At 44.6% G+C, this 532,563-nt stretch overlaps 2 protein-coding genes across 4 annotated transcripts; one reads left to right on the forward strand and one right to left on the reverse strand.

Annotated features, from left to right (window-relative positions):
- Positions 1-29,834: 29,834 nt before the first annotated feature.
- MAML3 (mastermind like transcriptional coactivator 3) lies at positions 29,835-453,741 on the forward strand. 3 transcript variants are annotated; one of them, XM_066233050.1, is made up of 6 exons: positions 29,835-31,136; positions 147,683-147,772; positions 278,741-280,267; positions 442,136-442,381; positions 446,842-446,926; positions 450,184-453,741. In XM_066233050.1, the coding sequence occupies exons 1-6, from the start codon at positions 30,675-30,677 to the stop codon at positions 451,179-451,181; spliced, it is 3,408 nt and encodes a 1,135-aa protein (XP_066089147.1). In that variant the 5' UTR covers positions 29,835-30,674; the 3' UTR covers positions 451,182-453,741. The 3 variants fall into 3 exon arrangements, with proteins under 3 accessions (XP_066089147.1, XP_066089152.1, XP_066089153.1); XM_066233055.1 differs by having other exon boundaries at positions 446,845-446,926; XM_066233056.1 differs by lacking the exon at positions 147,683-147,772.
- A 4,122-nt stretch (positions 453,742-457,863) lies between these two features.
- Positions 457,864-475,778, reverse strand: MGST2 (microsomal glutathione S-transferase 2). The gene is made up of 5 exons (XM_066253468.1): positions 475,570-475,778; positions 470,208-470,307; positions 461,962-462,032; positions 458,555-458,636; positions 457,864-458,108 (listed from the first exon to the last, which is right to left on the reverse strand). The coding sequence occupies exons 1-5, from the start codon at positions 475,625-475,627 to the stop codon at positions 457,979-457,981; spliced, it is 441 nt and encodes a 146-aa protein (XP_066109565.1). The 5' UTR covers positions 475,628-475,778; the 3' UTR covers positions 457,864-457,978.
- Positions 475,779-532,563: the final 56,785 nt, after the last annotated feature.

Below are 532,563 nucleotides of genomic sequence, written 5' to 3' on the forward strand. Positions count from 1 at the left end.
GAGCAGAGGTCCGGCATACCAAGTGCCACCCTGGGGAGATCCAAGTGCTGACTGCTCCCCGAAACTGCAGACATCTTGGCATTACAAGCCTTTTCCTTTGAAGTTGCAACTGACCTACCTTCCTTATTAGATCAGTGGTTTCTTGATGGAAATCACCATGTTTTGGATGTCTTGGTGTGCTCTATGGTGTCTGCCCACATGCCTAGGTAGGACATTTCAGTGTGGCTCAGCTGACTTCCAAGGGCCAGAATCCCACCTCCATGCCGGGGGCCTTGCCCCAGAACTGCAGAAGGCATGCAGTAGGCTGGAATGGCCTGACAGCCAACCCCCTCCCCTCCTCACAGTCTTCAACCAATGAGCCTCGGGAAGAGGTGCGTATACCTCAGCACTTCCCTCCCTCAGGGGGGATAGTTCTAGGCCAGGGGTCCCCAAACTACGGCCTGCGGGCCACATGTGGCCCCCTGAAGCCATTTATCCGGCCCCCGCCGCAATTCCGGAAGGGGCACCTCTTTCATTGGTGGTCAGTGAGAGGAGCATAGTTCCCACTGAAATATTGGTCAGTTTGTTGATTGAAATTTACTTGTTCTTTTATTTTAAATATTGTATTTGTTCCCGTTTTGTTTTTTTACTTTAAAATAAGATATGTGCAGTGTGCATAGGGATTTGTTCGTAGTTTTTTTTTATAGTCTGGCCCTCCAACAGTCTGAGGGACAGTGAACTGGCCCCCTGTGTAAAAAGTTTGGGACCCCTGCTCTAGGCTCTGTGTTGGACTGTGTCCTTAACGGATTGAGTTCCCGACACCCCCACTGGTCTAGTTCACTCCCACGCCCTCACTGACTGTTCCCAGTGTCTGTGTCACTTCCCCCTGGAACATCTAGGCCCTGGAGTTCTTGTCTCTGGGCCGGCCGTGGCGGGAACACAACATAAGACAAAGTGGGGGCCCTGGCCGGTTGGCTCAGCGGTAGAGCGTCGGCCTGGTGTGCGGGGGACCCGGGTTAGATTCCCGGCCAGGGCACATAGGAGAAGCGCCCATTTGCTTCTCCACCCCCCACCCCCTCCTTCCTCTCTGTCTCTCTCTCTTCCCCTCCCGCAGCCAAGGCTCCATTGGAGCAAAGATGGCCCGGGCGCTGGGGATGGCTCTTTGGCCTCTGCCCCAGGTGCTAGAGTGGCTCTGGTCGTGGCAGAGCGATGCCCCGGAGGGGCAGAGCATCGCCCCCGGTGGGCAGAGCGTCGCCCCTGGTGGCCGTGCCGGGTGGATCCCGGTCCGGCGCATGTGGGAGTCTGTCTGACTGTCTCTCCCCGTTTCCAGCTTCAGAAAAATGCAAAAAAAAAAAAATTAAAAAAAAAAAAAGACAAAGTGGGGAAGGCAGGTAACAATGCAGTGGTCCCTAACCTTTTTTGGGCCACGGACTGGTTTAATGTCAGAAAATATTTTCACGGACTGGCCTTCAGGGTGGGACAGATAAATGTATCATGTGACCGAGACAAGCGTCAAGAGTGAGTCTTAGATGGATGTAACAGAGGGAATCTGGTCATTTTTTAAAAATAAAACATCATTCAGACTTAAATATAAATGAAACGGAAGTAATGTAAGTTATTTATTCTTTCTCTGCAGACTGGTATCAAATGGCCCACAGACCGGTACAGGTCCGTGACCTGAGGGTTGGGGACCACTGAGTTACAGGATGTCCATGGTGCCCAGCACTGTGCTCAGACTGTTACAGGTGTGTTTTGTTTAGCCCTCACCACAGCGACAGGGAGACAGGGGGCTACTTCCTGATGAGCAACCCGAAGGTCAGAAGGACACAGAATGTCCCCGTGGTCATGTAGCAGCTCAGAACCCAGGCTGGACACAGGCCTCTCACCGTTCTCTGTGGCCTGAAGGTTACCCTGTCTCCGTCTGACCCTGTGGCCCCAACAAGGGCTTCCCATTCTGGAATAAAGACTCAGAAGTGTATGGAATCCATTTACTGATATTTCTGAAACAACCTCTGATGATTTGTCACCCTATTACCAATTCTGTGGAAAGATCAAACATGTAGCAACACAAGCAAGGGCTTGCAAAATACCTTTTTCTTCCCGGCCCTGTGTCTCCTCGTGGAGACTGAGACTGTGCCCACGTTAAGGCAGGGAGCAGACATGACTCAGGGGCAGCCTGATCAGCGGGCCGGCCTGTAGAAGTCTCCACGTGCCAACTGATGACACACAGAGGCGAGAAAGGACAGAACGGCAGAGGTGTGAAGACTGCTACCTGCACCTGTGTGCCCGGCTTCACTCCGCCAAACCGTCCTGAGCCACCATGCGGACGTCGCCTGATGGGCTCCACAGACTTGACAAACAGGTGACCAGATTTTTTGTTTGTTTGTTTCAGCCTCTGAGTAAAGCCATAGTTTCTTTGTTGTTGTGATTTCCGAAGACCTCTCTAGGGTCTGTCTTTATTGAGCACATATGGAACATAAACTTAGCAGCTCGTTTTTGTCCTCAAAAACTTGAGGGTCTTATCACAGAATTTACCGACCTCATTCTTCAGTGGAACCAAACATCTTGGCTCTCTCCATTGCCAGGGCCTCACCTGGACCTCAGAGCACAGAGTGACTGACTTCCTCAGTCACCCAAGGACAGAAGGGGGCCGGTCCTGCTTCTTCTCCGTGGTGATGCAGTCAGAGCCTGGCTCCCAGAGAGGCCCCAGCTCTGAAAGTCAGACAAGTGGTGTTGAAGAGGGGCTCTCCCTACCGATCACTCAGGGAGACCCTGCCTCTTGATCTGACCAGATAGACCGTCTGCACGGGAGTAATTGTCCTGGAGCCGCTATTGATTAAACGCCGGGAAACATGCTTAGGTTGCATTTGCTGTCAGCCGAGCTAGGGATGGCTCTGTGTCTTCCTATAACTTCTCTTCCAGCTGGGCTCTTTTTTGTGGTTTCGTATTAAAATAGACGCTTCCTAATTAGGCAGATCTCTGTCAGGGGGATCAATCCGAGAACTTGTGTGGTATTTTCATCTGAGATGTCTCCTCACCAGTCAGCCCCACGCTCTGCAGCCTTCCTAAATCATAACTCGCTGAGTGGCTCCTTCGGCAGGCAACAGCCACATAACTAGTAATTAGTGTCCTGTCAGCTGATACTGGCCGCATTCGTTTTAGCTGCTGACATCAGCAAGTCCGTCATACACTTAAAGCTATAGCTACTCATAATTGTGATGAATATATTTGAACTATCCAATTAATAAGAAGAGCTTTAAAAAAAAAGAAAAAGAAAGAAAATCATGTTTAGGTGGAAGTATATAAAACAAATTAAAATAAGAATTACATGCCAGATTTCAGCACAAAAATGAGTCCGTAAGAGCCCACAGTCCTAGACAGTCTTCCAAGCTCTGGCACAGACATCTATCATAAATCCACAAACAAGTCCGCTCCTTTCTGATTAGAGGATGAAGTTGTTTGGTCAAGGTTATAGAGAACATCTGTTTTAATGACAGAAGTCAGTAGAAGAGCAGCCTTTTCAGCCTCTCCATTTTTTATTCATTGATTGCTCATAAAAGAGCTGGTGATTTTTTTTCAAATGTGCTTTGATTAAAAATAAAGCAAAATAAATACTTGACTCTTATTCTGAAAGAAAAAGATGCCACGTAACGCCCGTGTTTATTTGAAAATCCAGCAATTGAAATTTTAGAATAAGTTAACATTGTCTGACCAATGGCTACATAGCTTGATAAAGGACTTACAAATTAATATGACCAAAATGCAGAATAGGTAAAATAGAATTAAAGAAATTAAATATGAAGAAAAATACCTATTTTGCTGTAAAAGCTATTTCTTCCTTAGAAAATAATCAGAGAAATAATAATTTTCTTTGAGAAATGTACTTGATCTGTTATTTAATTTCTTCTATTCCTCCAAAATACTATCAAAGTGATATCTATTTTTAGACTTTGTTCTGAGGCTTTGCACCAAATTGATGATTGCTACACCTGCAAAGCCTTACCTATCAAATTGAGTTAGCGTGCACCAGATCGCAATTGCACTAAACTTATCAGCCTCTGGGAAACTCAGCCTGCTGCCACCAAAATTCAGGAGCTAAGATTTAATAAAGGAATCCTAAACAGGTAACATTTTTCTTTCTCCACCATTCGGGACAGTTTGTTCATCATATAGAAATGGTAAATATGCACGTTAGAAATTCAGGAAACAAATATGTCAGGAAGCATTTTCTGCGTCATTAAAAATGATATTTAAACAGTACCCCAGCTGTAAATTAAAGAAAGGAGAAATTGTGTGCCTAAGCTTTCATAAATGTCATAGACCAAATTCATAGAAATTAATAAACACAAATCAAGTACAATTTATCTTTTTTTCATTAAATAAAACAGTAATTCACCAAGTCCAAATGAGAGTGACAGACACTAACACATTGTTAAAGAGCACTGCGATACTGTATTGCCAGAAATGTTAGTAACACATTAGATATGTTGCCTCAAATGAGCAGGAATAAATTAGGAATAGCATGTATATTTTATGACATATTGATAGTGTTTCTTCCTTGCTTCATCCACCCTTCTTTTTTCATAGTTTAACCCTTCGCTGGGGGTAAGAAATGTCATCAGTTCACGTCACAAACCAGTTCAGGACAGGGCAATGGCTACACCTGGGGCAGTGGATAATAAAAATATATTTATATATTTAAGCAAGATTGGGGAATAAAATGCTTAAAAAATAAAGCTTATCCTTTGCTGGCTTTTCTTGTTTGTTGACTTGCACAACCATCTTACCCTGCTTACATTTCTGAAAAGAGTCTGGACAAAGGGGCAATTTACAAAGTGGTGGTTTGTAATGACCCACAGCGGATGGTAACCCAGGATCGCTGTGCTCTGCGGCCTAGTGCCAGCTGGTCTGCGAGGGGAAGGAAGTGCTGAGACGAGACAGGGCAGAGACGAAAGCTTTTTCTTTATTAAAAAGTTGCCTTTTCAGGCCATAGAATTTATGTTTGTTATACAACTTAAAAAAATACAGAAATAGATTCAAAAGTAAAAATCACTATCATCTAACCTCTCAGTGTAATTAATCACTGTTACATTTCAATGTGTGTCTTCTGGCCTGTTAAATTTTGTATATAAGACAAGATTATGTATCTTATAGCCTGCTTTTATCCATGGGCGTGTTTCACCTTGTTAGATATTCTTCAAACACATGCGTTTGATTGCTACATAGTACTGTCTTGGATGTGCTGTCATCTAGGGAGCCATCCTCAGGACGTAGCATGACCAGGAACAAGGTGGCGCTCTTCAGCGAAGGCTGAGGAGACCACCCATTGCAAGGCTGTCCACCGCAACTCTAGAAGGTGAGGTAAGGGAGCCCTTGCAGAGGATCTGGCTGAGCACCACTGGTCACGTGGCGATCTGGAAGAACCGCAGTCCCTGTGGTAGGCGTGAGTCCTGCATGCCCCAGAAGCAGACGGAGAGCACGTTAGAGATAGCATTGTCAGGCCGCGTAGGTGACCGCAAGAAGTTTGGAATTCACTCTGAGTACCAATAGAGGACTTTGGGGAGTTCTAAGAAGGGACATGATGGGAATTGATTACGTTTTCAGAGGTTCTCTCTGGCTGCTGTTGGCGGAATTGACTGTGTGGAACTCGAGCAGAAGCTGTAGGACCCATAGAAAGCCGCCACCGCGCTGTGCGGGCCACTATGCGGGCGACTGTGCTGTCGCTGTGAAGACAGTAAGGACTCGTTAGATGAACGGTGTATCTGAAGATGTGTGGAACCTAAAGAACAATATATAAATGAACAAACAAAACAAACAGATACAGAGAGCAGACTGAGGGTGGCCAGAGGGGGAGGGGCGCTGGGGGCCTGGGTGAGAAAGGTGAGGGGATGGAGAAGCACAGATTGGCGGCTACAGAGCAGTCCCCCGGATGTAAAGTGCGGTGCGGGGAATAGGGGCAGTGATACTGTGATAACTGTGGGCGCTGCCAGGTGGGTCCTGGGACTATGGGGGGGGGGGATACTTTGTAAAGTATAGGATTGTCTAACCACCATGCTGGACGCCTGACACTAATAAAAAACATTGAATGTAAACTGTGATCGAAATAAAAAAAAATGTTTAATAAAAAAAAAAGATAAAACCAACAAGCTTGAATAATGAATTGGCTGTCAGGTTGAGGTTGACTCTATCCAGAATGACAGTACAAGTCTTACCCGAGCGGCCGGTACTCGGAGTGGCCTTCACAGTGTCAGGACGGCCCTGGGGAAGAGAAGGTGGTGTGTTGGTAGGGGCCATGGGGAACCAAGGGATCTGCTCCGGAGAGTTCGGTCTGCGGGACTTACTTTACACCCGGTGAAGATGTCAGCTGGGGGTGCAGTGCTGGACATGCTCTTGGATGACACCAGTGTGTGTGTGGCATTTCTGGTCACAGGAGAGGATGAGGTCTTCAGGGTGACCAGTGGAAAGAGAAGAGGGAAATGAAGGGATGGAGGACCAAACTCCAGGGAACAGTAACTTTTACGTATCAGAAGAGTATGAAATAATGAGAGTGGATGGCCACTGATCTAGGAGTAGAAATCAGGGCAGGGTAGAGTCATAGTAGCCGGGAGAAGACAGTATCGCAAGGAGGACGGAAAGAGCCTCTGTGTCAAAAGCTGCTGAGAGACTAAAATAACAATTTTACATTCAATTTGGCAGTGAAATGGTGAAGATTATTGCCTGATTTAGTTGCTGGAGGGAAAAATATTAGGTGATGAAGTGGAAAAAGTGAGTCTAGATATATAAGATGAAGAGAATTTCCTTCTATTCATAATTCACTGTTTTTAAAAAATCTTAAATATTTAATTTTATGCCAACATTTTTTTTTTGCATCTGTTGAGAATGATTTTTTGCTTTCATTCAGACAATGCTGATTGCATTCATATATTTTATGATATTGAAATAGCCTTACATGATGGGAAAACTCTGCTTAAGTATGATGGATCCTTTATATGGATTGATACATATGTGTATGTTGAATTTAATTTGTTCTTATTTTACTTAGGATTTTTTGTCTATGTTCGTAAATGAGATACGATTGTCTTATGATGATCTTTTCTTAGGCTATCCCTTTCTAGTTTTAGTTTCCAAGTTATACTAGCTGTGTACAATGAATTAGGCAGCTTTTCTACTCTTCCATTTATCTAAAATAATTTACATAATACTAGAATTATTGGTTTATTTCTTATAAAACTGTCTAGGTCCCAGATGTTTGGAGATTAGGAGACTATGGAGTGTATACAGAATATTTTACTTGCAGATTCCATCGCTGTAATGGTTACAGGTTTGTTGTTAGTTTATTTTTTCTTCCTTCTTCTTCAGTCAGTTTTAAGGACGTCATTTCTTTCCTATCTGTTCTCAGATTATTTCTCTGCCTTCCTGCTGCAAACTACATTTCTGAGAGTCCCTATCCAATTGGCAAGTTTTAGTGAACTGTGAGTACTAGCAGAAGACTAGTGGGGTGGAAGACGGGAGGAAGCACACCCTCTCTCCTGTCCCCCTCTGCCTCCAGCAGTGGCTGTCTCTTCTAAAGTTCCAGCTCCCACTAAACAGCCTTTCCTTTGGGTCCAGCTCCCTCTCAGCCTCGCCATAAATCCAGTTCCTACCGATGACCCTGCTTCTTACACTCCAGTAATGCCGACCACCCCCTTGGTCCCTCAGGCCCTAGGGGTGGTAATAGCTTCCTGATGGTATTAATCTCAGGGTTGCCTCACACCTGCTGGTTCACTTTGAAGTTCTTTGTAGTGAATCTCCTGTATTAAATTCCTTTTATTGGACTACCTAGAGAGCTCTGTTTTCCTGACTGGGCCATGACTGCTGTGGGTAGTTTATATCTTTCTAAAAGTCATCTACTTCATTTGGGCTATCCAGTTTATTGGCATACATTTGAAAAATTATTGGCATAATATTTAGTTAGGATTTTAGAACCTCTACCATATCCTAGTTATATCTTCTTTTTCATTCCTAATATTATTTATGGCTTCTCTCTCCCTCCTTCCTCTTTCTCTTTCTTCAATCCTCCTAAAGATCTGAAAAAAAAAATGTATCCAGTTTACCATTTGAGCCAAAAAAACCCAGAGCTGGGGGCACTATACTATGTATACTGGCTTAATGAATGAAAACTGTCACTGGGAGGATGAAAAAGGAGATGCTATTGGTTGTCTGTGAGAGAGAAACTGGATGGCCAGGCAAAAGAGGTGGAAAGAAAGCTTTTAATTACATATGAGTTTCTACATTTTGAATTTTGAACCATGTAAAATAGTGCACAAGTGCAGTGTGGATTCGCTTGCTCTTCTCTTATATATTTGTTTTCAATTTTATTAATTTCTGCTTTTAAAATCATCACTTCTTGCCTTTCACTCTTTCTAGGTTCCCTCTGTTTTTCTACATCACTTATTTAAAGTTTTAGCCTTTTAATAAATGAACTTAAGACTATAATTTATCTTTAAATATTATTTATTCTATCTCAGTTTTTTACAGGTGGTAATTTCATAGTTTTTAATTTTTAAAAATCTTATTTATATTTCTATCAAGATTTTTTCTTAATCATTGGATTATGTAAGTGTATCTTTAATATTTCAAACCTATGTGCTTTTAAGATTTTCTTTATATTGTTGATTTCTAACTTAAATGTACCATGACAAGAGATTGCAGTCTATACGGCAACTTTACTTTGAAATTTGTAACCTCACTTGGGTTGTCCATTTTATACAAGTTCCACTAATGCTTGGAATCAAAGTGTATATTCTATGAGTTGGCTGGGGATCACATGCACTCACGTTGACTCAAACTCTATAATTTTATCTTTCAAAATTTTATTTTCTTACAATTTTTTCTGATTGATCAGTTAGTTTTTAATATACTGCTCACAAAAATTAGGGATATTTAAAAATGAATATAAAGCTATAAAACATCCCCTAATTTCTGTGAGCAGTATATGTGAATACAACTATCCCACTGTATTTTGCCAAATTGTCTTTATAATTGTGAGTTTTTACTTTACAAATATCAAGACCATGTTGTTAGTTACAGAGAAGTTTATGATAACTGTATTCTTGGTGATTGATACTTATATTATGTAACGTCTCATTGTTTATAGTTATTAATTTTTATATTCTATGTTTTCTGATATTAAGTCTCTACTATCGTGTGTGTGTGTGTGTGTGTGTGTGTGTGTGTGTGTGTGTGTGTGTATTAGCCTGGTATATCTTTTTCAATTCTTTGTTTTTAAATTTTCAGAATATTTTAAAATTATGTGTCTTGAAAGAAGCATTATTTTTGATGAAGGTGCAAAAGCAATTCAGTGAAGTGAGAATAGCTTTTCCAACAAATGGGTTGAACCAACTGGACATCCATTAAAAAACAAAACAGAACACCTTCATACTGTATACAAAAATTAACTGAGTTAATTCAAAATAAATCACATACTTAAATGTAAGTTTAAAACTATAAAAGTTCAGTGCTGGCCCAGTGGCTCAGCTGGTTAGAGCACTGTCCTGATACACCATGGTGGCTGGTTTTCCATCCCTGGTCAGGGCACATTCAGGAATCAACCAATGAATGCATACATAAGTAGAACAACAAATTGATGTTTCTCTTTCTCCTCTCTCTGTAAAAAATTAATTTAAAAAAAATTTAGTAACTATAGAAGTTTGGAAAAAATCATAAGAGAAGATCTTAAGGAACCAGAGCGAGGCAGTTCTCCACCTTGATACCAAAAGGAAAGGTCCATACAAGGAAAAGCTAATTATTTGGGCTTTATCAAAATTAAAGATGTTTGCTCCCAGAAAGACTTTCTTAACAGGATAAAAAGACAAATCACAACTTGGGAAAAAATATTTACAAAACACAAATATGATGAATAACTTGTCTCTAGAAAATATAAAGAATTCTCAAAGCACAATGGTAAATAAACAATCAATTAGAAAATGGGCCAAAGACATGAACAAACTCTTCACCAAAGAGAACCAACAGATGGCAAGTAAACACATAAAACGATGTTCAACTTGATTAGCGTGTAAGGAAATGTAAATTCAAACAACAATGAGATATCACTACTCAACTCTCAGAATGGCTAAAATTAAAAATAATGACTGTACCAAATGCTGACAAGAATGCGGAGAAACTGGCTTACTCACACAGTGCTAGTAGGAATGTTCAATGGTACAACTGTGTACGCAGTCAGACAGACATGAGCAGAGCAAAGACCATGGTCCAGGTACCGAAGGCCACCAGGGCAGAAAGCCCCAGGTGCCTAGCAACTGACAAAACTGGGACAACAGGGACCTAGCCCCCAGGGTACCTTTCTTCCCCTAGCTTATTGCTGGTCCTGTGGTTTAGACCCCTGACCTTTCCTGTCACTAACCATGCAGTTCAGACCCTTCCCTGGCATGTCACTAGTAATATGGTAGACTCCTTTAAAGGAGGAACAAGGGGACAAAGAGTAGCCTCATGAGACTCCCATTTAAGCCCTTGTATGACCACTTCCTTAAGTGTTCACCCCTAGGGATAACATCTCGGCCTCAGCCGTGTTTTAGCTCTGGTACCAGAAAAGTAGCAAAACCAGACAAGGGATGCCATAGCGGACATCAGGATCAAGCTGCCCTGGTACTGGCCAATAGTGGAGTCCAGAACCCTTTAAAAAGCACACCTGGAAAGCGGATGAATGTTGCGCTGAGATCTTTCCCTGGTACCTCCCCTAAAATCCCCGTCCTTAAAAGCCCTTAGGACAGAGAACTGGTCCTCCCAGGAGCATGACCACACCTTTCTCTTCCCTCACAGTCCCCACCCCTCAGGTGCACTGTCTTTACCCTCATCTCTCCTAAACTCCAAGGGCCCTTAGTTGCCTCTGTAACTTGTTTCCTGAGCCCATTTCTTCCACCCCTCACTCCCTCTACTGCTCTGACTTCCCAAATAAACATTCTCTTCTAGTTTGAGTCTTGGCTCTGAATTCTTCCCTAGCCAGAACTCAAGGACCCAGGTTGCTGAACCGAGATCTGGCCTGACTCCACCGGTCCCACACACCTGGTGCTATTTCACCGCCAACACAGCCACTCTGGAAAGTAGTTTGGCAGTTTCTTTGAACATTAAACATGCACTTACCATATGATTCAGCAACTGCACTCCTGGGGTTTTACCACAGAGGAATGAAAATTCAAGTCATGCAGAAACTTGTACCTGATTGTTCATAGCAGCTTTATTTCTAATAGCCCAAGACTGGAAACTATCCAGTTGTCCTTTAGTGGGGGAATGGATCAACAAACTGTGGTATATCCAAGCCAAGGAAGAGTACTCAGCAATACAATGAATAAAATATTGATAAATGCTACAATCTGAATGAAAATCAAGGGAATGATGGATGATAAAAAAAGAAGGTTACAGACTGAATGATTCCATATATATAACCCTCTTGAAATAACAAAATTATAGAGATAGAAAAAAGATTAGTGGTTGCCAGGGATTAGGGCTGGGTGAGAGAGGAGGTGGGTGTGACTTTCAAGGGGTAACAAGAGGGAGACCGATGGTGATGGAAGTTTTCTGTCTTGCTTGTGATGGTAGTTACAGGAAGCTCTTGATGTGACAGCAGTTTGTTCAGGAATCTTTTGCACTTTGCTGTCAAAAAGAGCAAGATAACAAGAGCCTGAAAACTCTCTGAGAATGTCGTTACAACAGAAAAGTACAGTATCCGCGGAAGATGTAGACATTTGTGTTCTTGGAATTGATCGTGACATGGAAACTACATTATTGATCAATGAGAATTAAATTTTAATTTCATATTCATACAGTACATGGACAATATAAATTATTCCTTCAGGTTCAGTATATTAAATACTGGGTGGCATCTATATTAATACATTTAAAAAAATCACTTAGCTTTTAAGAAGTATGTAGATATTTGGCATTTTATCAACTAGAAGATTTTCTATCATGTTGGCAACCCATCTACAATTTTAGAAGGCAAAAAGTTTTGAGATCGCTAAATACCTTCCCTTTGACATACTTTGGAGAACAGTGAAGAAAAACTCTATTCTAGAATAGTGGCTCTCCAATCAAAGTAGGAGTTGGAGAGAACTTCTCACCTCAAGTCCTTTTTTGAAATAGCAGTTTTTATAAATATCTGTTCATTTGGGTTTTAATTTCCCTTATCATCAATGTTATGCAAACACAAGTCTCAAATTTTAAATATGAGTTTTTAAATCAGATACCTCTCTTGAGTATTCTTAATGTATCATTGATTAAAATACTACTAGTCTGTAAGAGGCAGCTATAAAACATGGATAATAACACTTGGGGGCTGATTTTTAAAATTACTATAGATTAGTAAATTCCTTTAATAAGTAAAGTTCATTTCACAATTATTTGTTGTGATTAGAGATAATATTTGAATGTCTTTACTACTGTTGACCTAAGAAATGTCCAAACCTTAGAGAATTTTTATCAGTTTATTTGAGCCAAACTGATGACATTTGCCAGGAAGCAAAATCTCAATGGATTGAGGAAATGCTCCAGAGAATGGCAGTTTTGCAGCTTATTTTATGCATCACAATGAAAAAAAGTAGGCTCGGGTGATAGATTAGGTAGGCGAGGGGAAGAGCAAAGCAGGGAAATCTCTGGGATTGGATACAAAGTAAAAGGAATGGACATACTTCTTTTACTTTGGTGGGTATAGAGTAGTTTATAATTAACACGATATTGTTAACAATGAGGGGTTTTGTGTCTCTTCCCTGGTGTGGTAATTGTGCCCTGAGGGGTCTGAAAAAAGGAAATTACCCTGATATTCCAAATATGTATGTGGTTGTAGATGCAAAAAGATAATAGACAGGCTCAGTTATGGTGAAGATTGACCTTTGTCAGGGAAGACACCTGCCTACAGCATGACTACCCATCATGACTAGCTTTTAGTTAAAAACTTTTCATTTCAAACTACCTTGTGTGGTTCCTTTAGGTCTCTGAGTCTGCAAGGCTGTCATGCTGGCCTCCCCTGAGCTTGTCGGGTTTAGTAGGTGGTCCCTTTTTCATCCACTCTACTGTCTTTAATTGTTTACTTTGTTTCCTTTTTATCAACCTTTTTCTTTATATAATTGTCCTTTTTCTGCTCTCTGCTGAATTGACAAATGCCTTTCTTTTATTTTTAATTCCTTCTGCTGATTTTGAAACTATATTTCTATCGTTGTTGCCCTGGTATTTTTAACTCATGTAACTATAAAGTTTTATAAAGTTGCAAGTTATTCTTTATCATTATTCTGTTAAACACTCTGAGGGTCCTGAAACTTATGAAACAACGACTGATATTATTATTACAGAAAAGTTTCAGTTTTTTCTTTTTTTAGCACAAAAAGTTAATTATTTCAGTCAATGGCTAATTAAAATATATCCATTTATTTTGTCAACTTCCTTAATTATTATTCTTTCATTCAATTATCTTCCCAGCCTGCCTGGCTCAGACTCTAATTCTTACTAGCTACAATATCTTAATCTCTCTGTACCTCATTTCCTCACAGGAAAATGAGGTTAAAAGTGTATCTGCCCCATAGTGTTATTGTGAAGATTAGAAGTAGTTGATGTATGTAAACTGTTAACTATTGTTCTAATTATTATTTGGCTCTTTTCTTTATAATCAAATTAATTCTTTAAGGGCCTACGAGGGGGCAGACCTTTCATGGGTGAAATGTCTTATTTTGTCACTATTTTGAGTAACAGTTGAGTTTCCATACAAGACTCTAGTTAGATCAAAAATCATTTTCCTTTGGCTGTTTGAATAATTTCATCCAACAGTGCTGATGAGAAGACTGCTCCCAGCCTAGTTGTCATTCTTTTGTAGGTTACTTGTCTTTTAGGGTTGTTCAATTTGCCCTTGATGTTTCAGTTTCCCTACAATGCGATTTCATTTCTATTTATGCTGCTTGGAATTTATTGTGAACCTTTAGTATGAAGGTGTGTCTTCCATTTTTGAAATTCCTCCGCCACATCAAATATTGTTCCTATGTCTTTCTGCTGCATTGAGCTTTCCCTGGGACTCCTGAAGACTTATTCTGGGACCCCTCCATCATTATTTGACTCTTAACTTCCCGTCCCTAGTGGGTCTCTCTTTGTGCTGCATTCTCTGTGAAGTTTTCAGCACTATTTCCAATTCTCCCTTTGACCAATTTCAGTCCAGACTTTATCCCATCTACTGAAATCTTTAATGTCAAAAGAATGCATGTTTCCAAAATTTCTTGTCATTTTTTTTCATATCTACTTGTTCTTGAGGATGTTGATTTTCAGTGGGTTCCTATAAATAACTACTCAATTGTGTAAATATCCATGGTCATGCATTGAAGTAAGGAAAGTTCAGGACTTTGACCTGTTAAATTCTCAGGAGGTTAAACGCTTTAAACTCATTCTTACGTAGTAATAGTTTTCATAAATCAAGTCCACTTTATATAAAAATCACTGCAGTGACAAGGAGTCTTAAAATGTCTCATGTTTTGGTAGCTCCTATTCCATGCAGCTGCCGGGATTGGCAATCTCTGTGTATGAGACATTGTCACACCACACACAGTTCCTAGGAAAATCACACTGAAAGGAAACAGGCAACAATACAGTCACTCATTGACTTATCTCATTTCTCCTCAGGCAGTGCAAAGGGTCCAGGTGAATTTGCAGTAACTAGCAGCTCTGTGGATTCAGGATACTAGTGGCTGAGACACATTTCTGACAAGCTATCTCCAAACTTCCTGCAGAAAGCACCTCAGAGTCAGTCCTTCTATGCAAAGGAGCCCAACTTAGAGAGAGACAGAAGGGATGTGAGGAGACATTTTCCCCACCAAGAGAATGTTAGCTGCAAAGCACTTACCCGACGGCCTGTGCAGTCTGCAAAATCTAGCCAGTTGTCCTGGGTGAGCTCTTTGATTCCCAGGGTAAATGTTTTTAAGCTAAGATATTCTTCAGCTCAGGCTGAAAGTGTCCCTTTTCTTTCAAAAGATCCCGAAGTCCTCAAAACATTGTGTGCCAGATGACAACCCCTCATCTGAAGACCAGCCCCTTCTGAAGTGGCAGACTGAACTAAATCTTAAATCTAAGATTGATTCTGACTAAATGCGCCAAGGGGTTGATAAAAGTCATTGACTAGGCAAGGAAGGCCACAGTTTTCAACTTTTTGTACATGGTATTAGATATATTGGCATTTCTATTTTCAATAGGTTTTTAATTCCAGATATTATTCAAAATTTTCAAGAGAATGAATGTAGCTATTTTATCTTTATGCTTTTTTAAAGAAAAGATGCACTGTCTTTAACCCTGGTTACTGTCTTCTTATGCAGGGCCATAGCACAGAGTCTACAACCTGAAACAGGACCACCCCCGTGCCCCTCTGTTCTCTAGCACGTTCCTGTATTTTCACATTCAGTTCTGTGGACCAAGTAGGACAGGTATCTTGTTTTAGGTTAGCTTTATTTATGGGAAACTGTAGAATTTTAGAGTTGAAAGATGATATAGACATTAACCTTCTGTTATAGCTATATGAACACCAAATCACCAGGAAAGTCAAGATCAAACATGTAATTAGCACCAGACCTGGGATTAGAATTCATGGTTTGTAACTTCTGGTCTAATGTCCACGAAGGCAGAAGGGCCTATAAACAAAGATGAATGTTTGGTCCATTCAGAAACCACATGAGCCATTCCTTATACTTTGTAATGAGTTTATTAGCAGTATAAAAATTGTCACCTCTGGCATGTTACAAACAAAAATCAACGATCTCATGAACCCACTATGAGATACCTAAGAACATTGTTTTGAGGGCTTTGCAAGGCAAAGGAGAATAGCCAAGGGGACCCTCTGCAAATGGGCAACTCTCCTCGATGGCCCCACGAGGAAAGAATGAATAAATTTAGGAATCAGCGTTCTTTTACTAGTTCTAGCATGGTGTCTGACTGTGAATGTAAGACACTCTGTCTTCATCACAAAGTTCAGCACTCTGATTGAAAGTGTCGACCACATAGAGACAGACTCCCAGACAGAGAGCAGGCCAACACGCGTGGAGGCGAGTGCTGAGGGAGGCGGAGGGATTGAGCACAGAAGGACAGAAAAGAAAAGAGAGAAAACTCATGGACATGGATAACAGTGTGGCAATTGCCCAGGGTGGGGAGAGGCGGAGGATGGTTTAGCAGGGATAGATGGTGATGGACAAAGACTTGATTTGGGGGTGGGGGGCAGGTGACACACAGCATGGTGTACAGAAATGTGTTGTCGAATGGAGCAGCTGAAACCTAGGTAATTTTGTTAAGCAGGGTCACGCCAATAACTTAAATGAAAAAAATGTCGACTAAACTTGCAATCTTCAGGATACTAATATTAGAACAAGCTCTTGTCACTTGAATAAAGGAAGACCTACACAACTGTAAATTCATCATATGTGCCAAACCATATTCAAAATCACAAAGATTTGACAAGCCCGGCCTCTGCATCACAGGTGGTATATTTCCAAAAGCTTAGTGGGCAGAAGGCAATCTCATTTAATTTCCCTAGTAAACCACTGTAATAGGATCTTATATGGGATGCTGCCTCTGTGTGATAAACAAAGAAACTGAGATTCAGACAAGTTGTGTAACTTGCCCTGGGTCATGTAGCCAGTACCAGCAGGGCTGGGATTTGTACCCATGTCTCTCCGACTCAGAGTTTAGCTCCAAATCACTATGCTATATGAGCTTCGTTCTATTATAGGTCGGGATGAGAATTCATGAAAGAAGATATTCCTATATTCCCTGTGTCTAGAACTGTGCCTGGCGTGCTTAGTAAATATTTGTTGGACATACACGAGTCTATTACCAAGAGTAACAAGAACCGCCTGCTCTTCAAAGGGCTTGTCAAGGTCCTACCGCATTTATAAGGTTTGCAGGACCCAGGAGAGCTTTCAAACACGTCTCTACAGCTCCCTTGTAGTATCCAGCACACCACTTCCAAGGGGTCAGCATGTGAACCTCACAAGAGTCCCTGGAGTGAATGATTTGCTCTCTGCTATTCTGTTTATTGAAAACTGGTGGGGAGACTGCGTAGTGGGGCTTATTTGTATCCCTGGAAAATACACCTAAGGATAATAAGCCTTTTTCAATCCTTGCTGTTCTTCAGTGTCCGTTAATGAATTTGCAAGAAGTACATTCTGGATGGGAGAACTGGTGGGTAAGCCCGGTGTCTGCGGTTGGCCTTGTCAGCCGTGTGGCATCACTACAGTTATCTCCACCTCAGTTTCCTCATTCAGAAAACGTGACGCACCCCCTGGGGCATTGTGAGGGCTAAATGAATGAATTCATGTTAAAAAGCATGGCATAGTGCTCAAGAGGATGTGTTCAATAAATGGCAACTAGTATTAACACCAGCAGTACCTTGTTTCCTTCCATGTACCGAAAGAAAATTCGATCCTCAGCCAACAGGTATTGAGTGGCCCCTGAGCGCCGGCCTCTGCTCCACGGGCAGGGGATACAGAAACGAGGCTCACTGTCTGCTTTCATGGGCCTCCTGCTCCAGAAGGAGATTTGAAAGGTAAATAAAATGAATAAGATGCTCTATATGTTTGGGGTGAAATGTGGCTCAAAGAAGGGGGAGAGGATGTAGGCGATGGCGGGGGTTATTTCACATAAGATGGCAGGGAAGATCTGTGGGGAGCACACCTGAAGGAGTGAGGCTCGTCCCTACAGACACCCGAGAATAGAGCATTTCAACAGAAAGAAGCCTGGCCTATTGCCATGAGGCTAGGGTGCCAGGAAGCCGAGTGAGCCAGAGTAGGAGTAGAAGGAGATGGAGCCGGTGAGGCAGAGGGGAGCCAGGCCCCGCGGGGGCTGCAGGCCATGGTGAGGACTGGGATTCTGCCCTGCGTGAGCTGGGGACCATTGTGGGTTGTGAGCAGAGGACGGCCATGATCTGACATGGTCGTGGAGGAACACGGCGGCTGCTGTGTGGACAGCTGACTGTCAGGGGGCAGGGGGTCCAGTGAGGGCACTGCTCCATTGGGCCTGCTGAGGGACAAGGGAGGTTTACACCATGACAGCAGCAGGAGGCAAGATAAGTGATGGTCCAGTTCTGGAGGTATTTTAAAGGGAAAACTGACATGATTTTCTCTGGGCTGGATTATAATAAGTGTGAGAGAAAGAGGAGAGTCAATAATCACCCCAAGGTTTTTATATCAAGGCATCGATACATTCATTTTGCCATTTTTTATGTTATGAGGATGCTGGAAAGGAAGAATATTTTAGTCAAGGTTCTCCAGAAACAGAACCAATAAAATATGTAGATAGACAGATAATAGATAGATAGATAGATAGATAGATAGATAGATAGATAGATAGATATACAGACAGACATGGATAGACAGATAGGCAGGTAGATAGGACATGGCTCACATGATTATGGAGGCTAATAAGTCCCCCACATCTGCATGGTGTGTTAGCAAACTGCAGATTCAAGGAGCTGATGCTGTAGATTCAATCCCAAGGTCGGCTGGCTATGGCTCCAGGAAGGGCCAATGTATTTAAATTTAAGGGTAAAGGCAGGAAAAAATCTGATGTTCCAGTCTGAAGACAGTCAGGCAGGAGAAATTCTCTCTTACTTACAGGAAGGTCAGCTGTTTTATTCTATTCAGGCCTTCAACTGATTGGATGAAGCCCACCCACATTTGGGAGGACAATCTGCTTCACTGTCTTTTGATTTAAATGTTAATCTCATCAAGAATAGGCTCTGGCCAGTTGGTTCAGCAGTAGAGCGTTGGCTGGCATGTGGAAGTCCCAGGATTTTTGGTCAGAGCACACAGGAGAAGCAACCAGTAGCTTCTCCACTCCTCCTCTTCCCCCTTCTCTCTTCCTTTCCCGCAGCCATGGCTTGAATGGTACAAGCAAGTTGACCCCAGGTGCTGAGGATAGCTCCACGGCCCCACCTCAAGCTCTAAAATAGCTCAGTTGCTGAGCAATGGAGCAATGGCCCCAGACAGGCAGAGCATCCTCTGGTAGGGGGCTTGCTGGGTGGATCTCAGGGTGCATGTGGATGTCTGTCTCTCTCCCTCCCTGACTCTCACTTAATAAAAAAATAAGAAGAGAAGAAAAAGAAAAGGAATACCCAGAATAATGTTATACCAAATATCTGGGCATCCCATGGTCCAGTCAGGTTGACACAGAAAATTAACTACCACAGAGGAGGAACAGATTTGAAGAAGAAATCAAGAATTTTGCTTCAGACATATTAAGCTGAAGATATGTATTAAAGCTTGGAGGAGAGATGTGGTTAAGCAATTGTGTGTAGAGACCAGTGTGCTTGAGACACAGTACTCTTCTTTTCCCTCATACATCCCGTACGCAGTGCGGATATGAAATGCCTTGTGTTAACATGGACTTTAATGGACTCTGCCCTAGTTATTAAGATAAAATGGCTAACTCACTGACACTTATTTAGCTCAATCAGAAAACTTATTCCTTGACACGGCCTCGCACTTTTTTGAGCCTCCTCCTTTGCTGTCTCATTAGCCTGAATGCCCTCCCCTCATCTGCCCACCTGGAAAACACCTTTTGAAGATTCACGAGAGGGTATCACCTTCTCCTGGAATCTTTTCCTGAGCCACCTAGCAAACTTCAGACTGCACACACTCCTGTTCTTCTTTCTCTTCAGATTCTTCCTCTTTTCTATTTTCCTTTCTCTATTTTTCTTTTTTTCTAAAAGATAGAAAGTTTTCATTTATTTCTCTTTGTATATAGTATACATATACAATTAAAGCAGTACAGAAAAGAATAAATGATAGTAAGAAACACCTAAAATCCCAGAATAATGGTTAACTAGCTTTCTAGAGTTTGCTAGATTTATATATATGAAATGACATAATTTTATGAGTATTTTTGTAATATGTTATATAGCCTGCTTTTTAAAAATCAACACTAAGTCATAAAACTCTTCTAATGTTGATTGGTATAGTGGAAGATGACTCATTTAACAGTTGCCTATTTGAGGGTATGATATAATATACTTTATTTTCCCCATCCCCTTCAGGCTTTGGGTCCAACTGAATCCAGGATGGGAATGGTGTCATGAGGACTCTGTCTGTTTCTTAGTTCTGTGTTTCTCTAGATTGGCTTTATTTTCCAACAGTCTTTGTCCATGTTCTAGCAAACTGGCCCCAGGCAGTTGCAGGCTGTTAGTCCTTCACTTCCATGATTTCTAGATGAGAAAATGTTCCTTTTTTGGGAATTCCAACAGAATTCCCAGAAAAAGCTTGAAGTGGACCAACCTGAGTCACACATCTGTCTTTCAGTCAATCACTGTGGTCAAGAGGGGGGTGATCTGGGGGACCAACATGCCCCTGGACCCAGGGGAGGCTCAGTCACCTCTCTCTTCTGCAAACTTCATGAGCTGAGAATGGAGGTAGAAGGATTTTGAAAAGATACAAAGGGGTTCTGTTATCGGATGACATGGGCGGCGTATTAATTGAGAAGCCAAAACAAGAGTACTTAAGGTGGGTTAACATAGTTTAAAAACAAAATGAAAAAAAACACCAGTGCTTTTGTAGGGGAAAAAGTATTGAATGAGTACAAATCAGTGTAACATCAAGCTATAAGATGACTATGTACATAAACTTCATTGTAACCAACAGATGCCACTCTGTTTCCACTTCAAGGCCAGATGGTAGCCTTCTCCTTTTGTCTTCTTGCAGCATCTGTCAGTGACTCACCCACCACTGAGCAGAACTGGATCAATGAACTTCCCCTGTGCCAGGTGGTCATTCCCAGCCACGGCTTCATTGCCGAGCTGGGTCTGTTCCTTATGGCAGCTGAGGTGTCACGGACTTTTTGCCTCTCCCATGCTGAAATGGTCTCTAACAGAGAACCGGCAGGAGGGGATACAAAACAAATGGAGGGCGTGGCAGCCAAAGCTGAGACCTTTGCTTTGAATCTCATGGGCACTGATGCACTGTTCCTAAAATTGTTGCATTTCCAATTTGTTTTCTGGCCTTACCAAAGGCCAGTGTATAACCAGACCAAGGTATGTGGATGACCTGAGTAGGGTCGTCATGTGGTGGCCCATGGAGTCACTTTGTTTGGCATTTGTCTAAGGAGAAACTGAGGGTAGTGGGAGAGCCAAGTCACCGGGAGCTGTCTCCCCTCCGCAGTCCCAGACTTCCCACCCCACTCAGCGAGACAGAAGCCTTGGGATAAAAGGACACACCCTTCCGAGCAGGCAGGTTTAACCATCGGCCTTTGCGTGACTCTGGGGTCTGGCTAACACCACCCACTCCCACACAGGCAGAGAATCCTGGTATTGCTTCTGAACGCACACAGTACTCCCCACTGGGGTTCTAGAAAACACAGTTTTCTCCATCCTATCACACACTTGGTTGGACCATCCTTAAGCGGCCCAACTCAGAGGACACATGAAGAAAAAATTGAGGATGCTGACGTTAAGCAAGTGGATCATTAAAACCCTGGAGCCAAAGTTAACCATTTCGGAGGCGATATGAACCAGGGTTTGGTGCCCTCCAGAAGAGGAGGAGGAAGTGATACTCTGTGTGGGATGGAGGGTGGCGAATGGGTGGAGGAGAGAGAGTTTGCCCGCAAAAACAAGATGAAACATAGAACAATATTCCAAACTCTTTTTAGCTGTGGAACCCCTCATTCAAAGGAAATCTTACTCCACATTGAAAGAGAAGGCGGGCCCTGGCCGGTTGGCTCAGCGGTAGAGCGTCGGCCTAGCGTGCGGAGGACCCGGGTTCGATTCCCGGCCAGGGCACACAGGAGAAGCGCCCATTTGCTTCTCCACCCCTCTGCCGCGCTTTCCTCTCTGTCTCTCTCTTCCCCTCCCGCAGCCAAGGCTCCATTGGAGCAGAGATGGCCCGGGTGCTGGGCATGGCTCTGTGGCCTCTGCCTCAGGCGCTAGAGTGGCTCTGGTCGCAACATGGCGACGCCCCGGAGGGGCAGAGCATCGCCCCCTGGTGGGCAGAGCATCGCCCCTGGTGGGCGTGCCGGGTGGATCCCGGTCGGGCGCATGCGGGAGTCTGTCTGACTGTCTCTCCCTGTTTCCAGCTTCAGAAAAATGAAAAAAAAAAAAAAAAAAAAAAAAAAGAAAGAGAAGGCGGTTGCGTTGAAGAGGAGCCAAGAGCCAACCAGTTCTTCTGCCCACCTATGACAGGCCTCAGGCCCCTCGGAGGGAATTCTTCGGACTCCATGTGGCTTAAAAAACACTGACCTAGACTGTCTACAAGAGCAGCAGTGAAGAATGCAGTTTACTGGGAGACAAACCCATGTTGCCTAGGCTTTGTTCCAATGTTAAAAAGGGAGCAAGCAGCCGGGGACCAGACACCATCAAACCATTAAACATACCTTTGGGCAAGTTTTCATACAACAGTGAAATATGAGGCTCTGTGTTCTTTTTTTTTTTTTTTTGTATTTTTCTGAAGCTGGAAACGGGGATAGACAGTCAGACAGACTCCTGCATGCGCCCGACCGGGATCCACCCAGCATGCCCACCAGGGGCAACGCTCTGCCCACCAGGGGGCGATGCTCTGCCCCTCCGGGGTGTCGCTCTGTTGCTACCAGAGCCACTCTAGCGCCTGGGGCAGAGGCCAAGGAGACATCCCCTGCGCCCAGGCCATCTTTGCTCCAATGGAGCCTCGGCTGTGGGAGGGGAAGAGAGAGACAGAGAGGAAGGATAGGGGGAGGGGTGGAGAAGCATATGGGCGCTTCTCATGTGTGCCCTGGCCGGGAATCGAACCCGGGACTTCTGCACGCCAGGCCGATGCTCTACCACTGAGCCAACCGGCCAGGGCCGAGGCTCTGTGTTCTTAAACTGTTGTGTCTTATTATTTTATATCTTTTCAATGACATGTGTAGGGCGGTAAACCTTTCCTTCATATTTGCGTGTGATTCTAACTAAGCTCAGGTGAGTTGTTTTTCCCAATCCCCTTCTTACCAGTTGCGTGTGAACTGTAACACACCTTTTCCTAGCCCTCCCTCAAACTCAGGTCAGTTGAGAGCTAACTATACTTTTCTTATTGTGAGCCTGCTGTAATGCTTACACGGCCTTCTCCCCCCCCCCCCCCCCCCGCTAGATTATTAAGCGCCCCTGGGGAGGAAAATGTTTCTGTTCAGGAATGCATTCCTTGTGCCTAACACAGGGCTTGTCAATCCTCAATAAGTATTTGCTGAATGAATGACAATAGCAGTGACAGTATGGCTACAGAGTCCCAACAGTAGTGACCGAACAACCCAAAGGGGAATCCAGGTGCCTAGGATGAAGGCTTTGGAGCTGACGTAAATGCAAGTTATATAAACTCTCCACCCCTCTGTTCTCTCATCTAGAAGGTGGGAGCGGTAATATAGTGGTGTTACATCTTTCTCAGGCATGTGGTTGTAACAACCTTAAAACCCTGCCATTATCCATGAAGTAGAAGAAGCACTCAAGGTTTGGTACATTCCTCTCAGCAACTCCAGAACAGACCTGCCAAGCCCTGATGGACAAATGAAGGGAATAGAAGAGCAGAGAGCCGAATTCATGTTAAGAGCACAGTTGAGGCAGCTCTGGTTTGTGCACCCTCTCGGGCTGTTGGGGTGAACATCTGGAAGAAGCCTTGCCTTGTATCTGACACACGGCAGATGGATGGACCATAGCTGTGAGCCCTTCCCCTTGCCGACAGACAGCAGAGCATGAGGCTGGCCTGCCTCTCCACCTCTCTTCCACCCTGCGCCTCTCCAAGACAACTCATACAGTACCCCAAGTGCCTAAGAAACAGCATTTTGAAAAACAAGTCACATCTTACTATGATTTTCTTATATTTCATTCAAATGGTTTCTGCAGAATGGTTCCTAGCATTCGTCTCCTCTGGGACTCCTGTCCAGGACTGGTCACAACACCCTTTCTAGCTTTATAACTGATAAACTGTGAACTGCTCGGTCCTTCACGTTACTCTTCCCCAAACGCAGTGACAGAGCTCTGTCACGCCCAGCCCTACATGAGGGCCAAACACTGACAAAACACAACTGAGAGGCAGACAGGTGAGCAGACCGTTGCAATGCAAGGTGACGATGTAAGTGCCAAGACAGAGAGAAGTGCTCTGGGTTCTCAGAGCCCCGAGAATGAGGACTGAGGAAGGCATGCCCAGGACAGCCTTCTGGAAGGATGACTCTGGAGCTGAATCCCTTCTAAACAGAATGGCAACAGGCTTCTGTTCAAACGCCATCCAGCTAAAATGCAGTAATTTCAGTTTCACAAAAATGTAGAATCTTAACACTGGAAGCAAACTGAGGAGCCGACTGCAGGTCACATTCCTTCAATAGTGTGTGTCCTGGGGACAGACCTTATACCACGTGAATTCGGACTCTACTACTTTTAATACCAGTGCAGTGGGGAGCTAATAATAAACCCTGGAAAAGAGCAAGTTTTCAATGAGTCTTCGCCATTAAAATTATACCCTATGCTATTGCTGATCACCAGTAAATATCTATAAGAAAAAGTCACGATTATTCAGTTCTTTATTTGTTAAATAATTGTTTCAAAAGTTAACAGTTTGTCTGCTGATACTCCTCCAATACATAAAAGATTCCCTAAATATTTCCCCCCAAGTTTCAGAAGTCTTTAACATCTTCCTTGGAAGCCGACCTTCTTCCAGGCAAATGCTTTATTATATCAAATTATTTAGCCCTGAGAGTAGAGGTATATGTAAAACAGAAATAGGCTTTTAAAAAATGTGTCTGCCATGGACTTTAGACAGCCTTTCTCCTAACAACCATAAAACTCTTATATGTATATATTAAAATAAATGAATAAGAAAATAAACTCCAATAATTCATATTTTTCTCAAAATTTATGACATGGTCTAGAACTTAGTAAACCCCTTCTTCATAAAAAGTGAAAATTAATCATGTAAACAAGGTCTTGCTAAGAATTTTTAAATACTTAAGGAAATAAACTTTTAAAATGCCCCTGGTCCACAGGGGATGTCACCTACATACAGCTGGTTTACTAAGGAGAACGTGCTTATTAAAATAGCTCCAAGGGGCCAGTAATTATTAGACTAGACAGAGTGCATGCTTCAAAAGTAATGAAACTCTATCTTTAAAGATATTACACAATTAAAATTTCCAGCCCTGGCTGGTTGGCTCAGTGGTAGAGCATCGGCCTGGCGTGCAGAAGTCCCAGGTTCGATTCCCGGCCGCGGCACACAGGAGAAGCGCCCATCTGCTTCTCCACCCCTCCCCCTCTCCTTCCTCTCTGTCTCTCTCTTCCCCTCCCGCAGCCAAGGCTCCATTGGAGCAAAGATGGCCCGGGCGCTGGGGATGGCTCCTTGGCCTCTGCCCCAGGCGCTGGAGTGGCTCTGGTAGCAACAGAGCGATGCCCAGGAGGGGCAGAGCATCGCCCCCTGGTGGGCAGAGCGTTGCCCCCTGGTGGGCGTGCCGAGTGGATCCCGGTCAGGCGCATGCGGGAGTCTGTCTGACTGTCTATCCCTGTTTCCAGCTTCAGAAAAATACAAAAAAAAAAAAATTTTTTTTTCCAGTTAAATACATCTGACCTTTATATATCACACTCAAAGTACTGATGCTAAAAGGGCTACTCACTGTCAGCCTTCTGGGACTTTTGCCTTTGTATTGCTCTTTTTCCACCACTTTAAGGTCACAATTCAACACATCCAGTCAAGGTTAGGGAAGGGCCGTGAGCCCTCAGTGATTCTGGCTAGTGCTCTGCACTAGGGCAGAGAAGATGGTCTGGGGAGTGTGGTCTTTGTCACAGATTACCTGCCCAGGCAATGTTGTGAACATAAGTGAGTGTACAGCTGCCTTCAATTCATCCCCTCCTACACAGAGCTTTCTGCAGTGTTTTGTTCCGTGGGACCTACCAGGATTTGGGCAATGCTAGGTTAAACAAAGTCCAGCATGCTCTACTTCAAGGTGTCCTGTGGCCTTCCGGGTGGTAAGGAATCTTAAAGAGATGCGGTACATACCACCTCCTCCACTTACTGGCTCAGAAGCTTTTCTGGTGAGACAATGTATAGGACCCGCTTCTTCACAAGGCATTCCAAAAAGCCCTAGCATAATACCTGCACTGCACTGCTGAAGTAAGAAGAGGGAAGCAGCTGGAATCCTTCCAACAGTGGCATTGTCCCAAGGAGACAGACAAAACTTGTGCAAGTGCGTGGCCTTCACGAGCTGGCTCCACGTATCTCCGAGCTTCGGCCTCAGGGTTTTTCACGCTCACGCTCACAATCCCGTGAGAGGACGCTGCTGGTGGGCCTGCTGACACAACAGGCCTCTGGGCCTCGATCTGGCTGGTTCCTAGCTCCCCCTGCCTACCAGCCACCGACCTTTGGTTGGCTTGCTTCTACCCAGTTTTCAGAGTGAGTTCTGGAGAAGTAGTCTTAGACTTGCAAGCATGCGCCCCCTAACCCTGCCCCCAAGCCTTTCTTGCGTGTCCCCACACCTATTTCATCTTAGTCCCATCACTGTGTTTTCCTGCCTGGAGTCTGGTTGGCCATCAGTGAGGTTGGGACTATGTTCTATATGCTGTATGGGCATGTAGAACTGTCTGCTTAACAATAGGTGGGAAGCAGAAGCTCCTAGTCTACCTTAGTCGCTAAGTATGTTTTTAGGGTACAATTATGAAGCCAGTTCTATTGTCCACATTAATAGGGCAGCAGAAGTGGCACATACACTGGAGTTTCTATACAAAGACCTTTTCCCTAACACTAGGACATTGGGTCCTATCAGACGGACATGGGAGGATGACACAGAGTTGGCCTAAAGAAAAGGGAATCTGCTTTAACTCCTTAGAACTGCCACCTTTGGCTCCCAGCCAGAGCCTCAGGACAACCTGGTACAGGTACTAATTCATCAAGCCCTTCTTCTCTTTGGCATCCAGAGATATCATCAACGTCTGGGGCTGAAGCCGTGTAATTTCCTTCTCATCTCTGCTGTGGCACCTCAGCAGATTTCTTTGCCATTCTAGAGCAACAGCACTGATGATGCACCCATAGCTCCGATCCAGAAGCTTTTTTCCATAGCAGGCTCACGTGGAAGATCAAGATAGTCACGCGATCAGAGCGCTTGGTAGGACGAGACTAAAATTGTTTCCCAGAACTTGGATTTCTCTGTGACTTTCAAGGAGTTCTTTAGGATGGTGACCAACAAAGCTGGCAACCCTGCAGGGGTCTATCCTGAGAGTCTAGAAGTAGCCAGTATAAAGGCCTCTGCTTCTTCTAAGGTGCCTGGAGTAGATTAGCATCTCAACATCAGGGTGACTTGCTGATGTTGCTTAAAACCCAAGTCTTGTTCATTTCCTGTTTCTTTCCTCTAATTGTCCTACACAATTAGGAGGTTTCTGACCTCAGGTATGTCATAGTAGAGTACTGCACAGATCAGTTTCCTCAGAGACTCTTCCCCTATTGGTCTCCACACAGTTTTAAAGTCCTTCCTTTCCCCACATTTTAGTTTTGGAACTTGTGGTTGCCACTGCTACCCTCTCGACGAGATAAAAAATGGGTGCCTGTGTGTGTATGTGTACACATACTCATGAACAGTGAACCTTTCTTTTTTGTATAGTCCATTCATGCATGAAACTCGGGCAGCAAACTATACTGTGGCTACATAAGAATCGTTCCATTTATTCTTGGGGATCTCTAAGGTAAAGCTTCCAAGTATACCTCTCCACCTGCTGATCCCCCAAAGAGAAGGATGCCAATTCTTGTGTATTTTTGGTTTCCCTTCATGATAGGAGAGGTAAACAGCTCTATGGGAATGCATGTTACGGCAGTTGTTGCTTTTTAGCTCCTAGAATAACAAACTCTCAATGAAAAGTTAAATTGAAAGGCGCAGGAAAAAGCTGGAATTAGAACCCAAGTCTCAAAACAGAATCAAGACCCTCCAAGTTGTTGCCTCTGTAAATCCAATTGTCATCTTGTGTGGCTGATGGAGGCACATGGAGTAGAAAGAAGGATAAGAATTCAACTACAGTGAAGAGAGATCAGAATTAATGTGGAGTCATGGCTTCCTCTTTACAGTGAAGCCTTGTGTTTCCTGAATTAATAGAGATATTATTTAGTAAATATGTGAAAGACAAAGGCCACTTTGTGAAGTCTTTTTCTTAAAATTTTAAATAATTTTTTCTCTGTTATTTTATGATGCTCTGACTTCTCGCTACGGGACTAATTCAGTTTAATTTTCTAGCAGGCTTGGAGGTGCAGTTATGATACAGAAGGCAGTATGCTGACTAACTAGCCCTCTGAAAAATTATGACAACCTGCAATGACAGATACTGTCCCACATTGGTTTCACTACTTAGAGAAAACTTCACACCATGTTAATCAATATTTTGCTGCCCATTTTATCATATAATCCAGTGGATGTTAAAGATATAGTTTACCATACAAACTTGATTAATTGGAGAAAAATATAGCTTCTTAGTGCTTACTTTATGAGGTTAGAAATAGCATCCAATGCTAATCTGCGATGCCAAGAAATGAAGATGGTTTAAATCAGATCTCATGACTAATGCATGAGATCCAAAATTCTTTTATTCCTGGCTATTTTAGAAAACTGGGGTGTATTTTTATCCTAAACACTAATTCTATAAGATTTATTGAGATAATACAAAATGCCTTATTTTTAACAGCACACAATCAAGATTTTATCCTACTGATTATCACAGAAACATTGTTTATCCAATTTAGTTTTTTTTTTAATTATGCGATGGGTTAAGTCCAGATTCAAGGATATTATATCTGACCTTAATTGTTTTTTAAGATTGTCAATATCTGGAAAGATGATGGAAAGTTTTGATTGCTTTCTGTGGTTGCTATTCCATATTAATTGTACTTGTGAATTCATTTAAACAGAAAGAAATATATATAGTAATAAAGTAAGCCTGTTATTTTTGCTTGTTTTTGTTTTGGTCATGACAAACTGTGAAATGCTGTGTTTTTCCTATAGTTCTAGTCCATGAAATCTGCAATCTTTCCACTTGATTTACGAAGGGCCCTTAATTACTGCTTGTCATTAGCACCTAGTATTCAAAACAGTCTGTTAAAATGTACTGTTATGTTAGTCTCACCTCCAAGTCCCTGCTTGCTTTATTTTAATTTTTTTTCCAAGGGTAACTAAAACAATAATTGCCTTAATGACAACAATCATTATGTACAGTGAATTAAATAATATTCCAAGTTTTTTGGTGCCTATTTCTTTTTGTTCGGAATTAAGTATTTGTGTGTTAAGACTGGCCTGGAGTTTGAAAAGATGTCCATAAGGAGGGTTATTACTAGGTAAGACTTATTACCTGGGTTTTAAAAACAAGTCACTCATTTGCCTTTTTCTTTCCACATGGATAGGGATGACAGACAACTGCTGTGAAGCCTCAATGTTTCTGCCTGGTCATGCAGTTCTGCACTATAATGCATAAATGTATAACAACTTGGGCTTGCTTGATACCTCGCTTGGAATAAGGAAATCCAGCCAGGCGCGTCCATGTGGCCCCTGCTCCACCTCCTGTGTGTGTGTGCACGCGCACACACACACACACGCACACACGCACGCACACGTCAAAAGTTGATTCATTCCCGAGATATACCAGAATCTTTCTTTTTCTTTTCTCTGGCAGCTCCAGTTCCCGCCTGGGTTGTAGTGAGCTTGGGGGCGTGGGAAGGGCGGAGAGCGCGAGGCTAAGGAGGCGGGTGCCGGTGCATGCCGCGCCCGCTCCTGCCGGGTGAGAGTCCGGGCCGGGTTTTGCGCTGTGTCCCAGGGCTTGTCTCACGGCCTCCAGCCGCCGCCGCTGCCGTGTTTACTGAGCTCGCGCGTCCTGATATCACTCCGCTGGCATGGAGGAGGAGGAGGTGGAGGAGCGAGAGGAGGAGGAGGAGGAGGAGGCGGCGGCGGCGGCGGCGAGCAGTTGATCATTGTGATGGTGGCAGGAGCAGCGGCGGCAGCGGCAGCCCAGCCGAGCGTTAGGGGCTGCTCTCCGCGCGGCGTTTTGCAAAGGACTTCACCGATCTACTTTTGCAGTCGCCTCGGACTGTCCATGTGTTTACTTCCCCCAGCCCGAGGATTCGATATCTAGGATCCTGTGAAATGCAACTGAGCAGCCAAAGTACTTTGAGAACACGGGGCGGCATAAACACCAAAACTTTTTTGTGGAAGGAAAATGCAATAAGCAAGCTTGCCGTTTTCCGATGCGGTGCGGAGTGAGTGTGTGTCGCGCGTGTCCGCACTGGAGGCATATGCTTGTGTGTGTACATGGGGTGTGTTTTTCGGTACGTAGGGAGAAAATGCTTGCCAACCACCGGAAATCTCCTGGAATTTATTAGAAAATAATGGATTATGAAAAGAAGGCAGGCGAGGAGCGGATCTCCCCTTGAGTTGCAACCCGATTTGCAGCTGGCTTAGTTTGTTGTGATTCTTTTTGTTAATAGGTGTCTGGTGGCATTCGGAGCCCCCCTTTTTTCTCCTTGATCTTTACAGTTTTTACAAAAAAGGAAACAAAAAACCCACCCCAAAATCTCTCCCCCTTTTTTTTCGCCCCGTCGGGATCGCTGTTTCCATCCATGTGCTTGCGTCTCCCCCGCGTTCCACTTAAACTATTTTAATCCTTGGACCCAAGGAGGAGGCTGATAGGGGGGGGGGGGGGTGTGGATAAAAAAAGTTGTTCCAAAATAGTGTGCCCAGGGAGCAGGATGGGGGATTTCGCAGCCCCCGCTGCTGCCGCGAATGGCAGTAGTATTTGCATCAACAGTAGCCTGAACAGCAGCCTCGCCGGGGCCGGGATCGGTGTGAATAATACTCCCAATAGTACTCCGGCTGCTCCGAGTAGCAATCACCCCGCTGCCGGCTGCGGCGGCGGCTCCGGGGGCCCCGGCGGCGGCTCCGCGGCTGTCCCCAAGCACAGCACCGTAGTGGAGCGGCTCCGCCAGCGCATCGAAGGCTGCCGGCGGCACCACGTCAACTGCGAGAACAGGTACCAGCAGGCTCAGGTGGAGCAGCTCGAGCTGGAGCGCCGGGACACCGTGAGCCTCTACCAGCGCACCCTGGAGCAGAGGGCCAAGAAATCGGGCGCCGGCAAGCAGCAGCACCAGAGCAAACCCCAGCAAGATGCGGAGGCTGCCTCGGCGGAGCAGAGGAACCACACGCTAATCATGGTGAGGGCGCGCTGGCGGCGGTCATGGGGTGCGCGCGCGCGTTTGGGGGCGGGGGACTGGAGCTTCTTACAAGGGGGACGGGGTCTGATTTGCATGGTGGTCGAGGTGGGCTGAAGTCGAAAGGTTAACGCCAACTTTTCTAGGGGTAAGAGCTGCGGTCGCCGCTACCTGTTAATCTGTCAGGGTTGTCAGATTTGGGGAAGAGGGGGCGAGAGGGGAGAAGCCAGTCACGACTGCGAGAGGCGGAGGTCAGCCTGGAGGAGCGGCGGAGGGAGGCACTAGAAAAGTTTTTTTCCCCTCTCCTTTTCTTAGATACTGATTTGAAAGAGAGTGAACCTAGAGTTGAAACCTCGCTCCTCCTCTTCACTGCTCCCACCCCACCCCTGCCAATGCTTCCTCACCTCCCAGACCCGTCCCCCTTCGCCCACCCCTCCCCGCACGTCCGTCGGGTGCGGGGAGAAATTGATGCTGTTGCAGATTCTGGGCGGGCACCAGTCCCTCAATCTACGGGGACAGGAGGGGGACGCGAGAGGCTCTCGCCCTGCTCTCCCCGGCTTGCCCCCTTTGGGCTGAGAAAGTCTGAGAGTTTTGTGAATGAACTTTGAAGTGGGTGAGAAGCCAACGAGAATGGCTGCGCGCGCGCGCGCCTTCGCGGGAACGCGCGCGGATGCGGGGCGCTGGTGCGCTCCTCCGCGGCCGCAGACCCGGGGTTGGCTCGGCAGGTGGAGCAGCGGGTAGTGTCGAGGGGGTCCAACAGCCCCATAGGGCGGGAGGGGAGAACTGCGTCCTCAGTCTGCACCAGAACTCCCCACCACGCGACTTCGCTGGGGATTGCGTAGCCTCCTCTTAAACTTGCGTGCACTGAACCTCTACGTTTCAACCCCGCCAACTTTCCAGGCCCGTCTAATAAACCCGGAGGAGTGGATGGTAGCAGGGAGGTGAAAGAGTCTTAAATGGCTGGGTGGGTGGGTTCGAGGTAGACTGAGCAGCCAATGGCTTAACTTCTTGAGGAGGAAGAGGCAGTTCCCACCCCCTAACCCTGAGGGTAGAATCCTTTCTCTTATCTCCTCTTTCAGGTTCTTTAGCTCTCCTTTCGAGGTGGGGGTGGGGGCAGGCCGGAAGCTCGGAAAGGTGTCTGCAGCCCCTTCCCCCACCTCGCCACCCGTGTTAGTGAGCCGCGGGTGTGCGGAGCGGGTGGGGTGGTGGGAATCCGGGAGTGCGGAGCGCCTTTTCCTGTTTCTTCGGCACACCGCACCTCGATCGGCGGCCCTCGCAGTGTGCGGTTGATAAATCGCACACGTCTCGGGTCTGGGAGTCATCGGCGCCGGGGCTGGTGCCGGTGCCGCCGCCGCCGCCGCAGGCTAACGCCGGGCGCTCCGGCCGGCGCTCGGTGACAAAGAGCCGGCTTGGGGGAGGGGAAGAGGCGAGGCCGCCGCATTTGCTCCCTATGCTTTTCCACCTCCCCCGCCCCGCACGTGAAGAGGAACAATTTGTTTATCTTGGCCTTCTAGAATCCTGCCTTCCTCCCTGTTCTCCGAGGCCGCCCAGCCCCTCCTCTCTCTCCTCCCTCCTGGGCGCGCTCCTGCCCAGTCCCGCCGGCAGCACCTTCCTCCTCCCCTTTCTTTCCCAGTTTGTCCTCCTTCAGCCCTCCCGCCCGCTTTTCCCCTCCCTTCTGGGACGCGGCCGTGGGGGAGGGAGCGGGAAACGCTTTGTCCGCCTCGCGGCCCAGCTCGGCCCCGGAGGCCGCTGGCTAGGAGGGGCGCGGCGCCCCCCGGCCCTGCCTCCTCCCTGTGACCGCCCTCGCCCTGCTCCTCTGGTAGCCGAGCCTGCCCGGCGCGCGAAGAAGAGGCGGACTTAGTTTTGGGGAAGGACGGGTGTTACAGAGTCAGGCAGGGCGGTTCTCTCTTTACAAACAGGAAGCCGAAAACCACTGGCACACTGTAGTTTGTCTGATTGTACCCGGAGGCGGGGCCGGCCCTGCGTCTTGACTATCTTCTGCACCCTCCTCGAACCAATTTCTCTCGGGTCCGCCTTGGCTCTTCTCCCCGCCCCCCTCGCAGTCTTCCGTGGATCTGGAGACTCACTTTGTGAACCTAAGACTGATGCAGGATTTGCAAGGCTATAAGGATTTCATCCTTGTCTACTCCACGCCCCCTTTTCAAGTGTTTGTACGCGCGGATTGCTTAGAAAGAGGTTGCCCCCAAATCTCAGTCCCACGAAATCTCCCCTGACCTTTGGGGATGGAGGACTGCTGTGGCCTGACCTCGCCAGCTGGGCACCGCTGGAACAAAAGCCCGCGCCATTCCCTGTGTTCTGTCTCTTTTCATCGCGGGGCGACCGCAGTAGTTTGCGGGCAGAAAGTTTTGTGTTCGGGTTGTGTTCTTTCTAGGTTGCCACATGTGCCCTCGGAGGGGTCCAGGGAAGGACTCCGGGTGCGCGCGACTGGGTTCTAACACACCCGCAGGTGGAAGCGAGCCGAAGGTCCTGACGTTACCTGGAAGGAGGTAGCAAGCCCAAGCCAGAGCTTGCTTTTGAAAATGGAAAGAGACTGCTTATTTGAATGGATGAGCTGTAGATCTCATAGTGAATCCCAGTCCAGCAACTAAAATAGACTTGGGAAACGATTGCCTGAAAATAACATTTTAAAAATCAATTTTGTGACAATTTAACCTGTTTATTAGACTGATGTAAACACCAAGGTTATGTGCTGACCGAAGTATATTCTAGCTTCAACTGTATTTCACAGGTCCATCTCCAGCTGAGATCAGTGGCTAGTATGGGTGATGAATGTAATGAAAATAAACAGCCTCAAAACTTAAGCCAACTTAGAATTGCATGTAAATTCTATGTACTACAACCAGAACAAAAAAACCCACCATCCTCTACAAGTTATTTTTCCTTTAAAAAGATGTAGTTTAAGAATTCACATTAGCTCCTGAAATGAAAGAGTATTTTAATTTACCTTATGTATGAGATCAAATCTTGAAAACAGAGGTTGCAAAGAAAATGTTGATCTTGATTTTCTTGAATTGGCTGCTGGTTTACAGTTGTGCTGTGGTGGGGCACAGAGCAATTATATTTAGTTCCCAGATTGGGCTCTCTATTTGGGAAGCCCTAAAGAAAAGCAATAATCAACTGGAGCCAAATAATAATAAGGGTGATGATCAAAATAAAGACGAGTAGAATTCTTTTCTGTTTTATTGCTATTGTTTACCTTTATAGGACCAATATGTCCAAAGTACTAAATATCGATTAGTTCTCTTTCTGCCTGGGTTGGGTGAAGCAGGCTGTCTAATCAGGGCTTTACCTCTTGATTTGTTTTCTTATCTTACACATTTACGAGTATATCCATGAAAAACGTACAAAAAACAAATGAGCAAACAAAAAACAGGTGGTTGAGGTGAAAGAGAAAGCTTCCTTGAGTCTAGGCTTGGATGAGGGGGTCTGGGTTTTGTGTGGGTCTCTCATAGCCCTGTTAGAAAGCTGGTAGCACAGGCCTGGGATTAAAGCTACATCACTTCAGGTAGTTCTGGATTTGTAGTTGAATCTCTGTGTTCCAGCCCACAATTTATTTATACAGAAGTGTTCCCCCCTAAGGTGAATTTAATTTCACCTGTTAGAGAGTCTCAGTTGAAAACTAGTTACTTTCCTTAAAATAGTTTTATTTGTGGTAACCAGAGGAAACATTGTTCATTCTCTGTAAGTGGGCTGCACTCCTGCTTGAAAATTTAAGATATATTCCAACTGACAAATTCATTTTCAAGCCAAAGACAGACAGCCTTGACAGAGGTGCAATCATTCAGGCACACCAGAATGCATGACAGTGCAGTCTTCAGAAATTTCAAAATGGTGGTAGTCTGCCTTGACCTGGATAAGTCCTGTGTTTTCATAACCTTTTCACTATATTAGCACCATCATAATTTTCAGAGCATGCTTAATGTATATGCAGCTTCCAGACTGCAGGAATCCAGGTGATTCCTGCTCTGAAGAGTTTATGACATAAAATTCATTTGGTGATAGACATATTAATTATTGAATATTGGGGAAAACTAGCCTGTGCAGAATGTACTCATCCAGTCCTGAAGTAGATCCAGGAAATGTCAATGTATCAGCCATTGCTAAACCTTATAAATGAGTCTGATTTCCTGTTTCTTACCCTGCTGAAGGTAAATTGCTTGCTCAAGATCCACGTTTTTTGGGCAAACTCGTAATGTCAGACCATTTGTAATTCTTTCCTTTTCTTTTCATTGGCTTCCCTGTTCTGTTCTGGGTAAGACTGACAGGTGTCTCTTGAAAAGCCTTCTGTAGCCCAATAGCTATGGAAGTTTGTGAAAAACTTTTCGAAATTTCACTTGCTTTGTGTTTTTTTTTCTTTTAAATTTTAAGAAGCATTTCCCCACCCAAAGCTCCAATGCATATTAATTGTTATTTGTGTTCTTTGATTGTCATGCATTTTATGCAGTACTGGGCAGCCAGGGATCAGAAAAGTAGAAGCAGAGTTAGTTAATCATTAATCATAATCTATAAAATGCTCTCAGGCTGAGTTGGTTCCCAAGGAAAGCTGAGTTTTCAGGCCGGGAATACAGGTGACACTTTCCATCCTGTCTCATTAGAATTAGAAGGGCAAGCTTCAGAGCCTTTGTAGGTTTTCTGCTGACCTATACGAAGAAAATAAACAGTTCAGGTGCGTGGTTTACTCATATTTCTGTAAGAAAAAGGATTTTAAACATTACTTCTCTGACACCAAGAGCCAACTGTTGTTAAAGAGGTTTCTTGACAGGGTTCTTCCATTTGGTGAGATAATAATGGGGGAGGTCTCTGTCCCTCCCTCCCTCTACCCCCTCTCTGTCCCTCTCTCTCCTTCTCTCTCCCTCTCTCTCCTTCTCCTTCCCTCCCTCATTTCTACCTTCCCTCCTTCCATCCCACCCTCCTTCTCTCCCCTTAGTGTGCTGCACACATAGAAGGAATCTAGTGTGATAAACCATGTTGCACATTACATAGTAATTCTTGGACACATTCAAAGTACTTATGTTTTATTTAATGCCATTTAGGGAATTTTATTTGTGATTAGTGCTCTATTTTGGTTAATTAAAAGCCCTGTATTCTTGAGTTTAGGATGGCCAAATTCTGTCATCTTTTCCACATTACCCATTGTAGACAACTGTGAAATCAATCAATCAGACATCAGAGTCTTAGACAGACGAACATAATATCTGCCTTTTAATGATCCCAAATAGCTTTGCGTTTTTCACTCTGTTATTCAGAGCTGGTTTTCAGTTTGCAGATCCTGTGGCTGCTGGCTTTGTTTTTCCTTCCCCCTCCTGCTGCCAACCTTTTGGTCTTTTCACTGATCGTTAGCACCTTTGCCAAAGAGTAAGAAGAAGCAGTAAGAAGAGAGATTTAATTTTGGTGCTTACAACTCTCTTAACTAGTAAAATCATTGGGTGAGATATCAGTTATTTTGGATCAATTATGGATTTGGTTTTGCATACCATTTACTCTTCATTAGCACACATGAAAAAGAATAGACTAAATTTAGAAGTTCCCTTCATTCCTTCAGCAATATTACTACATGGTATGAAGTAGTGCTTCCTAGAAGCAAAGGTGCTCAATCACACTCTTGCATCCAAGACTTGGGCAATGGATGTTCTCTGTAGCTTTTAGTATTATTCTAGTTAGGTTTCAGGGGATAGCAGGTGGCTTGTTTTTTCATCAGCAGTAGGCCTAATGCCAGTGACTTCTCAACAGCTTCAGGCTGAGTTATATCCCCTTCTCATGATATTTGAAGTAAAATACTATGCTTTACTTTCCTATGACTTGTCATTGGTTCCTGCCCAAGAAAGCTGATTTATAGACTACTGTTCCCAAGTCTTCGGATCCTCCAAATTATATTTTCATTAAAAATACAGCATGCTTTCCAGAGAGACACATTCCAAAAATTCATCATGCTCGTGAGTTGGAAATGTAAATCAGACATCACCAAGAACTAATTGATTATTCTTAACTCATAAAAAAACTTTTTGTGTTCACAAATCAAAGAAAATTTAAAGAACTAAAGAAATAACATTAGATAAGATGACTCAGAAGATGGAGTTGAGAGCCTATTACATAATAAATGCTTCAAGATCACATTCCAAGAAGGATGGAACCGTTTCTTTTTTGTTTGTTTGTTTGTTTTAGCCTACCTTTTGAGCTGTGGATAAGCAACTCCATTTAGGAAAGAAGTAGAGCATTCCCTACGGCCAAATACACACAGGCATAGGAAAAAAATGACTGCTGGTGGCTCAGGGTTTTTTTAAGGCAAGCTGTGCATACTGTCCTTGGGGGAATTTAATAAAAATCTCAAAGGGCGTACAGTACTTCCTCTGACATAAGGAAAGTGATTCCTGAAGAAGAATTCAGACACTTCTTTTTAATTATATTGGTTGAAATGACCTTTATGCTGAAGTACTATCTTTTAAAATATGAATAACTAATATTCATCCTCCTTAGCCATGGCTTAACAACTTAGAAAACTTAAGTGGAATATTTAATTTTTAACTAACAACCTCCAGAATTTCCTTTCTAACTCCCTCAGTCTCCATCCTGTTGAGTAAAACGTGATTCTGCCACATTTCCTGTTGTGAATTCTTCGGCATTTGCTTGGGCACGTGAAGACGTTTTTAGGATACATTACTGTGTATCCTCCCTCTCAGAAGGTCTTTCTCCACCTGCAGAAAACTGAGGTCTGGACAGGCGCGTCTGTCCCTGCAAAGGAAGAGGTTGAAGCGCCCCGAGCCTGTCTGTGCCCACTTAACCTGGGTCGTAGCTGTGACTCCAAGGCTTGCACGACTCTAAAAGACAAGCTCTGTAGTGCCCTTTATCCTCACAGTGGTTGGTTATTTTCTTTGATTGTTTGATAGATTCTGAGAGTAGCTCAGTGATTGAGCGTGAATCTAAAGGGACCGGTGCCCAGGGATGGGGCTGTAAGGAAGGGGCAGTAAGTCAGGTGGCAGAGGCTGGAGGAGTTGAGGGGCTGGCTCAGTTGGAGTGGCTGACCACGGAGAGAGACAGAAGATAGATGCTGGGTTTTGCTCATTTGTCCTAAACAGACAGCATCTTGGTGCCTTGACAGTTGACAGAGGTAAAGGATGCTTGTTGTAATCCTTTCAGAACCTGCAGACTTTACTAAAATGCAGATATGTATTTTCCAAGGCTAATGGCCATATTGTTTGTGTACAAGAAGAAATCATCTTCCTAGACTATTGTAACGCACAGTTAAGTTATCACTACTGCCATTCGAATGGATTTACTGTAGGTTTCCTTTAAGTCGGCGATTTTTATTCTATGGAGGTTGTGCCCCCCCCCCCAAATGTGGCAGCACTGGGAGACATTCTGGTTGTCACAACTGGAGGGGTGCTACTGCTGTCCAGTGGGTAGAAGCCAGCCATGTGGCTAGACAGCCTGCAGTGCGGCCACAGCAGGCTTACCTAGTCCAAATGTCAGCGTTGCTGCTGTTGAGAAACCCCGCTTTAAACAAGGGTCTAGGGCAGGGGTCCCCAAACTACAGCTCGTGGGCCACATGTGGCCTCCTGAGGCCATTTATCCGGCCCCCGCCGCACTTCCAGAAGGGGCACCTCTTTCATTGGTGGTCAGTGAGAGGAGCACAGGATACATCCGCATCCTGTGCTCCTGGACGGCACTGCAAAGCACGGTGTTGCTCATGTACAGTACTACTTCTGGTGACGCGGGATGCATGCGTCACGGCTCCGGAAGCGCATCATATCACTTGTTATGGCTAGCAGTGACAAATATGGAAGCGAACATTGACCATCTCATTAGCCAAAAGCAGGCCCATAGTTCCCATTGAAATACTGGTCAGTTTGTTGATTTAAATTTACTTGTTCTTTATTTTAAATATTGTATTTGTTCCCATTTTGTTTTTTTACTTTAAAATAAGATATGTGCAGTGTGCATAGGGATTTGTTCATAGTTTTTTTTTATAGTCTGGCCCTCCAACGGTCTGAGGGACAGTGAACTGGCCCCCTGTGTAAAATGTTTGGGGACCCCTGGTCTAGGGGGAGCTAGGATGATGAAAATACACCATGTGGATTAGCTCACAACTTTCCACACACTCTCATGATGTAAGGCGTGGCGGGAGGAAGAGGCAATTCCACGTGGGAGAGAGCCCGGGAAGCTATGTTGATGTCAGCTGTCACTGTGTGACAGGCTGGCGTTCCACTTCCTGTCCACCTCTGTCTCCGTGTCTGTCAGGTGTCAGGGCCCATTGTTTTATCCCCATGGAATGCTTGTTAGGCCCAAACGAATCACAGTATACAAACGCTATACGGTACGTCTATGTTGGTGAACTAGATTCATTTCACTTCATTGTTTGCCTCCTGCCCAAGTGTAGACTTCGGGTGGAGTGATTGGAGGCATAGTTCACTCCTGTAGAGGCCAGTGTCTGAGGGCTGGGCAGTGACCATTCCAGGTGCTGGGGTGCAGTGGCCTCGGTGCTGTCACTGGACTCGCACAGCGGGGCATCGTTTCACGTTCCAGATCAGCTGTATGAATGCGGCTTTGTGGTTTTATAGGAACATGCTAATGGAAGTCATTAATAAACTAACATTGAGGAAAATCCTAAGGGTGCTAAATGCTTTGTATCTTCTTGCAAGCTTTCTCTTCCCTATAGCTTTCTTGCATTGCTTTCTATGACAACATTTATTTCATTATCTTTCAAATAAAATCTCTTTGTCGGGGGAAAGGATTCGTTGGCATGGTAGAGAATAAGATGACAGTACAGTTGTTAAAAATGAGGCAGATGATCATCTTTGCTTCCCATTTTTTGACCAGGTGACTTGTGAGCACCATGGCTTGACATCAAGCTTTTAGAGGAACTCAAAGAGGAGAGTGTTTAGAAAGAAGCAGGCAAGATGGCGCAAGGACGTGAAGCCATGTCATAGGAAGAGCAGTTGGAAGATCTGGATGTGTTTAGGCTGACTTAGGGGATGATATGATTACTTTCTTAAAATATCTGAAGGCCTGTCATGTAAGACAGGACTAGATGGGCTCTTTATGGCCACAGGGGGATAAAGTTAGGATCAGTGGTTGGCAGTTATTAGGACCCAGATTTGGTTTAATGTTAGAAAAAAACAATTATTTGAAAATCAGAGCTATTCAAAGATGATACAGACTGTCTTGATGACTGAAACTATTCCAGCAAAAGTTTTTCAACTGGCTGAAATGTTGCAGAGGGGATTACAACATCTTCTTTTAAAAATTATTAACACTTTTAAACAATGTAGAAATAAAATGGCAGTTAACTGAGGGCAAGGACTTTGTCTCTTTCTTCATCTTTATAGCCTCATGACTAAAATAAAAGAACTTATCTATATCGGGGGGACACTAAACATTTGTGGAATAAAGTGCTAACTGCAAGTAAGTAGAACAAGAAGTGACTTACTTCTTCTCCCTCAGTGTTACCCCCTTCTAGAAGTTACTATGGCTTAGAATGTTTCTCTCCCGACCTTCTCTTTGCTTACATGTATGCTCAATATTGTATATCATTGCATGTTAGTTTTTTTCTACATTTGAAAGTATATTACACATTAGGTTCTGAGACCCACTTTCCCACATACTGTATTTTGGAGATTGGTCCAAGTCAATGCATGGAGATTCTCAACTCATTCTTTTTAACTGTTAGATAGCATTACATAATACATATAACTGTTCCATAAGTTGTTGAATGGTCCCAAATTCGTTGATAGACACACTGGTTGTTTCTCTCTCTCTCTCTCTCTTTGCCAATTTAACATTGCTACAATGAATATCCTTATCCCTACTTCCCTTGTACATTACAATGTGAGCATTTCTGTAGCACAGATTTGGACTTCTTTCTATGTATATAATTTGTATAAACAGAAAAAGTTGACAAAAAAAATTGTTTGATCTAATATGATTTAACATAGCACCTGAATCTTACTACAAACTACAACCCATTTTAGGGCACATGATAATTGTATCTCCTTTAAAATATGGCTTAAAAAAAGCATCGACTCTAGTAACTGGTGTGGCTCTTTGCAGTCTAGGGGGAAACATTATTAATTTTCAAAGTCTGTATATCTGGCAACACGTCTTCCAGGAATGACTTTCCTTCTTTTCATCTGGTCCTGAGGAGGAAGCTGGGAGGAGTCTGTGGAACCCTCCCACACCCCACCCCCGTTCACGCTGGGAGAGTGGGCAGTGCACTTCCTTGAACAAGTGCATGTCTTGTCACCTTCCCCAGCTCTGTTTCACAGGCCTGTGGGCCTTCGTGTGTAAACTGCGTTTCAGTTGGTGATACAGTACCCGGGTGGCAGTGGGCACAGGTTTGAGTGGTTGTAAAACTCTCAGGTCTATGAGCTGCCACTTGCTCAGATGAAACCGCCCTGACTAATCTAGTCATCTGTATAACATGGTAATCACAACCTGCTGACCTGGCCGACTGTAGAAATGGCATGGAAATGTGCTTGCCTTGACAGCCACCTGCCAGCACCTGCTCAGACAGCGAGGGGCGCTCTCTATTTCATGACACGCAGGCGGAAGTGGTCTGGAGGCGGCCCTTCCGCAGAGTCCTTGGCCACTTGGATTTCCCTTCAGCCTAGCAGCCTCCCTACCCTGACACACTGACTACTCTAGTCTCTGTTCTTACGTAGCCAGACACTTTGGCTCCAGCCTCTAGGCTCTGGGCTGTATTGTTAATTCTGCCTACACCTGGCTGAAGGGTTCTTTCTGGAAAAGGTGGTGTGAGTAGCTAGCTGCATTTTATTAACAACCATGCTCTCCCTGGGACCAGCCCTCCCCTGCTTGCTGTGCCTTCAGGTTTTGAGATCAGCTTTGAACACGGACCCAAATGAAGACACGTGTGGCACTGGACTCTGCACTGTCCCCCCCCCCCCCGTTTCCTCACGAGGAGCCCCGCTTAGTCGGCTCCTGGCCTCATGTACTTTGTGTGCCCCTCGGTTCACCTTTGTCACAGTGATGGTGGCACCTGCAAACTGGTACAAGATGTCAGTGGTGGTTATTGGAGCCACAGAAATAACCCAAGGGTGGGTATGTTAGTGCTTGCTGGCCTAAACTAGGCATTCTGCTTCCATTTGTGACAGCGCTTTTCAACCGGTGTGCCGCCAAAAATTTTAAAGCATGTAGTACCTGACTATTTAGTTGGGGCATTGACCTCTTTTCCCTTAGTTTGTAAAAAAAAAAAAAAAAAGAAAGAAAGAAAAGAAAAGAAAGAAAAAAAATGACAACCGCCAGCACAATAGCTGTTCAGTGTGAATAAGTCAAAATTATACCTTTTTTTTTGGTCAGATTGGCGAAAATTATACTTTTTGGTGTACAGCAATAATTAATTTATATGTACCATGAGATGGAAAAGGTTGAAAATCTCTGATTTATGACTGAATGGCTAATTACTAGCAGCCATTTTCTGCCACTTCTATGGGCAGCATAGCATCTTTGTGAGAAAAAAACAAACCCCTTTGACTAGCTAAGTTAATGCCCACGACTTTAAGGGCAGGGGCTTCAGTCTGAAGACAGCCAGATCTTTTCTTTTAGTAGCTTAAATAACAGGAGTTGGCTGTGTACATAAATAGTCTCACTCTTGATCCTGTATGGAGTCGCCCAGTGTGATAAAGAGATCCTTAAAGTTACTGCACGAGTCATACAATAAAATGGCAACCTTTGACTTCCCCTGCTAACAGTCAAGTTTAAAAAGTCAGGTTTAGTTTTGCTACTTTACTGTCTCTCTGAGGACTTTCATCTCGCCTTTTTTTTGTGTTTGCTTCTGATTTTTTCCCGGCTCTGTTCGTTTTGTTTCTAGCACTAGAATAGTTTAACATCACCTACATCTGTGCAAGGTAGGCACTAACTGCCTGGCTTTTTGTGTGAAGTATAATATTTACTTTTGTATTGGTTATAAACAGATAAATGGTTATCTGTTTGGAATGTTCTTTCATAGCTATCTGATTATAGTTATGAAATAAAAACTATTTTCTTTCTTTTTTTTTTTCTGTAAGAGGAAGGGAGGCAGAGTCCCCCGCATACACCCACCTGGGATCCACTCGGCAAGCCCACTAGATGGCGATGCTCTGTTGCTTGCAACCTAGCCATTTTAGCGCCTGAGGCAGAGGCCCTGGAGCCATCCTCAGCGCCCTGGGGCCAACTCACTCAAACCCTTTGAGCCATGGCTGTGGGAGGAGAAGGGTGAGTAGGGTTGGAGAAGGAGATGGTTACTTCCCCTGTGAATCAAACCCGGGTCTTCTAAACTCCCAGCAGAGGCTCTACTGGAACCAACCGGCCAGGGCTAAAAAACCTCTATTTTCTAAAAGCTATCGAGACTTGCAGCTATGTTGCAGTAGGCCTCCATTTTCTAATTATTTTGGAAAGCATTTTCTTACCTATCTTGGAAAAGGTGCAGAAAAGAACAAAGAGGGAGAGAGAGAGAGAGAGAAAAGAAAAGGCACAGAGATGATTTGTAACAGTTAATAAAAGACTAGAATCAAGCCATGCTTTATGGAGTTTCTTTGTTTAAAAACATATATTACAAAAAGTGTTTCAGACCTATTAGATTTTTTAAAAGGGAGCTTAACAACATTGGATACAAACTCATAAATAAGAGTATCTGAGCATTAATGTTAACATTTATTCAAAGGAATTTGACATATGTCAGATCTCAGGAAAATGTTCTGGATACTAAATAAAAGAAATGAGATAACATCGTTTTCCTTGGTTCTTCTTGTGTTTTGCCTTCAGAAGGTCTAAGAGACAATAATGCCAGTTCCCAGAGGGGGTCAGACATATATTCCCTTTGCTTACTCCCATCTTCCCTCCTGGGCTCCTTTTGTTCCCAGTTCTAAACCACTGTGGTATTTCACTGCATCCTTTCTCCTGTCTCAGTGAGCAGAGTGTGTGGCTACAGCAATGGCTGCCTTTGCAAGCATGCAGGTGGTGTTTATCTTTAATCACCCTAGGTATTTTCTCACAGCAGTGTGTACAGGTAGATTCGCACCTCAGGATAGTAACATTCTGCTACTATTCACATCCTGCACTAACCCTTTACCAAATGTTTGCTAAACAGGGAGGGGTGGTTTATGTAAAGAAGCAACTTTCTCAGTTTAAAAGTTATGGTTCAATGACTAAAAACGTCTCTTGCAGTTTAACTAGGATTCCTAAATGCTTTGTTGCTGCTATGGGGTTTAAAAACAAACATTTATTTTCTTTAGTGAGGCTTGGAAACAATGCTTTTAGATTTGGATTTTACATAATTCCCAGGACCTAGAGAAGAAATATTTGAAAAAGTCGCTCTTCATAACAGTAAATGACAATATTCAGAAAAATATTTCTTGCAGCTTGTGTTTGTTAGAGGGGAATAGTGGAGGCCACAGTGAACTAGGAACACACAGTGGGATCTGAGGATGACCCAGTATGAGAAACCGGTCATTCGTGGATCTGGGATATCAGCACCCAGGCTGTTGAAATTCAAATGGACAGCTGCTTTTTCTCAGTGTTTGATCCTTTTCTTAGACCGAAAGGACTGATAGGAATCGTTCAGGGCCTTTGATTACCTTGAAGTCTGTGGTCCAAGATGGGAATTAGAACACTAGGAAAAAGGCAGCAGTGAAGGAGCTTAATGACAGTGTGTGCTCATGGGAGTCATGCCTTTGTTCCCCCGTGAGGCACAGGTTGTCTGTGTGACTGGTTTGGTGGGCTGGGTGTTTATCTGTGGTCTGGAATGTCAGAGGATTGCACACCTGACAACTGTGCTTCTCTCTTTAACCTCAAGTGATGGTGTGGCAGTTTCTGGTATTGGCTCCTGGGGCTGGGGACAACCATATAAGGAAGGGGACAGGGGGGATTGGCTGGCTTTGGTGTTCTCATTCAGTCTAGTCTAATGCTATTTTCATTACTCTATTAACAAAGAGTGGATACTTTGGATAATTATTTATTCCTGTCTTTTCCTTCACAGTATAACACACACTTCACTTGTTTTCTTCAACTTTTAATAATATATGTGTTTATGATACACTGAAGAGCAATAAATTTGTGAGTAGAGATAATTAGCTTGACAGACTTACAGAAAATGAGACTCTTAAGAAGAAGAAGCAAGGAAGTTACTTACGAAAAGGATTCCATTATTGGGTTTGAGAGAAATTATCCGGACAAGAAATTTTTCGTTGTTAAAACTCCCAACCGTATGCATGGTATAGGTTATAGGAAGAAGTGGATCATTTTGTGATTTTTAGAAACTTAAATATTTTTCACAGTTAAAAAAAAAAAAACCCTTTATTTTTTTATTCTCCAAATAGAATTTTTAAGTGGAGAAATTCAAGAAACCAAGTATGAAAATGGGAGGGAGAAACAGGAAGTCAGCCTCTGGTGTTAAAAAATTTGTCATGTTGTTTGCGGCCTGCTTTAACTTGAATCTCCTGTAGCGTGAGTGGGCATCATTTTTGAGGAACCTTTGTTTAATAGCTATCTTATCTTAAAGAGTAGTTTTCCTTCTACTTCGGTGGCTTGTGCATTTGTGGGCATGGTCTTGGGAAACAGGCAGCTCACGCATCATTCACGTGACTCACCGGTCCATCCTGCCCTGCTCCCCTCAGGGATCTCCCTCAAAGGGGACAGTTAAAACGTCTTAGTGTCTGTAAAGAAGGAGATGAACTATGGATTAGGTTGTTATTTCTACTGTTGTATATTATTTTCTACTTTCTGGATTAAAAAGACAACACGTGGAACAGAGTGTGAGAGATTGATTAAGGCAAAGCAGGTGGTGGGGAAGGGGCGCACAATTCCTGCCATCGGAGGCAGGCAAGGACCCGGTATCGCCACTGTTTCTGTGGCTCATCCTCCCTGGGCCACATCATGCTTCGCCCACAGTGAAGGCCGTGGTGATACAGGGGGAAAGGTATCTATCTAGAACGTTCTTAGGTAACCGGCTTACTGCTCATCAGAGTGAAAAGAAGAGGTTTTTTTTGGGGGGGGATTCCACTAAGAAAGAGAAAGAAAACGTTCAGACAGTTCATAGTCAAGTACAGGCTGGGTTGCACTTGGTCACCGTCAGCTCTCAGGGTCTCTCAGCACTGACTAGGGCAGGGGTTGGGAACCATTTTGGTTGAGAGAGCCATGAACGCCACATATTTTAAAATGTGATTCCGTGAGAGCCATACAATGAGCCGTGTACGTTATGCATTATCCAGTAAAAATGTGGTGTTGTCCCAGAGGATAGCTGTGATTGGCTCCAGCCACCCGCAACCATGAACATGAGCAGTAGGAAATGAATGGATTGTAATACATGAGAATGTTTTATATTTTTAACGTTATTATTTTTTTATTAAAGATTTGTCTGCGAGCCAGATGCAGCCATCAAAAGAGCCACATCTGGCTTGCGAGCCATAGGTTCCCAACCCCTGGACTAGGGACTGGCATACAAGGGGCTCCAAGGCAAGAGTATGAAGAGCTGAAGGGTTTGAATTTCCCTGTAACCTGAACCTGGTGTCACTGGGAGTCAGAGTGAGGAGTTCCTTTACAATGTCCAGCTTTCCTTCTCTCCACAGCCAGGAGCCCCTTCTGCTCCCTCCGCCCCCTCCACTCCCTCCACCCCCTCCATTCCTATGCCTTTTGTTCCGTAAATGAATATTATGTAGTTTGGTGCTCATTACTCTTTGATTTGAGAAAAGGCAATTCATTAAGTTGGAGGAGGGGTGGGGTGGGGAGGGAGACACCATTTTTCACTTGTTGCATCAAACACGGTTACACTGATTTGAATTCCCAGAAAAGTAATAAAACAATGAAAATAATGATGAAACAGGTCCCGGATAAACAGCTGTGCAACATGCGAGAGCCCTGAAGACAGACCTCGGGGCTGCAGGCGGACAGGACTGTGGGGCCTCAGGTGCTGTGGCAAGCCAGGTGTGATCCCAGCGGCCACCTTTGGTTTGGGGGACTTTCCCAGCGTTGGGTCTGCGGTGGATCTTCAGAACCTCCTAGTCTCATTGGCCGGAGGCTCTTGGTGTGGTGCTGGACTCAGGCCCGGCACGGGGAGCCCGTTCTCACCTCCTTACTCTGGTCACTAATCAGATCATTTGTTCAGCTAGAAGAAACGGTTTTTTTTTTCTTCCTTTTTCCATAGCAGCTCAGTGACTCCATCACAAAAGGAAAATTTTCTACAGGAATGCCAATTATGGATTAGATGTACTAACTCACCAGTGCTCACTTGTCTTTGTGAGTGTGAACACTGTGTCCTTTCGGTGCTTTCCGGAGCACTTTGCAAGTTACCTCTTTCAGTCCTCAGGCTAGAGGAGCTAGCGGGGAAGGCTGTGTGTGACGGCCAGTGGCCGGAGAGGGGAGAGAGGACCTAGCTCTCCGGTTTTTACAAGACGGTGCTAAAATGTTCCGTTGCATGAGCCTGTTTCTCTAATGTGTGAAGCTGGCATGTGTGTGTGCATAAAACGACTCATTAAGTCTGCTTCCGTCTGGAGGGTTCCTCCCGGCTGGCCCTGTGAACGTGCCCCACGTTGGCCCGAGTGGCGCCATCATCCCGAAGCCTTTATGACTTCCACTTCTGTGTTGTCATGGACACCCACTCTGGTTCCTTGACTCCTGACTTGCAAGGACAAGGGAACACCCAGGAAAGGGCCCCGCGGTCCTGGCGGACTGGTTCCTGCAAACGTCGCAGAAATCGAGTCTGGGAGCGAATCACACTCCATGAGGAAGGGCCGTTGCCGGTGCTGTTGGGCGCGTGCATGAGAATCATTTTATTTCAGGAGCTAAAGGAAAACTGATGGTATTGCTATTTGGATTGAAGAGCACCAAATGTCACCATATTCTTGGTCTCTGCGGGACTTTTTTTTTTTTTTTTTTTACAGAACACCCTTAAAGGTTGTATTCTGGTGTTGAGATGAGTGAATTTCTATTTCTCACCAACAAAGGTCATTACAAAGCCAGTCTACTGAGAAAATGTATATGTATACATACATATGTATATATATGTCTTTGTATATTCATTTGTTTCTGTGATGTTTTGCTAATCACTAATCAGAGATTATATTTGAACCCTGGAGCGCTGCTGGGGGAACTGAGGCTTTTTGCGGGCCTTAGTTTTTCATTTTTAATCACTGCCCTTGAAATGGAAATGTTTTTAAGGGAGGAAACTGGATCTCACAAACCTGCAGTAGTGGGTAAGTATTCCTTGGGACGGGAGAGTTGACCCCTGCGACTGGTTGTGTTTTGGGACATGGGAGGGAGGGTTAGGGCCCGTTGGCTGTTTCCGTGCCCAGCTGGTTACAGGAGTTCCTCCTTGATACTGTGTTTACACGAGTCAAAGCCAGGGGAGAAACTTGGCTGGTTTCCCTTTCCCTGGTGCCTGAGTTCGAGGAGCACTTTTTACCTTCTCTCCCTTTAAGAAATGGAAGCAGGCCTGACCAGGCGGTGGCGCAGTGGATAGTGTCGGACTGGAATGCGGAGGACCCGGATTCGAGACCCCAAGGTCGTCAGCTTGAGTGCGGGCTCATCTGGTTTGAGCAAAAGTTCACCAGCTTGCCCTGACCGGGCGGTGGCGCAGTGGGTGGAGCGTCAGACTGGGATGCGGGGGACCCAGGTTCGAGACCCTGAGATCGCCAGCTTGAGCGCAGGCTCATCTGGTTTGAGCAAAAGCCCACCAGCTTGAACCCAAGGTCTCTGGCTCCAGCGGGGGGTTGCTCGGTCCGCTGAAAGCCCGCGTTCAGGGCACATATGAGAGGGCGGCTGATGAGCAACTAAGGTGTTGCAACGCAATGAAAAACTAATGATTGATGCCTCTCATCTCTCTCTGTTCCTGTCTGTCTGTCCCTGTCTATCCCTCTCTCTGACTCTCTCTCTGTCTCTGTAAAAAATAAATAAATAAATTAAATTAAATTAAAAAGCTCACCAGCTTGGACCTAAGGTCGCTGGCTCAAGCAAGGGGTTACTCGGTCTGCTGGAGGCCCACCGTCAAGGCACATATGAGAAAGCAATCAATGAACAACTAAGGTGTTGCAAGGAAAAACTAATGATTGATGCTTCTCATCTCTCTTCGTTCCTGTCTGTCTGTCCCTGTCTATCCCTCATTCTGACTCTCTCTGTCTCTGTAAAAAAAAAAAAAAAGTGGAAGCAGGAAGATAATGACTGCCAAAGACACTTGGCTCTTCCCTATCCTTGCCCTGGGCACGGTGGAGCCAGCCACAGCCACTCCTGGAGGTTTCGCACAGCGATCACCTCCTTCCCTGCGGGAGAGTGAGCCCAGAAGGCAGAAGGAGGGATTGGGAGGGAAAGCTGGAGGAAAGGGGAGAAGGTGAAGGGCAGAAATGATAAGACGTTTCTGGGTGTTAAGACCGGGTGAAAGTTGCAATCGGTGAAGTAAGTCTCCTTGTTTTCATTAAATTTGTAAATATTATAATAACCATTTTATATTTGTCTCAGCATATTAAGCCTGTGGAGTTACAGGAGACTCAGCTCACTTACTAGGTCACTCGTAAGTAGATGACAGGGCAAAGGGACAGACTGTGAATGCTCTACCTCGGGTACAGAGCTTCCAATCTGATGAAGAACTGTGAATCTGAAAATCCAGCTGTATTGTTTTATAAAGTATTAGGAAATACCATCTTTGGGGGCTATGGGGTTCAGTTCAATTAAAAAAAAACTCTCCCCAGTGTGATTTGTATTATAATTATTTAATACCTAAAGGACTCTTATAATTGAATTTTAGGGTGCTTCATTTATATTACAGCTGGCACGACTTAGAAATACTATCACTTTGTGGTTGTCTAATCGCTGTCCCAAACATTCACAAAATGCCCTGTGATACAATTATAAGTATCTTCTGGGGACCTTGTAATTATACACTGTCTAGTTTTCATTACAAAGCACCAGGGGACGGTGAGCCAATCAGGTAGCTGTAGTGGCTAAGTGGTCATAACCCTGTATTTGATAGCACAAAGTGCTTTGGGTAATACTACAGATTTTATAAGGGGGACCAATCTAGATTTAGGGGCAGGAAAGGGTTACATGCTAATTTTTAAGTTACACAAATGGGACATTTTTGAAGTTGATGCTTACTGATATGATAGTATTAAACAATTGACTGAAAAATTTGTTTAGAATTCAGTGGAATATGAAGTCTACAGAGGTAGACCAGAAACCCTGTCACTTACAATGGAAGTAAGGAGGGAGGGTGTTGTTGGGTAGGTAAAGCGATGTCTTTGTAAAACTAACATTAAACAAAGAACAATAAGCGAACATATGCCACGTATAGGAAATAGAGTAATTGCTAGATGCGGGTACGTAGTAAGCTTTGAATTAAAGAACCGAGAGTGGATGTTTTCAACGATGCTTGTGTAAAATAAGAAGTCTTTAGCCTTCTTCTCCCAGGGCCCCATGGAGGCATTTTCCTGCAGACTTTGCCTCCTTCCAGAGCTCTTTAAAGTGGTCGCCAACTCTTGGCAGCAATTGCTTCTGAGTCGTGTTCAAACAGCCCTGACATGGGTCCCTTGGTGTGTCATTATCTAGTCTCATATTTAACCTTTTTCTAATAGCCTCCCCAAAGCCCAGAGTTTTCAGTTAGTGCCAGAGAAAGTTATAAAAGGTGTATTTCCCCCTCCTGACTGCACAGCTGTGAGAAGTCTAGATATCTGGACATCGTCTTTGTTTTTCCTTATTATTATTTTTTGTCCTATGAGAGACCAGGTAGATGTGAAAGTGACTTATTGTGGAGATAGGCCAAGCTTTGTGGCAAGTGTCAATATATGAATAAGAACTCTTTTTCCAGTTTCTACTGAGCCCCTTGCTCGATGAACTCTTCTCTAGGAGATAGGGGCAAAGGAGTACGTAGGTACGTTCATAGAGCCCATGCCTCTCCGCTTCCCTAACCTTCTTAGTGAAGCAGGCATGCCAGTAAGAGGTTGGGTACAAGCTGCAGAGTTGTGGACCTGCGAGAACAGTGGCGATGCTTTGGTATAGTCCCCCGACCCACACCTCCTTACAGTAAACGAAACCTGTTTGCCCAATTGCTGCACAACCTCATGACCATCGTGCCTTTAGAAGGATGCTACTTTCGTTTTTTAATTTTTTTTTAATGTTTATTTGATTGATTTTAGAGAGAAAGGCAGGGAGAGAGAGAGAGAGAGAGAGAGAGAGAGAGAGAGAGAGAGAGACATCGATCTGTTTCTATCTGTGCCCTGACCGGGAATCAAGCTGGCAACCTCTGTTCTTTGAGCAGATGCTCTAACCATCCAGGGCCAGGATGTTACTTTCTCATTAGGAGAGGCATGTGCAGATGATGGCTTCTCTGATGCCTTTACATGGAAACTGGAGAGAGCATTCCTGAATCTAGGAGTGGGGAGCACCCAGACTCTCAGGTCACAGGTGGTGGATCCAAAGAACCGTCTCCTTCACTGCTTCATGGTGTCTGGCCTGATGTTGGGGACTGTAGGCTGACTGCGGGTGTTCGGCCCACTGCTATCACCCATGGGATGGAGGCGATGGGCGAGGTGGAGGGAGAAGGAACAGCACTGAACTCAGGAAAGGGCAAGCCCTGCTAGAGGACACCTGGCTGTGGAGTCTTCGTGCCCTAGACTTGATTTTTGAAATAGAGGGAAGTTTCTCCACTTTTCTTGGAGATAACTTGTGGGAATTCTATTCTGACTTTCCTTCCTGGCTTGTTACCCACTCAGGCGTCTTTGTGGTTCTGCCTGAATTTCACGGAGCCTCCCTCCTCTGCACAGAGGTCTTAAGCAGAAGCAGCTTGTGGTTCTGTGGGAGAAGTGAGGCCACCCCTTGAATGGCTGTCCTCCCTCTCGTCCCTTACGTACAGCGTCCCACCTTCCCCAAAGGTGGCTCTGCCTTGTGCTCTCTGGATGCTGTGTGCCCGTGACCGCTCCAGCCTTTGCCCTTGGCGGCGGTCTGCAGCAGCAGGAGACTGTCCCCCTGTGCTGGTGGGCATGATTGCAGGGAAATCTTGAAGGTCTGCGTCCAGATGCTACATGTTGCCATTTTTCCCCTAAAGGCTCTCCCTCCTCTTCCCTGACCTTAAGGACAGGTGATACTTCTGGGTTGCTGGGGGTCAGCACTGATAACCATAATTGTTCTCAGACTGTCCTGTCTACTTCTCTCAGTTTGTTCTTCTCCCAGATTGCCAAATTCAGCATCTTCTTTGGGGTCGAACACAGATCTGGAGGACTAGCACAGCTGCCTGTGGAGCTGTGCGTGGGGAGAGCCCGCACATGTGCAGAGGGCTTTCTGCGTCCTCGGGGTTAGGAAGAAGCCTCTGTTCCCAGACCTGCTTGCCTAATAGGAGCGGCTGCTTCCCAACAGGAACCAACCAGTGGTCAGAGCCTGAAGCTCCATAAAGGCAGGGATTTTTGTCCCTTTGGTCCCCTGCTGTCTTCTGAATAGTCCCCTGGAATAGTCCTTTGGACGTGGTAGGTGCTCAGTACATATCTGTGGACTGACTTGATGTTATAGCCAAGCACGGCTGTCCCTTAGCACACAGTTTCTGCTCTAAGTTGCACACTTCCCTCACCATCCTTCCCGTTTTATAAACCAACACTTCCCTCATCTAAGAATTTGCCTAAATCCTTCTTAAGCTATGAATAGTTGGGCTTTTCTGCACCTCCCGAGCTATGAGTTGACTGTTTTCATAGAAGAGCTCCCAGGATCTCTTATGTGTTCTCAAGTACCCTCCATAATCAAAAGTGGGGGGAGAAGTTTGGAGGAAAACTGGGAGAATGATGGACCAATGAGGGGGTAAAAGAGAGAGCACGGGAGAAAGGCCTCCCGCCTCCCGGGTGAAGAGGAGCTGTCACAGCTCTCCAGTCGTGACGTGCTGCTGATGCTGTCTGCGAGTCTGTGATTTTAGTGAAGTGACTTTATTTGGTGGGAGCGGTGGCTCAAAAGCTTAGTGACAGTAGATTCTTTCGATCTCTCACTCATGGTCAGTTCTTGACACCCATATACAGTTTTGGAAACAAAGTGAAATATACGTACATGAAGACTTGCGTCCTGGCAAATAGTTGCCTTGATATTACATCTCTGAGCCTTTAGTAGAGTTACTTAATACATGGGCCTCAGTTTCCCTGCCTGTAAAGCAGGGGTAACAGTTCCGCCCTCATGGTGCTGATATGAGAGAGACAGAATTCATGTTGACTCCTCAGCTGAGTTCTGGATCCACACTCAGCATTCTATAAATAGCAGCTGTTATTATTAGCATGTCACCCAGATGCCCACTGTGGTGCCTCGTGATGTCAGGCTCAGTGGGTAGCCAGCATGTTTTCTTCCAGAAAAAAATAAAAAGAATTGAGCATGACTCTCTCTGGTGGATGTTGTAGGGGAGAGGGGAGCTTGGGTTGCTGGCTCCCTGGTACTTTTCGAATGGAAAGTATTTAGCCTGTGTCGAGTCTGTTGCTCTGACTTTCAGCATGAGTCCAGATTCCTTCAGCACTGTTGACGTGGTTCATTTTGGACTTGCCATGTACAATGACTTGTCATTGCCCGTTCACAGGGCTCCTCTAGTGAGCCAGCAGCTGGGCTAAGCACTGAAGTGACGAGCACGGCTGGGCTACTGCCTCTGCCCTGGAAGAGCTTGAATAGGATTTGGGTGGGTGCAGGATGGCGGTCTGAAGCGCGGGGCATGCGCAGGGAGTCGTGAGTGGTTTAGTGTTGCTGAAATGGAAGTTTCAGGGCCCATAGTGACGGGAGAAGAGGCTGGTAAGATAGGCAAGTGTTAGGATTCAGAGGGCCTTATCTGTCACGCTCAACAGCGTAAAAATATAAGTGATGAGAAACCGTCAAAGGAAGTGATGTGGTCAGTGGACTTTCAATAAAGTACTCTGTTGACCATAGAAGGATGGGTTTGAGATAAGGACTGGAGGCAGGGCCGTCAGTTCGGAGATTATTGAATACTCCAGCAGGAAATGGCAAAGAGCTTGAAGTTGGTGAGAAGTAGGTAGAGATGGAGATGTGAGACCACTTTTAAAAATATTAAGGAAGTAATCATGGAGTAGACAGAAATGATTGGAAGGAATCGGAGATGACTTCAGGGTTTCTGGCTTGGGTGATGGCATCATTACTCAATAGAGAAAATGCCTTAGGTTTTATAGGGAAGATGATCAGTTTATCTTTGGCCATGCAAAGTTGGATGGCCGTATTCCTGAAGGAAGTCCAGTAGCTGTTTGGATATGAAGGCCTACAGGTCTGAGTTGCAGGTATAGGCATTAAACATGGCTAAAACTTCAGAGTGCATGGGATGGCAGAGCGAGTGCAGCACGAAAAGAGAAGAACTAGCCCTGGCCGGTTTGCTCAGCAGTACAGCATTACCTGGTATGTATACGTCCCCGGTTCAATTCCTGGTCAGGGCACACAGGAGAAGCAACTATCTGATTTTGCTTTTTGAGAGAAGCCCCTTCTCTCTTTTTCTCTCTCTCTTCCCCTCCCACCACCATGGCTCAAATGGTTCGAGTAGTTTAGCCTCAGGCACTGAGGATGATTCCATGGCCTTGCCTCAGGTGCTGAAATAGCTTGGTTGCTGAGCAACAGAACAGACCAAAATGGGCAGAACATCGCCCTGTAGGGGACTTGCCTCCCTGACTCCTGCCTCTCAGTGGGGGAAAAAAAATAGAGAAGAATTAGGCAGGAGCCCTGCAAAACAACATTCAGAGGTTTTGCGGAGGGGAGGCGGAGCTCCTCAAAGGAAGCTGAAGAACGAGCAGCCCCATTCCTTGGTGAGAACCAGGAGAGCGGTCCAGTGAAGATCAAGGAGGATGTTGCTGCTCGTGTCACACGCAGCAAGACAAGGACCAAACAGTGCCCTGGGATTTGGCACCTGGGCGCTCCTGGCTTTCTGTCAGGGGAGTGGCAATGGGATAGTGTGCACGGAGGCAGTGAAGGAAAATGTGGAAGAGGGGAGGCTGGCTTGGGGAGAATGCAGAGCGTGCCTGGGAGGTAGGGAGGGGGCTGGGAGGAGATCTCACGTTCAAAAGAAGGGACCCCTTTCAAACAGTTGGCAAGCCTCTTGCAGATAGGGATATCCTGAATATGTGTGGTTTTATAGTTGTTGTTTTTACAATGTCCATTACAGTCTATTCTTTTTCTTAAGAGAGCCCATTAAATTGAGTTATGTTGCTGCCTCTTTAAAGCATGCACACCCGCCCCTGCCTAGGAGCGGGTTGGTCAGTTGGTTTGCATTGTGTATGAGTAAGTATATGTCTGTAATATAATTCGGATTCTTGCAAAAGACAAGTAATAAAGCCATGCGATTGTCAGTAAATTTTTTCATGGTGAGTTCTTTATTTCTAAATATACACATTTTAATCACTTTTTATTTTGTTAAAAGAGCTTTATAATGAGTATTTATTAGTTTACATATTAATATTAATATCTGCTCTGATATGGGTTGGAGTGTCTTTTTAATGAATCTATATGAATTGAATGTCAAAATTTCAGGATATTGAAAAATAAGCTAAAGTTGGGCTTAATTAAAAAACCAAAGTTGTTGCCCAGTTTCTTTAATTAAAGAACATTAGAGAACAATTAATTTCTATGAATCATTTCTTTTGGGAGAATTTGCCTCTTTGCAATATAGACTCTGGTGAGGCTGGATTGGATGGGCTATGGGGCATTTGTAGAGCGAGTGTCAACCTGGTGAGACTTGCTTGCGTCATAGTTTCAGATGCGGACAAGTTACTCTGTTCTTCACCCCACTCACGGAATTGAATTCAGGATGCTCCAGTGTCTGTTGCCTTTACTGCGGGCTTTCTTGTAGTAAAGACAAGGTAGAATCCATGTTTTCTAGGCATTCAGTAGCTAAATGGCTGTGACGAAGGGTCAACTCAAGACTAATTAGAGTTGGAAACAGGCCCAATAGCCTTGAAAATCCAAGCACTAAATCCACCTTCCCTGGTGGTTCTGCCTTTAAGAAGTGCCTGGGCTTCTGCTCTGTGATGGCTTTTGTTCTTTCATCTACATTTTATTGTGCTTCTCAGCGACTTGTGCGGTGTCCCCAAGCTCTTGAGAGAGCACGTGCTAATGGTTATTATTTCTTTCCATGCTAAGAGAGACTTGGAAATGCCTGAGTGTATTGCCTTCTCGGAACCTTTCCCACCAGACCTGGTTCATGCACTTTAAGGAGGCTGTGCCATAGTATCAGGTTCTCAGAGCACTGCACCGGGCACCCGCTAGGAGCTGCAGAAATAAGTCAAGACAGACTCGGTCTTGGATGCATTTAGGGGCAGATTAAGACGGTAGCATCTTGGGCATCATTTCAGAGTGGCCATCGTTGTTTGGCTCTCCATTCCCAGGGATGCTAACATAGACATGTCAGGGTCCACAGTGCAGGGGTAGTTGAGACTGGATGTACAGGAGCCGCAAGGAAACCCCAGAGAGGAAAGACAGGATATGATTGTTGCAAACCTCAGAGATAAGGGTAATGCTAGACCTGTTGGAAGGAACAGCATTTGGCTACTCAAGTTGGAAGTTTAAGAAGAGAGAAAACTCAGAAGTCATTTTTGGTAAATGTTTGGAAATTTTGGAGGGAAATCTGACTGGGTTTATCCTAAAAACTGGAGTAAAAAATAGGGATTTATATTTCAAGTTTTAGTTTTGGGGTTTGGAGTGAAAAGTGACCCAGAGAGAGTTACATTTGTCTTGAAGGTGAATACAAAAGACCCTACCCCAGAAATCCTGCAAAGATTTCAAACAGTTGGTAAGCCTCTTCTTGCAAATAGGGATATCCTGAATATGTGTGGTTTTATAGTTGTTGTTTTTACAATGTCCATTACAGTCTATTCTTTTTCTTAAGAGAGCAAAGATTTCTTAAATCTTGCAAAGATTTCTTAGGAGTGACCCCTCTCACCTCCCTCTCTTCATTGTCCAGAGGGTCTATCTACGCAGTGCCTGACTACAGGAAAAGAAACCAACCATCTTTTAAAGATATTGCCCCAAAACACTGAATTGAAAAACTCTTTAAATGCATCATCTCATTCAGATCTAAACGGCAGGAAATAATAATGGACTTCAGGCATGGTTCTTCCGGTGGGGCGGACTGTGCCTGCTTCTTTTCTGTGGGAAGGGGGTTTCCCTGAAACCCTTAGACTTAGGATCCAGAAAACAGAAGTGACATTGAGAGAGAGGGAGAGAGCGAGAAAATGTGTGCCAATTTCTCATCTACTTTTTAAAAACTTGAAACAAATGTCTTTGTAAAAAAATTATTCATAACTTTATTATTCAGGGGTGCCTTGCTATGAAATTGGGGAATAATGTTTCAGATCTTTTTTAATTTATGTGCATGTACCTTTTTCCCTTTTTCCAAATTTTTAAGCCCTTTTAATAACTTATGTTTGGGTTTTTTTGTATGTATTTTTGTAAGCTACCTTAAACCCTTTCGGGAACAAGGTGAGACTAAGTAAATGCGGACAACAGTGTCATCTAAAAGTGACGGTGATCCGAGACGGGCCAGTGCTTTCCCGAATGTAGCTATCTCTTTACAGAGTGGTAGAGCTTTAGCTGGAACTAATTTGAGAAGCTCAGAATCTCTATTTTTGTCTTATTGTAGTATCATGAACATACTGGTTTAGTAGAGAATGGAGGAGACTGGAGGGTAAGAGATGGTAAGAAAAGTATTATTTCAGGAACGCTTCAACCTTATCAGTAGGATCATATGATATTTACTTAAAATTTGGTTAAACATTGGTGTGCTTCATTTGAAGAAATGATGGTCCATTCAGATTTACAACATGGATTCCAGGTTGACTATGCCTGTCATTGAAGTGGTTTTGATTTTTTTTTTTTTTTTTTAGATAAACAGTTTGCCTCACTGTGCTTTAAGTATACATTCCTGTAGTACAATTTTTGAATTTTGTTTTGGTTTCTAAAACTTGATCTTGATGCCTCTTTGAGGGAACAAAGTCAATTAAATAAAGTCTATCTGTAGGACTGTACTTTTTGCTTTACTGTATTGAGCCTAAATCAATGGCTAAGATACGAGAATAGAGGTCTTTCCCTCATCTCTGGAGTCTACCTAGCCTTACAGCTTTTCACCCCTTTCCGAGTGATGGAATAGGTATGACGGCCAGCCAAAGACTATTTCTGATTGCTTTCAGAAGGACATTGGAACTTGCTATTAGAATCCAAGAAAGGGCATGTTTTGTTGTAAAGAGGCTAAGACAGTTTTCTATGGCTTCAGAGATTGATTATTTATGTGAAAATACGGTGTCTTTTAACAGTTTAAATTTTACCTGGACCATGTAAGTCCCCATGTAACTTTAATGTTTGAACCACTTTGGCTCAACTAGAGGCCAACAGATGTCTCTGCTTCAGAGACCACTGTGCAAAAGAAAACCAAAGCTCGAAGGAGCCAAGACATTGAGAGTGAGCTCATCGTAGTGTTTGTGCCCACATGAAGAGAACTCTGCCTTTCGCTGTTTCGCATATCTGAAATTTCAGTGGCAGAAATTTCAGTAAAATAACTCTTCTGTAAATTTAGAAAAATGCAGACTATATTAAAAGCTTAATGATAAGTCTGTCCCTCAGTCTGGATTCAAGGTTTTTAGCCCAAATCTTTTTTTTGATACTAGAAGTACATTAAAAAAAAAAAAGTTAATGGTCGCCACAAGGTAACCCATACTTAAGGACACTGTTGAGTTTCAAGCTGAGTGTGATGGTGACGTTTTAGCTCTTGGAGCAAGTGCTGAAGGAAATATTTTCCATACTCCTGGTGATGTCAAATGAAAAGCGAGAGTAAAAGGAATAGTTAATAACATAATCCATATGTTCCTCCATGAGGAAAGAAAAAGATTAAGGAGAAACTATTAGATCTTAGCTGTGACCAGTCTTTATATGGGAAAAGATTAATTCTAATGGACTAGCTACATTCAAAATTAGAACTGTGGGAAAGGATTATATGCAACAAAATGCAAAAGATTAATGTGGAAGCAAGATGCCTAAGGATTGGATACCCTTAAAACATTAATCTACATCAGACACATTTGCAGAGTTCCATGGTATCAGTGAGGAATTAGAGAAACAAAGATGATATCAATTTAACCAGAGGTTTCACTAATTTGGCTTTGGTTAATAACTGCTTTTATAATACATCATCAAGCTTGGATATGCAGCTTTTGGTATAAGGTATCAGTTGTAACCTGTAATTTAATACTGCTCATTACTCATTAGCAGAGGCACTTAGATTCACAGGGTAGGCGTCACATTTTGGTTAACTTTTAACCTCAGGAGACAAACTCGATTGTGATTGGAAGGCTCTTTTCAAGCCCACAATAATTATTAATTTGCTCCTTTGTAGTAGCTAATAGCAGTTGACTAAATGGAGAAATTTAGAGGTGTTTGACCACAGAACAAGGCCTATCTTCAAGTGTTCCCATAGTGTATATCCCCAAGTGTCTATTTTAGGGGACTGTGGAAGAATTCTGAAATGACTGTATTTAGGTACACTAAATGAACTCCCAGTTCATATCCATAAATGGGTTATGAGGTATGAGAAAAAAAAAAGATGTAGAAATGTATCCAGGGAAGGTATCAGATTATTTGAATTAAATGGATTCCTATCTAAATGTAATACTTTAATGGCTGAATCTAGCTTTCTTTCATATCACCTGAAATGAATAGACAAATGATTGCAATTTCATCTCAAACATATCTATTAAAAGTTGTTAATTACAGTAGCATCCTTTAAAATCATCTCTAGAAAGGGCTATGTAGTGGAACACTGAAACTGCATGGATTTTTCTATCAGGTGAGATTGGCACTGAGGACGAGAACTTGAGGTGAATTTGGAAAGCACCCTCACACCATACCTAAACACTTGCCTTGAATCCTGTGAAATGCTGTCATAGACTCTGACTTTTAGAGTGTGTGTTGAAGCTCCCTTTAACTGAAGCTGCTGTTAATACTACAATTCCTTTAGCTAACAAGCCTACATGAATGTCCAAATTCCTGGTCAAAAAAAAAAAATTATTTGGTTGGTTTGGATGACTACATTTCTAGAACAGGACCTGTGTCCCTTCTTCGTGTGTCGTCAGAGGTCTCGGCAGGAGGGAGAGAATGTAGTCACTTTGGATCGCTTGGTCAGAAGTGGCTCTTGTAGATGTTATTTTTGCATTTGGAGAGCAGGCCTCTGTCTTATCCTGCTGCAGTTTGTTCAGTTCCATGGGGCTGTAATGTAAACATTGACCAGATGAGTGAATCAGGGCTGTCAGAATGTCAGAATCCTCAGTGGTATGTACTTCTGTCTTGTTAGGAACTCGTTTGTTTTTTTTTCACTCCAGAATATAGATGCCCCACAGAGATAGTAAAGGTTTTGATTCTACTACCAGATATGTAATATGTATTTTTCTTTTTTTCTTTTTTTTCATTTTTCTGAAGCTGGAAACAGGGAGAGACAGTCAGACAGACTCCCGCATTCGCCCGACCGGGATCCACCCGGCACGCCCACCAGGGGCGACGCTCTGCCCACCAGGGGGCGATGCTCTGCCCATCCTGGGCGTCACCATGTTGCGACCAGAGCCACTCTAGCGCCTGAGGCAGAGGCCACAGAGCCATCCCCAGCGCCCGGGCCATCTTTGCTCCAATGGAGCCTTGGCTGCGGGAGGGGAAGAGAGAGACAGAGAGGAAAGCGCGGCGGAGGGGTGGAGAAGCAAGGGCACTTCTCCTGTGTGCCCTGGCCGGGAATCGAACCCGGGTCCTCCGCACGCTAGGCCGACGCTCTACCGCTGAGCCAACCTGCCAGGGCGTAATATGTATTTTTCTTCTTCTCCTCCTCCTTCTCCTCATCCTCCCCCCCTCCCTCCCTCCCTCCTTCCCTCCTTCCTTCCTCTTCCTCCTCATTAGTATTAGCTAATACTGATGTGGTACTTAGTAGGTTTCAGAGACTGTGCTAAGCCTCTTACTCTTACTAACTCATTTAAACTCCAAAGCAGTCAATGAAATAGGAGTACTTACAGATGAAGAGACAGAGGCACAGAGGGGCTAAGTGACATGACTCAGAACATACAACTAGTAAGTGGGAGAGCTGTGGTTTGAACTTAGGCAGTCTAGTACCAGACTGTGCTCATGACTATTATTATTACTTTATTTAAGTGAGAGGAGGGGAGATGGAGAGACAGACTCCCACATGAGCCCGGACCAGGATTCACCCAGCAACCCCCATCTAGGGCCAATGCCAGAATCAACCAAGCTATCCACAGCGCTGAGGCTGACACTTGGACCAAGCAAGCCACTGGCTGAGAGGGGAAGAGAGAAAGAAAGGGGAGAGGGAAGGGGGGAGAAGTAGATGGTTGCTTCTCATGTGTGCCTGACTGGGGATCAAGCCCGGGACGTCCGCATGCCAGGCCGATGCTCTGTTCATTTAGCCACTGGCCAGGGCCTCATGACTATTATTTTTGAAAAGACCGAACTCTGTTTGTAACATTTTCCACAGGGAAATCCCTTAAATATTTTGACTAACGGGTAGTAGCTGATATCAGATAGAAAATCTTTTGTGGTAAATGTCTAGTTCTAGACCCTGAATAAATGCCCGTGGTGGCTGTCATGGTTCTCATTTGAGAACATCTAAAAAATAAATTTAGTGTGTTCTCTAAGGGTTTGATTTCTGTTGCATATATTACTAGGTATGATTATCTGTGAGAAGCCCTATACATACGTACATACTAACTGCCCTGAGAATTTCTAGATAAAATTCTTTTTCATCCAAGCGGCTGACATCCCACATTGTCTGATGTACTTAGAGAACCTGTTCCGCTCCTTGACAATCTCAGGCTTTTGTAACTTAATTTTAAGGCTCTACTTGTCATTTAGAAACTTCTAAATGTGTGTTTTTGTGAAACTTGTGAAGGTGGCATCAGCGGATGCTAATTTCTCTCTTCTCCACAGATGATTCTAATGATGTGTTTAGTGAGTTAAAGAAAACTACATTTTACAAAGGATTTCTGATGTGGGATTCCTGGCTTTGTCCCTGTTGGATCCTTTAAATATTTTCTTAAGGAAATAAATACTTTGTAAACCATTCTTTTTAAGTTTTGTATTTAGAATATGCTTAAAAACAAAACATTGCATTCAAATATAACTTTATTTTTGGAGATTAGATTTTTATGCGGTCCGCAGCTCTAAGTAGAAGTGTATAGAAACCTTTCAGAAGTCTTACTTAAGAGAGAACAGTGAGCATTTCAGAAAACAGAAGGGAAGTATTTGGATCCATATAATTAGGAACCCAAACATTTGCTTGTGCATTATAGTACCGAAGATATACAGTAACTTCCCACCCCATAATTAGGAGTTTGCTTGCATTAAGACCCGAAAAGTCACCACTGAGCACAATAAGGATAAATGAAGAGACAAAGAAACTTGTATTTTGAGAACAAAAACCAGAACTTTAAAAAAAATTATTTTTCAGTTACAGTAGTTTCAGATGTACAGCATAGTGTATAATAATATAATACACAGAGTGATTACCCCCATAAGTCTAGTACCCACCTGGCACCACACATTGTAAAAGCAGAACTTCTTCATTCTGCGGAGGAAGAGGAAAGACTGAGTCTGGAACGAGGCGGGTTCCAGAGATTCTGTCGCGGGTTGAGGGGCAGTTATTAGCACGAGTGCTCTGAGAGCTCACAACGAAGAAGGGGCCCCTGTTGCCGCACAATGTTTGTGAGTGACATGCCCTATACTTTTAAAAGTCTCATCCGGAAGGAGAGATGTAAATCCAAAGTGCCAGTCTTTTGTCACTGATAACAATCCCAGGACTCTTCTTCACAAGCTAAGTGTTACTGATCCAGTTTGGTTGACGTGTTGAGTTTCCTTAAAACCCGTTCCAGTTACAGTTGAGCGAAGCATGATTCACTGCCTGCCCTGCAGGGTACAAACCAGCTCCAGTGGTTCCGTGTGGACATGGACAAAGCCACTGTGGATGGAGGCCAGTGGGGTTGGCACCTGGGGTTAGCGTGGCAGTTTCTAACCTGACGTTCTGAAGGAACTGAATCCTTCCAGGCACCCGAAAGCACTTGGTTCCATGTAACCTGTGTTGTATTTGGCATTTGTGAGGCTCCCTGTCTTGTACTGAGGTGAAGGAGACAGCCTCCTGATTTCTGACGATGCAGTGGCCCTGAACATGCGTGCCGGTGTCTTCCCCAGGGGACCACGTGAGCAGCACTTCAGGGCTAGCTATGGCTAGGAGCTTCCTGAATCTTAATGTACAAAAGGGCCAGTTCTCGGGGGCTCTGGATGTAGGTAGGATGGGGTTGTTTGGAACACATAAAAAAAAAGAGTAAAAATTTAGACTATAGCAATACAGCATGGCTTGATCAATTGAACCCATATGTTCAGAATTTGTGGTCATTATAATATGACTTTTTACCTTATAGTAAAGAATATCCACAAACAAATTAGTGGAGTAAATAAAACAGGAGTAGGGGAGACTATTTGGGCTGTACATAAAATATAAACCTCTCTTATTTAGAATCATCTATCTTTTTAAGCAATGAAATAATTGTGAATAAAATCACCAAAATGAGAATCTTAAAAGGATGTGTATGTAGCAGATATTTGTAGTCTGTATAGTTATATCTATTGCTAAGTAATCCCTATTTTTTGTTAGTACATACCACCCGACTTACCTTCAATTAGTAAATATTTTTTATATTTAAATTGGCATTTTCATTTCCAGAGGCTATGTGTATTTGGGGAAACCCATATCAAAATAAATTTTGAAAGGATGATTTTGCATTTTAAGAATCTCAATTTCTCAAAGTCTCCATATTAGTATTTATTTAATAGCAAGATTTCCCCATACAAAAGTTTGGTTATTTGTATTCAGTTTTTCAGAAACAGTTCATACATTCGGTGTACTTATTTTGTGTTCTTTATGCATCAATTCTCAATTCCAAGTCAGGGCTTCTATAGTATGTGTGTAAGGGCATTAAGAAGTGAATTTATGGGCCCTGGCTGGTTGGCTCAGTGGTAGAGCGTCGGCCTGGCGTGCAGAAGTCCCGGGTTCGATTCCTGGCCAGGGCACACAGGAGAAGCGCCCATCTGCTTCTCCACCCCTCCCCCTTTCCTTCCTCTCTGTCTCTCTCTTCCCCTCCCGCAGCCAGGCTCCATTGGAGCAAAGATGGCACCGGGCGCTGGGGATGGCTCCTTGGCCTCTGCCCCAGGCGCTGGAGTGGCTCTGGTAGCAACAGAGCGATGCCCAGGAGGGGCAGAGCATCGCCCCCTGGTGGGCAGAGCGTTGCCCCCTGGTGGGCGTGCGGGGTGGATCCCGGTCGGGCGCATGCAGGAGTCTGTCTGACTGTCTCTCCCCGTTTCCAGCTTCAGAAAAATACAAAAAAAAAAAAAAAAAAAAGAAGTGAATTTATGCAACTGTTCTTAAATTTTAAACCTGCTTCTGAATAGCCCTTTGATTCTGGGGTCTGCCTGCCTGAAGAGACCAATCACTTCCCAGTGGATCCTGGTGTTGGTCTTTTCTGCTCCTTGACTTGGGTTATTATAGATGTAAACATTTATGAATTAATATGCCTGCCTAAGTAAAAGCTATAGGAGATCTTTTATCAGTTTGCATACCTTACTTAGTTCTGAATTGTTCACTGAGGGCATTAGTTTTTTCCAACCATAGTTTTATTTTAAAAGTGGAAGTTTGGAGTAAAAGCATTTGTGTTAATAAAGAGTAAGCACTTGGGTTCAGGAAGAGGAAATAGCTTACCTTTTAAGACTTTAAAATGCATTGTTGGGGGCTATGAATAACTCAAAAGTAGCATTATCTCATGTGGAAATCTTAGTGGAATAAAATCTTTGGATAGAAAGGTGTAATGAACTGAAAACAAATTATTTTACATCTCTATATAAGACAAATGTTTAACAAAATTTCAGCAGCATAATTAGTGCATTGCAATAATAGAAGACGTCATGAGTCTTATCCTGTGGAATGTTATGGCGCTATAGGATACAAGGTGGGGATTTTTATTTAAATAAGATAATTTGTTTGAGTTGTGTGAAGGGATATTATATTTTCACTGTTAAAAATTTAGTGCAAAAAACCAGACAATTGGAAATTGTAACACAACTGAATGTTTGCTATTCAATACTTGTCAGATGTGACAATGGCAGTCTGATTATATATTTTTTAAAAGAAAATAACATTTAAAGATACATTCTGAAATTTTTACAGAGATTTGGCTGAGATTTTCTTGAATACAATATGAAGGGCAAAGTGGGTGTCCTAGTTCATTCGGGCTGCTCTAACAAATTTCTGTAGAAATGAATTGTTCATGGCTCCAGAGCCTGGAAATCTGAGATCAGGTGCCGGTATGGTCAGGGGACGGCCCTCTTCCTGGCCGCACACTTCTTGCATCCTCACTGGGCAGAAAGGGTTGGGGTCTCTGCATCCTCTTTGATACAGCGCTAATCCTGTTCAGGAGGGCTCCACCTGCATGACTTAAGCACCTCCCCAAGGCCCACCTGCTTATACTAACATTACCTTTGAGGGTTCAGATTTCAACAAATGAACTGGGTGGGGGTGAGGGGCACAAGTAGAATAGAATTGGGTTTGAGCTGCAGAGGAAACCAGAACACCGGGGTCAAAGCTGAGCAGTTTAGGTTGTAAGGTATTTTTCCACGCCGAGAAGGAAGGAAGGGGCCGGAGTCAGAAGTGTGGAATAGTAAAAGGCTTTATTGAGTACAGAGCGCGCTTCCCACCGGATGAGGTTCCCTGGCCCCGAGGAAAGATGGAGGCCAGGGAAGTCGCAAGTGGTGACCCGCGTGGGAGATATTTAAAGGGTCCCGAGGGTGGTCGAGCTAATATGATATGGTAAAATCTCACTGGCTGGCAGATGGTTGCTTTTTTCCAAAGGGTTCCTGCAAAGTTTCTTTTGGTGCTCTTGGTTTGTGGACGGTCCTAGCCAAAGTCTGCAGGTCTGACATTTCCCATTATCCACCGACCTTACATAGGTTTCTATGTTTGAACTTTCCCAAAATAAAAAAAAGTTTAAAAAAGGGAAAAGAGACATGCATGCACAAAACTTTTATACAGTAAACATGTATCGATATTTTGTCAAAGACAGAGGTGTTAAGGGAAGGAGGTGCCTAAAATATCAGCGGTCTGATTGCATTGCAATTATATGTAGCTATAAGCAGCTACGTGATTTTAAAACCCAGTGATATTGTACTTATTTTAACTGTGATAAACCTGTACTTAGGTGAAAGGAAAAAGAACACTTGCAGTTTTGGCAATGGTCTTGAATTCAGCAAACATTTTTTTAAAGCCCCTCTATGTGCCAGGCACCATGAAGATTGCTGGAGATGTAAAGAACATGGATACAGGCTTCTTGCTAATGTTGCTGGTGAGATTTCTACATGCCATTCCCCAGCACAATGTGGTAAGAACTCGAGTAGAGTTTTGCAGAGGTCTGCAAAACTGTTTGTATGGCCAGTAGTTGCAGCCATCGCCGTCATGGTCATTCACATGCAGGTTCTCATTGAATTTGGGCAGATGGTAAAGAAACAGTGGATCCAAAAAATGGTGGCCCATTCCTTTATTAAAGTCTTGCACCGGCCGACGAGCAAACAGGCAGGGAAAACACTTTCCTCTCACTCAGGGCTCCCAAAGCCACTGGCACATTCTCTGGTTCCATAATCAGGAGAATCTCCTAGAATCGCAGGCCCCACCAGTCTCAGTAGGGCTCCCACAGCCCCTCATCTCTGGTTCCCCATCTGCACACCCTCTCTCTCCCTGCAAAATGTGGCTTTTCCTTCAGCACCCTGCATTCTCTCTGCTCTCACTCTGCAAACATGGCTTCTTTCTGCTTCTTCTTCTGCTCTCTCTTTCAAAACTTTCTGGCACAAAAACCTCTCCTCCAGCAAACAATGGCCCCTTCCAAGCAGGAATGTAATTTGCAGTTTCACAGACCACATATACCTGGCGCTGCCCAGCGCCATTTTGTAACAATAAAAGTGAGCAAAGTAAAAAAATACAGATTTCACAAAGTCATTTGCCCAACACTGTTATAGGAACTCAGAGGTTGGAATGATTTAATTCTGCTCTGGGGGAGGGGGAGCAGGAAAAGAGCACATCAGGGGAGACTGTGCCAGGAGGCTGGCATCTGACCTGGGTCTTGAAGGATGAGCAGGGTTTTTCTAGGCTGGGAGGATGGGAAAGCCTTAGCGGGCATAGGAAGCAGCATGTGAAAATGAGTTCAGTCCATGGTGACAGCTTCAGTGGGCGTGAGTGCCGGGTAAAATGAGGTGGGCGCAGCAGAGGATGAGGCTGCCAAAACAGGAAGGTAACGTCCAAAATATGAGCTCTGCCCCTGCCTGGAGAGCAGCATCATGTCGACCTGTCCAACCGTCAAGACCAGCTTCAAGCTAGACCTGTGACTTTGGATAGGATTTGTCACCCTAGTTTGATTTGTGGGGTTCTAGGTATCCTAGCTGCAATGTCACTTGCCCTGGGTGGACAGATGGTCATTTGTGTACAGATGAAGTTTCCTAACAGACAGCTAGCAAGGCCTTCCACATCTCGTCTCTGCCCAACAGGTTGGCTTCCATGCTCTGTGGGATTCCTGCTGGCTTTCCTGTTTTATCAAATGGTATTGGTGGGGTTTGCAGCCCATCTGGTAGGTGTGTCCTTGCTGCTGTTTCCCGGAATGGAAGCTGGAGGTGCCGACCCTCTCGGGCCAGCGGAGGGCTGTCTCACTGGCCTCACTGAAGGATCCCTCCTCTGCTGCTGGACCTCAGCACCCTGGCTGAGGCCAAGACGGCTCTGCTTCTGAGCAGGGGTGGACTTTTACCGCGAAGCAGGTGGAGCTTGAGCTAGGTCCTCTGCCTTTCACAGCTATTCACAAAGTTCAGGAGGGGCCCTAGAAATTTTCAGCTGCTCACGCTTTATTTTCTAGTCATTTTATTCTTAACAGATGAAATATTAGAGACTTCAGGCCCCCTGAATCCTGAACAGCCCCTGCTCCTGAGCATCTTACAGAAGGGTCTCTGCTTTATTTTTTCTTCCTGTAAAGAAGGTACATAGTGTCTTCCGTACAGATCAGTCACAGATTGCTAAGCAATTGCAGGTTAAGCGGAAGCTATTTCCTGAGTGAGTGAAATGTGATAATTTGGTAGTGACACAGGAAGGGAAGAAACCCATGCCTCCTCCTTATAGGTTTCCTGGTGGGCTCTACTGGTCCTGCAAAGAATCTTTGCTGAGTCGGGCTGTGCCCAAGACTGACTGGCTGGCACACTGTCCTGCGTGTCCTTCTCCCTACACTATTGCTTTGGCGCTGTAATCTCTGTTCCCGCTTTTCTTCTCTCTGACCTGAAGCTGCCCCGTGGCTTTTTTTCCTCCCTTTTTTCTTTTTTGTATTTTTCTGAAGTTGGAAATGGGGAGGCAGTCAGACAGACTCCCACATGCACCCAACCAGGATCCACCCAGCATGCCCACCAGGGGGCGATGCTCTGCTCATCTGGGGCGTTGCTCTGTTGCAACCAGAGCCATTCTAGTGCCTGAGGCAGAGGCTATGGAGCCATCCTCAGCACCCAGGCCAACTTTGCTCCAATGGAGCCTTGGCTGCGGGAGGGGAAGAGACAGACAGAGAGGAAGGAGAGGGGGAGGGTGGAGAAGCAGATGGGCACTTCTCCTTGTGCCCTGGCCAGGAATCGAACCCGGGACTCCTGCACGCCAGGCCGATGCTCTACCACTGAGCCAACCAGCCAGGGCTGCCCCGGGGCTTTCACAGCCAGCGGTGTGTGGCCAGATGCAAAGCCAGTGCTGATGTCACTGGGAATGAGCACATGCATTGGGTACATGTGTTCCTTGGCTACTTTCTCCAGATGACCAGTGATGTTTCCATTCTATCCTGAACAGATGGACACTTATTTCTACATTGCTTCCTTTGATGTATTTCCATCATCATCCTGGAAAGCATTAGGCCAACATATTACCTTTAAAAAGTATGGAGCATGACTTGGAGAAAAGGCTACCTACCTGGGCTGGTGTACGGAAGGCACAGCATGGGCTTGGAGCCTCCTGTTGAGCCAGAAAGTGGGGGAATGGTCAAAGAGTCAAAAGGACCATGGAACTTGCTTGATGGGCTCCCACTGGCTAAAGTGGGAGGCTTTGAATGTCAGAAATGAATATGGTAATATATCATGACCAATTTAATAAAATAAGAATCCACATGGCGGGGTGAATACAGCACAGTGTACAGAGATGTGTTGTAGAATTGGCACCTGAAATCTGTGTAATTATGTTAACTAGTGTCACCCCAGTAAAATTCAATTTATAAAAAGAATCCATAAGTCCATATTGATAAAGGAATTGAATAAATAAGTGCGGTGAGTAAAAAGCTCTTATTTAGAAGGTCCACTAATAAACAGAAGAAATATTAGTTATAAAATCATCAATGTTTGCTAAGACAGGTAGGTGAAAATTCGATTAGGAACAAGATATTTACATAGTTTCAAAGTATCTCTCCACTTTGGCATTATGGTTGAAATATTCTGATCATGGGTTGACCATTTTGACTAGAGGTTTTTCAACATCTGTGGTTTTGCCAGCATCTATGACCTATGAAAAATGATACAAACTATCTCCCTATAAATTATAAAGGCACAAATATAGTAAATTTATAGTAGAGAAATCTAGGCAATATCACTTTAACCAAATGATCCAAATTAAAACTGCTAAAATAGAGACAAACCAACGTCATGTGCCTTAAGATGCGTTGAAGACACAGAATAATTCTTTCTGTGTTCTGAAAAAGAATGACCTGAATCTAATCTCGAGAACATATTAGACAGGCCCAAGCGGAGGGCCAATCTATAAAGGAACGGGCCGTGACCTTCAGAACTGTCAAGATTAAGAAGATAATTGCTGAGGAGGGCCAGGCAAGGCTGAGTCTATAGGATAGGACTGGGCAAGTTGGAAGGGTTGTAGGAGCTTTGAGCTTTCTCCAGAGGAGGTTTCCAAACCAGTTTTCAGAGTTTGCTCTTCGAATGAGGTGGTATAGTGGAGAAGACCCTTTTAATTGAGTATTTCCAAAGACATCACAGAAGAATGTTTCAAGTTAGAGCTCCTCCCACGGTAGCTGTGTGAGGGGAGGAGGAATATTAGAGAGGAAATTTCTTTGCCAATGGTAGCTTGAGTTTTCTAGCTCTATTCTACTCAGACCCATATTCATTTACCATGTTATCTAAATGTTTTTCAAATCCCACCATCACGGGGAGGGGACAAAGCTAGGATGACTGATCCACACATGATTATATGAAAACGGTTCATCAAAGTGTTATACATTGTCAGAATTGATTGGAATGCTCTGGTCGTGGGTTGACCTTTGGACGAGCGATTACGCAACACCCATAAGTTTGCCAGCATCTATAGAAAATGACGCAGACCCTTGAAGTTTTCCATCCGGGGGCTTGGTCACCATTTCATCTCGTACCAACCTTGGTGTGCTGCCTCTGAGAGCTGCTAAGGAACAGCGATGGTCACGAGGAAGATAAAAGGCCCGTCCACCAACCACCAAGTACAGTGGCTGTGTTGCAGAGGCCTTTGACGAGTCAGGCTTTCCATGTATGTTGTGCAAAGTACATAAAGCTGTGTTTAATACCTGGGGTAGGTGATGTTAGTTCACAGCTACAGTGTTTTGACAGCTGGTTAAATGGTTTATGGCTGTGGTTTTCAGGATTTAAACCTAAATAAAACATTTCAGGCTCCTTCTGACAAGTGTACAAATACCAGTCTTAAGAATTTTTTTATACTTAAAATGACATTACTTTTGTCCCTTTGTGGACTGGTATATATTCGATCATATGAAATTGCTTTATTTCTCTGAATAGGAGTAGTTAATGTTAACCACAAATCTGGGAACCACTTCTTATGGCTTTTTTGAGAGTTGCTGTGTAGACAATGGGTATGACTTGATTTCTGCGAAAATGACCGGGGTTCAAGCAGGGTGGAGCAGCTTACCAAGAGCTGGGCCGCCGCCCAGGAAGGTTATCTTTCTGTGCTCTTGGATCCATTTTGTGCTCTTGGTGGTTTGCTTTTCGTGTTCACGTGACTTTTGACTTTCCCTTTAAATTGAATTCCTCTTTCCTGGAAGTACTTTTCCCCACAAGGTTTTTTCTGTAAAAAAGTATTTGCTGGCCTAAGTTTACTTTCTAATACTGCCTGCATGAGACTTTTTTCTAAGACCGTGTTGTACCCACCACTGAACGTGTGAGGGTCCGAGTCCTAATGTCAGGCGACGGCCCATTTCTGTTATTGAGTGTGACGGAGAGGGACAGGAAAGCGCTGGAAGACAGTGACTGCGGGACGAGTGTCCCTACTGAAGACCTCTGCGTATCCTAATTTTCACCCTCATGCGCCTCCGTACCGTACCGTTCAGGGTCCCTGTGACTGCCACACGCTGTCTACAGTCAGGGCATTGCGGTACTTGCACAAGGCTTGCCATGGTAGTGATGAAAATGCTTTTAGAGTAGGCCGAAATGGGTAAATTTTTCTAATTTTCTTACTCAGATTTTCAAAAGTCTAAAGATGGTCTTCAGTGAACCGGAGATGTTTATGTGTCTCTCTTGCTGTCTGGTGCATTCTCTGGCTGCAAAGGGGACAGTTCACGTGGAGTCAGTTACATTTATACCAGTCGCAGCCTCCTCTCTCTCCCCCTCCGCCCCCCCTTTGCACTTAAGGTTTCTTTCAGTTTTTGCAAAGCAGCCATGTGAGAGGAATAAAATAATTTTGAAGAGCATTATATGGTGGGAATTTTGACAATGAGTGGAAGATGGTAATTACTCTCTTCCATTAGACTCGGTGGCTTTGGACAGATAAGCTGTATTGAAACGTGTGACCAGGGCATGGGATCATGGATTGTCTTTCACTGTTGTCATGGCGACAGTGATGCAGGTGGCCTATAACTGCCGGGCTGTCAGATCTTATACATCAAACTGGTGCTAAGTGAAAATATGTTAGAGGCATTGAGGAAAAAATTGTCAGCAGTGTTTATAGGATCAGCTGGAGAAAAGCTAGCCTCATTGAAGAAAAGATTTCTGTTAAAAGCGCTGGTTGGTTCTGAAGAAGCTGGAGTTTTCACTTTTTTATTAATAAGATGAAAGTGGATTATTAAAAGGAAAAAATGTTTTCCGGATGTTGCGCTGCCGCCTGTGTACGCATAATTAGCACGAGGCCTTTCTGCTCCCCCCTCGAGCTAATGTGATAATGTGGTGGCCCCAGAAGAGGTAAGGGGGATCCCGTGTCCTCTAGAAGCTTTGCTTGGGGGCCAGGGAACTGGTTCTGCATGAGGTGGGAGTCCTCCCTTTTCCAGAGAGCCTCACTGAATTTTAGTAAGAAGTGCTGAGAAATCATTGTAGGATTCTAAGACACCACTTTAAGTATTATGTGGAGTACAGAATTAGACTCATTTATGCACATTGGACTAAGTCTTTTTACATGCGGGAGGGTGCATTCAAATACGAAGAGGTTCCTGTTTGTCAAGTACAGTCATCACACTTTTCTTTTCCTTTATTTTCCCCATTTTCTCCCCTCTTCTCTTTTCTCAGTGTCTTCTGTCTGTCTTTAAAATTTATAAATGCCTTGAACTGAAATCCTTAAATGCTCACAGCGATGGGTATAACGTGTGTGTGTGTGTGTGTGTGTAGTGCCTTGTCTCAAGAAGCTGAAACTAGCTTTATAGTTCTTATTTACTCATATTGTCTTGTTAAATAAGACGAAGAAAATCATTCATGTTTCCATTTTCACATTATATTTGAGGAAAAGGAAACTGTGAAGTTTAAAAAGCCACGTTCCTGGGCAGGTCAGTCTGTTTATGGGTGAGACCGGCATACATAACAGATGAGGCATCTGGTCTTTCCTGGTGGGCCCCTGAGTCAGGCAGTGTGGCCCCGGCTTCTGACATTTTACTTGGGATATCTTCTTTGGCGTAGTCTTCAGTACTGAAATCTAAGTTCACAAAAGTTAGTTTAAACTACCTTTGAATGCCATTGACATGTAATGATCAGTCAGAGTATTAGCAATTCAGTTTTACCCACATGCATGTTGGACCTGTAGTACATGGTAAGTATTTTATGAAAGGCAGAAACCATGGGGGCCAAACTGAAAACACGAGGCTAGTGTGTTCCAAAAGGAAGGTTTATTTTAAAAGCACCTGGATACAGGAGGGCTGAGACCAGCAAAGGGTGTCAGCCCCCGAGCTGCAGGAGGGAGCGATAGATACAGGGGTTGCTGCAGGCATTCGCTAGACTTGGGTTGCCTTTACTTGGACACACTTAGATTAGCATATTGGGGTTTGTTACCTTGGTTACAGACTCTCTCCCTTTCCCAACCCTCAGGTCCCTCATGATGGCCTTGTCTTAAGGACATTTCTTAGAACCTTCCCAGGGTGGGGGGAGTTGCTTAAGGGGAGAGGGAGGTTGGGTGAAGGAGATGTTTACTGAAGAAGCTGCCCTAGTGGGAAGTTGGGTGAGGAGAATTTGAGTTTTAAAGGGATTTAAAGGAGCCAACTTAGACCTCACATTTTGCTTGCACTAGTATTCGAAACGAAGAAGTCCTAACATTTGTTGAGTACCTAGTATGTGCTAGGTAACTAAATTATTTACTCTTCACAGTCATCTTGGGAGGAACATATACCATTATCATTTCGTAAGTAAGAACCCTGACAAAACCAATACTCAAGACTTCATGCAGCTTTTCCCACCATGTGGTTTCAAGAGATATACAAGACCAGTTCTGCCTTCAAGGAGTCATGGTTCCAGTGGACAGTCTGGGAAGCATTTAATGATTATAATATAGTCTGTGAAGTGTTATTATGGACAAAGGCACTAACAGGTACCAATCGGGGCATCTGACTCCCAAATGGAGCTCATGATGGAGCTGGGTATTAGAGGTAGAACAGATCACCTGAAGGTAGATGAAGAGGAAGGGGCCACAGTGAGGGAACAGCATGAGTAAAGACACAAGAAATGAGACCATATTCTGGAATGGTATGTGGTGGTGGGGGCGGGGAGAGTTGTTAATTAGTTGAGGGATGAGAGAGGGGAAAGGTGTATAAAGTGTTTCTATAGGGATAGCATAGGATAGCCCGGGATAGCTTTTGCTACATATGTGATTTGGGATTCAAAGATTGTGGTTGTTGCCTTTTAAGTTCTTATCAGCTAGAGATTGTTGACTTGCGTGATAGTTCCCTCTAGATTTTGTTTTAATTTCTATCAGTCTCTCAGTGCCCTCTCTTTTTTCAGAATATTTTTTTACTCACCCTGACATCATTTTTTTCTTTCATCATTCTGGTTCAAGGTTCTTTTCTTTACCTAAAGAAGCATTTTTTTCAATTCATAGTTTGAGACTAAATAAAAGGAGTTATTAGGCAGAACAAGTAAAGAGTCAGGCCACCCATCATTCCCAGGAAAAGAATTGAAATTATTAAGATGAAGATTTGTAATGTTCAAGGGACTCAGTGTTGGTGGTTCTTCAGCGTTAAGCCACTTTGCTGATTGAAAACTAGACTCAGCTTTAGTCTCTGTGTTAACCGTGGACCAATATGTCTTCATCCTATGGTTTGTATACTTAATGGAGATGTTAGTCTTTTATTCACTAATGTTCCTAAATGCTCTGCTTCTTTGTTTTCTTGTTTTCCTAAAGACATCACCCTTTTTAAACCCAACTCCTTGGCTAATAGATATCATTCTAGAACTTAATCTCAGGATTTTGCTAAGCCTTGTTTATTTTAGGTCAAAAAAGAAAAGTAATGGATTGTTCTCAAGCTGTGATTGTTGATCAGTACTTTTCAAATGGCTTTTTCAAAAGAAAAAGGTGCACATTGAGATGAAATGGAGTGTTGGTGTGCATCAGTCTCCAGGTCTCACTGAACTAATTTGTAAGTGTAAGATTTCAAATACTGGTACTTTGGAGGGGTTTAGAAGTACCTGTTTGTTGTTGTGTTTTGTTTTGTTTTGGACAAAGAAACCAGAGTCTTAGGTCCCTGTTGTGCATAAAGAAGATTCTTCTTGACTTTCATGTCTCACTGTCTGTGGCTGTGCGCATGCACACGGGAATGTACACGTCTTTTGGGTTGGTATATCTAGGACTGGTACATATGGCAATGTACTATGTGTATTATGTAAGGAAATGTACTCTGGAGCACTACAGCTGCATTGACCAGAAATAGGGCTTATGACAGGCAAAAGCAATTGGAATGAAAAGAATAGAGCTGGAGCACCCAGGGCTGAATAAAAGGATTAGTCAACCTACCTTTGCCTCCAAGCAGGAAATGTCTAATTGAGAGAAAGATTTTTGGAAACAACAGGAAATGGAAAATTAATTTGAGCTTCCTCTTCCCCAATTTTTTTACATGTCTAAGGAAGCTTTTTTTTCTTTCTTCTTTTCTTCCTCTTCTCCTTGTCCTTCTCCTTCTTTTTCTTCTTCTTCTTCTTCCTCCTCCTCCTCCTCCTTCTCCTCCTTCTTTCTCTTCTTTTCCTTTTTCTTTTTTAAGAAAAATCAGTTTTTACAAAGAAATATCCTGAAATAAATATGATAGTTGATTCCTTCCTTTTGGGATGACTGTCCCTAGTGGTACAAGATGATGAAGAGTGATAGAATTATTGGCAAGGAGTCTTAAAAGAGGGATTAGGAGGATTGAGGTAGCAAAAACATGCTAGCTCATTTAAGATTTTTTTTTTAATTTGTAAAGCTATAGCTACCTCATATTCATTTATATTGTTTTCAAGGTCAGAAATGTCTCCCTAGTTATTTCACTGGGTGTTCGCATACCAGGACCGCAGGACTTCCACCAGCACCGATAGGGTAGTATCTCCGTCATTCGCTTGATGTGTCATGCATGTATTGACCAGACTGTGGAACATGGTGTCATTTTTCTTTCCCTTCATATTCCCTACAAGCAGCTTCTCAGAGTTATATGCTCACTTATTACTTTGTCAATTAAGCTGTTTTAGTAGGCTGCTGTTTGTTAGACTTTATCAATACCAGGCTTTGTAAACGAGAAATGTATGTGATCTAACTTGGAAATGCCCTGGAGGGAATAATCCTGGGTAGTCAAGACAGAAGGAGGGCTGACCTTTTTGTCTTCTCATGTTTCATTCTTCTTATTCATTGGGCAAGGCCTCTAGAGCAGGGGTCCCCAAACTACGGCCCGCATGTGGCCCCCTGAGGCCATTTATCCGCCCCCGCCACACTTCCGGAAAGAGCACCTCTTTCATTGGTGGTCAGTGAGAGGAGCATAGTTCCCATTGAAATACTGGTCAGTTTGTTGATTTAAATTTACTTGTTCTTTATTTTAAATATTGTATTTGTTCCCGTTTTGTTTTTTTACTTTAAAATAAGATATGTGCAGTGTGCATAGTGATTTGTTCATAGTTTTTTTTTTTAGTCCGGCCCTCCAATGGTCTGAGGAACAGTGAACTGGCCCCCTGTGTAAAAAGTTTGGGGACCCCTGCTCTAGAGGTTCTGGAGGGGCTGTCGATACTTACCTGCACTTGGCTTAGCTCTGAGCATGTGCAACGGGAGACAGGGACCCGGTGAGAATCTGAAATGCTGTGGCAGGCTAAGGCCATGATAAGGTAGTGTCCTGGTTGAATCTAATGCCATGATGATTTGGATCATCATTTCCAAGGGCTTTTTCTCAAGGTAAAAATAAAATGCTTTGTCCGAAAATGTGAATCAGCAGAAGAGGATTTTATTTTGTACAATATCTCCTTTGTGATAGGACTCAAGGACCCCAGTGAGGAACTTTTATGCTGGAGGGGTGGTTTTGCAGGGAGCGGTGGTCAAGGACCCTCAGGACAAGGACCCTGGCACATACTCTGCGAAGCAGGGGCCCTGGTGGAACTATCAGGGCTGTCTTTTGCTCCTCGCATAGGCAACCTGAATCCTCGATACCCACTCAGAAAGTTTAGATAGAAAGTGTGCCAAGGCTTTGAATTAGTATCTCAGATGAAGGACAGTGCCTCTAGGAGACTATTAAAATATACCGGTTAAAAACATGTATGTGACTTGAAATTCTTCTGATTGGTTAAAAGAAATGTTTTATAATGATGCCTTAATTCTCTTACTTAATGTGCAGAATTATTGGCTTTTGGTACCAAACGAACATAACTCTGAGAACAGACGTTGCCCGGATGTGTGTGACAGTGCATACTGTATCTTTCTTTACTGGGAGAAAAAGTGTGGAGAACATTATTGTTCGAGTCACTTCTCAACCAGGAGGCTGGGCTGTCCTGCACCCCGAAACGTGGTCTCTGCCATGGGGAAGCCAAGACCGCTCTCCCGGTGTGCGTGTTGATCGGACGTGCAGCGCATCCGAGGATGAGGCAGAGGTAGCCGTCAGTGTCTTGCGGCAGCTGGTAAAGCCGGGCCCTGACTGTCCTGCGCAGGGAAGGTCCCCGAGAGCGAGGTTGGGAGGACCACATGGATTTCATCTCATTCCGTCAGTTCTGCTGTGTCTCCTATTTGTTGTAGCACGATTCACGTAGGAAAACCATTTTCCTTTTCTGTATACTTTTAAAACAATACTTCAGCCTGTCTGAACTTGGTCAGTAGAGTTGCGTCTCCAACAGGCCGGTTTAATTTAGACGAAGCCGGAATTGCAGTGGCCCTCAGAACCCAAACAAACACAGACACAAACAACAATAGGAATTCCAATTAAGACCCTCAAAACACAAATACCCAGTTGAGTGCACCTAACAATTCTCTGCTAGCAGCCACTTTAAATCATTGTTCTTTTCAAAAGGAAAATCCAATATAGTTGAAAGCCTATGCTTTATAAATGTAAGCCGCTTCCTTGCATTATCTGAAAGAGGTAAGCGTGTCTTGCTTTTTTGGATTTAACATGTTTTAGCTAATCAGAAGATCTTTATTAATTGCATTTGTGAGCTATGTAGCACTGCAAGAGGGTCTCTGACATTTTTTTTGGAGGGGTGCAAAAATGTGATGGAAAATATGAAAAATGTGTATTATTTTGTAGTTTTGCAAAAGCACATCATTTTCCCTGCCAGTGGGTCCTGGGAGGGAAGCAAGCACTGGTCCCCAGGCCTTCCTTACCTGTTGAGAAGCTGGGGGACTTTCTGCTCTTGCAGCACAGCCAGCATGGGGACGGGGAGAGGACTCCTGGTGGTGGAAGGACAGGTCTGGTGTCAGGCACATTCCGTGCTTTGCTAAGGGTCCATTTCTGTGGATTTTATACTGTCTTCCTGCATTTCACCTTCCTCTCCTTTACATCCCTTCTCTGGCTTTCATTCCCTTTACTTTGGGCAATGGGTAATAGCACCAGGCCTTTTTTTTTTTGTATTTTTTTCTGAAGCTGGAAACGGGGAGAGACAGTCAGACAGACTCCCGCATGCACCCGACCGGGATCCACCCAGCATTCCCACCAGGGGGCGACGCTCTGCCCACCAGGGAGCGATGCTCTGCCCCTCCAGGGCGTCCCTCTGTCGCGACCAGAGCCACTCCAGCGCCTGGGGCAGAGGCCAAGGAGCCATCCCCAGCGCCCGGGCCATCTTTGCTCCAATGGAGCCTTGGCTGCGGGAGGGGAAGAGAGAGACAGAGAGGAAGGAGGGGGGAAGGGTGGAGAAGCAGATGGGCACTTCTCCTGTGTGCCCCGGCCGGGAATCAAACCCGGGACCTCTGCACGCCAGGCCGACACTCTACCACTGAGCCAACCGGCCAGGGCCTAACTTACCAGGCCATCTTCTGTGGACACAGAACGAGGGACTGGTGGTACATGACATATCACAGACAACAGCTGGGCGGATCATAAGAAGTACAGGAGGCTAGGCTGTACACTCCAGTTCCACCATTGACTACCTTCGTGGTCTGGGGAGATGTGGACGGACTTAGGTCTCCCCCAAAATTCATAGCGTGAAACCCTAACTCCTAGTGGGACTGTATTTGGAGACAGTGCCTTTAGGGAGACAATGAAAGTTAAATGAGGTCAAAGGGTAGGGCCCTGATCTGGTATGACTGGTGGACTTATAACAAGAGGAAGAGATACCAGGAGAGCCTGCTTGTGCAGAGGAAAGGCCACATGAGGACACAGTGTGAAGGTGGCCGCCTGCAAGCGAAGGACGGATGCTTCTGCAGAAACCAAACTCGCCGGCACCCTGAGCTTGGTTTCCAGCCTCCAGAACTGTGAGAAATAAATTTCTGTTGAGACCCTCAGTCTGTGGTACTTTGTTATGGCAGTAGTAGTGAACTAATACAGGAGAATTACAAAATCTCTCCAGGTCTCAAGTTCCCCGTCTACATTTAAGATGGAGTCAGAGACTGTTTCTACGTCTTAGGGTTGTTGTCTGAGAAATGACACAATGCAGTCAGCGTAGAACCTCAGTGGATGTCATCTTGTATGTGGAGAAATGAACGCCCACAGGAAGAGGACGGGTGCCCACTTTCTAACAGCCCAGGCCTTTTGCTGAGTATGCAGCATGATAACAAAACCACGCAAACCATTAGTTATAGACAGGGTGGGCAGAAGGAGGTTTACAGCTGATCCTATGCAAAATAATACGATAATCAATAAATAACGATGCAAGAATAAACTGTGTTTCACAAACTCCCCCCTGTAAACCTCCTTTGGCCCGACCCTGTATATTTTGAATTTCCCAGCATATTCTGCCTGGCTGATGTTTTGTAGAAAACGCAGACTTACAACACAGGTTATATACTGCCTTGAAAAGTTTACTGAAGTCTCCACATATTTCATCGTTGTTTTATTTGCTATTTCTTAAGACAGTGAAAGGGAAATCTGGTAAATTCCAAACCAATGCCCAGCTGATCCAGCACATGGAATTTCATCGGCTAATTCAGGCCCTATTATATACGGAATCACATACAGCTGCAAAATAATGATAGTATCTTGAGTGTACTAGCACTGTTTGGCCAAGGAACTGAAGATACTTTCAGTGCATCACCTTGTTTCCTTTCTAATATATGCTGGTCTCGGGTATCAGGTACAATTCTCCCCATTCGATAGCTAGGTGAGTTAGGGCACAGGGATTTCTTCCTCACGTGCTCAGAGGTGTGGTGGGGAAAGACTGGCCCGGAGAGACTCCTGCAGGCTTCCTGTACAGTGTTCTACTGGGTTGTTCCCGAAGCTGTCTGTTCAGTACATCTGTCCACATATTAGTGATGAGTCTGTCTTTTTCCCTTCTCAAAGAATAGCGCTTAGGGTCTGTACCTCCAGGTTTTGTAACTCAGTGCTCTTTATTAAGCCGACAGTCAATAAATCAAGTCCTCTAACAAACAGGATGGAACACCTGCTGTGTGCCACATCCTGTGGGATAAAGGTATGGTGTCAGACATGGGAACTGCTCTCAAGTTGCTGATCACCTAGTAGAGGAGAGGAGAGATGTACCAGGCTCTAGGGCAGCTGGGGTTGTAATATGCATGTTTATCGACTGACAAGTGAGAGAAGTATTCCCTTTGGAAGAAAGGTATTCTATTAAGATAGGCTAGGACGCTGAGCCAGAAGCGATTAAGATGCTGTTCTAGTTACCTATTGCTGCTAGCAAACCACATTAGGATTTGGTGGTTTAAACCAACCACCATTTAATTATATCCACAATTTTGCTGGTCGTGACATTGAACAGGACTCGGCTAGGGGATTCTTCTATTCTGTGCAGCACTGACTCTGGTCATTCAGTGGTATTCAGTTAGTGGTTGGTCTGGTCTGGTTTTACTCACCTGGCTGGTACTTTGGCAAGGATGCCTGGAAGGCTGATCTCCCCTGGGGCCCTCAGCCTCTTCATGTAGACTCTGGGCCTCTCTGTGAGATTTCTCTACCAGGGTAATCAGGTTACTCACAGGGAGGCGCAGGGTTTCAAGAGACCAAGGCCAAAGCTGTTAGTCATATTAAATGCTAGGGTTGGCAGTGGCAGAATGTCACTCTATTGGTCAAAAACGGTTACAGGCAGCTCATATTCAAAGGGAGGGAATTAGACTCACCTGTCAATGGGAGACGGATCAAAGAATTTGTGACCATTTTTAATCCTCCACAGATGGCATATATCTCAGTGGTTTGCTGGGGTTTTTAATCGTGTGTGTGTGTTTTAATACACTAAAGACTTAATTTCCAGTGCATTTTAGTTTTCTTTTGACAGAATTTGAAGCATCTTGTTCCATTTTTACCTTTTGGTTCTACTTTCTTCATGTAAGGAATGATAAAATGTGGGAATAAAAAAATGAATGAAATTTGTTCCCTATCATGAAGGAACTAATGGCTCAGTGGAAGTCCATCATGGATGTGATACGGATAACTGAAGAACACAAAAAGCATAAGTAACAAAATTGAGTCAAGGTACCATTGAAGGGTAAGTGGAGCCAGGGAAATCAGAGAGGGTTTCAAAGTGGAAGTGACCTTTGAGCTAGCTGAGCCTTGAGAAGGCCGGTGGTCTCTAGAGATGGGAGGGGGTGGGCTGAGGATGGCATCCAAGAGGAGGGGCCAGGAGAGTCCAGACACCAGAGCAGATGGCGTGCTCTGCAAACAATGGCTGGGAGCCTGGAATGTGGGGGCTGCGATCGCTCAGGGGGCAGAGGTGTGGTGGTCATGGGAGGCAAGGCTGAGCAGATGGGTTGGGGACATGTGGACTTTGCTCTGAATGCAGATTTATTCTGAATGTAATTGCAGTAGAAGGATTTGTGGCAGAGGAGTGCCGTGATCAAATTTCTCATTCTGAATGCTGTTGCTAATGGCAGGCTTGGGCTGGATGGGAGGGGTCACAGACAAGAGGCTGGGAAGCCGGTTAGAAGGCCATAGTCCAGGGGAGCAGTTGCTGGGCAATAGAACGGGAGAGAAAGATTTCGTATGTGTTGGGCTGGAAGATGGGGTGGGCGCACAACTTTTCCTGACTGCCTAACCTATGTCCGAACAGTCTGCTTATATCTTTTATCTCATTTATGTCTCTCAAAAATCCATTTTTCAGAAGAGGTCACGGAGGCTCTGAGACATTTAAGAACCTGCTTGATACTGGATAGCTAGACTCGAGTAGGACTGAGATTTAGAGCCAAGTGTGTTTGGCCACGAGGCAGCTATGACAGTCCACAAAACCTCATTGCCTCACCAGTTGAAAATAACTGGAAATTTCTTACTCATAAGACTAAGGTGGATGGTTAAAGCCAATAACAAAAATAGAGAACAGAATTTTGTTTAAGGCTTTTAAAAATGCCCCTGAGTTATGTAATATGAGTGTGTATTAATTAATTACTTCCCACCTGAATATAGTTTTAAAACAAAATTTTCAGCTAGTTTCTTTAATTGACCGAGTCCATTGACTTAAGAGATAAGAAAGTAAAATAGACAATTCATCTTAGTTTACCTGATACTGTCTCTCTTTTTTTTTTTTTTTGTATTTTTCTGAAGCTGGAAACGGGGAGAGACAGTCAGACAGACTCCCGCATGCGCCCGACCGGGATCCACCCGGCACGCCCACCATGGGGCCACGCTCTGCCCACCAGGGGGCAATGCTCTGCCCTTCCAGGGTGTCACTCTGTTGTGACCAGAGCCACTCTAGTGCCTGGGGCAGAGGCCAAGGAGCCATCCCCAGCGCCCGGGCCATCTTTGCTCCAATGGAGCCTCGCTGCGGGAGGGGAAGAGAGAGACAGAGAGGAAGGAGAGGGGGAGGGGTGGAGAAGCAAATGGGTGCTTCTCTTATGTGCCCTGACCGGGAATCTAACCCCGGTCCACCGCATTCCAGGCCGACGCTCTACCGCTGAGCCAACTGGCCAGGGCCCTGTCTCTTTTTTGTGCAGAAATTATTCTTGGCCTAAACACCAGTTTTATTGCGCATTAGAATCTTGTAAACAAAGGACCTATTGGCCCTGGCGGGTTGGCTCAGTGGTAGAGCGTCGGCCTGGCGTGCAGGGGACCCGGGTTCGATTCCCGGCCAGGGCACACAGGAGAAGCGCCCATTTGCTTCTCCATCCCTCCCCCTCTCCTTCCTCTCTGTCTCTCTCTTCCCCTCCTGCAGCGAGGCTCCACTGGAGCAAAGATGGCCTGGGCGCTGGGGATGGCTCCTTGGCCTCTGCCCCAGGCGCTAGAGTGGCTCTGGTCGCAACAGAGCGACGCCCTGAAAGGGCAGAGCATCGTCCCCTGGTGGGCAGAGCGTCGCCCCCTGGTGGGCGTGCCGGGTGGATCCCGGTTGGGCGCATTCGGGAGTCTGTCTGTCTCTCCCTGTTTCCAGCTTCAGAAAAAGAAAAAAACAAAACAAAACAAAAAAACAAAAACAAAGGACCTATTTTGCCACATAGAACATACCAAGACTTCAGGGAGGGCTGGGAAGGAAAAGTAAAAATGAATCAGAGTCTAAGAAACAAGGTAGCAGTTCATTTGGGAACTTCCTCTATATATCCTTCTGTCCCACCAAAATTAAGTCACCTTTCTTGTTTTGAGAGCAAAAGGTAAAAGGGACAACAATACGCGTCCCTTAAATTCTATTTCTGGGCTCTGGCTGGTTGGGTCAGTGGATAAACTATCAGCCCGGCATGCAGACATCCCAGGTTAAGTCCCCACTCAGGACACACATGAGAAGCGACCATCTGCTTCTCTTCCTCTCCTTCTCTGCCTTCTCTCTCTCTCTCTCTCTTCCCCTCTCATAACCAGTGGTTCAGTTGGTCCAAGCATTGGCCTCAGGCGCTGAGGATAGCTTTGTTGATTCAAGCATCGGCCCCAGATGATCCTGGTAAGGATACCTGCTGGAGTCTGTCTCAGTATCAACCCTGCTCTCACTTTAAAAAAATTCTGTTTCTGCTTAAACCCACAATGGCCAAGGTGTGGGTTGTTCCTTCAGCGTTTGGGTTCCCAAGTGAACAGCTTGATGTGAACCAGGAGCCATAGGACCCAAGGGCATGGGACTCATGGCTGCAGGCTAGGTCTCTCCTGAAAATGTAATTCTTGGTGCAGATCACAATGTGATTGGAAAATAATGGCATTGGGAGGATTGGTACTGTATCCACTGTTTCATCTTCACAGGTTTTCAGAGCCCTTGAGAAGTCCTGGTGATGGATGGTATGGAGAGAGGAGGCATCTTGCTTCTCCTTTATGCTGCTCAGGCTCCATGGCTAGAACAGAGCTTGCATGTAGTAGATGCTCATTGTATACTGAATGAATGATTGCTTACATGCTATGGGCCAGGTTCTGAAAGGTACTTGACATCTGATGTCTCAGTTAATCTTCACATATCAATGAAATCCAGCCCTCATTAATCATATGCAGAAATCAGTGCCTGGAGAAGCTAAGTAACTTGCCCAAGGACAAGCGCCTTGCATCTACTGCGGCTGGGATTTGAACCTGGATTTGTATAGCTCTTAAACCCTTTGGCCCTTTGGAGTATATACTACATGATCACATTCTTTAGCAGAATGTCGTTTGGGTATAAATTAACACCTTTCACACGTGCAAAAGAAAAATTACTTCAATTTGAAAAATGTGAGAACTCTTCTAAGAACTCCCTGGTCCAAGCACATAATAGGTGCTCGATCAATGTTGCGTAAAGGAATGACTAGGGCTTATTTCTCTCAAGTCCGCTACTTTGTTGTCAGCTGTAGTGGAGACTAAGTATAGATAGATGGCTTAAAGGTTTTTAGCTTTAAAAATGTTATTTTCAAGGTAAGTTTCTTAATAGAGGCAGTTGACATAATGCCAGACCAGTTGTTGATAGCTGGTTAATGCTCCGTACCCTGTGCCAGTTTGGAAACATTTGGTAGAAATACAATATTAGGAATATCGTAGTCATGTCTCTCGTCTTGATGAAAGCATTCACTTCCCTCTCATCATCAGGAAGGGAAGAAAAAGTGAACTAGGAGATGCAGCGGTGAAATTTCTGGTTTTTCAGGAATGGTCAGATAAGTGGCCAGACTTTAACTTCCTTCCCATCATCCTCTTTACTTAACTCTTTCCTATTGTTCATAAGATTAACCGCTTTATTTTTTTTTCCCTGCCCACCCTCCACCCTAACTTTCCCCTTTGTGTGTTCTTGCCATAACCTAATTTCTAAAAGAATGTCTCCTTTAATATTTTTTAATCCAACAGCCTTTTCTCGTGATCCCATTTCAAATTCTTTTGTGAAAAAGAACCAGGTCTCTCTCATCCTCCTCTTCTTCTTTGGATTTACGTGAGCTGTACCTGCTGAACCACTAAGGAAGTGATGACCACGTGACTGGCTGGAAGTCAACATGCCCCCTCTTCACCTTTTCCTTCAGCTAAGCTGCTTCTGTACATTTGAGGGTCTGAGGCAAGGTGGTGAGAGGCGGTGGGAGAGAGGACGAGAGAGAGAGAGAGAGAGAGAGAGACACACACACACACACACACACACACACAGAGGAGCGAGTGTCATCAAGGCCAAAAGAAAATTGTTTGCATGTAGAACCTGCCTTGAAATAGATTCATCTGTTGTGCTCTTGACCTGAATCTAAATCTTAGTCCATTAGCGTTTTGCATGGATGGGGAGGTGAGGGACATGCTATATTTGGTAGTGTTTTTGGCAGATGGGGTTTCCTGTTTCATGTGTTTTGAAATAAAGCGGCACATACAGATAAATTCTCTAGGGCAGTGGTCCCCAATCCCCGGGCCGTGGACCGGTACTGGTCCGTGGGCCATTTGGTACCGGTCCGCAGAGAAAGAATAAATAACTTACATTATTCCTGCTTTATTTATATTTAAATCTGAACGATGTTTTATTTTTAAAAAATGACCAGATTCCCTCTGTTACATCTATCTAAGACTCACTCTTGACGCTTGTCTTGGTCACGTGATACATTTATTCGTCTCACCCTAAAGGCCGGTCCGTGAAAATATTTTCTGATATTAAACCAGTCCGTGGCACTAAAAAGGTTGGGGACCACTGCTCTAGGGGGTTGAGTTGTTGTAGTCGGACACTCGTGGTGGGCCAGGCCTGGGACTCGGTTACTGACCAGGGAGTCCCACGTTGGACAAAATGAACCAGTGGCTTACTTCCCAGATATCTTTGCAGTAACATTTCCAGGCAAATACAATCGACCCAAGGAAAAGCTAAAACTAAAAAAAAAAAAAAGTTGGTAAAAATTCTTAAAATATTCTACATTTTCTTTTCTTTTCAAGTAGAGAGACTATTGGAGAGAATTCCGCTCTCGCTGTCTCAGTCATTGTGACGAGGGTAAATAGTGTACCCCTATCGTGAGATGGTGTCATTAGGGTCTGTTAATGTGTGTGGAACTCATTGTCCATAAACACGAAGTGTCCCCAGACTGCTGTGTGCTGTGTGTTCTTTTAAAGTGTGTCTCCTCTTCTGTGCCTATGCCGCCCACCCACCACCACTGGGTGGGTCCCTGGGATCCTCTCGCGGATGCGTATTTTACATGGAACTTGCTGCTGCGGGGAATGAGAAAGCGCAGAACATGGGAGGTGGAGCTACAGCGGGAACATGAGGGCTCTGGGGGCAGACCCGATGACCCTAGAAAGTTCTCCCCCTGCTCTCTGATGTGCACTGTCTGATAGTTTGGCCTCTCAGGAGTGTTCGATCGGGGTTCCAGGCTGTGTTCTGGTTAGTTAAGGTTTCAAGATAAGTGAGCTGTCATTCTGTGACTCATCGTTGTGGACTGTTTTAAGCAACTACACAGCCTCAGAATAAAAGGATGTCTAATCATCGCCAGTTTCCTGTCATGATTCACATCATTGTTCTCGTCATCATCTTCTGCTCCATTGCATTATTAAGCACCCAGAGAACACAAGTGGCTAAAGTATGTTACGTCGACACAATTCTCCTCAGTATCTAGGAGTCTTTCTTCTTTAAATAGAAAACACCGAAATGGATCTAATTCAGACTCAAGTATCGACTGCTCTGTGGTAATAGATGGCATTAGCTGGAAATCTCAGAGTACAAAATGCAGGATGCCAGTGACTGAGAGCCTGCTGTGTCTAACAGCTGCCCAACTGAACGTAACCGGCTGCTGAGACGGCGGACAGCATTGCACAGTCCCCCTTGCCCCTAAGCTGACCTTAAAGAACCAGATTTAGTGACAGAAATGTGCTTCAGCATACGAGGCCCAGAGGAGTGGCAAATAGCCTAGTCTGGAGGTGGAGAGGCAAAGAAAGATGCTGCCAGGCACAGTCCAAGGCATTAGCTGGATGAAGGGGTGGGCGTGGTGGTTCTGTGGGGAGGGTGGAGCCTGAGCGAGAGCAGGGCGGCAGGAAGCGTCCTGGTGGGGCAGGTGCTGCAGCTAGCGAGCCAGCAGCAGTGGGGGCCACACAGGTTCCCGCATGTCATGCTGAGGGGCTTGGAGAGTGGGGCAGAGGGACCCCAGATGACAATTAGATTTATATATCCGGTCCCTCCTGGCTGGGGGTTAAAAGGAAGTATGGGCATGGGCTTGCACTAGAGTCATGGCCTGATCTCCGAATTCGGGTAAATGAATTTGAGAGATGTGTGTGAACTGACATTCAGAAAGCTGGTAGATGGCTGCAGGAGGGGAGGACAGGAAGCAGTAATGTATGACGCCCCAGCCTGCCCCAAGTGCAGGTGGTGTCCCAGACGGAGGGGCCACACCGGAGAAGAAGATAATAGATGCAGCTTTGGACACATGGGTTTGGCCCATTGAAGGAGATGCCCAGGGAAGCGTGGGTGGTCCAGGCTGAGCAGTCAGTATGATCTCAGAGCATCCGGGGTCCACTGTTCCACTGATGTGCTCTGAACTTGGGGGACAGCCATTGAGTTGCTGGGAATAGCACTGGTCCTTCCCATTCAGTCAAAATAGAATCTAATCAGAAAAACTAAGAACTATTTGAACCCATACATAGATGGGACATAAAAATAAGACTCAGAGACATGGAAAAGAATGTGATGGTAACAGGGGTGGGGTGGGGGGGGTGGAGAGGGGGTGAGAAAGGAGAGAGAGAGGTGGGGGGAGGGGAGGGGCACAAAGAAAACCAGATAGAAGGTGATGGAAGACAATTTGACTTTGGGTCAGGGGTATGCAGCATAATCAAATGTCAAAATAATCTGGAGATGTTTTCTCGGAACATATGTACCCTGATTTATCAATGTCACTGCATTAAAATTGATAAAAATAAGATAAAAAAAATTGAATGTGACAAAAGAGGTGGAAGGAGAGTATGTTGCTTCCCACGGCAGGGTACTGTGACATTGTTTGAGAGAGGCGGGGCTCCTGTCTGAGGCTGCTGGGCAGCTCCTGGGACAGCCGGCAGCAGCCCAGGCTATGGGGGGACTGCTCCTCTGTGGTCCTGGGCTCAGATCACCTGTGTTGACTGGCCTGGATTTTGTTCTCAGCAGTGAGTGGCTGCTTTTCCAAACTTCCACTGTGCTGCCACTCACAGGGGACTGACCAAGAATAGGAACTTGTTTCTGCGAAAAGTAACTTTTGGCTTTGAGACAAAAGGAAAAGAAGAACCCTTGACTGCACACTTCACGACCCAGAGTGATCAGCTGAGAAACAGAGAGAGAGAGACAGAGAGAGACAGAGAGAGAGGGAGAGAGAGAAGGAGGGGATATTCAAATAGTTTGTTTAGTTTGAAACAGCATTTAAAAAAAAAAGCAAACACAAAGAGCTGAAAGGAAGAGAAAGTTACTTTTGTGTAGACCTTTAATTAGGAAGTTTAGCCTCTGGCCACCAGCTAGCTTAGCAACTTCTCTCCTTCTGAAGTGCTCTCTCTTCATCAGTGATAGGTCAGGGCGAAGACTGAAGGGGGAAAGAAAGGAGCAAATTGCTTCCAAGTTTAAGGTTTTCTTAATTAGAGGGCCCGAGAGAGAGAAGATCAGTGTGGGTCCCTCTAGTCTCCCAGCCTGTGACTGCTCAGCACTGGTGGCCCCTGGTGAGCTTTATTTGACTTACAATTTTTTTTTTCCACACACTGAACAGATTCCCTTCTCAGGTATTCGGTGGGGAGCATGCAGCAAGGCCAGCTCTCTTCTGCTCAGTACAAGGTGAGATTACAGTGCCCTTCTCTGTGCACACAGTAGGCGGACCAGTCCATCCTCTCTCCCTCCCCCTTCTAAATGCCTCCTTACCTGGCTGAAATCCTGGGGTGCAGGGTCCTTGCCTGCAAATGGAACCGAGGACGACTGCAAGTTACATCACCAGGCTTGTGAAGCTCATTGGCAGAGGAGTGGAGTCTTATTTTAGACCCAAAGACTGGGCTGTGCAGATCCAGCCAAAACAGGTCCCTTCCGGCTCTGCCTCAGCTGCTGGCCTCCTCCTGCGGTCGCTGGGGTTTCAGAGGATGGAATGTCAGAGGGAGCTCGCTGGTAGTTGCAGGGCGAGCAGGAGCCCTCACTGCTATTGAGCTGCGGAGAGGAAGATGCTGGCAGCCACCCAGCTCACTGATGCTCTGCCCTCCACGTTAGCTCACGCTGCCCTTGCCCGTGCTATTGACTCTAGCTCATCAGGCAACAGCTTGGCTAGAAAAGGCCCAGTCTGTTTGTTCCTCAACCTTTTCTTCCCCATGGTCAAGGTTTAAACTGGGCTTGTATCCTTAAAGCAGGCTGAGTGCCTTCCAAAAGATGTCTCGAGCTAGGTTAATACATTTGAACGAAGACTCTTTCTCTGCAAACAGGAAAGGTTTTAACCTTCTGGGATGAAAGCTTTATCAATGCAGTGAACAGCCATGTAGATTTGATCCAGGAAGGCAGAGGAAACAAAATATTTGGAAAGGTGAGCTTTTACATTTGTGGTTAGGACCCACCGAGCCATCAGAAAGGGTAGCTTTTCAGAAATTAAAAATCTGGACCCATGATCTGGCAAAGTTCCCCCCTCCCCGATTTAATTATAAAAATTCACATCTGGTTATACCTTTTAGGAATCTTTTTTAAAAAATAAAAGTTTGGCCTGACCTGTGGTGGCACAGTGGATAAAGTGTTGACCTGGAATGCTGAGGTCACTGGTTCGAAACCCTGGGCTTGCCCGGTCAAGGCACATATGGGAGTTGATGCTTCCTGCTCCTCCCCTACTTCCCTCTCATCTCCTCTCCCCTCCCCTCCCCTCCCCTCCCCTCCCCTCCCCTCCCCTCCCCTCCCCTCCCCTCCCCCTCTAAAATGAATAAATTTAAAAAACGACTATTAAAAAATAAAATTTTGTGACTGAGTACCAATTTGCCACCACGCTATAATTGGACACTAGGATACCTATATTTTTTAGATATTTCAACTCAGAATTTGCCTGAGAAAATTCACATGCTCCCTACCCTTTAGGGCCACATGACGGGCAGATAAGTCTCTGCATGGAAATCTAAGGACATAAAGGAGCAGTGAGAACCAAGCGAAGGCTTAGCTGTCTTCATGTTGGGCGACTGCGCCCTTCTTGATTTCATGATAATGTATGGCAGTCATCCCTGCTGGGTCCCTTGCTTGTCTCTTGTCTGCCGTCATGCTCAGCAGCGACACTTCTACTGCCTGAACATCCCCATCATTATGATAGGCTTGGGGCCTTTAAGAGTCTGCTATGCCTGTGTTTAGTTGCCTCAGTGCAGACCCCGGTTCAGACACAACCGGAGCGTGGTTGGGAGCCTCCGCGCCTTCTGGAGCCTTTCTGAGTGGTCTCTGATCCAAACAGAGCAGGCGGCTGCGAAGTGTGGGCTCCACTGGCCTCTGGAAGCCTGTGCCCTGTGCCTGCATTTCCTGTTACACTGCTGCCTGGGCCGGGCCCTGACAGCACATTCTGAAACGCAAATGACAGCAGTAATTGGCCCAGAGATAAACCACAAGGAGTGAGTGAGCCATGCTGAGGGGATTTAAGTGGCTAAGTGACAATTAGGCTCTGCAGCCTCCGGGATCACGAGCAGCCTGGTCGTTTGTTCTCAGTTTTAAAGGAGCAATAACACATTAATTGGAGGAGAGCTTCTGGGTTAACATGCCTCTCCCTGTGTCTCATTTGATTCTGCTTTGAGGAGTGGGAGTTGGTCGGTGGCCTGAGAAAGACTGCTTTGTCCACGGCCTCCCTCTCCAGACCCCGCGCCCCTCCCCCACTCCAGCCGGATTAGAATTTTGGAAATGAGTGCCCTTGATTTTGGTGAACTGGTAGTTGATTTGGTTTGAAGGTTTTGTAACAGTGCCCTGGCAGGAAGGAGGGACCTGTTGAGTCTCAGGCACAAGATCCCCATGTCTACATTAGGGAAGACCAGGGCCTTGAACTCTCAGTTGCTATCATTCCCTCCAAGAAGTCCATTAATCTCTTATTTTTTTAAAAAAACTTTATTCCAAAAGTGATCTACTACCTGATATGACAATGAATAACAGACATGATCCCTGCCCTTTTCGGAGCTCACAGTCAGGTTTGAAGAGACAGATAGGATATAAATAAAAGTATGCGGTTTTCCTTGTTCAACGTGGAGAGCCTAATGAAGGAAAGCTGGGTGTCTGTCCTGGGAACAGGGCAGGTAGGGGGGGCGGAGAATGGAGGAAAGGGGAAGTGGCAATCTAGTGTAGGGTGGGCTAGGCCTGCCCTGTTTTCTTTGAACCCTGTCCTGGTCATAAACACCATTCAGATGATTAGCTTGGACTCGAGATTAGCAGACTAAACAAACCAATGCACTAGTTGAGGGCCCCTTCTCTGGGTGAAGTGTGCCTTTTTATGACATTCATACAAGTTCCCAGGGTCTGAATACCTTCCACGTATTGTCTAAGGGGCTCATTGTTCTTGGTTGGTTTCTTGGTTGGTTTCTTTCAGCCTAGGCAGCTTGGTCACTTTTTATTAACCATCCCTTCTGGTTGGAAGGGTTCTAACAGCTTCCTTTGCCTTGTGCAGAGAACTGGTCATTTTAGGAAGAGGCACTTGTCTACTTTGGGACGAGTTTCTACCTGGAGGCACAGATGTACATAAAGCAACAAAATGATTAAAGGAAAAGGTAGACCCTCAGTAGTGGTGGGTGGAGAAGTTCAGCTTTCTCTTGCCTGGTCTTGGGAGGACTTAAGAAAAGCTCCCTAGAAGCTACGGCAAGCTTTGCTTGAAGCAAGGACATTGCCACTGTGCCCGATTGATAAGTCATCTATGTCAGGCTTTTCGCTGTGCATACTTCATGAAATGACTAGTCAGAGATAGAGGTGCTGGCTTGCCTTATTAGAAAAGACATTCTGTCCAACTTATTTTATTTTATTTTTTTTTGTATTTTTCTTCCTGAAGCTGGAAACGGGAGAGACAGTCAGACAGACTCCCGCATGCGCCCGACCGGAATCCACCCGGCACGCCCACCAGGGATAACGCTCTGCCCACCAGGGAGCAATGCTCTGCCCCTCCAGGGCGTCGCTCTGCTGCGACCAGAGCCACTCTAGCACCTGGGGCAGAGGCCAAGGAGCCATCCCCAGGGCCCGGGCCATCTTTGCTCCAATGGAGCCTTGGCTGCGGGAGGGGAAGAGAGAGACAGAGAGGAAGGGGGGGGGGTGGAGAAGGAAATGGGTGCTTCTCCTATGTGCCCTGGCCGGGAATCGAACCCAGGTCCCCCGCACACCAGGCCGACACTCTACCGTTGAGCCAACTGGCCAGGGCCTCTGTCCAACTTCTGAAGAAAGCCTAGATAAGAACTTGCGGAACCACATAGTACCTATAGGCCCTCCAAGAATATGAATAAATTGTTCTCATAAATAAAGCTTTTCTATGCAGGGCCATAGATATGTATGTGTAAGTGTGTTAGACTGTCTAGGTTTGAATTCTGACTCTGCCACCTACTAGCTGTTGGACCTTGAGAAATTGTTTATTCAGTTTCTCAGCTATCAGATGAGAATGATAATAGAACCCATTTCCAAATTGTTCTGAGAACTAAGAGTTACTATAGCACTGAATAAGGTTGTTGGTAAACACTCAGAACAGTATCTGGAACATAGTGCATGCTAATTACACATCAGCCGCCATTGGTACCTCATATCTTTAGTATGAATCACAAGAGTAATAACAACATTTTAACATTCCACGAGCACCATGCAGGGCCAGGGCAGCCCAAGGATTGCTCCCACCTGGGTTCATTCTCCATTTTCATTGTTAGATGTAGCACACTGGAAGGATTCTGTAGAATACCTATCTAAAGATTAAAAACAACATTGACTCCACAAAAACAAAAAGCAGATCATCTGGACATGAACTTGGTTCATCCATCTTGGAATGAAATGGTGATAGCAAATACAGAAGGTCAGTGTTTGCTCTTTTGGGAAAACTGTTTCATTATTATGTCATCGAAAAGTACATTGGCTTTGGAGAAATATGATTTTTAATCCCTATATCATTTAATTCACATACACAAAATTTACTTTTTGGGGGGTCTCCTGGTCTTTGAATTTTGGCCACTGCATGGAGTCCTGTGAACCACCACAACCCAGACGCAGAACAATTCCATTGCCCCTGCTGCCAGGCAGACTTCCTCCTGCAGTCCCTTTGTAGTCAGACCCTCCCTCTATCTTTCATTCTTAGCAACCACAGGTCTGCTCTCCATCCCTGTAGTTTCGCCTTTTCCAGAATGTCATGTGAATGTAATCAGAGAGTGTGTAGCCTTTTGAGTCTGACTTCTTCACTTAGCATAATGCATTTGAGGTGCATTCATGCCGTTGCATGTATCAGTAAAAAGCTCATTTTTATTTCATAAATCATTGAATTCTAGAGCGAGATGGAAATCTGAAAGATCAGAGCCAAACACTCTCATTTCCCAGGTGAAGAAGCAGAGACCCCTGGGGTAAAGTGACTTGCCCAAGGTCATGAAGCTAATTAAAGAAAGAGTGTGAACTTGAAATTCTACTATTAGTCCAGGCAGCATCTGTTAAGTCATGCTGGGATCAAGAAGAATGTATAGCTAGCTGATTGTCACGAGGGAGTTCTATTCTTCTTATTTTTGGTCAAAAATCTAATCAAGCAAACTGAGCCTTTCTATGATGATAAGTTTGGAAGGAGTAGATTTCTGGGGGTGCAATTTCTTTAGAAAGTGTAAGGAATAAATCTTTTGCTAACACATTGCTTCTGTGGCCCATTTTTTTCTTTTACAGGCATCCATCATAGATATGATTTGATTTGTTAATAGAGCTTAACCTGAAGTCCTAATATTAATTTTGTGTTTATATTAATGTTTTGCTATCTAATCTCTGGAAGTATTCTGACTATTACTATCTCCCATTTAGCTGACATTTTAAATACTGATATGTTTCTAGGTGGTTCATTCCCAAGCACATTGCTAGTGGATCCAGAGGGGAATGCAGAGCTATTCACTCCTTATGCATTTGTTACATAATTATTTGTGGGAATTCTGTGTGGAGAGCACTGAACTATGGGGGATATACTTAAGGTACTGTTTTTAAGAAGATTGCATTTGAATAGGTACTATGAAGGAGGTACACAAAACATTCTAATTCAAATCAGTTGTTTTGAGCACAGTTAGAAATTTGGGGAGCATCGTGAAGATAGGAAGACGGTAATGCAAACTCCCTTTCCTCAAGGAGCTTATAAATACAAAGAGAGGTACAAGCAGATGCTCCTGGAAATGTGGTTTCTTGGTTGGGAACCACGTGGGGATATGGTCTAGCAGTGCATGAATCACCCCAGGATTCTATGCACAGGAGGGACAAGGTCCAATCTGTGCTATAAGAGGTTTATCTGGTAGCACCATGTAGGACAAATGGAGAGGCAGAAACGGGGAGCTGGGAAATGTATCAGTCTGGGCAGAAGTGAGGAAAGCCCAAACCCTGGGGCCGTGGGAGTGGAAGGGAAAAGGTGATTTGGAGGTAGCAATAACTGAATGAGAGGAGGAGCATTCAAAGATGATGAGATTGGGCCTGGACAACTGGGTGAGCAGTCCTGACGTGATAGGGGAATCGGGGTTCGTCTAGGCATTGAGTAGACGGTGGAGAATGACAGGAAGAGAGAAAGGGCTTTCTCCCTTTGACCAGATAAATTTTGTATGACCACTTCTGCATGTGTGAACTTCTTAATCAGTGTTGATGATTGATTGTGGCTCATTTCCAGAAGGCTAATGATTTCTACTTTTTGAGAAAAATATCTGGGTTTTTGCCCTAAAGACATAGTTATGACATAGTTATGTTTTAAACAATTATTTTGACCACTTCTCCTGCCTGGCATGATTCAGTGCTTAAAAACAGGCAGTGTGAGTAGTGAAGGAGACAGTTTACACAGGATGGAATACAGACCATAAATTATCACTCTGAAAAGTACACACCCTAGGTAGGAGTTAAAGGAACATATACTATTAAGACAACTTGAACATGAAGTTGTGTGCCTAGAAGACAAGAAACAAAGTAAATTGAAGTTTTAAACCCAGTTACATTCAAAATGTGGGAAGATATCGTCATATACGTTTTGCTGACGTTTCTATAAATGGGCATGATATATTCTAGAGAAAAATCTTACTATAATTATAAAGAGCTGAAACTTTGCTTTTCATTGCCTTAAAACCATAGAAAACTTCCAAATAATTGTAAAACATTAAGTCTCTTGTGGCAGCATTATTGACGATGTTAAAAAGCTAAAAACAAGGCCCTGGCCGGTTGGCTCAGTGGTAGAGTGTCGGCCTGGCGTGCAGAAGTCCCGGGTTCGATTACCGGCCAGGGCACACAGGAGAAGCGCCCATCTGCTTCTCCATCCCTCCCCCTCTCCTTCCTCTCTGTCTCTCTCTTCCCCTCCTGCAGCCAAGGCTCCATTGGAGCAAAGATGGCCCGGGCACTGGGGATGGCTCTGTGGCCTCTGCCTCAGGCGCTAGAGTGGCTCTGGTCGTGACACTGCGACGCCGCGGATGGACAGAGCGTCGCCCCCTGGTGGGCGTTCCGGGTGGATCCCGGTTGGGCGCATGCGGGAGTCTGTCTGTCTCTCCCCGTTTCTAGCTTCAGAAAAATACAAAAAAAAAAAAAAAAAAGCTAAAAACAGGACAGATCCTCAAAAAACAGAATGTCGAGGCAAGTAGTGCATAATAGGGTATCTTATCTGGCTTAGAATGAGATGCTATTATGGGAATGAGTATCTAAAATGATATCCAGTGGCAAGATAGCATGGACCCTCTGTTGACAATCAGAGGACATGGCTTTACTATAAGAACTAGAGTCACACACACACACAAAATGGAAGTTTATAATACAGGGAAGGGATAGGTAGAAGAGTCTGTTCTGTTTTCATTCTTTTTTCCTGAGCCAAATGGCATGTTCAAAAACAGTTTTTGAACGTTTTGAATTTCCGGTGAGGTAGTTCACTATTCATTGGTTCGCCACCACACCTCCCTTTCTCTTTCTCTCTCCTTGTCTGTCCTCCTCAAGTGGTTCAGGGTCCGGTTAGATTTACTGTGTAGTCACGAGACAGAGAGGTATGGTGAATGAACCCCATCAGTGAGAACCTGAAAGTTACTACTTTAGTTCTGAGTCAGTCGTTCCCATAACATCTGGAGCCGGTGTTGTGTGAGAGACAAGAACAGAAATCAGGAGTATTTTCAGAATTCTTGGTTTTACACAATGTGTTCCCCTGCTTTGGCCAAGCAGCTCTCCAAACATGACTTTTCTAAGTGGCTTGTTTCAGACAGAGGATGAGAGTCAGCATGAAGTAGCAGGGCCAGTACAGGGACCTATCCTGTTGTCCTTTTCCTGAGAGAGTCAGACAGGTGTGAGTAGAGAACACTTTCAGTTCAGGGTAGAGGAGGAATGGCTCTTGCATGTGCCCAGGGGTCGGGGGTCGGAGAACCAGGGACTGAAGTCATTGCCTCCAGAGGTTTATCAGGGTGCCCTTGGGCCTGGACTGGGTCCCCTGTGAATCGAATCCAGACTAGGGGTGTCCTTTGAAGTTACTGGCTGCTCCACTTGGACCAGCCCTGTGACTGCAAAGCAAGATGAGTAACTGGTCCCAAATGTTTAACTACCCACTCCCTGTTTGTCGAGAGCTTGGGAAGAAATGAGCAAAGAAAACACAAAAACAGGTTAGACAACAGCCAGTTAGGCCATTTGGTTTCTCCATGCTGGGGCTGGTATGTAAACAAGTCCTGGATTCTGTGACTTGGGCACAGCCTGCTAGCAGCTGCATGTGGGCTGGGAGCAGATACGAGATGCAGGAAGCCTTAGAGGGGACTTTAAAGGGGCACGTTTTCCAAATTATCACCCAGCAACTGCAGCCACCGTAACAAGAACAATCCCTCGACACTGAACCGTATGAAGTGTCTTTTTTCCCCCCTAAGGTTACTATTGGACTAGATGGTTAATTGTGGGGAACAAAAGAGTAGCATTTTAAATATTAGACCTTTGTATTTTTCCCATCTTACCATAAAACCTTGCGCACAATGTGTTCAAGCCATTTGTTTTTAGTCCTTGAAGTAGGTTAAAGGATCCCCTTCTCTGGAAAAAAAAAAAAAAGCCTTGTTTATGGGGTCCAAAAATAGTTGCTAAAACTTCCTCTTTTTTTGAGTCTTTTTTATTTTGGAGGTCAGGAAATCAACTCTGGCTTGGGGTCATGCTTCATAGTAACTTGAGGTGAAAAGGGGAATGTTCGGAATAAAGTGACGGGAAAGGAGGTGATGGGAGAAATCTGACACAGAAATACTCAATACAGGAAGATGAAGAATTGGGAAGAAATAAACTGAAATGGCTGATCTGCTAGTACAAATGTGTAATGAAACGGCACTGTAGTTGTCCCCGAGGGACACTTGGAAATTGCACACTTGCACTGTGTGTGTGCACGTGCATATTACGTTGCTCATATGACAGAAGATCGTCAAGACTCCTTGAGAAAAATTTTGTAAACAAGTGAAACTGACATGACTGTGCCAGGACAAAATTGGCTTTCAAGTTTTAGCTGCCACGAAAGGGTGAATCTCTGAATAGTCATGGAGCCTTTGCTTGTCCAGTAATTTGTATTTTCAGAAAGAGTTTGGTCAAGTTTTTGTCGTGCATATTATAGGATGCTAGTAGCTATTCATTCATTCATTCATTCATTCATTCATTCATTCAGTATCTGTGGAGACTGAGTGATGGTGACTTCTCACCAGAGTTGGGAGGTGGGTTTGGCCCACATGCTGACTCTCATCCTCTGTCGCTGCAGGCAGCCCACCATGAGCTGCACCTGGTCCTCTTAGAGCCAAGTGCCACTGTCAGCAGTTCGGTTATTTTATTTTTTTAAATCTGGGGTGTTTCTTTTGCCACTGGGCTTCTTTGAAGCCTGCAGGAGTCCATGAGTGGGAGAGCACCGCCCGGAGGGGGAGCAGAGCGCTCCAAATGCCTGTTAATAGCCTGGAGAAGTAAGAACCGCAAGTTGATTTTAAAAACAAAACAAAACCCCCAAAGCCTGCTCTTGACCAAACATCATTTGGCCTAGTTTAAACAGGGAAAATTTAGAAGAACCTTCTGATAAAGCCGAGAGAGGAAAAACTAAGGAATAACTGGACTGTCCAGAGAGGTGGTTGGCAAGTCTGGTGGTGGAACTTCTCCCGACAGACCTACACGTTAGGAGAAGCGAATGGTGTGGAAACGTCTCAAGTGTCCGGTGGGAGAAGCCCGAAGGACACTTCTATGCCAACAGGGAGCATGTTCAGCTGTATGCCTTCCTGTTTTTCTGGCTACTTAAGATTCCATATTAGTCATAGGTAACCCCCTAAATCTGGTCCCTGGCAAGAAGGCTGAAGGTCAATGGAAAAGGCCTGGGGTGGGAGCGCGCATGGATTCAGACGTGACTTGCTGAGCATGAGTTAGATGCGGAAAGGGGTCGCTCACTGTCTTCTCCCCACGGGTGAGAAGAACCGGCAGTGGGTGGGAGGGGAAACAGGAGGGTCAGGTTTTACTGCTCGAAAACAGTGAAGCTGCCTTCTGACGGTGAGTGTCATGGAAAGATGTGTGACTCAAGTTTGTTTTTTTCAGTTCTGTGCTTCTTAGCCAGTTTGTTTCTGAAATCACTTAGCAGTTCTGAGCCTTAGTTTCTTTTTCCAGATAATAATTTCTACCCTGCTCCCTCCTACTATTGTGTGAATTCGGAACAAAATGAAGTTGTTGGTAGAAAGAACACAGAAGAAGCTGGAAGCCCTGTAGACAGAGCTGGGGCAGAAGTGGGGTTACAGTTGTTCGTAGGGAAAATAATGCAGTGATTAGTAAATAATAGTATAAGAATAAACTGTTTCACATACAACTGTAAACCTACTTTTGCCCCACCCTGCATACATGTAAGATGATTGTTTTAAAAGGATAATAACACACCCCGTGCTGACTCGTGCTGTGGGCTGATCTTCCCGTTTTCAGAGTTCCTGCCAGATGGGCCTCGGGAGCGGAGCTGACTTGTCATCAGAACTTTTTCTGGTTCTCTTTGATTTGAGGCCTACTGGGCTGGGCTCCGCCCCAGTGGGGCCCAGGAGTCTCACGCTGGTCGTCACTAGTAGCAATTTGGACAAGTCCCAATTCACTTTCTTAAAAAAAAATAAAAAATAAAAGTCCGTGAGTGGTTTAGTTCTGGTGTGGGGAAAGCCTGGTGGGTGCTTCGGCGGCTGCGTCTCCGGAACCTTCGCCCCTGCCCTGGCCGCGGCGGACTCGGACTGTGAGGTGGAAGCGGGCTCTGGAGGTCTTATGTTGGTGCCAGCTTGTGGCCTCCACGATGGCACTGACCGTGGGCAAAGCCGCTGGCTAGGCCCGAGGAGCTACCAACAAGGAGGAAGGGTCCTGGGGGCGCAATGGAAATAAGCCACGCTCTGGTTCTGGCTAGGTGGGTCCGGTTCGGCAGTCCTGTCTTCTCTTTCTTTTTTTTTTTTTTTTTAAATATTTTATTTATTGATTTTTAGAGAGAGAGAGAAGGAGGAGGAGCAGAAAGCATCAACTCCCATATGTGCCTTGACCAGGCAAGTGCAGGGTTTCGAACCGGCGACCTCAGTGTTCCAGGTCGACGCTTTATCCCACTGCGCCACCACAGGTCAGGCCCTGTCTTCTCTTTCTGAGTGAGCCTGCCACCTTAGCGTGTACGCATGGTGCATCTCTCCTGGGTGTCTTTTCAATTAGACCATGCCTGGGGAAAAAAAAAAGAAAAGAAAAAAATGAAAGGGAAGAATTTCACTTCGAGAACATATGGGGGTGACCAAACTCATCCCACTAGGGCCCCTGGGCAGAGTCAACTTGCCCTGCTGGTCGTTAGCTTGCTGGAACCCTTGTGACTGGGAAGGAGGCGCAAGGGGAGGACACAGCAGGACTCCTTTCTCTTCAGCAGCTCTGTGCTCCGTTGCTTACATTCACTTAACAGATCTTATTGGGCTGCTACTGTGTGTGTGGGAGAGGGAGAGAGAAAGAGACCGGTGTGTTTTATGGAGGAGGCTGATTAGCTTGGGCCCTGTTTTTGTTGTCATTGGTGGTACTATGGATCCTATTTTATGTTTACTGCCCCTTGACATTTCTTAAAAGGAGTCTTCAAAGCAGAAAGACCTATTCTAAGGACAGGTTTCTGGGCAGTAAAGTTGACAGGGGTTAACGTCGGGAAAGTAAACCTAATAGGAAAAGAAAGCAGGATAAACAACTCCGGCCTTTGATGGGAAAAGGCCCTGTTTATGGAGATCTAGGGGCAGGTCCCCACTATTTACATCCTCCAGAGGCATCAGCGTGAAGTCCGTTTCCTACCCTCCCCACTGCATGACCCCAGCATCGGGTAGCAATGGCTAAAGAGTAGAGCCACTAGATAAAATCATACCAGTTAGACTTCAGGGTTTACTAACAGGATTTCTCCAATCAAGTCACTGCTGGCTTATTTTCACTCTCCGTCCATTTCTCCCTCAGCTCACGCAGTATCAGTGAGCCTCCCTTCGTCAGCCAACCCATCCTGCACACTTAGTGACATTTACGTTTACATGTTGAACTTGCAACTGGCTTGCTTAATATAACCCAGGCAGTAATGAAAAAACTTTTATTTTACTCAACACACAGTATTGGTGAATAATGAGACTGTCGTCTTAGGGTCCCAGGCATACCACGTTCCCATCGGCGAGAGCACAGTGAGTAAGGGAAGAGTTTGCTTGTGGGACTTCGGGAGTGGGTTAGAAATGTGTGCTTACGTCTGTGGTCGTGTCCACGTGTGTGTGTATATTTTGATTTTCCTGATGTGTATGATGCATGTGTGACAGAGACATTTGTTAGCCATATCTCTTCTTAAAGAGAATTCTGGTGGGGGGGGTGAGGGGAGGATCTAGGCACCGAAAATATATATTTTTTTAATTTTATTTATTCATTTTAGAGAGGAGAGAGAAAGGGAGAGAGAGAGACAGAGAGAGAGAGAGAGAGAGAGAGAGGAGAGAGAGACAGAGAGAGAAGGTGGGGAGGAGCTGGAAGCATCAACTCACATATGTGCCTTGACCAGGCAAGCCCAGGGTTTTGAACCGGCGACCTCAGCATTTCCAGGTTGACACCTTATCCACTGCGCCACCACAGATCAGGCACCGAAAATATTTTTAAGAAGCCTAAAATATTTTTGGAAGATAAAAATTTAAAATATTTTTGGAAGATGAAAAGTGGAATCGCTATAACCACAAATAGTAAAGTAAAAATAAAGGGCAGAAAATATAATGTGGTTCACGGCACAGTATACCTTCCCTTGAAATAAGGCGGGGTGGGGCAGAAAGAGAAGAACCCACCTAGCAGCATATATATTTTGTGCTTAATGATTTCTAAATATTTGTCTGAGCTCAATAACTTAAACTATTAATTTCTCTTTCCTCTCTTGGAAACTGTTCCATTCAGAATTCCATCTTCCATACAAACGAAACAAGGCGATTCTCTGGGGTCTTTCCTGATGTGGACAGGACCAGCAGTTGAAAAGCCACAGTGCTGGTCTGAGTGGAAGCAGTGTTGGAAGCTAATGCAGCCATCATTGCTAGCTTCTCTCATCGTGTCCTGCACTGGCCAAGCCAGCTTCTGCATTGGGAAAGCATTAATCAGACTGAGCAATGGGAGATTTTCATCTGTTTTCTTCACTCTAGGTTGAGTGCTTGCTATCCGCAGTTTTAGACGTTGGGGTTTTCAGCAGGGCCCTGCCAATGGCCTGTGCTGAAAGACCAGTTTCTTCTTCTCCTTCTGTTTTCTGTCGTCTTAGGGTCTAAATGCGTGGCGGACAGACGCATTTAGAAAATACAGTAAAAAGGAATTTCTGAAAATGGTTACTGGCCTGGATGTCCCTTCAGTTACAGATTGCTGCTAAGGCTTTGAACTGTGCATTCTCAGAGCCTGCACTTCTCCGGTGGATGCGGAACGTTGTTTGTTTGAGGCAGAGCACTGAGGTTTAGGGACCATACTTTGAGTGACACTGCCTTCCAGCATATTCTGCCCCACAACTAGAGCTTCTGTCTGTGATAGCTGAAGGAGGAAGAGCAGTAAAGAAGAGATATTTCAGTCTTTGTCATTTGTGCAAGCATTCCTGGGCTAGCTCCTTCATTAGTCTTTGCCTTCCATATTTTTTTATTGTGTACCTGTGGGTTAATTACACATCTTAACTTCCTCTTTCCTGCAAATTAACCTTTACTTCAAAAATGTAAGTGATTACACGTGCGTCTTTTCCCCAAAATTAACTACCACGCACTCTGTGGTATTCTTTGGTCAAAGGAGTAGTGTATCAGTTTAAAAAAATGTTTTTAAAGTACATTTGAAGTGAATCCATACACCTGTCTTGCATTTTGTAAACATATATTTTGGAGTGAATTATACCTTCCCTGATTCCACATGTATTACAGGTCAGTCTGAGACATTTACATAACAATTTAAAAAATGAATTTTCTGCTAAGTTCCTGTCTTTGATTTTGAGTGCCTATAAACGGGGCAGTGAATCAGAAGATTTTGGTGTTAGCAAGACAGAATGCACTCTGCCTCTGGACTCATCTGGAAAATGTCAGCCACTTTCTCAAACATGGCTCAACTCCGACGAAATATTTCTTTTTAGGATTCAGGGAAACTTTGTTTTGGAGATGGGGTTGTTTACTCTTTAATTTCCCAATGAAAGGAGTAGAAATATTGGTGTAGAGAACTACCATTTCCCACATTCATTCATGAATTTAATACCCCCCCAATTCCTTCCTTTTTCAAAGACCGTTGACCATCCTGCTGAAGAAGTGGCCTTCCTTTTTGGAGAGAGGCAGAGGTGTCCTTGTCAGTGGTAGACCCCTGAAAAGAGGGGACACTGAGCTCCTGATCTCAGTTTCGCCAGTGACCCTGGCATTGAATTTGGAAGACAGAGTTCCCAATATCTGGATGAACAGAGCCCTTGGGATGTTCATTTGCCATTGTGGACATAGTTTAGTAACCTAGTTTAGTAACAGCACCCACCCAGGTCTTTCTCTGGCCCGCCTATCTTTCCGTTGGTTGCTAGGACAGAGAGGTAGAAATTCCCCTCCGTCTGCTTTTCTGCCCTGCTCACGGGCCCTGTGACTTTGTACTGAGTTGGGAGCTCCTTTTCCCACGAGGAGCCCCTGGCAGTGGATGTTGGAGGTGACGCTTACTTTTTTTATTCCATAGCTGTCTTTTCATTCATATGTATTTCTTGACTATTCTTGCTCTACTTCCTCTTCTCCTTGAATCTTTAGTTTTTCATTTTCTTCTAAAGGCACAAATTACTCGTCAAGCCCAGCCGACTTCAGGACCCGAGTTCGGGGGTCTTCTAAAAGCAACGTTCCGAGCTGCCCACCCCAATCACCACAACATAGCTGCTGTCACGTTAACAGCCCTGAGCTCTTGTAGCTTTGCGCAAAGCATTGTGTGGGAGGCACAAAAGTAATAAAAATGGTAATGATTAAAAGAGTCCTATTTTTCTCCAGGGTTCTGCTGCCATTTCTAAACTAAAGTAGGGGTCGTAAGGCTCCTGCTTAGCAGGTTGATATAGTTGGAAGTATAAAACCAAAACATCTGATTTCTATTCCTCGGTGCCTTCTTGTCCTTTGCCTGTACTCTTTTCCCTGTTGTTTCTGCCGCCTTGGAACGAAAGAAAAGGAAGGAGGAAAAGACTTAACTTCTAGGAAAGACTGTTGGTTGCAACTGTTTCATTTCCAGAAGTATTGGGAACAGAAGGACTTGCCTTTGTTTTTAACCCTGCTTTGCTCAGAAGGAGATGGTGGCTACTTAGTCCTCTGTGCAGAGATGTGATACACATTATCCCTAGTAAATATCCCAGGGACTGTAAGATAGCTATTATCATTTGCCCCACTTTGTGGATGAGTAAACAATGGCTTGGAGTGGTTTACCCCCACGCCCAATATCACAGAGCTTTGTGAGAGTTCAAATCTGGTTTGACCCCCAAAGCTACTAGTGTATTGAGAAAAGGCAGTATGACTGATAAGAGCTTTGGCCTCCCCGCTGGAGCGACACTTCAGGGCTGCCTGTGATGTGAGGTCCCCCGGTTTTGTTGGGAGTGGAGGGGATAGCCCTCTAATTCCTTTCGTGGAGGTGAGGACAGTTTGTTTGTATGAATTAGGAACATTGGCATAATAAATGAAACTGATAACGATTTCTGCTGTAGACCTGGAGAGAGGAAGAGTCTTCAGGGTGTGTCAAATTAAAGAGCTTGGCAGACGTTTGTGAAGATAAGCCATGGATGGCTAGAAAGAACAAGAAAGATGCAGACAGGTTTCAGGGGAAGCTGATGCCCGTGCAGAGGCCTAATGCTAGCTCAGAATAAATGGCAAAGAAAATGATAGCAGGGTAGAAAAAACCTCCATAAGGTTATATGGACCAAAGGGCAACAAGAGAAGTAGGCCATACATGGGCAGGTTTCCAGGGGCCTAGAGCTTAAGACCTTGAAGAGCCACAGCGGAAGGAAGACGGCAGTCAGTGCAAAATGACTGGAGACGTCTCCATCCAACCACTGAATCTGACTTGCCTCATTTTTACATGCACACCTCCTCCTCAGCTCTCCACCGTCAGAGGATTGGTCAAACTTTACTACTATTGTTTTACAAGAGCAACAAGCATATATTTTCATTTTGAAAATATGAAATTTAAGTGTTAAATATCTTGCCTGACCAGGCAGTGGCACAATTGATAGAGCATCACCCTGGGACACAGAAGACCTAGGTTCGAAAGTCTGAGGTTGCCGGCTTGAGTGCAGGCTCACCAGCTTGAGCATGGGGTCACTGACTTGAGCCCAAAGGCTGCTGGCTTGAAGCTCAAGGTCACTGGCTTGAGCAAGGGGTCACTTGCTCTGCTGGAGTCCTCTGGTCAAGGCACAGATGAGAAAGCAATCAACGAACAGCTAAGGTGTTGCAACGAAGAATTGATGCTTCTCATCTCTCTCCTTTCCTGTCTGTCTGTCCCTATCTGTCCCTCTCTCTATCTCTCGGTTTTTTGTTTTTTTTGTTTTTTTTCATTTTTCCAAAGCTGGAAACAGGGAGGCAGTCAGACAAACTCCCGCATCCGCCCGACCGGGATCCACCCGGCATGCCCACCAGGGGCCAGTGCTTTGCCCCTCTGGGGCGTCGCTCTGTTGCGTCCAGAGCCATTCAGCACCTGAGGCAGAGGCCACAGAACCATCCCCAGCGCCCGGGCCATCTTTGCTCCAGTGGAGCCTCGCTTCGGGAGGGGAAGAGAGAGACAGAGAGGAAGGAGAGGGGGAGGGGTGGAGAAGCAGATGGGCACCTCTCCTGTGTGCCCTGGCCGGGAATCGAACCCAGGACTTCTGCACGCCAGGCCGACGCTCTACCGCTGAGCCAACCGGCCAGGGCCTATCTCTCTCACTAAAAAAAAAAAAAAAAAAAAAAAAAAAAGGTATTGAATATCTTTTTTTTTAGATTGCATAAAAAAATCTAAAGCAGAATCTTTAGCCACTATAATATGTCATTTGATCTTCACAGAGCTTGGGTTGTTGAATAGAGAGGGAATATTTATAGAAAGAATAAATAATAACTTTTAACTTTTATATTGTTTTAAAATATGTACAGTATATATACATATATTATATATTCTTCATAACACCCTGGGAGAGAGATTGGTTGGTGAACTTATTAATTGACAAACATTTAGGATTTGATGTTTATGAGCACAAGAGGCATTTTATTAACTAGGTTTTTTCCTATGAATTTATATTTGGCCTTTTCTTTATTCTTTAGTAAAGTTGATTTTGGAAAAATCTCAACCAAATTGTGGCCAGGACATAGCAAAGATTCCTTATGGTGAAGTGATTGAGAACCCTGACATATGGCCTGACCTGTGGTGGCGCAGTGATAGAGCGTTGACCTGGAATTCTTTTTTTTTTTTTAAATTTTTAAAAAAATTTTATTTTTTATTTATTTGTTTTAGAGGGGAGAGGGGGAGAGAGAGAGAGAGAGAGAGAGAGAGAGAGAGAGAGAGAGAGGAGAGAAGAGAAGGGGGGGAGGAGCTGGAAGCATCAACTCCCATATGTGCCTTGACCAGGCAAGCCCACGGTTTCGAACCGGCGACCTCAGCATTCTAGGTCGATGCTTTATCCACTGCGCCACCACAGGTCAGGCCTGACCTGGAATTCTGAGGTTGCCGGTTCAAAACCCCGGGCTTGCCTGGTCAAGGCACATACGAGAAGCTACTCGCTTCTTCCCCCCCTTTCCCCCCTTCTCTCTCTCCTCTCTCTAAAAAATCAATGAATAAAATCTTTAAAAAAAATAAATAAAAGAACCCTGACATAGGAAGGAGACACACCTGGATCTGGTTCCTGCCTCTGTGTCTTGCTAGCATCGTGACCGTGGGCAGGTAGCTTAACCTGTTCAAGTCAGGTTCTCATCTGTAAATTAGGGATGGTACCTGCCTCAGAGAGATGTTATTAGCATCAGGTAAGGTGGTAGAGCTAAGGCATTGAACCTACTGTCCAGCCTACAGGTACTCAACACAGTAAACGTTTATTATTATTATCATTGTTCATCGTTTTCTCCCCTATAGAGGTCAGTTGAGGTGGCACCTGAGGATTCTGCCTGAGACGCTTTCTAAGATCCAGGGAGAGCTGGTGGGTAGAAGGAAAACATGTACAAGCTGAGGACCTGCTGGGGAGGAGCAGTAACCCTCTTCTTCACAGGGCATGCCCTTCCTTTTCCGATTTCTTTGCTCCCTGCTCAGCACCTGGCCTTCTGTTTGACTTCGGTGCCCCTTGGTTCCTTCATAACCCTGACTGTTTCTCACCAGTTTCCTCTTCAGGACACTCCAGTCAAAGTACTAAAGTGAGTTGTTGGCAAAGGGTAATATATGGGTTATTTTGAAGACCACTGTTTCTAGCTTCTGGAGCTGAATGTTGATTGATGTTTATGCACACATCCCCTCCCCACCAAATGGCAGACCAAGGGCTCCATACCTGGGTCTTCTGTATCCCCTCACACCCAGTCGGTGCTCAGCACTGTCCTGGAAGCAGGAGCCAAGGGAACCCACCTGCTGTTACCATTGTCACGCTGGTTCACAAGTGGTTGAGTTGAAGGAGGAGGTATAAATTGGTATAGAAATCAGACTTACTGAAGGTTGATTTCTGGTCCTCCCGTCAGGTCTACTGGCTTATTACCGTCCTCTGACCTCTCTTCCTCCCCATCCAAATACTCAACACACTCACACTTACACAATTTCTGTTCTGTGAGTGGAATGGGGATGGCAAATTTAGAGAAATTTAACTCTGGAACCTCTGTGATTGAGATAAACACATCAGAAACCCCTGTTTCTCTTTACGTATTTTGTTTGAGCTCAGAAGAGGGGTCAAAGAAGTGATCATTTCAGCTGCATATCCTCTTCCATTTTCCCATATATTTTCCTGTTTGTGAGATATTCATGTCTAGCGGAGGTGTTCTTGGCAGCTGTTGGGACCTCTAAATGGTTTTCCTCACTATTGATACCGTCACAGGAGCTCTTGATGCCGAAGCTGGGACTGTCTGGGTGACAGACCAGTGCTGAGAGGTGCCGGTGGCTGCTGTGCGGTCACAATGGGCTGTCTGTTCTCTCCCTTCCTTCCCCACACCCACTGCATGGCCTCCTCTCTCAGACATGAACACATTCTTCAAATGTCACATTCTAGGACATTCTTGCACCTCACACCAGCCTGCCCAAGGGACATGCGGATAATGAATGAGAGCTTTCTTAACTGATATTCTTGGCCATCTGTCCAGCTGGTCACTGAAAACACAAGGCAGATGCTCTTTTTTTTTTTTTTAAATCTATCCTGGTCCTTGTAAAAATGATCAATGTAAAGATTTTCTGTGTACTGAATGTGAAAGTGAATGTCTATGTATACCTTTTTTTAAAAGTATGATTACTGTGACATTGTGAGTCTAAGAAATGAAGTGATTTTTTTTTTAAAGTGCTGGGCTAGTATTTATGTATTTATATTTATTCTCTGCCCCTTTGGATTTCACAGTGTTAAAAAAAGTAGGTGTCTTTCCTGTTTTTAACATTTAAAGCTAACAGAAGAAATGGAAATTTACATAGGGGAGGAGGGGGATGGCTTACCTCAGTGTAAAAGCCCTAAATTTAGAAAGCTGGGCCAGCCGTTTGCTCCTGCAGGGTTTAATTGAGCTGCAGGAATGGATCTCCAGGAAAAGGCTGGCAGAGTCAGCTGGATGGAACAAGTTAGGGCAGCCTTGCGGCTTCGAGGATGGAATTGCTGAGGGGAGGGAGTGGGTACGTGTGCGCATGCGCCTGCTGAAGTCCTTTCGCATGTGTGTCCTCTGCCGCAGCACTTTCAGACAGCTGCTGGGAAACCTCCCCAGCAATGACAAGGCAGGGCATGAGGGACGAAGGAGGTGACAGAAGATGAAATGTAGGCACGTGATCCTGGAAGCTGGAAATTGGTGCAGAAATATGCCACATTCCTACTTACCTGGAACATTGTATCTGTGGTGGGAAGTTTGGAAAGTCTCAGATCCAGGGTGGGGGGCGGGGAGGGGGTTTCCTGCAAGGAAATGACCCAGGCCAGTATGGAGAAGGTTCCCCTCTGGAGAGGGAGAGGGGCATTTCTTCCCAGTGATTGTTGAATTGTGACTTCCTGACCAAATGCAGAGGGGAAAAATCACTTCTGTGTGCCCAAGGCTCAGTCAAGTTCAAATACAGATGACAATAGGCTGAAGCACCAAGAGGTTGCCTTAGGTAGGTGTCCTCCCCTCCAAGTGGCTTATTTCAAGGTGTTTAAGCACTCAGCGTCAAGGCTTTAAAATTTGTTCTTCCTCACATAGGTACCATTTTTATTTCTAGAATTTATTTTTAATGAATCTAATTGGGGCTTTGATAATAAGGAAAAGCCAATTTCATTTTGGTTTCTGGGATCAGTTGCAGACCTGCTCGGTAATTTGTTGGCTTATTTTTGTGGGTTCTGTCTTTAGGTGTGAGGCTTGTCTTGTTTTTCCCTTTAGAGTGTGTTCTACTTTATTCTGACTATCTTCAGCAGTGAACTAAAAAAGTAGTTCACTCTCAAAAAAGGAGAAATGTTTTCATAGGCCTCCAAGTTAAAGTGCAGTTTATGCATTGCGTGGGTTGGCTTATATATAGATTTTTTTTTCAATAAATACCTGTACTGTCTTAATCTGTGTTTGGGAGTTCAAAGATGCGGAAGACCAACTCTATGCATTGTTCTACACCATTTTGCATTTCATATAAGGCACTTGAGCATTGTGGGGTTTGGTATTTTCCAGGGTTCCTGGAATTAATCCCTTGCAGATACCAAAGGGGAAAATAAGTTTTGGGAGACGGAGGGAGTCAGAAATCATACTATGTGGATTTTCGACTATGCAGTGTCAACATCCCAAACTCTCATCTTGTTCAAGGAACAACTGTACCTACTTAGGTTAAAATATTTTAAAACAGCTTTTTTGATAGGCATTTATCTTAACATAAATTTATGCATCTTATTCAACGAATGTTTCTGAAGCCTTTGTGAAGTGCCAAATATTGAAGTGGGTATCAGAAATGCAGTGGTGAGTATTGGTGTGGTCTTTGGGTTCATTTTGTTTGGGACTTTCTGTGCTTCCTGGACTTTTATGTCTATTTTCTTCACCAAGTTAGGGAAGTTGTCTGTTATTATTGTTTCAAAGAGATTTTAAATTTCCTAGTCTCTCTCTTCTTCTTCCAGCACCCCAATGAGGCAAATGTTGGTCTGCTCAAAGTTGTCCCAGAGACGCCTACCCTCTCTTCATTTTCAAAGAACTCTCTTTCCTTTTTGCTGTTCTGATTGTATTTGTTTGTTTTGCTTCCTTATATTCCCAATTGTTGATTTGATTTTTGGCTTCATCTACTTTATGGTTGATTCCCTGTAAATTATTCTTCATTTTAGTTAGTGTAGCCTTCATTTCTGACTGGTTCTTTTGTATGGTTTCCATGTCCTTTTTTTATGCCATTGAAATTCTCACTAAGTTCACTGAGCATCCATGTAACCAGTATTTTGAACTCTGCATCTAGCAAATTGCCTCTCTTCACAATTAAAATGCCAGAGGTTAAAGACAAAGAGAGAATCCTGAAAGCAGCCAGTGAAAAGCAGTTAGTTACCTACAGGGGAGCTCCCACAGGACTGTCGGCTGATTTTTCAACAGAAACTTTGTAGTTCAGAAGGGAGTGGCAAGAAATATTCAAAGTGATGAAAAGGAAGGACCTACAACCAGGATTACTCTCCCCAGCAAAGCTGTCATTTAGACTCTAAGGACATATGAAGAGCTTCCCAGACAAGAAAAAGCTAAAGGAGTTAATCACCGCCAAACCAGTACTACATGAAATGTTAAAGGGTCTTCTTTAAGAAAAAGAAGGGGGGAAAAAGATTAAAAAAATATGAATAATAAAATGCCAATACATACATATCTATCAAGAATTGAATCTAAAAAACAAAATAAACAGAGACAGACTCATAGATACAGCCAGATGGAAGGGATATTGAGGGAATGGACGACCAAGGTGTGGGGTTAAGATGTACAGATTGGCGGTTACAGAATAGTCATGGGGCTGTAAAATACAGCACAGGGAATATAGGCAATACTATTCTAATAACTACTTATAAAGTCAGATGGGTGTGAGATTTATCAGGATGATCACTTAGTAAGTTATGTAGTGTCTAATCACTGAGGTGTACACCTGAAATTAATATAATACTGTCTGTCAACTGTAGTTGAAAATTTTTTAAAAAAAGATTGGAAAAAATAATGCAGTGAACAGACAGACACTGTAACTATCCTCACAGAACTTAAAGTCTGGCTCATTTTTAGTTTAGTATTTTACAAAAAGCTGACAACTCCAGTGTGCCTGTTCTATGTAGTGTGACTGAACTGGACTCTATGTGGGCCCGCTGCTGGTGATGGCAAACCTTTTTATAAAAACTGCCCACTTTTGCAGTGCTGGTCAACCTGGTCCTTCCTGCCCACTAGTGGGCATCCCAGCTTTCATGGTGGGCCTTTCACAGCACTGTTTGGTTGCTCCACTACCAGCCCACCATGGAAAGCTGGAACGCCCACTAGGTTGACCAGCACTGCAAAAGTGGGCGGTTTTTATGAAAAGGTTCGCCATCACGGCCTTATGCTAACCAAAGCCGTTCCTGCTACTTCTCTCCCGGCCTCACACCCCTGGACACAGCACATGAATTTTGTTTCTTAGTATGATCTCCTCTCCTGGAGAAAAAGGCAGACACACTGCAGTAGAACCTTGGCGAAAGAAAAAAAGACTCCACGTTTTTGCCTTTTCCTGCAGAATAGTTACATTTTGAAGTTGCAATAATCAGGGTAAAAATATTTTTATGTCAGGTTGCAGCTAATACAGATCACATTTAATGATATGATTATTCAAGCAATGTATCAAGCCCGGCTCTTCTTAAAACACAAAGGGCACGGAGAAGGAGGGTGAGAAGATCTGGAAGTCTGACGGCTCAGAATGTGAAATTTGTCAGCAGCTGCTTCAATGTGGGGTCCTAGTAGGATGGTAGATGGACTACTGGAAACCGGGCAAAAGGAGGGGTTACTGAGTAAATGTTTATTAAAGGGTCCCTTTTATTGTGTGCTTGCCTGTACTATGGAAGGGCCTAAGAATTTTAGAGTCGTAAGAATGATATAAAAACAACACATTTATTGAGGGCCAACTCTGTTTCTGGCCCTATTCTTAGCCTTTTGTAGCTATTTACACATTTAATCCTCAAGACAAAATATGAGATAGGTGGTTAAATGAGAACACCGATTTTAGAGGGGTGAGGTAATCTGTTTTAAGGTCCAGTTTATAAGTAATAAGGTCAAATGTCAACCCCTCATTTTTCTCACTTGAAAACTGATATAATATGCTCCTGATCGATTTCTCTTTATTGAACAGTGCTAGTTTTCGTTGTCTTAGAAATTTAAGAAACTGGCCCAGTTAGTCTGAAAAGTGCCTAGGCAGAGAGAGAGAGACCCTCATTTAAGCCTTATCCATCTGGGTTTTTGAACACTCCGTTGAGAGTTGACGTGAAGCTGGTGGCCATGCCATACCTTCCCTCTGAGAAAAGTAGTCTTAATATGCCTTCGAAACATTAATTGAACACCTGCTATGTACAAAGCCTGTGTGTGCTAAGGTTTATGGGTGCACATTAAACTATCTGCAAGGAATTATAGAAAATGCAAAGACTGAGAAAAACCATCGTGTTAGTTGTAAAACCTGACACCAAAACTTTTGGACACTTTTCCCACTGAGAGGGGAGGTCTGTATCCCCTTGCATCTGGGTGAGCTTGTGACTACCTAGACCAATAGGAAACATGGAAGTGATACTTCAAGATTTCCAAGGTTTCCAAAGCTGGGTCAGAAAAGGCCACAGTGACTTTTGACCAGTCTTCCTGGGACTCTTGCTCTAGGGAAGGCCAGCTGTAACGTAAGAAGTCTGTCTACCCTGAGGCAGCTGTGCTGGAAAAGCCACAGGTAGGTACTCTGGGTGACAGCTCCACAGGTCACCCAGCCAGTAGCTATCATCAGTTGTCACGTTGTGGATGAACCATGTCAGGTGGCCAGCCCAGTGGAGACTTCTAGTGATGCAGAGCCAGCAGACTTGTGACTGCAACCATGAGGAACCCTAAGTGAGCCCTTCCCCCATTCCTGACTCACGAAAGCTAAATGGTTGATTCAAGCTGCTGTGTTTTGGCTCTGGTTAGTAAAACTACAGTAGTCAGCTATGCATACAAAATGTGTAAATCTTCAAGTTTTGAAACCAAGTAGTGTATGGTTTAATGATTTTTTTAAACTAATATTTTGGAAAGAATCAGCATTTACAATCTGAACATCTTGAATTGTTAACAGTGGTCACTTATTTTAGAGATAATATACATTCTAAATGGTATTTTCCCTGTAGGTGATTTCTGTATTCATTTAAAAATTACCACTATTTACTGTAATTATTGTATGACCTTTATTCCTCAATTTATCCTTCTTCTTCTGTTCACCAAAGTATATAAGATAAGGTTAAGATAGACATTTATACATTACCTGCAGTGTAAATTTTACATGTGTGAAAATGTTAAATGTGGGGCAGGGGGCACTCAGTCTTATATTTATTATCACAGTGGAATCAGCGGCCTAATCTCTGCAGATGAGGATGCTTTTTGTAGAATGGTGAAGACAATACAGAAAACTGCTGTGGTTGGAAGTTAATCCCATCACCCCACCGCACTCCAATTTTTTATTCTTGAGTGTTGTCATTTCATAGCATAGAGAAATTGTCAGCAAGGTTTATTGTAAATACAGTTACACTGCCTCCCTCCACTGGCTTTGTGGCTGTCCCCAGCACTTCTCAGAGAATTTGTGTGACAGGTTTATAAACTGTTGACCATTTTGATAACTGGGTTCAAAGTCATGTCCCTGAGTAATAGGGGAAATTGAACCCTTTCTGAGAGGCTTGGATCTCTTTTTCTCTGTTCCTTCTCATCTTCTCTCTCTCTCTCTCTCTCTCTCTCACACACACACACACACACACACACACACTCACACACTCCTTATAAAATCTTGTCCTGAATGAGCTACTGGGTTGTGATCGTTAGTGATTGCCTTGATTGCTACCGTGAGTCTCTGGCTCTGCTTCCAAACTCATGAAAATCTCCCGTGTAAGCATTGACATTGGAGAAAAAGCGTGCCAAAATGCATCATTCAGGAATTCGTATTGAACCTTATTGTTGCTGTTGCTCGTGGAAATGATGCTGGCCCTAACCCATTTACATAAAAGAGCGGAAGTCTTTGAGATTAAAAATAGCCTGTGTGGTATAAAATCTCCTTCATTCTGTGTCGGAACAATTGGCACAAAAAGATCTGTGGTTCATCTCTCAATACTGACTGAAAGATATTGGGTTCAAAGTGATACTAATGAAGACTTAAATGGGACGGGCTCTCTGGGGAGGAAGCGGCAGCCGGGGGAATGGAAGGACCTGGGCCAGTGCTGGCGCTGCCGGCCAAGGGCTCAGCCGAAACCCACCAAGGTCAGGTGACAGCCTCCATGGCAGCTCCTACAGCGCCTCCCTGTTCTGTGTGCTTCCTGCCCCTGGTGATCGGAGTGACAATGGGGCTGGCATTCCCTTAACACCATTTGTCTTGTAATCATTCAGCTTTGAATCCCCACACTTCACATTAGTTATTTTCAGCAATATAATTTTTCCCCGCTCCTATTTTTGTGAATATACTTATTCTAAGGTGGAGCTCCTTCCTCTTAGATTGACATTCACAGATGTGTCAGATTGGGCAGCACTGAGCTGTGTGGCCTTTGAGGTCCGTATTTGAGAGAGAATTGTGTGTGTCAGAATAATGCTTCCTCAATCTATTTGTTCAGGGAACCAGCACATGTGAGGACCTGACGGTTACTGTGTGTCTCCTGTGCCATAAAGGCTGTATGCTGGCCACTGGATAGTTTATTTACTCCTCACAGCAAGCTCAAAGGCACTCTTCCCACTTCTGCTGTTAGAAGACCAAGGCTCAGAGCCATTACTGGTCCTGCCCACTAACAGAATTGTGATTCAAACTCAGGTCTGTCTGCTGCTCAGGTCTGTTCCGTACATCTGATTTACCTGTTCTCATCCATCCTTTTCCATCTGCCCAGTGCACGAGACCCATGGCAGTGTCCCTGAAAACTGTGTGCACATCAATCATTGCTAACAGTGGGCACGAAGAGGCCTGACTGTTTAAGCTCTTACAAGCAGGGAAGACCTTGAGTAAATCCTTTTGTACTGTGAGGATGTCATTCATCAATTTAGCAGAAACTAACTGAGCAGCTCCTCCGTGCCCGGAGCTCAGGTCTGCTATGCCTCTTCGTGGAGCCTACTGCCTGGTAGAGATGCCAGGAATGTGGCGGCAAGGCGACCGGGTAGAGGAAAGCCCTTCTAATGGTTAGAATAATCGCACATCGATACTCTTGATCCAGAGCTTTGGATTTTATGCATTTGACTGGTTTTTAAACAGGAGGAAAACTTAAAATTCCTGTGGAGGCTTAAGAGAGTTCTAAGGCAGGGTTCTGCGAAAGGTATCCAAAATCTTAATCCGGATGAGTCGGCCCAGATTCTCGCAGCAATCTCCTGTTGGCTTTGCGAGGAGGGTGCTTTGTGAAGGCCAGAGGAGACTGTCAGGACTGAGTTTCATCCAGAAGGTCATGAAGATGGTAGAGCCAAGAGACACTGATTTTGAAAAGTTGCAGCTCTGGGAGTGAAAGGTGACTTCTGGTTTCTAAAGGCAGAAGGAATCAGCTGCATTTTATATGAGAGAGAGCACTATCCTTTGAACCAGAAATTTGTGCAATAATTATATATATATATTTATTTATTTTTTTAATTTATTATTTTTTTTCCTTTTACTTCAGTAAATACTGGCACTGTGTATCGGGGGGGGGGGGAATCACAAAAGAGATGGGATTCTACTTTGATGGAATTTTACAAAGGGAAGTAAAAGCAGACCATAATTCCAAACACAACTGAGTATTTAAAGTCAACTTAATTTGTACTTTTGTTTCCATATATGTACCCTTCACAGAGTGGCTTTTGGATTTCGCTAGCAAACCCTCTATAGCAAAGTAGGTCTCCACTTCTGCTTTCCTGTGAGGTCTTGGCATTTGCTGAGGAGTTACCTTCGTGGATAGAAGTTCTACCTTCTAAGTACCTTACATGTCAATAAAAGCAAAGACAGACACGCGGATGAGAAAATGGGATCTCTGCTTGCGACTTAAACATTTGGTGGTTTGAGAAAGAGCATCTTCAGTTTCAGGAGATGGGACATTTGAAGTCATTGGACTCTTCTAACAATTTGAAAAGAGGCTTGAGAAAACCTTCTGGTAATTAGAAGCATGCTTTAAGAAATAAAACCTAAAACGGCTGACTTTAGTGTTAGGGCACAGTTATTCTGTTGTTTTGGTAAGATGAGGAGGGTGAGGGTCATGAAAGAGGACATGCTGGATAGTCTGAGCGGATCAGTACACAAGAATGTGCAATACTGGCTTCCAGAGAGGACTGGACCACAGTCAGAAGGGCTCACGCTTTGTTCCTTATTGGTCTGCCAGGAACGGAGGGCCCAGGCTCGATGGCTACCTTCTACCGCTCCCCAAGGAATCAGGCGGACAAACTAGTACTTGCTGTGTGGAAAAGCAAGAGCCACCTCTAGGTCAACTATATAAACAATAGAAATAATTTACAGTTCGGAAAAAGCCAAGGACAAAGCTCTTTTATATGCTGCCAATTTGGTAAACTTTGGATAAGAGTGCATTCATTCTGCTTACATTCAGTCTTATGTAATGTCTTTCTCATCAACACACAAAAGGCTTAATAATGTGCTTCTCACATATCCTGTGGTGTGAGTGTTACATCAGAATGCTGAGACTCTCACTTATGAAACAGTGTTTCTCTATGAATTCAGTCATTCCTGGAGGTGGTTCCTTTATAAGGAACTTTTTTTTTATGAAATACTTCTCCAAAGATCAGATTCTTCAAAGAATCAAAGCAAAGTGGATTGCTTGAAATTTAGAAAGCAGAAACTCATTTATGTGATTAACTGTGGATTATAATCAAGTTGGTGAAATACAAAATTTGCTTCTGATTTTCCTCCATGAGAAATGGAGTTTTCCCAGAATCCTGAGGGAGCACGAGATCTGCCTGGGTACTTCATGACACACATTTTAAATTTCCTCTCTTTCCAACATGTTTCATGTGTCTTATTCCACCAGTATTCATCCATGGCTCCTGTTTATATATTAAAATTTTAGAGAAAACCAACCATCATGTCATAGTGCTACTTAGACTAAAAGAAAGAGAATTTGTAATCTCTTTTTGTTTACTTTTATTTTAATCCAGAATAAGAAGTAAGCAGGACATTGCAGTTCATAGTATTCCGGAAGGCCAGTGCTATCAGCTATAGTATCTCAGCCATCTGGCAGAAGATCCTGACCTCATGGTGTTTACCAGTATGAAGACTGTGTATGCTTCAAACACACTTAACTCATAACTCTTGACCCCCCCCCCCAAGTAGAGAAGTAAAGTGAAATGCACCCTTGAGTGAAAGAGATTAGGACATCCTGTAAGGCTGTCCAAACTGTGGGTCACCTTCAGGCAGGAAGCAGAGGAAGTGCTGAGGGTACCCCACAGTGCAGACGTGGGAAGAAGGGAGGAGCCTCTCCTTGGACACCAGCAGGTTGTCCCAGATAGGATGGCATGAGTCATTTGTCTTCCTTGGTTCCTTGCTAGCCACATCTATTCCATTTTTTGAATGATGATCATTTTTGACAGCCCCGTCCTACTCTCAAGATTTATTCCATCTCTTTCTCTTCTAAACTTGCACTTCATACCTGGCTACCTCTTTGCTACATAGCCCAATGCTCTTTTTTAAAAAAAGAAGAAGAGGAGGAAAGAAAAGATAAAGGAAAGCTAATCTGAGAAGTTCTGGTCTGTCTGGTCTGCTTCTTGACAGCTCTGATCTTAAGCAAATTTCTCAATTACTCTGCCTTGTTTCCTTATCTAGAATGGAGGTAGTAATACCTGCTTTGTGTTGTGAGGATCTAATTGAATAATGTTAAGGTGACAAATTGTCTTCCTTTAGAGAGGACAGTCCTTTTTAAAGTTCCGTCCTCCCTCAAAAAGTATCCTCCTACATGTCCTCCTTTTTGATATTGGAAGACTAATCTGTAAATGTCTGTATTCGATAGAAGCAGAGTCGATCCATTGTGTGTTATGTGACGTATTTGTATTTAAATGAGTACTTTTTTCTTACAATTATTAAAAATTAATAGGCATGTAAGCATACTTATAATATAAAATATTATAAATGTTTTTATTCATTTATCATATTATAGTGTAGTGTAGTGTTGCAATGAATAAAATGTTTCTTTTATTTACAATATTGTTTTCCTCAATTTATTTTTGTCCTTTTCATTGTAAAAAAGTTGGTCACCTTAATAATTATACAAAATGCTTAGCACAGTGTCTGGCACATAGCAAATATTTAATGAACAGTAGTTATTCTAGTTATGTTAAAAAGAAGTTCAGGTGAATGTTTCATTGACTTGCGTGTAAACCACAGATACATTTCATCTGCTTGGACTCGGTTGTCCTGCAACCTCTGCTACTGATCGTGAATAAAACAAGTAAATATTGTACAATTAAGGAAGCAGAAAAAGCCTCTCAATAGTCATAGATATTCAAAGTGTATGTCTTTAGAACTATGACCTTTCCTCATGGGGTGCATTTCCAGTTATTCAGTTCTGTTTACTCATTTGATCCTATGTATTTATAGTTTGCATATGGTTTCTATCAACTGTGATCGCTGACTTCTAAGCCTATTGCAGATTAGATACAGCAGATTCGAAGGCATAGAGGGCTCATAGAGGTAGCTATATAGTGGGCAGAAATAAGTAATAACTCAATAGCAAGTAGAAGGAAAACCCATTGAAAATGGACCGAAAAGTCTAAGAGCCCCGAACTTCAGGGCCATTTAGCGGATGGCACTGGTTCTTAAACCTTGGGCTGTGTCATACCTGGAGGGCTTGTCAAAACACAGACCACTTGACCTCACCCCAAGAGTGTCCGAGTCCACAGGTCTCAGAGGACTCTGAGTATTTGGGCACCTGGCCCTGGGGCCACACCAGTATAGAGATGGTACACCATCACACAGCATGTTGCCTAATTATCACAATCCAGAGATCAAGAAAAAGGTTTAATTGTGTATACTGTTCTCTGTTTAAGAAGGCAAAGGGGCTTGTGCTCCATTTTAGAAAGATATTCAAAATAACTAATAGAAAAAAGACACAGCTCTTCAGGTGTGTAAAGAGGGAATGTTCAGCTATCAGAAGACAGAGCTAGCTGTCCACAGTGGCATGTTGCCTGAGACTCCTGGATGGCCACATCTGCTAGGTGCTGTGACAGTGGGGATGGGAGGCATCTCTTCCTACCTGACAATGCTGTTTGAGTTTTTGAGAGGTATTTGTATGATTGCTTTGCTTCCTCCTCCTTTTCTTGGGGACTTTCTAGACTAAGAGACTTCACAAACATTTTTTTCCCCCTACCATACCAACTGTTTGATTCAACTTAGCTCTCATAAATAGTTGAGTTTGTTTCAGTAACAGTGTCAAAACACTGGGCTCAGTGGCAGTTGCATATACAGGCACCATATTGTCATTCTCTTCTCAGTTTTTTTTGCCAGTTAGTGGTAATTTCTGCCAACTCCAAATGAAGGCTAAGGAACAAGTCATGGGCTGAGGTGACAGCCTTCTCTGTGAATACTGTTGCCATGCTGAACACCTGATGTTTAAATTTGCCGTTAGCTAGGAGGACAATGTATTTAGGTTGGCACAAATTATTACTGGCCAAGGTTGTATTTTAATAACTGGGAATAAACTTGGTCTTGTTCCTTGGCTGGAATTGACCAATTGGACCTATTGCTTGGTGGGGAACTTGGATCATTGTGTTGATGACAGAAGTCTGCAGAATTCTCTCATACTAGACATTGTAAGAATAGTGTTTGATTTCCTGCTAATCTTAGGGTGCCGTCTTCCTCCTGTTTCAGAGGCAGTATGTGTTTTTAACTAGAGAGAGAATGCAGCCTTCAGTATCAGAGTTTGGGGATTGTTTTCATTAGGCAGATCTTGCGCTGTGATAAATCTCCTTGGTGCATTGAACTGTTACTTGGGGATGGTGTTTTCCTTTGAGTTTAATTACAGTAAAAAGTGATGACTGTTCCCAGGGTGATCAACGAAAAATGAAATATGGCTGTGGGTTTGGTGGCAGAGGAAGTAGGGAAAAAAGGGGAGAAGAGGAGCGCTACGAAAACCCATCTCTGCGCGTGGGTGTGGCACAGACATCCACATGAGATGCACTTGCCTTGTGGTCACTACTGTTGATGGGAAGTCTGAGCCTTCGTGTCCTTGGTGACAACTTGGAATAAAAACAAAGATTCCTGAGACCATGTTGCTTAATCTACCTGCCTGTTTAGCTCAGCAGTTCATTCTCTGCTGATGTCATTGAACTGCAGCTAGAACCTGGACCCTCTGGCTGAAATCCAGGGCCACATGTAGTTAATTTCTGTTTACATGTGATCACGCTGATCACTGCATTAATACTGTAATTAGGAAGCCGTCAAACCTTTTACTGCTATATGGCAATACAAAATACTTAGTAGCTGTATATAAATAGATTCTAGAATATTTAGGAACATCAGAATATGCTAACAGGGATGTTTTAGGTAGGCAATGGGTATTCAAATGCTGTTTTATAACATTAATGCAGGAATGGATGCTCTCTGTAAGAGAAATCCATAAAATAAGCAAAATTTTAATTTTCCTTTTAATTTAGTATTTGACTTTGAAATGGCTTTCTGTGCATTACTGTGACTGGCAAATGTTACCACTGATCTGATGCCCTGTTCAAAGAAATCTTTATGTTGTTTATGAGGCTCTGTGTTACTGAGATTTATAGGGGCAGGGTATCTGGGTGAAATTAAGAAAAGTTAGCCCACCTTGGCTCACTGTTTTTACTTTGGTTTTATGTTTGTGCTAACGATGTCTGTGGTTTCTGATGGCTTTCCTGCCCCTTCTCTTTTTGGCCTTAGCAAATCCCAGCTGGACTCTTCTGGTCCATTATCAACCTAAATAAAAATTGGTATTGCTTCCTATTTGACATTATATACCAAAAATTTAGGATCTTTTGAGTTCTAACTATTTTGTTGGAGAAAAACATGTTGGCCCATGTTTTGAGTGTCTCCTACATTCCTATTTGAAAAAGATGCATATTTGAGTTTTGCTATTGCAATACCACAGAAACCCTGACCATTTCTGCAAAACTAACACATTCTTTTATTTTATTTTTTCCTATCTCTTAGTATGGTCTTTAACTCTTATAAACACACTTAATATCACCAAGGTCAGTTTTTACCCCAGCCTCCCGTATAAGGGTGGACTCTCTCAGCGAGGAATATACTAATATAAAGGTGTGAAATGGGACCTCTATCAGACTGTCTTCTGGTCCAGACATGTTAACCCCTTTATTGAACATTCATCCCTTTCTTTATGCATTTATTTTATCCTTTTAAAAATAATAAGTATTTATTTTATTTCCTTACAAATCAGATGATGAGACTGTCAGAGCATTTCTGTTGACCTTGTACCCAAATCCCCAGTCAGCAAGGGTTCTTAAGTATATTCTTTAGGGACTGTGTGTTATCAGATTTTTTAAAACTTTCCCATCCATAAGTATTACAGTCGGGGAAAGTGATTGCCTAAGGGAACGGAGCGGCCCCTCTGCGGTCAACCCTTTCTTCCAGAAGGGTCCACCGAATCCCTGCTTTATTCCTGTGACTGTGCTCGGGTTGTTACACTGAGTGAGAGAGATGCTTTTCTTGCCTTCATCAAGCTTATAGCCGCCCTAAAGTTCTCCATACTCTAATGACAACTATGTCTTGGTAGGATCCAGCTACTTTTAAAGAAATTCTAAAAATGAAAATAAACCTCAGAAATAATGGGAGGTGTCTAGAAAAACAGTGAACTCTGATTCTGCTCTGCACTTAGGATTTCTAGGCAGCTCGCGAAGTCACAGTGCAGAAAGTATAACCGCACCTGCATTGTAGTGTTGCGCAGCTCACGCAGAAGGGCGGGGAGGATGTGATTGCACACAGGATGCAGTCTTCTCTGGAGAAACATACCCCAGACTCGTTCATTTCTCTCATACCTGTCCTCTTTTCTTTTTCTTCCATTTCTTTTTTTCTAATTGACCTTGCTATTTTTTTTTAAACGGGGCCAGTAATGTGAAGATGTGTGTTTAAATCCAAAGGATTAAGTCAGAAGAACAAGTTATTTATGTGAAAATACTCATTGGAGAGCTTTTTAAAGCAGCAATAAATAAACACATAAATAAACACATAAATAAAACAAAATGCTCAATAGAAGGGAATAGCGAAATGAAAGTAATAGGAATCCCAGACAGCTGTAACACGGTGATGAGCATTATGTTGACACATGGGAACATGAAATAAACAACTGAGACAAGCAGAATGCAAACACTGGAAACATAGACATTGACAGTAATGCCATCTATACATACATAAAACTTTCCATTTCATATCTAATATCCATCCGCGCATTGACCAAAATCAAGCAAGAATAAGGAAGGAATTACATCAAGTTAGGTTCTTTTTCCTAACAAGGTAACTTTAGTAATTTTAAAAAGTGGTAATAAACTTGAAGGGGTTCTTCCAAAAACAAAGAAAGCATTGAATAGAAAACAAAGTTCTGTTTTACTTTTTAAGAGAATCATATGTTTTCCCCTTCCTAGTTCATTATATATTTATAGTTAGTTTTTAAGGGTGTGGTACCAGTGTCTTAAATGAATAAATTAAAACAAATCTGGAAATTTACATCTGCGTTTATAAGAAAGTTTCCTAAAGAGAAAAAGTAGAGTAACTCTAGTTTGAAGGTGAGGCTTCCATCCACCTCACCCGTCTGGAACCTGGAAGTGAGTTTTAAAAGAATAAAGGAAATGAACATGACCAAAAAAAACTCTGAGGTGAGTGTGTGGGGGGGGTGGCCTTCACAATTAACCCCGGAGAGGCATGGTTCACTCTGAGACACTCAGCTAGTCACCTGTGTATAAAGTAAGAGAGCAGATTAGACACTAGGTGAAAGCAACAAGTGCAAGGAGCAGAGAGGGGAAGAAACAATATAAAAACAAGGGGCAGCCCTGGAGAGCTGGGAGACATGGCGGTTTAGGGTCATTTACCGCAGGCGTCAGAGCTCTAGTGAGTTCAACACTTCCCCACACCCCTAGAGAATGGAATAGCAGGCTGTTATTACTGATAATATTCATAATGATAATCATATAACAAACCACCGAGAAGATGGTGTTTTCTGTTTAAGAACATAATAGATCGAGCATTCTCTTTGCCATCACTTTCCAACATTCTTTTGCTGACCAAGGGGCTGTTCCTTAGACTTCTTTTCTTTTCATGCCAATAAATTGACTGATGTTTATAGTTTTTTTGTGGTTTTAGGGAAAAAGAAAACCTTCTGGCACATAGTCCTTGGAAGTTTATATCAGACTTTTTGGACAAATTTCGTTTTGGATTCCTAGGACATGGTTTTTATTAATTGTGTCCGTTTTTAAGCGAACAACTTTGCAGTTAAGCTTTTATTAAAGAATAAAGCCAAGGCACACCATCTCATTCTCTGATTTTCAAAAATTAGATTGCTTCTGCATCCTATAAAGTGGCCAGACCTCTGAAGTTGAGAAGGCAAGTCAACACGGTTCTAACTTGGTTGTAAACAGCCTGGGATTTGGAATTAGACTGCTTAGGTTTAAACTCTGGCTCTGTTATTTATTTATTTTTAATTTATTCATTTTAAAGAGGTAGGGGGGAAAGTGAGAGAGAGAGAGAGAGAGAGAGAGAGAGAGAGAGAGAAGGGTGAGGAGAGGAGCAGGAAGCATCAACTCCCATATGTGCCTTGACCAGGCAAGCCCAGGGTTTTGAACTAGCGACCTCAGCATTCCAGGTCGATACTTTATCCACTGCACCAGCACAGCTCAGGCCTGGCTTTGTTATTTACTAGTCTTAAGATGGGTAAGTTACTTAGCTTCTCTAATCCTCAGTTTCTACCTCCGCTCCTCAAAATGGGCCCATGTAATAGGGCCGTTGAAATCGTCCATGTGAAGTGCTTGATTTAGTGCCTATACACAGTAAGCACTCAGTAATGATAAGCTATTGTTATCACCTACTGATTTGTTTTTATTACCCGGGAGACTTAGAGCATGATTGACTTCTTTTCTTCATGACTCCAGGAGAATATGAAAAGGAACACCTTACCTGAAGGCACGCTGTGGGCCAGGCCTCAAAATAGGTGCTTTGGGGAATGTGTGTCATGACATCCTTAGAAAGTTTTCGGGACATTGAGGTTACTCCTGACTATGACCACCAGTTAATTTGCTAAGTGAAGGTGCTGTGTGGCAAGAACCGTGTGGCACGGAGGCTGTGTGCACCCCTGTCCTGGGTGCCCACTGATTTCCAGAGGGATCAGTCTTAATCCCCGAGCTACGTCCCAGTCACCCTTTCTTCTCGCTCAGCACCCACTGCGCCCTGTCCTCCCTCTGCAGGCCACATGCCCGTTGCTCACCTAGTTCTTACTCTTTTTCTTCCTTCCCGTCCTTCCATGCACTTTTCTTTCCTGTAACCAGCTTTCCATTTCTAGGTCTTTGAATTAAAAATTTGGTTTTTTAGAGATAGTGAAAGCCAGTCAGTGTATTTCCTTTGGTTTTTGTTGTTGTTTTTACAACAAATGGAGCCTTCATTGGGTGACAGGTATATGTCCTTGAGTGTAGGAATATCCTCATGCCTGGGCTCTGGTGGGCAGTCAGTGGGGACTTGAGGACAGAACTCATGACATGTGATGTTGGACCTTTGGCTCTTTGCAGTCGTGTTTACATGTGGTGGCTGAGTTCTCAGGGGTTATGTTTTTACCACCAAAGAGGTAGTGGGTTATGTGTTTCTAGGTTCCTTTTGAACCTGGGATTTCCCTGGAATTCTAAAGGTCTAGAAAGCTAGCTTCAGGATAGCAGAATATAAGTATAGTTGTGACTTTACATCTTGTCATTCAGACAGCTGATTAGTTAACCTAACTACTTCTTAAAAAAGAATTAAAAAAACAATAAGGAAACTGTCCCCAGGGAACTGTCTAAAGAAGGAACAACAGTGCTCTCTGCTCTGGGATCGTTTTTAAAGATTAGTATTGACGGTTTATCAAATATATGAAAATCTGCTTAAACCAATTCATGCCATTATAATATACCCATAGAACTGCAACAAACAGCAAACAAGTAGAGTTTCCGATGATCTGCGCGGTGAACATCTCACTCCTGTTACTTGAACTCACTTAATTTTAACAAATAAATGAGATATTTGGGGGATGGGAATAATGTTGCTAAGAATAATTCTCATTCTTGCCTGACCAGGCGGTGGCGCAGTGGATAGAGCGTCAGACTGGGATGCAGGGGACCCAGGTTCGAGACCCCGAGGTCGCCAGCTTGAGCGCAGGCTCATTTGGTTTGAGCAAGGCTCACCAGCTTGGACCCAAGGTCGCTGGCTTGAGCAAGGGGTCACTCGGTCTGCTGAAGGCCCACGGTCAGGGCACATATGAGAAAGCAATCAATGAACAACTAAGGTGTCGTAACGAAAAACTGAGGATTGATGCTTCTCATCTCTCTTCGTTCCTGTCTGTCTGTCCCTGTCTGTACCTCTCTCTGACTCTCTCTCTGTCTCTGTAAAAAAAAAAAAAAAAAAAAAAAAAGAATAATTCTCATTCTTAAATGAGAAGGAGCCTTGCAGCCATGTGTTCTGACCTAAATAATCCAGGAATTCCTTCTCCAGAAGCCCTGACAGATGGTCATACACTTGTGTTTTGAATACTTTTTAGTGTCAGGAAATTTGTTATTTCAAGGGGCAGCATATTTCATTGTTGGACAGTTCCAAGAGTTAAACACTTATATTTTATACATTAAAACAAAATTTCAGTTCTTAGAACTTTCCTCCACTGATCCCGGAATATTTATTATTATGCTACAGTTGTATTTTAGCATAGGGTGACTAAAAAGCTGTTAAATGTTTGTTGCACGCCTCAATGGAAATCCCTTGCTGTTGGGTGCTGTGGAGGACACTTAAGGCTCTGAGGTGGTCCCTGCGGGGGTGGGGGGGAGCTCACAGAGAATAAGGAGATGAGATAAACACATTATAAGACACTGACACGCGATCACTGACGATTCTTCCCTACTGCCGGGTATATGGAATTCTTAAAGGACAGAGGTAGGAGTAGCAGAATGGGCCGGGAAATATGAGTGTGGTTTTGCCAGGCAGCAACGCTGTGGAAACAGCAGTGGGCGTAGGGTTTTAGGCAGATAACGAAGAGACCACCATCCCACTAGACTCAGAGGGCAGTAATGGAAATTAGGCTCAATAGGAAGGCTATGAAGGAACTGAAAACTCTGAAGAAGTCTTTATGTTAATCAATCAACAATGTCTTCCATTATGGTTTTTCAAATCATAAAATGCCTATGATAAGATGCAAACAATACAGAAACGGCTTAATTTCAAACATGGAAAAACAAAACCAATTTATCTTTCTGTTTTTCTCCCCATGCCCTAGACCTAACCACAGTTTTAACTACTTGGTGTATATTCTAAGAGTCACCATGAACCAAAATGGGCTCACGACCTGTTTTTGTATGGCCCACAGGCTAAAAATGATGTTTATGAATTAAATGGTTGAGAAGAAATCAAAAGAACAATATTCCATGAGATATGAAAATTATATGAGATTCAAATTTTAGTGTCCGTAAATAAAGTTTTGAATGTGGTTTCAATAAGAATTTTGTAGAAATTCATTTTCCCTCTGGTTACATAAATATCTATATAAGAGCCTCAATTTTGCTTTTTGGCACCCCAAAGCCTACCATACTTACTAGGCGGTACTTTCCAGAAAAGACTTGCTGGCTCTGGTGGGTTTATTATAACAAATATTTTATCGATACACACATATCATGCATATTTTTGTTGTGTTCTGTTTATAAAAGAGGGATTGTGTGAACGATGTTAGGGCAAAATTCTTTAGATGTGAAACCATGAAATAAGAGCCACTGTTAGTTCTGAGGGTGTGTTGAAGCCAGACAGCCCAGAGGGGGAACCAAGGGTCGGGGATCGTGGCCCCTGCACCGTGGAAGGGTAAAGCGGTTTACCTGCATTCAGATAGGAGGGAGAGCCAGGACTCCTCCAAGGGGCACGGTGGGTGAGTCACTGAGGGAGATGAGGTGGGGAGCAGTCAAAGGGCCCCCATAACCAGGTTGGTGCTGGGCGACACGAAAAGTCTTGGAAGGGACCATTTGGAGAGGCAAGTGCCGACCTTGCCGAAGTCGAAGGCTCTCTCCTCTCCAACCGCAGACTGTGTAACCTCTCACTGCATGCACACCTCGTGTGATTGGTTTAATAAAATACAACTTTCATGTTTCGAATGAGGGAAGTTCTCTGTACCTGTTTTCTGTTGTGTACAACTCATACGTGACGCACGTCCATTAGGTTAATGCTGGCCATTTGGGCTCCGTGTTAGAACAGTGTGTGGGAAAGAAATGAGTCATGGTTGCAGAGTTATCACCATTTACCTTCCCTATTAGGGGATAGTGGATCGAAGAATGTTTAGCAGGGTCAATAAGAAGGAGCCTCATGAGAGGGAACACGCGGGACTTTTGAGGGGCACGTGAGGATGCCATTTCTGCCACCTCGCCCCATTGAACAGGTGTTTACACAGGGGCCTGTGTGGTTCATGGCATGGGCATGGCCCCAGGGCTTCACTTGGCACACACAATGCAAGTTCGTGTGCCCGTGGGTTCTGCCGGTATGCAGTTCTGTGACAGGGAAGGACACTGCAGGTTGCGCTGTTGAGGAGACGCCCGGCAGGATACCCCATGGTAGCTCCACCTTATGGAGTGTGTCTCTGGTGAGCCCAGGCGGCTCCTTTTCTGAGTGGCCTCTCAGTCTCGTTTTAGTGTGAAAATGTTGGACAGTTAGGTAGCAACGGGTGGGAACACTTAGCCTTTTAATTTGACTTATGTTTAAACCATGTCTAGATTTTTTACAGGTTTTACTCAGGCCTCCTACCTGCTAATTTCTTCCCCTTTGCCCCTTTTGCGAAAGCAACAGGTAAATGAGATCACAAAAGAAGACACTTGAAGGAGAATGTCAATAGAATGACACCACAACTCCGAGAGAGTAGCACAAATGTCCACCCAGTATGAGGCCTCCGTAAGAGGCAGGAGGTGGGCCTCGTTGTGGTTTGGTGATCACCGCCTGGCCCCTGTGGCCCAGTGGCAAAGGCATGGGTATGAATTTAGGAAGCTTGATTCTTCTTTCAGCCTTCCACTGGCTCGCTCTGTGATGTTACAGGCTCACCGCTCCTCTCTGTCTTCCAGTTAGGAAATGAGAATTTCACAATTGAACATCCAGCTAGTCCAAGTGGGATGCTTGGGAATAAAAAGCAAAATATTTGCAAAGCACTTTGAGCCATCTCAAAGAAAGGTGACATTTGAATGCTCAGTATTACTAGTGTTCTGTTCATTGTGTACCTAACATGGGGAAGGTTCATTAGATAGTCTTTGCCAGAAATGAATCAAGTTGTACCTCCTGACCCACTCCTTTATAATCACCCAGCCTTCCTACTCCTGGGACCTTAATATGGCTTTAAATGTAGTGCCTGGGGACTACATCAAACTAAGAAGTTTTTGCTCAGCAAGAGAAATTGATAACAAAATAAACAGGCAGCCAACTAAATGGGAAATAATATTTTCAAACAACAGCTCAGATAAGGGCCTAATATCCAAAATATAAAAAGAACTCATAAAACTCAACAACAAACAAACAAACAATCCAATAAAAAATGGGAAGAGGACATGAACAGACACTTCTCCCAGGAAGAAATACAAATGGCCAACAGATATATGAAAAGATGCTCACCTTCTTTAGTTATTAGAGAAATGCAAATCAAAACTGCAATGAGATACCACCTCACACCTGTTAGATTAGCTATTATTAACAAGACAGGTAATAGCAAATGTTGGAGAGGCTGTGGAGAAAAAGGAACCCTCATACACTGTTGGTGGGAATGTAAAGTAGTACAACCATTATGGAAGAAAGTATGGTGGTTCCTCAAAAAACTGAAAATAGAACTACCTTATGACCCAGCAATCCCTCTACTGGGTATATACCCCCAAAACTCAGAAACATTGATACGTAAAGACACATGCAGCCCCATGTTCATTGCAGCATTGTTCACAGTGGCCAGGACATGGAAACAACCAAAAAGCCCATCAATAGAAGACTGGATAAAGAAGATGTGGCACATATACACTATGGAATACTACTCAGCCATAAGAAATGATGACATCGGATCATTTACAGCGAAATGGTGGGATCTTGATAACATTATACGAAGTGAAATAAGTAAATCAGAAAAAACCAGGAACTGCATTATTCCATACGTAGGTGGGACATAAAAGTGAAACTAAGAGACATTGATAAGAGTGTGGTGGTTACGGGGGGGAGGGGGGAATGGGAGAGGGATAGGGGGTGGGGAGGGACACAAAGAAAACAAGATAGAAGGTGACAGAGGACAATCTGACTTTGGGTGGTGGGTATGCAACATAATTGAACGACAAGATAACCTGGACATGTTATCTTTGAATATATGTATCCTGATTTATTGATGTCACCCCATTAAAAAAATTAAATTATTAAAAGAAAAAAAAATAAATGTAATGCCTGTATGGGGGAGGGGGATCATGACCTTGCTCTTGTCCTTAGTGGAGAAGAGAGTAGTAGACTTACCAACATGTTTGTCAATAACATGTGGGCACTTTTTCCTATGCTTGCAGAAAAGTATAACTTTGACTTTCATTATTAAATGGTTTTTTATTCCTCAGTGGGAGAGAATTTCTGGGATCTGTCTAAACATATAGAGTAAAACAAATATGGATTAATTACCATGCTATTATAAAAACTGGAGTTCCTAAATACCCCTGTTGTATGATTGCTTCACTGTCGTATTTTTCTCCGTAGAGGATAGTTCAGTGGATACTGGATAAAAACCTCTCCCCCCCTCCCCAGGATGACCTAATCAGGTATCAAAGGAGATTGTTAATAAAGTAACTTCACATTTGCAGGGATTCTGAAGGAGGTGCGGGCTCTTATCAGACTATGTTTTCCCACGCCAGTGACTTTGAGCAAACCCCTGTGGCTGGCTGAAGACCGCTGGCCTCTTGGGAGTGCGGAGTTCCAGGCTCTGAGGCTCGCTGGGGAGTGCAGGGCTGAAAGTCTCCACATTCAGGTCTGAGCCCATAGCCGTGGGGACATGTTCAGTGGAGTTCCCATCCATGGAGCAAATGGCAGCTTTTGAGAACCTGGTAGGCGATGCCAGATTGTACAGCCATGCCCCGAGCAGCAGGGGTCACTGTAGTCAGTGGCTTTTACTGCTCGGAGTCAAAGGGGTTAATTGGGTCTGGTTCATTTGGGCTAAGAGAGGCCCATCTGTGACCCCAGAGTGTACTCTGTGTCTCTCCAGCCCCATTCAATCCAGTCAAAGGCCCCCGTCCCTACTGAAAGGCACCATTTTTCTCTAGGAAGGGGAGAAAGCTAACTTCCCATCTACATTGTGAGGTTAGGCCATCTGATGGGGTGGGTTGAGTTGGGGTCCGTACACAGGTGAGACAGTCCTCAAGTTTGGTGGAGGACCAAGCACAGAAGGGAAGGGAAAATTCTCTGAAGAGAGGTGGAAGAAGAGGGACTGGCAGGGTACATTTCCTTGTCGTTATTGGCCCTGGGCCCTGTTAACATTCCGTGTGAGCTTCCGGAACTCCTACCGACTCCCTTCTCCGAAATTGCCCTTTGCCACAAAGGAAGCAAAGAAAACACTTCTCTTCCTAGCAGAGATGTTCTTTTGCCAGTCTCCAATCCAGAAAGTTAATTTTCAAAGGCTAAAATAGAATTTAGGATTTAGAAATAACTACTGTGTTGTGACTAATTAAAAAATAAACAGCAACCTGTGATTGATTACATAGCCTATTGCTTTTTCAAGTACACCCAATTTTACTTTTCTTTGTCCGCAGCACCCTGGTGTGAAAACAAAATAAAACCCGGGAAACTCACTGTAGAGTTTTAGATTGACCTTTCCTCTTCCCTTTTGCCTAGATAACCCACCTCTCTGCCCACTCACCACCCAGTGCAGTGTGTCCATAAAAATACACATGAACGTATTATGGATGTGATTTCTACATAGATACTCATTAAAAAAAATATCTCTTGTCTCTGCTCTGCCCCCCACAGCCTGCCTGTTGGTTGTCGTTAACACCCTGATTGAGCCTTGCTCTTCATGGTACAATATGTTAAGCTCAGACTGCTCTTTCTCTCTCTCTCCCCTTCTGTCTCCCTGAGTGAGTGGCTCCTTTTAAACCAGCAGAACGTTCACTGAGCCAGGTGGCGTTGCTTCCTGTCTATCCTGCTTGCTGTTGCTAAGTGAGAGGCACCATATCGCACAGAAAGCTGAACCAATAGCATCCTGACCCCCACAGGCTGGTAAAAGCTGAAGAAAGAGACTCACACAGTGTTATCTGTGGCTGATGGGTCCTCTCCCCTCCTTCTCCCCTCCCACCTTTTCTTTTCCAACAGGAAGGGGAGGCGGTGAGGGAGATGGTAGGAGGAAGAAGGAAGAAAGAGAATGGGGGAGGTGAATCCTAATATGCCTTGCTGTACTTGAGATAAGTGCCATTTTTTTTCTTTGTGAAGAAAAGGAATGGTTGCTTCTCTTGAGCAATCACAGACTGGCCATGTGCTTCTCTCTGCCCCCAAACTGCCTGTGTTGGCAAAGCTCAAACTCTGAATAAGAGGTCTTCGAACTGTGTATCTGCTTTGCCTCTCTCTCTCTCTCTGACTATAAGTCATCTTTTAATCTCCACAGTTTTGCAGATCTTGGAGCCCCTGTTCTTTCTTCCTCTTCACCTCTCTTTCCTGTCTCACTGTGTTCTCCCATGCCAGAATGCATGTTCTGAAATGTAAACATTAGCGAAGGGTATTTTCTATAAGGTCCAGGGGAGGAAGTCATTGGATCATTCTAGGGAATGGGATAAGAGAGAAGGAATATTTATAAAGGCCATTTAAAAACAAAATCACCTGTTCAGAACATCCCAGTCTTTGACAAGGTCTATACAAGCACCAAGTGCAATAAAAGGCTGTTCTTAACTGGATAACTGCCAGTGTAGATGCCAGTGGGACAGTCGAGATTATACAGAGGAAATGACCTTTCTCCTATAATTACCTGGATATTTTGGGCAACATCAGACCAAACTTACCTAGGTAATTATGGCTTTGTAGATCTGACCTTAGAACAAAACAGATTCCAGGGAAGTTTTCCATGGAAAATGTTTGCTGTCTTTGGTGAGAAAAGTTAGAAAAGGCATCCACTGTTTTTGCAACCACACGAAGTCCAGTTACAAGCAGACTTTCTTCAGTTTTGTGCCCAGTAGGTTCCCAATAAATTTCCCCTAACCTTTTGAAGACAGTTTTATTGTTTCGTTGCTCATGTGCCTTCTGAAAACACACACACACACACACACACACACACACACACACACACACACGTTTACTTCTGAGTAGTGTAATCCTCTGTAACCTATTCCTGGGTTTCTTGTGTTTCGATGGGATATTAGAAGGACCCATGTTTATGGTTAAACTGTTCATTTCCCTCAAGAAATTTCCCTTTCATTCTTGAAATACTATCCTGATTTTTGGGCCAGAAATCCAGTCCACTCACTCAGTATCACATAGAAAAGGGATCATTTTTCTCCCATAACACCGCCTTTCTCCAGCCTTTATACTAATTTTTTTTTTATCTTGGGGTTGTTTTTTTTCTTCCTTGAACCCAAACTAAAATGTTTTCATAAAGGGAAGCCTGCAGTATCAGGTTTAGCAAAAGGGAATTACCAGCAAGAAACTTTACCAAGTGCTGAGTAACTGCTATGTGTTTCGCTTGTTTTAAGAGCCTATCTTTGTCTTATCATGAAGTCAAAGACAGTCGTTGCCACCAGCTCTCACATCCACCGTTTTAAGGCTAAAATGCCGAGACCATCTCCAGTCCTCATTCTGCTTACTGTTGGCCTCGCCCAGGTCACCCCCAAACTGTTTCCAGGTAGCTGAATGCTCTGGTCTGAGGGATACTTTCATCTTCTGCTGTCTCCTTTTGGGGGGGAGGCAGGGTGTTCATGATAAACTAAAGCTTCCAAAGTGGACAAAGATGTTTAAGAAAAGCAATGACTTGATTAGCAGCACCCCCTGTACAACTGACTCGCCCTCTGCTGGCCAGCGGGGGCCGGGGGGTGCTCTTAGCCGTTGTTATTCGTGCCCTGTTCATCTGTTCTGCGTTCAGCCCTGTGCTGAGAGTTTTGAGCTGGAAGTGTCCGGCGTGGTGCCTCCCCCTCGGTTTTCCAGGTGTATTATTCAGATCCAGGCGCCGGGCTTCGGCCAAGGGAACCTGCCCAGACCAGCTATTCCTGCTTCGCTCCTTCTGGGTGATAATTCTCTCCCTTCCAATCCCTGTTTCAGCCCACCTCCGTGTCCCTTCATCACCTGCCTTCGCCTGTCGAGCACAAATCCCTGTAAGTCCCCCAGCGCTCACCCCGAATTCGCACTTGTCTCGCAGGCCTTCTAGACGTTAGTTATGACTTCTCTGCCCTAGATACTGGCTGCGACCTCCGCGTTCTCCTTCGGGAAGCTGGGCATTCCTCCTAGACTGCTGCTCTTCCCAGGTCAGCCCCAAAAGTCCATCTCAAATTCAGTGTCCGTGGCAAAAACTTCCTCTGTCTCTCCCACTCAGACTGCATCTAACAGCCCTCACGAGAACCATAGCCTTTCTTCTTACCTCTCTGTAGAGCCCCCCCACCCCCACACCAATTCGGAGTTGGACTTGGCTGTCTTCTTCGTTGTGTCGATAGCTGGGAGGAAAGCAAAGCACTACCCCTCTCCCATATCCCCACCAGCCACCCTGCAAAGATACTTCATTTCAGATAAATAAATGATTCCATACAGACTGCATTTGCTATGCAAACCCTAAGTCAAGACAGTCTCCCAAGTGCCCTTTGCATCTCAATTGTTAACTCTAAATTCCTCCTTTATAGAAATTCTGAAACTGTACCCCCCACACACATACTTTATTTTATACTTCCCAAGTCCATTGCTATGTCTCTTCATCCTCACCTAGTGTAAGTGCCTGCCACCCACTGAAAAATGCCTAACGAATTGTCACATCACGAAGCTCAGGAACTCTTAAAGATTATGTCTGTAACTCTCCCGGTTTTCAAATATGTGTAGAGAAGCATGGAGCTGTATGTGAATATAGTATTTTAAATCTGATCATGGAGTCACAAAGTTCAGCTAAATATCATTTTGTTTATCCATCAAGAGAATGTAGGTAATGACGTAGCAACAGATACTCTCAAATCTTAGTGGTTTAAAACAACACAAATTTAATTCTTCCTCATGTTTACTGTGGGTTGGTGGGGAGGGGAGGAACGACTTATCATTGTCAGTTGGGGACACATTGTGACCCAACTAGCCACTATCTCACACTACTGGTTGCTTCGAAGAAAGAGAGCTCTAGATCTGGTCACATGATCCCGTCTAATCACACAAGGGCCCGGAAGTGCACTTCTGCGTGTGCCCTCATGAGAGAGAGAGAGCTAGAAATATTTGAGGAAGAGCATGAAATAACCCCTCATTTTATTATTCACTCAAAGGTGTTTTGGAGGAAGTTTATATGTCATACTGAGTGTGGAAGCATGGAGAATACTCACAGAATTTCTTTCCCTTTGCACGTAGTAATCTCTTCCTCGTTGACCAAGACAGATGGCTATGCTTCCACTAGAAGACTTGGCTACAGCAATTAAGGGATAAGTGGTTCTGTTGTCTCTAAGTATAAAATGGAGAACCTGCCCATTCTTTATACCTCTTCCATTGTACTTACGAATACCTCAGAGGCTCTTATGATGGGTACATTTTGCTCGAGGCACCTGTCCAAGGACTATCCCCTAATTCACTCTGAGTGTTGCCACTGCCAGGATCATAGACAACCAGGACAAGGTTTTGTGAATTTAATCTTAAGAAATTAGAGAGTGTACAAATGTGACATAATAGCTGCATTGCTTTTCACAGTGAAAAACTGGAAACAACCCAAGTGTCCAACAATAGGGGATTAGCTATGTTAGTTATGATACGTAGAAAATGGAGTATGTGTAGCCATTAAAATGATATTTCTGAAGAATTTTTAATGAGATTGTACGAATGTTTACAATATGTTCATGTGTTCACATATATGTTCACAACATATTGATTGCTGAGTTTTTTTTAAAAGCTGGCACAAGAACAGGAAAAAAGAGCATATTCTGCTTTTTAAAAATTGATTATCGCCTGACTACAGGTGGTACAGTGGATAGGGCTTTGGCCTGGGACGCTGAAGTCCCCGTTTCTAAACCCTGAGGCTCCAGCTTGAGCACTGCTCGCCAGTTTGAGCGCAGGGTCGCCAGCCTGAGCATGAGGTCATAGACATGACCCCATAGTCGCTGGCTTGAGCAATGAGTCACAGGCTTGGCTTGAGTCTCCCCCTTTCCCTGGTCAAGGCAGGTATGAGAAGTAATCAATGAACAACTAAAGTGACACAACTACGAGTTGATGCTTCTCATCTCTCTCACTTCCTGTCTCTCTCTCTTATCTCTTTCTCTCTCAAAAAGGATTATAACTGAAAAAGAAAAATACTAATATAAAATATTAAAATAAAAATACTAACAGGAACAGAACTTACCTCTTTGAGGCAGAGTGGTTTTTGTGCTTTTTCCTTGCATTATTTTTTTTCCAAGTAGGTGGGAATGACTTTTGTTGCACATTAGTAGATAATGTAAATACCTCTAGCCTCCCATGTGTTAATTTAAAGAAACATGCAAAGCACTCCTTCTTTTAGGTGAGCAGTTTGGAATAAGAGGCACACAGATGACTTCATATACGGTGGAGTGAGCCTGGTGCCAAGACAGAGGTTCCGAAACAGAGATCCTGTGGTGCAGGAGACAGTCTGACGTCAGCTCCCACTCGTCCAGGCATAGGAGACTGGCTGTATAGATATGTCGTGGCATTTTGACTTGACATTTCACAGCTGCTACAAATCCACTAAGCAGGGACATGATACTGGGTGCTCTGAGGCCACCAGTAAAGTAACCCTTTGGTTTGTAAAGCAGTGCTAAATTTGCTGACATCGTGAAAACTGGCATGTATTTATTTTGGGCTGACGCAAACCCTTGTGAAATAGGGACCCATTCTGGAAGAACTTGTAACACTCATTCATCTCGTGTTGTGCACTGAGCTATAATGGTACAGCTGTCATCCACATTCAATGAACAATTGTCATATTGTCAATCCACAATAATACGGAACAATTTTCATTCCCCATGTTGAAGTATCGCCATTGTAAGATAATTCAGTTCATATTAACAATGCTTTCATGACAATTCCTTTCTACTCCACCCTTTAGCCCTCCCTCTCTCCTTTTCTTCACCAGAGGGAAATGTATTTTGACAGTATCTCCAGCATTAACAGTTTTCTGCTTTTAAAACAGTAGGGGCCCAGAGCCCTCATTGAATCTGCAGAGAACTCACCTATCTATTTTTTTTTCTTTTTTTATAGAACCGTCCTGGGATTAGGTAGTACCTTACCCAAAAGAACTACAAGTATTAGTATTATTATTAAAACACCTCCATGGACAAGGAACCTGTATTATTATTCCCTTCATATAATATAGATCTCTTTACTTTAGATTCTACAATCTGTTCGTTAAAAAAGGCTGCTTATTTTTCTAAGTATTAATTTAATGGTGATGTCAAGTGCTGTTGACCTGGATGAATTAACTACCCCTAATGAATTTATTCAATATATTCACCGATTTTCCCTGGAGGGGAAGTTGGTTCTATGTATGAGTGAGTCTTCACCAGTTTTCAAGGTACTTTCCTGTCACAATAAACTGTTTTGAACTGATGGACAGTGTTGTCCTTGCTTGAGTTTTCCCAAGAGCTAAATCGAGGTGGGCACACTTGATTGGATTAAAACGCACTGTGCCACCTGTATACGTTTTTCCAGGGATGGTACTGCAATTTTAAAATAAAGAAAAGTATTCACTTCTCTCATTTTTAAAAAAATTCTCCACTGGCCCGGTTACTTGCCCTAGAACGTGTTGCTGAATGTGGGGAGATGGAGGGAGGGTGTTCAGGGAAGGGAGGAAGTTCGATGTCAAAAACCACCAGAAATTTTTGTAAGGTCTCGGTCCCCCCTACACCCCCATGGCTGCTTGGAAAATGTCACAGCATTGCTTTCCTGCAGCAGTGTTCTTAAAAACTAAAAATGAGGGGCCCTGGCCGGTTGGCTCAGTGGTAGAGCGTCGGCCTGGCGTGCAGAAGTCCCGGGTTCGATTCCTGGCCAGGGCACACAGGAGAAGCGCCCATCTGCTTCTCCACCCCTCCCCCTCTCCTTCCTCTCTGTCTCTCTCTTCCCCTCCTGCAGCCAAGGCTCCATTGGAGCAAAGATGGCCCAGGCACTGGGGATGGCTCCTTGGCCTCTGCCCCAGGTGCTAGAGTGGCTCTGGTCGCGGCAGAGCGACCCCCGGAGGGGCATAGCATCGCCCCCTGGTGGGCAGAGCGTCGCCCCCTGGTGGGCGTGCCGGGTGGATCCCGGTCGGGCGCATGCGGGAGTCTGTCTGACTGTCTCTCCCCATTTTCAGCTTCAGAAAAATACAAAAACAAAACAAAAAAAACAAAAAAAAAAACCCCAAAACTAAAAATCAGGGCTTTGGACACAACAATGTTTCAAATATAGGGAAACAAAGTTGCATCTGGGTGAGGGAGAGAAAGCTATCTGGTGTCTGCGATTGAGCAGGGGTGGGGGGCAGGGTAAAGGAGGACCCATCCGACAGACAGAAATGTCTGCCTCTGTAAACGAAGAATTGAGAAGTGAAGAAAGAAGAGGGGTGAGAAGCAGAGAAGGGGGGAAACATATATGCATAAAATATATGGTTCACGTTCAAATGATCATATGCTTAATAGGATCCTGCATGTAGGAACAGTCCCAAATTTGAGTAATTTGTCTCTTTGTCCCCAAAGGTGGACCTGTTTTTTTCAGACTTGGATCCCTCTCTGTTTCCTAGTTTTTCAGGTCACAGTACCACCCAGTGTAGACACGTCCGGAATGTGAAGTACAGACTGTTACTCAACAAGCGAGAAACAGGAAGTGAAGACCCTGCCACTAACTGAAACTTCACAGGGCATGTAAAGTCTGTGCCCACTTGGAATGTTGCCAGAGCACCAGGATAGATCTCTCTCCTCCAGCAGGAAGCACCCTGGGGCCCACAGGAAGCTCACAGTCACTTCTCACACACAACTCTGCCTTTTTGCATGGTCTCTATGTGCCTGGGTAGATAACTGAAATATCAGCCTTCCTTTTGAATTTTGTCCCTTTAAAATAGAAGACTACTAGATCAGGGTGGGGTAGAGGCATGGTTTTGTTGACCCATAGCTGTTTATAAGGCAATTCGTTGTGGTATGGGCCAGCTCTGCGAGCAGGCTTTAAAGCCACAAGTTAGAAACAGTGAGTGTAACTTTTGCATTCATTTTTTCATACATTCATTCATTTACTCATTGACTCACTCCATAATGAAGTGGTTGATGGTGCTGCCTCTGGACTTAGCTGTTTTTTGTTTTTTTGGGTTTTTTTATTCAGTGAGAGGAGGGAAGGCAGACACAGACTTCCGCATGTGTCCCAACTGGGATCCACCCAACAAGCCTACTAGGGGGTGATGCTCTGCTCATCTGGGTTGTTGCTCTGTTGCTCAGCAACAGAGCTCTTCTTAGTGGCTGAGGCAGAGTCCATGGAGCCATCGTCAGTGTCCTGGGCCAACTCGCTCCAATTGCGCCATGGCTGCATGAGGGGAAGAGAGGCAGAAAGAGAGACAGACAGAGAGAGAGAGAGAGAGAGAGAGAGAATGTGGAGAAGCAGATGGGCGCTTCTCCTGTGTGCCCTGACTGGGAATAGAACCTGGGACATCCACATGCTGACGCTCTACCACTGAGCCAACCGGCCAAGGTCAACAGCTGGGTTTTAATCTCAGCTCTGCCATGTCCCAGCTGTGTGATTTGGGCACACTACTTCTTATTAGTAAAATGTGGATAATAATAGTTCCTATATTCCAGGAGCTTTGTGAGGATTAAATGAGTTAATATGTGCTTCAAATAGCACCTTCCACCTAGCAGGACCTTAGTAAAGGTTAGCTGCTTTATTCATTGATCCTGTGAACATGGGACGCCTACCCACATAGTCTTACTACGATCTCCCCTAGTTAAAGGTCTCTCATGACATAGTTAAGCTCTCTGGGTGATGAAATTGCCACATTCCCTTTAAACCATTGAGGTATGGTTTTCTTTTATAGTTATCATTGTATGAATAATTTTTTTAGGAAATAAATAGTCTCCCATCTTAACTAGCGCAAGAGGTGAGATCACTCCTCTGGTTGTTTGAGGGAGGGGGGTACAGGTTTCATTCCAGTCCCTCCATTTTGAGTAGCTGCTTCTCCTGCCTTGCCTGTCTCCATTTCTCTTGCTGTTTCTTCTATTCTCTTTCTTCTTGGGTCACTACCATTGTCCTACCTCTGCCCTACTCCATGGAGCCTGAGCTAGCAAACATGTCCATGTCCAGTCGTGCGGAAATAACCACACTCTTTAAGACTCACTCCCAAAATAGTATGATTTTGCCTCTCAAATTAGGATACCTCGGATGCACCTGTATAGAAACGCCTGCATGTTATTAGACATTAAATAACTTCTGCCTGAAGAACTAGTGTCTTATTTTAAACGTCAGGCATATAAAAGTTTAAAAAATATTTGCAATGTGTCATACCACACAGTGATTCCATGGTATCTTCCATGAAAGTTTCATAGAGTGCCTTTTAGAGGCAAGCAGAAAGGATCAAACACTTGCTAAGTAGTAATTGTAGCTCTGTTCTCTCAGGGACTAGAGTGGAATTAAATGTATTAGCTTAAATTGTCATAACGTCTCCAGAATAGGAGGAGGGTAATATTTTATGTTTATGTAATAGCGGAAGAAGACTATTATTATGCATAAAAATATATCTGAATCCTATTTAAATTAGTGCAGGGTTCATTCCTGACACTGATTCCCATACTCCAACAAGATAAGGTCAGCATGAAAGACATAAATACAGCAATTGCTCTGTATGTAACTTAACATTTTCATTTTTCACAAAAAGTATGATGTATTTTTTTAAAGCACTTTACCCTGCATATTTTTTATTTTTGGAAGGGGTATGCTTTGTCGGTTTCTAATTTCTGTTGAACACAGTATTAGGTGCAATGCAGCACACTAGGATTAGAGGAAGGAGAGATGGACAGATTGATGGATAGCAGCCCTATGAACCTTGTATGGGAGAGAGAGTAGCATTACAGGTGGGAGGGACCCTCCTCTACCTAGATAGGAATTTTGTTTATACATTCTTTATAGTGGTTGAAAACCACATAGGACAAGGACCTCGCTCTCAGGAGCTTAGGTGAGATTCGAGGTGTTAGTCCTACCCAATAGCATTTGCTCAGTCAGGTGGTTGGAGATGCCCTCAACACTATGGTGGAAGAAAAGGGAGAATGGAAAGGCATTCCTGTCTTCACAGGTCTAGTAAGATCTCTCCTTCCCCCGCTCCCTCTGTCTTTCTCATTTGAGACCAGATGCACATGCTATATAAAGGGAGAAGCCAGATGTTAGGCAGCAGCAGCCCTCCCCATTTCGTGGGCCCTTTCTACCCTAAACTTTCAGTTCCAGAGCGCACCCGCCTCCATCTGCAAGCCCTCCACTTCCCTTGTGGTCTGGTTGGGGGTCCGTGAGTGTTTGTATGTGTTTGTTTGCCCACCTGCGCCAGAAGTGGCAAAGGAGTTGCCCTTTGCTCTCGTATGTGTTTTCTCGTTCAGGGGGTGGGGCAGGTGGTGGTGGTGATAGAGAGCATATCTGCTCTTGAAAGGTGAGAGGAAAACCTCAGAGGTGTGTTACCATGTTACGGCCGTGCAGTGAGTGCTCCGCATCAGGGTGGCTCTTGGTGTTTTGTGTATGTTACGTGAGGACGACCCACTGAGGTGGCCCTTTTGTCAAATACTCGCCAGGTCTTGTGTTCAGGAAGGACTGTGGGGGAGTGGGAAATGCAGAAAAGGAGTGAGTAGAGGAGTCATACCGGCGAGCAAGCCGTGACGACACAGCAGGGCGGGTGCCGTGGGAGGGCCAGGCCAGACGGGGTGTGAAGGCCAACAGGAGCAGACTCGGGGAACCTCTGGAAGGGCTGAAGTCACCTCCGAGGTCAGGGCCTGGCGACTCGGTGAATGGTGATGTTTCCCACTCAGGCGTGCTGAGTTCTCAGATCGCTCGTGTGCACAAGGGTCAGGATGGCCAGTGCAGTCACCTGGGGCATGGCCCTTTGGCAGGTGGGCTGTGGGGGAGAGGGTAGTGGGCACACAGGTTTCCACTGACTGTGCCCAGGTGCCTCTCCCAGGGGCATTCCAGCAGGCAAGGAGGATGTGATGGCATCATCACCCAAAGCTTCAGTGATACTTACATGAATGACGGCCTCACTTCGGCTCTCCGTTTGGAATTGACGCTTCTTTCCATCATCCCTTCGGACTTCTTCTCAAGGACGCTGAGGACCTTTGGTTTACTTCGCCCTGGTTTACCTTAGCGGTGGTCCTGCGCATGCGCAGGCAGCCCTGGCATTGCCGTTAGCCCAAATGCTCCTTGCCAAAGAACAGCTGAGCCGCACTGGCCCACCTCTGTTCTTTGTTTTACGTTTAATCCTCCTAACAGCCCTGCAAGGCAGTACTATTATTATCCCCATTTTACAGATGGGGAGGCCGGAGTACCAGGAGCAGAGTAACTTGTCAAAGCCCCAATCTAGTAAGTGGCAGAGCTGGCGTTATGGGTCCAAAGAATCTGGTTTAGAAAGTATTGCTTTAACTACACCCAGGACTTCCTGAAGGGACCATGTGTGGTCATTGTGCTGAGGTCCTAGGACATCAGGGGAGTAAAACACAAGTTCTTCGCCCCCAGTAGAGACAGAAGACACATAAGAGAATATCAGACCCGTGTAGGGGTTTCTCTGTATTCACGTGTTGCCTTTGGTTTGTTTGCAACAGCCCTGACATTTTTCTTTAGAGCAATGAGAGCGCCTTTGCCAGCAAGCTGATGACCTTGGACAAGTCATTTTGTTCCCTGCCATATCTGTGCAATGAGGGAGCTGGGACAAAACCACCGTCAAGGTCCCTTCCAGCCCTGAGGTTGTTTGGTTCTGTGGCTTTGTGGAGAGCACTCCGATTCGGGGCACCGAGAACAGCGCTTTCAAGTGCATTGCTCTGGGAGCCTCTCCTTCACCCATGTAGAATTTCTCAGGCATCCTGTGATCTTTCTTAATCACACAGAGACTGTCATCTTCTGAGACGCCGGTGGAATGGCGAAGGTGCCCTCTGCAGAAGGTATCGTGGCTAATGTTCTCATTACTGACTAATTGGCTAAAGAGACTTCTCTCACATTGCATTTAGCCTGATTGATAGTTTCATATCACCTGATGGGTGGGATGGACAGCCAAACCAATTATGGCCGCGGAGAGCGCCCCACGCAGCAGAGCAATGTGGCCGGAGACAAAGGGTCCTTCTAGATTGAGTCTGGTTGGAGTGCCTGCTGAGAGTGTGTTACACGAAATGCTTTTCTGCAAAGCAGTTTGACATGGCTTAAAAATCTGTGTACCCGAGGTCACCCCAGAGCTCCCTGGGCCCTTGTCTTATTGAAGGAAGGTGTGCTCCTGGTTCCGTTTCAGACAGGGATCGCCTAGATGACTGGTTAGCTGTGGAACTAGCACTGGTTAGCATCAGGCTGAGTGAAACTCTGTATCCGTTTGTTCAGAACTGAAGCTGTGGGCCTCCCGTGAGTCATGTCCCATTGAGACATGCTCTACTTAGTCGCAATCTTGTAGACATAGGACATTACTCAGATTCCTTTGGTATACATTGTCTTTTTATGTTGCTTCGGCCAGTGAGAGGAAATAACATTCAGGTCACTTGCTTAGTGTAGTCCATTTCTGTTCTAGCGCATGCATTAGTTTTTTGAAATCTCTGAAGTGTTAACTTTGGTTTTAGAGAGGAAAGATAGTAACGTGTTTAGGATTCACATTAAACCCAAGTCAAGGAACCTTCTCCATCACTTCTTGTCCTTTTTATTTTATTTTAAAGCAGAGGGTCAGTAGTCATTTATTGCACTTTGACATAAATAGACTGATTTTTGAGATTTTTCTGGAAAAGATAAATGGGCTCTTAGGGCCATACTTTCCCAGTAATCTATTGAGTTGCATTACCCAATCAGCAGCTAAGACGGCAATGAAGTGATATGATGTCCTCTACTTCTGTCCCCACCAAGCAGGGCCACAGTGATCTCAGCTTATGCTTGGGATCCTCAGGAATATCCAGGCATGTGACAAGGAGCTTGTGACACTTATCGGTTTGATATAAATCCTTATGGTGAAGTACATTTCAGTCCATGTTGGGAAGTAGAATTGAGGAGCCCAGGGGAATGGCTGGAACAGCAGGTACCATACTGTGGGGCATCGTCATTTTCCTAAGGTTTTCTCTCCTTTTTATTCCTTTAAATCACTTTTTGGAAGCCTGATTGACAATAAAAGCTGTACGTATTTAATGTATGCGACTTGCTAAGTTTGGAGATAAGACTACAGCTTTAGCATTATCACCACGATCATGGCCATGAACTTATCCATGACCTCCAAAATTTCTGTCCACCCCTTTATTTTATTTTTTAAAAGATTTAAAAAATATTGTTTTTCTTTTGTGGTAAAGCACTTACATAAGACTTGCCCTCTTGGTGAACTTATGCAAGTATACAGTTCAGTATTGTTAATCATTGGCTCTGTTGTAGAGCAGATGTCCAGAACTTATTCCTCTCATGCATATTGAAACTTCGTACCTCTGACAAATCCCTTCCCATTCCCTCTTCCCCTTGGAAATGTTTTCTAAAACACACACCAACTGCCAGGAAAGGAAATTAAAGAAAGCATGATTATTTTTGTAACTGAGCGACTTTTAAGTAACTTACCCTTGAGTGACTATTACATGGACAGAGGTGGGAAGAAACAACATTTCATATGGCCAGGCAGTGGTGCAGTGGATAAAATGTCAAACTGGGACGCAGAGGACCCAGGTTTGAAACCCCGCTTGAGCGCAGGCTCATCTGGTTTGAGCAAGGCTCACCAGCTTGAGCCCAAGGTCGCTGGCTTGAGCAAGGAGTCACTCACTCTGCTGTAGCCCCCCCCACCCCCCCAAGTCAAGGCACATATGAGAAAGCAATCAATGAGAAACTAAGGAGCTACAATGAAAGCAATCAATGAGAAACTAAGGAGCTACAATGAAGAATTGATGCTTCTCATCTCTCTCCCTTCCTGTCTGTCCCTATCTGTCCCTCTCTCTGTCTCTCTCACTAACAAACAAACGAACAAAAAAACCACATTTCACTTGGAGTGGGAACACGGGGACTGTGTTCCTTTTCATCTTCTCTGTTCCTTCTGCTCAAGGAGGTGCTGCAGTGTCTGTGCCGGGACCGTGCAGTCTGCACATGAGCTATCAAAGGGGTCGAGGAGAAGGTGCCAATCCAGCTTAGCACCTGACTTGAAAGGGTCATTTCATGGCGCAGTGGTGGCATGGCGGTTTCAAGAGGGGCAGGTTTTAAATCCTTGTCACTCTTATTCTCTGCGTGGTATCCCTGGACAATGCAGATGGAGCTGGTAAATACACATATTCCTGCATGTTGGGTGACTGAGGTCTCTGCCTCCCTCTCCCTGACTGCTACATCCACCTGCCATAAATGCGCCAGGAGAGCCACAGAGCTCTCAGAGCATGCTGAGACGTGGGCGACTCATGGATTATCCCCTTGCCTCGTCTTAGCACAGACCCTGTCAGGATGCACCACAAATGCATTAGAAAAACCCACGCACTTGTTATTTAATGAAAATCTTGATTGGCAGGGTATGTGAGCTCAGTTAACAGCAGAAATACTACTAAGAGAATAAGGTACAGTGACAAGCCATTTAGACAAAGAATAAGTCCCAATCCTTACCTTCCTATATGATCCATTGCCTTTGATAGCTAGGTTGTGTTTCTGCTTTGAGTTCACCCCAGTTCATTCTCAACTAAGCTGTTCTTCTCTGAGTACCTCCATAAGAAAGAGAGCAGAGGGCAACTCTGACGAAAAGGTGAGCAGCGTGTTCTGGAAAGAATTAAACTACAGCTCGACCATTCGACCTGAGATGGAGCACTGTAGAGTGGAACTTTCTTGTTCTCTTACCTCTTTCATGGTAAGACTTCCATCTATTTCCTAGACGTAAAGATGTGGTTTGTCTCTTAAAAGCTGTGTTTTATTAAGCGATGATTTCAACAATTGCACTACTGTCTTAAACAGGGAGGGAAATCTGTGTCCTGAGTTCAGCATACATCAGATCTGAGGAGGATTGTGTTGCTTTAACTCATTTTGAACATGAACATGAGCCATCTGTGAGAGTTTAACCTTAGAACTTCCTTGACTCATATTGCTGGACAACTAACCACATTTTTGAACTGCACTGGTCATGACTTTCGAGTGGGGTTTGTGAACATTACTCTGCCTGCCTCTACCCTTATGTAACCCCCGCCAACGCATTATTTGATTTGGTTCTATATCATTAACTGGAATTAGACAATTTGCTGGAATTATGCAAGCAGGGAGTCAAAATACAATCCAATAATAGTAATACCTCCTTCATTATACCCTCCACATCAGGGTAGCTCCTGTGTCAAATCCTTCAAGTTCAAAGCAAAACACAAATTTGCTCAGTTACTGAATCGTCGAATTTATAAATATATGAACACTAGAGAGCAAACTCTTAGGGGTGTGAATTTTTTTATTTTATTTTTTATTTTTTTATTTTTTTTTGCATTTTTCTAAAGCTGGAAACAGGGAGAGACAGTCAGACAGACTCCCGCATGCGCCCGACCGGGATCCACCCGGCATGCCCACCAGGGGCGACGCTCTGCCCACCAGGGGGCGATGCTCTGCCCATCCTGGGCGTCGCCATATTGCGACCAGAGCCATTCTAGCGCCTGAGGCAGAGGCCACAGAGCCATCCCCAGCGCCCGGGCCATCTTTGCTCCAATGGAGCCTTGGCTGCGGGAGGGGAAGAGAGAGACAGAGAGGAAAGCGCGGCGGAGGGGTGGAGAAGCAAATAGGCGCTTCTCCTGTGTGCCCTGGCCGGGAATCGAACCCAGGTTCTCCGCACGCTAGGCTGACGCTCTACCGCTGAGCCAACCGGCCAGGGCTAGGGGTGTGAAATTTTTGCTAACCTATTTTATTTCTGTCAAAGTCTAATCGCAACCAAATTACCGCACATCAGACATTCTAGTTCACTTTTCTAAATTCCTACACTTTGTATTTGGAAAGTAATTACTGCCTCTCATTATGGTCATCTTTTCAAGGTCTATGTCAGTGCTGCCGGGCATAGATATGGAGGGCAATAAAATGTTCTTGAGGTTTGTCTACATATCTCTTAATGCAGTGCTGCTCATAAGATGTGTTCAATAAGTATTTTTAGGTCTATTGATTATGTGAAATCCATATGGGAAGAGGAAGTTCAGCTGGAACCTTATTCTTCTTCAAACACCAGCTAATGCTCTGAACACCTGTTCACAAGCTGATGGCCTTTTCTAGGAAATACAGTTTCTTTTCTGTAACTTTTTGACCAGAAAAAAAAAAAATCAACCAGAACATGAGTGCAGAAAAAAGACGTTGGGAAGTAAGAAGCCAGTTCCTTTCCCTCGCTCTTTACAAACAGTGAGAAGGTTTTAACAGTGGCAGAAAGGACATAAATTCATTGGAAGAAAATTTGGAATTTATCCAAAGTGCCAAGAAGGAAGAACAAAAATTGATCCTTTTCCTAGGTCCCTAGTAAGTTTTCCGCAGAATAAATTTTTAGAAGTGACATTGACAAGTTGAAGAGCAGTCACATGTTAAAAGTCTTTTATGATATATTGCTAAATGCCATTCAGTAAGATTATATATACCAGTTTACCTACTTGTACCAGCAGTGTGTGTGTGAGTGTGGCACTCTTTCTTTTATGTCGTATGCAATAGAAATACTTTTCAGATAACTACGCAGTTGTATAGTCAAAGGACTTTGAGTGTGTTTAGGCTTGGTGAGGAACTGAATAGAAAGGTAAGATGATTTTAAATACCTGGTTCAACAGCCACTGATGAACAACTCCAGTCTCCTTGAAAACAGGATCATTTCCAAGCCTGAAGTTCCCATTCAGGTGAAAACGGCTCTGAATTCAATGTTCGAGGTTCAACAGATTCCAAGGCCTGGTCATCTGCTGCAGAAATAGGCCAGACCAGCCACTCTCCATTTTGCCTGACTTTTATCACTAACTCTGATAAAAGAGCACTTCACCTTTGAGTTGCTGCCATGTCATTTCAAGTGAGTGGGTTGAAGTAAACAGTATCTAAAACCATTTTCAATTCTGTAATTCTAGGACTGTCAACCTCCATCCATAATGGCTACAGCAAGAGCAATAAGAATGCTGTCCGGTGGGTGGAGAAAGACTGCCCAGTGCAAGAGTGAGGTCAGTCTGAGGCTGAGCTGGGGTCAGGGTCCACATTCCACATTTTCCATGGACATTTTTTATTTATGTAGTACTGGCTTTGGGAGGTTCCCGGCCAGGGCAGAGGCTGCAGAATGAGTTTCTTCCAGGCAAGCTTGGAGTGGGAGAGAAAGCCCGGATAGACCAGAACTCTGGGAGGGTCTGAGCATCACTCGCAGGGTGGGGAGACCACACTTCTTCGGGACAGAAGGAAAATCTTCGTGAGAGGAGACATTTTTCAGATGCCTCTTGGCAATTCAAGATGGTAGAAGGACATTTCTGACTAATCTTACCATTTTTACAATGTGGCAACTAACCCGATGAAACTTGAAAAGGTATGGATAGAAGTTTCCAAGCCACTCCTACAGGGTTGTTCTAAAATTCCACTTGAACAAATGTCATTCATTGAAAAACATTTGCATAACCAATATTGCTGATTTGAATCAAAATAGAATGTAACAAAGTTTCAGGGGAAGGAATTGAGATGGGCTGAGAAGGTCGTTTTCTGTCCCTAATACCTTCCCAGTCCCCTCTCATTATGTAACAAACCTCCTTAGAGTTGGAAGCAGTGTGAAACTGTTCTCTGAGTCTATACAAAAAAATTACCTAATTCATTTAAAAATATTTATACTTTCTACCATAATATTATGTACACAAAACCTCAGCTCTGACCCTTGGAGGAGAGTGGAAGACCCATGTTCTGGTGTTTTCGTATGGACACACACTGGCTATATTTGAGGAATTAATATTTAAATCATAGAATGGGTAAGCATTGGAAGGATAACGGAGAAGCTTTCTTTGTGGCTAATCTATTGGTGCTCCAATTTGTTTTACACGCCCCATTTGAACATCTTTTAATAGATGGACGGGAGAGAGCAGTCCCTGCCGGTGGCCCTGTGGAAGGAAGGGGCAGGTCCAGCATCATCACTAGGTCCGCCAGCTGTTTTCCAGTTGGGTCTGAACCTCTGCTGCTGCTGCCTGTCGTGATAACTGGAGCCTGAGTTTGTCAGGCAGCGTGATGTGCTGATGCGCCCACCAAGCGATGTAATTTCCGAGTTTCTCATTACCAAATGCGGGAGCCTCAAGCTCGGGCTCACGCTGCAGTGCTTAGAGAGGTAATCATGGTGATGATTGTTGCTATTCCTGGGGTTGAAGCAGGCTCCTGGGTTAGGGGGCTTGCCCAGTGTCAGAGGGTGACCCTAGAACTCCCTCCTCTGGGAGCGCTTACAGGGCGGCAGTTGGAAGCGTGCATTTGCACCTCTCTCCTGGGAGCGGAGAACAGAAAGCCCAGAATGGAGGGGTGAAGGGCGGACTGCCTAAGAGTAGAAGGGACAGAAGCCAAGGTGGGTGAAGGAACCTGTGGTTTTTAGGAAATACAGCAGCAAAGGAGCTGGGGAAGAAGGAAAATGTCACGGGAAAAAGAAAGGCTAGGAGGAGATGGATGGGGCAATGGTGCCTTGCAATAGCTGTCCAGGCCTGGCCCTTGTATTTGTCTCACCAGTTAGTCAAAGCCGATCCTGTCTTCCTGGGGCACTTCTCTGTGCCTCGCAGAGACAGGCGCTCCCCTGGGAAGTGTTGGGGCGGTGGAGGGCAGGCCCCTCGCCAAAGCTGGTGTTTGGCAGCCAGTGCCTTTCACGGTGGTTTGTCAATAAAGGGTTGTAATTTTAAAATAAGCTAATCCTCTCCAGCAGAGCTGTCTCGGAGTTACTGATGTATGGGGCGGGAGTGGTATTTCAAGAGGAAGAATGCAGTTACCCCTAAAAATGGGAGGGGAGAGATGGACTGAACTGGAGACAGGGTCGGTGCCGGAACTGAAGGGGAAGAAACGAATTGTATGGGATGTAAGTCCAGGGCCATGTGGACACAGGTGCCGAGATGGGCAGAGAGAGAGATGTGGTGGGGGGACAAATGTCGCTCTATACTTCACTTTATTCATTTCTTCCCATTCACGGAAATGCTGTATTCACTCCCAAATGAAAAGAGCGTGAATTTGTGAGTAGCTGTCACTCAGAGTAGGGACTAGATCCTCCTTACTTTTGTCTCCATCATCCTGTTTTGTCAGGGCCAGCTCTTGAAACTATCCACAATAACTTCAGTTAAAAAAATACCAATTTGGGATCAAAACATTTAGATTGATTGATTTGGGATGAATTTTAAAGAACATAATAAATTGACGCCTTTACTTATTTCAGTGAAAAGAAAGAAAAATGCACACACTTTGCCAAACTGATGTAAAAATGGCATTTATGTAATAATTATGGGTGTCTTATTTCAGTCTTTGAAAAAGAAGCATACAATTGATGTGATATTTGCATACAGTATACTTGCTAATATAGTCATAAGCCCTTTTTTCTGTTAGTTTGTGACTTCTTCCTACTTGCACTCTTTAAAAACAAATCTTTTTCTTAGTTAAAAAAATGCACTTCTGTATTGCAAAACAGGGCGAAAACTAGTTGGTAATTAATTTAGCCCAATAATTAACTGTCACAAATTCAGATATCATGCAAATAAGAAAGGAATAAAAGAGAAAGTGAACATATCTAAATCCAAATATCAGCGTGGATATTACCAGAAAAGAAAGATAAGTTAGTGTTTCCCTTGGCTTGTGGTCTTTGAGGAATAATTGATAAATGAGAGAGAGAATTAATTGTCCTAATTGTAATGCCAGTATTGAGGAGAACCAGTGCTAGAAGTGGCCAAATGGGACGCTCACAGCAGGGAGGATCTCCCCGCAATGGAATCAGCCTCCGTGCTGTACTGCGCCGAGCAGGGTTTGGCTTTCCTGAGAACGTGGCATCTGTCCCACTGGGACAGAAGCAGGTGTAGCTGAGCAGTCTCAGACCAAGCGGCTGAGCCTAGGAGTTCTGCAGCACTTCCCGACTTGTAAAATTAGGGCAGGTGCTTCATTTGAGGTCACTGATTTCACCACAGAATCCAGACATCACTGGAAAAACCAGAAGCAATACGCAAGTGATGATGACAATGGTGCAAAAATAGAAAGGAAAAAAAAAGAGAGAGAGAAACCTGTGAGTAAATGGAGGCTGTCTATAAGACTCTCACAAGAGAGCATGAATCATCAAAGAGGCTCCAGACTTACGCCAGGAAGTATTTATGGCGATCAGTGGTGCAAAGGCTAATAATACAAACATAATAAAGAAGAGAAAGGAAGGCACACCAGAGATAAAGGAGGCCTCGAATTAAATGAATAGGGAGATAAGCTTAATGATTATGCTCAAATGACTGAGCTATTGGTGGCAGAAATGGCTGTGCTTCCAAACTGCTTTTTAAAACTGGCCTTTCAGAAGACAAATAAGGATAATTAAACAGTAATGAAGACCTGTTTCATTAAAAAAAAAAAAAAAGAAGAAGAGGAAAACAAATAGGCAAGGTCTTGGATGATGTGTTAACCAGTGTTACTGGCAGTAGTAATGAAGTCATGATTATACAGAAACTCTCCTTTGGAAATCATGAAGAAGAATGGGACAGACAGACTGACAATGAAGTAAAGGATGAATATTCCTATTCTAAATTGTCCTAAGCATTGTCGGCAGAGATGTCACAGGTAATCAGAACACAGATTCATTCTAATATCTTATTTTAGACACTTTTATTTTTTTCAGAATCCTTACCCCAGGAAACTTTATCATAGCTATCAATAAGTTTCCTGACTTAACTCTCTCTCTCCTCTCTGATCCATTGTGCTGATGTATATAAAAATTAACAGTCTACGAGAGCACTGTTCTGTGTATTTCACAGAAGCTGCCCCTGAGTAACTCATTTCTAAATAGAATTCATTTTAAGCCTGTTTCAAGCACAGTACCTGCCCATAGTAAGCACTCATAGGCAGTTGTTGAATAAGTAAATGAAGTAGGAAAACTACGTTGCTAACAGAACATTTGGATGGTCAGGTCTATCAACATCTAGGGCAGGGGTCGGGAACCTATGGCTTGCGAGCCAGATGTGGCTTTTTGATGGCTGCATCTGGTTCACAGACAAATCTTTTTTTTTTCTTTGTACCTTTCTGAAGCTGGAAACGGGGAGAGACAGTCAGACAGACTCCCCGATCCGGATCCACCCAGCACGCCCACCCGGGGTGACGCTCTGCCCACCAGGGGGCGATGCTCTGCCCCTCCGGGGCATCGCTCTGCCGCGACCAGAGCCACTCTAGCGCCTGGGGCAGAGGCTAAGGACCATCCCCAGCGCCCGGGCCATCTTTGCTCCAATGGAGCCTCGGCTGCGGGAGGGGAAGAGAGAGACAGAAAGGAAGGAGGGGGCGGGGGTGGAGAAGCAAATGGGCGCTTCTCCTATGTGCCCTGGCCAGGAATTGAACCCGGGTCCCCCGCACGCCAGGCCGACGCTCTACCGCTGAGCCAACCGGCCAGGGCCACAGACAAATCTTTAATAAAAAAAAATAATAATAACGTTGAAAAATATAAAATTCTCATGTATTACAATCCATTCATTTCCTACCGCTCATGTTCATGGTTGTGGGTGGCTGGAGCTAATCACAGCTATCCCCCGGGACAACACCAAATTTTTATTGGATAATGCATAACGTACACAGGTCATTGTATGGCTCTCATGGAATTACATTTTAAAATATGTGGCATTCATGGCTCTCTCAGCCAAAAAAGTTCCCGACTCCTAATCTAGGGGATATTAGGCCTTGAGCCACAACAGCTTGGATTTATGACATTGTTTATGTTAGACAAACCTAATTGGTTCATTTTGAAAATCTGAAAACAAGTGGAGAAAAAGAATGCACTAGATACATTATTATTTCTATACACATCCAGAAGTTAATGTAACAACTGATACTGGATCTCATGAGATCTAGTTCAGAAAAAGAATTCAGATTGACTTGAATGTGTCAGATTGATTGAAAATTGCCTGAAGGACTGAATGTGTGATGATAAATGGCAGTGGATTGGGTCTAGAGGCAGATGGGCATCTATGTTCAGTGTGGTCTTATTTAACGTTTTTATTAATTATCTAGGAGAAGATGCAAACAGCGCATTCATTACACTTGTAGAAGCAGCTGAATTAAAGGGGTGTTTTTAAGCACTGGGTAGGACAGAGGATAATACAAAGGGAACTTACTTGCTCAAGAACAGAATGGTGTCAATAAAAAGATTAAAATCAGCGAATGTCCTGGCGGAGTTCACTGTCAGCAGAGCATAGTCCCAGGAGCTGTAGGGATTACGAGATGAGTTCAAGACTCAGCAGCAGAGGATGCAAACAACTAGCTGCCTGTGAGGGGAGTGGATGGAGTGCTGCAGGAGAGGTTCACGCTGTGGGAGCAAAGGAGGGACTGAACATTGTAGAGGTGGCACTGTCAGATAAACAGCTGGAGCAAGAAACATTCCATTTAGGCGACGTGACTAGGGTTAGATCAAGGCTCATACCATATGCAACTAAGAAGCCACAAGACTTCAACCACCCAGGCTGAGCCACAGGGTATGGAGTCAGGACATCAGCCTCATCTAGTGCAAATTCACCTCTCAATGGGACCCTTTCCAAATTATCCTTTTCTTTCTTGTGTTAATGTTGACGGCAATTTTACGCAGAAGTTATCTTGTGTCACCAGCTATTTTTTCATAATTGAGTATGAAAATGAAACAATCTAAATAAACTTCAGTATACTTTAATTTATACATAATGAATTTAAATGAAACTTGGTACATCTCTGCTACATACTATATTTTATACATATTATATATTTTAGTAATTTGGGGGGGCGTGGTATACTGTATAGCAATCACCTACATGTAACGGTACGAAACATGTTTTGCAAATATATCTGGTTTCACTGCGCTTTCCTTTTGAAACACACACTTTACACGTTTTAGTTGGATTGAACTCGACGAAGGAAGATTTTACAATATCCTTGATATGTATGTTCAAACTGCGAGCGGTTAGAAGCTGGTCCAAGTTTAGATGGCTCGACGCTGTGATTGTTTTTGTTTACCGTACCTTCGATTTTGCGGTCTCAGGCCTGGAAGAGTGGGAGAAAAAGGAATCCACAGGAGAATAGAGAACGGTGTGCTATTTCTCAAACTTTGACCCTCAGGGCGAAGAGTCGCAAATACAATGATTCTATATTACCCTGAGTTCCAACAATTGAAATAGCTAATGCAAGTGCAAACACAGGTTAACTCATGAGCGGTCAACAATGTGTTAAGTTAAATGACTAGATGCCGTTCTTAGTTCTTTCTTATGCTCTAAGGATCAAGCCCGTGGAGGTACACATAAGCATGTAAGACAGTATCACACACAGAGGTGTTCATTAGAGCGATATTCATGATATGAAACCAGTGGCAACACCCTGATGGCCACTAGTTCGGGAACAGTCTCAGTCAAGTTTACCGTCCCCACTTGGTGGGATGTTCTCCGGCCATAGTGGGTGCTTATGAAGAATTAGAACAGAAAAACATTTATATTTTAATGTTAGGTGAGAAAACTAAGATGAAAAATTTACCAGTGAGCATGATTAAAAGCAAAAACTAGTGGATTTTTAGAAATACACTTTGGGCTGGGGAGAAGAGAATGCTAGACAATGTAGTATTTGTTCATTCTGACCAGTTTGTTCTGTATTTATTCCTGTCTGTAAAGGTTTTTATTTACATTTGCATGTGTTGATGAGCCTCTAGTAAAAAAGTACTTAGGGAAAGTATAATGATTTAGTGATGTGGTCATTTTCTTTGAAAAAAATAAAAACTCATTTTCTAATTACTGAGGAATATGAGCTATTCTGAAGATAGTTATATATTAGGCATGTCTGGAATACTAAATCTAAGTTCAGCTCTTGGTTTTATAAAAAAAGGTATAGCATAATGGGTAAGAGACAAGGATGTACCATATAACTGCCCTGGTAAGGGAGGATCTGATCTCATACACCTCAAAATTAAAACAATTACTCCAAAAGGCGGAGAGCCCATCAGTGAGTGAAATTATAATGCCAAATGCACAGATGAACAGGGATACCAGGCTCATTTTATTTAGGTTTTTCAACCGGGGTTGAGAGTAGTGGGTGAGAAGTACATTTCTTTTTTTTTTTATTTTTCTTTAGTGACAGGAGGGGATGCAGAGAGACAGACTTCCGCATGTGTCTCACCGGGGATACACTTGGGAAGCCCACTAGGGGGCGATGCTCTGTGCTTCTGGGGTATTGCTTCATTGCTCATTATTATGAATTATTATTATTATTATTTTGGGGCAAAGTAAAAAATCTCACACATCATGTTATTTCACCCTTACTTCAGGAAGCATCTCTCAAAATTCTGGAAATTTCTTACATAATCACAAGGCTGTTATCAGACCCAACTAATTTAACAATAACTTTTTGATATCATCTAGTACTCGGTTCATAATGAAATTCCCTTGCCTACCTCAGAAAAGCCTTTTTCAAGTCAGCTTGCGTCGATCAGGATAGAGACAGACCCATACTTTACACTGGTTGTTATGTCCGTGGAGTCTTTATAATCTCAGTCCCTGCTACCATGTTAATGTGTTGAAGAACATTCCTTTCATGACTTACAGAAATAGTCATGCTGTACTCCCAGGCAGGCACTAAGGTAACAAGGTTGAAGACAGCCAACTTAGCCCATTTTAAAATCCATAGGAATTTCTCCAGAATGTTTCAGCTTGTCCTCTCCCTTTCATCATTGAGCATTTAGAGAGATTTTACAGCCTCCTCAGGTACTCTGACCAGACAGAATCTGTGGTATTGTGTTTAACCTGTATCCATTATGACGTAAGTCAGACCTTCCCCACCCCACCTCTGCCTAAAGTCCAGAGACCAAAGAGGCTAGAGATTTCCTTTTCTTCAGTTACATCATGAGGTTCATGCAACTCCACGTTGTGTTCCTCAACGATTTATATATGTTTATGCCTATGGTTCTGTAGAATCTAGACACAGCTGGATTAGAATCTCAGTTCTGCCACTTACAAGCGGCGCGTGACCTCGGCAAGTCACCAACCCTCTCTGCACCTCAGCTCCACGTCTGTAAAATTGGTATAATAATAGTACCTATCTCACAGGTTGTTGCTATGATTAATGCACATGCGTACATTGCTTAGAATGTCTGTTACATCCCAGGCACTTACATGAATGTTAGTTGTTGCTGATGTATCATTAATAAGTCCTTGCTCTAGCAGCAGGAAAGTAAGAAGCCCACCCTCAACCTGTAGTTATATTACCCTTAGGTTTCTTGAGACTGTTTTAAGGAAGAAAACAAACATGTAAATAAAAGTAAAAGTGAATACTTTCTCGCAAAACTATATAAAAGTCGTATTTTCAATATCAGGAATAATCCTCTGGATTGTGATCATTTTTCCCAAAAAAGTTGATCTGTCGGGATGAACAGCATTACAGCTGAAATCAGCTGAGAAAGGAGCCTGAGAATGTAGGCCTAAAGAATCAGTTCTAAGACTTTGCTTCATTTCTCTGTTTTGGGTGAATAATGTTTATTAAACTTGCATATTTAAATGAAAAAAGCACAAGCAACTATTTTAAAATCCATGTCAGAATGCCAGCAAATGTTTCAAAGAACAAATGTAAGCTTGTTTTAACAATTCTCTACAAATCCCCTCCCTCCACTTATTCCCCACCCACCCGCACCTCCCACCCCCCACCTCCCCACCTCCTGCCCCCAAACAGCCTTTGCAATATCAGTGCTCAGCCTGGGCATAAAGGACCACATGTGAAGGGCGTCAAAGAACCCATTGTCTAGGCTGCTCCCAGGTGAGGGGAGGTGCTTGGAGGTGTGGCTCAGCAGGGAGAGCTAGCTGGCCCAGAGTGCCTGGGCTTCCATGTTGTTGACCATGGCCGCTGACATAGACAAGTTGAAGGTACTCCTAGAACCGTGTGGCTGGACAGAGTTTGTAGCCATCACATAGTCCGGCTCCCTTGGGCAACTGAAGTCCAGGGAAGTTCAGTGACTTAAATCACACCAGAAGGAAAAATGGCAACTCAGTTTGCTCTCCTCCTGGTCTAGAGTTCTTACCTTCATTCTGCACACAGATATTCATAGGGGTTAAGTTAAAAGAATTATATGGCTAAAAGGTTTGGGAAGCACTGGGTTACGTATGTTATACAGGTGTCTTTCCTAAAAGACTTCTTATAGCGCCTTCAGTATCTTAAACAGGATTATCCTGCAGCACATTCAGGTTTATCTGGCCACGGAACCACTTTTTTCATTGAATATGCTTTGGGTAAGAGCTACCCTGTACAGTCCTGTACTGAAATGAAGCACAGGAGACAAAGGCTAAGGGAGAAAGTAATGGCAGAAGCTTATAATATTTATAATAGGCATCTTGACCTGTGTTTGAACTAGGGTTATACATTCTTCTATTGAGTTAGTAGTGGCAGGTGAAGACAGGGAGGGAAAGGTAAAAATTGATTAAACTGCTTATTTAGTGGGCAGAGCCAAAAAGAAATGGGCATATTTTATTGTCTACTCACAAACCCTTGAACTGTATAAAGAAGAGATGGATTTCTCTGGCTGCATGCTTCCTCTCTGGCCTACACAGTTTTTGCCATTTCTAGAACCACGTTAATTCATTGTTCTTTGCTGGGCATCTTATTGATCTTCTATGTTATTAATACTCACTTTTGGCTGCCAGATTAGCTCTCATGAACCATTTACATTTATTTATTTTATTTATTTTTTTGACAAAGACAGAGAGAGGGACAGATAGGGACACACAGACAGGAAGGGAGAGAGATGAGAAGCATCAATTTTTTGTTGTGGCACCATAGTTGTTCATTGATTGCTTTCTCATATGTGCCCTGACCGTGGGGCCACAGCAGATTGAGTGACCCCTCGCTCAAGCTAGTGACCTTGGGCCCAAACTGGTGAGCTTTGTTCAAACCAGATGAGCCCGTGCTCAAGCTGGTGACCTCGGGGTCTCAAACCTGGGTCCTCCGCGTCCCAGTCCGATGCTCTATCCACTGTGCCACCGCCTGGTCAGGCCCATTTACATTTATTTTTAGCGCACTTAGAAAGTTGGGTCATATTATCCAGAGTGCGTTGTGCTGTACAGGAATTGCATCTCCAGGATTTTGAAGTGTCTCCTTTTTCCCGTTCTCCTATTTCCCTACTTTAACTCCACCTTGACTGGAAGTAAAGGCAGTTCCCAACCCAGGAACAGGCTGACTGATCCAATAGTTTTCTGGGGGAACTCAGAATTTATGTTCCTATAGAAACAGTGTCCCTAGGCTAGCCACTAAAAAATAATCTGTTGCATCATGTTTAAACATGTGTGTGTACAACAAAAGAAACAATTTTACTTTCAACACCATAAAATGGATCTACCAACTTTTTAAACAGGTGCTCCTCTCTCGAGCTACTTAGACTCATTTGCTGGAATGAGGAGCTTGGTTTGGGGCCCTGCCAGGCTCTGGAGGCAGTACAGTGTAGGGTCGGACCGAGAACTCTGCAGCCAGGCTGCTGAGCTGAGTACTCCGTCCCTGACACTTACTCTGTGTGCGTGGTAGGCCACTTCCCTTTTCTGTGACCCAGTTTTCATATCTCTAGAATGGGGATAATAATGGTACGTGTTTCATAAGGTATCTGGCACCTAGAAGAGGGCTGAATAAGTGGGTTGCTAGCATTATGCCGCTGGTGCTGATGGTGGAGATAAGTCTGAGGGGAGCTGTGGGGTTGAGGACAGGGCTCAAGCTGCACCAGTGAGGCAGAAACGTTGGGATCAGTGACACTAGGAGAGAGGTGTGGTGGTGGTGGGGGGGTGATTTTAGGAAGGTTTAACTCACCTATGAAAGGGAAGAAGGAAGAAAGACTCCCTATGTATCGAAATGCCTGGTACGCAGGGGACGCTCAGTAAGTGGTGGACGCATTTCTTACGTAAAAGTTACGATGCTCAAGTACGTCCAGCAAATCGCTCTTTTTTCCACCCCCCACCCTCACCCCCATGATTCTTTTACATAAGTAATTCATGCTTACTTTTGAAGAGTGGAAAATTAAAAATAATTAAGTAATTAGTCCGAGGTCACCCAGTGGTTAAAGTTGAATCCGAAGCTTGGGAGTGTAACTCCGAAGCCCTTGCTTGCTCTTACACAACACACACGTTTGTAATTCCCAACTGCGGTCATGTTGTTGTGTGTCTTAGGGACAGAAAAGACGCAGCCTCTGTTCTCCACATGCTGCCTGTCCCCGTCTCTGTGTAACTGCACTTTAAAAAAGGAAAAGGTGACCTGCACCGTGGCTCTCGGTGTGTCGGACCTTCTCCAAAAAGCATGCGTGTAGCCTCCGTCGGTTTCACGGAGTTCCCTGTACGGATCACAGGGCAGAGTTTCTGCCTTGTCACCTGACCCAAGCCTAAATTTAGGCAAATTGAGGAGAGTGAGCCAGTTTTCACAGAAAAGCTGACTTTAATGAAAGATTTTTCCCCCTCCAAGTCAATTTTTTATTTGTATTCGATCTCTTCGGCCAGGTGTTTGGCCCTGCCCTTTGCAAGTTTTGCAATGGCACTGGCCAACAAGAAGCATGTATCTGATAGGAGTTTTACTAAAAGGAAATATTGTCAGCTTTCTTCCATTCTGTCGGCTACAGACTCCCACCCACTCTGACATAGCTGTTACATGCAAAGAACCCAACATGCTAACCCCTAACAAAGAGAGTTCAGTGCCCAAGCTTACTCCTTTCCTCTTGATTCTGCATTTATACACTATTTACTCACTATCAAGCTGTTTGAAGCCTTTATAATCAAAGCTGGAAATACATGCTTTAGATGGAGCCCCTAGTTGAGTAAATGCATGAACTGACCAAACACACAGGCAGAATTGGTGCTATTAGCTAATGCATAGCTGAAAGCGCTGTTTTACACATAGCCACTGTTTCCTCCTCTCCTGGCAATCGTCCTCAAGTCTCCTCCCTGCCCCTACCCCCACCTAGAGAAAGACAGGGCTCCTGTTTGCACTAGAGCATTTACAGAGAGGCACGTCTTTCCTGGAGAAATATGGCAGCAGCTGAGATAGCACAGGCCTTGTTAATACTTAACACTGAATCAACAGGGCAGGTAATGACCATTGTTAGTACTTCCAAATGCAGTACAGCAGCAACAGTTGACAAAGGTCAGGAGGGACAAAAAATAGTGCTACTCTTTGCAGTGGGAAGAACCTTCTGAAATGAGACAGAAGAAAACAAGGACAGACACACATCCCGTGTCTCCAAGCCATTGTCCCCAGGAGTGCCGCCGAGCTCTCTGAGCACCGGTGTGCAAAGGTGTGTAGTCTCGATACTGAGAAAGATGGAAACTGAGTGACAGACTTGAATACCAGGAAGTCCTCCTGTTATAGTACCTAGACCTTTAATATTTACCCAGGAAAATGAAGCAGTCAGATTAACGTACCTGAACTACCTAAATATTATATTATTGGTTGCTTTGAAGGCCAGCTGCACTCTGAACACCCCACTGTCTGCTGCACGTGAGCTGCACGATGTTTCTTCCCAAGGACCTTGGTACTTTGAAGAGCAGCTCACAGGAGACACCTGCTAGATTAGACGTGGTTCAGGAAAGGTGCCTACGTTTCTTGGTTGCATAGCAGTAGAAAGGTGAAACTCTGAAAGACATTTGGACCATCTTCAGGGAGCTTCTTGGTGCTACCAAACTGTTTTCCAAAGCGGCTGGCTGTATTACCATATTTTTCGCTCCATAAGACACACTTTTCTTCCCCAAAAGTGGAGAGGAAAATCCCCTTGCGTCTTATGGAGCAAATGTTCATTATTTTTAGCTGCTGCGGGTTCTTGGACAACTAGAAGAGTATTTGAACATAAAAGTCTCTTCTTATTTGCTAATAACAGTGCTAATGGTTGTTCATACTGCTGTTGGGTTTCCATTGTTGAAATATTACTGTGGTATATTTTATTAAATATTTTAACACACCATTTGGTTCAGAATGTTTTTTTTTCTTATTTTCCTCCTTAAAACCCTAGATGCATCTTATGGTCAGGTGCGTCTTACGGAGCAAAAAATACGGTATTTTGCCTTCCCACCAGCAATTCATGAATGGTTCGGTCTCCCTGTGTCCTTGGTGGCTGTGTCTTGAGAATTCTTTATATATTGTAGACACAAGTCCTTTATCAGATAGGTGGTTTGCAAATAATTTAATACGTTTGTCTTTTCATCTTAAGAGAGTCTAAAGATTTTAGTTTTGATGAAGTCCACTTTGTCCATTTTTTCCTTTCGCATTGTGCTTTTGGTGTAAAGTTTAAGAATTCTTTGCCTAGTTCTAGATCCTAAAAGTTTTCTCCTTTTTTTTTCTCCTTCTAATTTTACATTTTGCAGTTAAGTTTTGTATAAGTTATGAGGTTTAGGTCAAAGTTCTTTTTATAAATGGCTATGCTCTAGCCCATTTGTTGAAAAAGTTATTTTTCCTGCATACAATTGCTTTTGTACTTCTGTAAAAAAATCATTTGAATATAGTATGTTGTGTGGGTCTGTTTCTGAGTTCTTTATTTGTTCCCATAATCTCATGTCTATCTCTTTACTAGTACTATAATAGTGATTACTATAGCTATATAAAGTCTTAAAATCAGGTAGACTGATTCCTTTTACTCTATTCTTTTTCAAAATTGTTTTAGTTGTAATTTCTTGGCATTTTCATAGACATTTTACAATATTCTTGTCTTTACATACAAAAAATTTTGCTGAGATTTTGGTAGCAATTGCATTAAACTTGTATATCAATTTGAGGAAATTGACATTTTTGCTAAGTTCAGTGTTTCAATCCATAAATTCAGTATGTTTCTCCATTTATTTAGAACTTTATTGATTTCATTCATTTTTTTAATTTTTAGAAATAAGTCCTGTCCTTGCTTTGTTAGATTTATACCTATTTCATTTTTTAGTGATTGTAAATAATATTATATTTTAAATAGTGATGCCTACATTTATTGCTAGCATGTAAAAATATAATTGTATTTTTGTATGTTAATCTTGTATCTTGCTACCTTGGTGGACTCACTTACTAGTTCTAGGAGGATTGTTTTTGTAGATTTCTTGGGATATTCTACATAAGACAGTCATGTCATCTGCAAAAGGAATAGATCTATTCTTACCTGTATACCGTTTATTTCATTTTCTTACCTTATTGCCCTGGCTAGTATTTCTAATACTTTATTGAATAACATTGGTAAGGGCAGACATCCTTCCTTTGTTCCTGATCTTAGGGGGAAATTTCAGTGTTTTAATATTAAATATACAAGGGTTTTTTTAGATGTTCTTTATTAATTGAAAGAAGTTTTTCCCAATTCTTAAGAATTAAGAATTTGAAAGAGTAAAGAGGTTTGAATGTTGTGAATCTTACTGATTATTATTGTTTAGCTTAAGAAATTATTATAGAACTTATCTTCTTGCTAGTTAACTATATCTTCAAGACTTATGCCAAAGAGGGCAACCCACAGTTGTAGACATTCTTTTTATTGCCATTTCATAAGAGATTTTAAATTTCTTCATGCTTTTTTTTTTTGTATATTTCTGAAATTGGAAACGGGGAGGCAGCCAGACAGACTCCCACATGCGCCCAACTGGGATCTACCTGACATGCCCACCAGGGGGTGATGCTCTGCCCATCTGGGGCATTGCTCTGTTGCAACCAAAGCCATTTCAGTGCCTGAGGCAGAGGCCATAGAGCCATCCTCAGCGCCCGGGCCAACCCTGCTCCAATGGAGCCTTGGCTACGGGAGGGGAAGAGAGAGACAGAGAGGAAGGAGAGGGAGAGGGGTTGAGATGCAGATGGGCGCCTCTCCTGTGTGCCCTGGCTGGGAATCAAACCCCAGGACTCCTGCACGCCAGGCCGATGCTCCACCACTGAGCCAAATGGCCAGGGTTCTTCATGCTTTTTGTGGTTGACTTTGATTCCTTTGTTTTTCTCTTTTGTTTTAGAGTCATCATAGACTATACCCTGGCATTATAATTGCTCAATGGAAGCCTTTGAATTCATACTTTAAAATAACAGGGTTATAGTGAGTATATACAAATATTTCAGAAAACTATCTGAATATTAGTTTCAGTTGAAATTCCAAGTTAATCTTCATTTGATTTATACTTGCTTACTTTTTACTTACAATTACGTTTTAGAATGTGCAGATTTACTTTCTTTTATACAATTAAATATTGCCAGTTCTACTCACCAATATATCTATTTCTTCAAGGCAGACTATGAACACAGAACAAATACATCTTCAAGTTATTTTTTTTTAAATAGCAGCAACAAAAAGTTAATTCATACAAATTATACTCCATTGTAACCCACCATGTCACTCAACAATACAAAATTTCATATCATTACATATTCTTCCTTATCATCATCTAAACCAGGGATCCCCAAACTTTTTACACAGGGGGCCAGTTCATTGTCCCTCAGACTGTTGGAGGGCCGGACTATAAAAAAAACTATGAACAAATCTCTATGCACACTGCACATATCTTATTTTAAGGTAAAAAAACCAAATGGGAACAAATACAATATTTAAAATAAAGAACAAATAAATTTAAATCAACAAACTGACCACTATGTCAATGGGAACTATGGGCCTGCTTTTTGGCTAATGAGATGGTCAATATCTGGTTCCATATTTGTCACTGCTAGCCGTAACAAGTGATATGACGTGCTTCTGGAGCCATGACACGTGCATCCCGCGTCACCAAAAGTAGTACTGTACGTGAGCGACACCGTGCTTCGCTGACTACCAATGAAAGAGGTGCCCCTTCCAGAAGTGCGGCAGCGCTGGATAAATGGCCTCAGGGGGCCACATGCGGCCCCCAGCTGTAGTTTGGGGACCACTGATCTAAACTCTTAAGCATAATGAGGGGGCAGGTATCATTTCTTCGTTTCATACAAATAAGGTACTCAATCAATATATATGGAATGACTGAATAATTTCTGATGGCTCTGTAGTCTTCCATTGTATGCATAATTTATTTAAGCAGTCCCTTATTGTTGGATATTTAGGCTGTTCTTAGTTTTTATAATGATGGACATATAGCTAAATCTTTGTATTCCCCTCCTGCTTTGATGAGTCATCACATTTTCAAATTATGTCTGCATTAGACTTTTGAACACCCATATATTTTAATCCTTTATAGTGCCTTGTCATTTAAATTACTCTACTCTCTGGTTATTTGGTGGATATGTATGTCAAGCTGCTTAACAAATGAGCACATGACATTACTTTACTGTTCTATAGTATTGGGAAGTTGGAACAGTGTTCGATGGTGAGCCCTTTAGAAGAATTAAGGAAGAGGTTGACCAGGAAATATTTAAAAGCTGTAACTAAAATTTATAACATGGATTTAGCAGAAGATCATCGGAAGGTGGTTCCAAATTGTGTATTTCTGCAGTGCTGCTCCTGCAGAGACTGGCTTTTTCACACAAATGAAGGAAGCCTTATCACATCCTGACATGTTTCCAGAACAGTTTAAGGTGTAGTGGGATCTCCACAACATTTCTATCAGAAGAGGCAAGAATCCCATAAGCATTGTAACATATATTTACTGCTTCTCTTTGATGGTCAAGATGGTCTCTTTGAGGTGCTGTGGATGTGGAGAGGCACCTAGATACCCAAACTATAGTGCTTGTCCTCAAATAACTTGCATTGGAGCTGGAGAAGTATAACTGAAGCCCTGTGACACTGTGGGAAGAGCTCCGGCTTAGAATTAGATACTTCTGTGTTTAAAGCATGCTCTTCCTGGACGCATGGCTTTGAGCAAGTTATCTGATTGCAATAAACCAGAGATTATTCATCTGTAAAATGGAAATAAAGGTGATATCTATGGTTACCTTGAAACTTAAGTGAAAAAATGCACATGAGACTTTAAGAACAGGGCTTGGGATGAGGTAGGGTAATTTTTTTCTTAAAGAAAGAAAAATGGCACAAAAGACTGTATGGCTTTGTGTCAGAGTTAATACAGGATTTCAGAGGACAGAGATTACTTATCACTAGGGAAGAGGAAGGAAGATGTCACAGAACAACGGTAGTCTCAAAGGACAGTTGAATTGTAAGTGGCTGAGAAAAGAGTAAGGAAGTTGTCCCAGAAGGAGTGACGTGCACAGGAAGCAGGTGTGTTCGTGGGGCTGTAGGTGGACCAGGTGGCAAGAGGGATGATAGACGGAGAACCGTGGGTGCCCCTGGCAAGCTAAGCATTTGGCTCTTTGAATAATTGTTGGACATTTTTTAGTGGGGGAGTAAGGGGGAAAATGATTTTCCGTTAGTAAAATCAGGATAGCTTTCTTCGTGTTTCCTTGTGTTCAAAATGAGACACCCACTTCATGCTTTGAATGTAAGGTGACATTTTAGTGTGTTTGGACTTGCCTTTCATTATATATATGTATATGTATATGTATGTGTGTGTGTGTGTGTGTGTGTGTGTGTGTGTGTGTATTCACCATGGATAGAGGTAATTTACGTGGATACAGTCACAGGGTCTCTTTGCCCAGGGCATTGTTTGCTGTGATGGGAGCAGGTCTGGTTTACATTTCAGTAGTGAATGAGGAGTTTGAGGGTAGAGACTTGAGTTAACTGGCACTGTGTTTCTGATTTATTAGTGGTGTTTCAGTGCCCCCTATGGGATGGTGCCAGGGGCAGCTGTCTCATTGGGCATCTACACAGTCGGACACTGAAGATGAGGACTGCAGTAGAATTGAGGGCTCAGAAGGTTAGAGTCAGCTCTAGGGAAACTTGACTCACTGGTGAAAAAGGTCTGGGTTTTGTTAGGCGAGGAGGTCTCTTGGAAGAGCATTAATGAAGTGCCAAGATGGGATTCAGGAACATTTATTTGGTGCTGAAGTGTATCAGAGAACCAAGGCAGGAAGTTTCCTCAGCGGTAACTTTGGAAATGCAAGTGTGAGGTTGTAAGTTCTGACTTTGGATGGGAGTAAAGCAGGTGGGAGAAAACGGAGAGCTGCAGGCCACATGAAGAAAGAATTTGTAGACTAGGTGGCTGATATTTTATAAAATATGTGTAGATCTATAGAAAACTGGAAGAGGGAGTGAGCCAAGACAACTGAGGTCTTAAGTCACATTGACCTTCCAGGTATGTCTGTCAGCACAGTCTCTAACACAATTTATGTGTTCTTGCAAATACAATATTATAGATTGTTGTATATCATGGGAACCAAAACTTAGATTTCAGATACAAAACTTGTTTTTGACACTAAACTACACTCATTCTTTTATCTCCATTTCCTCATTGAATTAACTACAAAGAAAAAATTGGGGGGTTGCCAAACTCACAAGAATTCCCTGTATTTCAAAACTTTCTATTTTAAGGCTCTTTCATTTCAAGAAAATTTGTCTGATTGAGGATGTATTAAGTAATAGGTAAGTGCTTAAAACATTTGTAGGCTTTTTTAAAAAGATGTATATTATTTCCCTCATATATGTGAGAACTAATTAGACCTACTAACTCAGAACTCTTAATAATTTAGGCAGGAACAAATTTCCATTATAATTCTCCATGAAAATGATTTTGCTCCCTTTTCCTTTTTTCAGGGGTAGAAAGTTTAATATGGGTTGAATAAGAGAATAAATTATTTGTAGCACTTTGGAAAAGTGATTAATATGCTAATTTTAAAACATATTCTCCACATATACAGAAACTTGCCAATCTACAAATAGACAGAGGCTGGATATATATAGCCAAACAGAAACACAAACAACCTACTTGGAATAAAACCATTGAAAAACCTTTCTCTGCTTTGTAAACAAATCAAAGTATTTAGAGCCTATATGTTTCTTATCTATTGTTTAATGGGACCATTAGTTCATTGGTTCCCTTATTTCAAATTAGAAATAGCTTCATATTTTTATCAAGTGCACCCCTCTTTCAAAGTATTTTGACACGTCTTTTGTTTTGACAGAATTTAAAAGGTTTTTTCTTACATGAGCAGAACTTTTGAAACTGTTGTAGACATGTACTCAACAGAATGCATTCAAGTAGACACCTTAAGGGCTTATGCTTGACAAATATTTTATTGATTTAGCTCCAGTAAGTAATGTGCTTGCAAGCAAACACCATTTTTAAAAATAAAAATTCATAATTCTGATTTTTAACTGCTTTAGACTGATCTTCCTCCTACAAAGAGAATAAATTAAAGAGCAAATATGACTATCCTAGCAAAAAGTATATATTTACATGTTCACTTTGAATGTTAACATTGAAAAAACACTTCTACCATATGGTGCATGTGCGCGCGTGCACACACACACACACACACACACACACATCAGAGGTACAAATTTCTAATCTCCCCAGTCAGAACATCTGATTTAAATTTGCTCCTTCTGCTGAATGCCAGAAATCATTTAGAATTAGGTGAAATGGGCCTCTTTTACAAAGGTCTAGAACTAGCTTCTAAACATTTATATATTCTAGGCCATGTTCATACATGGGAGGGTCAAGTTACCTTTTGCACTGAGAAACTAAATTTTTAGGATATGGAAGAACCCAATTAAAAACATTGGCTATTTCTACATTATCTGTAATTTCTCTAGATAACCAGAAGTTTGTTAATTTTCTATCCCATCTAGCCAGTTGCTCAACACATGGTAAGCCCAGCCTTGGGATAGAGAAACGATGGTATATGCTAAGACGCATTCAATCTCAGACAAATTTAGCTTACACTGGAAAATTCCTGTGATCCTGGATACCTTCCCAAGTACTCAATACATATCTGTTGAATGAAATAAATGACTAGCTTTTGTGCCTGGATTACTGAGAATAGTTTCTTTGACTCCACAGTAGAGAACATCTTAGTGAAGTGATGTTTAAAATCTGTTGTTGTTATTATTATTATTATTACATGTTGCAGTTGAGTAAGAGACTTGTCTCATGTAAGGATTCTTAAACATTGTTTACCTTGGTTAATTGAAGACAAAAACGTTTTATAGGAGAAGACCTCTTGCTCACCAGAGATCAGGAAAAGGCTGGGGACAACACGTTCTACACTGAACTGTGCCGTGGACCGGGGGGCAGGGGATGGGTCAGGATCAGTGACACTTGTGACGGGCAGACAGAGGGAAGGGGTGTTCTAAGAAAAAGGTAAGAAACCTCATGACATCGATGGGACCTGTGGGAGCCTGGAGGGTGTTGGTGTCTGACTTTGACCCCTCTCTGTGTCTTCTTAGCAATTCTCAGTTAGTGAACCCATGTTCTAGTAACCAACAATGCATATCACCTGTTAACCACAGGCACAGGGTGATGTCTGATCATTAAGTGTTGTCAGACTTAAGCACACAGGTGCCTATGTCTGGGCAGCAGTGTCAGCACTGGTATACAGGGTGGGACCCCAACAGCAGGTTTACAGTTGTGAGTACACAAAACACAGTTTATTCTTGTGTTGTTATTAATTAATGATCGTATTACTCTCCACATGAACAGCTGTAAACCTACCTTCACCCCCCCCATATCTTTGGATATCTGTCGTGGTATTATAGTAAGAACTCAAACTCACAGGAATAACTGTCCCATCAAGTCATAGTTTGAAAGGTATTAGAATTTTAAGGAAAGATGACCCTTGTTGATATTCAAAGAACACAAGATGAGCCAAATTATAATTTATGAGCAGTTTCACTGTCTCCTTCCCATCAGACCAGTTGGTAAGAGTCTTTGCCATGGGGTGAAGCGGGCAGGCGGATTTACATATATCCTCGTGCGGGCTGACAGGCAGGGACCTTACACAGATGTCTGGTCTATACAGAGTCAGCCAATCTCAGGTGGTGTGTGTGTGTGTGTGTGTGCACGTGCCTGTGTGTGCGTCTAAAGGTTGTTTACAGATGTTCTCTTTTTACCATTCTTATAAATTTTATTTGTTTATTAGAATGAGACGCTTTAAGATTATCAGGAAGATGAATGATGTCTAGTCAATATCTGAAAATAAATATAAAGGCAGGCTTTTAACTTGTGAGAAAAAAAAAGAATAAGAGTTGTCATTTTTTTTTCATCTCTTATCTGCCCGTACTTTCTCTCCGTGGTTCCTTCAGGGACCTGTGCCATGAGGGAATGGTAGGCGGCATACTGTGTTCCTAATAAACTTATTTTATTTGAAAAAAAAAGGCTTGGCCAGAAAATGTTTAGTCTTCAACCTCTGTGATAGTCTTCGAAAGGTCAGCAATCTGTAAACACCACGCAAAACATTCAAAAAGTACTCTTACTCTGGGACTAGCCTAGGGTCAATATCACAAATACTAATCCTAAGACATTTGGAACCTCGTTTCTCAGCAGTCCAAATTGACTTAATGACACCCAGCAATGCCATTTCTTGTGGATGAAAAGTTCTCTTTGACAGTGTGGCCAAATAAATGACTGAGCTTCTGGGGTAATGTGGCCTGCAGGGCCGTGTCTTTGAAAACACGTTTTCCAGAGATTTCGTCCAAGAGTGAGAAAGCGGGCAGGTTTGGTAAGGCACCAGTGGGAGGGGGTGGACAGGGACCTGGGGCCTGGTGGGACTAGCTGTCCTCCCGACTTCCTCAGTTAGCTGTTACCTGCCTGGCTTCCAGGATGTCCTGAGCCAATGACTTCAGAACATATCCCGATTCTCCCTTCTGTTCCAGAGAGCTGACTTTAAATGGGTGTAAAGGCAAAGTGACAGGTATAGGAGCCCCTTGTCAATTGTGATTCCCCCTCCCCTTATTTAAAGATTTTATTTATTGATTTTAGAGAGAGAAGAGAGAAGGGGGAAGGAGCAGGAAGCATCAACTACTACTATATGTGCCTTGACCAGGCAAGCCTGGGTTTTCTTTTTTTTTTTTTTTTTTTTTTTTTTTATGGTATGTCTCTCATTTTATTTAGAATATTTCTTTCATCAGTGTCTTGAACTTTTCAGCATATAGATCCTGTAAATGTTTTTTTTGTTTGTTTGTTTTTTTTTTTTTATAATTTTATTTTTTTAATGGGGTGACATCAATAAATCAGGATACATATATTCAAAGATAACAAGTCCAGGTTATCTTGTCGTTCAATTATGTTGCATACCCACCACCCAAAGTCAGATTGTCCTCTGTCACCTTCTATCTTGTTCTCTTCGTGCCCCTCCCACCCCCTATCCCTCTCCCATTCCCCCCTCCCCCCCGTAACCACCACACTCTTATCAATGTCTCTTAGTTTCACTATTATGTCCCACCTACGTATGGAATAATACAGTTCCTGTTTTTTTCTGATTTACTTATTTCGCTTCGTATCATGTTATCAAGATCCCACCATTTTGCTATAAATGTTCCGATGTCATCATTTCTTATGGCTGAGTAGTATTCCATAGTGTATATGTGCCACATCTTCTTTATCCAGTCATCTATTGATGGGCTTTTTGGTTGTTTCCATGTCCTGGCCACTGTGAACAATGCTGCAATAAACATGGGGCTGCATGTGTCTTTACGTATCAATGTTTCTGAGTTTTGGGGATATATACCCAGTAGAGGGATTGCTGGGTCATAAGGTAGTTCTATTTTCAGTTTTTTGAGGAACCACCATACTTTCTTCCATAATGGTTGTACTACTTTACATTCCCACCAACAGTGTATGAGGGTTCCTTTTTCTCCACAGCCTCTCCAACATTTGCTATTACCTGACTTGCTAATAACAGCTAATCGAACAGGTGTGAGGTGGTATCTCATTGCCGTTTTGATTTGCATTTCTCTAATAGCTAAAGAAGATGAGCATCTTTTCATATATCTGTTGGCCATTTGTATTTCTTCCTGGGAGAAGTGTCTATTCATATCCTCTTCCCATTTTTTTATTGGATTGTTTGTTTGTTTGTTGTTGAGTTTTATGAGTTCTTTGTATATTTTGGATATTAGGCCCTTATCTGAGCTGTTGTTTGAAAATATCATTTCCCATTTAGTTGGCTTTCTGTTTATTTTGTTATCAGTTTCCTTTGCTGAGCAAAAACTTCTTAGTCTGATGTAGTCCCATTCATTAATTTTTGCCTTCACTTCTCTTGCCATTGGAGTCAAATTCATAAAATGCTCTTTAAAACCCAGGTCCATGAGTTGAGTACCTATGTCTTCTTCTATGTACTTAATTGTTTCAGGTCTTATGTTTAGATCTTTGATCCATTTTGAGTTAATTTTTGTACAGGGAGAGAGACTGTAGTCCAGTTTCATTCTTTTGCATGTGGCTTTCCAGTTTTCCCAGCACCATTTATTGAAGAAAGCCTGGGTTTTCAAACCGGCGACCTCAGTGTTCCAGGTCGATGCTTTATTCACTGCGCCACCATAGGTCAGACCCCCCCCCCTCTTTTTTTCTAGCTCTCTGAGGCTTTCCCCACCCTGTCCCCAAATGTAATGCAATACAGAAACCTTTCTTATTTTCCCTTTGCCTCAGATTCCTTCTTGTTAGTTTAGCTCCTAGGAAACGGCATTAAGGAGAATCCCAGGAAGTGAGACTGTAATGATTATGATTTCTAAGAAAGACCAGCCCTGTTTCAGGCTTCTGTAGAATTTTCCGCTCTTTAAATGAGTGTAGACAATTTCCCTCACATTGATGATAGATTTTTAGCTATTAAATCTTGCTTTTCCCTCTACAGAGATGAGTATTCTCCTCCTCAGTGACATAATTTATAAACAAAGCTATTTAAACAAAATGCTGTTAGAAGATCCTTACATGCTTTCTCCATATATCATTTGCCCCAGCAATATGCAAGGGAACACCCTCTGTTACAGGATATGTAGGCTTCAGAGATACCTTTTCAAAATTATTACCCATCTCTATTCCCTCTTGCTTCCAACATTATGAAGCTTTTCATTTCTTGGGTATAACCAAGTTTATGTTCACTTATGAGTAGCATCTACTTCAAGGGGTAGTTGGGAGGATGAAGTGAGTTCATAGAAGAGTGCCTGGAATAGGGTAAGCTCTCTGTAAGTTTTGCTACTATTACTGCTACCTGTTTTATTGTTTTAATTTGATAGACGAATATAGGATGATAATTTCAGTTCATCCCCTGCTATGGTTGCATGCAAAGCTGGCCTGGAAATTGTTTGCCCCTTAGAGTTTAATGGAACTACTTCAATTGAATGAGAAGACATGCCAACCACTTTTTTCTCCACTTTGCTTAGAGGTCTTGAGATGTTTCCTAATTTACTTCTTATTTACTCTAATGCCAACCGGGAGAGGAGAAGGCTACAGGTCCCACCTTCCACTTGTTTCATCTGTGTAGTCACCTTAGAATTAGGGAAGAGACAGAAGAGAATTTTTTTTTGGCACATCATGCGTTCTGGTAAAAAAAAAAGAGTCAGCTTATTCCATAAAGTTCACTTAATTTGCAAAAGCCTCGCCTAGCACACAATCTTAAATGACAGGCTCTAAACAGAAGACTACTCCAATTCAAAATCAGGAGACCAAATAACTGTTTCCCCTCCTGGGAAACTGACCTGCGTTTCCCACAAGATGTCTTGAGGGTTGAATTATGTCACCGGCAGTTTCATCTTTGGCACTGTTGGGAGAGGTGATTTGAGAGAGATCAGATTTCATCAGGTGGGTAATAAGACCCCATCTCCCTCTTGCAGTACATAAGAACAACTAAACATCGAGTGCATTTTACTTCCAAATTTCACTCACCTGTTCCTATTAAAATATTTTTTGTTGATTACCTATGAAAGAGTAACGTTATCTCCTATGAGTGTTTATGGCACAAAATTCATCTCCGGGACAGATGTTCTTCTGCCTTCTCTTTCTACTCTCCTTTCAGGAGAATTGAGGGCAGGAGGAAGACGAGGTCAGTTTTCCCAGGTGGGTATGCATGTTTTTCAGTTTGAAAAGATGTTTCAAGCCCTGGCCAGTTAGCTCAATGGTAGATCAGTCTGGACACACAAGAGAAGTGCCCATCTGCTCCTCTACCCCTCTCCCTCTTGCTTCACTTTCTTTCCTCTCTATTCCCTTTGTGCAGTCATGGCTCAGTTGTTGCAAAGTGGCCCTGGGCACTGAGGATGGCTCCATGTCTTCCACCTCAGGCACTAAGAAGAGCTTGATTGCTGAGCAATGGAGCAGTGCTCCAGATGGGCAGAGCATTGCCCCCTAGTGGGCTTTCCAAGTGTTCCTGCTTGGGGCTCATGCAAGAGTCTGTCTCTTTTTCTCCCATCCTATTACTGAATTTAAAAAAAAGAAAAGATGTTTTATTTGTTGTCTGATGGTACTGAAATTTTTTCCCCTATCTGCCCATTATTTAAAAGGGCAAACCCTACCCCTGTCACCGTCTGTTACCTGGTGTGTTATTAGGTAAGTGCTTTGTTTGTAAGCAGACAGTAGCTCTAAGCAGATCTGATCCTGTGGCTATCCTGGCTCCCACCTCCTAGTGGGGCCGGTCGGCACCATTCCTTTTATTCTTTTTCATGTTTCAGTTTTAGGTCTCTGTTCTGAGTTAATTTTTTCTTTCCCCCTAATGTTTTTCTAGGTTAAGGAAGATTTTACACATATTACTTGTGAAATCCCCAATTGTTTTTCTGTCGAGGATAACTAGGAATCACGAGGGAATTACCCTGTGATCTAGATCTTTTGGGGGCACGTGGAGAGTGCAGTGTTCAACATTCCACCCCTTTGCATCGTCTATTGCTCGAGCTAAACAGGACAAAGGGTGGTGATGCCACTAGGTTAATTTGCTGACATTTTTAAAAGCCCTCTCCCCACCCCCAGAACGCTTCCTTCCAAAATTTTTCTGTGTTTTTCCAGCAAGCTCGGATTTGAACCACGTTGCCCAACTTCTTTTTTTTTGATTTTCCTCTTATTTGATTTGATTTCACAAAAAAAATTCTAAACTCTCAGAAACCAGAATCATGGTTTGTTCTCTTGAGAGTTGAAAACACAGCCGTATCTGGGGAAGGTGACAACAGAGAGGGGTTATTTCTTATCTTAAAAATAAATAAATAAAAATAAAAAACTAATGAAAACGGTAGAAAAATCCCTTTAGCCAGGAAATGACTGCCTCTCTTCACAGTAGAGCGGTGGTTGGAGGAGCAGGAGCAGGTCAGCAGGGGAGAAGGGAGTGCGGTTTGCAGAGGCAGCGCAGGACCCCCTGCCTCCCGCTGCTCCGGGTCCCTTCTGAGCTGGCATTGTCTCCCCGTCCCAGTCACTCGGTATTCTTTGTCTGCGATGGGTCTCTCCTGTCACACACGAGGACCGTCAGTCTCACGCAGCCTCGTTCATGCCATTTTCTTTCTCTCCACTGCTTCCTCCGCCACCTGCCACCCCCACCCCGGGTCTGTTCCTCTCTTCTTGGTTTTACCGTTCCGAGTGGTTAGAGAGCATTTTTTGGTAGAGGTTCACGGAGTACCGCTTTTAATGAGTGGAGCGTCCAAGAAGGGAAGAAATGAGATATGATGCCCTTACCATGGACAGTGTGGCTGTGTGAATGGGGGGGGGGGGGGTTGTGTTCTCGATGGAACAGTTTTTAGTTAAAACACTGGGTAGGGAGGTGGGGGAGAGCTTGATGTGGAGGCGGCCCTGGATGGGGAGATGGTGCGGGTCTTTAAGGGACACCTCCGTAATAAGCAAGCTGTGCTGTTGGGTAGCCTCTGACTCCCGATATTCTGGGACCCTGAGAGAACTGTCAGAGTGCCCTGGCATTCGTGCCATTGTTAATAAGGAACGAAATGCAACAGCAAATGCCTTGTGAATTTCAATAGCCAGGTAGGCTGTTCAGAAAGGCTTCTGAAATAAACACTCTAATCCGCATTCTGTCTTGTGTAAAGTGTTAATGGCTTGGTGGGGCTTTGCTCTAAAGAGCCCAATTACGGGTCTCCCTTCCCTTCTGCCTGCCCATTACCTGTAGCTTACAGCGCATTTTAAGTGATTCTCTTGACTGCCAGGAGGAGAGCAGCTCAGGGAGAAAGGTTGGGTTGACAAAGCTCTCAATCAAAGCCGTTTGTCATTTAAACAAAAACTTTCCTTGGGGTGGAGGTGGTGGGGCTTAACATGGAAATCCTTTGGTCGGGGGGGGGGGGGGGCAACCCCCTTATTGTTAGTGATATGGAAGCTGAGCTTAGAGGATTTGTCAGGGTCGGGATGTTTCCTAGAACACAGAGCCAGGGTGTGGCCACACTGGGACTTAGAGCTGGAGTTCTTTCAGGAAAGACACAGGTTAGGAGCTCAGTCTCCTTTGAAAGACATCTGGCAAAATGTGAGTATCTCCACTTGAAAATGAGGATCAACAGCACAGAATGAGAGCACTGCCCAGTGTTCACTTTCTGTGGCAAAACCAGTGAGCTAGGACCCCCCGTCTTTCTATTTGAGATGAATGATGTTGCCTCCCAGGCCTCGGCCCCCTGTCCCCAGGCGTCTCAGAGTTGTCTCTGCTTCTCTTGCGTGTACTGTCCCCAACCTACCGTCTTCCCCTCAACACCAGTTAGCACTGTTTCTCTTTCTACCGAAGGTGTGTTCTGTATTTCTCTTTTGCTGGGTATTTTTCTCTCATTATATCTGGAACTGTGTCCAAGCACCTCTTCTAGAATTGCCCTCTAAGGTGACCCAGACCTAACTCAGATATTCCCCAAGAAGCAGTGTAGTGTCATTTCCAAATGTACCCCACCCACAGGGGCAGAGTAAACACAGAAGAGGACTGGGGCAGGGCATCTAGTCCTGGTGCCCACACCAGTTCAGGGAATGTTTCACCCCTTTGGACTGCCGTGTAAAGTTTCTTCAGCTTGAGAACCCTAAGTTTATATAGAAATTGGCAGAGTGGAAATTTGAGAAACTATTGATCCAGTGACACATCAACTCAGTCCAGTTGTACTCTTAATGGTTCAGGCGCTTGGATACCAGTATCCTTTGTCCCAGGGCAGAGCCAAGTGCTTTGTCCCTGCCTTGCCTTCCTGCCACCACGGGGGGGCGGGGGGGGGGGGCGGGGAGGACCCGTGCCACTCTGCTAGCACTCACTCAAGGGACCAGGGACGCTGGGAAAAGAAGACCCTGGGAGTTTTGCGGGACAAGGGAGGTTGTGTAATTGGAACATGAATTCTAAGGCACACAAGTTTCTTTCCTGCCGGTAGGCTTGGGTATATCTAGTAAACAAATCAAGGGATCCATATAGCAGTGTTCACGTTAGCATTTCCGTTTTCCGTGTTGTGTGACTATTCTGACTCCACCTCCCTCTGAGCTCCTGCAGGGCAGCCATTTAATGGTGCCAGTTAGGCAGTGGGTTGCTACTTTTAGTAGCCATTAGAGTAATTAGCAATAATGAGAACAAGCCCTGGGCCTTCTGATTTTAACTCTAGTGTTTAATACCTATTGTCTGGTGGAATTTGAAGTCCTTATTGTCTTCTGAATGTTCATGAATGTACCATGAACATAAATTTGATAGGAGGTTGACTGGATTACTCTTTCCCATTGTGACTTATTAAAAGTCATGATTTGGGTTTTCTGCTTCTACTTCTATGAAAGTTTTCCCACTTCAGGCCTCAATTTAAACCTATTCCAAATGTTATTACAGCTGACCCAATGTCAGGGTTAGGGGTGCTGAGCCCCCCAACCCCTGTGCAGTGGAAAATCTGCATATAACTTTTTATTCCCCCAAAACTTCACTACTGATAGCCTACTGATGATGAGAAGGCTTATTGGTAACAAACAGTAAACACATACTTTGTATGTTATATGTATTATATACAGAGAAGAATACAATTGTATCCTTATAATGAAATAAGCTAGAGAAAATAAAATATTAAGAAAATCACTAGGAAGAGAAAACATTTCTAATACCGTTTATGTTTATTGAAAAAAACTCTGTGTATAAATGGACCCATGTAGTTCAAACCCATGTTGTTCAAGTGTCAACTGTGCAAATTAAAGAGAAGAAATTTCAGGTAGAGAAAAACAATAGCATTCATTTGAATGATTTTTATTTGTCCATGTTGCTCTGAAAAGGTCTGGTAGTCCAGGTATGAATCTAGTTTTGTTTGTATTGATAGTTGTTTTTTGAATGGCTCTCTGCATAGATTGACAGTATGTTAGGCCAAGAATATGATTAAATAGTCATGAACTTTTGTGAAACAAATATAGAGATTATTGTTCAAATAAGTTATAGGACATGGGGGAAGCTCATCATAGAATCATCTAGGTAAATTGGAAAACAATATTGGGTTAGTTAATATGCAAGGTAAAACCTTCGACGTGCCAAGGTGTGCCTGAATACAGATGTGTAGGCAAGTGAGAGTATTCATCAGACTTTTTGTCACCTTTAATTTTGACCCATTTCTTATAAAGTGACCCAGAAGAGGGTTGGCTCAATATTTTAGACACAGCTCTGTATCAACTTCAGTGACTCTGGCTTGTTACTTTGTTACTTACGCACTCAAAGTCCTCTTGGGGGCATCTTAAAATGCCTTGGCTTTCCTTTCACTGGGATTAGAATACCTGCCGCTACCTCCCTTAAATGAGTATCATGACAGTTATCAGGACATAGGGGATAACATCCTCCCCCCCATCGGAAGGCAATTTGGAACCTTCAAAATGACTTCATTATCAAGAAGAAGCTCTGAAAATGTGTTGGAACACGGTGAGAATTAATGGTGGCTGATGCTGCCGTTGTAATTGGAGACAATTGGAGTAGCATGTTGTATATATATTTAACACACACCTATTCCATTTTTGGCTGAAACCACAGCTTAGTCTGTGTTTTGTTAGTCTATTTGGGATGTGGTTGTGTGATCATACATGCATTGCATTTAAGAGGTAAAAAGAGGCCAGATCTTTTCGGTTTGCCCTTTTCCATTTGAGGGCACTGTGAACACAGCTGGCTCATTGACCAAGTCTCTGCCCTCCTCCGCCCAACTATTCTTCTTCCTTAGGAAGAAAGCTCTGGGTCAGAAGTGGGGGTGGGACCCAGGTTTGGGAAACTGGCTCTCTAGTTTGTGTTCCATGTAAGTAGAAGGGGGCTGAGATATGGTGATTAGAGGAAAAGCACTCTGCTTTACTTTTCTGGGTTTTGTACCAACGTGTTACATGGTCTCAGGTAGATATGTTTATGCTCCTTGAAGGGGCTGGTAATGATTTTTAACTGTTTTACCAGCTCTGGTGAGTTTCGGTTGATGTTGGCATAGCTCTTTTTATCCTGGTTGAGTCATGCCATTGGTAACACTGTGGGGTTTTTTGTTTATTTTTCTTTCTTCTTCAGAGATCGGGGGATAGAGGTAATGGTCTCCTACTGCTTTGCATGCATTTTTACCCCATAATTGCAGGCACAGAGCAATAAAGAGCCATTGAAAGTAATGAACAGTCTTTATTGAGGTAAATTAAGATGACCATGACAGTTTTAATATATTAATAGAATGGTATTGCTGTTTAACATTAATGGCATCTCGATCAGATACTTGCTTGAGATTAACTGGAAAACCCACTGTGACTTCCAAAAGGATGACCATGCCAGAAAGTAAACTTTAGCTATGATTGGATATATTTGGGGGGGGAGTATTTTTAAAAATGATCCTTAATTGTATCCTTAATATGGCATTTGTATGAATGCTTGGTGACACGTAATGGGCAGACATATAAAATATTGGGGGAAATAAGCATATTTCTCTTCAAAATATATGTGATAATCTACATCTATCCATATCAGAACAGATGTGGTTAGAATGAAATCTTTATCAATTGTAGTTTTACTCCACAGTTTTTAGTTTGGGCTGTATCCACGACTAGACAATGTAAATGTTTTATCAGACCTATGAAGATCCATATAACATGACGCTATAAAAGCCCTGTTGGTTGGGATGTAAACAGTATGGAGTGCCAAGTTTCTGTTTAGTATCCACAGCATTTAAAAATAAGTCCTGGGGCGGGACTTCTGGCTATGGCCGAGTAAGGAGGTCAACAAATCTCCTCTTTAAAAAAGCAGACATAAAGCTGGAAAAAATGAAAGTGGACATCATAATCTTGGTGGCAGGGGACTGGAGAGGACTATTGGCTTTGTTATCCTGAGGTAGCAGTCATGGTTAGGTAATCATATTTCTAGATAAGGCTGCCCACATATGCAGCACACAACAGAGGGTCCAAACTATCCACACACTCTTGGCCAGTCCTGAGGCCAAGCACATGCACAGATGAGATGTGAAAGAGCCCAGGGGAGAGCAAAAGCTGAGACCTACTTGAAAATGGCTTGAACTTTGTGTGGACTCCTCCATTCATCAGCAGAGAATGAAAGTTGTACTACTGGCTCGAGGCATTTGATCACAGGCTTTGTCAAGCTGTTGGCGAACCATTAAGTTATATAAACACAGGAAGACAACTACGAAGCCAGGATTAAAAATAAAAACAAGAATTTAGAAAGAAAAGCAGAGAGAAGACATCAAGCTGTATGAGACATTCCTCACACTGTGGCAGAGACAGATTTTAGAGAATTACCCCAGGCAAATTCTTAAGAAACTAAACAAACAGACAAAAGAACCCAGAAACAACAACAACCTTCAGGATAAAATATAAGAATATCCAGAATTGCTACAATATATCCATCTTTAATATCCATTTTCAACCAAATATTATAAAAAATTTAAAGAAAGAGGAATGTGACCCCCTACTCAGGAATAAAAGTTGTCAATGGAAACTGTCTGGGTTTCCTCAAATACTAGATTTGCAGGAAAAGACTTCAAAAAAAGCTACTGTAAGTATGTTCATATGTCTTAAACAAGTGTAGAAAGACCATAAGGTGGAGAGAAAGCAAACCAGCTATGGATAAGACCTGATAGAAACCATGTATAAAGCATTAAAGGAAAGTATAGCAGTAACAAATAAACAAATAGGGAATCTCAGTAAAAGGTAGAAATTATTTTTAAAAAACAAAAAGGAACCAAACAAATTCCAGCATTGAAATGTACAGTAATTAAAATAAAAACTTCACTTGAGTGATCCAATACCAGATTTGAGATGATAAAGGAAGAAATCAATGAACTTGATATATCAGTAAAAATTATGCAATCTGAAGAACAAAAAGAAAGACAAGATGGAAGCAAAATGAACAGAGCCTCAGAGATCTACGGTACAATATGAAGCACACCAACATACCTATAACGAGAATCCCAGAATGAGAGGAGAGAAAGGGGAGGGAAAATATTGCAATAATGGACAAACACTCCCCAAATTAGGTGAAAAGCCTTAATGTACACATACAAGAAACACAAGTAACACCAAGTAGGGTAAATATCTAAACACATGATGGGCTGTTGAAAGACGAAGACAAAAAGGAAATCTGGAAAGCACCAAGAGAAAAATTACTCATCATACACAGGAAGCGTTAGTAAGGGAGCAGGAAAATTAAAATGACATTAAAATTAAAATGGGAGCAGGAAAGCAGTAAAATGACATATTCAAAGTACTAAAAGAGAAAGAAGAGGATGTTAGCTAAGAGTTCTGCACCCAGTATAATTGTCCTCCAAAAAATGAAGGCCAAATGAAGACATCACTAATTTTTTTTTTTTAAATTAAGAGAACCTGTTACCAGCATATCTTCCTTACAAGAAATACTAGAGGAAATATCAAGCTAAAAGAATATGACTTCTGATAACTCAAGTTCACAAAAAGAAATGAAGAGCACAAAAAAATGGTAAAATTTATGAGTTAATTTAAATTACTCCATGAATATGTTTTTCTTATTTTTATAGCATTTCTATAAGACATAAAATTGTATAAAGCAATAATTATAACACTATACTGTTGAGGTTTTGAGCACATACAGATGTAATATATGACAATCATAGTGCAAAGGAGGTGAAAGTGAATGGACCAGTATTGGAGCAGTTTCTATATTTTACTGGAATTTAGTGTTAATCTGTAATAGATTGTGATATGTGAAAGTGCATATTATAACCCCTAAAGTAACTACTAAAACATTAATTTTAAAAAATATATTAAGAAGGAGTTAAAACAAAAGTCTTAAACTGGTACATTAGAAAATTGCATTTAACACAAAGGAAGGCAGTACAAGAGGAACATGTGGGAAAAAAGACAAGGAATATAGGGAAAGATCAATATGTTAGCCTTTGTAAATCCAACTATGTCAATAATATATTTAATTTGAATGGTCTAAACACTGCAATCATAAGGTAGAGATTGTCAGACTACATTAAGAAAAAGCAAAATCCAACAATGTGTTGTCCATAAGAAATACAAGTTAGATCCAAAACATAAATAAGACGAAAGGATTGAAAATTATATACTATGAAAACACTAACCATTAACATCATAAAATGTAGTTTAAAAATTATTACTAGAGACAATGATATTTCATAATGATTGAAGGATCAGTGCATCAAGAATATATATATAAGCTTTTAACTATAAAGCCTCAAAATACATGAAGCACAAATGAACAGAACTGAGAGGAGAAATAAACAGTTAAATAATACTAGTTGCAAATTTCACTATCCAACTCTCACTAATTAACAGGATAAGTAGAGAGCAAGGCCTTCTGTAATCAGCAAGGCTATATAGAAAGTTTGAACAGCACGGGCAACCAACTTCACCTGACATATATAGAATTCAACAACTACAGAATACCTTTCAGATGTACATGGAATATTCTCCAAGTAGACTATATGCTAGAGCAGGGGTTGGGAACCTATGGCTCACGAGCCAGATGTGGCTCTTTTGATGGCTGCATCTGGCTCGCAGACAAATTTTTAATAAAAAAAAATAATAACGTCAAAAATATAAAACATTCTCATGTATTACAATCCATTCATTTCCTACTGCTCATGTTCATGGTGCGGGTGGCTCAAGCCAATCAAGCTGTCCTCCGGGACAACACCAAATTTTTATTGGATAATGCGTAACATACATGGGTCGCTGTATGGCTTTCATGGAATTACATTTTAAAATATGTGGCGTTCATGGCTCTCTCAGCCAATAAGTTTCCCTACCCCTGTGCTAGGCCATAAAACTAGTCTCAATAAGTAAAAAATGATTGAGATCACAGGAAATATGTCTCCAACCACAGTAGAAATAGAAATCAATAATAAAAATATTTGGAAATTGAACAGCATAGTTCTAAATAACCCACGAGTCAAAAAAAGTAACAAGGAAAATTAGAAAATATTTTGAACTGAATAAAAATAAAGATACAACATATTAAAAATTATGGGATGCTGCTAAAGTAGCGCTTAGTTATAAATTTATAGCTTTAATCACCTACGTCAGAAAAGAAGAGCCTGACCAGGCGGTGGCACAGTGGATAGAGCATCGGACTGGGATGCAGAGGACCCATATTCGAAAACTGAAGGTTGCCTGCTTGAACATGGGCTCACCAGCTCGAGTGTGGGGTCGCTGGCTTGAGCCGAAAGGTTGCTGGCTTGAACCCAAGGTCACTGGTTTGAGCAAGGGGTCATTGGCTCCTCTGTAGTCCCCTGGTCAAGGCATATATGAGAAAACAATCAGTAAACAACTAAGATGCCACATGAATAACTGATGCTTCTCATCTCTCTCCCTTCGTGTCTGTCCCTATCTGTCCTTCTCTCTCTCTCTCTGTCCCTATCTGTCATCCTCCTCTCTCTCTCTCTCTCTCTCTCTCTATGTCCCTATCTGTCCTCCTCCTCCTCTCTCTCTCTCTCTCTCTCTGTCACAAAAAAAAGCAAAAAGAAAAGAAAAAAGCTTTTAAATAACGTAGGCCCTTAAGCAAAAAAAGAAGGGGAAGAGCGAGGGAGGAAGTGAGGAAGGAAGGAAGGGAGGCAGGGAGGGAGGGAGGGAGGCTAAACCCAAAGCAAGCAGAAAAAAAGGAAGTAATAAAGAATAGAGCAGAAATAAATAAAATAGAAAAGAGACAACAGAGAAAATCAAAGAGCCAAAAAGTTGGTTTTTGAAAGATCAAGAAAATTGACAAGTCCTTAGCTAGATCAAGAATAAAAGAAGACATTATGAATAACTTCAGGCTAACACATTAGGTAACTTACATGAAATAGTGGACCAGTTCTTCACAAGCCACACATCACTATATGGCTCTGTAATATCATTTACGATCAGGAAGTGAGATGCCTTTAGCTTTCTTCCTCTTTCTCAAGGTTGATTTGGCTATTCAGGGTCTGTTGTGGTTCTATATGAATTTTAGCCTTGTTTTCTCTATATCTGTAAAAATAATGCCATAGGGATTTTGATAGAAATTGTATTTGAATTTGTAGATTGCTTTAGATAAATCATGAAATTATTCTTGAAGTTAATATGTGTGTGTGCATACATATGTGTGCAGCTGTTTATGTGTGTGCATGCATGTGTATGTGTGCATGTGTGTGTGCATGTGTGGTGTACGTAGGAAGGGAGAGTGGTACTGGGGGCAGGGGCTAGATGAAAAAAATTATTCAAACACCAGGCTCCCAGCTATAGCACTGACGTGTTCACATCTTCCTTGCCGTCAAATAATCCTCTAACAGCCATAGCTTTGGCAGAAAGAGTCACCTGGCGAGAGCACCTGGGTAGAAAGACAACCAAAGATTTCATCCTTGTTAGCAGGAGGAAACTTATGGCAAATCACTTGTTGATACTGGTGGGACAGGAACCAGGCAGAACCTCTGGGTTTCACAGGAAGTCTGATGGGACCATGTCTTATGGACACATTAGAGATTCCAAACTAGAGGGAGTTCTGCTGACAAGTTACATACATTCAGTGATGAGTTCAACAAAACCATCGTCCAGGTTTGTATAATAGAGATACTGTAATATTGATAGAGAACAGGAAAAGGCAGCAAAAGCCATCAGAAGTGTTTCGTCCTTAAATGTCAACGTTGGGAGGCTGATGTCTGTTTCTCCTGGTGTCCTCTCTGGGCAAGTGTTTAGAGCCCTCATTTCATTAATCCTCACAGTGCCCTTGTGGCATCTGTAAGGTGGCACAGATGATCAGGAACAAGCTCGATAATGGGACATGAGTGAATCCATTCAGAACATTTTTTTATTGGAGGGCAGTGCCTTTGGGGGTTCCAGGAGATGTATGTCCTTGACCAGAATTCTTGTTTCTGTCTTGGCCGGAGCCCAGCCTCTGGGCTGTGCTCTCAGATGGATGGAGTTCATAAATCCCAGGGATGGGGCCGTTGTGCCAACTGAGGCAAGCTGAAATTTAGTAACTCTGTACCCAGCAGCTGCCAAAGGAGTGGGTTCAAACAGCAAACATGCTGGGAGTCCGCCCCTCGGTGAGCAGAGTGGGGGCATTCTCCAGGATTGTGTGGTGTTTGAAAGTGGTCGCCCCTGTTGAACAGGGGGTAAGATAAGTACATGTTTATCCCACTTCCCCATCCCAGGATCTGGATTCTTAGCTGTTAGTTGATTGTTAGTCAGGAGTTGTTGTTTTTTAACTCAATTTTGATAAAAAAAAAAATTTTTTTTTTCATTTTTCTGAAGCTGGAAACAGGGAGAGACAGTCAGACAGACTCCCACATGCGCCCGACCAGGATCTACCCGGCACGCCCACCAGGGGCGACGCTCTGCCCACCAGGGGGCGATGCTCTGCCCATCCTGGGTGTCGCCATGTTGCGACCAGAGCCACTCTAGTGCCTGAGGCAGAGGCCACAGAGCCATCCCCAGTGCCCGGGCCATCTTTGCTCCAATGGAGCCTTGGCTGCGGGAGGGGAAGAGAGAGACAGAGAGGAAAGCGCGGCGGAAGGGTGGAGAAGCAAATGGGCGCTTCTCCTGTATGCCCTGGCCGGGAACCGAACCCGGGTCCTCCGCACGCCAGGCCGACGCTCTACCGCTGAGCCAACCGGCCAGGGCTGATAAAAATTTATATACAACACATGCACCAATTGCAAGTGTACAGTCTAAGCTTGGACAAATGTATGCACTTGTGTGTCCAGGATCCCCTTCAGGATATAGACTCTTCTTGCCATACCAAAAGACTCTCGTTGGCCTCTTCCCATTTCTGTTTGTGTACATTTAAGCCAGGACAACTAAAGAACTGAAGAGATTTGCAAATGGCAGTTTAGAGGAAGCCTTAAATAGACTAAGATTTCACTGTTGTCTCCAGCTCATGAAAAGGGAATTTATACTTGTCTGGAAAAATGATTAAAACACAGCAAAAATAAACCTCCAGAATTAGGTTTGGGGCAGCTTAACTTTTCTGAGCCCCCCCCTCCCACTTTTGATCAGTTACCACTATTGTTAAGCCAAACGTCCATCAAAGTAGTAATTGTGGGGCAATCATATTTCATAAAAGACTGGCACTGGACAACAGACAACAGATTAGAGGGCCCCAAATGAGGGCTGGAAAAAACTCACCACTCCATGCTTCTTCCTGGACCCCCCCCCCCATTGTAAAAGAAGGTGACCATAAAGGCAGAAGAGAGAGGCCAACCCCGAGAAGAAGAGGAACTGGCTTATATTTTGCCATGCTGGGGCACAGAAGGGCGGGTTTCTGTCTCAGCTTCCCTGGGACACCATACAGAGCAGCATTCTAGACTGAAGCACTGAGGACACACAGCAGTGATGCATGGCCCTCCCACCACGGAACAGGAAGGCGGGCAGTGACATCCTAACAATAGAGCTCGCTGGCAACCGGCCCAATGTATTCAGGAGCAATAGGCTGTCCGTTTCTCCCCCTTTACGGTTGCTTCTGTTCAGTCATTTCCTTCGGATCTGTTTGCTTGCATGAATCTGCTGACCAGGGTACCTCAAACTGTGCCGAAATATTTATAAACAGTCATCCCCTTGGGAGGGAGAGGGAGGGAGATTATTGCTTACTTTAAAGGAAGCCTTAATGTAGCGCAGGTGAGTGGCTAATTTATCCATTTATCTTTCTAACTCAACGGGAAAGAGGCCGGCTCTCCCCTGATCTAAAGGCTTCGGGGTGACACCCTCGCATGCAGCCTTCAGGCTTTTCAGACTGGCAGGTTGGCAACCCTCGGGTTGATAGTGCAGAAGTGCTAAGTGTGTTTGATTGGTATCATTACTGGTCCCTAGTAATTGATTACTGTCCATGGTGAAATATTCAGGGCAAGCACACAGCCAATAGCAATCACTTAATCCATCATGGCTGTTTGTTCCTCATCTCCTGAGACCTATCAGCCACATGCTATCCGACCCCACCAGGCAAATTGCTGATGGCTGCTTTGTGTGTACAGTTTACTGTGTATTTACGGCGTTTCCTGTGTTAACCAAAACCACTAGCTTTAGCGAAGGGGGAAACATAGGGGGGAGGTTCTTGTGTTGCAATGTCAAGTTCACTCTCTGGTTAACCTCTCTGGCCTCCTTTTCATGGTGATTTGTGATTCATCTGCTTTGGTTTTTGTTGCTTTAAAAAGAAAAAAAAACCGTCGAATGGCATAGTAGTTGTATTAGGAATATTAATTGTAAGATTTGAGATAGGTTGATTGGAATAAGATCCTGGAGGGTTGTTTGTAATGCAGATTTTTTAGAAACAAGACATGGGAGAATAATGAATAACAACCAGAACTAATCAGTTTTGTGCATGTGTGCGTGTGTGTGTTTAATCCAGTGATAATGACTAGGAGTAGTTATAAAAAGAAGTAGAAATTCAGTGGCTACACCATTTTCTTGGCTTCCATCCAATATGTTTTATCCTTGGATCTTGGCAAGTCTGCCTGTCCCTGATGTACACTACAGAACTTTGATACTGAACGCAAGGAAATACAATAGAGGGAGGAGGAGGTCAGCTGGGAGGAGAGGAAACAAATGACTGTTACATGTGATTGCACTCTGATGACAAGTGGTAATACTGTCTATGACCAAGATCAGAAGAAAAGCACAGCTGAGGGAGGGGGTGAGAGACACAAAGGGTGGCAAGCGCACGTTGGTCTGCTTCTAGGTTACTTCTGATACTGCTTTCCCTGGGGCTGGAAGAAACAACATGTGCAGGGTCCACCGGGAACTCAGGAAGCCAGCAGGAATGAAACTGAGCATGAGTGTCACCTTACAGACGGCAGAGAGATCCCGCCTACTTTCACAGCCTGTCTTTCAGAGCTTGTAGTCCAAAACGCATGGAAAGCAATCGCTTTGAGGGTCTCAGTGAAGGTCTTGGTTGCCTTTTTTAGTGTTTTTGTTTGTCTTTTGAGCACTCCGTGGTATCCATAGCACTCGTGGAATTCTAGCCAATTGCGCCCAGGTTAGGTCCGGTATGTGCATGTGTGCTGTGTCCCTGGATGAGGCTCTCAGCATCTTATCTACCTCACACAAGGCGATTTCTGGAGAGCACAAAACCTTCATCATTGTACCCATGCATTCCTCACTGGGGCCTCTTAGCTAAGTGACATAGACAGATGGTTTAAGTGATTCCCAAGTTAGTTGAGCATGTTTCACTGTTGACCACAGTCCACTGTAGGTCAAATAAATAGATTAGGAACATCTCAAAGCACTGACCTTTTACGGTGTGCTCTGAGATTTCAATTATTGCAGAGTATTGGCCCGTCCTTCTGCTTTTTATCCAACATGTGATGTGCTCTGTGACTTGAGGATCTTTGGGATGCAGTCTTTCCTTCCCCAGAGCTCTGGAGTCTGTTGTCATGGCCCTCCTCTCACTTTCAGCCACTGACATTGAGAACTAAAACAGCAATCACTAGGTGAGTCAGCTCTATTGCTAGAAACTTCTAGACCTAGACTGTGCTGTGCTAATACCTAACACTCTTCTAAGTACTTATTTACCACTCAGCAACACTGAACACTATTGATCATTACCTCTTTGTAAAAACATTGGTGTTCAAGCTGGTCTGAAAAGGCTACGTACTGTCTTGATGACATTCTGTAAAAGGCAAAGCTAAAGAGATAGTAAACAGAACAATCAGCAGGTATTTGAAGGGAAAGGAGGATTAAATAGGGGATTTTTTTTAGGGTGGTAAAACTATGCTATATGAGTCTGTATTGATGACTACATGACACTGCATTTGTAAGAACCTATTGAACTTTGCAGGGCAAAGAGTGAACTTTAATGTATGCAAATTTAAAAATAGGTATTTAAGAAGTCAGAGGGCCACAGGATAGCATGCAAACTGTAACAAAAGAATGTAACTAGTACAAGTATATCAAATAACTTTACTAAAGGGAGTGAGGGGTAAAGGTGCTGACCTATGTAGCTTTTAAATGAGTGAAGACTGCAAAACTAAAGTTTTTATTTATAAAAACTTTATATAAGGTTATATATAAGCTATACATAAGCACTGTACTCTGATGTTTTTTCATAGGATGGTACATATGAACACATTTAATGGTTCTAAAATAACTATGTTCATTGAAATTGAACAATTAAGTAAATAGATGGTGGATTGTGGGAGGGAGGTTTCTCACTGTTGAAGTGGGAGGAAGGAGAGACTAGAATGGTCCATGTGAAAATAGATTAGACTTAGAGACATCAGTATGAACTTGTGTTTAGCTTGATATACATACATTTGGAAACAAATAGAAATATTTATAGATTATGTATGTATATATGCAGGTAAGTATACATATATTATTTGGCTCTGTCACTTAAGAGGGCCTAGAAATGACACCCCAGCAACAATGAACACACCTAGTGCCCAGATGTTGGTTTCTAATACCAGTTTTGAAAGTAAAAGGAACCACGGCTGCATTTGTAACAGTCAGTTTGCAACAGTATTTGTAATAACCAATTTGCAGATTGTAGGGCTGGTGCAAGATACACAGTGGATGAGCCTGGAGAACCTTGTAATTCTCACTAAGAAATAAGAAAGTGTTTAAACGAAATCCCCAGTAATGGGGTGTGCCACAGGGGAACCCACTAAGGGAGCTCTCAGTGGCCAATGCTGGAATGATCTGAGCAACAAAATAAGGAAAGTAGCATTGGATTATAACCCAAAGTATAAAATAAATATCCATGAGCCCATGTTGATATGAACAAATGATGGAGTGAATAAATAAATGGGGAGAAAGACAAATCTCCCATGTAGAAGAATTCCAAATGATTGATGCGCATACTTCGCCATCAGGCAGTGGAGCATAATTTCTCACTCTTTACATGTGGTCACATGGTCACACCGTGACATCTCCCTACAGTATAGAGAGGGGAAGAATGGGGTGACTTGACAGTGAGAACACATGGCAAATACTACCTGGGCTGGGCGATCAAGGTTCACATCAGCAGTGATACCTCAGGTTGCTATCATGCGCACTTGATATGATGTGTTGAGAATGGCACTTTCCCACATGGACCTCCTCCCCAAATCCCATAGCGCTGCTATAGCCTTGAGGAACACATCAGACCAGTCCCAACTGAGAGACATTTACAGGCTGGTCTGTGCTACCCAGGTGAGCTGGCCAGTTTTCTGCAAGCTGATTATCGAAACAGGGAAAGTCAGAAACCCTCACAGCTCAGCTTAAGGAGATGTGATGACCAAATGTAATATGGTACCTGGATGGGATTTTGGAACAGAAAAAAGGGTAAAAGGCTTAGGAAATCAGAAGAGCATTGCATAATGATAGTGTGTCGGTATTGGTTCATTTGTTGTGACAAATGTACCATACCAATGGGGGGTACCAGGTGCAGGGTATATGGGAACTCTCTAGTATCTTTGCAACTTTTCTTGTCTGTCTATCTATCATCTATCTATCTATCTATCTATCTATCTATCTATCTATTATTGAGAGGCAGAGAGACAGACTCCCACATGCACCCCACCAGGATCCACCCGTCAAGCTCCCTACAGGGCAATGCTGTGCCCACCTGGGACTTCTGCTCCATTGCTTGGCAGCCAAGCTATTTTAGCGCCTGAGGTGAGGCCACAGAGCCATCCTCAGCGCTGGGGGCCAACTTGCTCGAGACATTTGAGCCATGGATATGGGAGGGAAAAAGAAAGAGAGAAGTGGGCAGAGGGGAGAAGCAGATAGTCACTTCTCCTGTGTGTCCTGACCAGGAATCGGACCCGGGACTTCCACATGCCGTGCTGACACTCTACTGCTGAGCCAACCTTCCAGGGCTTTTGCAACTTTTCTATAACTTTAAACTCTAGGCTGAATCACGTTGTCTCCCCTCCCAGTCTCAAATTCATGTGTTGCAGCTCCAACCCCTAGTACCTATGAATGTAACCGTATTTAGAGATAAGGTCTTCAAAAGGGTGATTAAGTTAAAATGAGGCCATTAGGGTGGGACCCTCATGCAGAAGGAAGATACACAGGTACACATGCAGAAAGGGGACAGATGAGCATATGAAAAGACAGCCTGAGAGTGGCCATCTGTGAGCCACGGAGATAGCCCCCAGGAGAAGCCAACCCAGGTGGCACCTCCTCTTGGATGTGTAGCCTCCAGAGCTGGGAGGAGATATATTGCTGTTGGGTGAGCCCCGCAGTCTGTGGTATGTTGTTACAGCGGCCCTACTAAACTCATGCACTCTTCTGAAATAAAAGAGTATCTTAAAACAACAACAGAAGACTGGCATCCTTTCTATTCCCAACCCAGGGCCTCTGCCCTGACTTCTTCTTGTCATTCACACCTCCGCTCAGGTACCCACAGAGGAGCCTCCCACCAACCGCACGTTCTAGCACATCACCCTCTCTTACTTCCCTACGTGGGGCTTACTGCTAATGGGTCTTTCCATGGCTTGTTTATTCAATCTGTGCCTGCCTTCCTGTAGCCCAACGTGAGTTCCTCCAAGGGAGGGGCCCGGCTGTCTTGCTCTGTGCTGAATCCCCATCACCTAATACCAGCCCGGGGTTGGCTGGCTCCCTAGTAGACACTCCGTGAATATCTGGTGACTAGAGCATGAGCCCCCACTGCAGTCTGGGGACTCCTGGTTTGGACTGCTCATTCACTTCTATTATGAGACCAGAAGCATGGCTCTAAGTCTTTCTGAGTTACTGGGATCTACAGGCTGGGAAGACTGGAAGGCACATGGCCCCCGGTGTCTGATCTTTCGTATGTTCTCCCATCTGAGAAGAATGAGTCTAAGCCAGGAATGGGGGTGGGGGTAGAGGTGCCGATGGTGATGCTGTCCTGGCCAGAGGCCTACACCAAACCTCAGAGCCTGAGACAAAATCCGGCTATGGGTACAGCCACAGGAGGAATGTATGTGGGTGGACAGGGAAGAGGGAGTCAGAAAGGGGGAAGACAGAATGGATTGTGGCCTCTGATTCCAGGGCTGCACCGAGGCTCCACAGGAAACTGAGTGGGTGGGGAAAGCTATGCAGGCCAGCCCAGCAGATAGTAGGATCATCCCAGGATACGACAGCCCAATGGTCAGTCAGGCCCTGAGACTGTCCGTGCCCGCCTAGGCCCTGCTGGCACAGTGGGATAGTGCCAGACCCCACTTACTAATGGTGGTTGCTCCAGAGAACCACCAGTCCAGCAGTTAGGGGCTGGACCTGGCTGGAGCTGAGGCAGGGGGAGGCGGTGGTCTCCATGCGGGGCAGGTGGCTGAGCTCTGCCTAAGGGCACCACATGCCAGCAGATGTGTTTCTCGGTGAGCATGGTGGAGGCGGTGGAAGGGCAGAGCCAGGAGTCGGACAAGTCTAGACTCCTTTATCTTCCATTGAAGAAGAAAAAGCAGCTTGGATTAAAATGTTATGCATTTCTATTTTTCCTGGCTCTATAGTCTTCAGCCATTCTAATCCTTAGTTCCTTAAAGACCTTTAAAATGAAAGTAAAAACATCCACCTTACAGGGTTGTTGAAAGGTTTAGGACAGTGTAGTGATAACACCTAACCCAGGGCCGGGCATGTCCGAGATGCTTAATAAACAGTGGCTGATACTATGATTTACACACACCACACCGGAAGGTGTGGTGTCTTTGTTCGTTGGTTTATCTAAATATGACTAGTCATTAAAGCGCTTTGAAAGTGAAAGGGGAATGTGCCCTTGTTCCGGTGCCCTCTGGAAGTGGAGAAGTGTTAGAGCTGCTTCCTGCTCTGCAGCGGTTCCACGGGGACAGGCCGGTGGTGGCCGCTGGGGCAGGCCACCCCGCAAGGTCTCTGGGAGGGACGCCGTTCGTGGAAGGGCCCGAGGAGCCACCGAGAGCAGACTGGGAAAGGAGAGCCAGAAGTGACCCGGCTCCTTGACGAGCCACCGGGGCCTGGACTGGACACTCGGGACAGAGAGAATGTCGCAGACACCCTGCGTTCTCTTTCATGTGCTAGTGAGGGGGCAGCTGCCCGTATCCAGCAGGAGAAAGAGCAAAGAGGCTGACTGACGTCTGCTGCTTGTTTTCAAAGCATTTCTAGATCATCAGGTTTGGGTAGGGCTTTCCCTTTGGAGAGAAATGACACTTGAGATGAACTCGCCACCTGTCGAGGCTGTTCTCTGTTCACTTCCAGAGGACCCCGTGGGTGGCTCTGGCTCGACTGGCTGGCCCTTGGGAGAAGTCCACAACCAGAGGTGGTACTGCCACCTCCTCCTGTGCTCGGTGGCTCACCACGCCCAAGGACAGAGAGCCTGCGTGCCCTGCAGCTCCCCTTAGCTTGTGCCCCTGAGACGGAAACCCTGAGGGAGACTCTGGTCCCTGGGCTTTTCCGTGACCTCCTTGGTCTCCATTTTCTGCACCTGAGTCCAGTGGCAGGAGCAGAGAGCTGAGGGAAGGCGCCAGTTCTAGTCCCAACTGTAAAACCAACCTGCTGTGAGCCTAGAAGCAAGTCCTGGGACCTCACCCTGCCTCCCCTCCTCTCCCACCCCTACTGGTAAGATGAGAGGGCTAGTCATGATCACCTCCCGGGTAATCAGGCCCTGATTCTGTGATTGTGAATTTCCTTGAATTTCTGTGTAGGAACAGAAGAGAGCACAGACCATCCTTTGAAGGCCTGTCTGGAGACTTAATCTCAGTGTTCCTAATTAGCATGACAAGTAGGGATAGAATGTTCCAGAGAAGGGTCTGACTGCATTTTTAAACAATGCAAGTTGCAGGCTACCACTTTCCTACTCCTTAGTCTTATATGAAGGACACACTGAGACTAAGAAGGTTTTTTCTTTATCATAATTTGGTGATCCCTATCAGAGATGATTTAGGGCAGGTTTCTTGCCTTCGGAACTATTGACATTTGGGATCAGATAACTCTTCGTTTGTGGGGGATGTCCTGTATATTGTGTGATGTTTAGCAGCCCCCTCATACTACTAGATGTGAGTAGCACCCTCCTCAGAGTTGTGACAACTAAGAGGATTCCAGGCATTGCCAAATGTGCCCTGGTGAGCAAGATCACCCCCAGCTGAGAACCACTGATTTAAGGCACATATTTAAAAGGCAGAAAAATAAATATAGAAGCAAACTTAATTATGCAAATGTCTCTGGGGAAAAGAATACTGCATTTCTAAAGAGGTCATCGTAAAATTTGAATTAGCAGAGTGTGTAGGGCTCTTGAACTCTCATTTCCTTCATGCGTACCATCCACATACACCTTCTCAACTGCACTGGGGGTACCTTTAAATAGTCAAGAATGAGAACCATCCACCTCTTTTTCTCCTGAAGAGATCACCTAGGATTCCAAATAATATTGGATGACTGCATGTTAATGCTTTAATGCCGTTTTAAGAGATGTGTGAATAAGACACTAGCCTGACACACAGAGTATTTTCTTGCCGTGACTCTTAGCCAAGTTTTTTTGGGGTTTTTTTTTGGTATTTCTCTGAAGCTGGAAACGGGGAGAGACAGTCAGACAGACTCCCGCATGCGCCCGACCGGGATCCACCCGGCACGCCCACCAGGGGGGCGACGCTCTGCCCACCAGGGGGCGATGCTCTGCCCCTCCGGGGCGTCGCTCTGCCGCAACCAGAGCCACTCCAGCACCTGGGGAAGAGGCCAAGGAGCCATCCCCAGCGCCCGGGCCATCTTTGCTCCAATGGAGCCTTGGCTGCGGGAGGGGAAGAGAGAGACAGAGAGGAAGGAAAGGGGGAGGGGTGGAGAAGCAGATGGGCGCCTCTCCTGTGTGCCCTGGCCGGGAATCGAACCCGGGACTTCTGCACGCCAGGCCGACGCTCTACCACTGAGCCAATCGGCCAGGGCTTCTTAGCCAAGTTTTAACCTCTGCATAGACTGGCGTAGACTGGCAAAGACTACGTCACAGACACTTTCCTTTTTCCATTTCCAATGTTTCATTACACCGAGGCTGGTGTTAGATGTATTGTTACCCGCCCTGATTACTATTTTGGGGGAGAAGAAAGCATAATGAAGAGAAGAGAAAGTTAAACGGCCCGGAGACCGAGACCTGCCTTTCCTGCGTGCTCTCTCGTGTCCCTGAGAGCCGCCTGGAGAGCGGGTCGTGACATGTGGGAGGTGGGCCCTGCCGGTCTGGCCAGGTCGCCTTGAAAAGAAGACGTGGCCTACTGCGTGCACTTTCCGCTTCCTTCTTCGTTAGCTTCCTTTGAGCCTGTTCTCAGAAATGTAAGCAGGAAGAAAATTGCAATCATGGTCGGAAACAACAGAAGTTAAATCTGACTGATGTTTGTTTACGGAACTATATGCCTCGTTTTATTTTGGGCGCATCGCCAGATCCTCCTCGTTGCCCTTGAACATTCTCCTAGCTCCCATGGTGAATAGTGTTCCTTTAGTCCACGCCTGGATAAGGAATCGTGGGCGGTCCTTTCAGGTTGTTACTCGCTGCAGTTGGCCCTTGCTCTCTCCTTCAGGTCAGGCTTTCGTGACCTCCCTTTATCACGTGATAACCTCTAGGCTTCCCTCCTGGCAGTGCCGCCTGTGAGATTCATTGACTTCACACCGTTTTTATTATATTCATGCATCCATTCACCTGGGCCCTATTTTGGCCTAGATATTGTTCCAGGTTTTGGAAATACAGCAAAGAACAAAGAAGACAAAATCCCTGCCCTGCTGGAGTGTATATTCTGATCAGCACAGCGAGGTGGGGTCGCAGATGGAGACAGTTTACAAAATAAATAAATGATATAGTGTGGGAAGAATAAAGCAGGGAAGGGAGATAGGGAAAGGTGAGAGAGTCGGTCTATCTCTGTATTTGGGAAGTATGCGCTACAGTTTTACATAGGGTGGAAGGGAAGGCTTCACTGATAAAGTGACCTTCAAGCAAGTGTATGAAGGGGTGCAAAAAGCACGTGTAAAAGCTTGAAGCATGTCAGGTGTTTGGAGGAATATCCAAGAAGGCTGGTGTGGGAGAGAAGTCGGAAGTAAGGTGAGAGTTAATGGGGGTGGAAGGAACAGCCTCTATCTAAGGGTTGGAGTGCTGCTGAACAGTTCTGGGAACAGGGAGCTCTGACTTCCAGGTTAATAGGATCGTGCCATCAAGTCATGTATTATTCCCCCTACTTTAACCCACTGCTTGACAACAATTCCTCATCTTCCCTGCTCCCCCTCAAGAACTTTCACGCACCTTGCAAAAGCCCTCTGCACTCCCAGTGAAGAATGACCTCAGCCCCTTCAAATTCTACCCATCCTTCAAGTCTAAGCTGCAGTTTCTGCTTTTCCAGGAAAACCTTTGCCAATCCCAAACTGATCCCTCTGTGCTCTGACCTCCTGTTGTTTTGATGATTTATAGTGTACACTTGGACTTGATCCTACGTTGTCTTGCACTTTCTTCTAAGGAGGTCTCATGGACATCATACCAAAAGGTCTAAAGAGTTTGAAACCTGGAAGGTCCTCAGAAATCATCTATACTGACTCCTTCATTTTATAAGTGAGGAAACTGAGGCCCAACAAAGTTTAGGTTATTGCTCAAGTTCACTCAGCTAGTTGTTTAATGTGTGAATAGCTTTTGTAATAACATTATAAGCTCATTAAAGGATGGTGCCATGCCTTATGCTTCTGCAAAGTCCCCTATAACACTAGTGAGCAATACTTATGTCACAGATGCTTATTAAGTTCAACTAAATGTAAAAGTCGGTTGATTTGGGAGTTGGTTGGTTTGTTTTTAAAGGGACAATACAGGACTTTAATTCATCAACTACATCTTGAATTCACAGATAATCTAGGGACTGAAAGTCATGTGAAATAGTTGTATGTGATTTGGCTTTAGATTTTAGGGATTTGCTTGTGAATGTGGTTAGATTGGGAATGAAAAATATTGCCTTTCTAGTAGATATTTGTTCTGATGAAATGTTAAGAGATATTTCTATCATCTCTACATGATACAGCTATTTTTGTTGTTTCAATAAGATTTATTGAATCAATTTGGATTAAAAACAGAATGGCTATTTTTACCATCTTTGTCTAAAAGGGAAAGACTCGTGGTGGAGTCCATCCTCTGAGCTGTTTCTTTGGAGAGTTTTTGTTTTTGATCACAAATGTGAACTTTCAATGTTTGCAGATACTGAGCGCCTATCAGGATTATTTCAAGGGACTTAATTCACCCTTTGACCCAGAGATGTCCTCGTCAAGCATAGGAATTACTTGAAAACATAACTCCATGTGGGGGGATGATACTAGCTCCCTGTTCCAGTAATAAGTGCACCATGAAATGAAGTGGTTTCCAGGAGTCTGGGGTCCAGAACAGAAACTCGTTACATTTAACCTTTAAAATGCAGACCCACCCGAACAAACCATCAGTGATCTTCCAGTGTTTTAACCTTTGCAGATAAATTGAGCACTGTGTTAGTATTTGGCCTCTGTATGACCAGAAACAACAGACTGCACCGTGGAGAGTGAACGTGGTCTGCCATTGCTGTTCATGCAGTCAAAGCCAAGCTCCTGGCATCTAAAGTATCCTGTGGAGAAGTCCTGCTGGCTTTGGAGATCTCTTTCAATGGTCTGATTCTATCACTAGGCATGATTATAGAAATGTTAAAAAGAAAGATGGTATTATATATCTGAATGAGCCAAGCAGCTTGACTTACACACATTTAGCACATTTTTTACTACTACTTTTATTTGGTGGCACTTATTTTAGTGAATTTGATTTTTGTAGGGATTGAAAAACATTAAGGGCTAAGTCCAGTGGACTAAAGTCGCTTGGTGACCCCATGTAGTGATATGACCTTGGGTCAAAAAAAAAAGATATGACTATATAATCGTAGCAGCTATTTTCTGATGAGACACGCAAACTAGTTCTGACAGCCATCTGAAAGTTGAGCTCCCAAAAACGTTTTAAGCAATGGATTGGATGCATTTTAGTAATAAACCCCTAGTATTGCCTCCCAGGGTGGCTACTACTATGAAGACAACCTTGATTGTTGTTTTATTTTTTAAAAGACCCCTGGTATTTAAAGATTTAACTCTCTAGAGTGGATGAGTTACAACAAGAGGAAGTGGGTTCACTAGCGAGTGAGCTGAGCCCACTGTAAATCATTCCAGTTGCCAAGGACCATTATAAAGGTCTCTTCCAAGTCTGAATGAGGCAGTTTTCACAGAGTGATAGAAGAATGTTGTCTTCCTGAAAAGTGGATCCCTGTAGAAAGTTAAGTGGTGGTATTGGAGATGGAGGTAAAGAAGGTAATTTTTCTTAGCCAGAAAAACAGAAGTGTTGAGCAGATTAAAGGGAGGTTAGATCATAGCCATAAATGAGTTTACTGTATGGAAATAAAAAAAAAGTTTAAAATAGTTTCAGAGAATAATCTAGCTAATGCTAATTAGCTAATGCTAATCTTTAAGAGGGAAGGAAATAAGTCATTAAGGGTGGAAGCGATCCTTACATTTCAGTTAAAGTTTATATTATGTATTTCTGATTTTGGGAATTCATGAATATTGATGGTTTCTTCTGTAAGTTCTGTTGTGTTAGTTTTGAAACCAGCATCATTAAATATGGTTGTACCTGGTGTGTGTCCAAGAATTTGGGGGAAGTTGACATTTGAAATGGAATCAATTGAACTAGAAATGAAGAGAGGCCTCTAGATACTTTCAGTAGTTTAGTTTGCAGTCACTGGGATGGTTGTTGAGAGAGGCTGGTGGTGAGTCCCACTGCAGTACCACTTAGATGGCTCAGAGTATGCAGACCAGATGGGGGCTGGAGGCTGTACTGTGTGAGAAGTAGGAGAACTGGGATACGAAGAGATGGCAAAACTAACCCCAAGGTCCTTAAGACATAGATAGATATTCTAAGCCTTTCTTAGCACTATTACGACTGTTTCTACTTAACAGTACAAACCGGAAATATAGCCTCTTGCCTTCTCATTCACGATCATGGAAAATCCCATGTCCTTATCTGAAAATAACACAACAGAATAATTCAGGTATTTGACATCCTGTTATGTGTAGGCGCCCTTCTAGGTCTCTGGAAATACAATGAAAAGACGTAGCCCCTTGTTGGTCAAATAGGTTTGTAAATATGATATATAAGTTTGCTCGCTTATAGTTTGCATTGGGTGTGGGGGGACAGGCTGTAAGCAGGGAGGGTCGTTATACCCTAAGGCTTAGTTTTACTAATTCTTTCCCACCCTAAGTGACTTTGTATCAGAGACTTCCTTGTTTGTATATTGGATTAAAGGTTTTGATTTCTACACTATAAAATGGGGCTGACCATGAGCTTGCTCTCTCAGTTCCTGAGATTAGTATTAGAGGGGAGAACAGAGAAAGGCCACGTGGAGGAGAGAAGAAGCAGCCAAGATGGTGGAGTGCTGAAGGAGAAGCCAGTTTGTGCAGAGTTTGTACAGAGAGAAGGAGATGGGGAACAGAGGTGAATAAGGCTGGTGAGCTAGAAACCTTTGATTCTAGGAAACTCAGATAAATCAGTGGCTTTGGGAGCTCTGAATGGAAAGGGAGGTATTTTCCCACTGTGTGTATTTCTTGCCCGCCAGGTACAAGCTAGGATTAAAGCTAATGGCCCACCAGTTCTTGGCTCTGTTGTTTCATTATCATCTGTCCGAATCTAATGCTAACCTGCACGGGCCAGGCGGCTGTGATGGTGGCCGTGGCTACTGGTCTGTTGGGCAGATAAAATATATTATGCTCACTTTGTTAAAGATGGCACTCCCCATGTGGAAGCCCGTCACCCAGGTTATTGCTTGGGATGGGCGTGATTATGTTAATATGTGTTGGGGGAGGGCTTTCACGCCAAAACGTTTTAAAAGGAAGAGAGATCACGTTGTTCTGGGAAGAGTGATTATGTTCTAGGAGGAGCTCATGCTGTAGGAGACCAGTGAAAGGCCACGTGGAGGAGGCCAGGAGAAGCAGCCAAGATGGTGGAGTGCTGAGGGAGAAGCCAATTTGTGCAGAATTTGTGCAGAGAGAAGGGGATGGGAAACAGAGATGAATAAGGCTGATGAGCTAGAAACCTTTGATTCTAGGAAACTCGGATAAGTCAGTAGCTTTGTGAGCACTGAATGAGTGGGTTTTGGAGCCCAGTGTGTGTTTTTACTTGCCCGCCAGGTGCAAGCTAGGATTAAAGTTAATGGCCCACCAGTTACTGGCTCCATTGTTTCTTTACCGACTGTCCGAATCCAATGCGAACCTGCATAGGCCAGGCGGCTGTGATGGTGGCCGTGGCTACTGGCTTTACATGGCCATACACCCCAGCTCAAAAGGACTTCTAATAGTGAGAAGACCGAAATGAGCATAAGCCATTGAAGTTGCTGTAATGACGATACATATCGGACATAATCAGAACATAAGAGAACAAGCCTGTGCATCTGCCTCAGATACTTGGGCTCATCCACTCTGTGACTGGCCCTGATTTGTCATTTGGAGAGAAGAAAATGATGCTAAGGCCCTGAGAAATCAAACCCCTGTTTTCTCCATCTGTCATCTAAACTACTTGGGCATCCTCCTCACCTCCCTTCTACTTGCTGTTCTTGATTCTCTGGTTTCCATTCTGAAAACCATTGCTCCGTTTTCGTCTGAAAAACCCTGCATGGGTCTTGATTGCCTGCACAGTAAGTCTAGAGTCCCTACTGCGGTTTTCAGAGCCACCCTCTACTTTCCTCCCCGCCTACCCGGGCAGCTGTGGCTCGGGCCCGCCCCCTTCTGCCTTTGCATGCTGCCTGCATTTCCTGCTTCCAGCTTTGGCTCCTGTTCTCTGCTGCTCAGCCTCTCTGCCTCCCAAAATCCAACCAACTCATACAGAGCCCGTCTCAAATGCTACCTTGTGCGTGAAACCAGCCCTGATTTTCCCAGCTTGATTTAGTTATCAATTCTTTGCATTTCTGCAACACCCATTTGCAGACAGTCATTTAGTTATCAATTCTTTGCATTTCTGCAACACCCATTTGCTTGGGTTATGGTTAGTGTTTACAGTTTGGCTTCCATTGAATTTTAAGTCCCTGGAAGGCAGGCACTGTGACCCTCAAACCCCACTGACCTCCTAGCTCATAGTTAATAGATAAACCCCTATCAAATGCTGTTGAGTATTGCCCAGGGTCAGATGTTAGTAACTGATCCAAGTCTAAAAACCTGATTCTTCTTAACTACAGCAAGATCTTTAAGAAGACCCAAGACGTCACCTAGCATGTAGCCACACCATGAGTTACTTCGTCTTGCAAAGGCTTCTTTGTGAGTCTGCTGTGTGAAATTGCCAGTTGTCATGGCTCCCAGCATTCACGGTGGCGGCCGGGGCGAGGACATAGTCAGGATGGATGTGTTTATGTTGAGCATGATTTCCCGACCTGCAGTTGGCCCTATGAATATTTGAAGGGGAGTCTGGAAGCTGGTTTCCTATGAGGGAAGTTAAGTTGAAATGCAAGAAGTAAAGATTAAGGAATATTAACATAAAATCTCTATTGCGAATTCTTTCACATAAATTATATTACCATCGGAGGGATGAGGGTGTCAGGGAGCTTTCAAATGTCTACATTTTAATACCCAAATGAAAAGTTTGTTGTAAATCATGAAATGTGGAGATTCTTCATGCCTATCAAGGTACCTGACAAAAGAATGTGCTGAAAGGAAAATGTATGTGTGTGTGTGTGTGCGTGTGTGCACATTCCTTTTTTCTATGCAATTTTCTGATGCAGAAATGTGGGGAAGCAGAAGGGAGTAAGGGTGACGTGAGAAGTGACTGGTTCAGTCTTTGGTATTTTAAACCAATCTCTCCCTTCTCTGTCTGTCTGTCTGTCTGCCTACACTGCATTGGGGGAGTGTATACAATCACTGGTCAACCCAGGATTATCTGGTATACTCGTTGTGGAGTCTGGAAAAAGGAGGCGGTGCAGGTCATTCCTCCCTTACATTCTGCAAGCTCCTCTCTCTGCAGTCAGTGGCCATCGCTGTCACCATCCCTGCGGCAGACGCAGGCAGAGAGCATTCACCTGAGGCCTCTTGTTTACTGGATGGCCGGCCTTCCTCCTTCCACCGCCCCCACCCTCCCTGGCTGGGTCACCCGGCACCCTCTGCCTGTTTCTCTTGCTCATGTCTGCTGTCTGGTCCAATTTATAGTCACTTGTCTCAAGGCCACCAGGCAAGTTGGGGGCCACGCGCAGGCCAGCTTGCTTCCCTAGAACAGGAAAACGCCAGCCGGATGGACGATAGAATAACCTCTCTGTTCCCCACTCCTCAACAGGGGGGACTGGCTTCCTGTGGTCCCCACAATCACTAAAGTGCTTGCAAATGAAGGCACTGAAGCAGTCATCTTTGTTGAGAAAGCTCCTTCTGAGAGGTGGTGGTGAAGAACCAGCCTCCGCAGGGTGCCGTACGGGTTCAAGCCTTCGCTTCTCAAGGTGGCGGATACTTGATCTCCATGTGCCTTAGTGTCCTTGTCTGTATATGGGGGTAATAAACCCAGTTCACCGGGAGTCTGTGTGAGTCAAGTAAGTTAACGTAGATGCAACACTTGGATGATCTGGCCCATAATAAGCATTATATGCCATTACTATGTTCTACATTCTTGGTTTGGTCTGCTACTCAAACATTCAGTTATGCTCCTTGAAAAGGGCTTGTCAAGAAGGACGAGTAGCTATCTGACCAGAGGAGAAACTGAGGCAGTGAGATTAAGCAGCCAGCTAATGGAGGTCAGGTGGAGTCTACAGTGTTGCTTGACTTAAAATGCATATATACTCCATCTGGGCCTCGATCTACCCTCTACATATTCTTAAGGAAGCATAGGCACCCTACCATGACTCTACAATCAGATAGAACCTGGGCTGTGTGTGTAGGTTTGACTGTCTACTGGGAAATAGATGAATTTAGAAGGAAGGACATCAAGAACATGATAAGGGCTGAGATCTGGATGCAGTACAGGGCTGGCCAGGAGTCAGGGGGCACTCCTGTTCCCCTTTGCCAAGGTGTTTGAAAAAAGCCATCTCCAAATCTATGCCAACCAGAATCTGGTCCTAAGACCTGTGATTTTGCAGTTAGCTTGCATCTGTGTTTTGCTAAAAGCTTACAGTTTTAGGTGCCCTTAAGAACTCTTCAGACCTGGCAGGGACAGCCTTCTGCAAGCAGCTCCGGGCAGCAGCTTTCATTGGGGAAATAGCCTGGGATGGAGAGTAGACCACGTGTGGGGTTGCAGGCATGCACGTGCGTGTGCGTGTGCGTGTGCGTGTTACCCTTATGAAGAAAACCAACTGGATATTTTTTTCACAGTATTTTTAAAGAAGGATGTATTCTAGGCGTCACGGGAATAGAGTAAGATTCAAGTTTGATGCCAGCTTGCTTCTCGACTCCTTTTCCTTCTGTGTCTCCCAAACGTTACCAACAGGAAGGGTGAAAATAAAGAGACCAAAAGGTAACCTCAGGGAAAGAACTGTCAATTCTACGGGGCTGACCACTTTCATTGAGCACCTATAAATACTGCCTCCTTTTCTGCACCTTCTTCTCCTCACCTCTTACTCTGCAGTGAGGAATTCTCAGATACCTGTGAAGATTCTCTAAGAGAGTTTTTCTTTTTTTTTTATTTTTTATTTTTCATAAGTGAGAAGCAGGGAGGCAGAGAGACAGATTCCCACATGTGTCCCGACTGGGATCCAACCGGCAAGCCCCCTTATGGGGTGATGCTCTGCCCATCTGGGGCAATGCTCCATTGCTTGGCAACCAAGCTATTTTAGCATCTGAGGCAAGGCCATGGAGCCATTTTCAGCACCAGGGCTGACTTGTTCCAATTGAGCTATGGCTGTGGGAGGGGAAGAGAGAGATAGAAAAAGAGAGGGAGAGTGGAGGGGTGGAGAAGCAGATGGTCGCTTCTCCTGTGTGCCCTGACCGGGAATCAAAGCCAGAACATCTACATGCAGGTCGTGGCTCTACCACTGAGCCAACCGGCCAGGCAGGGCCAGAGAGTTTCTTTTCCATCACTGCTGTATATGTTCTGTTTATTTGTGTGTTTTTTCTGATAGAGAATATAGGGTGTGTGTTTTTTGTTTGTTTTGCTCTTAGTTTAAGTATAATTAAATTTATCCCTAACAGTTAAAAATTGTTGTGAATACTCATTTGTTTACCAGAATATACATGTTTACATCTTCTATGTCTACGTTCATGTCTATATCTACATCCATCCATATCTGTCTAGCCCACATCTCTTTTTAAATGTCTTCATGCAGCAGGGCTTGTGCACTTGATTAGTGGGGAGGCAAGAGGCCTCTGTTACAACCCTTCAAGAAGTCGGGGATTGTGAACACTGTTTTTCCTGAAGAGTAGTTTGTCACTGTAAAAGCCTGTTAGTCTTCTGGTTGATGTAAAAATCTGTTAAAAAAAAAAAAAGAGAGAGAAAAGCTGGACCCCGCTGTAGTGACACTACTGTCACCTACCCTTCTGACTTTGTGAGACACCGATGGCCAGCCGGGATCTCTGGTGAGGGCGAAGACAGCCGGCAGCTAGCAGGCGCTGGTGAGAAACTCTCTGGATAGTAGCAGGCTTTCCCGTGGCTAACACATTCATCCACAAGAGTGCTGAACCCACCCCATTAATAATCCTGTCAAACTGGAGATGAGCCTGGTGCATTTAAATGCATTCTGAGGAAAGGCAAAGGCAGGGACATATTCTGCCTGTTTTACCTTTGATGAGCTGACTTCCACCATTTTTCTACCACGAATAATCCTTGCATGTTTTCGCTTTCTAACATCTGGTGAATGGTGGGGGGTACATACTGGGCCGTGTTCTGCATGTGTTATAACCTAACGGGATGCTCAGGGAAAGGAGAAAAGAATTTGAAGAGTTAAAAAAAACCCACATATTTTTGAAGCATAAATAAGTGTGCACGGTACACAGTTCAGAGGATACAAAGGTGGGCGTGATGGGAAAAAGCAGGAGCACTTGATACACAGCAGTATTTTTCACCTGGTGTGTTCCCAGCAGCATTTTTTCATGTCCACGGCGCTGCCAGAATTGTTTGTGTTTGAGTGGTGGGTGGAATAGTGGCAGTTTTTTGTTTGCCTGGTTTTGGCTTTCGCTGATGGAAAAAGACAGGAGGATAGTCATGATGCAAATGTTTTTCTTCAAGTTAATCACATTACTTGGCCAGGCGTTTTTTCAGCAGGGTCCTCCCTTCCCCCTGGGAGCTTTTGCATTCTTCTAGGAACCTCACTGGCAGTAAGCAGGTGGGTAAAAGCAGGAAGAACTCAGATGACTAAAGAAACATTAAGGGTAGACTGTAGGAATGCGATGTTAGAAAGAGTTGTCTTTGTTAAATAGGCCAAAAAAAGAGCACTTATGTTAGAACTTTTTTGTTAAAAATGCAGTTTTCTCATCCTAATGCTCTTTTTAATGTAAAGTAGTTTGTTTGTTTTTTAATTTGAAGCAAATTATTTTGGATTTGAGAGAGGAAGTAAAGATGTTAAGTTGCCATCACTCGAAGGCAGTGGTAGGGAGCAGTAAAAACCAAGTGAGTTCGGCCTTGGCTGCAGACCCACAGGCCACAGAGGCAGACTGGGCTGTGCCTTGTAGTTCATGGGAGAAAGGGGTTGGAATGGGCCACAAAGAAAAACGGAGGAGTTCAAGTCTCGAGGTCATATAGAAGAATACTGAACTTTCAGCTGTTTGTGACATTAAAATCCAAATGGCTTACTTTATAAGATTTTTGTGGTAATTATACAGGTTGTGAGATCATTTTAAAAGAACAACAAAACTACCAGGGAGTTATTTTTGGTTTATGGACTTACTCTCTTCAGTAACGAAGTAAAAAAACATTTTAAGAAATAAGCGCTCTCGGTATTTTAGAATACCACCTCTAGATTATTGCAATTTAATTATGAGACAACAATGTTTTACATCTTCAGTGTCATTTGTTACTGTGTAACAGAGACAGTTTGAACAGTTTTGTGATCATGCACATTTCTTCCTGATTCTTTGTTCAGTAAAATCAGGTTGGTACTTAAAATTGGCCACAGTGGGAGTATTTACACCATAAAAATTGGCAAAAGCTACATACCAAGGCTTTTTCTTTCCCAGAGAACTGGTTATTCAATATTTACCAGCACACCACTGTATACAAAGCCCAAGTTGATTAATCAAGATATGAGAGAAATCTAAAATAAGTAGAAGAATTATTGTGTGGAATTCAAAGAATGTATTGAAGGGGTAAAAAAAAAACTAGTGGGGAACTAGAAATGTGATATCTCTGACAGTTATCACATTACTTTCCATAAGTTGTAAGACCTATGTTTTTCAATTACTCAGAGTAGCTGAGGGCTTGGTCCCACCATTTTGGATGGACTAAAACAGATCATTTCTTGGTTAAGAGAATGTCAGTTGTATGGCAGGATGACCCTCCACCTTGCAACAGTACACCTGTGGAATGTAGCTGAGATCCATCTCCCACAAGGCGAGGTCCTAATAGTGGCATGACATTTTTTCTTTAACCACAACCTTATTACTAGTTCTAATAGCTAATATTTTACAGATACAAAGTTTGAGGTATCAGAAGACATATAGTCAAGTAAATAAATATCAGACCACGGCTTCTACCCCCCTCTCCCTATTTGCCCTGATGCCTCTCTGTCATGGTCGGGGCACCTTGAACAAGAACAAAGAGTCGCTTCTGTTATTGGGATTCTCTGAGCTAATGGGTGATCTGACTGACCCGTGCCAATACACCATTTAAAGCACCAAAGTGTTTTAACATTATGACACAGGAATTATTGGTCAAGAAAAGTAGAAAATGTATGTAAGTTTTGTTGACAACTGCCTCATTCTGGCGTATTGTCAGCCAGGTTGATGAGGTATCGTGGTTCTGCTTCTGGCCAGTTGTAATCCCTCACCCCATTGCTGTTCCTTACACCCTCGCTACACAAAGAATGGGCCATGGGCCGGCAGCTTTGGCATCTGTAAGGAGCTTGCTACAAACATATGATCTTGGTGGCCATTTTAGACCCACCAAATCAGAATGTGTAGTTTCACAAGATGGCCAGGCCATTTGTATGAACATTAAATTTTGAGAAATACTGCTTCAACTGTTGACAAGCTTTATTCCCATACTGTCTGAGGAGCTCTCCCTTCCAGGAATAGTGAAGGAAATGGTGGGTTTAAGACACACAGAGAGGCCGTGGCCGGTTGGCTCAGTGGTAGAGTGTCGGCCTGGCAAGCAGGAGTCCCGGGTTCGATTCCCGGTCAGGGCACATAGGAGAAGCGCCCATCTGCTTCTCCACCCCTCCCCCTCTCCTTCCTCTCTGTCTCTCTCTTCCCCTCCCGCAGCCAAGGCTCTATTGGAGCAAAGTTGGCCCGGGTGCTGGGGATGGCTCTGTGGCCTCTGCCTCAGGTGCTAGACTGGCTCTGGCTGCAACAGAGCAATGCCCCAGATGGGCAGAGCATCGCCCCCTGGTGGGCATTCCGGGTGGATCCTGGTCGGGCGCATGCGGGAGTCTGTCTGACTGCCTCCCCGTTTCCAACTTCAGAAAAATACAAAAAAAAGAAAAAAGACACACAGAGAAACAAACTAGAAGTTTGAATAGGTGGTGTCAGCATCAGTTTTATTCTTGGTTATTGTCTTTCTCTTCACGTGGCTTTAGTCTCCAGTACAAACTTTTCTGCAGAAGTTACAAAAAAGAAGCACTGGTATCCCCAAGGTAGTGAGACCATTAACCTGGAATTTCCAAAGGGAACTATATTTTGTGAATGCGGTTGACTCTTGAAAAATGCGAAGACTAGGTTTTGACCCCCCTGCACAGTCAAAAATGAATGTATAATATAACTTTGGACTCCCCCAAAACTTAACTTCTAATAGCTTACTATTGACTGGCAGCCTCTCCCATAATATTATATAAACAGTCCATTAACATATATTTTGTATGATATATGTACTGTACGCTATATATATTCTTACAATAAAGTATGCTAGAAAAAAAGAAAATCGTAAGGGAGAAAAAATGCTTTTACAGTATTTATTGGGGAAAAAATGCGCGTGTAAGCAGACCTGCACCGTTCAGACCTGTGTTGGCCAAGGGTCAGCTGCATTTGATTATTTCTAACGCTTGCTCTCACAGGGCAAGTTGCTCCAATTGAAGTCTCCCACGGAATGATATTTCTCTTTTACATTCTTCTTTTTGCCTCTTTCTTGCTTTTTAAAAATTAATCCTGTTTTATTTTAGAACAATTTAAGATGTATAGGAAAGGTGTGAAGATAATATAAGAGTTTCCACAGACCTCGCGCCCATCTTTCTCAATTTTTGACCAGAGTTCTAGTTCTACTTTTACTAGATTGGCAGAGTTTCCTGGCAAAGGAAGCAAAGTTACAGCACCTAACAAAAATAGGATTTGATTAAGGCTAATTACGGTGCTGTCACATAAAAAGGGGAGAAAGGAAAGCTGGCTTTTTCAACCAGCAATGAAATAACCTGCTGTCTATCTACTGACTTAATAGCTTTAATTGCCAGAACATAATCAAGATCTGGTGAATTTGTTTGAACATATCAGCAGGCACCAAATATTTCAATGAGATCAAGTTGTATAAATAGTTATATTCTGACTTGAGCTGAAAGCACTCTGATAAAATGAGTTTTGTAGCCTAGAAGGCAACACCTGTTGGGAGAGGCCTACTGATATGATGACTTGATCTATGAACATTTTGTGGACTAAGAAAGTTGCAGGTTTAACATAACCATCTTAGGTGAGTGGTCTGACTCTATGTCTGACTTCTTAGTTTGCTTGATGACTTAGGTCACGAGTTTATTTACACTTTACTTGGAGACTTATTCTATTTCTGTCTTACTGAGAGATTTTTTTCCAAAGGGTGACGTAACAGAGTGGGCATTTCCTCTAGCAGGCTTTGTGCATTTCAAGCCATAAATAAAAATTACACTTGAAACCAACCATTCTCCCACATTTTATTGTCTTCTGACTCTTAGGAATGTAGAACCAGAAAGTAAAGGATATATGAGACAAATGCCCTTCAGGAAGCCAGAGCAGAAAAGTGAATCTAATGAACAGATGACTTTGGAAAAGGGGATCTGAGATCGGCCCACTATAGGACCTTCTGAGGACAAGGGCCTCTGACTGGTCCCTCCTGCATTTAGATACTTGGTACTGATGAAGGGTTGTCTGTTGGTAGTTGGTTGTGTATACCCATGAGCTTTCTGGAAACAGATGTGCAAGTGCAAATAATCCCTTTCATGAAATTGAAGGAATAATTCCTTCCCTGTTTAGTAATCATTGAATTCCTCAGAGGAATCCACACTCTTTACAAACATAGCACCCCATCGAAATAAGTCTCAAAAGTGGGAAACGTAGATGGCGTTTTCTTAACCTTAAGAAACAGGAAGCTGAAATTGCAGAAGCAAGAAGTAAACAGAGCTTACCAGCCTCCAATCACTCCCTCAGAGTCTCCCTCCTCGGGGAGGATGGTCACTGTTTGCTGGCAGGGCAACGGAGAGAGAGGTGACAGATGGTTTGTCTTAGCCTATAACCCACATGTCACTGGACCGGACTTAATGACTCTGGCACGCAGAGAGGGCTCCGTGCGTCCAGCAGAACTATATCCTGCTTACCCCTGGGAACTCTTGGACTGGACAACAGGGACTTGAGTAAAAGGATTTGGGCTAGGGAGGATTCTCCCCCATTTCTTTTCCTTGCCCCCCCCTCCCGCCCCAACCAGGATAATTCCAAACTCTCGAACTGTCCTCCAGAACATTCTCACAGGTCCTGGCAGGCTGCGGCTCCCCGTGACGCCGCTGAGGGAGTCAGAGGCTCTTTGCTGCTGGCTTTGAGCTGCAGTGCAAGAAGAGGGGCAGGTCAGAAGGACCGTAGGAAGATACAGAAGTCTGAGGATTTTGCCTTTTCAGTTCCCACTGTTAATTTTCTTTCTTTTTTTTTTTTTTCATTTTCTTTGCCTCGTCTACTAACTCTTTGAGGCTTCAGAGGCTCAAAGTCAAGTTCGTCCTAATTTTAAACTCGCCTCTGTGGCTGCCCTGTAATTTTCATTCCACAGCTCAAATTGGGACGTGTCTCTGTAGGTTGGACTCAGAACCTGAGTCTTTCTGCGAAGCTTTACCAGACGACTCTTGGTATATAGCACGGGCGCTTCAACGTAACAATCCAGGGTCCTGTCTTTGTCAGTATGCCATCATGGGAGGAGCTTTGTCCAATGGTAGAATGTAAGAAGGGAGGAGGGGCAAATGCAGCCAATCATCTCTTAAAACATGCACATTGCAGATGCACACAGAACAACATATTTGGATAAAATTGGAGAAATTTGTATTGAGGTGATCTAAATCAGATTCTTTTTCTCTCTGTGGGCACTTCGGAGATTCAGGCTATGTCTTTGACTGTGAACACCATACAGTTCCCTCATTTTCTGTAGGTCCCCATTCCATATCCCTTCCCCTGTAGGGGCCTCCTGAAATGACCTTGGAGCACCAGGAGCTTTCTTTTCTTCAGCGTTTCTAGGATGAATACCCACTTGGACCTCTGTGGTTCTCTCTAACTAAATTATACGCTCTGCTTTCCAGTTTGGCCGGTCCACCACGTGCCAGGCACAGGGTAGGATATGCAAGGGATCTTAATGAAAGATTTTTCAATTAATTAATTATCATCTATTATAATGCTCTCAAGAATTTTTGTACCATTTTAATCATGGCTAACTAATGGACTTAGAAAGTTCTACTTCCATGAGAAAGGCGGAGCTAGTTATATTTGTCCTGTATAAATCTGCCCCACAAATGAAAAAGTAGATTTCTACTTAGCTAGAAGCATGGAAGAAATCAGCAGACATAATCCTAGGTAGTTCTTTCTTCAATAACAATCAATTTTTGCCAGATTAGTCCATTGTCTCTGACTTGTTCATTTCCTCCAGGACCAAAAGGGCCTAAGAAACTTCAATATCTGCCAATAGCTGAGGCCGAGAAGGCCCACCTGCTCATGGAAAACGCTGCTGGCCTCTTAGTTTTTTTAATTCCGTGAGTATACCTGAATTTTGACCTAGGTAGCAGCCTTCCTTCCTGCCACAGAGCAGTATCCAAATAGGGAGACATGTCTTAAATCCTGTCCAAGGCCTTTCAGGGACTGATGTGCTGTGGGGACCTCCGAATACAGATTTCAGCCTGAAGGCAGCCCCACTGCCTGAATCCCCATGGATGTAGTCTCAAGACAGCAAGGAAAGGGACAGGTTCTGGGCCTCTTGCCGAACACATCGATCCGTGGGCTAGCTGGTTTGTACAGGTAGATGTCTAAAGCTGTGGAGGCTGTGATTTTATCCCGCTTACAAGCTCTCCAGCTCGAAAACTGCCTTTCTTCATATAGGAGGTTTTATTCAAACACTTTAGCCTGCCGGAAACACGTACCTGAGAAACTCATGCAGTTGGTGAGTTGAGGGGGGTACAGCTGGGTACCCCAAAGACCAGCCCCTTTGTTGAGTCCCCACACGGACTTGCTAGCTCTAGTCCCTAGAAAGAAAAAATGTCCAAAGACTGCCAATTCCAGCTGTTGTTTGCAATAGCCATCGTACAAAAAGTGTGTCACTGATCCCAAGAGAAATCACCAGAGAACCACGGATGTGCTGGCACGAATCCAACACTGTGAGGAAAACAATGCAAACACAGCTCTACAAAGTAATTAGCATCATTGTCATCGATGTGAAGGACAATAGAGTATTCTAATCATTGTGGTCCTGATACCAGCAGCTTTCCAGACCCCCCAAAGGATAGGTACTTTAGATACACTGAAAAAAAAATGGAGGAGGAGCTCTGTTGGCTTCAGAGGTAGCACGAATCAATACCTGGGTGTGAAGACAGACTCGGCTCTAGATTTTCCAGTTAGGTGACTCCCTTGACATGCTCCGAATGTTGCCAGAGCCAGTGGCTTCTGCTCCGCCTTTATGTTGTGCTTAAATGCCACGTCTTCCATGAAGCACTCCCCAGTTCTGCCCCTGATGGGTGAAGTCTTTTCTTTCTCTGAGTAAGGTTGGCAGTCTTTGGCAGCGTAATTCTCTACCTTATATGATAGCTTTAAGTGTACCCTTTATGTCTAATCTTTCCTGCTAGGACCACAACGTCCTTGAGAATAGAAAGCCTGCCATATTCATATATACATTCTCCACATTGTTTTTGGTACAGAGATCACACCCAACACGTATGCATTGGAAGAATAAATGAACAGACAGTGACAGAGGACAGAAATGGGTGGAGCCACTTTAGGATACCAGTGGGGGGACCACAGCGAGGCTTTCTCACCACGCAGGGGTCCACACATGGGACTCCCAGCAGGTCCAGTGCTCAGACACTCAAACATGGGAAATGGACAAATAAGACACCGATCAATGAAGAGAACATCATCCGACTCCTTCATCTGTGTCTGGTTCTGCTCATCGAGGTTTTAAAAAAAATTTTTTTTTTTTTTTAAATCAGGGATGGATATTGTTTGTGAATTCACTCAGGAAAACTTAGTAATTTTCCAACATAGTTAATATTCAGATATGAAAAATCTCTTACAGTTTAAATGGTGAATAGATGCTAATTTATACATATATACTTATGCTCAGAATGCCTAATTAATGATCTTCCGTGTCAGTCACGGGCATGTTAATGAGCTTCTTTTGCTCCTGTGTCATAATTGCATTGCGCCTCTCTCGCTTAAGGTTGGGAGAACATTTTAGCTGTGAGTTAGCAATTGATGCAAAATAACAACAACAAAACAACTAACAATTATTCCGTGATCATAAGTTTAGGAAATGTGGAAGTCTATGATTGTTACAATATAGATGTAAAGACAGCCCCCACCCCCAATAAAAAGGCAGCTGGCTACTTTCATAGTAACTCTCCATTTGCTGTATTTTTTTTAAAGGTCAAAGTGTGAGTGATGTGCAGGACTGTCTTTCTTTGGTCCAGATACTGGATTCACCATCAGACAGAAAGGCTGTGATAAAGGGAACTCTTTCAGGAGGTGTTATCCTATATTTGGATCTGTTCTATTTCTCACAACCCGGAAGTGTCGCCTTCTACCTTCCATAGTCTTTCTTTCCTCCGTGTTTTTAATGTGTTGGTTTCTTCCCCAAAGTCTTGCATAGTTGTCAGACACAAACCTTCCCACTTTAATCTGGCAGAGTCAGGTTGGATTTGATTCCTAACTTGACACTTTTTGGCTGTGTGACTTGAGGCAAGTTAATTGAGTTCTCTGAGGCTCTGTTTCCTCACCTATATTGTGGTGAGAGTACCAGTCGTGTTAGGAATGACATGAGGAATAGTGAGTTGATGCGTCTGAAGCCCACTGCAGGGTCTGTAGCCGAGGTGACCTGTGTGCTGCACCCCTGATGATGTAACCCCCACCTGCAGCCTGCCTCCGAGACTCTGTAAGAAGCACCACCTGAATCATCCCTCCCTGACTGCCGCCTCCGTTTTCCTTCCCTTTTTCTATTCCTCCCTCAGAAATGCAGTGGTTTAGCCCACAGCATCTGGAGCTGGACTGTCTGGGTTTAACTCCTGGTCCTGCCATATTCCAGTTGCGTGACCTCAGGCAAGTTCCTCAGCCCTGGATAGCTAAAATGTCAGCGCTTGGCATTTACTATGTGCTCCCAAAAAGCCAGCCGTTATTATCTGACAGCCCAAGCAGCTGGATGAAAACGGCCCTGCGCACATCAATCTGTGAGCTGGTATCATCTGCTTGAGGGTCAGGAAGTCCTTCTCCTGGGTTAGAAGCAGAGCGCCTCAGCCCTTTGTCAGGGACAGCAGGGGACACAGATTCTTGTCCTGCTTCTAGATCTGTGTGTGGAGGCCATCTTTTCTGTTTCTCCTTTCCTTTGTGCAGAAATCTGTCTTCCCTGCGAGGAACACAAGGACAGATTTGTACTGTTCCTCCCGCATGCATCTTGCTCACTCTCTGCTTTGTGCAGAGTGGAGTCTGGAATGCCCAATCTCTCTGTTCCTCCCTGTGCTCCCCCTCCCTCTCCCCGTCTGACAGGCTGTGGGAGGAATGAAGGGCTTTGGGCCAAGCCTTTCTTTGGGGGCCTCCATTTTTCCTTTCTTTTTATGCCAGAGGCAAATAGTTGAGTTTGCTTGCTGGAAGCGAGGCTTCTGAAACCATTCAGCTAGCCCTGACATTTTTAAGATAACAAATTATTCTGCGAGTGATATCAGAATTTGACTTCTCATGATCCTCATCCATCTCTGGAATGTATTACTTGACTTTTTAAGCATGATGAAGCAATGAATTCTAATAACTGACCCCAAATAAGCCCTCAAAGGTAGCCTGTTCGGTTCTCCAACACATCCTCAGCAACCGTGGTAGGACTTGATGTCTCGGGCTATGATTTACACATTTCAAAATACTCTCAGGAAATCTCACTGGATCCTCACGTATCTCTGAATGGTGGCTACGCCAGAAATTATTGTTCCCATTTTGGAGTTAAAAACAAACTAATAAATGGAAGCCCACAAAGATTAGATGACTTGTCTACCAGTTATGTAGATCTGAAGTCCAGTGTCTGACCCGAACTCAGAGATTTTAAACCGGTAGCTTTAATTAATCAGAAAAGGCGAGCTTATGCTGTGGAACAAATTGCACCCCACTCCAACCCCTTGGTTTACTGGCTGCACACGGTAAATATCGTTTTCCAACTCAAGTCAGTGGGAGAAAGTTTGGGAGGCTCTGCTCCACGTAGTCACTCAGGGACCCAGGCTGACAGAGGGTCCACCCTCTAATGACACTGCCACCTCAATATGGACTTTTAAGGTTCTCTGCAGCAGCAAAAGAGAATGTGGAGAATGCACACCTGCACTTTCTCTGCTTAGAGCCCATTGGCTAGACTAGTTGCATGGCCCCAAACTAACTGCATGTCTTCCCATATGCTCAGACAGAAAGAACCAGCTTTGGTGAGATCTAGTGGTCTCTCCTGCAGGCTTTGTGGTGGCCCATTTAAAGACACTGAATCATATGTGGGGTCCATTTGGAAGTAAGTGCACTTCACAATAAATATTGTAACCTGGGCATTTCATTTGTTTGAAAAGAATGAAAAAAAAAAGAGAAAAATTTAACAAGCACCTGATTTGTGAAGTAGTTGCCAAAGAAAAGAAACAAACAAACTTGTAATCACAATAGGTCCTGTTAACCTTTCCCTTTTTGTTTTATTTTGGCTTTATTAAGGTATGATTAACCAATAAGATTATGAAATATTTCAAGTGCTCATCATGATGATTTTATATGCAAATACATTGTGAAAGGATTCTTCCCGCCTAGTTAATTCACATGTCCATCACTTCACGTATTTAACTTCTTTTTTCTTTTTTGGACTTGATCCTTTAAAAATTAGAACTTTCCCTGAAAAGTGAACAGAGAGCTTATGATTTAAATTAACTGGTCCTCTCCCTCCATTTCACAGTCTGTTTTACATAGAAACTTTTAGATTACAAAAGAAAATCTTTGAATTATTCCTCAGAAAAACAGTAGCTCCTAAGATATTTTAGAAAAATTTTCAAGTCATTCTAAAGAAGTTTTTTTTTTTTTTTTTTTTTTTTTTTATAACCACTTAGGTTATTTCCCTGAAAATAAGCAGCTATCTAGTTTATCCTCTGTGTTTGGACAACTGATATAATAGAGAAAAACTGCAATCAGGGACATGAGCTGGTTTGACTCTTGAATTATATAGACTGCTTGAGTGTGGAGGGCCTTCGGTGCAAAAGATTTGGGAGTGTCCACAGACAGGCATGGGGCCTGTGAGTCGGACATAAAGCAAATGGTCCGGGGCCAGCTCAGCTGCTTGACCTGCCACAGAACCAGCTGCTGCCGGGTGTCTTTGTGTTTCAACTGCGCTCCGGACTCACCTGCGGAGATGCCCCAGCCTCCTGCCTGGCTCTGTGCATGCTGGGAGCAGCCGTACTTGTCATGAGTGGAGGACCACCCTCATGTGGGCTCCCTGCTAAACACCAGCGACACAGCAGACATTCTTACAAAGGTTTTTCATGGAAACATAGGCATGTTGTCCAACACCCTTCTCTTTTAAAATTCAGCATCTTTTTGATAGTAAATTTTAAAACATAAAATAGCAACCCCCAATATACGCACTAACAGTAACTGTGACTATAATGGGCACTCTATACTATATCATTTCATAGAGAGTTCAGCCATTTTCACAGGCATCTTCTTAGTCTTGGCAGACACTTTGGAGTTTTCTAGATCAGAAATTTCATTACCCATAATCCAGGGAGATGAAACATGAAAGTGAAACAGTGTATCCCAGATGGCAGGTAGGATACCTGGGCAGGTGAGAACAGGGTTTCCCAGGTGTGCCTGGATGGACAGAAGTCAACTGACGCTTGGTAGCAAGATGGTTTTTCTTAGCTTCCCCTTAGAATTACTGAATCAGAATATTCAGGATAGAGGCCCAGGAATCCTTCTTTTTATCAAGCACTATGAGGTGACTCGCGGGACACACATTTAAGCAGAAGCAACAACTCCTCTCGAATTTCAGCCTCCTGTCACCTCTGGAAGCAAAGGAACATCTCTAAGAGAGAGTTAACCCCGAGAATTCAGATGCACTGTGGGAATAACAGCTACTTCTCCCCATCCCTGGAGTTTTCAAGAAAAGTACAGTTTTATGTATTTTTAAATGTCAACACCTTGTACCATTGGTTTTCAAAAGAGGCTCTGGGGACTTATTTTAGTGTCTAAGCATTCTCTAGGTGGTCTGAAAACTGGATTTTTAAGAATTTTTGTTTTTTAAATGTAACTTTTGACTGGGTAATAAATGCACAAAGTACAAAATTCAAAAGGTTAAACACTGTATATGCTGAAAGATAAATCTCTTTTCCATCCCTGTCTCCCTGCCTCCCGGTTTCCTTTCCCAACGGTAGCCACCGTCACCATTTTTTTAAGTCTCAGTGACGTCCCTAGCATGTAAGCATGTATGTCAGCATATGTGTTTTTAAAAAAACCCAAATGCTTCCCATTCCACATTTAACATCTCTTCCATGTTCACCATCCATGTCACTGTGTTTAACTTGCCACTTTTCCTCTGATACCATTTATGGATTTTGTGCAGTTACAGTAATTTTTGTGGTAGCGAAACTCTGAAATTCCCAGCGGCTTACCAATATATGTTTGTGTATTTCCCTCATGCCGCAGCCCGATGTGGACATGTGTTGGACAGGCAGCCAGCTCCCTTGCATCCTGAAGTTCCTTTCTGAGTTTTGAGACTACCAGCTGGTGTGTGGGGGAAAAAGAGAGCCCGGGAGATCGTGGGGGAATCCCTGGAAATGGCACACCTCATTTCTGCCCACAGTCTTTTGTTAAGAACTCAGTCATCTATCCCCATCTAGATGCAGGGAGGGCTGGGACATACTGTCCTTGACCAGGCAACCACTAACCAGTGTCAAATCCACGTACGTCACGGGGTGCACACACCTTCGGTAGAGAGCTAGCCACTCCCATCATTCCCGTCCCCCAATGTACCTGGTTTTCTTTTCATGACAGCGAGTGGAGTCTTTGCCCTTCTTGGCACATGGAAGTACAGCAGGGGATTTGGTAGGGATATTTATATCACATAGGCCTGTGAGAGTTTGAGAACCGCTACTTTTATACAGGAGGCCAGAGATTTTATTTACTTACTTATTTATTTATTCATTCATTCATTCATCCATTCATTCATTCATTTATGTTTGCCCCTTCTAGGGTCTGGGCTCCAGTCCCAAACCTGCCTGTGTCTGTGGACCGAGAGACCCACTACCTCCCCGGTCACTTTGTTTGTTGGACCTCCTCGGACTAAATGACTCCTCTGTTATCTAACCCAGGCAGAGAGCCAGGAGCAGAAGCATTTCAGAACCCCAATGCCCAGTCTGCCTGTAAAACATTACAGTTGTTTTATGATAGTCCTTTCCAAGCTTTAATTCCTCTCTCTCCCCCCTTCTCTGTCTCTCCCTCACTGTCTCTCTCTGTCTCCTTCCTTTCCTCCCCCCCACCCCCCCAGTTAGACTTGCTACCCAGCAATTTCCTAACATCCTTTTTGCTTACAAAACTTTTCCTTTGCTCCTGGAGAAACAAAATGAACAAAGCAAACCAGCACCATCAAGCACTCACAACGTAACTACCTCGAAGAGGGAGAAGTTCAGAGAGCTTCCCGGAGGGACGCAGCAGCCTGGCCTGCCTCCCTCCCCTCAGTGCCAGCCGCAGCAGGGAGGGGGACCTAGCCACGCAGAGAGACTGGCTCCCTCCTCCACGGCTCTGCCTGTGTCAGCCCCCAGAATAGAAACACGGGGAGGAGGCCTGGCGGGGAGGAGGAGCAGGAGTAGGCAGCGGGAGCTGCTGAGGCTGCGCAGCCGTGGGAGGCCTCGCCAGCAGACCTCGGGGGCAGCAGGGTAGAGGGAAGCCTGGCATCGCCTTGACATGGCTGCATCTGTTTTCTCTTCCTCACTGGTCTGCACGGACTGTGTGGTCACTGTTCTCCATGTCAGCACATTCAAAATTGCTGACTGTAAACAGTGCAGGCGGCATGTCCGCTACTGGGAAAGCCACAAGGAAAACAGCTTTGGGCCACAGTGGATGTTCTCGATGTGACACAGTCCTGGCGCCCAGCACGGGCTCTTTACAAAGGACAGGGCTTTGTGGTTTGGGTGGGATGGAGAGAGAGCCAGGAGGCTCGGCTTGTTGAGATCTTTTACTGAGGAAACCAATATGGGTTTTCTCCTGGGCCCTTTCAGCTGGAGTAGAGAAGGAATTCCAACAGCTGAGATGAGAGGATTGCCAGCAGGCGAAATGAAGTTCTACCCCAAACCCATGTGCAGATGGCACTTGGGCAGCATAGGACTGAGGTCGTTGTCGGTGACCTTGGGAGGGAGTGGTTACCGCAATGCCACTGCAGACCGAATGGACTTGTGCAGCCTCTCAGGCTGACCCAGAGGCATGGAAAGCCACAGGGGCGGGCGATGACCGTCCCACAGGGCAGGACTTGGCTGGATGCTGAGCTGGGCAGCAGCAGGTCTCTGGGGCCCGTTTGGGGACTTCCACAGGCCAGGGTGTGCGTCTTTGCAGCCTGTCAAACCACAGCCGTTCACAGAGGGCACGTGGTTGGAGTATATGCGATCAAGCCAGGGAGAGTGGGGTGCCCACCTCGAGAAAGGCAGGGTGTTAGTATACAAAGTAGCCAGCTTCATCTTTTCTTCTAAGAACTACCACCAGAAATCAGGATAGGGGCACAGCCTAGTAATGAGTCATGACTCTTTCCCGAGAATTCCTATGTGAAACGTGTAGGCAGTGGGCGTCCGGGCTGTATTAGTTCTCCAGAGAAAAAGAACCCACAGGAGATGTGCATGTGTGTGTTTGGTATATATCTCATATGTATCCTGTGAGCATGTTGTATAACCTACCTGTGTCTCAGTTTCCTTACTCACACAGTGGGGATGATGGGAATCGTTTGACCTGGTAGGGCTTTTGTGAAGATTAACTGTATTAACGTATGTAAATGTCTACATGTAGTTAGTACCATGTAAGTGGTGGTCTAAAACTATTATTACTTCCTGGGACTATGAAGAGATAAAGTCTGTGTAGAGGATTCAGGTGGTTGAAGAAAAGTTTTTAGAATAGATGATACATTGGAACTTTGCAACAATTAGGTCCACATTTGAGACCACCGTAGAGTGTTGCCCTTTAGGGAATTTCGTTCACAATCCTCTTAGATGAATTGAAACCAAGATGGAGGCTCCCCCGAATTAAACTGCCTTCTGCACTGTAGTTGATAGTGTCATGGAGAGCTTCCAGAGGGTTAATAATGAGCTAATACACCTATGAATGTTAAATGTCTTGGAAGCAGTTTCCTGATTAGCAAATAGCAGATGTGGCAGTAGCCGTGGTCTAATTGCCTGAAAGGCAGTTAAATATAGTTTTAATCCTTTTCTAAGGAGTTATTTGAAAGCCAAACTATTTTCCCTAAATGCCCATGAGTTGCTGTAACAGCCAAGTGAAGTGTAGAGAAAGGGAGAGAGGAGGTGTGTCTAGGAGTGTGTTGGCTTCCTGCGCATCTAATTTATGTTGTCAGTTGGTGGTGTTTTCTATGTGGATTTTCATTGTGATACTACCATGTCTGACTTTCTGATGTAGAGCGATTCCTTCTATTGTTCTGAAAATTCTGATTAAGAAAACAACACAAGTTATCTTTCACTGCAATCTTCTATGTGTGGTGCTCCATGTTACATGCTTTACATGTATAATCACAGGTGATCTGCACAATAATCCAACGAAATGGGTACCATTTCTATCCTGACTTTCCTTTGGAAGAAACTTAGGCTTAGAGAGGTCAAGGTGGCTGGATTCTAGGGAGCACAGTACAAAAGCCCAAACATGTTACTGCTACCCCCTAATGTTCTTTAAGTCCCACAAATTAAAATTAGCCCTACCTTCTGCTAGTGCTGGGAGGTATTTTGCAAGGTTTGGGTAGAGCTGCTCTCGGGTCTAGGATTCTTTTATTAGTACTACTAGGATCAATCTGGCGTGTTAGGAAATTGTAATTTTCATGCCAGTATTGTTAGTGTTTCGCTGAGCAGGACTTTCCCTAGTTCCTGACAGCCAACCTGTGTGTAGGTTCTCTGCCATGAACCAGTTTCATCTCTGGACGAGCTGGGACAGCCCTTGTAGAACTCCAAGATCTAGGAATAGGGCTGTGAATAGCTCTCCATATCCACTTAGCAAACATCACATCCCTGCTTTTAGAGCAGGAAGGAAAATGCCATTTAAGAGGTGAGTTAGAACTAGAGGAAGGACAAGGCATGGATAAGATTTTCCAGGATGTTAAGGAAATCTCCACTCCAAACAAAAAATTAAAGCAGGACCATTTTCATGCCTGCTACATGCTTATATTCAGAAAGGGTGATTCTTTTATGCAAAGAAGACACTGATGTATCAGTGACTAAAGTTAAAAAACAATCGGAGAGGTTGCATGACGTGGAAAGTCTTCCTCTATATTTAGAATAAAACTTCGTGCTTTTACTGTCAGGATGTGAGCTTAATTATAGCATCTTGCAAACTTTCCTTTTGTACAGGAAGTGTGTATGTGAGTGTGTGAGTGTGTGTGGGGGGGATGTCTGTGTGTGTGGCTTACTCTGCCTGGAAAAGTTCAGGTGCTATACTTTCTCTTTTTGAAGCATCAAGAGGAGTTGATGTAAAGTAGTCTGAGAAGTATAGTACTTCTTGACCCTCAATGAACTGGTAAGTCACTGGTGGCAGGAAGCATGCTTCATTCTTCTGTTTTAGCTCTTACCATATTACATAAGAATATTTATTGAGTAAAACCAGATATGTCAAGTGGGCGATTTAGAAGGCTTTCATTTCTTTATTTTTACCAAAGTTATGCACTAATTCTACTGAAAATCAATTTTTTATTCTAGTGGAAAAAATTTTTTTTTCTGACATGAAAACTTACACTTTAAAGATTCTATATTTATTCATTCTTTCATCCCTGGAATTAGCAGTTCTGTGTTTGGTAGCGTTATTTGTTGACTCTTCAGGAATTACCTTTGTGTGTGTGTATATACGTATCTGTGTGTTTAGCATTGAAAAAAATTATTGCGTTGAGATTATTCACATTGTCAGGCTCATTACACAGACTGAAAGCACTTGATTCCAGCCATAAGTTCTCATATTAACCATGAAAATTGGCTCAAACCCATGTTCTCTGAGTCTGAAAGAATCAGCCTTAATCGTTTGTCTAGAAGATAATTAACAAGCCCCATCTCACCCTTAAAAAAAAAGTCTTAACATAAATCTGATGCATATAATATCTTTAGCTTCTGAATATAAGATTGTAGCACACCTTGCATATAAAGTTTTCAATATTTTAGATATTGAATGATTAAATCAAAAGAAATGATGGGGAAACCATTTGCAAGCTCACATTTTGGTAGAATAGTGTGGACACGGTGTACTTGGTATTTTCCATTCTGATTCTACCAATATGCCATTTGGGGTAATATAACACTTTGTCATTAGAAGATGTCTGGTGCTAAAATAGAACAGAGTTAATCAGGACCAAGGACATGTGCAGAGTATGCACCTGTTAAGGAGCTGACCACTGGCTCCTCATTGCTGCTACTAATTCCCAACAACACAACCCACTATTTGTTTGTTTGTTTGTTTGTTTCATACAGGGACTTACTAAAAACCATGCCCAAAAGGATGCTTTGGTATGATGGACAGGGATAGGTGAGTGAAACTGTGCTGGTAGAATTGTGATCTGGAGGAGTTAAAATAAAATTGAGATTTAGTTTTGTTAACTGGGGGGGAAATATGCCTGGACATTTATAGCATCTCTATTTGGTACCAGGCTGTCTGAACTCAGTGAAACAGTTTGTGAAACTAAGTGAAGGTTAACATGGTAATTTGTTAACACTTATCTTCCTGCAATGCAAAGTTTGACTTTAAGTTACATCTGAAAGACTACAAGGGTGTTGTAGAATGTAGGGGTGGGCAAAAGGAGGTCTACAGTTGTAATACAAAAAAATAAGACAATGGTTAATAGATAATAAATAAATAAGAGTAAACTATTTTGTGTACTCACAACTGGAAACCTACATTTGCCCACCCCTGTGTGTTGTCTTGTCTGTGGTTTGACTTTAGTAGGAAAGATAAATGTTTGACTGATAGAAAGGAGGACTTGACATCCAACAGTCATCAATCCATAATACCAAGTATGAAATGTCATGCTTAATTAAGAACAAATCTTTTGTAAGGTGTTCCTTAAAGTTTTAGACAAAGTTACATCCGTGTATTGCTGGAAATCATTAAAACATCTGAATTCATCAGAAACAAGTAAAATGATCATTCCAATAATCTGCAGGAATACAAAGAGTTATTTACTTTGGAATAATTCAGTCTTAATCAAGAAACTGAAGCCTGACCTGTGGTGGCGCAGTGGATAAAGCGTCGACCTGGAAATGCTGAGGTCGCCGGTTCAAAACCCTGGGCTTGCCTGGTCAAAGCACATATGGGAGTTGATGCTTCCAGCTCCTCCCCCCTGTCTCTCTCTCCTCTCTCTCTCTCTCTCTCCCTCTCTCTCTCCTCTCTAAAATGAATAAATAAAATAAAAATAAAGAGTATTTAAAAAAAAAAATCAATTTAAAAAAAAAAAAAAAAAAGAAACTGAAATTGTAAAAGGAAGGAAGTTTATCACACCTTAAGCAGCCCATGCAAATGAGAAGGAAACAAGGAGTCCTGGGAGCTAGGACATCACAGAGGAACTCCCTGGAGAGTGCCTCTGTCCTGCCCAAGAGCGGTGGTAGGAATTCTCCTGTTTAAGAGTTTGTCTTAGGGCCTGCAACCTAGCCATGTGTTGTATTCCAGACTTTTTGTGGTAGATAATCAACAGTCTATGGCTAATCAACAGAAAGATAGCTGTTCAGCGTAGAAGATCTGCTCTTGCAAGAAGATCTCCATTGTTCATATTCTAAATTGAGTAAATCACACACGTTCAGTGTGGATGTTGAATCCAACATAATACACATCCACTCCCAGGTCCTACCTCTTTCTACTTGGGTTTCAGCCCAAATTATACTCGGCATAAGCACTGGGATCCAGAGCTGGTCTTTCCTTAGAATTCTAAGAATGCTACAAAAGGCTCATCTCCTTAAGCCAGTGGTTCTCAAACTTTTTGAAGTTGGGGTGCATTTAAAATCCTACAAATAATTGTAGGCGCACTATATACAAATTTATGAGAAATATGTTATAATAATTAGGTCAAATATAAAGTCCAAGCATGCTTTTATGGTAATTAAATGAAATAAATATGACAAAATTAAACTTATTCTGACATTTAAAAACATTTTTATGTTACATTTTTTGAGTTATGCTTTTTGGAATTCGTTAAAAAGAGGGGTTAAAAAGTAAAAAAAAAAGACAAAAGTTATCCGTGTGTGTGTGTGTGTGTGTGTGTGTGTGTGTATAGATAGATAGATAGATAGATAGATAGATACATTCTTAGTAAGATTTAGTAAATTCGGCAGGTCCCAACGCGAATGTGTTTTTTCATTCTTGTGTTTATGAGAAACATGAACCTATGTGTCCTAGCAATTTCTTCAATGTTTGGACATATACAGTATTTGAAAGGCAAACTCTCATTTCCTCATCAATACATTGAAGAATTCCTCTCTTTTTACTCTTAATTGTGTTGAGTGTAGAAAACCCCCACCATATATATCAGCTTAACTTTACACCAAACAAAGGATAGAAGTAATTGCCTCTAGTCTTTCCTGGGAACATGGGGGGTAGTATAAACAATCCAGCACCACAGTTTAACAGCCTTTTGCAACCTAATCAGGCAAGTGAGGAGGGGGGTTGGGCAGACTGTCAGCTTACAGCCAATTCCCCACACCTCTGTTCCCCCAAAATCTAAACTCCAAAAACCCTGTTGGTTTTTTGGTCCCCAACAGGCACATATTTCTCTGGAATACCATAGGGCGCACCTGGAAATCTTCTAGGGCACACCAGTGCGCCCTGGCACACACTTTGAAAACCACTGCCTTAATCCCTAAACAAACTTCATGTGCCCACCCTCCATAGCCCACATTCCACCCTAAGGCTCAAATTACATGGGCTTCCTACTCTTGTCCAATACTCCATTTGTTCCTTCTCTATTTCTTATACTCAAAGCATGGGCATTTTACTGTTCTAGCCCCTGGCAATTGGTGACCAGCCTGGAGCCTAACTCCAGGACCCCCACCAATTATGGGTCCTCTTTATTCTTTTTTTCTGGATCATGCCTGGCTTCTCCAATCTATTCTTTTGCCTCCATAAGCTGTAATGATTATAAACCTTCCTTTTCTCTGACAGAAGAAGCTTTCTACTCTTTACTGTTACATGATTGGAGGGGCAAGGTCCTATTCAAAACAACCCTATATTTTAACTTCATTTTTATTTTGGAAGAATCTTTTTACTTAAGTAAAGCATTCTTTTTGATTTTTGTCAACACCCCATTTCACCTGTATAAATACAATAAATTCCGACTTTAGATTTCTGTTTTTAAAAATCATATGCATTTCTTCAGAGAAAGATCAAAATGCAAACACATTTATATAAACATTTTATCTTGGAAAATTTAATATCAGTTATTTTGAGTTGTGATGGCTGTTCTTTTAATTCAGCCGAGCCAAAAAAAAAAAAAAATGTTGCCCAAATTAACCTGTCAAACTGAAAATATTTTGTCTCTCTGTGACTTCACAGATATCTGCTTTATTTAGCTTCAAGGAATAAAATAACCAAACCACAGTTCAGTTTTTTAATGTGACTGCGCCAACACGTATTCCTATGCAGTTTATACATATAATCTGTACTTTCTTTACATGAGAAGAAAACTATAAACCTGAGTTGTTTGTAATTAACATTCGGAATATGTACTACAGGGCCATATCTTGGTAAGTAAACATAATAATGAAAATGTATTTTCTTAAAAAAATGTGATTTAAATCATCTTTTTGATGAGTGGTTTAAGTAGGGAGCAGTCTGAGGCAGAGGGCCCAGGGGCCTTGTGCCATGGCTGTAGAGTGGCTCTCAGATTGGGAGTCCGCTCTGGCATTTCTGGACAGTGTCGTGTCCATAATTAATGACAGGGAATGTCAGTAATCATACAGTCATGTTCCCGTGCACAGCCTATCTGTGGTGAGGAGGGGATGGGAAGCTTGGGAAACATGCAGAGGGAGGGGGCGTGGCCTCCTGGCTCTCAGCTGGCTCTCCAGGAATGGACTGAAAGCCTGGGCTGTACTCTCCACGGTGTTTGCCACTTTGTTTGGGGGCTTACGGTTTTTAATGTGAAGTAAGGGAGGGTTGTGTAGTTCATCCTACCCTGTGAAATTGTGGGGGCATATCAGACCACACGTTCCCCCGAGGCTGATCTTGCTCCTAGTGAGGGATAGCATATAGCAACCCTCTAAACACGCACACATGCACATGACACATGCTTACACACATACATGACATATGCACACAGTAGTACACAGGCCTTAGTTGATGTTTGATCATTATTATTATTATTTCTGCCTCAGAATTGCCCCCACCTTGAAAAAATAAAGATTAATACCATTACCACCAAAAACAACATAAATTAGGAGTATCCTTGTTTTTATACCAGAATTGGGCTACAGCATGACACTTGGGGAGAAAACTTCTTAACAAACATGACACAAGTACTATTGAAAATATTATAACTAGTGTATTGACCTACCTATGTGTGTTGATAGTTTTATTTCAGAAACTTACACTGATACATCCTCAGGAATCCACAGATCATTTTACACAATCTACATATTAGTATAGAAGAAACAAAAATTAAACACCTACAACAGCTTCAGCTAGAAAACCTTGCTCCCTGAAAAGAATTTTTAAAGAGCATTAGTATAATTTATTACCAAATTGTGTCATCCTGCCAGCATATGTTACCAATAATATACAGCGAAAGCTAGAAATAGAAGAAAAAGAAAAATTTTTTTTAAAGCTAGCATCTCTCTGTGAAAACAAAGAGAGTATTATGTCATCATAATGAAACCCTCGACCAAATCTACAGAAGAGGAGTGGAGAGCACTTAAATTTACAATTGTAATTGAACTAACACAAGTGTGACATCCAACCCATTCATCAGCATCACTCATGATCTGTATTTAACATCGATTCCAGGACAAAATCATCAGTAACAAAGTCAGAACTGAGCCGACTCCTAAGTTGCACAAGTGAATTTTAGTGAACAAGAAATCGCTGCTGTTACCTCTCTGTGCCGGGACCCAGCAGCAGTGGAGGCCGAGCAGCACTCTACGATTAGAGCGAGGGGTGCCCTGTGCCAGGCACCGCATTGGGCACGTGAAGAGGGATGAGCGTGCCCACCGTGGGAAAGAACTGCGAAATCCCGGGGCTGGGGAGAAGCCAGGCGAATCCCCAAGGAGGCGGCCAGGTTGGGAAGGGGAGTGTGCGAGCTCACTGCTGAGGCCGCTGTCACAGGCGTAGGGAAGCGGTATGCTTTGTTTCTCAGCCCCTGGTCTCCATCGTACCACGTTCCGTTTACGGAGTGCCCCTCCATTCCAGGTGATTCACCTCTGTGACCGCTTCAGTCACTCTCTCTTGGAGTGGAGGGATTATTACCCTTTTGTACGAGTGAGGAGGCCAAGGCTCAAGTGAAGGACGTTGCTCAGAGTCAGATAGCCAGGAAGGGAGTGCAGATTGCAATCGTTCTATACTAGGCACCCTCGCAAATCTGTGGATACTGCCATGTCCAAACCAGACTGCCAAGCTGGTGCTGTTAGAAGGTGGGGGCCTTAGGAGGATGATTAAGTCATGAGAGTAGAACCCTCCTGAATGGAATTAGTGCCCTTATAAAATCATCCAAGAAAGCTCCCGTGCCCCGCCCACCATGTGAAGATACTACAAGAAACCTGCAGCCCAGAAGGGGGCCCTCACTGACCATGCTGGCACCGCCATCTCCGGCAATCTGAAACAAGGCAAGAGCTTCAGTACGTCAGAAAACTAGAGCACTAACAAATGATTTGGCACACAGTGGTACGTTTGAACTCATTTCAACAAATAGTTGCTGAGAGCCAACTATGCAGAAAGATCGTCCTGATGCCTTGTCCCATGTGTGAAGAGATGTCTGTCATTAGAGATGTTAACGAGGACAATTGCTTGGAGCACAGATAGAGCTTTGGCCCGTGGTGATGAGGGCTGGGGTGGGGATTAGAATGCGCAAAAAGGGCGTTCTGGGCACTGAGGTCAGTGGGGCAGAGGTACATGCTGGGAGCACCAAGAGTGCCTAGAGGACTGCTGTAAGCCAGACTGAGCCTTCTCTTGGGGAACCTGGAACACCGTGCCAAGGAATTTGGGCCTGACTCTGTTAGCCAGTGGGGACCCAGGGGAGATTTCTGAGCAAGTTGATATCTGGGGTTGTGCATTAGAATGATTCTGATGCCTCTGTAAAGAATGAAGAAACATATTTACAAGGCTTTTGCAATGATCATTTATATAAGAGGCAAGGGAGCCTCAAACAAGTCTGTGGCAGCAAGAAAGGAAGAAACATAAGCCAGAGACTGGCTTTGAAGAGCTAACATCAGATGAGATGCAGAGAATGAGGACTGGCGGGACCAGTGATGTGGCCATGGGTCTCCTCAGTTCAGGTACCACGTGTCCCCGGAGGCAGAGGTGACACAGAGCTGCTCGTAGAATACAGACTTGAGTTGGAGGCAGTCTTCACAGTATGCAGAGTGAGGAGGCGTGACTGTGACGGACCCTTCTTTACTCATAGTTACATCAGGGCCATAGAAGATTATTAGCCGAATTGTGACAGGGAGAGATAATATACCACTCACAAAAATGAGGGGTTATTTCAACATGAATATGAAGCGATAAAATATCCCCTCATTTTTGTGAGCAGTATAGATACACTTTATGCTGTATTAATTGGCTTGGTGTACATTCAAAGGTGTTTGCATTCCAGGTGGACACTGTGACTACCTTTGGCCATACATTAGAATTAGTCTCATTATTTTTATTACAATGCATGTTATACCTTTCACATATAGCTACATTAATATGTTACTTCATATAAGTATATATTAAGTATATATACTTATATAAGTAGTATTTAAGTATATATACTATATACTGATACATATTTAAGTATATATAAATACTTATCTATGTTTAAGTATTTAATTATATAATAATATTTAAGTATAGATACTTATATAAGTAATATATTAATATATATTTCTATGTATGCATATAATATGTACTTATATTAAGTATGTATCATATTAAGTATAGCCTTGGTATATATAAAATATATCTCATATATTTTAAAAGCACCTTTATCAAGGAAAGATAGCCCCATATACTTGAATTACCCTATTTTGTTTTAATTTAGAATTTTGTCTTGATTTCTTGTGTAACCCTTGAGGCGAGATGAAACTGTGTCACTAATTCAGAATGCAACCAGCTATCAAAATATTTTATCCCCTTTCAAATCCATGATCATCGCCAGTCCACCCCCCACAAGCATATCATGTCTCATCATGCAGCACTACTAGAATACGTGTATATTATGCATGCTAATGTAATATGGATGTATGTATTAGACTGTCATTATGTTTTCTCACTTTCCAACCTAGAGGTGGCTTGAATAAGTGTAAGAAGCCTTACTCACTGATCGCAGACCCAGGTACTGCTGTTACCTTGCCTCAAACTAGCTTTGTGACCTTGAGCAAATCTTTACGACTCTGGCTGTGAGTTTTCTTTTTTATGAATGGATGGAGCTGGACTAAGAGGTCCCCAGGGTCACCCCTGCCTATAAGATACACTCAGCTGTAAGATACTCCTTCTGGAAGACTTAACTCTCCTGCTCCCCGTCTTTCCCAATCTCTGATATTGAGCACCTACCTGTCGACTAAGAACAGTTCAAAATGCTTGCTGTTGGCCCTGGCCGGTTGGCTCAGCGGTAGAGCGTCACCCTGGCGTGCGGGGGACCTGGGTTCGATTCCCGGCCAGGGCACACAGGAGAAGCGCCCATTTGCTTCTCCACCCCCCCCCCTCCTTCCTCTCTGTCTCTCTCTTCCCCTCCCGCAGCCAAGGTTCCATTGGAGCAAAGATGGCCCGGGCGCTGGGGATGGCTCCTTGGCCTCTGCCCCAGGCGCTAGAGTGGTTCTGGTCGCTGCAGAGCGACGCCCCGGAGGGGCAGAGCTTCGCCCCTGGTGGGCGGGTGGATCCCGGTCGGGCTCATGCGGGAGTCTGTCTGACTGTCTCTCCCTGTTTCCAGCTTCAGAAAAATACAAAAAAAAGAAAAAAAAGAAAAAAGAAAAAAAAATGCTTGCTGTTAAATAGTTTCAGAATATGTCACTGCCTGTGCTGTGAAATCTCTTAGCCTGCGGGACCACACAGAGCTCTTGGCGACTGTACCCTATCAGGACCTATGTGTGCACGCACTGGCACAGAAGACGGGGGACAATGGGGAGCACCTGCATGTAGTATTGCAGACACACACAAAAGCAGCGTCTGTCTCCCTAACCTCAGAATCCAGCAGGGACGTCGAGTTGGAGGCTGTGCATCCTGATCTGTCTGCTTTTGGAAATTTTAAAGTTTGGGGAAATGACAGGAAGGCAGGAGAGCTGTGATGTAATTTCTGGATACTGCTCTCCTAAATGCATCTGCAGGACACACGTCCTTGTGTAGAGAAGCCTAGGAAAGAAAGAAGCACTTTAGAAAAGGACCAAGAAGCTAGAGGAGGGGTTGACAAAATGTTCAGTTCTGCTGGTGTTGCCTCTGAGGTTAAGTAATAAAAATGTCCCTTGATGGGGCATTGTCTAGATCAGACTTTTGTCATTAACCCTTAATTCACTTTAAATTGTCACTGACACGAGTCCTGTGCTGTTTTGTGGCTGTGAGTTGAATCTATGACGGAGGTTAAGAATAAAATCTTTAGTTCTAGGAAACAGGAGTGCAATAATTACATTTTTATGAGGGACAGAAGTTGATGAAATTAGACGGATTTAATTCAGCACTGAAAGAGAAGTATCTCTACAAAGCTTTTTGATTGTGCCATTTAGAAAATTTATCCAGTTCAAAGTACCAGTTGGGAAATAGCACAGCAACCTCTTCCTCTCTTTCTTGTTCCTTTGTTTAAAAACAAAAATTAAAATAAGTGTTTTCAGATCTGTTTTTGGATGACAGTATGATTGGTACAGCTGTTTAACACCTGGTGGAAATTTGACCTTCCCTCGCTTTCACAAGATAATAGAATAGACTCCTGGCTCCTGCATCCAGCCTCTTGGTCCTCAGGAATGAGATGCGTTTCTAATGTTTTTGGTACTTGAAAAACCCTTACTGAAGCCATGATTAAAATAGGACTTCCTTTCAGGGGGTCACTTTCTAAAAGCTATTCAAGTGGCATTGTTGGGGGGACGGGAGGGCAGATGAAGAGAAGGAGATGAGAATGAACAAAGATATCTTTAATTTTTTTCAGTTTTTCTTTTAAAACCATAAGAATATTAATGATAAAGAAAAAAACGAAGGAAAGCTGAGGCATTGAGAATGAGCGTTAGATCAAGGAAACACCGTTTTCCTAAGAAAGGAACGACCCCAATATTGGATGTGATAGATTTATGATCTGACCAGGGCAGAGGTGGGGGACGGACACTGAGGGCCTGTTAACAAGATATGGCGGAAATCGCCTTTGCTTGCAGAATCGGAAGCTTCCGCGATTACTGCTTGTTGAATATATGTTTACTGCTTAAATCTATTCCATGTATGTTATTTATTTATAACTTTAAAGAGAATTTAATATGTAAAACCCCCTGTGCTGAAATGAATGTATTAATTTCCAAGCATCACTTATTGTCCTTAATGGCTGATGGATTGTTATGAGTCAGAACTAATAAACTTGTAAGGATTAACACAATATTGGTCTGGGGGAAAAAAAAGGAGCTTCCGTCTGGTTGCCATGTAACTGCATCTGTGGGGAAGGCTGGATCACATGGCAAGGCTGCCGGGCTCTGTGTCTTGTTGAGGGGCAGTGGGGGAAACTAGTGAAATGGATGATTAATTCCTCCTAATTGAGTGAATATTGGCAACGTGGTACGTTGCCCAGGACATTAAGTGGCTGGCAAAGCAGAGATCTTCTGCAAAAAGTGATTATGGTCACATGGCGGTGCTTGTTCCATAGACTGGGTCAGGTGACTCTAAGGGAACCCGGCTTTGTTGAAACAAACCAGGCACAAGATTCAACAAGCAGAAAATTGCTCTATGCCTTCAGGTTTATTTTCTCTATGCCGGTAAAGAATCCCACACCTCTCTGTATGTTACAAAGTGTGGTTCGGGCAAAGACATTTAGAAAAATAACATCAGCAGCCCCCACGCCATCCCCCCCCCCCCCCATCCAGATTTCCTTGACATTTAGGAAGGAAAGCTCTGAGTTGAGTTTGCTTTTTTCTTACCCCCTGAAGAATATACACCTTTGGAAGCTGATGTCCCTTAGCTACATAGGCCTTTAAGTCAGGGGTGGAGAGGGCCATGTGTCTCATATTTATCTTCTGATGGAAGTAGAAACAGAGGGGAAGAGCCCCCGTCAACCTCCTCACCCCCATTCTGAGAATGTGACGGGCAGGGATGAGAGCCAGCAGCATCCCCTCCGAAGGATGATGTCACAGCTGCGCAGAGAGCTGAAAACTCAGTTCATGGGTTTCTTTTAAAAAAAACATGTTAATCTGTATTTCCAGTTGAGAGAAGAAAATTTCCATATGTTTTCACGCAGCCTCTCATTTTTCATTTTATTTTGCTCCATTTCCTCTTCCCCTGGTTCCCAACATACACTCATTGACACACACTCACAGTCACATGCACTCACAGACATTCCCACACAAGCATTCTCTCTCACACTTTCTCTGGTTTCTTCCTCCCTGCTGTGTGAACACTTGTTTTCAAACAAAGCTCCAGGCCGACCTCGGGAAGTAGGAGACTGCTTTGGGTTAAGAGCTGCCTGTTACTAGAATCATTTATTAGACCTGAAGTTTGATTGGCCAAATTGGATTAAATAAATATTTAGCAGGCAGAAGCTGTCCTGACTGTGAACATCAAAGCGGGATGACGGGCTCCACCGGGGGCGGCTGGCAATGGGCCCAGCGGTGCCACAGCCGCCCCGGGATCTCCGCAGCACACCTAGGCCTTGACGAGCCCAGAAAAAGACCCTTTTGTGATTGTGTGTGGGTGAAAATACAGACATATGTAAGCAAATCCACATTTACAAGATGAAAGGCTCTTCCATCTAAAATGTATTATGTGTTGGACGTCTCCCGGGCCACCCTCCCCCCGTCCAGAGCCTCTCACTTTAGCTGCCATTATGGGAAGAGGTTTTCGGGTGTTTGAGTTCATCTCTAGCATCAAGCTACCCGGTAAGGAGCAAGCAACAGACTCACTTTATCTCAAAAGACAATGAATGGATGCTTGTGGGCTGAACCTGAGTGGAAAGAAGCCAACCAGGGACCCTCTAGGGACAAACCACACCCTCTCAAGGGTCACACAGCCTGTCTGCCATCTGTCTTGTCTGTGTCTGTGTCTCTCTCCTTTTTTCCCCTTCCTCCTTCTGTCTATCCTTTCTTTCTCTCTCAACCTGCGTGTTTCCTCATAACAATTTCTTCCTCAGGGTCACTCAGCTCCCGCCGCCTGGCCTCTCTGAGTCGCTGTCTTCTCCGTCGGTCCCTGCGCCACCGCCCATGGCATCTGTCTCTGTTCCTGGTGCCTTTCCCGGAGTCAGAAGCTGGTGGGACAAGCACACCTTTTGAGCCAGCTTCTCTCGTGCAGAGCCCACAGGCCTTGCCTGGGTCGGGTGGTCATCCTCGGTTCAGTCAGCAAAGCGAGATGGCCTCGTGGACAAGACTTGTGGGATTGGCTCACTTCCCTTAAAATAAAAAAATTGTGGGAGACCAACACTGCTGGTGAAAAAGTCAGATACTACGTTAGTTCTGCGGGTTTCGTGCTATCTTCCCAGTTGTTAATCAGTCATGTGAACCCGCTTTTAAAGGGACTTTTGGTAACATTTTTCTAGAAGTAAAAATTATTAGTTGACTGTACTTACTTAGAATTTATGGTGATTCTAGTTTTCCTTGGACTAGCAAAGATTTGGTTCTAAAATAGTGTCTATTAATATTGAAACAAATAATTTGCAAGAGCATCTTTAAAACTCTCAAGAAGGGGGATCGAAGATGGCAGCAGAGTAGGCGGATGCACAGACACCCAGCTCTCAACACCAAACTGGAATACAAATCAATTTAGAAAAAATCAGCATGAAAAACCAACACTGAACTGCAAGAACAGCTCTCAAAAACCAAGGAGCAAAGAGGAAGCCACAATAATCCTGGTAAGGAGTGCCTGAATCTCCTCTGCTTACAGGAAGGGAAGGAGGGGGGTGAGGCTGAGAGCCCAGAGAGGATTTCACAGAGGAAAAAGAGCAGAAACTACTGCTCACAGCCACTTACCTGGCGACCAGGGAGCAAGGTGGGTTGAAAAGACCAGCTTATCTCCCAAGTGGAAAAGACAGGGAGAGGGACAGACTGTGAGGGAATAAGGTATGCAAGAAACAAAATAAAAAAGCTGACTCATTCGTGCTGGAGGCGGCCATAGCTGGGGGAGGGACTGAACCTTTCACAAAACAGAGCTGAAGTGCTTCCGGATCAGAGATCTCCGGACATCTATCCAGCTGCAATCAGCACAACAAGACACAGCTGAAAACAAGAAGTGGGGAGGAGGGGCAGTAACTCAGGTCTCCATGGAGATCTGAGATACACCTCCCCCTACTGAAGCTGAGAGAAAAAACCCTGCCCCCAGTGAGATTAGTTGGAGGAAGAGACCTTCAGCGTCTCAGGTTACACCCACAGCATTCCTGAATACAGTTTCAAGGAAGCCCCCTGCTGAGATCAGTTAACAAGACTATCACCTGTTAAGAAAACAAACAAATCAAGACTTCAAAGCTGCCCAAATCCGAAAGTGGATTACAAATAATAGCTGATACCAACCCACGAAGACCTAAAAATAACACAACTGAAAACTGGAGGCAGACAACACCAAGCCTAGACTCAATCAACTCTACAAATAAAAATAAAAAAAAAAGAAGAAGATGAGAAAACAAAGGAGTGCAATCCAAATGAAACCACAAGAGACACTTTCGAGAGATGAACTGAGTGATATGGAAATAATCAAACTTCCAGATGCGGAGTTCAAAATAATGATTGTAAGGATGCTTAGGGATCTTAGAACAACAATGGAGGGGGAGTTTGAAAACCTAAATAAAGAAATAGCAAGTATAAAAAAGAATCTGTTGGAGACGACAAATACAATATCAGAAATAAAGACCACAATGGAAGGAATTAAAAACAGGATAGATAGAGCAGAGGATCGAATCAGCGAGTTAAAAGACAACTGGAATGAAGGCATGAAAGCAGAGAAGAAAAGAGAAAAAAGACTCAAAAAGTCAGAGGAAACTCTTAGAGAGCTCTGTGACAACATGAAGAGAAATAACATCCGCATTATAGCGGTTCCTGAAGAAGAAGAAAAAGAACAAGGGATAGAGACTTTGTTCAATCATATCATAGCTGAAAACTTCCCTAAATTAATGCAAGAGAAACTCTCACAAATCCAAGAAGCACAGAGGACTCCATTAAAGAGAAACCCAAAGAAACCTACACCAAGACACATCATAATTAAAATACCAAAGCTAAGCGATAAAGAGAAAATATTAAAAGCTGCAAGAGAAAAAAAAGTTATCACCTACAAAGGAGCCCCCATAAGGATGACATCTGACTTCTCAACAGAAACACTTGAGGCCAGAAGGGAATGGCAAGAAATATTCAAAGTAATGCAGAACAAGAACCTACAACCAAGACTACTTTATCCAGCAAGGCTATCGTTTAAAATTGAAGGAGAAATAAAAAGCTTCCCAGACAAAGAACAACTCAAGGAATTCATTACAACCAAACCAATGCTGCAGGAAATATTAAGGGGCCTGGTGTAAACAGATAAAGTGGGAAAAGAATACAGAAAAAAAAAAAAAGAAAAAGGAATACACCTTTAAAGAAGAAAATGGCAATAAACAACTACATATCAATAATAACCTTAAATGTAAATGGATTAAATGATCCAATCAAAAGACATAGGGTAGCTGCGTGGATAAGAAAACAGGACCCATACATATGTTGTCTACAAGAGACACACCTTAGAACAAAAGACACACACAGATTGAAGGTAAAAGGATGGAAAAAAATGTTTCATGCAAACGGAAATGAAAAAAAAGCTGGGGTAGCAATACTTATATCAGACAAATTGGACTTTAAAACAAAGGATATAGTAAGAGATAAAGAAGGCCACTACATAATGATAAAGGGAGTAATCCAACAGGAAGATATAACTATTATAAATATCTATGCACCTAATATAGGAGCACCCAAATATATAAAACAGATTTTGATGGATTTAAAGGGCGAGATCAACAGCAATACTATAATAGTAGGGGATTTCAATACCCCACTAACATCACTAGATAGATCCTCAAGAAAGAAAATTAACAAAGAAACAGCAGACTTATTGGAAACACTAGATCAACTCGATTTAATAGCTATCTTCAGAACCTTTCACCCTAAAGCAGCAGAATATACATTCTTTTCAAGTGCTCATGGTACATTCTCTAGGATAGACCACATGTTAGGGCACAAAAGTGCTCTCAACAAATTTAAGAAGACTGAAATCATATCAAGCACTTTCTCCGATCACAGCGGCATGAAACTAGAAATGAATCACAGCAGAAAAGCTCAAAAATTCTCAAACACATGGAAACTAAATAGCAGGGTGTTAAATAATGAATGGATTAAGAATGAGATCAAAGAAGAAATAAAGAAATTCCTAGAAACGAATGACAATGAGCATACAACAACTCAAAATTTATGGGACACAGCGAAAGCAGTGCTGAGAGGGAAGTTCATAGCACTACAGGCACACTTTCAGAAGCTAGAAAAAGCTCAAATAAACAACTTAACCCTGCATCTAAAAGAATTAGAAAAAGAACAGCAAGTAAAGCCCAAATGTAGTAGAAGGAAGGAAATAATAAAGATCAGAGCAGAAATAAATGACATAGAGGCTAAAGAAACAATACAGAGGATCAATGAAACTAGGAGCTGGTTCTTTGAAAAGGTAAACAAGATTGATGCACCTTTAAGTAGACTCACCAAGAAAAAGAGAGAGAGGACTCAAATAAATAAAATTAGAAATGAGAGAGGAGAAATAACAACTGACACAACAGAAATACAAAATATTGTAAGAAAATACTATGAAGAACTGTATGCCAAAAAACTAGACAACCTAGATGAAATGGACAAATTCCTTGAAACGTACAATCTTCCAAAAATCAATCTGGAAGAATCAGAAAACTTAAACAGACCAATTACACCAAAGGAGATCGAAACAGTTATCAAAAAACTCCCAACAAAGAAAAGTCCGGGGCCCGATGGCTTCACAACGGAATTCTACCAAATATTCAAAGAAGAACTAACTCCTATCCTTCTCAAACTATTTCAAAAAATTCAAGAGGAAGGAAGACTTCCAAGCTCCTTTTATGAGATGAGCATAATTCTGATTCCAAAACCAGGCAAAGACCACACAAAGAAAGAAAATTATAGGCCAATATCTCTGATGAATATAGATGCTAAAATCCTCAACAAAATATTAGCAAACCGGATCCAACAATATATGGAAAAAATCATACACCATGATCAAGTGGGATTTATTCTGGGGAGGCAAGGCTGGTACAATATTCGTAAATCAATCAATGTGATTCATCACATAAACAAAAAGAAGGAGAAAAACCATATGATAATTTCAATAGATGCAGAAAAAGCATTTGATAAAATCCAGCACCCATTCATGATCAAAACTCTCAGCAAAGTGGGAATACAGGGAACATACCTCAACATGATAAAAGCCATCTATGAGAAACCCACAGCCAACATCATACTCAATGGGCAAAAATTAAAAGCAATACCCTTAAGATCAGGAACAAGGCAGGGGTGCCCCCTTTCACTACTCTTATTTAACATAGTCCTGGAAGTCCTAGCCACAGCAATCAGACAAGAAGAAGAAATAAAAGGCATTCAAGTTGGAAAAGAAGAAGTAAAACTATCATTATTTGCAGATGATATGATATTGTATATAGAAAACCCTAAAGTCTCAGTCAAAAAACTACTGGACCTGATAAATAAATTCAGCAAAGTGGCAGGATATAAAATCAATACTCAGAAATCAGAAGCATTTTTATACACCAACAATGAACAGTCAGAAAGAGAAATTAAGGAAACAATCCCCTTCACAATTACAACCAAAAAAATAAAGTACCTAGGAATAAACTTAACCAAGGAGACTAAAGACTTGTACTCGGAAAATTACAAAACATTGATAAAAGAAATCAAGGAAGATACTAACAAGTGGAAGCATATACCGTGCTCATGGTTAGGAAGAATAAACATCATTAAAATGTCTATATTACCCAAAGCAATTTATAAATTCAATGCAATACCAATTAAAATACCAATGACATACTTCAAAGATATAGAACACATATTCCAAAAATTTATATGGAACCAAAAAAGGACACGAATAGCCTCAGCAATCTTAAAAAAGAAGAATAAAGTGGGAGGTATCACACTTCCTGATATCAAGTTATACTACAAGGCCATTGTACTCAAAACAGCCTGGTACTGGCATAAGAACAGGCATATAGATCAATGGAATAGAACAGAGAACCCAGAAATAAACCCACAGTTCTATGGACAACTGATATTTGACAAAGGAGGTAAGGAAATACAATGGAGTAAAGACAGCCTCTTTAACAAATGGTGTTGGGAAAATTGGACAGCTACCTGCAAAAAAATGAAACTAGATCACCAGCTTACACCACTCACAAAAATAAACTCAAAATGGATAAAAGACTTGAATGTAGGCCGTGAAACCATAAGCATCTTAGAAGAAAACATAGGCAGTAAACTCTCCGACATCTCTCGGAGCAATATATTTGCTGATTTATCTCCACGGGGAAGTGAAATAAAAGACAGGATAAACAAATGGGACTATATCAAACTAAAAAGCTTTTGCACAGCTAAAGACAACAAGAACAGAATAAAAAGACAAACTACACAATGGGAGAACATATTTGACAATACGTCTGATAAGGGGTTAATAACCAAAATTTATAAAGAACTTGTAAAACTCAACACCAGGAAGACAAACAACCCAATCCAAAAATGGGCAAAAGAGATGAATAGACACTTCTCCAAAGAGGACATACAGATGGCCAATAGGCATATGAAAAAATGCTCAACATCACTAATCATTAGAGAAATGCAAATTAAAACCACAATGAGATATCACCTTACACCAGTCAGAATGGCGCTTATCAACAAAACAACACAGAATAAGTGCTGGCGAGGATGTGGAGAAAAGGGGACCCTCCTGCACTGCTGGTGGGAATGCAGACTGGTGCAGCCACTGTGGAAAACAGTATGGAGATTCCTCAAAAAACTGAAAATCGAACCGCCTTTTGACCCAGCTATCCCACTTTTAGGAATATACCCCAAGGACACCATAGAACGGCTCGAAAAGGAGAAATGCACCCGCATGTTTGTGGCAGCATTGTTCACAATAGCGAAGATCTGGAAACAGCCCAAGTGTCCGTCAGAGGACGAGTGGATTAAAAAACTTTGGTACATATATACTATGGAATACTACTCAGCCATAAGAAATGATGACATCGGATCATTTACAATAGCATGGATGGACCTTGATAACATTATACGGAGTGAAATAAGTAAATCAGAAAAAAAACTGAGATGAATCCATACATAGAAGGGACATAAAAATGAGACTCAGAGACATGAACAAGAATGTGATGGCAACAGGGGCGGGGGAGTTGGGGGAGGGGGGAGGGGGTGAAGAAGGAGAGAGGGGTTAGGGGAGGGGAGGCGCACAAAGAAAACCAGATAAAAGGTGACAGAAGACAATTTAACTTTGCGGGAGGGGTATATAGCACAATCAAATGTCAAAATAATCTAGAGATATTTTCTCTCAACATATGTACCCTGATTTATCAATGTCACTGCATTAAATTTAATAAAAAAATATTAATATTAAAAAAAAAAAAAAACTCTCAAGAAGCCATTTTTCTGCTCTCCTCCGGAACTTCAGAAGCATGCATTCATATGTAAACAATCAATATGCTAATTAAAATAAGTCTTATCTATTTACTTAAGCATTCAACTGACTCCAAGTCCCTGTTAACTAAGCAACAGTTTGTTAATCCTGGCTTGAGGTATTGTACAATCCTGAGATCAGTAACCTTTTTAAAAGTATTTTGTAATGTATTCTTCCCACATGATGGAATTTTCCATTTCTGGTGAGCCTGAATTAGGGAGAAATATCAAAAAACTCCAAGATATCAAAGATATCAATATAACAAAAACATCTAAACTGGTAGTGAACTAATATGGGGTAAATTAAGCAATGAAAATCTGAGCATTGGGACAGGGGATATATGGGAAATTGCTGTATCTCTGCTGTAAACCTTGAACTGCTCTAAAATAATAGAATTTTAATAATAATTTTTAAAAAATCAAACAAAAAAAAATCTGAGCATAAGAGACAGTGTCCTGGTGTGAATAGTGAGAACTCAATACATTTTACTGACATGATACTTTTCTTACATAAATTCGATCAACGAAAGGGAGTTAAAATACTACTCAAAGTCTTAGACAGATCAGGAAATTACTTGTAAAATACTTTCTTCAAGTTTTTTCACTCTCCAAGAGTAGCTCCAGAAACAGGAACTACTGGAGACTGTTGCCCTTGTGAAGAGGTGTAGGAGGCAGGAAGAGAAAGGCACCTGAGGAAGAGAACGTGCCACTGACCAATGCTCATGTCAGGAACTTCCGCACAGTGGAAAGACCAGGGGAGGCGCAGGGACACTGTCCAGAGCTTCAGGCATTGTATTAAAAACATAACAGCATAATTAAATATTACTTAAAATAACAAAACATGGAGTGGAGAACACTTCAGTATGTCTCTGCAGATCTAAGCCTACACAGTAAGAAGAACAGCGTGGGGAGGAGCGCTGCCATGTTGAGTAGCGTTTAATGTGTTGGTGACTTAGTGGCCACAGCGATAGACTTGGCCACACCTCCCACTCAGGGAAGGCTTATGGGGGGGTAACTGAGGCAGCAGGGGGGAGGGACCTGCACCACAGGACAGCGGGGCCCATGGCACCCTACCTCGGAGCTCTTGATTAATGTTCTGCTGGCGGTGTCCTGAGAGCCTTGATTTTTGATCAAGGGGTCTTGTGTTTTCATTTCCCCCCGGGCCCTCTGAATTGTGCAGTTGGTCCTCCTGGAGCAGGAAGTTCCTTCACAGCATCCTGGGACACAGAACCACTGCCTCCTGGTTCCAGAGGAAACAGGAAGTGTGGGCCCAACCTTTCTTCCAATCCTTCCACCTCACCTCCTTTTCAGAGAACTGAAAATAGGACAGAAGCTGTCCTTCTCACCGCTCCATTCACACAGCCTACAACTGGCCAAGGCTTGAATTTCCTATAACAGTGACCAAGCCTCCGATTTCCTGATCAGAAGCAAACAAACCAAAATAATTCATAATAACCATGCTGACAGGTATGAGGTGGTATCTCACTGTGGTTTTGATTTGTACTTCCCTCATGATTAGTGATGTTGAGCATCATTTCATAGGTCTGTTGGCCATCTGTGTGGGTCTTCCTTGGAGAAATGTCTTTTCATGTCCTCTGCTCGTTTTTGATTGGATTGTTTATTGTTTGTTATTGAGTTGTATGAATTCCTTATATATTTTGGATATCGACCCCTAATCGGAAGTATCATTTGCCAATATATTCTCTTATTCAGTTGGTTGGATCACATTGAAAGGGATAAAAATGCTGAATCATTATATTGTACACCGAAATTAATATAACTATAATATTGTATACCAACAGTATTTAAATTTAAACAATTTAAGGAATCAATTGGTAGCATGATAACCTAAGTAACCAACCTACTAATGTAGTACAGTTAGTTCATCAATAGATAATATAAAGGTATAGTGTCAGATTACTTTCCATTTAAACATAAGAAAAAGAGACTTAGAAGAGGGTATGTGAAAGGACAGAGAAGAGGGACAGTGGCCACAAAGGAAGGAGTGTATGGTGTGGAGCGGACAGGGACAGTGCACAATGACGTGTGACTTTTCTGCTTCACAGTTTCTGCCTGTACCTCTTCCTTACTACTGTGTTTGAATGTTTGTAATTGACCCTTCAACCCTGCGAGCCCTGCTTGCCTTAAATGATAAAGATGATTTATAATATGGCAACTTTGTAAGGAGGGAGCTTAATTCGTGCAGGAATAGCTGTTTAATAGCTTCAAAGAGGCTGAGCTCCTTAATGGCAGGGACTGTCCTCTACACCTTTCCATGCTCCATCCATCTTTGTACTGTTGAAGGCCTGGTGCATGGTCCCCGGAACACCGTTGTGACCCTGTGTATGAGTTTGTGTCCACAAACTCTGCCAGGAAACTTGCTGTGGTGGTGGATAGCTCTTAGAGTCGCAGAACTTTGCTTGTTAAAGAGGACCTCTCCTTCAATGTGACTCTTTTGACTCCTTTGAAAAAGAAAAATAGCCTTCATCTTTCCCCAGATTATCCACATTTCTGTAGGGGAGAAAAATCTGTTTTAAGAACCATTTTAGCCGCTTTATTCTGTGAACACTTTTAGGGGTAGGAAGGACACTTTGTAAGACAGGGCTTGAAGTCCATTCACCTCTACAACCACTGGGAAAGACAGCAGATGCTGACCCATCCCCACGTGGTCATCTGGCTGGAGCAAGGCTGGACATCCAGGCCAGACTGCCTTATAGCCGGTGGGTCAGCAGTTCCAAACTTCTTCACCATTTCATTAACGGAAGAAAAATGGCTTGCTCTCTTTCCCTCCATTTCTGTCCTTCCTGTTGCCCGATGGCGTGGTTGAGTTGTCTGGCATCTTACAAAACAGATGAATATATTTAGCTCTTTCCTTTCTTCCTTCAAAAGAACATAATAAACAGAGCCTGTGGCATAACAACAGTTGACTTGTAGCTGCTTCTCGAACCCAAAAGCCAAATGCTGTCTGGCACACACAGCCTATGTCTGCGCGTTATGTTCTAACTATTAGGTGCCGTCGTGATCGCAGAGGTGCTGGTATATCTGAGTTTACGCTGTTCCCTAAGATAAACTTTCCCATCTGAATAGTGATACATCAGTATGGGAGCTGTGATGGTTCCAATCTAACGTCAGTGTTCTAAAACTCCCTGGTGCCTGATGTTGGTATATGATCCCGTTTTAACAGCCTTCAAGTCATAATGGATAAAATGTGGGTTGTCTGTAGTTTAGAGAGAGCTAACTAACTTCAAAAACATAAAAATTAAAAAAAAATACCCACGTTGTGGTGATTATCAATGCCAGTGACTAACCAGCACTATGAATCGATAAAATTTCATGGTCATCTAGAAATTTCATTCTGCCTTTTAATAGTTTTCTATGCTGTTGCAGATTTAGTATTGCTGCTAAAAAGTAACAACATCAGTTGATAAAATGTTTTGTTTTTCTCTCCTCCTCCTTTCACTCATAACAAAGCATCACCATGGTCACCAAGGAAATGTCTTCTCAACTCTGCGTCCTGGGGGCTGTTGGATATTTCCCCACCATCTCTCTTGTTTCCTCATTTCCAACTCTGCCGGTCGTTAATGTACGTCCTTGAAATCCTGGTCACCTCTATTTCCTTGCTTTTCTCACCTCATCTATCATCAAGTACTGTTGATTGTGCTCGTGATAACTGCTCACCTCAATTCTCTCCTCTCCGTTCCTGCTGCCCCTGCTCCAATTCAGACCCTCTCTGATCCCCTAAACTATTTCAATAGCTTCCAAACTTCTCCCTTTCCTCCAGCTATCTCCCCTGTTCCTCCAATTCCCCTGCATTCTGCATCTCACTGCATCACTCCTGTGAGATCACTTCCTGCTCACAGACTCTCACAAGCTCTCCACGGTCCCTGGGAGCCCTGACTCCAACCCCACCACAGCCAGCTGTCTGAGGTGCTCTGCCATCCGGTTCTGGCCACCAGACTCCCTCCCCAGACACCACTCGTCCCTTTTGTGCCTTGGCATGTGTGATGTCCTTGCTGTGTTTCTGCCCATGCTGTTCCCTTTTCCTCGATGCTTTCCCCTGGTCCTTACAGACCCCATCCTGCACATCCGCGAAGGTCCACAGCTTCCTTGGGAACCTTCCCATATTCCTTCGGTAAGAGTGCATTTCTCCTCCCCCTACGGGGCCACAGCGATTTCTTTCTTTCTTTTAATGCTCCTCATTTTCTGTATTATTTCTATATGTATACCCCGGAATCCCATAAACAACCTGCAGGGAGGGTCTGAGAGCCATCCTCGTTCCAGTGCCTCGTAGAGGACCTTAAACACAGTGTGTGCCCGTGAATATGTGCTAAGCCAGTAAATCCATTTCCAATCTAATCAAGGAATAACTTTGGAGGTGATAATTAGACATAGCTATTTTTAAGGTAAAAGAAAGCTATTATAGGCATCACACTGATGGAGAAAAAAAGCAATCAGTAAGGAAAGGGGAGACTAAAATGAACCCTGTGATGTTGGGTTGGAATCAGAACAGCAGTGTAAACTACTACCTGTGGGTATGGATATGTGTATAGAAATGGGATCTGTCTGCACAGAAAGCCTAGGGGCACCAAGCTCGCTCAGCACCCACACCCCACCTTGTTTCTACATATTGTTCCCCAAGGAAAGGATCCAAGCCTCCTTGGAGAAGCAGTTGAGTCCAGGGCTCAGGTAGGGAAAACATGAAATGAGCCTAGAACATCTTACAGTGCCAATAAATAAGGAAGTGCTAAAAAAAAAAGAAGAAAGGGAGGGAGGGAGGGAGGGAAAAGAGGAAGGAGGGAGGGAGGGAGGGAGAAAGGAAGAAAAGAAGGGAGGGAGGGAGGGAGGGAGGAAGGAAGGAAGGAAGGAAGGAAGGAAGGAAGGAAGGAAGGAAGGAAGAAAGGAAGGAAGGAAGGGAGCCTTTTGAAATAACACACAGGACTCAATGACAGTGTGTTCCCAGTGACCATTTGGGCAGCAAAATAAAGAATGATAGTATTGAATTTTAACTTATAAATTAAGTTAATATCCAGGAGCCCAGAATGATTTAAAAACAAACAAATAGGGGTGAAGAGACAGCACTTCCTTACATAGAACTCCAGACAATAGATGTGAAAGAGTGGGAGGCAGACCCACCACTCGGCAAACCCTATAGTGGTAATTGTTTTGGACAAGGTCACCAGATGGATGCTAAAATTAGTGGGCAGCATTTGAGGAGAAGCAAGATTTGCCTGGTTTCAGCACATTTCCTCCAAGATTCTTATTAACTACAGAGGGAAAGACAGTAGCTGTGCCGTGGGGAAACCAGTGGACACCAGCCTGACCCAGTGATCCAGGGGAATATCACCCGTGACAGACACAGTGCCATCGTGAACCCTCCGTAAGACACACTGAGAGGACACGACGTTGTTTTTGTATTCTTGCTAAAAATGCCCAACTCCATTACAGTCATGAGACACCTTTGGACAAACCCAAACTGAGGGACATTCTACAAAAGAACTGTCCAGTACTCTTCAAAAGTATCCATGGCAAGGGAAAGACTACGGAATGTTACAAACTGGGAAAGAGTAAGGAAAAATAACTGAACACACTCTAAGGTCATCTTGGATAGGATCCTCAAAAGAAAAAAGGACATTCCTGGGGGAAATGGTGAAATTCTAATGAGGTCTGTAGTTTAATTAATAATATTGTATGAATGTCAAGTCCCTGTTCCTGACAGGTGTACTAGGCTTGTGTAAGACATTAACGTTGAGTGGTGTCAAGGGCAAGAAGGGCTTGGTACTATTTTTATAACTTTCCTGTGGGTCCAAAAATAGTTCCAAATTTAAAAAAGAATGAAAGGGAGGGTATTGGCAATTAATGTTGTAAACATTTCTTTAACAAAAGGGGATCTAAACTACCTTTAAAGAAAGTCAATCGGTCAAATATCCTTTGTATTCTTTCTCTTCACCATTTCTTAGAGCTTTTGGTTCTGCTTGGTTGTAAATATATGGGTCTGACCTCCTATGCAGAAAGCTCTTCCCTTTGGGTCAGAACATACACAACGTGTGCCTTCTTCTGTGCGTGGGTAATTTAGTGTCTCATGCTGACCGGGCTTTGTCAGCGTTTCTCCCATCTTTGGATCTTCCCGTTGCCCTGGGAAGGTTTTTTTGTTTTTTTGGTTTTTTTTATTTTTTTATTTTTTATGACAGAGACAGAGAGACAGACAGAGAGAGGGACAGACAGACAGAAAGAGATATGAGAAGCATCTCATCTCTTCATTGTGGCTCTTTGTTGCAGCTCCTTAGTTCATTGATTGCTTTCTCATATGTGCCTTGACTGGGGGGGGGGGGGGCTACAACAGATCAAGTGACTCCTTGCTGAAGCCAGTGAGCTTGGGCTCATGCCAGCAACCTTGGGCTCATGCCAGTGACCTTGGGCTCATGCCAGTGACCTTGGGCTTCAAGTCAGCAACCTCACGCTCAAGCTGGTGAGCCTGCACTCAGGTCGGCGACTTTGGGGTTTTGAACCTGGGCCTTCTGCATTCCAGTCTGACGCTCTGTCCACTCTGCCATCACTCGGTCAGACCCTAAGAAGTTCTTTGAGCAAGACCAGAGCAGCCCTCTTTGCACCAGCTTTTTACTTTTGACATGTGAAAACATACAGAAAAATAGAGAGAATATCATAAACCCTTTGTCACCTTGTTCTTAACTAGACACGTTCCCTTTTAAGGCTCATCAGTGGCCTCTCTTCTGCATGGTGAAGATGAAGATGACTGCGTCTTTCGTACTTATTTTTATTCTCGGTTTTGGGACAGTACCTTGTGTTTTAGCCACTTTGTCAATAGGAGCAACTGCTGCAGTGCAGGGATCCTCAGAACATCCCACCTCAATGCCCAGTACAGATCAAGGCCATTTCTGGGGTAGCTAGTGAAAGAGGAACCTCTTTTAAAAGTCTTTGCTTTAAGGGCCCAAATTTAATTTATACTCTTTTACCCTAATCTCAAAACCATGTTTTGCTGTAACAGACGCTGAAATCTCGTTTCGCTGGTTAGGCCTCGGTGTCACTACACGCTGAAGGACTGGGATGATGGAAGGCCACTGAACTGGGGTCCTTCCAGTTGTCCGTCTGGGTTTTCCTATTGGGAGCTCGGGTTGAGGAAGCTTAGGTTTACCTCCTGACAAAGGAGTCCAGCAGTTTCTGGTTCTCAGAAAGTGATGATCTAAATGGGTCCTGAAATGAGGTAAATTGGATGCTCCTCTCCCGAGGGGAAGGAAGATGTATACATCTGTGTCCAAGAAGGTTATCCCAGTGGGAAGCTCTCTGAGAGCATGGTTGGGAGAGAAGCTCGCCAGGTGATGAAAAGTGCCCTTCAGAGTGCCCGACTCCCGCGATGTTAATAGCCATCTCGTGATTTTACGACAGGATAGGATTCTTATTTCACGGCAGTGAGAATGGGAGTGTGTTTCTCGGTCCAGGATCACAGAAGGCAAGATATCTACATGGAGAGAAAATGTTCGTGTGTTACAAATTTAAACAAAAAGGAGAAACTTTTTTTTTTTTTTTTTTTGGAAATAGAAGGAAAGGTAAAGATGTCCAAGGTGGTTCTCAATAGATAGGGGTGAGCAAAAGTAGGTCTACAGTTGTTCGTGTGGAAATATAATGCAATCATTAATAAATAGTAATGCAAGGACGCTCTCTGTCTCCAATACTCACAACTGTAAGCCTACTTTTGCCATTCCTGCATTTTTAGTTAGAACAGCCCCTTAATGCAATCAGAAGGCACGAAACACCCTCATGCGCACCTGGGGCCGCCTCCACTGCCCTCCTCTCAGAATTGCTAGCGAGAAAATTTTCTCTTACCACATGTCTCCATCTTTGGGGTAGGATTTTTTTTTCTATAATTTTATTATAATTCAGCTGCCATCTCTGGGTAAGAATGAAAATGTGGGCACACAGGGATTCCATGAGCTTCTCTATTGGGGGAGAAAAAAGAGCAAATTGAAGAAGTTTGGGGTCAGTACAACTTTTTTTTTACTCCATGATGATATTTCAAACACTAAGAAGAAGAAAAAAAAAGAAATTAGAATGTGCTGTTTCTGCTGAGTGGAGATGGCAGAGAGTTCAGACTTCATTATGGCAATCCTACAGATGTTAGACTCTGGACATCCAAACAGGGTCATCGGTGAGTCTTAAAAACATATTGGGGCCCTGGCTGGTTGGCTCAGCGGTAGTGTCGTCCCGGTGTGTGGAAGTGTCAGGTCTGATTCCCGGCCAGGGCACACAGGAGAAGTGTGCTTCTCCACCCTTCCCCCTCTCCTTCCTCATCTGCTTCTCCACCCTTCCCCCTCTCCTTCCCCATCTGCTTCTCCACCCTTCCCCCTCTCCTTCCTCTCTGTCTCTCTTCCCCTCCCACAGCCAAGGCTCCATTGGAGCAAAGTTAGCCCGGTGCTGAGGATGGCTCCATGGCCTCTGCCTCAGGCACTAGAATGGCTCCAGCTGCAACAGAGCAACACCCCAGATGAGCAGAGAATCCCCCCCTGGTGGGCATGCCGGTTGGATCCCGGTTGGGCACATGTGAGAGTCTGTCTCTCTGCCTCCCACCCACCCCCACTTCGGAAAAAATACAAAAAACAAAAATGTATTGGTCTATCATCCTTCGCAAGATTCTCTTCTTTCCTAATAAATGTAAGTGCTGATCGAATAACTAGCCTTTCTTTCCTAGACAAAGAAACTAAACAGCAGACGTATAACCAGTAACAGGTAGCTTATGACTTTATGAATTATCAAAAAAAGTTATCTCCTTTAAATAAACTAAGGAAGCATCTAAATATTACAAGAAATCCTTTCATCACAAAAGTTTAAAATCTTTAAATTATGTTTTGGAACTTAAAAGACTGTGTGTGTGTGTGTGTGTGTGTGTGCGCGCGCACACATAAATATATTTTATATATTAATATAAATATGTAATATAAAATATATTACACAAATATATAAATATTTATATAAATATATAATAAAATGTGTAAGTATAATATAAAAATAATATAGCATGTATATATAGTATATTATATACATATATGTATAGGTATATAAAACTTAAGCGGAATACTTCATTCTCCAATGTGCAGAACAACACATTTACTGTAATTTTCAGAAGCTCTTTCACCGCAGTGCACCCACACCCACTCCCAGGCCTGTGGTAAGGAGGCTATTCCAAATGTTAAGTGAAAATACCAAGAGGCACACCAGACCCAAGAATGCCGCTCGTGACCTCTGTGAAATCGGTAAGACTTCCGCTGACACCAGAAGTTATAGGCGTTGAAGTTTACCGCCCTCTCCATTGCCACTGCTATCCCAGTTAGTGACATCAGGAGGTGCCGCAGTGTCAGCGTTGCCCTGGCAGGACAGGGCCGGGACAGCCATGCTGCTTGCCTGCTGGAGCCTCCCTGCCCGGCTGCCCCGGCGCCTGGAGCCTGGGGCGTGGGAGCTGGACTTGGACTCAGACAGGAGAAATGAGTAACCAAAAGGCAGGTCTAGGTTAAGAGGCCAGGTCCTTTTGGTGTTCTGGGGACTCAGTGTGTGCTGGACCGAGGCATCATGCACAGGCTTATCGGTTGAACCCTTTCCAGTCTGTTCAAGACCCTTCTAGAACCCTATCCTGTACACAGCGCATGCCATCACTCGGCGGGGGGTGCAGGGGACCACGTGTGATTCCAGACCCCCTTAGCACTCTAACCGCGCAGCCCATACAGAGACAGCTTCATCCCATACAGAGACAGCTTCATCCCGACACCCATGAGACAGGAATGGCTGCCCCATCTGCCGAGCAGTACCCTGGCTCCATCTTGGCTGGATCGCTGGTGCCAGGAACCCGGGGGGTAGACGGGTATTTGGCAGAATTCCTGGCAAGCGGATGGCGCCCGGGGAGCGTCGTGCGCCGCGTTTCCAGGGCAGCGAGGCATTGCGCTGCGCAGTCTCACTCTTCCCCCTGGAGGAAGGGCCACCGCAGGGCGGGTTGCTCCGTGAAAACCCAGGGCAGAACGCCCCAGAAACCTCAGCCCCACATCGCTTCGTGCCCAGAACTTAAAAATAAAGGAAGGAATTCGCTTGCCCAGAACTTCTCCTTAGGTGAGAGATACCTATAAATCTCGTGTCTAATTGCCCGATCTCTCAGACTTCGCCACCGCGGAAGAGCCAGCGCTACATTATTGACTGGTACCATCAGCCTGAGGTTAGGGACGCGCCGTTCTCTCTGAAGCAGGCCCTCCTCCTCCTCTTGGCCAGTGTATTGGATAATATCTATTATTTTTGCTCTTTCTGTCACCTTTGATATGGTAATGATCGTGCACAAGAAAAGCTTTTTTTTTTTTTTTTTTTAATTTCAGTGCTTAAGGAATTAAAGGTGAGTGAGAGGTAGAGGGTGTTAAGAAGGACGACAGTTTTTCATGAAAAGAAATAAATAGGTACACTCCTAGGGATGAAAACAGGAAGAAAGACAGGAAAAGGGAGCCGAGAGGGAGGACGGGCGGGTGTCTCCAGGCAGACGCAGGAGCCTGTTCCTAACAGGCTGGCTTAAAGGCCTCTTAACGATGTGTGGTTGCTCTCCCCAGCTGTCATTGATTTCCGTCTGCCCTCCGCAGACCTGGCTGCAGTTAAGCCTCGTGTCCTCCCGTGATGCTGAGCCGAATCAGATTTTCCTTTTAGTTGTTCGATCAAATTTCCCTTCCTCGAGCTTAGAAGGCACACTTGGGACCATAGAGTAATTGCCTCCCCGCACTGAACTGCTGATACCTTTATTGGATTGGCATAGGGTTTCAGAGGACTGTGTTTAACATGCAGTGAGCCGCAGCAATGCAAACAGCCCCAGTGTTTAAACAAGCATCCATTAGGCCGGGAAACAAGGCGGTGCCAGCCCATTTGGTGCTCTGTAGTGCTGGCAGCTTGAGGTGAGCAGGGCAGAGCCCGGGGCTGCGGGGTGGCAGGTGGCGCTGGAGCGGAGAGGGCAGGCGCGAGGGGGAGCCAGGACAGGGGCGTCAGAGCAGGGGCAGCTTCTCTCCAGACTGGTGGAAGAAGGCGTGCAGGGGCGAGGGAGAGAGATGTTGTGGCTAGGGACATGTGCGAAGCTCATTAATATCTCATTATGTTAGAATTGCAATCTCCCTGCAGATCGGCGTTAACATGTGCCATGTCAGAGGAGGGGCTCTGGGAAAGCGGCAGCCCCCCTCTTTTATTCTGCAGGCCCCAGCATGCTCCAGACGCTTGTTCTGCACTGGGCGAGTGGGTGGGTGAGCGGCATTTGTGCGGGGAGGCTGTGAGAAAACCCCAAGGAGCAATCGTGAACAGCGCAGTAGAGTGAGGTGAGACTGAGAACCAGTGTGTACGTAACAGAGTGGCCGGCTTTCCACCGTGCCGGCAAGTAACGAAGAGGGGGTGACAGTGGACTAAGTGGCCAGCAAAGAGAAACCGTGGGTCTTCGGGATGAGCCACCCCAGAGCCCGGCTGTGAGGGCCAGTGTGAGGGTGGAATAGAGAGACAAGCTCCTCTTTCAGGTCCAGCCCACCCAGAGAGTGTGCCGCTTGCTTGCCCACTGAGTTTGCCCACGGCCCCTGGAGGGTCCCTAGGATCAACTAGGGTAGCATCAGATGGAGAGGAAAGAAGGAACAAACGCGGACGAAAGAGAAAGAGGAGTCTGCAGTGGCATTGGGGAGCACTATGTTCCAGGCTGTTCCCACCCGCCATGTCGGCGTGAGTGGCCCAAACCAGTTCAGTCCAGCTTTGCCCCAGGGATTACATCCTCCTGCCTCAGCCCTGGCCGGAGCTTGACCCCACCCCCCCTACCCTGCACCCCACACCTCCCTCTCACAGTCACTGCGGGGACACCAGCCCTGAGACGGGTCGTGAGAGGAAAAGTTGGAGCCCTGTTCCTGTTCTGCAGCAATTACAACTTCCCTGCAGACACTTAATCCTGGTGGGTTAGAGGATCAGATGTTTCTCTCTACACTGCACAAACAGGGATCATCGTCCATTAGGGAGAGGTGTGTGGCACCACTTGAGCAAACAGTTACGTAACAGGATGTACCAGATAGACCACAACAGCGTGAGGACCCAGTCATCGGAAGGCCTCTTGAAGTAATCCATGTTCAGGTTCTTGGAGAATATACCATTTCTGCCTTTTTGTTTCCAGGAGTTCTTCTTTCTACCTTGGAATTTTCTTTCTGGGAAGGGTTCGCATTAAAGTTCTGTTTCTAGCATAAGTGGACACACACACACACACACACACACATACACAGGTCCACAGAGATATCTCCCACGTGGACGGTCAGCCAGCATTCTGGAAGCAGTGAGCAAGTGAAGGGGAAGGTGTACTTGATTAATGTCACCTCAAGTGACAAGGCCAGTTTCCAAGTATTGTTTGTGAAGACCTTTATGGTCACACTTTGTTCTGACAACACAGTCATCCATAAAAATATGGATTATCCATTAAGTTACAGAAAGGTGAAAAAGTTAATGTTGTCATTGAAAGCATTTGTGTTCCTTTTGGATTAAAAAAGAAAACCTAGAGTCATCCCAGCCATCAGTTCATTATGTACAGCAGTGCTTGTAATGAACATTTATAAATAAATGTACTTGATCATCGGAACCAAGATTATTTAGGTTAGAAAAACAGTTATGACATGCAAATATTGCTGAGAAACACTGTTAACAAGGCTTTTTACTGTGTGGCCTCTGCAGTAAAAATAGTAAAACCCTAGCTTCTGTGTATTAAAGTCTATTATTCATTTGACTGTGCAGCTTTGACAAATCAAGAGTCATAAGAACAAAGCTAGGAAACAGATTGATCTAATGTCATTACCAAATATAAGAAAAATGTGCCTTTGTGGGTTCCATACTGACTCTCTCAAACTTGACCCCATTAAAAAACAAAATGAAGAATTAATAGTTATGAAACAGCAGACTTGATTTACAGGGCTTAACTTCTGCATTGAACTGCAGCTGCCCCTGCTGTGGGATGTACCCCATCCTCAAGGTCTTGCCCGTTTTCCACGGACTACCCCTGTCCCTCAGTCCTTCCCCGTGGCACGAGCAGGACCCACACTGATGTATGCCCTTCAAGGCTGTCATTTCGGCAACATCTCAACTCGTCCAGCATCTTTCTAGAAAAGAGAGAACGGAAGTGAAATCTGATCCGAACGGGCTACCTAACAATGACAAGCAAAATACAACGTAACATACAGTGACAGAAAAAAAGTGAGTTCCTTGCGCCTTTCAGGCTTGGCTAGGAATAAAACTTTAGAGAGGAGTATCAGAAAATCAAGGATGAGATGGGACTGGGAGAGATCTCTCATTCCCTTTTGCACCACCACCCCCCTCTTCAATGAGGACCATATCTAAATCATCCCAGATGGCTGTTCTATTTTTAAAGCTTTCCAGAAAAAAGAAATTCTGAATTCTGCCACCTCCTCAGTAACCCATTCCAGCGTGTCTTGTTCGTCACTGCTGGATTTTTTTTTTTTTCTGAGAGCCTTTAGAGGCAGAAAAGACACACTCTCCCAGCGTTAGGGGCTTGCTCCTCTTCCTCTCTAGGATTTTACCCCACGGTGCATATGAGGATACTTCACGGTATATAGGTAATATATTTCTCCCTTCAGTGAAAATGATTGTTTTCTCTAATCTCTGTCTTTACATTAGTAAGCTTCATGGGGTCAATCCAAAATCTTCTTGACGGTATGCTGTGTGCACAGCCCTGCCCTGGGAGAGGATGGGGAATCAAGTAAGTCTGTTCATGCGTACATGCTAAGAGAACAGGATCACACACAACCCTGTCTGAGCTGAGCATCTGTCCTGGACAGATGTGTTCTTACAATCATTCATTCATTCATTCATTCATTCTTCCATACCAGAAATACTTTCTGACCACCAACCCACGTTACTGACCAGCATAGACTATAGGTTCTTATCATCAAAAAGCCTCCCCTCCACCCAGGGAAGAAGCTACTTCGCTACTTCCAAGCCAGAAATACGAAGCATGATAAGTTGTGATAAATGGAATGAAGAAAATAAAAGTGATGGGCTACAGTCTGGGGGTGGGGGGCGCTAACAGAGCCTGGGTAGCCTGGGGCAGGCTTTCTGAGCTGATACTTGAGCTGAAACCTGGAGGGTGTTGGGGAGCTGGGAGAAGCAGGTGGCACACTGAGAGGACAGAGGTGCAGAAGTTGCAGAAGAGGCAGAGTTGGAGAAGAGGCCAGCGTGGCGAGAGGGTTGCGGAGAGGGGAGGATGGCAGGACACAGGCACAGAGACCCCAGGCCAACCAGCGCCTTGCAGGCCAAGGTTACCAGTTCAGCTTTCAAAGAAATGGGAATCTTGAGATATACCTGTGGCAGAAAGACACGCCCCGATTACCCGGGATGCTGGTGGAGAACAGATTGGAGGAGAATGTTACATCCAGAGGAGAGGAGGGCGAGTGAGCTGTGGGCCGGACAGCGCCAGACTCAGAAGGAGTTGCCGGAGGGTTCTTACAATCTGTGCTGAAAACGCAGACACAGCGTTCCGTACAGAGGTGCGCCCATTTTAAGAAAACAAAATGCGTGAAAATTACACATTCCTAACACAGGACCACGTGGTGCTGGGCATGGGAACTCGGGACAGGGAGCTGCTGGGCCTCCCCAGGCCACCCTGTCCATTGTGAAGCTCGCTAATCGTTTTCTAGAAGTCCTTCCTTAGAAAAAGGCTGGCTGCCTTCTCTTTGTATCTTCTAGCCGTTGCTCTTAGTTCCATATTCTGGAGCTACGTAGATGAACCCTTTTCCTGTATCAGGCATAACCAGCTATTTAAAGAGAAGCTGTGGCTGCCTACTCCCTGGCTCTCTCTTTCTCTGGCGAAATATCCTCCGCCCCATCACCTGACTCTCACATGATCTGGTTTCTGGAACCTTCTTTCCCTAGTATCACCCTCTGCCTTCTGTCTGATGAGAATGACGACTCCACCATCAAGCCCGACCTTCCAGATGCCATCAGTATAAAACATTACATATGTCCTCCTGGATCTAGACAATGTACAGTGGTACCCTGAGATACGAATTTAATTCGTTCTGTAACCAAGCTCATAGGTAAGTCAACTCGTATATCAAACTGCCAATACTGGACCCATGCACCAATGCACCAACTAGTGGCAGCTTCCCGAATCACGACTCATATCTCAGAACTTAGCTCGGATCTTGGACAAAAATACGGACCGAGTTGCAGCTCGTATCTTTAAAAAAAAAAAAAAAATTCGTATGTTGGTCTGTTTGTATCTCAAGATACCACTCTACATTCATTAATGTAGCCTAGAATTGCAAGAGCCTGTGGCTTTGAACTTGAGTGATATCGAAGCGGCTTAAAAGACAGGTTCCACACAATCATTTGTGACTGGTGACCCAGAGGAGGGCGTTCTAAACCTTTTGAAGGATCATGAGCCACACTGAAAATCGGATCAAAGCTTTAGACCCTCCTTCCTGAAAAAAAAGACATACACATCCCCCAAATTTCTGCATACAACTTTTTAGGATTCTCGGAGATCTAAAAAATCCAGTTTTTCAATGTAAACCTCCAGTTAAAAAAAGTCAGCAGTATCCAAATTGTAGAAATCCGGTTCTGTCATCTAAAGCTATGTATTTTCTATTATCTCTATATTTGATAAGAGTATTGTATCGGGGGATAAAAACACCCATTTCGACCTTCCTGCATGTTACTGTGTAATTGCTAATAGAAGAGGGCAGTTACAAAAAGTCTTCAAGTGCTATTATTGTTGGATGTATTGTTGATGTTACCTCACCGACTCCTTAAGAGAGTTATCTTCTGAACTAGGCAAACTTAGCCCTATCTTACGAGGCAAATGAAACTTAAAGATACTAATAAAGAAGGATAAAGAATTAGAAAGACCAGGGTGGAGGCCACACCAGCACAGAGTGAGTGTGTACAGTGCCATTGCTGACCTACGGTTGGTGACCCTCTGTACTCTTTAAGAGCCGAGACTGTTGACCTGGAGCACAGCGTTTCAGATGCTTACGAGCAAGTTCTGTCTCCTGGCAGATGGGGGCTTCTCCGGGCGCCTTCGTAGTGGTGTCCCGGGAAAGTGGTCATCAGTGTGAATAGTCATGACCGTGGCCCACAGGGCAGCATGCCACCACCTATGCCATTCTCCTTAAGATCGGACTGGAGCCAATGTATATTTATACCTGAGCACCTGTGACAGCTGAAGAACTGTTGTGAGAAGTCTGAGAGTGCTACCGCCCTGCCAGGAAACCGCTTTTAAGCTTTTTTTTTTTTTTTACGACTCTATTTATTCAATTTTCGGGGGGGGGGGGGGAGATAAGGAGGAGGAGCAAGAAGCATCAACTCCCATATGTGCCTTGACCAGGCAAGCCCAGGGTTTCGAACCGGGGACCTCAGTGTTCCAGGTTGAAGCTTTATCCACTGCGCCACCACAGGTCAGGCCGAAACCCGCTTTCTGAGAGCACTTCCTTCTGCGCCAGCCGACCGCTGCAGGGAGAGGGTGGTTCTGGGAGCTTCTTCCCTCTCTGTCTCCGGTCAGAGCCACACTTCCTTCTGAAGGGTTGGGAAAGGAGAACCCCACTCCATTCCCAAGTGGAGAGGCGTGGGATGGAAAAGCAGAGGCTTTGGAATTCGAATCCCAGCTCCCTCACACTAGCTGTGTGACCTTGGGCAGTTTATTTAATCGTCCGGAGCCGCACCCTCCACCCCCACCCCGTTTCCTCATTTGTATAAATGATGTCTGTTACCTTGAAGGGTTGGTGTGGGAATAAGAGAGGAGATCGTGGATTTGCCTGACACAGAATAGTTGCTGTTTGCTGATAACTTCAAGGAGAGCCTAAATTGTTGGGGTGATGTGGGTGCCAGTAGATTTGACCCATAGCCTCACTCTGGTGAGGACTTGGATGTCTGAAGGATTCCAGAGGTATTCCTGTCCTCATCCTTACCCTTCTTCGCCACCAAAATTTTGTTTCAGATGAAGACGTCAGAGTGTGTCCACCTTGAACCCATCTTCCACGCGAGGTGCTATGTCACAGGCATCCTCAGGGTCCTCAGCTTTCCAAGTGTGCCAGGCGTTAAGGTGCCTTCAGCTCACACACACACAGCTTTTTGCGGTGAAACCAGGTGGGAATTCAGCTGTTAGCAGACCTCACTGGTACTTCACGCAGCCATTTCCAGGGGCATCGTTTCAACAACAGCTAGAGCAGAACTAACGGCGGGGCAAGGACTGCTCACATGGCTTCTGTGAGACTGCCTGAGGTTAAGTTTAAACACTGAGATGAGGCCAGCTAACCTCTTCATCTCTGAGTCATCAAATGTAAACTAGACTTGGTCATTCCCCTTTTGCTAATAAGGAAACTGGCTTAATTAACTGAAGGAAATTAACTGGGATGATTTTGCAGCACAAATCTGTTTCCAAAGAGGGGCAGAATTTTTCCCTTCCTGTGAGCTGACGCTCAGACCGCACTAATTCAGGGGCTGTGGTCACGTGCTAGCCGTTGATACCAACTGACGAACGTAGTATTTTCCTGTCCTTTCCTGTCCAAACAAACCTCTCTCCTTGTTCCTTGAACAACTGAGAACAGAGTAATAAACTATCTAGGATGATTTTGCAACATGGGAGTCATTTGCATGTCTTTGTAATATGGGAGTCAAATGTCTATTCTCAGTAGATAGAACCCTCCCAGTTGACGTAAGGTAATTGAATGATTCTAGATGTATCGCGTATATACAGTGTGTCCATAAAGTCATGATGCACTTTTGACCGGTCACAGGAAAGCAACAAAAAACGATAGAAATGTGAAATCTGCACCAAATAAAAGGAAAACTCTCCCAGTTTCATACCTATTCAGTGCAGTTCGATGTGGGCTCACACACAGATTCTTTAGGGCTCCTTAGGTAGCTATCCTGTATAGCCTCTACAGACTCATCACTGACTGATGGCCTACCAGAACGGGGTTTCTCCACCAAACTGCCGGTTTCCTTCAACTGCTTATCCCACCAAGTAATGTAATTCCTATGTGGTGGCACTTTGTTATAAACGCACTGATATTCACGTTGCACTTTGGTCACGGATTCGAATTTAGCGAGCCACAGAACACACTGAACTTTCCTCTGTACCGTCCACATCTCGACTGGCATGGCCGTGGGCTGCTCCGTTGTATACACGGTGTTACGTCATCATCTGTGCATGAGCACATGCTGCCACATCATCCTACAGAAACTGGGAGGGTTTTCCTTTTATTTGGTGCAGATTTCACATTTCTATCATCTTTTGTTGCTTTCCTGTGACTGGTCAAAAGTGCACCATGACTTTACGGACACACTGTACTTTTCTCTTCAGTCACCGATTCATAGCCGGCATAAAATCACATCAGAAAACCTGAGTGTTGATACCTGATTCGAGTGGGCTCATCTGAGGTAAAACCAAAATATGTAGGAATGGAGTTATCAATTTCAGGCGTGGATCCCTTTGTCTGTGAAACCGCACGGTGTCCAGTGGAATTGAAGGTCATGTCTGTCTTCAGGTGACATTCAGGGGCAATTCTGAAAAAGAACAAGGAGCGGAGGACACACTGGACTCTATGCCAGTTTTAACCGATTTGTATACCCTCTATGATTGTCTTTCCCAATTAGTTCTGAATCTCTCTAATTCAGTTCCAGATGTCAGCGATGCTTGGGCGTGGTACTGCGTGCTCGGCATTTCACTGCGTTCCTTCCTCCCTCTGCCCTTCGTCTAAAGGAGGTCTGAGCTCACAGCGTAGCTATATTTCTGGAGGGACCAGACACCTCTCCAGGATTTACTGTGGTCGTTTTCTCTTTTTCCTCTCTCTCTCCACAATATGGTTCTTTGTGCATTAAAATCAAAGTTTCCAGGGCTGGAGGTAGGCGTGGGGCATGGGAAGCCCAGCCACATTATAATGAATAATAACGATAACTGTCTTCCTCTGTTGTGAGCTCCCCCAGGGAGACCGGGCCTTATTCATCTCCGCGTCCCCGGCTTCTCGCATGGCGCCCGGTGCACAAATGATGCTCAGTGAGTGTGTGTGGAATGAATGAACTAATTTTTGCAAATCCCTTTATAATTTATAAAGATATTCCACATAGCAACATGGGGTGACTGTTCTTAAGACCTCCACAAAACCATTTCCTCCCTCATTTCATTATGATTGTGAAATTGCCTTGGAATTTTGGAACAGTGATACTTTTACTGTATGCCTTTCATGAAAAGCCAAAGTCTAAATGCCTTTTTTCTTTCTTTCTTCCCCCCCCCCCCCCCCCGCCTGCAATGTGAGGGGCTGGGGAAGGGAGGGAGGGGGAGGGGAAAAGAGTTTGTCAACTAGATACATTTCTTGTAAAGAAATTTACAATTTTTGTTACTTCTGGATATTTTTTTTCCTTCACCTCTGGCTTAGGGCTCTTTTCCTCTGTTCATAGGAGGTCCATGAATTTTAACAAAAGTCAGCCGTTTGTCTTAAAGGGAGAAGAGCTTAGGCAGCAAAGGACAGATTTCTGTGTTGGTTTTCATCACTTATGTTGTGACTTGGCCACTGCTCAAGGTGGCTCTGCCCAACCAAGTAACCCGCACCACTTCCATATCAGCGGTGACTGAGCTGTCTTCCGAGGGACGCCAGGCATTCCCTTCTGCTGAGACAGTCTGGAGCCTTGCGACCCTTGCCCCGCAGTGCAGTCAGTGGCATGGCTGACCTCCGGGCCTGGACTCTCGTAGCCTTTGCCCGTGGCCTCTGGGACAGACTCACCTAGGAGTCCCTAACTGGACAAGTTTTCCTCCAGTGGCTTAATCTAGTCCAGAAAGAAAAATTAAGGGCCACACATGGGTGAAATAAAATTCAGAAGAATGCCCAGGTAATGGCAGAGCTAAGACTTTGCTTGCTCACGTCCATTCCGCACGCTCCTGCCAAGATACTGAGAAGTGTTTTCCCCTCTTGGTTCTTAGAAGCAGGCAGTTTAGTGTGCTTATATGCATGCCCCATGAGTGGCCTGTGAGAGGCAGAAAGAAAAGCTTGTGGGAAGGAATATGATTCAGAATATGCCTTATGTTGACTTATTCTATATAGATATCCAGATGACTATTTTTCGACTTTATGATGGTTCAGAAGTGATAAGCGTTCAGTAGAAACCATACTTCGAATTCTGAATATTGATCTTTTCCCGGGCCAGTGATTCTGGGTATGATGCTGCCCCGTGATGCTGGACAGTGGCAGCTGGATGATTTCGCCCAGCTGTGGGCTCCTGTCAGCAGGCTGAGCACGATTAGGTAGGCTAGGCTAAGCTATGACGTTCATTTGGTAGGTCAGGTGTATGAAATGCATTTTTGACTTAACAATATTTTCAAGTTAGAATAGGTTAATGGGGAAATAGCCCTGCTGTAAGTCTAGGAGCATCTGTATTATCAGTATGTCAGAAAGTGTAGTGCTCAGGTGGGACTCACTGCAGTTCAGAAATACTCATTTTGGCCTTGGCATGGGATGACCTTGGCCCACTGCAGATTCATTCTTGCAGCTGTCTTTATTTAGTTCCTATGTCTGCACCACAGGCTGGGTGTTTTAAAACACCAGAAATGTTTTGTCTCACAGTCCTGGAGGCCAAAAGTCCGAGATCAAGGTGTCCCAGGGCCATGAAATCCTCCCTCACCTCGTCCAGAGGGTTTGCTGAAGTTCTTTGGCATCCTTGGCTCGCAGCTGCATTACTCCAAACCAAGCCTGTCCTCACACAGAGTCCTTCCTGTCTGTGTGTCTCCATGTTTTCACGTGGCCTCTTCTTAGTAGAATGATACCACTAATTTTGGGCTAGGAGTCTACCCTACTGCCATACGACTTCATCCCAACTAATTCCATCTGCAGTGACTCTACTTCCTAATAAAGTCATATTATTGTATGAGGTACTGGGGGTAGGACTTCAACCCACTTTTTTTGTAGGAACGCAACTCAGTCCTGTAACAGTGGCTGTGTACCTCTGCTTCTGAGCCCTCAGAAAGTGTCCCTGTCCTTCTCTTATAATGGACCATTCTCTCCTCAGCCCTCAGTTTTTCCTTCTCAGCAGTGTTTTTCCCTGAGGTGAGGTCCTCGCCGTGACATCAGTGAGAAAATGGAAACCATTGGAGCCAAGCTGCCTTGTTTCCTACAGACAAACACACAGACATGCATGCATCCACACATCTACCTCCCATTTTAACACACCCCTCCCCCCACACTTGTCTTCAAATCCTTCTTTTGATGTTTCAGATGGGCCATTCTTCATTGCCTCAAAAACAAGTATCTCGATGGGAATGCAGAGTGGTACAGCCACCATGGGAAACAATATGGAAGTTCCTCAAAAAATTAAAAATAGGAACTACCTTGTGATCCAGTTATTCTACTTCTGGGTATCTACCCATAGGAATTGAGAGCTGGGTCTCGAGATTTGCAAGCCCATGTTCATAGCAGGACTATTCACAGTAGCCAAGAGGTGGAGGCAAGCCAAGTGCCCATGGGTGGAGGGGTGGCGTACACATATAATAGAATATACTATTAAGCCTTAAAAACGGGAGATATTCTGTCATGCGCCACAACATGGATGAACCTTGAGGAGATTATGCTAAATGAAATATTCCAGTCATAAAATAATAAATTTAAATTCATAGAGACAGAAAGTGGAATGCTGGTTGCCGGGGCCTAAGGGTGGAAGGGAATAAGGGGTTATTGTTTAATGAGTATAAAGATTCAGTTGTGCAAGATTAAAAGAGTTCTGGAGATGAATGGTGGTGATGTTCCCATAGCAATGTGATTGTTCTTAGTACTGTTGAACTACACACTTAAAATGGTTAAGACAGTCAATTTTATGTTATAGCCATTTTTTTTTATCACAATTAGACATTCACAACACAATTTTTTATTTGCCCTTTCTTCCTTAGCATCAAGCCCTCCTGCTCCCTGACTTCCCTTCCCCTTCCAACCCACTCAGGACTTCCTTTTCTAGAGAAACCTTTACTTCACTTCCCAACATTCAAGTGTGATGCCTTTTTTTCCCTCCTGCTTTTTCCAGACAGGGTTTCTTATACCAAAGAGTCACACCCAGCATCTCCACTCTTCACCATTTGCTTCTGTTACTGACCCCAAACCTGGCATTTGCTTACAGCAATGGTCTCCAACTCCTGGGCCGCGGACCGGTACCGGTCCATGGGCCACTTGGTACCGGTCCGCAGAGAAAGAATAAATAACTTACATTATTTCTGTTTTATTTATATTTAAGTCTGAACGATGTTTTATTTTTTAAAAATGACCAGATTCCCTCTGTTACATCTAAGACTCACTCTTGACGCTTGTCTCGGTCACGTGATACATTTATCCATCCCACCCTAAAGGTGGGTCTGTGAAAATATTTTCTGACATTAAACCGGTTCGTGGCCCAAAAAAGGTTGGGGACCACTGGCTTACAGCATAATTCGAGAACTTTGCTGTCCAATAGAGGAGCTGATAGCCTCATGTAGCTATTATAAATTTAATTAAAATTAGTAAAATGTTAAAGCCCGTTCCTCCGGAGCACTGGCTACACTTCCAGCCCTCATAGCCACGTGCAGCCAGAGGCTCCTGTGTTGGACAATATAGATACAGAACGTTTGCATCATCTCAGTGAGTTCTTTTGACAGTTGGCACTGTTCTTGAGCGAGGGTTCTCAGAATCCTGAGACTCATCCTCAGACTTCAGGAAGTCTGGAGACTGTCCAGAGAACGTGCATTTCTAACAAAGTCCCGGTGATATAGATGCTGCTGGGTGTCCGAGAGGGATCCCCCTCTTAGATTCCCAGGGACTTACTCTGATACTAATCTTATGGTCTCTTAGTTCTCACTTCAGTGCTGCTACGGACACTGGAAATCCGACTACAAGTTATTCTTCTTGGTTTTGTCTTGCTCTCTCGAAGGTGTTTTATTCTGATATCTCACTGATACTATTTCTTTGTCTCTTTGCTGACTTCTCTCATCTAATTAACAGGACCCATCTCCATCCATGTGTTCACTTTCTTAGGGAATTTTTGCACTTCCGTTGTTTAGGACGCTTCATGGTTGTGTAGGGAAGGCTCCCAAATAAACATCACCTTATTTCTAAAGTCGCATCTGCAGGCTGGTGGCATATATATCACTACTCTTGGACACTATGATGTTAAAAAGTAAGCTGCCGAGTCTCTACCCTCTCTGGCCAATGAGCGGATGCTTCCCAGATCTCTGGTAATTGTTGCCATGCCTTTTTTGAAGTGATGTTGAGATGCTTGCATGAAAAGCTCCGTAGAAATGGCCAGTATTATGTGTACCTGCTTATCAAATATTCATGCCGCTAGAGAAGTCACTGCTGCAGCAGGCTGAGTAATTTCCTTAATGCCTTTCTTCCTGGTGACCAGCTGTTTTATAGCCTCAATCTGCTTAATTCTTTCCATGAGGTATGGGAAGGGTCTGCGCATGAATCTGCCCACTTTCAAATTAAGAACTGAAGTGCAGAAAAGTTTAAAAGAGTGACTGGAGTCGCAAAGCCGGCTGTACTTCTGCCAGGGAGCTCTGGCCCCGGTGCGTGACCACCACGCCAGACCACCACTTCCGGCGTGGAGCCCCCAATTCCCATGCAGAGCCCCGCGGTTAGAGAACACGCCGCTTCTGGGTTTCAGATGTAAATTGCTAAATTTGATTCAACTTGTACCTCGCATAATGCATTTCTGTGATCCTTCATAGTAATGAGATAATTACCACGGGTACAGTATTAGAGTATACATATTCTGATAAGTTACAGCTGTAAGAAAACAGTAATGGACATTAATCATTTCATGTTCATTCCTTACGAATCTTAGACTGGAAGTTAAGCTGTGGAGTGCCAGCCGACCTCAGGTGAATTTTATAGTCATCGTTTCTGCCATTTAGATGAAGAGTTTATGAATACAAAAGACTCTCCCTAATTTAAACTCATGCGAGCAAACAGCTGCCTGAATTGAGAAAAATCTGAAGTCTAGTAGTAAATATGTACGACATGTGATATGTTTAAAAGTAACAACTGCGATTCAAAGTAGGCTATCAAACTGTTAGTAAATAAACATCCTTGGGGACCTACTTTAATTAATATATGAGAAGAATTCCTAATGCTTGTATCAATTGTTTATTTAAATTTGAGTCTCTTGAGTCCTTGAGTTCTTGAGATCTATTTCTGTCTTAAGTAGGTTGAGCATTCTCCTTATAATCTTTATTATAACTATTCTTTTGCATAGTAAGCTCTTTTTTATATACAGAAGGATAAATATCAGGTTGGCCCTACGCCAAGTTACAGCTGAAGGCAAAATTAGCAGGAATTGAATTACTCAGGTTTTATGACACAATACATAGAAACAGCAATAGATGTGAATTTTTTCATCATTTCAAATTTAGGAGTTAGTTGCATGTTTTAGGAAAGAATCACAAGGCCCTGGCCGGTTGATTCAGTGGTAGAGTGTCAGCCTGGCATGTGGATTTCCCAGGTTCAATTCCCAATCAGAACACACAGGAAAAGTGTCCATCTGCTTCTCCACCCTTGCCGCTAACCCCCCCTCCCCCTCCTCCTGTAGCCATGGCTCGATTGGAGTGAGTTGGCCCCAGGTGCTGAGGATGCCTCCATGACCTCTGCCTCAGATGCTAAGAAGAGCTCAGTTACTGAGCAAAACAAGCAATGCCCCAGATGGGCAAAGCATCGCCCTCTAGTGGGCTTGCCAGGTCTATCCAGGTCAAGGTGCAAGCAGGAGTCTGTCTCTGCCTCCTGTCCTCTCACTGAATAAATAAAAAAAGAAAGAAAGAAAGAGTCTGACCAGGCAGTGGCAGTGAATAGAGCATCTGACTGGGACGCAAAAAACCCAGGTTTGAAACCTGAGGTCGCTGGCTTGAGCAGGGGCTCATCTGGTTTGAGCAAGCCTTGCCAGCTTGAGCCCAAGGTCGCTGGCTTGAGCAAGGGTTCACTCGGTCTGCTGGAGCCCCTTGTCAAGGCACATATGAGAAAGCAATCAATGGACAACTAAGGACGCAACAAAAAATTGGTGCTTCTCATCTCTCTCCCTTCCTGTCTGTCCCTCTAGGGAGGGAGGGAGGGAGGGAAGGAGGGAGGAAAAAAGAGAGAAGAAAGAAAAGAGAACCACAAGGGTAAAAGGAAACCTAATATGTCAGTTGGTTTGTCTTCCAACTATATCTAAATTAACCTAGTGAGATCATAAAACTCTAGACTGGTAAATCTATAAGGGATTTTAGAAGTTATTTTGTCCAAGCAAAACAGGGGTAGAGAATAGTCAACTGACTCACAGAATGCACAGCTTTATCATGAGAGCAGTGATTCCAGGACCCAGGGCCCCTGACTCTGAGCCTAGGAGGAAGCCCACATCCAACGGCCCCCCAAAAGTGGACAGCTCCTACTTGTAACTGGGGCCAATATCTAATTACCCAAACTAGCACATTCCAGCTCTTTGTGCAATTTAAGGCCATTTCTTCAAAACCGTTCATGGTGGAGATGGAGAAGAGCCGTTCACCGTTCTATAAGTTAGTCATGTTGGCCAAATTGTAGTCACCCAAATGGAAGCATCACTGTTGTCTGTGTCTGACAAGTGTAATGCAGAACAGGAATATTTCCCCATAGACACTCAGCAGAATGGAAACATGCCACAGGCTCTGAAGGTCTGTGAAAGAAGGGGTCTTGTTCATCTTTCATGCCCTCTGCTCCCCGCTCAGCACCTGACGCCAAGTACAACACTGTAAAGTAAACAATTCTCTTAAATGAACCATGTAATTTACACACTTGGGTTTCTGGGGGTATTTTTGAATAGACTTGTGGTTACAATTTAAGTGTAATTTTTCTTTCAAACTCACTAAAGCCAAGAAGCCTTTGCAGAAGAGTATAATGAATTCTTGCTCTCTGACTTCAAATGAGGAGCTTAGTTACTCAGTAACGACCTGCCAAGTTCAGCTGTCCATCTGAGTTAATAGTGCCTTCCAGGGTGCTTTTGAAAGTGAGTCATTGATTTGAATCCGGAGTCCAAATAGAGATGCTGTTAGAGCTGGAATGAGCCTTGGAAATTGGGAAGCCCAGCTCTTCCGTGTTATAATTGAGGAAACAGGGTCCAGAGAGGTTAAGTAACTGCCGTCGGATCACATAATTAAGTTTGTTTAGTTGCTCTGTTTTGGTGAGATCCGGAAAAACACCACATGCATATTTTTGCTTTTCAAGTTTCTGACGTTTCCTGTCGTGTACACTCAGGGTCTTTTTAAATACTGATAAGCATGTGAATGCAAACCTTATTTAGTTAAATCTGGCAGTGACGGCCGTGTTCAGGGAAATCTATGACGTTGTCTTGCTTGATGCCATTATGTTCAGCTCTTTTTTTATGTGTAGTGTCTGATTGGACAAAAGGTAACAAAGTAATAAATACAGTAAATAAAAATCCTCCTTTCTGATACATTCACGTAACTTCAGAGAAAAAAAAAAAAAACCCTAAAGTCATCATCTGTTTTTACAAAAAAATTTATTTCGAAACTGAGACCAAGGTGAAAAAAGTCCTGTCCCGGAGGAGTTTTAGAGAGCCATAACCAGGCAAAAATAGGTAGTTACAGAAAACACTGCACCCCTTAACTATCGCATTATAATGGAAACTGCGTGAATGCTGTCTGGATGCTAGGTAAGAAAGATAAAACCACTGAAATACAGACTTCTGACTCTACACTGTTACAATGCATTTACAGTGCACCACAATTTGAGCAGAAGGTTGACAAACTTGGAACCTCTTACTGGCAAAGTGATTTAGTACAGGGGGCAGGGGGCTTGAGCAGGAAATCCTCCCCATCATTCCTCGGGCTCCCTCCAAACCGTACTGCAGCCCTGGACTCTGCGCGTCTCTCTGAGGTCGGGTGGATCATCCATGTAAAGGAGCGGATGTATACGGAGCCTCGGGGAACAGCGCCATCAGTCAGAGCCTCCTAAATCATGACAGGCTACTTCTGCCCACTCCGAGTTTTGCTTAAGAGTCATCTCCAACTACACTTCTTTGCTGATAGGTAAGGGGTGACTTATGAAGTGTGTTTTGAATGTGGGATTAAAATTGGGAGTCAAACACTTTTTAAAAAAATATGTATTGTTCCTCTCTGGACCAAAGAGCACTGGTTGAACTGCGTGTCTCAAGACCAAACCTGTGAAGGATTGATTTCTAAGTTAAGGATGGCTTTAGCCATTTTCTCAATCAGTCATGCAAAAATGATGTTAGATCATGTTATGGGATGAACTGTGTCCTCCGCAAAAATGTCTGTGTTGAAGCCCTACAGAATGTGACTGTATTTGGTGGTAGGGCATTTTATGAGGTAGTTAAGTTAAAATGAGGATATTGGGTTGGGTCTTAATCTGGTCTGACTGGATTCCTTTTAAGAAGAGAAAATTTGGACATGCATAAAGACACCAGGGATGCGTGCACACAAAGGAAAGGCCACGTGAGGACACAGAGAGAAGGCGGCCATCTGAAAGCCAAGGAGAGAGTCCTCAGAAGAAACCAAACCTGTGGACACCTTGGTCTTGGACTCCAGCCTCCCAAACTGTGAGAAGATAAGTATCTGTTGGTGAAGCCCACCCAGCCTGTAGTTTTTTGTTATGTCAGCCTAAACAGGCTCATACAGTCACCTCAAATATACCTTTTGCAACCAATTTCTAGCACTACCAAATGAGAAGTTAGCATTGCCTGTGACTTGTTTTCCTGCTGTGTCTCCCAGAGCCTCTAGATCAAGTCCTGACTTCTTCCCGGGGCAATGAGCCCCTCAGAATCTCTGTAGCTCTTACTTCTCCAGCCTCATTGCTCAGTGCTTCCCCCTGGCACTCTAGCTCAAGCCAGAATCAACTACTTGCGGTTTCACTTAGAAACCACCCTTTCTCTCTCCTCTGGTGTCCCCACCTCACACTGTGAATACTTCATCTCAGCTTACACAGCAGTCCCTCCAGGAGGCCTTACCTCATCTGGGCTGTGGCATTCCTCGCCTTCCTCAGAGTTCATCTGCTTCTTTCCCCTCCACCCTGAAGGCTCCTGAGGTCAGAGACTGTACCCCTTTCACTAGGGTCCCCTTAGTGCTTGATATAGATCCTGGCCCACAGCTGCTGTCCTGTGAGTTGACTCCAAGCACGAACACAGTTGTAGAAGACATTCCTTTAAAATAGTTACTGAATGCCTCACCTGCGTAAGACACTGGGCGGGCAGAGATACATTTCCACCAGCTGCTTCGTTGTCTGAGTTTGCTGGGGCTGCCCGACAAAATGGAGCACACACTACGGAACTTAACAGAATGTGTAGCTCACCGTTCATACCTAAAGGCCAGGAGCCAAGGTGTCGTCAGGGTCAGTTTCTTCAGAGACTGTTGTCCTTGGCTTGTAGGTGGCTCTGTTCTCCCTGTGTCTTCACATGGTCTTCTTCCCGTGTGTGCCTGTGTCCTCAGGTCCTCTTCTTTCTAAGGACACTGGTCACACTGGAGTAGGACCCACCTCTCAGTGACCTCATTACTTTATTCACCTCTTTAAAGACCCTGTCTCCAAATACAGTCACATTCTGAGGTACTGGGGTTTAGAGCTTCAACGTATGAGTTTGGGGAGGGCACCATTGAGCCCGTAACATTTGTCATGAGCACTGGCTTTATTTTTAGTATCTTGGCCTGTTACTAGGGTAAATGTAGACTGCTACATGGCTGACTCCTTTGGAAAGTTATTTGCCAGAAAGGTTTAGCAGGAAATGGACATCTTCGTCAAGAAAGGGGGTGTTTTGGAATTGATTGTTGTTTTCAGGGATGGAGTGTGCTGTTTTATTAGGGATTCCACACCACCAAGAATTAAGTCCTAATTAAGAGGACTAAAATAATGAAAACACTTCAGAATATATGGTGATTGCCAACATTAACAACCTCACTGGAAATTCCCATTCTGAAGTGGTCAATATTTGATTAACCTTAAGAAATGCACTGGTCACATGGCCAGTTCCTACCATGGAGGTAGGAACATTGTCACTGCTCAGTAACTTTCAGGACTGGGAGGACTCTGGAACATGGTCAGATCTTGTCCTTGAAGCCCAGATTGGACATAGAGAATTTGGACTTCCACCCCATAAAAAGCTGGGAAAGGGCCCACCCTGGCTCAGCCTTGGTCACTCCCTGCACATAATTGAAATCGCTGCCCGTAGAATTCAGAATGAGTTGGAGGGAAGAGGCTGTGTAAGTGACTCTGGCTGTTGCTATAACAACAGTACCTTGGTCTAATTTCTTCTGAAAAATGAATTTCAGCTGGTGGGAGGGAGCCGGGCAGCTTCTCCCCCTGCAGAGGAGAGCTCAGCCGCGGCCTCTGGAGCTCTGCTGTTCACGGACCGAGTGCACGGCCCTGTGCATGGTGCTGCCCAGCCGAGAATTTCCAGAGCCGGTTTAGTCCACCCGCGTTTGTCTGAATGTGAGAAGGTGCCTGTCTGCGTGTGGATGTCTTCGCCCACCAGTGATTCATCCTGGAGAGGAAGATCCTCTTGTTCTGCCTTGTCTCCTTTTTTGTGAACAAAGTTACTCTATAATGACATGTCAACAATGGCACTCTCCCTGTAGGTAAATGCAGGCAAGTCCCTTAGCTTCTAGCTTTGGGGTAAAATCATCCTATAGTGAAATGGAGGTCTAGGAGTCACACGCCTTCTAGAAATATATTATTCTCTGCCCTGTTTGCTCACTCCCTAAGAAGGGGGTGCATTTGAGTGTATGAGAGGGGGCGAAGGAGAGAGAGAGAGAGAAAGAGAATTCTTTTCCAGGAGATAGCTCTTAGCTTTGCTTTACGCAAACTACAGCTCACAAGGAAGAGCACTGTCTGACCTCTTTGGGGAAAACAAGGGGCTTTTGATATACCAGGAGATCTTATTTCAATGCTGGTGTTTGCCAAAGGGAGAGAAACACGTGCTGAAGTTTTATTTGCAATCAGTGTCAGGTCTGGGCACGGTGGGCTGTTGGCATCCCTAAGCTGGCGCAGGACTCCTGGGCCCCAACAAAAACGAGAATTTCTCATTGCAAATGAGGGACATTTGGAGTAAACAGCAAAATGAAAATATCCTTGATCCCTACCCAAGAGAGGAGAGAGAAGTACTCAGCCCCCCCCCAAAGTGTTCCTCCTGCCTGCCTCCCTGCTCCCAGAAAACAAATCAGATCCTCGTGCTTCGTTCCAACAAGCCCGTTATTCAGTGTGTGTTGTTGGTGTGAGTCTCCCGCTGCGGCCGACGCAGATAGGATTGATCTTCTCCTGTGCCCCCTTCCTCCCCTCCGTGGCTTCCCCTTCCTCCTCCTCACTCTTTCCCCATCAGTTCTTTACAGCTCTAAAAAAAATTCCCATTAGGAATTCCAGTTTGTAATACAAGGTCGCGTACCACAGGCGTGTTTGCATAGATAATGTATGCATGACTTCTAAGTAAGAGCAACCAGGAGATATTCCTAAGGAAATGGTTTCTTGTCCTTAAAAATAAACAGGATGGGCTACGTGTGCGTGTATGTACGTCTGTGAAAAGGCAGAGCAGGCCGAGGTTCAGGTGTCGGCGGCTCATGGAAAGCAGACAAGTCTCAGTGGTGCTTTCCCTGAGTAAGCTACCTGGTGCAGGAAGCCGCCCCTGGGACGCAGCCAGCTGCTCCCTCCTGACGTGGTCGGGACTGCGGCTCTCATTGCCTCTCCAACACACGCTCCATCCGCACCACATGGCAACATCCTCCCTCACAGCGGAGCACGCTTTCCTGTGAATCGGGTACATCTGACTCAAGGACGGGAACACATCCTCCCTAGGCTGTCACCACACGGGCGTCGGAAACACTTCCGCAGATTCTCTAAGCCAGGTTTGCTCACGTCTGATCAGGACAGGAGTTGCCGAGCGCAGAATAGCAGGGGTGGTGAGAACACAGATTTGAGAGGCAGGCAGAACTAAGTCGGGCTCTGCTCTGGGCCCTGGGACAAACCACTATCCTCTCTGAGCCCAATCACCCGCTGGGTTATTGTGGGAATTAATCAGCATAATATGTGTACAGCATTGAGCTTGATGGTACATTCTCAGCCAATGAGAATATTAAGTGACACTAATATCCTGAAATATTTAGTAAATCGTGTATCAGATTGTCTGATAAAAACTTAGAAGTTTCGAGCTTTCTACTGAAAACTTGTAAGATTTGAAAATCATGTAACCTTGGCATTTGCAGAAATAACAGTCTCCGTTTTAATGAGGAGCTAATTATTTTCTTGAAGCACCAATTTGAACTACGTGAATGGAACTAGTGCTAAACTTGGTAACTTCAGATATAAAGAGTCCACAGGATTCATGTGACCGGTGGTGGAAATATGACTTAGTCATTCAGTTCGGAGAAAGCTGGGAGCCTGGGTGGACAGTTACGTATTTGGAAATACAGAGATTTGAGGAGATGTTGGGACCCACCCACTCTAAAGGTCAGTGTTCTCAACTGACATTGCTGATGTTTTAGGATCTATTCTCAACACGTTGTTGTGTATCTGGTGCCGATTACTGCTTAAAAATAACCACAGGGTCAAAGCCTACCTAAAAATTCAGCCATACCCAAAGAAATTTAAGGTGCGTTTAAGGGGCTCCTCACAGCTGGAGTTGGGTGAGCAACCACGTGCCCAACACAGAAAAGAGTGGCAGCCCCTCTTGTATAGACCTAAGACCACTTGGGAATAGAGTTTTATATCTGACTGTTAGCAGAAAGGAAAAGGATCATGGTCATTTCCAAAAATAACCTCAACGTCCCAGAATGTTCTGGTGGTCCTTTTCCCTGGGGCTGAAGTCCCAGCATCCTCTTGGGCTTCTGTCACTGAGGTTTCAGATGCCCCACTAGGAAGTGAATGGCCCCTTTTAAGATGGTCCTTTCTTGCTGGAGCATTTCAGAGTGGAGATTTTTAACTGCTTGTAGCTGACAGACAGACATCCCTTCCAGTGACCCTTCATTCGCCATGTTCTGTGATGGGCTCAAGTAGAGATTTCAAACTCTTAGCTCTCAGGGAAATAGTGCATGTGCGTGTGTGTGTTCATGTGAGTTGTATTACACAGTAAAGTTCTTTCCTCCCTGACGTAATATTAGTAATGTGCAAGGCTGATGAGGGAGGCCTCAGGAGCTGTGGTAGATGTCCCTCTCCTTTTTGTGTCTATCCTCCGATCTCCTTAAATTAACAAACACACCCAACTTTTGTCAGTACCTATCTGACATGTGTTCACTCTCTGGTGTAGCCTTTGTTCTGGGGGATGAAGAGTCCACCCCTCAGCACCTGGCACACAGTGTGCCCTCAGTTCATTGAGTGAAAATGAAGGCAAGTACAATACATGATGTGGAAAGAGAAAATGGTCTCTAGGCTCTTAATGTGCTCAGAGAAACCTAAAATTTTAAAAATAAACATCATCATGAAAAATCTTGTAGAAATCTAGCAAGTCTCTGCAGAATCCAGGATCTTCTGAGGCTGGAAACATCTCAATCTGGAGCCTCGTTTCTTAGGCCTCAGTATATGCTGTCCCAGAATGTCACTGATTAACTCAGGAACATTTTATATTGATGTCAGGTTTGTGTGTATATATATACTTAAAAATAAAAATCAAACCAACAGCTTCAGAATGTCAGAACTCCCGACAGAATTATTCACGTAGATAAGAATTTCTAAAACCTGGGAACATCCTGGATCATCTACCTCAGAGGATCCTGGACCAAATCTGATACATTTCTTTAGGTACCTGTGCCTTTTACCCGTGTCCCAATCTGGGCCCCACCTTGGGCTACTGAATCAGAAGCTGCAGAAGTGAGACCAGGGTCACTTAATGTTGGATGATCAGTGGTCTAGCGCAGGGGTCAGCAAACCGCGGCTCGCGAGCCACATGCGGCTCTTTGGCCCCTTGAGTGTGGCTCTTCCGCAAAATACCTCGTGCAGGTGCTACCTCAATAAGGAATGTACCTACCTATATAGTTTAAGTTTAAAAAATTTGGCTCTCAAAAGAAATTTCAATCGTTGTACTGTTGATATTTGGCTCTGTTGACTAATGAGTTTGCCGACCACTGGTCTAGCGAATAGGGCCCCTAAATAAACTTCAAAAAAAACCTTTCTAAGGGTGCTTAAATCTAGAAAACAGTTCTGAAAATGTTTTGCACACTGCTCCTATTCTACTAATTAAAATATCTAACACATGAGTATACTGGGTCACTCATCAAATATATTAAATAAGCAAGTCGAATTTATCCATGGGTCCCTGTGCTTGTTACGCACTGTAGAGAAAGAAGAGAATAACCGTATGAAAATTGATTCGGCAAATCATCCTCTGGTTTGACTAGAGCAGATCAAAATGACAAAAAAATGTTCTCTTTGAGCTTCGAAATTAGTTACAGCATCTGCAAATAGAGATTCCAGTTCATCTTCAAACCTTAGAAAACAGTTGTGTCTCTATCAGCTGGTGAAGGAAGTTCACTCACATCTTTGGTGGGAGGGGATACCTTCAAGTAGCTGAAATCACTTAAAGCCTTTGTAGGGAGATTTAAAATTCAGCTACAGAAAAAGCCAGCATTGTGAGTGCACATTAAGTGTAGAAACACGTGACCTTAGGAACATCACGCACCGCCTCTGGGTTTCAGCTTCCGTCTTCCATTCTACAGTTCTCTTCATAGGTGTTGTCAATATAGAGTCCCTGAACCTTTGGAGTCCTCAAAAATATTAAGGAGGGGACAGTGCAAGCCATTTCCAGCATTTTAAAATAAAATAAATAATACATTTCCTCAGTTGTCATTAAAACACTCTACAGGTCAACATTTTCAAGTGCTTGCTTCAGGAATCAGTTACTTAAACTCGGTGTGGTTATTTGAGAAGTGTTTCTAGTGTTCATCTGTTTGTACAATCCCTTGAAGGCAAAGGAGAGCAGTGACAGTATGATGTGGATTAGGACTCCCTGGGAGCCCGTGGAGGGTCTCCAAGGTCAGGAGCTGTGGGGACAGGCTGTCACGAGACACTGTATCAAAGGTGATGTCTAACGGGCTCGTGAAAGACAAACAGTTGATCAGATAAAGACATTGGGTAAGCGTATAACATATGCAAAGGCTCAGAGAGAGAGAGACAGACAGAGACAGAGAATAACCACTGTGTATGCAGAGAGCTGCAAATAATTAAATATAGCTGAAGGTTTAGAGTCGACTGGCATTGGAGGGCAAGTTGGGGGAGGGTTAGAGGTGTTCACTAAAACTGGAGAGGTAAGCAGTATCAAGTTGGGGAGGGCCTGCGTGCCAGACTTAGATGATGCTGACGATATTAGATGGCTCCAGGGGAGCTGCAGATGAGGAATGGGCTGGACCAGGCTCACATTCATTGATAAAATTACAGCCATGATGCAGAGAATGGGCTGGGGTTGGGGAGGCCACACTGGGGCAGCGAGACTGCGCAGGGGCTGCCGCGGAAATCACGAGGGAAGTGTGGATGACCTGAGCTGAAGTAGTGGCATTGGGGGGGAAGATGAGAATTTAAATTCACTGATGGTAAGAACAGATAGTTCCTGAGGTTCCGTTGGGTGTGGGGGGTGGGGAAGGGGTAGAATCAAGGACAATCCCCAAGAAGAGTCTGCGGGAGCATCACCACGGTGAGCACTGGAGTCAGTGCTGTGGGAGAAGGCACGGCCACTTCACAGTCCTGCCTGACGGTGCAGGGTAGGCTGTGGGGTCACACCAGGGTTCTGGGAAAATCCATCTCCGACATCATTAGGGGTAGAAGACAAAGAAACTAATGGTTTACCCCGATGTCCTCTACCTTAAAGTCACCATTAACAACAGTAGCATCACCTTTATTCCCAAGCTCCATGATCAGGTCCAACTTCATGCAAAATCGGGGACAAGGCAATAGGAGGTGTGGGGTTATTGGAAGGGAAGGGCGCTTCTCTCTTCTGTTTGTTTTTTAACTTAAAAACGCTGCTGAAAGTCTAAAGGAAGACAGAAGCTCTTCCTCATGGACATACTGGCCCAGGAGACCCATAAGAATCTGCTCGGGTTGGGGCTTTTCTATGTCAGCAGATGACTGATAATCTTAGCCCTGTTCCCCCTTCTTATGGGTGCACCTGCCCCCCCCCCACCAGAACACTGCCCCTCTCCCTGCGGAACCGTCAGCCCCATGACCGACCTCACAGGTATGCTAATGAGGACTAAACTTGTTCCTTTGTGAAAGGGCTCTATAACCCCAAAGGCACAGCTATTCTTATCACGACTGGTCTGGGTGTCATGTCACTCGTCCCAAACCACTCTGACTCCTCTCAATCTCTCAGTCTCTCTCTTTCTCTCTCTCTCTCTCTCTCTGTCTGACACACACACAAAGACACACACACACACACACACCACAGTTTCACAGAAACAAAAGCCATCGAGCCACACTGTAGACCAGAGAGTCATGCTGGAGCCAGTGTGGAGGAGGACTTGTTTCCTTCAGAGTAACTGGCACACAGTAGTGACCCACAGTGCCACTGGCATTGGATGAACAGCATCCTTCAGCTCCTGCCACTGCACTGTCCCTTCAGGGGAGGAAGCACTTGCAGTAATAGTAACCCAGAAGCACGGAAGCTGATACTCATGAAGAGTGCCTGAGAGTCTTCCCCTTGGGCACAGATCCCACTGGGAGACGTCTCCCCCGTGGAAGGCAGTGGGCCCAGGACTTCCTAAGATGAGGTTATTTGGGATGAGCCTGGGACCTGAGTTCCAGAGGGGCAGGGGACCCACAGGACCTTCCCCCAAGGACTTCGGAGTTACTCGGCCTTCCAAGTGGGCAGGTTCTTCTTCTCCCAAGATGGACATCAGGAGAGAGGAAGACTCTGGAGCCACCTTTCCGTAGGGCGGGATGACGAGACAGTCGGGATGCCAGGATCGCTCTGCTATTTTGGACACAACTAAACAGAACATTAAAACCGTAACATCCCTTTAGTGCCGTTAGTTAGTGACGTCTCGCTTATATGCCTAAATGCTCACATGTGAAATGCATGTCATGGTTTGGGTTTAAGGGGCCAGCAGGAGAGAACTTGAGGCCCACAGAGAAAAAGGAAATCAATGGCAGCTCTATTCAGGTCGCATGCTGGAAATCTATTTGATTTGAACCTCAACAATCTAGTGCTGTTTCGCAATCTAGGACACGAATGCATTATTAGCACTTGGACTTGGGCTTGAATTGCAAATTTGATTTTTGTTGTTCACATGTTAAAAGGTTTCACCAGACGCTTGAAAATCATTAGGGTTTTACAGGTTAGACACAGAAATGCTGTCATTCTATCTATTTGTGTTTTGGAGATCCAGAAAGTAATCTCTCTCAATTGTAGTTGTGACTATTAGTATTACTGAATTTTAAAAATAGTAATAGCTAAGGATTAATGGGTGCTTCCTGGATGCCAGGCATGAAGCTATGTGTTTCCCTGGTTATTTCATTTAAGTTCAGTCTCAAAGTAACTCTAGGAGCTAGATATTACTAACCCATTTTGCAGATAAGGAAACTAAGCCTTAGGAGAGGTTATAGAAGTTGTCCGGGATTCATTCATTCAACATGGATTTATCCAGTGTCTACTGTGAGCTACTGGGGACTCAGTAGTGAACAAAACAGAGAAATCCCTGCCTTCATGTAATTCACTATGTAATGGTGGGTATCACAGCTGACAATTATTGAGTGCCAGGCAATATTTGTATGTTTTAACTCTTAAGTGGGGGGGGGAGGGTCATGGGTTTGAACTCAGGCATTCTGACTCCAGGGCCCATGCTCCTGTTTCTCTATCACTGCCCTCTACTGCCTCACCTATCTAGGCTTGCTCTGCTGATAAGAAGTGAAACTTGTGGTTCCCAACCAGACCTGTCTCCAGGGTCTTGGCCACCACTGTGTTACAGGGGAACAAGCAGCTTTTGTCTTGATTTTCTCCATCCTGCCACATCCATTCTGCAACCCTACAACTTAAGGCTCTGGCTGGTTGGCTTAGAGCATCGGCCCTGTGTGTGGATGTCCCAAGTTCAATTCTCTGTCAGGGCACACAGAAGAAGCGACCATCTGCTTTTCCACCCCTGCCCCTCCTCTCTCTCTCTCTCTTCCCTTCCCACAGCCATGGCTCGATTGGTTCAAGCAAGTTGGTCCCACGTGCCGAGGGTGGCTCCATGGCCTCTGCCTCAAGCACTGAAAATAGCTTGGTTGCAAAGCAATTGAACAATGCCCCAGATGGCTAGAACATCGCCCCCTAATGGGCTTGCTGGGTGGATCCCAGTCTGAGGACATGCAGGAGTCTCTCTGCTTCCCTTCCTCTCACTCAAAACAAAACAAAAAAACCCTTAATCATGGATCAGGACTTTCTAAAATAAAGTGAGGTTCATTTTTAACACAAGTGCTTATATATATATTTTTTAAGGTTAACATCACTTCCAGGGGGCGCCAAGGGCCCCACGCCTTGTTTCCTTTAGGCCCCGAAGCTATGATATTTGAACTTGCCACAGTGTGTTGGACCTACATTCATGTACCTGTCATACCTATGATTAAAACTGCAATTTCTTGGTTTGTTCAATAAATAATGTAATTTTTTTTAACAGTGTCTACCTAATGTGATAGGTGTAACCAGTATCTTCTTTGAAGTTAAATTCCAGTGTGTCTCAGTTCGGGCCTTGTTTTTAGCATTTCAGGGGCTCCTACCAAATGACTGGAGACAGTGTTGGGTGTTGGGATTAAAAATACAAGATTTAGGAACAAGGGCTAGCCTGGATTTTTACCTAAGGAACTTTTCTGTTTGCTCTTGACATGGATTTTTCTACTTATGAGAGAATAGCAATAAAGTGGCACTTCTTAGAATCCCCGCCTCATCTCCAGATGGGCTTTATTTTACAGGGGGCTCCTCACAGGCCCGGTCGGTCTCACACGTGTGAGTGTCAAGTGCAGGGTGAAGGGGAAGGCTGGGCCTCTCTTCCCTGGAGGACTGTCCTCCTCCCTCCCATGCGTTCTGCCACTACACTGGACTCCATGACATGACTAACACCCCTGCTAACCCAGTCTAGTCTTCCTTTTGTCATTCAGCAAGCGTTTCCCCAGGACCTATGTTCTGCCACATTCTTTCACCATAAGTTCCACCCACTGGCCTTTCCTGGAAGAAAGGACAGGAGCAGACTGATGAATTAGGTGTATGGTTTATAAATCCATAAAGTGAGCAAGACTTTTCTAGCTTGACTTCTCAATGAGTCCAGTTAAGTGGACACAAGGCAGACCAGGGTGAGAGATCCCGCTACTGAGAACGGCGACTCTCAAAATCAGACATTCTGGATGGTCGGCGGGGCGGCCTCCTGCTCTGCTTCTAACTCACCTCTTTTAGCCCCTTTGAATTACACAGTGGAATCATTCATTCGATGTGCCATTATTCATTAACCCCTGTCCTGAACTTGAATATTAGGCACAGCCCCCAATACCCAGCATGCAAGCCAGCTGTAGTCCCTGTCTTTCTAGAGCTCACTAAACATACACGTAAGCCATTGCCCCAAGCTATGGTAGAAGCTATGAGGAAGTAGAGATTGCTTGGAAAAATGTGTTCCAGCACATCCCACCCAGTCAATACAGGCGAGTCAAAGAAGGGTGTGGGAAAGGGTTGCAGGAGAGGATTTTCTGAAGTGAGTGAAATCTCAAGTACACCCTGAAAGATGAGTAGCTATTAACCCAGGGAAGGGAAGATGGAGGGGAAGGAGAATGTTTCAAGAGAAGAAAACATGACCGAAGTCCTGGCAGCAGGAAAAGCTTGGCATGCTTACGAAACTGAAGTTTCAGGAGAACTGATAGGAAACGTTTGGCAGGGGCTGGGGAAGTGACACTAAGCCGAGAAGCAAGAAGAGTTTCAATGATGACCAGAGCCAGGTGAAATAGGCTTCATTTTGGGTTTAATCCAAAGACAATGGAAATCATTACAGGGTTCAAAGCGGGAAAGGCAATATATATATTTTTGAAAGAGGCGGCAGTATAGTGAATAGATTGATAGAAAGCAAAACAGTGAATAAAAAAATAGATGAAAGAATAAATAGATGGATGAATGGAGCCAAGGCAAGTAGACCAATTAGGAGACTGTTACAACTATCTAGCAAGAGATAATGGTATCCTGGCCTAGGAAAGGGGCAGTGAGGTTGGAGATGAGTGGGCATCTTAGAGTGATAGTTTGGATGCCAAATCCATAGGACTTGGTGATTGGTGATATGAGATATTTCAAGAAGAATCCTGATTTCTCAGGTTTGTGATTTGGGTAACTGGGTCATACGGAGATAGGAACATGGTGGGGATTATGTTTGAGTGGTAAAAGGCAATCAGTTGAGACACATGGAGTTTGAGATGTCTGTGCCACATCCAGTAAGAGAGCACTGGAGTTAGTGGAGCTCATCAGAGAAGGAAGGGCTTGGTACGTTGTCATGAGGTCATCCTCCTAGAGAAGATGCTTGAAGCTGTGGTAATAGATCTAGGCTAGCGATTAGAGTGGGCAGGGAAAAGAAGCTTAAGACAAAACAACACAGAATTTTATCATTTAAGAGAAGGAAAGAATACATAAGAGACCGAGAAAGAGCAGATGGAGAAGAAGAAGGAAATCCAGGAAAGCGTGAGGTCACAGGCACCAGTGGGGGCATGCTCTTAAAACAGAATGGGCTACTGTGCAGCAGGTACTGGGAGCTCAAGTAAAATAAGAGCTCAAAGAAAGTTTTGGGTTATGTTAACTGTTCATCTTCATGTCCATGCTATTTAGTAAACAGGTTACATTTTCTATTCTTAGAGCATTTTTATCATTCTTTAAAATATGGTTAATTCCTAAATGTCTCAATTAAGACGTGACAAAAGTTTAAGATAAGTATTGGCATCTTCCTCCAGAGTGGTATATTCTGGTCCAAGTTCCATATTTAGCATTCGTTTGGAAATAATAATAGAGGATCTTTAGTTTGCTTTGTGTCTCTTAGCCATATGAGCTCTGCTTTGGGATAGAATCTTTTTCTATAGCATTTGAATTGAAGCATGATCAATTTTAAAGTTAAAAGTATGTGTAACCCCTTTACTTCTATGTGTTATAAACCCTTTGAAGGTTGGTTGACAGCAGTGCATTTCACCACGCTTAAAGAGTGAACTACGAGCTGGAGATTTAGTCATCTTCTTTCCTGTTTCTTTTCCAGCTCCAGGAGACCGTGAAAAGGAAGTTGGAAGGAGCCCGATCACCACTTAATGGAGACCAGCAGAATGGTGCTTGCGATGGGAGTTTTTCTCCAACCAGCAAACGAATACGAAAGGACATTCCCACAGGGATGGAAGCCATCAACAGTTTGCCCAACAACATGCCACTGCCTTCAGCTTCTCCTCTTCACCAACTTGACCTGAAGCCTTCTTTGCCCTTGCAGAATAGCGGGTCTCACACTCCTGGGCTTCTAGAAGACCTAAGTAAGAACGGTAGACTCCCAGAGATTAAACTGCAGCCTGTTAATGGTTGCAGCGACCTGGAAGACAGTTTCACCATCTCGCAGAGCAAGGAGCTCAAACAAGAACCTCTAGATGACCCTACTTGCATAGACACATCAGAAACATCTCTTTCTAATCAGAACAAGCTGTTCTCAGATATTAACCTGAACGATCAGGAATGGCAAGAATTAATAGATGAACTGGCCAACACGGTTCCTGAAGATGACATACAGGACCTGTTCAATGAAGACTTTGAAGAGAAGAAGGAGCCAGAATTCTCGCAGCCAGCCACAGAGACCCCTCTCTCCCAGGAGAGCGTGAGCGTGAAGAGCGACCCCTCTCACTCGCCTTTCACGCACGTGTCCATGGGCTCTCCCCAGACGAGGCCTTCTTCTTCTGGTCCTCCCTTTTCGACCATCTCCACGGCCACAAGTCTGCCTTCTGTCGCCAGCACTCCCGGCGTGCCAAACGCCGCCAGCTCACCAGCAAACTGTGCGGTGCGGTCCCCGTCCACGCCAAACGCGGCCCACACTGCTGGCCAGGCTCCCCCAAGGCCCGGAAACAGTTATCTCCTCAATCCGGCTGCAGCGGTGTCGGTGGCCGGGTCAGGCTCAGGCCCTGTGGCTGTGCCCAGCTCCGACATGTCCCCCGCGGAGCAGCTCAAGCAGATGGCGGCGCAGCAACAGCAGAGGGCCAAGCTCCTGCAGAAGCAGCAGCAGCCGCAGCAGCACCCCAACCAGACCTCCAGCTGGTCCCCGCTCGGGCCACCCTCCAGCCCCTACGGCGCAGCTTTCCCGGCAGAAAAACCAAATAGCCCAATGATGTACCCCCAAGCCTTTAACAACCAAAACCCGATAGTGCCTCCCATGGCAAACAACCTGCAGAAGACGACCATGAATAACTACCTCCCGCAGAACCACATGAACATGATCAGTCAGCAGCCAAATAACTTGGGGACAAACTCCTTAAGCAAACAGCACAACCTTCTCACGTATGGCAATACCAAGCCCCTGACCCATTTCAGTGCGGACTTGAGTCAGAGAATGACACCGCCCATGGCCAATCCCAGCAAAAACCCGCTGATGCCATACATCCAGCCGCCTCCGCAGCCGCCCGCACAGCAGCCGCCGCCACTGCAGGCGCCCAGGGCACACCTGAGTGAGGACCAGAAACGCATGCTTCTCCTGAAGCAGAAAGGAGTGATGAACCAGCCCCTGGCCTACGCTGCGCTGCCATCCCCCGGTCAGGTAAGTGTGAAAGGGCGACACCGTGAGCCGTGCTCGGGTGCGTGTCAGATGGTCCACATGTGATGACCTGTGCAGTTACTTCCCACATGTCCTCATGTAGTGACCAGAGTTGCGGTTGTTTGTCTCCCCCCCCCCCTCCTTTTTTTCTGAGGTAGAAAAGGTTGGCATGATTAAATTTCCTATATTTGAATGCCTGGGAATCAAACTTCTTTTATTCCTGGCAGCAGATAAGAAATGAGAAATTGCACAATGTGTTTGCGCCGAGGGAAGCCATGCTGTTCAGGTCACAGGGCCAAACCTGATGCTTCTTATCTCCCCGGTCGTTCAGTCCCGGGCTCTGGTGGGGAGAAGGCCAGAGCCTTTAGGAATCTCTACAACAGTTTGATGATAAGGCCCTGGACAACCTTCGCCAAATGATGAATCATGGAAATCTGGGTTCTTGATGTTCAAATGTGGGAGAGTTTTCTGTGAACTGGAGGACAGATTTTTATAGAAATAGTCAATGTTTAAACATCTGTGGGTGAACTAAGGCAATGACAGGCTGTTTCAACCTCGTGACTTGGGAGTGTGGTCAAACCTCTCCAAGCTCTTCGGCTCTAATTTAGGAAAATATGACGGTGACTGTACCTTAGCGCTGTAGCCAAACAAAGTCTCCTCTCTCCCACTTCATGACATCCTGGTCTGGGCAGTACGGCTGCCAGTGATCTGTGGTAAAACTGAGTGGTGACCAAGTGGGGAGTGGATAATCATTGATCAGCTTCCTTCTCCTTATCCTGACCATGGTGGCAAGCAGCCGAAGCTCCTGCGACGTAACACTTTCTCTACCTTGAAGGAGAAGAGAATGAGGAAATGCATTGTTCTCCTCCTGACCTTCTCCACACATGAGTGAATTCACGAACCATCACTGGACTGCCTGTTGCTATTTTGCGCCTTAGTCCTCTCAGGATGCTGACATTGCGTTGCGGTTGGAGGTTTTGCAGAAAAGTCTTGGCTTTAAGGGCCCCCGTGTGCAAACAGGTTCCATCTAGTGCTTGGACGTGTCCATAGTTGGATGCATCAGCAGTAATACAGGCAGATCTTGCATCACTAGGCAGCTGTTTGCATCTTCTGTCTCGTGGTGTGCCCCCCCATATCCACCCAGCCACCCTGAACTTGACGGTGGTTGCAGGGCTGGAGGTGGTGCTGGCCTGCAGAGACAGGCCTGAGCTCTGTGGCTTGATTCTTGTCCTTCACAGCCTTCCAACCCCAAAACCTCACCGTGGTTTCTTGTCTGTACATGCCGGCCAGCTCTCAAGAAATTCTGTCTAGAGAAATAAAAATATAGCTCAGTTTACGTCAACTGTCATCTGTCGCTGGTAGGAAAACATCATTGAAATGTGAACTTTTATGTTTTACCTTGGTTTCATTTAAAAATATACATATACCCTATGGGAAAAATGCAGTACTTTATACACTTCAATATTAAGCTATGAAGTAGGCAGAAATATAGGCAATATTCAGGGATGTTTGTTTTATAGCCCAGATGTGTCTGAGGTTTGTGAGGTTGCAGGCTGTCAGGACGGTCTCTTGTTAATACAAATTGCGCTTCTACATTCAGTGTTTCTACACCAGCTACAGTAAAATATTTTCTCCGAGCCAGACCAGAGATGATTAATTCCAACTCACAGACTCTGCAGACACATGAATGCAATGTGAGCCATCCTCCCTCCCCACCCTCACTTAAATGTCTTTTGAAATTTGCTAGCTTGGGATGAAGTCCTTGTCTTTGCTGGAACATGAATTTTAAAGGTGCTTATTTCAGGTCCTTCTGTTTGCCCAGCTATGAGTAACTGAGCTTTGAGCTGCAGTGGTCACGTTTTGAAAGAATGCAGTCAGGTGAAGGAACAAAAGTGGTGGTCGTGGGGGCTAATCACAAGGTGCTTTCAGGGTGGACAGAATCTTCCTGCTCGAGGCCTCATTAGAATAATCACGTCTTAACCTCGTAAGGAACCATTGAGCCAAAGCATGCTTTCTAAGGAAATATAATATTAACTCATCACTGTTTGAAACAAGCTTCAAAATATATATTAAACATGTGAATGTCTTTCTGCAAACATACTATTTATTTCGTGCTTTCATCAGATTGTGGAGCAGTATTTACTTAACTCAGAATAGTTAAGTGCACTATATATGAGTACGTTGCACAAATACGTGCAGGCATTATCGGCAAGATATAAAATGTAATTATACGTAGGTGTGGTTCACATTTGTTTACTGCTGTTGCTAGTGCAATATTCACTTTATTCTTTGTTGGGCACAAAGACCACAATCAGCACTTAGTTTTAATGAATGACTTGAACACCACAGCGAATGACACTAGAACACTGATTTCAAGATAATGATCTTATACAGATGTTTACTCATTTGGCGCATTTGTGGAAAATGCTATTTTTCTCATAAATGAGTAAAAATGTATGCAGTACCTGTATATTTCACACACACACCACACACACACACAAAGAGGAAACTAAAACTAGAAAGAACCCAAAAAGAGCTTACTACAAAAATTTGACTATGTTTTATCACAAAGCTTCACTTCTCTGAATTTATCTCGTATTCCTTATAATTAGAGGTGCATGTACAAAGATTATGCTCATGATATTACTTATAATAGTGAAAAACTGGAACCAAAGTAAGTATTTTGAGAAAAAGATGTATGTGAAAATCATGATGGAAATGCTCATAGGATGAGTGAAGTGAGCAGATCAGACAACAGATTGTATGTTACAACCCAGATTGTGTTTTAAATACATCTAGAAGAATACTGAATAACTAAAATATTAGGAATGGTATTTTGGCTTGGTAAAATTATGAGTGATTCTTGTTTTTCCTCCCTATGGTTTACCAAGTTTTCTATCATACTTATTTGTTAATTCTTACCATTGGGAAAGATACTTTTTAAGGAAAGGAAAATCCCCTATTTTAAAACAGTGTATACTATGCTAATTATTTAAGGGAATATTTGTATTTTTTCCCATTTGCCAGTTGGGTTGAGGTGGTACCATTATTTTCCATATTTTTTTACACAGATTTACATATAGTGTTAGTTATGAAGGAGATAGTTCCAACCCCGTCTGCCCACAGTCCCTCTCTTTCCCTTTCTCTGTCCACCTCCCCCTCACATTCCTTATCATCGACTCTTAATTCCCATAAAACTGTAGTTAATGTAGTGACAAGAAAAGTATCAGTGAAACTTCTACAATTTAAAAACTTCCGAATCTTCTCTGGGCTGTGTTCTTGTATTATTTCTCTGATCATTTCTCCTTTCCCTTTTCACAGTTTGTTTTTGTTTTTTACTTTCTGGAACTTCTGTTGTCTTATATTGGACTTTCTGAGTCATTTTCTAATTTTTAAAATATGTGTTTCTATGGTGAAGCAGCCAGAACTTACTTTGGTTGTGTCTATCTATTATCTCTTTCTGATTTTGTTGTTTCTCAAGGACAGGATCTCTCTCTGCCTCTCTCTCTCTCTCTCTCTCTCTCTCTCTCTCTGTCTCTCCTCCTCTCTCCTTTTCTCCCTTCCCCTCTCTGTTTTTACTATTTTTTTCATAGTACCTGACATTACATCTTAAACATAAGAATGTTTAATAAATCATGAAACATGGCAATTATCAAAGTTCGAAACAAAAATCTGTTTACAGTGGATTCTCAGCTCCAGTGGAGAAAGCATTAGCACAAATAACACAGCTGCTTTTGAGATCAAACAGAAGAACTGGAAAGGCAGGTCTAAAAGGAATCCTTTGATAAGAGGTGGTTATCTTGAACCAGCAGAACAACAATGAGGTTGGGGTGGAGGGGGGAGGCAGTCAGCCTCTGTGTCTGACAAACAGAAACACAACAGAGCAACTCTGGAAGGAGTGGTCTGGGAAGGTGACAGGGGTGCCCAGAACCCGGGAATAACTTTTACACGGAACAGTGGAAAGTGAATGCGTTCCTAAGTGTGATGTGAGTTTTTAGCAGTTGCGATTGTAGGACTAGAGAAAGAGGATGACTATGCTCCTTTATTAATGCTTTCCACGCTGTTCACGGTGTGTGGTTGCGTACATCAGAAAATGAGTACGTATATTCTCGTATTTTATAGAATACTTCTCCCTTTCCATTTTATTTTACCAAAATCTGTTGGGTACCATGTGAGGTGTATTATTATAAGCTTTTTAGTCATAAAGTCTCCACAGAAAGGACAGGGTTCCAATAGTAACAACTACCATGGAAATCTCTTTGAGGATAGATTTCCCTTAACTTTAAAAACTTGGAGTCCCTTTGTTATGCTTCCTTAAAATATATATAATTTTTATTTTATCCAAATAATATATGACATAGTGCAGAAAGTCAAATAGTGCCAAAAGGCTTATAGTAGGGAAGAGCTCTCTTCAATTCTGCTTCTCCACAGAGGGTCACTTGAGTTCAAGAAGTCGTTTTCTTGTGTTCATTTCCACAAATGCTTACTTATTTCTCACTATTCTAGTTATTTCATTGTATAGATGAGGATTCTACTCACTTGCACGACTGTCTCCTCACAGACACAGCCCCTTCACGCTCATGGTCTCCTTTTTCTCTTCCCTGTAGTCTCACTATATGCTAGATGTATATAACACAAATTATGATTTTTAAAGTAGTCCCTATTTACATGACTGATTTTTTGCATAGTGTCTCACAGTTTAGCTGTGTGGAATGCTATATTTCCTTTCCTGTATAACTTGTTTTTCCTGTAATTAATAACTGCCTCTCTTTCTTTTAATTGGTGGTGACTCTTCACACCTGATCAGTCTAGCCTCAAACTTTTCTGACTCTGCAGAACTCTCGATGAGCTCGAACACATCAAATAATCTATTTTTATTATATTTTCTTTTTTTCCTCCCCTCCCCCACACATCTCTCTCTTTGTCTTTCTCCATCTCCTCTCTTTCTCTCTCCCTCTTCCCCTCCCCCTTCCTTCAGTGTCTCTCCTGAAGGCTTATTATACCCTGTTGCTGCAGTTGTCTTGCTCTGCTGATTTATTGAAGTCACCATCATTCTTGGAATGTTCCCGGGCCCTTCCATATTGCATTACATTTTCTTGATTTCTCTTTTTCTTTCTTGACTTAGTCCTTCAAATGGGTGGAGCACAGTCCCTCAGAGCTTATTAAGAAAGGATGCCCGGGAGATCATTTCTATGGAAACTATTTTTGAGACTGTCTTTGTCCTCACATTTGATTGATAGTTTGCCAGATACCAAATCATAGCTAAGAAAACATATTTGATCAGAATTTTAAAGGCATTTCTTCATGGCCCCATGGTTTTCATAATATCCAGTGACATTTAGATTCCCTACTCTATGGGTATAACCTGTTTCTTCACTCTGAGAGCTTTTCACACCTTCTCTCTGTCCCTGAAATTTCATGATGCTGTATCTTCGTTCACTGTGACTGGCACTATGAACTTTTACAAAAAAAAAAAATCTGGAAACATGTATCCTTAAGATTTGTGATATGTTCTTGTATTATACTTTTTGATCATTTTTCCCTTTCCTTTTCTCTTTTTTAACTTCCTGGAACTTTTATTCAACAAGTATTGTACCTGCTGGATTATTCTCTAATTTTCATATCTTTGCCCTTTTTTTCAGTGTCCTATGAGATTTCCTCAACCTATGAGATTTCCTCCAACTCTAAAATTAAATGTTTTGTTTTTATTTATCACACAATTTTTGTAACCTCTTTCTTGTTCTTCGATATACCCTTAACTGTCATTTTTAAATTAAGTTTTCTTGTGCTCCCTCCCCATTATCTGTTTCTCCCACACACCATTCTCACATGCTCTTTTTTTTTTTCCTTCGTGTTAGGACCTTTTCTTAAATGTCTTTTTATTTTATGAGCGCAACACAATAAAGCTAAGTCGTTGTTCAGTGCCCTTGCCCGGGGCTTGTCAGACGGGAGGCTCTGCTGTAGGCAGGTTGGGCTAGAACCCAGCCATTTCACTGGGTCAGTCCGTGTCTGTAGATTTTCTCCGCCAGTGTCCGGTCAGGAAAGACTCCTTCAATCCCATTACTGAGAGTTGTGAATCTGCAGGCTGGCTTTCCGGAACTGAGTAGAGCAATAGAGTTTTAGGTGAAGGATGTCTCACTAAATACAATGTAGACTTTCACATAATCTCCCCATTTTGGGACAGTTCCTCACCCCACCCTCAACTAGGGCTGAGATGCAGGATTGCAGTCTCGTGACTCAGTCTCTCCAGAGAGGCATACACCTTTCTTCTTCTGCTCCGAGGGAGCATGTGTGGCCCCCCTCTCAGTTCAACAGGACTTCAGCCAGTTTTCCCTTTGTGTGTCCCCCACCCCCACACGGGCATCCTGAGGAACTTCCTCCTTCTGAGACTTCCCAGCATCCTCCAGCTTGGACCACCTGGCTCTCTGTTCGGCTTTCCTGCCGCCGGGCGCAGTGGAGCTTTTCCTTAAGCCTCTGTGTCGTTTACCACTCAGCCTCTGATTTTCATCTTCCAAAATTTGGTCGACGCCCCTCGACTGCTATTTTCCACCTTCCATCCTCTTTGTTCTTGAATGTTTATATCACTTTTATTCCTTTATTGTCATTTTATCCCTTCGTTGTCATGTATCCCTTTATTGCCTGTAACTGGGTATCACAGAAAGCCGAGATAAAGGCAGGTGTGTTCCGTCTACCCACGGCCCCTTCAGTAACTTGCGGCATCTATCTGAATATCGAGGAGTATCCGGTACTAAAATTTATATTTTACAGCAAATTTCACATTCTTGCCTCTAACATTTTGGGCTTTATTAGGGCTGGTTTCATGAAACCTGAAGTGCTCTCTTAAGATAAAATTTACATATGTCAAACACACAGGCTTGTAAGGACAGCAGTGTCAACATGATCAGCACACTATTTTAGGGGAAAAAAAGGTCTTGTAATTATAACCGTTAAGCAGTTTTTAGAATCTTGAAAATATTGACTTTCTTCAAGGACTATGAAAACAATTTAGGTGTCATGACCCTGACTGAACCCATGGTAACCGACCGCTCAGATGCAAGGTACAGTATTGACTGAACACTCATCACAGCCTGAACCTGCCGCCCAGCCGCGGGGCCAGCGGGCAGAACTACTCCACAAATGCAGGTAGCAAATGAAATGTTCCTGTCGATGGGTGTAACAGCCATTTTACACGCATGCTGGCGTATTGTGAAAACCCCGCCAGCATCTTAGAATTATGAGGCTAGGAGTAAACAGCAGAAAAAGAACAGTTCTAGGAGAGGAATCCATTTTATAATCGCACTGGTGAAGAGAGAGGTTTTAATTAGCCCCCTATGAGAATACACTTTAAAGGTTTTGTATGACAAGAATATTCCTATTTACAGAGAGCTTACAACCCATCAAACCGTGTTTCTGAACTTTGTGGGCCTAAGCATCACCTGGGGAAATTGTTTAAGATGCAAGTAATCAGATTCCACTGCCAAAGACAGAGCCAGCGGGTCGGGGAGGCCTGGGAATATGCATTTAACAAGCAGCCCACCTCCACTACCATTGTCTAATGGGGAAATAGTACCTAAGGTAATTGAAACTTTAATTAAAGCAACCTGTGTTTATTTCATTACTCAATATTTGCATGTGCTTCAATTTGGCAGTTATTGTCTGTGAATTATAAATTCTGTGAGGTCTAAGACTTGTATTTCAAGTAAGATGGGAAATTGTGCTTACTCGAGGTTTTTGTTTTTGAAGATTTTATTGATTTTAGAGAGAGAGCCAGAGAAAGAGGGAGGGGAGCGGGAAGCATCAACTCATAGTAGTTGACTCTCGTATGTGCCTTGATCAGGCAACCCCAGGGGTTTTGAACCGGCGACCTCTGCATTCCAGGTCAATACTTGACCCACTGGGCCACCATAGGTCACTTCTGGTTACTCTGTGTTTGATGGATTTCTTCTTCTAATTCTTTTTCTTTTTTTAGGGTAGAGTACATTTTTAAATTTTATCACTTTTTATTTTTCAATTACAGTTTACATTCAATATTATTTTTCATTAGTTTCAGATGTTCAGCAAAGTGGTTAGAAAAATCACCTACTGCACAGAGTGGTCCCCCGATGCTCCTAGTACCCAGCTGGCCCCATACATAGTTGTCATGCTATTATTGACTGTATCCCCTAAGCTGTAATCTACATCTGTGACTGTTCTGTAACTACCACCAAGTAGTGCTGCTCAATCCCTTCACCATTTTTCCCCCAGTGCCCCAACCCTCTCCCCTCTGACAGCTGTCAGTCTGTTTTCTGTATCCATGAGTCAGTTTCTGTTTTATGTGTTCGTTTATTTTGTTCATCAGATTCCACATATATGTGAAATCAAATGGTATTTTTCTTTCTCTGTCCAATTTATTTCACTTAGCATAATGCCTTCTAGGTCCATCCATGCTGTCGCAAATGATAACATTTTATTCATTTTTTTGTGGCTGAGTAGTATTTCATTGCGTAAATGTACCACAGATTTTTTTTTTAATCCAAGCATCTATTGATGGGCACTTGGGTTGCTTCTCTACCTTGGCTAGTGTAAATAATGCTGCAGTGAACACAGGGGTGCAGATCCTGACTATGTTTTATAAATCACGGAATCACTCCTGTTGATTTTCTTCAGAGGACAAAGCAGTCCATCCACCCCACGACCCCCTGACATCCACCATGGTGAAGGGGGAATTCCTTTCGTCTCCACGAGAGGATTGGTTATTCATGGCTCTGTATCAGGACCTACTGAGGTCACGGTCTTGTGTGCGCCAAGCTTCTCACCTCAAGATCTGCAGGAAGACAGACTGCCCTGGAGTAAAAGGCGCACACGTCAAAGGAAGTGCAGGGCTTACCTGGGACCGCTCTGTGATGTCCTCCTGGGGGCAGGCCTGCTCGCGGGCACATCCGTAGGGCCACAACTTGGTGTTCCGTGTTCTGGCACTTTCCATTGAAGATGGCGTCCAGGCACTGTTCCCAGAGGAGGCGCTGTGTTGGCCAGATTCCTGATTCCGTTTCACCTCCTGAGTAGATCCCCTTCCATTCAATGCTATGCCTGCACCCTCATCCCCTGCCCCATGTCCCTGTGGCTATCCAGGGCAGCCGTGTATAAGACAGTGGATCTGGCTGTATTGTTTTCTTAACAGGAGCCTACTGGCCTAAGGGTCTGTCACAAGAATAGAAATTGTGCAACTTGACCAAGCATATCCTCCCCATGTATGTATCTTCACTCTTAAAATTCTAAAAATTATGGACTAAAAATAGGTACCAAAGTAATACCCTCAGTATGAAGCAGGTGGCTCAGTGCCTCCTCACTAAGTTCTGACCCTTGGGCAAAGGGAAGGCCAGGGTCAGCACCCCCTGAAGTGGACAAGGGCCACTCCCAGGGGGAGAGAAGCTGGGAGGTAGATCACACGTGAGTGCGCGTTGGGTAGAGGGCAGGTGGAAAGGCATTCTTGTGCAGGCAAAGGGTTGTTCCTAAGAGAACTATGCGGAGGGTAGCCAGCCTGGAGGGGAGGGTGTATGGTGAGACTAGTGAAGTGAAGTTTGAGATAACGGTTAGGGGACAATCTAACTAGCTGAAGTGAGAGACGGCAAGAGTCTCTATCCAGATGGGGCATTTAAAGGGAAATGAATAGAGTGGCATTGAGAGGAAAGAAATAACTTGATTGCTGAATGTATGATAAGATGAAAGGGAAACCTTTGATCAGAAGGTTAAATGTTAGGGTGGTATAACAGCTTCTGAAATATGATGGCCGTGTCATGCATAAATCTAAATCTCAAATCCTTTTGTGTTTAAAAGCAGTTCAAACACTTGTGATTATAGTTATCTGATTCTTCTGATTCCTGTTCCCCATTCATTAAGATACTTGTCCGGCACTCCTCACAAGGTGTGGAGCAAGCTCATAGAGATTTTATAAAAGTTTGTGTTACACTGAGCCACAAAATAGCTACTGCTGTGTTTTATAGTTGTGCTTTTTCTTTTTACAAGTGTTGATTTTTCAATAAAGTCATATTATTATAAAAGTGGTTGTTTTCATTAGTTAGAGTAGTAACAGAGTGCCATGGGTTTCTTTTGCTTTCTGGTTCTATTATAAGGATTTACTTGATCAGATCTTGTCTATTACTTGCAGGGAGCACTCTAAAGATGGTCATTATATGTATAAGAGAGGAACAGGGTTCCCAACTCTAAAACATCTGACATCATCATTCAGTAATTATTCATAGCAATCCTGAGCTTTTTTAGAGATTACAAAGCTTTTTCTTGGGGGTGGGGGTGGGGGGCTATTTTTCTTTACAAAGATAGTCTATTGTGTCTTGATTCCTGAGCAAGTTTCTGTGGAACTAATCTTCCTTATGACACCAAATGGTTTGCATCTGACCCAGTACATAAAGAATCAAAATACTTTTCACATTAGTTAGATTACTAATCCATTGTTGTAATTAGTTTATATGATACATGAGATCAGGCCAGTTACCTAAACATTTTTATTCACTAAGCAGGAAATGTTGACCCCAAATACTATCCAAACTGATAACTCCCATTTATTAATATTATGATTTCCTAGACAAGGTTTTATAAACATAGCTGCATTCTCTAATTGCTTTTGCATCTGAGAGATCTAGAAGTTTGTTTGGGCTTCTTTTCTATACTGGGCTCTAGCCAGCTCATACAAAGGACGTTTTAATCAGCTTGTTAGGCCAGGAGCACTTTCAGTGCTGAGCCAAAGTTTGTCAGGACGCAAGGAAAAAGGTCACTGCTGGGTATAGAGACTGGTCCGTCCCAGGCTGCCGCTTGTCTTTCTGGAGCCTCAGTGAGAATTAAGGGAGAGGCACCTCCTCTGAGTAGATGGATGGAAGCCACTGCCCTGTGGGCACCCCAGGTATGCCTGCAGCCCCCCTTGCACCCTCTGCTGGACACTGGCATGCTAGTCACACACTGCCCAGCCATTGGTAGGGGTGCACCTGCTCTTTCACTAAAAGCCACTAAACCCAGAGCAGAGCATCAGCATCTCAGGTCAGTGCAGTAAGAGTGTGAGTTGCATGTGGCACTCAGTGCAGTGGCCTGTCCGACCCCGTTGTATGAAGCCGTCGGGCTGAAGGGCGACTGAAGCCCCTGGAATACAAGGTTGTGCGCATCTTCTGACTGTCAGGCAGCCTTCATGATGGATGCTACTAGTCTCACTATCACCCGTTAGTTAATAAGGTTTGCATTAATGAGGCAACCATCCAGAGAAGGGACCTAGAAAACTGTTTGACTTTTGCGTCCCTCTGGAACACGGACAGGTTTAGATGTCCCCAGCTCTCGCGGTGCACCATCCACTAGGCTATATAAGGCAAACCGTGCACCTTTAAAATTTCTGTTGGCCACATTACAAAAGGCAAAAAGAAACAGATGAAATCAATATTAATATATTTTTATTTAACCCAATATATTACCATATTATTACATCAACATGTAGTCAATATAAAAATTATTAATGAGGTCAGTCTTACCTTATTTTTTCATGCCAAGTCTTTGGAGTCTGATGAGTCTGTTACACTTACAGCTCAGGTCAAGTGGTCCGGTCACATCTCAAGGGCTCTTTAGTCGCATGGGGCTGGGCAGGGCAGGTCAAGAGCAACAACAACAACAACAAAATTCTGCTCTGTGATCAGAAAGGCAGTTGGTAGAATGAGAAGCTGTTTCAGAACAGCTAGCTCTTTATGTCACCTTTTAAAAACTAGATGAGCCTTGGCCGGTTGGCTCAGTGGTAGAGCGTCGGCCTGGCGTGCAGAAGTCCCGGGTTCGATTTCTGGCCAGGGCATACAGGAGAGGCGCCCTTCTGCTTCTCCACTCCTCCCCCTCTCCTTCCTCTCTGTCTCTCTCTTCCCCTCCTGCAGCCGAGGCTCCATTGGAGCAAAGATGGCCTGGGCGCTGGGGATGGCTCCTTGGCCTCTGCCCCAGGCGCTAGAGTGGCTCTGGTCGCAACAGAGCGATGCTCCAGAGGAGCAGAGCATCGCCCCCTGGTGGGCAGAGCGTTGCCCCTGGTGGGCATGCCAGGTGGATCCCAGTCGGGCGCATGCGGGAGTCTATCTGACTGTCTCTCCCCGTTTCCAGCTTCAGAAAAATACAAAAAATAAAATAAAATAAAAACTAGATGACCCTAAACTAGACAGAATAGATTAGTGCTTCTCATTGCCCACCGCCCGGCCGGGGACCCTTTTCCAAGTGGCACTGAGCCCTGTCCTGTGGACAGCCTGCGCACAGCAGGCGTTGTGCCCTGGTCGTTAGACACCTGCTCTGTGAGGCCCACAGCCATTTGTGTGGTGTGTGGCTGCTTCTCAGGAGAAGGCCATGGCCCTTACTCATGCGTGTCCTATCGGAAATGTACAGCATATGTGAGCAGCCTTGGGGACACAGACACATCCTGTGGCAGGTCGGAAGTCCCTGACCCCCTATTAGCATGTCAGTGAGTGTAGCTAGTGATCTGGGCTTACTGTTTGGGGTTTTGATGAGCTTCATCAATTATGCTGGGGGGAAAAAAAACCATTTGTGGCTTGAGAAGAACCCACTCAGTTCTTCGTGAACTTGAGACATCGGACAGTTGGCAGCGTGTTAAACTGGTGGCCTGGTGAGAGAAACACGTGAATGAACACAGTGCCCCAAAACACCGCCAGCTGGCACAGCGCTCTCCACTTTGGCCGGACGCTGTCCCACACTTCACTGCTCTGGACCCGGGGACAGTGAGCCAGTGTGAGAGCAGTTAAGGGACCACCCTGGTGTGGAGGTGGCAGCGTGCAGAGGTCACAGCTGACTCGGAAACTAGGACAGAGATTCAAATCTTGCTTCACCACTGTGTCACCTGCGGGACCTTGGACAGCTTGCAAGAGTCCTCCGAGCCGTAGGTTTCCCCACGTAGAAAATGGAGATGATAACAGCAGGATGATGACGATACTATGTGCTGATTTATGTAAAGCATTTAGTGTAGTATCAGACCCTCAATATGTACTCTATGCATTTTTTGAAATTTAGAATATTAATTGTATCATGTGCTATTTACATCTTCTTAATCCTAGTCTAGGAGAATCATAGTTCCACTTCACTTTTTCTCTAAGTCAACTTCATTCATTCATTCATTCAATAGACATTTATTATGTACCTGAAATGTCTAGGCCTTGGAAATACAAAAATGCAAAGATTCTTGGAGAAATATATTATCATATATATAAATATGTGAAGTTACATGGACAGAGGGAGCACAAGGTGGTCAAGTATATAAATGTTCTCTTTTAAAAACCATTGGCAAACTTTTAAATGATAAAAAGATTTGTCTTACCCTATGACCGGATTGTTCCTCTTGCATTCATTTACCTCTATGTAAAATAAAAATTAATTATTTGTCATACTTTAATATACAATATAAAAATGCCACATTTTAAAAATTCATTTGTATTAAATGATCTTAAGTGAGAAAAACACATCAAGGAAAAATCTATCCACTTCCCCACCTCTTTCTTACCTTAGAGGGCCCTGAGACTTCGAGAGGCCTTACAGTGCCCTGGTTGTGTCTGTAACCTTATTATATGAGAAAAATCATTTGTCTTTGTCTTTGTTAATCAGAAGTTAAAAATGAAGGGGGTATTTAATTCAACTGCACACTGATGACATCTAACCTTTTTATTTATTAGAAACAGGTAAACAAGTATTCCCAAAATAATGAAAATTATTATTACTTTAAACTGGTTTTTTGTTTAAAAAAGGGGGGGTTATTTAGATTAAAACAGTCATTTCAGTCAAACTTTTTAAAACTTGACTCTGAAATGAACAAGAACCGTATTGGAAAATTAATTGCACGTGTTACTTATGTGACAAATCATACCCCAAACTTAGCAACTTAAAACAAGCATTTTTGGTCCCACACCATTCTGAGGACATCCAGGGGCAGCTTGAGGGGTGCCTCTGACTGAAAGTCTCCCAGGAGGTTGCAGTCAGGTGGCCAGCTGGGCGGTGGGCTGGCATCCTCTGAAAGCCTGTAGGCGGATTGGGGCTGGGGGCTGCGGCCCCGAGGCCTCGGTCCCTTGTCACGTGGATCCCTCCGCAGGGCTGCTTGAGCATTCTCGCAACGTGGCATCTGGCTTCCCTAGGCGGAGTGATTCAAGAGCAAACGAGGAAGCCACCGTGCCTTCTTAGCCATGGTACTGAAGTCGCACGCCTTTGCTTTTTCACCATTTTATTATTTGAAAGCAAATCATTCAGTCCAGTCATGCTCTGGGGATTGTTTTTTCCCTCCTTGGGGAGTGTCCAGAATTTGTGGACCTATTTGAGGACACCATAATTACCATGAAAGGCTTCTGACATTTCCTAAACTGTGTAGGTGGCATTCACACAGAAGCTGAGGCTGGAAAGGACTGAGCTGGGGAAGAAGCCAGCCCTGTCTGGGGATCAGTGCACTGCGGTGCTGTGCCCACGGAGGGCGCGGGAGCAGCGGGGGAGGAAGACATGGGCTCTGGATGTAGCATAAATGTCTTTCTTTTTACTTTGCAGCCCCGACCTGATAGCAAAGCTATGTGTGCCTCGTAACAGGGAATTCGTGTGGAATTCTGTGGTCAGATGTGAAGAAGCTTTTGCTGTTATTTAGAGGAGGAAATAAATTTTAGAGGACCTAGCATCTGAGTTATTGTCCTGTTTGCACTAAGCCCAGCCATATTAGTTACATGGTTTTCTACTTCTGCTTTAAGAATTCTCCCCCCACCTCCCTTTTCAGGTTGGGGCACTCAGTGTTCCTAACCTCCGGTCCCTGTCTGTTCCCTTGCCCCCTGTGCAGTCTGTCCTATGGAAGCGTTTCCCTCCCTGACACGACTGCATGCTTGATGCTGCGACGCGCCCGGCGGCATCTGTGTTCTCCCGCAACATCTCCAGGTTCCTCCTGTTTTCCATCTCACAACCCCGGGCGCTGCTGTGAGCCACGTTATGACTTCCTATTACTGAATATTTCAGGGGCCAGAGCCCTCGGTGCCCCACGCCGTCCACTTAGTCATTTCGCCCCACATTTGTATTATTCACAGCAAGATGAACACACACAAATCCTTTAAGTCCTTCAGGCTTTTCTTTCCATTTCCCCTTCAAATATGAATCACCTAGCAACGTTTGTTGAGAACCAAGTGCCCGGGAAGCTGGGTGCCCATTACTGTGAGCATCACAAAGACGTAAAAAGGCACGGTCCCAGTGCCTTTACAAAAGTTTATCCTCTGGTAAAAGCTGGATTTTAAAAAAATCTTTTAAATAATAACAGCACACAAATTCCTATTTCTATTCTAGAGAGTGACATGTTGTCTAAGGTACAATGATCAAAAATCCAAGGGTGAGCCTTTCATATACCTTTTAATTGGGAAAATGCACTATCTTTTGGATTAAGTAAATGTATATGCCTCGAGAAATAATTGCTTCAAGATAGTAATTTTGTGAGGTTTGACTTCTAGTATTATAAAAACATTTCACCAATCTGGTGAAAATTCCAATGTGTTTGAAATGAAATTAAAAAAAAAAAGAGGCACCCTATGAATATGATAAGTAATTAGCCTACAACTGGTAATTGAAGTAGAAGCAGAAGTTAAATGTTTTAGTTTTTCCTCTTTTTTAAAAGACATCAACCCCACGCTTTGTTAACGGCGTGTTGTTCAGAAAAGGGAGTGGGAGAATTGTGGGCTGTGAAGAGCTGACGAGAACTAAGAAGTGCAGGTTGAGAGGGAGCAGAAGATGAGGACTTGAGAGGAGACTACAGGCTGCCAGGAGGCCCTCGGAGCCTGTTGTTAAGATCTGACCTGTGATACAAGCAGCAATGGGCAATGTAGTTTTCTGAAAAGAGGAGAGTGCCATCTGATAAAGGGATGGGCTTAAGAGCTGCTAGGACACAGCACTCCTGGGACAAGATAATGAGGGCCTGACTGATGGGACTCTAGATATAAATGCAAAAAAAGAGGAAGTGTCCATGGGACATGTAGCAAAAAGAGAATCAAATGTGACCCCCAAACACCTTACTTGATAAAACTAAGGATAGCCATTGGTGATTGGTGAAGGGAGAGTAGACCAAAGGGAATGGTTTGAACACCATGTGACTTAATTGTCAGTCAGATCTTCAATAAAAGATGTCTTCCATTAGAAAAATAAAAGACTAACACTGTGGGTTTCAGCTTCATCCACATGCTTGTAAAAAATTGAGTGGGTGGACCACTCTCGAGGGAAGTTGCATATGAGAAAAAATTTATAGCATATAGCACGAAGTCTAGAGATTGCTAGAATTAGTGTCTGGGGAAGATGACAGGCATTTACAAAATAATTGCACATGTGAGTGTGTGTGCATGTGTATTTGTGTATATACACTCATATATGTATTTGAAAAATATCCAAAAACCCACTCATTATAATGTTAACCCTGGTTATTCGAACTGCTGGAATTATAAATAAATAATTCTTTCCTTTCTTTTTCTCCCTTTCTTTGTTTCTTTTCTTCTTTCTTTTTTTTGTTTATCCACATTTCTTAATTTTTATAGTTGTACAGGTATCACTTGTCTAAGTTTCCTCATAGGGAGAAATCACTTTTAAACTCTTGGTACAATGAAGAGATAAGAATAGAATTTTCAGGGTCAGAATAAGAGAGAACCTTGAAATAATGGTGGTAACGTGAGGAAGCCAAGACCCTGATGGTTATGTGATGTGTTACTAGGTTTTTAAAATGAGAGTTTGAATTTTCTAAAACTGGGACATAAAGATACTCTGTCAAGAAAGAGAGTGGAGTTACCCTCATCTTCTAGAGTTTGGATTTATCCAAAACTGTGGTTCTCAGCTAGGGATGATTTGGTTCCCCCATCCCCCCAGGCACATTTGACAACATCTGGAGACATTTTTGGTTGTCACAGCTGAAGGCAGGGAGCGCTGTTACTGGCATCCAGTGAACAGAGACCAGATGCCATAAAACATTTTGCAATGCACAGAACAGCCCCACAACAAGGAATTATCCAGTTCAAAACACCAGTTGTGCTGAGGCTGAGAAACTGATTCAAAGGAAGGTGCATACAGTGGCTGCCATCCACAGAATGCTCTGTGTGCTCAACACTTGACATGAAACGTTGTATTTCATCTTCAAATGATCTCGACACTCAGGCCTATAAAGTTAAGTAGGCTGTTCAGGTCACACGGTAACTAAACACTGGAACCAAAGCAAAGCCTGTTTGCATCCAACCCTGAACTCTTAGACTCTAGGCACTTCTGCCCCAGGCTGACACTCACAGAGTGGAATGGGAACAAGAAAGCCATCTGAAGGTCACATATGCTGTTCTGTTCTCATTTTTTCTGCCCTTGCCGAGGGCAGTGGCTTCAGAACCACCTTTATTGCGCTAGCCTAGCCTATCATAACTGGTAAAACAAATTTGAACACTTTTCTATGTCACTTTCCCTTCGCCCTCCCTACACCCCCATCTTCCAGAGAGATGTTTATTTTGTAATGAGTATTGCAGGCTTCTTAGTGTTGGGGATAGGGCATGGTATTTGGTTGGCCAGGCAAAAGGGAGCTGATACACATGTGGCCTGCGGCCTATAGGTCACGTGCCAACAATCTGAGAATCCATACGTTAGAGCATCATTGTGGCACCTGGCCAAAAGGCAGGCATACATGCTTACGTCATTCTTACCCAGCTTCCTGGGTCTGTTCACCTGTATCTCTGGGTAAAGGATTCTTGTCTCCAGCATTTTAAAGTCACCTCAACCTCTTTGTCCTTTTCACTGAAGGACGCTGCGTATTAAAAACAAACACTTGATTGCTTTTAGAAAGCTGACTTTCTTGGGTCCTTGAAAACATAGATCAACAACTCAGTGGAACTAACTGGGAGGGCTGGCAAAGGTACAGTCCTGTCGCTCCACTCTGCCGCCGCCACTCAGCCCTTCTTTTCTGATCGAAAATTAGGATTTTAAAAACAAACAAAGAAAAGTGAAACAGACTCATAGACACAGAGAGCAGACTAGTGGTTTCCAGAGGGGAGGCAGGTTGGGGGACAGGGTGAAAACGGTGAAGAGATTGAGAAGCACAGATTGGTAGTTACAGACTAGTCACGGGGGCGTCAAGTCCGGCGTGGGGAACTAGTCGATGATGTGATAACAAGATGGCGCTAGGTGGGTACTGGAAATATTGGGGGGGAGGGGGGACATTTTATAAGGTATATGATTGTCTAACCATGATGCTATCTTCCTGAAACCAATACAAATAATATTGAAACTATAATTGAAGAAAACAATTTTTTAAATTTTTTTAAAAAGAAAATTACGATTTTAAAAGAATTGTGTCTTACATGCACTGAATGACTACAGAAGCAGGAATTGGACAGTACCAACCAGGCTCTTCAATCTCTAAGTCCTTCACCCTGTTCTCCACACCAACGTGGGCGTGAAACGGTGGGTGCACACCTGGCCACACCCAGAAAGACCACCACACATTTCAGGGTCCCCCACCCATTTCCACGGCTTGCTCACACCCAAGGTTATTTTTATGTAATAAAATAAACGAAGAAGGGGATTTAAATGAACTTATGCATGGGAAGAGACTGATTTTAGAATTCATGTCCTGAGAGCCTGGATTGTCAGGACCAGGTTCCTTTTCTATACCAGTTTCGTTTCTCACGGAGAAGGAGAATGTGTTTATCACCTTTATCCTGTTTGGAAATTTTAGAGAGAAATTTTACACAGTCGTTACTTCTGCCCATCCTATTTCTTTAGACATGAAGTTGTCAAAACAAAACGCTCACACTTTTTGAGTGAATACAGTCATTCAGGCATTGTCGTACGCACCTTACATACATGTCCTCATTTAATCCTCACAAAGCTTATCATGTTGTCAAAGGTTGTATTATATCCATTCATATATAAGAAAAGTGAGACTTAGAAAGGTCAAGTGATTTTCCCCCCTAAGGGCGCATAGCTAGTAAATGGAAGAGTAGAGATTTAAACTCATGGCCCAGGCTTTGTTTACCATCTGTGCAAAAACTGCTTTTTTAAGTTATATAGTAAACTTGAATTTCTATACTGTTTTCTTTTGAAGAGTTAATAGCACTTCCACATACTAATTTACTCTCATTGTGTCAGGGTGAGTAGCAAAATGGAAAGAATCCAGAACATCAAATGGATCTTGAGTGGTCCTGTGGCCAGCCCGCCACATGCATGCAGTATCGGCGGTACTGTCTCTGGGTTCCTGCTAAACCAGTACGAGTACTCCGTGAAGGTCAGAGAGGGAGCATTATAGCTGCACTGTTGAGCACAGTCACCATTTTTCTATTTTGGTTAAAGAGTAGGGTTGCTTTCACGCATGTGTGTGCAAAACACACACACACACACACACACACACACGGTTTCCCATTTCTCACAGTACCTAACACAGGCCTGGGTACTAAAGAAGTACTCTGTATATGCTTCAAGAATTGAACTCATCTCTAGGAAAGAGAAAGAGGAAGAATTGAATTTCAGAAGAACAATTACGTTATATTGAAGCCAGGAACCAGTCCACTGATTTTTTAAAGTCATGCATGGGGAAGCCAGGTCATTGCCACAGGGGCTGTAGAAGGCAGTCAGTAGCAGTGAGCTCGGGTAATGGATGGACCTTAGTTTGAATACTGGCCATCCACCTACCAGCGATGGGGTCTTCAGCCTGTTACCATCCATATTTGAATTTTACTATTTTACTTTTTTTTCCAGCGAGAGAGAGAGAAAGAGAGAGAGGGACAAACAGACAGGAAGGGAGAGAGATGAGAAACATCAATTCTTCATTGTGGCACCTTAGTTGTTCATTGATTGCTTTCTCATATGTGCCTTGACTGTGGGGCTACAGCAGACCGAGTAACCCCTTGCTTGAGCCAGCAACCATGGGGTCATGTCTATGATCCCATGCTTAAGCCAGTGACCTCGTGCTTAAGCCAGATGGGCCCGCACTCAAGCTGGTGACCTTGGAGTCTCGAGCCTGGGTCCTCGGCGTCTCAGGCTGACGCTTCATCCATTGCACCGCCACCTGGTCAGGCTACATATATTTCTTAACTTTAGTTTTTCCACCTGGGAATTGGGAATAATAATATACTCAAAATTAATGACTTCATTCTTTTATTGCTAGTATTGTTATTTTAGGTAAGGAATCAGAGAGAGACAGAAAACAGTTTTCCATAAAAACATCTTCATTGGGAATTAAACAGATCCTGGTTCCAATCTCACATTTGACGTTTAATTAAGATGTGCCTGGGGCAGGTCTCTTCAGTTTCTTCACCTGCAAAATGAGATGATGTTGCCTGCTTTGCAGGGAAGATTAAACAGGGTGAATGTCAAGTATCTGGTAAGTAGCAGGTGCTCAACAAATGTTAGCTCCGGTGATTATTTACCTCTTACCAAAGCTGGTGAATTCCTTTCCTAGAAACTTAGACTGACTTCCTCAGGCCCCTGTAGGCCTGTGGGTTTTGACTTCTCTTTTTTTTTTTTTTTCTTTTTTTTTTTTCTTTTTTAAGTAACACGTCCCTTTAAGAAGACAGTGAAAGCTCTGGCAATCTCACCAGAAAACACACATTTCCCCAACAAATACGGACACATAGACACCCTCTCCAAGATAAGATAAGGCCCAAGAGGGTGAAAAAATACATGACAATCCGAAGGGAGTTAGTATTTGCTTTGAAAAGGGGTGTATCATGGTATTCCCATTGCAACTTTTCTGGTATCATTAGACTAGAATTCCGTTTACAAAAAAAACAAACAACATCAACAGAAAAACCTCACTTTATTGAGAATGTTTTAAGAACACATTTATTTCATTAGCAGAGCAAACCTCTTCTAACAAAGCATATTTGTCAAATGCCCATTATGTGCCTAATAAGGGGGTGGGTGTTATGAGGGACAAAGGAAGCCTGCCATGTGGTCCCTGCTCTCAGCCTCTCCTTTCTAATTGGAGAGGCAAGTGAACAAGGCAGCCTTAGATGTATTAGCGCTATATGCTGATATAATCAAGCACTAAATTGTGTGTGCTTGTGTGGGTGAGCACCCAAGCCTCTCATATCATTCCCTGACCTTGAATTGTACACAAATCATTAGCGTCAGGCTGGAATTGTCGACGCCCCCCCCCCCCCCCCCCCCCCGCCTTTGCTTGACCGACTTCCATCACAGCCTCTACCTCCGTGTCTGGACACACTTTAGAGAAGAGTGGGGGGAAGGGACATCACACAATGACGAAGAAAGAAAAATCAGTAAGGAAAGAAGAGGTCACCACTGGGCTGTGGTCAGCCCTGCCGATGGATTCCGTGTTGGATGGCATTGGCCCTGGGAAGCCTCTCTGGGGGACCCAGGACAGCTCTTCCATCCCTGTTGACAAATTAGCCACGGGGCCTCTGTCAGTGGCTGGAGCTGAAGAGAGAGGAATGGCATTAAGACAAAGGCCTGACTAATGGGAAGGGGAATTCAGCCATGTCCAAGGTCCAGACTCTGTTCACCGAAACAGCTTGGGGATCGCGCACGGGAGAGTCACAGGAGAAGTGCGATGGGAGGGACACAGGCTGACCCCAACACTCATGGGCCCGAGGCAGGGGTACAGACACAGGCCTCCGCGCCATGTGCTTTGTACTTACTTGTTATACATCAAGCAAACTACTCACTGAAATATGTTCTATCCTCTGACCTTGACACACAGCAACAGGGAAGGGCAGGTGTGCATGTATAATCTTTGCCTCCCGGGGGCCCTGCAGCATGGGTTTCCTGGCCTGCCCAATTCTCCTTCCGTCCCTGACTGTGCGTTACCACAGAGGCCACCCACACGTATGGGACACTCCAGCCCGCACCTCCAGTGGCCATATGCACCCCCCCGGTGACTGCTCTTTCTGCCTAGAAGGGCACAAATCTGTGTGGCCACCTGCTGAGGTGCTACCTGGGGAAGCTGACCTGGTCCCCTCTGCTAAGGAACTAGAGGTTCCAGGTACCCAGAACACAGTCTAGAAGGGGGAGGTGGACATGCACTGTCACTTTGGCCCTGCAGACTACTTGCCTTGGTAGGGAGGGATGTGTCCAGAAGAAGACACAATGAGGTCCTCTAAAGCTGGTGGCTAGGGCAGGATCCCCTCAACGCCTGTGTATAAGGGCATACACTGAAAAGAAGAAGGAAGGCTGAGGGAGAAGAGCAAAGCAGAGGCGTTCAGACTGCTCAGTTCATTGTGAGAGACGGGGTGTCAGTGGAAGGAACCCAACAGGATGGAGGAGAGGCTGATGAAGAGAAGGGAGAATGCCTCTCCTGGGTCATCTGTACCAGATAGGGACTCTTCGTTTATTATCGTGTTTAGTCAGAGAATGAATAAAAACAAACAACCCTGCTTTACAGAAGCCAAAGGGCTGTATAATTCAGTGACAAGAGATATGAAAGGCAAAAGAGTGATGGTTTTGGAACCAAAAGCAGGGACCGGGAGTGATTCCTCTCCAAGGTCACCTGGCTCCGTTGTGTTTCTGCAGCCGCCTGGCAGCCTGCTTTCTGCAGGCCCTGTGACCCCCACTCCAGGGATGCCTTTCTCCTGGAAAAGAGCAGAACTGGAAGTTAATTTTCATTCTCCAAGGAGAAAAGAAAATTACTTTTTAGACTATTGACTATTGAAGAATTACTTATGCAGAATATTGAATATAAGTAGTGAATATTTAGCCAGACAGAGAGAGGATAGTTGCTGTATTTGAATTTGTACTATTTGCAGAAGTAAAGATATTTAAAATTTTGCACAAATATACATGGTAGAGCTGAAGAAACTACTAATGATATGTCAACATAATTTTTCTCCATTTCCCAAATCTTTGTTTTGTGAATAAAATATTTTGAGTGATTTAGGAGGGAGGAAAATGAGTCACGAGTTAAGCATTATGAAAAACAATCAAGGTACAAATTTGTGTTACTGTTGTCCTGAAAGTATTTTTATTCACACTTAGCTTTATTATTATCTGGTTAGTAGGTGGGAAATCTGAGATTCCTTGAGGGTCCTTTGACCTCCACCTAATGTTGACTCTGCTCCTAAATATGTTGCTGGAAATTGTAGCACAAGAGTAAGTGGACATTGTGAATAATAAACTTGCCTGCATAATTCTTACAACTAAAAAAAAAAAAAGAGTAAGTGAACATTGTTGACTTTGGTGTTCAGGAATTTACCATTTGAGAATTTTCTTCCATCACAAATAAAGCCAAGGCATCATGATGTAATTAATTATCATACTAGAGTATAAATATGGAGTATATGAATTTGAGGCCAGAACAAGAAGCCTAGAAGTCAGAGCGTTTGTGAAAGAGCCACACAATGGCCCAGTCGGTACCCTCTTTCGACCTGTGTCCTTTGCCTGTCATCTACCTGGAAATACCGCTCGTGAATGAGTTTGTTATTATTCATCATTATCATTTAGATTTTACAAAATGCGTTAAGTGCCTGTCTGACATTCCTACAACAGCGATGTCATGGACCCCCATGGTGGGAAGTTATTTTGAGGAGCTGGTGTAGTAATAATACCCATCCTCAGGGGTGAGGGAAACACCAAACTTCTCTTTATTTTTGCTGTAGCTGCTAGACTCCAATCTTGCTGTGATGGACAGATCATTCTCAACATGACTTCGTCACAGATGACCTGACTCCTGACAAGTTCAGTCTTAAACATGGTTCATTTTCTAAAATTCTCCGTGGCCAGTTAGAGCCCCAGACTGCAGAGCACTACATCCTGATTTGTTCACCAGTGTGACTGACAGGTGGAAAGCCTGTGCCCACAGAGAGTGGCCAATGGGGTGACAGGACGGTCAGGAGTGGACATACTGTTTGCTTATTACCCTAAAACTGTAGGCGGGGCAGTCCCGCCCCTTCAGCCTCCCCTGGGGCTTTGTAGTTCAGAACACAATACTTCTTTCAACAGTTTTTATTGAGTATTAACTAGCTGTGTGGGATGTAAAGAACTGTGACAAGCATTCAAGGAACTTACAGTGAATTTATTTTTTAAATTAAGTCTCATAATTTGACCAAATAGAATAAGTTCCACTGGCATTGCAAAGAAAAAGAGAGAAAGGGAGGGAGGGAGGGAGGGAGGGAGGGAGGGAGGGAGGGAGGAAGAAGGGAGAGAGGGAAGGAGGGAGGGGGGGAAGATAAAAGGGATAAGAGCCAAGAGTCATTAGTTCTGTCCTGCCACAGATCTGTCCTGGTTGAAATTTTTATCAATGACTCAGAAAAGTTGGAAAGGGCACATTTATCAAATTGGATATGACATGGGCTGGGGGGGAATAATGAACACCACACATTGCAGGAAGGAATGCAGATCTCAAAAGAGCTTCACAACCGGGAATACTGAACAGAATCAATCAAAATGAAGTGTATCAGGAATCAAGGTCAGGCTTGTCAGTTACTGTGTGACTTGAAACAAGTTACTTAACCTCTCTGTGTCTTTGGTCTGTTAGGTTTAAATTAGGAACAAAGACAGCAGCCCTGGCACCTAGGCTTATTCTTATCATTTCACTCAGTGCATGTAAAGTGCTTACCTGCCTGTCACCTCAGAGGTGCTCAGAAAGCAGAGGGAGTTCTCCTTCCCGGGTGCCGTTGCCTGGTGGAAATATCTGGTAAAACAGAACTGTGGGGATGGTCCACAGAGACGGGTGCCTGACAGGCCACATTATGTGGCACATGTCCAGTGAATGTCATACTTTAAAAGTGAGATAAAGAAGCTGGGCTGAGTTCAGAGGACAGTAGCCATGACAGTGAGAAAGCTTATTATTATGTGATGGGAAGTTAAAAGAACGAAGTATATTGAACCTGAAGTGAAGAAGACTCAGGCCATACATAACAGCGTTTTCTAAAACTTGAAAGGTTCCCATACTATAGATGGTTTAGATTTATTCTCCACCCAGGGGCCCAAGGTGGATATTTTAGAAAGACAAATTTGGCATAGCCTTAGGAAGAATTTGCTAATATTCAGAACTGCTCCAGGTTGGTAACAAATGCTCCGGGAGAAAATGATGTCCTTGTCACTAGAAGCGATCATAGACCCAATGGCCACTTGATGAATTAATGGGTGCTCTTGGTAACCTTTAACATCCAATCTCCGAAATTCTGTGATTCTGAGAATAAATGGGGCTATTTCAATTGAGACAATAGGCAAGAAGACTTATTATCAACATGTTGATTTATCATACACCAGAGAAGACGATCCAAGACCAGCAGATTTGAATCTGGCATTGGTAATGTTCCTTTGGGTTCACTGGGGGTGGGGGTGGGGGGAGGGTTAGGGGAGGGGGGTCTCTATCCTGTCCTAGGGTAAGTGCTCCCTCAACGCCTGTGCCCCTGGCTTTGAGGGGTTTCTGTAAGCCCATTAGCTCCAAAACAGACCCTTTACGGAGCTGGATGCTTGCAGCCAAACTGAGTGGCTCAGCAGACTGCATGTTCATCCTGCTCCATCTCCGTTGAACCTCGACCGGCCTCAGCCTGCAGTGAACCCGCTGCAGAGGGTAAGCCAGCTCCCTGCGCCTCTTTCTTCTTTGGTGTTTAATGTCACTGGTATTTGTGTTTCCTGTCTGCTTTAGGTTCTATTTGTTGTTTAAAATGACAAAACTTCATCATGCCCAGGCTATGTAATTACCTTCTTTTATGTTGTGTTTTCATGACTTTGTTTTATTTGAATTTTCCCTTTTTATTTTTTTCAGTACTAGAATTTAAAATTTGGAGCACATAGATACGTATACAGTGTTGCCTCCCCTTTGTGTGTTTATATGTATTGTTGCCTTAAACATCTGTTAGTGGTACAGTGTAACATCCTACAGATACTGTTTATTGGTTTATCCATTGCAGTCTCCTGAGAGTTGCAAATGATATTCTTCAGTAACCCCAAAGATTGCCATTGTTGATAAACTTGCTCTTTCAGTGGGTGGGATGGGACGTCGGGACCCTCTAGGGATCTTCACAGAATCGCGCAGGTTAGAAGTGAGAAATGGCTGCCTTTTGTATAAGGCCGGGCTTTTCCCAGCTTCTGTGAGGCTTTAGCCCCAGCTCAGCGCTTCAGACCTTCCCAGACCTTGGACAATAGGCTTGACTGCAGCCTCTACCTGCCGCTGGGTCTAACACATCAGGACACAACCGTTCGGTGGCTTTCTGATTGCTGGTATCTGAGCCTCTGCGCGCTACCTGCTTGTTCTGCTCCCCCCCCCCCATATCTTCCTGTCCCGGAAAAGGCTAGTCAGGGGTTAAGGTCAGTCAGTGCTTATGTTCATCCGGGTTCTCTACATTTCGAGACCTTGGACTCGCCCTTTTTCCAACAGAGGATTCTTCTCCTGGCTCCTGTCCTCTGCCCTGTCTGGATTTGACTCCATCCATGATTAAAAACTGTATTCATCTTAGCTGCTTGAGAATCTCCTCGGTCTACACTGGAAGGCACCCAGTTCACACTCCATACTTTCTGTAAGGTACCTGTTTCCTGTGGGGGTTTTACTCTTCACTCATTTCACATGTCCTTCCTGCCTCCCTCATGCCTCGCACTGTGCCGGGTAAGAACAGGGCAGATGAAAACAAGACGTTGGCATTGCCCTCAATTGCTTTTAGGCCACAGGGGAGGTAGACAGTTGCAATGCGGTGTGGGATGAGCTGAGGTGTGGGTGCACACAAGCGCACCTGGACATATGGACCAGACAGTGGGGAGGGTGTCACTGTGAGGTGATCCCCCAGAAGACAGGAGACCTAATCAGCCTTAAAGCATAAGTGGGTGTTTTTTAGAGACAACATTTGGAAAGGACAATTTTTATAGTAGACTTTCATAAGGAAGCATGCAATGGCTTCCTCAGAATGCATTTATTTTTGTTTTCCTATAGACTCCTGCAATTTGGAGTGCTATATGAAAATGAACACTTAGAAAGAAGTGGGCTTTGGGATGCAGTGTCCACAGACCTGAACTAGACTCATGCTCTCCAAACCACAACAAACCTCCAATGCCCGTGTTCACGGTGAGAGGATGTGTATAAACGCACTCCGTGGAAAGGGAGCCATCCACATGGACGGTTTTAGGTGTAAGACTCTCAGACCACCTTTGTGGTATATTTTCACTCCCTGTAAATCCTCTGGCAAGTTTAACCCTGAAGAAATGAAATCCTTTGGAAACAAGAAGCGAAGGACACTACACAACACATGTGGGTGTGCCACTAAGATGATAAAAATTATACATGTGTGGGAAAGCGGGGAGAAAAATAGGGCGGGGGTGCATAACAAACTTGCTTTAACTGGAACACATCCCTAAAGCCATTTGATTTGCACAGATTTTTTTCTCTCATATGTATTAATCAATAAGCTTTACACTCTGATATCAATTCATCTCTTTACATGAAGCCCCTTTTATCTTGTAGAGCTGCCTTCCCTCAGCCCTCCGACAGTGTCAGACCCCAAGGTTTGTTATTCACCAGCATGTAGCATGTAGCACGGGGTGGAGTTCAGGTTCAAATTGGGCAAGGACAGTACTGCTGACCATATGACACCTGCCCCAGCCACCTCGTTTCATCTTCTGGGGAGTCGGCTAGAAACCTCAGACGTGTAAACATACTCAAGTGCAGTGGTAAGTGACAGAGCCCCCAACCCAGGGCCACCCCCAGGACCGTGTCCATGGATGGCTTTAGAATTGAAAGTAGACAGAGGTTAGATTCCACAAGCTTGATTTCCCTTTCTGCTGGGTGACAGCACGTAGATGATTTAGGAGATGGAAGGGACTCAGAGGGAGGATTGAGAATGATACAGCAAGGCGTAAGAGTCTACAGCTCACATTCCATAGCCAGTGAGCGGCCATCGACCGAGCACACATGCCCCTGGTGGAGTTTTCTGATAGTTGCCATGCTACTGGAGAGAGCCGTGATGACCGGAGTCCCAGCGCCACGTCCTGCGGCCGAGGGCCCGCACTGTCCCTCAACAGCACTGAGCTCTGATAAGTCGTCTGAAGCATGGAGCGGATCACACTCAAGACAGCACTCTCTCCGGCTGGAGACCACGGTTTCATGCTCTGCTCTTAGCCCCTGGCTCAGACCAGTGTTGAGTGGATCCTCTGTGGCTCGGCGTTATCCATGGAAATATCCCTCACATTAACATAGAACACCAAGAAGCTGTTTTATGGAGTACACTGTCATTTCCCACCACGGATCCTGTAGACCTAGACGGGCTGTCAGAGTTGATCCAGCCCATTCAACAGATGACCATCCCTGAGGCACATTGGGCCTCAGAATTAGCCTAAGATATGGAGGGAAATGTACTGTCATCGTGGCAGTAAAGTGAGGTTTGCCTCCCATGTTTTGCCATTAATCTGAGCCTGTGGATTTGAGTCACTGGGCCCCTCTGATCCCTGGTATTCTCACTAGGGAGCTGAATTAGTAGCAAACACAACAGACATTTCTTGAACACTTCCTGTGCCGGACGCTGAGATGAAAGCTCTGTCGACTTCAGACTTCATTCTCAAACAGCCTATGGGGTTATGTTCATCGGAATGCAGGTGATGGAACTGAGGTGTGGGAAGGATAAGGAACTCACCCAAGGTCACATACCGTATTTCCCCACGTATGAGATGCACGCTCTTTTGAAAATTTTGGGGTCTAAAAATTGGGTGCGTTCTTATACAGTGGTTGTAGGGGAGTTTTTTACTTGCATTTTCTGCTTTTTCACGCAGATGAGGAGTTGTATGAATTTTATGATGAACAAAACTTGAGTTCAATAACTTTTATATAATACTTGTTTTTTCAAATTTCAGGCCCCAAAATTAAGGTGCATCTTATACATGGGAGCATCTTATACCTGGGGAAATATGGTAACTGGAAAGAGGTGGAGCTCGTATTTGAACCCTCTGCCATGTCCCTTAACCTTGGGGAAGGATACTAAAGTTTCTTCTTTAACACCCTCTGTCTTTCTGACTGGGCACAAGGCAAGACCTCAGCATGGAGGTGATCAGAGATCATTTGCCTCCTGAAGAGTCTGGTTGGTCGCCCAGCCTCTAACACCCTGCCCCTAGGAACCTCTAGGTCGCTGCGCTAATCCTCAAAGCTCCCTTCCAGCTTTGTTCTCTAACCACACCCAGCAAATGCACCAGCCGGCCCCCACCTGGTCCTCTCTCTTTGTTGAAATACATAAGGACTTTGTATTCTGGAACATGCAAGTATCCTCAGTGAGGTTAGTTAGCTTAGTATTTACCGTTTTCAGAGGGGGAGCATACTGTTGTGAAGGAAGAAGCAGCTATTTCTGATGGTAGCATTTGAAACGGATGAACCTTTAAGTGCATGAGAAGCCTGTCCTTGGTCTGTGCACACAAGCGGAAGCAGAAATGAGAAGGCATGGGACTCCCTGGGCTCTGCAGGCGCTGGGTTTGGTCGCTGTTCCGTAATGGAACCACCGCGTGATTCTGGTGGCTTAGCTGCTCGCCTGCCCGTGTCATCAAGTCTTCATCTGTAACACAGAAGACAGTAATAACTTGTGCCTGGTGCATTCCCATTGACGGGTCATTTTCACATGCATTGCTTTTTTTAATTCTCACTGACAGGACAAATATTTAATAAATAAGGAAGCTGCTGCCCAGACAGGGTGCAAGACTTGGCCAAGATCACCCAGGAAAGGGCGGAACCAGGAGATGGACCCAATGCGCTCTCTTTTTTGCACAATATCCGGTCTGTGTGGAAGGCAGAGATCATTAACCCGAATGCTTCTTAGGCAGTTGGGCCCATGTGAGTCTCCTGGCTCGTGGAATGGATTACTCACAGTTCAGAAACAGGAAAAGTACCATACAGCTAGAACTACACAGTCCTCTGAGCGTTCCTGAACACGGAGATTAAAATTTAAGCTATTGAAGACAGGTTTTGCACGACTTTGGACGTGTGGTGCTTTCTATATCTTACTCTGTGACCGGGACGCGGGCATAAGTTGATTTGCAGACAGGTCGAAAATCAGGTTTCGTGATTTTGAGCCACGAAACTCACCCCTAAAATTGTTAAGCCTTGCAAAGTTTTCATCACGCTCTGTTCAGCAACGTGGTGATGGAGTGCTGATGAAATGATTGTCTGCAAAACAGACCAAGTATTCAAAACGTTTTCCCTAATTCCAAAATTAGTACTTCCTTTGTGCCTGATTCCTGTAGGTGGTGAACCGGTGCCTCTGAGCTGTTTTGTGTGGTTAGCGTAGCCTGTGACAGCTGGTAGGATCAGGGTGAAGACTGCAGCCTTGCCAGTCTAATAAGTCAGATTGCAGTTAGCAGCAAGCCTCAAGGTCATCAGGGTCTTAAAAACCCCTTGTTTGTTTGAGAGAGGGCAGCTTTCACCCCTCTATTCCCAATTGGTGACCCCTCAGCTATTCACTCGAGAAGTCTCTGCAGTCAGTTTCATGCAGTAACGGCTCTTTAACCTCTGTAAATGACCTGCTCTTCACAAGTAGCCATTGTTTAATGCGAGAACCTCTATCTCCAAGCCGAAATGGTCCTGGTCTGCACACCTAACGATGCCTTTCTGTTTCCTTTGCGATCTCAAGAGGGGACTTGAAGCCGTGTGCGCAATACTTGGTTTCTGCAACAAGGGCTTGAGCCAATGTGCCCACCCAACCCATTCCACTTACCCTCTATGTTAGCCTCATATTGCCATGTATGACACCCACCCTGTGTTTGGAAAGTGGAAAAAATGAACTATTTATATGTTGGTTGTCAGCGTTTGAGAAGAGAAAAAGCCTGAAGACATTCTGTATTCTACAACAATTTGGCCGCTCTTTCTTGCTCTTTTTCTTCCTTTTTTCCCGTTTCCCTCCGAGCCTTGGCGTTTACAGCCTTGGGCATTGGCAATATAAATTGGATTTTCAGAGTGAAAGGAAATTGGCATTCCTTCGGGGAGTCTGGAAAAGCCCTGAAGAAGAAAAAAGTAGTCCAGGGTGCATTTTAAGTCTGTGATGCCAAACATACCAGCCAACGGCAGACCTGGGCTATCAATAAATGGCGCCCCAAAAAGAAGCTATATTATCATAACTCTGATGTGATATTCTGTATCTGAGAAGAGGTTGGCCTTCAGTTCCTGGTCCTGGTACATTCTAGGAACCCTGGTGGGGCATTTAAAAGCTTATAAAGCCATTGGTACCTTCAGAATGAAGGCACCTGAAGGGACGGTGTTTGAAAGGAGAATGTAATTCTTAGAGATAGTCTTGAAACCCAACTCGCCAAAGGAGCGAATGTTAAAAATCCAAAGAAAATTCATCTGAAATGACCACAGTTTCTCACCTTTTTAAGGAAGAGGCTCTTTAAACGTGGGTGATCTTCTGAGGTCGACCACAGTACATGCTGGTGGCGTTGCTCTCTCTTTTCTTTCTTTCCTCTTGCACATCTCCTGCCTTCACGTGGGTGTCCACGTGCAGCCACAGCTCTTTGCTCTCGATAATCCTTTTAGAAGCAAAGAAAATGTATGAAGTTGAGGTTTGTGCCAGGGCTAGATGTTGACAACACAACCTAGCTTATCCTGTGGGTTCGTGGAAAAACTCAGAAAATTTCATCTCATTTATCATCCAAACCAGGGCACTTTGGAGGGCGTAAAGGGACAGAGACCAAACGGGTCACCGGGATAGCCATTTTAAGCTGGAAAGATCCTGAGGAAATCAGGAGGGATGGCCGTCTAGTTGTGCACAGTGAGATAGATTAACTGGCTGAACAGGGAGTGCTAAGATAGTAATAATGACTTGAAACTACATTTTAAGATTTTACTTTGCCATCGTTTTGTTTACATGGTTACCTCTCTTTTACACAGAATCATCTAGACTTGGATTTCATAAAATACTCTCGCTCTTTTTTCTTTTGTTCTAATACAATCTACAGGGCAACTAGCTATAAGCACACAGGGTCTAGGAGGAAAAGCAAACCACTAAATCTAAATAAAATTGGGTTTTAGGCAAATGAGAATTTTAAGCAAACTAAAAAGGTAGTCAGCATTGCCAGTAGTTCTCTGTGTCTATAAACCTCCTGTACATCATGAAACACACAGTATCTTCTACAGTATAAATGTCTGTATGAAATTTTGTTTCTAGTAAGCTGCTGAGCCGTGTTTTTTAAGATCATTTTCTCTGTAACTTCCAAATACTGTTAAAAATCTTACCACTTACAGGAAAATCACCTTTTAGAACTGCGTGTAAAATTTTAAGGAAATGAGCTGCACCAGAAATGAACCATAAAGGGGTATTTTGACAGGATCGAGCCGACACGACATATTAAAGGCTGAGCTGAGTGGTCAGGTTGCAGTGGATCTCATTTGGGTTAATTAGTCTGCACTCGAGGGTTTTATGGCCACCAGGCACACCATTGTTAGGATAAAAGTGACTTTCAGACTCAAAATTTAAAACTACTCTTTCTAACGCAGCCCCATTGCCTTCACCATTGCCCATGCCCGCCATCTCCCCTCCTGAACAAACTTCACAATCTAACCTCCTAACTGCGCAGAGCCGAATCCTGATGGACAGTTTAGCCCAAACCTCATTGTCGACAGAGCCAAATATCAACAGTGCAACGACTGAAATTTCTTTTGAGAGCCAAATTTTTTAAACTTAAACTATATAGGTAGATGCATTCCTTATCGAGGTAGCGCCTGCACATGGTATTTTGTGGAAGAGCCACACTCAAGGGGCCAAAGAGTCGCATGTGGCTCGCAAGCCGCAGTTTGCCAACCTGATGGGTTAGCCCATTCATCAGCCGTGGGGTCAAACCTTATCTTATCCACCCCTCTGCCTCCGGTGTCTCTTGTAGATCTGGAATCTGGGCCCTCCCTTGCAATATATTTGCTCTAATCCTTTTCACAGAAGTTTCTAGGGACCAGTCAGAGCCACGTGGCTAATACAGTTTTCCTTTTAACCATGTAGTCCCTGGTCTGGAGGACTAACAGAACCCTGTTACGGAACGACAACCCTGAGAGTGTGTTCATCGAGCAGTTCACAGACATGTGGACGTACTCCCTGTGATACTGATTTGTTCACGATTGGTGGCCTTTTTCTGCGATCAGGAGGGTCATCTGTACATACTCTTAAATAGGGATCCCCTTGGGGGGGGAAGAGATGATATGCATGGATAAGGCAAGAGACAATGAGATTTAATCGTGTTTAAATATGTGTGTCAGGAAGAACATTCCCAGAAAAGAAGAGAAAAAGGGGAAAATTGGTATCATGGAGCAGGAAGGGGGGAGAGAAAAACAAGAGCGAAGCAGCAGCTCATCCTGAGAGACGGGAACCACGGGCAGCTCTGTGTTCAGCTCATTTTTCTCAGCTGTTTACAGCTTCAGCCACCAGTAATGGCCACAGAATACATTTGGAGTAATGTCATCACGGAAGGCACGCCCCTTTTCTGATCACCGTGTCCTCGCTACTGAATTCCCTCTAAAAATGGACTTGCCTTTTCTCTAGTTTTTGAGGGAAAATGGGTCTTATATCCCACTTATTTCATAGCTAAAACTTAGGCAAAACTTACTGGCTTCTTGTCTTTTGTGTGTACTTTTCGAAGGTATAAGTGCCTGTCTCTCAATGAAAACTTTTTTTTTAATTAATCAAAATGTTCTAATGATATTGCTATTTGGCGTACTGTGGGATTCTTGAGTTCATTTCTGTCATCCTACAACCATGATATATCTTTCTTGTAGAAAATGCTTTTGAAAATTCAGACAAGCAAACACCAAGACAGTTAAAATCACAAAATCACAATGCCCCCTAGTAACTGCTCTCAAAATTGCTGGTGGGTTCATTGTTTTTGTTTTGTTTTGTTTTGTTTCTTATTATTATTATTACTAAAGGGCTATTTTTGAGGGGAGGATTCTGCCCATTTCGATGTTGGATATTTGTAGACGTGTGTATCTCCCGCATTAATGCTGCTGGATCTATATGATAGAATAATTTTTTTAATGACTGGAATATTTAACCAGAAAATATCTGACATATGCAGCGCCTGCGCTGCTTTAACGGTGCCCTGGTGAGAAGCAGCCGTCAACGCTGTCATTTCTGCGCGCACACACAGACATCCATCCATCATGAATATTTAAAATTCAATCATTAGGTGCAGCAGCGGCGGCCACAGCATATTTGTTGCAACTGATCAGCCACTAATGGTTTAAAAACTTAGAAATTGGGGGTTGCTTTTGTCAATTGAAGAGGATTATTCCAAGCCACTGAAGCTCCTTGTCAGAATGGAAAAGTGTATTAAGAGAGAAGGGAGGGCAACCCCAGGGTCGCCCACAATATATAATTTACTAAGCACACACACTTAGAGAAAAGCAGATCAAACAGATGATATTTGGAAAGCCCCAAAATAGTCTCCCGGCCAGATCAAACATATTACCCAGTAAACAAACAAACAGAATTTTTCCAATTCTGTTTTCCCCAAGTCCCACACAGAGAGAGATTCCTGGGTAGGAGGCCCAGGCTTTGTGATGCCCGTGTGGCTCTGGTCATTCATTCCTTCAGATGAACTTCCTTTTTCCAAGCCAGCCCTTTCACAACAATAGAAGCAGCCATGTGGTCTATTGTCACAATAATCAGGTGAAGTCTGTTTTCTTTCATTACCTGGAATTTGGTGATCTGGCAACAGCGAGGCATGGTTGGGGAAGTTTTTGGTTTTTTTGGGTTTTTTTTGAAGAGTCTATTTCCCGAGCTTAATTTGAACAGTTCACCAGCACAATTGGCTTCCTACCGCTAGCCACGCACTTGGTTTCTTAATCACCCCAGCTCCCGACGTCTCGCTCAGAAGGTTTTGTGTGGACACTGGGGAAGGCGCTCCAGCCCACCTAACCGTTCGCCACAACCTGAGCCGTCAGAAGTCCCTGAGAGGCCGTGGCGGGATCAGGTGTGCCTGAAAACACGTCTAAAGCAAGCCTTACATGATCCCCTCTGACCCTTTTGGGAACCACTCAGAAAATGTTTTATGATTTGTCCAACAGATTCAGTCAGGGAGGGGGATCCTATCCTTCTACTCTGTCCTCGGCACCCAACTCCCCACACCCACCTGGACCAAGAGGGAGCTCTACTAACCGGAGAAGAAAAGAACGGTCTGTGTATGTTTTTGATGTTCTGACTTGACACAACCTGCCTCATGGAGGAGGGGGCGAAGAAGACTGAGAAAGGGAAGAGGGAGGGATGGAGGAGGGAGGAGGACTTGTTATGAAGGGAAAGTTGTCCCCACTTGCTGCTTGTTCTGAGTCCAGCCCCATCACCCCACCTCTGGCTGCCTCACTTCAGGAAACTCCACGTGGGAACTGTGAGACTCTAGCTGAGTGACGTGAGGAGAAGCAGGTCCATCCAGCTTCGTTATTGTGGTTCTGGGTCCCTCTCCCACCCACCCCCAGCCACACCCACCACTTTTCTGCAATCACAGAGCCTAAACATGAACCCGCCGCTTCCCAGGGAAAACCACACACTTTGCCTCCAAAACATCAAAACTCATCGCTTGGATTTCCTAAATGACAGGCTATCTTGATCAAACCACCTGATAGGTATTTTTATAAGTACAGCAAAGAAGCAGAAGTGTTGAGATGAGATGGGGGTGTAAGGACTGGACCAGAAGAGAAAAGGCTCTCTACCCGCCACCAAACGGCATAAGCTCATGACTTTAAAATACACCTTTGAGTATTAAATAATATTTAAACTATTGTTAAATAGACCATGTGTTCCTTAAATACTTCCTCTTAAGAACAAAAAAAAAACATGCTAAGAGAATCTGGCTAGTAAATTAAAATTAGGTGCTGAGCTAGCTTATTAGCATCCAGAGCTCAGTCTACACGGCTCCCAGTGATCTGTAGGAAGGGAATTGAGGCAGGGGCATGGAAAGTTAGCCACCAAGTTGTGGAGAGAGCGTGCCAGCTTCTGACTTCCTTTGTCACTGTCAAGCTGTCACAAATAACCGTAAGAAAAGTCTGCTTGGGGCATTTCAGACTCTGAATTCTGAAATTTTACACGGCTGTGAGGATTTCTGTCAGCTCCTAAAACTATACTCTAGTCTAGACGAAAGGGTTAAAAGATTAACATTTATCTGGTAAACCTCACTCTGACCCAAGATTTACTTAACTAACTGTCGTTTTATAACTGCGCAGATTCAGTCAGTTGGGCAAGTAAAAGTCATTGTGGAAATGACCTACCTATGTATTTATTCAGCTTGTATTTCAGAATGATCGTACTATTAGGCACAGGAGAAGGTGTGCCAATGAAACTGTTGTAGGCCACTTGCCATAGATTTATAAAGGGAACCTAAAAGAGAAAATCAACAATCACATCCTATGTGGAAATAAATTACATCATAAATGCTTTGGTTCGATAAGCATCTGTTTCAAATCCAAAAGCATCAGGGTGGGTAAAATTGTATGCAATGTAGTTTCCTGCTTGGCCTTGGTCTTCAGCCCGGGTCGTTCCTGGTATCACTCACTGTGTGGGATCCTCATGCCATCATGAAGAGGATATGGGCATTAACTGAAGCCTTCTGACATCTCTTGTTCTGAAATGAACTTGTCACACAGCGAAATAGAATTTCCTGGCACTTACTTAGTTTTTCTAACTTCAATTCCTACCTGGCTCTCTCTCCAAGGTGGGCCTGGCTCAGACACCCTGGCCTTGGACAAAGATACTTCTTTCTATTTCCATTCGTGTGTGTGTGTGTGTGTGTGTGTGTGCGCGCGCGCGCACGTGTGTGTGTGTGTGTTTCTGAAGTGAGAGGCGGGAGGCAGAGAGACAGAATTCCTCATGCGCCCAACGGGGATCCACCCGACATGCCCACCACGGGGTGATGCTCTGCCCATTTGGGGCTTTGCTCCATTGCAACTGGAGCCATTCTAGTGCCTGAGGCAGAGGCCATAGAGCCATCCTCAGCACCAGGGCCAACTTTGCTCCAGTGGAGCCTTGGCTGTGGGAGGGGAAAAGAGAGACAGAGAGAAAGGAGAGGGGGAAGGGTGGAGAAGCAGATGGGCACTTCTCCTGTGAGCCCTGGTCAAGAATCAAACCCAAGACTTCCACATGCCGGGCCGACACTCTACCAACTGAGCCAACCGGCCAGGGCCTCTGTTTCCATTCTTAATTTACAAGTCCTTCCCCATTTCTGTGTTAGTGTGTCCCTTTGGCACTCTGTCAAGCACAGCCGTGTGTCTCAATTTCTTCCTCCTCTCTGTCACCCCGCCCATGTGTCCTTGTAATCTTCTTACTCTTTGGGTGTGTCCTCTCTGTTGGACATGGGGCCATTCCTGATCCCCACACACATATTCTCTCCTGGATGTCTGCCCCTAGGGTCAGATTCTAGGAGCCAGAAAGCTTGAGTGACTATTTGACCAAAGAATCTACACCCATTATCTCTTATAAGAAAGAGAGAAAGAAAGAAAGAGAGATAAGAAAGAAAGCAAGAAAAAAAGAAAGAAAGAAAGAAAGAAAGAAAGAAAGAAAGAAAGAAAGAGAGAGAGAGAGAGAGAGAGGTTGGTAGGTCCCCTTGAGGGCAAGGGGACAGGAGAAAACCATGTTGCCAATATAAAGAGGGACAAGCGGGTGAATACTGTGGACCAGGATCGGACAGTGTCAGGCTTTGTCCTGCCCTCAGCCTCTGAGCAGTGGCCCTCTGCCTCTCTGCTTACCGTGTCCCCAGTCCCTCTGCTGTCTCGCCTTCTAGTCCACCTTCCCGTCATTCTACTGCTGATGGCCTGCCCACTGGCATGGTTATTTTTCCATAGTTCCTCTGTCTCACCCTCCCAGTTAATGCCAACCCCTCTGCAGCACTGAGGAAAAGGAGTTGCCCCTGTTGTTGGGAGGGTACCATCTATGAGGGAGAAACCGAGATTTTGCAAGGCACTAAATAAACAGCTAGAAGCCATGCACGCTGCTCTAAGAGCCTAATTGTCATGACCTATTTCAAATTGGTTGGTAGTGAGTCTGAAGCCTGTGGAAAAAGTATCAGATCTTAGGAGACTGAAAAGATCACCAGCAGTATATCCTCTGGGCAGGAGTCTGCCCAGCATGCTATTATCTCCCTCCCTCTCTCCCTCTCTCCCACCCCCCTCTCTCTCTCTCTCACACACACACACACACACATCATATCTGTGCCTAATGAACAAGATAAAGACACCAGAATTGCCACCACCATCGAAACGGTGGTATGGTATCTAATTGATTTTAATCTTAGTTCAGCAGTGTGACCAGAAGGATGTTTCAATTACAACCACCATATGGGACGGCAAGGGCCTGATTGCTAGGGATGCGCGTGTACTGCGTTCTTTTGGATCACGACTCATTATTCCGGCAGTTGTCTCCGTCGATGAAACTGCCCCAGTGGATGCACAAGCAGTACACACAGGTGCCTGCAGGCGCCAAGCTCCCGGCCTGAGCGGGGCTGCACACGTGGGTCCTCCCGGACTCGGGCAGAGCAGCTGTGGTCCTCCACGCTAACCTCGCCTCACGTATTAGTTGTGAATGTGATGAATGCCATCCTGAAAAGCAATTGATTTATTAATTAGCTGATTCAGAATGTTCTTAGATCTCACTGGGGATATGGAGTCATAATTTTAAAATGTCAGTGCAGTGCGATGGGAGACAAAATGGTATCTCCCAGGGGCCCTGCCTTTGGTGGTTGGGGTTTCTCTCCACGACCGCAGTGCTGCCCACAGGAAGTCACCACATCAGGCGCACAGGAAGTTACTGCATCAGGCCTCTGAGTGAGGTCTCCAGAAAGGAGGGGACATTCCCATCACGAAGCCTCGGGGATCTAGACTAGGACTGGACCAGACCAAGCAAGAGAGCTTTGGCTATTAAACTCGGGATAGTAGCTGGTTCATTAGAAGACACAAATTAACATTCTTTCGTTTAGGATTGATTTCTAGAAAATAAAAAAACCAACTGTATATAATTCCCTGTATTTATGAACTGGTAGTTCATAAGTTTCTCTCCAACAAAAAAGTTGATGCACTGAGAATCTAAAAATGTAAGCTGGATAAAGTGAGCGTGACTGTGAACTAGCCAGGTTTTTGTTTCCTTATGTTTGCATTCTCCTTAAATGTGGGGTGACTAAGAGCTGACAGTAAGTTGGCATTTCAGGTCAGAATGTTTGAAACATTCTACTATTCTGTAGTTGGTAGTAAATCCAAAATTATTATATATCAAGTTATGATCTGGTGTGTTTTTCTAAATGTGAGCACATATACCCAGAAAGAAGACATGTCTTGGTATCAGACTCACCTCTGGACAAAAGTTAGGCATGTTCTTTCTGTTGAATGCTGAATGCTACAGTAGGCCGCGGGTTGGCTTGTGGGAAATACGGTCATTGCCAGAGCCCTGTTGTCAGCTGCATGTGCACAGAACTTTGGGAAGGACAGATCTGTAGCTGTAGCTTTAGGCCTGCCTTCTCGGTAGCGGGAGCAGGAGTTGAAGAAGGCATCCTCAGATGACAAAAGGAGACTCACTGGTTCACCTTGTTGAAGCTTCCCGCTGGAACAGGGCTCAGACAGCCCGAAAGCTTCCCGAAGGCCCCAGCAGCTATGAGAAGTGCTGCAGTAACCCCCAGAATAGCCAGATCCCCTGGCTTTGTGCAGGCTCTTTGTATAGGCTCAGGGCTCACAAGGGCACCCAGCAGCTTAGAATGGGATGGGCGAGGACTGTGAAGTTGGACAGGTCAAGGTGTGACTCCAGCCTAGTGAGGCGGCTTAGAGCAAGTTGATTAATCTTCAGCCTCACTTTCCTCAGCCTGTGTGTTTGTGTGTATCTGTGTGTGTGTCTCTATATATGGGTGTATCTGTGTCTTGGTGTATGTGTGTGTGTCTCTATATATGTGTGTATCTGTGTCTTGGTGTGTGTGTGTGTGTCTCTATATATGTGTGTATCTGTGTCTTGGTGTGTGTGTGTGTCTGTATCTGTGTGTGAATGTATGTGCGTGTGTGTCTGTGTATGTGTGTATCTGTGTGTGTATATGCCTGAGTGTCTGTGTGTGTCTCTATATATGTGTGTATCTGTGTCTTGGTGTGTGTGTGTGTGTCTCTATATATGTGTGTATCTGTGTCTTGGTGTGTGTGTGTGTGTCTCTATATATGTGTGTATCTGTGTCTTGGTGTGTGTGTGTGTGTCTCTATATATGTGTGTATCTGTGTCTTGGTGTGTGTGTGTGTGTCTCTATATATGTGTGTATCTGTGTCTTGGTGTGTCTGTGTGTGTCTCTATATATGTATGTATCTGTGTCTTGGTGTGTGTGTGTGTTTGAGTCTGTACTGTGTCTGTGTATGCATATGTGTCTGTGAGTATGTGTGTATTTGTGTGTGTGTATATGCCTTGTGTATATGTGTGTCTTGGTGTATGTATGCGTGTGTCTATATCTGTGTGTGCATGTGCATCTGTGTGTGTGTCTCTATAAACCCTACCTCCTGGGAGTGTGGAAATGATTAAACTCGATAATGTATATAATGTGTATGAAAATGACTGGTACCTAGAATGTACTCAGCAAAGGCACCTGCTCTCCTTTTTGCAGATGTGTGCTGCAGCCACTGATCTCTTCTCTGCGTTAGTATCCTTTTATATAAAACGAGGGGCAGTGATGTCCACAAATACTTACCAGTTTTTCTATTAGAACACTAGTACTTTTACATCAGTAAAACCACCCTCTCTTCTTTTTGACTCCCCTTCCTCCTCGGACATCTCTCACACCTCTCCGCTATCTGTAAGCAGCCTCTGGCCACGGTGCCCGAGCAGGGCCGGACTCTGTGCAGGCTGTGAACGTGGCGCCCTCCCCCGGGACGTCTCAGCGGCAGGTACTGCCCCTGGCCCGCAATGAACTCAGGACCTTTTATTGATCTCTTGTGCGTCTGGCTGCACTGCGGTACCAGGGAGAATGGAGGCGGCTGGCCCTGGACTTGGTCCTGGACAAATAAATGTGTTTGTCAGAGCCCTTTCCTGACACTGGTTGTCTCAAACCCAGGTGGCACTGAGGAGGGTAATTAGTTCTCTTTATTGGAGGGACCCTCAGGAAGCTCTGAACTGCTTACCACTGGACACACGCATAAAGATTTTTGTTAATGCAGCTGTTACTGGCCTTTTCATTGTGCTGATGGGCAGCTTGTAAGAAATTTTAACTTTTATCACTGGCGCCAAGCAACACCTACCAAACAAAGCATTGTTTCTCCTCACTGTTGATGTGTGACTTGTGGAGGCCGGCGATAGGATGCTCCTTTTTTTTTATCTGCTAAGTGCACAGCGCTTGTAGAAAATCAGCAGTGGCCTTGTTACCACTTGACATGACACTGGGTTCAGCTGTTTACACGGACACGCGGCTGCACCCTGTTAGAGCCGCAGCTGGGGGGGTCAGATTCATTAGCGAGCGGTGGCGGCGCCCGGAGGGAGGCGACATCTGGTGGGGTTCTCTCTGCGCCCCAGGTTGGAAGCAGCCAGGCAGTCAGCTTGCATCTTGGAATGGGTGACTTCTCATTCTTTTCTTTGTTACGATGATCCAAGAATCTCTGTTTCTCCTTTGACTGTACCTGGAGAAGCTGGGAGAGAGAGAAAGGTCGGGGACCAGCATTCATCCCAGTGAAGAGGGAAAGGAAGGTTGGGGACCACTACATGTTGCTTTTCTCTGCCAGCGGTGGCTTTTTGTTGACCAGTGAAATATACATGACATGGCGGCGAAGGAGCTGAAAGGCAGAAGGAAACTGAGTGGAACTTGATGCTTCCTTATTTGTTTCCTCCTTTTCCCCTCCCTGTGTTGCCTTGTAATGCTGGAAGCCGTGTATCTTTTGGTTCTAGAGTTGTTATCCCTTTGGACGTTTAGGAAATGGAGGGGTTTAGTCCAGAATTCTGATTTCACTGTGCAATCCCTGTGACCAGACCGGTTGTGGATAAGCCAGGACAGCTGGGGCGCCGGTCCCACCGAGAGATGGAGCCCAGACCTTCACCGTGGCCACCTACGCCTCTGCGTCTGTCCATGCATCGCAGGCGAAAGAACACACGTGGCAGAAAAGCTGCCTGGGCAGCACCGTTGGAACGGTGTGTGCTGGCCACACGGAGCAGGCCGAACAACCACCCTCCCTAAGCTGAGGAACCTCGGGCCCTGCCACATGTCGCTAACACATCTCACGCCGTGTCACAGCCTCCCCCTCTGACAGGCTGCGGAGGCCCCTTCCCACCTCTGCCTTTCCAGCAGGCCATGAGGATAATTAGTGCACTTCCTCGGGTTATATAATGCACCCGTTTTTAAGAAGCAACTACCATCTTGCTCTGCCCTGGTCCTCGGAGACTGGATCACTTCATTTGTCAAGAGCACCTTTGGTCAGGCCTTTTCTCCCGGCCGCAGCTGCTGACACCGTTCGCGGTCCTTCTGTCAGAATGATTTTTATTAGGTCATGCAAAGAGACAGTGGAGCATCTTCTTGCGGCGCATCCTGTGACCTAACAGTGCCGCTCAATCACTACGCTGTGATCCAGCCAGACTTGCCCTGTCCAAGCCTTAGATGCCCCGCATGCAAGTTCCCTGTCGGGTCAGCCTGACCAGGAACATCCGGCTGCTCTGGAAAGAGATTTCCCCTGGAAACGGTGTTTTCCTGTATGCCCCACACACAGCCATGAGGGCAGTGCCCCAGGAGCCAGGAGGCTTGGTGCCATTTGGTGCTTCGCTATTGTTTCCTGATCTTGCCGCCTCCGTCCAGGTCTCTTCCAAGCCTGGGATGCTGCCATGAGCGTGCGTCCGGGCGCGGGAGAGAGCTGGTCGCCGCAGCCTGCGTGCTTGTGCACAAGATGCTTTTCTATCTTTGAGGTATTTAGGACATCTTTCCATTCACCTGAATATGCACAGAATATGTCACACGTACTTCCAGGGCTTAGTGCTGGGTCAGAAGCGCAGGGGGCGCATTGACTCTGGGCCCCCACATCCACTGCCTGCCAGTGCCACCAGTGGCCTCTGGGCAGCCCGGCCCCTCCGCACCGTCTCCCCGTTGTATCCACCCTCTCCTTGTCTCTTTGCAGGTCATTTATAATCAGTAGTCATGGCGTACAGGCCTCATTAGCGATAGAGCCATTCCTTCAGTGCCTCAGAAATAATCATTTAGAAAAAAATGCACGGTTTCCTTCCCTTGAGAGCCCATGAGTGATGAATTTATTTCAGTTTGGCTGTCTTGCTCAGCCTTATTTCCATATTTATTTCAACAAACAATGTAGGGTGGGAACGAGGAGCCGCATGCTGGTGTACACCCCACACGCGCTGCCGCCCTGCGCGCTTCGCCTGGAGAGAGGTGGCAGAGGGCAGCTGGCGGCAGGGCCCTCGCCGTGGCAAAGAATAGAGCCGTTGGAACGGCCTGGGGAGCCATGTGCAGGAGACCAGCTAGTTTGTGATTGTTTGTATTCGAGAAGGCATGGGCAACATGCCAAAAGCAATTGATTCTCTAAGCCCCCATTCTGGTAACGAACGTGTCCCCAGAGCGCTTTAGCCCTTGACCGCCGCCTGCTCGTGTTGGATCTGATTTGTGTGACAGTGGACAGCGATGAACTTTCCGTGCCAGTTGAGAACCGCGAGCCTCCATCTGACTCTCCTCAAGCAGAACTCGTCCTTGTGAGGCACAGGGAGGAGTGGGGGAGGAGTGGGAGGAAGTGCAGGCGGCTCAGATGAAGAACCATGCCAGCAGGTTCTTCACGCAAATGGTGTCCTCAAGCCAGACTTACAGATGTGCAGGCCACCTGGCTTCCAGATAACTGTCTGAAAGGCCTTGGTTTTACCCAGAATGTGGCTAAGGCTTGGCACTTAGCCCACGTGAATTATTTTAGGGTGAATGCTTTTAAGCAACTTTGGCACCAGGTCAGAAGACCCCCAAAAGTCTGTTTAGAGCTATGCCCCTGGAATGGTGTCAAGGGGCCAGGCAAGCTCTGTCCATCACAAGCCAGAAATATAGGTGCAGACCACATCTTGGTTCTATGGGGATGCTTTGAAAGTAGCAGTTACTGTTTGATTAATAATAATAATGATAACAGTTTTTTCTGTTCTGTGGTGGAAGGAACTAGAATATGCAAAACAGCATCTTGATCTAAACATAACATCACATCGTTTTTCCTACAGAAATCTTACACAGTGCACCCATTTCACAAGAGAGTGAATGAAAAACACAAATGGGTAGAAGAACCAGGAATAAAAATGTTTGATTCAGGAATCTGATGAACAGCAACACTTGCAGGACATCCTTTCCTCAGAAATGCATTTTTTTAAGCTTAAAGATTCCCTTTTTCTAAGAAAAACGTGTTGCTTTTCCCACCAGACTTGTTCAATGGACAAAGCAGGGGTGCTCAGAGGTGAAGAAAAAGAAGGATTGAACAACAGCTAATGGATACTGTCCTTCCTCAAATAGACTCCAAAATATACTAGATAGGTGGGGCTATCTATAGGAAAGGTAGGTCAAATGCTACTAAAATGCAGCGTTGGTTTTGTTTTTTCAGAAATAACCCCCAAAAAAGAAAATTCAAAATCCAGTCCCTGGTTGAAAATTAACAGTAGACTCACATACATGTTGATAGCAATATTAAGAGGAGCTGAAACTGGGCTCTGTGACGCAATGGATAGCGCTTTGGACGTCTAGACAAGAGGAGCTTAGAACCAGAGGGAGACTTGTTAGAGAGACACACACAGAGCGTTCTCCAACGACGATCTAGAAAAAGGTAGGTATCACAAGCCCAGTCTTTGCCAACCCACACTGGTCCCTTAGGGGAGAGTAATGTAATATGGGCAGGCCTTCCAGTCAGCTTGGTCGCCATCCTTTTCATTAACTACAGGAAAATGGTACAGCTTTTATTTGGCCAACATGGGTTCTGTTGTCTTTACAATTAATAGCATTATAAATAATTGTAAGTGGGGTGTAGGAGGCAGTACCTTCTCTTACCCTGGGAGAGCAGAACTGTGCTCTCCTGGAGAAAGAGATTGCTTTAGGGATGGTGTTAGGGGCTAGTAGCTCTTTAACAAATGAAAGGTCTATAAGCACCTCACACCTTCTCAGAGAAATAGTTGAATCATAATAAAAACAGTACTGTTCATTAAGCATGAGGGATGATGTAGTCCATCAAGAATAAAGTTAGCCCATGCTCCCCAGCATTCCTTGGCCTTTGGAGAAATGTGCAGGTGCCAGGAAGCTGAGAAGGGCCCCTGTCGCAGCGACAATAAACTACTGTACTTGGAGACCAAATGGCATGCTCCAAGAGGTCAAGGGCAGGCAACAGCCCCAGACAGCAGACTGGAGGACTGAGGCCCCATCCTCAGCCTTACCCAGATAGTTAGTAGCCAGTACAGGTAACTCAAGGAAGCAGACAGCAGAAGTTTTCAGGGGGTGAAGTCAAGGACAAGGAACATGCTGACTTAAATCTCTGTCCTGAGAGCCTAAATGTTTCTTGTTGCTGAATCCTATCCTGCTGTTTGCTGTTTCCAGCACGCACTGTTTTCGGTGCAGGTCAGAGAGGCCCCTGGACTCTCGTCTGCTCAGAGCTTTCGCCGTCTCTGATTGTTTACCTAACTCTGCATATTTTCAGAGCATACAGTGGCCCATCATCTATTGTGGGGTTGGGTTCCAGAACCCCCCCCCATGATAGGTAAAAATCCGCGAAGTAGCGACCTTATATTTATTTTATTATTTATATATTTTTAATATTTTTTATGTTGTTTCCAATTTTTTAGGCTAGAAAATACATATTTTACCACAAAAATAATTAAAATAATAAACATATAAAAATACCTATATACCGCAAAATCTCATGATACAAAATCAGATATATGCCGTTTAAAAATTCCTGATACAGTGAGACCATGAAAAGTGAACCCTGCTATGGTGAGGAATGACTGTATCCCTGCAGGGCTCCTTGTCATGCTATCAAAGTTGGGCCCCAGCACTTCGCTCAGCTCCTGGGGCTTGCTTGCTGGAACCATGGTATTCCACTTTTAATTGGTAATCTGACCATCCCTGAACATGGCATTAAGACCGCAGAAGTTGATAATCAAAGTTGAGCATATTTGTTGTTTTGAGTTGGAAATAGTTCTCATAACCACCCTCTGAGGGTATTTCCCGTCATCAACCTAACTCCTGCTGATGTCATCTTAGACTGTGTAGGCCTGTGATTTCATTGTATTGAAGCATTTCTCCCAACTGCCCTTTCTAGATTTTTTCTCTTTCTTTTTCGGATGGGTTGGCAGACAGAGTGTAAAGCAGACAAATTGATGGAGTGGCTGGAATACAGCTGTTTGGTCTCTGTAACACTACTTTTTCTCTTATATATGTATTTCTCTTTTTTTATGTATGCATTATTTTGGCACATTTTTTTTATCTTTTAAATGTTATTATAATTTCTTTTTTTAAAATAAATTTTTATTAATGTTAATGGGATGACATTAATAAATCAGGGTACATATATTCAAAGAAAACATGTCTAGGTTATCTTGTCATTAAATTATGTTGCATACCCCTCGCCCAGAGTCAGATTGTCCTCCGCCACCCTCTATCTAGTTTTCTCTGTGCCCCTCCCCCTCCCCCTAACTCTCTCCCTCCCTCCCTCCTGCGTCCTCCCTCCCTCCACCCCTGGTAACCACCACACTCTTGTCCATGTCTCTTAGTCTCGTTTTTATGTTCCACCAATGTATAGAATCATGTAGTTCTTGTTTTTTTCTGATTTACTTATTTCACTTCGTATAATGTTATCAAGATCCCACCATTTTGCTGTAAATGATCTGATGTCATCATTTCTTATGGCTGAGTAGTATTCCATAGTGTATATGTGCAACATCTTCTTTATCCAGTCTTCTATTGAAGGGCTTTTTGGTTGTTTCCATGTCTTGGCCACTGTGAACAGTGCTGCAATGAACATGGGGCTACATGTGTCTTTACATATCAATGTTTCTGAGGTTTTGGGGTATATACCCAGTAGAGGGATTGCTGGGTCATAAGGTAGTTCTATTTGCAGTTTTTTGAGGAACCACCATATTTTCCTCCATAATGGTTGTACTACTTTACAGTCCCACCAACAGTGGGTGAGAGTTCCCTTTTCTCCGCAGCCTCTCCAACATTTTCTATTACCCGTCTTGTTGATAATAGCTAATCTAACAGGGGTGAGGTGGTATCTCATTGTAGTTTTGATTTGCATTTCTCTAATAACTAATGAAGCTGAGCATCTTTTCATATATCTTTTGGCCATTTGTATTTCTTCCTGGGAGAAGTGTCTGTTCTTGTCCTCTTCCCATTTTTTTTATTGGATTGTTTGTTTGTTTGTTGTTGAGTTTTATGAGTTCTTTGTAAATTTTGGATATTAGGCCCTTATCTGAGCTGTTGTTTTAAAATATCATTTCCCATTTAGTTGGCTGTCTGTTTATTTTGATATCAGTTTCTCTTGCTGAGCAAAAACTTTTTATTCTGATGTAGTCCCATTCATTTATCTTTGCCTTCACTTCTCTTGCCATTGGAATCAGGTTCATAAAATGTTCTTTAAAACCCAGGTCCATGAGTTTAGTACCTATGTCTTCTTCTATGTACTTTATTGTTTCAGGTCTTATATTTAGGTCTTTGATCCATTTTGAGTTAATTTTAGTACACAGGGACAGGCTGTAGTCGAGTTTCATTCTTTTGCATGTGGCTTTCCAGTTTTCCCAACACCATTTGTTGAAGAGGCTTTCTTTTCTCCATTTTGTGTTGTTGGCCCCTTTATCAAAGATTATTTGACCATATATATGTGGTTTTATTTCTGGGCTTTCTATTCTGTTCCATTGGTCTGAGTGTCTATTTTTCTGCCAATACCATGCTGTTTTGATTATCGTGGCCCTATAATATAGTTTAAAGTCAGGTATTGTAATGCCCCCAGCTTCATTCTTTTTCCTTAGGATTGCTTTGGCTATTCGAGGTTTTTTATAGTTCCATATAAATCTGATGATTTTTTGTTCCATTTCTTTTAAAAATGTCATAGGAATTTTGATGGGAATTGCATTAAATTTATATATTGCTTTGGGTAATATGGCCATTTTAATTATATTTATTCTTCCTATCCAAGAACAAGGAATATTTTTCCATCTCATTGTGTCTTTTTCTATTTCTCTTAGCAATGCCTTGTAGTTTTTGTTATATAGGTCCTTTACATTCTTTGTTATGTTTATTCCTAAGTATTTTATTTTTTTTGTTGCAATCGTGAAGGGGATTATTTTTTTGAGTTCGTTTTCTAATATTTCATTGTTGGCATATAGAAAGGCTATGGACTTTTGTATGTTAATTTTGTATCCTGCGACCTTACTGTATTGGTTTATTGTTTCTAGTAATCTTTTTGTGGAGTCCTTCGGGTTTTCGATGTATAGGATCATTTCATCAGCAAAAAGTGATGCCTTTACTTCTTCTTTTCCGATATGGATGCCTTTTATTTCTTTGTCTTGTCTGATTGCTCTGGCCAGAACTTCTAGCACCACGTTAAATAAGAGTGGAGAGAGTGGACAATCCTGTCTTGTTCCTGATTTAAGGTGGAAACTCCTCAGTTTTATGCCATTTAGTATGATGTTGGCTGATGGTTTATCATATATGGCCTTTATCATGTTGAGATATTTTCCTTCTATACCCATTTTGTTGAGAGTCTTAAACATAAAATTGTGTTGTATTTTATCGAAAGCCTTTTCTGCGTCTATTGATAAGATCATGTGGTTTTTGTTCTTTGTTTTGTTGATATGGTGTATTACGTTAACCGTTTTACGTATGTTGAACCATCCTTGAGATTCTGGGATGAATCCCACTTGATCATGATGTATTATTTTTTTAATATGTTGTTGTATTTGATTTGTCAGTATTTTGTTTAGTATTTTAGCATCTGTATTCATTAGAGATATTGGTCTGTAGTTTTTTTTCTTTGTGCCATCCTTGCCAAGTTTTGGTATGAGGGTTATGTTGGCCTCATAAAATGTGTTTGGAAGTATTGCTTCTTCTTCAATTTTTTGGAAGACTTTGAGTAGAATAGGAACCAAGTCTTCTTTGAATGTTTTATAGAATTCACTAGTATAGCCGTCAGGGCCTGGACTTTTATTTTGGGGGAGGTTTTTAATAGTTTTTTCTATTTCCTCCCTGCTGATTGGTCTGTTTAGGCTTTCTGCTTCTTCATGACTCAGTCTAGGAAGGTTGTATTGTTCTAGAAATTTATCCATTTCTTCTAGATTGTTGTATTTGGTGGCATATAGTTTTTCATAGTATTCTACAATAATTCTTTGTATATCTATGATGTCTGTGGTGATCTCTCCTCTTTCATTTTGGATTTTATTTATTTGAGTCCTGTGCCTTTTTTCCTTGGTGAGTCTTGCCGAGGGTTTGTCAATTTTGTTGATCTTTTCAAAGAACCAGCTCCTTGTTTTATTGATTTTTTTCTATAGTTTTTCTGTTCTCTATTTTGTTTATTTCTGCTCTGATTTTTATTATCTCCTTTCTTCGGCTGGTTTTGGGTTGTCTTTGTTCTTCTTTTTCTAGTTCCTTAAGGTGTGAAGTTAAGTGGTTTACTTGGGCTCTCTCTTGTTTGTTCATATAGGCCTGAAGTGATAAGAACTTTCCTCTTATTACTGCTTTTGCTGCATCCCAGAGATTCTGATATGTCGTATTTTCATTTTCATTTGTCTGTATATATCTTTTGATCTCTGCGCTTATTTCTTCTTTGACCCATTCATTTTTTAGAAGTATGTTGTTTAGTTTCCACAATTTTGTGGGGTTTTCCCCCTCTTTTTTACAGTTGAATTCTAGTTTCAAGGCTTTATGATCAGAGAATATGCTTGGTACAATTTCAATTTTTTTAAATTTGCTGATATTGTCTTTGTGGCCCAACATATGGTCAATTCTTGAGAATGTTCCATGTACACTAGAGAAAAATGTATACTCTGTCGCTTTGGGATGAAGTGTCCTGTAGATGTCTATCATATCCAGGTGTTGTAGTATTTTATTTAAGGCCACTATATCTTTATTGATTCTCTGTTTGGATGACCGATCTAGAGCCGTCAGCGGTGTATTGAGGTCTCCAAGTATGATTGTATTTTTGTCAGTTTTTGTTTTAAGGTCAATAAGTATCTGTCTTATATATTTTGGTGCTCCTTGGTTTGGTGCATATATATTAAGGATTGTTATGTCTTCTTGATTCAGTGTCCCCTTAATCATTATGAAATGACCATTTTTGTCTCTGAGTACTTTTTCTGTCTTGTGGTCAGCATTATTAGATATGAGTATTGCTATACCTGCTTTTTTTTGGGTGTTGTTTGCTTGGAGTATTGTTTTCCAGCCTTTCACTTTGAATTTGTTTTTATCCTTGTTGCTTAGATGTGTTTCTTGTAGGCAGCATACAGTTGGATTTTCTTTTTTAATCCATTCTGCTACTCTGTGTCTTTTTATTGGTAAGTTTAATCCATTTACATTTAGTGTAATTATTGACACTTGTGGGTTTCCTATTGCCGTTTTATAAATTGCTTTCTGTTAGTTTTGTATCTTGTTTGATTCTTCTCTTTTGTTTTTCTATCATTTGTTTTTGTTTGTTTGTATTCCATACTTCTTTCCTCTGTTGCTACCTTTTTTAAGTCAAGTGTTTTTGTGGTGGTTTTTTCGAGGGTGGTTACCATTAAGTAATGAAAAGAGTACCTACCATTTCCGTTCTTCTTGGTGCCTGTCACCAAGTTAGAAAAGTAACTGGGGGTTTCTGTTCAGATGAGTTTTAATGTCAACCCAAAGCAGGGGAAGCACCTCCCCCCCCCCCGCTGCTGCCACTGCCAGTCCCCCCACCCCTACCCCCCAGCTTCTTCCACTGACTTTTCCTCTCAAAAAATCCTTGGTGGAGATTTCTTCCCAATTCTCCTGGAAGCCCTCTCCCCACCCACCGTCTATCAAAGACACTTTGCTCTTAATGCAGGGTCCCCAGCTACTGACTATTCTGAAGAGCCGCTGGAAGAACCGCTAGCCTCACCCCCTTGCAGCCTCACCCTGGTGCCGGCCAGCTGCCTCAGTGTACGAGACCCCAGAGACGGAGACAGAGATGGAGCCGAGACGGCAGCAAATGGGAGGGTCAGCTCTTCCCAGAGCCACAGCCCTGGGGTCACGATGCTGGAGAACTGGAAGCACCCAGCCCCGGGGACTGCAGTCTTAGAACAGGAAGGAAAAGCAATAGCTGTGAGAACCAGTGCTTGCTCTTACACTTGGTTGTCTCTGAACTCGGCGTGGAAACTAATTCTCACCCTATTCCTTCCACGAGGTCCGCGTTGTCTTGCCCAAAAGCGCCAGCTCTTGGGTTTCCACCCGTCTGTTCTCTTTCCCCTCCTGGCTGCTCCCCTCTGCTCCCCGGCTTGCCCTCTCCCCAAATCGAACATGTACAGATTTTACGGTTCACAGGAGAATAAGTGGCTGTCATTTCACAGACGGGCCAGGATGTAATTAGCCACAATGCATCGGAGTAATGGAACAGATGTCTCTTTGTAAACTGAGTTTGCCGCTGGAGCACCGCGTGCGTGTGACCTACTGACCGCCCCGGGTGATTCCCCGTGCTGCCTGCCCCCCTCCTTTCTTTCTCCATCTTCTTCTGGCCCTTCCTGGGTGTCCGAGCCAGAGGCTGGGCAACTCTGGTGCTGGGGTCTGACTGTGTTTGTTTTCCCCACTGGGCTGCCCGGCTCGTTTCTGCTGGTGGCGTGACGGGGAGGCTGCCTGCCGCACCTGATGTGGTCACCGCTGCAGGTGCCCCCCCCCCCTTATGAGATAATTGGCAGTTTCCAGTTGCACTTATTGCTGGATGATAACACACCAGCAAAGTCATAAATTACTGTTATACTCCCTGGCCTGTTGTTGTTCTTAATAGCTAGACATGAAGGAGATATGTCTCCCTTCTTCCAAGTTTATCATTTAAAATTTAAGAGGAAGAGCCCATGCTGGTCACAGAAGGAGGAGCCCATGCTGGTCACAGAAGGAGGAGCCACACCAATATCAGCCACTTCAACTTATTGCCAAGCAACCTTGAACATCATGGGTTTGCGCATATGATGCGGTCACGTGGACCTCTGCTTCTGCTTTCCTATCTATGTGTTTTACTGGAATAAGAAGGTCTTTCCTTTAAAAAAAAGTGTTTTTAAGGGGTAACTTTTGTGCACCCTGACTTTTGAAGCTGAAGTTAAGGAAGACAACAGGCAATATTCCTGCTGTATTTATTAACTGTTTCTTCTCTCTCCGGAGAGATGAGAGGTACAGACAGTAACTACATCTAACTCCTCCCTCCCGTGTGGAGAAAATCCTTATTAAAATACTGTATGTGGGGAGAGACTCCTGGGGATGGTGCTGGCCTTTGTTTATCAGGCTCTCGTGTTTGGTTTGATTGATTTTTTTCCCCCTTCCTGGCCACACACTCAGAATCTTGGCCTCCGCTGCACAGGAGAGAAGGCACACTGCACCCAGGTCTCAGGTGACGCTCCATTGTATCCATGTAGGTGGTGCTTTTGTTGGTGGAAATTACTCTCCTGGTTCTCACGTGATCACTAGAATCAGCCAGGCCCCACTTCTTGGTCAGTGGTAGACAATGTTGCTACATAGCATGCCTTTATCAGTAAGCAGGGGCCCTGTGTTTATCAGACAGAAAGGAAAACTGACTCCGGTGAGCAGGAGCGTCTCAGGGCGAAGGCCGCCATTGAGGTTTGGGTTTGGGACTTGGTGGCAGTGAATCTTAAAATATTGGGCTAATTTCAGATTTTTTCATTTTTGAGATTTTAAGGGTTGATTATTTTTCCCCAAAATAAACCCAAGACCCTCATTTGAGCTTTTAAAAACCATTACAACAGCAGCCTAAAGTTAATTTTTACCCTGAGGATTTTATAATAAATAATAGGTGGCAATAGATCTCTGGTGCATGAAATTGATACTTTTGACTGGGTTAGTAACAAGTCATTAGACACCTCCTCACCATGACCTCATGGATGGTCCCTTGCTTGTGAAAGGTGAAACTTCTCCATTCTCTGAGGGGTTTGGGTGATTGTAATGGTGTCACTGGTACAAATTTAGAAAAAAGAAACTTCTCACGTTTTTGCAAATCTCCTCATAGTCCAGAGCCAGAATGTGGAACACCTGATGTGTGCTAAGCTCTTTATCTGGTATCAACCTCTCCTGGTTTCATAACTCAAAGGAATCCTTTCTATCCTCAGCCTACGTTCCAAGTTCCATTGTTAATAAAACTATGTCGGATTTATCTCTCTCCGTTCCTGTCTGTCTGTCCCTGTCTATCCCTCTCTCTGACTCTCTCTCTCTGTCTCTATAAAAGAAGAGAAAAAAAAAAAAAAAAACTATGTCGGATTGGTTCCGGCTTCCTAATTACCGTATTTTTCATCCCATAAGACGTACCCCCCCCCAAAGTGGAGGGGAAAATGCCTGTGTGTCTTATGGAACGAAAAATATGGTATTTTATTAAATATTTTAACACATCATTTGGTTCAGAATATTTTTTTTTCTTATTTTCCTCCTTAAAACTCTAGGTGTGTCTTATGGTCAGGTGCGTTGTATGGAGCGAAAAATATGGTAATGCCAAATTGGGATCCGTCCCCAAGTTCATAAAAAGTCAGTAGTAGCCTGTGAGGTCAGCCTGCATGTGTCCTTAAGGAAAGGAGAGAAGATAGGATCGTGTCTTGTTTCTTTATCCTCCTCAAAAACTGACACCCCATGAAGACATCGTTGGTGATTGTTTTAAACGTAAGATTTCCAGAGATGTAAATTATATGGGATCATTGGTTGGTTTGAAATTACAGCTATCTGATGTAGCCAGAATACATTGACATTTTACATAGAACTGGTGGGTAGGAAGAATTGTCAAGGTTATCTAGCTCAACCTCTTGCCAAAAGCAGGGATCTCTTCCAAAACTCTTTTGTCAGAATGGCTGTCAGGTCACTGCTTGTCATTGTTTTTGGATACGGAGCGATTTCAAAGTTCTTCCCTGCATTCAGCTGAAATCAGTCTCCGTATAAGCTCCACCTTGTTCTTCTCGTGTGACGCGGGGTGAGTTTATCCCTTTTTCATATGCATTCTTTAGAAAACTAACAAAATCCTTCTTAGTTCTCTTCCTCTCTTTCCCAACTTGGACATTCTCAATTTCTTCCACTATCCCTTATATTAGCCTGAGTAGCTGACCTTTTTCGTAAAGGTTGTCCTCTTTCTGACATGCTTATAATAACTGATATCTTTTTTTTTAATGGGATTCTCAAATCTATATATAAAATCCCAGATGTCATTTGACCAATGCAGAGTTCAATAAAAATCATCACACTTTGCCTGAAGCCTAAAGGTGCTTTGCATCAATTGAAAACCTCAAATCTTTTCATATTAACCACATTTAGACAGCATTTTCCTAGGACAGTACTGTGCGAGAGCAGTTAACGTTTGTGCATCTGTGTAGTCAAGTGTTAATACCTAACTTTCCTGGCTTGGCAACATTTTTTTTCCCCTTGTAATTGTTATTCTTCCTGCCTACTCTACCAGAGTACAAATTACTAATACAAACAGAACGCAGAACTCCTTCAGGGCTTGTCCATCATGGCACAGTAGGGTCCAGACCCCTGCGTGTGTCATCCAACTTCATCATTGGCCCCCCTGTCAACCTTCACAGCCTCATCTCCTCTCCCTCCCTGGTGCACCCTCCAGGACTGCCACCGCAGTTCCTCAAACAGCGTGTTCCTCGGGTCTTCACAGGCTCCTCCTCTGCCTCTGAGGCTCTCGCCACACTTTAGCCACCTCACAAACTTCCACTGGCCCTTTAAGGCTTAAAGCAGGGGTCCCCAAACTACGGCCTGGCCCGCGGGCCACATGCAGCCCCCTGAGGCTATTTATCCGGCCCCCGCCGCACTTCCGGAAGGGGCATCTCTTTCATTGGTGGTCAGTGAGAGGAGCATAGTTCCCATTGAAATACTGGTCACTTGGTTGATTTAAATTTACTTGTTCTTTATTTTAAATACTGTATTTGTTCCCGTTTTGGTTTTTTTACTTTAAAATAAGATCTGTGCAGTGTGCATAGGGATTTGTTCATAGTTTTTTTATAGTCTGGCCCTCCAATGGTCTGAGGGACAGTGAACTGGCCCCCTGTGTAAAAAGTTGGGGACCCTTGGCTTAAAGCAAGAATCGCCCCATAGACTGGACTTGTGTGTCAAGGGGGGGAGGGGTTGGGTGAAGAGGGTCAAAAGGTCCAAGCTTCCAGTTAAGGGAGCAGTTAAGTAGTAGGGGTGAAACCTACAACGTGATGACGAAGGTCAACACTGTTGTGTGGTGCTTCTGCAAGTTGTTGGGAGAAGACCCCCAACAGTTCTCATCACAAGGAAAAAAACTTTCATTTTTCTTTTTGTATTTATATGAAGTGATAGATATTAACTCAACATATTGTGGTGATCATTTCACAATATGAGTAAGTTAAATCATTAGGCTGTACACCTTAATCTGATATAGTGTTGTCCCAGCTACACCCCAACAAGACTAAGGGGAAAGAAAGAAAAATGCATGCATAAATGGACAGAGCAGGGTTTCCACCCCAGAGCCAACTTTTGATGCCAACGTTCCGTGTGTTCTTTCTGTTTCTTTTGTGTATTTTTTTAGATTATAAAGGCCATCATTTATCAGAAATTCAAATATACTTTGGAAAAAAAAAAGAATTGCCTCTTCTGCAAAGCCTTCCCTTAGCCTACTTTTGACCTTGATCTCATTGCATTTAACTGGGGTTCATTTGCTTGGCCTCCCTATACTTTCAACTACTTAATGGTCAGGGCTTAGTTTGTTTGTTTTTCTGTGGCGTTCTTCTGTCTAGGACAGTGGCTAGACTTTAGTAAGATTATATGTGTTGGACAGTCCTGCAGGTCTGACAGTCCACTTAAAACTCTTTGTTCAAATGGATACAGAGAGAAGTTATGTCGAATGCTTTGCTCAAGTCAGGACATTCTGACCTATTAGTGTAGTAATGCCACTGAAAAAAAGGGAATCTTTGGGGGTTTGTTTGGTTTATTCTTTTCCACCTTTCAAAAAGCTCAGATGAGATCCTGGTGTCCTCGTGTGAGGGCTTTCTGACCATGCTGAATGTCCATTCACTGACTATTATAAATACGATGGCTCTATCCTAAGCCATATTATAATTGGTCTTATTTTTACCCCTAAATGTTCATGGGTTTATGATTAACTATAATTGCATATAGGAATGCACAGTGAGGAATAATTGTAGGTGCTTAGCCACTCACCTTTCAAATCCCTACTATGTGCAGATATGTCAAACAAATAGCATCCTGATAGCTCTGTAATGACCAATGTAATCAGCAGACGAGAGCATGCTGGATTCCATTACATGCTCACTCTTTCAAGAGTTGAGAGACCACCACTGTATTTATCATCAATTAAATTTTCCTATATTAGTTACTTGCAGTAATTTTTGAGGCAGTCACCTCAGCTCAGATTGCCATAGCAAACCACATAATCTCACCAAATAGAATTATTATCAGCAGTCATCACCCTCATCAGTTCTTTATTAAAGACTTATTTCTCAAACCATTTTAAATTGTGGCTTAGAGAGTAAGTCATTTATAACCACATTTTGAAAATAGGCACATTATATTTCCATTTCATAAATATGTTTTATTAGTAATGAGTGGGATAGTATTAGATTACTACTCGTATTCTCAGCACAGGTTGGAAAATGCTTAATTAACAAAGATATTGGATTGGGAAAAATGACTCTGGGCATATTTATTCTTGACCAAATTATTGCCTATTTTCTTTCCCCCTCTAGTCCCTGGTATTTTTTCACTGCACGCATCGAACCCATAGAGTGTATCTCTAAGGGTCTGCATAGGAAAGCTGAAACCCAGTAGAAGCAAACTTTCTAGAAAGACTTGCCCGTTGCTGTGTCAGGACCTGCAGGCACCTGTACCTGAACCCAACTCCCAGGTCCTTTTTAGAGTCCACCACCAGCAGCCATTTTGTCAGCGCAGGGCATTCCTGGGCCCCTTTCTTTCACACATCATAGCGCTACTAGATTCTGCTCTGGTGCTGATAACCTCACACTGTTGGTGGAAATCCACAGGCATTTTTTCAGTCACCCCTCTGGCGTCTTTACCTCTGAGAACATGTAGCTCCCTATTGTCTATGCTCTGATTCAGTCACACTTTTCAGAAGAGCCGTGAGCACCAGGGAAGCCTCAGAGATGTGGATACCCAGGCTGTCGTGCTCAGAGGTGGTACCAACCTCAGGCACACACAGGTCTGCCTGAGCCCAAACCTTCTCTTCATTGTTTGTTTTCAGTGGGAGCTTCTGGTTTACTTTCTTTTTGTTCTCAGCTCTTGTTGGGGCTCTTTTTCCATTGTTCTTATTTTATTTCACCTGCAGTGGTGCCTTTAGCTTCCTTATATTCTCTTGGATGAGATGTGTTCTTTCTATTCTTTTCTACTGTTATTTTTCCAAGGGACGGGGCTCTTCGGGTTTTAAAACAAGTTGATGACTGCACATGTGGATGCTTTGCCAACATGAAAGAGTTTGTGTGTCCACCTGAATGCAGGAGTTGTGGATAGCCTAAGCCTGAGGCACTCGCCCAGTCCCAACAGCAAGCAATTACGTTACCTTGGGGAGCCTCCTGGGTAAGTGGTGGAAGTATGTGAGGGACATGTGACTTCCCCTCAGGTACTGATAGCCCACAGTTGTGTTCTAATGGCTGAGGACACGTTCTTGCCGTACTTAATGTTTGGTTCAGATAGCTTTGCCAGGGTCCCTGGTTTTGGGATTCGTGTTCATAAAAGCTTCTAATATACAGCCTTTCTCTTCAGCCAGCAGATGAATAATCCCCAAGTTAATAAAAATAAATAAATTAATTTAAAAATTATATATATATATATATATATATATATATATATATGTAAACACTCTTATTGAGGCAGGAGAGAAAGACGTGTCCAAGCCTCCTTTTCTGTACCTGAATAAAACTTGCTTTTGTTCTCACGCTGTCACTTGACCTCGTTCTTGGGATCTCTGCTGAATGAGTCAAGAACCTGAAGGTTCCCTACGGTGGAGGAACAGGGCCAGTCCCCAGAATGGAGCTGGTCCAGTGACATTATGAACATAGCATTAAAAGGTTCTACCCAAGCACAAGTCCATACTGTAAGGGAACAGGAACTTTCCTGATACCCCATATGGCATAAATAAGTGAGCCAGCCCATGCCAGCCTTCCATAGTTTTAGGAAGGTTTTGCCTAAAAGGATGCAGAAGAGTGTTGACTCAGCATACTGAAGTAGTGCACAGGCTGGGGTGCACAGGCTGGGGTGCACGGTGGCTGAACATGGCTACTTGGGAAGCCTGCTGCAGAGGAAACCCACGCACGGCAGGCTCGTCCCAGATGGGAAGGCACGACTTCTCCATCAGGAGGCCCTGCTCTCTGAATCAGAGACCTGCCTGCCCAATGAAGAAGCAGCCTCCCTTAGCCAGGAAGACCTATGGCACACGCCCCTTCCTGCCGCAGGGCTCCCCACAGGAAAACCTGGCGAGGGCCCCAAGCCACGTCCAGAGCGACATCCCGACCAACACCCCGGGTTAGGATTCCAGATGAGGATTGGTGCGAGGCTGAGAAAATGTGATGGACTGATCACAGCGATCATTCTAGAACACCCCTCTCCTCTCGTCCCCCTTCCCATAGGGCTGGTTCGCTATTGTTCCTCTTGCCACTGCTTGTCTGATGAGCTCGGCAGCGTCTGCAGGTATAAAAGGAACATGCAAGTTCCTATCCCCTTGAAGTCAGTGTCTATATTTAGGTCACTGACGTGATGAGAGATGTGATGTGTTTCAGCCCTGCTGAAAATGGCCCGTCCGTGTGCGGAGAGGTTCTCCGGGCACTCCCTGCCTTGGGCTCGGTGCCTGGCGCCCACGCTGCCCACAGCGGAGGGCGGGATCTGCGCTCTGCCACCCACCACGCGGCACCACAGGGCCCAGAAACCCCACTCTGCCCGCCCCCCATGCTCTGTGTGAGAAGGAGGACGGTCTCATAAAAAGATTAGAGGAAAGGTGGCCGGAAGTGGTTTTGTCCTGTACCTGGAGTCCTCACTCCGGCACTCTGCTCTGTCAAGTAGAAAATGCGGCCCAGATAAATCCTGCCCACAAAGGAGCTGCGCCTTTTTAACATGCAAATGTTCAGGCAGGGAGAGTAAATAGACATCTCCTCCTTCAGGGAACCGGGAGACAATCACGGCAACCTCCTCACCACCCCCAACACCATTTCCCTTTCCTCTTCTCATCATTCTAAGAGAAAAATATTCTGGGGTTTTTTTTTCCCCCTATTATTTTTACTTTCTTTTTAAGGGAGGGAGGGGCTGGCATTGAATTGCTCTTAAAACGCTGTATTCTACTCCAACTTCCTCCCATCTAGATAGGCTTCATTAATTTGATAAGCCCACACCAAAGAGAGGGTGGGGGTGGGAGGAGGGGAGATTGCAGGAGGGGCTGCCTAGGGGCTGCCCTGAGGTTTTAGAAGATGAACTGCTAATGATGTTGAAGACGTACCTCTTCAGACTGCCTGGTCCCTCTGGAACATCAGGGTCTTCTTACACTTATTCTGATTGTACCACAAGAACTGAAAAATGGGGGCCTGCTTGGAAGGGGGGGTAGCTGCGGGTTGGAGGGGGGGGGTAAGTACACAGCTGCCTCTCCGAGGAGGAATCAGAACATGTCAGTTACACAGCTTGACTGTCCTTTGCTTTAAGGGGATGTCCGATATTGTCATGCTAAAGAGTGGGAAACTAATGGGGGGAAATAGGTTAATTTGCTAGGTCATTTATTGAACAGCTTTGCTTGATACTTACAAACTAGTGAAATTAGTGTAAATTGGCAATATGAATGTTTTGATCAACATCTGTGACCCTTGGATTCAAGCTAAATAAATAGGATGCAAACCACAGAGCTTTTGACATTTCCTGCGGGTAACTGATCTTTGCTGGTCCTCTCCCATCGTCTAACATGACAGAAGCTGATTATATCTAAGACAGTGATATGTCAGATCTGCCCCAAAAGTCCCAGTTTTGTGCCACTTGTCCTGCTCTAGATGAAAAATTATATATTTGCCCTAATTATACTTACTCTTGAGCAATTGGGAGAAGCTGCAAGATACCCAGCTTTGGCATGATTTTATTTTTATTCTCTGTTCTCCTGCATACTTTCCAGATCCTTCTCAAACATTTACTGAACACGAATGTGTGAGGCGTTTTGAGGATGGAAGGACCTATTCTCATTTTAGTTGGTGGCAATATAAGCAATTTGCAGATTTCTCAAAAAAAAACAAAAAACCCCTTGAATAGTCTTGAGTCACGATCACAATCCCACTCTGGCTTGTTATGCTTCTGAAATAAATGTCGCAGTGGGGGGTGGGCATGTCAGTGGGCATCATCAGTTAAGTAAAAACAACCAGGGCTACTGCCCCCCAGAGTTCCTGCTTCTGTAAATATTTTACTTCCTCCTGGATTGTACCAAGTGACAGTGATTGTTTGGCTGGTGTCAGAGCTCACTGCTCTGTGGATGCCAGGAGCAGCTTTGAGCCTGAGGGGGGGGGGGATGGGAGGACATTTTTCACATAGATGAACAGATCTTGGCCGGTGGGCTTATCATTGGCTTAACTAGAAACTAAATTAGAACGGCTGAGAAACATGCATTCATTAAACAAATATTTATTGAGAGCCTGTGGTGTGCCAGTCCGTTTTCTAGGTACTTAAAATATATTCGTGAACAAAAAAAGAAGAAGAAAAAGATATTCTTGGCCTTGTACAGCTTATGTTCTAGCAGACATTAAATATAATAAACAAAAGTCGATTATATAGCATGGTAGACAGTTGTAAATGCTATGGGGAGAAAAGTAGAGCAGGGTAAAGGAGGTATTAAAAGACGTTAAAGCTAAGGCATATTAAAATTTTTAATAGTTTATTTGAGTAAATATTGATTCAAATCAGGAAGCAGCAAATTGGAGGGGGTAAGGAGCACTCCACCGACTAGAGCACAAAGGGAGACTTTTACAGAGAAAAGGTGGCAGCCAAGCAAGGATATGATTTGATTGACTTAGTCATTTGCCTTATTTGGAAGAGTTTAGGTGGCTGTTGGTGATTGGTTGTCCTTAGGCTTTTATTTCTTAATCTTGAGGCATTTACAGGCTTAGGTTTGGGTTTGCATACTAGGCCACTAAGGCATTGGAATCACCTGGGCTAATGGCCTCCTTGTTTAATTTAACAGAGGACAAAGTGAAGGGTCAGCCGGGCAGTGGGTTTATGGGTCCAGACCCAGTGTGACTGCCTCCCACCTGCACAGAGCCCACACGCAGCCACCGTGGACAGCGAAGGCCGACACTCACACGCGGACACATAAAGCTACACTCCTACAAGAGGGGCAGCAGCCTTGGTTTTTGTATTTGCTGCACCTGCTCTGGCTGCCACAACCAGTGTGTGTGTGTGTGTGAGAGAGAGAGAGAGAGATAGATAGAGAGAGAGAGAGAGAGAGAGAGAGAGTGTGTGCGCGCGCGCGCAGGGTAGAAGGTTGGCCTCAGCGGTCCCAATTCAGTTCAGGATTCCCAGCCAGAGTTCTGGGATCCTTTTCTGCTTTTGCCAGTGGCTCATCATGTAACCAGCAGTGGGAAGCGTGTCTTTCCCTGACAGTGGTCATATTCATAGACACACAGGGGACAGGGAGAAACATTTGGCTGACCTGGATGGCGAGGAATCACTTCATGATGTTCTAAAGACTAAGCCAGCATTATGAGGTTCTTACCACCCCGTGGCATCCCAAAGGCAAAACAACATATTCCAAGCTTCCCCTAAGGCGGTCCATTTTATTCATGTTAGAACTATGTTTTATCTTCCCTAACCCTGGAACTAAATAGGAAGGGTCAAGGTGAACGTCCCTGCCCACCCACCTGCCTGGCTTGGAGGACTTCAGAGTCAGGGTGGTACTTCTTGTGCCGCTGTAAACGCGACAGCATCCACTGGGTTGGAAAGCAGAGCAGACAGAGTTCTGGTTATTCTTTCCCATTCCCTTCTGGTGACCGAGCCCTCGTCTCTGGGGCCCTACTCCTTGTCTGCCACCATGATGACGATGGTGATGATGAAATCTACATCCCGACCTGAACTGCCTTACCAACAAAAAGGGCTAAGAACACTGTGAACTTTGGAAACCTCAGCTCCCAAATGGATGGTTTCTCTCTGGTTTCTCCTGTTCTCCAAATACTAGTTTCATATGCAGTTGTGAGCATGGAATTACTAATTTTCAAAAGCGAGTACTTCCTGTGATAAGTATATTATCCCACTTAATCCCCACGTATCTTTTAAACTGAGGCACTATTATCCACCTTACATGGATGAGAAAAATAAGTCTGGCTCACAGTTATCCAGCAACCAAGGTGCAGGGTCAGGCTTTGAACTCACCGACATCAGGTTCTAAGGACTAGCCAGCAGTCGGCAAACTCATGAGTCAACAGAGCCAAATATCAACAGTACAACGATTGAAATTTCTTTTGAGAGCCACATTTTTTTAAACTATACATTCCTTATCGAGGTAGCACCCACACGTGCTATTTTGTGGAAGAGCCACACTCAAGGGGCCAAAGAGCCACAGTTTGCCGACCACTGGACTAGGCCAAGTTCCCTGACTCTCCTGCTGTCTGCCTCTTCTCCTGGGGGCAGGGAGAGTAAGAATACGGGGTGGGAGTTAGACAAAGACAAAGACATGCCTGGCAGCCGGGCCTTGCTTGGTGGTGAATACATGTATTTCCCAGCCTTTGCCATACACAGTTCATCTCATTAACTTAACCTGAAGCTCAGTGATCAGCCCCATTCACACAGACAAAAGAACCCATTCCAGTCGTGATAACAATAGATTTCCTTAGATAACAGAAGTTGCTGCTTCCCTTCAATTTGACAATGGACTTTTCTCACAGGAACCTTCAAGCAATGTCACGAACCGTTTTACACATGGGAAATGGGCATAGGACAATTTAGCAGGATGTAGAGATGCCCTCAGAAGTTCTCCTACCCTTCACCCAGCAATTCTACTTAAAGAAGTTTATCCTAAGAACATGATCAGAGATGTGGTTTAAAAAAATTAATGGATAAGGATATTTACTGCAGCATAGTGGTGAAAAATTGGGGGAAATAATTGTATAACCAACCATAGAGGATTAGTTAAGTTGCGGTACATTTAAGTGAAAGACTGCCTCAAAGCTATTAAAATATAGTCGAAGGAGTGTTTAATAACATGGGAGATGTTCATGACATAATAAGTGGAAAGAGTGAAATATAAAACTACGTACGATCCCACTATTTTAAGAAGAGTGGGAATATAAACAACTGGAAACTGGAATTTTGGTTTTGTGAAAGGGACAATGAGTATGTTTTTCCATAACTTAATCTGGAGTGAAGATGTTAAGAAGTAGCCGAAAGTAAATGGTGCCAGTGGAGGAAAAACGGTCTCTCGTTGGCCTAAGTTTCCAGGGAAATAACTGACGGTTAGGCTCGCTCAGCATCAGGCTCGAGACTACTTCATGTCTTTTTAACTTTCTCCTGTTCCTTAAAACACACTCTACCTGAAGTTTTATTCCGATATAAACTGATAGTTTTGCAAGTCATGGTGCTTCAAAAGCATCCTCTTTCAAAAAAAGACCGAGGTCTCCGTGCCATCCTCGTAATGGCTGTCTCATTGCCGAGCTCCTCAGACAAGTTGGTCAAGTTGGACAGACTTTTTCCTTAGCAAAAACATGGCATGTCATGCACCACTGACGTGGAGGGAGACACACCTTCCAAATCGTCCTATGGAGGTCACGTTCATAGAGAGGGTGATTTCTCCTTTATACTAGGGGTGAGAGAGAGGGAGAGATTTAGGCTATTGGCGTGCTGAGCACGACGTCATCAATTAAATGAGCAAGCCCAAGTCATCAAAATGCTATCTTCCTGGAGGTGTCAGAGCAGAGAAAGAAAGAGCAGGTTCTGTCACATGAGGAAAAGCCGTAGACAACGTCCATGTGGTCCCCCACCCACCCACAGAGAACTTTTGACATAAAGTATAAAACTTAAAATCTGTTGAAGAAAGTCTTCACATCTCGGGAGGATTGAATTGGGAGAGAAGTCTGAGACAGGAATTTGCAAGAAATCTACCTAATTATATCTAGATATTTATGCTAATCTTGCTTTTATAATTAATCATATCTCTGAGGACACTTGGGTGTTAAGAAAATCAAGTTGTAATTACCTGTGACCACTTACCCGGTGGCAGTCTAGCCCAATCGGAATAAAGTGCCCCCCAAATAAGTGAATGGCAAGTGGAATTGCAAATCCAGCCATCAGTGACTCTAGACCTCACATCCGCCTTCCCAAGGCCGGATCTGAGAAAGGGTAAGATATTGAACAGGAGGATAGAGTGGGAACCGTGTTACCTATGGATCAAAATACTAAGTTCTTAGCCTTACATTCAAGATTACGTAGGACTGATGTTGTAAATGTCTTTCCAGCTGCCTCTCCCTTTCTCTACACCGCTCATCTCTGCAGGTACAGGATCACGATCTCCCCCCTCCCCCCCTTCCCCGGGAGCCATACACTTAGGCCCATTCATTATGTTCCCTCAGCCTGAGTGGCCTGAAATGCTTCTTTGCTCATCAGCATCACTGTCTATTTTCCAGGGCCAATCGGATACCACCTCAGTCAGAGACAGTTTGACCTGCCTTTTCATTCCTGTAGACTTTTATATGTGCCTTCATTTAATGTGCGTTTCATTCTGCCAGGCCAAAGGGCCTCAGGCCGGGGTCGCTTAACACGTTTGCTGAACTTGGTCAAATAGGTGTATGAATATTAAGATGTTTGATGCAGGTCATGTTTGCAATCGTTTTTTTCAGACAAAAAAAAAATTGTTCGGAAAAGTGACCTTGGAACAGAATATCTGAAATTAAGACTGGTTCTAAAAGATCCAGACTGTGAAGGCTACTGTGATACCAACCTGTGATAATGGCTAACAGTTTTGAGTGTTTGCTACATTCTAGGCACTACACTAAGTTCTTTCCAGAGAGTGATCCATTTGATCATCCCAACAGACTTATGAGGTTGAGGTCCTATTAGCTCCATTTTATGGATCAGAAACCAAGTCTTGGAGGAGCCTCTAGGGCCACTGCACAGACACTTGGCCCACACCCGTCTCCTCTGGCCTTTCTCTCTCTTTCCCTCTCTCTTTTTCTCTCTCTCTATTCCCTCCTCCCCTTAGCGGAGACCCTGGTAAACATTAATTACCATCACTTGTACAGTATGCTGGCATATGCTTAATCCAATTACAAGGAAGAGGCCTGTTATGAGGATAACAGGTGCTAGTATCTTGTAAATAACCTGATTCTGACAAGTTTTCACCAGTTATCATTGGCATTCAACAGTACTAATAATCCTTCCTCTGCTAGAGAAGCTCTCAAACATATCCATGGTAAAATGGAAGGCACCTTATAAGTTAAATAGTCATGCATAAGAAGGATATTTGTTGGGGTTCCCCAGGAAAAAAAGAACTATTAGTATTATTAGGATAGATAGATAGATAGATAGATAGATAGATAGATGATAAATAGATAGATAAGAGAAGGTTTATTATAATTCTGTCCACTGGAAAGCTACTGAAGAGTTTTAAGCAGTAGTGTGCTATGATCACACTTTGAAAACATCCCTCTGACCATAGCATGGGGAACCAATAGAGGGAGTAGACGTCAGTACTCTAATTTGAAAACTGACAGAATGGAGTAATAGGATATTGAGACAACAGGAAATGAATGGAGTGGAGGTATCTTGAAGTTGTGATGGGGAAAAGGCATTGGCAGTATTTTGAAGTGGGGACTGAGAGAGGGAGATGCATCAAGATGGAGCCCCGGTCTGACCTGTGAGACTAGACCTTTGGTGGTGGTTCTAGTCACAGAGACACAGAGGGTGGAGATCACACATTTTATTTAGATCATACTGAGAACCTTCGAGCTATGAACTGGACTTGGTGGAAATTGGGTGAATGAAAGCCAGGGAATAAAATAATTCTTGAGGGGGAGCCAAAGGAAGGAGTTGGAAATGGGTGTCTTAATGTATGCTTGCCTGTTTTAGTATTGATTTATATACCATCCGTTCACTTATTAGTTCATTTTACCTATTCTGCCCTGCCAAGAACACGGAAACACTGGAGGGACTGCAGAGGAAGATGAGTAGGTGGGATGAGGACCAGCTATGGCAGATTTGAATTCCAAGCTAAGAACTTGGGCTCACTGCTGAAGGTGGGCAGGGTAACATACCGGTGGAGGTGTGTTTTGGGAAGTTCAACCTGGCTGTCTTATACACAGGCAAGGGTGTGGAGGGAGGAAGACCATGGCGGAAACTCTAGGGATGCTAAAGAACGACCTCATTCTCTCTAGTTGTAATATGAGATTATCATGTGGGGATGGATGACAGTCATATATATACATTCATGCATTCTGTTTCATATGTACAGCAATATATCTTTAACCTAGGACTCCATTGTAGGTTTGGGAATACGAAAAGATAAACTTTGAAAATGTAGAAACTAGGTTATTTTCCTTTCCAGTTTTCGATAACCAAGCAAAGGTTGGGTATTTTAATAGAAGCCAATGTTAATTAGAACTGAAAGACTTACATACACATAGTAGGTATTCAAAAAGATCTATTAAATTGAATTGGATTGACGTCAGTGGAGTCATGAGAGAGGACACAGCTCAACACTGGACTCCTCTGGGGGAAAGGGGAGCGCAGTGGGAGCCCTTGCATGCGAATTAGGACCTTGGTGACCCCATCTGTTCCTCCCTCCTGCCTCCCTACACCACCGCTGCCATGGCGACATGTGTGGAATCACAGTAAGCCCTATACCCCAGAGAAAACAATACTTTGTTTGAACAGTGCAAGTTGGCCTCTAAGGCTCAGGGTCTGCAGGCTCCATCCCCCACAACCAAGGGATTCTTAAAAAAAGGCAGCTTTTTACCAGAGGGTGAGCCGCACTCCTGCTCATTGATTTGAGCCCGTTTTATTCCTCAGCAATTTCCGCTTGTTTGTTTTTGAGCTCACACCACAACCTCAATGCTGTTGGTCTCATTTTTTATTTGTGTGTGTGTGTGTGTGTGTGTTTGTGTGTTTTGGCGTGAAGTTACTGTTGTGGCCATTGGGCCCCCCTGCCCAGCCCCACGGAGCACCTACTTCTTTCTTTCTTGAGTCTCTTTGCCTCTGCTGTGGATACACCAGGCGGGGGCTGTCGCAGCTTAACTGGATTCCTAACAATGCAATCAACATCTCTTTATTTTTATCGTTGCTCCTCCTACCTTTTCTCCCCTCCTGACTGACTCACCATTTCTAAGTCTCAGGGCTTGGCAGTCTTGAAAGAATTACACGGGACTGGGGTGGCTGTATGCAGAGATGTGATGTTTCGACCACTCCACACGAGTGTTCTTTTTTTTTTTCCTAATGGCACAAGGGTTCTAACATTGTAAGTGTTGTTTATTATGCTTATCGTCATCCTTCTAGTTGCTGGGTTACTGCTCCAGCTGCTGTTCGTCCCCTGAGGTCTAAGATGGATTGTAGGCAAGGGAAGGGGCCCTGGTCTGATTTCTGCAACTCGTCTTCAGAAGAAACTTCAGTTTTACACTAAATGTTTCACTTTGCCCCCATTGAATTCTGGAAGCCTGAGCTGGAATCCACAGAAAGCATAGGCCAAACAGAATATTACTTGTCAAAACTATTACCTGTAAAAGATGGACCATAAATGCAAAACATCTTTTCCCCTGCTGGGCCTTTGCATGCTGATAATTATTGTAATTTTATAATGTATAGGGATAGACATCAGTGAACAGTCTGAGGTTTGGGAAGTGAGATTTGAATCCCCCTCTGCCGCTTGTCACTTTGGGCTAATTACCTCACTTCTTTGTATCTTAATTTTTCCTTCTATACAATGGAGATTTTTACCTTCCCTGCATACATCACAGGACATACCTCATAGAATTGCTTCGAGGGTCAAATAAGCTTCTTATAAAGTACTTAAAAGCAGTGTCTAACACATAAAAAGTTCTCAGTAAATGTTGGCTATTATTATTCAGCAGGCCATATGTACCTGTTTTGGGAGAAATGATTCAGTCCTCAAAAGAGTTTTCTTAATAAGCACAACACACCTTAGGATTGTACCTTCCCTCATTTCTGAATTTACAAGCTGTCTGTTTTTTATGGACACTTAAGTACACCCTAACTTACAGGACAGAACTCTTTGTCTTTCATTCAAAAGCCGAGCTCTCTAGCTTTCCAGTCTGCCATTCACATAGCCAGAACTTTAGTCCCATTTCATCAAAATTATGTTTTGGCTGTCACGTGGTCTAAATCCAAGTGCACTCACTTCCTCTTCTCCAAGTGATTATATTTCATGTACAGTGACTTTTCCTTGGCTTATCTAATGCTGCCTCATTAGACGCTAAACCTTAAAGGTGCTCCTTCGGCTATATAATTCAGCCACAGAAACCATGTATCACACTCCCTGCAGAAGCGTCCCTTTTGTCCTCCAGCACTGAGGGCCCCCTCTCACCTCCAGCCCTACTTTGCTGGATGTAGGAAGGCCAGCTGCTGAACGGTGTTGGCCCACAGTCCAATTGTGAGTAGCAGAACTCAAATGCAGGTGGGCTCCAGGAGGTCCTCAGCAGACGGCCAGCAACTACATTATCCCTGTGGCTTACCAGACCGGGGGCGGGGGGGGGGGGGTGGTGGTGGTATGAAGTTATACCAAAACTGACCTGACCCACCATCTATTATGATTTGGTCATATCTACACCACAGTCACAGACCAGGACTCTGAGAAGGAGAGATACAGTTTTGTGGAGAGCAGTTCTGCTAGTGTTGAACTGTCCCCTGTGACAGGGGACACCCTCAGGATGGCTTGCAGAGCCTCCGGGAATTAGGCACGCTCCACCTCCTCCCTGTTTGGATGACAAGTGATACCTAGCGGGCTCTTCTGCTTTTTAATCAGCATCCTTCTCCAGGGAACATGGTTAGAGTATGAGGTCACCTAGTTCTGCAACACTGAGACGATGAAAAGCAGCCGTCCAACTCTGCTCTTCCCTTTTGGATTTCTCTTCCCCAAAGCTTTCAAAGATTCTAGCCCTTTCTTCTGGCATGACCTCCTTATTCTTAAATAACATGTTTCGGCAATCCTCTCTTGATTGGCAGGTGTTAGATATCACCTACTGACTCCTTACCGTGGGAAATAGGGCTTTAGTTAGCTAGCCGCCTCCTTCCACCTCTCCAGCGTGCTGCCTTTTTCTCCATCTTCCCAATTATTGTTGCGTCACAGCTTTTGGTAAAATCAGGTGTGTGTGTGTGTGTGTGTGTGTGAGAGAGAGAGAGAGAGAGAGAGAGAGAGAGAGAGAGAGAGAGAGAGAGATGGCTAGAGTTCATAGCTGGAGTCAGGCGGGGGCTTCGATTCCATTAAGATCTCGATTTCCGACACCTTCTGCGTTTCTTGCAGTGACTGGCTCTGTCGCTTTGTTCGCTTGCTCGGTTTTAAGTTCCTGTCCTTACCGCACGCACAGTCTTCAGCAGCAGTGCAGGTCTCCTCTCCGCACCTTTGCAAGCACCCACCGTTCCTCCTGGAGGTCTACATCCTTCCAGCCCCGCATGGGTTGGTGCTCGGTCTGTCTGCTGAGTTGGCATCCTGAGCTTTCCCTGCACGTTGCTCCTGCCTTGGGTCCCTATGTCCCTGGGTCCCAAGTCTCTCTTGCTTAAGTTAAGCCTCATTTTAGTGGAATGTGTCCTCTAATAACTGCCTGAGAAGTCATGAATTTTCATGAAAGGTAAGTTTTTGAGACCTTTGCATGTATGAAAATAGCTTTATTCTTCTCTGGTATCTGACTGGATATAGGCTTCTAGGCTATAAATAACTCTCAGGAGGAATTTGGAACACCTAAGGCATTTTTTTTTCTGGCTTCTGGAGTCACCGTCAAACCGTCCATTGACATTCTAATTTCCACCCCTTAGAAACTTTGTGGATCTTTTTTTTCCCTTGGCTTTCTGAAATTTTGCAATGATGTATCCTCATGTGGTCCTTATTGTATTCATTATTTATGGAATTTTCTGGGCTCCTTCCTTAGAGAAGTTCATGTACTTCAGTTCTGGGAAATTTTCATGTGTGATTCATGGATAGTTTCTTCCATTCTGTTTTACCTTTTCTTCTGGAACTCCTATTATTTATATGTTGTACCTTTTGGACTGATCCCCTATTTTCCTATCTTCTTCTCTTCTATTTTCCATCTCTGACTTTTACTGTACTTTTCAAAAGATTTCTTAACCTTATCTTCCCACCCTTTAGTTTGATATTATTTCTGCTACCATATTTTTAATGTATAAAATGTTGTTTTAATTTTCTAAATGTTTATGCCATCCTTTTTTTAATTCATAAGTTTAATAATCTTTTTCCTGAGAATAGATTGATGATTTTTAAACGTTCTCCTGTTCCTTTTATTGTCTGGTTTTTTTCTTTTCTCTTTGTTTATTTGGACTCTGCATTTTGTGTTAGACGCTTTCCTGATATGCATGGTGATTCTTGCCTATATAGTTATTGTTAAGAAGAAGGTCTAACTGGGAACCCTGTGTTTATATATGAGGACTTTCAAGTGGAGGTAATTGGCCTGCAACCAGCCACGGGGCATCCAGGACCTATCAGTCATTTCTCATAGGCTGCTTAATTTCCCGAGAGAGGAGTCTACTGATGTTCTGTCTAGAGATAATAAGACTGGCTGCCAGTGTCCTTGAAGCTGAGAGGAGGAAGGGTTCGCAGTTGGGTAACGTTATCTCGTCATTGACTTGTAGATTTCCACTTCATTTCTCTATTTTCTGGATAGTACTTCACCTTCAACTGTGCTTTGTGTCCATGTTCCAGATCCCTCCGCTTCCACTTCTTCAAAGAGGAAACCACCAACCCTTTCAGGGTGAAAGCTGAAATAACTGTATGGCCATGAACAGAAGAATGGGCTCGGAGTCTAACGCTTCTTACACAGACTCTCTATCGACCCTCCTGTTATATTTATTGCCCTATCTACACCACATCATAAGAGGTACCTGGTGCCTCTAATACCTGAGCTTTTTAAGGTTCTTAACATACATTGGCTTCCTTCTCCTTGGCTTTCCCCCATTGAAAGTTTAGATTTCAGCTTTTCCTACTCTGCTAAATTAGTCACCACTCATTCATCTGCTTTCCAGTTTCCAAAATTATGTTGTCAATCTCATGTCTGCTTTTGGCTCCATTCCTATCCACTTCATGTAGTGTTTTGCTGTTCAAAAAAAAATCTTTTTATGTCATGTTTCTGGAGGGTAAGGAGCTAAGGCTGAAAAGCAGTTAAGATAAACATGCATCCAGTCTGCCATGTTTGACTGCAATTTATGAGCCAACCCCTTGTTTCAAAGGGATACACTGTTCCTCTATATATCAAAATAAAACTGTCTGGATTACTTGGCAAGTCCCTCATCCTGGAATATTTCCATTTGGGGCCACCATAATGATATGGGTCTGCATCAGAATAACTTAAGAAATGCCATGCGATCTAGAGGTATCCCAGGTAACATAAATCAGGGCTCTCTGGTTCACTAGTAAGTAGTGCTAATTCACAGATCAGAGCCAACCAGTTCTCTGGATTCTGGGCTGCAATCCAGGCTCAAACTCCAGCACAGCCTAAGGAACTAGAACTACCTAAGCTGTAGGCTTCCATATGAGATGAAAAAAATCACACCATACTCATCCCCTTCTCCAAGGCTTCTCTGAAGTGTTGGCATTCTGAAAACAGTCTATCATAGTATGATAGTGTGTTACTGTATCATATTACAACCAAGAGCCTTAGCTAGATTTGATTTAGGTTGCAATTACAGCTCTGTCCCTTAGTAGGATGTCAATTCAGATCATATTTGTCTGTACGCAAGAAGTACAGATTAATAAGAAAAAATGTTTCATTTTCCTCCTGTAATAAGAAGCCAGAGATGGACAGATGAGGGAAAATGCAACCGACCCATGATGTCAGCTATCTCCCACTTTCTTAGTTCTTTGTTCCCCAGTCTGTGCCTTTGATATTCATATTTGTTATCTTGGGGTCACAAGATGATGATGTCTGCACTCCAAGCCCAAGGAAAAAGGATAAAGCACAGATTCCTAGCATACTTTTCATGCATCCCTTTAGTCGGAACTGTGTTGCATTACTACACCTAGCTGCAAGAGAAGCTGGAAAATCCTGCCTCAAATACAAAGAGATTCTAATGAAGAAAGGAAAAGGAATATTAGCTAGGCAGCTAATAGGGTCTGGGACACTGGGTGTACCTTCTTGAGCAAGTTATTTAATCTCAGTTGGCATTTATATCCTTCTTTGGAAAGTGAGAATAAAAGTACCTACCTCATAGAGTTGCAGTGAAAAATAAAATAGAAAATGTTTATGGGACACATAACACCACCTGCCCAGGTGGTAGCACAGTGGATAGAGCATTGGCCTGGGATGTTGAGAATGCAAGCATGAAACCCGAGGTTGCCAGCTGGCGTTCGGGCTCATCGGGCTTGATCATAGGCTTACCAGCTTGAGTGCGGGATCACCGGCTTGAATGTGAAATCATAGACATGATGAGCCCATGGTCTCTGGTTTGAGCCCAAAGGTCGCTGGCTTGAGCAAGGGGTCACTGGCTTGGCTGTAGCCCTCTGGTCAAAGCACGTATGAGAAAACAATCAATGAACAACTAAAGTACCACAGTGAAGAATTGATACTTCTCATCTTGCTCCCTTCCTGTCTTTCTCTCTCTCTCTCTCTCTCTCTTGCTTAAAAAAAAAAACCCAAAAAAGTCACATAGCACCATACCGGACACATAATATGCCCTCCTTAAATGTTAATTTCCTTCTCTGTAATCCCTAATATTGGTCTGATTTCTGAAAACACCTCACTGTCAGCATATGCTGTGAAGACCTATACAAATATCTATTATTTAATAAAAATTGTTTGTTTTGAGCATTACATAACAACATTACATTACATAACAGGACATTAAGTAAAAATGAGATTTGGGAATCACAAGTCAAAAAATGTATCTTTAGCATAGAATGTTTGAATATAAGACACAGAGAATATAAAACTGCAAAGATGACCTTACAGTTTGTGTCATTTATTATAATCCTTAATCTTCCTTTATATCCCTTCCCTTTATAGCTTTCCCAACCACCAACCTCTTTCTAACACATTCTTCCCTTGATTTCTTGAGAGTTTCTTTAATTTCTATATACTATTTTTTATCCATAAAGCTTTATTATGCAGTCATTGGCCATCAGAGAAATGAAGAGAGAGGCAGAGAGAGAGAGAGAGAGAGAGAGAGTGTGTGTGTGTGTGTGTGTGTGTGTGTCCTTAATCAGCCCCAGTGTGAAGACCTTTATAAAACCAGGTTGGGCTTATAAACCAGGTTGGGTCAAGGAGGTGGGGAAGCTAACGTGAGGGGAGGATTATGGCCAGCAGAGCCACAACTGGGGATTTATGAAAACTGCAATGGTCTATGAGAGTGTGGGTGTCAGAGGGTGAGAACACACATGGTTTCTGTGTTTTTATGTCCTTAGCGTTTTCCTGCCTTGTAGACGACAGAGTGCTCAGCGTCCTGCCTTGTTCCACACCCCATGCCCTGTGACCTAACATGTGCCGGCGCACACAGGCTAGCAGAGGACAAGGACCCCGACTCACATTTAACAACCTCAGTGGGAAGGGACCTTTGTTTTCCTGTCTTCAGTTTCAGGCGCACTGGTCGCGGAGGGGACAGGCTTGGCGCTGTGTTTCTATACGGTGGGGAAAAGGAAATGCTGTTCCAATCCAAACACATCCTCTCTAGATAAACACAGCGGCCAAGGAAGAAACCTCTCCCGTTTAACACCGTCTTCCTGCCCAGTGTCCCTTTCTCCGCCAGTCTCTGCCTGTCTCTGCCCAGCGGAGTGACTTGGCCCCGGTGTAGAAACCAAATGCCCCAGTCCGAAGGAGAAGCTGCTTCACCGGGAAAACAAAAGGCAGCTGTCAGTTTAACCCCGGGCTCCCTGATAACATTCCAGCAGAGTTCCTTTTTTCTGGAGATGAAATAAGAACCCTGGCAGGCCCTCTTGACTGGCCACATAAATCATGTGTAGTAATTGCTCCGAGAGAGGAGGGCTTCCCAGGCTCCGCAGGCAGAAAGGGGTGGGGAGGTGGGGGAGGTGCGCCGACATTCTCACTCTCTCTGCCCCCCCCTCCCAGGCACGCACGCATGGACGCACGCTGTGCCACTGCCTCCCGCCTGTCCCCCACACGTGCACAGCACCCACGTGCACGCCCCTCTCCCCAGGAGTTGCTCACGCTGGGGTGGGCTCAGCCAGCCATATTAAAAACAAAAAGCAGGGCGCAGCATCACATGAACAGTCCGTTTTATGATTCCTTCTCTTTGAGCTTGAGCCAATTTACATTCTTCTGGAGAACAGTTTGGGAGGGGCTGGGGGAAGGTTGACAGGAAAAGGGGGAGGGAGAGAACACAAAGGTGAGAAGGGGGTGGCTGTGACTTGGCTTTGTTAGGCTTCGCCATCACTGTGTCTTCTGTGCTATGTCACTTGCTTCTTCCTTTTGCCTTTTCTGGTGAGAACTGAGATGTGGTCATAAAAACCCTCCATGCTGTGATCTGGGAGCTGCTGCTGAGAGTTGGCAGTTCACTAAGGACCGAAGTCTCAAAAGCCACAAAGCTATAATATCCCTTCCCCTCTGTGGCCAATAAAGATGGTGATAATCAAATAGCAGGGCTTAGAAGTGGTATGGTGCCTGCAGCGGTTGGCCACAGGCCGGTGATATACACCCTTCACTTGTACCCTGATGTATGCTCATTGAAAATATTGAGACCACCAGAGATGGCCCCAGGCAGGGGGAGAAGGGGTGGGCTCCTGCAGGCACACACAACTATTTAAAGAATGAATGGATGGATGAATGAATATGGGAATGGATAGATGAATGAATGAATGAATGAATGAATGAATGAATGAATGAATGAATGAATGAATGGTGGATGAGTTGAGTTTGGTCTTGTGTTGTGAACACAGCTCGAAAAGCCAGGAAAATTGCAGCAGTCTTGTGACAGATGAGTGCCTTGTCCCTCTGCTCACACTGTAAGTTATAACTTACCCTCAGCATTGTGTCCATGGATAGAGACAGACAGTGAAGGGGAGGAAGAACGAGGCATGAGTGGGGAAGCATCCATGTCCCCATGCCACCCTCCACTCCTGGCTGTCAGTTAGTGTGAATCAGACCTGTCTACCCTCACCGGGAACATGGAACCTGCCAAGCTCAAGTTCATGGTGGTTTGTTCTGTTTGAAGAACAACAACAAAAAACCCCATCAAACTTAGAACGCATCATTTGCGTGTTAGATCCCCATTTGCCCAGAGTCTATTTCACCTTTGCCAAACTAATAATAAAATCAACCTTCTTTATGGCCATCCCAATTTATTTGACACCAGCTATCTAACTTCAAAGGGAGAGTGAAGTGTTGGCAAAGATTGTGTTTCACCTGGTGTGTCCCGGGCATAAAAGTAGGTGTGTTCCACCCAAGTCACTTCTGCCATGAAGGTGCAGGGTATTTTAAGGTACATGTATGTTCATTGGAGGTATCCTGTGGAGTCCGAGCTCAGCACATCCTGGTAGGGGTCTTTTTCTTATCTACTCTACCTGTAACACTAGAAGTCATTAATCATTCCTCACTTGGCTATTAAGCTGGTTGTTTCATATCTGCATATGTTTATTCACTAGACTACAGATGGCTCCTGTTTATGACAAAAAAAACCCCACAAAAAACATGTATTTTAAGATTTTTTAGGATCAAATCTTCTCAGATATAGGTTAGTAAATTTTTTGCTTTAATCTGCAAGGTTGGTCTAAGTTGGAGTTCTAAATTCAGTCACATACACACACACACACCACACACACACAGAGACACATACACAAAACTAATAACATTCTGTGTTTGTTTGAGAGTTTACAGTTCGCACAGCAGCTCTCCACATAACAGGTGTTGTCTGTTGCTGTTTTTCAGTTGAAGAACCCAAAGCTCAGAGGTGAGGGAAGGGACTCATTTAGGGTCATAGAGCAAACAAGAAGCACAAACGTGTATGGAAGCCAGTTAATAAGACATACTCTCACTCACCATAGAGCATACAGTGTGTCAGTAAAGTCATGGTGTACTTCTGACCGGTCACAGGAAAGCAACCAAAGACAATAGAAATGTGAAATCTGCACCAAATAAAAAGAAAACTCTCCCAGTTTCATACCTATTCAGTGCAGTTCGATGTGGGCTCACGCACAGATTTTTTAGGGCTCCTTAGGTAGCTATCCCGTATAGCCTCTACAGACTCGTCACTGACTGATGGCCTATCAGAACGGGGTTTCTCCACCAAACTGCCGGTTTCCTTCAACTGCTTATCCCACCAAGTAATGTTATTCCTATGTGGTGGCGCTTCGTTATAAATGCACTGTTATTCACGTTGCACTTTGGTCACGGATTCGAATTTAGCGAGCCACAGAACACACTGAACTTTCCTCTGTACCGTCCACATCTCGACTGGCATGGCCGTGGGCTGCTCCGCTGTATACACAGTGTTACGTCATCATTTGCACATGCTGCCACATCATCCTACAGAAACTGGGAGGGTTTTCCTTTTATTTGGTGCAGATTTCACATTTCTATTGTCTTTTGTTGCTTTCCTGTGACCGGTCAAAAGTGCACCATGACAGCCCTGGCCGGTTGGCTCAGCGTTCAGAGCGTCGGCCTAGCATGCAGAGGACCCGGGTTCGATTCCCGGCCAGGGCACACAGGAGAAGCGCCTATTTGCTTCTTCACACCTCCGCCACGCTTTCCTCTCTGTCTCTCTCTTCCCCTCCGCAGCCGAGGCTCTATTGGAGCAAAGATGGCCCGGGCACTGGGGATGGCTCTGTGGCCTCTGCCTCAGGTGCTAGAGTGGCTCTGGTCACAACATGGCGACGCCCAGGATGGGCAGAGCATCGCCCCTGGTGGGCAGAGCGTCGCCCCTGGTGGGCGTGCCGGGTGGATCCCGGTCGGACGCATGCAGGAGTCTGTCTGACTGTCTCTCCCTGTTTCCAGCTTCAGAAAAATGGAAGGAAAAAAAAAAAAAAGTGCACCATGACTTTACGGAAACACTGTATATTGTCTCTCTAAATTACTAGGGTGAATTTGAGCGTAATACTTTATTATATATCTTAATGTTAAAAATGTTTTATTTTAGGAATTTTTCAAAATATACACGTTTTTTCAAATCTTGAATAATTGTACCATTCAAGATGATCTTTCCAACATCATTTGAAATGACTCGTTCTATACCTTTCCATGCCTGTTAAAACTAACATAAGGCATTGATAAACAGAACATGAAATAATGAAGCATTTGGTTTTGTATCTTCTTTTCTTTACTTATTATTTCATTGAGAATTTTTTTCTTTTGTCATTAAACAGTACTTATAAAACATGATTTTTAATGCCTGCATAATTTCCCTGGGTCTGAACTACCCCATAAATTATTCAAAATTTCATCTGTCCCGATTATTGAACATTTTAGTTATTTACCTTTTCTGTTTACAGACATCCTTGTAAACAAATCTTCAGTGGAATTTTTAATTATTTTTATACTAATATAGATTCCTAATTTTTATACTAATATAGAGAAATTGCTGGGTTGGGAGCTACTACATTTACAACTTTTTAGGATCTTGACATGTGCTGTGCGATTGGTTTTCAGAAAGCTTTTATCAGTTTACAATCCATCTGAATAGGCTGTCTTTGCACCCTTTCCAGCATTAAGAATCATGAGCCTCAAAAGTTATTTTTGCAATATAATAATAAAAAAACATATTTTGATATTTTAATTTGCATTTGTATGGCCATGAGTGAAATTAAGCATCTTTGTTAAGAATTATTGGCTAAACTGTATTTTTCATTCATAAACTATCTTCTAATCATGTCCATGCCCCATTTTTAAGAATGGGATACTTCTTTTTAAAAACTCACATATTACATTCTTTGCAAATATTTTACCCTATTTTTTAATCTGTCTCTTCAGGGGTTTTTTATACGTAGTTTTAAATCTTTTGTGTAACAAAAACGATTAGCCTCTTCTTATGTAACATCTAGTTATTTTCTACATAAAAAAAACTTAATGCCAAAATTATTAAATATTGACTTTTTAAACATTTTTTGGAACTCATCTTTTACAGTTAATTTTGTGCTTCTCAGAAAATGTATTTTGGTGTATTTGTGAGGTGCAGATGGACCTTCAAATTTTTTTTCCAACTCCTGTCTATTTAATAATCTTTTCTTTCCCATACGGTTAATGTGTAGCAAATTCTTAAGATCTCCTTTTGGACTCTTGTCCCTCTATCATTGACTCACGGTTGCTACATCAGTAGCACAATTTTCAATTATTCTGGTTTTAGGTTGTTCTGTCTCACATTGCCCATATTTATAGCTGCTTCAGCTCTTCTTCCCAGCTTATTTTTCCAGAAAACTATAAAAACATTTCATTAAACCCATAAATTAATCTCTCTGGAATGTTCATTTGAATTACATTAAATTGATAGAATAATTTGGGAAGTATTGACTTCTTTACAAATATACAACCTTTCCATTCAGGAAAATAAAATTTATCCCCATTCATTCCAGTCTTCTTTTATAATTATCTCATTTTCTTCATATAGTTCCTATTCATTTCTTATTTGTGGCTAACTCAAGTGTGTGATTCTTTCTGTTTCTGAAAGCATTAGAGAGAGGCATTTTTTAAAGGAGGGTCCTGGTTAGCTAAATTGGGGTTAGACTCTGAGAAACCCCAACAGAACCCAACAAGCTAGAAGTCATTAGTAATTAAATAATTTCCAACTGAAAACTAATGGGATTGAATTAACCCATTTTAAAGTATTATTTCTCAGACAAGAAGTGCCCTACAGCTATTCTCATGTTACCATCATGGCTGTCCATAATAATACACTGCTCTCAGTCAATGAGAAAGCAAGAAGGAAATGAAATAATAAATTCCTTTTTAAACACATCACTATTTTGTTATTACCACATGGCAATGTTCTAGACATATTATTCCTTACTTCTAAAGTCATACTTGTCTCCTAAGACAAATCTCTAACTTTCCTCAGTAACACTTTTCTTCTAATTTCCAAAAACATATATATTTCCCATACAAAAGTAAACAGTGTAGTACTGCTTAAATATACCCATACAGATAAGACTATATGCCTAAATAAATTAATGTTTTTTAGGAAAAAAACATATTAGAGAATTTTAGAGCACAAATAGACCTTAAAAATCAACCAGACAACACCATCTCGTCTTTCTAGGATCCATGAATGCCCTAAAATTGTTAGTGAGATTGTGTTTGTGTGTATACATCTTCATGTGGGCATTTTTCTGAGAGAGTCACTACTGAATTTCATGGGCTTTCCAATTGTCTGGGGCCTGAAGAACAGCTGATGTGGGCTGAGCTATGCTAAGCTGGTCATACATCAGATAAGGAAACGAAGACCCAAGTTGGAACATACCTTGGGTACACAGCACTCCCGGGGCAGGGCCGAGATAGGAGGCCAGGTCCCCTGACACCTATCTTTTTCTGCAGTGCCTCTCTTCACACTGCCTGTGAAGGGTCTGTCTAGGTGTGGTAGAACTAGTGTGGAATTTGAAGCCAACATCCCAAATTGAGATATTTGGCTTTGGACTCACTAGTTGTGTGACCCAGGGCAATGTACCCAACTCTGGCCTCAGTTTCCTCTTCTGTGAAATTGAGTTGCGGGAATAAGACTCATCTCACAGAGTTTTAAAAAAGATATAATGAGATGTTATATGTACATACATACATTAGTCCCCTCCTTACTTGTGGGGTAAGAGCCCGATAATACCACACGCTCGCTATATGTACTGGTTTTTCTATACATACATACCAATGATAAAGTTTAATTTATAGACCCTGGCCAGTTGGCTCAGTGGTAGAGCATCAGCCTACCATATGGATGTGCCAGGTTTGATTCCTGGAAAGGGCACATAGGAGCAGCAACCATCTGCTTCTCTACACCTCCCTCTTCCACTTTTCTCTCTCTCTTTTTCTCTCTCTCTTCCTCTCCTGTAACCATGGCTCGATTGGTTTGAGTGCATCAGCCTCAGGCACTGAGGATGGCTCCATGGAGCTTCTGCCTTAGGCACTAAAAATAGCCCTGTGTGAGCATGGCCCCAGATGAACAGAGCATTGGTCCCCAGACAGGGGTTACTGGGTGGATCCTAGTCTGGGCGCATTTGGGAATCTATCTCTCTATCTCCCTTCCTCTCACTTGGAAAAGAAGGAGGGGAAGTTTAATTTATAGGCAATTACATGGATAGAAGATTTTTTCTTACCATAAATCTTAGCAACCTCAGCATATGATTTTTTTTCTTATTGAGAGCTTTTGCTCTTTCACTTAAAGGAAACACTTAATGGCCTCTCTTATACATATCAAAATTGTCAGTATTACTACATTTGCATTTTGGGACCATTATTAAGTAAAATAAGAGTTATTTAAACATAAGCACTGTGATAACACGACAGCCCATCTCATAACCAAAATGACTACCAAATGATTAACAAGCAGATAATATAGATGACAGGGACATGAGGGACAGAAGGATGACTCACGTCCCAGGTAGGACTGAGGGAGACAGCCCAAGATTTCACCAGGTTACTCAAAATGGTGTTCATTAAAAAACTTACATGTTGTTTCTTTCTGAAATTTTTCATTTAATATTTCTGGACTGCAGTTGACGGTAGGTAACTGAAACCATGGAAAGCTAAAAGTGTGAATTGGGGGAGCTATAGTATGCGCGTAGGCACTATAAACTGTAAAGTGCTAGGAGGTATTAGTGTTTTCATCACGGCTCTGGGGGAACTGCAGTGAGGGTAGCACAGTGGTGGCAGGTGGCAGCATTAGTAACTTTCAGCTGCCACCTAGAATGCACCCAACCTCTCGGCCTGAACCAGAGCCAGCCTCCCTGCACTGATTAGCGCTCTCCGCTGCTTCCGTAGCAAACACGGCCACTAACTGGCACATCTCCCACACATCTGTCACCAAAAATTCTCTTTCAAAAAACATGCCACCTGACCTGTGGTGGCGCAGTGGATTAAGCATCAGCAAAGAAAGCTGAGGTCACCGGTTTGAAACCCTGGGCTTGCCTGGTCAAAGCACATATAGGAGTGGATGCTTCCTGCTCCTCCCCCCTTCTCTCTCTCTCTCTCTCTCTCTCTCTCTCTCTTTTTCTCTCAAATGAATAAATAAAATCTAAGTAAAATAAATAAAAGTTATAAAAGATTATTTAAATAGAAAATAAAAAAGAAGACATGCCTAGGAAAAAAGGAATAACTCTTAGTACTTCATAACAGGGATTATCTCATTGTTTTGTTCACTTTATAAGATCTTCATGGCCCCCTCCCCCCCAAAAAATATTTAAGCTGTACACATTGGAAGGGTTATGGCAAGCTATGGTTTTACCTGGCAGCACTGCATTTTAGGTTGGGATATTATTAAAACTTCTTGGAAGAACCACAAATCTGAGTAGTTGAGAGGAGTACATTGATGAAATGGAGTCGTTGTATAATTTCTATGCACTGTAATATGTGTTCATGGAACGCTATTTGCTATAACATACAAGTAGGCATAACACGTTTTTTGTCATTTAGTTAATAATGCCTTCCATTTGAAAACTGCTATTCACTTTCTAAAGCACTTTTACAACATTATATTTCATTATAAATGCACATTTTATTTAATCCTCTCAACAGCCATATGAAGAGGGAATGATTATTCCTTCATTTCTAAAACAAAGGAAAGGAGTGGCTGGAGGCCCACAGCTCACCATCAGCATAGCCAGGACCTGATCCTGACATCCAGCCGTCACTCAGAGGCTAGATGCTGGTCCTGTAACAAACAGTGGTGCTCAGTTTAATTTTCCAAAAGAACACAATGATTGTGCTTTTCTTTTGCAGTTCGTATTCCATCATATGGAGAAGCGGGAGATATAGAGAAGTATTCAGAGAAGGAATGAACAAAAGGAGAAACAGTAAAGCCAGGCTAGGCAGTGGGAGGAAAGACAGGCATAACAGAAGTCAAAAGAAGTGAGTTAGTTGTTCCTGGGAAAACAGTCAGCAAACTCAACAGCAACGTCTCGGTGAGGGAAGTAGGGAACCAAGGAGAGAGAGGAGCACAGTGACAGACACACATCCAGCTGGAGCCGGGCACTCTGGAGAGATGCACGCTAGAAGATGTAATTATCTTCCCGTAGGAAGTTCTAGTCAGCCTAAGAACCAACCGGCTCATTCCAAGAATCCCCAGCGATAGGACGTTTTTAGGCTGCCAGTCCTGTGCTCCACCTACCACATCTGGGACCACCTGGATCCTGTGAGGCTAGAGTTGGAGCTCACCCCAAACTAGGAACTGGAATTTAGAAGTTGTCTTATGCTGATCAGAGCCCTAGGATTGAAACCCTGTAGTGAATGAGAAACTTGGTGTCTAAACCAGACCACAAAGCCCTGAACCGCATACCCAGCCTCAGCCTGAAGGGGAAAGTCTGTCCGTCCAGCTGTCCCCTCCTTGCCCAGGTCACTTGGGCATCTGGAGAGCCTAGACCTGTGGCAACCTGCCCTGTACATGGAGGTTCACACTCTGCAAGACTGTGCTCCTATTTCACATCTTTACTTCCCATTGAACAGCTTCCCACTTTAGTTATTTGCTCTGGTCCTGATACTGAGCAGGTTGCTGCCTGGAGTTTCCAAAGATGCAGACAGGAGCCGACCTGTGTGCCCACCTGTAAACACCCTTCTTCCTGTGCCCTTAGATGCTGAGCCAAGTCTGTTAGGGCCTTGTTTGGGGTTTCTGCTGAGCCAGAGGCATGCTCCTCCTCTCCCCCTCACCCTCCCTCGCCCCTTCCGTCCCCCTCCCCCATGCCCCTTTCCACCCAGGGTTCCTCACTCCCAACCCTGGCAAGCTACCTTAACTTAATCTTGGGAACAGGGGCCCCAGGCTTAGAACATAAGCAAGCAAACAGAAACCGGAAGCCCAGTTAAACCTGAATTTCAGATGAACATCAAAAACTTGCATTTAGTACGTGTGTAAGGGTATTATTGTAAGTTGTTTAAGTGAAATTCAAATGTCGCGGATTGTCCTACATGTTACCCGGCTACTCTCTTAGGGAGCCATGCCTGTCTTTGGGGGAGTGCTCAGCGCCTGAGCAGACAGTCCGGTCATGGCCATGACCCTGGGCCAAGATGGTCATTGCCATTGGAACTGGCCTATCCCACAGTGGACTCCTCTTGAAGCCAGGTTATTTCTAAGGAGTAAGTAGACTGTGCTCCTATTTCACATCTTTACTTCCCATTGAACAGCTTCCCACTTTAGTTATTTGCTCCAACTTGATCTGTCCATCAAGCTCGGGCCCCTCTGAAGCCAGAGAGCACCAGGCCAGATCCCTTTCTATGTGGATGCAGCTCCTTACAGACATCAGAATGCCATTTATTTTCCTCTCTGCCAGGATTTCCTCCATGTTCCAAAGAAGGGCCAGAAACATTGCGGATAACTCAATCTGCCAGCCCTGTCTCTCCTCAGCAGGATTACTGGTTGCAAAATAGATGGAATCAGTGTTCTTTACAACTCATCATCCAAAATTATTATGCATTTTGGGCAAATGGCTGTCTGTGAAACCAGCCTGCCATATTCCGAGTCCTTATCTTCCTTTTAACAATTAGAGCTGACTTTGGGTTTTCAAACGGAAGCAAATCAGAGGGCGTTCGGATTCTCCTGGTTCACCTGGTGCGCCGCCTTCTGGAGCAGGCAGCCTGCCTCCTCGCCGAGGTCCAGCTGGCGGCTGAAGGGGTGCGGGCTCGTTCTTTTCTGCTCTTTTTTTAAAATTGCTCTCTGCCCCAGCAAACGTTTGTAACCAAAACTTTACCGTTTTCAGCGAACAAGGTAGTTTATCCTTCACTGATTCTCATCCTCAGATCAGAGGCTAGGTACGCAGATACCGGTGACAGCCCCATACACCGGAGCTTACCCCCTAGAAAGGCAACCTCTATATAAATGCGGCTGTGTGGAGACCACACACGTAGGCTTCTGCTGGCACGGCTCTCTCCACCTTCTCAAGGGCGACGGGGCAGGGGATCATTAAGCAAAGCTAGACATAAATGGCCCTCTTCCAGGTCTTACTACTTCGAAGTCATTGCACTCATCAACCTTCGCCAGGAAACATTTAAGGATATTTACTTTGGGTGGTGCATGTAACTTTTTTTTTTTTAAGTGCGAACTGTTATGGTCTGAGAAGAAAAATAGCTTGGTTACTCTTTTCTCAATGAAAATAGTGTTTGTCATAGATTTACTCTTGTAACAATATACCTATCTGTTCTTTAGTATGATAGAAAAATAAATAGTCTTTTACAGTGTAGTTGTTTTGTACAAAGATTTACATTATTTTCTGGACACTATAAATATTTGGTCTCACAGTCCCTTTTTTCCTCCTATTTCCCTTACTTCCCCTGAAACCAGAGAGGGTAAATACTAAAGGGCATTGGCTTCTGTTTAAATATGAGCCACAGAGCTTACCAGGAACCCTCCCTCCGGAAAATAATCCTGACATCCCCACGATTGCGATGACCCGGAGTCCTGTGCTTGGTCCTCGCTTGGCGTAGCAGGAACAGCATGGTTCCAAGGTCTAGTCTTTAGTTACTGTAGATACCAAAGATACAATCACTTTAACTTGGAGGCAAAGAGGAGACTCAAGCCCCTCCCTGTCTTCCTTCCCTGCCCCTACCCATCTCTCCTTGCTTCTCGTTTATGTTTCATTTCTAGTCTCCTTACATGAACCTGACAATGGACTGTCTTCTGAGGACAGGAAGTTCGGTTAAGTGCCTTCCTTGAATTTTTGAGTTCCCTTCCCACCGTCCAGGGCTTAAACTAACCATCTATTTTTCCTTAACATACACACACACACACACACACACACACACACACCACGCACGCACGCGCAGTTTATCTATGAACATTTGTCTAGTTATTTTCTAAGTTCAGTTGCTTCGACCTTGAAAGCAAATTAGCTACATTTATGATTAGACAATGTGTAGCATTAGGTTGATATATTGTGTTCAGAAGGTGTGGCTGGCCAGGATCACTTGAAGGACTGATGATCCCAAACAAATAGAAATGGTCATGACTCGTGGGAGTGATGCACATTAGAAGTCGTAGATCATTGGATTACGTGTTGTACTTCACACATCAACATTGGCCTACTCCCCTACAAACACTGAAGGTCGTGCTTTTAAATGTTCTCACCCAGTCTTGAACCTAGGGAGCAAGGGTTATGGTAAGGTTGGCTGGGGTTGGAATGCCCAGATATACCAGGGACCAGAAAAGAAAGCTTGAGAAAGAAACTCAAAACTTTTAAGTTTAGGCCACTTTCACTGCCTAGACGAATTACTTAAGGACCAAAAGATACGCTGCTTTTAATCTGCCCAGTTCAGATAAAGAGATAAGCTTATTAAATATTTTAAGTTACACAATTTAAAAGATGACGGTCACCAGTGGGCCTTGGAGAGGATCAAGACTGGAAAGGAAATGCTTCTGCATCCTTGTCCCATTGGATAACTTTCCCAATTTAAAGGTACAGTACCAAAAGTCATTATTTTCTTTCATTTTGGAAGTGAGGACCCACCTCCCCAACTAAAAGTTAGAAATTGGCAGAATGTCCGTCTCCGAGAACCCGTACTTTCTACACTTGGAGGAAGCAGTATTTTTGTGGGATTGGCCCCAATCTGTCTTAACTCGTAGACTCTGAGCAAGTTTAGACCCAGCTCTAGTTGTGCCCATTGCCTGTCAATACTAACAGCTGCAACACAGGTAAAACAGAAGCATTTCCCGAAGGTGGCTAGCCAACTCTCCATCTTTCGGTGCCCATCGCTTCAGAGCACTGCCCAGCCACTTTGCATATTGAGCTGTGTGCAGAGTTCAGTCCTGTGCAGGATAATGGACAGAGTGTTAGAGAAGAAAGACACTTTGAGGGTCTTGGGTTCAGGCAGATGAATCAAATATAACTGCAAACATTCAGCTGCTTTGGACCTACAAAAATAGCAATTTTGTGTGACCCAGCCTAATGCATACCACTCATTTTAAACTGTTTGCACCAAGTCTCAGAAAAAGTCAGTGATTTTTTTTCTTGTTTTATTATGAAAAAGTTTAAACAGAACAAGTGTTGAGGGACTACTACAATGAACTCCCATACACATGCTGCCCAAACTCAATTAGCAAGATATTGCCACACTTCCCTGATCAATCCTCCCAGGTTTTTGTTTGGGGGGCGGGGGCTTGGTGGTGTTGTGTTGTTGTTTTTTCTGAGTATTTTAAAACAAGTTTCTAGACCTCAGGTCACTTCATCCCTACATTGTATTCAATTCTAAAATATAGATTGTTTTAATGTCACCACAATGTCATTGTCATTTAGAGTTATCAGTACTTGCTTGTTCTATATTAACATGGTCTCAAAAATGTCTTTTATTGTTGGTTTTATGGTTGGTCATGATCCGAAAAAAATCCACCCACTGCATTTGGGTGTTCCATCTTCACATCTCTTTTTTTAGTGTGGGGGACATATTTATTTCCCTTTCTTTTTTCCCCCTGCTTGCTGAAGTATTTTTAAGCTTTTATAGAGCAGGGGAGAGGAAAAGTATCAACTCATAGTTGCTTCACTTTAGTTGTTCATTGGTTGCTTGTCCTATGTGCCTTGACTGGGTGAGCCCAGGGTTTTGAACCATCGACCTCAGCATTCCAGGTCAACACTTTATCTATATCTACTGCACCACTACAGGCCAGGCTGAAGTTATTTTTAAAGCAAATTCCTACTATACCTCAATTTGATCTCTGCCTCTCTGTGTGGTCTTGGAGGCAAAGAGGAGCCAGCCAGCAATGTCTTCACGGCCAAGAATGGGAGAATGCCCCTTTCCACCAACGGTGTAGTGTTTCAATTAAGTCTCTTTTAATCTGTAGCAGTACCTCCCCTCATGTCCTTTTTATTACATGCCCTTGACTTGTTGAAGAGACTGGGTCAATTGTCCGGGGTCACATTCTAGATTTATCTCTTCAGTGCCATATGATGTTGTTAGCATATAAGCAATTCTACGAAGGACTCTCACCTGCTCTCCTGACCCCAAGGCAGCGCTGTATACCATGTCCCACAGCATGAACCTACTGACATGCCCCTCAACTCAGATGGCAGGGCGACCCCCTTAACTGGACTCTCATTAGTTAAATATCAGCATGTGTATGTATATATCTCCATCATGTTTTGTTTGTTTGTTTGTTTGTTTATATTTTTCTGAAGTGAGAAGCAGGGAGGCAGAGAGACAGACTCCCGCATGCACTCAACCAGGATCCACCAGGCATGCCCATTAGGGGGCGATGCTCTGCCCATCTGGGCCATTGCTCCATTGCAACCAGAGCCATTCTAGCACCTGAGGCAGTGGCCATGGAGCCATCCTCAGTGCCCAAGGCAACTTTGCTCCAATGGAGCCCTGGCTGCAGGGGGAGAAGAGAGAGACAGGGAGGAAGGAGAGGGGGAGGGGTGGAGAAGCAGATGGGCACTTCTCCTGTGTTCCCTGAACGGGAATCAAACCTGGGACTTCCACATGCCAGGCTGACTCTCTACCACTGAGCCAACCGGCCAGGGCCTCCCTCATGTTTTTTAATTACTTTAAAAAGATGCTAACTTTTCTTGAAGTAACCTATAATAATATTATGAAGTTACCCATGACAGAGGTATTATTTCCATCAGTGAGAAGACCAGGTTGAAAGCTACTGTTTCAATAAGCAGTTCCTCATGGTGCACCTGTCCTGGATCGGGCATGTTGATTACATCACTTTTGGGCATCACAACAGTCCTGTGAAGTATCAGTGCCATTGTACAGATGTGGACATTGAGTTTAAGGGAGATTAAATAATCTACCAAGGCTCTGTAGGTCTAAGTCCAGCACTCAGGTATAAAATAACGTCTAGAAAGCCTGACTGCGGAGTCTTTGTGCTAATCCCATTTATTCGTTCATTCATTCTCACTGTGTCCCAGGCATTCTGCTTGGCTTTGGTGACTGCCTTTTCTCTTTTGATTTATGATCACTTCAAAGCATACATTACTGTAACCTTTTTATAATTGCTAGTGATAAACATAAAACTAGCCTCGGCCTTATGGCTCAAGGTTTAATATTCGGTGTTTGCTTATAGTTTCTGGAAGATTGAGCTAAACCATGGCCTGTCCAAATCCTTGTGGGTTGGTTTGTTTTTTTAACACGTTTGTATAACTACATGTTCCATTATCATGGGCCCGTTCCTTGAGGGGTTGGAGCCACGGAGTTCACACCCCCTTGAAACTTCCAAGGGCCACTCAGCTTGCAGGACTTGGGCCAGAGAGGAAAAGCCTGTGAAGAAGGTAGCGCCGCTGAAAATCCATGTAGGATCTTTGCACCAGCTGGGCTCCGTTTCAGAATCTACTGCTGTCATTACAAAAGAGCTGTTTTCTCTTTAATCTGTGTGCCACATTGCAGCAATTTTCATCAAAAATATATTAAGCCCCTGCTGTAAATTGGCCCCACACACCCTTGTCAGGCACGTGAAGCGTAAAATATCTTCTTATTTCAAAGTTCTCTCTCTCTCTCTCTCTCTCAAGCCCCAGCAGATATCAGCAGTTCCTAGAGCCTCGTGCTAGTCCATCATGTCTGTAAACCAAGGATTATAACGCGTAATGAATCTGGTTCAATGTCAGAGGTGGATTGTCTCCTTTGTTTAGAAAAAGTCACAGAAATAGCGTTCTGGAGTAAAAACTGAAAGGCCCCCCTGCCCCATTTCCATGTCAGATGACACCTCAGCTCAGATTGCCTGCCCAAGAGAAACGAATTTTCTAACCCCAGAGCAGAGGTTTCCACGTGCCACCGAAGACTTTGCCCACCCAAATACCAGCGCCGTGACCCCACCGCGCTGAAGAAGATACTCTTGGGGTAGGGGTGGGGGCTGGCTGAGTGAGGATGAGTGTCCCCCTCTGAGAGACAGCACAGCTTGCATTTGCAGGTGCATTTCTCTTCCGTTCTGCATGTGTGACCACCACTTCCTCCTGGAGTCCGGTAAGCCCCTCCATGAGTGTTTTATGTCCCGGCCGCAACGCCACACAGTGTTGTAAGTGGGGTCAGCTTGGCACTTCATTTGAGAGGGTCGCTAAAAAAACCAGAAGCTCGTTTCTGCCTCACAGCTTTCCAGACACTGAATCTCCACGGTGGGGAGGATTGGTCAGCCCGCTGCCGGGAAGGCGGGTCTGAGTGACATAAGAGAGTGGACTTCCTTCTGTCTGGGGGGTTGGAATATTTCTTCCACTTTTGTCTGTTTCTCGTGAAAGAAAACACAAGATCTCTAGTGTCTAAAATGTCCCCCCAGAAGCTCCCATTGCAGAACAGCTTTGACAATTTAACAGGAAATTGCCTCTGATTTTTAAACCATTCTAATTCCACCCTTAACGCTCGCTAAAATGCATTCAAAAACATTTCATGTATAATATGCATGACACATAAAGCATGACCCATTCCACTGAAGTCTAATTTTGTTGACATCCTCACACTTTTGTATAAAAACCAAAAAATAAAAGTAAAAACTAAAAAAACAGCCAGGAATCTATATTTTGAGGGGCTTTTGAATTTACTTGCTTTTCTGTACAATAAAATGTCTATGAAATTCAACATTATGCCAGGGTTGTTGTTAAGTCTTTTTTTATTATTATTATTATTACCACTGTTAATGAAATTTCAAGTTCGACAGTTTTTCTGGCTTCCCTGAGTCTCAGGCTCGATTATTGACATGCCTGACAGGTAGGATACAAATCTTGCAGGCATCAGCTCTGCCTTCTCACCTAACTGTGTGGCTGCCCTCCTGGGCCCTAGGGAAGAAGCCAGGGAACGCTGGTCTCAGTCACTTTCTAAGAGAGATAACTATATTGGTGAGGCAGAAGGGTTTGGTTGTTTTTTTTTTCCTTCAGCTATTTGGGAGTTTCTAGGTGTCATTGCCACCGATTTTTCCCTTCTTTTCAGAGAAGAAGCCTCCGGGGCAGTCAACCTCTTGACACCTGACCTCAGTATATTAAGCAGCGTGAAGACAGGAATAATCTCTGCCACCTCCTTGCAGGAACAAAGACTGTTGGCAGTGCCAGTCACAGGAGTTGAATACAGATTCACTCCTCCAGCAGGGAATACAGAAGTGCCCCCCTCAAGCTACATTTTAGCCACAGAACTGGATGCAGGAAGGCTAGCATTTTTTTCCATCAGGAAGTCATTTTGAAAACTGGGAAACTGTTTTTTTGCAGACCAGGTGGAAACCCAAACTGGGGGGCACTCCCAGTAAGGCACAGGAGTTCTGATTATAGAGCCTAGGAACCGCTAACACAGAGATGGAGGCGATTAGAAATACGCGTGACCCACTCAACTGAATTCAGATGTAGGTGACATCCTTACTGGGAAATTGACTTATGGGAAGACAGACATACAGGCAGGGCCAGGAACACGGTGAGGGGAGAGGACCCTGGCCTCGGGACAGAGTCAGCCCATATGTAAGGATTCGGCCACCCCACGGGTTGCCTGGGTTCATTTTGCTGATTCAACCCGCTGACTTGGTGACTGGCCTCCCTCCTCACCTTTTGACCTAAGCCGTGCTGGTGCTATACTCCTGGTCAGAAAAAAGCTGACCTGTGGTGGTGCAGTGGATAAAGTGTCGACCTGGAAATGCTGAGGTCGCCGGTTCGAAACCCTGGGCTTGCCTGGTCAAGGCACATATGGGAGTTGATGCTTCCAGCTCCTCCCCCCTTCTCTCTCTCTGTCTCTCTCTCCTCTCTCTCTCTCTCTCTCTGTCTCTCTCTCTCCCTCTCTCTCTCCTCTCTAAAAAGGAATAAATTTAAAAAAAATTAAAAAAGAAGAGCCTTCCCAGCTAAAGCATTATAATTTGGCTAAGGGTATGTCATGACTTTGTCTGTTATCTGGCACTCTAAGGAAAGATGGTGTTCTGCTTAATCTTCTTGGAGTAAATAGAATATTGAACGTGAATGTTGCAGATTCCCCCCCCCCAAATACATTACATTAAAATGAAGTAAGTACAGTGTGATCCTTCCTTGACAATGGGATCCTAACAGGGCCAGGGGTCATGAGCATGAACATCAATGACCCGTATAGGACCGTCTCTTAGGTACCTGAGTACATCCTGACAAGGATTCCTAGGTAATGTCGAAAGCTGAGAGGGGCCAGCATGTGCGGTGCTACTTATTTCATCTTTTTCCTTCTGATTAGGAAAGAAAGGCATTCTTAGTGCATAGCTACAGTCCGATTCTTCTAGAACTGTTCCCCACCTGTAGACACTCTCAGGGGAGCATTCAAATAACCACCTCTAGATGCTTGCTAATGACACATGAACGACTGATAAAAGCATGCATGTCCCTTTGGAACTGCATTTCTGGACTCAGTGTGTAAGTTGGGCTCTTTGGTGGAAAACAATGGAAATCAACTCAGGTAAACCTAAGCCAATATGCATGTATATATTTCTGGTGTGTGTGTGTATGTGTGTATGTGTATGTGTGTGTGTACATATATGTATGTGTGTGTATGTGTAGATATATGGGAAAATAGCCCACAGATTCCAGAACAATGGAGGGCCATGCTTTGAAAGGCATGGTAATAGGGCGACTCTGGGGCTCTGGCAGCAGGATGCGGTGTTTAAGCTTTAGGATGCCACACCAGAATGAGTCAACTCCAAATGTTTTCCTTTCTTGCATCCATCTGCTTAAGATTCAAAGACCGGGGAGACGACGTCTCCTTGGCCAGTGGATCAGGTGCACACACCCACCTTGCTGACAGTTCCGCAGAGTCCATGGAGATGGCTCCTCAAGAGGAAGCTGGAGTGCTGGTACCAAAAGGGAGGACGAGCCAACTACCATCAATAAGTGTTCTCTCCCGGGAGGCCCTGCCGCCACTCTGAGTCTTCATGTTTGCGTCTCTCATGCAAACACATGGGGTGGGCGCTTCGCCCATGAATCTGTAACTCCTTCGTTTAGGCCAGGTGGGCTGGAGGAAGGGGTGGTTCAAGAGCACATGGCGTGACAGGTAGCTCTTACATGAACGAGTGCATAGCCTCCCTTTAGATAAGTAGGAGTGGATCCTCCCTATGAGGTAATGCCCACCCACCTTCATTAGTTTTCTTAAAGAAACCCAAGTTTACCAGAGCTCCAGTCCTGCCATTCAAGATAACATTAGAAATGTTAATAGCTCTCAAAAACTAACAAACAGAAAAGGAAGGAGTTTTGGTGTGGTCTGGCACGGAGTACATTGCCTTGTGGTATTATTGCTGTCTGGATAGCCTATCAAAAGTGCATGGCATTGTTAATGCTGTATATCTCAAAATCCTGACCAGAACAGAATAGCTGTGTGATCTTGGTTCATTCACTTAACCTTTGTGTAGTTGTCAGATAATATTGTTGTAGAATGTTTGTGGTTCAGAACCCATTAACTTATGAGGAATATAAGTCAATCAATACAAAAAAAATTAGTCCCTTAAACATTTTAAACCTGAATTGTTGTTAATGTATCAGCTTAAGTCTCTATTCCAAAACCATCTACACAGTTTTAAATATGCTCTTTGTACATGTTGTTTACTCGTGGTTATGAGAGGAATTGTAGTCAATGACCTCTCGGGTCTCATTGAGATTTATTATACCATGGACCTGAGTCTCAGCCCCTTGTGTGTGACCGTAACTAAGCTTTCATTCTCTTTTCATCTTCACAAGCAAAATTACATGCCTAGTCCCTGGCACAGTGCCTGAGACTTAGAAAGTGCTCAGTAAACGACAGAATTGAATTGATCAAAGTAGCTAAAACATAAGCCTGATTTAATGTCATGACATCAGCTTAATTTTATATTCAAAAATTCTGTTTAATTTTTGTTTAAAAGTCTGTTTAAGTGACATAACCTTCTCTGCAAAAGCCTCGTAACAAAAAAGAGGGGACAGTATGAATTTTTTCAAGTTTCTCCACATTGCTAGTCCAAAGCTGCTGGTTCGGGAGCTTTTCAATGGAGGGTCGCTCAGGTACCGCATTGTTCCCAATACCCAAAAGATGGTGACAACCCGAATGTCTATCTATAGAGGAGCAGATAATCGAAATGTGGTATAGTCATACAGGGGGACAGTATTCATTCAGCCTTTAAAGAGAATGAAATCCTTATACATGCTACCACCTGATGGGCCATGAAGACCTCAGGCTACATGGCGTAAGCCAGACAAAAGGAACAACTATCTAACAATTCCATTGATAAGAGGTGCCTAGACTGGGCAGATTCGTGAGACAAAGTAAAATAGTGCTTACCAGGGTCTAGGGGAACTTTCTGTTTAATGGGCACAGAGTATCTGTGTGGGATGATGAAAAGATTCCGGCAATGGGCTGCAGTGACGGTTGCACCACATCGTGAATGTACTAATGCCCCCAGATTGTATACCTAAAAATGGTTAAAGTGACCAATTTTGTTCTGTATATTTCCCACTATTTAAAAAAAGCAGTTTGGCCTGACCGGTGGTGGTGCAGTGGACAGAGCATCGACCTGGGATGCTGAGGTTCCAGGTTCGAAACCCTGAGGTCACCAGCTTGAGCACAGGGTCACTGGCTTGAGCGTGGGATCATCGACATGATTCCATGGCCGCTGGCTTGAGCCCAAAGGTCACTGGCTTGAGTAAGGGGTCACTGGCTCAGCTTGAGCCCCATGGTCAAGGCACATATGAGAAGCAATCAATGAACAACTGAAGTGCCACAACTATGAATTGGTTGATGCTTCCAATCTCTCTCCCTTCTTCTCTCACTAAAAACAAAACAAAACAAACAAACAAAAATGGTAGTTTGTTCTACACATCAAGGAAAAAAGCATCACTTAGGTACTTTTAAAAAGCGTTGGAAGATAATATATGGTCGAGGGTCTTCCTTATTGGTTCATTTGACTTGTTTTCCTTGAGTACATACTGTACATCTACTGAGTTTTTATAATTCTCACCGCACCCGAAGAAGTTAGTATTGTTAGTTTCCTAATTTTATGTGTGACAACTGAGGTTCAAAGGGTCCACTTTTCTTTTCTGAGGTCACCCAGACACAGAACGGCAGAGCCGCACCACGCTCTTCCGAACCCAGGGCTCGGACCCTCTCTGACCTCCAACACTGCCTGTGAGGACATCGTCTTCCTTAAACTCCCATCTCTGGGCAGGCACCTGTGGCTTTCCTCATTCTCTCCCCGCCACTTGGCCACTTGCTCTTGACCACCATCACTGACCTCTCTTTCCTGCTCTGCCGTTTCCATAAACCTCACGTGAAATGGTGAGTTCACCAGAGGTCAGCCTGCTGTTTCTTTCTCTTCCCACGCTCCACTCTCTCCCTCTGCTGACGCGTTCAGCACCTGGGGACCAAGCCCCCCCTCTAGGCCTCTTTCTGTGCCCTGACCCCTGCACGGCATTCCGGATTGGACCTCCTCTCTGTCGCTCGCTTTCTCTGCTGATCGGTGGGGTGGAGCTGACTGATGGCAGCGGCGAGGTGAGTGGCCCCTGCATCCCTGACTGCTCCCTGCCTGTTTCCGGCATCCTCCGAGAGATTTGTTTGACCAGGATCCTCAGGGAGTTGTTAGTTGAGAGGGCCTGAATAATTACAGTTTTCCACTTGAGCTTCCAAACGAGGCCTACATGTCCCATGCGCCAGACCTCCATTCCCACAGTCGTCTAGACTCCTGAGAATCGCACTCTGGCGCCTGCAGCTCAGTGTATTCAGTCTCGTTGGACCCACCAGCCTCTCGGGCAGTCTCGTCCATCTGGCTTGGTCCCAGGGCCTTTCGCATCACCCCCCGCCTTTCTGAACTCACCAGAACTGCCATGATTGAGTTTGTAAAACCTTTGCATTAACCTCCGTGTCATTCTCGCCAATCTCCAGTAGTTTCTGTATTACAAGACTCCCTAAAAAAAAAAAAAAGAACTGATTACCTATCACTTCCATGGCTCCCCAATACTTGCAGACTAAAATAAACGCATCTGACATGATATTCAAAACCTGGCAAATGTAGGTTTCAAGCCCCCATCCATCCAAGCTTCCCCCCTGCTTCATTCCCACCCCCACCCCATCCTCACCCTCTCCTCTCCACCCTCACGTCCCTACCCCCAAGTCAGTGGCTTAAACAGCACAGTTTCTTTTTCTCATAAACGAAGCCCAGGAGGATGAGGCCCAGGACTAGTGTGGCAGCTCCCCAGGGTCACCAAGCACCCAGGCTTCCCCCGGCTCTCTCCTCAGCCGTCCCTAGGTTGCAACCCTCACGGTCTCCAATGGCTTCTAGAAATCCAACCATCACGTAGGAGTTCTGGGCGGAAGTCCTTTCTCAGGAACGTAAGCAGGCATGTCCTCTTTTTTTTTTTTCTTTCTGAATCTGGAAACGGGGAGAGACAGTCAGACAGACTCCCGCATGCGCCGACCAGGATCCACCCAGCACGCCCACCAGGGGCCACGTTCTGCCCACCAGGGGGCGATGCTCTGCCCCTCCGGGGGGTTGCTCTGCAGCAACCAGAGCCACTCTAGCACCTGGGGCAGAGGCCAAGGAGCCATCCCCAGCGCCCGGGCCATCTTTGCTCCAATGGAGCCTTAGCTGAGGGAGGGGAAGAGAGAGACAGAGAGGAAGGAGGGGGTGGGGGTGGAGAAGCAAATGGGCGCTTCTCCTATGTGCCCTGGCCGGGAATCGAACCCAGGTCCCCCGCACGCCAGGCCAACGCTCTACCGCTGAGCCAACCAGCCAGGGCCAGGCATGCCCTCTTTGAAGGAAATTTCCAAGAAGACCTACCCGAACTTGCATCTATATCTCATAAGCTGAAACTCAGTTTCCTGATCACCCTATCTGCCAGAGAAGTTTGGGGAGTCCCAGTTAGACAGCCTTTGAACTGGGTCTCAAAGGGCCCAGTTAGAACAAGGGAAAAATAGTGCTTCACTGGCAATTAGCAGTGAGAGCCACATTCTTCGTGTTCATTTTGAAATTGAGAGGAGTTTATTCTCTCAGGTCCAATATCCTCTTCTGCTCATGGAGGGGGCCAAATTGGAGATAGTTAGGAGCAGAGGACCTGGGACAAGACGCAGCATACTTATCTTTCTCTTAAAATCCGAGAAAAGAAACCAGGAAATAACCCCGGAAAAGCCTCTGGTAAACTCACTGATCTAGTTTCTATTCCAAAGGAAAACCACCCCCCAGAAGAGGGGAGGAAGGGGCGTGAGGGAGCCAGGCAGGCCACCTGCCACCACCCCAGGTTACTGAGGAAGCCGGAAGAGAGGCTAGCTCTGCAGGAAATGAGCAATCTGCTAGATCCCTATCTAAGTTTTTAATGTCATAGCCAAAATGAAGTGGGAACCATTTTAGGATTCGTTATTCCCAGCGCAGGAACGGAGGTGCTTCTGAAGCGGAATTCCACCCTGGTGCCTTTCAGGAGCCTCGTGGTCGTCACTCACGTTGCTGCGGGACATTATCACTCCTCACAGCATCTCACCACATAGTGCTCCGCTCCGTCCCACACCTCCTGAAACCCACCGATTTCCAAGAGCCCGGAGCGAGTACAGGGCAGAAAGCTCTAAAGCAGAGAGTTAAGTAGGAAGCTCTGAATTGGCACAGTTAATAAAAAATTAAGGATTGCTGTGAGACACTTCAGGCAAAGCTGAACAAACTAGGGGATTGTGTCGTGTGAGAGCAGATGAAATTTAATTTGGTTAAGTGTAAAATAATGCACTTTGGGAAAAATAATCTAAACTTCTCATAATCTCTGATAGGCTCTGAACTCATAGTAAAATAATTTAAGAGTCCTAGCTGATAACTTGGGGGAAATATCTGTCTGGTAGGCAGCAGCAATTTAAAAAGCCAATAGGATGCTTTGGGGGTGGGGGCCTGGGGGGGGGGGTTAAAAGAAAAATAATATAGAAAATTTAAGATAACATAAAACATTAGTGCTATTCTGTGTCCAGTTTTGGTTGTCGTAGGAGATATTAAATCCCAGAAAAGGGACTTGAAAATAGTTTAGAAAAGTAGTGTGACTTGGGATTTATATAAGCTTGCTGACTTGGAAAATAGCATTTCAGGAGAAAGGAGACGTGTCATACAGAGAACAAGAATAACAATTTAGAAAGGTCTCCTTCCTCCTTGGTTCTAGTGTCCCATGATATGAAAAGGCAACTCTCAGTGTATTCAACAACAACAAATATATAAATATTACACAACGATACAGTCAGAGAAATCGGTTCTAGGACCTCCCTTGGATACCAAAATCCATAGACGCTCCAGTCCCTGATCTCAAATGGCTTAGTATTTGCATATAACCTATGCATATACTCCTGTATACTTTAAATCATCTTTAGATTACTTATAATACCTAATACCACATAAATACTGTTATACTGTGTTGTTTAGGGAATAATGACAAGGGGGAAAAGAATGTCTGTACATGCTGAGTACAGTGGCAACCTCTGTGGGCTAACTACTCGTACCTGTCCGTAGCAACATAACTTTTTTTTCCAAATAAGTTTGCGCTGCGGTTGGTTGAATCCGCGGATGTGGAACATGCAGATATGAGGCCCGTGGATATGGAAGGTGCCAACTGTGTAAGATCATCTGTAGCCAGCGTCCCTCCAAGTTGTCGATTACCCTGTTCCAAGAGGGGACTTGTATTCCATGAGGAGACACGGAATTCCATTAACATTTGTGTCTGTTCAGCTGAGAGTAAGTGCAAGGAGATTCCCTGTGGGACACCGGGTGGGTGTAGGAAACCGGGAAGGCTCAGCTGGAGAGAGAAAACTAACCAGAAGGCTCAGTGGCCAGACCCCATTGCGTCGTGTGTGTGTTTCGGCTGCGTGCAGACCATTTTCTTCCCCCTTTGACACTCTCGCGACGGAGCATTTCCTACAGCAGCGATGGGTAGGGGTGCCTCCGCTTGGCTGAGGGGTTTCAGACTCTGCTGAAGGACAGGCATCCCTGGAGAGAGGAGGAGCGGGGGTTGGGAAGCCATGCTGCAAACACCCGTCATTTCTCTGAAATCGATAGACCGTGCTGCCTTCCTCCAGCGCGGACACCATGCCAGCGTTCGCCTGGCCCTTGACCCCACTTTAACCTCACCTCCGGAAACACAGAATCCCGGGTTATCCATTTCCCAAATACAAGTAACTGCTGAGCCGGGGCCGCCTGCTGGGATGGCAGCCTGCCCCTGACGGCCAGGCTGCTGTATTGACAGATACGTCTGTTACCAGCTGACACCTTCGAGAACCGATTGATCAGCTCAGACAAAAATCTAGAGATTTATTTGAAGGGCCAGAGAGGTGCTCCGCAGCATTTTCTCAGTTCAAGATGTCAGTTCTGCCTTAAGAACAGGGAGCTAAGAGCAAACTGTGCTTACACGGGTGTTTTGCCGAAGGATAACAACCCACTCTCCAGCTCGTCTGGCATCTGGGTTGAGACCGACTGAATCCACCTTTCTTAAGATACATCAGTTAAAATGATGCCTGAAATCCCCAATTACTGTGCAACTCCCCTTTCCACCCCACCCATTGCTCCTCATGTCCTCGAAGCCCCATACGAGTCTGCTGGGGCTGCCGTCATGTTCCGCAGACCGGGCGGCTTACACAACCCTGATGCATTCCCTCGCAGTTCCGGAGGCTGGATGTCCGACTGCAGGGTGCTGACAGAGTTCGTGTCCTCTGAGAACCTGACCCCTTGGCTTGTGGACGGCTGTCTTCTTCCACATATTGGCATGATATTCCTTCTGGGTGTGTCCGTGTTCTGATCGCCTCTTTCTATAAAGACACCAGTCAGATTGGATCACGGCCCACCCTAATGATATCATTTAACCTTAATTACCTCTTAAAGACTCTATTTCCAAATACAGTCTCATTTTCTGTGGGACAGGAAATTAGGACTTCAACAGATGACGTGGGGGGGGACAGTGCCATCCATTTCACCCCCACGGGTGTAAAACCCATGATGTCCTGATGCTCCCGAGTCCATGTGGCAGTAACCACTGGAGCCAGAAGTGTGTCCCCTTTTCCTTACGTAGGAGAAGCTTTCCAACCACAAGCTGCCCCCTGTTCATCTGACAGTCAAGGACCCTTTCTTAAAACACAGAGTAGTACTAGGACCAAAAACCTTTATGTGTGGTTTAAATTCAGGAAATCTGCTTGTTTTATCACAGGGGAAAAAAAAAAAAAAGTAAGGAGATATGTGACAGAAGGGACAGATCGCTCCACACCTCGCCTCCGGCTCTAGGCAGCCGTACTGCTCTCGCTGGGTGATGTCTTCCCCAACAATACTCCGTGGCGCGACACCAGCCGAGCCGCAGCCTGGCCGCCGTGCGCAACCCGCTCTTGCCAGTGGAGCTCCCCAGACTCTGTGCAGAAATAAAACGCTGCATTGGCTTCCCAGCCCAGTCCTGAGGAGCTCTCAGATCCCAGAGCAGGCGTCGCCTGCCACTTCACCCCCTCGCGGCCTTTTCAGGGGACTCAGGAAGACAGCCCTGCTGGCGGGTTTATTTTCTGCCCAGAGCCCTACTGAAATGAACTCCGCTGTTCAATATTTTCAACATGTAAATAGCAAAAAACCCATGGATGCCCTTGATGTCAGGATCCAGCCGTGCCTGGCAGGACCCCGGAGCTGAGGGCCACGCTGCCGAGCAGACAGGGGGCACCCAGGAGGCTAGTGCCAGGGTGGCTGTCGGTCAGAAACCCAGGGATCGGCCCTGGCCTCATCAGCTTTTGTGTCCACGCCAGACTTCTGAACCCATCTTTCTCTGGTGGCAGCAAAGACATGAGGCAGGAGAGCCTTCTCCCAGTCCCCACATTGAGAACCCCCACTGACCAGAGGCAGAGGAAGGGGCTGCTGCTTCCACGAGCCATAGCCCGAGGAAGGCCCAGGAACAGGGCACCCTGGTTTGTGCATCCTTCTGAACAAAGAGAAAATGCCACACCTGGAGACGACATGGGAAGAGGTGAGATTCTTTAAAAAACAATGCAAACAAGGCTCTTTTTAAGAAAGGGAATGAGACCCTTGAGAAAGGAGATATAACACACAAGCATACAACTATGGCCACACTCCCACAGGGAGACACCAGTGCTCATGCCACAGCGGCCTAAGGCCACGGAGAAATGTCCCCAGCAAGCGAAGGTCAATGCACTAGGAAGAGAAGAGGGAAGGGGTGACAAAGGGGCCCCGAGTCCCCTAGGTAACCCCGAGCCACCTCACCAGACTCTGCACACACTCACTCCTAGTGGACTTGTCCCTTCACTCACCAGGGTCGCTTGGAATGCTGTCAGAGATGCGAGACCATTTTAGAAACAGAAAACTGGAGGTGTTCTGCTTAAAATGCTCCAGGCTGTATGTGCAGGGGGGGGCTCTGTGCCAATAAGAGCAGCGCCTGTGTGGGCACACCCAGGCAGGCTCTGGGCAGCCGGGCGGGCGTCAGGCTGGCTTGGCTGGGTCCACTCCTCCCGTCACAGAGGCCCCCTTGTGCTGCATAGCCATTTCCCCCGAACCTCAGAACCAAAGCCCTTTTCTTCTTCGCCTGCTCCCGCATCAAAGGAAGCTACTGCGTGCGACCACTCAGGGGAATAAACACGTGCATTGCTTCTCTGCAGCCCCCACGGCCGGGCGAGCCGCTTCCTCCACCCAGGTGGCAAAGGGGATAGAAGGCCTCCCTGACATGCTGGTTAGTCAGAAAACAGACCACTAAATGCATAATGAAGAGCCTCGGAGGAGTCGGTCTGCATGTTAAAATGGTGTTCAGCATCCTGGGCTGTCTCACAACATAATTTGAAGATGAATGTGCATCCAGTCCAACGGCCAGCCACTGACTGGCAGGGTCCCGGCTGTTGGGATTACCTGTCTGCTCGGTGGCAGCAGGGCTCCTGAGGGGCCACCTGTGAACAAGCCCCCCCCCTCAGCCCCCTCAAATCTGTGACAGGACACATGGGCCCTCTCTTGGCCCTACCCAAATTTGCATGTCAGACTGATGCCAGGAGACAGAACCGGAGGGGCGTAGTTAAGGAAGTGCCTGTTGATCCCCATGGAAGAGCACCGGGCCCGCCTGCACGTTGGGGTCTGGGGGCTGCAAGCAGTAACAAGGAAGAGTGTTCGGCCTGACATGTGGAACAGGAAAGCCAGCTCTGAGCAGGGCATGCGGTGGCAGGTACAGTCCACTTCCACCACATGGTTCGCATGGCCGCCGCCATCACCGCTGCCGCCGCGGTTCATGGTTGGTAACAGCCTTCGCATGGACGATGTGGAGGCACCACTTTTATCTCTGAACATTTGACAGCAATTAAGACCTGACTCCAGGGGCAGGACATAACACGAACACAGGAACACTGGAGAAACGAGGTTAGAGCAGAGACATTAGCCATCTGCCTGGTGAGGGCTGTGTCCTCCAGGTGACATTTACATAAGAATGACAGGCAACACGGATCTGTTTTTATTGGCCCGTGCTACAGCTAGACAGAGCACGAAACCAGCTTAGACGGACTCTGTTTTCTTTAAGGTCTTCCTTCTTAGAGAGGCTGCATGTGTCTTTCTTTTTTTCTTTTTTTCCATTCGAAATGCCTGATGGAGTTGCAGCTAAATGCCAAGCCCTGGGGAAGGATTCGAATTAGCTGGAGGTTTTATGCATTGCTCCCTCCTTGAGGTTTCCAGACGCTGAAAATAGGCAGCCTAAAGCCAAATTTAGAGCGCAGGAAAGAGCAGCAAATAAAACTGGAAAGGCCCTGCTTTGGATGTTGCAAATCCCCGTGTGAAGCACAGGGGGGAAAATGCTTTTAAGTGAGGATTCCCAAACTGAGCCCCAAACATGTTCCAGCAGCCCAGAGCTGCAGGGTTGGTGGCATGAAGCCTCACCCGCAGACACGTGTTCCAGGCACACGCTCCCACTGGGCCCCGGCCACCAACTCCATAGTGAAGAGCATGGCTTGCAAGTGCTCCCAGCCAGAGCTTCTCTGTTCTCGCAGGCCCACGGAGAGAGGAACAAGGGACTCGTGGTGTGAGCACCGCCCTCCCCGAGAGCTCCAAGATCCTGGAGAGAGCCACCCAAGGAAGTCTCCCTTCTCTATGGGCATGGGATCAAACACTTTGGTCTCTGTGCTCACGTGACCTGCAAGCCTCACGGTGCCAAGAGGCCAGAAGGTCAGCCAAATTTTTCCAAAAATTTTTTGGCTGATATTTTAAAACTGATTTGACCTATCGTGATTTATGGGTTCAGCATATCAATCTAGCTTTAATCTTCAAGCCTCATCATTTATTCCTCTCCCTTCCACTTCCCACCAAGTTACTTGACGTTCGTGTTCTGTGGTACGGTTCCTCCCGGCACTCTACATTTTCCTCCTCGGGCCGATTCAGGTCCTGTGGGACCAAACGGGGGCCATCATATATGTTACTTACGCAAATGACCTAAACAGGGTGCTGGCACATGGGGAAACCGTTGTAAATGGATTCTGTCATCCTTAACATTATATGCTATTCATTTTGTTCACTGGCCTTGACCTTAGGGTGCCAGATATTTTCTCAAGTTTTGGAGAAGAAGCAATGTCCCCATAAATGGGCGTAGCAGGCATTGAAACCAGTGCCCATGTGCTCCAGCCGTGAAATAAGCTTTGCTTGGGTGCTATGTCCAGACATTAAACCACACTTCTCCGCCCTATGGGAGGCATGGGGTGTGACTGCATGAGGCTAGTGTAGAGAAAACAGCCATATGAGTGTGCAGTGTAGAGCATACGTGTAACATGCTTCAAGACAAAAAGCTCTTAATAAATTAAATTGAATAGTAGAATTGGGATTTGGGGGTTTAACCAATGCAAATACCATGAAGTTTACCATATGTAAACACTTCTACCTTTCAAAAATAAAACTCCCAATTTTATATCAATTTCTTGGTGAAAGGGCTTTCTCTTTCATGGTTCCCGCCCCAGATGTCCAGCAGCAAAGCTGCATGGCATAAATTCTGTTGCACATTGGAAAGGGTAGGTTCCATTGACCTATTTTCTGGAGCAGTTCTGGGTTTTCTTCTGCAACCCTTCCTTTTTGGAAGATGATGAACAACATCTTGAAGGTAGTAAATAAATTAAGAACTTAACGAATTCATAATATGCAATGCAAGCAACTTGCAGAAACTAATGCATTTGGGGTAAGAAGCTGTGGAACCTATTATAGTGACTGGGCTTGGGATGCAGCGGGTGTAGAGCATCGAAGTTATCATTTCAATGACTGTTTTGTGAACAAAGGTGAATTACCAGAACCTTTGTAATTCTTTGCCATCAGAGATGGGAGACATGGGCCTAGCCACACACAAGATAAAAAGCACTTTTGTCGAGGCTCATTCATGAATAACAATGAAAAAGGTGGCAAATATAGGGGAAAGGTTCCATGTGCCTTTTGCAGGTTAGTAGAATTAATACACACACAGCTGTGCTCCTATTGAATAAATAGGTTAGTTCAGAGTCTGCCCTTGGTGTGAGGTTCCTTGACCTGTGTCCTGACCTGTGTGCTCTCCAGACGGATGCACAGCACCCAGAGAAGTCCCCAGTTCTAACAGACCCCGTTCTCTTCTGCACCACAGAGGTCACCATGGTCTCAGAATCTGTGAACAAAGAAGCCAGGGTCCTTTGGGCACCAACTGAGTTTTCTGGATTGGAGCTGCCCAGGAAAACTTTCTGGAATGTGAGAGACGTTCTGTATCTACAGTCCAATCCAGCAGCCACAAGCCAGCCCTGTGTGGCTCTGAGCACGTGGAAAGTGGCCAGTGCAGGTGAAGAACTGAATTTTTTATTTTATTGGGTCTGCACTTGGACAGCATGCCACCCAATTTCCATGGACTCCTTACGGAGCCTGGAAGTCGGACACGATAGCACCTTCAGCTGGGCTGGAGGCACAAGAACAACAGAATCCCCAAGTTGACAGAGAGCAGCACTTAACACGCGTGACATATGGCTTGTGCCCTCCAAAATAAACTAAGACTGATCTGGGACAGAGAGAAAAAGTCTTTTCCTGTCAGCCTCCCCTCCCCCACTCATTCTAATTGCAGAGAGTAGGGAAGGGACCTATGGAGTCAGGCCTGGTTATTGTCAAGCTCAATTTGCCATGACTTTTATTTCCCAATAAGCAATCTGGCCAGCTGTGGCTGAAAATGAAATCACCAAAGAGGACAGTCCCTCACCCCTCCTCCAATTATTGATTTATAAAGAATCCGCTCCATGTCCCTGTCGGTCATCATATCCTACGGTCATATGTGTCGCAGGCAAATCCCAGAATACATAGTCTAAGAAATACTTCTTGAAATGGATAGTGAATACTAACTTGTGTTTCTAAATTTGAGGAGGTTTGACTGGCCTTTTCTCAAACATTTTAGAAACAATGTTTAAAAAAAAAAATCAGGACTATAAGCCTTAAAGAACACAATTACAGGGCACATAGGAGAAGCGCCCATTTGCTTCTCCACCCCTCCGCCGCGCTTTCCTCTCTGTCTCTCTCTTCCCCTCCCGCAGCCAAGGCTCCATTGGAGCAAAGATGGCCCGGGCGCTGGGGATGGCTCTGTGGCCTCTGCCTCAGGCGCTAGAGTGGCTCTGGTCGCAATATGGCGACGCCCAGGATGGACAGAGCAACGCCCCCTGGTGGGCAGAGCATCGCCCCTGGTGGGCGTGCCGGGTGGATCCCGGTCGGGCGCGTGCGGGAGTCTGTCTGACTGTCTCTCCCCATTTCCAGCTTCAGAAAAATGATAAAGAAAAAAAAAAAAAAAAGTAAAAAAGAAAAAAAAAAGAACACAATTAAAATTGTGACCACTTGGAGGTAATTTTGGGGAAGTGAAGGTCATAATTATTTTTAAAGCTAAGTTTCAAAATTTATTTCAATTTTTTTTTTTTAATTTCTATCATCCACCTGATGATAACACTTCAGGGTTTTGAAATGAAAGACAACAAAGCTTGCTAAAGCATAGGCTGGAGTGGAGTCAGTCCATCGGGAACATTTATTGAACCCCCCGACAAAGGCTGGCCTCAGCTTTTTGGGGAAATTAAAGGCATAAATAAAATAAAAGCTATTGACCTTGGTCTTAAGGCCTTGGCTAACTGGCTGGGATGAGGGTTAACCATTGCATGTAAGGCCTACAGAAATCATACGATCATGTCTTCCAAGGGTCCTTCCCATCCCTTCTCAGTCCAGTTCTGAATCGAAGTTGGCCATGTGAAGGTAGATTTAGGGCAACTCAATAACAATGTCCTGCAGGAACTTAAAACCACAAGGGCTTTATGAATGTTATGGAGATAGAACCAGGGATTAACTTTAAGGAAAAATAAGGGAGCAGCTCCGCCTCCCAAGACTCTTTTTTGAAAAAGAAACCAAATAGAAACTTCAATTGGTCTTAACCACCGATCAAACTCAATGGTTTTTGAGTAGGATGGCAGGTCTTATGTCCCCATCCATTCTTCTTCCACTGTGACTGCCCTCCGAGACCCCAGGTTAGCCCTCTGTGCTTTTCCTCTTGCTCAGACAAATCCCCTAAAATTCCCTGACCCTGGTAAAGATGATGGCCACCAGGTTTAACTCTGTTCTGGAACCTCAGTGCTATAGACAGGGCCCCCTTACTATAAAAGGACACACCCCTGTGAATCTCTGACCAAAAGATCATCTAGTCCAATGGAGTCTTTTTCTCATCTCCGGCTCTTTTGGAATAGCCAGTAACCACCTGCTTTTATAGTCATCTTTAAAGAAAACAATTAAAATTGTGACCACTTAGCGGGGTTTTTTTTATTGGGGGGGTAGAAGTCATAGTTGTTTTTAAAACTAAGTTTCTAAATTTATTTCAATGACTTCAAATTTTTATCAACCACTTGATGATCACAGTTTGGGGTTTTAACCGATCAGTGCACATCTTCAAAGTACTTTCTGACCGGTTACCACTAATCTGCAGTCACTTCTTTAACCCTCCTAAAAAAGGTTCAAAGTGGGCATGGGGGTTTTCTAGGACCCTGTACCAACACAGCAGCCACTTTGGACATGATCAGTTCTCAGATATCTTTCCTGGCACATATAGCATATTATAGTTCCGGCCAGACCCTTGCAATACTTCTGCAACAAAACACAGCAAAAAATTAATGTTCCAAAATAAAATTAGAGTAATAATGCTATAAATTAACTGCAGTTGATACCAAAGAACTGTTGACCTACAAAACAATCATTTTTTTTCAATCATTTTTTTCCCCAATGAATTGGAAAATTGTTTATGCAGATGCGGTTATCATTTGCCTTGGGTTAATACATTCAGATTTGGTATGCTCTTGGGTGGAAAATATTTATGTAAGATTTTTATTTCCCATAAATAAGTTAAATGGCAGGGGTAAAGCAGAGCTTATCATGTTATATTTGGCTCCTCCCTTACTTCCTGGAGAAGGGGGAAGATGCAGAATCTCCTAACGGCTGTGAGAACCGCCTTCAATGGGAAAGAAAACTGAAATATTTCCTCAGCACTTGGAACCATAAAGTGCTTTAAACTAAGCTGAAGGTAACAGGCTTTGGGAGGAATTCTGAGCACAGTGGAAAAAAATTAAGAGTGGCCCTCACCTAGCCAACAGATGATAACAACTATGGTAATTGATTTGATATACGGGAAGATATAAACAATAACAAGGAAACCGGGATGTGCTGGAAGATCAGATGCCAAGGTGGAATCAGACAGAAATCAGACTGACTGATTCTGTCCCCAGAACCACTTCGGCCTGCTGCCAACCGTCAGTCCCTTCCTGTGCATCCCAGGCTCCGGGCCCTCGGCGTAACCCGGGAGATGGTACACTCTCGTTTCATTCTTCTTCCTTAATTTAGCTAGACAGAGCTTTGAAATGGCAACTAAATTACCTTTTGGTGAAATCAAATCTTCCCTACTAGCCTCAAGCAGAGAGGAGTCGAGGCCACCCGGCTGGCTGGTGTGCCCAGCAGCTGCTAGGCAGCACCTGGAGCCCAGAGTGGGTGCCCGCTATTAAAGCCTCCTTCAGGTCTTTTGTCCCCTGCGGTTTCTTCTGTTGGGGTTACTCTCTGCACTGTCTCTTCTGACTGACTGCCTGCCTAGCAGGAGGTGGCTTAGGGCAGTAAAATGTTTATTACCTGTTTATTGTGTGAGTAACTGCAGTCCAGGAGGAGGGACTATTTCCCGGGTTACCTGGGGCAGTGAAAATAGGATTAAGAGTTCTGAGGGCTGAGGAAGGAGCAGCATAAAACCCAGAGAATCGTGGACCATGCAGTCCTGAGAAACCCAAGTACCCCTGCATGATCCTTTTATTCTAGTCATGGTGACTTTTCCTCTTATTCTCAGACCCGTGTAATTCACCGTTATGGACTTGGGAATTGCTGATATTCTAAAAGTTTAAGTCCTCTCCAAAAGAGAGTTTGGCTTGCGTCCCAGGTAGAGCTCTCCAATTGCACCCAAAGACGGGTCATCGATCTGATTAATGTTTATGTGCCATTTATTTCTCTTTCCTCCAAAGGAAGGTACAGACACCAACTTTGCAGGGTGAAGATTCAATAAAATATATAATAGTTCAGGCCATCCTACCACCGCCGTTTGCACTGAACTCAGTTATCATGGTTTAGATCATTTGTGTCTAAGATTTAAAAAGTTACTACCATAAGTCCTCAGTTAATTCTTAAACAAGAATTCTTCCTGCTGTTCTCTCCTCCACTTTTTTTTTCTTCCTTCCTCCCTCTCTCTCTCTTTCCCTTTTTCTTTCTTTCTTTCTTTCTTTCTTCCTTCCTTCCTTTCTTTCTTCCTTTCTTTCTTTCTTTCTTTCTTTCTTTCTTTTCTTTCTTTCTTTCTTATGAGTCTTCCCATCTTGATCATTAATGGAGCAACACAGAATTTTAAATTTTGTTCATTCCCTCACAAAATTACTTAGCCACCCCCGAGTCAAAAATTCTGGTCCCCTAAAATGCTGTCACTCTTAGAAGTGGGTGACAGGGTTGAGCCCTAATTACTTTTAGTGTCTTGTGTTATCTCTCCCTTCCTTTATTCATTTATTCATTCATTCACTCCTTCCTTCATCCTTTTGACAACTATGGATGTTAGAACAAACAACCTTCTGAACTCTTCCTGTCTACCATCCACAGCACCAGGATGGCCAGGTCGGCCTTGCTTCCAATCCTGATCAAGTTTTAGATCCAAAAACCTGAAAACTGTTTCCCAAGTAAAGTGCCCAATAAGAAACAATCCATAAATGTGACTTCACAGTAGTCCTGTTTTTCGTAATTTTTTCATCCACTGGACCATTTCTCTGCCCGGTCATCTTCTCAAAGTGCCTGTTTCACATCTGAGGTCCAGAGCTGTCAAGGTGCCTGTGTGCAGCCCACATGACGGGAAGTGAAGTGAAGTGTGGGCAGTTGGCAGTCACTTGATGCATGTGGTGCAGGCAGATTGTCTTGATCATTCAGGCTCCACGCCTTCACTCCCCGCTTTTCCTGGATCATTGGTATTAGTAATCGGGGGAGGTCTCAGGATCTACTTTCTTTTGTTTGGCACATGCCCATCTTCTGTTCCCATCCACACTGAGCCTTTGGTCATGTGCTAACGGCTACCCCACCCTCACCACCATCTGGGTCAGCGTTATTTTTCCATGGTAGCAGTGATCCGTACACACAAACTTTCTTGGCCAGTGAAGAATAAACTCGGGGACTGTGGAAAACAGCTGAACCAGCCAGCACAGGCAGGCACTGATCCTCTTGAGAATTGTGACTTCCTGGTCCTCTGGTGATGTCCTTCTTTGGGATGTAAGGAGCTGAAGCATTGGGAGGAACATAAGGTCTGTGGTCTGATGGGTGAAAAGGCTCAGCAGTCCTTTCAGTGCCATCAGATGTCGTAATGCTTGGCATGCAGAGACCAACGTGAAGAGCATGGACTCTTGCCTTTTCATTGTAAGTATGACGCTAGCCGGTAAATTTCAGAGCTGGAATTAAAGCTGAGAATCCCCGGGTATGTTGTTGGCTCTACCCTCAGCTTCTGAACTTCAGTTGTATAGACTGGTTTTCTTGCTTCTTTTATAAGACCTACCATTTTAGATTTTTTAAAATGTCATCTTTGAGATATTAAAGTTGATTTTGTTATAACATTATCACAGGACCCTAGAGCTGGAGGAAGTATAATGCATTCTTTCAGGATTGGGATCCTGTACTGATACTTGAATCCTTTCTACGCTAGCCTTGATAAGTGGTTTTCCAACCTCTTGAACACGTCCAGTAATGGCAAGCTCAGTAATCTATTCCAGCTTTGGACCGTTCATCCTTTTAGGCCTTGTTCTAACATGTGTAAAAGTGCATGGAAGGCCAATAATGTTAGTATAGCTTCCTAAAATTGTCTATGAACTAGGTGAACAAGAACTGTAATCTTCTTCTGCTGCTGCTTTGAAGAGTGGAAGGAGGTTTAAGACACTTCAGTGATTCCTAAACTTTTAAAATATAAAAGAATCACCGTGGAGGGAGACTTGACTTGGGGTGGTGAACACACGATACAATATACAGATGATGTATTATAGAGTTGTGCACCTGAAACCTATATAATTTTATTAATCAATGTCACCCCAATAAATTTAATGAAAACAAAAAGAATCACCAGGTGAGCTTGTACAAAATGAAGGTTCTTAGGCCCCACCCCCAAGATCCAAGATGGGCCCCTGGAATCTGCATCATCAAAGCCCCTCCAGCTGATCTGGTACGAGTGTCTTCCGTGGGGCCCCTGGTGGAGAAACACTGGCCGAGGCTGGGAAGCTGAAGTCTGATAAACTAAGGGTTCCCTGAGAAATCTTGTACATCTTCTGTTTTTTGTTTTTTTTTTTCTTTCTGTATTTTTCTGAAGCCGGAAACGGGGAGAGACAGTCAGACAGACTCCCGCATGCGCCCGACCGGGATCCACCGGGCACGCCCACCAGGGGCGATGCTCTGCCCACCAGGGGGTGATGCTCTGCCCCTCTGGACCAGAGCCACTCTAGCGCCTGGGGCAGAGGCCAAGGAGCCATCCCCAGCGCCCGGGCCATCTTTGCTCCAATGGAGCCTTGGCTGCAGGAGGAGAAGAGAGAGACAGAGAGGAAGAAGAGGGGGAGGGGTGGAGAAGCAGATGGGCGCTTCTCCTGTGTGCCCTGGCCGGGAATCGAACCCGGGACTTCTGCACACCAGGCGGACACTCTACCACTGAGCCAACCGGCCAGGGCCTCTTCTGTTTTCTCAACCAGAAAATTATTTCCAACAGCTAAACTCTGGAGGCATTGTCTGTAGATAATCGAATGAATTTTTCCCATTATTCTCCATCTTATAGTCCCAACTACTTATATAGAAAGTCATGATTTAGGTTTTCAGGAATCTTCTTCTCAGTGTTTGCTGATGGGCAAAGCGTATTAGAACATTGGTGCTACTGCCCACCCATCATGTCCCTCTTCCTGGGAAGAAAAGATCTTCACTCCCTGACATCTTATTTTTACATTTAGTCTTAAAGGGGCTGCACATTGTGAGGGTTAGAAAGGACACTATGGAACAGGTCCCTCTGTGTTGAGAAAGCTCTTTCTATACAGGAGCCCCAGCCCATCTCATGATGGGAAATGGCATCAGTTCTTGGACCCATCACAGCCTGCAGTCGGTCTCTCCAACGGCTATCCAAAACCTGCCTCCCAATAGAGCCTCTTCAAAGAGGAGGCGCACAGCCTAATCCATCACTGTCATTTTGTAAACCGAAGCTGTAACTTTGCGTGAAGACTTCACGAACGGAGAAAAGTTGGAAAAGACTCAGAGAACTCTCTAGGAGGGAGGTGTGGTATGGATCCTTCATGGGGTCTGTCTCTACAGGAGGCTTCCTTGCCACCAGTCCCCCTGGTGAAGTTTCTGAAGCATATTGTGACCGAGGCTCATCAGTCCCTTCCCAACCTCTGGGCCATGTTTCCAGCAAGCTTCTCTCTCCCTAGCCCTGTCCACACGCCCTTTTGACTGGCCGGTTCTACTTTACACATAGACATGGCAGCCAGAGCCTTTCGAGAGAAACTTTCTCTTATGTCATTCACTTTATTGTGTGACATTTTTTTTTTTTTTTTTTCTTTAGGATTACTAGAATCTTACTGATTTTTTATTTGACCTTGGACAAAGTTTTGTGTTGGTATGAGAAAGTATATATGTAATCCCCATACCCCTTCCTTTTTTTTTTTTTTTAATAAATTTTTATTAATGGTAATGGGATGACATTAATAAATCAGGGTACATATATTCAAAGAAAACATGTCTAGGTTATTTTGTCATCAAATTATGTTGCAAACCCCTCGCCCAAAGTCAGATTGTCCTCCGTCACCCTCTATCTAGTTCTCTGTGCCCCTCCCCCTCCCCCTAACTCTCTCCCTCCCTCCCTCCCATGTCCTCCCTCCCCCCCCACCCTTGGTAACCACCACACTCTTGTCCATGTCTCTTAGTCTCATTTTTATGTTCCACCAATGTATGGAATCATGTAGTTCTTGTTTTTTTCTGATTTACTTATTTCACTCCTTATAATGTTATCAAGATCCCACCATTTTGCTGTAAATGATCTGATGTCATCATTTCTTATGGCTGAGTAGTATTCCATAGTGTATATGTGCAACATCTTCTTTATCCAGTCTTCTATTGAAGGGCTTTTTGGTTGTTTCCATGTCTTGGCCACTGTGAACAGTGCTGCAATGAACATGGGGCTACATGTGTCTTCACGTATCAATGTTTCTGAGGTTTTGGGGTATATACCCAGTAGAGGGATTGCTGGGTCATAAGGTAGTTCTATTTGCAGTTTTTTGAGGAACCACCATACTTTCCTCCATAATGGTTGTACTACTTTACAGTCCCACCAACAGTGAATGAGGGTTCCTTTTTCTCCACAGCCTCTCCAACATTTGCTATTACCCGTCTTGTTGATAATAGCTAATCTAACAGGAGTGAGGTGGTATCTCATTGTAGTTTTGATTTGCATTTCTCTAATAACTAATGAAGCTGAGCATCTTTTCATATATCTGTTGGCCATTTGTATCTCTTCCTGGGAGAAGTGTCTGTTCATGTCCTCTTCCCATTTTTTTATTGGATTGTTTGTTTGTTTGTTGTTGAGTTTTATGAGTTCTTTGTAAATTTTGGATATTAGGCCCTTATCTGAGCTGTCGTTTGAAAATATCAGTTCCCATATAGTTGGCTGTCTGTTTATTTTGATATCAGTTTCTCTTGCTGAGCAAAAACTTTTAATTCTGATGTAGTCCCATTCATTTATCTTTGCCTTCACTTCTCTTGCCATTGGAGTCAAGTTCATAAAATGTTCTTTAAAACCCAGGTCCATGATTTTAGTACCTATGTCTTCTTCTATGTACTTTATTGTTTCAGGTCTTCTATTTAGGTCTTTGATCCATTTTGAATTAATTTTAGTACACGGGGACAGGCTGTAGTCCAGTTTCATTCTTTTGCATGTGGCTTTCCAGTTTTCCCAACACCATTTGTTGAAGAGGCTTTCTTTTCTCCATTGTGTGTTGTTGGCCCCTTTATCAAAGATTATTTGACCATATATATGTGGTTTTATTTCTGGGCTTTCTATTCTGTTCCATTGGTCTGAGTGTCTATTTTTTAGCGAATACCATGCTGTTTTGATTATCGTGGCCTTATAATAGAGTTTGAAGTCAGGTATTGTAATGCCCCCAGCTTCATTCTTTTTCCTTAGGATTGTTTTGGCTATTCGGGGGTTTTTATAGTTCCATATAAATCTGATGATTTTTTGTTCCATTTCTTTAAAAAATCTCATAGGGATTTTGATGGGAATTGCATTAAATTTGTATATTGCTTTGGGTAATATGGCCATTTTGATTATATTTATTCTTCCTATCCAAGAACAAGGAATATTTTTCCATCTCATTGTATCTTTTTCGATTTCTCTTAACAATGCTTTGTAATTTTCATTATATAGGTCCTTTACGTTCTTTGTTATGTTTATTCCTAGGTATTTTATTTTTTTTGTTGCAATCGTGAAGGGGATTATTTTTTTGAGTTCGTTTTCTAATATTTCATTGTTGGCATATAGAAAGGCTATGGACTTTTGTATGTTAATTTTGTATCCTGCGACCTTACTGTATTGGTTTATTGTTTCTAATAATCTTTTTGTGGAGTCCTTCGGGTTTTCGATGTATAGGATCATATCATCAGCAAAAAGTGATAGCTTTACTTCTTCTTTTCCGATATGGATGCCTTTTATTTCTTTGTCTTGTCTGATTGCTCTGGCCAGAACTTCTAGCACCACGTTGAATAAGAGTGGAGAGAGTGGACAACCCTGTCTTGTTCCTGATTTAAGGTAGAAAGTCCTCAGTTTTATGCCGTTTAATAGGATGTTGGCTGATGGTTTATCATATATGGCCTTTATCATGTTGAGATATTTTCCTTCTATACCCATTTTGTTGAGAGTCTTAAACATAAAATTGTGTTGTATTTTATCAAAAGCCTTTTCTGCATCTATTGATAAGATCATGTGGTTTTTGTTCTTTGTTTTGTTGATATGGTGTATTACGTTAACCGTTTTGCGTATGTTGAACCATCCTTGAGATTCTGGGATGAATCCCACTTGATCATGATGTATTATTTTTTTAATATGTTGTTGTATTCGGTTTGCCAGTATTTTGTTTAGTATTTTAGCATCTGTATTCATTAGAGATATTGGTCTGTAGTTTTCTTTCTTTGTGCCATCCTTGCCAGGTTTTGGTATGAGGGTTATGTTGGCCTCATAAAATGTGTTTGGAAGTATTGCTTCTTCTTCAATTTTTTGGAAGACTTTGAGTAGAATAGGAACAAAGTCTTCTTTGAATGTTTGATAGAATTCACTAGTATAACCGTCTGGGCCTGGACTTTTATTTTTGGGGAGATTTTTAATAGTTTTTTCTATTTCCTCCCTGCTGATTGGTCTGTTTAGGCTTTCTGCTTCTTCATGACTCAGTCTAGGAAGGTTGTATTGTTCTAGGAATTTATCCATTTCTTCTAGATTGTTGTATTTGGTGGCATATAATTTTTCATAGTATTCTACAATAATTCTTTGTATTTCTATGATGTCTGTGGTGATCTCTCCTCTTTCATTTTGGATTTTATTTATTTGAGTCCTGTGTCTTTTTTCCTTGGTGAGTCTTGCCAAGGGTTTGTCAATTTTGTTGATCTTTTCAAAGAACCAGCTCCTTGTTTTATTGATTTTTTCTATAGTTTTTCTGTTCTCTATTTCATTTATTTCTGCTCTGATTTTTATTATCTCCTTTCTTCGGCTGGTTTTGGGTTGTCTTTGTTCTTCTTTTTCTAGTTCCTTAAGGTGTGAAGTTAAGTGGTTTACTTCGGCTCTCTCTTGTTTGTTCATATAGGCCTGAAGTGATATGAACTTTCCTCTTATTACTGCTTTTGCTGCATCCCAGAGATTCTGATATGTCGTATTTTCATTTTCATTTGTCTGTATATATCTTTTGATTTCTGCGCTTATTTCTTCTTTGACCCATTCATTTTTTAGAAGTATGTTGTTTAGTTTCCACATTTTTGTGGGTTTTTCCCCCTCTTTTTTGCAGTTGAATTCTAGTTTCAAGGCTTTATGATCAGAAAATATGCTTGGTACAATTTCAATTTTTCTAAATTTGCTGATATTGTCTTTGTGGCCCAACATATGGTCAATTCTTGAAAATGTTCCATGTACACTAGAGAAAAATGTATACTCTGTCGCTTTGGGATGAAGTGTCCTATAGATGTCTATCATATCCAGGTGTTCTAGTATTTCGTTTAAGGCCACTATATCTTTATTGATTCTCTGTTTGGATGACCAATCTAGAGCCGTCAGCGGTGTATTGAGGTCTCCAAGTATGATTGTATTTTTGTTAGTTTTTGTTTTAAGGTCAATAAGTAGCTGTCTTATATATTTTGGTGCTCCTTGGTTTGGTGCATATATATTAAGGATTGTTATGTCTTCTTGATTCAACTTCCCCTTAATCATTATGAAATGACCATTTTTGTCTCTGAGTACTTTTTCTGTCTTGTGGTCAGCATTATTAGATATGAGTATTGCTACGCCTGCTTTTTTTTGGGTGTTGTTTGCTTGGAGTATTGTTTTCCAGCCTTTCACTTTGAATTTGTTTTTATCCTTGTTGCTTAGATGTGTTTCTTGTAGGCAGCATATAGTTGGATTTTCTTTTTTAATCCATTCTGCTACTCTGTGTCTTTTTATTGGTAAGTTTAATCCATTTACATTTAGTGTAATTATTGACACTTGTGGGTTCCCTACTGCCATTTTATAAATTGCTTTCTGTTAGTTTTGTATCTAGTTTGATTCTTCTCTTTTGTTTTTCTATCATTTGTTTTTGTTTGTTTGTGTTCCATACTTCTTTCCTCTGTTGCTACCTTTTTTAAGTCAAGTGTTTTTGTGGTGGTATTTTTAAGGGTGGTTCCCATTAAGTAATGAAAAGGGTACCTACCATATTCATTGTAGTACCCTATCTTATAAGTATTTCTGCACTTCATCATCCTTTGCTACTGTTAATCTCCATCCTCTCCCCCCTTTTTTTCCTTTGTTGTCACAGTTTAAGTTTGGTTTTATTGTGTTCTTGGTGGAGCTGTTACTTGTGGTGTTGTTTTCTTTTGTTCTTTGAATCTGGTTGGAAAACCCCCCTTAGTATTTCCTGGAGTGGGGGCTTTCTGTTGATAAATTCTCTCATCTTTTCTGTATTTGTGAATGTTTTTATATCTCCTTCATACTTGAAGGATAGCTTTGATGGGTATAGTATTCTTGGCTGAAAGTTCCTCTCTTTCAGGGCTTTAAATATTGGGGTCCACTCTCTTCTAGCTTGTAGAGTTTCTGCTGAGAAATCTGATGATAATCTAATAGGCCTTCCTTTATATGTTGTACTCTTCTTTTCCCTGGCTGCCTTGAGAATTTTTTCTTTGTCATTGGTTTGTGTCATCTTTATTATGATGTGCCTTGGAGTGGGTTTGTTGGGGTTAAGAAAACTTGGTGTTCTGTTTGCTTCTTGAATTTGAGGCTTTAGTTCCTTCCACAGGCTTGGGAAGTTCTCGTCTATTATTTGTTTGAGTATATTCTCCATTCCATTTTCTTTCTCTTCTCCCTCTGATATACCTATTATTCTTATGTTATTCTTTCTGATGGAGTCAGACAATTCCTGTAGGGCTTTCTCATTTTTTATTATTTTTGAGTCTCTTTCTTCTTCTCTCTGTTGTGCCTCAAGTTGTTTGTCTTCTATTTCACTAATCCTATCTTCAATCTGGGCTGTTCTGTTAGCTAAGCTTGTTACCTCGTTTTTCAGCTCGTGAATTGAGTTTTTCATTTCTGTTTGATTTGTTTTTATAGTTTCAATTTCCTTGGTAATATATTCTTTGTGTTCATTGAGTTGTTTTCTGATCTCCCTATATTGCCTTTCTGTGTTTTCTTGTATATCTCTGAGTATTTTTAAGATTTCTATTTTAAATTCTCTGTCATTTAGCTCCAAGGCTTCCAATATGTTAAGTCTTTTCTCCATAGATTTTTCCACATCTATTTGTGTTACCTCTCTTTCTTTTGTATCCATAATATTCGATTTCCTCTTTCTTATCGGCATCTGAGGGTGGTCTTATTGATAGCACTAATTAGAATTAATAAAGAGTAAAAAGAAAAAAAAAAAAAAAAAAGGGTAAAACACCCCACAAAAAAAAACAGTAATAATTTATTATTTCCCCCTTTTTTTCTCTCTTCTCTTTCTCTCCTCTCCCCTCCTCAGGGAAATATTGTGCCTATAATGGAGGGCCTGATTTGGGGTGAAGAGTTCAAGGGGCAAAAAAATGGGAGTAGGGACCTACTAAATGCAAAAAAAAAAAAAAAAAAAAAAAAGGAAGAAAATCTTAGACAAGCATAAGATGATTTGCTTGTAAGTGATGGTCAACTAAGAGATATAATGAGAGGGATAAGAGGGAATCAGAAAAAAGGACCAAAAAAGAATAATAAAGAAGAAAAAATAAAAATAATAAGTAAAAATCTGTTGTATTAAGTGGAGCGAAGACTAAATACAATGGAGACCTTGGGTTGGGAGGACCCAAAATGCCACAAAAATAAACAAACAAGAGAAAAAATATATAAAAACAAAAGCAAAAAAGAGAAATAAAGCCAAAAAAAAGCCTTGAGTCCCAAATTAACTAATTTGTTCGTGATTGAGGATTATATGGGAGGAAAGTAAAATGAGAAAAGAAAAAACGAATAGAAAGGAAAAAATAAGAAAAAGAGAAAAACGAAGGAAGAAATACAATAGGAGGAGAAAAATCAAAATAAAGCAAGACAAAAAAAAAAAAAGAGGAGAGAGTGAGAGTTAAGTGTTTTGTAGTATAACCTTAAAGGAGGGTGAGGATGAAGAAGAAAAATAAAATGCAACACTCATGGGTAGTGTAGTTCAAGAAAGGGGAAGCATAAGATGGGCAGAGAATAGAAGGACCGAGGTGGAGGAAATAAAGGCAAAAAGATAGAACAAACAAACAACAACAACAACAAAAAAAAAATTAGTGGATCAAGTTGTAAAGTCTGTGGGTTTTTCTTGATTTTGAGAGGTTAACTTCTTCCTTTTTCTTTTCTCTCCCTCTTCCTAGTCGGTGACTCTGTACCCCAGGCTCTGCCCCTGTGTCACTCTTAGGTAGGGATTTGCAGTTGATGGGATTCTATGGCAATGTCATATAATTGGCTTTAGTCTTGCTGGAAGTAAAGGCTTGTTGGCGTTTGCAGGGTCCAGCGATGAGAGAGTTTGCTTTCCTGGATTCTCTCTCCTAGTCCCCCCTTTCTGAATTAGCAGCCTGGTGATCCAGCTATAAGGCTGCAACTGCTTCTGCCTGGGGAGTAAGAGGCTCAAAGAGCTGGGAAATCCCCACTCTATCCCCACTCAGTGCAAGGCTTTGGGAAAGGCTCTGACAGTCAGGGCCTCCAGTGTAATCAGGCGGGGGTGGGAGTCAATTGTTGTCAAGGTGACTGTTCAGTGCCTATCATTTAGTTGGACCTCTCAACCCAGGCTTTCCACACTTTGTAGCCTGTTTTTGCAGGGAAGAAGAGGCACTAGTCTCTGCTTACGACTAGTGTAGTATAGACCTTATTATCTGCCAAGTCCTTCTTGTTAGCGTTTATCCCTGAATATGGAGGCTCTATCAATCAGAAGTTGCCCCCGCCCCTTTAGCGAGAGGCACTAAAAAATATCATGCCTCTTGTCTTGGATCGCTGAACTGAGAGAGATCTTATCATTTAGAACCGAGGGTGCGCAGATTTTATGGGTTAAGCTAATTTCAGTGATTGGGTCGCAGCTGTGCTTCCGAAGGTATTTTAGGCTGCCTGCGCGCGCCCCTCCCCCAACGCTTGATTGTTAGCTTGAATGGCTGGGTGAGGTGCCCCGCCCACGGAGAGAATCTCCCAAGCCTCTCCCGCTCGCCCCGCGCTGGCGGCTGGACCGCACCAGGCGCAGGATAATGGAGCCCCCTGGGTGTGCGGGCCAGCAGGGCGCCCTGGGCGCGTGGAATGCCCAAGGCACGCGCGCGAATGGGGCGCTCCGGGCACCGGTGGCCGGCGACCCCCACTCGCAGTGTGCGGGCCGCTGGGAACGTCAGCGGTGCTCAACCGGACCGGGCGCGCGCGGCTGCTCGCGGCGGCCGCTCGCGGCAGCTCACGGTTCCCAAGTATATGGGCTGACTCACCGCAGGCGCACTCCCTCGCGGCTTGAATGAGCGTCGCTGCGGTAGCTTCCTCCACACCCTCGTCTCTCAGATTCAAGTGATAACAATCCTTTTGCTTTCAGTTTGTGTGGAACTCCGGAATGCTCCGAGGATAAATTTTTCTGTTTCTAGTTGATAAATTTGTTGTGATTTAGGGGAGAGCTGTCGGACGCGCTTCTCACGGCGCCATTTCCGTGACGTCACTCCCTTGTGTGACATTTTATCAGGGGCAGAAGACCTTGAGGGCCTTTGGGGCTCACCTTTGGGCTCAGAGCTATTGAGCTAATCCTAAAGAGAGGCCAGCAGTTGGCTGGTCTCATTCTAGCAAAGAATCCAAGAAAAAGACGGTCAGATGTTTTATTTTTAGAAACAAAGAAAGAGCAACTTTTCAACTGGGAGCCTGCCTGGCCCTCAGACATCAGGATCCCATTCTGTTTTGCTTCAACCCAACCATCACCGAGCTCTGGGCCTCTCCCTGTCTTCTAGCTCCCTTAGGCACTGGGAGGCGCTGTTATCAGGGACACAAAAGGAAAGGTCCTTTTGAAGGAAAAAGTATAAGATAAAGACTAAATTAAAGTGGGGACTTCTCTTTTCCTTCCCCACCCTTGCCCTGTCCATGGGAATAACTGTTGGATTCGAAAGGGCTTCCTTCCACCTTAGGCCTATGTAAGCCAGAAATGTCCAAAGACTATTTTTTTCAGGATTGTTCTGTACTTTAGCCATATTTAGAGGTGATGAACTATTTCTCAGGATGTCTCTGAATCCCCCTGAGCAAAGGAGCTTTGATATGGAAGGTCCTTAGCATCAGTCAGATTTTACTGCTGATTGATAAGCATCATACATACTTTTTCCCCGGTGATTACACTATTACATCTTGGCAATCTCCTAAAGATACACCATTCAGGCCTGGCCAATCAGATGGCTAGGTTGGTTAGAGCATCATCCCAAAGCACAGAGGTTTCCGGTTGGATCCCTGGTCAGGGCACATTCCGGAACAGATCTATGTCTCTGTCTCTCTCTCTCTCTATCTATCTCTCTCTCCTTTCTTCTCTTGCTAAAATGAATATTTTTTTAAAAAAGATACACCATTCAGAATGGTTTCCTTAGAAAAGGCTCATTATGATAAACTTAGGGGTATCATGGTCATGCAGACAGACAAGAGAGCACACTTCATCAAAGCATTTCTTGTGTTCGTTGTTCCTAAGTCATGTCCTCAGGAGAGCGTATGTTGACATGCCTCACCCGCCATCACATCAGGAGTCAGGGGGCCTCCCGCACGCTGGGCCAGCATGGGAGAAAGGCAGACACCAAGCAACCCTGCCTGCCTGCTCCCCGCTCCCGGCCACGCCCTCGAAATCCAGGGGTTCCTTACCGACCCAGGCTTTCTCCACAACTTTGCTAACAGTCAGGCCTCAGCCTCTGCTGGGACTTGGACTTCTTTTAGTGAATCCACCAGGAGGTGAGCTTCGGAAGGGAAACAGAACTGTTCCTGCTAAAAACACTCTCTAACCTGACCAGGCGGTGACTCAGTGGATAGAGTGTCGGACTGGGATGCAAAGGACCCAGGTTCAAGACCCCAAGGTCACCAGCTTGAGCGCGGGCTCATCTGGTTTGAGCACAGCTCACCAGCTTGGACCCAAGGTCGCTGGCTTGAGCAAGGGGTCACTTGGTCTGCTGAAGGCCCGCGGTCAAGGCGCATATGAGAAAGCAATCAACGAACAACTAAGGTGTTGCAAGGAAAAACTGATGATTGATGCTTCTCATCTCTCTCCGTTCCTGTCTGTCTGTCCCTATCTATCCCTCTCTCTGACTCTCACTCTGTCCCTGTAAAAAATAAATAAATAAATAAATAAATAAATAATAAAAACACTCTCTACTTACCAAAGGGGTGTGGCCAGGACAGGGCAGCCACCCCCGCCCCGCCCCGTCCCGCCCCTGTTCAGTCAATGCATGCTTCGTGTCAGTGCTGACTGAAGCCAGGTGAACTTCGACAGTCTTGTCCTATATTGTGGCCACCTGGGAGGAAAGAAGGACATTGTTGAAGAGAGAATGTCCAGCTCTTGGCCCAAGAGAGCCATGAGAGCTCTTAGGGCTTGACCACTGTGTCCCCAAACGCCACATCGCCGGGGCCACATCACTCTGCAGCAGCAGGACCGCGTTCCGCCAAGACCACCTTCCCGCCGTCACTGTGGTACGCAGAGCAGCACCAGGAATTCACAGAGGTATCACCTATTTCATAAACATTGGCAGAGCAGTTTAAAGATCTGGTGTTACTTATCTCCATAGCTGTTGCCTCCAAAGGAGACACTTGACACATCTAAACCGAAATGAGTGTTTCCACTTGACTGCCAGAACCTGTGCTGCCTTATTGTTATGGCCAGATTCATCCAAGCAACAGTCGATGCTAACTTGTGGGAATTGTAAATTAAATTGTTTTCTAAGAATCAAAAATACTTTTCAGGTATGTAATCTTTCACAAGAACCTCGGATTTAGGCAGATAACTGGAAGCTGTGGCATCCGACTATCAAAAGTGTCTTTATCAAGGCCATCTATAAAACCCATCATAATACTTTAGACATCAAGAATTTGCAAGAGGGCCTTTGTCTTGTGGATGAGGAGCTGGCATAAACATATTTGGATACAGGACAGAGAGAAATGAAACTTCCTATGGGTAGAAATAATACAAGCAGCTAGACCAGGGGTAGTCAACCTTTTTATACCTACTGCCCACTTTTGTATCTCTGTTAGTAGTAAAATTGTCTAAATGCCTACCGGTTCCACAGTAATGGTATTTTATAAAGTAGGGAAGTACCTTTATAAAATTTATAAAGCAGAGTTACAGCAAGTTAAAACATATAATAATAATTACTTACCAAGTACTTTATGTCGGATTTTTGCTAAGTTCGGCAGAATAAATCTTTATAAAACATCTTACTATAGTTAAATCTATCTTTTTATTTATATGTATATTTTGGTTGCTCCCCTACCGCCCACCATGAAAGCTTGAACGCCTGCTAGTGGGTGGTAGGGACCAGGTTGACTACCATTGGCCTAGATGAACGGTCGATAGACTGTTCTAGATGAAACCCCTGCATTTCAGTGGAGTAAAAGATATTCAAGTCTCACATACAGAATAGTCAGGTATGGTTGTAGCTGGTCATCAGGTAGCTTTTCTTCACATGGTGATGGAAGAACTCAGACTCGTTCCCTGTTGGGCCTCTGCCATCAGTAATTTCCCAGGGTGCTCTGTATCGTGTTAGCAAGTGGAGGGAGGGAGGGAGATGATGGAGAAGGCAGCCCCTTTCTTAACCAGCTCTGGCCAAATAAACCCCTTTTCCTTCTGCTTCCACTGCTGCAAAAACGAGTTCTTCTGCCCTATCTGGATATAAGAGGTTCTGGGAACTATGGCCTCTACCGGGCAGCCCTTCCCAGACTCTCTCCTATGGAAAGGGGACCAATGTGTTTGGGGGGCAATTAGTTGTTTCTGCCACATGGAGTTGGTTACTTTTTAATAAATCGTTTAGTACCCAGGAGACTATGCAAGTTGGAGAGGATACTAGCACCGTGAAAAGCTAAATCCACATTATATAAATTTTAGAAGATCTGATGGTACAGCTGAGAAGTTGACAACTAACCAAGGAAACTCGGTGTAGAAAAACAGGAAGCAGTGCATCTAGGGAAAATAACCCAAATTAGGCCGTACTCATGGTGTGACAATATTCCAAGGTATCGGATTTCATCCAGAAAATGGAGGGCACGAGAGTCATCAGATATCATTCCCTGAAGAGAGGGACACAACCAAAAATCCACCCAAATAGCAGACATCATCTGGTGAAAATTTACAATTAAAACAATATAATCTTGCTCAGAGCTTTTACCTATCCTCATCTAGAAGATTATACGCTGCTCTGGCCACTGTACCTCAAGAAACAACTAACCAGAACTAAAGAAGCTTCCAGAAGGAGCCAAGTGATCAAAGGTAGTGGCTCATAACCTTTTTGGAGTCATCGAATCTCTCGTACCCTTTACCCCAGACAAGTGCGTGTGTGCGCCCACAACTTTGCATGCAATTTCATGCCCATCCATGGCTAACTTAGGGAACTCAGACCAAAGTTAAGAGCCTTTGGTTTAAAAAAATATATACTACATGAGAATAAATGTAAAAGTTCGGATTCTTCCAAATAAAGACTGAGAGAAGCTGTATGGAATTGAATTTTTTTACACCACCAAGTGTGTGATTAGTGCAAACGGACAGAAGACAGAATTGGGAGGACTGCCCTGAAGTTTGAAAGAGACAAATTCAAAAAGGAAAAAAAAAAGTAGCATCGCTGATTTCCATAGCTAGTTTCATAAGCTTATGGAATCTCATTAACTTAAGATGTGGTAAGACCAGACTTATAAATAGTGTTTAAAATGACTTAAACCAATCTCCTGGTGGATAGGTCTGTGATGAGAGCTGTTAGGGAACACTCGGTGCTTTGGTGTGCGGCCTCACCTTCGGGATCAACATCAACACAGATAGCCACCCTCCCTGATGTGTCTCGCCGAACGGGTGGATCGTGGCTCTGAGCCAGTGTGGAGTTTTTAGGTTAGAATGACCCCCGGTACCAGGTGGGAAGTTGTTGTGGTGCTGATGTTTTATTCTGTGTTTGTTTCTTTGGGAGGCAAAGGGATAGACATTGATTTCAGGAAGTGACCGAATTGGGATGAGAGTGAAATGGACACTGTCGGTGATAGGTACACTTGTTTTGTGCGGACAGACGTTTTGGGGAGTGAGGTAGGGAGGGACATGTATCATCGCCTCTACCCTTTCATGTGGATATATGCTGATGGGCAGAGTCAGGAACTAGCTCAGCCTCCCAGCTACAGTCCCAGGAAATTCCCTAGCTCATCCCAACCACGGTCACAGAGCCAGCGCCATAGCCAAACCTTAGGCCTTTCCTCGGTTCTGATCTTCATGGGCTGAGTGTCCTGAAGAGCCAGAACCTTCACCAAACCCTGTCTTTGTTTACCTCCTTGTCAGATAGAGGGGATGATTTTTGAAATCAAGCTAGAGGAAATGGTGAGGCTGTTGCTGGGGGGGGGCATATCTGAGCAGTTACCCATTTTATCGTTGTACTGAGAAGGAGCAGCTGCGCGTGGCCGCTGCCCTAGGTGCCAAACCCTATTTCGTAATGGTTTACGGTTGTTTATTTGAGGAACCGCAAGTTAGTAGAAGTTCTCCTCACTGCCACTATCTTGGCACCTACTACTTTAAAAAAAAAAAATCATGCATGAAGCAAGCTGACTGCTATGTGCCTCACAAAACACCCAGTGATAATCTCTTTATGGGGGAAAAGGGAAAATGATGAACTGTGGAAATACGCACACTTTGCCCAATGTTTGGCACATAATAATCGCTCAATAAAAATGTGATTCTTTGTTGATTGAAGAGATTATAGATTTCCAGGCGTTTTCCAAATTAAAAAAAAAAAACAAAAAACAAAAAGACCTATGATATGGTTTCCAATTTTTAAACATCTTATTCCTCTGCCATTTACTGTATACTCCAAAAAAACACCTTGGCATGAGGGAGTCCCCCTTTAAATATTTCAGAGGCTGAAACTGTGATGATTGCACTGGAATACTGTAAGCCTTCGTGGCATTTTTTTTAACTTCGCACTTTAAAGCCCGGTAACGCTGAAATCAGGGTAACTGGAACCATTTTACAAAATGTTAAAACTGCAATTACAGTTCCTTTCCTTTTTTTATTTAAAAGACTCTCTGGCAACATTATAGATAGTGCGGAAGAGGAGGCGAGGGAGGCATTCAGAGTCCCACCATCCTAACAAAATAAGTCATTTCTTTTTTTAATATTCCCTTCCAGATTTCGACAATATGCTTGCTTATTTTTTCCCTTGTGCATCACAGTTACCATCATGGCGAACATACAATTTTTTAAATCAGGTTTAGATGTGATACATAAGACAGATGAGAGGGAGAAGGGAAAAACCAAAGGAAATAGATAATAATCACCTCAGTTAAATGACGGTCAAACAACAGTCATCGGTGGAGCTGCCCACGAGAAGGTGGGCGCCGCTAGTCCTCCCTCCCGGCTAGAACTAACCAGCCTGGGGCACCAGCCCATGGTAGGCACCGGTGATGACCCAGAAACTACGGACAGCCAGGCCTGGCCCACATTGACCTGCGTCCCTGCTTCCCAGTGATTCCAGGCCCCGTCCTGCTAGGTGAGCCGCCCAGAACTGAGCAGCTACTGGAGCAGGAGGCTGTCCAGTGACAACTGCGGTGAGCCATGCCAAGCCGAGAGGGAAATCTAACAGGTTTCCCGTAGCCCCTGCCGCTCTCGACCCGGATGCCAGTGTGGCTTTTACCTGCTTGAGAGGGTGCTGTCCTGCCAAGGAGGACCCTGCTAGCAGTCTGCACAGCATTTTCTAATCACAAGGAGTGCTGGCTCCCCTTCCCCAGCCTCCCCAGTGCACCCAGCGCAGCGCCCAGTAACAACAGCAATGCTGCAGCGGGCTTCCACTTTCACAGACTCACAAGCGGCTTTCACTGCACTAGTAGGTCATTCCGGCTCCGGCTCCTCAGCCTTAGAAGGTCACTGGGGACTTCTTTATTGGCTTCACGTTACACGAAAGGGAACTGAAGATTTGGAAAGCTTGAGGCAGTGTCGTGGATGTGTGTGAGGTTCTCGGATCTGCCTGCCATCCTGGAAAAGGGCAGTGGTCTGTTCTATCCGGCCACGTGCCATCACACACACTCACCCTTGCCCATACTCCAGCAAGCCGCTTTGCCAGGCCTGGCTCACAAGGAAGGAGGGACCTCTCCTCGCAGGGCATTAGCAAGCAGGGCGTGGGGTGGCTGATAAGGGAGTCGAGCAAAAGGAAGTTTAAAAATAAATAGTTCCTGACCAAGATGGAAAGGGTTGGGCTGTCAGCAGGACTGACTGCTCGTCAGCGGGACCACAGATCTAGATGTGCGCCGTCTCTTTGGTGCTGCCATTTTTGTCTCATGTCATTAAAAAATAATAGATTGGTGACTGCTACTCCAGTGGACGAGGCATAGGGAAGCTATTTATTTTTGAAAAGTGGCAAAGGTAGGAAATGGCCTCCTTCACTTTGGCATGGTTTCTAACGCACTTTGGGAATCGCTCCCTCCTCCCCCCCCCCCCCATCCCTTTGTGGTTTAGAAAAGGAGTCTATCCATTCAGTATTATTTTAGCAACAGCAGCGCTTCCACTCGGGCTATTTTTAGCATGTCAGGTGTACTCTGCCTGCCATGAACTTGGTCTATGCGAGCGTTTCATTCAGTGGCCTCTCCCTTTTGAAAGGGCGCCTGTGCCAGCCTCTGACCGCGGCCGGCCGTAGCTCCGCTTTTACAGCTGCTCGTAAATTTCTGAACCTGCAGAGATATCTTTAGCTGTGACTCCAAAAATGTCCAGTGGAGCTGCAAGATACGGTCCTGGGAGCTCACGCAGGCTAAATATACCTTCTCGGCTGGGTACTCGGCAGCCGGAACAGGGGCAGCAGCGAGGGGACTTTTTGAATCCGTAGCTGAACGGGCTTTCTCAGAATAATTAGTGTTATTTGTTTTGGCAACTGAAGTCATTTTGCTTGCCCTCGAGCTTTCTACACCTAAGCTGCATTTGCTCTCCTGGTGCAAGATCCAAGCAGAAGCCCCGGTACAGGGACCTGCACCAGGTGTGTTGACTCCTGTGCGCCAGGTAGCACCCCCAGACTGCCGCGTGGGCAAACACATGCTCCCCCAGGGACCGACCGAGGCCAGAACCTGGCCCATTCTCTCAGATTCCACTGGCTCTGTCAGCGTCACCTCGGGCCTTTGGCAGTTGCAGGGAGGAGAAAGAAGCCAGGGTTTTCTTTAAGGACTGTGTACTTTTGGGACTTGACAAAGGAGAAGAGTGTTGAATTATTTCCACGCCTGGTAGGAAGCCTGTGGTCAGAGAAATCTCTCTGGAGTCAAATTTTTGTTGACAGGGGATGTCTTGACCTCTTTACCAGACCTTAAAAAGTTAAACTGTTATTCCTGAATGAGTCCTTGGAGTCTCAGAGAAAGTCCTGTTCCCCCTGAATCTTCAGGACCAGTGATATATGTACATCTACTCTAAATGCCGCTGGTCAGTTTCCCTGTAACCCGGATCATCCAGTCCCAGGCCACTCAGAGACCGGGAGGATACCACGCAGAGAGAAGTCCGAGAAAGCCACACGAGGAAGCCTGGCTTTAGACCTTGGGCCAGTTATACCTGGTCCCGTCCCCCGCCCCCAGACTAAGCTCTCCGCGAAGGCCGTTGGCATCAGTGGGATCTACAGAATTGACCGTTATTCCCTCCGGCATGGCACGCGCCTCTTCTCCAGGGTTCACTTTGGGGCACGGTTTTGGCCATCAGTCCAGCAGTGGAGCCTTACCTGACACTTGTGTGCTCTTTCCAGGAAGCCTGCAGAGATGGGCCCAACAGCTCCCATCAAAGGACTGGTCTCTTGGCCCTCTCCTTCACGTGTCATTTTGTGGGTTTTGATACTGAGTATTTCCGTAATGCTCTGTACCTTGAATATTTCTTTTGGGGGCTGTTCTTGTTTGGCAAATACCATTACTCATCCAACTTTATTTAGTAGGGGCGGCCATGAAAGCATAGGTATAAGCAGTAAGTGGGCTTGCACAACCCTACCAGACAGAACAAGAAATGTAAATGAATAATAATAGCAATAGCTCTCCCTTATTCGTGATTACTTACTAGGGCCAGGTGCTGCTCTCAGCAAGATACACACCGCTGCTTTGAGAAACCTCACAACAATCCTAGGAGGCTGCATTCTTTCTGTCCGCAGTCTTTCTTTCCGTGAAACCAAACAGTATTTATTGGGCACCCACTGTGTTCCGGGCACTGGGCTGGGCATGGGGGGTACAGCAATGAACAAGATGGACAAGGTTTCTGTCCTCATGGGGCAGAAGACATACGATAATGAGGAAAACAACTGCACACATAATTCCTAGAGGGAGAGGACCAGTTGGGATTCTGTAACTGGAGCAAGAGTCATAGTTTGAGTCTGTGCATGTGGCATGCGAACCCTCAGAAACCCACCGAGGGCTCTCTGGGCCCTCTCCCGTTCCAATCCCTGCAGCCACGTGTCCTCCTGTCCCACGCGCCACGCTTCACAGTCCAGCCGCACAGGGGATGTCCACAGGGCTATTTCTTACCCCCATTCCTTTCTCACATCGTCCCTGTGCCTCTAATGCTTTCCTTAACCAATCCCCATGCAGCTTCCAGAATCTACTCCCCACCCCCGAAAGCCCTCCCAGGCCCTCCCCTCCCCAGTCAGGCTGTGAGTGGAACTCCCTTTGTGCCCCAGGACCCTTGGTGCTGCTCCCTGTCACTGCACTTGCACCCAGCTCTCTCACCGGCCTGGGTGCTCCTGGGCTCACACTGGGTCTGTCTTTGTTGCCCTTGCCAAGTGGGAGCACAGATCCTGACCTTCAGATGCCGCGAGTGTGTCTGTGCGCGAGACTGTGCCTTCTCCACCCTGGTGGAAAAGGTGAGGAACAAGAGATCCTCTGTTTAATCTAAAAGTAATGAATGGGCCCAAGAGAGCTGGTGGATGGAGCAGCAAAGGCTATTACTGCTGGAGTAGGGAAAGGAAAAAGGGGGGCAGTTGTGGTGCAGACCCCCCCCAGCTCCCCAAGGGACACCCACCCAGACTCTCTGAACAGTTGCAGTGACCGAGAACTTGCTGCTTCATCAAGCAATCTGTCCCTCTGTCACATCTACTGAGCTCTCCCTTTTGTTAAGCAAACTTTGCTGAAGACTGTCAGGAGTCGGTCTTTAGAACAGAATGATTTGACTCTCCTCTCTTATAATCACCCCTCTAGTGTCTGAAGAGCGTTACCATGACCTGTGGTAGATTCACTTTTCCTTACTAAATAATTCTAGTGCCTCCAGCTATTCTCACAATCCTGTCACACAACTGGACACCCTCCAGCCTCTTGAGGTCTCTTTTGAAACATAGCATCCTGGGCTGGACAGAGTTCCACAGGACTTCTGATCAGTATGAACTGTTATGGTACGATTTCTTTCCTGAACCCACAGCTTAAATTTGATTTCACTTGTTTCACAACCTCATCACTCTGTCAGGTCTTGCTGCTCTTGTGGGCAATGAAACTCCCTGGTGTTCTGCAAACAGTGAACTCCTGTCAGACCACATTCGGTCATTACAGTAATAGTGGGTACCAGTCATTGAACACTCCTGTGCCTATGAGCCCGGCACTGTGCCAACCACCATACCATTACTACCTTACTGAATTCTCCCATCTACACTGAAGCTGCCTCAGTGAGGTTGCATGATTCGCCCGGAGAGCTGGGATTTGAACCCAGCAGCCCACCTGACTCCCAAACCCATATTCTCTTTCCGCATTGCCCCACTTCCCATCCTTAGCTTGTGCAGCTGATGCTTTTCACCTAAACTCTTTAAGTTTGATCTGAGTTTCTATTCAATGTTCAGCATCTCAGAAACTCCCCAGCAGAGTTTATAGCTCATCTCTTCAGGATTGTACCATCACATCTGCTGCCTCCCTCAACTGAAGTGCCCTGTAGCTCCCCATCTGAGAATTCCTTCCAGGCTGACACTGTCCGGGCACCACGATGGCCAAACTTGACATCAGTGTCTTACCAAGCAACTTACGTTTGAATTCCCTGCATTTTTTTCCCACTGTGTCCAATGCTATCATGAGAGAGTTTGTGAGACACCATATTGGTCTGAAATATGTATCAGTCCTCCACTATGGCAGAGTAATAGCAATAAGGAGGAGTGTAGAGGGTGGCCTCTTTGTTTCAAATGCTTTCATAAATTCTGTGTTTAAAAACCCTTTTGTCCTAAAACTTGGCCAGAAATCAATATCACGTTCACCTTTACCCCTGTGTGAAAGTGAGCTATATTGCCTGGGCTCAGGACTTCATTGTTTATTCTAGTCTTTCATTATTCCTAACATCATTCCATTCATTCCGAACATCAACAATGTTTCCACAACAACAGATGCCAAAAGCTTTCTTTATCTTCAATTATTTTCTTTATCTTCCCCAACATTAAAATAATGCATATTCCTTATGAAAATATGGGCAGTACAAATATAGATAGAGAGAGCACAAAACAGCATTGTCCAGTAATCCTAAGGATCGCCTCTGTCTACTAATTATTTTTATCATCCAGAAGGCGCCTTGCTTTGGTGCTAAAGTAATTTATGACCACACCTGGAGCGAAAGCTGCAGCCTAACATCAGCTAGAAAATTAGTGAGAGAACATACTGGGTCAGGAGGGGAGGAAGTCTGGGTCTTTGGGCCAGAGCAGGACGGACTGTGGAGGGGAGAGAGGTGGGGGTCTCCTGCTCTGTGGGTCCCCGGACAGCCAGATCTGTTCTGTTCAGTTCTTCAGTGCATTGATATTCAAGGCGGCACATGGTGGTTCTCCAGCCCTCATGGTGTTGTTTCCCCCGAGGAATTCCTGGGCTGCTCTTCTGCTGTGGTTTTTCTTTTTCTGTCAAGACCGTTGTGCCCCATGCTATCCAGCTTGAGAGTTTTATCTGGACACATTTCTCTCTTCCCCTCAAATGTCAGTTTGAACAGCAGGGATTAGAAGACGCATCATATGGGCAGGAAGATTCCCTCTGGGTGACTGTGATAGGTTGGACATCTGTCTCCAGCTACATTATGTTCATTTGAGAACCAATCTCTCAATCAATCATTGTGATTTTTCACAGCTGGATGGATGGACAAACATCTAACAAAATGTCTTGTAAATTCTCATCGGAAAGTTCAGGTGCAGTGCTGCCCAGAGGTCCCTTCCAGCTCAGTGAGTCTTTGAGTGTCTGATTGATATTTTGGAAACAGGGATAGCGCTTGGTATTATATAAATATATTTGTCAATGACTGGCGATCTTCGTGAAACTTCAGTGTGGTCCAGGGAAATGCGGAAGAAGTGAATTGTATAGAGGAATTTGGGGAAGAAACAGGCCAGTTACCAGACGGCATAGGGTGAGGATGTGGAAATGCCTCTTCTGAGAAGGTTGTTGATGGAAAATAAAGGAGGGAATCAAGGGAGGGCCAGGAGAAATGTTTGATGGCATCAAGAACATAACCCTGCAGTTGAGTACAGGAGGGAAGGATAAAGGAAAACTACAGTAACCATAGTGTCGAGAACTTGATCCCAAAAGGTGACAGTTGGTCATACCAACCAACAGTAGGTGGCGGTCTCAGACACAGCTCAAATTATGTGCCTGGTGTGAACATTGGGGCATCATCAGTCTTTCTGTCCACCTCTGCAAACTCAGATATCATCTGTAGGAGCCACATCTGAAAATATTATTAAGAAAAATTGAGCCTGACCAGGTCGTGGTGCAGTGGATAAAACATTGGCCTGGGATGCTGAGGACCTAGGTTCAAAACCCGAAGGTCGCTGGCCTGAGCGCACACTCATCCAACTTAAGCACAGGCTCACCAGCGTGAGCACAAGGTCATAGTCACGACCCGATGGCCACTGGCGTGAGCCCAAAGGTCTCTGGCCTGACCCCATGGTCACTGGTTTGAACTCAAAGGTAGCTGGCTTGAGCAAGAGGTCATTGGCCCAGCTGGAGCCCCCGGGTCAAGGCACATATGAGAAAGCAATCAATGAACAACTAAAGTGCCGCAACTACAAGTTGATGCCTCTCATCTCTCTCCTTTCCTGTCTGTCTGTCTCTCTCTCACACTCCTCTCTCTCTCTCACTCTCGCTTCTCTCTCACTCGCTTAAAAACATTGAAAGATAGATTCAGATTCTACAGTGACTTCTCAGTTCTCTTCTATGGCAACGTGCACACAGGCCACACCTGCCAAGCAGGAAGACGCACCTTCTCTCCCACAGCTGTGGGGAACTGTGATTAGGTAGGAGCCTCCAGAAAACCAGAAGGCTCTCCCCCAAAGCAAACAAAAAGTTGACTTAAGGAAGGGGGTCAGGTGGGAATTTAAGAAGGTTATATGAAGCAATCAATCACAGACCCGTTTTCTGTCACTCCTCCTTGACTCCCTACTGTGTGAAAGGGACCACAAGAGGCAAGTACGAACAGAAACGACGGCTGGCAGGAGACTCCCAGCCTCACAGGGAGACAGAGTGGCTCGCACACAGTTTTAACACACATAGTCAGAAGGCCAGCGGAGAGAAGGCAGAAGGTGCTTCGGGTGCTCAGAGGGGAGGCAGGCAGCCCAGCTGAAGATAGGGGGTGCTTTCTGGATGTGATATTAGAGTTCAGTGCGAAAGGCTAAGTAGAAGAATGAAGGAAAGAGGAGGGCTGGAGGCAGAGGAAACGGGGGAGAACAAGACACATTCAGCCAAACAAAAGTAATCTGGTAGAGCCGGAGTTACTGAGAGGCTAGGGTGAGGGCCGTCAACAGACAGGACTGGAGAGGTAGATCAGGACGTATGCCTGCTAAGGAAGGTAATTTTTACCCTACATGTAGTTGAAGGGGCGAAGGATGGAAGAGTAGAAGCATCGTAGGTCTTGTGACCGAGTGGCTGGAGGGAGTATTGCAGGTCAACAAAGAAGAGAGGAAAAGGGAAAACCCGTGAGGAAACTCAGTCACCCAGTGGAAGTGTGGATGACCTGGACCAATGAAATACAGGTGGGAGAGGACATTGAGGAGTTAACTAGCCACCCGATTCTCTACTGGAAGGATGAGAGGGGAAAGCAAGCTTCTCGGGTGACATCAAGCTAGCAAGATGGCAGCACCTTTGTCGCAGGCAGGAGTTGCAGCTGGAGTGAAACAGAGCTGACACAGGGCTGCCGACTTCATCCTGGTTCCACTGTGAGGGTCTGTTTGCTCGGAGAACTGGCTTCCCAGCTGCGGTTGATGGGAGCCGTACTGGTGTGAGGCGTAGTCATGTGTTCATGTCAGGCTCTGTGGAGCCAGAGAGCCTGTTACTGAGGAAAACTCAGGGAGAGAAGGGCAGGGCATTTTGGCTTTGCAAAACCTGGATGTTTCCTTGGGGAATTGTTCTTACTTTGGTTCTCAAGACCATTGTGTGCTGATATTCATAGTAACAACTGTTTCCCAGGCACCAACCTGTCAGACATAGATACAGACAACAGATTGGTGGTTTCAAAAGGCAGGGAGTGGGAGGTGGGAGAAATGGGGGGGGGATTGTTTGTTTAGTTTAAATAAATTGAATATGAATTACTTTTTCGAAAAATTGGAGATCCTTTTTATTCAACACCATGGTGGACTTTAAAAGTTACTAACCATTATCAGCGCACATCATATTTTTCAAAACCATCAACTTTTTTCATAAGTGGAGTGTTATGTTGGAAACGTATGGAACAGCTAATAAATTGGGATTAGAAGGTTCAGAGGAGCATTTTTCCGCAGAGAGCCTGCATGCGCCCATGCGCAATGTTACCTTTTTTCTGCTGCTACGTACAGCTATTCTAATGAAGTATGTGGATAAACAAACAACTTTTAAGTTAGCTTTCCATCTCCCACACTCTCACACTTCGATCTCTTCTCCTCGGGCCCCTGAGGGTGTTCTAACATCAGTTCCACAGAGCTAGAAATTTAACTTCAAACTTGCAAAAACGGTTCCCAAGCAGTGGACCCCACAGTGCTCATTAAATAAGTTGAATTAGAAATGACAGAATAAGAGTTTTGGGCAACAACAGGGGAGGGGGGGTCCTGTTTAACTTTTGCTGTATTCTGATGCTCTGCGTCCAGTTCAGACCAGCAGTAATTTTCGGAGCCCGTCCCAGCCTCCAGTAGTGTCATCAGCAGAGCTGCTCGGTGTCTGTCATGTGCGTCACTGTTCATGTCTCACTGACACGCAGAGCTCGCTCTTTTGTTCTGCTATTGTGGTAATAAACCATGTATATGGGGAGCAAAAAGGTAATTTGAAACCCTGAATCAGATCCAGTGCCATTGTAACAGAGCAGTAGATTCTAACTTGATTAGTTGCCGTCACTGCTGATATGGTTATCTTTGATACAAGATGCTCAGGGCGTGTGAGGTCCCTGCCAAGTAACAAAAGCAGGCTGCCCCCAGTGTTCTTCCCGGTGCTTTTCACTCCCAGAGCCTACAGGTGTTATCCTGGCTTAAGGCTGTTGAAATATGGAATAGCAAGCCAGCTGTCATCTATACGGACTGGTGCTGGACAGCTGGCCGGGCCAACTACAGGACTAAGAACGTGCTTTTTCCCTGTGGTGCATCGAGCCGAGCCTCTTAGGAGACAGCAGAAGCCTCTCAGGTGACAGCCCTCAGGAATTGTGTTTGGAGCATTCAGGCGTCCACCACCCTGAACAGGTTGAGCAGGAGGTGTCTGCTGTCCACGTGCTGCCTCGGGAAAGCGAGGGCTGATGGTGGCCACTCCCCAGGCGCGGGGGAGAGGACAGGAGACTTGGGGAAAAGCGTGCATGACTACATGCTGTAAATTAATCTTGTTTGCAGCACCTTTTATTTATTTATTTTTATTCATTTTAGAAAGGAGAGAGAGAGAGGAGAGAGAGAGAGAGAAGGGGGGAGGAGCAGGAAGCATCAACTCCCATATGTGCCTTGACCAGGCAAGCCCAGGGTTTCGAACCGGTGACCTCAGCGTTTCCAGGTCGACGCTTTATCCACTGCGCCACCACAGGTCAGGCCTGCAGCACCTTTTATTGTATTCGTTAGGCAGGAAACACGCAGCATCATAATTGCAGAGGGCAATTGGTCATTTTTAAAAATTGAATCTGAAGTATAATACCGAGACCCTTGTGTGTTCCTTGGGAGTGTAAATAGGTTAAATCTTTCAAGAAGGCAATTTGGAAATATGTCCCAAAACAGGAGCCTTAAAAATACTCCTGCTCTTTGACTCAGAACTTCCACTTGTGGGAAGTTAGCCCAGGGAAATAACCAGAGGTACACACAAAGGTCTGTGTCCCAGGGTGCTCATGTCAGCACGAATTAAACGGTGAAAGAGAAAAGGATTTAAATGTCCAACAATAGACTGTTAATTACATAAATGAAAACATATCCATACAGTGGAATAATATGACCCTTATTTTATTCTACTGAATACTTTTGGAAAGAATTTTACCAAATGATTACCATTTTCTAGAGTGGACAAACTAATACTCAAAAAGAAAAAAGAATTTAAGGAACTATGAAAGTGTGTTTACATTTCTAAATTTAAAATACACCCATAATTCACCAACCTTAAAACAACTTGGCTTTGCATGTTTAGATTTTCACAGTATAGGCTTGTTTCAGTTTTACACAGTTGCAGTCACAGGACATATGACATTTAATATTCGGCTTTTTAAAACTAACATTATAGTTCGATAGCATACATAGTCTGTAATTTTATATTCATAACTTTATAATGTTATGACATAAGAGTGTGTAATCACAGTAAGTGTTATTAACTCAGCCTTGGGTAAAGGTTTCATTAACTCCCAACCCAGTCTCCACCCTGTCTGGACAGACTTGACCCTTCCCTCACCTGCATTTTGCATGTTACATAATTCATCTCCCTCCTCAGGTGGGAGTTACCTGTGGGCCAGCCAACACTGTGTATCATTGTAGCTACAGTGGCCAGCATGCGCCAGACACATACATATAACTCTTGTTCATAGAGAGGGACGCATGAAAGGAAGGAGAAATGGACCAACGGATAGACAGAAAAGGGGGCCTGGGCGAGGATTTGAGGATTTCAGATCTGTGTTTCTTGTGTAGCCCTGCAGACTGACTCATTCTGACCTCTGCCTCAAGGCAGCACATAGGTAAGGAGAATAAAAGGTATGCACTTGCCCTGAGGCCAATTTTTCCCCTTACGTCATTTTGTAAAATCAAACTTTCTTTTTTTTAAAATTTTGTTATTGACTTTACAGAAACAGAGAGAGGAACAGGGGAGAGAGAGAAAGACAAAAGCATTTATTTGATTTTCCACTCGGTTGTGCATTCACTGGTCGCGTCCTGTGTATGTGCCCTGACCAGGGATCGAACCCGCAACCTTGGCATCTCGGGTCGATGCTCTAACCCAGTGGTTTCCAACCCCCGGGTCACAGACCAGTTCCGGTCCGTGGCCATTTGGTACCGGTCCACAGAGAAAGAATAAATAACTTACATTATTTCTGTTTTATTTATATTTAAGTCTGAACGATGTTTTATTTTTTTTAAATGACCAGATTCCCTCTGTTACATTTGTCTAAGACTCACTCGACGCTTGTCTTAGTCACGTGATACATTTATCCGTCCCACCCTAAAGGCTGGTCCATGAAAATATTTTCCGACATTAAACCGGTCTGTGGCCCAAAAAAAGTTTGAGACCACTGCTCTAACCTACTGAGCTAACCAGCCAGGGCCATATTTTATTTTCACAGTGAGTTTTAGACACTAGGTTATAAAGACTTGGTTATAAAAGTTCTCATCCCAGCGACTAAAACTCGTCTTTAACTTCTTGGTCAGGATTTTCCCCGTTAAGTAAGCTTTCGTCACATTCCTTTCCAAACCTGTAGCAATACCCATAGTGGCTTAAAATTAAAATGCTCCTAACAAAGGGAAAAAGGGAAGGAACGAAGAAAGGCTGGCTGCTTCCGGGCTCCAGAGGTTCTGTCTGGGATGATGGGAAAGTTCTACAAATGACAGTGTGATCGTGGCGCACCAGTGTGGTTGTACTTACAGCCACTGAATAATAACCACTTTTCAACGATTAAAATGATCGGTTATGGGATTTTACCAGGAGGAAGGAAGGAGGGAAAAGGGAAATCAAGTCACGGGTGCCTCGTCTTTCTGTCGTTCTGTTTATTCGTTGTGTGAGCCCTCTCCTGAGCAAGACTTCAAGACTGCGGTCAGTCTTTTCTGAAGACAGGAGGAATAAATCCCGCAGGTCTGCCTGGTTTCCTGTTCTCCTGACCTGGCAGGTAGGTCCAAAAAGAACCCCCTACCCATCCCCCCATCCCCCACCCCCATTCCCTTTATTCCCCTTACCTCCGCTGGTGGCACCACAGGGGGCAGTGGACAGCCGTAAGCATTCACAGCCTCCAGAACTATGGTTAGAGATGTAGAGGCTCCTTTTTCCCCCTTAGAATTATTGTCTGCCCCTAGCTTCCTTTTTTTTCCAGAAGCACACTGAAATCATGTGTTTCTGCGATTGGCCACATGCTTCTTATCTGCACTCAGGAGCTCATAGGCGATGGGTATGTGTGGGATGCTGTGTGGTAAAGACATTTTTTTAGCTATCATTTAGGGAAACATGGAAGCTGTTGGTGCTGAGTCTGGCTCGGAATGAAGCCCATGAGAGGGTTCCTGGATTTCCCACGACCCATGGGCACGTTCTGCAGCCATTCTCGAGGGTTTTTGTCATCACTCACTCATTCTCACAGGTGGGCCGTGGGCATAGGAAGGACCTCCGGGCAGAGGAAGGACCACCATGCTGGCCTTCCTGGTTGGACAGGAGCCTGAATACCATGTATCATTGAGCCCAGAGTGCACATTTTTAGATCTCTGAAATCAACAGTTATGTCTTGGGTCTTAGTCCCTGATGAAACACAATATAGTATATATAGCAGGGGTAGTCAACCTTTTTATACCTACCGCCCACTTTTGTATCTCTGTTAGTAGTAAACTTGTCTAACCGCCTACCGGTTCCACAGTAATGGTGATTTATAAAGTAGGGAAGTAACTTTACTTTATAAAATTTATAAAGCAGAGTTACAGCAAGTTAAAGCATATAATAATAATTACTTACCAAGTACTTTATGTCGGATTTTCGCTAAATTTGGCAGAATAAATCTTTATAAAACAACTTACTATAGTTAAATCTATCTTTTTATTTATACTGTGGTTGCTCCGCTACTGCCCACCATGAAAGCTGGAACGCCCACTAGTGGGCAGTAGGGACCAGGTTGACCAGCATTGTATTAGAGACAACGTAAAGATAGCAGGCTGCACCATTTTGTAGAAATCAGTGAAATCCCGGCAAGGAAAGTTAGAATTTGAATGTGTCCTAAGTCACAGGCAAGGGAGAGAAGACTGGTCTAATTTAGAGTCAGGCCACTAATTACTGATACAAGCTTCAGGTTTCTGCTTGGAGCCAGACCACAGTGGTAAGGAAGCAGGACAGGCCTTCATTTACTTGGGGCTCTGTGGAGGTCGCTGCTTGAATGTGAACCTCCTTTATCAGAAGGGACTTTATCATAACCTTCTGTGCAGACATTGCGAGGAGGAAGAACGGACCCTTTGTGGATTAGAGGTCAAAGGTGCCACTGGAACTCTGTGACTTGCTGTGGGTAAAACAGTGACCTGGGCTCGGTTTTGTTTGTTTGTTTGTGTTTTCACTGTCCTCTCCCTCCTGCCTGCCAGGCACAAGGTCCTGTCCTCTGGCTCCCTGGGGTCCACCAAAGGTACCGACCTTGTGTCCCACCTCTTAGAACCTAAGGACTCTCTAGAGATAGGGGCTGTGTGGGTTAGGACCACTCCAAGTAATATGTTAAGTACGATAGTGATCTCCCAGAAAACCTAATCCCGTGTAGGAAAATGTCATATCAAGAGAGCGACATGGGAGAGAGACTTTTAAGAGGTGCTTTGTTATCTGGTAAATCATACCTGTGGGTCACGACCTGCCCCACCAGCACGAGAGACTCATCTTTTGCCTGCATTTTGTGCCAGAGTCAGAAAAAGGGATGCCTAGATGACAAGAGACAGCTTGCCAGCTGTCCCAAATGGGCAGGGGCACTTCTGCCCCCGCTGCCCAGGGAAGGGTGGTCATGGACAACTGAGGCTAAATCAGAACTGTGAGAGCAAAACAAATAGCCTTCTCCCCAAACCTCCTCCCGCCTCATTTGAAGAGGAAATGGAGAGCGGATCATAGTGATGAGACCTGAGGGTGGGACATGCTCCGCGATGGAAATGTATCGCTGACGTTTGAAATCCCAAATGCATTGGTCTTCGGGAGACGGTTTTTAGGTGAAGCCTAAAAGCAGTGAATGGAGCCTAAGTACTTCTGTACGCATATTTCTTTTCTGGGCTGAGCCAGGGGAAGGCTTGGGCATATGGGTCATACAGTGAACCACGGAGGACTGAATTCCAGTGGGTCAGGTTTCGTCATGTGATGCAATGCAGCTTAGATACAGCTTCATCTGTGACTCAGAGTCAAAGAGGATTTAAGGCTTAGTATCTCCAAGGAACAAAGGAGGGGAGAAAACCCAAAACTACTCCAAAGGCCATTTCTCGAGACCGCCTGGTTTGCATTGACTGCAGAGGCAGCAGACGCAGACTGTCTGCCCGCAGGAGCCCAGGTGACCCACCGCCTGGGAGGCCTCTCCGTCCTCCCCTCCGAATCCATTGATTGTATCGGACCTGGGAGCCACCCCCTGGAGAGTGCCTGTGTTACATTTCTAAGGCTTCTAATGCCACCTAGGAAGGGGCAAGGGAATCGTCACCCTCCTTCCCTTTCTTCTGTGGCTGTGGAGGTACCCAGGGCACCTTAACCCTCCTTTCCCCTGCACTTAACGTTGACTTATTAGGTGGGTGATGTTCTGCCTGAACTTGGGGGACCGGGTTCCTTCAGCTGAGTCCCAGAGCACTCCTCCATTCAGGGCTTCTGGTGTTTTTCACGGCTGTGTTTGGCATTCTATTGGCATTTCAGACTACAGTCAAATTCACTGTCACTCGAGTGACATGAATAATCTATCGATATTAATGAAACGATAGCAGGTCCTTGCCTCTCTTTCCTTACACTTAACCTGATTTCAAATATTATGTATTCTGGCTTTGCTTTTTTTTTTTTTACCTTTGTGTCATTGTTGGTGCTGACATCAGACGGGGGTTTTTTGTTGTTGTTTTCTTTTTGTATTTAGAAATCAACATTTAATGGGGTGACATTGGTACCTAAGATCAGCTTTTTTGGGTGGGGGGGTTGCAGTTTTCTTATTCAAGTCCACTACGCAGGGTGAGGGGGCAGGATGGGACAGAAGTCACAGAAGGACGGTCATGCAAAACAACAGTAAAACAATTCCTGCGCTGCCCCGACCCTGTATTATTCATCCGTGCAGAGAGAGCCCTAGCCAGCTCCGCACTTGAGTGGCAACCTCGCCAATTAGCATTGCCGCTGCGGGTCTGTGGATTGCATGGGAAAACAGGATTTGTTTAGAAGTGCTCATGCAAATTGTGCAACACGAGTGTGGCCTCAGTGTCAAGTCCTTTCCTGGGTTCTGACAGACTCACGTCTTTCCAGATTTCTCTGATCGGTGGCCCCCTTGACAGTTCCCAGAGCACATAAGCCAAAGGAAACAGCTCCTGTTGCCATGAGGACTGTATCTGTGGCGAGGTTTACAAGCTGTTCCTGCGGCTGGGCTGGGCCTCAAAAAAAAAAAAAAAAAAAAAAAAAGATCAGATTTTCACTTGCCTCGGTGAAGACACAGATTAAGAAGGGAATATATGTAAATATCCATGTTCATGCCACCAAACCTAAACTTGGCTCCCTGCTGCTCGAGTTGCCATTTCTCTTACTGAAAACTTTTTTCGCACTTGAGCAACAATATATATGGATCATGTTTTTTAAATCTACATTAATGAAAAAAAAAATTAAAATTAAAAAAACCCTTGAAAGCAAAAGTGTTAGGTCAAATATGAACTCTGCTTTTATTTCATATAATCAGGATTTATACTATCTTTGTAAATATGGTAACTATACATTTATGAACCATTCTTTGTTTTTCCCCAGTTTGGAAAAATTCCTAATCATTTGAAGAAGAAAATATTTGTTCCATTTGAGCTCTGTGTAGCGTGGTTGGATTGTCTCTTCGTCAGCAGTTTTGGGGGCCCGCATGGGGAGGAGGGGGTGCCATCTAGTGCTTCGAGGACTCGAGCAGACACAGATCATGCCCACACTGTTGGCCAGTGGCGCAGGGTTGGAGACAGCCCGACACAAAGGGGGCCCCAGGGGGGGCTGCTCTGGAGGCCGTCACACAAAGCCGGGGTGTCTGCTGGCCTCGGAAATGGCTGCCCATGGCGTGGCTGGCCAGGTTGGGACCCTCGTACTTCTCCGGCCTGTCCTTCTACTCTCCAAAACCTCAGGAGCAGTTGCTTGAAGTTGCTGAACTTTCCAAAGCTAGTTGCATTCTGGTTGAAAGAAAATTAGAAACTTCACCTCATATATAAATGTCTTAACTGCTACGTTGTACACCTGAAATGAATATAATATTGTATGTCAACTATACTTGAAAAATACATTTAAAAAATAATTTACCCCGATAGAGTTTTTGTACTTTATCCTCCCCCCAACCCCCAAAAATGTATAGACAACAGAAAGCACAGCTTAGTATAAGAACGTCTCCATACCAGACCTCCCCATGTTGGGGACAAGGAGGGAGGTGTCTGCCAGCCGGGGTCTTTTCTGGGACTTCCCCCAGCCTGATTCTTCTCCAGCCACACCCGGCCCCCAGCTGCAGTCATTCCCATGTGTTCTTTCATCCCCTTCTGTCCCGTTGTGGTCTGTGTCTGCTGTTCAGTACCAGACCTCCTCTATGCATTGGGTTCTTAACCTGACTTCCACTCCTCTCAGCTCCCAGCCCCTCCCCTGATGTCCCAGTCCTTAGCGCCTCTATCTTGAGGGGTGGGCCTGTCACTCTGGAGCCCCTAAAAGGAAAGGGATAGGCAGTGTGGTTCATGGGGACCAGCACTGGAAACCCCAACTAGAAAGAGTCATCTCTTTGGCCCAAGTGCCCCAACCCTCAACTCCCAAGGACTCTTCTCCATCAGCCTCCCCGGACAATTTAAAAGGATAGTGACACTCTTATAGAGAGCCCATGAGTCAGGCGCAGCTAATGTCGACACCGTGTCACTGTGGTTCCTTTTCTCAGCCTCCCCCTCCACTGTCAGGAGCTCACCAGCTCTGCCTGTGCACCACTGCTGCTCTGAATAGGTATCAGAGATACAATCATGTGTGATAAAGACACTACAAGATTTCATTCTCTAACCAAAGTGATATAGACCAGATGCTTCAAGGAGAATTCCCTGTCTAAAAAGAGGAAAAAGGCCTGATCAGGTGGTGGCGCAGTGGATAGAGCGTCGGACTGGGATGTGGAGGACTCAGGTTTGAGACCCTGAGGTCACCAGCATGAGCGCGTTCGAGACCCTGAGGTCACCAGCATGAGCGCGGGCTCATCTGGTTTGAGCAAGGCTCACCAGCTTAGACCCAAGGTCGCTGGCTCAAGCAAGGGGTCACTCAGTCTGCTGTAGCCCCACGGTCAAGGCACATATGAGAGAGCAATCAATGAACAACTAAGGAACTGCAACAAAGAATTGATGTTTCTCATCTCCCTTCTTGTCTATCTGTCCCTCTCTCTGTCCCTCTCTCTCTCTCTCACACACACACACACATACACACACACACAATAAGTAAATAAATAATAAATAAATAAAAAGAGGAAAAATTTCCCTGGTGCTCTATACCGGCCTCCCTCCTTCCCCCTAAATTCCCAAATTACATTTCCTCTCTCAGAGGGGTGGATGGTATGGATTAAGTGTTAAGGGTTTAAATTGATTTTTTTTTTTCTGAACCTACTAACGTCTTTCAGATTGCCAGGAATCTAGAAAATACAGTATTTTTTTTTTAAAAAAATTTTTTATTGATTCTTAGAGAGAGAGGAAGGGAGGGAGAGAGACATCAATTCATTATTCCACTTATTTATGCTGTCATTAGTTGATTCTTGTCACGTGCCCTGACTGGGGATCGAACCCGCAACCATGGTGTATCAGGACGACACTCTAACCAACTGAGCTACCTGGCCAGGGCTAAGAAAATGCAATATTAAGTACTGAGTTCCCTGCACGTTTTGAGGGCAGGGTCTCCCTCTGTGCTCACCCCCCTCATGTCTCCCCAGAAGTCCTGCCGACATGGCCGAGGACTGCACTGACTCGGGTGACTTTGAATACAGACCCACGAAGAGCTGCTGGCCTTTGGCCACTGAGTCAGATCAGAACGGGGGCGGGGCTTCCCAGAATTCCTTCAGATGACCCGCCGACAAGAGCTGGCCTAGCCCAGGACAGCAGCCGCCAACAGCCCCCCAACCCCCACCCCTATGTTCCCTGGGCTTTATATTACCTGGGCACAGTGAAAGGAAAGAAAACAGTCTGTCTCTCTTCTATGTGTTTAATAAAAGAAAGCATAGTCATCATTTGACACATTACTTTCGGTGGATGCACCAGAAGAATATCCTGTATATCCAGGAAGGAGAGAGGAGCAGAGAGGGGAAGCAAAGGGAAAACCCCATTGGCTGCCTGCAGAGGTCCAGTGTCCGTAGGCAGAGGAACTGTGTGCCTTCAGACAGGGTGGGAAAACCCATAGTAACAGGGCCCAGAGAGACAGATGGGCAGGTCTGCAGCTCATCCCTCAGATGCGAAGACAGAACCAAACAGGTGAAATCCTCTATTTCAGAGCCATGAAGGCCGGAGGATCTGCTTCTCCTCTCTGTTGTTTCACTGAGCGCCGGGAAGATCTTCAAAGAGAAGATCTGTCATTCATTCAGGGAAGACACCCCATCTCCAAGTGGCTGACTCAACACATGATTTTACCTGGGACCACTGCTGTATGCCTTAGCCACAAATTTTCAGTGGCCTGACACTAGGCATGAACTATTTGTTAAAAAATTATTTTTAGCCCTGGCCATTGGCTCAGTGGTAGGCGTAGGCCCAGTGTGTGGATATCCAGGGTTCAATTCCCATTCAGGGCACACAGGAGAAGGGACCCTTTGCTTCTCCAGCCCCTCCTTCCCCTCCAGCAGCCATGGCTCGATTGGCTTGAGTGAGGTGGCCTCTGACGCTGAGGATGGCTCCGTGTCCTCCACCTCAGGCACTAAAAAAAGTGGCTTGGTTGCTAAGCAATGGAGCTATGGCCCCAAATGGGCAGAGCATCGCCCCCTAGTTGGCTTTCTGGGTGGATATCCATCGGGCGCATGCAGTCTGTCTCTCTGCCTTCCCAGCTCTCACTAAAATAAAAAAATTTTTAAATTATTTTCACTACCATCTCTAGTTTACATGGGATAAATGCAACATCAACTATCTTATGAAAATATCACACCACTTATGATGCAGAAGACATGCCATGGAAACCAAGAGTGATTTTCTGACCTTTTTCTTTTCTTTAATTCAATATGGAGCTTAAACTGTTAATGAAGCCTAGGAGATACTTAGTTATCACTGTGTCGTGAATTCTACTTGTCATTAAAAACCTTTCATTGGGCCACCATCTAACTCTCCTTATTCTTTTGTCAGGTCTTCTTGAAAAAAGTTAAGTGAAACGTGTAGCAGGAAGTAGAAAGTTGGGGGGCTGTGTTAAGGAAAACACAAAACTGGAAAGGTTTCCTCTCAGAGCTGTTTTAGTCACATTTCCTGTTATTGTTCAGCATCCTCTCTTCATCCCCAGGATGTATTATTAGAGCTCTAAAAATAGCGTATACTCTGACTATACTACGCCCGGTTAAAAGTCGGTGGAGGGCTGAAAAGATAACTATGTACTAAATTTACATTTCAATAAACTCAGCTTTTTTAAATTAGGGAGGACAAGGAAAACTGGAATTACTTCTACTGATTTTTGAGCAGGAATCACTATCCCTGCCAGATTTCTGGTAGCCATGTAAGGGCCACATGGGAATGACAGAGACTAGAAGAAGTGAGCAGGAAGAGATGGAGACCATTGGACCTCAGACCTATGTTGCGTAGGAAAAGAAAAAGCACCTGAATTCTTATTCTTGCCAAATTATAGCTTGCGGTTCAACCTGACTCTTCCCTCGAAAGTTCTCATGGTCAGGAACCCAGTGTCGGCCAGCTTCCCTCTCCCTCCTGGCTGGGTGCCCCCAGCCCTGCCTCCCCACTTCCCTTCTTCTGACCAGCCCCATTCTAATCTCTATGCCACTTCCCGGCTTCATCTTGTTAAAGTAATGCCTTTATCATCTCATTCCCTTTAAGAGCCTTGACTGTGGCTCCCTGTCTATTGGTCAGGTCAGATGTCTGAGCCGGTGTGCAGACCTGCCCACAATCAGACCCACCCGTGAAACTTTTCTCTCACACACCCCAGCGTGCTCCTCGGCTTGGGGTCTCCGGGCCACCAGCTCCCTCTTTGCAGGTGGCTGCTCCTGCCTTCTCCTCTGCTCGCTCAAATCTAAATCTCCCTCCTATCCAGGCTCCTTCTGATCCATGAATCTCTGCTGTGGGGAAAACAGCTCTGTTAGGCTTGCTCGCTGGTTTACCGCCTGTGAGCACTTTGCTTGATTAGTGTGTGAGCACATGGCAATGCCTATGTAAGGCTGTGTGTTTAGTCTGTGTAAGGCTGTGGGTGTTTACCCTCATTGTGGGTTGCGGATTGTGGATTGCCTGCCCACCACTGCGAGGGGTCGTGTTTTGCCGTTCATTTGCCTGAGAAGCGGTTTTCCCTTGTTTGCTTGTCCACCATTGGGAGACTTTATTAAACGGTACTGGCCCAACCCTTTCCGGCTCCGCAGTTTTTCTGAGGTCTGCCTGAACTCAGTGTGGTCCCACCTGACCTCAGCCACTGGCATTATACTCCTCCCAAACATAATTGGGAATTTCAGGGCTGGGTAAAGAGCCTTACAGAGCACTTGTGCAGGGAGGCATTCAGGGACTTGCCTCGGGTCACACAATCCCTAGAATCCATGTGTCCCACCTCTCCCATTCTACCCCCTTTCTACTGTGCGGCTCTGACCGTCCAGATCGGGCCAGGCTGGCTTTATGGAAACCCGACGGAACCAGACAGAGCACACACCACCGTCTCACCCTTGACAGGCTGGGATCATCCTCCAGCTTTTCAGTGGAGGGAAACCTCGTCCCTCACTGGGTTTTCAGTGCCCACCCAGGACCAAGGCCCTGCTGCCCTTCTCCGAGACTCCAACCACATACCCACCAGTGTGCTGGGACGCTGGGGCCCTTGGGAGCTCCCTGAGCAGTCGAAGCTTTTTTCAAAGGAGATGCATATCTGAATTGAAAGGAAGCTTTGATGGCGAATTATACATTCTGCATATAATGCTATAGTGCCTGGCATTCAGGCGGAGAGCGGTGGTGTGTGTTTTTCTAGGGGTAAGTGCAGTTTTGGCCGCGGAGTATCTTACTGTACATAAAATCAAAGCTGTAAAAGCAGCCCATACACATAGATGTTGTTTTCTATTCAGCAAGCCAGTTGTTTGCTTGTTTGGTTTGTTTGTGTCTTTGTATTTGTCTTACCTGTGGCTGAATCTTTTCCAAGAAAAATCAACTCAGAAGACCTGGCAACTGAAATTGAAAGTGCCAGTAAGGGTTGGGCAGCCCTGTCCAGCTTCAAGTGACAGGCACAAGGCTCCGTGGTCTTAGACCAGATCCCTGAACTTATACTGGGTTAGCAACCTTAGTCGTATAATTTCGCTGACCAGGTCATCCTTCTTAACCGAGGCCCCCCAGCAGAAAGTGAGCCCTACCCAGGGTGTGGGTGCACCTCACGGCAGGACATTTGGTGGCTCTGTCCCCAAGAAGCCGGTGGGAAGCACAGAGAGGGACTGAGACCCTGCTGCAGCCCCAGATATCTCCATGGTGATGGTGGCAAGACTGTGCCGTGGGGATGGCTCCTCCACGTCGTGCGACAGCTCCCAGCACCCCGTGCGCGGACATCCACTGCCTGGGGGCTTGTACTTACTGACTAAAGGGGACACGGTGACTCCTTTCCTCGGAAGTTCTCTCCGACTACATCAGAAAGGGGATGAAAGGGTGGCCTTGTCAACCTTTTCAATGCACTCCTAAACATGAATCAAGAGGTGGTGTTCCCTGGGCCTTGGACAGAAAGTAATCTTCAGTAAAGACTAGGCCCCCGGAATCTATGGGAAAGACTGAAGGGGACCTCACTCTCACTGGCTTTTCCTGTGTCACATAATAGGGAACTGAGACAGACTTCAAGTTCAATTTAGAGGGACATCATACCCCGCCTCCCACTCCTCAGCCAGTTTCCAGCCTTTTATATTTCATTTCAGCTTTCAGAAAAGGATTGGTTGCCTTGGGGAGGATTTCATCCATGTTGACTGAGAAATTGCCTATTCTTAAGGTAGGGGAGGGCCCTGGTTGGTTAGCTCAGTCGGTTAAGAACATTGTCCTGAAAGAACAAGGTTGAGGGTTCAATCCCCGGTCAGGGCACACACAGGAAGCAGCCAATGAGTGCACGACTGAGCGGAACAACAAATGAGTGCTTCCCTTCCCCTTCTACTCTCTCTGTGTCTCTGAAAATTAAAAAAAAAAAAAAAAGGAAAAGGAAGGGACGGAGGGAGGCAGGGAGGGAGGAGTTAAGTCCTGTTGTGGGTTGGAGCATCCTCCTGGAGCGCAGAGCGCAAAGGTCGCCAGTTCGATTTCCCAGTCAGAACACGTACAGAAACAGCTCGATGGTTCTGTCTCTCTCTCTCTCTCTCTCTCTCTCTCCCTGCCTCTCTCTCAAAAAAAAAAAAAAAAAGTAATGGAGGATGAAGAGGTGAAGAGGAGATGAAATCCAAGGGAGAAAGCAAAGTAATTAGTTGGCCCAAAGTCAAAGAAAATGTGTGTGTTTATTAGAGAAATGGTCGAAAGGTAAAAAAGACCAGAACTCTGATCCTTAGCACTGGGGAAGCTTTCTCAGGTTGATGAATATTCTGAGTGGCAGGTCAGAGCACCTGTCCTGGTCCAGCCCCTGTGAGCGCAACCCTCCTGCTCTGATGTTCACCTCCTCTGAGCAGTCAAGGTAGGAGGGAGCGCTTTTAAAGGAGGTGTGTGTGTGCGGTCTCAGGTGGAGACTGTGTTTGAATTCTGTGTATGTTGTCACAAGCTCGCCCAGATCTGGGAGGCATAACAGAAGGGTGTTAAGTCAACAATCTAGGGAAGAATTAGCACAGGAAACTTGGAGAGGACGTGCGGAGAGGTGGACACTTGCAGTGCAATCATGGCAAGAAGGTCAGATGTGGCTTTAGCTTCTGGTAGAAAGTAATAGGAAATTAGCAGTACATCCCAGGTATTTAGGCAAAAATATTTATGCTTTCAGAGGGGGATATTTGGCATGTCACCCCCATCTTAGAAAGCCTGTATCCCTCTTATCAACAGGAGGCATTTAATCCTCACTAAAATGAAAGTGTCACCTCCATTTCACCTTCATTCTAGGGTGGTCTAGTTCTACGTGTAGCTATCAACCTAATTTTTATCATAAGCAAAAGGTGATTGTGTGTGAACAGGGGTTCCTGTAACTGCTTTACCGTAGCAGACACAGGGAACACTTGGATCTTATCTATAATTGCGTCAGGGATAACTTTTGTCTTACCCGACCAGACTACCCCCAAGAACTTAACAGATAACCCGGGTCCTTATAATTTGCCCTCGTTGACCGCCCAGCCACATACTTTCTTATGGGATAGCAGGGTAGGGACTGCTTGCTCCAATTCTGGAAGAGAGTCACTAATTAGCATAATATCACCAATATAAAAATACATATGAACTGCCTCTGGCTGTTTCTATTGAGCCAGGTCAGCAGCCACCAGCCCATGAAACAAGATGGGGCTATGCAAATAGCCCTGTGGTAGCATTGTAAAGGTCCATTGTCTCCCTTCCCAAGTGGAGGCAAATTGGTCTTGACTCTCTGTAGCTATATCAATAGAGAAAAAAGTTAGCCAAATCTGCCACAAAGTGATATGTCCCCAACTCATGGCTTAGCTGATGCATCATGTTAGCCATCGAGGGAACAGCAGTGTACAAAGGGGAAAAACTTTATTAAGTTCTCTGTAATCTACTGTCATCCGCCAGGTTCTATCTGGTTTGTGCACAGGCCATACCGGGGAGTTGTAAGGACTGTGCACTGGCTGGATGATCCCCACCTTTTCTAGTTTGAGGACCGTCACAGTGACTTATTCATAACCGCCTGGCACGTGGTACTGCTTGGTACTAGTCATGCGCCAGGGACGGGTAACTGCAAGGGGGAATGTGCTGCGTGTCCCCGCAACACTGCCTTCACGACCCGGACTCACAGGTGGAACTCCCCAGCCATAGTTTCCAACCACAGTCCTGGTAAGACATCTATCCCCAAAATATACTGCTCACAAAAATTAAGGGATATTTCAAAATGAATATGAAGCGATTAAAATATCCCCTGATCTTTGTGAGCAGTATATATTCAGGAATAGGAGATACGTATACCTTATATGGCTTAGGAGTAAGTCTTTCTGTCCCCAATGAAGTACTTATTGGCTTCACTCAAACAGTTTGGCTCCCATAACCATCAATAGCCGCTGAGGTCCCAGAGAACTGCTCTAGGTTACCATAGAGGAGGGAGCATTCTGCACCTGCACCCACCAAGGCCAATACCAATTGTACATTAGAAAGGGACCAGTGGATTGCCAGTTCCACGTGGGGCCTCCCGTCCCTGTCTGTCCCTGTTAGAGGGGTCCCTTGGCCTTCCCCCATGCAAACTAGAACAACATATCTTGCGGGTCCTCCTCTCCCTCAACTGTCTCCATCATATAATCTTATAACCGTGCCACCCGCCTACCAACCATTTTGTTGGTAGTTGCTGGTGTCATTCATCTCAGCGGGTGGAACCTCTGTCCTGGTTTAAGCCGTAGCCAAAGCTCCAAAAGAACTTGATTAGGTTTGCCATCTAATTTCTCCCTATCTTCCCCAGCCACAGTCAGATCTGCCCACATCTATGTTCAGGTACCCTTTACAGGCCCATTTCTCTTGTGTGTGGGGGGCACAGGCAGCAGCCCTCACAGCTTTGTAATTCCATGCTGCCTTCAGCTCCTCCAAACCAAATGCCATCTGTGTAACCGTGTTGATGGGCTACCCCACAAAGGGGCCCAAGATAGCTACTAGTGACCCAAAAAGGGCTGATAAGGTGCTCCAGAGAATAAGGTTCTCATCCCTGCCGTAAACACTTCTTCATCTGGCCCAAGGGACCTTGGGTTGAAAGCAGCATTCTTCATACCTCGTTCCCAAAGGAACCAGGCCAGCTCACTGTAGCACTGCCACTGTCTCACTGCCCCCAGCAATTCTCCAGCTTCTGCCAGACTGTATGAATGGCGGCCATCACCCATTCTAATAGGGTATGGTCTCCTGGGTTGCCATGGCAGTTCTGAGGACACTGCCTCAAGGAGGAGTGTGTGGTAATGGTGGCCAGTTTCTCCATCTCTGTTCTGGAGTGCATGATGCCATCCACCTCCCCCTATGTTCCACAACCGCAGCAACCAGACTGCCAGGGGCTCAGTGGGTTTCTGCCTGAATTGCACCCCATCTCCATCAGCTCTGCCCAGGTGTGGGCTGGACCACAGAGTTCTCCACCACCTGCGGAGGGAACTGAGCTTCCCTCTGAGGGACTCTTGGCTGCTGAGTTTTTACCTTCTGGGCAACCACCAGCCAGGGTCTGAGTTGGCAGATGGCAGTTGCAGCGTAAACTTCCTCCTCAGAGGAGGAGTTCGAAATGCCTCCTCCCGCCGAGTCAGAGCCACTCTGCCAGGCATGGATACAGCGCCTTCTTCTGCGCCCACTTTGGTTCCTGCAGCTGCTAGCTCTCAGCCTGAAGCTTAAATTTGAGTTCTTGAACCTGCAGTTGTTTCTCCAACACTGTTGCTGCCAACATGCAGCTTCCAGGGAAGATTGCAACTCGCGAACCTGTAATTCCTTCTCCAGAGACCATTCCAGTTTCAGGTGCCACTGGTGCTCAGGCTGCATCTCACGCTGCAGCTCTCAGACCCGGTCGACCTCCTTCCCCAGGGCTTGTTCCAGTTCACACCACTGCTGGTTCTCAGCCTGTAGCCTGACCTGCAGTCCTCAGACCTGCAGCTCTTTCTCCAGTGACTGTTCCAGCTCATACCATTGTTGGCAGTCAGTCTGCAGCTCACCCTAGAGCTTTCGACCTCTGGCAGTCTCTCACACAGAGCTCTCGGTTTCCTCTCACAAGGCTGTGAAAAACACCCATCCCACAGCCCCCAAAAGGACAGCCACAGGGGATCATATGCCGGAGAACAACGACCACTCCTCTACCGCACCCTTCAAGGCTGTCAGGAGCTCCACGCCGATCTGATCCAAATCCTGCCCACTACGCCAGATGTAACACTGGTGGTTGAGGCCAGGCAGGTTCGCATTGAATTCAAGCCAATGGTAGAGGAACTGCAAAGCTGGAAAGCATTGGACCACACCCATTTACTGGAGGCTCGCAAAGATAGGCAAGCCCATAAACAAAAAAGGAAAAGAGCTAATAAACGAAGGAAAGCCTGCTTCTTGCAGTGAAGGGCAAGGAATCAAGAAAACCACACCTCACAGCAGCAGGAGAGCGATCTGGGAGAATGGTCACTGGGAGAAAGCACCCACAGCCTTACATAGACTATCCACTATCCACACGCACCAATCAGGCCAAGTGCTTGCAGCCCGTAAACGAGCGAGCAAGCCAAACACAGCTGATTGCCCCACATGTCCCTACTTTCTCATGGCCTCCTGGAGTCCTGGCCTACACAGACCATCAGTGCTGCTGCCTGGTCTGCTCTTGGGTGTGTGGGGCGAGCCGCTCTCCTCCCTGAGCCTTGGTTGACCCCCGAGTCCGCTCTTAGGCGTGTGGGGTGAGCCACTCTCCTCCTTGAGCCCTGGTATGACCGCCCCTGGTCGGCCCCAAACAGGTAGGTTCAGCAGGCAGAAACACAACAGCACATTCTGACACAGACCCCGCACCTTTTCTGGAAATATCTTCTGCCAGGAGGGAAAAGCCGGGGGCCAAGACTAAGCTGCTTCCCAGGAGGGGCTGTTCCCAGGCAGTCAGGGCCCGCGGCCCCCAGCCACCAGCCACCCCACCTGGCTGTGGGGAGGACGAAGGTGACAGAGGGAGCCCCTCAAGCTCCCACTCCTTCCCTTCGCCCTGCCTCGGGGTGGCTGCAGCAGAGAGCTCCACCTGGAGTGTGGTGGGCTCTTGTCCATAAATGGAAACATTGGCCTGGCTCCCAGGATAACACAAGATAGGCCTCTGTCCCCGTTATGTAATCTTGGCTGTGATGACTTCATCAGAAGGGGGAGGCAGTAAAAGAAGAAGGCGCGGTTTGGGGAACAGCTCAGGAGCAGGCGGGCTGAAGACAGCTGAGACTCCTTCCTCCCCCTCCCGGCTTTGAAATCCAGGAGAGACAGGCAGACAGCAGATGGGTCAAAACTGAATTCCTGGAGCTGCTGGCAAACCACTTGCCGCCCGTGTGTCCTGACAGTGGCCACTTGGATGTGAGCAGATGCCATCCCCACCTCTGCGACACCTATCTTGCAGCCCCGTGTAGAAGACAACCTGTGGAGACAAGGGATGGTTTTCACTTGGGGTTTTTTTTGTTGGTTTTTTTTTTGTATTTTTCTGAAGCTGGAAACGGGGAGAGACGGTCAGACAGACTCCCGCATGCGCCCGACCGGGATCCACCCGGCACGCCCACCAGGGGCGCTGCTCTGCCCACCAGGGGGCGATGCTCTGCCCCTCCGGGCGTCGCTCTGCTGCAACCAGAGCCACTCTAGTGCCTGGGGCAGAGGCCAAGGAGCCATCCCCAGCGCCCGAGCCATCATTGCTCCAATGGAGCCTCAGCTGCCGGAGGGGAAGAGAGAGACAGAGAGAAAGGAAGGGGGGGGGGGTGGAGAAGCAAATGGGCACTTCTCCTATGTGCCCTGGCCGGGAATTGAACCCAGGTCCCCTGCACGCCAGGCCAACAGCTCTACCGCTGAGCCAACCGGCCAGGGCCTTCACTTGTTCTTAAACTCTCTGGGTTGGGCTGGTTCCAGCCGTGCTCTGTGGTTTCACGACTGGACTGGAGAAAAAAAGAGAGAGCAGGTGGTGCCGCAAAGGGCAGCTCGTCTAGGCAGACCCGGGAATTCTTGGAAGATGGTCAGTGTCCTTTACAGCCGTCTCTGGGACTTGGGAGCTCTTGGTTGAGGCGCTAAAAAGCTGGCCTAGTTGCTAAACCTGTAGCCAAACCCAGTTCATTCAGGTCTTAAAGTCTCGGGAGAACTAGAGTTAAGGGTATCTGTTGCGCACTCCAGAACATACGGTGGGCTCATAGGGGAACCCAGATACAACCAGGGCACCTCCTGAACTCAGTCGTTCCATTCCATGTCTGTTTAGACTAAGTACTCTTAGTGAGGTTTGGGTTTTTTGTTTTTGTTTGGGCGGGGGGGGGGGGGTATTATTTAATGAATCCTCTAAATGTTGGCCATTTAAGTTGTTTTTTAATTTTTTTGCTACTCTAAGTCATTCAAACACCCATCTGCTTCTCCACCCCTCCCCCTCTCCTTCCTCTCTGTCTCTCTCTTCCCTCCCACAGCCAAGGCTTTATTGGAGCAAAGTTTCCCAGGGGCACTGAGGATGACTCTGTGGCCTCTGCCTCAGGCGCTAGAATGGCTCTGATTGCGGCAGAGCCACGCCCCAAGATGGGCAGAGCATCGCCCCCTGGTGGGCATGGTGGGTGGATGCCGGGTGGATCCCGGTCAGGCGCATGCTGGAGTCTGTCTGTCTGCCTCTCCGTTTCCAACTTCGGAAAAATACAAAAAAAAAAAAAAAGCTATTCAACATACATCTTTACACAAATCTGTGAATATTTCCAGGAGTTGAGTCCTTAGAAATGGAACTTCAGGGCATGATGTATTCAAGCCTTTGATCATCACTTCTAGATCAAGGCCCTCTGCTCTAGGAGCCAGTCCCCTCTTGTCCATCTGAGCCATTTGGAAACATCACTTCCTCTGTGAGGCCTCCAGTCTCCTCCCAGGCACAGTCAGGTGCTTGCATCACTGGGTCCTAATGCTCTCCTATCTCCGCGCAAGGTGTAGCTTGTGCCTTATCCTCTGCAAAGAAAGCTCAGAAACTAGGCGGTCCTCACCCCTCCTCAGAATTTTGGAGTCCTTGAAAACAAATAGGCCCTTTTTCTTTCCTTCTTCTGGCAACATAAAGACTTTATTCTTTACAGAACAAGATTTTTAAAGTATTTATTTGAAGTAATATGTTCATAATAGAACATTTGAAAGAGTGTAAGAATTGCTCACACCCTTGTCTGGGGTGATTATTCTGTGACGAATGATTTAGATACTGCTTTTTCTCTCCCCTTACCTATATATTGCAAGCTTTTCTTCTGTGTGATTAGTTAGTCTGAGAAGGTGTGATTTTGATTGGCTGCGTAGTATTCATGGCATGGATGAACCATAATTTATTTAATCAAGCTCCTATTGTTGCACACTAATGAACTTTTAACCAACTTAGAGTTGCTTTCATGGTGGAATTAACCACAACAAAAGGATTCAAAAGTTTCTATAATTTATATCAAAGGCAGAGGAGGAGCCTAACAAAGTTGTGTTGCCACGAGAGGGACCTATGGTAACTTCGTTCAAAGCACTGATAAGGACAGATGGTTTTTGTTTTTACTCCCAAGAATGTCCTGGAAAGCCTGACCTTCCTGTGGTTGATGGCACACTCATATCTTGCCCTGGAATGCCAACTTTAACCCTTTTCCAGCGGAGGCTGCATTCAGTAGCTCGGAGCAGTCCACTGTAGGGCTATATTTTTGCTCCACCCCAGACATAGGTTATATACTGGTTTAGGCTAGAATATGTGATAGCCAATTAGCTCAATTCTGTTACAACTGTGGATGAAGCTCTGTGCTGAATGTTAGAATACATTTTTTAAAAACCTACCGACCTGCAGGAATTATCCTACCGGGATATTGTAACCTCTAAGCATTTGGAAAGTTGGAACTTTCTACCTTTCTTATGTTACTTAGTAAGAAACTATCACCCGCCCTGGCTGGTTAGAACATGGTCCTGAAACACCAATGTTGCAGGTTCGATCTCTGGTTAGGACACATACTGGAAGCAACCACTGAATGCACAACTAAGTGGAACAACAAATGAATGCTTCTCTCTCTGTGTCTCCCTCTGTGTGTGTGTGTGTGTGTGTGTGTTCCTTCCTCCTCCCTCTCTCTCCCTTCCTCTGTCTCTCTAAAATAAACCAATTAAAAAAAACAAAAAGAAAACAATTGTGTATACCCTGATTGTGAGCATGGAAAATATATTATTGCATGGGTATAGGGGAGGCTGGGAATAAATGCAAAAACATCAAAATATTGACATGGTTGCCTTTGAGTGTTTATACTTTTATGCAATGTTTTCAAATTTTTCCAGTGATGGAAGGTGGGTGGGAATAAGCAAAACATGTATTTTTTGAACAGTCCAATGTCTAGATAGGAATTCCACTCTGCTCATTGAGAGCCCAGAAAGGGGAGCAAGTTGACAGCCTCAGTTCTGATTGTCTTGGGAGCTTAGCTAGAACCAGTAGCATAGCACTTCCCTCACCGGCTTTCCAGAGTGGCTTGTTGAAGAGGCTATAGCAACAACAGTGATAACAACAAGCAATTTGTTATGGTCGGGGTGGGCCAGTCACTTGACGAAGCTGTTTCTATCCTGGCGTATTGGGTTCCCCGGATGTAAACGGCTCCATTTTAGAGGTTGGACACAGAACTGGCTGGACCCAGTTTGCAGGCTTCGCACTTGAGTCCCAAGTTACTGCCATTTTGGTGATAATCTTTCTAAATTGCTAAACTGCCCCAAGACTCAATCGTCCTGGGAACACAACCATTACATATCATAAAACAAACCTTTTTATCCAACCTTCTTCAATAATCTGCTGAAACAGAGCGGTTTCTATGGAGTAGACCCTGTTGGGGCTCTGCTATGAATTTGTAAGAACTCTCCAAAGCCACAGGGGAAAATTGGTCCAGAGAAATTCTGTAAAAAAAAAAAAAACACCTCACCATCCTGAAACCAAGTTTCTGTCCTGATACTTGATCAACTTCAAAGGGAATTCTAAGGTCTTATTTTATTTTGTTCCTTCCTTCCAGTTATGGTTGAATGGGCTATCTCATGCCCTTTCTTTAAATGTCAAAGTTGATAACACAGAGGCATACTAATTTTGGATGTCAGACAACATATAAAAAGTGATATATATTTTTGTGCTTTCAGTTTCACCCTTTGATCCCAATAGTGTTTCTGCCTTTTAATCCTATGCCCATTCCTCTATCCCCACCACCACCCTCTTCCCATTTCTTTTTACTGCAGAGTCCTCGTGGGTGCTCTGCTCAATTTAGACCAGATGCATGTTATGGTCAGTAGAAAAGCCAGAATCCCCAGGACACCACCACCCGCTGCTGGACATCAGACGACTTACTTAATCTCTCTGACACTTGGGAGTTTTTGAGTCAGTAAAATGAGTTTAATTGTGGATGTGAATGCACCTGGCTGAGTACTTTGCATATAGTTAGTGCCCCATAAGTGTTTAGTTGTTCTCTTCCATTGTTGCCTCTGTTTTGTCCATGTTTTTCAGCACCATTTCCAACCAGAGGGGACTTTCCTCCAATCACAACTTTTCATAGTTCTCTACCTTGTATCAAACCAGGGGACAGGAAGTCTAATGACGTTTGATGCTTCTGCACTGAGCGAGGCAGTATACTGGCCTCCCCCTTCCTCAGTCCTGGCTGCCTCTCAGCCTCACAGCAGAGCTGCAGGAGTCCTGGCCTTCCTGGAAGACTCACAACCATGGTGCCTTTCATAATTCTTGGGTTTGTATCACCTGAGCAGCCCTCTGAAAAATCTGGGAATTTTGTTCCCAGTGAAGATGAAACCTGAGCAACTCAGCCTTCTGAGACTTGCTTTGTTAAATGCAGGGTTTGCAGTGTCATCAGGGCATACAGAGCTGGGTAGCAGTCAGTGCCCATAAGCCAGGATTATTTGTCCAAATGATTCTCAAACTGTGGGTCATGGTAATTACCTGGAGGGCTTGTCAAAACGCCCCCAGAGGTTGTAGTTCAGTAGGCATGGTGGAGCCCGAGAATTTGCATTTCTAACCATCTTCCAGGTGATGGTACCTGGAAGCGGGTGGGTACCATCTTCTTAGCCATCATCTTCCACTGTGAAGGAAAAGTCCTAAGAATGAGGTTTTCATTTGAGGGTGTGGGGACTGAAACCGAGAGGTCAGATGGCATCCCAAGCCTCAGAATGCCAGTTAACCACCTTGAGCCCTGGGAGTGACAGCCGGGTGCCGCCATCCAGCCCGCGGTGGGTCCTTCCTATGCTGCTCTCCAACATGAAACTGCTCAACTCTTTCCCAGAAGTGTTCTCCGTGAAGCATTCGCTTCCACCTTTGAAAAGACTTCCGCCTTCAGAAACTGAAAACTTGCCTAGTACGCACCTTTGCAAGGGAAAGCCTCTGGACCCTGGTAAGAGGTTGGTCAGAGAAGTCTCTTGATGTTAAGAATCTAGGCAAAATTCCGTTTGGAATTGACTTAATTTTTTTTTTTTAATTACTTGATCCAGTTCGGTGTGTGTGAAAAATACGGATTTTTTTTTTTTTTTCTGGGACGTCTTTTTTGTTTTGTATTGACTTATTACTTTTACCTACAGGACAACCCTCTTCCACCTGGTTCCAACCCGTGCCCTCCACCCCTATTGCCTTTCCCCTCTCCTGGCACACACGCGGTGTGGCGGTGGCGGGGAAATGCACCCCGGAGCGCGCACCAGGCCAGGACCTGGGGGGCCCGCGCCGCCCCGCCCGCACCCGGGGTCACCTCAGCGGTTCCTTTGTTAGGGACGTCTGCGACTGCGCGGAGAGGCGTTTTCCGGCCTGCTGGGATCGCTTGGGCCCCGCTCCGGACTTCTTAGAGTCCCCTAAGGCTTGTAAGAATATAGGCTCTAGTAGAGAGGCTAAATTACGCCCCAGGGGACGTTTAAAGTAAAATCCTAAATTTCATTTAGGCTGTTTGTGGGCCACGCGATTGCAAAGACTGCGGAGGCGCTCCTCTCTGCACCGGCTTTGTGCATCCCAGACTACTGGGAACCCTGTCCCTCTCGGACAGTCCTCCGGGTCTGGTTTACGCCACTGTCTGGCCCCCACCACCCCTGCAACACCTCCCGCCCCCAGCCCTTCCGTTTCCTTCCAAGGCCTCTCCCACTCCCACCCCCTGCAATCTCCCTCCCCTTGGACTGGAAGAAAAGTCGGTAATAAGAAACCAGTTCAGTGTCAGTGGGAGAGGGGAGGGGGGGAGATCACCCCAGAGATACACGGCAATGGAGAGCGAACTCATTTTGTGTAAAGAGGGCCTCGAGTCACCAGGGAATTCCTGGATTGTCTCAGGCTGTCGTGTGTGATGTCCATCACGCCATGCGAACACCATCTGCTCCGTATTATGCTCTCGGTTGCCAGGCTACCTGCTGTACGCAGTAACACTTGACTGCCTGGCTCCTCGTTCGCAGCGTCGCCCAGCCCGCGCGGGGCGGGGGCCGGGTGGGGGCGGGACGGGAGTCATGATTAAGCCATCTGCAAGTGGAGAGGCGGGGGCCACGCGGCGCGCACGGAGCGGGCGGGCGCAGCCCAGAGCGCCGGGTTGACACCACCATCTGCTGGGCCAGGGCAAGAACAGCAGCTGCGCCTTGTTCCCCCACAAGGACCGCCTGGAAAAGGCTGAAGCCCAGAGCAGCCGTCCAGAGCCAGTTCGCCACAGAGTCCCGTCACCCCAGTCTTTTCAGACTTTTTTGGACACTCCCTCTCCCGCCAAGGAGCCGACAGTCTTTGGCTCACCGCCAGCAACCCCGGCCCCCTCTCACCCAAACACTAGGCATTTTCTTGAAAACACTTAAGAGGAATAAAACTTCCCTGCGCACAGATTTATAAATAAACAGCTGGCTGCTCTTGGGAGATATTTTTAACACAGCTGTTTTTTGAAGTAGAAAACTGCCTCTTTGGAGGACATAGGGTGTTTTTCATACCTCTCTCCAGCCCTTAGAAAATCGCTAAGATCTCCCTGCAGGAGTAAAGATAGGTATAATAGCTTCATTGTTTTTGATTAACCCCATCCCCCCTTTATTTTACTGAAGAGTGAAAGGTTTGGGAAGTAATGAAGATCTATGTAGCCATTTGGGTTGCTGATGAGAAGAGACTGAAGGAGGATTCTTGGTAGAAGGCAGGGGAGGTCGTTGGGCGGAGGGTGGGGTGGAGAACAAGCCAGTAATTAAAACTAAAAATACTGCTTCATTTGGCTTCAAGGCATTACAGTTCTGGTGAGGGAGGCTCAGCCCGGTTTTCTCTAACTGCACACACAGTGTGTCTCCTCCTTAGAAATGAGAGCAGTGGCAGGAGATGGTGTGATCCCAGACTATTGCCCATTAAGCCCTCTCCGACTGGGGGTTAAAAGCTGCCATGTGATACGTAACAGTTAATGGCCTCAGCCAGCTCAGTGTGCAAGATGAGTCACTTGGTGCACCTCCACACTCTGGAATACCCTGAGGCTGGGGCACCAGGTGTCACTCACCAGCAACTGAATGCGGAGGAGCTGGTTGGGAGAGACCTGAAGGTGTGTCTACCTCGATCCACAGATGTTTCACTGGGAAGGCAATCCTTTAAAAAGGCCCAGAGCCCTCCAGCCTCTAGCTCTTCAGATCTTCAGTGAACAACCTTAATGCAAAACTTTGGGGAGGGAATCATTTGGGGAAATACCTAATCCTGGGAAGTAATAACCTAACTATCCATTTGGAAAAAAGGTTGGTTTGTTTCCACACTATGCTTTTGAAGTATTTATTTTTGCTGCAGGAAGACAGGGTCAAACGGTTGGCCCAGGCCAGCCCCCTCATAAAATCAAGCTGAAGAAAACTTGATCTTCCCTTGGGTCTCATTTTTCTGGCCAACTCTCTCCTCCTTATCAAAACTGGGAAATAAATATACTGAAAATACATGGGGGGGGGGAGCCTTGTATATCTGTATTTTTGCTAATTGGTTAACTATCCTTCAGTGTGAATTTGTTTTAAATGTTAAGTCATTTAGCCATTTGTTTCTAAAGGCGGTAAAAAACAGCATTAGCCCATTGGAAAGAAGGGCTTGGAAAACAGGTAGCAAATACTGGGTGTAAAGGAGGGATAAATATCTTAGCCCCTGCATGGGTCAGTCAAGAAGTAAACCGGTAGCATAAAGGTTCCTGGCATATTTGAGTATAAGGTGCACAGCTCTCTACCTAATAATTGTCTATGTACAGGCAAAATACAGAAAGACAAAATGTTTTATTAACGTCAGTGATAACATTCAAAAACAGAACACAGTATTTTTATGGGAGGCATATGTTTTGTCTACAAGCAATTATTAAATGCATGCTTGGCACCACAGACCTGCAGCCTGGGAAAGGCCTGTGCTAGTGGAAGGAATCAATTTACACTCAAGATCAGTGTTCTAGTTCTGCTAGTTCTGTTTCTTGCATTTATTAACCACGTGACCTAGGCTACCGCACTCACTAACTGGAACTTCTTGGGTTCTTACTTCCCAGGTGAAAGAAGTCATGGTGTTTTGGTTTGGCTTTTGGTCGTTTTGCCTGTTTTGTTTGGGTGATGGAGTAGGGATTGATGATTTGAAATTTGAATGAACTGAAAGGAACATTTCTGCAGACTGTTCAGACAATATTGCCGTTACCAGGCGTGCTTGGTAGAATGAACAGGAAAGGAAATGTCTGGAAACTGAATCTTACATCCTGCTCCTACTCTTCCCATTAGCTCCCCATCTGAGCACTATTTAAGTAGTTACTTGCACTGTGTGTAAATGGGTCTCTACCAATTTACCTCCTATTCCTTAAGGGCCAGTCCTTAAAAGTTTTTGTCATTTGAATGACTGACATAATTATAGCAACCCAATTCAACCCCTCACAGTTAAATTATTCCAGACATATCAGACTCAGTTCTGTTTTTGAAGATGTTGCGAGATTACATTATCTTTGGGCAATGTAACATGTTCCCACCTATCAACATCAACAACCAACTCTGACTAGCAGGATTTTTTTTCTTGCATTCATCAAAGCTTTTGAAGGTTGCAATTAAACAGTTGACTTTTGAGCAACTGGATTTGAACTGCAGAGGCCTACTTATTCACAACTGTTTTTCTATAAGTGTAAATAGACTCTTCAAATCCACAGGTTATGCATCTGCCAGTTCAACCAACTGTGGATCACAAACAGGTAGGAATTTGTGGACACGGAGAGCTGACGATAGACTCTGGTATCCGTGAGAGGTTCTGGAACCAAGTCCCCACACATTCTGAGGGAGGACTGTAGTTAAATTTTGGAGGACTCAAATATTATACCCACATTTTCAATTTCAAACCCCACATTGTTCAGGGTCATCTGTAATTAGAATTCCATGGAACAGCAGCTCTGTCAATTAATAAATTCCAGCAAACTTCGGTGAAGGTCTCTCATATGCCACCTAAGAAGAAGTCCGTTTGGGCCAGGTAGGCAGTAGGATTAAGAGAGAAGGTCAGGCTGTCTCCTTCCAGACTTAAGGGGAGCCCAGCCTAAGGACTTGCTGCCTTTCCTTTGGAGCAACACAGAATGTTAGCTGAGAATACAGTTCTCGGCCATTAGCCAGTCCCATCTGAAACAGACTGGACCTGGCCTCAGATCCCCAAAGCCATACTCTGTGACTATCTCCCTGTAGCTTCTCCAATTGCACTGTGAGATCTGTGTTGTTTTTATGGAAACTTACCATATTTCCCCATATATAAGATGTTCCCATGTATAAGATGCACCTTAATTTTGGGGCCTGAAATTTGGGGGAAAAATGTATTACATAAAGTTATTGAACTTAAGTTCATCATAAAATTCATACAACTCCTCATCACTGTCAAAACTCCCATCCATTAGCTTGTCCTCATCTGTGTCTGACGATGAATCACTGTCTTTGACAATGAGCGCAAAAACAAGCACAAAAGAAGTGGGAAATGCAACAACTGTGTAAGACACACCCAGTTTTTAGACCCCAAATTTTTCGGGAATTGGTGCGTCTTATACATGGGGAAATACGGTAATGTGTGAGCTTGGAGACTCAGGTTCACAGCCAGGGTCTCTGTCCCAGTCCCAGCCCCCCAACCCCCATGCTTCCCCTCAAATGTTGAATCACTGCATTGGCCTCTTTCTGTCCTCCCAGGAACAGCACCCAGTTGGACTTGCCCGGACCAGCGGCCCCATGCAGTCCTCCATGCCCCCAGGCTCAGGTGGCATGGTCTCGGGCACCAGCCCCGCTGGCCCAGGCTTCTTGGGCAGCCAGCCTCAGGCGGCCATCATGAAGCAGATGCTCATTGACCAGCGGGCCCAGCTGATGGAGCAGCAGAAGCAACAGTTCCTGCGAGAGCAAAGACAGCAGCAGCAGCAACAACAGATTCTGGCCGAGCAGGTAACACACGCCCTTGGTGTGATTCATTCATTCAGCAAGCATTTATTCAGCCCCTGGTGTCCCTGAGGGAGTTACAGTTCATGTCCTTTGTCAAGATATTCGCAGTCCAGCATTTCCTGGGATCACCGGACAACCTGTGGAATTTAGACCTTTCAATTAGTTAGGCTTTTCCTTAGAAGGAATTAGCTTGTTCTTAAAAGACAGCCTTCAGGCCCTGGCCGGTTGGCTCAGTGGTAGAGCATCGGCCTAGCGTGCGGAGGACCCGGGTTCGATTCCCGGCCAGGGCACACAGGAGAAGCGCCCATTTGCTTCTCCACCCCGCCGCCGTGCCTTCCTCTCTGTCTCTCTCTTCCCCTCCCGCAGCCAAGGCTCCATTGGAGCAAAGATGGGCCGGGCGCTGGGGATGGCTCTGTGGCTCTGCCTCAGGCGCTAGAGTGGCTCTGGTCGCAACATGGCGTCGCCCAGGATGGGCAGAGCATTGCCCCTGGTGGGCGTGCCGGGTGGATCCCGGTCGGGCGCATGCGGGAGTCTGTCTGACTGTCTCTCCCTGTTTCCATCTTCAGAAAAACAAACAAACAAACAAAAAAAAACAAAAAGAAAAGACAACCTTCAGCCGTCAATTTGAAGGCCCATTTGTCAGAGACACATCTTCCATTCAAGCCTGACTCCTTTTCTTCGGGTTTCTGGTTTAGGGGTAATCAGCACGTGGGTGGGGAGGACTGGCTCACATTCTCTGTAGCTTCGAATATTTCTAGCAGGAAGAAAAAAGAAAAGTAATTCAGAGAAGAACTTTGTCTCTTGAAAGAAAAGTGTCAGGAGGAGGGATGGTGGAGAATTCTGCAGACTCAGTCACGAACAATGGAACAGGAACAATAGCAGGATAATAGGGCCCACGGAACTACCTGGAAACTTGAACTTGAGGTCACAGAAAGGGGGCAAAGTTAAGAAAATTCCCAACAGCTTTGAAAACCAGCTCAGGAAATCTTCAGGTTGAAGGAAGGCCTAACACAAAGCTCTGCCTTGGATGCCTTTGACCACCCTCACCATATCCTTTCTGCAGCTTTGAAGGAAAACCTTTCCTGTGGCCTGCTCCCCTCTCAGTGTGATTCTTTTGGAGGCGTTTTGTTATTTTGTTGCATTTTGTTTTCTTTTTGTTGTGTGTTGTTTTCCAGATGCCTGTACCTAATGTAGTGTTATCCCAGGAAAGGCCTGAGGCCTTCCAGAAGAGAACCTCAGAGGGCCCTGTGGGGTCTGGACAGGGTGTCTCACCCTTTTCTTACAGGAGGTGTGAGGTTGCCATCCAAGGCTCAAGGCCCAACAGAGCCCTACCCTACTCTTACCCTTACACAGTGTTCCTAATAGGGTCAGAATTCTGGAAGTTTATCAAGCGTCCTCCACCCCCTACTGTGTGGGACACAGACACATTGAGATCCCTACGAACCAGGAGCAGCAGTTCAAAGGAACACCAATCATCCCCCAAATAGAAAAATCTCCTACTGCTGAACACAGTTCACTTATTTATTTATTTTTATTTTTTGCTTTTGTTCCTGAACAGCTGTGTAATTATCCCTTCTCACCAAGGTCAGTCGGGTGCCTGGCAGCTCTTGTACAAACAAACCTCTCTCCACCCGCCGTAAGGTGTATGACAAGGAACAATGCTAATGTCTCTGAGGCAGTGATAAATGGAGCAGCTCAGGGGGGAGCTGGGCTTTGTAAATCCTCTCCTCGGCCAATCCCAGGACATTTCAGGGGTGCCCGATACTGTGAGTGGTGGCTTTTGACCAAGCCACCGAGTGGAGGTGGGTTAACCAGGCAGAACTTGGCGGTTCCAACCCAGCAGTGAGCCCCTTCTGCAAGGCCAGCTAGGCCTGGGAACATGGAGGAGGCAGACACGCGGCCCCAGGGTGACACCCACAGACTAGGGGGTGAGAGGGGGAGGTCCCTCACCCAGGACATGGAGAAATGTGAGGACATGAGAAGTCACAAAAAGAAAAAACAAAATGAGCACAATTCTTTGACAACTGTGTGTACCAAGGGAGGGTGAGGGGCGAAGGACAGAACAAAGTACTCAGGGTCAGAATGTGTCCAGTCTTTGGCTTGTGGTCTGGTTTCAGAAAAACAACCCGCCTCACCTCGCTCCTCGGCTGCCAGGGTAAGTTTGAATGGTTCCCCAGCCTTCCTCGTATGCATCGCTCTTTTAAAGATCACCCGGGATAATGTGTGTACAAGTCTTTGGAAAGTGCACACTGTATTTGGGGACCTATCATGTGACCCTGGTGACCCAGAAGTGCTGCAGCCACACGGGCCGGCCGTCCTGTGGGACTAGCCCAGAAGTGAAATCAAGGAAAAGCTCAAGTCACTGTTGCATCTTCCCTGCGCCTGGACACAGTGCTTCCTGATGTGAGCTGCCCAGGGGTCTGCAGGTGGTGACCGTCGGCTGTAATTTTGAGGATGAATACTGCCGTATGGACGCCAAGATGGTCTTCTTGCCCTCTGCAGCAGCAGCGTGTCCCTGACACTTTCAGTTTCTTACCCAGCATATTAGCAACCCCTGGCTTTCCTACAAGGACAGGTGAGGGAAAACAGAAGGAGTTGGGTTCTTGCTTATCTTTGGGAATTTTAAAACAATTCTCAGTGGACTTAGAAATCAGAACAGAGCAGGTTGAAAGCAGGCGTGAAGGAGCATTGATTGCTTTCTTCTCAAAGAGTGCAGGGGATGTCACCCTTCGTGCGTTCCCCAAAGTTCCACAGAGCCTAGAATGTTCTATCTGAGAGAAACATTAGAGATCATCAAGTCCCTTCATTTTACATATGAGGACATGGAGGCCGGGGAGCTGATGATGTGACGTATCTGAGGTCACAGAGTTAGAGAGCGACCAAGCCAAGCCGGAGGCCCACCCAACCCCAGCCTGGGCTGCCACAGGGTGTGTCCCCGTGGTATGTGGGACAGCTAAACTCTTATATAATATGGGAAATTTGGCTGAGGAGAAGCTTTGATAAGCTCAGCTTATTTTCAAGAATGCCCCTATACTGCTGCCTATAAGAGTAACATGGTTTCTTGTCTACACAGTTAATTTTAACAGTTTGTGCAAAACACCAAGGTAGGCACCACAGGACAGGGTACCTGGGGCAGAAGCTGTTCTTTTCTTTGGTTGCCAGGTTGCTGGCTCGCCTTGTGGGGAAAAGAAAGGAAAAAAAAGAAAATTATAGAGCTGCCCAAGAACAAAAACAAGAGAAAAAAATAGAAATAAACTCGTGTTTAGAAGTGGTGGATGTGTGTTATTTTCATAATGAACACTAAAGAGCAGGACCCTTGTCCATTCTTTGTAGCCCTTGCAGATAAAAGGTGCCTGATGAATATTCAGGAGCTGCGGAAGGGGGTGAAATGACGCGCAAGCGGAGGGTTACACAGCTACTTGACAGTAGCCGGCTGAGAACTAAGAGCCCCCTCTCTGCTCGCCACCTCACTCTTATTTTCTTCCCCGTGCCACATACAGCATAACAGCCAGAATAGCCTTTCCAAAATATTGATAATAGCACGACCAAAGCGGAATCCCCCGGGGGCGCGAGAAGAAAGACCCTTGAACCTCCTGGCGCCTGGTCTGTGTGGAATCCCATGCGGTTTCCTCCAGACAGTACAAGCCGGATATGTTACTGTGGAGATGGATTTTACAGGCAGGGTGACCTCAGGGGAATAAGATGAACCCTTTTTTTTTTTTTATAGCCCCTGAGAATCCTATCTTCCAGTTCCCGAAGCAGCTATTTAGGTCATTAAAAATTAGTTGCTTGTCCCTTTGAGCTCGGTCCCCACAATGTTAGGGAAAACATGCAGACTGCTGTTGGAAAGTCAGAGTCAGAGTTGCCTGGCACAGCGCACATTCCTTGTGAGCCAGTACGTCTGCCCAAAAGGTGTAGGCAAGGACATTCATTGCAGCGGTATTTGGGACAGCCCCCAGCTTGAAACGCCCTAATTGACCATCGCTGGTAGGACAGGTAAATCAGTGGTGATCTCAATAGGATGGAATATTTCTCAACACTGAGAATGAACAGACCACAACGACATGCATCCACACGGCTGAATCTCACAAATGTAATGAACGCAAGAAGCCAGACACCAAAGCCAGACACAGTACATTGTATAAATCCATTATATCAAGTACAAAAGCAGACATGACTGATCTGTGTCATTAGGTTAGGGCAGTGGTTCTCCCGGGTCAGATGAAGGGTAATGACTGTCAGGGGGTACAAGAAGATCCTGGCAATGCTCTGTGTCTTAAACTGTCTAGATGCTGGTTGCCAGGACTTTGTTTATTTGTGAAAATTCTTCCACCTGTCCATTTCTGCTTTGTGTGTACAAAGTTTAGTTTGGGCAAAAATCCTGCCTTCCTCCTCATGGCGGGCTATTTAATTGAGAGCTCTGTCCCCATCTCACCTCTGCCCCTCTTGTCCTCTTGTTCCAGCAGTTGCAACAATCACACCTACCCCGGCAGCACCTCCAGCCACAGCGGAGCCCATATCCAGTGCAGCAGGTCAATCAGTTTCAAGGTGAGGCCCATGCAGCCAGTAACATTGCCTTATGTGCTGTGTTTGCATCAGGTAATATAAAAAATAGTGAAGAACTGAGAGTACCAACCAATCAAAATGCATTTTTGAGGGCCCTTGCTGTGCCAGGCATTAACTTTTGGGTCCCTGGGTCCCAGAGAGGTTCTGGTGGGATCAGGGAGGGGTCAAAGTGGCTGTGGGGGACTGAGGTAGCTATTCTTTGCCAGAGGTATTCAACAATTCAACAACCAATAAGAACATACCAGTGCCTGTTGGCCCAATATCAGCTTTGTTAATGCCCAGATCATCATCTCAGTGACCACAGGGGAGAAGATCTTGTACCACATCTTTCTTGCTGAACCCAGCAGTTCAGCTGGCCAAGCCCTCACTTCCAACAGCCAAACTGGAAGATTCTGGCTTGTAGTAACCACTAATCTCTCCTGAAGATAGTAACAAAGTCTTGAGGTTGATTAAACTATCTTGATCCTGCTGACCTTTGCAGAAATTCCTCTCCAGACCTGCGGGGGGGGGGGGGGGGGGGGGCGGGGGGGTCTTCGTTTTGTTCCTGGCTCCTGACAAATGCCCAGTGAGATCGGTAACCTGTGAGAAGTCAGGATTCATTGGTCTCGGTAGGTCCTATGACAAGGGAAGGGAATGGGAATTAGGATTTCTGTAGTTAGGGGAATCCAGGAGCCCCCTAAAAACTCCTGAGGATATACTGGGGAGGTTCCTCAAGCTCATCCTGCACTCGGGCTTGCTTCACTGGAGGTGGAAAGGATGATAGGTGAATGGCCCTTATATTTCATGACACAATGGCATATGGGAAAATAGCAAATTGATAGATGAGAGTATTGTCCTTGGAGAAAAGTTCTGGTCAAAATAACTTGTATGAGAACCTACAAATCTCAAAGGTTTTAATGACTGACTTCCTCTTACTAAGTCCTGTGTCTCTGGGCAATGTTATATGCCTATGAGGAAATGCTTATTTTTCACAAATTCATACATTTTGTGAGTGAAAAATAGAACATAGACCCTTTTAGGGGGAAAAAATCTGTATTATGCTGTCCACTAGAATATAGAAGATTGTCTTTGACATTTGTAATATTAAAGAGTAGACAGGAAAATTAATTTGACTACAGTGTCTCATAATACTGTCTGTTTTAGACAAAAACAAGAAAGAAAAAGTAGTCTGTTGTTTAACATATGTAATAATCAGATAAAGGAAAGTTAATTCTTTGGACGCATCTAATTTTTTTCCCTGTGTATACTTAAAATTACTGAAGATATAAAACTAGATTAATAAAATGTTTTTTGTTTTTCTTGAAAATATGGTGCTGATTTTAAAACACCCTTTTTCCCGTAAGAATTATACCTAGATAGTGCAACCATTTATACTAAGTAAAAGTAAAGGTTGGCTTGGATTAATCTTTTAATATCTCTTAAAGGGCATTGGCAGTATTTCTGCCCTCTTGATAAAGGACCTATTTCTAATTGAAAAACTTAGTCCAGACAATATCCAGTCCCTCACCATTTCCATTGTAAACACACAACAAAAATTTCCAAAATATTAAAAGTCCTTTTATCTTTTTCCCGCAGCCCATCAGCCTGTGTGTGTGATTTGGGTCTATCTGATCAATCTCTGAGCCAGCAATATTTTTCCCTTAAATGTTTAAATAACTCAATAACCCATTTCACCACAGTTGATCCAATCGGTCATGCCGTCAATACAAATTTAGTTGTTAAGGTCACAAAACTTCATAACAAGATTACAAGTTGCACTCCAGTATTTAATCAGGAACTTTTGATTTTAAAAAAATCACTTAGCTATCATTAAGCTTAAAACAACCACAATAAAAGAATGCAACCATTTCTAAGGATTGCTACCAGCCCCGCTCCCAATCTTCCAGGTTTCCCCACAGCAACTATTTCAGTTTTTAATGCAGAATAGTATTGATCTCAAGCCTCAAAAACTTGTCATAATCAACATTTCTGTAATTTTCTCTCTTAAAGAAATAATATATGGAGACACATTTGCTGCCAAGAAATCAATACACCCGTCAGGAAGACAAAAACACACTTCAGTTCCCTGCCAAGGTGCCAGGCTTACCAAGGTTACACTGTTTACATCTGCGTTCTCTTCTCAGTTCCAGGGAAGATCAAATTTGCTTATAATATCGACTGGCTCTTATATTGCATCTTTTTTAAATGTCCGGGGGGGGTGGTATTTTGTCTCGTAGACTTAATCATTAGCAGGGACACAGAAAAAGCCATGATGTGCTCCTCCCAGTCCTTGACAGCATTGACTGGGGTCCGCAAGGTGACATTTCTATTCTCCTGGCTGGTTTGGAGATTTCCTGGGAACCGGTCAGGAAGGCCTCACTCAAACGCCTAATTAGAATGGAGTGACTTGGCATGTTCACACTCTGGCCAACTTTTAAACAGCTTCATTAAAACTCTGTTAGCAGTCTATGGAGAGCCGTCGTCATTGCTGATTTCAAGGAGTGGACTTCACTGGAGAGAAGTTCATTGCCAAGTAGCAAGTAGCAGGATGTTTCTGTTTCTGGCTCAGGAAGCTAGCCAGTTTGCACTGACGAGGGGTGATTCAGAGCATGCGGAAATCTACAGAGTGGGTCGCAGAAAACGTCCCATCTGTTGAAATAGCTTCTTAGCAGAAGCATTGGCCTTTAACCTCTAGAACCCTGTTCGTCTTAAGGGAAGTTTGTCTAATGGTCTCTACTGATAGTGTTCTCTAGTGAACCACGTTCACTTCACAAACAGAGTGGGCACAGTGATCGCTGTTTCTTCTTCATTTAGCCCAGGAAATGAATTCTCTCTCAGCTCCAAAAAAACGGTATCTAATTGGTTGAGGATGGCATCCCATCAAGAAGTGTGAGAAATAATTTGCTTCTAAAACATAAACAAAAATAACATTGGGGTGATCAAGTGAAAAAGTCAACTACAAAAGCATGTGTGCAGTATGATACCAATCTGTTTTTATGTAAATAGTAGTTAGTCATCTATGGACAGTGGGAACTTGGATGACTTTCATTTTCATCTTTGTGCTTTTTCAATATTTTCCAAAGTTTTCCACAGTCAGCACATGTTACAAGCAGAAAAATAATCATTGTTTCTATTAAGGATTTGTTATTAGAGTAGATCTTTTTGTATAAAAGAATCTGTCACTCCCAAAGAAAATTCAGCACCTTGTCACAGTACATTGCTTATCGAGAAGAGTGAGTGGATGTCCTTTCTTCCCACAGGTTCTCCGCAGGAAATAGCCGCTGTGAGAAGCCAGGCCGCCCTCCAGAGCATGCGGACGTCACGGCTGATGGCACAGAACGTGGGCATGATGAGCATGGGACCCTCCCAGAACCCAGGGACAATGGCCACAGCCGCTGCCCAGTCAGAGATGGGACTGGCCCCTTATACCACCACACCGACCAGCCAACCGGGCATGTACAACATGAGCCCAGGAATGACCCAGATGTTGCAGCACCCAAACCAAAGTGGCATGAGCATCGCGCACAACCAAGCCCAGGGTCCAAGGCAACCTGCCTCTGGGCAGGGGGTGGGGATGGTGAGTGGGTTTGGTCAGAGCATGCTGGTGAACTCAGCCATGACCCAGCAGCACCAGCAGATGAAAGGGCCCGTAGGCCAGACCTTGCCGAGACCCCAAGGCACACCAAGGCTGCAGAGCATTATGGGAACGGTCCAGCAGGGAGCCCAGAGCTGGCAGCAGAGGAGCTTACAGGGTATGCCTGGGAGGACTAGTGGAGAATTAGGGTCATTCAGCAATGGCGCCAGCTACTCACTTCAAGCAGGCCAGCCGAGGCTGACCAAGCAACACTTCCCACAGGGACTGAGCCAGGTCGTGGACGCTAACACGGGCACGGTCAGAACCCTCAACCCAGCTGCCATGGGTCGGCAAATGATGCCACCGCTCCCGGGGCAGCAAGGGACCAGCCAGGCCAGGCCGATGGTCATGTCTGGCCTGGGCCAGGGTGTCCCTGGAATGCCAGCCTTCAACCAGCCCCCGGCCCAGCAGCAGATGCCCAGTGGCAGCTTTGGTCCGAACGTCCAGAGCCAAGCCTACGACCGTAGTGCCCCTCAGGACATGTCGTACAGTTACAGCAGTGAGGCCTCTGGGGCTCCCTTCCCTGGCCTCTCGGACAGTGCCGACCTCGTGGACTCCATCATCAAAGGTGGGCCAGGGGATGAGTGGATGCAGGAGCTCGATGAATTATTTGGAAACCCCTAGTCAAGAGGGGCCCCAAGCACCACAATTCTAGTGGTTAAAGCATAAAACAGGAAGAAGAAACAGGATGTGGGCCCGTCCTTGTTTTTTGTTTTTTTGACCCACTAAACTGAGCAGAACTGCAGCTGGCTGGTGGTGAAAGATCCAGGTGCCAATCCATAGCCCTGCAGGACCTCACCCACCTGATTTTTACACAGCAGCCAAGATGCGATGCCGTGCGCCTTCCTGCTGCGGGAGAGGGAGACACCAGAGGCAGGTGGGGAGGGCGGGCGAGCCTCCTGCTCGGGACCCCTGTGATCGAGCACCTGGCCCAGCAAGGGCTGCGCCTGCCCACACACTGCTGCCCGAGGCAAGGCCTCCGTCAGCCCCACCTGCCCAGGTACGGTGACTGCAGCTTTGGAGACACGGGAGACAGAGCCTCGGGCAGGGGGGGCCCACGGAGGCTGCGGGGTAGGCCACGCGCACAGGTCAGACGCGTGCTGAGCTCCAGCTGGGAAGAGATGTCAGGCTTCAGGACCCGCGGCTAGATGTCCACGGCAGGCAGGAAGACCGGTGAGATGGCGCAGGGAGACGGCCAAGGTCCTCCAGGCCTGTCCCCTGCCCCAGGATGCCCTCAGGAGTGTCAGAGGTGTTGCTGTTGGCTGCCTCATAAAGATAGCCAAGGGAACTGGGAGGAGGGCCGGTCCTGCAGTCCAGGGGGCGGCTCTGTGCGGGTGGCGATGTGGCCCTCAGGCCGGGTAGTAGTTCGGCTGGGGCCTCCTGGGAGCCTAGTATGACAGTGACACACCAAGGCAGTTGCCATCTACACAGGGTGGGGAGCCCCTGGCGGATGCTGTGTGCCTGCCAGTAGGACCACCTTCCTGCCCCACCCCACCTTTGTCCCTCCTGGTGTCCATCTCAGTATCCGTGCCTCTTCTCTCAGACAACCCAGGAAGAAAGGAAGCTTTTCATTTCTAGGGACAAAATAAATAAATGCAAGAAGAACTTAGACAACGCCTGAAATGCCAAGGCGACACTGGAATGTTCTTTCTCTGCCATGTGTGGAGTGGAGTGGAACAGTTGTGCCCGGAACTGAGCAGGCTGCCCTGAGGCTCGGTGGTGGGCTGACCCGCACCACATCTGACTCTGCTGGGACCCCCAGGGAGGACTGGCCCGGGGGCACCACGCAGGCTCCCTTTGGGAAAATCCCAGGGATGATGCCCTAATGTTGGCCATGCCCTTAATGCCTACTCACCAGAGACAAATCTAAACCCCTGGAGATGAGGCACTGAGAAATCATTACTCCTTACATGTTTTGATGACAGAATACATGGTTCTTTCCTATGGGCACAGTGACCCACTTCAGAAGTCCTGTACAGTTGTTCTCTGTGTAATTCACTCCCGCCCGCCCTAACTGGAGTCCGTCAGAAGGGAGCAACAAGCTCTGCTATCATGAGGCTTGTCTCTTATTTACAAGGAGTTATCTGTCAGTCCTTGCCTCCCCTCCCACTGTCCCATGTTGGAGATTATGTGGCATAACTATTGTCCTAAGTGAGTAAGAGTGACGTGTGCTTTTCTCCTCCCTCCCCTGACCCCCCCCCCCCCATCCTTCCGTCTGTGTCCAAATGGCTGGCTGGCTCTCTTTGGGCAGTCACATGCAGCTTGCCACACCAGAGTCCAGACTGGGGGCCATGGGGAAGCAGACTGGCTGTCCTGGGAGAAGGTCCCAAGAAGAGGGGTTTGAACAGAAAGCCAGGGGTGGAGGATGTAGAGGTGTCAGGCTGGCAAAGACGGCCTTGACTTGCTCACCAGGTCCTAAAGATGTAGACCTATTCAGCCGAGGTGGGTGAGGGCCCAGGCGGAACCGTGCTATCTCTGGGAAGAGGTGTTAGCAGGGTGACCACGAGCACGCTGCATGGGGAGAGACACTACCAGGGAAACGGAAACTCCTGAGTGGGAACAGATGAAAACCAAAAATAAATAAATAGATAAATAAGCAAGCAAGCAAACAAGAAAACAGAATAGATGGTTACCTTCTTCTGAAAGGTACAGGAAGTAACGCTATAAGCAATGATGAGACACACTAGGGTTGGCTGGTGGAGGAGTAGCTTTATTACCTTGAAAAAGCTTCCTCCAAATGCTCAGTCTTGGGACCAACTAAATAGGTAGATTTTAATAAGGTGATTTTTTTTGTTTTTGTCTTTACTACGGTGCTGATGTATATGTAATGTCTAAAAAAAAAGTTATTTGTAAATAAGTTTTTACGATACTGCAGATATCACTGGGTCTACTATCTGTAAAAATATATATATATACATATAAATATATATATACTGTTTGTTTAAAATAGAGTATTTTTATTTCATTCCTTAACTCATCATCACAGCAGTGGTATCGCACTTCAGGTGACATCGAATTACTAATTTGTACTGTATGACCTATGGCAACTTGCTCCATTTTATTCAGATTTTTCTAGTCTCTTTTTACTTTGTACATTGAACATTGCTTATTTCCTTTTAAGAAATGTACAGAACTCTGAAATGTAGAAATGAAGTGATGTTGACATACCACTTTTAAAGAAAACAAAAAACAAAATAAATAAAAGATTGTTATCTGAATCAACCCAAAGTTTAGTTTATTGTTGGCTTGTCCCCGGATCCCCAGCCTTAATTAAGCAGATAGATAGATAGATTATGCTTGGGTTTTAATTGGTTAACTGCAGTTCTTGTCTCAAAATTGTGATATCATTATTTGAACATTTTTGTAACAGTGCAAAGCAATCAATCATCCACAGCCTTTTTAATTCAATCACACAACTAAAACGTTCTCAATTTGCACTCTGGGAGACGTGGAAATGTAAACAGAAGGAAATCAACTTTGAAAGGAACGTACTGAGGTCCATCCATAGATTCAGCACTGTAACAATTCAGATCCACCTGGTTCATTCAGAGGGTTTGGGAAAATGATAGTAAAAATGTTACTTTTTAAAAAATAAGGTCTGACCTGTGGTGGCACAGTGGAAAAAGTGTCGACCTGGAATGTTGAGTTCGCTGGTTCGAAACCCTGGGCTTGCCCGGTCAAGGCACATACAGGAGGCAACTACGAGATGATGCTTCCCACTCCCCACCGCCTTTGTCTCTCTCTCTCTCCTCTCTAAAAATAAACAAAATCTTGAAAAATGAAGAAAACTCAAGGAATGTATTGGGGGGAAGTAACAGAGGGGTTTTAGCCCGGCTGGAGTGGACGCTATGGGACGTGCATGCATACACATTCTACTAGCCCACTGTATCTCTGTGGAGGACTCCCTGGACCAGGGACTGGCTCAGCCTGCACCCAGCCGAAAGAGTTCCAAGTGCTTCACGGTTTCCATCCTCCCTGGTGCAGACTGGGTGAGAGCCCCCGTTACCTTCCAGAACAAACGCGGAGATAGGATTTCTGTACCAGAACTCCCCCTGCAGGATTCAGCAGAAGCTGCAACTTTGCCTGAAGTTGGCCCGTTGCCGGCTCACTAGGGCTCTTCCACGTGGGGCTCACATGGTCAGGCCTCATCTAGGACAGCTGCCTGGCCAGGACTAACGCTGTGGCTCTATGACAACCACAGAAGACCAAGCATACACCGCTGCAGAGCTACCAGGAGCTACCTGCTTTTAGGATCTCACTTTGCTTTAATTTTTAAACTAATGAACGTTTTCAAAAAAAAAAACAACTCAGAAAAATAGAAACAATAGTGCAGTGAATAACACTAACTAGATTCAAACATTGTTAACACTTTGCCAAATCACATACATATTTTGTGGAACCATTTCAAAGTAAGTTAGACGCACTCCAGCCAGTTCACCGCCTACATCTCAGCTTGCCGCTCCGAAGAACTAGGGCATTGTCTCCCCTAGTCACTCTGTCCTTATCCCACCTGATGTAATTAATATTCATTCCCTAATAGCATTTCCTCCCAGGTGTTTTTATAGCCGTTTCATTCTAACCAGGATTTTATCTAGGATCCTCCATTGCCATTTGGTTTTTATTCCTCCTACGGCAGAAAAGTTCTTCTCTGCCCCTTTATTCTTTCATAACATTGACTTTTTAAGGCAATAAACCTGATTTTTAACAATAAAATCAATTTATTAATATGCAACTGCCAAAGAGATCAGAAACCCACCCCTCTTCAGCTAGTGTGTTTGCTCCCTGTAGCCAAATTTGTAGGAATTAAAATGATCAAGAGATTGCCTTGGTGACAATAAAATTAGAACAAAGGAAGTAAATCCTGTAGTTCAGACGTTTAAAGCAACGAAGCTCTGATACCGTGGTACACCCATCCTCTTTTCCACATGCTGTTTTAAGTATCTTGTGTGTATGTGTTTATCGTTTAAATCATTTCCATTTAGGTGCGAAATAGAAATTGTTTTAAAATTCTCAAGTCTAAGAGTTGAAAAGTTTCTTTTTATTTTTCTTTTTGTTTTTTGTTGTTTTTGCAAGAGAAAGGGGCAGAGATAGAAGAGAGGGAGAGAGATGAGAAGCATCAACTTGTAGTTGCAGCACTTTAGTTATTCATTGATTGCTTCTCATACCTGCTGATTGGAGGTGGGAGCGAGCTCCAGCCAAGCCAGCAACCTTGGATCATGTCTATGATCCCATGCACAAGCCAGCGACCCCACACTCAAGCTGGTGAGCCTGCACTCAAGCCACTGACCTTGGGGTGTCAAACCTGGGTCGTCCGCATCCCAGGTCAGCACTGTCCACTGTGCCACCTCCTGGTCAGGCAAGAATTGTGTTCCCCTCCCCCCACTTCCAAAGGATAAGATTATGTAGTAATTGTGCTTTAGGGTCAAATATTTGCACTCTCTCTTCCTTGTCTGCGGTGTATAAAACAACATGTCACACTATAAGCCACCATAACTGATCAGAATACAAAACAGTAAAAAGACCACAGAATCACAGCATCTAAGAACATTAGCCCCGCCTGACCTGTGGTGGCGCAGTGGATAAAGCGTCGACCTGGAAATGCTGAGGTCGCTGGTTCGAAACCCTGGGCTTGCCTAGTCAAGGCACATATGGGAGTTGATGCTTCCAGCTCCTCCCCCTCTCCTCTCTCTCTGTCTCTCCTCTGTCTCTCTCTGTCTCTCCCTCTCCTCTCAAAAATGAATAAATAAAAAATTAAAAAAAAAAAAAAAAGAACATTAGCCCCATTTTATCGGTGGGATCACTGCGGCAGACTGATGAAGCCAGCAAGCTGTAGGGCGTTGCCTGGCTCCGGAGCCTTCTCCGCTTTGCTGCATGGCCTCTGGTGAGGTGCCCGGTCTGAAGTCTGGCAGCTAATGGGGGGGGGGGGGGGACTTACAGCCATATATCTTTATTCCTAGTCCAAAACGCTCTTAGCGTACTTAGGGATATTTAGTACTAGTGTTTGGGGTGTGAGAGATTATCATTGTTCTCTCCCCTCCTATTCTGGAAACACTGATATTTAAATGCCTTTATTTCTTTTTCTATTATTCATAGCCTTTGTACCTTTTCTTTGTACCCCGAAAAAAAAGAGAAGTCCCAATAAACAGCTCCTTGAAGATCTCCACACCAGACGCAAGGCATCCAACTTTCTTTGGAAAAGTTGACTGAGAGCTCTTCTCCTGATGTGATGTTATATGCTCATAACTCCATTTCCCTAAGGTCCCTAAGGACAGAGGTGGACTCGTTCCCATCTTACTGACGAAGAAAGTGAAGAAAGGTCATTTGCCATTGTGCCGGACAGTGACTGCACATACTGACACCTCGGCCACCAGCCCCAGGCCCCACGGGAGGCAGGAAGTGCATCAGTACCCAGCTCAGATCCTCCAGCAGTGACCCTCCCCCTTCCCCTCCCCCTGCCAGGAGCAAGAACACCCACTGAGCACAGTCTCAGGATGGTTCCTTGAAAAGAATCTGCCTTTTCTTTTTTCTTTATAAAGTCCATTTTCACAGCCAGGTTTGTTCTGTGCTATTAGTTGGCGACTCTCTTCTCTGGCTCCTCCCGATGTTTGCCTGATTCCACACACACCCCACCCTCTTCCAGACCCCTACCCCCACTCCCGGTGCAGCCATCTGCCACCAATGAAGTGGACTTATCTGCCTTATCCGTGTCTGTCTGGAACTTTCCATCAAGAGAGAAGCAGTCTTGGAGGCAGGGGAGGACAGCGCGCACAGAAAGCCTTGCACACAGCCCGCTAGGCACACATGGCAGTCCGGACTTCAGCATGGGGACTCAGACCGGGACTCAGCACACTTCCGCTGGAGATACGGACACATCCTCCCAGAGCAAACCTCAGCTCTTACCCAACCAGGAAATCTATTCTCTAAAGCAGGGGTAGTCAACCTTTTTATACCTACCGCCCACTTTTGTATCTCTGTTAGTAGTAAAATTTTCTAACCGCCCACCAGTTCCACAGTAATGGTGAGTTATAAAGTAAGGAAGTAACTTTAGTTTATAAAATTTATAAAGCAGAGTGACAGCAAGTTAAAGCATATAATAATAATTACTTATCAAGTACTTTATATCAGATTTTCGCTAAGTTTGGCAGAATAAATCTTTATAAAACAACTTACTATAGTTGAATCTATCTTTTTATTTCTACTTTGGTTGCTCTGCTACCGCCCACCATGAAAGCTGGAACGCCTACTAATGGGCAGTAGGGACCAGGTTGACTACCACTGCTCTAAAGGATCAGTTTCTACAAAGCCGTTTCAAGAAAAACAAACGAAAGGCTTTTATTTTTGTTTTAATGGAACATGGGATACCACATAACTTTCAGAGTGGAAATACCTTCTGTAAGCATTAGAGCAAAGGGAGGGGAAGGTTAGAAGTGCTTCAGTTTCTTGGCAATGTCGAGGTCTAGGTATTCATCCAGAAAGCTGTTTGCAATCCCCAGGGCGCCTAAGAGGGTCAATAAGGCCAATGTCCCGAGACTCAGATAGAAACCAGTGACCCTGCAGGACAGAGATGAGAGACAGAGGTGAGACAGCCTGCTTGCTGGTGACACTGCCCAGGACTCCCATGCTTTTGCCACATGAAAATTTTGATTCAGCACACAAATTAAAGGGGATACTTAGCCGCAAAGTTCAACTGGCTTCTTTGAACATCCCAAGGATTATTATGGCCAGGCAGGAATATTCCCTTGGTAACTTTTTGGAAATAGTGCAATTTTTTTTGCAGGGATTGAGCGTGTGATGGTCAAAGAGTGCGTATTTTTATACCTGAATTTCCTGTCTCGTGTCTAATCGTGTACAGGCTCGGGAAGATGCGGCCTCAGACCCCGCAGCTCACCTCCTCAATCACAGCTATTGGTGCTGTAAAATCCTCTCAGGGACAGGAAGTTCATCCAGACTCCAGCCGCTACTTTGTGCCTAAACATCAATTCTTGGGATCGCCTTACCTTTTTTTAGCAGCTTCTGAATACCCCCAGAAATACAGGTGACGGGCATATATGTACACCAGACCCAGACAAGCAGCAAAAACTAGAGAGAGAAAACAGAGAAGATACAGAATATGACAGCAGTCGCTCAACGTGTGGCGTGAAAACGGAGGAGAAGCTCACAGAACGTGTGTCTGACGAAAGCCGTGTGCCCAGCATACATGGAGAGCTCTGACGACAGTTCAAAAATGAAAGGAAAACAACCTAATCTGTTCAATGGGCAAAATATTTGAAGAGAGAATTCATACAGGAAGATACACATATGTGCCGAGAAGCACAGGAAAGTTTCTTTCCCCGCGTTATTCTGCATCATTCAATGTCAGCAAAATGTGATTTAAAAACCACAAGGCGACACCATAGCCCACCCACCAAAAGGGCTCAGACTTAGAAAGCCTGACAAGACAAATGTTGGTAATACTGAAATCCTCCTCCATTATTGGCAGGAAAGCAAAGTAGTACAGACGCCTGGGCAAGAGTTCTGGTGGTTTCTTATAAAACTAAACATACTTTTGACCCAGCAGTTCCATGCCTGTGTATTTACCCAAGAGAAATGAAAGCACTCGACCCTAAAAAGACTCATACAAAACAGTCATTGCGGCTTTACTCATAATAGCCAAACACTGGGAGCAGCCCAGAAGTTCATCTGGAGGAGAACAGACAACCGAACTGAGATGACCATGCGACGGACTGTTTATTACTCGGCAAGGAAAGGACATGATGAATCTCAAAATGCTGAGTGAATGAAGCATTATCCAAGAGCACATACTGTATGATTCCAATTATGGAAAGTTCCCGAACGGGCAAAGCTAAACTAGGATGAGAAAAATCAGAAGGGTGTTTGCCTCCGAAAGGGACTGACTGGGGAGAGCGTGGAGAAATGTTCTGGGTGGTCATCGTCCTCTCTCTCTTGACAGGGATTTGGGTCACGCAGGTTGACACGCAGGTTTGACTAGTCAAAACTCATTGGATGGTACACTCAAGACTTTTGGATTTCTTTCACAATAAGTTTTCCCTAAAAAAAAAATATAAAATGTGGCGTGATGCTCTGCCATCCTGTCCAATGAAAAATATCAACACCTTCCCTCCGTGAGGAGCCCTGCTCTCCCTCAGCACCTCATGGGTGCGTCCCGCCAGACCCCCTTGTAAACCTGCGGAGTTGATCCGTGAGGTCCGGATACGCTATGTTGTCAGGACACAAACATTTTCATTACTTTCTCCTGTTTGCCAGGCATTATTCTCAGGATTGGGGTTGGTAGTGGAATAGATACAAGCCCCCGGCCTTTATAGAGTCTTGTCAGCAAAGACAGACGACAAACAAAGAGAAAAATGAGGAGAAAATGACCAGCCTGAAGGTGCAGTGAAGGGAACGAGGGGTGGGACAGTGGGGACTGGAGGAGGCCGCCTTGGGGCTCCCATTCGGAGGGGATGACGTCCATGGTGGGGCCTGAAGGATGGCAAGGAGGGGGCCAAGCCAGGTGCCCGAGGGAGTGGCAATTCAGGGCATGCTACAGGGTGCAACCCTCAATCTAATGAATGACTCCCAGGAAGCCAATGGGAACTGTTCGGGGGCAGTGAATCAGTGACTTACTTTGGATGAGAAAGAATCAAGAGAAAATGACAATAAGAAGATCCCCAAGAAACTCTTTCTTGACAGGCAGTGGGCCCGTCACAGTAAAATCCAAAGGGCCCAACGGCAGAAACTCAGTTCCATCATCAAAAGGCTCTGGTCTTACTAGTTGTTAACGTGGTGTTGCCTGACAGACAACAAGGCCTTCGTTCCTGCCCCTTAAGGCACAAAAATGTGAGTTGGAATAAAGTTAAGAAGCCTTTCTCTAAAGGATATAGTATCTGAAATTCCTCAGTTCCCTGGAAAAATTACAAAAAACAAAGTTAAAAGATTGCTTTTGAAAGCAGTGGGATTTAACATCTTAGCAATCATGGGTCAAACCCAAATGAGGCAACCAGAGTTATCAGAAAGCAAAAGGGATTCAATTTCTCCAGCTAACGCAGCTGGTGCTGGTTTGACCTCCTATGACAGGGACAGGCCCTCGGCTTGCCAGGGATCGCCCAGTCAAATAGAAAGTACATATTCATAGCATTGTCACATATAAACCATAGCACTACATCCCTGGGAACTCTTAAGAAAAGTTCATGAGTTGTTGGATCAAGTCCCAGTAGACCCTGCTCTGTACTTGAAAGCTAATTTTTTTCCGCAGTGGTGAATGTTAGGTTGGACGAATTACTTAACCTCGTTGTATTTCAGTTTTGTTATCTATAATGGAAAAATTAACCATAGATCCTACCTCACAGGAAGATTCTGAATCCTATAAATCTTATACATGAGATAACACACGTATAAAACTTAAAAACAGTACCTGGCACATAGCAAGTGCTCAATAAATATTAGCTATAATAATTAGGGTGAATTGCTAATTCTATGTTCTGTTCCAGCAGGTAAATTAGAATTTAGAGTATTAGATGTGAAGATAAATTTTGTGTCATTTTCATTCTGAAGTGCCCAACATATAGTTTGTTTCAATGCTCTTTTTTATGTTTTTATGTGCTTTTTTTTTAATGTTTCCACTTTTTAAAAAATTATTGAATTAAATTAGAATGAAGCAAAGTTAGACTATCTGTAGCACAGAGCTCTTTGATGAACAGAGACATTGCTTACTTTAAGATAATTGCCAGTATTCATAGGTCTGTGGTTTGCATGTCTAATCCGTAACAGTTTTGAGAATCATACTCTTTGTTGGAACAGAGTTAATTTATTTTTTAATTTACTTATTGTTTTTAGAGGGTGGGAGGGAGACAGTCAGGGTTAGACAGAACGGAAGGGAGAGAGAAGCATCAACTTATTGTTGCAGCACTTTAGTTGTTCATTGATTGCTTTCTTGTATGTGCCTTGACTGAGGGGCACCAGCTGAGCCAGTGAACACTTGCTCAAGCCAGTGACCTTGGGGTCAAGCCAGCGACCTTAGGGTCTATGATCCCACACTCAAGCCAGCAAATTCAGGGCCTCAAACCTGGGTCATCAGCATCCCAGGTCAACACTCTATCCACTCCGCCATCACCTGGGCAGGCTAGAGTTGATTTATTTTGATATTACTTTATCCTAGCTCAGTAGCTCAGTTGTTTAGAACATCTTCCCAATACACTAAAGTTGCAGGTTCAAATGCCCAGTCAGGGCACATACAAGAATCAACCAATGAATGCATAAATACATAGAAACAACAAATTGATGTTTCTTTCTCTCTTTCTTTCTTTCTCTCTCTCTCTCTCTCTCTCTCTCTCTCTCTCCCTTTCTCTCTCTCCTTTCCTCTCTCTCTCTAAAGTCAATAAAATTTTTTAAAACTATTTTTAATTACCTTGGTTGAAGTACCATCCTGCCATCCACAACGTAATTATGAATATGGGGTAAAACTCCACACAGTTTTGTCTGCAGGAAAAAAATAAAAACATGAGTTATTTTATGAGAAAACTCAAATTCAAAGTATTGAGTTTTAATCTAGAAGTAAAATGTCCATTCTCATTTTACAAAAATAATATAAGAATTTACATAAAGAGCTTAAATGAGCCTTACATGTAAAACAAGTCTTTTGAGGTAAGACTCAAACAGTGTTTAAACCTCAGAGCAGGACCAGGAATCACTCTCCTATGTATATAAGTGGCTGGAATTAGAAATAAATTATGGAAATATTCATGATTCTGAGCCTGAAGAGTATTCTGTATCTTATCTAGAGAAGCCAGAAAATAATTCATATTAAATGAGTTTCTTCCCCCAAATTTCTTCATATCCATTGCCTTCCACTGAAGTTACTTAACACATTTTTTAAATGGTCTTTGTCAACTAGCTATCTGGCCAGGACAGTTAGAGTGTTGACTGGAGTATAAAGGTTGCTGGTTCGATCCCTAGTCAGGGCACATACAACAACAAATTGATGTTCCTGTCTCTCTCTCCCTTCCTCTCTCTCTAAAATCCATAAATAAAAGAAATTTTTAAACGATTTTCAAAGAGTTTCCCTAAAACCTCCTGAAGTAAATGAGCATATTTTGTTCCCATTTTACAGAAGACAAAGTCCCGAGAGTCCAGGCAGACTGAGGCCCCACAGAGAGTCAGATGTAGACAGTGTCACCCCCAGATTCCAAAGCTGTCCTAATGTCAACTCACATGGCCTCTATTCATAGAAGACTTGGTGGGGTTTTTTTGTGTGTTTTTTTTTATAAATAAATTTTTATTTTAATGGGGTGACATCAATAAATCAGGGTACATATATTCAAAGAAAACATGTCCAGGTTATCTTTTCATTCAATTCTGTTGCATACCCATCACCCAAAGAGAGATTATCCTCCGTCACCTTCTATCTAGTTTTCTTTATAACCCTCCTCCTCCCCTTCCCCCTCTCCCTCCTTCCCTCCCCCTGCCCCCCATAACCACCACACTCTTTTTTTTCTTTTTTTTTTTAAATTATAATTTTATTTTTTTAATGGGGCGACATCAATAAATCAGGTTACATATATTCAAAGATCAACAAGTCCAGGTTATCTTGTCTTTCAATTATGTTGCATACCCATCACCCAAAGTCAGATTGTCCTCTGTCACCTTCTATCTAGTTTTCTTTGTGCCCCTCCCCCTCCCCCTTTCCCTCTCCCTTTCCCCCCTCTCCCCGTAACCACCACACTCTTATCAATGTCTCTTAGTTTCATTTTTATGTCCCACCTACGTATGGAATAATGCAGTTCCTGGTTTTTTCTGATTTACTTATTTCACTTCGTATAATGTTATCAAGATCCCACCATTTTGCTGTAAATGATCCGATGTCATCATTTCTTATGGCTGAGTAGTATTCCATAGTGTATATGTGCCACATCTTCTTTATCCAGCCCTATTGATGGGCTTTTTGGTTGTTTCCATGTCCTGGCCACTGTGAACAATGCTGCAATGAACAAGGGGCTGCATGTGTCTTTACGTATCAATGTTTCTGAGTTTTTGGGGTATATACCCAGTAGAGGGATTGCTGGGTCATAAGGTAGTTCTATTTTCAGTTTTTTGAGGAACCACCATACTTTCTTCCATAATGGTTGTACTATTTTACATTCCCACCAACAGTGTATGAGGGTTCCTTTTTCTCCACAGCCTCTCCAACATTTGCTATTACCTGTCTTGTTAATAATAGCTAATCTAACAGGTGTGAGGTGGTATCTCATTGCAGTTTTGATTTGCATTTCTCTAATAACTAAAGAAGATGAGCGTCTTTTCATATATCTTTTGGCCATTTGTACTTCCTCCTGGGAGAAGTGTCTGTTCATGTCCTCTTCCCATTTTTTATTGGATTGTTTGTTTGTTTGTTGTTGAGTTTTATGACCACCACACTCTTGTCCATGTCTCTTAGTCTCGTTTTTATGTCCCACCAATGTATGGAATCCTGCAGTTCTTGTTTTTTTCTGATTTACTTATTTCACTCCGTATAATGTTATCAAGATCCCACCATTTTGTTGTAAGTGATCCGATGTCATCATTTCTTATGGCTGAATAGTATACCATGGTGTATATGTGCCACATCTTCTTTATCTAGTCTTCTATTTTTTTTTTTTACAGTGATTAAAGCCTTTAAGCAAACTCTTGGCCAATACAGCAAGAATCTATAAAAGAGTAGTGTACTTAACATGTTCACCAAGTCCAAGTTGGCCCCAACACCATGCCAAATCCCTGGAAAATGCCACCCAACCCCAGTTCAGTCTGTTAGGAGCTGTCACAAGGAGCAAGAGTCCAGGAAAAGTCCACATCCAGAAAAAGTCCGCATGGCACTGGAATTGTTGTCACAATTCTATACTTTGCAGCTTATGTCCAAGTCCCAATGACAGCTGCCTCTAGCTGGTAATAATTCAGGTAGACTGGAAAAGCCATCTGCAGCATGCGTGGATATGGAGCTTCTGTTCTCTTCTGTCTGGAGAGATGAGACCAGGTTGCTTTTCCCTGGAGCTCTGTGACTGTGGCTTGGTAAAGAGAACCTTGGGATACACTAAGCTGGGTGACAAAGGTAGATTCATAATAGAAGTTGGCAAAAGGGGGAAAGAGAGCTCTAAATTTGGAGTAGGTCCCAGCCTGAAATATGAGTGGGGCATTGAGGTAGGAGGAATAAAGGAAACACTATATATTAAACAAAGCAGCAGAAAATAGGACTATCAACACCCACAACAGAGATCTTTGAGGGAAGAATAAAAAACCTGACTATTCAGGCAAGACATAGTTAATTGGCCCTTGTGCAAATGAGATCAGTTTACCTGCTTCTTGGAAGAAATACCCTAGGCTCGTCCACAGTGTCGTAGATGGGGCTGACGGCCCTGGGCACCTTCAGCCTTCAGTGGCAAACCCCAGCATTCTGGGCAAGGTTAGGTCATAGGTGGCTGGAGCAGGGCTGGAAGAGACTGAACCCTCCCTTAGAGGGGTGAGGGGGAAGCCTACCTTCCAGTGTCCCTGTTTCCTCACAGCAGAGGATGTAAGTCTGGCAGACTTTAGCTCAATGATCTTCCTTTCCACTATTGAAGCAGGACCCAGATGGCATCCTATGAGATCCCTTTGGGGCGTTGGAGCCTTTAAGGGCATGTCCTAAAAGCTGGTAGTTCCCCTGATCTCTATTGGGCTTTTTCTGCCTCTAGGTATCTTAAAAGCCATGCTCAGAAGATCTTGCTGAGGGGTTTGAGGATCCCCATCTGCCTATATAAATCTTTTCCATATATCTGGAATATTGATAGAAGACTTGGATGGAAAATTTGATACTATTTTAAGCAAAGGGGAAGAGTTCTCCAGGAAGTATAATTAATGCATCTGCACCTAGCAAAAGGAAAGAGATGAATTATCTGCTTTCTGTGCTATGCTCCCAGTAATCTTGGCTAGGTTGGCGACATTCTTTGCTGACAATATCACAACCAGAAAGAACTTCAGTGTAATTTGTAAAGAGATCTTGAGCGGATCTTGGTGGGGGAGTCATCAGGTACAGAATCATCAGTGACCCCACATGCTTCCTTAGTGAACCCCTAATGCTTAAGAACATAAATTAAGGTTATGGGCAACTGGCCCAGAAATAGTTGATACTGACTGTTGAAGACGATAAGAGATATTTGTATTTGAAAAAAAAAGTGTTTTATTTTGTTTTTGCGACCAAGATGGCGACATCAGAGATTCCTGAACTTCCTTTCTGCCGTGGAACACACAGCAATGTGCCGAGCAACTCCCTCTGAAAAATTCAGAAATTAGCTGAGTGACTCCTACATCTCAGGCAAATGAGAAAATACCCACTCAGTATTTTTTTTTAATTTTACAATTGATTTAAGATAGAGAGAAAGGGAGAGAACAGGGAAGGAAAGCAAGAGAGGAAAGGAGAGAGAAAGAGAAGCATCAATTCGCTGTTTTCATGCTAGGAGGATACTTTATCCATTGAGGCACCTGGCCAGGGCCTGTATTATTTTTATAAAGAAAGGCCAAGACAAATTCTTGTGTGTCCTGGGAACCCACAACTCCAGAGATAGCTACCTCGAAGTCCCTCCCTGTAGGAAAGAAGAGGACTGAATAAGGACTTTGGAGAAGGGGTCCTGGGGTGGTCACTTGCGTAAGTTAGGCTTCATAATAAGCATCTCTGCTTGGCAAACAAATATCCCACCTGAGGTTGTCAGACAGGAAAGGGGTACTTCTTGAGGTCAGAGGGTCCCTGCAGTGATCGCTGTGAGAGGTCAAGTTCCACTTAAAGATAGAATTAGTAGTAACATCAGGTTTCTTGGTTATGCTTAGAGCAAAGCAGCAGGAGAAGCAGGTAGGGAAAAGGTGGCCTTTCTGCCACAGCCCAGTACCTCACTCGGTTCTTGGTCCCTGAGGGCCAGAGAGGGGAGTGCATTCCCTCTCAGGAGTGGCAGGGCTCAAGGGAGCCTACCCTTGGAACCAGATTAAGGAGCCAAGTGGGCTTTGGAATTAACTGGTTATCCCCAGGGATCCTGCTCTATCTCATGTAAAGTTGAAATGGCTTGACTAGTAATCTGATTTGGCCAGATTTATCCTCAACCTTTGACTCTCAGGCAAGAATGGGCTGGGGCTGAGAGCCGTCTGAGGAGAACTTCAGGGAAGGGAGTGAGGCCGTCCCCTCCCCCTCCAACAGAACCCAGGACAACTACTGTGCCTGGGTTCATAAAATAAAAGGTACTTTATGGCTCCAAGTCACCTCCCACCCCAATTATTGGCTATTGTTTTTTAATCCTTTTCTGTCCTGCCATGATTAATCAACAAAACAAACAGAGCACCCCTGTTGGGCAAATAAGTCTGTAAGCTTCGTGTTATTTGATTTTGCTTGCTTTTATTGTTTAAAATGGCACTGCCCACATGAATGATGCTGCCCAGGTGATACAGCTAATTACCTTCCTGCTTGGGAAGGGGCTTTGTTACACTAATATGTACTGGAGGAGGGGTTTTCACACCAAAAAGTTTTAAGAAGCAGCAGGAAGGAGGCGGCCATGTTTTTGCAGAGTGAGAGAAAGAGGCCATGTTTCTGCAGAGAGAGAGAGAAGCAGCCAAGATGGCGGGGTGCTGAAGGAGAAGCCAGTTTGTGCAGAGAGAAGGAGATGGGAATCAGAGGGGACTGAGCTAGTGGGGGCCTTTGATTCTAAGGAAATCCGGATGTGTCAGTAGCTTTATGAGTGCTAAATGAGGGGGTTTTGGAGCCCTCTGTGTGTGTGTTTATTTGCTGGCCGGGTGTGAGGCTAGAATAAAAGGTATGGTCCACCAGTTTCCGGCTCCACTGTTTCATTGCCATCTGCCCAAATCTAATGGAAACCTGCAGCTGCCTGGCGGCTGTGACAGCCAAGACTACTGGGTCTACACCCTCTAAGAAGGAAATTGGGTTTGTACGCTTATTTTATAAACAGCAACTTAAGAGGCATATTTGGAAGTCCAGCTTTGTCCCCTAGGACAAGGCTACAGAAGAGGAGGGAGAGAACAGTAACTTAAAAGAAAATCAAATTTGTGGAAACACTGGGGATGAGCATAGAACCCGACGTGGCCCAAGGAGTTAGCCTGCTGGATGCCTGACGCGGCCCAACCAGAAGTTGTCAGATGATGAAAAACAAGGTGGAGAGATGGGAACTTTCCTCCTGCAATGATGTCTTCTGAACAGCATAATATCTCCCAAACTTCAAGCAGTAACACGTCACAGTCAAAATTTTAGACTCTGCATAGACCACTTACTATTTTTCTATACATCAACTATTTTATTTTCACTTAAACAAATTAGGGAAAGTGCATTTTTGACACCACTATGGTAAGTGAAAAAAGAGTATCACTTTCTAAGTAAAGGATACGTTTGGAAATAAATCCCATGACAACAGAAAGTTGCCACATGCTCATCAGATACTACTGATGGCTGAAGGCCTTGAGCCCGCACGTTTGCGTTCTTCTGACAAAACTAAAAATTCATTTTCAGTGGCCCCAAAACCAATACTTTCCACTGGCCCCAAACCAATACTTCCCACTTGACATAGCCATAAAGATTCAAAGACAATTGGAATGAAAAGGACTTTCTCATCCTGTGGCTCAATGTTATCTAAAATCATGCCTCGGGCATAAAGTTCCAGTCAAGTAAGAGGAACAAGCTGTGGAGATCCACTGTACAACGTTGTTCCTCTGGACCGGGGGTAGTCAACCTGGTCCCTACCGCCCACTTTTGTATCTCTGTTAGTAGTAACATTTTCTAACCGCCCACCAGTTCCACAGTAATGGTGATTTATAAAGTAGGGAAGTAACTTTACTTTATAAAATTTATAAAGCAGAGTTACAGCAAGTTAAAGCATATAATAATAATCACTTACCAAGTACTTTATGTCGGATTTTCACTAAGTTTGGCAGAATAAATCTTTATAAAACAACTTACTATAGTTAAATCTATCTTTTTATTTCTACTTTGGTTGCTCTGCTTCCACCCACCATGAAAGCTGGAAAGCCTACTAGTGGGCAGTAGGGACCAGGTTGACTGCCACTGCTCTAGACAATACTAACGTATTATACACTTAAGCATTTTTTGAAAAGAATGTTCTTTTGATACATGTTCTTGCCACAATAAACTTTAAAATATATGTATATCATGTCTATGCATCCCTTAAAATCATCTCTTCTCCTACCAGCGGTATTCATCCCACATGTTCAAGACTGGGGAACAGACTGTCCAGTCCTCCTTGGAGCAAATAGATGGACAAGAGACCAATGTCATCAGCTCAAGGGTCCTGACTTGCCCAAAGTATTCAAGGAATAATAAAAGGCCTGAATAGTCCAACTGTCATTAAAAAAAAATTAAATCCCCTAGTTTAGAATGTTCCCACCAGGAATACTCTGGGTCCAGGCCATTTTATTTTATTTTATTTTTATTTTTTTGTATTTTTCTGAAGCTGGAAACGGGGAGGCATTCAGACAGACTTCCGCATGCACCTGACCGGGATCCACCCGGCACGCCTACCAGGGGGCGATGCTCTGCCCATCCCGGGGCGTCGCTCTGTCGCAACCAGAGCCACTCTAATGCCTGGGGCAGAGGCCAAGGAGCCATCCCCAGCGCCCGGGCCATCTTTTGCTACAATGGAGCCTCAGCTGTGGGAGGGGAAGAGAGAGACAGAGAGGAAGGAGAGGGGGAGGGGTGAAGAAGCAGATGGGCGCCTCTCCTGTGTGCCCTGGCCGGGAATCGAACCTGGGACTTCTGCACGCCAGACCGACGCTCTACCACTGAGCCAACCGGCCAGGGCCAATACCAGGTCATTTTAAATGCACATTTTAACAACGGAAGGAACACAGCCTTCCATGCTCATTAAAATTCTCTGCGAAATCATTCTCGAACACATTCTATGAGGCCAGTATAGTTTTGATATCAAAATAAGACAAGGATAATGCAAGAAAGGAAAATGATAAACTGACCTCACCTGGGAACACAGATTAAAAATCCCAACGTCTTAACAGAAGAACCAAGCAACGTGGTAAAAATGGTGGTGTGTGTCATGTTTTTAAATGCACTGCATTTGGGTAATGGACTATATAGGGGGTGCTAGCATCTTGCAGCAGCCATGCTGTTTGTGGTGGGACCATCTGTGTGGGTCTGCAGAGGCCAGAAGAACACGGTGACCAAAAATACATATAATGAATGCATGTCTGATGCATTCTCCTTCTTGCAGCTTTTTGATTTGAGGAGATGGTTTTTTTATTTGAATATGGGCAGAGAGTAATATTAACCTGCTTCTGTTTTGAAGTGCCAAGGAAAAACAAATATAGAAGATATAGAGAATTGATAGCATAACTCATCTAACTTGAAGATACTGAACTCTCAGGGGACTCTTTGACCAAACTGCCATGCTCAGGGACATATCGCTGTCCCTCCGAAGACCCCAGTCTCTTTTGTAGCTGAGCCCTCTGAATCTGTAATCAAGGTGAGTAGAGACTCCATGCACTGGTGCCTCGAGCTTCAAGCATCCTGAGAAGGGTCTTGGCCAGGCAGGGTGGTTACTTCCTCTCTGCACATCTTCCCCCAGCACAAGTGTGTGTATACAGCCGGCCCATATCCCCATATCCTTGAACGGTAGAAGCATTACTTACTGTGCACGAAATACTCTCTCAAAATCTGGTGACCCAGAGACTGCGGGGGGCATAACTTTGTATTTGAATCTCGCTTTCCCTACCTGCAAAGCAAAATAACCTGCAAGAGAAGGGGAATTCATGTAAAAAATCTGGCACGTTATTATTCATTAGGAAAATGCACATTTAAGTCACAGACACAAAACATCTTTGTTAAAATGTCTAAACTTAAAAGGACAAGTCATAGCAATTTAAGAAGACAGACAAATGAGGACATAAGAGCAACTGGGACTCTTATGCACTGCTGGTGGGAATTTTTTAAATGTTACAACCACTTAAAAAACCATTTGGAAGGGATTATTTTAGTAAGGCATACATAGACCATGTGATTCAACCATTCCACTCCAAAGCATTTCCCCAAGAGAAATGAAAGTATATGTCCACACAAAGACTTGTACACAAACGGTCACAGCAGCTTTATTTATAACCACCCTAAATTTGTAACAACTCGGTGATGATTCACCTTATGTGTCAACTAAGCTAGGCCACAGTGCTGTTGTTTGGTCAATCATCAGCTAGGTATTTCTGTGATGGTATTGTTTTAGAAGCGATCAGCATTGACACCAGTCAGTCCTGAGTAAAGCAGATTACCCTCCTTCATGTGGGTGGGCCTCACCCAACCAGTTGAAGGCCTCAGGAGAAAAGGATGAGGTCCTCAAAGAGGAAGGAATTCCACCTCCGCACTGCCTTCATACTCAAGACTGCATTGTCACCTATGCTAGAAGTCCAGCTTCCAGCCCACCCTGCACATTTCAGACTCGCCAGCCCCCACAATGGCAAGAAGCAGTTTCTTAAGACCAATATGTATGCATGCAGACATGTACATAGTCTATTGCTTCTGTTTCTCTGGAGAACCCTGATGAACACAAATATCTGTCAAGAAGTGAGTGGGTAAACAGATTGTGGCATATGTGCATATGAATTCAACGGGATGCTACTCGACCATACAGTGGAATGGACTATCGACACAGGAAACAACGTGGGCGAATCTCAGAATGATTGTGCTGAATAGAAGGAGCAAGACCGAATAAAAGACCCACCACTGTATAATTCCATTCATATAAAATTCTCAAAGATGCAGGTGAATCTAGAGTGACATAGAGCAGATCAGTGGTTGCCTGGAGACGAGGGGTGGGGGGGAGGGAGTGGGGGAGTCACAAGAAACCTTTTGGGGATGATGGCTCCCTGCCTGACTCAGAGTTCCTATTATAAAAAGGTATTTGTTCTCCTTCGTTTGCTGTCTGGAAGGTGTATCAGATTATCAAACCTTACAGTGAAATCTGGGAGCCTCATTCACTCTTGGACACGCACTTCCCATTGGCCGTCAGTGTTTGGGTTCTGTCCTCATGACCTTCCTCTCACCCCATACTGAACTGCTGGTGTCCAGCATGCCCCTCCGGATGGTTTCTTCCGGTTTCCGCTGCCCACCAGTACTCCCCAATAATATCCCGGCCTCCCTTATTTTAGTTTGTCGATGACTGTTTTCCACCTGCGAAATGATTAAAAAGTTTCCTTTTCCACACCCAGTTTGCAGTTTCAATCTTTGTTGTGTTAGAGAATTAGAGGAGGTGTGTTTCCGACTGAAATGCGATGCTGCCTTCTCCCCTTCCTCCATGCTGCCTTCTCCCCTCCCTCCATGCTGTCTTCTCCCCTTCCTCCATGCTGCCTTCTCCCCTCCCTCCATGCTGTCTTCTCCCCTCCCTCCATGCTGCCTTCTCCCCTCCCTCCATGCTGCCTTCTCCCCTCCCTCCATGGTGCCCCGCCCCTCCCTCCATGCTGCCTTCTCCCCTCCCTCCATGCTGCCCTGCTCCTCCCTCCATGCTGTCTTCTCCCCTTCCTCCATGCTGCCTTCTCCCCTCCCTCCATGCTGTCTTCTCCCCTCCCTCCATGCTGCCTTCTCCCCTCCCTCCATGCTGCCTTCTCCCCTCCCTCCATGCTGCCTTCTCCCCTCCCTCCATGGTGCCCCGCCCCTCCCTCCATGCTGCCCTCTCCCCTCCCTCCATGCTGCCCCGCCCCTCCCTCCATGCTGCCTTCTCCCCTCCCTCCATGCTGCCCTGCTCCTCCCTCCATGCTGTCTTCTCCACTCCCTCCATGCTGTCTTCTCCTCTCCCTCCATGCTGTCTTCTCCCCTCCCTCCATGCTGCCCCTCCCCTCCCTCCATGCTGCCCCTCCCCTCCCTCCATGCTGCCCCTCCTCTCCCTCCATGCTGTCTTCTCCCCTCCCTCCATGCTGTCTTCTCCCTTCCCTCCATGCTGCCCTGCTCCTCCCTCCATGCTGCCCCTCCTCTCCCTCCATGCTGTCTTCTCCTCTCCCTCCATGCTGTCTTCTCCCCTCCCTCCATGCTGCCCCTCCCCTCCCTCCATGCTGCCCCTCCCCTCCCTCCATGCTGTCTTCTCCCCTCCCTCCATGCTGTCTTCTCCCCTCCCTCCATGCTGCCCCTCCCCTCCCTCCATGCTGCCCCTCCCTCCCTCCATGCTGCCCTCTCCCCTCCCTCCATGCTGCCCCTCCCCTCCCTCCATGCTCTCTTCTCCCCTCCCTCCATGCTGTCTTCTCCCCTCCCTCCATGCTGCCCCTCCCCTCCTTCCATGCTGCCCCTCCCCTCCCTCCATGCTGCCCCTCCTCTCCCTCCATGCTGTCTTCTCCCCTCCCTCCATGCTGTCTTCTCCCTTCCCTTCATGCTGCCCCTCCTCTCCCTCCATGCTGTCTTCTCCCCTCCCTCCATGCTGTCTTCTCCCTTCCCTCCATGCTGCCCCTCCCCTCCCTCCATGCTGCCCCTCCCCTCCCTCCATGCTGTCTTCTCCCCTCCCTCCATGCTGTCTTCTCCCCTCCCTCCATGCTGCCCCTCCCCTCCCTCCATGCTGTCTTCTCCCCTCCCTCCATGCTGTCTTCTCCCCTCCCTCCATGCTGCCCTGCTCCTCCCTCCATGCTGTCTTCTCCCCTCCCTCCATGCTGTCTTCTCCCCTCCCTCCATGCTGCCCCTCCCCTCCCTCCATGCTGCCCCTCCCCTCCCTCCATGCTGTCTTCTCCCCTCCCTCCATGCTGTCTTCTCCCCTCCCTCTATGCTGTCTTCTCCCTTCCCTCCATGCTGTCTTCTCCCCTTCCTCCATGCTGTCTTCTCCCTTCCCTCCATGCTGTCTTCTCCCTTCCCTCCATGCTGTCTTCTCCCCTCCCTCCATGCTGTCTTCTCCCCTCCTCCATGCTGCCCCTCCCCTCCCTCCATGCTTTCTTCTCCCCTCCCTCCATGCTGTCTTCTCTCCTCCCTCCATGCTGTCTTCTCCCTTCCCTCCATGCTGTCTTCTCCCTTCCCTCCATGCTGTCTTCTCCCCTCCCTCCATGCTGTCTTCTCCCCTCCCTCCATGCTGTCTTCTCCCCTCTGAGAAGCCAAGCAGTGGGTCAATACCAAACCCAGTTTAGCAAGGGCTCTCACACCAGGCCAGTTCTCTGCCTCTGTGATCCCGGCTACTTACAAAGAAACTGGTGTTTAGAGTTTAACCGCTGGAGCTGAATGTCTAAAGCATGCAAGGACTTAGGACTGAAGTCTTTCTCATTCCAACCGCTGTCACATCACTGAAGCCTGAGACAGCGGAGGGGAGATAAGAGTGTGTGATGGGCACTGGTGTTTCCAACCTTGCAAGGCAATGGTGAGCCTAGAGAGGCCAATGACTCTTGGGCCCAGCTGGAGCCAAAAGGAGATCTGTCTACTGAGGGGGCAACTGGGACTTGGTGCAAGAACCTAGAGCTTCAGAGCAAAGCCCTGGGAAAGTAGGCTCTGGAGTCTTCCTCCAGCCTGTGCATTGCACCTAGCCGGCCGTGTCCATAGCAGCAGCTGTGGGGCAGGAGCTGCAGCGAAGGGGAGAAGTGTTTGCATCCCCCCCATACCCCCAGCCCCAGGAAGGAGGCTTCAGCAGGGCCAGTGGAGCCCCAAGGGGTGGAAGCCCCCCTTCTGTTCTCTCAGATTAGGGGTCTGAGAGAAACCATGGCTCCCGCTGGGAATGCCCAGTGTCCTGTTTAATCCTTTCTGATGAGGACATTTCATCTCGAAGGACACACTATCCTGGCCAGGGGCACCTGACTGAGAAGTGGCTAGCAGGGCAGGGTCAAGATGGTCTTCAAAGCCTGAGCGCTTCTATGGCACATGGTGTCCCGACTCCGTAAACACTCGTGGAAGCAGCAAATTCCGGTTCTTGGTGCCAACTAACTGCTACCCCCTCTCCCCCACCCTCCCCGCCATTCATCCTCAAACACTCCCTGTCCACCCTCAGCCACCATTGGCCGGGTCTTTCCTCCTCTCTCCCCACTCCCCCGTGCGTCACCTGGGGCACCCATGGCCCTGCTCCTGTGCTCTCTGCAGTGTGGGCATGAGGGTCAGCAGGGTGGTAGGGCCTCTGTCGTGTCTGTGTGAACCAGGGGGTCAGCACAGGGCACACGTCAGACCTAAGTGCTTCTTAAAGCAGTTATAAACGTCTGCTCTACTCCAGAAAAGCTTGCAGCTCAACCCACAAAACATGCATCTTAAGGTGTTATATTTTCATAAATCCACAAAGCAGACTGGCTAGGCAGGACATTGAGGGTGTGTAAGCAGGCTGGACTTTAGCCTCAACTGTGGTGCCTGCATGTGGCCCGCAGCCCTGCTCCATTTCCTGGTACACACACACTTGGACAGATAAGCAAGTACGTGTCCTTGGTATGAAATCTTGCCCACCAGGGCTCAGGCCCTTTTCCCTGTTCAGAAGGTAAGAGACTGTGACCACATGTGATCCCCGTGGAGAAAATGCCTCTTATTTAACCGGGCTGTTGGGATAGCGAATAATCCTAGTGGGAAGGTGCTTTAACATTTAGAGTTTCTGACTTAATCAGAAACTCTTATTTCTGTGCAAGATTTTTTTTAAAACCTGATTGTCTCACCTGCCATAAGCCGTTTATTTAAGAAAACACATTGTTCGTATCCCACCACTACCACAAAAAAAAAAAAAAACACACATTAATTAAAAGATCAGAATTTAAGAACTCACAGCCAGAGTGTATAGACATGCACAATGTTACCTTTGGAACACTTGTAATTAATATGTATAATTCCTTCCCCTAGGTGAGCGCACTTCTCATGCTCATTTGCACTGGGCTATGGGTTGTAACCACAGAGGAGAACTAATCCCTGCAAAGGTTCGCCTCTCCACCTGTCCCCAGGGAAGGAGGCTCAATGACCCAGAGCAGATAACTGTCTTCAAGGAACACAGGGCCACCAGCAAGTAAGTATGAAACCTCAAAACCAACCTCCCTTCCCTCTGCCCCCCCAACCCACACACACACTGCCCGGGACTCTTACTTTGCTGGCAGGCAGAGAGGACAGAGACAGCAGCCACCAAAATTGAGTTCCCAGCCATCTTTCACAGGAAACGTCCTGCCACACGGGACTATTCGTAAAAATAAGGGGAAGATAACTCAGGCACTTTCCAGACCTTCCTAAGAAGGCAGGAAGAAAAAATAAAAGATGATCCTACTGGCTGAGTGACCTTCACCCCGGAACAGGAACAGAAGCAGGATTCAGTAATGCCTCCCGCCTCCTGCAGGCCTGGCCTGGGATCTTCTTCCAGAACCTGATTTCTTTTTCTGTGTGTGTGTGTGTGTGTGTGTGTGTGTGTGTGTGTGTGTGTGTGTGACAGAGACAGAGAGAAAGGGACAGACAGGCAGAAGGGAGAGAGACAAGAAGCATCAATTCATTGTTGTAGCACCTTAGTTGTTCATTGATTGCTCTCTCATATGTGCCTCAACTGGGGGGGCTACAGCAGACCTAGTGACCCCTTGCTCAAGTCGGCGACCTTGGGTCCAAGCTGGTGAGCCTTGCTCAAACCAGATGAGCCTGTGTTCAAGCAAGTGACCTCAGGGTTTTGAACTTGGGTCCTCTGCATCCCAGCCCAAGGCCCTATCCACTGCACCACCGCCTGGTCAGGCCTGAACCTGATTTTTTTTAATTGATTTTAATTTATCGTGTTTACATAGATTCTAGTGTTGCCTGGAATGCATCCCCCCTCCCCCATATTCCCTTCCACGAACCTGATTTCTTTTCTTAATTGACGGCCCTCTAATTGCCAGCAGGCTGCGGGTTCGCCTCCAGCATCAGCACCTGCACTTCCTGGGCCAATTACAAAACAATCTCCCCTTCCTCTCTTCAACTTCGGGACCCCCTTCCTCCCCTCCCCAGCTCCAAGGCCTTGCTGAGGCCTTTCTCATCTCCTGTGGAAAAGCTGAAAAGATGAAAGCAGCATTTATTCAGTCCCATTGAGATTTAAACGCTAATCCAATTTAAACAGGCTCTAACTTTATTCCCCGGTAAACAGCCCCAGAATTCAAACCCAGGTCCCGCAGATTCTAACTAGGCCCTAGCCCCTATGCCACACTGTTTCCCGCTGTCACTTTGACACTCCTATGATTGTGGTGACCATCATTATTTGTTTTCAGATATGATTGATGCGTAATATTGTATTCATCTCAGGTGTGCAACATAATGATTGGATATTTGTACATATTGTTAAATGATCACCCCCATAAATTTAGTTACCATTCATTACATCACATAGTTATACATTTTTTCTGTGGTACAACTTGCAAATATACGAAACGGTATTGTTACCTGTAGTCACTATGCTGTATGTTACAGCCTCGCAACTATTTTATAACTGGAAGTCTGTACCACAAATTAAAGAAAGAAGCAAACACGGAGACGCGTTCTGAGAGGGAAGAGGGCCCGGGAGGAAAGAAGTGGTGCGACATTTTAAACTGACCTCGGGTAGGAAACACCTCATGTGTGCTGCACCCACCCACCCAGAGAGAGTGAGGGTCCTCTCACAGTGCAGGGCATCCACGGAGTCCATGCCTACAGCCCCCGGCCTCTGTCAATGCAGTCTGTTTGCTCTTTAAAGATGTAGCTCCCCTGAAAACAAAGCTGGGGTCCCTTCCTTGTCTCAGCTCATGTGGGGGGAGCCTCAGCACCTGCATCTGGGCCACACGCAGGCCTGAGCGGTCCTCCCAGTCCGCGCGCTCCCGGTCCCCGTGCTCCCTGTCCCCGCCCTCCGTGCTGCACCACTGTGGGCAGAACTCGGGGCCTCAGTTGGTCAAGATGGGCTAATGAGGGCTGAAGGGACGTTTACATGAAATACGGTTGTTACCAGGTTTAAACTATATAGTTAACATGTACGAAGCACTTAAAACAGCACGCAGCAATTAAAAATGTGTGCTGTGTGTGTGTGTATGTGTTACATAAGCACAAGTGACAGGAAAGTACTTAGCATATTAGGTACCTAATGTTAAAAGATATTTGTTAAAAGGTAAAAAAACAAAATCCATGCCTCTCAGACAAATACAAAAATGAGAACATATCAAGGATTTCATCGAATTCATTCATGAGTTTAAAGGAGAATTCAAAGAAATTCACATAATGATGTGTTAACAAATGACACTCAGCTGAGTAAATCTTGAAGGTCTTATTGGCTTTATTCAGCGACCTGTGACCCAGGCAGCAACCCCCTAACAGACAGGAGCTCCGAGCAGCTATATAGAGCCAAAGACTTGCCCAGGCAGAGGGGGCAACTGAGCAACAACTAAAGGAACCGACACTCGTGGTTTGCCTGTTTCTTTTAATGGTTTTTTTACTAAATGGCGTTTGAAATTAAGTACTTGAAAAGAAAGTCATGGACATAACTCCCTGCACCATGAGGAGAAAGAAGCCAGGCGCCCCCTGGGCCGTGCTCAGAGCAAGATGCATAAACTCTCTGGGACCAGAGCAGCAAGAGCCTTGAGCCCAGAGGACTGAGGCACTGCAGATGGGCCTGGGGTGCTGAGAGGCCTGGGGCCCCTGCTGGCTGCCCTCCCCCCTCCCCAGCTCCCAATTCCAGTCAACAGAAGGGAAGGCCTGAGCACCGATCCAGGCCCTGTGGCAACCGTGGACAGAATTGTCTCAACTATTCTGCCTAATCAAATAAAGAAGTACATATTTTATTCCCATTTTTCATATAGAGAAACTGAGGCTCAGGGTTAGTGACTTACTCAAAGTCAATACATTCGAGTCCTGCTGATCCCAAAGCCTTTGCTCTGAACTGGCTGCACACTGAAGTCACCTGGGGATCATTAAAAATACTGACGCCTGGCTCGCCCCACACACAGCATTTCTGCTTTAGGTGAGTCTCAGATTTAGCCTGGGCGCCTGGACTTTTTTAAAGCATTCCAGGTGAGTCTAATGCACAGCTGCTGTGGAGGGCCACCATCCTAACTAGTATGGCCCTCACCACCCGCTACCATCACCTCCTCCAGGAGCCGTTGCTGAGCGTCTATTTCACGCCAGCCAAACATACACAGCCTCCCGGAATTTCACACAGCACTCCTATGAGGTGTAAATTCCCATGTCACAGACAAGAAAACTGAGCTCCCAGAAGGCCTCAGGAGCTCGTCTAGTCACGCCATCTCACTGCCTCCCAAAGAGGAAAGGTCGCACACCCTTCTGGGGTGGGGCTGGGGAGAGTGAACAGCTGGTAGAAGCCACAGTGCACCGGTGGGGCGCAGGGAGGAGGAGGAAGGGGAGGGAAGGTTCTGCGGCAGCAGGAGGGAAGAGGTGAGGCTGGGAGGAAGGGGACCCGTGGGCCTCCCTGTGCAGCCCAAGAGGACGCTAAAGGATATAAGGAGATTTCCCACAAGAAGGAATTTCATGGGTGTGGGGTGAAGACAGAGGAGAGACAGACATGGGAGGAAAACGGAGGCTGAGTCGGGGTGAAAGGCTGATCCAGGGTACCAGCAGAGGGACGTCTGGCTGGGCCTGCGTCTCAGTGACTTACACGCTGGGTCCACCTGCACTTGCCGGCTAACTGGCTGTAGTGTGCAGACCGTGGTTCTCACGTTAGACTCACCAATGTCGCTCTTTCCACAAACACCAGCCTCACCAAGAAATCGCTTAGATTTGGTGACACGGGGATGACCAACAACTGGCTCAGAGAACCACTAAGACTTCCACGTGCAAAGGACGCTGAGCACAGCATTTCTGTTTGGCTTGTCATCAAGATTTGAATGTTGTGTCTCAAGGGCACTGACCAGTTCCTTCCCCAAAATCCTGTGTGGACAGTAAGATCCATCACACAGATGGTGCAAAGTAATGGGGTCGCTTAAGAAAAAAGGGGTAGTGTGGTTTCCCTGTCTCTCCGGGGCTTGGGAAAGCAAAAAAAAATGGGCAGCCAACCCAGCCTGATGAAAAACCGCAAAAGGTCAACAGTTAACGAATAAACAGTTAAGCCTGACCTGTGGTGGCACAGTGGATAAAGTGTCGACCTCAAACACTGAGCTTGCTGGTTCGAAACCCTGGGCTTGCTTGGTCAAGGCACATATGGGATTTGATGCTTCCTGCTCCTCCCCCTCCCTCTTTAAAATGAATAAATAAAATCTTAAAAAAGAACAAACAGGTAAAGGCAGCTCCAACTCTGCAATGTGAGCTGCCAGACCTGAGTCTGGGCTGGCACACCAAACAGCAGCTTAGGCCACACAGCACGCAGCCTGTGACGACAGGACTCACCAAGATGCTGAGCTGACTGGGTCATGGGCCAGTAGGGCCTGCGGACAAACGTTAACAAAACACAACAAAAATCCCCGCCAGCCCCAACCAGGGAAAACCTAGCCTATTACCAGGAGGCGGGAAGGCCTGTGACCATTCTGTTTTTCTATCTTAGCAAGATGGTAAAGAATACCACACACTGGATACTTAGGCTTCCCTTCTCTTCTTTTTCTTTCCTTTAAAAAAAAAGATCAATTTTTATGTATTTTTCATAAAGTGTTTTATTGTTTTTTTAATTTTTTAAATATTTTGCAATTATAGTTTACAGTCAATGTTATTTTGTATTCATTTCATCCTTCCTTTCCTTTTGTTTCTCCCTCCTACTTCCCCTTAGATTGTGTTAGATTCTCACCTTTGTTTCTGGGACTCTTGTCAGCAAAGCATCCTTAGAATTTCCGTCTCTGGTGGGTCCCAGACAAACCTACCTGGGACCAGGATTCCAGACAAAACAGCTTCATCTGGCTTTCTGTGGCCCCACCTCCATGAACCTGTTTCCTGTTCTCTCTCAGGACCCAGCTGCTCCTCTCACTTCAACCCTAGTTTGCAACCAGAAGATTCCGGATCAGCCACACAATTCAGAAGGAGGGAGCTGTGGCTTCAACTTTGTCCTTCCTATCAAGAGAAGTTATATCTTGTCAAACCACTAGAGGGTGTAAATCCCAGGGTGACACAATCCAGGATTCAATAGCTGGGGCAGGGAAGCTGAAGCATCAGGACCAGGGGCCTCTGAGTCCCACCTTTCTCCCCCAGCTTTCCAGAGGCCCCTAAGAATCAGCAGAACTAGAAAATGTCAGCTCTCAAAAACAGTTTGCCAAAATCACTCCTAATCAAGCCCTAAAACATGTGAGGTTTTCAGAGATCAGCACAGTGACCCTGTCCAGCAAGAGCCCTGTGGGCATGCCGGAGCTTCCAACCTTGGATGCTTAAATGTAAAACTCCCAGGATTTAATCCCTTAGTCCTGACCCCCTCAAAGCTAGGCACGAGCCAGACACAGACGCTGCCCCAGAGACGTGCGTCCTGTCGAGGGGTTCTGCGTGGCATCCCTGTTGGCTGGATGTGGCATCCTTGTTGCAGCAGGCTATCAGTCAAGAGTGAGAGGTGAGACCAGCCAACCCAAGTCCTATTTACTGGACACAACAGCCAAGGGGCAAGATCCCATTTTTTGATAAATATTTTGAAGAATCAAAAGCCATATCTCGTACTTTGATGTGATCTCTCGCTGCACCTCTGGCTTCCAGCATAGTTTTGTAAAAATTAAAAATGGGTCTGCAAAGTCCTCTGCATAAATTCTTTGCAGAGAAGCAGGTCAGAGCACTGGGCAGTGTCTACAGAGAATCCTGGGTCAGGCAGACCTCTTGGTTAGTAAAATATCGGAAAAGAAGATCGGCTCCACAGGGACAGAGAAAAATACACAGCAAGGAAAGGAAGGAATCTGGAGAGAGTCTCTGGAACATGCATGAGTCGTGTTCGCCCACTTGTTCGTTCCTTCATTGTCAACTGCAGCTTATACCGCAGGCCCAGCGCTGTGCTCAGCTCTGGAACTCAGGGCGGAGCAAGACAAACAGTGGTGGCGGTGTTTAGAGCGCACGAGCTTTAGCAGACTGCACGAAGCTGGTTAATTCCCCCCCCCCCCTCCGTGACGAGTGCTCTAAGTGACAAGTCCTGGGTGCCAAGGAGCGTGCACCAGGGGACTAGCCTAGTCTGGAGGCCTCACGAGCTTTCATCTGAGGGCCGTCCCGGCTGAGGACTGCTGGTAGCGTGTTAGCCAGGTGAATGGTGTGCAGGTGTGTGCGTTGGGGTGGACAGGGAGGTGAAAGGGGGCCGTTCCAGGCTGAGCAACAGGAGTAAAAAGACCCAAAAAGGGACAGGCCATGGCATGGTTAAAGAATTCTGGAAAAAGCCCAAGATAGATATTTCATGGAGACCTGGGAGTGGACACAAATGACCAGTGGTGACCAGGGCCCGCCCACAGGGGGGCCGTGATAAGTGTGCTTACTTTAGACCAGGGGTTCTCAACCATGATCCTGTACCCCCCCCACTCACCCCCTACGACCCCCCAGGGACATTTGTCAATGTCTGAAGACATTTTCCTTGTCATGATTAGGGAATGGAGAGTTACTGGTATCCCGTGAGTAGATGTCAGGATATTGCAAAGTATCCTACATCGCACAAGTCGGCCCCCACAACAAAGAATGATCCCACTCAAAATGTCCACAGTGCTGAGAGCGAGAAACCCTGTTGCATCCTGTTGTATAGTGAGGATGAAGAGCCACTAAAGGGTTTGAAGCTGGGAGATTTCATGATGAGATTTGTTTCCAAAAAAGATCGCTCTGAGCTCAGCATGGACTGATGCAGGATACCAGTGTAGATATAAATGGAGCTGTCCGGAAGTCTATGGGGGGCAGGGTGAGATGGCGACCGGCCCTGCGGGAGGGGGAATGTCAGTGGGCGGAGAGGAGAGGACAAGAAAGATATTTAAAAGCACAAACTTGTCAGATGTGGTGACAGATTGGTTGTGGAAGGTCACTTAGCCCACGCTGTCAGAAGCAGTGGGCCCCAGGCAAGACTTAGACCTGGTACTTGATTTGGATGCAGTGATGCCAAGGCATCAAGAGCAGGGGACTTTTCTCCTAAGCCACTGAAAGCAGACAGATGAGCTGCGGTGACACACGGCTAGCCACTGAATGACACCCCCCAAGCCAGCCACTCTCAAGTGGGCTGTTGGAGAGACCGCCCCTCAGAACAGTCCTCTGGAAGAAGGAAGGAAGAATTGATCTTCTCTTGCCCATCTCTCATTGATCAGTTTCCCCCTGGGAGTTTTGAAACATATCTGTAAATTCTTTGACATTTCTCCCATCATGAGGTGGGGGGTACCTCCTCTCCTCGGTCTCTGAACTGGCCTTGATACCTCAGCTGTGGCCAGAAGAGCCCAGCAGAAGTGATGTTGTGTGACTTCCAAGGGTCGGTCATTAATGGCCATGCAGCCTCCGCCTGTCTCACGGGGGCTCTGTGTGTGGGGCCCTGGGCTACCACGTAAGAAGCCGACTACCCTACAGTCACCATGCTGGGCTGGTCCCAGCCCACAGCCAGCACAGACCACTGCCCCATCAATGATGACACCTTCGGTTGATTGTAGGGCATAGTCGCTTCCAGCCATTGAGTCTCCCAGTTTTGGCCTCAGACACAAGCTAGTCCTGCTATATCCTACTGGCCCACATAATCCGTAAACCTGATTACATGGTTGACCTGAACCCCATTTGGGGGCATTTGTCACACCTGAGTAGTCACCGGAACCAGCGCACGTTACAAGTTAAGAACCCAGTCTTCTAGGCTGTACCCCTTGGTCCCTCGGACATCGCTCCATGCCCTACAGTGTGACACTTCACACAGGATGGCTGGCAGTCCTCACGTGGCAGATTACAGATACTCCATGGCAGGCATCCCCAAACTACGGCCCGCGGGCCGCATGCGGCCCCCTGAGGCCATTTATCCGGCCCCCTGCCACACCTCTGGAAGGGGCACCTCTTTCATTGGTGGTCAGTGAGAGGAGCACTGTATGTGGCGGCCTTCCAACGGTCTGAGGGACAGTGAACTGGCCCCCTGTGTAAAAAGTTTGGGGACCCCTGCTCCATCGGGAGGCAGTCGGCCACGGGGGAGCCGACGTGGAGCATGTGGCTGAGGACTCAGCAGAGAGATGATGTCAAGAACATGGGGGCCCTGGCCAGTTGGCTCAATGGTAGAGTATCGGCCTGGCGTGTGGAAGTCCCGGGTTCAATTTTCAGCCAGGGCACACAGAAGTGCCCATCTGCTTCTCTACCCTTCCCCATCTCCTTCCTCTCTATCTCTCTCTTCTCCTCCCACAGCCAAGGCTCCACTGGAGCAAAGTTGGCCTGGTGCTGAGAATGGCTCCATGGCCTCTGCCTCAGGTGCAAGAACGGCTCTGATTGCAGTGGAGCAATGCCTCAGATGGGCAGAGCATCGCCCCCTGGTGGGCATGCCGTGTGGATCCCTATAGGCCACATGCAGGAGTCTGTCTGCCTGCCCCCCCCCCATTTCTCACTTCAGAAAAATACAAAAATTAATTAATTTATTAATTTATTTATTTAAAAAATAACACTGGGCATGGTGCACTGGATGTGTCTGATGGGAGAACAAAGCAGGAGTTAAGTATTCCCACATTCCTGGTTTCTGACTTGAGCAATCAGGCAGGTTAATGATTGTACCATTTACTGAGCTAGGAATTAGGTCAAAGGAGGGCCTCAGTTTGAAATTCCTATAAGTAGTCCACTGCATGCAGCAAGAAGTGGTAGCCCATTGCCAAAGATGGTCAGAGTCGTTGATTAAAACTGCCGGGTCCCAAGAGGGCGTAGGGTCCATCCCTGATTCTTCTTTTCTTGTGATGAATATTTTCTAGCTCTTAGGTTGGGACCCTTGCCCAGTTGAATCATGTATTTCAAGACTAGTGTTAGAGGAGACTGAGGTAGCCTCCAGGGATACTGTCAGATGTTTTCAATGTGTGGGGGAAATATTTTAGTTATTTTCAAATAAGTTAGAATCCTTTCTCCACATGCAACTCTCCTCTGTCCCTCCTCTCACCTTTGGCACAAATGGAAAATGTTCTACATGTACATGTTAATATGTTTTGCATTTATTTAGATAACTGTTGCCTTTGACTCACATTCTTGTCCCTGTTGCTCTAGTCCACAGACTCAGTATTTGCAGACTTGGAGGAGATCTCTAAAGGTGAATAGAGTCCATAGGCGGGCAGGGTCATCTTCTGAAACAGGTCACAGTCAGACCTGAGGACATTAGCTTTGATTCCTGCAAGGGCAGGACCTGGGTGGTCTCCCATGACCCACTCTATCCTGTTCTCATGACACATGGATTCAGATTCTTCCAGACGCCTCTTCCCCAACCCCACCACTATAATAAAAAAGGCGGTGCCAATAGCAATAATAACATTTGATTATTTACAAAAGCAAGGGGGGCAAAATACAAAAAGGGATGAAGAGCCTGACCAGGCAGTGGCGCAGTGGATAGAGCATCGGACTGGGATGCCGAGGACCCAGGTTCGAGACCCCCGAGGTTGCCAGTTTGAGCGTGGGCTCATCTGGTTTGAGCAAAAGCTCACCAGCTTGGACCCAAGGTCGCTGGCTCCAGCAAGGGGTTACTCGGTCTGTTGAAGGCCCATGGTCAAGGCACATATGAGAAAGCAATCAATGAACTAAGGTGTCGCAATGAAAAACTGATGATTGATGCTTCTCATCTCTTTCCGTTCCTGTCTGTGTGTCCCTATCTATCCTTCTCTCTGACTCTCTCTCTGTCTCTATTAAAAAAAAAAATTTTTTTTAAGGGATGAAGAAAGAAAAAAGGGATGAACTATGATATTTACTGAGGTAACGCACTCTAAGCGTTGTGATGTTCAGGTGTTTTATCTCAAGGAATCTTCACAAAATCCTGTTGGTATTAGGGACTCATATTTTTTACATGAAGAAACTGAGGCACAAGCCTGCCCACGATTACGCAGCTAATAAGATGCAGAGCCAGAGTCCACGTCTTTGCACTCTCACTTTCTCCCCAACAGCCTTTGTACGCTTAACTCCTTATGGAAGTTTCCGGGGAGACCACCCTGCGTGCACAGAACCACTGTACCGCGAGCGCCACCAGATGGCGCAGTGAGAGGCTAAAATCCTGCTGCTTTTTATGGGCGCACTTGGCGAGACAGACGAGCGTGGGGAAAACAGGGGCACGGAGAATGTCAGAACAGACTTCTATTTAGGAAAATGAAGTCTTCTGCCTGGCCCCGTCTCCTACCGCGACGCTTGGTTGGCTCTCTGCAGACTATAAATGAATTTGCTGCTTTCTTCCTTCCCCATCCGACTGCTAACCCACATCCCTGATTCTATTTTCTCTCCATCCCAGACACGGGCCCCACCCACATCAGGGAATAGTGTGTCCTGAACACAGAAGGCAGCAGCCAAGCCCCGAGGTGGAGAGAATCCTTCCCCATAGCAACCGGTGGGCCGTACCCCAAATGCGCCCCCTCCCGCCACTTACCCAGCACACACGCGTCAGGACCTCCATACAACGCGCACGTGCTGATCTGAACCCGGGCGGTGCCTGTCAGCTGCCGTAACAAACGTACCTCAGGCAGGAGGCACAGCAGCAGAAATTCACGTCCTCACAGTGCTGAAGGCTGGAAGGCCAAGGCCAAGGTGTCAGCAGCTTTGTTTTCTTCTGAGGCCTCTCTCCTTGGCTTGCAGATGGCCATCCTCTCACTGGGTCCTCACCTGGTCGCTTCATGAGGGAACCCCTGGTGTTTCTCTGTGTGTCCTAACCTCCCCTCCTCCTGGGGACGCCAGTCAGAGAGGACCAGGGCCCACATTACAGGCTTGTTATTTTAATCGTGTCTTTGAAGGTGCTGTCTCCAAATACAGTCCCATTCTGAGGTTCTTAGGGTTAGGGCTTCGATATATGAGGTTGGGGGAACATGATTCAGTTGGACACAAGACCTAATCACTTATTTTTAAAAATCCTGAGCAGAAGGCAGAATTTTGTCCTTAATTTTAACTCCCGGAGGTCATAGGAAAAGTCAAAGGCGACAACATGTTCACAAGGTTCATTTCGGGAACGTCCTCGGTTGTGCGGTGTTAAGGATAAAAGGCTGGAAGAATCCAAATCCCAAATGGCCTATCTGTCCTGGGGGACTTGCCAGGTCACCCTGATGGGTCTGATTTGGGGTCTCTGACTGAGGAACTAACTAGAAAACCACCAAGTGTCCACTTCCCTGTGCAAAGCAGCACCCTCTCCACCCTCCCCTTACTAGACCCCTAGGGCAGAGCCCTCCTGGAGCTCACAGAACTCCTTCATTCTCCCGCCTTTCTACTGGGAGATGACTCCCAGATGGCCACCGGGAGCTACCTGACACACCCATGGTGGCTAGAGGGGTAGCAAAACTGTCCTCAGGTTGAAAGTTCAGGCCAGAGGGTCTGTTCAACCTGGGAGTGGCCAGACCACGTGGCATGGCGCCTCATCAAAAAGAAACTCGTAGAAAATTTTAAAATCCCAAAGAAATTGTCCCTTCCCAGAGGAAATGGTAGAGGAAGACAGGGACATGCCTAGGTAGAGTATAAAGAAGGCAGCTCCTGTTGGACAGTGGCCAGCAAGGCCTAGGGTTGGGGTCTGGGTCCCCCTAACCAGGGGGAGTGACAGGTGGTCATCTGGAAACCTGTGGCTGTCCAGAGCCTGCTTTTCCCCAGACCACTACGCTAGCCCCACAGAGGACAAAGTGGCACTCGACTGACAACCTAGATGATTCTCAGCCACTCCCCAGTCGGCCTCCTGAAGGGCAACTTGCCTTCCAGACAGGAGATTTCTGTTTTCGAGTGTAAGTACATCATGGTCAAAGTTATACGAGGCTGGAGCCACAGCTGAGAGTCAGCAATAGGGGTGAGTCCGGCCTCACGGGCCGGCCCCACGGCAGGCGGGGAAGGTGAGGGGCAGAATTAGTGTCTATTCTAGTCAGAACATTGTGCTGCCCTTCCACAATGAAAGCGGCCATTTGTAACCACACTGCTGCCCAGGGACTGGCTGATGGCTTGGGGACGGAGGACATTCTCTAGGAAAGTGTCGCTTCCTGTCCTTGCAACTTTGGGCTCTGTTGACAGTTTCGTTCCCAAGGAAGGAATACTTCTTTGGGGGGACATAGTGATGGGTCCCTGAGATGGCAAGTTGAGACTGCCCTCTGGCCGCTTAGGAAGACTAGACCTCCTGTTTCTTCCTGACACGTCCTGGGCTCGTCTGGGCCACATGCGACATTTTGTGTGAGATTTGGAGCGCTGAAGCCAAACGGCAATTGTCTTTTTTTTATACCGGAAGTTCATCACAGAACACAAGGGGCTGCTGCCGCTCACGCACGGCGCCCTGTGCACTGGCTGTCCTTGCTGGTCCGGGATGGCAGCCGGCCTGCTGCCCCTCGGCTCCCACAAGACCTCCTCTCTCAGCGGCCCCAACTCTGGGCCGGTGCACCCTTCCTTCCAGGCACAGAGCTACCAGAACTTCCAGAGCAGTTCCGGAGCTGTAAAGGTGCAGAGTGTCTCATTATTTCTAACAGATACATTTCAACCACACCTGGGTGCATGTTAATGAGGTGACTCTTGGAAAGCCCCTAAGGATGGGGGCTTATTGCCAGGAGAACCAACCACGTGATTAGAAAATTAGAACTTTTAGACACACACACACACACACACACACACACGCACTAGGAAGGGGTGAGGGGCTGGAAGGTGAATCAATCACAGTGGCCAGTGATTTAATCATTGTGCCTATCTATGTAATGAAGCCTCCACAAAAACCCAGGAGGATGGGATTTCACAGAGCTTCTAGGTTGGTGCACGCATGGCGTGCTGGGAGGCGGGCACAGCGGGCATGAGGCGCCTTGCCCCTTCCCACACCCCTTGCCCTCTGCACCTCTTCCCTCAGGCTGTTCCTGAGTACCATTCTTTTATAATAAACTGGTAACCGAGTAAGTACATTGCTTTTCTGAGCTCTGTGAGCTGCTCTGGCAAATTAATCAGACTAAAGGAGGCGTTTGTTGGAACCTTCCATTTATAGCAGGTGGGTGAGAAGCATAGGTGGCAACCCAGACTTGCGACTGGCATCTGACATGGGAGGAAGGGGGCAGTGTTGTAGGACTGAGCCCTTACTTGTGGCATCTGATACTAGCTCCAGGCAGTGCCAGACCTGACTTGAATCATATGACGCCCAGTGGGTGTGAAAGAATTGACCAGTGTGGGAACAGACCCACACATGCAGTATCAGAGGTACTGTCGGGGGTGTTGTCCTGCGAGAGTGGGGGGGAAGGATGGGACAGTGGTTTCCTATGCAGTGGAACACCAGGAGATACTGCCTGGGCAGTCCTTGGCCGTCTCAACAAAAACATTTCAGGATTATAATGGAAGCCAGGCCAGGCTGGAGAATGAAGGGGAATGAGAAAACGTGTAAAGCAAACGTGCCTCTCCTTGTCTAGAAGCTGAATGTGAAAAGGAGAAGGACAGTGTGGTGGCCACTCACATTCAGCAGCCATGACACCGTCCAGACTCCGTTCCGCAATGTGGTGACTTTGCACTCACCCTGCCCCCAGACCCTCACACAGGGCACCTCTGGGTGTCCAGCTCTCCGCCACCCTATGTCTTGGGGAATGCCAGCTCTGCCCTTTCCTGAGCAAATATTTTGAGAGAGTTTTGGGGGAAAGCAGCAGAAAGGACAGGTCTGCAACAGGGGAAAGGAGAGAAAGGCCACGTGCTATGGACTGACTCCGGTCCTCCCCGAAAGCCTTCTGTTGAAGCCCCACCCCAGTGCAATTGGGTTTGGAGATAGGACCTATAAGGAGCAATTGGGCAAAATGAGGTCCTAAAGGTGGAGCCCTGATCCAGTGGGACTGGTGGCCCTATTAGAAGAGGAGACCCCATCAGTGCCCACACACAGACGAAAGCCCACGTGGGGACTTAGGAGGCCTGGTGGCTGTCTATAAGCCAGGGGGAAAGGCTTCAACAGAAATCAAGCCCACCAGGAGATCGATCTTGACTTCTAGCCTCCAGCAGTGTGATAAAATCAGCAGACTGCTACAGGAAAAATAATTTATAGATTAATAACTTTTTTTTCCACAATTTTGTGCGAGTCTGGCTCTGCAGGCATCACTGGAGAGGGAAAGGGGAAAGGGGAGGACTGTCACCTAAGGGATTGTCACACAACAAGGACACTGGCTCCTAACGAACCAGCCCTCCCACCCCCACGCCCTCTTCGCTGTCCTCCCTCCCCTGGATTTCTGGGGCTGGCTGTCCTCAGACTGAGGCAAATAGATGGCCTCAAACAAAGGCAATTGTCTGAGTTGGGCGCTCTCTGCCTTAATCTTGAGTCACTTTGCAGACCTCTCAAAGGTTCGCTTAGTTTTCAGAAAGCCCCTTTTAGGTAACTAAAGGTCTGTGGTGAGAGTTTGCTTGTTTGTTTTGTTTTCCTTCTGATTGAGGCCAGAATCCAAAGAAGCTTTAGAGTCTTTCCTGTTGTTGACTCACCGGAGCGACGCCTGGCTGTGATGTTCCACGCGGGATTAGGGAGGATTCGCAGAGGCTGTAAGAACTGCACACAGCCAGGGTACCTGGCAGCTCTCTCTCTCTGCGAGCATATAATGGACCCAAAACAGTGCATCGCTCATAGATTCATCCCCGCCCCCTCCTTTCGTTTCCAACCTTGGGGGGGGGTGTGTGTGTGTGTGTGCTGAATTAATTACTTAAACAGTTGAGCAGCTGAAAGGCTTCTTTCTTTTCAGCCGCATCACTCACGTGGCTGCTGCTTTTATCACCGGCAGGTCGGCAGGTCGCGGGCTGCCAAGGGTGGGCAACAGCGGCCTTGCGAGGGGGCGTCTGTTTAAACAAGGCCAATTTCCAGCCTGCTTTGCAATGCAAATGCTTGCAAGAGCGTGTCCACCCCCCACCCCACCCCCACCCCCCCCGCCCTTGCTCCTTGGACTTCAATGGCATCAAGACACTTAGCAGGGATAGGGCTTGGTTGGCCGCCAGCCTTTCCTCTGCAGCAAGAACAGTGCCTCCAGCTCATCCCTCCGTGCGGCCTGTTGTCCGAGTTTGTGTCCTAAGGAAAATTACCTCGTTCTACGGGAAGAACAGTTTCCAGTGGGAACCATTTAATGCTGTTGTTTTACGTTCATTTAAAATAGTGTCTTTCAAATGGGCCTCTTCAAGCCATTGGCCCTGGAAATGTTATTTATTTATTCTTTTTTATGCGCACAATTCCAGGGTCTTTGCTGCAGCCACCTGCAGAAGGAGGTCAGCTCGGTCTCAGCATCGTGGTGTCTGGCCAGCTGCCACCCAGCACACAGTCAGCGCTAACTGAGTAAGTTCCCTGGTAAATTATTTATGGTGCAGATGCATTAATCTTTTATCTTAGACTCTAAAATGTGGGTTTGGCCATTCTGTAAATCTTTTTTCACAAATGGGCATTTTTCCCTGTATTCAGTACTCTGTTAGCAGTTCAACCTTCCCACCCCCAATGTTATCATGTGCTAAATGATGTTTTTCTCTAGTTGGTTTAGTTTTTTAAGTTAAATTAATACCCCTGATTATTACCAAGATTGACAATCTTCTGATGGTTCCTCTCGCAGAACTTCTCAAACTCCTGAGCGTGGTGGAGGAAGCTCAGCCCTTTTGTATTTTCGTGGATGGAAGGAGAGACGGTAAGAGGCCACAGAAGCCTGGACAGAAGGAGTCCTGGGGCGGTTCATTCATTTTCACTCACACAGCGACTCAGGCATTTACTGGGGCTCAGCCTGGCCTTGAGAAGCCCACAGGCAGGGAAACACATAAGCAAGCGACAACAGACATTTTCACAGCTTTTTTATTTATTAAATGTCACGTTTGGTTGGCCCAGGAGCATCTCACTCACAGGATGGGCTGTAGCCGACACTGGTGCCCAGATGAGCCGGATGCTTGGCTGTAAGCATCGGAGGAAGTCCTACAGCCCTGCCAGCCCGCCCCCTTGTCCTGGGCAGACAGTGGGTCTCTGGGCAAAGTTGCTGTGGGGAGTGCGGTGACCAGGACTAGGCCGACAGGAGCACACAGTAGTCCAGGCTTTGTACCAGGCTTCCTGGCTGGGTTTTCAGAACAGCTGCCTCCCTACCCTTCCAAGAAAAAAGCAAAAAACAAAAGGGTAGGTTATTGGAAAAGTCACTAGCAAAAGCCTGTTTGTCCTTCGGACTAGTTCGACCCTGATCAATGCTTTGTGCTCAGTCATATCTACAGAGAAGAGCCATGGTGACAATGGGATGGGAATAGAACCAGCTCTCTGGCAGGAAGGAGCTTTGAATGCTCAGATACAAGGGTAGCCGTACACCCCAGGAACCCCGCAGTTAGAGGCACGAAGCCTCTCCCTACATCTGCCTTGGAAGGCAGATCACCCCAGCTTGTCGCTCTGAGGTCGGCCTGTGGGCAGTTGCAGCAGTTTGTGCAGCAGAAAAGGACCAGCCTCAGCGGACCTGTTATCTTTAAGCACAGCCATTGTGTTCCAAGCCAACGTTATCAGCTCTTCGGAACAACCTTTAGAGGAAATCAAGCCAATCAAGCCCAAGAGGCCCCTCCTGTCTGTGTGAAACCAGCATAGCCGAGAGAGAGGAGGCTCTGTACACGTGAGTGGTCTCCATCCCACCCACTCAGTCCCTCTAGCCACCACCCTGAGGACATCACCTCTGGGATAAGCTCTCTTTCATCCCTGTCACCTCCACTATGGCGCTGTCATAGTAGTGAGGTGCTGGATGAAAATTGCAAAGAGAAAAGAGAATTCAGTTCAATTCACAGAGGGGACGCACTGGCTTGACTGTGCCAAGGGTCTCCCTTTCCCCTTGACCAAGACAGCCTTACGTTCCTCCCTTCCAGCTCCTCCCTTCCAGCTCAACTCAACACTTGACCTCCCTTCTCTTAGAACATTTTCATTAGAGAACGTGTCATTGCAAATTCTTTCTCTGCCCCACCGAGATGTATGTAAATCTTTTTTTAACAGCCTCCGACCCAGGAACATCTTTCTCTGGGACCTGGGAATGATGTCTTTTTATTTATTTATTTATTTATTTTTACAGAGACAGAGAGAGAGAGAGTGAGAGAGGGATAGATAGGGACAGACAGGAACGGAGAAAGATGAGAAGCATCAATTCTTTGTTGTGGCACCTTAGCTGTTCATTGATTGTTTTCTCATATGTGCCTTGACCTGGGGGCTTCAGCTGAGCCAGTGACCCCTTGCTCAAGCCAGTGACCTTGGGCTTCAAGCCAGTGACTTTTGGGTTTAAGCCAGTGACTATGGGGTTACATCTATGATCCCACACTCAAGCAAGCGACCTTGGGGTCTCGAACCTGGGTCCTCCACATCCCAGTCCGACACTATCCACTGCGCCACTGCCTGGTCAGGCAGGAATGTTGTCTTTGAAACCATAAAGGAGGCGGTCCTCTGTCTCCCTGTCTCTGGGGGAGGAAAGGAGCTAACTTCAGGAAAACCAGCTCCTGTCATAAAGGTAGAAGTTCATTGGTAAACATGAACAGCCTACAGCCTGCCCCTGCAGTCCTCCAGTACCTTAGGGAAGCTCCCCAGGCCAAGCCATGTAACCCCCCACCCCCACCCCCTATCCACCTCTGCTGCAGGAGAGTCTAGTTCAGACTGAGTTCTGGTCTCTCTCCTTTACTGCAATGGCCTGGGATAAAGCTCCCCTCGCCTACTGAACTTTGTCTGACACCAGCTGTGCTGTGACACCTCTCCTCGCCTCCTCTGAAGCCACCTTATTCCTGTGCAGCAGTCGCTCTCAAACTTGGATGTGTTTGTGAACTGCTTGGAGGGCTTGTTAGAACCCAGTTTCCAAAGCAGTCAACTTTCTGGGGGGCTCATGAGTTATGATATGCATGGCTTTTCTTTGCAGAGATTTGGAATCCTCGGAGGTCCCTGGAGGTCATGGAGACCCCAGGATGCCATCCTGTAGTGGGGTCATCTCCAGAGTCTTCCCCCCCCCCATCTTCTCTTCTCCCTTTTTAATGCTTGCACCTCCTTTCTTCTCTGGCCTATTCTTCCTTTCTTTTCTTTGGCTTCTGCTCCGTGGTCACAGCTCTTTTCTTTCAATCAGCCTTCTACTTCCAAAAACAACAAAGCACAAAGTAGCAGCCGCTACTCCTGAGGGTGGTGCCTAATCTTTCTGTCTCAGAAGCTGGACTTGTTTGGTTTTTGAACCACCAAATCCTTCCTGGGGCCCTCAGCTTCCCTGGGGATGGGGGAGGGGGCTTCCCTCAGACTTTCCGGTTACCTAGCAACTTGTCTCCTTGTTGAGGAGTCACCGCCCCTGCAGAGATGCCAGCTGATGTGCACACAACAAAGGGAAAGTGACACCACCGCTCCAGCCCGCTCTTAGAAGGCCTCCCTGTTTATTAGCACTGTGATAAGTGGCTCGCTACTAGCAGGTCCCCCGACGCCCCCTCCCGGATTAAGCCAGATGCGCAATGCTCCTCCCAGGGACCTTGGAGGGATGGCAGCTTGGCAAGTTCCCAAGATGCCTAGTATGTACTGGGAGTTACAGGTTTAATCCCTGATTATATCCAGCCCATCACCTTTGTAATAGGAGCCGTAATAGTTTTTTTCATTGTTGTCTTCAAGTCCCCGGGGCTGTGTGGGGAAAGACAGCCATATTCACGCCTGTGTTTTCTAATGTGTTGCTACAATCCTCGCTAGGCTTCCACGTCAAGGGGGCCTTTCTTTTCCCCTGCAAAAGCCTTTATGAAAGAAGCTGTTTACTTAACATCTCCCACACCACCCTTTGTTCCTTCTCCGCAGGTTCATGGATTAACTGCTTTAGGCCCAGGTGTGGTAACTGGCTTTAACGCACTCACCACGGAAGCCGTAAGTGCCACCAGGTAGCACTTGTGCCATGGAGGGCTGGTTGATCCTGGACCAGTAAAGGAAGGAAGTTTTCTACCCACTTTCTGTAATCCTGGAAGAGACAGCAGAATAAGGAAGCAAGAAGGGAAAGCAATAGAAAGAAAAAAAAATCCACCATTTTTTAAAAAATGCATTGGTAGCAGTAATACTTATAACAAGGAACAATGGTAAATTACCTAGTGCCCAACAGGAGAATGTCAAAATAGTCAGTATAACTATTTTCACAACAGAAGATCATTAGAATGGTTTTACAATCAGTATGCCATTTATGTGAACCATATCAATCACAAACATAAATGCATATTTAAATACATATAATGCATGCAACATAAATATATGTGACATATATGTAGTATGTGTATACAGTATGTGAGATATATGTGTGTGTGTGTGTGTGTGTGTGTGTGTGTGTGTATGTAGTAATTCAGGGGGGAAAAATCCAAGTGAGCTTGAACCCTCATTAGATACATGTAAGAATGTGACTGTTTAGAAAAATTAGAAGAATATGTGAGAAGACGTGAATAGTATGGAGCTGCACTCTCCGATGTGGTAGCCACTAGCCACAGGTAGCTACTGAGTCCTAGTGACGTGGCTAGTCTAACTGACGTGTCATAAATGCACAGCTAGATTTCAAAGTTTAGTAAGAAAAAAGCATGTAAGTTCACAGCTAGATTTCAAAGTTTACTATGAAAAAAGTATGTAAGTTCACAGCTAGATTTCAAAGTTTAGTAAGAAAAAAGCATGTAAGTTCACAGCTAGATTTCAAAGTTTACTATGAAAAAAGTATGTAAACTACCTCATAAATTATTTTATCTTGATCACATGTTGAAATAATAATAGTTTTAATACATTGGGTTAAATAAAATATATTGAGACATGATCCCACTTATTTCTTTTGACTTTTCTAATGTGGTTACCAGACAATTTTAAATTATGTCTGTGGCTGACAACATGGCTTACATTATATTTCTATTGGATGGTGCTAGTTTAGAGTTTAATGTTCATTAGGTTCTCTTTTCTATAAGATTATTAAATTTGCTTTTGCTTATATTTATAGGATAGATGCGTTCTGCAATACAGAGTAATTTGAAAGTATTGTTTTCACAAAGACAAGTTCTAAAGTTGGCTTTCTATGTCCTATATGAGACTTGAGACAAGTAATGGAAATTGTAGCTTTCCTGGGAAGATGGGAAGGATGGCGTAGAGGGACAGGAGCCACATACTGCAGAGCTGATAGGACCCTGGAGACAATTAAACATGTGATCTGGCAAGAAGGCTAAGTGGCCTCCTTCTAAGATGTCACTTGTTCCTCTTCCTTCTCAAAGCAACGTTTTCCTGCTGGCCTGTCAGCTTGACCTCTTGGAGTTGAGAAGTGTTTTTTGTTAGTGTCCTTTTGTTCATTAAGCTAGGAGTCAATTATATTTGTTAGTGTGAATTTGTTATTCGCCATTTATGGACTTGATTTTATTATTAGAATTCATTCCTACAGGGCAGCTTGTTGAACATGAGTTTCAATGGGGGGTGGGGTGGGGTTGGCCACAGGGCTGGCAGCCTGATACTGATGCTGAGGGTGGGGACAGAGGTGTAGGAGTACCACAGGGAATGGGATGTGACAGAGCACTGAGAAACACTCACCTACCCAACCAGTCCTTAGCTATACCTACTTATGGGTGGTGTGTGACCTGGACGTCCCTGAGGCTGGAAGAGCCCCAGCATGCACTGTCCGGGCCATGTGGAAGAGGAGAGAATAGAGAGAGTAGGCGTGCTCTTCATTTCAGAGGCTCTCCAGAGAACAGTCCTGTATTCAGGCCTGATCCTGTTCATGGCTGCCTTGGGGACCACTCTCACTACCATGGAAAGACACACCCCAAATTAACCCGTGATCAGAGAAGCCCAGTAAACTTGAAAGAACTGTTTTTATTTCCAATAGAAAAACTTTATGGTATCTCATTCCTTCTGAAGAATACTAAATTATTATTCGACTACCATGTCTCATGTGTTCAATAAACACTAACTGAACTCTTAACAGGTACATTCATCCATTTAACAAATTCCAAGTTCCTACTATGCAGAAAGATGGCCTGGATTTAAGTCCTGGCTCTGCTACTCCAATCTGGAGGAGCTGGGGAACATTCATTTCTCTGAGCCTTTATCTAAAAGGGGGTAACAATATAGTGTTGTGGGAATTACGTAATAGATGAAAAGTACTGACGCAGAGTAGGTGATCTATTTAAGTATCTGCTGCTTTACGTAGGCCAGAATGCAACAGGGATGCAAAGAGAAGCACAGCACAACCTGTGCCTTCAAGGAGATGCCATCTGATGGCCTGTCACACACTTTATCTCCATTTAACCTTCCCAACCAGCCCATGAGTTAGCACTGTTAACCTGTGGCACAGACAGACTAAACCACCTGCCCGAGATCACACAAGTGATAAATGCTGAGTGGGATGTAGAGCTGGTTCTTCTGACCCTGAGTTCAGGGCCCTGGGCTTACCTGTACGCTGCCTCTCTGATCCTCCAGAGGCTGCATCTCAGCTCAGCCCAGGGAGCAGAAGGCTCCCTCCTCAAGGGCACTGGGAAGGTGTTTTCTTTGCTGCAGTTATAGAGTATCTGGGGAAGTAACAAACAAAGTACTTGCTGATTTGGGCTCACACATTAAGAAAGGTTCAAAATCTCACATTTTTCAAAGTCTCAATGTAGGCTGGTTCAGGGTTTGATGATTTCCTGATATCATGAATGACCCGCATTCACCACATTTCTCTGCTCTCAATGTTTTGGTTTTGTGCCAGCACAAGAGGCCACCTCTCTTGCAGACATTATAGATCCAATGGCCCCCAGTAGAAGAGAGGACACCTTCTCCAGGAAGCTTCTCCACCTTCCCTCATGTCTTAATAGGTCAGGAGCCCATCCTTAAACCAATCACTGATCAGGAAAATGGCATTACTGTGATTGGCTCAGCAAAATTGTGATTTCCCCCTGAATGGGAAATAGGACCACTCTCCCAGAGCACGTAAAACACCTTCAGCTGAAGGAAGTGGACATGATCACAAAGGCAGAGTTCCTGCTCTTGGCTGCCAACAGTGTCTGCTACCCATGACATCCAGTGACACTCATTATCACCACGTAGCATTTAACCAATAGCATTACTTTAACAGCTAATAGGTCTTCATCCCAATGTACAAGAAAAATCCAAAATCAAAGTAGACTGTAAATAAGGTCAATGATGATGTCTGCCACGCTGTAGTGATGCGATTTTTGCAATTTTGTTCAAACTCTTAATTTTGACAGTTTGGTTAGGGTTATCAAAATATCAAGTTGTCCCAACCAGTTCAAATCTTTAAAAACATTATTTGTGACTGTTTCTCTTCAGATAGTACTTTTCTTTTTTAAGACCAAAACGTGGGTAGAAGGTAGTAAAATATGCAAAGAGATGTGTAGCAACCAAACAAAAATGTTATCCTTAGGAGACAAGATATTATGGGATTCCTAGACCTTTTTTGTATTTGATTGTTGAGATCTTGACAGCTTTTCAACTGAAGAATACGGTCATGTCTGTTAAAGTAATTATAACTGTTCACTCCACTATATAATTTTTACAACATTTCAGCTTCAAATAGAATGGCTTCAATAAACATAAAGCAGACCGACACATCCCAGATTTCTTCAGTTTATTTTATACCAAGAAATTACATTTAGAGATTTCCAGACACATGCTATAAATGAAAATTCAACAAGAAGTTTCTTTCACTTCCTCTGGATCTGACCTACATTCCAAAAATGTACGAGTGGGCTATACCCAGGAACTTCTCCTGCTGCCATTATTAACGCTATGTTTTCCAAAGACATTTTCCCCCTCTCCATAATGCTAATGTCCATGGAGGGAGCTGTAGCCATTGGAGGTCTCCACAGCCCTAAGTGAAATGGAAAAAGTTCTCAATAGGGCTGGCCAAGTCATCCAGCACTGGGCTACCTACATCCATTGATGAACCAGAGAAGTCAGACATCTGTGTCCCTAGCATGGGCTAGATGAAACTTTGACTTTTCCATCTATACAATCCACAGATATTTTTAGTGTGAGCAGCCGTTTGGTGGCTACATCTTCGTCAGATCATATGCCACCCACCTATCTACTCTAAAGGAATGCAGTGGTGATGAATTAGAGCCAGTATGGGTAAGATTGTGAGCTACTTAGAGAATGGTGCCATATAAATTCAAGACCTTGTTAAAAATGAGCTAAAGCCTACAATATACCTACTCATATATATTTAATTGTACTCTGGGCTGCAGTATTAACATGGAACATTCCCATGCTCCTCTACCTACTGTCTGAAGAGTTCTGGAACTCGGAACACAAGCCTGGTGTTTTATTTAATTTTAGCATCCTTTCATGGTAAAAAAAAAAAAAATTCTCAACAAACTAGAAGTAGAAGGGAACACCCTCAGCCTAATAAAAGACATCTATGAAAAACCCACAGCCAACACCATACATAGCGTTGATAAAGTTGAATGCTTTTCCTCTAAGATCAGGAGTAAGACAAGGCTGTCTGTTCTCGCCACTTCCGTTTGATGTTGTCCTATAGGTTCTAGCCAGGGCAACCAGGCAAGAAAATGAAATAAAAGCATCCAGCTGGGAAATAAGTAAAATGATCTCTATTTGCAGATGACATAATCTTGTATGTAGCTAAATTCCAATAATCCACTAGGAAAAAAATACTACTGGATTTGAGCTAATAGACAAGTTCAGCAAGGTTTCGAGACACAATATCCACATGCAAAAATCAATTGCATTTCTATAAACTAACAGTAAACGACTCAGAAGTAAAATTAAGAAAATAATTCCATTTACAACAGCATCAAAAAGAATAAAAAATATGGAGGAATACATTTAACAAAACAAATGCAAGATGTGTACAGTAAACTGCAAAGCATCTTGGAAAGAAATTAAAGAAGACTTAAATAAATGGGAAAACTTCCCGCATTCATGAATAGAAGGCAATATTGTTAAAGTGGCAATACTCCCCAAATTGATGCACAGACTCAATACAATCGCTATAAAAATATCAGATTTTTTTTTTTGCAGAAATGAATAGACAAGATGATCCTAAAATTTATATGGAAATAAAAGAGACCCAGAATAAAGGGTCTCTTGAAAGGAATCTTGAAAAATAAGAACAAGGAGGGAGGATTCATGTAATATGTTTAAAAACATATTACAAAGCTGTAATAGCCAAGACTGTGACTCTGGCAGGCAGAAAGACATAGATCAATAAAATAGAATTGAGCCCAGATTTAAACTCAAAGGCTCACAGTAACCCTGTGCTAGGACAATTCTGACGAGGACCTGCTTCTGGATGAGATGACGCATCTAAGAGTCAAATTCCAAAGTGAGACAACCATCTGACCAGCTTAACAGGAGTCACTTGTCTGCTCCGACTCAAGACGTGATGCTTACAAATCAGAAAACCAGAATACTGTTAAGAAAAGTTACACTAAACTGTCCCCAGTCTCTACTGATTTCCATGGAGTATAAAAAGTAATAAAGCATATTCCTGAAGAGACAAGGGTTTCCCACACCTTGTTTTGTAGTTTTGCCCTTAAATATATATCTGTGCTTCTTTTTCTCTTAGTTTTGATGTTTCTCTACTTAACTCGTTCCCAAAGCTTTCGCCATACTCGACACTCTCTATGCCTGTCCCTGCCCCTGCCCCTGCCGACATCTTTGCCACCATAAACCTCTCTCTCTCAAACACACACACACACACACTGGCCCTGCATTCTTATCATAGCAGTAAACAGTTCATTAACAGCATGGATTTTGGCTTTAGACTGATCTAACTTCAAATCCATCAGGCATGAACCTAAGCTCTAAGCTTGTTTCCTTGTCCACAGAGCAGGGATAATAAAAATATCTACCTCCTGGCAGTTTTGTGATGTTTAAATGAGGTGTACCTAAGACACATAGCCCAGAGCCTGGCACATTGTGACTTCTCTCTTAATGGCATGTAGTAGCTGTGACTGTTGCCACTTGCTAATCAGTAGAGACGTTTGTGATAAGAGATACATCCTGGACTGGTTTCATTCTGCTAATGCTGAGAGAGAGAGAGAGAGAGAGAGAGAGAGCGAGCGCCTGGGTTAGCCAACAGATGGCAAAATTTATATCTGCCCAAAAAAATTCCTTGTCATGGTAGAAATTTTCCTAGACATAGTATCTCCTGTGTTCTAAGTATTGACCTGTCTTTAGATGCTCGTGGTAAACACACGGTTCTCTCAAATCTGTTGCTTTCTAAAAGGGTGATTTTTAGACTTATAGATTAAATTATTAAGGAGTAGAGAAATACATATATACACTGTGAAAAAGATAACAGGAGCAGGGTTTGGCTGGGGAAAAAGAAGGCAGAGTGTGTGAGATTAATGGCTGTCTTCAATAAGGATATTAAAAGCTATTATGAGGAGTACAGTGGTCAGCTCTGTTCCATTTCCATGAAGACAGAAATGAATTATGAGGCTTAACTGTGGCATTTAAAATACAGATTTAGCCAACTCTGGATTAAACCCACTTAGAGAAAAGAATGAAAGAATGGATAATGCAAACCAGTTTATAACATAAAACACTGTTTGTCTTTGAAGTGAAGTCATTGACACTAAGGCGACGTCTTTATGAAAATAACCATTGACTGTTTTTGCAGATTTTTTTTCCTCTCTTGCATTTATTTATTACACAATTGACTGGACCTGTTGGTAGATCACTTTGGGCAGTTTTTTAATACTGAGGCAACTTAATTAGCTTTTATCACAGTTTGCAAAAACAAAATAGTCCATCCTTAGACTGGTATATAGAACCCTGCCAGCCAGAGGTGCACCATTTCCACAGAGAGTCCAGCCTCCTGGCATTGGAATTCTCCCATTCTCCTCAAAACCCTGTGCCATGCAGGCTCCTGTCCTCCTGTGAGGGTTCCGGCTCTTGATTCAAACTCTTTCCACCCAAAGGTGCTTGTCAGCATCTTAGGTGGCCTCACGATCCACCAGGGGGACCAGAGCTCCTCATTTCACAGACACACCCTTGACCTCGTCCTATCGGATCACTCTTCCTCACAGATCAGACGTGCCACGGTAACTTCTAGCCCTTCCAACTAGCTTACTCATTATGTCCCAGATGACATCTCATTGACCTCTACAGCCCCACCTTCTTTCGTGGGTCAACTCTCTTCTGATCTCCAGGGTGACTTCGTTGGGCCTCCGCCAGCAAACCTAGCCCCCCCCAAACCCACATACCCCCAGCAGACCAGCCCACTCTGCTTCGTCCAGAAGAAAACAGAGACTGCCAGAAAAGAACACCTATCACATTTGCCACCAAATCGTCCCACCTGCCCTCTTTCTTTTCCTCCAGGTGCAATGGACAGTCACCCACATCCGTTCTATCCTCCTGACTCCGGAACTACCTCAACTACCTTCTCAGGGACCCATTAGCTCCTTTGTTTATTTATCTTCAGTGTCTCCCTTTCTGTGGACAGTTTCTATCAGCATTTAACATAATCATGGGGGAGGGGTTTCATCTTAAAAAAGAAAATCAGAACTCTCCCTCAGTCCGAACCAGTAACCTGTCTCCTTCCTCTCCATCAAAGTTGTCTATTTTCTCCACCCACGCCCACGTGCACCTCACAACAGCTGCCTCTGGCCCCCACTGCACCCGGGCCTTTCACCAGAACCTCCGTGGACCCCCCGAAGGCTCCTGCGGGGAACTCCCTTTGGCTTGTATCTTCGTGACGGAGACTGGAAGGCAATGTCTGCCTCTGCAGGCTACGTCCTGCGCCCCACTTCTTGTGACACCAAAGTTCTCTTGATCCCACACATTCTCTCCCTCCCCCTCCTGTCCAGTCTCCCTTCTGGGCCCCCTCGCCCCACTCTAAAGGATGTGTTTTCAGCCTGACTTGTGGTGGCGCAGTGGGTAAAAGCATCGACCTGGAACGCCGAGGTTGCCGGTTCAAAACCCCAGGCTTGCCTGGTCAAGGCACATATGGGAGTTGATGCTTCCTGCTCCTCCCTCTGTTCTTTCTATCTCTGTCTCTTTCTCTCTCTGTGTCTCTTCTCTCTAAACAAACAAACAAACAAACAAACAAAAAAAGGATGTGTTTTCTTTTGTATTTTCTCCTAGGACTCTGTGCTGGGTTCTCTTCTCTTTCCTCTCTACAAACTCTCCCTGCATGAGTTTGCTTCCTCTCAAGGTGTCATTTACTATGTAAAGTCCTCCAAGACTTGGACCTTTTCCCTAGTCTAGATCTTCCTCCGGAGCCTCACAGAGCCCCACAGAGCCAGCTGACCACCGGACAACCCCCCCCCCCCCCCGCAGCTGTCTCCTGCAACCCAGCCCATCACCAGTGCTTCCTGCCTCCCTGGGCACTCCTATCCCAGCCCCTTGTCACGGTCACAACCCCACTACTTAACCCCCTGCTCCCGCCAGAGGCTCGGAAGTTAGTCTCCACTTCTCACGTCCACTCAGCGGTCAAGTTTTCCAATTCTCTTTTCTAAACGTCTGTCCATCTAGCTCTGTCTCTCCCTCCTCATGCCACGTGCTGGTCCGGCTGCCAGCCCTCACTTAGAGTATGTGGCAAAACCATCCTGACTGGTCCCCTGGTGTCTGCCTGGCTCTCACAGACAGCTTTGACTGACCTAAAACATCATCACCCACTCCCTCCCTCTGAAACCCTCTAAGACCCCCATGCCTCCTAAGAAACAAAATGCAGACTTGTAGATGGGGTTCCCCAGTCTGCTTGCTTCTCTGCCTCTTCCTGTGCTCTGCACAACTCACACGGGCCTTCCACGCTCCTCTCTCCCTGGGAGTCCTCCCTTTCGCCTCTCCTCCCTCAACTCCTCTACCCCTTACTTAGGCTCCAGCTCTGCTTAAACTTCACTTACTCTGGAAGCTTTCCATAGTGGTTTGAATGGTGCCTCCCTCCACCACCACCCCCTTAAGAAAGCTATTTTATGTCCTAATTCCTGGAACCTGTGACTACTACCTTATAAGCTAAGAATCTCGAGAGATTTCCCGGGATGACCCAGCTGGCCCTTGTATTAGTCAGCTTGGGTTGCCATAACATAATTTCACAAGTCGGTCAGGTTAAACAGCTGAAAGTTATTTTTTCAGCTTTCCAGATGCTGAAAGTCCAAGATGGAGGTGCTGGCAGGGTTGGTTTCTGGTTAGGCTTCTCTTCATGGCTTGCACATGGCTGTTGATGCCCCTTCCTCTTCCTTGAAGGCCTTATGATGTCATTTAACCTTAATAACCCTGGAGACTCTAGCTCCAAATACAGTCACACCAAGGATTACGGCTTTAATAGGGTTAAGGAGGACACAGTTCAGTCCACAATAGGCCCTAAATGCAATAACATGTATCCATTTTTTTTGTTTTGTATTGTTTTGTTTTTTATACAGTGAGAGGAGGGCAGACAGAGAGACAGACTCCCGCATGTGCCCTGACCAGCATCCACTCAGCAAACCTACTAGGGGTGATGCTCTGCCCATCTGGGGCATTGTTGAGCAATGGAACTCTTCTTAGCGCCTGAGGCAGAGGCCATGGAGCCATCCTCAGCACCCAGGCCAACTTGTTCTAATCCAGCCATGGCTGCAGGAGAGGGGAGAGAGAGAGAGAGAGAGAGAGAGAGAGAGAGAAAGAGAAAGAGAGAAGTGAGGGGGGGGTGGAGAAGCAGATGGGAGCTTCTCCTGTGTACCCTGACCAGGAATCAAACTAAGACTTCTACACACCAGGCCGACACTCTACCACTGAACCAGCTGGACAGAGCCACATGTGTCCTTATAATGCAGATGCACGGGGAAGAGGAGGAGCTAATGTGATCGCTGAAGCAGGGATTGCAGTGACACCACCACAAGCCAAGGAATACCTAGAGCCAGCAGAGGGAGAGACAAGGAGCGTCCTCACCTTGAGCCCTGGGAGGAAGGACAGCTCTGCCAACACCTTGTTTCAAATCCTGGCTTCTGAACTGTGTGGGAATACATTGCTGTTGTTTTAACCCACGCGGTTTGTAATCATTTGTTACAGAAGCCACAGGAAACCAGTATACTTCCATGAACCCCTCGACAAGATGAGGGTCCCTGCTCACTGCTCCCGTGGTTTCTGTCTGTCCTTGTCATAACCCATATCACACTGGATTTCTTTAAAGTCAGCCTTCTCTTCTAGACTGCAAGCTCACGAGGGCAGAGGCTTTGCCTTTCTTGTCCACCACTTCTTCCCCGGGGCTGGTATGTAGTATGTGCTCAATAAATACATACAAGATAAATGAATAAATGAGCTGGTCTTGGGAATTTCTTGGTTGGGAGAGCTGTCAGATAGTAACCAGGGCTAAGAAAACAGACTAAGGAAGTTAAAGCTTTTCCTTATAGGAAACATGCTCAGTCCTCTGAAATAATTAAGTAAGGGCTTGTCTGACCACAAGAGTGACTGGTCAGGGAGGGGTGTGTAGTCCCTGACGCTGTGACCCTGAGCTTTGCAGCTTTCTGTTTTCCCAGCAACTTGAGCTTTGGTGCCCTCTGGTGACAGAAATGATTGTCTCCTGTTCTAAATCTGTCAAGATTGACACAAATCCAGTTCTCTGCCGCGTGCTGTGTGAGATTTTTCTCATTATGGAGAAATTGGATTTTGTCCTTACAGTTAAAAGAAATCTCCTGGAATTGTGTATTTCACCAAGAATTCAATAAAAGTTACATAAAACACATGACCTCCAAAGTCTTTGCCAATGTCCTTTCGAGTGTTTTATTCTGAATACAAAGAGGTTTTTTTTGTGAAGTGCAAAATTTCAGGTTATGCTTACTATAAAACAGCCACGCTGTATGGTCAAATTTCATTGTCATTTGGAAAACTAACATTGTAGTGTAAGTGGCTGCTTGCAATCACTAAAACTTACAGTGCTTTCCAAAGCCCTTGAAGTTTAATTGGATTGAAAAGCAAGGTGTCTATTTTTTTCTTTTTCTTTTTAACAAACCACATATGTAAAAAGATATCGTGTGTGTTTGTAAATGAGACGTTACAGGTCTGGCCCGGTCTGCCTGTCTGTAACCAGACTTACTCTATCCCCTGAGCCTGTGAAAATGCTGACAGCTACTCTGTGTCTGGCTGTCATTCTGTGTGAGCACGATGCCTGCTGTTCCGCACGGCGGCTGTGTATCTGAGCATGCTCAGTCTCATGGCAAAAACGTGTTTTCCAAAGTGTCATTTTAAGGATCTGAGAAGAGGGAGTATATAAATGTTCCTTTCTCACTGATTGCATAATCATTTCAGGTATAACTGATGATCATTTCTGACAGGCCGTCAGAGGCTCACTTTGACCTGCTAGCATTTTAGTTTGAGGTTTCTCTGACCCCCCAACCATGTGGTCAAATAAATAAGCACATATTTGCACCAGGGAGCTGCTATTTATGGGCACTCAACACTGGTTTCCTTTCTCAATTAAAGAAAAAGCCTTCTTCAATGTGAACAACCACCTTCAGATTTTGTTTGTTTTGTGTGTTCAGAGTTTTACTTTCCTGTTGGCTCTAAGAATCTTCGTCTGTGTATACCCATAATACAGTGAGCCCAGCCCGGCTGTGACACTGTGGTGGACAGAACTTCTGGGAAACCACGGGATATGTGGTTTTCACACCCATGGCTTCACCCTGGAGTCAGGTTGCTTTCTGTCCTAAGATGGACAGGCAGTGAACATGGAGAGGGGACTGGCTCGCTCCCGGGGAGCTGGAAGGGAATGACAGGTGTTCCTGGGAAACACAAGTTTCCAACTTAAAAAGGAAGGGAGGATGTTAAGCTCAATGAATAAGCCAGTCACAGAGGGACAAATAGGGTATGATTCTCCTGAGATGCCTAGAAGAGTCAAAATTATAAAGACAGAAAGCAGAACGGCGGTTGCCAGGGGCTGGGCGTGAGAAGGTGAGGGGAGCTGTTATTTAATGGATACAGAGCTTCGGGTTTGCAAGATGGACGAGTTCTGGAGATGGATGCCGGGTGGCTGCCCAGTGGGAATATACTCGCCATCACTGAACTGTAGTCTTGGTTTCCAGAAGCTGAGAGAGAACGTAAGGTAGAAAGGATGGACCATCCTGTTAACATTTATTCCCGTAGACCGCTATATTGAGGCTACCTAATTTTCAGTTGTTCATTAAGCAAGTATTTATTGAGCACTTACTATGTACCAGGCCTTGTTTTAGAGGCTGGATTTTAAAGTGAACAAAAATGATCCTCCAAATTCCCTATCTATAGGTATCTCACCTTCCAGCAGGTGAAGAAAAACATGAAATAAAATAAACAAGTAAGATACATGGTATTTGGATAACAAGAGCTGTGAAGAAGATGGATGGAGTGTGTATAAGGGTTGCAATTTCAAATAGGGTGGTCAGAAAAGACCTCACTGGGAAGATGGTGTGTAAGACCTGAGTGAGATAAGGAACTTAGCCATATAGGTATCTGGGAAAAGTGTTTCAGACAAAAGGAAAAGTCAATGCAAAGGCCCTGAGGCAGAAGCACTTACTGAGATGGGGAAGAATGTGGGTTGAACAGATTTGAGATAAGAGCCCAAGACTTCAGTGTTGGACACCTCAAGTTTGAGGTGCTTATGTGACATTTAGTGGAGGTGTTGAGCGGACAGCTGGGTGCAAAAGGCATCCGAGATAGATGCCTTTTGTCCTCTTCTGAGTCTAATGCACTGAATGCTGATCCAGGGAACTTCTTAAATCCTCCTGTCTTAACTGAAAGTCAGTCACATAATGCCAAGTCTTTGGTCAAATCAATCAAGGGAGTGAAATATCCCAACCAAGTTGTTTGCTGTTTAGTGGTAATTGGGTTTTCCACCAAACGGGCCCCTGGAAAGCCCAGCTTAAATCTTGAGCTGTTTTTGGCTTTTTTTTAAGTGGATGCTAATAAATGGTTAGGTTAGAGAATCGACTGCATCATCCTGAAGAATTCATCTTGTGGCAGTTGTTTCTGTGTCTCCATAGCCAAAATATCTCAGGCTTCACTCGTCTGTGACCACAAATGAGATTTCATCAACATTAATATTCACATCTCTATGACTCATGGTCTCCACCAGCTTGACATCAAATTCCCCTCCCTTGAGTGTATCTGGGAATTTCCAGCATGTGTATTTATAGTGTCCCTAAAGTTGCAAGCTTGGCTGAGAGGGGACCTCAATCCTGGCCCCGGAGAAGCCCCTCCAAGCTGTGGCTACTTCACCCACCCAGACCCCCTGCTTCACCTGGGTGCCCGTGGGGCTGGGACCCTTCAAACTCCATGGGGGAGACCAGCTTCATCTCTCTAGTGAGGTCAGAACACCCTCTGGTTACACCCAGAGGGTTGATAGCACAAGGGCTCTTGAGCCTCAGAATGTCACAAGCCTTAGTCACCGGCCCTTCTCAATTCAGGCTCTGAACTCTTTTCTCCCTTGGGCGTGAAATCATGCTGCCTGGGTGGAAGGCAGTTCTGGAAACAGCACACAGGTGGTAAACTGGCCTGGCTGCCTGCAGGCCCCTGTATACACACACACACACACACACACACACACACACACACACACACACGCCTCAGGGCCGCACCCGCCCACCCACCTCGGTAGTTGACACCCTCCCTCCACATCATTAGTTGTGAATAGATTGATGAGAGACGCTACTGCCTGACTTTATTTACCAGGATCATCTGAGTCTCCACTCTGCCTCCAGCAGTAACACTTCTGTAGAAAGATATTCTTCTAAGGATTGGAAATGTTCTGCCCTCTGACACGATAGCCCAGTAGACTGTTTCCAAGTCCAGTAAACGGCAGAAAACCTCAGGAAACCGCAGCACTGAGCAAGGCCTGTTGGTAGAGGGGCCTGTCCACTGTTCTCAGCCAGCTCCAGACCCTGTACCTGACCCCGCGGTGCTCACGGTGGGGCTGCGGATCCCTGGGGAATCATCCCGGCCTTGACCCAGCCCCTAAGAACCCAAGAGAGGGTGTTGGGCAGATAAAATATATTATGCTCACTTTGTAAAAGATAACGCTGCCCACGTGGAGGCCGTTGCCCAGGTGATATTAATGTGTGTTGGGGGGCTGGCAGGATCGTTGTAGCCTGGGGCTTGGTTTTGGGATTAAGCCTTTCCCACCCTTTTTGATGTGGTGTGGTACAATCCAATCATGCCTCAGAGAAGTGACTTTGTATTAGAGACTTCCCTATTTTGTATATTTAATTAAAGGGTTTGAATCTACACTATAAAATGGGGGCAGAACGAGAGTTTGCTTTCTTGGTTCCTGGGATGATTAGCATGAGAGAGCAGAGGGAGCAGAGCAGAGAGCAGAAAGAGGCCATGTGGCCAGGAGAAGCAGCCAAGATGGCGGAGTGCTGATTGAGAAGCCAGTTTGTGTAGTGTTTGTATCTGGGATAAGAAAGGAGATGGGGAACTGAGGAGAATAAGGCTGGTGAGCTAGAAACCTTTGATTTTAGGAAACTCGGATAAGTCAGTAGCTTTGTGAGCACTGAATATGAGTGGGTTTTGGAGCCCAGTGTGTATTTTTACTTGCCCGCCGGGTGCAAGCTAGAATGAAAGACTATGGCCCATCAGCTTTTGGCTCCGCTGTTTCTTTACCAACTGTCCGAATCCAATGCGAACCTGCATGGGCCAGGCTGCTGTGATAGTGGCCGTGGCTTCTGGCTTTACAGAGGGACTCTTTAAGTGGAGACCAAATCGATTTCTTTCCCCGCGCCATCTCTCCCAGACCCATACCCGGTGGGGTGATTCTGCAGAGAAAGGGGTCCAGCAGTCAGCTGCTCTCCCACAATGGGTCAGATTTCCTATCGCAATGTGAGAAGAAGTTTCATTTCTTTGAGTCTTTACTGTGTGCTCAACTTTTTATATACAATCTCATTTCATCCACATACTGAGTTTACGATGTGGATTTCGTGTCCCAGCTTCTGAGACTCTGAAAGTTTTCATTAACAAGGCCACACAGCAAGTAAGTGTTGAATTCAGGAGCCCAATCCAGTCTAACTCCAAAGCCTGAGGTTTGAACTACAAAGCCATATTGGCTCTTAACATTCAGATGTAAGAAGATCACCCCGAACCCTCTCTGAAAACAGAAAAGCCCTTCACAAAACAACACTGTATTGAAGGATGCCTTTGGACACCACTGAAGTGAATTCGGCCTCTGTAAAGCCAGTAGCCGTGGCCACCATCACAGCCGCCTGGCCCATGCAGGTTTGCATTTGATTCAGACAGACATTAATGAAACAACGGGGCCAAGAACTGGTGGGCCATTAACTTTAATCCTAGCTTGCACCCAGTGGGCAAGGAATACACACAGTGGGAAAACACTTCCCTTTCCATTCAGGGCTTCCAAAGCTACTGACTTACCCGAGTTTCCTAGAATCAAAGGTTCCTAGCTCACCAGCCTTATTCACCTCTGTTCCCCATCTCCTTCTCTCTGCACAAACTCTGCACAAACTGGCTTCTCCTTCAGCATTCCACCATCTTGGCTGCTTCTCCTCTCCTCCACATGGCCTTTCTCTGCTCTCCTCCAGCATGGGCTCCTCTGCCCCATTTTATAGTAGTATAGAAATCAAAACCTTTAATCCAATATACAAACAAGGAAGTCTCTGAAACAAAGTCACTTATCTGAGGCATAATGGGATTCCTCATGAGAGTACACCACCCCACATCATACAACAGTCAAGGGTGTGGGGAAAAGCTTAGTTTTGAGAAGATCTTAGTATTAAAAGGGTGGGAAAGGCTTAGTCTTAAAACTAAGCCTTAGGCTATAACAACCCTGCCTGCTGACAGCCTGTCCCCCACACTCAATGCAAACTATAAGCAAGCAAACATATACATCATATTTACAAACTTATTTGACCAACAGCATCTGTGCCAGAAAGACAAATGTGAGTGACAGAAGAAATATATGTCCTGGGGCAGATCTTTCTGAGTTCTATGATGCTAACAGGCTTCCAGAGCGATGGCTGCCACGCAGCCCCGTCTCGGAGGACCGGCCCCGGAGGCTGCTGGCTGTGTAACCCTGGCACAGCCCCGGATGGGCAGCGCTCTTCCCAGGGGTGCCCAGCTCCTGGGTTGCACTTGATTCAGGGCCTGTGCATCCTCAGGAAAGTCATGGCATCCCCCCCAGGGCTTCCTCCAGGCCAGGAGAAGGTCGTGTGGTCATACTCCCCACCCCTAGTCCCCGCGAGCCCAAAGGGAAGATGCCTGGGATTGGGCATGCAGGGGGCATGTGGAAGGGCGCCTCAAGTCCTTGAGAAAGATGCTAAGTCACCAGACAATGCTACTTTTCATTATTTCAGAAACCAAGGAGTTCTGTCTCCTAAGCCGTGCCTCTGGTCCTATTTACCATCAGGTAATTTCACTAAAGGGGAGCTCAGAAATGAAAAATAAAACGGTCACAAAAAGTTTATTATGGTACATACCCAGGGGTTATTTTTTTTAATAAAATCCCTTTGATATTTTATTCTTTACCTTTTTTTCCCCCATCAAATGATTGGGACTGTTTGATGGATGCTATTGATTTGTAACTGCCAAGTCAATGAGATATTCATTCTCCTTCTTCTCATCCAAAAGGAACACCAAATGAAAATCTGGAGGAAAAAAATTGTGACAATTTTTTCCTTTCCTTCAACATCACTGTATAAAACTTTTTGTAAAAAATAAATAAATAAAAATCACTTCCATCGTTATTAACCTGCAAGAAATGAGGCAGATAATGAAATGTGAGATGGCACTGGAAACTCATCAGCTCACGGGCAACAATTCTTGCAAAAACTGTAAATGGAAGCTTTGTGATAAAATGCACCAACAGAACCAATTCATATGCATCCCATTTTATAGGATACTAAATAGAAGAGCTGGTGTCACAATTTCATTATCCCTGTCCCTCATGCATATTCCATTATGAATTCATGTTGGGAGGCAAAACCGAAAGCAGCCTTAAAGGGGACGGCACGAGGCTCCTGAGAAGCTGAGTCTAAGGTGCATCATTCTGTCAACTTGAATTTACCATCACAGCGCTCTTTCCCTCCCCTGCCCTAACCCTAGTGACATCAGAGGCGCTGAACCTGGAAACCAAAGTGACAGGAAGGTCCTCTGGGCTGCATAGAATACTTAGAACTCAGCCACTGGAAAGAGGAACCTCCCCTTGGGGAATGGGCGGCCAATGAGAGATTGCTCGGATGATGTAATGCCTTTTCTCTCTGGCCAGTCCTTGGTAAAATAGAAACAAAGAAAACAATAATGTGCTCCAGGAATCGGTGAATTCCTCCTGCCTGAACAACTCCTGGCATTTTACAGACCCCTCATTGATCTCAGGAGGTGGGTGCAGGGGTTGCTAATGCGCCAGCAACCCTGCGTGATCAGGAGAAACTTTTGCCTCCCTCCCCCTTCCTTAGCTAGCTATCTAGAGGAGTTTGAATTAGAGGCCTTGCCCATAGGACGAGCTTGTCAGAGCTAAGCTCTTTTGACCCAACTGCATGGCAGGGCAATTACTAATTACAGAACATCTGCTTTTCTTATGTCCTGCAATGACCCTCTCAAGCCCCAAGGTGCATTACCTCATCCGTGCCTCAGGATGTCATATGTGCCTCCCTTTCCCTTTCTGTCCCTGAATGTCTCCTGTAAGCAGGGTCTCTGACTCTCTCCCGTAGAGTCAATTCCTGGGTGCGCAAAATTAAATTTCATTTTCTCTTGTCCATCTCTCCTGTTGATTTGATTATTCAACCAAGCAAAAGACCCAGAGCAAGGAAGGCAGACTTCTTCCCTTCCCCCACTGGGCATGATCTCCACTTAGGGAATGGCAAGGATTGCAAACAAGGCATCAGGCTGGAGCCCAAAGCAGCAGATGGATGTGGCCACCTAGAACAGCAACCAGACTCTCTCAGTCACGGGGTTTGCCCGTCTCTCTGGGTTAGGTCGTCACGTGTGTCTCCCAACACCACCAAGCAATTCAGTTCTCAGTGGACACTAACTGGGTGTCTAGCAAATATAACTCAATTCTGACACTACCTGGAGATAGCCTAAGACCCCACACATTAGGGCTGAAGTCCCCCACAGTCCCCATTTCAGACACTAATCATAAGTCCAGGTTGTTACCTGTGCTCATGACCAACTGGCTATAAATAGGTTTCCACAGCTCCCTCCGTGGGATTGATTAATTTGCTGGAACTGCCCATAGAACACAGAGGAGCATTTACTTACATGAAAGGATATGGGGAATAGAGGCGAATGGGTACATAGCACGTGGATGCCCTCACCAACCCAGAAGTTCATCAAATCTTGTTCAAGAGGTTTTATAGAGCTGATGGCGGAACAGCAGCCCCCACCACCACTGCCTCCTTCCCAGAAGTCAGTTAGTAGGACTGAAAGTTCCAACCCTCTAATGACTTTGTCCTTCTGGTGACCAGCCCCATCCTGATGCTACCTGGGGGTGCCACCTTAAGTCACTGTTAGCAGAAACTCAGGTGTGCTGTAAAGCAGGTCCTTGGAATGCTAAAAGACGTCCCCCTCACTCAGGAAATTCCAAGGGTTGAGGAGATCTGTGCCAGAGACCAGAGACAAAGACCGAATATGTTTCCCATTAAACCCCAGGTGGGCATCATCTGTACTTTTCAGTGATAGAGGGCAGGGACTGCTTCAGCTAACAGAGGGTGGTGACTCCCTGGGACGAGGATGGGCTCCCGTGTGCCAGCCAGCACCTAGCCTCACTGCCTCTCCCCACCTGATCTATGGCAGACGGGAGCCAACAAAGCACAGCTCTGACCACACCTCCCTCCTGCTCAAAGTCAAGTCCTGGCATCACTGCCATCGTGTCTCTCCAGACTTGTTTCCAACTACTCTCTCCCCCTGTCCCAGGCTCCAGTGTGACTTGCCTGTCCCCTCACTCCCACCTCTGAGTGTTTCCCAGATGGTCCCCTCTGCCTGCCACGCTCGCCTCTCACGTGTGTCTGGATCTTGCCCTGTCCCTACCTGCAACCATCCTCAACGCCTGTCCTGTGCACAACTCCCTCCTCAGGGAGCAACTCTCTTTTGTATAAAGATATGAAGAAATGCAGGGTCTGGTGTCGTGGTCTGCAAACATTTTTGCTTGTGTACTTCTCAGATAAATTTTGGTAAGACCGTGAGTCCCCTCAGCCATTTGACATTGACATAAGAAGAGTCTCATTATACGTTTAAGGAACTGCAAAGACAGCCATGTCTGACACAGTGGTTCCCAAAGTGGAGCCTGCATAGGAATCATTGGAGGGTGGGTTAAAACAGAGCTCCTGATTCCATGGGGCTGGGGCTGAGCCTGGGAACTGGCACTTCTGTGACGTTCCCAGGTGATCCCAGTGCTGATGGCTCAGGAACCACACACTGAGAATAGCTGTCCCAGTATATTATATAATAAATATTGACATTTTAAAATAAAACCATCATATCACTCTTTTTTTTTTTAATGCATTTAGTGGAATAAAAACCACAGCAATTTGAAAGCCACATTATCCATTTTTTAAAACACAAGAATAAGCTCTTCTTGACAATTAGAAATTTTGTGTTGTACCTTTTTCTCCTAGAGCTTGTTTTCCCATTCTAGTTCCTCCATTATAGTGCATGCTAAGGTGCTACTTTATTATTATTATTATTATTATTATTATTGAGAAGCGGGGAGGCACAGAGACAGACAGAATGTGCCCTGACTGGAATTCACCCAGCAAGCCCCCTACTCAGTGATGCTCTGCCCATCTGGGGTGTTGCTCTGTTGCTGAGCAATGAAGCTAATTTTAGTGCTTGAGGTCTAGGTCCTAGAGCCATCCTTAGTGCCTAGAGCCAACTTTGCTTGAACCATTAGAGCCATGGCTGTGGGAGGGGAAGAGAGAGAGAAAGATAAGGAAGAGAGGGAGGGGTGGAGAAGCAGATGATCACTTCTCCTCTGTGTCTTGACCAGGAATCGAACCCGGGACTTCCACATTCTAGGCAATGCTCTACCTCTGAGCCAACTGACCAGAGCTGCTGATATACTCTACTTTATTCTTAAAAGTTTTGAAAATAGAACTACCTTATGACCCAGCAATCCCTCTACTGGCTATATACCCCCAAAACTCAGAAACATTAATACGTAAAGACACATGCAGCCCCATGTTCATTGCAGCATTGTTCACAGTGGCCAGGACATGGAAACAACCAAAAAGCCCGTCAATAGATGACTGGATAAAGAAGATGTGGCACATATACACTATGGAATACTACTCAGCCATAAGAAATGATGACATCGGATCATTTACAGCAAAATAGTGGGATCTTGATAACATTATACGAAGTGAAATAAGTAAATCAGAAAAAACCAGGAACTGCATTATTCCATACATAGGTGGGACATAAAAGTGAAACTAAGAGACATTGATAAGAGTGTGGTGGTTACGGAGGAAAGGGGGAAAGGGAGAGGGAAAGGGGGAGGGGAAGGGGCACAAAGAAAACTAGATAGAAGGTGACAGAGGACAATCTGACTTTGGGTGATGGGTATGCAACATAATTGAACGACAAGATAACCTGGACTTGTTATCTTTGAATATATTTATTTATTGATGTCACCCCATTAAAAAAATAAAATAATTAAAAAAAAAAGTTTTTATTAAAACCACTCTTCATATATCTCTGCCATTAACATATATATAGAAGTTGAAATACAAATTTATTAAATTTTCCTATAACTATGAGACTGTGAGGGTTCAAATTTTTTATTTGGATTAAGCTATTATTACAATTATTAGTAGCATGTATTAGTAGCATGTTCAACAAAACAACATATATATTTATTAAATGTAAAAAGTAAAATTTCATTGAAAACGTATCTCTTAATGACACTTTTTTTAAATTAGTCCTAGTTTGTTTTAGTTAATAGTACTTATGGCTAAATGATACAGGCTTCTTTATGAATTCTTATTTTATTTTTTGAAGACACAAGCACCAAAGCATATTACTGAAATGTAACAAGTGGGTAAAAATGGGATGAATTTTGTGCCATTTTACTTAACTCTCTCAATACCGTCCAAGTGAGAGACCAGCAATCACGCAGTGAGCTAGCATCTAACATTATTTCTATGGTCTACCAGCTCTCTGCCAGCTACAAATGTGATTAGGTTCTTTTCTAACATAGCTCAAAGCGAAGAATTAGAAATCATCTACTTTGCAGAAGAGTTTGTTACCCAAATATTGCATTCATTCTCTTTTTCAGTATTGACACCATTATTGCAGATTGTCCCTTTCCCAGCTACACTGGAGATTTGATTTTGTTAGTTTGCTTTTTTTTTTATTTCTACTTATGAGGGGTTACAGTGAATTCCCTGAGGATGCTCTATTTTGGCTGATGTTGAAGAAACTCAATTTTTCTTAGCTCAAATTCTACTCAATGAACTTTATTAACCAAACTCTCAGGAGACTAATTTATACACTACCAAGATACATTTATTACTTTGCAGTGGGAGATATGCCTGATTTAATATTTCCCTAGGAAGCACACACACAAAAAAACCCGCCAAGAGAACTGTCTTTGGTATTACTGTACTAAATTTCTGTTGTGTTGAGCAGTAGTTAGAGACCTTTCAGAGAACCAAATTACTTACAGTATTAGAAGGTTAGTATGGAAGAACCTGGAATCAATAAAATGGTAAATACGTAGATTAAAAGGACATTAATTCAATAGGTAACATTTATACAACTTTCACAAAACCACTTTTCTGCTAGGGACATTTCTATGTAGATCAAAGTTCTTTCGTTAGTCATACTGAGGAATCATAGCAAATCACACTGTTGGAATTATTCCTTGTCCCAGACTCCAACTCAGGAACATCACTTATATGAAATTCCAGGACTTTTGTTTTTGGGGGGTTTTTTTGCTTATGACTGTGAATCTATTCTCTTAAGTTGGTGTCATTTTTTACTTTCTTTCTGGTTCCTTGCATCTTTTTAACTAATGAATCTATTAAGGCTTGTGAGCTTCTTACAAGAAGGCCTCCATATATCCATCGTCTCTCTCTGCGTAATGTATCTATTTCTGTATGGATAGGTTCGTGTGTTTCTGTGTGGCTCTTCTATGCTGCTGCATGTAGCTGCGTATAGATTTATAGTGTGACAGGAAAGTCTTGTGCTTTACTTCACAAGCCCCATGTGAACACTCACCTCACTGTTTAGACACATCACCTAGCCGTGGACGTATGCACGTGCATATCTGGGTGTTGAAAGTATACACATATTTGCTATTGCAAGTCACCCAGGGGCACTTTGAGGACTTCTGGCTGCCCGAAGTGATAATCTGTTTAAACCTGTTGCAAGTTGACTCAAGGCAGAATCTAGAAGACTGGGCCCTTCCTACTTAGACTCCAGAGAATTAAATAAGAATGTCACACTGAGCCATGGAGAAAAGAAGGGAATGACTTAGTATGAATGCTGGCAGATCTCAGAAGAGTTTTTTGCTCACAAAAACTGAAAATAGCATGTGGAAGTAGGACATTTGAGCCTTATGGAAAAGAATGAACAGATATTTTGTAATAAAATGCTAGTAGGAAGGTAGGGGATCTTTACAGCCCCACGGGGTCTGAAGCACATTGGATCCGAGGGGTCATTTTTAGCTCATGAAACAAAAACGTTAATTTCTTAAAAATGAAGATTTCCCCTATCAGCCTTTATAAAGCAGATGTCCCTCATCACGGACTTCCATATCAGCAGGAGGACCACAGACTGTTTCCTTTGAGCAGCAGTGCTATGGAACTCTCACTGGCTCCCAATAATCTCCCTATGAGATCTGGGAGGTAAGTGTCCACAGAGCAGTCAGGAAGCAGTGAGGAGCTGTGTGAATCTCCAATGTTCCAGCCTCCAATGTCACTGGAGTGGGCTCTCTCAGGTCCCGCCTCTGGCCTGCCCCTCCCTCCTCCCCTCTGAGCCCTGGCTTTGTTGTCTCATGGGTGTTAAATGTGTCTTGAATGAAACAATTGACTTAAAAAATATATATGTTTGTCACCATGTATGAATTGCCTCCTATGAGCTGCTCATGTTACATCAGGACTGCTAGTAGTCCCTATGGTGCTTTTGGACAAATTAGAAGAGGTCTTCCCTACACTTTACTTTCCTCTACTGGGAAATCTGTCATAGCATACTGATTTTGTTTGAATAAGACCCTTGCATGCCATTTTCAGAAAAATTGTCTATGATGTTGAAACACTTTGGATTCAAGCTCTACCCTTGCTTCTCTCAGCAGTGTGACCTGACCTTGGGCAAATTGCTTAACTTTGCTGAGCACTAAGCTTGTCTCATTTATAAAATGGGGACAATATATATACCTAACTACCAAGCTCATTATGGGGATTAAATAAGACGATGCCCGTAAAGCACTTAGCATTATGCTCATGAAATAGTTTGCACGTTAAATAAAGGACAGGAGCACACATGTTAACAGTGTACATGGTGCCAAATGAAAATAAGATTTATTGGGGGAAAATTTACAAGCACAGAAGTAAGGAGTGTTCATGAGGCTCTGATGTCTCATTATGCACCAAACAGGGGTGTGGGACTTGGCACCGGAGGACAGACACACCATGGAGAGGTCCCAGGAGAGAGGCTCAGAGCCGTTAGTGCCCCACATGCGTTGGGTGAGGTAAAGAGCATGGCCTCATCCTCGTAACTGCAGTGGTGGAGCCTGTGCCTTGACACGGCCTGGTCAGAAAGGAGAGGCACCAGGCCAGCACCGGCTTCTTCCTCCGTTGGCCAACTCCAACTAGCTGAGCTGCCTTCTTGCTGCAAAGGAGGAGAAAATGATCCCCTATGGCCATAGATTTTTTCTCTTCTGTGGGCGTCACACAGGAAAACGTGTGAGGAGACTGAGGCTTTGCTTGCCCATGGCAAGGGTTGAACTTGGCTTTCCCAGTTTCTGAGACCAGGGGTTTTCTATTTGGCCATGCTGACTCAACTAACAAGTCAGCCTGGAAATCATTGAACCAGTTTAATGAAACTAATTTCAAATTTCTTAGAGTCATAAATTGAAAAGGACATCAGAGATAATGTCATTCAATCCTACGTTTGTGGTCAAAGTGAGACTCAAAGTAAGTAGTTTATTTGATTACCAGTAGGCAGCAGCAGAGTCAGAACTTGAACCTCTATCACCCAAATTCTATTTACTCTTAAATTGCAATAAAGTACAATGTCACTCTGTTCTGCACACGAGTCACAGAGATCCTGTAAAAAAGAGCTTGATGGCTTTAATCAACAAGGGTCTGAGGAAAGGACAAGGACAGTCACTTCCAGAGAAAACCAAGAGAGCAAGAAGGCCCAAGGATGATCTTGGTGAATTTTGTTCAAATCCTCGACTTCTGCAAGGAAGAAAGAAAAGCTAAATAACTTAGCAAATAATAATCAGAACACCACATATTAAAACCTGAGATATAGTCAGAAATTTGTTCAGAGGAAAAAGCATCACTATAAAACCTTTTTAGTGTAAGAAGAATAAATAAGAGATTATTTAAGCCAAGAACAGGGAGAAAGAGTAATTTTTAAAACCTAAGAAAAGAATTAAAAATGAAAGCAGAATATAATGAAGTTGAGAACAGAATCCATGGGCTGAATTATTGGGAGACAGTTGTGCATGTATCTCTGCATTTATGCACATCAAGAGCAGAGGCACTGGTTGCTTCTGTCCCAGACTATCTTTTCAAAGAGATCTGTGTAGCAGACAGCCTTGGAAGGCAGAGCACCTCTACCCAAGAGCCAAGGGCAGGCATTCTCACTGTCCATTATAAAAAGATTCAGGCTCCTTAAGTTTCGGATTCAGGCCCCCCCCCCCCCGTAAGTCAGTCCACTATGTGAGCAGGGATCGTGCAGACCTGTGGGAAGTAGGGTTGAGAGAACCAGCCCACTTGCTGATCCTCTGGTTCTCTTGGACCTGGGAGGCTCCTGTGTTCCACCAGCAGACAAGCTCGTCAGTGTGCACATAGACTAGAATCTCAGACCCGTAGCAGGTCTTGACCTTGATAAAGAAATTCAGAGCTGTTTCACCAAAAATAACAATAAGAAGCAATAATAAATAATCCATTAGCAAACCTATCAAGAAAAAAAAGGGCGAAAAAAATAAAATTAGGCATTACAAAATGGATTATGGTAATACACATCTAGAGGAAACTATAATTCTTTTTTCAACTTTTTTTATTTACTTGAGATGTAACTGACATATAACATTATATTAGTTTCAGGTTTATAACGTGTAACATTCGTTTCAGGTGTATAACATACTACTGGTATATAAGAAACTATAATTCATATAAGGAGTTATCTGTACAAATAGGTGCTAATATTTTGAAAATCTGAGTGAAGGAAATAACTTTTGAAGAAAATGTAAAACATCCAAATTCACTCAAAGAGAAGCAGGAAACCTAAACAGGACAGCCTCATGCAAGCCACTGAGAGGCCCATGCCAAGGTCATGGTCCAATCAGCAGATCAGCTGCATTCTTCCAGCAGCCCCGGATCAGAGACAGATGACCTCATCAGCCCACAGGGCCTGTGCATGGCTGAGCTTGAAGTTGAAATTGGAGGTCACATCTGCCAGCCTCCACTCCAAACATTATGATGTGATAAAAATGACCAAATTAATTGAATTTTTTTTTTTCCACTGGAGAAGGAAGAGAGGATGCTGTCTTCGTTATGGATAAAACAACACCTTTGTCCGGAGTGACTGATTGTGAGTTGACAAGGACAGAGGGTCACCAGAAAGACTGTCCCGGGGCACTTAAGTGCATTCCTTTGGTGCTGTCAGCTTTATGACAGCCCTCAGCTGGACGCTCCACCCATTAAAGAGCAGCACCCGCAGTACCCAGAATTTGCAAGAAGTGCACCTTCTCGGGCCCCACCCTGCCTACTGACTCAGTAGCTCTCGGGGTGGGGCGGCTCCCAGCAATCTGCGCCTTCCTGAGCCGCTCCAGGTGATTTAGGACGCACATCCCAGTTGGAGACAGACTGTAAATAACTTTAATTATGTCATCAAATTTAGCGTCTCTCAGAGCCCACTTCCTGTTGGTTGCATCAACATTACTCAGAAGGGGAAAATTTCACTCCTTCGCACCCCCTCTGGCTATAAATAGTGAAGAGTGGCTCACCAGCAGCTGGAGTTCTGGCCTCTACCTGCCGCGGGGCTCCAGGCTGGTGCAACCCGGTGGCGGAGGGACAGCGCTGTCCACCTGCCCGCGGGGAAGTTCCACGATCTTCCAGGCCTCAATAAACTCAGAGCAGTTTTGCAGTGGAAGATTAGGGACTAATTCACAGCTTTCAGCCCTGAATCCTAACTAAATGTCAGGTTTAAACAGACAGCGAGACTCAAGGCAACAAAACTGGATGGACCAGAAACTGGAAGCTTTTCCCTGGCTCTGTTACTGATTCACCACGTGGCCTTGGGGACAAAACTTAAGCTTTAAATTCTTTAATATTCTGTGAAATATGAGAAATCATAACCCTTACTTCCTTCAACCAGGTATCAACTCTTACCACCATCCCTATTCCCATGTTACAGACGAGAAGACTGAGGCTCAGAGACATTGAGAACTGGCTTGTTGGTGATAGTGCTAGAATCTGAACCCAGGTCTACCTGACTTCAACAGTCAGGTAACTTCTCCATTCTTCCGTGCTCAGCCTGCTGTGGGGTGGCCGACTCGTCCAAGCTGCACTGAGGGGGACAGTGCCTTACTGTCGGGAGCTGGATGGTGCTCCAAAGGTGGCTTCTTCCTCCCCTTCTGCGTCCCGAACTCTTGCCTCTGTGGAAGCTGATGTCCTGCAACATTTTTCCCTGGCCTGACCCACACTCCCTCTAATCTCTCTACCCTTCATAGTGGTTTCTGATGGAAAGATACAGATGGCTCTTTGTAACTATCTTTTTAGTTCTCCTTTTTTAAATTAAAAAAAAATGAGAAATATCTTTTAAAAGGTGGAAAAGCAGGATTCGGTGAAGTAAAAAATTGTCAGAACAAAGAACATGAGAGATTGAACTCTTAAAAGAAAACAGACCATTGCAAAGCTATTCTATGCCCTTGGCTCACAGACACCTCCACCTGCTGTGCCCGTGAAAGGCCCCCTGGAACTACTATAAGCAGTGAGTGTCTTCGCGCTCCCCTTGCAAACATCACCAGCATCAAAGCTCTGGCACCATCAAAGAAGAAATCTGGAGCAGTGAAACCAGCCCTTCACCAGGAGTCAGTCCACTGCCTAACTACTTACTGACCAACCTCACACAGCCTCTCCAGGCCTCAGCTCCCCACCTGCCAGTGACTCCCAAATGCCGATGCCAGCGTACCTGTAACCAAGTCACCTGGAGTCTTCTCAACAGACCAGCTCCTCCTTGAACTTGGATGGAATAGCTTTCAGATGAAATCTAGAAATTAATGTCTTAAAACTTCCTTGGGTGACTCCGACCCCAGGCAGATTTGGGAACCACTGAACTAGATGGTACCTAAAACACCTTCCAAATCTAAAAACCTATGAAGCTTCCCCTTACTCCACTCAAGGCAGCCTGATACACCCCCACATTCCTGGTATTGCCAAGTGCATCCCCACATATCAGGGGAAACAAGGGCGCTGGTCTTTATTGCAGACCGTAGATCACAAGGATGGATTTTGATGATCATTTGAAATCAAGACCCAGTGAGGGGCCCGGCTGCCACTCAAGAGAGAATAGGGTTTGGCTCTTGCCTCTTTGGATGGAAAGCAGTGAATATTTCTTTGGAAACAAACAATTTGTTACCCATTCCTCACAAAGTTCTGCTGCAAAGAACCCCACCCTCTTCAAACAAAGCAAATTCCTTGCTCTCAAGTTTATTGACAAACGAAACCAAAGGTAAGAGTTAGATGTTTTTACCTCTGAACAAACCTGAGCAAAATCTCTATAATGATAACATCTTGCAGGGGAAGAGATTTTAGATAGCAAAACATAGGACACTAGTTCCTACTTTGGAGAATATTTGAAAGGAAGAACTTCTATTACTGTTATGGGGAAAGCTCATGAGCCTTTTGATTAGTACATGCCTGGGTCTGGGTTGTGTGGAAGAGCTCTCCTATTGATAATAACTTCTAGAATTCAATGGGTAGAAGTGTTGGTGTCAGCCCCACCTACCCTCTGTCACAGGTAGATGTGCAGGAATGATCCCTCAGACAGACTAAGACTTGCCAAAGCCTGAGGTGTCTTGAAGGGGTGTGGCTTTTGTTTGCAGCCTCAGCCAATAAGAGGCTGGGTTGAGGTATGGCCATGACAGCTGGGCTTCTACCCTGTTCTCAAATCTTCCTCACCCTGGGCCAGTGGTTCTCAAACTTTTTGAACTCAGGGCACATTTAAAATCCTACAAATAATTGTAGGCACACTATATACAAATTTCTGAGGAATATGTTATAATAATTAAGTCAAATATTAAAGAAAAAATATAAAGTCCAAGCATGCTTTTATAGTAATTAAACAAAATAAATATGACAAAATTAAATTTATTCTGACATTAAAAAACATTTTTATGTTACATTTTTTGAGTTATGCTTTTTAGAATTTGTAAAAAAAGAGGGGTTAAAAAATAAACGACAAAAAAGTTATCTTTATATATATAGATACATTCTTAGTAAGATTTAGTAAATTCGGCAGGTTCCAGCATGAATGTGTTAAGTTTTTTCATTCTTGTGTTTATGAGAAGCATGAGCCTGATGTGTCCTAGTGATTCTTCAATGTTTGGGCATATACAGTATTTGAAAGGCAAACTCTCATTTCCTCATCAATACATTGAAGAATTCCTCTCTTTTTATTCTTAATTGTGTTGAGTGCAGAAAACCTCCACCATACATATCATCTTAACTTTACACCAAACAAATGATAGAAGAAACTTGCCTCCAGTCTTTCTGGGGAACATGGGGGGTAGTGTAAACAATCCAGCACCCCACCTTAACAGCCTTTTGAAACCTAATCAGGCAAGTGAGGTGGGGGGTTGGGCAGACTGTCAGCTTACAGCCAATTCCCCACACCTCTGTCCCCCAAAAATCTAAACTCCAAAAACTCTGTTGGTTTTTTTGGTCCCCAACAGACACATATTTCTCTGGAATACCAGAAGGCGCACCTGGAAATCTTCTAGGGTGCATCAGTGCGCCCTGGCACACACTTTGACAACCACTGCCCTAGGCCCTACCGCTGGGCAGAGGCCCTTCCTCTTTTATTGTAAGCTACCTTTTCCTCAAGCATTAATTTTCAAGATAAACACTTAAATTGCATTGTTTATTCATTCTCCCTGTTTGATTTCCTAGAATTTCAGCACATTTCTTTTTCTACTGAGCATAGTGGGTTAAATAGGCTTTTGTGGGCTAGTCTGGGGACATTGCTTGCAGTGAAAAAGACATTCTGTGTTGGAAACAAACACCATACACAGGGAAACCTTGGGAACACGACCTCTTTGTAGAGCGAGGACAGCCTGTGCAGCCCCATGTATGAGGGTCAAAGCCTGCAAGCGTTCTCTTTTCAAATCTGGGCAGCCTTTCTTTTTTTTAGTCTCAGTCTGGGATGGAAAGCTATGAATCTGGCCTCACATGCAGAATCTTGACAAACAGACCATTTGATTAAAAAAAAATCATCCTCTTTCTCACTGGGAGGGGTGGGTGGAGAGAGAGTGGCATGGTTGGGTTGCCTTCTTCCTCTTTCAGAAAGCACAGCTCTGGGGGGAGAAAATGGGAGGAGGGGATTCAACTGTCCGTTTACTTGACAAAGATAATCGACTTGATTAATTACATTATCCAACAACCATATATTGAGCACCTGTGATGTGCCAGACACTGTTCTAGGTGTTCCGGTGAAGGCTCTGACAAAATAAACAAGGTCTACGGGGAGACTGACACCAGGTAACAGAATAAAACAAATAACAAGAACATATAAAGTAGCAACAGAAACAAATGCTGTGATAAAAATAAAACAGGAGCTCACCTGCCTGATTAAGTTGCAAAAGCTGTGATGCTCCTCCTGCCTCCATGTTCTCCAGAAGGACTGGAAGGAAGTTAGTTCTCTGTGTAAGGCATTTTTCTACAAAAGCATTTTTCATGAAGTTACCACCAAAAAAAACCTACAAGAATATAAAATTCGGCCCTGGCCGGTTGGCTCAGCGGTAGAGCATCAGCCTGGCGTGCGGGGGACCCGGGTTCGATTCCCGGCCAGGGCACATAGGAAAAGCGCCCACTTGCTTCTCCATCCCCGCCTTCCTCTCTGTCTCTCTCTTCCCCTCCCGCAGCCAAGGCTCCATTGGAGCAAAGATGGCCCGGGCGCTGGGGATGGCTCCTTGGCCTCTGTCCCAGGTGCTAGAGTGGCTCTGGTCGCGGCAGAGCGACACCCTGGAGGGGCAGAGCTTCGCCCCTGGTGGGCGTGCTGGGTGGATCCCGGTCGGGTGCATGCAGGAGTCTGTCTGACTGTCTCTCCCCATTTCCAGCTTCAGAAAAATACAAAAAAAAAAAAAAAGAATATAAAAATTCAAGACAAGATTCAATATCTGTCCAATATACTTGCGATGAAGTAAAAAAACAGCATTGAAACCTAAAGATGGCAGCGGAGTAGGCAGATGCACAGACACACAGCTCTCACCACCAAACTGGAGTACAAATCAATTTACGAAAAATAAGCGTGAAAAACCAACTCTGGACTACAAGAACAGCTCTCAAAAACCAAGGAGCAAAGAGCCCTGGCCGGTTGGCTCAGCGGTAGAGCGTCGGCCTGGCGTGCGGGGGACCCGGGTTCGATTCCTGGCCAGGGCACATAGGAGAAGCACCCATTTGCTTCTCCACCCCACCCCCACCTTCTTCTCTGTCTCTCTCTTCCCCTCCCACAGCCAAGGCTCCATTGGAGCAAAGATGGCCCGGGCATTGGGGATGGCTCCTTGGCCTCTGCCCCAGGTGCTAGAGTGACTCTGGTCGTGGCAGAGCGACACCCCGGAGGGGCAGAGCATCACCCCCTGGTGGGCAGAGCGTCGCCCCTGGTGGGCGTGCCGGGTGGATCCCGGTCAGGCGCATGCGGCAGTCTCTCTGACTGTCTCTCCCCATTTCCAGCTTCAGAAAAATACAAAAAAAACACAAAAACAAACAAACAAACAAAAAAAGAGCAAAGAAGAAGCCACAATAAACCTGGTAGGGAGCACCTGAATCTCCCCTGCTTATAGGAACAGGGGGGGAGGGAGTGAGGCTGAGAGCCCAGAGGGGATCTCACTCCAGGGAAGAGCAGAAAATACTGCTCACAGCCACTTACCTGGCGACCAGGGAGCAAGGTATGTTGAAAAGACCAGCTTATCTCCCAAGTGGAAAGGAAAGAGAGAGGGACAGATTGTGAGGGGCTAAGGAATGCAGGAGACGATCTAAAAAAAGCTGACTCATCCATGCTGGAGGTGGCCATAGCTGGGGGAGGGACTGATCCTTCCCCACAAAACAGTACTGAATTGCTTCTGGATCAGAGATCTCCAGACATCTCTCCAGCTCCAATCAGTACAACAAGACACAGCTGAAAACAAGAAGTGGGGAGGAGGAGCAGTAACTCAGGTCTCCATGGAGATCTGAGATACACCTCCCCCTACTGAAGCTGAGAAAACACCCTGCCCCCAGAGAGATTAGTTGGTGGAAGAGGCCTTCAGAGTCTCAGGTTACACCCATCGCATTCCTGGATACAGTTTCAAGGAAGCCCCCTGCTGAGATCAGTAAACAAGACTATCACCTGTTAAGAAAACAAACAAATCAAGACTTCAAAGCTGCCCAAATCCTAAAGTGGATTACAAATAATAGCTGATACCAACCCAAGAAGATCTAGAAATAACACAACTGAAAACTGGAGGCAGACAACACCAAGCCTAGACTCAACCAACTCTACAAACAAAACACAGACAATGAGAAGACAAAAAAGTGCAATCCAAATGAAACCTTCAGGAGATGAACTGAGTGATATCGAAATAATCAAACTTCCAGATGCAGAGTTAAAAATAATGATTGTAAGGATGCTTAGGGATCTTAGAACAACAATGGATGGTCATTATGAACACCTAAATAAAGAAATAGCAAGTATAAAAAAGAATCAGCCTGACCTGTGGTGGCGCAGTGGATAAAGCGTCGACCTGGAAATGCTGAGGTCGCCGGTTCGAAACTCTGGGCTTGCCTGGTCAAGGCACATATGGGAGTTGATGCTTCCTGCTCCTCCCCCACTTCTCTCTCTCTGTCTCTCCTCTCTGTCTCTCCCTCTCCTCTCTAAAATGAATAAAAATAAATAAATTTAAAAAAAAAACAAAACACTTGTTTACCCCATGTTGGGCAGATAGAATATATAAAAAAAACAACAACAAAAAAAAAGAATCAGTAAGAGATGACAAATACAATATCAGAAATAAAGACCACAATGGAAGGAATTAAAAACAGGATAGATAGAGCTGAGGATTGAATCAGTGAGTTGGAGGACAACTGGAATGAAGGCATGAAAGCAGAGAAGAAAAAAGAAAAGAGACTCAAAAAGTCTGAGGAAACTCTTAGAGAGCTCTGTGACAACATAAAGAGAAATAACATCCGCATCATAAGGGTTCATGAAGAAGAAGAAAAAGAACAAGGGATAGAGACTTTGTTCAATCATATCATAGCTGAAAACTTCCCTAAATTAATGCAGGAAAAACTCTCACAAGTTCAAGAAGCACAGAGGACTCCATTAAAGAGAAACCCAAAGAAACCTACACCAAGACACATCATAATTAAAATACCAAAGCTAAGCGATAAAGAGAAAATATTAAAAGCTGCAAGAGAAAAAAAAGCTATCACCTACAAAGGAGACCCCATAAGGATGACATCCAACTTCTCAACAGAAACACTTGAGGCCAGAATGGAATGGCAAGAAATATTCAAAGTAATGCAGAACAAGAACCTACAACCAAGGCTTTATCCAGCAAGGCTATCATTTAAAATCAAAGGAGAAATAAAAAGCTTCCCAGACAAAAAACAACTCAAGGAATTCATTACAACCAAACCAATGCTGCAGGAAATGTTAAGGGGCCTGTTGTAAACAGATCAAAGTGGGAAAAAAATATAGCAAAAAAGGAATACAGCTTTAAAGAATAAAATGGCAATAAACAACTACATATCAATAATAACCTTAAATGTAAATAGATTAAATGACCCAATCAAAAGACATAGGGTAGCTTCATGGATAAGAAAACAGGACCCGTACATATGCTGTCTACAAGAGACACACCTTAAAACAAAAGATACACATAGATTGAAGGTAAAAGGATGGAAAAAAACATTTCATGCAAATAGAAATGAAAAAAAAGCTGGGGTAGCTATACTTATATCAGACAAATTGGACTTTAAAACAAAGGATATAGTAAGAGTTAAAGAAGGCCACTACATAATGATAAAGGGAATAATCCAACAAGAAGATATAACTATTATAAATATCTATGCACCTAATATAGGAGCACCTAAATATATAAAGCAGAATTTGATGGATTTAAAGGGCGAGATCAACAGCAATACTATAATAGTAGGGGATTTCAATACCCCACTAACATCACTAGATAGAGCCTCAAGAAAGAAAATTAACAAAGAAACAGCAGACTTATTGGACACACTAGATCAACTTGATTTAATAGATATCTTCAGAACCTTTCACCCTAAAGCAGCAGAATATACATTCTTTTCAAGTGCTCATGGTACATTCTCTAGGATAGACCATATGTTAGGGCACAAAAGTGCTCTCAACAAATTTAAGAAGACTGAAATCATATCAAACACTTTCTCTGATCACAACGGCATGAAACTAGAAATGAACCACAACAGAAAAGCTCAAAAATTCTCAAACACATGGAAACTAAATAGCAGATTGTTAAATAATGAATGGATTAAGAATGAGACCAAAGAAGAAATTTAAAAATTCCTAGAAACTAATGATAATCAGCATACAACTCAAAATTTATGGGACACAGCAAAAGCAGAACTGAGAGGGAAGTTCATAGCACTACAGGCACACTTTAAGAAGCTAGAAAAAGCTCAAATAAACAACTTAACCCTGCATCTAAAAGAACTAGAAAAAGAACAGCAAATAAAGCCCAAATGTAGTAGAAGGAAGGAAATAATAAAGATCAGAGCAGAAATAAATGACATAGAGACTAAAGAAACAATACAGAGGATCAATGAAACCAGGAGCTGGTTCTTTGAAAAGGTAAACAAGATCAATGAACCTTTAACCAGACTCACCAAGAAAAAAAGAGAGAGGACTCAAATAAATAAAATTAGAAATGAGAGTGGAGAAATAACAACTGACACAACAGAAATACAAAATATTGTGAAAAAATATTATGAAGAACTGTATGCCAAAAACTAGACAATCTAGATGAAATGGACAAATTCCTTGAAACATACAATCTTCCAAAAAGCAATCTGGAAGAATCAGAAAACCTAAACAGACTGATTACACCAAATGAGATCAAAACAGTTATCAAAAAACTCCCCAAAAAGAAAAGTCCTGGGCCAGATAGCTTTACAAGTGAATTCTACCAAATATTCAAAGAAGAACTAACTCCTATCCTTCTCAAACTATTTCAAAAAATTCAAGAGGAAGGAAGACTTCCAAGCTCCTTTTATGAGATGAGCATAATTCTGATTCCAAAACAAGGCAAAGACAACACAAAGAAAGAAAATTATAGGCCAACATCTCTGATGAATATAGATGCTAAAATCCTCAACAAAATATTAGCAAACTGGATCCAACAATATATGGAAAAAATCATACACCATGATCAAGTGGGATTTATTCTAGGGAGGCAAGGCTGGTACAATATTTATAAATCAATCAATGTGATTCATCACATAAACAAAAAGAAGGAGAAAAACCATATGATAATTTTAATAGATGCAGAAAAAGCATTTGATAAAATCCAGCACCCATTCATGATCAAAACTCTCAGCAAAGTGGGAATACAAGGAACATACCTCAACATGATAAAAGCCATCTATGAGAAACCCACAGCCAACATCATACTCAATGGGCAAAAATTAAAAGCAATCCCCTTAAGATCAGGAACAAGGCAGGGGTGCCCTCTTTCACCTCTCTTATTTAACATAGTCCTGGAAGCCCTAGCCACAGCAATCAGACAAGAAGAAATAAAAGGCATTCAAGTTGTTAAAGAAGAAGTAAAACTATCATTATTTGCAGATGATATGATATTATATATAGAAAACCCTAAAGTCTCAGTCAAAAAACTAATGGACCTGATAAATGAATTCAGCAAAGTGGCAGGATATAAAATCAATACTCAGAAATCAGAGGCATTTTTATACGCCAACAATGAACAGTCAGAAAGAGAAATTAAGGAAACAATCCCCTTCACTATTACAACCAAAAAAATAAAGTACCTAGGAGTAAACTTAACCAAAGAGACTAAAGACTTGTACTCGGAAAATTACAAAGCATTGATAAAAGAAATCAAGGAAGATACAAACAAGTGGAAGCATATACTGTGCTCATGGTTTGGAAGAATAAACATCATTAAAATGTCTATATTACCCAAAGCAATATATAAATTCAATGCAATACCAGTTAAAATACCAATGACATACTTCAAAGATATAGATCACGTTTTACAAAAATTTATATGGAACCAAAAAAGAACACGAATAGCCTCAGCAATCTTAAAAAAGAAGAATAAAGTGGGAGGTATCACACTTCTTGATATCAAGTTATACTACAAGGCCATTGTACTCAAAACAGCCTGGTACTGGCATAAGAACAGGCATATAGATCAATGGAACAGAACAGAGAACCCAGAAATAAACCCACAGTTCTATGGACAACTGATATTTGACAAAGGAGGTAAGGAAATACAATGGAGTAAAGACAGCCTCTTTAACAAATGATGTTGGGAAAACTGGACAGCTACCTGCAAAAAAATGAAACTAGATCACCAGCTTACACCACTCACAAAAATAAACTCAAAATGGATAAAAGACTTAAATGTAAGCCGTGAAACCATAAGCATCTTAGAAGAAAACATAGGCAGTGGCCCTGACCGGTTGGCTCAGCGGTAGAGCATCGGCCTGGCATGCGGGGGACCTGGGTTAGATTCCCGGCCAGGGCACATAGAAGAAGCGCCCATTTGCTTCTCCACCTCCCCCCCTTCTTCCTCTCTGTCTCTCTCTTCCCCTCCCGCAGCCAAGGCTCCATTGGAGCAAAGATGGCCTGGGTGCTGGGGATGGCTCCTTGGCCTCTGCCCCAGGCACTAGAGTGGCTCTGGTCCAGAGGGGCAGAGCATCACCCCCTGGTGGGCAGAGCCTCGCCCCTGGTGGGCGTGCCGGATGGATCCCAGTCAGGCGCATGCGGGAGTCTATCTGACTGTCTCTCCCCGTTTCCAGCTTCAAAAAAATACAAAAAAAAAAAGTAAAAATAAATAAATAAATAAAATTAAAAAAAAAAAAAGAAAACATAGGCAGTAAGCTCTCCGACATCTCTCGGAGCAATATATTTGCTAATTTATCTCCACGGGGAAGTAAAATAAAAGACAGGATAAACAAACAAAACTATATCAAACTAAAAAGCTTTTGCACATCTAAAGACAATAAGAACAGAATAAAAAGACAAACTACACAATGGGAGAACATATTTGACAATATGTCTGATAAGGGGTTAATAACCAAAATTTATGAAGAACTTGTAAATCTCAACACCAGGAAGACAAACAATCTAATCAAAAAATGGGAAAAAGAAATGAATAGACACTTTTCCAAAGAGGACATACAGATGGCCAATAGGCATATGAAAAAATGCTCAACATCACTAATCATTAGAGAAATGCAAATTAAAACCACAATGAGATATCACCTCACACCAGCCAAAATGGCGCTCATCAACAAAACAACACAGAATAAGTGCTGGCGAGGATGTGGAGAAAAGAAAACTCTCCTGCACTGCTGGTGGGAATGCAGACTGGTGTAGCCACTGTCGAAAACAGTATGGAGATTCCTCAAAAAATTGAAAATCGAACTGCCTTTTGACCTAGCTATCCCACTTTTAGGAATATACCCCAAGAACACCATAGAACAGCTCCAAAAGGAGAAATGCACCCCCATGTTTGTGGCAGCATTGTTCACAATAGCGAAGATCTGGAAACAGCCCAAGTGTCAGTCAGAGGACGAGTAGATTAAAAAGCTTTGGTACATACATACTATGGAATACTACTCAGCCATAAGAAATGATGACATTGGATCATTTACAATAACATGGATGGACCTTGATAACATACGAAGTGAAATAAGTAAATCAGAAAAAACTAAGAACTATATGAATCTATATATAGATGGGACATAAAAATGAGACTCAGAGACATGAACAAGAATGTGATGGCAATGGGGGTGGGGGGGGTCTGGGGAGGGGGGATGGGGCGAGGAAGGAGAGAGGGGGTGGGGGAGGGGAGGGGCACAAAGAAAACCAGATAGAAGGTCACAGAAGACAATTTGACTTTGGGTGAGGGGTATACAGCACAATCAAATGTCAAAATAATCTGGAGATGTTTTCTCTCAACATATGTACACTGATTTATCAATGTCACTGCATTAAATTTAATAATAATAATAATAATAACAGCATTGAAAAAAATAAAATAGGACAAGAGTCCCTGGGCCGAGAATGGCCAGAGAAGGCCTCTGTGAGGAGGATTTAAGACAAAGCCCCTATGAGACAATATAGGGAAGAGGATTCTAGGTAAAGGGGAAAGCTAGTGCAAAGGCCCTGAGGTAGGAAAGAACTTGATTTTATTCTAGAAACAAAAGGGTCAGTGTGGCTGGAGGGTAGTAGCTGAGAAAAGGAGGATCATGTGAGAGTTGCTTATAGAGGTGAAGAGGGACACATTCCTGCAGGACCTTGGATGATGGTTTATGGGATATTGAGGGTGCAACTACCATCTACTATAACATCAGGGGACTTGAAAGGCCACTGTCCTACTCCAAAGAAGGCAAGAATGGAAGCAAGAGCATTAATTAATACAACCGAGAGGATGGTGGTGACCATTGGGTTCCGGTTACATACAATGTGCCTGGAGCTCTTTCAAGTGTTTTACCTCACTTGCTTCAAATCACAACTTTTTGGCACACCTGAATGGGTAGAGATTGGCAGGGGAGGCCAGTCCAGAGGAGGGGAGTGCAGGCAATGTGAAGGAGGTGACCTGCCTTCCTACCTGATTGATAACAAGGTGCCCA

Source organism: Saccopteryx bilineata, chromosome 1 (assembly GCF_036850765.1).
Source record: "Saccopteryx bilineata isolate mSacBil1 chromosome 1, mSacBil1_pri_phased_curated, whole genome shotgun sequence".
Taxonomy (NCBI): domain Eukaryota; kingdom Metazoa; phylum Chordata; class Mammalia; order Chiroptera; family Emballonuridae; genus Saccopteryx; species Saccopteryx bilineata.

What these genes read in the sequence shown, in the direction of transcription:
- MAML3 (XM_066233050.1), top strand. Translation starts at nt 30,675, where the DNA reads ATGGGGGATTTCGCAGCCCCCGCTGCTGCCGCGAATGGCAGTAGTATT. An exon ending in GGAACCACACGCTAATCATG is followed by an intron (nt 31,137 to 147,682) that starts GTGAGGGCGCGC and finishes CTGTAATTCTAG; the next exon opens with GACTGTCAACCTCCATCCAT. An exon ending in CTGCCCAGTGCAAGAGTGAG is followed by an intron (nt 147,773 to 278,740) that starts GTCAGTCTGAGG and finishes TTTCTTTTCCAG; the next exon opens with CTCCAGGAGACCGTGAAAAG.
- MGST2 (XM_066253468.1), bottom strand. Translation starts at nt 475,627, where the DNA reads ATGGCTGGGAACTCAATTTTGGTGGCTGCTGTCTCTGTCCTCTCTGCC. An exon ending in CCTCTCTGCCTGCCAGCAAA is followed by an intron (nt 470,308 to 475,569) that starts GTAAGAGTCCCG and finishes CTTCTCTTGCAG; the next exon opens with GTTATTTTGCTTTGCAGGTA. An exon ending in AGGATGGTACTTCAACCAAG is followed by an intron (nt 458,637 to 461,961) that starts GTAATTAAAAAT and finishes TTCTCTCTCTAG; the next exon opens with TTTTTGCTGCTTGTCTGGGT.